Here is a 555,219-nt window from a genome sequence, read left to right as displayed (position 1 = left end):
ATCCAGGCAGTGCACAGGTTGGTCAGTCTGGTCTTGCAGTCTCGGCTGATTGTAGCTGGTGTTTTGCGCCTCTGGTATTCTTGCCAATTCCTTTCTGTGTTCCTTTCTGTGTGTATGTATATATGTGTATATATATATAATAAATATATATATATATATATATATTAATTATACAGGAGATTTCATGACAAGTGAAATCTCCTGCAGCAAGCTTAAACATGTGAGAGGTTGATCGCGCAGAGAATCGCTGACCGTTATGTGTGTGTGCGTGTAAAAGCAGCAGGATATATATTTTAGTTCTGCTGAGCCAAATAAGACAGGTCAGGGTGAAGAAGTAACAGCCAAAGAAAAGCTTACCACAAAACGGAAAAGTTATGACAAATCAGACTATAAGGCAAAAAGAAAGTGCAGCTTTATGGTTCCATGGACAAAATAATTTCTGTGGCTGCAATATGACGAGCTATATAACCGGGGCTGCACATAAGTGGTCCGCAGGTGCGCATTCGCTGTCAAAAAAAAAAAAAAAACACGCACAAGATATGAAGTTGCTACGCGTGTTTGCATACATAAGATTTTCTGGAGGAGGACAGACATTTGTTTAAAACTCTTAAAGATGTCGAAGAAGCTCCTTTAAGCAATTACTTTGGTGTTCCTCCACCTCCAAACAATTGTCAGAAGGAGTCCGAACCACAAAAGAAGCACGTATTCTCGGAAAAGTGGTTGCAGGAGGTGAGCTGGCTTCAAACAAATGATGAACGCACAGAGATGTGGTGCGGAATGTGCCGTGAAAATCCCACTCTAGCAGACAAAAACAGTGCTTTTTATATGGACGCAAACGCGCGTTGCAACTTCTTATCTGGTGCGCGTCTTTTATTTTGACAGCGAATGCGCACATGCGGACCACTTATGTGCACCCGTGTAAATAACATGATGTTCTGCCGGGTGTGTTGTTGGTTTTCTCTCGATTTCTGAGTCGACAAGCGCCTTTGTTACTGGGACCAGTCATTTTAAGAAAGGCCCCATTAGAACCCATGAGAAATGCAAGAAATGCATTATTGCTCAGTCTGCAATATCTTTCCCAGAACAAACACCAATTGCAAATAACATACTAAAAATAAACCTGAAAAATCTGTTTAGAACAGCGTACTATGTTGCAAAGAGTGAACTACCACTGGCAAAATTTAGCAGACTTTGCAAACTTCAAAAAGCAAATGGCCTAGATCTTGGTTCCACTTGTCTCTTACCCGTGACTTCAGCGGAAATTTCAAATTCAGGATCTGACACAGACTGATTCATGTCCTACACAGTTCTTACAAGTTCATAGAAATTTCTGTTCAATTAGAACCAAGTATTTGAGTTGATGATTGTAATTTTTATACAATGTTGTAATTTAATGTAATTATACTTTAATGTATAATACTGTAAAGGAAACAAAACATCAATCAAAAAATTGCTCTCTTTTTTATTCGGGCTACTTACATTTATTTTGGGCTACCAAAAACTGAAGAGTCCCTGCCCGAAGGGCTACCAGGGATTTTGAGACCCCTGAGATATATTACTTTTGTTTCAGCAACATTAAATTTAAAAACTGTACTTTTGAGTTAAAATATATATTTATAATTTTAATAAATGACAAATTAAAAAGGCATGAACATTTTTTTTGTATCGAAAAATATCGAACTGTGACACCAAAGTATCGAACCGAACCGTGAATTTTGTGTATCGTTGCACCCCTAGTATTTATGTCTATGAAGGGAAAATGGCTAGTCATGATCATGCTTCCAGTTTATTCACTATCATTATAAAGCAATACATTTAATATTTTCTCAAATGTATCTTCACAGATTAGAGACAAAGGGTGCTTTCACTTTATTTTAGCCATCTGTTCGAAATATGCCATCACCTGCACAATTCCCTAAGCTCAAATGTAGAACACATGCACACCTGATGCCAAATGTTAGCATGACTGTATCTCCAAAAGCACAGCTGTGATTCTTTTTTTCATGCATTAATTTTTAAAAGACATTACCACTTAAGAAAAAAGGGAGCATTTATTACATTAATATTATGTTAAATTGTTGCTCTCCTGTGAGTGGGTGTTGTTCACAGTCTCATATTGATGCCACAAATCATCATTTATGAATTGTTGAGGATAAAATACAATTGCTTGCAGCTACATTTCATTCAAAGCTATCCTAAAACATGGTCACAACCCCAACTGCACCACTGGATACAGCTAATAGTGCTATTAAACCCAGCACTGAGTGTGCTAGTGACACCCAGCTGTTAAAACAAAAAATATGCAGAAAGTTACAACTATTACAGGAACGATAATGAATGTGTCATATGAGGAACAGAAAATGTCCTATTAATATATGTCCCAAAATTAAATATTTGCAAATGGTGGTTTGTAAAATTTTTATGAGGGAAATGCCAAAAAAGTCAGACATTTGATTTATTCATATTCACATGTCAAGTATGTGAAAATGTTTCCTATATACATTTCATTTTAAGGTCAGTTGTAGTAATTTACTCGTTTTTTTAATGTTTCTGATCGTTAGCAGACGACTTAATACATCAAACTGCCTGTGATGCATGTGCTGCCTGGTGCACGTTCAGCCACACCGCCTGCAGGATGTTAATTGTTATCGTAAAAAATAAAATAAATTACTGGCCCAGTAATTGAAACGGAAAAGAAGGAGAAAAGAAAGTCTCAATTGTCCTCAAATAGTCAGAAACTGCAATTTTTCACAGAATTCAAGATGTCTTCTGAAAGATGTGTGCATATATAATTGGGTACAAATCTGCCAGTAAAGTGATGATGCTGAGACATGTATCAATCGTGTCTATTGACGGCTTTCACTTCTCATTAAGTCGTAGGCATCCATCACAAAGCTAGAGGTTCCCTAGGTGACGGTTAGTGGAGGATCGTGAGGAGAAGCGCCAGAGTACCACAGCTGACATGCAGAGGCGGTTAGGAGAGCTCTCACTGTGTACTGGTTGCAGAATAGATTTGCCTCATATCTAAAAGTATGTGTCAAGGTTGTGTGGACCTATACTACGTGCCTGCCTCTGTGTGTGTGTGTGTATAAAACACACAGTAGGGAGCCTCTGTACAACCCACTGATGCCAAGCATGTTTTAAGGCCGGAGGGCAAATCAGTAGACGGATGACTTCTGATGCCGTGAGACAGTCGAATTTCTACAGAGCGTGGCTGTTTTCTTTATGTAATATCAGGCTCCAGTAGGTTTGTGATCTGTCTCCAGTCTGATTGTTTTATATACAGAAGCGTATTATCTTGGTATCAGGTCAGTGTTGCTCATCTCGATGCGAAGATAGGAGAGATAAATGAGAGGATTCAGGAGACCTTTATCTGAATAATCTAAGACACTGTCTGTGGTGGATGTTCATGACTAACAGTTTGGAATTAATCATAAATAAGAGCTAAATTTGATCAAAATTAATGAAAGAAACGTGCAAAACTGCTGATTCTGTTGCAGATGTGAGAAAATATACATTTTACTGGCATTTTAAAAAATTCTATGTTGAATATAGAGTTTGAAGCACCTCTGTACCTCTGTACCTACGTGTAAGTGGTTCATTTCACGTGTTTGTTGCATACACTGTATGTAAAAACAAATGTTTCCATTGACTCAGAAAAGCTAAGGCAAAATAGCAGTGCCCTTTTTGTATATTTCTTACTAATGGCCAGCAGGGGGCGATGCCTCTGTTTTGTTTTGTTTTGTTTTTTTAATTTTCTCTTATCTTTTGTTCTTTATCTTTTCCTGCTTTCAAACTGGATGTGAAAAATAAGAAGTGGATCCGACTGTGATACTGTGCTCTCATTGGCTAATGATGTAAGACTGAGAAGTCAATAGCCAATTAGCACACCCTGGAAAATCTTTCCTTTTGCCTCTAATAATGATCATCGTTGGTAAGTGGAAAAACAATGGATGCAAAGATCCCCCATGTGACCTGTTGTGGTTGATGGAAACTGATGGCAGGTGCGACTCTCCAAACTTTAGTGAAACTGTGAAAATAACAACACAAGCCAGAAAACTGGAGGCCATCCACCTTCAAAGTAAAGGTTGTGCCCTTTGAAACATGCTCACTGCAGTGCTTGTCCATTTCCAGTTTACATTTATGCTTTTTTGAATTGTGCATCCAATTCCAATCTACTAGAAAAGTAAACACTATGGGAGGTTTTTGGTGCAGCGCCTTCTGTGACTCTGATTTTACCCAAAAAGAACCAAAAAACTCCAGAAACCTCTGCCAACCAGTCAGAGAAAACATGTTAATTCCCAACAAGGTACTGGGTGGATGTATCAAGTCCAATGTGGTGGACAACACATGAGAAACCTCAATATCCATAAGCCTTAAAGCAGGTGTTCATAGGCTAAACATGGCTGAAGACTGCTTAGGAACCAGGAGCTACATCAAAAGTTGAATTTCATGGATTTGGACAAAACTCAGTTATGGTGATGAAAGAATAGCCTTCGGGGGACCAGGTGTCCTACTCTTTGGGACTGCCACATACTGAGACAATGTCCTGCATTATAAATGGCTCAAGTATTGAAAAGTCGGCCCTGCTGGTCAGGCACTTTTCTAAAGTTTGGCTTTTATCCAGTGGCTGTGAAGAAAGCAGGAAAGGCTGTTATTACGCTCAATGGGGAAAATTTCAAATTTCACCACATAGTCAGGAGCTATGCAGATTTCTAAGAGAATGATGGAAACTACCACATATAAAAGAAATTCAACAATAGAGGCTAAAAAAGGACTATATAGCTGGGGGAAATGGGTGGAGGGCAATTTTCAGAATTCTTTTGCCTTGATATATATTTTTTTGCTTTTATCATTATTTTATAATTTTACACAAAAATGACAAAGATGTCATGAAGTGACACAGAACATGTGGGCAGCACAAAATAAGCTGGCTCCTAAAGAGATGTCCAGCTATGACTGCAACCCTACTGAAAGTCACAGATGATTAGAGGACAGAACTGCAGTTAAAATAACAGCAAACAGTTTTCACAGTTTCTGGGAAAGAAAAAAATAATACATGAGAAGATTATCAGACAAACTTTAGCTTTCATTTATGCTCACTGTATTTATGCAGAAAGTTGTATTTGGATAAAAAGTTGTGTATTTCTTTCAGAATATGTTTGTCTTTTTTTGTACTTCATTTATTTTTCTGGGATCTAATCAGTTGAAACACCTGCTGGTTCAGTTTCTCAGGAGCTGCTTAATTGATTTGTTTTCTTTATTTGTCATTTTGCTTTTATTTTGTATTTCTATGTCCATTTTCATTTCTAGTATGTTAAGATTTATATATGGAAAGCAGATTTCAAGTACAAGCCCGATGGGAGAGTGTATCAATCTGCAGAAGCTTTTGAAATCAGCATCATCACTTCTTTGCATCAGTTTTTTCAATCTGCAGTTATGCTGAATTACACAAACATGATGCTTTTCATCATTTAATGCAAAGATGCATTTTCTGTGATGACAGGCTTAAATCTAAAAACATTAGAGTTGATCGTATTTACAGTGTTTTGTGGTTAAATAGCAACTGTCTCATTTAAGTGAAGTTATTATGGATTATACTAAGTTATTACACTGTACATAAGGATTTACTGAGTAAAAGTCCTCACCCATCTCATCATTTTAGCTTCTGTCGAAATCTTCCATCACTTTTGCCTCTTTGTCCAACATTTTCACTTCATCATCACCTAAATTTTCCAACTTTGCCCCCATCTTTTTCTCTCTTACCTTGATGTAGAGGACCGCCAGCGTGCCTTCCAATCCCCCGGCCATTGATTGTAAATGTCCCGCTCACTCACAGTGCACATTCAGCATTTCTGAAGATGATCAGCTGTTCCCCTGAGTCATAGATCAAAAACAGTGAGCCCCTCTGGCTCCACACCTCAAAGTGAATCATGCAAACATCTGCAATACGAAGCAGCTTCAGGGGGATTATTTGTTATGATCACATATTTGCTTGTGTGGGAGATTGATAATGAAGCTGGGCCAATTAACTTACACATTATCATTCACACAAAAATAGATTTTCTTTTTTCTGTATTGCCTACAATTTTTTTCTCTTTCTTCTAAGTGTTAGCCACATCGATCACCCACGCAATCTTTATGAATCAAGTCAAGTCATCTTTATTTATATAGCACATTTAAAAGACATCAAGTGTTGCCCAAAGTGCTGAACAGAGGAATATAATACAAAGAATTTAAATAGATAGAATAGAATCAAAAAGGAGTGTGTGTGGTTTCTTTGGGGCCAAATACTATTGAAGATACCATTATCATATTTATAGTGTTGCAACGAAAATTACCCCTTCCCCCAAAGGAATGGTTTTACAGGCGGAGGTCCCTTCTCATCTTTTCTGACTGCTTTCTCACTAGTTTTGTATTTCAGAATCAGAATCTGAATACTTTATTAATCCCTAAGGAAATTATGTAATGTATTGTATAATGTATTTGGATTGGGTCAGAGTCACTACTGATATCATGAGGTGATACCTGAACCTCACAGTTGTTGCAGAGGTAATCACATGAATACGTGCCATTGCCAGAAGGTTTTCTGTCTCAGTAGCATGGAGACAAGCTGTTATTTTAGGCGAGCTGGACAGGGCAGTAGAAGGTCCTTAACCCATGAGCAGGACTGGTATCTGCTCCTTTGTGCAAGAAAGAACAGGATGAGCACTGCTATTGCTATAAAATATCCTCCAGCAGGGCACTGGTGTGAATATCTCTGACCAAGCAATCAGTAACCCCAACAACGATGACTCCATATGTGTGGCCAACTAGAGTTTCAACATCCTCTGTTTGGCACCGTGCTTGATGCCCAGCACCATGGAGCCGACTGGCATTTGCCATAGAATACCAGAATTGGCAGGTCCATTACCTGCAATATTCTTTTCACAGATGAGAGCAGGTTCACCCTGAGCACATGTGGCAGACGCGAAAGCCCCCGGAGTCTCTGTGGAGAACATTGTGCTGCCTGCAACATCATTCAGCAAGACCAGTTTGGTGGTAAGTCAGCGATGGGGAGGCACATACATGGAGGGACACACAGGCCTCTACACGCTAGGCAATGACACCTTAGACCCAATGTCAGACCCTATGCTGGTGAGGTGGGCCCTGGGTTCCTCCTTGTGCATGCAGGTAGTTCCTGAAGGGTGAAAGAATTGATACCATTGGTCCCCATGCTTGCTAAACCCAATAGAGCACAAGCTGGGACATCATCTTTCTGGTTTGCCAGGTTGCACCTCAGACTATCCAGGAGCACATTGATGCTCTGGTCCATATCTGGGAGGACGAGACCCGTCATCTCAATCAGAGTAAGACGTTATCAGGCATAAATATCAGCACATGGTAGCAATACAAACTACTGAGTAATATTTTGAGTCACTTCAATGAAATTTAGGCAAAGTGGACTAGCCTCCTGCATCGTTTGATCACTTTGATTTTCAAGGTCTCTTTGAATTTGGCTCTCTGTAGGTTGATCATTTTCATCAAACAATGCAGCATCATTTCCTTCCTAGTATATTACCCAGGTCAGATCAGTAGAAATACAGAACGATGATTTTATATTTCTTGCAATAATAATTGAACCTGGATTTTTTTTGCACATGCAGGTTGTTCCAAAAATACCAAATGTTGCTTTTTGGCGCCACGCTGTTCTTCCAGCATCTGCTCTACATGTGATAATTGAGTATAATATATATTAAGCCTGGAAGTTGCAACAGTTGTCTGCCATATTTTTGTGCCATTGTGGTGACCATTAGGCTACTTCTGTTATCTGTTGCTTGCAATCTTCCGCCCGTATTAATGGAGTCTCTCTTTGCCTCTTCTAGTTGCCTGCTCCATGCTCCCTTTGAAACATCACCACCTTCGAAACACATTCACCTGTTTCCTGTGGAATCATCCACCCTAATTTATTTGCTTTATCACCTAAGAAAGGACTTACTCTGCCTGTCACCTCTACCAACATATTTGTTACCCCGAGCTGCTAACATCGTGCACATCCGAGTTTGACGTCACATGTTACGGCATGCACAACTTTATTTGTGGCACTTCAGCCAGTCATGCACCTCTGGTTTTTTCTAACCAGCTACACAACAGTACAACTGTCTCGTATTTTACTGCCATTTTAATGATGTTCCAGCTCAGAGATACACAGATTATACAGAGGAAGATGTTGCAACTGTTTGAAAACTTAAGACTTTGTGGAAAACATCTCAAGCGGTGACACCAATCATTCAGGAGAATACTGCAGCAGCTTCCTGTGCTTTAAAGGAAGGCATAAATAGAAATGACTGCGTCATGATATTATGGCGGGGCACGATGCAACGTGGAAGGTTTATTGGTGCAATAAGTCTTTGCTCTTAAACAACTGAAGCAGAACTGTCACAAACAATCAAGTTCCTCTCTGCAAACAGTACTCTCTATTTGGACTCTAACTTATTATCTACTGGCAGAGCTTCTGTGTGTGAACCAGCAGTGGTGCACCTCCAACCTACTACCTGAAAACTGTTCACTCTCTGTCAACAAACGCTTTCCTCACCCAACTATTGCTCGAATCTGGTCCTTGGGTCCACTTTTTTCCAAACAAGGACAATCAGTTTCTCTGAATTTAAAAAAAGAAGAAGAATATGAATTTCACAAAGAAGCATGTTTGACTTGATGCCTCTATCAGGAGGATTTACTTTGAAGTGAGTTCAACATAGCTTGGCTTTTTTGTCATTAACTGCCAGGACCAAACCAAACCTAAATTCAAATTCAAATTTTATTTGTCACGTACACAGTCATACACAGTACGATATGTAGTGAAATGCTTGGACAACTGCTCGTGACCTAAAGAAAACAAAAAAAGGAAAAGGCTATGAATAAGATAGGAAATAAATATGAAAAATTAAAAAGGGTAAATTTAACTAGGAAGGAATAGAATATAAATTAAGGTTAAAAATGAAATAACTGTACAACACAAATTAGAATGAAGGGTAAATTTAACTGGGAAGAATAAGATAAAGATAAATATATAAATTAAAGTTGAAAATAAAATAACTGTACAACAAAATACACAATACACAATATAGAACTATATAAGAATGTATGAAGAAATCTAAATATAAATAAATATATACACAATAACAGCAGCTGTACAAGTATTAACCGGAAATGAAGAATATAGTGACCAGTGTTGTGCAAAACCAAAGTCCAGAAAGTCCAGTGTGTGTGTAAGAACTGTATGTGTGGGTCAGTACTGTGTGGTGGTGTGATTGAGAGACCGTATCGCCTGCGGGAAGAAGCTCCTCCTCAGTCTCTCTGTGTTGGTCTTCAGGGAGCGGAATCGCTTTCCTGACCTCAACAGAGAGAACAGTCTGTTGTTGGGATGGCTGAGGTCCTTCACGATCTTCCTGGCCTTAGTCCAGCACCGCCTGCTGTAGATTGAGTGCAGGTCAGGGAGCTCGGAGCGGATGGTGCGCTCAGCTGACCGCACAACCCTCTGTAGAGCTCGTCTGTCCTGCATGGTGCTGTTCCCGAACCAGGTTAAGATGTTTCCCGCCAGGATGCTCTCTATGGTGCACGAGTAAAAGTTCCTGAGCACCTTGGAGGGCAGTTGGAAGTCTCTCAAGCGTCTGAGGTGGTAGAGACGCTGTCGGGCCTTTTTCACCACGGTGTTGATGTGACAGGACCATGACAGGTCCTGCGTGATGTGAACTCCGAGGTATTTGAAGCTGTCCACTCTCTCCACTGGGCACTCGTTGATGACGGGGGTCTGGTAGTTCCTCTCCTGCTTAGTGCTGAAGTCCACTATCAGCTCCTTTGTCTTACTGACGTTTAGAAGGAGGTTGTTCCTCTGGCACCAGTTCTCCAGATTCCTAATCTCCTTCAGGTAGGCCGTCTCGTTGTTATCAGAGATCAGGCCCACCACGACGGTGTCGTCAGCAAACTTGATGATGGTGGTGGAGCTGGTAGTGGCCACACAGTCATATGTGTACAAAGAGTACAGCAGGGGGCTCAGAACACACCCCTGGGGGGCTCCAGTGCTGAGAGTGGTGGAGGCTGAGACATGTCCGCCCATCCTTACTGCCTGTGGTCTGCCAGTTAGGAAGTTGGAGATCCACTGACACATAGATGAGCTGAGTCCCAGATGCTCCAGCTTGGTGGTGAGTGTGGAGGGAATTATGGTGTTAAATGCAGAGCTGTAGTCTATGAAGAGCATTTTAACATAATTCCCCCTTCTAGTGTCCAAGTGAGTGAGTGATGTGTGGAGGAGATGAGAGATGGCATCGTCTGTGGAACGATTTGGACGGTAAGCGAACTGTAGTGGGTCCAGTGTGTCTGGTAGTGAAGAAATGATGAAGTCTCTGACCAGGCGTTCAAAGCACTTCATCACTACTGAGGTGAGGGCTACAGGGCGATAGTCATTGAGAGAAGCAGGGTGGGGTTTCTTCGGGACAGGAACAATGATGGACTCTTTGAAGCATGTGGGGATCACCGACTGAGATAAAGAGATGTTGAATATCTCAGTGAACACAGGAGCTAGCTGGTATGCGCAGTCTCTTAGGATACGACCTGGGATGCCGTCTGGTCCTGCTGCTTTCCTGGTGTTCACTCTCTTGAAGGCTCTCCTTACTTCATGCTCGGAGATGACGAGCACGTTTCCGGTGCTGGCAGTATCTTCCTGTCTGCAGCCGTTAGCGCCGCTAACACTAGCATTGTTGGAGACCTTAGCTGTAGCCTCGAAGCGAGCATAGAAAGTGTTCAGCTCGTCTGCCAGAGTCACGGCCGCGTTCGTCATACCGGTTGTTGGTGCTTTATAGTCCGTTATTGTCCTTAGTCCCCGCCACAGGCTCCTAGAGTCACTCTGTTGGAGTTGTGACTCTAGTTTCCTCCCGTAGCGCTGCTTCGCCTCTTTCACCGCCCTCCGCACGTTATATGACGCGGCTTTGTACGGGTCCATGTCCCCCGTCATGAGTCCCGTGTTGTAGGCAGCGGTGCGGGATCTCAGAGCGTCGCGGATGGTTTTATCCACCCACGGCTTCTGGTTGGGAAACGTTGTGATAGTCTTTGTCTCCACGGTATCATCCGCTAGTTTCCTGATGAATCCCACAACCGCTTCCGTAAACACGTTGACGTCATCGTCGGAGCTGTTTCTGAACATGCCCCAGTCTGTGTCATCGAGTGCGTCCTGTAACGCGGCCACCGATTGATCCGTCCAGCGCGCGACCTTCCTCTGAACCGGAACTTCCTGTTTCAGCCTTTGTTTGTATTTTGGCATGAGGAAGATGGCGGCGTGATCAGATTTGCCAAACGGGGGGCGGGATTGTGCCTTGTAGCCGTCCTTGACCGTAGTGTAGCAGTGGTCCAGTGTCCTTTCACCCCTGGTGGGGCAGGTGATGTGTTGATAAAAGTTCGGCGCTGCGCGTTTGAGGTTGGCGCTATTAAAGTCCCCCGTCACAATAAGCGCAGCGTCCCGGTGTTGTGTCTGGTGCTGTGTGAGTGCCTCATGCAGCTCGCATAAGGCGGTGACCGTGTCCGCTTGTGGTGGAATATAAACGGCACTTACAATGACCGATGTAAATTCCCGAGGTAGATAAAAAGGACGACACATGATGGACAGTAGTTCCAGATTTGGTGTGCAGGAGCGTGTGAGAGGAACAACGTTCGCACTGTTGCACCAGTTGTTGTTCACCATTAAACACACGCCGCCTCCCCTTGACTTCCCCGAGTCCCGTGTCCTGTCCATGCGGTGAACCGAGAAGAACTCGGCCGGCTGGATGGCGTGGTCCGGCACCGCTGGGTTCAGCCATGTCTCGGTGAAGCAGAGGAGATTGCAGTCCCGAATGTCTCTCTGGAACTTTATCCTGGCCCTGAGGTCGTCAAGCTTGTTCTCCAGTGACTGGACGTTGGCGAGCAGGATGCTAGGCAGAGGTGTGCGGTGTGCACGAGCTCTCAGCCTGTTCCTGACGCCGGCTCGCTTCCCTCTAGGCCGCCGCCGCTTCCCTTTGTTCTCCCTCGAGATCTCACTCGGCCAGCTCGGATCCGGAGTTAAAAACTTCGAATTGTGAGTACATTGTAAACCAATAGAAACAAGAGTGTCACTGTCATACCTAATGTACCCAATGGTGATGATTTTGCCGATTTAGAAACGCTGAAAACTAACTTAAAAAACAAAGACAAAGAAAAAGTGGTCGGAGCAGTCGTGACGGCAGCCGACCTCACCGGCGCCACCTAAGACCCCAGATAGAGATAACGGGTATCAGCACAGTACTTATTGGCTTTCTTTGTTAACTCCGGCTTTCTGCTTCAGGCTCTTTGGTCACATAAAAGGAAGTGTCTTAGTGCCGCCTACTTAAGGCAGACAGAATATTATCAGAGGGCTGGGGGGGATATGAAGAATAGGAAAAATATGAAGGCAAAATGGCAAACAGGGGTTGCTAAAATAAGACAAGAGACCAGTGCTGCAGAAAACTAATCTTGCGTGAATTTTATTGCTGGGTGTGCTCTCAGTGATAGCTGCACATTAGAGCTCTGAAACGTATACATTTAAACATGACTCTCAAGAAGTGCATACAGCTGTGATGCTGTCACATCGCCTGAAGAAGAGAACCTCATAATCACAGTCTTTGCCCAAAGCAAAGCAAAACTGATTTTAATGGCTGAATATTCTAACCCGTGCTTCCTCAGCTGCAGTACCAGCAGTGTAAAACAGACCAAGCCTTAATACTTACTTTGGATTTTCTCCATTAACACCTGAACACACGCAAATTGCTGGGATAATGCAGTGCATGCAGGCCGAGATCTTCGAATTTTATTGGTGGTGTTAGCGGGCTATGTGTCTAAAATCTTAGAATCTGCATCACATCACGCATGTTTGCAAGAAAAGAATCACTGGAAATGTGGTGGTGAAAAGAATTTTACTAGGCTATGAAAAATGAAGGAAATGAAACGTACAACAGCCAGATAAAACATAATAAAACAGAATGGCACTTAAAATTTAAAAATGCGTTTTTGTGTGGAAAGTCACAAAACTCTTCACTTTGCACTGATGTTTACTGCACTGCAAACCTCAAAGTACAATGTTGTATAAAACAAAACAAATTAAATATATAGAGAAAATATTTGTTCTTGTTTTTGTTGATGTGACAGTAATGTAGTTACAGATCACTTTAAGCACAAAGGGGGCTTGGTTACATCCAGTGAAAGGTCAAAGTTTGGATGAAAATATTAGGAGAACTTCTGAAGATTTATAACCTGAATGGGACAAATCTTTCTCTCAGGAGCTGGAGGAGACCAAAAGTAAGCAAAAATAACAACAACAAAAAAACATTCATTCACGACATGACAATCAACACAACTTCAAAAATGTTGTGTGCACGCTGTCTACCCCCTTGCATTGTATTCATGTGCAGCTGTGTGCAACAAAGGGAAGAACACTGCGTGTTATTTAAAATTGATTTACTGGTTTAATCTGAAAGTAGATAATTAACTATAAATGGTCAGTACTTGGCAGACACATTGCTTGTTTAAGAATTCGAATCAAAGGAGGTCTTTTTTCTTATTACTTTCCATTACATATCTAAAACAACAGAAGGTTGGCAGCAACACGGTTGATTTAGTCCGCATCGTGACAAAGCAGCCTTTGACTCAGCAGCTCAGACTGATACAGTTTGGAGAAACAATTTATCCCTTTGACCTCAGGGATGGGAGATTATTGCCACACTTTTTGTTTTTTCCAGCGATGCCAAAATGCCTTTCTGTGTTGGGTGGAAGTCTCATAATTCTCACAACAGAACAACGCATTCAGTTTCCCACATTTATTGTACGAATCCAGCAGGGAAAACCTCGAGCCAGAAATAGCAGCTCTCACATCTGAACCTACACATTTTCCATCTCTGCTTCATGTTATCGAGTGAAAACACTAAAGGTAAACACTTACAACACACAAATACGAAGAGTTGATTCATTACCAGGCATCACGGCGATGACCTCTATTACTGTGCGTTTCTGGTGAAATGATTTATGAAAAGAAAAACAAAAAGGAGAACGGATCACTGCTGGTTGGAAAATGGGTTTTGATGCCCGTGGAGTTTGTAAATCAGGCAGGAAAAGTGATTCACGACACATAATGACCACAGCTCTGCTCTTTTTGTTCAGATTATGGGAGAAAGACCAGCAGGGTGGGGTTTGATTAAACCAAAATAAAGACTGGTGGGAGCGGGAGTGTTGCAGTAATTCAGAAGGACATCAGAACAATAAACCTTTGACAGCCTCTGAGAGATTCTGACATTTAAAAACAACAGTAATTACAATTTTCTCATTTGAAATTTGAATTTGATTCTTGCATACTTTAACTGGCCTGTCTGAGAGATCCTGAGAAAATCGATGCTTTAAACTCACGACTGTGCTTATTTAATCTGAACTTAAATCAGATCCAGTATTCCTCTCTGACCCACTCGCGTCTCCACGCCAGCAAACGAAACACGCGACGACGGCATCCATCTGTCCTTTCATGCCTGCAAGTTCGGGCGAAGCTGTGAAAGATGCTCCGCCGACCTCCCACACATCTTCACAAAAGCTGCAAATTATCAGCAAACTGTGAATGTCATCTTCGGAGTTGTACACTTGTAAACGGCGAGATCAATCACGGCTCCTGTCAGAGGCAGATCAATAAGTTTTCACACCATGGAGTCAAAGTTAAAAATACCAAGCTGCTGAGCGCAGTCATTAGCAGATGGAGCCGGTCAGCAATAATCTCTGCTGCACTGTGAGCCTGTTTTGAGATCATGTTTGGAGTGGAAGTTTACTTTTTTAGGTTCCATCACTGACCCAAAAAAACAGAGAAAAAAAAATATATTTTTTTTAATTTTTTGCTCTTCGAATAGTCACATCTGACGCTGTTTACTTCTGAGCACAGACACAGACTTTACAATGTAATCTTTTTCTAAGTCCTTTTAATCCCTCGCTGCGGTTCACAAACACTGGTTGAGTTGTGTTCGGTCACACGTACGTGAGCTTTTTTTTTTCCTTGAGCTCAGCAGAGTACAGGTTGGTGTGCAGGAAGGCCGGGGCGGATCTGGAATATTAATGCATTGTATGGACTCCTGAAGGGGAATTCTCCTGAGCTTGCTCATCTACAGTTGGGGTCAGAGGTCAGGACCAGTTAGAGAAGGAATGCTAGAAAAGGTCTGGTGATTTGCTCAAGAGCACCTGGTGTTTAACAAAGCCACGTGAGCCGCATTCATGTCTCTCCGCACTGGTCTTGGCTCAGAACAGATGTGTGCAGATGATTACAGCAGGGATCTCCAGCAGATTAAAGCAAAGGTCTGGCTCTTTGGCAACTCTGTGCAAGATTTAAAAATGACAATCACATGCTCATCTGTTACATAATCGCCACCAACGTAGGAGAATTCCAGTTCCACTGACGGGTTGGTAGCTGCAGAGAGATACAATAGCAATCGGTCTATAGCTTATGTCAGATGATTACAGATTGATTTTTGTGGACACTCGTAGCTCCCAGAGGATGAATCCTAATTACTTTAAGGATCTTCTTACTTTTCCCTTTCACTTGTTGTTATTCAGTGCAAAAAGTTACACGTATTTATTGAATTCAGATTAATATACTTAACAGATTTCAAGTAGTTTCTCATCATTTGCTAGGTTATCATACACACTTCTCATATGCAACGCTTTTTTCTGCAATCTAACACAAATGTGCAGCACAGGCTCTGTTCAAGCTCTGTTTTTCTCTACGGAAGTTCTGGAGGTACAGCGATCAATCTTCTTAGTTCAATATGCGTTGCGGATGACAGAGTGCAATCTCGTAAATCTAAGTCTTAAATAATCTTCTATGTATGGTCTCATGTTTGTCTAGCACCGTTATAAACTTATAAAAACCAAATCACTTCACCCCAAGAGTGACTCTAATATGTAACTGTTTCTTTCCTCTTCACAAAAGCCATTTTCGCTGTCCTTGCTGGATTTCTTCTTTTTTTCATTCATTGATTTTCTATACCTTTCTCAGTGCTATAGCCTTCCCCAGAATGCACCAGGCAAGGAGTGAATTTCCCAAATTCATTTTGCCCTCCTGTATGAAAACACTGGGGGTGTACTGTAGCTTTTTCTGCTTTTCAAATATTTGCCCATGTTTTCTCTGAGCCCCCGGGATGGGTTCGGCCAGCGTTTGTGAACCATGTATAAACATTTCCTGAGTCAGAGGATTTCATCTGTCAACAAAATGATAAAATGATCTCCTCCACGGATGACAAATGGAGTAATCACTTTAAGTGCCTCACAATTAAAGCTCACTATTCATGTGAACTGATTAAAAATACTTAAAAACTTAAAAACAGTGCATTTTATGGGATCTAATGAGAAAAATGCACTACAAAGTAAATAAAAGTTATTGCGAGTAGATAAGAAACTATGAACAGCAGATGACTAACTCGACCTCTTTCCTATGTGGAGAAATTTCAGACTAAAGTAGAAATGTAATGAAAGGATACAAGTTGCAGAAATGAGTTCATTTGTTATTGTTTGGATTAGCTACAAAACAGCTTAAATTATTTAATGACTCTTGACTTTTATATTATCTTAGTCCTCAAGTTTGCGATAATTAATGAAGCTTGCAGAAGCTCAGTTTCCCGAGGGCCTGGGACATTGCGTAGCTGCGCCGTAGATGACATGCTTAGGATGATTATGATCCATCGTGAAACTTTATATTATGATCACACAAAGCCTCTAATGTTAAAATTTAGCTCTGCATTTCTGATTGTTTAATACTTGAGTCAGTGTAGCCTGGTAATGAGGTTTACTGTTGATCAGCTATAACATTAAAAGCACCGATTGATGCTATTAAGGTAGTTAAATATTGCTTATAATCTGCTTACAAAAGAAGATTTTGCTGGGGAGCCTGGAAATTAACTGGATATTGCTTTGACATGTACCACCCATGTAAATATCACTGTGGACAAAGCACATCCCCCCATGTTGGCAGCACTTCCCCACAGTCATGGTCATTCAGAATGGGACAGCATGCCCCACACCACACCACAAAAATGGCTCATGCCAGAGAAACAAACCAAAAAGCTCAATTCCAAATCCACAAAACTCGATCCTCTTGAGCACAGTAACAAGCCTCAAACACGGAGCCTCTGCTTCTAGCATCTCAGCGCTGACTTTACAGGAAGCTAATTAGCAGGCAGATGTTGCTCATTGAAAACAAGTGGATTAATCGAGCATCACCAAACGTGAGCACCTCAATAAAAGCTGACGTTTTGGCAGTTTACTGGCAAGTTACCAATCTTCCTACGAGTGGACATCCTAGCAAATTTGCCCCAAAGAAAAACTCAAGAGCTACATCTCAGACTCTACAGGCCTCAGTTAGCATGTTAAATGTTAAAGTTCATGACAGTGAAATTAGAAAGTGATTGAAAAATAATGATTTAAAAGTGTTTGCAGGAGAAAGTCTCTTCTCACTAAAAACAACAATGGCAGCATGGCAGAATTGCATCTGAACAAACTACAAGACGTCTGGACAGATGAGGCCAAAGTGAAGATGTTTGGCCATAATGTACCAAACACAGCATATCAGCACAAATACTCCAACTGTGGAACATGGTGGTGGACATGTGATAATTTAGGCTTGTTTTGCAGCCAAAGAACCCGGGAAGTCTGCAGTCATTAAGTTGACCGTGAACTCCTCTGTATAACAAAGTATTCCAGTCAAATATGAGGCCACCTGTCCAGCGGTCTGTCTTGGCCTAGACTGAGTTGCAGCAGCAAATCTATAACAGAATGGCTGAAAAAGAAGTAAAATCAAGGAGTTGCAATGGAGCAGTGCAAACCTCAGCCCGAGTGAATAAATCAATAAGATGCTTATTTGCAATAAGTAAAAAAGATGACAGTGAAGCATCTGTTTATGTTTTTATTCTTTAATGTTGGGATTGCATAGACCCACTGCAGTATGTGCAAAAAAGAATAACAAGAAAATAGATTTTTTTTATTATCATGCTTTTGAAAATGACGGTCTTGGTAATTTTTCACTTGAACACAAAGTGCAGCAGACAAAAGTGACAAAATTACACTCTGTTCTCCCAGAAAATGACTCGAGAGGTAATTTGTGCAAGCAGATATTACAATCCAGTAAGCACCCTTTAGATGCAAATTCACACTTTCACATACTTAAGGTTGCAAAAATGTGAATCTAATCTAAAAAGCAAAGCAAAGTTAATTCCCCAAATTAACTACAGCAAGTAGATTTGGTGCCTAAACCTGGCTAAACTGTGAAAGTGGTTCCATAATTTTTCTCTTAGCAAATGCACACTATATTATCCCCATGTTAGACCTCGTAGCCAGGTTTTTGTTTTCATTGGAAGGTGAACCATTAAAATGAAATTCATTTAATTATATCCATATTTGACTGTTTATCCACTACCTATTATCCAGTTAATGTTTTTCTAATCTAGCTTGCTGTGCATTAGTCTCGAGCAGTTTTATAGTTCAAACACCTATTATTAACCCATGAGTCATCATTAACTGATAAGCAATGAATAGTATGCTACATAGTCTATTCTGGAATAACAACACTCTGTTAAAAGGGGCTATGATCAACCACACCAACAGATGGGAGGAAATCCCTTTATGTTCAGTGATTTCTCTGATTTTTCTTTAGACAAACAGAAGCAATTTTCTTTCAGTTTAAACTTCGGTTTATTGTATACAAGTTACTGTCATTATCATTCAGTATCCAGTTCATAAAGCAACTCTGAGCAGGTTTTATCTTTTTTTAAAGGATTAAAGAAGAGAGCTGCACAAATCTGCCATTTAACACTCTTCTCTCATCATAGTTATTCTACCAACAGCCTGTAGTGTCAGAAGCCATAGAGCCAAGAGAGCTGTTTTTGGCACTCGCAGTGAAGGAGATCCTTTATAAAAACAGAGCTAAGCACAATGCATCAGACTGAGAGAGGTCTAAAACAACAGTGTACACTACAACTGATGTTTTGTTTTTTTTTAAAACATCTTTAAAAAAACCAAAAACAAACATGGATTCTAAAAATGATCAAAATTAGACTTTGAATCAAGAACATTTGAAATGCTGGGAAGCAAAATGAGATCCAGTGCCAATGGCTTTTCCTTTCACTGAGGGTGAAATGATGGGTCATTCTGGTTGTTTGTTGGAGTGGTCTGAGTGCTGGCTGTGCTGGACCTTGGTCATATATCACCCCCCCTTTTCTGTCCCCGGGTTGTAGCTCCTCTGTCCACCAAAGCAGAAATGGCCCGAAATGCGCAGTGCTGTGTCCAGTTAAAGTGTTTATGACCTCCATCATTGAACACACACACACACACACACACACACTCCTAAACATCAGCGAGGCTGTATTTGTTGCACTCTCGCCTGAATTCACAACTTAAAAGGAAAAACGTGTTTTCTTTGCCCACGGAGAATTTCCTCGAGCCCCTGTACATCGTTATAGGACCATTTTTTAATAAACTGCAACATAGATGCAATTTTAATCTCGTCTAAACCTTTTCAGTGCTTCTAATGCACAAATCTTACTTCATTATGCTCAACAGTTTTTACTCGGCTGTGACATGGTGATTGTGGGAAGCTGTGCGCTTGCCTGCAGGTTATTGTCATCGCTCTGTCATCTCATATTTTGGGTGAATGTTGTAGGTGTGTGTGTGTGTGTGTGTGTGTGTGTGTGTGTGTGTGTGTGTGTGTGTGTGTGTGTGTGTGGTGGGTCTAGCCTGATTGCGCGCCACTTCTCCATCAGTGCGTGTGCACGAGGGTCCGCAAAGCTGCCGCTGCTCCTCTCCGGGCGCGCAGTACCATCCCCAAACTTTGATGAGCCGTAACCTTCACCAGGGCAACAAAACAAGCCGGGCTGAATTATACCTGCGAGGATATATTAAAAATAAAAACAGCGTCGTCTCTTTCTCCCCCCCTCTCTCTTTTTCTGAGTGATTAAGGTGAGTAAACTGCAAGCTTCACATTACAGTGCGCGTTTTCCCCTCAACGATTCGCAGCACAGCGCGTATTTTACCGGACGTGTTTTGCCAGATCTGCGCGCGTCTCCACAACCAAAGTGAAGTTTGTGTAGGTGTGATGTTTTTGCATTAATTAATTGATCGTGCAAACTTTTTTCCTTTTTATAACTGAGTAAAGATGTTCTAGATGCTTTTTTTGCAGCTCAGTTGCTCCGATATCACCATATCTTTTTTTTTTTTTTTTGCCTGCCGTATGTTACATCTCTGAATTCAACACGCAGAATTTATCAGTAACTCGATTTTAAAAGTCTTAACCAGAAAGGATTTTTTCCCTCCAAGCCCAACAACAAACAGGTGTCAAAATGGAAAGCACTCCGATTGAAATTTACAAAGAAGACACCAAGTGCCTCTCCTCGCTGCTGGAAGACTGTCCGGCGAATTCAACTGCTTGGGTATCCGGATACTCTGACAGCCGCAATGTGACCCACGATGATGATAGCTGGGAGCAGGAGAGCATGTCTCCCATCATCCCCATCATCACCGCAGTGTACTCCGTGGTGTTTGTGGTCGGCTTGTTGGGCAACTGCCTCGTTATGTATGTGATTATTAGGTAAGGATTTTTCTCCCCACTTTGTATAACATCATAAAGTGTGTGAATGTGTGTGTGAATGGGTGGATGACTGAATGTAGTGTGAAGCGCTTTGGGGTCCTTAGGGACTAGTAAAGCGCTATACAAATACAGGCCATTTACCATTTACCATAAAGTATAAATAATAAATCCGCATGTGTGCCAGAAATCACTTCTCTCTTTCTATGGAGAAAAGAAAAGAGAAAAGATGCTATTGTGTCTTTTTTTTTTTTTTTTTTTTTTTAAGAAATCAAGATCCAGCCAGAGGAATGTTTTTCTTCTCTGCCTTTGCAAATGTTATTGCTTGGGAATAAGAGCACCCAGACTTGGGCTTACACAGTGACCTCCAGGCCATCTGGTGTTAGTCACAGTTCTTGTTTTTGCCTGCATTTTGTTTTTGGATGCGCTTCAGAGACACTGAAAAAAAGGTGTGATGCTCTAAGCTCATGAAAGAATTGACAAAATGGGCATTTAAAATGGTATGAGACAGCATCCAGATAGAGAACGATCTTTTTTTAAACCCCCAAGTCTCAAAAAAGAAAACAAGACGTCATTTTGGCAAAGAAAGGGAATGTCGTCATTTCTAACCTGACATTAAATGTTCAAAAGCTTGGTGACAGGGAGCTAATTCTACCTCCTCCAGAAAATGAAACATGCCAACTTTATGAATGGCAACTCTCCAGCAAGACCTCCCAGATATATAATGGGTTTCTATACATTTCTCATCAAGTCTGGCCTGGCAGGCATAAAATTAATTACGTCTGAAACCAGTGGTGCTTTGTCAACCCAATAACATGCTTACACCTCATTGGGCTTTATTTATGGTCTGTGTGAGCAACAAATCTTATCTGATGTAACGTGAACTGCTGCAGTGCCATCCAGAATGCTTCAATTCCTCGACAACAATTACCTCAAATCAGGTTGATGGCTTCGCCTGTCTGCAGGAGTCAGCTTTTTCATGTCACTTTACAGACAAGAGTGTACATTTTACTGTTTCTCCACAGAGAACAGCTGAAGGAAGAAGATGCTTAATGCTGATTTATTGGGAAGAAATATATGCAATTATTCAAATGTAATAAAGTCCATTTGGGTCACAAAATAGATGTTTTAGGCCGCTTGTCTGATTTTCAGACATGTCATGTTTTATATAGCCAAACTGCCCGTTTTACCATCTTTCGCTTTTAGGTGTGCTCTTATTCCTTATGTCAGATTCAACAATCTGACATAAGCTCCTCAGAGATTTTGGTCTATTTTGCCATGATAGCGTCACACAGTTACTGCAGATTTTTCAGCTGCACATCCATGATGTGAATCTGCCATTCCACCCCCTGGCCTCTAAATGGCCATTTGAGTACAGTGAACTCATTGTCATGTTCAGGAAACCAGTATGAGATGATTTGAACTTTGTGCATTATCCTGCTGGAAGAAGCCATCAGGAGACGGCTACATTTTGGTCGTAAAGGGACGGTCAGCAACAATACTCAGGTAGGCTGCAGTGCTCAGAGGAGTTCAAAGGGGGACAAGAAAATATGTCCTACATCATTATACATCACCAGCCTGATCAGCTGATACAAGGCAAGGTGGATAAGGGTTTTCATGTTCTGACCCTACCATGCAAAAGTCGGAGAAGCAGTAACACTTACTCATCAAACCAGGCAAGGTTTTTCCAATCTATTTTTCACTTTTGATGAGTCTATGTGAAATGTAGCCTCAGTTTCCTGTTCTTATCTGACAGAAGTAGCAGCCGTTGTGGTCTTCTGCTGCTGTAGCCCATTTGCCTCAAGGTTTGATATGTTATCCATTCAAAGACACTCTTCTGCATACTTTGGTCGCAACAAGTGGATACTTGAATTACTGTTACTCACCTGTCAGTTTGAAAAAGTCAGGGTATTCTGCTCTGGCTTCTTGTATCAACAAGATATTTTCAATCAGTGAACTGCTGATTTGGATAGTTTCTCTTTTTGGTAAATCCTATACTGGTTGTCCTTTGTAGATCAGCAGTTTCTGAAATACTCAGACTACCCCATCTGACACAAAAATGGGACTTAAATCACATTTTTCTCCAGTCTTATTCTCAGATTGAACTAGATCCACTACAATGTCTAGATCCGCTGAGTTGCTGCCATATGATTGGCTGATTAGATATTTGGTATACAACTGCACTTGAACACGTTACATACTGAAGTAAAGCCACTGAATGTATTTACAACTCCCAGTGAATATAACGTCGCTTATTCTCTGCTATATGTGTATAAAAAACACAATAGCTGCTTGCTAACACATTAATCCACATATCAAAGTCAGTGCCTGCTGAACTAAACCCAAGTGGCTAAAAGTAAACTTGAAAAAAACTTTGATATCATGACAAATAAATTTCTCTTTTGCTCAGAGGACTGAGCTTTATCTATGAATATAAAGCTGAAGCTAGCAGCTAGTTAGCTTGAAATTTAATTTACTGCTTCTACATTTTGGGTTAATCACACCATAAATAAAAGACATGCAGTGTGTTCAATAGTGAACTTCTGGTAGACTGAACTTCTTTTTTCTGGTCACAACTATTTTCTTGGGTTTTTTGTCTTCATGATTAGCTAAAGTAACTGGTTGCTAATAGGTTCCTTAAATTAAAAAGTACATTGTTTAAGCAACTCGATGATATCTGGTTTCAGAGGGCTGTATTATAAAGAAATATTGTTTTACCTGTCTCTTTTTCTGGATTACTGCTTGTGAATAGTAGACCGTTTATAAGTAATTGAATTACTTTAGCCCACTATATTGTGGTATATAATACCAGCAACTCTGCAAATTGTGCAAAATAACGTCTATTTTCAGGTTGATCTCAAATGGAGGGGAGTTCACAATAATTTTTCCAGTTGGAAACAAATTTTTCTGATTACTCCAACATGACACGAATGCAGTTTATTCTAACCAAAGTTTGCTTGTGAAACACTGACGCTCTTTATGATAATTTTGCTGTAATCTTGAACAGAAGTTCATTCTTTTAGGTGAATCTTCTAGGTTCTTGCAGATCATACTATAGCAAGTAAATATCAACTTTTTAAAATTTCTACCCAAACCCCAAAATTCTGCATGTATTTTGCATTGGTGCTACCACAAGTAAAAATCTGTAAATACACAATTGTATAAAGCTCATTGGATATGGTTTCAATCCAGCACCACTTTACATATAACAATGAAGTGTGAGCCTGAAAGATTGCATTACAAATTCAAGAAAGCACTGTGGACTAATGGACAATGTTTAATTCACAAAGAGCCCAGAACAAAGGTCTTCCACTGAGTCGCGAAGCAATAACGGCTGCCGAGACAGTGCCGTATCTCTCCTCACAGGACAACTTTGTGTTGTGCATATTTAACAGGTACACGAAGATGAAGACGGCCACCAATATTTATATTTTCAACCTGGCACTCGCCGACGCCCTCGTCACCACCACGATGCCATTCCAGAGCACTGACTACCTTCTGAATACGTGGCCCTTCGGCGAGGTGGTATGCAAGGTCTTCATCTCCATCGACTACTACAACATGTTCACAAGTATCTTCACCCTCACCATGATGAGTGTGGACCGCTACGTGGCCGTGTGCCACCCCGTGAAAGCCCTGGATTTCCGCACTCCCCTCAAGGCCAAGATGATAAACGTGTGCATCTGGATCTTGTCCTCGGCTGCAGGGATACCGGCTTTTGTGCTGGGCGGTACTCAGACGAATAGCGGTGAGGAAGTCTTTCCCCGATGTCTAACAAAAAGTTTAAGAGTCTCTGTCCACTTTCTATGCATAGCAAATACTCTCCAAGCATGTACTAATAAAATGTTAAGAACAGAAATATATTCAATATATCAAATCCATCCGTCACTGAAGAGTTTTTCATTAGCTACAAATTGAGCACATCCTTCCTGAATATAGATGACGTAAGAAATAAAAAAGCGTTTAGAGCAAAATGTTCCCTTGTTGAGTGCAGATTAGCTATTCTACAGCAACTTGCTAAATTGATTGCAGAAAATTGTGAAGTGGAATTTCATTTATCATAAAGTGCACTTCAAAAATAGACTCAAAACCTTTTTGTTCATACTTGGCAGCTGTGTGTGAATGCCTTTTTTTAAGTTTTCACTGACTTAAGACATAATCAAACCTACAGGTTTTTCTGTTTTTATTTTCAGTGTTAATTACATTGAGTTTCATAAAACATGTCATATAAATAAAATTGCCACTTTATTTTCTCTCCACTGTTCTTCCACAGACATAACAGAGTGCGCGCTGCAGTTCCCCGATCCCTACGCAAAGTGGGACACACTGATGAAGATTTTAGTGTTTGTCTTTGCCTTCGTCGTGCCTGTGCTCATTATCACCGTGTGCTACTCCCTCATGGTCCTGAGGCTGAAGAGCGTCCGAATGTTGTCCGGCTCGAGGGAGAAGGATCGCAACTTGCGCCGGATCACGCGGTTGGTGGTGGTCGTGGTGGCCGTGTTTGTGGTCTGCTGGACGCCCATTCACATCTTCATCCTGGTCAAAGCTCTCGTCACCGTGCCGGAAACCACCGCCATCATGGCCGCCTACTTCTTCTGCGTGGCTCTGGGTTACACCAACAGCAGCCTCAATCCTGTCCTCTACGCCTTTCTGGATGAGAACTTCAAACGCTGCTTCAAAGACTTCTGCCTGTCAGCCAGACTGAAGGGGGAGAAGGTGTCAGGGAGCAAAAAGGCCCCCAGCACTGTGCGAGAGGCCGCTGTTCCCCTGGAGAACCCAGATGGGACTGGTAAGCCGACATGACTAGCAGTGGAACTGTCTTCAATCTCCCACACTGGAAAAGAAGACTCACAATACCTGGGCTTAACCCACATCACAACAGCAATGTAGACTGGGTTTTGGATTCACTTCATTTTCATTATCACCCAGGGTATAATCATCGATGTGGTTGTCCATAAATCCAAATCAATCCATCCTAGTGTCCTCTGACTTCTGACACTTTCCTTCACAGCAGCCTGTGATTGTAGGTCGAGACAAAGATTGTGCATTTATGGTTTAACCTGGCAGGTGGATGTAAACCAAACACTGTTTCTGTTTAAGTAGGTCAAAGAAGAAAGTGCTGCTTATAATTAATATGGATTACTGTTGATGGAGGTCCAACAATTAGTTGATTAACCAATTATTGCATGAATCCCCATTTATTTTGATGACTAAGTAATTATTCAGGGAGGGTTTTTTTTTTAGGAAAAATTAAACATTCGCACCATCCAGCATCCTAAATAAGATTTTGATTTCATACGTGACAGTTAATTAAACATTTTTAAAACAAATTTATGATCGCTTACTGTTTTAATGATGATTTATTTAGCCATAAGTTTAATTTAGACTGCCAACCTTCCCAGGGTGTACTGACAGCTGAGATACGTTACATCACCTCTACAACCCTGAATTGAATAAGTAGGAGATGGATAGATGGGTATTGAGCTTACTGGCAAAATAATCAGCAGATTAGCATTTCATAAAATCATCATTACACAATATTGCACACACGGTCATGAGATAATTATGTGAAGATATCTTAGGAGAACTGATGATTATTTAAAGGGTAAACGAGCAGGAGACTGATTAAAATCACTTGGCCCATATCAAGTTTCATCAGTTTTGATTCATTTGTCTCTCAAATGCTGTTTATTCCCAAAATTTCCTCCTATCATTTTTCATTTGCCAAATGTGCCTTTACAAGTCCAGGAAAAAATGTTTGTGGCGGCAGAAAAATGACTTCAGGAATGATTACTAGATAGGGGTCAAACAGCACTTCATATTATAATGTTTGCTATTTTTATTCAATGCATTTGACATGCCGGTGATATTTGCATGAATCGCTGACAGCAGACATGTGCCAAAAACATTTTCACATCTGTGCAGAGCCTGAATGGTGCTGATTGACCACAGTGTGAGAGCACTCACTGACTCGTGTTGGACTTTGAAGTTGTGTAAGAGTCAAAGAAAAAAACAAAAAGCAACATTCAGCTGCATCAAAGCAAGTTAATCAATGAGAGAATGTGGAGGGAAGATCCTGGACTTGAATGTGCATTTAAAATTTGACAGAGGGCTCTCTATCAGCTTTGACCCTGGCTTTGTGTCCAGACTGATAAGTTGTTAACTTTATGGTATATAACTAATAATGATATGTGCTTTGTATATGGCTTTTACCATGATACACATACTGTAGTCCTGCTGAACTGTCATACTGTTATTGTTGTGCAGTCTGATAAGCCGATTAGCTCTTTCAACAAGTAAAAATACAGAATATTCTAACAACTGTACAGTATCTCAGTCTCTATACAAAGACTTATTTTGTATAGACTACAAAATGAAAATCTTTGCACAGACTTTATGAAAATATACTGTATTTGTAGCATGTTAATCATCACTGCTATGATAGTAAAGGCAACATCAGCAGCCATAAGCTTCATGGACTGTGCTGTTATTTTGAATGTACTGCAAATACTACATGAAAGTCATCTATCTCATTTTTAAAAAAAGCATCTTTAGCTAATACTTGTTGATAAATCTCTTGCTGACACATGTATATGGACATAAAAATAGATAAAGCACAGATGTTCTAAAAATAAGAGACGTTATTCTAAGAATCAACACTGTGATCGAGGCATCGTTGTAGTTTTTATTTATTTCTTTTTCATCTCTGTGCTCACAGTTTAATGCTGTACATTGGCTTCTCCTGCCGTCATTCGAGCAGGACGTGTACTGATCGATTAAAACTTGTCTGTGAAGAGCTTAATAAAACAAGTTTAACAAATACACAATGATTCTTTCCTTGGAGTGTGACAAGCTCGGGGATAGCGGATACTCATTGTTTGTTTGTTTTAAGGAAAACAAATCTCTCTCCTTTTTGGTGACTTGTTTTAATAGATTTTGAAGCCTTGAAGAGATTCTTATTGGAGGCAGTGACTCTGCAGACTTCTACAGTTTAAGAGTTTTTTACTGTAAGCCATCAGCTCCCCCCAGAGGGAAGAGGATGCAATGTGGGGTCTTTGTTTTGTTTTTTATTTTAAAGAAACTGCAATGATTAATAGCTGCATTCACATAACTTGGCATAAACAGAAGCTTCTGTATAGCAGTCCATATTAGTGTTCACATACTGGATCTCAATTGTGCCACCTCTGCAAGACTACGGGATAAGAAGATACATCAGGTGATGATTGATGATTTCTCCCACATTACAAGCTTCTGTCTCAGACTTCTTTTATTATGTTCATTATAATACATCCACAAGACCTCCAGATCATTTGATCATTATTCACCCATTAATGCACCTGATACAAAATCGTAATCGTTTATTATTAGTATTAGTATTAGTAACCTCATTTTTGATTTGTTCATATTTCAACATTACTAAATTGATTTGACTTATCATGGCAGTGTATGAATTACTGTAGGCAAATTCCAGCACTTAGTGTTTTTGGACTATTTCTGTATGTGTAGAAATAAGCCATAAGAAGAACAGACAGACTAGATTCATGTAGGTTCATGTTCTAAGTTCAGGTCAAAGGAATTTTATTTACATACAGAGTACCGAGTCTGTAGTCGGTAGTCTGATACTGAAAATATGCGTCATTTTGCTTTAAACAATCCATATGAAATTTCTGTTTGTTTGGATAAGGACAAACTCTTCTAAACTTTTTATCAGTGAAGTAAAACAAGGAAACATTCAGGTTCTGAGCCACTAACACTTTTTTCCTAATTTACATGTTCTGTTGTATTCTCCTTCATAAATGACTTGTCTTTTGAAAAGGGCTCTACAAATAATAAGTGCTTTTATGGAAAAAGCAGATGGCTTTTAACAGCATGTTTGTTTGAAGGCAGCAAGCATAACGAAAATAAAAGAAAATGAACTAAACAGGCTGGCGAGGCTATGTCTACAAAGATGTACCTAATTTTAATATTATCAGAGTGTGTGGGCGGAGTGGGGGGCATAAAGCTTTTAGTTACAAGCTGCGGTGTGGATAACTGGAATACTTGAGCTTACTAATAGACATAATATATGAAATGATAGAATATTTCATATATATCATATCAAGTTAATTTAGGACCCCGAATTTTGTACAAATTTTGTGTAGTTGTGTTTAATTTTTAGAATTAGTGCTATCTAAACGGCAAAAAGAGAGAGAAAAAGAATTAGTTGAAGAACTTAATTGCGCCATATAAAGACGAGGCAGGCCAATAATCAAGCACACATACAACAGCACAACAGTAATCTGAGGAGGGCGTGGCCGGGTGAGTCAAGCCCATGTGACTCCCCTTACGTCATGGGAAGGGCTTTTCCGGGTGTTTAGTTGGACACTGAACTCTTGACAGACAAACAAACGTAGCTCTTCTTTTACACTTTTCACCTTATTTTTGCCGAAATGAATCGCATATTTGGCAAAGGAAAAGCTAAAGGTCCGCCACCGAACCTGACGGACTGCATCGGAAGCGTAAGTATGAGGCGGAAATAACTTTTCGGAAGGATCTTTAAACGAAGTAAACAAAGACAGTTAGCTAAGTGTTAGCCAAGTTTCTGGGGACCAAACAGGCCACGGGTTCACATATTTAATTGGAGATATAATTTTCGGAAATATACATTATTTTCTAGATTAATCGTATGTTATTTTTTTATGTTTTTAATGTCTCGTAGACTTAAAACCTAACGCCTTGAGTTGACAGTGTCAGTTGGTAAATAAGGTTCTCAAAGAAAACAATCAGTTCTCAGTGTGGGTAATGGGTCATCATTGTGTAACGTTGGGCAGGAATTTGAGCCATTTGACTGTGATTGAGCTCAAACCATGTTGTTCTCCGAGTAAAACAAAGAGAATAAGCAGACATGAACCAGTTAAACTGGTTGTCAGACTGCAGATGAAGGACGTGTTTAACGATGATGAGTTTTAGCGCCCACCGCAGAAAAATTACCACGGCTGTGATAGAAAAATATTTTGTTTTTAATTTACTGTAGCATAAAATACATTTACAGTGTCCACCAAATGGCCTGAAATAACAGGAAAATGCTTAGTTTCTGATAAGATGAGATAAAATAGATCCCAAGGGAAATCCCTAGTGCCTTTTTAGATGCTCGGTACAATGAGAAAAAGCATTCTCACACAAAAAAAAAATTATGATCAACTACTGAACGGCTGCTGGAAAGATAAGACACAGGTGAGAACAACAGCAAAATGTCTACAGGACAGTATAAATGTCAGTATGATTAGTAAATAGGCAGAAAGTGGTGTTTTAAATAATATTTTTAATGCTATAGGGAATTGTAGCATGTGACAATGGAGAACTACAAATGATACTGTATTAATAATAATAATAATTGTCCCATCTGGTAAAGAGTCGATGGGTTAGGAAGTGTTGCTGTGCATGTGTATATTTTTCATGCATCACATGAGGGAGGAGTTGTACTGTCTAATAGCCACAGGTAGAAAGGAACTTCCTGTAGTCCTCAGGCCTGCACCTTGTGGCAGTGAGTCATTTGACTCGTGTGCTGTGGTGACTAATCAAGAGGGTCATGCTTGGATGGATTGTCCAAGATGCTGAGGAGTTGAACCAGCCTTCTCGATCAATTTGTTCAATCTGTTGCCATCAACTGCCTTCACCCAGCTGCCCCAGCACACTGTCGCATACAAGACCACTATTGCAACCACGGAGGTATAAAACATAGGCAGCATAGTCTGTAGATGCCCTTCAACATCTGTAGGACCATTTAGTGGCCTATTCTGAACCAGGAAAAACCCTGAATTCATTACTGTGTTCTTCTTTAAAAAGAGCTCCAATAATAATATGGTCCTACTGTCAAAGATCAACTAAAATTGATGTCATGTTTCTACTTTCAGGTGGATTCTCGGGCGGAGTCCATTGATAAGAAAATTGCCAGACTAGATGCTGAACTTGTGAAGTACAAAGATCAGATGAAAAAGATGAGAGATGGGCCTTCAAAGGTGAGTCTTGTTGTCCGGTTGTACTGTAAGACAAAGAGGCTGGTGTCTCTTAAAAACTTTCAAGATCAAAATAAACCTCTCTAAAATAATTCCTACAGTTTGTGAGGGGGTTTTCCACAAGTTTGTCCTTTTTCTCCCCCACTAGAACATGGTCAAGCAAAAGGCAATGAGAGTGCTAAAGCAGAAGAGAATGTGAGTACTTTTACTTCCTAAAGAAAGGGTAAGTTATTTAAGCTGCTGCCTTGATTGCTCTCATAACTTTATTTCTTCACGGCTCCAAGGTATGAAGGCCAGAGAGACAATCTTATGCAGCAGTCGTTCAACATGGAGCAAACAAACTACGCGATCCAAAACCTGAAAGACACTAAAACTACAGTAAGAGAACAGGAACTGGACCAGATCTTAGTTACAGAAGAAAATACTTTGTGTGCTAACATGTTTTTTTTCTTTTAGGTTGATGCCATGAAAGTTGGCCTCAAAGACATGAAGAAGGCTTACAAGAATGTGAAGATTGATAAAATTGAGGTATGCTTTCAGGTTATTTTAACAGCAGTTAATGTAGCTACTTGGCTGTTAGTTAATAATTAACTAATTAATTATTATTATTGAAATTCAGTTACCAGTCTTAGGTGCTAACTCTTTAACCCTTGAAGGTTTGCTGATAGAACAAAACGAGTCGCTGTGCATCACAAATTAGTGAGGGTGGTCTCTGCCTGTGCAGCTACATCCAGATAAACCCAGAAACTATTGTATTGGTTGTCAAATACACATGTTAGATAAGTCCTGTAAAGGAAAGATCCTTAATGGTGATTGGCCAGCAGGGATTAATAACAGCCCAGATTAAATATGAGCAGAGTGTGCAGGTTATCAAATTACCAAAGATGCTGCTGACACAAATGTAATGCTTCAAACTTTTTTTTTAAATATTCAGGATCTCCAAGACCAGCTGGAGGACATGATGGAGGATGCCAACGAGATCCAGGAAGCGATGAGCAGGAGCTATGGCACACCTGACATCGACGAGGACGACTTGGAAGCAGGTCAGGAAAACACAAATATGCCTGGATTTCACATATACAGCATTAAAAAAGAAAACATTACAGTGTACAAAGCTGCAGCAGTTCTGGTCAAGACTTATCTTTGCAGCATATGTGACCAGTGTGTGGATTTCATAAAAAAGGCTTCTAGTTTTTCCACTGACATCCCTGTGCACACACAGGACTTTTTTAACGATTCACGTGTGTAGACAGTTTAAACACAGATCTAAAGTGATAGAGCTCCTGATCTTTAAATGCTGTTCTGTCCACAGAGCTGGACGCTCTGGGAGACGAGCTGCTGATGGATGACGACAGCTCCTACCTCGATGAGGCCTCATCTGCTCCTTCCATCCCAGAGGGCCTGCCCGGCGACAAGTCAAACAGGGTAATGATCACAAGATTTTTACAGTTTCCTGTGAAATTTCTATTTAGTTTATAGCTTCTTGGTTTGTTATGCTTTCATTATTCATGGGAATTCCTTCTTTTTCTTTCAGGATGGTGTCCTGGTAGATGAGTTTGGCCTTCCTCAGATCCCAGCTTCGTAAAGGAAAATACATCATCCTAGTTTTACATGTATCATAGCCCTTTTTTTCTATTTATCCAACTGACACTCCTGGCCGAAAAAGGCAGCAATAAAAACCAAAGCATCTTGTGTCCAATGAATGGTAGAAACTGTAAGGTAAAAATCGGGCGTCTTTAATTCAAGGTTGTGCTTATGACTCTTTATAACTAAGCTTGTGATTGCTGGAATTAGGTTTCTATTATCTTTGTACAGTTTTTGCGGCACCCTGTTGCAAAAAACAAAATAAATTATATTTTTCAAACAATACTCATCCTTGTGTGATATAGAAATCATTCCATCAAGTCATTTTTTTGTACAAAAGACAGTTTATTGTCCAGTTAAATTTGTGCATGTGCAGGTGATAACTTAAAACACATTAACTTGGCAATTACTGTTAGCAAAAATAAATATGGAGTTTTTCCTTTTTAAAAGCCCTGAAGTTCCAACCACAGCGAAACTGTTTCTCGGTCACCAGCTGAGCCTGTAGGTGTGAGGGAAGATCTTTTGGTGTAGATACTCCACCATGCTGGTCTTGCTTTGCAGCTTTTCAAACTCAAAGTAAGGAATCTAGAAAGAAAAACACAAATTCGGCTATTTCGTTTGAATTTTAGGATTTACTGATCTACACAAATCTAAGAACTGTTGAGGATCTAACCTGAACAACTTCATATCCCAGAAGGCGCAGATGCCGCTGCTTGATGGCCTCTTTTCCAAGAAGCTGCCTCAAGTTTGACGTGAACCTCTTTTGTCCATCAATACACAGAGCGATCCTGCAACGTCACCATACAGCTCTCAAATACGAGCTTTACTTTCACTGCTTTGACATCGAAAACATGAAACTGGTTTACCTTTTGTATACGTCATCAGTTTGGCTGGCAGGCAGCACATATCCCTCTTCATCAAGTTTTATTTCAACATCTGCAACAAGAAAAGAACGAAGCCTTCAGTAGATAAGCTACAGGAAACATTTATGAAGTAAACCACTGGTGCAGACCAGCGTGTGTGCGTTACCGAGTGTGTAGCAGTATGGCGTCAGAACTTTCGATCCAAAGTATGAACGATCCCCGAGCAAATCCACCAATCCAGTTTTCACAGAGTTGTACAGATGTGGATCCACTGGTGTCTCCAGAGAGCGTCCAGACATGAGGAAAGACTTGACGCGGTATTTTGGAAGGAGTTTGGGACCCTGATTAAAGAAAAACAAAGGTTGACACAGGAAAGTGTTCATATAGCCTGCTATGACGTGTGACTTACAGATTTTCATTTATTTGAAAACAAAACACTGAGCAGTATAAGTGTTATTAGTATTCACTTCTTTTTGTTTACCTTTACGTGTGTTTTCTATCCATTTGAAATGAGAAAAACACAATAAAAACACATCATCCTGTTTTTATAAAAGCTCACAGAACGTGTATACATTTGTTAGTTTGTCTTTTTGGATCTCAAAAAATGAAAACTAGATAAAAGACCGGAATTGGAGGTTGGTAAGTCAAATTTAAATAAAATACAACTGAACACTGTAGAAACAATAAAGTGACCCTAGATAAGTAAATTGATAAATAATTTGCTCCTAATGCCACATAACTAAAATGCACTGAAGCTCACACACCGATGATGAGTTAAGTATGTGGGTGTGTATTCAGGTTTTGCATTGTTCCTGTGTCATTCAGCTTTCCAAGTGTCTAACCCTCACATTGTTCTAAATACTTTACCTCATAGAAGGGACACTCCAACTTCACAGTCATGTAGAGCTGAGTCAGTTGTGCCAGAGCAGCCCGGTCAATTCCCATGCTTTGCTCTACAGGACAAAAACACACAGCAGGAAATGACATCAGCAATATTTTGTTAAATCATGCACTCATGACACAGCATGTGTTGGCATTACGATTTACCTTGCAGCTGCTGGAGGAAGTAACTGCTGAAAACTTTGGAGACAAAATTAACAGGGAACCTCTCCACCAGGGTGCAGGCATGGAGCAGGTTGAGCAGCGTTCGAGGCTGAAAGTGTGAGAAACGCGTGTGTAGGATAGTTTCTACTTTCCCGAACACCTGGCCCGCATTGGGTGGGAGGTATCCCAGCTTCCCAAAAGCCATGATCTGCCTAGCCACCTGGCTGGTGCTGTAGTCATCTGCTCGGTACACAAAGCTCTCAGCGATGGCATCAAAGACGGGCGGGGAAAGGATGTTCCTGCGTCCAAAGAACTGCATCACTTTAGTAATTGTCTCTGGGTGGGAGGTGAAGGCCACTGTAGGAACATATTTCTCCATCGCCCCCATAAAGTAATGATCACTGTGACCAAAGTGCATTAGTGCCCCAAGTACATGGGTGAGCTCCTCATCGGTGAAGTGAGGCACATGCCGCACAGCCTGCTTACACAGATTGATCACAAGAGGCATGGCCTGCATCTGATTCAGGGTTACGAGAGCGCCGAGCACCCCGCTGACAGCAGCAGGATCCATACGGGAAGTAACAGTCACAGCGTGGCTGTGCATGGCATTCAGGAGGTCCCTGTATTTTCCATCTACACCCACACCACCTTGCAGAAGTCTATAAACAGCAACAAGGTCTGCTAGGCTCCAATTGGAAAGCTCCTGCCTCTGGATTTGCTCCATCAACTGCTCCAACATCACACTGCCTGGACCCTCTATGGCCAGCATCGCCTGCCCCAGAGTACACAGTTCCCCTATGGTCATCTCCCCCCTGTCAAGCCTTGCCTGGCTCTCAGACATGAGCCTTACCATCAGTGTGCTCCAGGGATCCAAGTAAAGCCGTGTGCAAGCCAAGAGAGCCGAAACCAGTCCAGCATTAGTCAACCGTCCAGAGTCCTGCTCCAGCTGGAAGCACAGGGCCCTGATAGTGGCCTCCTCCAACACAGTGGGGTTGGTCAGAGCACCACCCTCCTGCTCCAAGTCGGCCACACGGTGAAGGGCTGCTGCGGCCATGGTGTCAGACATGATTTTCACTGAGCGCAGCAGTCTGAAAACCTGCCTGGAGGAGGAGCAGGTCTCTAGACGGTGCAGGAAACTTTGCTCCTCTATAGCTGTGGGTCGGTGCAGCTGGGTCAGACAAAACCGCGGGACCGAATCTCTGTGGATTCCCACTGAGCTGCTGGTGATGAATGCAGGCTCCCTGACGATGGTGGTCAGACTCCTCGTCACGCTGTCCTGTAGTAGCTTCCGGCAGCCCCATATCCTGATACACCGGCCGGCTGATGTACACAGGCAAGTTACACATAAGACCTGGCTGCTGGTACTCAGAGGCCTGACGGATCCAGCAGGATAACATCGGATCCTGAACGGAATCCTCTGAATCAGCTTCAGAGCCATGACCCTGGTCCGGGACTCACCGGTCCCAGCTGAGCTAAAACGAAATAAAAACACAAAATTATTAAGGCTATTTTTAAATAAGTGAGAGAACAAAAAAAAACACCAAGAGTCAGAGACTCCTTCCAAACGTTTTCCTGTTTAAAATGAGCAGTTCATGGGTGGCTTTTTCAAAGACGCTAGACTGGTATGCAAATAATTCAAGGCAAAGATAACATCTGTTATTTTTGGCCATTGACAATATTATCCTTGCGTAAATGCCACCTTACTTACAAAATTTAAATATATATATTGATAGAAAACTAAAATGTCTCTGGTATTCACCAAAATGTTTTAAATACAGGGAAACGTCTGTCTTAGTTTCTTTTAGCGAACCAACCTTGAAGGTTGCTGTTAGCTAACGTTAGCATAGGTGCTAGCCTCATGTGTAACCTAGCAGAGCCGCACTGCTCTTTGTACTAACTTTTCATAGGGCTGACACTTCGGAAATATAAATAAAAACAAAAATGTGACGACAGTAAACTGAAAAAGTTCGTACCTGGACCTTCCAACAGCGGAAAAGGGTAAAATAACCGCTGACACCGGAGATGCTACCAAACGTGACTCCGTAAGGAGCACGAGGCGTTCAAGGCACCCTCAAAGTCTGTTCTTCTTAATTTCACACGCGTCTTGATGTTCCAAATCAAGAAGTAATTCTTAAATTAGCATATAACAAGAGAATTGCTGTAGATTAGCATAGCTCTTCACACATCTGAAATTCGTGGTGTAGAAAAAGATATATATTTCTTTCTTTTATTATTAAATTTGTATGAAACCCCTAAAGGGAGCAGACGAAAGAAGCAGTGTCTGAAATCCATACTTTCACTGCAACCTTCACTTCTCTTAGTCTCTTCGCAATAAATGTTCATTTCCGATAACTCGTTTTAATAGTTTTCTGACCTTCATAGGTTTTGTATGTCCAATAATCGAGGCATCATTGAAGGCAGCGTCATGTGGTTTGAACCTTCCACTCAGACACTAGAGGGCGACATTATCACTGCACAAGCCTATTCAAAATAACGTTTTGAGTTTGCGGCCGGTCGTCATAGCTTAACCCTCCTGTTATGTTGGTTTCCAGGAACACCAATTATGCTCCTGGGTTAATTTGACCCGGGACAAATTTACTCATCCAAAAGTGTCAGAAATACTGCCATTGATTATTTTACAATTTAGATTTTTTATTTTCGTTTTCTGTAGTGATGCAGATGACATCTCTTCTGTTCTGGGTCAATCTGACCCGCAACATAACAGGAGGGTTAAGTGGTCTTTCTGCGCCAAAAATAATTTTGTATTTTAACCTGCCATTTAAAGCATGGACTGTCATTTAAAGAGGGCGCAGCTGTAAAGTGCAGACTGATTTAGCGTCATCGCTCAAACAAGATTTTGGGAAATGAACACTGTAAATGTAGTTCTGCCAAAAACCAAAGAAAATTTAGTTCCAGGATGGATTTAAGCCCGTCCTTCTCATCTGGTAGGTTAGCATCCTTTTGTATATGTTTCATAGATAAGCATTTTTATTATACTAGATCACTCCCTGATATGAAGCAGACAGCATGCAGGTATGTACTGAGCAGTTTTCCTTTCATTTTTATAAAGGTCAGATTTTACTGTTTGCACTGGACTTTGCACAAACATCACCTAGTGCTAGCCTGCACATGCTGATTGAATTGGATCGGAGGAAGAGCAGGCTTGTAGAGACTTGACAAAAATCCCAATGAGGGGGGGGGGGGGGGGGAATCTGTTGCTTAAGAATTTTGTTTCACCCGAGGCAATAAAATAAAGACAAAATAATGCAACACTTATTTCAGTTGTCATTTATGGAAGGGAAACAGCAAAATACAACTTGATAGAGGGCTTTTATTTAAAAAGTTTATATTAGAAAATGTAAAAACTCAGCTAAACCCAATCACATGAATTGCAAAGATGCATTTCCTTAGAGCTTTCCAAGTGCTGCCACTTCACATCTTTACATGACAAAACAACACTATTCAGATTTTTCTTCTAAGATGTGTAAATTTGGCAATACTGGAAGTTCACAGCAAACCGTGTTGATAGTTATTGCTTTGGTTTGTTTAAAATAGGGTTTAAACTGGAGTTGAGACATGCAGCATGGTGATCTAGCTGACGACAGAGAGGTGGAGGGCACAGAGAGAACGCTGGTGTAGCTCCTTAATCGTCCTTATCCTTGGCTCCGTGCTTTAGGATGCGTGTGAACTCCACATAGTTGAAATTATTCTTCTTGTCAATGGGGGCCTCCCTGAAGAGCTCATCCACCTCCTCATCTGTAAACCGGTCACCCATTGTTGTGAGCAGCTCTCTGAGGTAATCTTCCTGGATGAAACCTGAAGTGGATAATGGTCAAAATCAGATAAGAAACTGCAACAGTTCCCTCTTCAAATTAAAAAAAGCAAAAACAAAAAAAACCCCATGAGACTGTGGATCACCAACAGGAAGTTACCTGTCCCCTCCTCATCAAAGCAAGCAAATGCATTCCTGATCACATCCTCGGGGTCTGTGCCATTGAGCTTCTCTCCAAACATTGTGAGGAACATGGTGAAGTTGATGGGCCCAGGAGCTTCATTCATCATGGCCTCCAGGTAGTCCTCATTGGGATTTTTGCCTGTGTAGATAAACATATGTGATGCAAACTGAATTCAGAGGAGACTTTTCTATTTTCAAACAACTTCTTATCCTAATAGGAACAAAACTAAATTGGGCAAACATCTTACTGCCTTCAATGTTCTCTGTACCGAGAGCCCTGTGTTTATTTCTCTATAAAGCAACTTCAGCCAGCTAATCCCAGCTTCAAACCATTATTATTTTCATTGTGCTTCCTATCAAAGAAGCAGAGTGAAGCCTTTTAAGTGTAGGGTTTCTGCCGGACAAGTTATAAGACCAAGAGTAAAAGAGTAATAAGTTGTAACATTTGCCTGGGTCTTTTGCTTAGCAGTTCTAACCCTTTCACAGCTTACTGAATGTGTTAAAATAAAAAGGTATATTAAACAGCAGCTCTACTTCTCGTCCTAAAGCCAAGCTTAAAATTACCAGCTGTTTTCAGACATTAGTCTGGGTAGGCGGCTCCGTTTAGGAGCTTGAAATACATGGGTGGAAACCCTGCATAGCAGTAGCATTGGCAGGAACAGGTCACACAGCAGTTACTGCACCATTTTCTTCTAATGAACCAGTATAGATCTATGAAGAGCACCTTTTCTCTACTCATAAACCTGAAAGGCTCAAATGATAGAGGCAATCATTTTTATTAACAGCTAAAAGCAAATTTAAATACGTGTGCCTGTAGAACCAGTTTAAGCACAGCTAACATCAGTACACACCCAAATGAATACGAACAGAGCATGAATGGCATACATTTGACCTCCTTAAGACGTCTGAGAATTTTACTCACCCAGCGAGGCAAGCATGTCGTGGAGGTCCTCTTTGTCGACAAACCCATCTCGGTTCTGGTCGATCATGTTGAAAGCCTCCTTAAACTCCTGAATCTGGGACTGGTCAAACATGGCGAAGACATTGGAAGTGGCGCGCTGAGGGCGCTTCTTCGTGGTCTTTCCCTTAGCCCTTTTGCTAGACATTGTGAATGTTTTGTTTCTGTGGAAATTAACAGACATCAGGTTACACATCTTTTTGAATTACAGCTCCATTTGATTAACTACTGAGAAACAAACTGGAAACTGATTTAGGTTGAGTTGATTTCTACATCTGATAAGACTAAACTAAAAGACTTTTCATTTGATTGAAAAGACTTCAAGAATTCCAATCAGGATGCAATGTTATAGGGATGAATGTCAACTTATTCCCCATTTACAGGAAACAGCATCATTTGCCAAGGCACAATGTGGAAGAAAACACCACAAGACAGACAAAAGTTGGCAGCACAATTCAGCATTTAGATCAAAGTAGATGATGCCATTATTCAAAATAAGAGTTTGTCAGTCACATCCACACATGAGTAGCAGGGTAATATAATTCTCTGGCAGCGAATCCCCAGTGAGGTGTCCCTCACTGAGCTATAAATGGAAATGTTCCTCATCTTTCTAGGTTGATCAGCTCACTGCTTTCAAAGAGGGTAGGAAAACTACCGATGTGAGGACAGATGCCCTTATCAGGCAAAGTCTTGAATAAAGAGTTGAACTGTCCCCACGTTAACATCTTTATGTTGACAGACACTTTGGGTTTTGCTGCTCTGCGCTCATGGAAAATGGATTCAACCAGCTCAGGCAGCAAGTATTATCTCGCTATGCATGTGATGCCCTGTAAAAACAGTGATGTGGGCTGATATTATCTGAAACACTGACAAGTGCAACAAAAAAAGGAAAGAAAATATGAGCAACGTCTTACCCTATAACTTATTAAATAAAAAAAATAGAATAAAATGACAAATGTTATGCCTACTGAGAATGAATCTGAAAAGCTGACTGAAGACAGCTGGTGATTGTTGGTTAACCGTGTCGACTGACTAACAACTAAAGCTGATTTACGCATATCATATTTACGCGTTTTTAATTAAATGTTCTCTTCTCCCCAGCGGTCATACAAATGCACAATTGACATTAATTAACTTCGAATAAGCCAAAAAAGTTAAACACGATATTTATATGATTTAAAAAGCTGACCGTACCTGCACACTCTTCTGGTTTGCGGCCTGTATTAACCAACATCATAATTTATATGAAATACCCAACAGTCACTGGCGATAACCCAATTCACAAACACATTTTCAACTCACGAAGCTAACCGCGGGATTTACTAGCTGGAAATATTTCTTTACTTGCGACCAATTTCGTAACAGAGCCATTAGCTACGCGGCTAACTGTTAGCCGTGTTTTCAAGGCTACCAACGAGTGAGCAACACATTACGTTTTCTTTTAAGATATGAAGTTTTAGCAGCGGGATTAAATCCGTGTTTTGTATATATCAGAGTGTGTTTAATGCAACTAAATAGCTCTTTAAAATAAGATATAAACACAGACTTACCTGACAACTTCCAGAAAACCGTCAGCTAGCCCTGTGCCGTTCTTTTTCTCAACCACCGCCCTTCACTTCCTCATAATATTGCTGGGTTCCGTACAGAACACCAGACCAAACCAATGAAGAACTATGGGGGTGCCGGTCAAGAATGAAGCCATTATTTCTCATTTGGAATTAATTGCATGTTTCAGTCTAATTGTAATTCTTAAATAACTTGTCTAAAACTCCGTTTGAAAACATATCTAAATAATTCTAGCATTATTAGCAATAAAATACAAAATAATTTTTAACACTTCCCTCTTTGGAGTAATTGTAACTTCCACTCTCTGCCTGCATTGACTTTCAAGGATATGTCCTTTTAAGGAAATAGCGACATACATCCTCCCTGCGATGAGCAATTAAGGAAAGGTGTGTAGTTTCAATGATCCCCGTGGGAGGATGGAATTTTTTAAATTCCATATTTTATTTATTCTAACGTTTCTCTTATTTTCTAAACTATTCAACACATAAATTTATCTTTAATGTATTTTTTAAACACGTTTCTAACAGCTGATTTCATTCATTCCTTTAATGGAAAAACAGAAATTTAGTCATATTTGGGTCATCCTCATAACTAAACTACGTTGACACTGATCATTTGTTATTTATGATTCTCCTTTGTTGCATTATCATTGGGCTTTTAATGTTGTTTACGTGTTATTTATTGTTGAAGAATATGTTATGATGTCTTCCTGGGAACGTCCTCGTTGAAGATTTGAATAGGTAAATCGAACAGGAAAAGATAATGAAATATTGAAGGAAGTCAAATACTAAACCATAACAAAATGAAGAAATGTTGACATAGAGGATAATTATAGTCCGACTTGTCCGACGATGGGTCAGACAACAGTTGGTACCACACTCATTGCTGTAAACAGAGGATTACTGCTGCAGGGCTTCAAAAGCAACACGTGGAACTATTGACTCACAGTTAAAACAGGCCACGTCTGCCTTTGTTGTCCACCTGTCATATCACTTTCAGTGTTAGGGAAACAGCTTCACACTGGAAAAAGTTTTACTCGTAGCAAAGCCAGAGGAAGAAGCCTAGTTTAAAGCTTCAAACATACAAAGAGGTGAAGCATATGGTTGTGTGCTGCCTCATGAACGCATTGCCCAGGCATGCCCGAAAAGGGGAATGTGGCTCATTGAGTGGGTCCGGTTACAGAAGATAAGTAACAGTAAAATCATTTTTTTCGTTGTATGCCACACTTAATTTGTGATTTTAGTAGTTAAACTATTTTTGTTTACAAAATAATTATCTAAAAAAAAAAAAGCTACAACAAATTTAAACTGTGCATGGTTCACTTACCTTTAGCACTGCACTTTCAAAGCTGATAACAAAATGAGTGTCATGACTCATGAATATTTATATATTTTACAATAACCAGACTTTTACAATTATACATATAGATACCAAACTGTTAGTTTCTACTCCTCCTCTGTGTTTAGGAGAGACACAACCGAGCCACTCAAAATGAAAAGAGAAAATTAATGTTGGAAAATATTTTACGATTGTATTTTAAGTTTTGCATTTATTTATTTATTTTTACTTAGAATTGCAGTACTGCATTCACCCACTAGAGGCTGCTACTTACACATGAAACTTCTCATGCATATTTAAACACTTCTTGAGATATTTACTTACCTTTCTTAGAGTGTCACTTCGTGTGAACTGAATATGTTCATATCTCCGAACTTTATATAGCTTCAAAGCATTGATGCAGCACAAACACAGAAGATAAAAATAGCCTCAACAGATCCCCTGATATCCATACAGTGGGAATTTCCTGGACAGCTAAACTCAGTTCATTGCTGTGAACTGTCTTTCTGTTCAAATCTTAGTGAGTCAGAGTAATATTGTGGTTAAGCAAATCATTTCTGTTTTTGAAGTGGGAACCCCACACAACACTAGAAAAACCTCTCAGTATAATGTACCATTACACCAGAGCTAACCATAACCTCAAAACTGTAACCTTGAGTTGAATACACCTACACCTTTGTGGTCATTCAAACGTGTCAATAATACAAGACTTCACAGGCTTTATATTTACCAGTTTTGTGCTTTACTTACAGTCATAATAACTAAGTGCAAACTGTTTCAATAAGGTGATAAAATCAACTGTATTCTGTAAAACATATTTATGTAGACTATGATACTCTTCATATACCATGGGGACTTCACTGTGCCAATACAAACTTTAAACTTTCAAACAAGCTAGTATTTTGAGGAAGAGTTTATCAGCTGTGGGTGGCAGCTGTTTGGTGAATGGGGCTTATTTTCAGGGCTATTTAGATGTTTTTGGTAGGAGATACTGAGCAGCTACATGCTGTTCTTTGATGCTCAGTCATACGCACTAATTATGCAGTTTACTGTAGCTTGTGGTGTAACACAGCGGCTTTAAAATGTAGCATTGGTGAGTATGGAGGGGATGATGAAGGTCTGTGTGTAGAATATAATGTAAAAGGATAATTAGAAAAAAAAATACTATAACAGTTCTGTGCAAGCCAGATGAATCCAACAATGGAGGGATTTTCATACTGTTTGAATACTTAAGAAAATATGAATATGAACTATGAATTTATATGTGGCATGGTGGAGCAGCGGCTAGCACTGTGTTAGCTCCTAGCAAGGAGGTTCTGGGTATGGATCTGCTGCCATGGTCGGGTCTTTAAATGCTGGTTTTGCACATTTTCCTCTTCAGGTACTCACACTTCTTTTTTTTTTTTCTTTTTTTTTTTTTTTTTTTTTTTTTTTTTTAAATGACATCAGAAACAGCAGTATGCGACATTACGTGATGGCAGAGCTTCAGTTCATCCTTTGTCATTTTTTTTTTTTTTTTTTTTTTTTTTTTTTTTTAATAAATAGGACAGGGGGAATGAATGAGAGAGAGAGGGGGAGAGAAAGAAAGAAAACCCAAGGGGAGAAGAGACGGTGAGAAGGGGGGGGAAGAGAGACAAAAAAAAAAAAAAACTCCTGGGTCACCTGTATGGAGAAAAAACAAACAAACAAACAAACAGAGGAGACAGCAAACAACAAAGAGCAACATAATAATAGAGAAAACAAAGCACCATCACAATAAACTAGCTAGTCATAGATATCAGTATTTACTAAGTAATAAACGATATTGTGCAGCACGCAAGATAGACAGCGCACAGTGTGCTTTGAGGCAGCAGCCAAGAAAGCTTTAGTCCGCGTCTGTGAATACCCATGTGTGCATACCTGTGTGGATCAGCATGCTTGCATTCCAAAGGTTTCTCCATGTAATGATCTGCTAGGGAGTGTGGGGGGGCCACAGCCCCGTCCTCCAGGGTGTGAAGCGGGTATGGAGGAGATCAAAACTCCAGACATCCAGAGGACCCCAGAACACAAGAGACCATGGAAGACCAACAGAGGGGCAGCCGCGCCACTGTTCCAGTAAGAGCTGAGGAGAGTCCCAGATGAGGGCTCACTCAGCAGCCGCGGAGCAGAAGCCAGGGGGGGTTGCAGTGACGCGCCCGTGAGCTCCGCCGGCCCCCAGCTGCGCCTGAGTGACCGAGCCCTAGGCCGAGAGGCCGGGGGCACCCCACCTCCAAAGGGGCCCGAGCGAGCCCCAGGCCCCAGGCCCCGACAAGCGGCCGCCAAGGAGTGAGCCGGTGTGTACCCGGACGCCCACCCCCAGACACAAAGAACCACCAACACACCGACACCTGAGGGAGTCCGCCACCGGCAGGGGAAGTGGTGGTGGGTGGAGATAGGCCTCCAAACCTTGGAGGGCCTGAGGTGTCCCCAGAGAGGTGGCGTCTGATACCCAACCTGACATATAGACACAGACATACAGGCACACACAGACACAAACATCCATTCCCACCCTCATGCTCTCATATGCACTCACTCCACACTCAACCAACGTGGAGACAGACATAAAGAGACGCTGTACACACAATCACACTCCCCAAGCGTACTCTACAAACCGGGTCTAGGTACCCTTGCCCCTGGAGGGGGGAATTGCACCCAGACCCAGGTGGTGTTACCCTTTTCCCTGCGGTGGGGAGAGGCAGACCACCCCGACTCCGCAGCAGCAGGGAGGCCCCACACCCCAGACCGCAGTCGGACGGCCAACTCCTCCTACTAGCCCCCCCGCTCCAGCAGGCCGCAGAGAATGGGGGTGGGAGAAGACTCCAAACCTCCCTCCACCCGCTCATTGTAGTGTTGATGCATATGTGTTCTAAGGTGCAATTAAAACCCAGGAGGGCATGGAGCTACCTGCCAAGGAGCAGCAGGTAAGCGCATGGTCCCTCCTGCTAGCCCTCAATGACTAAGTGTATTTAAAATTGAGAGGTGGGCAACGACGTCAGGGGTGAGGTATACACCCTGATGGTGATTTGGACTCCGTGATTGTGCCCACCCCCAAGATCCTATATGTATGTGTAATGAGAGTGTGAATAATGTGAATGTCTAAGTTGTGGGATAAAATTGAGGCAGAGGCAGCCAGAAGGGGACAGGGGGGGGGGGTAGCCTCCTCTGCACCCTGGTGACATACCCCCACTCCAAGGCCCTGCATGTGTGGGTGGTTGTGGAGGAGCGGGAAGAGGGAGGCAGCTGGAGATGGGGAGGGAAGGAAGGGAGGGGCAGGTAACCCCTCCCTGGGGCCAGCTCCCCCGCTGACCCCAGTAGGCACTCCCACCCTCCGCGACCCGCCAGGGAAGGGGGGCCCAGGCCCATCAGACCGGGGCCCAGTGCAGTAGCGCCCCCCGGCTCCACAGAGCCCTGGACAGTCCACCCAACCCCACCACAGAGAAAACTGCACCCACCCCACCAACCACACATCTTCCAGACTACATAAGACGGTAAACGCCCAGGCTGAGATCTTCCTCCACCTCTCCTGTATCTCCCCCTCCTGCAGAGAGTTCCTGAGAGAAGAAAGCTCCTGCCAGATGTGACCATCCCCCCCACCAGTTGAAGAGCCCCCCAGGCGGCTCGATGCACCGGCGGCACCCTGCTCCAGGGCCGGGCCCCCATGCACCCACCCGCCCACAACCCCGGCAACACACCAACCAGGACCCGAGCCCCCGAGGCCCGGCCCGGGCCCCCGCCCAGAGACGGAGCACCCCCAGAACCTCACGCCCATCCCGGACCCACCCAGGGGCAGCCAGGTTGCCAGGTCAGTAACCCACGTCCGTCAGCACAGACCCTCCCCTAGCCCCGCTGCACGCAGCCGCGAGGAAACAGTCACCTGAGAGCCAACAGAGCCCTCAACCGGACGTGACCGCTACCCCGGGTTGAGCCCCCCAAGGAAGATGCCTCCGGGGAACCCCCCGACGCCCTAAGCCTGTCCCTACCCCCTCACCAATCACAACAGTGAAGGCGGGACCAAACTATGACCCCCCACCCCCACTAGGTGATGGAGCTGATAAAAGGGGCCCAGAGCAATTGATCTGATGTGGTGGCAGAGGCTGTGTCAAGACTAATGTAATCTAATAGATAATTTCTATATTGGTTAGAATTAAGATTATTTTTATTTTTCCAGTTCATGAGGACTGTTTTCTTGGCTATGCATAGGGCAGTGAAGATCATATGGGCTATATTCTTTTCTGAAGTGACATTATCTAAGCTGCCCAACAAACACACTAAGGGGGAAGTTGGAATGTTACATTTCAGACATTTTGATAAGTCTTCACATATCTCGCGCCAAAACTTTTGCACTGGTGGACAGAACCAAAGAGCGTGGATGTAATTGTCTGGTGTATTGCCTTGACAGTGTGAGCAGTTGTTGGAAGATGTAAAGCCCATCTTAAACATCCGATGACCTGTATAGTGCACTCTATGAAGTATTTTGTATTGTATTAATTGCAGACTGGGATTTTTAATTAATTTAAAAGTTTTTAAGCAAATCTGAGACCAGAAGTTTTGGTCTAGGTACTCACACTTCTTCCAACTGTACAAAGACATGTATGTTGAGTTCACGGGAGCTTCTAAATTGACTGCAGGTGTGAATGGTTGTATCATCAGCTCAGTTAGACCTGTGTTGAACATTGGCCCAGAAAACTGTGTCTGTGCACACAGTAGATCGTGCCATCCTAAAATGCAGAATCAAACTTTATCGTGCAAAGAAGCCAAATTATGTGAAAGTTTCAAACAGTTCTGTGCTGAGACACATCAAAATTTGAGTTCTTTTTTGAAAAACATAGACATCACATCATCTAGACTAAAAAGGAGAGAAACCATCTAACTTGTTATTAGCACTCAGTTCATTAAAATGAAAAAAGAAATGTAATTTTCTTTATCTTGTTGAGAGGTTTTCTATTGAAACTGAGGCCTCGATACAAAGTAAACAAGACAAGTTTGACTGAAAAGAGAAAATCTGCAGATTCCCTAAACAGCACACACTTATGAAATACACACTTGTACACACAAGTTATAATAAACTGATTAAGACTAGGCAAATTGAAACAATATGTTAATTAGTTTGAACTTTGTCCCTATTGCCAGTCTTGGCACCCGGGGGTCAGTCCGCCAGGGCCTCCGGAGTTTGGATGGAGTTTGAACTTTGATTTAATGCATAATGAAAAGTTGTGTTTGATTTGATTTGGAGCTGGATGTTCACACGTGAAACCAGTCGCAGACAAACTTGCTGTTTATCTGATGATTTCTGCAACTCCCTTGTTTTTCAGTTAATGCAACCAGTTCAAATCTATCACCTTGGAGGCTTGTTTAGTGGGTAAGCTATTTTCATTAGACAGAATGAAGTACTGTGACCCTGCTTAATGTCTTGTACTAGCTCCCTCAGTGTACAGAGGTGGGCTTATCTCTTTTAATGGGCTCACACTTCATGTTGCTGCCATAATGTTTAAGGTATGCTGTCATGCTGATTGCTGACCGTATTATGTTGAACACTGATGAGTGAGAGCCAAAAAGGAAAGAATGGTCAGAACAAAAGCCCCTGAAGTGCCCACTGACATGATATTTTTGCCATGGAAATTGTCAGATGTTTGACCTGAAGTCAAATTCCAGAACAAAGTCCAAACACAGATAGAGCTCAAATTATCTCCACCAGGCAAATGACGTAAAGCTCACTATATTTGCATGTAAATAGAAACATGTTAGTTTATGTTTATGTGCTCTATTAGCCACTGGATTCTGAGTTTTATTTATTTGACCTTCTTAGTAGCTGTTTATGAGCAGAGTGACCAAGAGGAGACACTCATGCACTTCTCCAAATGACAGTGACACTGAAAGAGAGAGTGACAAAGAGACATTAACTGGCATTTGTTGTATGCAATGAGCATAACAATAGCATTGCTAAAGTTAGCAACGGTCACAGCTGAGACCGCTACAGTCAAAAGCCAAGATAAAAAGCTGCTGGAGGCTAACCAGCAATGCCACACTTTGGGCTTTGAGCCATCACAGTCTTAACAGACTTAAAACAAAATTAGAAGATATCAGACACTGACTAAAGTATACTGAAAAACCTTGGGAACCTCTGGGGAAGCTTGGTCTCGAGGAAAAGCTGGTTGATGAGGTGCTTTGGTGGTGTGGCACAATTTCAATTTAAAAAAAAGTGGTAGTAAATATTTAAAAATGACAAATATAAATAAGCAGCATTCATAAATACAAAACATGTAAAAAAATTAATATTATATAGATTTAATGCAACACTAAAAGTGATATTAACAATTTAACCTTGACATTAATTGGCAATTTAAACTTCAAACACTAGCCTTGTATTTACCTGCATATCAAGCCCACTGGCAGAGACCTGCACCCATAAGTGTTTTGCACTATGGGAGTTGACTTACCCCCCAGCTCTGCTCCTAGCTATATTTATCTCCACTCTCACCATAAAAGGCTGTGACTGCTGCTTGGACTCTGACTAAGGCCAATATTATTTTTGTTGTGTAGACCGCAGCCGTGTGTGTGCCTACCTGCGGGTTTGCTTGGGATATCAAACTTAAGAGTGTGTGGAGTTGGACCATCTTTTCATTTAAAGCTTAGAATTGAGAGAGTTTGTCCAGAGTAAGTGACTACTTTGGGGGTAAGATGTGATATGCAAGGTTGTAGTTGTTGCATATGTCTGTGTAAGCATGCCGAGAAAGTGCCTGATTGCCTGAAACTGTATATCATGTCTTTGTAGCTGATGTTGCAGGTTTGATTTGAAAGGTTTTATGATGGTTCCCTTAAACTGTCTTTGTTGATCAAGAAACTATTTGTAGTTTTTGGCCATCATACCTTTAGTACACTTAGTACAGTCTAATTTTTTCCACTATGACAATTAGATTAACTATTTATGTTCAGCAAAAAGAGTCAAAAAGCTTGCTGTGAACCTACCCTGTATTGACAGTGAATCCACATGCTCTTGACCACTAACTAACCTGACAGACAAGCAGATAGACAGGAAGAAACTCGGAAACTCAGGGCTCGTGTGAGGAGTGGCCTGCAGCATGTCTGGATCTATACCGTTCTACCAGAAGCACCATCTCCACTATGACCGCGGCTACCGTAGCAAGGAGACTCAGTCTAAAGTGAGTCAGTACCAGGCCAGCAGCAGATACAGTGCTAGCGGCAGCGCCTCTGCCGCCACCAGGAGCAGGGGGTAAGGAGAAGGAAAGGGAGGTGGATCAACTTCATCAATCCTTTTTCTTTATGACAGGAAAGTCCTACTACCTCCCTAACACCTACCCCACCCCAGCTGATCAAGTTCACCTCCATCACCCTTGTGAGATCACCTCCCTGACACAACTCTGGGATCGTCTTTCCTTGACACCAAGTAACCATCTTACTCCCCCATGAGTTTTCTTTCACCTTGATCGCCCCTCAAACACACCTGAGGATTGAAAACAGCTTTGAGTCCTGCATGAAGCCCTGTGCATGTAGCCTGACAGATGTCCTTTGTGTTTTCATGTATGTTGACCAAGTCTTACCTTTAACACAGTAATGTGTCTAAAAGGACTACAGGAATTTCTGTCACCTTTAGAGGAATGGCATTCGTTAGAAAGGATGCAACGTTATGTTATATTAGAGCTATATGCTATATAAATTGACTGAAATAGCATCTTGACCTGTGTATCATACTAGGATGAAAATAAGAAGAGATAGTTTATCAGTCTTGTTCGTTTGAAAACTCATCCACTGTGCCGTGAATCTTTTTAATTAGTGAGTGTGGGAAACTTGGCAGCTTCTCTTTATTTTTAAGAGGCATAAGGATAGCTGTTCATGAGCTGCTGATTTGTCATCAGTTCACATTTCCTGACATGTAAAGTTTGGAGTATATTGAGCTTTTCTATCCAGGGAATACCAAAGCTCCCATAGTGAGCCTATCTATTAGGGTATCTGGCAAATCCTTAAATACTCTGGCCTGGAGAGTGTGAACACATCAGAGGGCTTAGATTTTACTATCTCATCTTTCCCTTCAGGCAGCTCACCAGACCCCAGATCAGTGCTGAGGGGAGGCAGGGAGCATTGCTTTTATGGCAAAGATAGGATTGCATTTATGTGGTTATAGGAGTTTCTTGTAATATGGGATAATCTTCATATCACACCCTCGCAAATTCTATGAGATTTTCCAATTAAAATCTTGGAAATGGTCAGAGGTAAAGGGACACTGACTCAGATAGACATAGGAAAAATGAGGGCAGCTGTCCTACTTGCTATGCCATTCTGTGAATCCTCAAAAACTATTCAAAGCTATAGTGTTGACACTGGACAGATTTCCTTACCTACATCAGGATATTTCACCCTATGAGCCACAGTCATTTCCTGAAAGCAGTTTGTCAGTAATAAATGATTCTAGCATAAACATTACAGAACAAGATTACGACCCAGGTGGGACTTGAACCCACAATCCCCAGCTCCGGAGGCTGATGCCTTATCCATTAGGCCACTGGGCCACTGATTGATTGTAAGCTCTACGTAAACTAAAGATGGATTTCTCACTTTGCCCTAAATCTTTCTTAGAGAAACATGAAATGTAGTATGGAAGTCAGTAGGACAGCTGGGTTTCACATTTTGGTATGCACTGAGATACCATCATAGATGAAGGACACTCATCTGTTAATGACCGAATACTGGCTGCTTTTAGTGGTCGTTAGCGGTGTCAGTATTGTCTTTCACATCATATGGTTGTTATAGATGTTGAAAACTTAATAACTGAGGTGTGCAAAGCTGTAAAAAATAATTACAACTAAACCATCTCCACTACTTTCCAACTGAATTTTTCTCCACATCTCATCCACCCCTGACCTTGGCTTTGTCCCCACATTTTTCTGTTGTTGGTTGCACTGTCTGGCTGTGTGCCAGGCTGATGGTACTCTGTATGTCTCAGACTTAACGTGTCTTCGCACTCTGGCCTGGAGGAGAGCAGACTAAGCCCCTCACCCAAGAGAGCCAAGCCAACTTACTTGGCTGTGGATAAAGACAACCAAATCATCGGCTATGTAGTGCCTATCTTCAGGGGCAGGTAATAACTATCCCTCTATGTAGAACTGGAAATCCAAGATTGCTTTTCAACAGCCTAAAGTTTTAACAACATGCCTTGCTTTCACGTCCATCCCTGGCTCTGCTTTGCTGCCTCCTAGTCAAGAGTTTGCTACAGGACTTTCAGATACAGAGGAAGCAAGAGTGAGAGACACTGCTGCATACATGGCCCGCAGGGATTTGTTCACCAGTGGCCTGGAGATGGAGAGGTCTGAGCTCATCTCCAGGAAGGAGACCATGCGCGAGTCGGCTGAGCGCATCACTCTGAATAAAAGGGTCAGTTCTCACTGTTTTGAGATCACACAAGGCAGCCGTGCTGTTCTTTAAAGTTTTAAAGCAAACATGGAGAACTGCTTAGAATTTTACATCACAGAAACGGGCCTTAGGTTTGGTCTGTTTGGTTGTTTGTATGCGCTTGCAAAAACCTGCATACTTATTTTTTTTGTAAATCAGTCTTCTTCTTGACATTACAGACTCACTTCTCACATTTAAGGCACATATCATAGTCCATAACAGGGTCATAGAGTGTATCATGGGTCAAGGAAATGCCTGTGTGGCATTATAATGGCACATATCTTTTGCAAAAGCCCAGAAAAATGTTTCTTGAGCCTGGATTATACTTTCTGTTAGTCTGCTAGGGCCCACTCAGGTCCACTCTGGTCAGAGTGATGCAAATTTCATCGTCAAATGGTGAGTGCAAGGGTCTATGCGGACGTCTATATGCCTGCCCACTTTTTGTGACCACGTTGACATCTTTGAAGAATTTACATTAGAATGCACCAGGAAGCTGTCCAAGTATAAGCTAGGCGTTAGCTTTGATATCACAAATAAGCATTATGTATTTGTGATGTTACAGTAAACTTTAGGACATGCCAAATTTGCTTTTGTACTTTTGTAATCACAGTACAGCCATCTCAGTCGCTGGGGAGTATATTAGTGAATAATTCTGTAATTCTGCTTAGATAATTATAAGCTAATATTACTTACTATCAGGTTTCACTTTACTTAAGAGAACACAAAAATGGTAGTTAATGGTTAAATAGTGGTTAAGTAATGAGTAACTACTGAATAACTGTTAATTCTTCTTCTCTTCGCATTGCTTGGCATAACAGAGGAAACATGGGGTAGTGGTAGAGCTGGGCGATATGAGATTTTTTCATATCACGATGTGTTTTTTTCATTTCAGGCGATAACGATATCTATCACGATATAAGCCAAATAACTATATTTGTAAGATTTAAATGTGCCGTTGCTCACAAGTAAAATGTGAAATAATCAGCAGCTTGTTTTTAAATATTTATTTCCCATAATAAGTTCAACAGGGTAGATGTACTTAAGATGTACATGAGACTTTTTCAGATAAATAAAGGCAAATATTGCAAACTACACAAAAGGCAGCCGCTAAAGCGTTTAAGTTTCAAAATAGAACAAACGAAACAGACTAAATTGTCAATTCCACTTAGAAATAAAGTATTAATTCTAAAAATAAATCTTAGTTTGTTTTACAGAAGAACAGACAAAACTGACTAACTTTTGTCAATATCAAGTAAACTGAGAACTAAAAGGAAATTCTCAATCTCTCCTTGTTGTATAGCTGAGCTTTTCAAACAGTTGTAACAGTTACTTTAGTCTGACAAAAGCCGAATGATGAATTAGCGCTTCCAGTCAGAGACTGAGGCTACGTCCACACGTACACGGGTATTTTTGAAAACGGAGATTTTCCGTTTTCGTTTTAAAAAATAATCTCGTCCACACATAAAGGCAGAAATGAAGGAAAACGCTGCTATGAACATGCCAAAGCAGCAGGTGGCGCTAGATTCCTAACCGTGCAGAAATGTTGGCCAATCAGAAGTCTAGAAGCCTCGGTGGGAAAAAGTAAACAAAGCTGGGGCATAGAAGCAGAACCGAGTCGTATGTATGGAGGGACAGTAACTGTGTGTATATGTAAGCATTTAAACACTGCAGAGAGTAGAATTAACAGTATTGTAGAAATTCATTTCACCGAAACAATAACGTGGCGCACAGTGTGACGCATGCACCAGTTTATTGTATTTCCAGACTTGCTTTCGGCACAATTTACAGTGCACGCTACTCTGTTTTTTGTCAGACTTGAAATAGCCGAAATACCTTCACACTACGGAACTTCTATGGCTCTTCCGTTCGACAATCTCTCCGGCATTGGAACCATCATCTGTTTTCTCTTCGGTCACGCTCGGTTGATTTTTCTAGTCTGCACACTCATTTCCTCCATTAGGCGCTGGCTCCATTACCCGCTGGCTGCTTCCCAAACAAACACACGTGCGGCTTGGCACTTGTGCTGTACGTAATAAGTCACGCGACGTGACGCTGCGGCTGTGATTGGTTCGGCTCTGCGCTACTGAATTTGGATCGGCTGACCTTTTTTTTTTTTTTTTTTTAAGAGGACAAGAGCGGCGAGGTCTATCGCGATAGCTTAATTTCTCTATCGAGTAAAAGTTATATCGCGATACATATCGTTATCGTTCTATCGCCCAGCTCTAGGTAGTGGTGAAGTAGTCCTTAAACTACTGAGTAACAATTAAGTATAACATTTCCATTGTGTTGAGTTATATTTTACTGACATAATGTGATTAAAAAAAGAAAAAAAGATTTTGGCTGTTAGTTAAAAGGTTTTCCAAAGAAACTCAAGATAGGTGAAGTATGCTTAATCCAAATGAATCATCTGCACCATTCATCTGTGCTTATATATTGTGCTTTTATTGCTCATTACTTGTGGGATCATAGTAGATCATCCTCTATTATAATATCACAATAAATCCATATTCTAATGCCAATATCAGGCCACAAAGCACAACAATATTTATTTATTGTAGCAAAACTGACCATGGTTGATTGCATCAGTGCTTGGGAATGTAAAGTGTCTGTGGCTAAGTGGTTGTTATTACTACCCCTTACACAAGAAAGTTATTTATGTGCCTGGATGATTATGTGAATTGGTACCCAGCCATTCAATGAGCATCATGAAAAACCACACTTACCCCCTCACTGCATTTATATGCCTCCCCTGCCGCACAGCCTTACTACTGGGTGACAAATTCTTCAGGAGATCACGTTTCTTCGGACAGAGGGAAGCAGTGTCTCATTGGTGGTATTATGTGTTGAGATACTGGATAGTGAACAAACAGACAAGACCTCAACACCTCATCTTTTCACAGGACTAAGGAAGAACACATCCTTACAGTTGTAATGTGTGAAGATAATATCTAAAGTAGATGTGTTGGTTTTATTTAAATGTATCTACAAGAAAATGGTAATTGTGGAGCACGTTGTGGTTGGTAGAAGGTAAAAACTGTCCTGAGTGATTTGCTCTATCTTTAGATCCATGAACACGAGGAACACTTCAAGCGTATGAACGAAGACAGCCTGATGCACGCCCCAGAGTTTGTGATTAAACCTCGCTCCCACACTGTGTGGGAGAAACAGTGTGTGCGGCTGCACTGCACTGTCAGTGGGTGGCCCGACCCACGGGTCGTCTGGTAGGTCACCAACTACACGATCTTATGTCTTTCCTCTCTGTTCTTTCAAAAAATGATCTTTATCCATTCCATCTAGATCCATCTAGTTTTTAATGTTTCCTCGCTTGATTTTGTTTTATTCTTTTCAAACTTTTTTTGTCTTTCAAGGTACAAAAACAATGTGGCGCTTGATCCGCTTGCCAACCCTGGCAAGTACAAAATTGAGAGCAGATACAGCGTGCACTCACTGGAGATTAACAAGTAGGTCGTTTCTCCCATCCACAGTACTTAAAGTAGATGTCCACATACATTTTATGCCATAAATTAATGTCAATACACATCATCACCTTGAAGATTTTCCAGTGAGCCCTTTGAAAGAAGGTAGGGTATTTTCATGCAACTTGTGAATCCCAAATAGTGCTATACTACAGCTCTGTATATTAAGTTTAACTTAAAAACGTAACCAGAACATCATGGAAGTTAAGATGTTAGACATTAAGATAAAATATATTAGTCAAAGAACTTGTTATGATTACATACTGAAAATAAAGTTTATTTAATATCTTCACTGTTTTCCAGTGACTGACACAAAATTGGGTTGAAATAAAGAAGTTTGTTGGGGGCAAAATATGATAGGCTGACACTGATGTTCCTTGGGCCTCGGTTTGTAGTATATGTATTAAAAATACTTTGTTAAAATTAAAATATTTACTTTGAAATTTAGGATTCTTTAAACTGAGTGTTATTTTTTAAAGTAGGCATCTTGCCCTGGATTCAGCATTCAGCCATATATGGACTTATGTGTAAATGACTTAATCTACAGGCCCAGGGTCTTGATAACAAAGAGGTGGTCTAAGGATAGCTAGTCTAAGATAGTAGATGTAGCCGTATTATGTAGAAGTTAGTCTACATCAGATGCACCCCATCTCTGAGTTGAGCTTCATGTTTGATCACTTGTAGCACAACAATTCACTAGCATTAAGATTACATGCAGCTTTAAATATAAATTCAACCACTACTACAAGCTGCTATTCAGTTTAACGGATATCTGTTACATTCAGTGGACAATGTTAAAATGTTTATCTAATAACATGGCCTGTTTAATAATGCATCATTCAAGCTAAAAATGCTGCTAATGCTAGCAGGTTCAGTGAGCAAGCTGTACTCTTAAACGTTATGAGCATAGAAGACATACACAAATACTTTCTAGTGCAGGCTAATTAAATAGTATAAACTTGACTCACCAAATCACCAAAACTGGAGGACTTTTAGGACAGCCTATATCTGTGTGTTTTCTGTAATTTTATACATTTATCTCTTACAGTTTAATCCCAAAGCAGCATTTCTTTATCACATAGAAAACCTATGATGTGCTGTTGAAATTGCATTTTCTTAAATTAAAACATCTAGGGGGAAAAAGTGTCATAAAATTGCTTTACTTTATTTATTCTTTTTTAAACTACTGCTTATCCATCAAATTAGTTAACCTTTCTTGCTAGTCTGTCGGCACGTCACACATCGGATCACTTCATGTACAGAAAGCCACAACACCTAATGCGTGTGACATCACCAGCGTGTCTATTTTTTGCCAGAGTATTTCTGGCCAGGAGTGATGGAACGTTTTACAGTTGGGCTCACATAGTTGGTATTATTTACATGGCTGAAAGGAATTAGGTTGAGCTGGGGGGAGGGGCACCGTACACATGAATCCTTAACATAGTACACCGAACATGTGCATATCATGGACATTGATCAGCTGATGCTCTCCTCTTTCAGATGTGATTTTGATGATACAGCTCAGTATCGTGTCTCTGCCATGAACTCCCAGGGAGAGCTGTCTGCATTTGCCTCCGTTGTTGTCAAGAGTAGGTTTCACCCAATTCCACAGCTAATGCCAATATGCTCATGATCATCAAAAACATATATAAAAAAAAAACTCAAGAGTAATTATATTTTCCTAATTAACTGTTTAAAATTAGTGTGTGACAACTTAAATTTGCATGTGTGTGAAATGAAAACAAAAATTCTCTCCATCAGTGTGATAAAGTCATACAACAATCTGTAAATGTGAAATGTATTAAAAGTGCCTCCTGCTGTTCTTCATAGGGTTCAAAGGTGAAATGGATGAGTTCCTGCCAGCACCCAGGCGTAAGTTGGAATTTACTGCCAGTTTTAATTCATGAATGAACTTTTTTCAGGCCACTGGAAAGTAAAATATGTCAATAAAGACTCTAAACAGCAAATTGCTATACTAGCAAATAAGCGGATTCTGAACAACATTTATCTTCTTTTATAAAGTCCTTTCATTGGAGCTGTGTTTTGGTCTCCTCCAGTCTTTGGAAAGAAATGATGCAACAGTTACGCTACAGAAAACAGTGGGTGGAGATCTTGGCACGGCCAAAATGACTGGGATCATGTGCAATGAACTTGTGATCTTGCTGCTTTTAAAATGGTGGTTATGAACATGACGATTAAGGCCTGTTAAAACACTCATGGTCAGTTGTATTTAAAGCAAGGTTGGTGCATCCAAACAGCAATAAGATAAAATCAGTCTGCTATTAGTCTGCAGTCAAGTATCAAGCTGGTATTTGAATGCAATCTGCTTTTGATAACACAGCAATTAACTGATACATCAGCGAAAGTCACAAATTATTTTTCATTTTTCAAATGAGTGTAATTCAGTTTTATTTATATAGTGCCAAATCACAACAGCAGTCGATTCAGTGCTCTTTATATTGCAAGGTAAAGGCCCTACAATAATGAAGAGAAAATCCCAACCACCAGAAAACACTACTCTATAAGCAAGCATTTGGCGAGAGTGAGAAGGAAAAACTCCCTTTCAACAGGAAGAAACCTCCAGCAAACCGAGGCTCAGGGAGCCATCTGCCTCAACCAGTTAGGGCTGAGGGGGAAGAGACAGGACAAAAAACACAGTGTGGAAGCAAAGTTCTTTGAAATTTGTATATCTATTGCCTTCTACTTACACAAAAATTCACATCAGCTAATTACAATCAGAGTCCAGTTGGCCATTACAACTACTTGCAATCAGTTTTTGACATTAAATGAAAAGCAAAGCAATCACTGGGAAAACGCAGATTTTTTCCTTCTGATTGCCATTTTTTTCCATGGTGTGTAACTGGGCATGTACCATACAGTTTTTTATTAATGAAACAGATGCCTGCAACATGATTGATGATCGTCCAGTGAGTCCAAATGGATTTAAAAGCACAGCATAGTAAACAGCTGTGTTATAAATCTAACTAACCCCAGTGGGGAGCAGGGTGGTGGGATGTTTGGAGAAGAACAATGGGCGCTATTGCATTAACATTTTTGTTGTTGCTTTTTTGACAATGCAGGGGCCATTACTGAAGGTAACAGGGTGTCGGGAGTGTGGTCTGAAATCGATTTTCTCCAAGCATGGCCGTTTTTGTCTGAATAGAAAAATCCACAGTAACATTCATAATAGTCTAATTAAACTGCAGATAGTAAGTGTGCAAAAATGTACTAATTTTTTAATGCATGAAAACATGAATTATTTCAGCAGTTGTTTTTGTGAGAGCTGCAGTGAAGTTTTAGAGTCCCCCTTTTGGTCTGTATTTGTGTTTTTGCCCTTTATCCTTTTACATCTTATACACGCTCACTTTTCCACCGTTTTCCATCTGGGTGCAAAACTTTGATAGTTGATGTGTGCAACACCTGTAGTTCCACTTAATTCAATCTCAGTAGTCTGAATTTGCGAGATTCTTTATATATATTTGTGTGTGTGTGTGTGTGTGTGTGTGTGTGTGTGTGTGTGTGTGTGTGTGTGTGTGTGTATAAACTGTTTAATAATGATACCAGCCAGTGACTTTGTTGTCACATCCTTTTGTATAGTTGGCCCAGTTTCCGAGTACGGCATCACCTTCCAGACTCACATTGTTGATAAATTCGGTGTATCGTTTGGAAGGGAGGGTGAGACCATGAGTCTGGGGTGTACAGTCATCATCTACCCTGCCCTGCATCGCTACCAGCCAGAGGTGGAGTGGTATAGAGATGGTAGGAAGACTTACTGTGATACTGAACAATGCCCGTAATGTACAGTTCTTGTAGATTTAAATCAGTTGTTCTCTGTACTGTAATATGTTTACTTCTCACCTTGCTAATACTTAATGACCTGCACTCCAGATGTTCTGCTGTCTCCCTCCAAATGGACTCACATGCACTGGAGCGGAGATCGAGCCACCCTGACACTCACGCACCTGAACAAAGAAGACGAGGGCCTCTACACCCTCCGCGTCACCACCAAGTCTGGATATGAGACCTACTCAGCCTACGTCTTTGTCAGAGGTAGGTACATCCTCGCTGAACGGTTTCTTGTCATTAAGTCATAATTATTCTATTCAGATTATCTTTTGACTGATTTAGAAATTAGGCTTTATCTTCATCTGTAAACATGCCATTTGTTTGGTCCTATGCTGCCAGCTGAATCTGGCACACATGCACAGATTCACAGAGCATGCACAAAAATATCCTCCAGCTTTAATCTCAGCTGTTTTGTCCAAATAATCTTAATAATTCAGATCCAGGTTTGAGTTTTGAGTCTAAACTAGCTAAGCTCTGAAGGTTGGTCCTGCTGACCAACCTTCATACATCACACAAGATTTAGTATATTAGTAAAATTATAAAAACTAATGTTATATATCTAAGATGTGTTCACATAAATATTTCTACTGTAGTTCTTTTACATTAGTCAAGTGGATTTCCTTAAAAAATGTTTTTAAAGCCTATCAGATCTAGATCAAAGTCACAACAGATTAAACCCTGGCACCCGATGATGCAATGGCATCTAAAAGTCAAAGTGTTTGGATGTTAGTGATGGTTTTAAATAGGATATCTCTAATAGATACACCACTGAGTGGCAACTCTCTGGCATCTGTTTAAATAGCATGGAAAAATAGGTCACCACAGCTTATCTTTGCTGCCTTCAGAGACAATCTGACCTTTGAAGCTTCAGCTTCTACATAGGAACCATGCTAAGTATGAGGAGGCTGAAAAATATCCTGCTCATTCTTCTGTTATAGTTCAGGGTCATTTGGTAAAGAAGAATCCAGGTACAGTCTCCACAACAAAACACTAGACGATCATGGCTGCAGCCATGCTATTCTTAGAGAGCCGGTGCTTAAAGAATGGAGAACACAAAATTGGTCCAAAAACCTCTCATGTTCAGCTGTTTTTTGTAAAAATATAACAATGTTAGCCTTTTCTGCAGCTATGGGGCATATATGGTATCACTCTTGGCTGGAAGCAGTGCTTAACCCTCCTGCCATCCTTTAAAAAACTCACACCCATCACCCTAGGGACCATTCTCAGCCACGCCATAAAAAGACCATATATCCATATTTTATTCCACTTTAAATTAGCCAACCTTGTAAAACTACTTCTCCCTGAAATATTCATGTAAAGTTTTAATTATATTTTCGTTGTTTTAACCCTTCAAATCCCAGTGTTATTACATGAGCGCCCTGTGTTATAAGCCCCAAAAAACAAAAAACGAAACTAAATATTTCCACAAAAAACCAGTTGAAGTAATATGTGATTGTCATTATAAGTAGGCCTTTAGATGGACCAAAGATTGGCACCAACATACATTTTGACCTGCCATTATTTTTTTTGCATTTTTTTTGCAATTTAAAAATTAAAACTTCAAGGCCCTGAGTCTTCATTGACATCCAAGAAAAGAAGAAAAAATAAAATCATATGATGATAATTTGGGGTTGAAAAATAGCGTTTATAATGGAAGTCAATGGGCAGAAAATGGTCCCCAGGGTGATGGGTGTGGGGATTTCTGCTGCTCAGCCATTTTAGGCTGATTTAAGGAATTCACACTGGAATATTAACATTGACAGGTAAAAACTATCCTGTGGCAAGTTTGGTTATATTCCACTGAACACAGTGGAAATGGCAGCCATTTAACACATAGCAGTGGCACAAAAAGGTCCCAAGAAGGCAGGAAGGTTAAACAATGGAAAAAACACAAACTTTGTCCTAAACCTCTCATGTTTAACTGTTTTCCACTTTTTCTTTGGTCATTTTAGCCTTTTTGGCCAGGGTGAAGGGAGTATCTGCCATCAAACAAGAGGACAGCCGCATGTAGCTATGATGATGTTTGCTAGTTCACCTTACCTGCATTAATGTAATAACGTGGTTAGCCTACTCAACGTAAATTAGCTACTCACGCAGAGAAGAACTGCTGCTGCTGCCACCATCATCCGTCATCATTTCTGCTACACTGGCAGGGCTAGGGGCCAGGACTCTCCTCTTCGTGTTTTTGGGGGATGTTGCATAACAGGCAACCCACCGGCAGTAGATGTGCTCGGTGTGAGGTCTCGCAGCAAGCTATCAAATACGGCGCATTTCTGGGCTTTTAAAAAAAACGCTATGCGTCGCCAGGTGTTTCATCGGATTTGAGGTGTTACCTCCTTTGACAGTATCACAGTATCAGCTTAAAGCACTTGTTGCAGGCTGCTGAGTTTGCATATTTTGCTATGAAGTACAGCCAGACTTTTGACCGCTTCGCCTTGGACATTTTTAATCTGTAGCTCTGCTCTAACAGAACGTACGTACCTGGCCCCGCCTACTATCCTCGGAAACGTAAAACGATTGGCTAGAATCAGCTCAGGAAAAAAAAGCACCGAAATAAAGCACCGAAATGTGCGCTGCTTTTCGGTCTGGTTACTACCGTTTATGTCAGAACTGGTGCCATCATGGCACCGGACACCGGTACCCATCCCTAATGACAAGTGAAATCTCCTGCAGCAAGCTTAAACATGTGAGAGGTTGATCGCGCAGAGAATCGCTGACCGTTATGTGTGTGTGCGTGTAAAAGCAGCAGGATATATATTTTAGTTCTGCTGAGCCAAATAAGACAGGTCAGGGTGAAGAAGTAACAGCCAAAGAAAAGCTTACCACAAAACGGAAAAGTTATGACAAATCAGACTATAAGGCAAAACGAAAGTGCAGCTTTATGGTTTCATGGACAAAAGAATTTCTGTGGCTGCAATATGACGAGCTATATAACCGGGGCTGCACATAAGTGGTCCGCAGGTGAACATAAGTGGTCCGCAGGTGCGCATTCGCTGTCAAAATAAAAAAAAACGCGCACAAGATATGAAGTTGCAACGCGTGTTTGCATACATAAGATTTTCTGGAGGAGGACAGACATTTGTTTAGAACTCTTAAAGATGTCGAAGAAGCTCCTTTAAGCAATTACTTTGGTGTTCCTCTACCTCCAAAGAAATGTCAGAAGGAGTCCGAACCACAAAAGAAGCACGTATTCTCGGAAAAGTGGTTGCAGGAGGTGAGCTGGCTTCAAACAAATGATGAACGCACAGAGATGTGGTGCGGAATGTGCCGTGAAAATCCCACTCTAGCAGACAAAAACAGTGCTTTTTATATGGACGCAAACGCGCGTTGCAACTTCTCATTAGAACCCATGAGAAATGCAAGAAATGCATTATTGCTCAGTCTGCAATATCTTTCCCAGAACAAACACCAATTGCAAATAACATACTAAAAATAAACCTGAAAAATCTATTTAGAACAGCGTACTATGTTGCAAAGAGTGAACTACCACTGGCAAAATTTAGCAGACTTTGCAAACTTCAAAAAGCAAATGGCCTCGATCTTGGTTCCACTTGTCTCTTACCCGTGACTTCAGTGGAAATTTCAAATTCAGGATCTGACACAGACTGATTCATGTCCTACACAGTTCTTACAAGTTCATAGAAATTTCTGTTCAATTAGAACCAAGTATTTGAGTTGATGATTGTAATTTTTATACAATGTTGTAATTTGTTTTTCAACAATTATTATACTTTAATGTATAATATTGTAAAGGAAACAAAACATCAATCACAAAATTGCTCTCTTTTTTATTCGGGCTACTTACATTTATTTTGGGCTACCAAAAACTGAAGAGTCCCTGCCCGAAGGGCTACCAGGGATTTTGAAATTTTGAGAGCCCTGAGATATATTTATTTTTTTAATTACTTTTGTTTCAGCAACATTAAATTTAAAAACTGTACTTTTGAGTTAAAATATATATTTATAATTTTAATAAATGACAAATTAAAAAGGCATGAACATTTTTTTTGTATCGAAAAAATATCGAACCGTGACACCAAAGTATCGAACCGAACCGTGAATTTTGTGTATCGTTGCACCCCTAGTAAATATCTGCTTTAAGGAGGAACAACAGATTCATTTCAGTGCTCTCTGGATAGCTGTGTGAGCCAATGAACAACCAAAATAAAAAACAAACACAAAGTGAATATTTAATTTTACAATATACAAGGATGTAAATTCCAGACGTTATTCCCCCACATATCCAGTTTAAAATAAATCTGTCTCTCTATTCTAAAACCTTTGTCTCTTTCCTTAGTGTCCTGACTTTACCTACAGATGACAGGCATGTTTGCTTTATTTAAAAGTCACCTCTTTTATCCCTTTTCCCTTCAGCGCAGGCTTGTGCTAATTCTGTCCTCCTGCTTGACCTGAAATATTCCTGGCATTGAACCCTGCAGCTGCAAAGTTCACCCACATGGTCCACTCGCTATAAATCAAACATCCTGTCAATTTATTGCAAAAATAAAGCTGAGCTAAAGCTGAATAAAACAATAGAACGTGCACGTTCAGAGAGCGCGCTCATACTGTCCTGATGATATTCTTCTTGTATCTGTTAGATGCTGATGCTGAGGTCGAAGGAGCTCCTGCAGCCCCTCTGGATGTGCGCTGTTTGGATGCCAACAAGGATTATATCATTGTTGCATGGAAGCAGCCAGCTGTTGATGGTGGCAACTCCATCCTGGGCTACTTTGTGGACAGGTTGGTCAATGCGTCGCTTCCTGCTACTCTAACCTCCAAAGCTAAACTGGATAGACACCACAGAATGAGCTATCAATGCAAAACATAAAAGTCTTTCTCAAGTGAATGTCAGAGGAATAAGGCAACACAATGTTGGTGATAACATGACTAACAAGTAGTCTTTAGGTGTTTGAAATAAAATCAAAAGTCTGAATGTGACATACTAATATTTTAATGTTTACGCACAGGTGTGAGGTCGGAACCACTCACTGGATTCAGTGCAATGACACCCCGGTGAAGTTTGCCCGATTCCCCGTCACTGGTTTGGTGGAGGGGCGCTCTTATATCTTCCGTGTGCGCGCTGTAAACAAAAGTGGCATAAGCCGCCCATCCAGAGTCTCGGAGCCAGTGGCTGCAATGGACCCAGCTGACCGCGCCCGCATGAGAGGTAGTTGACACAGAGAGGAATTTGACTGTATCGTGAATCAAAGCATCCAATGCACAAACACTCTTAAACATATTTAGGGATTTTGAAGAATAAAAGATGTAGTTTGGGCATTAGTTTTGGCACTGGAGCAAAATATAGAAAACATTTAGCTCACAGAAAATCGCAGGACTGACAATGTGTCTGTACTGATCTACTACATGTTTGCAGGTACTTCTGCTCCCTGGACTGGCCAAATCATTGTCACGGAGGAGGAGCCTGCAGGTAGGAGGTCAAATGCTTTTGCATGATGATTTATATCAGAGAGTGACTCAAGTAGAAGGGGATTATAAAATTCTCCAACTCTGAGTCCACCTGATTCAGGCTTATTAACCACATTCAGGGAAGAAGAAGCACCTGTGCTTTTTCATTTATGCTCTATTTATTATCAATGTAATTATTAAAAAATAATAAAGAAGAAAGGAATGATAACATTTCTTGAATAGATGCATTTTCCAATAAGTGGTGGATGTGATCTTAATACATCCATCTGGTGTTGAAGGGTCAATCTTTCTTTTTTGGAGACTTGACTCTTTCCCTTTTGACCATCAGAGGGCATTGTTCCCAGCAAACCCTGTGATCTGCAGGTGACAGAGGCAACCAAAAACTATGTGGTGCTGAGCTGGAAGCCACCCGGAGAGAAAGGGCTTGAGGGTGTCATGTACTATGTGGAAAAGGTAAATTATTCCTCCACTTTTCCTCAGATGCACTTTAACTAAACGTTTCTGTTTTCCTGCATATGAGATTGTTACATTGCCTGAGTTTCAGTGACAGTGTGACGTTTTCCTCTTTGCCCATCAGTGTGTTTCCGGTACAGACAGCTGGCAGAGGGTGAACACGGAGATCCCAGTAAAGTCTCCTCGCTTTGCGCTGTTTGATCTCGCAGAGGGAAAAGCCTACCGCTTCCGTGTCCGCTGCTGCAATTCTGCCGGTGTTGGCGAGCCATCTGACCCGACTGAGGCCACCACAGTTGGAGACAAGCTTGGTCAGAAGAGAGATAAACATAAACATAGAGAAGATTAGCTCTTTTAGATATTAAGAATCTTATTTGTCACACAATGCTATCAGGCAAACTGGTCCCAGACCTGTTTTGCAGTCATGACTCCTGCATCACAGATCTGATGAAACTGAACATTTGCACGGTACAAATATATTATGTTAGCACTGACTCAGCCCCAAAATGTAACTATTCTTGTGTGCAGATATCCCATCTGCCCCAGGAAAGGTTATTCCCACCAGAAACACGGACACGTCAGTTGTTGTGTCCTGGGAAGCGTCTTGCAATGCCAAAGAGTTAGTGGGATACTACATCGAGGGCAGCATTGTGGGGAGCAACGTGTGGGAGCCCTGCAACAACAAGCCCGTGAATGTCACCAGGTAAAAATGACCCCTCTTGTTTTCTTTCAGCAATTTCTGATACAAATTCATGGCTGCTGCACTTTCTGCATTTACAGGTTCATCTGCCACGGTCTGATCACAGGAGAGAAGTACGTGTTCAGGGTGAGGGCGGTGAACGCTGCAGGGATCAGCCAGTTCTCCCAGGAGTCAGAGGCTGTGGAGGTGAAGGCTGCTATTGGTGAGTACAGTGGATCCATCACATCTAAATACAACAAAGTAATGTAGTAATCAGAGGACGTTAATAATTCCAGTTTACTGCTATTTAGATTAAGATTTGTTTAGAGATGTTAAAAAAACTAAACTGTTGGTGTTATATTGTGCATTTCTGAGCCAGTTGTGCTGGAAATTTCAACAAGGCACACCTCTTGGACGCACTGAACACCACAGACTGATCACTGCTATCATTAGCAGACTCTCTATGTGGAAGAAATAATGCAACAAGCTGATTTTTCTTGATATTTTACCACGAATTGTGTTGTAGGCTACGGTTCTCTTGAAACATGTCTTCAGCTCCCACACTTTCTCCACCATTGTTCCACTCTGTCACCCTGTCACATTATTCTGCACTGTCGTATGCTCTACCTACCTCCTACCCTGTCTGGCCACATCTCCTCTAGCGCCTCCTCCTCCCTGCACAGCCTGAGGCGGGGCTGGGGGTCAGGACTTGTAGACTTCCTCTAATTTGGGTCAGTGCGATCCAATTCAGCGGTCGTTACAAAGTAGCTCAGTGTCACACATCACCACTATCACCACCACCTCCCCGCATCTCCCCTATCCTATCTCGGGCACAGGATGTGTCGGCAACCCCACATTAGAGCTAAAGGTACCACCATTCGAACCCCCCCTGTTATCAGCTAGCAATGTTATTGTTCCGTTGATCTGATTCTTTATAACTCAATATTTTTACATTATTTCATTCAACTCAAAGTCAATAAACTGCACCCTAACACGTACTTTGCATGCCAGCAACAGAAACAGTGTTACTGTTTTAATAATGATGCTGTTACTAAATTCCTGCACGTGTTCCCTAACAGTAACATCTCTCTGCATTAATACTAACACAACTTTCAGCCTTTGGATGTCACTCATTCACTCGCTGGCTTTGCGCTGAGCAGCATGCTTTGTTATCCCTTGTGAAACACTCTTAGCAAGAATGCCAGTGCACATATATTTTAAGAAGAAAGATGTGTTGTTGATGACACATCCTTTTCTGCTGGAATAATGTGTTACTTCAACACAGTCTTCAAGGCTGATTCATCATTAGAAAAACGAGTTGTGATGCTCATATGTGCAAGGAGACAGTTACTTCAGGGTCCTTAGGGACTAGTAAAGCGCTATATAAATACAGGCCATTTACCATTTAGTTTAACAAATAGATGCCTTACTGTGCCTGAGACTTTGCTGCTTAACTAAATTGTGCCCATAAGAGGAGGATTATGCTGGTTTTTGAAGGAAACCATGAACTTTTGCACACAAACGTCAGATTTGGGCATTTTCACAATCAGAATAGTTTTACTTTCTTAGAACAAAAAAACTAAGATGAGATTCCAAAGGAAATTCTTTTTGGGGGGTATTTTACAACTGTTACTGAAACCACACAGACCGATGCAGCAAATGCAAATAGATTGTTTCAGCACAACAATCAGCAGTTTTTTATATGACAAACCTATAAATTTATACAGCCCGAGTTCCCAAAAAGCTGGAATGCTGTGTAAAACCTCCATTAAAAACAGGATACAATGATTTTAAAATCTGATAAAACCATATTTTATTCACAATAGAACATAAAAAAATGAGTGTTTAATGTGAGACATTTAATTTCATGAAAAATATTAGTTCATTTTGAGTTTGATGGTAACAGGTAAGTAGTATGACTGTATAAAAAGATCATCTTAAAGAGTTAGAGGTTCTCAAAAATAGAGATGGGTCAGTCAGTCAGATCTGTAAGATAAATCGGTGTACAACTTGAAGTCAAAAGATTCAGAGAGTGTGGAGAAATCTGGATGTGTGCGAGCTTCAGGCCCTCAAGTGGCACTGCATTAAAAACAGACATAATTCTGTCGCAGGTTGGCCTCACTGAAATCACTGTCTGTTATACAGGTCACTAAGCAGAGCGAGCTTGTTATCAGTGCTCAGTTCAAAAGCCTGCATCTGTGAAGGTATGGAGGTCCATTAGTGCCTATGGAATTGGTGTCTTGCCCATCTGGGAAGACACTATAGATGCTGAAAGGTATATACAGGTTGTAGAGCAACAAATATTCCCATCCAGATTCTTTTTCAGGGAAGCCCTCGTGTATTTCAGCAAGACAATGCTAAACCCCACACTGCATCTACTGAACAACAGCATGGCTTCATAGGAGAAGGGTCGAGGTGCTGCCTTTCACCAAGTCAAAACATATTCAACACATCATGAAATGAAAAATACAGCAAAGAAGCCCCAGGACTGTTGATCAGCTAGTGTTCTTTATCAGACAAGAATGGGACAGCATGGCCCTGTTCCAATTTTTTGAGATGTGTTGCAACAATCAAATTCAAATTGACCTTATTTCTTCTTAAAAAGGCACTTTTTCTCAGTTTAAACACTTGACATTCAGTTCAATTCTATTCAATTAAGTTTTATTTTTATAGCGCCAAATCACAACAACAGTCGCCTCAAGGCGGTAGACCCTGCAATAATGCATACAGAGAAAAACCCAGCAATCATATGATCCCCTATGAGCAAGTACTTTGGGACAGTGGGAAGGAAAAACTCCCTTTTAACAGGAAGAAACCTCCGGCAGAACCAGGTTCAGGGAGGGGCATCTGCTACGACCAGCTGGGGTGAGAGAAGGAAGACTATGATCTACTGTGTATAAAATACAAATTTATGGGATTTGTAAATCAATGCATTCTGCTTTTAATTTACATTTTTTGGTACTGGAATTTTACAATGTGCCACCAAAACACTGAAATAACCTTTGAGTTCACTTGCAACTGAAGGAAAACTCAGAGTAATTAAAACACAGCACTACCACCCGTGAATTAGATCATGGTGTGCTGTTACATTTGGTCTCGATATACAACTTACATCACTTTTGGAGCTGTAATCTAAGAGATGATGGAATCTGTTGGCATTGTTTCTAAAGTCATGAGTTTTTTCATTAAGGGCCAGAGCAAAGCCGCGCACCCACATTATTGGCCGGCTGTTCTGTGTTACGTGCCTGCGTGCTCTCATAATCCCAATTGAAGCCTGCTAACATGGATGTCACCTGCTGGTCATCTTGTCTTCATTTCCACTTCCAGTCAGATGAAGACATTGTTTTGTATTTGACTGCCAGTTCAGCAAATATTGCTTTTTAATGTTTTTGTGCTTGTTTCTTCTTATTCTGTTCTCTTAATGTGGTGCGATTGAGAAATGAGCTGTGGATGGATTTGTGCCTGTTTTTAAAAAAGCTTCTTCTGCTTTTCTCTGCTAACACCCGTAGGGGGCGGCATCCTACACGGTGTGTTGCCGAAGATGGGGCCGGGGGGTAACGTGGGACAACTAACTGAGCACAGGCCACGCTGGACGGGAACGCATGACACTGTCCAGTTCCCTCCCAACACTATGCAAAAGCGCAATAAAGCTCAAGCTGACAGTGAATCCAGGGAAGGGGCCAGGGCTGCTAGCTCAGACCTCACAGACCCTGACCCCAGGGAGACTAAAAACAAGTGGGGCAAGAGAGGTGATGGGTCCCGGGCCCCTGAGCTGGCAAAAGACATGCACTCAGAGCCTGTGTCAGGCCCAATTCCTGAATCACATACTGACACAATCACAGCTGCACACTGTGACCCAGTAACTGCTGAGGCTCAGGATCACGCTGTGGAGACAGCTGATGAGCCTGACGCCTCGCAGGCACGTAAGTTCTCAGTAGATGGTAATCGGGAGAAAGCGAAGCCCCAGAGAGAGTCAGCAGGTGAGCACCGAGGAAAACCTTTTGTCAAATCCAAATAAAACCACAAAGAAAAGTACAGTTTTTACCCACTTAAGAGCCATAAAAATATATTCTGCCTTGACTTCACATCAGTTTTGTAGGTACAAATAGTAACTTGGCTCTTTTTGAAGGTAAGTCAATCCAATTCACCGCCAAACCTGGGTTTAACTCATGCTTTCTGGCCGCCACCAAAACCCTAACTTATATGTGTAGTGTCAATCACCTCAGGACCTGCCACTCCTCTGATTACCCAGAGCACTTTAACACACAAAGACACCAAAGCAATTCATGGGAGGAGCCCCTTAATCACACCCTGTACTCGAAAAGTGGGTCATCCAACCAAGAGAACACTTGTGACCTGAGACCTTTTTGGGAGTGCACTCTGGACTTAATCAGACACCCACCTCCCAGACGCTTTGACCACATTCTCACTCCTAATCAGGAGAGGGTATAAAGTTCATGTGACTATTTGTACTCGACAGGCTGCTTTATTATCACAGTGTTACTTGATCCTGCTTTTGTGGAGACCTTTGGCTCCCAGTCATTCCTTTAACCTGGTCTCTGAAATCGCTGTGCCCTTTGTTACCAGGAATACAGTGTAACAAGCAACATGTAACTGCACACTTTCTGACTCAGTGTATAAAACAGTGGTTTCTAAATTAGACTAATCTGTATTTATCTTTTGAATCTGGAACTAGAGAAAAATAATTTAATAATCTTACGGCTGCTGACTTCATAGTTAGAGTGCAGACATAACAATTAACTCCCAAAATCTCAATGTCACTGAGCATTAAGGTTACAAATGTGTTGGGTTGGACGAGATGTTGTTACAGCAGGTATTAACCTACAACTGTCTCTGAACCCACTATCCAGTAATCTTTAACATTGTAAGGAGAGTAACTGCTGGTGAGTTCCTGCTGTAAACTGTTTCCAATAATGGGACACTGAAGCTCTTCACAGGGAAAAAAGAGGTGTGGGAATTAAAAGTATCAAATCTTTTGTGGCGCTTCAGTTTCCCATTACGTCAGTTTTCACGCCGAGGTTTTGCCGTATTAATTTGCGATTTGCGTCTCAGCCTCTCCCGCTCCACCCTATGGCATCACCATCCTGGAGTGCGTGCGCGACTCCATGGTGCTGGCCTGGAAACAGCCAACTTTCATCGGAGGCGCTGACATCACCGGTTACTTTGTGGATTACCGTGAGGTCATCGATGGCGTGCCGGGAAAGTGGCACGAGGCCAACATTAAGGCTGTCAGCGAGAGGGCCTACAGGGTGGGTTGATATGAAAAAACACCATCCGAGCCTGAAGTTATATGTGCTGAATGTGCAAGGGGCGAGTGTCTTTGTGTCTTTGTTTCCAGGTGTCCGATCTGAAGGAGAATAAGAAGTACCAGTTTCAGGTGCGAGCAGCCAACATGGCTGGTGTCGGCATCCCGTCGCTGCCCAGTAATACCTTCCTGTGTGAAGAATGGACCATTGCTGTCCCAGGTTGGTTGGGCCACATGTTTCACCAACTGAGAGAATATTTTAATGAACCATTTGATGAACAAAAACAAACAAAAAAAAAACCTCCCAATGCACACTGCTTTATTTTTCTGTCACCGATGTTGCACATAAATACAACTATATCAGAGAAATATGGTAAATGATACAAAAAAAATGAATTATTAGATAATTTGGTAACTTTTAATGTTGAAGAAAGTCACTTTATGTTATAAATATAAGAAAAAATACCAAAACAAATGTTCATCATCCATGAAAATGTCTTAATTGTACATATTTCTCCTGTTTGCCATTTATTCCTGCTGTACCCACAATTTTGTTGTACATGTATAATTACGATAAAGTTCTATTCTATTCTATTCTATTGGAATTGTGAACTGAATATTTACATGTTATAGACACGGTTTCTGACAACACTATCACTTTAGGGATTTACAGAACCTTGAAAGTGACTGAGTAAACAGGATTTGTTATTTAGCCTCAGTCATCTTTCTGGGCTGCAGGACCTCCACATGATCTGCAGATTAGAGAGGCGCGGAACGACTCTCTGGTATTGCTATGGAAACCACCTGTGTACCAGGGCCGCGATCCTGTCAACGGGTTCTATGTTGACATCAAGGAAGCAGATGCACCAGAGGAGGCGTGGAGAGGAGTCAACACCAAAGCCTTAGAAAAGACATATACAAAGGTGCTAATCAGGAGTGCATTTATCTGAGAGATTCCCAAGTTTTAGCAGGATATCACAAATATATTTCAACATTTCTTTCTTTCTTTTTTTTGCAGATTAAGGATCTTAAGGAGGGAGAGAAGTATGTGTTCCGTGTGCGTGCTCAGAATAAAGCTGGAGTAGGAAAAGTCTCAGACGTGACAGAGCCGGTTCCCGCTCTGACCAAACCAGGTGGGATGAAATGATGGAACAAGTGAAGGTGACACTACAAAATTTGAGCAGATGAGATTTTTACCTTCTTGTTTTTTTAGGCACGAAAGAGATAGTCGTAGATGTCGACGACGACGGTGTCATCTCCCTGAACTTTGAATGTGGCAACATGACCCCCGACTCCAAGTTTGTGTGGTCCAAAAACTACGAGGACATCACAGACACCTCCCGCCTGACCACAGAGACCAAGGGAACCAAGTGAGATGGCAACATTTTTAACATTAAGACTATTTGAGCATCCCTCTCACCTCTCATGTCACGAATGCTGTGTTTCCTCTGCAGGTCTAAAGTTGTTTTCAATCGTCCCGGGGAGGAGGACATTGGAGTTTACTCATGTCTTGTCACTCACACTGACGGTGCTTCATCCAGCTACACTCTCTCTGAGGAAGGTGGGTTTGAAAATTGAGAGAAAAGAAGATTTTTCATATTACATGATGTGTTGCTTTTCTCATCTTGAATCCTGAATCTCTTCTTGTTTTCTTTTCAGAGTTAAAGAGGCTGCTGGAGATCAGTCATGACCACAAATTCCCCAGTGAGTGCTTCACATGGTATTTCTGCTTTATTTAGTGGTTTGTCATGAACTGGACGGACTTTCTAACTATTTCTTCATCACTTTCTTTACACCAGTTATTCCTCTGAAGTCAGATCTAGCTGTGGAGCTGCTGGAAAAGGGCCGCGTTCGCTTTTGGCTGCAGGCGGAGAAGATGTCCAATAACGGCAAAGTCGATTATGTTTTCAATGATAATGTTGTCTCTCAGGGGGAGGTCAGTGAGAATCTGCGTTCAGATATTTTACTTGTGTGCTCTACCTGTGTTTTAAAGTAAAAAATTTGCTGCTTTATTTGGGGTGGTAGAAATATAAGATGAACTTTGACAAGAACACCGGTGTGATTGAGATGACCATGGAGTCTCTGACCCCGGCGGATGAGGGCACGTACACCTTCCAGCTGCAGGATGGAAAAGCTACCAACCAGTCCAGCTTGGTACTGATAGGGGATGGTATGTTTATTTAAAAAAAAAAAGAAAAAAGAAAACGTGACTTTTAATTGTGAATGAATGTGTACAGTCAAGGATAAAAAGCTCAGAACGTTATCCATATAAAATAATTTAACACTCTGCCACGCTGGGTATATTTTGATTAGGTTTGATAGAAAGTGGCAACCCTACAAATTAAATTAAATAATATCTCTCATGTGAAACAACCAAAACGATTTTACTTTCAGCAGTAAAGCAGACTGTACCAGAGGCCATTATGGCTCAGGTGGTGGATGGTTTGATACCTGCTCCTTCCAGTCTGTCTGCAAGCATTATTAAATAAGTGTCCTAAGGCCAGATATTGAATCCCAATTAGTCCTCTTCATGTTTCTCATTGGCATGATCACTTAAATATGGTTAAAGTGGCTTTTAGTAGGAAGCACAAAACCAAATTCTGACCCTACCATCAGAATGTTGCACCAGAAATTGATACATAACAAACCAACAGTGTTTTTCCAATCTTCTGTTGTCCAGATTTGGTGAGGCCGTGCAAACTGTAGCCTTAGTTTCTTGTTCTTAGCAGAGAGGAGTGGCACATCTTCTACTGTAGCCCATCTGCTTCAAGACTGGACGCGTTGTGTGTTCTGAGATGCTCTTTTGCGTACCTTGGTCATAACAAATAGTTATTGGTAAAAGGACTTATATAGTGCTTTTCTATTATAGTTGAGTGTTAGGTTTGTAGCATAAACCTATTCGCTGGAACGTTAAGACAATATAATTACACTGCAAGCAAGACACAAGTAGGCAAACTTCTTCATGGTACTCGTGCACGGGAGAGAACCGGACAGGCACCGTTCCTTCGCTTGACCCCAGTAGCTCTCGTCCGTTCTCCCATACACTGTCCTTTTATTGAGGTTACATGAATATGCATAGGTTCATTAACATACGACGTCTACATACAAACAAAGAGTACCTTGCCTGTGTGTGTGTGTGTGTGTGTGTGTGTGTGTGTGTGTGTGTGTGTGTGTGTGTGTGTGTGTGTGTGTGGGGACTGCTGATCAAAGGGTCAAACATCCTTGGTCAGGAAGAGGGTAGCCTCCCCCTCACCCTAGATGGTTCATCCTAGATAACACGGTGAGGAAGTCCTGCAGTTCATCTAAACAAAGAGCACTTAGACTAGAACAGACGCAACTACGTTAATCCTACCATAAAATAATAAGACACGGTATGACCTCTCATGCTCCCAAAGTGCTGTCTAATACACACAAAGTTTGCAGACTATCAAGGATCAAAACCTCTACCAATCTACAACTAATTACAAAACTCTAAGCATATATAAGTAAATATTTCTAAGCATAAATGACAATCAACAATACAAATCTAACATTTCCCCCCTTTTTGACCTTTATGCCTGAAAAGTTCCCAGGTATGAATACCTCATGTCTGACAGTTTCAATGCAAACATTTTTATACTCAGCATACGTCAAATCACCCTAAATTACTGAAAGGTACACAGTTCAACAAATGTATTAGCAGTTATCCCATTCCTCATTGATCTCATCTCATGGCAAACTGCATCCTATGAGCAAACAAAGAAATTGTTAATTTAATAGTGAAAATAAGAAGATAACATTTTCAAAAACATCTCAGCTTGGTGGTGCTTCCTCCGGGTGTGCACATCACATGTCTCTCTGCAGAGTGGTTTAAGCTCTGCAGGGTGTCATGAATGTCTCTTCCAGTTGTTTCCATCACTGTCCATAGGACCAGAGTCCAAATGTATGTAGAATAGACATTCAAACATACCAGTTGGTTTTGTTGTTCGTCAACATGGGTCTCAGCTATTTCCAAGCTGCAGACTTCTCAGCACTCTAGTTTTATGGCCTCTTACCAGCCCCCATCACCTGACTTCAGACCTTCGTCTTGTGAGGGGGATATTTATGACTCCTTAATTGTCCACGCTCTGCAGAAAAAGCTCTCTGTGGAAAGGGTGCTGGGTTCCGTCATCTTACTGCTGTTATGATCCCAGCAGCCTTCAGAGTGTCATCGTATGCACAGTACAGTGGCACAGCATTAGATGATGTTCATAGGAAATTGCTGTCATCACCACCATAGCTTCTGGTTCCTGTGCTTTTCACAGAATCATGATGTCATCCTCGAACTCCTTCTGCGCTGTCGATGGAGCTTGGCATGCTCCCCTCATCCCACGAGTTTTCATGTTCCAACGCTGCTGAAGGTTTAAGGCAGAGCACGTCATACACCTTAGTCGTCTTCCTCAGCGTCAATATTGAATCTTTCATTGTATTTAAAATCTTGCTGTGGGAAGTCTCCTCTTGATTTCCTGGAAGCTTAGTAGCACAGCTCTCTGTGTGATGTCTGCTGTGCTGAAGATGATCTCTGATCCTCCTGAAGCCTCTCTCCCATCTTGTGGACGATCCTCTCCTCTATTTTGCAGGCAGTTTCATGGTCCTTGCTGTGGCTCCAAGGTCTGATTTCATGATGGGCCCCAACCAGCTTGATCTTTGACCTCAACCACTGCCTGGTCCTGTCAGCTATGCGCTTCTCACTGGGCCTCTGAAGATTTCTCAGGAGATTACTGCTGCACCTGTATTTCCTTGCTAGGAAGACAAACTATTTGGAGAGCATGTCAACAATCATCAAACCACATTCTTTAGTTCAGTGAACTTCACTTATAGGCCATCAAAGCCTCATCTGAACATGGGTGCACCACTTGCATAGGTTTAATATTTGTAAATAAAACGGCTAATCACACAAATCACTGCAACAATAATAAAAAACATTGTTTAATGTTAATCCTTGGACCCCTCCTCTTGACGCATGGACACACCCATGCGTCAACTCACCAAACCTGGATTCCAGTCTTAAAGAAAAAGATTAGCTAGATCATATCCCAGGCAACATCAGGGCATCTCCTCCCCTGGAGCAGCACCACCCTGGACCCATAATCCTGCAATGAAAATGTTAGTGTGCTTTGCATATTAAGTTCGCTTAACACCTGGCTCTCCCAGGAGCCTGCATACACACCATCATGGCCTGGAAAACAAAATCTGGAAGTAAAATCAAACTTCATACCTGTAAACAATTGTATCATAAGGACAAGAAGCATTCAACATCAGCAAGACAAGTGTCATGTGCAGGTTTTCTCAAATCAGTAAACTACAATTATTTTCATAAGTCGCCTCAGACATGGATCATCCCATGTACTCAGGCAACATTAATGTAATCGGTGACTGCTCTTAAGCAAAGTCACTCCACTTATATATTACTATGGGCTCAAAAGTGGCCAGCTAATGAGCCCATATCAAACTATCCCAGAAACACTGTATCTCTTATTTGTTTTACTCATGTCACTTGTCCGTTTCAGCTGAATCTTCCACAGCATTCTCAAAGAAACTAACATTAGCAATACACATTGACTGTAGTCAGACAGAGGTCAGACACAGGTCAACAGGTTCCAGAGGTGCCATAAAAACACCATAAAGTCAACCCTAGCTGTGGAAAGAAGTAACACCAGTTCTCAACACAGGAAATTTCACACAGGTTATCCACATTATCAAAGTAACCTTCACATTTTCCCATCAACACAATGCAACAGCATCACCACCCATAACCTGTAAACACAGTTTTCCTCACACATAAACCCAGAAATCCTGTAGTAGGAAAAAACATCAACCAGTTGTCCTGGTATAAATCGCATCATCAATTCACATGAAGAACTGGCATGCTGTAAGAAAAGAAAATGCAAATATTAGCGCTTGCGCAGGCGTATGCATACTTTGTCACAGATATCTCTGTGAGCAACTCAAGCCTATGAATAACACACCTGATAAATGCACAGACACAGAAAATGGCATTTAAAAGGTTAAATCATCATGCAACCTCGAGTGTTGCTGTCATCTTTCTGCTCCTGTAAAAGGAAACACATGGGTTCATCTGCACCTTTGTCAGGTGGGGGTTAGCTTCACACAATCATGTTCAGTCAGTCAGTTATTTTAAAATTCTTACTCATTCACTCAGTGGTTCCTTCTTTTGCTAATTGTGGAAATTACCATCGCATTCGTTTCCACGCTCAGCAAAACGACGTTATTTCAAAAAGAAAAATAATTTAGACTGGATTTCCTCGTTGAATCCTTTTTGGGGGGGACTCTCATTTCCTAATTGTCCCAAATAAGTGGCTTCCTCCTGAACCCATTTTAAATGTGGAGAAACTCACTTGCAACAATTTTCTTGACGACGTGTAACGCTTTTAATTCCCGACTTGCAGATCTGCTCAAAGAAAAGAAATTCACAAGCAAAAATCAGTGCTTGTTCAAAAATGAAAAATAAAAAATAACAGAGATTATCAAACCAAACTCTCAGTGCACTGTGAAAGTATCAAAATAAAAAGGCCTTGTTAAGTCATGACACAAACTCCTCATCATCTTCACAACAGGAGAAGAATCATCAGCTAGATTCACTCCAAACCAACCATCAGCTGCACAACACACAACATAACCCTAATGTCATATTAGCTATGAGTTTAATCACCAGGTCTGTGTTCTTCACTCATTTAGGCCACAGATCTATTTTATTCAGTTTTCCTTTTTTCCCTTCATCATAAAACATGTGACATGCTGTCATGCACTTCACAAAAGAAGTTTGTTCTGACGTATTCAGAGTTGTGTATCTAAATACAGGATTCACTCGCACATCAAAGCAGGAAACTCAGTGTTTTAGAGTCTCTACTCAACACACAACAAACTCCAACACATCTCATTCACTCATACTAGAATTCAATCACCTTTCATTAATCTAAAACCGATCAACTAATTTGCATATCAGCTATTAACCCACTAAGTTGACAGGACGACAGAAAAGCATGTTCAAAATAGTATCACAAAAGACAATTTCCCTCATACAGTAAATTACTTATGCTGCCTCAATCAAGCAGGAAGCTTCTCCCAATTTACCATTTTAACACTAAATTTATTGTCTGATCACTGATTTATCAAACCAGGATTTTTTTTTTTTTTTTTTTTTTTTTTTCCCACAAAAGTTAAATTGTTGTCCTGCAACTTGTAGAGTCAATTTTTTTCTTTAGGATAAATTCAGTATTTGATAACAAGTGTCTGCTAAATTGACACTATTGTAACACTGATGAAAGATAACAAGCTAATTTTCATTGCATGGGTTTGTGTTATTAGGCAGGTCTAATGCATGTCTGTGGAGCTGCATCTCCAGCAGAGCATGTTCTTAAAGCTGCCTTTCCTACACATTTCTCTGCTATTATTTAATCATTTCTTAACTAATGTGCTATGAGTCTTCATGAGTCATTTTGTGTTTGGAATTGTTAGTAGGGTTAATGCATGTTCTGCTTGTGTGTGTGTGATTTTGTATATGTTTCTATTTTCGCAATGTTTCAGACTCCGTCTCAATTTTCCAACTTAAGCAGTCAGTTTTCTTTTCCCCAGGTTTGCTAACCCAAATTTTGATTTCCCACATTAAATAATTCCTATGTGTTCTCACCTAGTCTTCTCACTCTGTTGTCCTCTCCCTCTTCAACAGTCCCGGCAGTTCTCCTTCAGCTTTGTCCTGTCTAGTAGCTGAAGTGCTGCTGCTGCCTTCTTGGGCGACTTCTTAGCAGCTGCTGCCGGTTTCTTGGCTTTGGCTGCGGCGGGCTTCTTGGCTTTGCTCTCAGTAGCCTTGTTCATCTTGAAGGATCCGGAGGTCCTGGTGCCCTTGGTCTGCACCAGAGTGCCCTTCGCCACCAGGCTCTTGATGGCGGTCTTGACACGGGCCTTGTTCTTGTCCACATCGTAGCCTCCGGCAGCCAGAGCCTTCTTGAGAGCGGCCACAGACAGGCCGTTGCGCTCCTTGGAAGCGGCCACGGCTTTCACAATCAGCTCGCCCACGCTGAGGCCGACCTTCTTGGGCTTGGAAGTCATCGTCTTCTTCTTCTTGGCCTGAACCTCGGCGCAGGGCGTGTTTATGATGGAGCCTTTCCCACCACAGCGCTGGCACGTTGAACGCATCATGAAGGGTCCATTTCTTTCATGTCGCTAGCCGCATGTGGCTTGCCCGAGTCACTCAGTCCTTTTTGAGCATTTCAACATGCTGCCGCCGCAGACCCTGGCCTCAGATCCAGCAAGTTTAGCGCGCTGATCTCCAAAAAAGTCCCGAAGGCCAGAAAGACGTCAAATAAGTGTCTCGTGCTGAGAACTCAAACAAAAACTCCTCTTCACGCTGCCATCTTGCTCGCCCCTCCGTGAAATTCAACCAATCAGACAGGAAGATGGGTTTGCTTTCTTCTTCTGCTGCTGTTTATCCACATTGCTGCTGCTTTGTTGGGACTTTTTGTGCTCAGGACTTGCTGCTGTCTCTTTATCATGTTATTGCTTTGGAGCTGCATTCCTTATCTTCAGGGAGGAGTGAGCTCGCTTGTGAGGTTGAGAAACACATGGCACTGTAAATAAGTCAGCCAGAAACTTGGCCTGCATGTTTCCAATGATGTTAAACTATAACTTTCTTCCGACTGTTGCATGTGGAAAATTGATACAGGTCTGCTTTTCACCTGAAAGTGACAAACTAAAACATGTTCATTATTATCATCACTGCTTAATCAACACACATCTCTCTCTCTCTCTCTCTCTCTCTGTCTGTGTTTGTGTGAACAATCCTTTCTTAAAAGCAGAAAATGACATTGTAGTTGTTTTTCGGCTGATCAACACAAAACCTTTTTCCTATGATTATTTCTCTTCGTCTACAATGTAGTAATTTGTCTCTTTTTCACTCTTTTTTTTTTTTCTTCACAATAGCTGGTGGTCTGCAAAATCACCGCTCTCACTCACAATCAGAGGCAATCACTTTTGCACAGTGCACAAAAACACTGTGATGTCAGACACATTCACACTCACTTTTTCATCTGCATAAATAAACCATATGGCTGGAGATATGTGCCATGGTGATCCATAAGCATGATCACCAGTTTATTTAATTATTTTTAATCCAACAAAACAAATAAACAAAAACATGATGCTGATGCTACACACACACACGAGTCAAGGTGCAGAAAAACTGCTCATGGAAACGCTGCACACTCTCTGTTTCCCTCTCTTTGAGTAGTTCTCAGACAGCTCTTGATCTGATAATGTGTAGCTTGCTCATCAGCTCAAAAAACAAAAACAAAACTGCAACGCGACATCACACAGTAGTTGCATGCTCTGCCCACAGTGGCAAAGTCTTACACTTACATATTCAACACAGCTTCTCCATCATGTATTTTCAGATGTTTCATACAGGGTTGAGCATATTAGTTGTTTTCACAGGTGTGCTGTATATCTCAACAATGGTTCATAATAAGACGACAGTCTTCCACACAGGTCAAGTGCCTCTATGCACTTCATTAGTTTAAATATTTGCCTATATCACTTCTCCTCACATGTCATTGTACTGAATTTAAGCAACCACAAGTTTAATGTAGGTTACTTTTAACAACTATCCACCTCAATGGTTTGGCACACAGGCTGTTAACATTTTGTGTCAGGAAGGGGTGGGGGGAAAGCCACCCACCAGAGCACAGCTGCTGATGTGGGCTGGCCTTTTCCACACACTCTTCAAGGCTGGTGTGTTTTCTGAAAGCTTCTAACATTTGAATCTCTTCCATTTATAAGCCTGCGATTAACCGCACGGCTCAGGTCCGCGTGAAACCCGCGCGACCGCATTCGCGTGCACCCACGCAGCTGTGGAGCCTTCGCTCTCTCTCTTTTATACATAAATACTTTGTGCTGCCAGGAGCAAAGTCCAGCACAAACGTCTTTCTCCCTCTAACTCACTCTTGGTTGCTTAGAAACCCATGATAACAACAACAGTCGGTGTTACAGACCACGTGTTCTGCTCCGCACACACTCACACAACAACAACAACAAAAACGACGACGACGACAACAATGACAACAACACAAAATAGGCCTACTCCGGACTCACACCGGACCGCTCGGGACCCTGACCCAGTTGTGGGACGCTCACCCACTCGCGCGACAAAACCCAATGAAGGGACGCTCGGGACACACACCCAGGGCGATTTCAAAACCGGACACTCACCGGACGCTTGGGACCCTTGGGCGATTTAACCAAAACTTCTTTTTCGGGACACTAACCCAGTTATCGCTCCACAAAGCAGCGAACTTCTCAACGCCTCACAAAATGGCGGAGACTGCACAACGACACGGTTATAGAGTCGGCCTCTTTAAACTTACTTGGCGTTGCTTAGCGTGTAATATCAGCCTGAATCCCGCCGATCGCCATTCATCGAGGAGAAAGACAGACAGCGAATCCACAGGAACTTCCTGGCTGACGTCAGTCTTTCAGCGTGCCTCCCCCCCCTCGGTGAATGCGATCCCAGGGAGCCGGCATCGAAGGACCAATTAATGTTAGGTTTGTAGCATAAACCTATTCGCTGGAACGTTAAGACAATATAATTACACTGCAAGCAAGACACAAGTAGGCAAACTTCTTCATGGTACTCGTGCACGGGAGAGAACCGGACAGGCACCGTTCCTTCGCTTGACCCCAGTAGCTCTCGTCCGTTCTCCCATACACTGTCCTTTTATTGAGGTTACATGAATATGCATAGGTTCATTAACATACGACGTCTACATACAAACAAAGAGTACCTTGCCTGTGTGTGTGTGTGTGTGTGTGTGTGTGTGTGTGTGTGTGTGTGTGTGTGTGTGTGTGTGTGTGTGTGTGTGGGGACTGCTGATCAAAGGGTCAAACATCCTTGGTCAGGAAGAGGGTAGCCTCCCCCTCACCCTAGATGGTTCATCCTAGATAACACGGTGAGGAAGTCCTGCAGTTCATCTAAACAAAGAGCACTTAGACTAGAACAGACGCAACTACGTTAATCCTACCATAAAATAATAAGACACGGTATGACCTCTCATGCTCCCAAAGTGCTGTCTAATACACACAAAGTTTGCAGACTATCAAGGATCAAAACCTCTACCAATCTACAACTAATTACAAAACTCTAAGCATATATAAGTAAATATTTCTAAGCATAAATGACAATCAACAATACAAATCTAACATTGAGGATTAAAAGTGCTATATAAAAACATTTATATAACATACTTATTCGTCCATTGAGGCAAGCACTTTTTTCTAGTGTTTTCTAATTAACATTCACACTCCAATAAATGCATCGGAGAGCAACTCAAGGTTCAGAAGATGAGCCAGGGATCAAACACACAATCTTCTGATTAGCAGATGACCTGCTCTACTTCCTGAGCTGCAGGGTGGCTTTTCTCTTCCGACCTCTAAGATCAAAGTGGCATTATCTCACATCCTAGAGATGGTTGTTTGGGTAAAATCCCACCAGTTTCTGAAAATACTGAGCCACACATTCAAAGTCACTTAAATCATTCTTTTCCATTCTGATGCTTGATTTGAACAAGAGTTTTTCTTAACCATGTCTGCATGCCTAAATGCATTGAGTTGCTGCAATTATTTGATATTTTGATAGAGCAGTTTAACAGGTTTAGCTCATAAAGTGTCTGGTGAGAACTCAACATCTGCAACATATGAACACTAGAGGTCACTGAAACATTTTAGAAATCATGTTGTAATAGCTCCAGCTAAATTCTAATTTCATTTAATTGCACTTAATGGTATCTGTGTTGTTTTAAACCACAATTTATGAAAACTGTCATTTGTGTATTTTTCAGTGTTCAAGCAGCTGCAGAAGGAATCAGAGTTCCAGAGAAAGGAGTATTTCCGAAAACAAGGTAAGCGCCTGAGCACAAGAGTATTTTAATGACTGATGGATCTGTGTTATTCTCAGAGGCTTAATCTTTTTCTTCAACATTTAAAACAGAACAAAAAATATAAAAGCTGACAGTAACTCACACAGAAGATGCTGAAACCAGCAAATTTGGAATTTTTGCTTAAAAGTGATGAAGATTCATTAATCAGATTAACAGCTCTATGAAAATTTTCACAGAATTGAGTTTTCATTATTTGCCCGATTGTCATCATTTTACCTGCGACGTTTGTTCCAGGCCCTCACTTTATCGAGTACTTGAGTTGGGAAGTGACACCAGAATGCTGCGTTGTACTCAAATGCAAGGTGAGCCTGTGTTTTAGAGATTTTACTTGTACATTTTTTTCTTTTTTAATGTAACTGAGCTCTGAAAACATCATCCTGCTGTGCTGGAATTCAGGTGGGCAACATGAAGAAGGAGACCTCTGCACTGTGGCACAAAGACAGACACCAGATCAAAGTGGACGAGCACCTCGGCTTTGCAGAGGGAGTGCTGAAACTGGAAATTGCTCAGGTGAGAGTGTGAGAAAGTGAAGTGTGAATATCCGTATATATGTGTGTATATTTCTGTACTGTATAACCACCTTTGAATTCATTTGCATATATGGCTGTAAATGTGCTGCTCTGTTTCCCTCTGTGTGGATCTTTCTGTCCTTACCTTCCAACAGAGACAGGAATATGTACTATATACATGGAGGGCTGACTGGGCACAGGTGAAAAAAAGTCAAGAGAAAATAAATATTTTCAAAATAAAACAGGAAACAAGCCAGACATTTGAACTGCTCTGTCACAATCTCTGTCTTCTCTTTTCATCTAACCCATCTCTGTCCCTTATCTACTGTATAACTCACGAACCCCTCACATCCCATCGTGTCGTATTGTCTGTAAACGTCTGTCCAATTATGACATGCTTTCCTCACAGGTAATTCAGCATATAAACATGATGTCACATGTGTCCCATTGCAGCGCGACCTCCCCGCAGACACAGCAGACATTGTCGACAGCCCGATCTGGAGAAGACTTAAAGTTGGGATCAGTTATCTGTTGTGACCGTGGGCCAACGGCCACCTCTGGTTTTCCCGTTTTTGCCTGAGAATGCTTTTCTTTTTTTTTCGTAGCTGTTGTTCGCCTCTTATTTTTGCTTTTGCGTCATATACGTGTGCACTGCAGCGCCCCTAGCTGAAGAGAAGCGCTTGCCTTTTTCAGACGAATACGCTTAATTTCCTTTTGCAAAACCTTCCTGAGCTAATTTGCTGTTGCATTTTTGCTGTCAGATTTCCAAGAAGGATGCTGGTGTGTATGAGGTGATTCTGAAGGATGACAGAGGACAGGACACCTCCACCCTGAATCTGACAGACCAAGGTAACTTTGTATGGCAATACAACAATGAAATCAGAAACAAATGCAGCAAATGAACCACTTAGGGTGATAAAATGTGTCTTTTTTTTAAGGTTTCAAAGACTTGATGAATGAAGTTTTCAGTGTTATCGGTAAGAAGAAATATTTAGTCCACAGATGATGTACATATTTAACCCAACACACATTAAATAAGGATGTTTGTCTTTGCAGCCAATTCCTCCACTCCACTGAAGATCACAAGCACAGATGAGGGCATTAGACTCTACACCTTTGTCAGCTACTACAACGACTTGCTCCAAGTCACATGGCACTACAAGTAGGTTCTTGGTTGATTGACATGAACAAAACAAGCAACTTTTAATCAAGTCTATACCTGATGTATATTCAATTTTCAGTTGTGAGTTGTCAGGATTAAACCAAGTGTTCATCTTATCAGACGCTTCTGTGCTTTTGTGTCACAAAGTGGCCTTTAACATATACGTTTTTCATATCGTCTCTCTGACAGGGATTCAGCAATTGCCTTTTCTGACCGCATAAAGAGCGGCGTGGTCGGGGAGCAGCTGTGGCTTCAGATCACAGAGCCCACAGAGAAAGACATGGGCAAATATGCCATCGAGTTCTACGATGGAAAAGGTGGCCTCAGGAGGACCGTTGACCTCTCTGGTCAAGGTGAGTGTCTAAGTGACTTTATAACTGGGCTGATTTCACATCTTAAACTTTTTTCATCTTGCCAGCTTCCAACATGTTTACATGATGTGAAAAGTTTGATTTTCTTTTGTAGGAATTATCACCTCAGTTATCAGTTAGATTTCTTTAACGTGATGTTTTGCAATTATTGTATGCTGTGCGACACAAAGATGTGTCTTGGCCTGTAAAACTGATTCTTACAACTTTTGTTTTACAGCATTTGATGATGCTTTTGCAGAATTCCAGAGACTCAAGTAAGTCATTAACCAGCCTATAACTAACATTTCTTTTCTGTATGTAGCCACAGTCCCAGCAAAGCTTTTCTCATATAAGGAAAAATGATGTAAAGAATGTCACTTGTCATTCTCAACTTTGACCTAATTTGTCATTCTCTCCTCAGAGCTGCTGCTATTGCAGAGAGAAGTAAGTAGTACTCTGTTTACAATAGCTCCACTTCTTTAATATTTGGCCTTTTCAGATCTGATAATGAAGATGCTGAATCTTCATGAAGACGGGTTGCAAATATATTGCTTTTAAATCAGTTTCAAATTATGTAGCTAACTTTACTGTGACTAAAAGTACAACCAGGGCTCAGTAACTTGACTATTAATATGATTTCAGTTCCTCAATTTATTTTCTTCCTCCACTTCCGTTGACTTAAAGTATAACATGTTGTAGAAAGCAAAAATTTTTACATTCCTAGTTAGAGTCATTTGTGTATTTGATTTGTGTCAACTACTTAAACTGAGTTATAGAAGTAACAAAGGATAAGTCACGTGCTGACATGATACAAAGAAACACCCTCTGTCAATTTTAAAAACTCATCTAATCCATAGAAAAGGTCTAAAAATGAGTTAAATGCAACTTTAGATGAACAACAACACATGACATATTACTTAATGCCATTGAAGTAATTCTTTTGTCTATGACTTCATCAGTGCATCACATCGCTGTGGTTATATACTGGTATATGCACAACTCTCTTAAGGTTGGACTTGGACTGGACCACTGCAGCACATTGATATTTTTTCTTATTCAGCTGATCTGTTGTAGATTTGCTGCTGTGCTTGGGATCATTGTCGTGTTGCAAGATTCAATTTCAGCCAAACTTTAGCTGTCAGACAGACGACCTCACATTTGACTCTAGAATACTTCGGTATACAAAGAGTTAGTGGTGGACTCACTGACTGCAAGATGCCCGGTTCCTGTGGGTGGAAAGCAAACTCAAATCATCACCCCTCCACCACTGTGCCGACAGTCGGTATGAGGTGTTGATTATTGCTAAATGTGGCTCTTTGCATTATGACCAAACAATTCTACTTCGGTCTTGTCTATCCAAGGAAGTCTTGTGATTTGTTCAGATCGAACTTGCTCAGCTGTGGTGCCATGTTCCTCTTGGCAATTCTTCAAAACAACCCATAGTCTTAGCCTATAGAGTCTGAGATGCAGCTCTTGAGTTTTCTGGAATATCTCTGAGCATTGCACGGTCTGATCTTACAATGAATTTGGCAATAATCTTGAATGTTTTCTGCTTGTGAATAACCTGTCTCTGTCACGGTTGCCGCTGGCCAACTGTGGGGATGTGAGGAAGGAGGACCCAGGCGCAGAGCTTTGAATGCAAACAGTGGAAAACACAACAATAAATACTCAGTGCGTTCCAGACTCCCGTGACATGTCCTCTTCCCAGTGCCAGTGTTCCTGTCTCCGCTTCTCAGTGTTTGAGCACCCCGTGCTCACTGCCCTCTAGTCTCCACGCTTCTCCTGGGGAAATAACGGGCAGGCAGCTGTAAGACACACGCAATGCGGCAGACTAACCTTACTGACTGGACGAGAGACTAACGTGAAGTCACGCAATGATCCAGCGTCGGCGAGAGCTCCACCACACTCTTACAGTGCGCCCCAGGGTGGCTGTGGCTACAATGTAGCTTGCCATCACCAGTGTGTGAATGTGTGTGTGAATGGGTGGATGACTGAATGTGTAAAGCGCTTTGGGGTCCTTAGGGACTAGTAAAGCGCTATACAAATACAGGCCATTAACCATTAACCATTAAGTAGCTCCTCCGACGGGGCTTCATCAGCTGTGTGATTGTCTTCAGGTGTGGCAAGGCCACACCTACCAGGCCTGAAGGCACCTGTAAACAGGTGCTCCCAGACACACACACACACACACACACACACACACATACCTGCAAGCAGGGAGAATGAAGGACAGCAACACCAAAAACATATAACGTACAAGTCCATAAATGCTCAGGGACCCTGGATTGCTTAGATCCAGGTCCCTGAGAGTCTCACTGTAGAATATACTGTGTTCATTTGAGGTTGTATTTTAAGACCTGCTAAGAACCAGACTGTTTTTATTATGTCCTGATACATAAAACCTGAGAGTGAGAGGGTGTAGCTATTTTCTTTTTATCATGACTATAAACCTCAGTGGGTCAAAGTGAGCTCTATTCTGTGAAGTTTAAATTAACTCCAGTTAGTACTATAGTTTATTCTAAAAACATTAAGAAAAACTCTTTAAAAAAAAAAAAAAAAAAAATCAGAGATTGTAATTTAAAAAGCCAGTTTACCATATTTATTGCAAATTTAAGTCCATTGCAATAAAATTGGAATGTGTTAAAAACAACAAGCAACAGCCCTGAACATGAATACTAACCCGAAGACTGTTCTGAGCCACATAAAGTCTTTCATGTTAGATAAAAACACAGTTTGCGTGCACTGTGTGCAACATGCTTTGTTTTTGAAAATCATTTTTCATTAGTTAATATTGTTACTTTTCAGATCGTGCTCGAGTAGCAGGAGGCCTCCCTGATGTGGTCACCATACAAGAGGGCAAGGTAAACAGTTTTAGCTGAATTCATGTGGTTTGCACGTCTTCAACTAAGAGTCTTAACCTTTACAGTGACTGCCCTGAGTGTAACTGAGTTGTGCCTTATTTTCCATTCAGGCTCTCAATCTCACCTGCAACATTTCGGGCAACCCCGTGCCAGAGGTCACCTGGCTGAAGAACGACAGAGAGATCACGTCTGATGAGCACTGCATCCTGAAGTTCGAGTCGGGCAAGTTCGCCAGTTTCACCATCACCGGCGTGAACACGTCAGACTCGGGCAAGTACAGCATCCTGGTGAAGAACAAGTACGGCACAGAGAGCGGGGACTTCACCGTAAGTGTGTTCATCCCTGAAGAGGCGGGCGGCAAGAAAAAGTAAAAGCGGTCCAAATCTTGTCGTAAATATGTAAAAATGATGCGTACTGGAAAAAGTTAAAAAGAAAAAAAGATTTTAAAAAAAGAGGTGGTGTTTGATGGTTTGTGTAGAAATCAGTCAAATAAACTCCCGAGGTGATGAAACTGAACACCAAAAAAAGTACAAAGAAAAGAGTTACTTAAGATTATGATTAATACTGTATGTGAACATTTGGTCCAATAATTACAAATCTCACTGAAAATCTGAAGCTTATTTGTGGCTGCCACTATGAAAAAATGTCACGGTTAGTGTGGAATGTCTATTAAAAACATAAATGTTTTTACATTTGCTACAAATTATGTGGATTTCCCAGCAAACCTGACAAGACAAGTACTTCAGACTGCGTGCAGCTGTCAGATTTACTGAAACCGTGTCATTAAATTGTGGGAAAAATCTCACAGAGACGGCACAAATTTCAATTCTATCTTTCTCAACCTGCAAGAAATAAACTAGTTAAGACAGATGTGCCGGGGTTTATTCCGATGGTGTGCTTTGGAAGTAAATATAATTTGTAGCAAAACAGTTAAAAATGTGCGTTTCAGTGAAATTTTAAACTTATGTGTGTTCCACTTTATTCACATTCACTCTAAATGTTATCTTCTGCAGAAAACAGTACAAGTCAGCTCACTGTCTACTCACTATTATTTATATAACACACCATTTTCCCCAGCCCATAATTAGTAATTATCCTGGATGTTGATGCAGTGAAAACTGTGAGGTCACTGTTAATACCAACAATAGAGGTTATTGTTTCTCTTCCTTTTCCCATTTTTTGATGAGACTAATAAAAAAAGCATGTATTTCCCCACCTCCTCCACCTTCTGTCTTTCCTTTCTGAGTCGTGTCACTTTGATTTCAATTCTTCACCTTTTACGTTTCACTCTCTTGTTTCAGTCGAGTTGTTCCGTTTTCACTCCCGATCACTATTTCTGTAGAAGTTGGACAGCCTGAAGATCCACCACCAGCATGGACACAACTCACCCCCTTCACTGTAATCCTGATATTTGTTGTAGGACAATCATTTGCCGTATCCTCAGGATAACGTGACACTCTCTTTACAATGAGCACAAAAGAGGGACACGAAAAAAGTATTGTCTTTTTGTCATAGAGCACAAATATCCAGAACATTTCTAATTAGATAAAAGCCATTTTTGCTATTATGTTCTTCAGTCTGAAATGTAATAACAGAACATAAGGGTGTATTTCAGAGCCTAGGGGCCAGATATTTTTCTTATGCATCAGTTGCTGCATGTATAAATACATAACTTTTAGTTTTTAAGTTAGCGCATTATTAAGTTGGTAATGAGATCCTTCTTGCTTCACATTTTGTTTATACTTACCTGAAGTGACAAAACTATTAGTTATACAAGTTTAAATCAAATCTATTTCTACCATATATATATACATAGGCACTATTAAGTCACCAGCTGTATGCCAAATGGTTAAGTATGTTTACCAGTCAATTTTTTAGGTACACAGCTGCTGCAGATTTGTCAGCTGCACATTTATGAAGGAATCTCCCGTTCCACCAGATCCCAATGACGCTTATTAGATTAAGATGTGGTGACCGGGAAGGCCATTTGATTACAGTGAAGTCATCGTCATGATGAAAAAAACAGTTTGAGAAACCTATTTGAACAACTAAAGGGATGGAAATGGTCAGCAACAATACTCGGGTCGGCTGTGTGGGCCTAATTTAGTTAGTGCTAAATCAAAGTGTGCCAAAAAAAATATCCCCCACATCATTACAGAAACAGTAGCAGCAGCCTGAACTGTCTATACAATCAAGGATTAATGCATGGTTTAATGTTATTTAAATCCACTTCAGTTCCTACCAGCCAAATGTTACTGCAGAAATGGAGGTAACATTTTTTCAATGTTCTGTCAATTTTGGTGAACCCATGTGAGCTACAGCTTTAGTTTGATGATGAACATTTGAACAAGCGTACCTAATGAAGCGTCCAGTGAGTGCATATCATATCACATAACCATAAAAAACTTAACAAAGGGTAACTGTATAACTAAGAAATCCTAAGAGATCACAGTTCAACTTGCACCAGAGTTGGACTCATTGAACGTTTCAGCTTGAGAGCATTTTAAAGAGAAAAGATTAAATAATATTTTTGCATCAAATTAAAGACACAATTCTTTGCAATACATCAGCGAATCTCTCATTGCGATCTCTTCTTTCTTTTTTTAGAAAGTTGCAATAATACAAAAACTTTTGTGTTAATGTAAATTAAACTGAGGTGAAGCTGAAATTTAACATTTTGCAAAAACTTTAGTAGCCTAAATAGCTTAATTATGACAGGTTTTATCATTTTCTCTATGAGATGATACTGTTTTAGCCTTCAGCGGTAGGTGTGATCTCACTGAGCTTCATGGGTAAGTAGTTGATTTCACTTTCTGAATGACTGTATGGTGATTAGTTCATGATTGTAGAGCTTTACCACACTGCAATGTCTCCCTTCACTGTGGATGAACTCAGGTGGAGGTCACAGAGGGGACACCTGACTTGGGGGTGACTTCATATTGGACTGATGAAGAGGGAAATGTAGTGTTTGGCTCAAACACACCAAAGGAAAAGATGAAAACCACACTTACTGGAACTAAAATGCAGAAGCGAAAGGGTGAGGAGTTTTCGTTTGTTGTTTAAACACTGGCAAAATTACAGAATGGTGCAATTTTCCCATGACGGGCTGAAATGCTTACTAATAAATATTTCCTTACAGAATCTGTTTCAAAGGCATCGACTGTGAAAAATGTGGAAGACAGAGAGCAGGGCAAAAAAAGCGAGGCACAAAATGCGGGGGACCCTGCAGAAGTTCCTGCTTTAGATTCAGATCAAACTAAAGAGGCAAAAGTAGATTTGATCAACCAAACACTGCCTGTTGACCAATCAGAAGCTTCTGAGCAACCTGCAGACAGTGCAGAGAAGCCTGAAGCAGTGGCTGAGACAACCTGAAATCACTGAATGAATATAAACCCATTATATACTTTGCTGTGGGCTTATCATAACATATTAATAATAACAATATTCCACTTTACACTAAATGAAATGGGATGGTAGTATTTTAATAACCACATACTGTTTTTCAATATGCTGTGTGTATCTTTTTGCTGTATCTGCCTAAATAAAGGAGCTGTTATACTTCTTTGTACTCCATATTGTACTCTTAAGAATATACAGAGTGATGCAGGCTTTCCAGCTTAAAGAGGCGCCTCTCTAGTTTGCACGGACGAATAAAGCAAACATGAGAAATTCTTGTTGTGAAACAGAGCAGAAATGATCCAGATGAACAAGAGTAAAATTTGCAGAGGTCGATTAAGGCAAGGCAAATTTATTTGTATAGCACAATTCAACAACAAGGTGATTCAAAGTGCTTTACAGAGACATTAGAAACAAAAACAAATAAAAAGCATGATTTAAAATTGATTAAAGCAAGCAAACAAACTAACTAAATAACAAACAAACAAAACAGTATATAAAATCAAAACACATAAAATCACAACAGTAGATAAAATCAGTAGTTAAATGTAAGTTTTGAAATTTAAGCTTAAAAGTGTGGATTTGGTGCTTTATTCAAATGCAGCTGAGAATAGGTGAGTCTTCAACCTGGATTTAAATAAACTGAGTGTTTCAGCTGATCTGAGGCTTTCTGGGAGTTTGTTCCAGATATATGGAGCATGAAAGCTGAATGCAGCTTCTCCGTGTCTGGTTCTGACTCTGGGAACTGATAATAAAACCGGATCCAGATGACCTGAGGGATCTGGAAGGTTCATACTGGGTCAGGAGGTCACTGATGTATTTTGGTCCTAAACCATTCAGAGCTTTATAGGCCAGCATCGGAACTTTAAAGTCTATCCTCTGACGGACAGGCAGCCAGTGTAAGGACCTCAGAGCTGGACTGATGTGGTCCACTTTTTTGGTCTTAGTGAGGACTCGAGCAGCAGAGTTCTGAATGAGCTGCAGCTGTCTGACTGATTTTTTAGGTAGACCTGTAAAGATGCTGTTATAGTAATCAAGCCTACTAAAGATGAATGCGTGGACTAGTTTTTCCAGGTCCTGTTGAGACATCAGATCTTTTATCCTTGATATATTCTTAAGGTGATAGTAAGCTGACTTTGTTATTGTCTTAATGTGTTTTTCTAAGTTTAGGTCTGCATCCATCACTACACCCAAATTTCTCGCCTGGTTTGTGGTTTTTAGGTGTATAGACTGTCTCTGGTGACCTGTAATCGTTTTTCTTTGGCACCAAAGACTATTACTTCATAACCAGTCGTTAATTTCCTCAATGCATTTACCAAGAGCCTGTACAGGGCCTTGGTCTCCTGGTGACATTGTGATATATATTTGTGTGTCATCTGCATAGCTATGATAGTTTATTTTGTTGTTCTTTATAATCTGTGCCAGTGGGAGCATGTAGATGTTAAACAGAAGGGGTCCCAAGATGGAACCTTGGGGAACTCCACATGTGATACTTGTCTGCTCAGATGTGAAGTTACCTATTGATACAAAGTATTTCCTGTTTTCTAAGTATGTTTTGAACAAGTTTAGTACAGTTCCTGAAAGACCTGCCCAGTTCTCCAGTCGTTTGAGTAATATGTTGTGGTCAACTGTATCAAATGCTGCACTGAGATCCAGTAAAACTAAGACTGACATTTTTCCACTGTCTGTATTCAGACATATGTCATTAAACACTTTGGTCAGAGCGGTTTCAGTGCTGTGGTTCTGTCTAAAACCTGACTGGAAGGCATCGTAGCAGTTATTCTGTTTTAAGAAGTAACTAAGCTGTTGAGAAACTGCTTTTTCAATGATCTTACTTAAAAATGGGAGATTTGAGATCGGCCTGTAGTTGTTCATTTGTGTCTTGTCAAGATTGTCCTTTTTCAGTATAGGTTTTATTACAGCAGTTTTTAGTGATTCTGGAAACACACCTGATAATAAAGAAAAGTTGACGATCTGTAACAGGTCTGACTCTAAAGTCTTTGAGACCTTTTTGAAAAAACTTGTTGGCAGGACATCTAAACAGCAGGAGGAGGAGTTCAGTTGACCTAAGATGTCCTCCAGGTCTTTGCTGTTAATCGGGTGAAACTGTTTCATGGTGTTTAAACAGTTTTTTGGTGGACACAGTACATATCCCGGATCTGCTGTTGATGTACCAATTGCTTGTCTAATTTTTTGGATTTTTTCTGTGAAGAATTTGGCGAAGTCATTGCAGGCCATGGTTGAATGAAGTTCAGCTGCCACTGGCACAGGAGGGTTTGTTAGCCTGTTTTGGCTTCCCTTCATTGGCTTCCTGTTAAATCCAGAATTGAATTCAAAATCCTGCTCCTCACATACAAGGTCCTAAATAATCAGGCCCCATCGTATCTTAATGACCTTGTAGTACCATATCACCCTATTAGAGCACTTCGCTCTCGCTCTGCAGGCCTACTTGTTGTTCCTAGAGTATTTAAAAGTAGAATGGGAGGGAGAGCCTTCAGTTTTCAGTTTTCAGGCCCCTCTTCTGTGGAACCAGCTTCCAGTTTGGATTCGGGAGACAGACACTATCTCTACTTTTAAGATTAGGCTTAAAGCTTTCCTTTTTGCTAAAGCATATAGTTAGGGCTGGACCAGGTGACCCTGAATCCTCCCTTAGTTATGCTGCAATAGACATAGGCTGCTGGGGGATTCCCATGATGCATTGAGTTTTTCCTTTCCAGTCACCTTTCTCACTCACTATGTATTAACAGACCTCTCTGCATTGAATCATATCTGTTATTAACCTCTGTCTCTCTTCCACAGCATGTCTTTTATCCTGTCTTCCTTCTCTCACCCCAACCGGTCGCAGCAGATGGTCGCCCCTCCCTGAGCCTGGTTCTGCCGGAGGTTTCTTCCTGTTAAAAGGGAGTTTTTCCTTCCCACTGTTGCCAAAGTGCTTGCTCATAGGGGGTCATATGATTGTTGGGTTTTTCTCTGTATCGCCTTGAGGCGACTTATGTTGTGATTTGGCGCTATATAAATAAAATTGAATTGAATTGAATTCAACTGTAGAAAATAAGACCCGAGCATTATGACTGTTTTTAGTGATGATGTCAGAGAAGTAGGACCTCCTTGCACTCCTCAGTTGTAAATTATAATTGTGAAGTTTCTCTTTATAGATGTCATAGTGAACCTGGAGGTTTGTTTTTCTCCATCTGCGCTCAGCTTTCCTACACTCTCTTTTTTCATTTTTCACTAGTGTGGAGTTTCTCCATGGAGACTTTTTCCTTCCAGAGATAACCTTCACCTTAATGGGAGCAATAGTGTCCATTACATTTAACATGTTAGCATTGAAGCTATTGACAAGCTCATTGACTGACCCTCTGGACAGGTCAGGTGTTAATGGGAAGACCTGGTTAAAAATTGCACTACTGTGTTCAGTTATACACCGTTTTGTGATCACTGTTGTTGATATATTTATGTGGGCTGAGATTTTACTTTCAAAGAAAACACAGTAATGATCAGACAGGCCCACATCAGACACAGTAACCTCTGAAATGCTCAGGCCCTTGGAGATCAGTAGGTCAAGAGTGTGTCCTCTATTATGTGTGGCCTCTGTTACATGCTGAGTCAGCCCAAAGTTGCCCAGAGTGTTACTCAGGTCTTTAGTCCCTTTGTCCTGAGGGTTGTCCACATGGATGTTAAAATCCCCAACAATAATTACACAGTCAAAATCAACACAGATCACAGACAGCAGTTCACTGAGGTCATTAAAAAAGTCTGTGCAGTATTTGGGAGGCCTGTAAACATTAAGAAACACAACTTTGGATGGGGCCTTCAGCTGTAAAGCCACATATTCAAAAGACTGAAAACTTCCAGGAGATAGCTGCTTACATTGAAATGATTCATTAAAGACAGCGACCCCCCCCCCCCCCTCCTCTCCTGCTCACCCTGGCCTCACTGATAAAACTGTAGTTAGGAGGGGTCGTCTCGATGAGAACAGCTCCACTGTTACTTTGGTCCAACCAAGTTTCAGTTAAAAACATAAAATCAAGGCTGTGCTCAGTGATTAAATCATTAATTAAAAATGTTTTCCCAGCTAGAGATCTAATGTTTAATAAAGCCAACTTAAGTGTTTTAGAGGTCCCTCGTGTTTGGGAGCAGTCTGTGGCACACAAGGTATGTTTACTATGTCTAAAGATCTTTTAGAGTGCAGCTCTCTGTGTTTTGACCAGGCCACATGTCTCCTGTCACCTAAAAGTACAGAAATTTTAAAACCTTCTAGTAAACAGGGTCCCAGCTTCTCCTGGGAAAAGTCACCACTGCCATAATCCTCGCAGCCCGGACCCTTCACACATCACACATCAGACTGCGGAGACAGGGCATGAAGGTGGTAAGGAGGAACTAAGGGGGGCGAGGCTGGGCAATGTGACTTCGATTGCTCTGTTGAGGGTGGGGCTCGATGGCGAACCTTTGGCCGCTCTGGTGGGGGGTTTATGGGGGATTGGGACGGGGGGTAGATCTGAGCCCAGCATTGACCCACTCCATCATCTCCTCAGTGAATTTCAGGTGTGGGGAGGAGGGAGAAAGGGAGGGGGAGGAGGGTGATGGCCTGTCAGGGGTTTGGGGGACTGGGATTGATGATGACAACACAAACAGAACGACACTACTATAAATGTATCTTCTAAAAACTGGACTTTTACTGAGGCTGGAATTAACTTGGCTTATTTATTCAAATTTCCTTCAGGAAATGTAAAGCAGCTCTTTTACATAACAGACACATCAGTTCTGGAAATCCTTGTGTAAAAAGTGAAGCAAACTGCCTGGTGTTTTATGGGGAAGTGAAACTTGCCACTTCCTTTTCTCGAGCCAGTGGATGCTAGACTAAATTTGTTCCTCCTTAAAATTCATTTATAGAACAGTCTGATGGCACAGGGCCATTGAAATGAGTCTTCACATTCAGTCCAACTTGTGTTGCTTAATATGTATCCTGCTGATGTGTCCTGGAGCAAATCTTTGCTCTGTTGTGACCTCTGACCCCAGAACATAAATTATGGAGAATTGATTTTCCTAACATTTGATCTTTGAAGTATCCACTGAAGAAGAAGTATTAACCTTTAGAAATTAAAATATAACCCGTATGACTGTGCAGATCATCTACACTGATCATGCCTTGTACATTTTGAAACAGTTTCATATGGATTGACTGTTGTTCTATTGAGTGCAGTGTCTCCAGAAATACCGTAGAAACCTCATAAAGTGGAGATTTGATTTTTATGCATCTTTATCCATAGCTTTCTCATTAAAATATGTTTTTTTCTTTAAAATACCTTCAGAAGCTTATGTTCAGAAGACAGATTAAAACTTGAATATTCTTAATTAAGCTGCTTAACATAAAATTTAAGTTAATTTATGTTACCTCTCTGGGGGTACACAGCAAACTGAGGACATTATACTTCAATGCTGTGCTCTTGAGTTATTGTATTACTGTCTAATCCTATAGCAGCTAAGGGATGGATCAAAATAAAACGGTCCATTAACTTCACCAAAAAAGAAAGATTTAAGCCTGATTTTAAAAGCAGAGAGGCTCCCTGTGTCCCCAGCCAAAACTATAGTCTGCACATTTTCTATAACAAGAAATCTAAAATATGGTGTTTCCAGGATTTTTTAATGGGGTAAAAAAGGTGGGAACTGAGAACAAGGTGGGAACATTCATGTAGAAATTGCTGAGCACAATTTTCAGGTTTATTTGTAACCCAGTGTCTTATTGCAGATTTATTGCATAAAAAGAAGTATAACCAAACAGTTTAAACAGAATTCGGTGTGGGTTAATTGTTTTGCAGAGTTGGAAGTTTGGACTTTTTTACTTAATTAAAGGTTCATATACAAATGTCCTAAAGTAAACATGCTCATTATATAGAATGGCACTTTTCACTCATAAACATTACATTGGATTATCATTCTTAATTTATTGACGTGTATGTCACTTTAATGTTGCAGCTGTTGATCACTTTAATGGATAGATTTATAATAATACAGTTATTACAATAATGCTAACATAGAAACTCATAAATAAAGTACAAGTGCATTAAACCTGTACCTTTGTAAAATACTAGCTACATAACTGCTGGTCCTATCCATGACTTCGCCCAATATTGTAGGGCATTGGAGATTGCCAGTCACATTTCAGGGGTGACCTGTGCCACCACATGCCACTCTCTGGACACACCCCTGACCTAAAAGTCATATTCTGGCTATTTTGACAAAATATGGTTGCATTTCTTTTTAGGTTGGGCAGCATAGGCCTATTCTGATACCAAACCTTAATTAAAAAGTATGTGACTTCATTTTGAATCCTTTTGATATTTCTCTAAAAAAAAAGTTGAGGCTGTGCACACCACATTTTACGCAAACTCTCCATTTTACCTCTAAACCTTCTTCCTCTAAACCGACTTCGCTAACCTAATCACCTGACCACCTGCGCTGAAATCACGTGCGGCCTCATGGTCACGTGGTGTGCTCCTTCTCCACTTAGCGGCTGTAGAGGCGGAGAGACTCGGCAAACTGCCGGCGGAGAGGCTGAGTGACGGTGTGTCTCCCTGCGGTGAGCCGGTACTCCAGCAGGTAGGATGATTTAACCGCTCGCTGTCCTCACTGCGCTCATTTAAGAGCTGGGGGAGAATTTAAAGAGGCACAACCTGACTTCCCGAGTTTAAATATTGCCCCGCTGCTGCGGAGTGGTTGAAGGAGACATTTAGCTTGCTTGTATGTAACTAATGAGTCCTGTTTGATTCTGAGTGTCGCTTGTGGACAGTTGATATATCGAGTAGAAGTCAGCCTGTGCAGGATAATGAAGGTTTGTGACGCTAACGCGTTTTGTTAAATTATAATAAGCGCCGGTTTTGTCAGGTTAACCGTCAGCTGTGTCCTTAAACGCCTCATAGGTTTCACTACAGAAATACTAAACTAAAGCTGGGTATTTAGAGACCAGAATTTGAATGTAATCTACAGGTGCACGGAGCCTACTGCTTGGAGTGACTAAATGTCAAACATAATTATTTACAGCTACTTAAACGTGGGAAATTACTAAATTAAAAACAAACAAACAGTTAAAATCATTATTTAATTGAAATAAAGCCCTATTTGAATTTTCAGCTTCAGAAAGTTAAGTGAAAAACACCCATACAGTGTTGCTATGTTTCTTTTATGAATAGGTGAAAGGTTTTAATGAAAACAGATCTTTAACACGACCTTGGTCAAAACAACACCTGGCTGACTCACAATTACGTTGGACAGTTGGATGTAGTGAGCAGTAGGAACGTGCCAAGACAGGGAAAGCTAGATTTGTCCTAATCTTGTAAACAGGATTAACACCTCTTTAAGTCCTGTCACCCCATACAGAGAGACGGGCCAGGATGAGTCCTGGATGTGTATCCAGCCATTTTTGTAATCAACCAAAAAAGTAAAGCTTTTTATTATATTATTGTGTTATATTTGTATTGTGCCATAAGTTACATCATATTAATACAAATTGATTCCTTTGAATGAGGAAGACGCCCACACAAATGCTGACATTTGAGGCAAAAGCCTGTTGGTCTGCTGACTAATTTGCTGATGAGCTGTTTACCATCGTTACCAGTTAGTTTTTATTTAATTATTTTTGGATTTTTGCTGAAAAAGTTAATCATTATATTATATTTTAATTGACATTTCTGATAAGTGACTCATCATTTAGCATTTATGTTACCAATCCTAAGTATTTTATAGTGTTAGCTGTGTGTTTTTGACTCTTTTGGTGGACAAACATGTGTGGCAACGTGGACATTTTATTAATCAAAATGGGTAATCCCTTATTCACAAGGGATTCCACACTGGGTAGTTTCCATATGTTTGATTTGGGGGATTTGTTTGTTACACATCCTGACAGAAGCGATTTATGTCTCATCCCAGAATGGAACCAGAGACCTTTTGCTTGGTTGGTTAATTTGTAAACCTCTGCACTTGATTAATGGTATATTAAATTAAATTAAAGGTATATTTAAAAAATGATAAAGAGATGAATAAATATGAAAATAATTTAGTTCCAGTCCACCTGGAGGTGTAGATTTTTGTACTTGACATTATTCTTAGCATTTTCGCATGTTAAGACCTTTTTTTTTTTTTTTTAATTAAATGTGTATACGTGATTAGTTGTCCTGAATAGTCTTTCTGTTGTTTTTAAATGTCTCCCACTGGCAGAATAGCAGAGGTGTAAAGATTGTGAAACTGTGACTGAAATTGTGTTAATAAAAATATCAGAATGATGCTACTCTGTTTGTGCAAAGACTTCCTGCTAAGTTGAGGTTTTCTTACGTGACATGCGCACACGTGCTGTCTGCTCAAGAGCTGTCTGCCATATTGGATGAGATACGATCACTGGTTGCTAAGGAAATGCGTATTCCTCAACTAGTTGGCAGTGGTTACTGGAGGCGTCTGGCTGTTGCTTTGGTTGCTAGCAAATTGTTATGGTTATGTTTGTTTCTTTGTCTGCAAATACACTCAAACAACTAGCCCAGTGGTAGCAAAATTTGGAAAAAGTACGACACAGATGAGAAATGGAGAAAGTTCCCCTAGTAGACAAGTTCGTCACTTACATTAAACTATGACCGCAGCAGTACGCTAGCGACCAAACCAATCACAAGGAGCTTTTTGGCCAACTTGTTGGGAAATACAGGTTTTTCCCTATCGACAGGTGGTTGCAAGGGAGTCACTAACCAGTCTAACTAACCAGGGCTTGCGTGACTGGAATGTTAGCATTTTCCAAGTGGCTGCCATCAACCTCTGGGAACCATGGTTAGCGAATACAATTTTTCCATCATGACCAGTGGTTGCAAGATGATTGCAGACCAGTCTAGGCCTGTGTGTTCATTTACATATGATTTGGCACGTGCAGTGCTGCTCTCTGAAATCCATTCATTTCTATTGCTTGCGCTGCACAATAATGGTTTCTTGCTGCGCAGTGCCAGCGTGGCGTACTCAGGGATGTGTGGTCAAAGTTTGACCTAGTTCGACTGTACCTTTGCCTGACCAATTAAAAACAAGTCTAGAAGACTATGAAGAAAGCATGTGCGTATCCGAGTTTGGTGAACTTTTTGACACACATTTACGTGGATGGATGGATGGATGGATAGATAGATAGATTGATTGATTTAATACAACACAAACTCTTGTAGAGGATACAAAGTCAAAGAGAGACATGTTTTGAAATGACAAGGACCAGGTGTATCTAGTACACGTAGAGCAGCCGCAAAAAATGACATACAAGCAGAGCGCAGCGGCTAGCGCAACACAAACTGTCCTTCGCTCTAGCTAGCGGTCAGCGCAGCACATGCCCTCTGCCCTCTCGCTCTTTCATGTCTGTAAACACTCTCCTGATGACTTTATGGACTCAATCTCTAGTTTCACATCATAGTGAATAAAATGTTAAGTCCATATTGAAAATTATGTTTTAGTTTTGTTTTTTTGGTTGTATCTGACAAGTTGTTGGGCAACAACTTATCAGTTACAAGCTGAAATGAGTGTACAGTTTCACATCCTTGTTCACCTCTTGCTTGCCACATCTAGTTTTAGAACATATGTGTATTCATAAAGGCACTTTGTAGAACAATAGAGGATGTCCATCTTTTATGCTGTTGGTAGGTATGAAGCAAATCATGAGTTTGGGTAGTTTTTTAATCACCTCCTAGTGGAAAATAAGGCTCCATATTGTTTTTGATTTGTATATTCTTATGTTCTGAATGAATTCAGTTAATTTCAAGTCTGCACACTTTGGCCCCCCAGCTGTACAGAACATCATACCATTCTATCTTTAATGTGGGAACCTATGAGCTAGTCTGCGGCCAAATTCTCTGGGGATATCAGCCAGTATTTTCAGACTTTCAGTGCAGCCTGGGGATATCTGGGCCAAGACTTAACTTTCTGTCTGCAGGGAGAAAGCTTAGAGAAAAACTAATAAAGAGCTAGAGTATGGTGGCCAGTAAAGTAAATTGACAGTTTACCTACATGCAACCAGAGCCTGTTTAAATGTCACTAGGCTTTTGTACTTTTAATACATACCAGAATAATCAAATGTCTTGCCCCATATCTACATTCTGCAAATTCACATGCACATCTGTTTATAGAGCTTATGATGTGTGTGACGGAAGTGCTGTGGGAGTTGAACTCATTCTAAATTTGGTCATGTGCATTGCAGATAAAGCAGACGGTGGTCAACAGCACTCAACAGGGAGCTCTGATTGTTGTTTTTGTGTTCTCATCTAGACACTTCTGTTTTGAACACAACACGAGCGTTGCAGTTTTCAGGGTACAGCTTGCTTTGGTTGACAGTAGGACAGGAAGTCACAGGATATTACAGGAACTCTGTGCACACAGTGTAATGCTGTTATCGTATCATTAAACACCACGCAACATTCAGTAACCTTTGTGGTCTTCTCAGCACTGAACACCCAAGTTTGAGATACATTGCTGGTATTCTATATACATTCATGGTTTCCATAGAATGAGTAACGGCTATCTATGTCTTGTGCCAACAGATCAGATTTAGTTTAGTCCATGACCTACATTTGCATTCTTAAATATGAAATATTTGGATGGTGATGTGCTCTGGCACCTGTTGTTCTGCATAGTTTTTTCACATTTTGTAGAGCAAATTATTATTCAAACCAAAATCCATTGGATCAAAGTGTTCCCTGAGGGTGTTTTGCACTGCTTGTAGACACATTTCAAGCACAGGTTGTCCGTGACTGGGGGCCTGGTGCTGGATTATGTAAGCGTTTTAGCTAAGGCCTGGGGTAATTTTTCCCTCAGTGCATGTAGAAAGGTCAGAGGAGCTGTGCTGCATGGCACAAACCAGGAGCAGGCTGCTTGAGGAGGACAAGGGGGGTAAAGGAGGAGGGAGCACATGGAGTCCTCAGGAAGGACACCTGTAGAGCAGCAGGACCAGCGTCTGCACCTGAAGTCCCTCTGGACTCTAGTGAGTTGGGGTGCTGCTTTGACTTCTGTCTTACTGAATAGTATGAGCAAAGGTGGACTTTTTCACCTTTACTCATTTTATAATAAGAGTAAAGGTTGGTGTTTGTGTTTTTGTGGTCATTTATTTAAGAAATGCAGGAGAGAAACTGATGGATCTGTGAATGATACTGTGTTTATTTATTGGTCAGTCTGTATATCATTATTTCACTTGACTGTTGAGTCAGTGGAAAGGGAGAGTGAGGAAAATTTGTGTAAGACAACAGAAATGTATTGAATTTTCATTGATAACGAGGAATATTAGAAGGTGAAATTAGATTCTATAGAAAAATTAGTTGATTAAGAAAAGGGATTAAGTTTTCCTTCCTTGCTTTTTCCAGCCAGTTCACTGTGTGATCAGCTTCCCAGTAGGTATCTTATCTAATGTGAATATATCTACTCTTGTAAACCTGCTCCAGTCCTTTAATCCTAACTTCATTTTACTTTCTGCTGCAATCACTAAACATCTTTACGCTATCTTTAGGTTAGGTTCATGATACTGATGAAAAGGTCCTGATGTGCAGAATTAATGGCTGTAGATATGACTGGATCTCCAAAGGACCACATTTTGCGTTTTTAATCATTTTCAGCTATTATCAGCAGATTGTAGTTCGCTGAGTATGTTTTTGGTCTAATGTCTAATCGCATTAGAGTTTAATTGGAACACTGGCTGCCGGTCTTAGAGGCTGAATGGTTTCAAAGTCCAAGCAGCTGGTAAGCATCTCGCATCTAGTCTCTTAATTGTTGTCCCAAACACAACACAATAACACATTTTTTTTTTTTTTTAACCATTTAGGCCACACAAATATGAGAACTCCTTATCTGCATGTCATGTTTCCTGTTGCAAACCCATACATTAAAGCATCTGAACTCACATTAAACCGCAGTAATTGTAGGTGCTGAGCAACATGAGAACATATAATGACAATTGTACGACTTCGACTTACGTCCTGAAGGGATGAAATAAGGTTCAGTAAATACAAATTTGAGCTCTGAAAACATGGCCTTTGTTTGCTGTGGTGTTACGAACGTACATGAGAAAAGCAGGAAACCCCAAAACTGCATTAGCCGGAGTAATGACGTAATGTAACCTGGAAGTGTAATGTGATAGCTTGTGTACGAGGGACGCATGAGACAGTTCTGATAAATGTAACCACAACTGATTTTGTCAGTGATCTGAGTCAATGACATTGTATTTTTACATTGTCGTAGTGTTGTGTGTTGTTGTGTAAGAAGTTTCTTTTATTCATTGTTTACTCAATCTAGATTTAAAACTTACACACCGTTTAAAATGTTTAAATCAAAGGCATTAACCCTATTTTACAGTAAATGCAATAAAATAAAATTAGTGTTGAAATCACTGCATATTATTTAAGTTAGAAATATCCTTAAAATGCATTTGGTGGGTTTTTCTGAAGTGACTTTTGTGATTATAAACAGCATAGGCCAGAGTTCACCTTCAAACCTTTTAACCTAATCCACTTGGGTGTGAACTCTTTGTCCATATACACATCATGTTTGAGCTACGATGAGTCCATAAATTGTAAATTTTATGCTTTTATTTTAAACTTTTAAACCATCACAGTACAAGAATTGTGTACTGCAGTGGTGGTAAGTTGCAGTTCTTACTTAGTTGTAATATATCCGACTGTCCACAGTACAGAGTCCTATTACACTGACTGACTTGTGCTTTATTATGCAAGCTAATACAGGGGTTGTGTTCATGGAAGACCTCGACTGAGAAATATCTTATTACATTTGGATTCAGGGATAATGTTGTTGTATGAATACCAGTAGAAAAGGGATCCCGCTGTGTTAACAGTTTACAGTTGACACAGTTTGGACTCGTGCTGCACTGCCTCTGTATTGGGTTATCTTTCAGCACCAGTAGATAGAAAACCATCAGGTCACAAATCAAATTCATCTAATGCAAAAAGGTTTTGCCTCATCTGGCCGTCTCTCCAGCCACAGCAAATGATATTGAATCGTCAGCCGGATGGACTATGTCAATGATCTTTGGGTTGTGTTTCAAGTTAGATTCCCCAAACTTTACCAGCTCATGAGTACCACCTTTTCACATCTTATTATTATTGTTATTCTCTTTCAGAGGTCCTTATTGTAATAAGGGACGCGTTGTAGTGTCCTTTCGACTATTCTTTGAGATTCATAGCACAAAATGAAAACAAAGAACAAAAAAAGAATGATTTTACTTTGCTTAGCTTTGAGTCAGCAGACATGAATGACCTGAAACATTCAGAGAAGATTAATAATATGGCTGTTAATGACATGTCATTATAGCATTGATAAACTCTGGTAGAAATAAAAATGACTGCTTAACCACTGAGTCAAAATACCAGAAATGTTTTTCTAAAGTGATCTGTGACTAATATAAAATGCATTCCTCATGTCCCCTTCAACAATAAAAGGTGATGAAGCAGACATGAGGATTTAAAGATGAGAGAATAATATAATTATATGTATTTAAGGCTTCAGTGCTGGTGATGATTAGTGAGTATGATGTGCATAAAAAGTACAGAAATGTTAGTAAAAATAAAAAAGTTATGAATATCAATAAAAATACAATTGTGCTACCAGTGTGTAACAATACATTTTATTTTCATTGTAGCATTTTTTTTGAATTCTTAATTAACCTAAATTTGAGGTTTTATCACTCCTTTTTCCTCTAACAAAGTCAGGCTGACATGTCAGACAGGTTTCGCTTGTTTATGTAAAACTGTACATAAAACTATCACAGATTTATTGCTAGCTGTACAAACTGTACAAAGGTCTTTTCTAACTGCTTAGGATTGTTATGTTGTTAACACTCAAACTGGTTACAGAGAGATTAACTAGATGTGACCCAAGTTGGGTCCCATTGATTGTAACTTCTGCTCCTTGTGGACACAGAAACACTTTCAAAAACGTGCTCTCTGGTCAATTCTACATCAGCTGCCTCGGTGCTGTATCTGAGGCACTGATTAAGTCTCGATCGCCTAGGACTCTTTAAGAAAATGGGACAGAGCCACTGTGTTTAGGGACTGGCATGCATTTCCTTTGCAGGCTATTCTGAACAACAGGGGCCTCACGACAGGAACCATGTCCTAGAAAGACACAAAAATGACCTCATGATTTTATTCTGCTGTTAATCCAGACAATATAAGGGGTTGGAAGGTAAAGTGTAAATTAACGAAAGCTATTTTTGCTGACAGGTGAACACCATGAACTATGTGGGGCAGCTGGCAGGCCAGGTGCTGGTGACAGTAAAGGAGCTCTATAAAGGGATCAATCAGGCCACTCTCTCAGGCTGCATTGACGTGATTGTGGTCCGACAGCCCGATGGGACGTTCCAGTGCTCTCCTTTCCACGTCCGCTTTGGAAAACTGGGGGTGCTGCGCTCCAGGGAGAAAGTAGTGAGTGTCTGCTTCAAGTAGAAGTGCACAGGTGTAAAAATCTGCAAATGTGTGCGGTGAATTTAAATGAAAGCGTGCTTGCTCTGCTCTGAAGGAAATATTTGAACCTAAACATTTCGGTATCCTGGAGCAGATTTTAAAATAAATGTAAAACATGTCTGTTTAAATGTTAACAAAAACGACCATAGAAATGTTTTTAGATAGATCATAGATCATAATGGCTAATTTTATATTATGTGGGGTGTCCAAGGTTGCACAATGAACCTGTGTGTTATCAAGAAGCTGCACAATAGATTTTCTGGTCATCTGACTGCTCTTTGCCTCTCTCTTTCCATCTCAACCACATTATCATCCAATCCACTCTCTGCTTCTAACAAGAGCACACTGCACTCTCTCTATTTATAGCCTCTGTATAGTGGGTAACTGAGGATGGAGACAGAATACATAGACTAAAGCTCAATTCAGCCTCTTATTCCCAGCTGATCGAGCTTCATCCTCTTCAAAAACCTTGTCTTACATATAGAATAAGCCCGTCTGTTGTAGACTTGCAGGAAGGACTGACAGGAACAGGAAGTAGTCTGTGGTTGACTGAAGATGTTTTCACTTACTCTGTAAATCACAGAAAGGTTTAAAACATTTCTTACTACAAACCAAGCAGGAAAAAATAGAACAGGTGTTAAATGCCCTGCACCGTGTGACAATTTAAAGGTGCTGGGAGTCACTTAATCAGCACAGCTGAGTTTAAAGTAGAAGAGAATTATGAAAAACATTTTTTTCATGGTTTAAAGAACAGGTTATTTCCAGTATTGGAGCAGATCAATGGAAAATTAAAAAATGAAAACCTTTATTTGAGTCCCTGGGTTCCTTCTGGAATTCCATGCATTTGTTTATGAGATCATCAGTGCCTCTGCTGATTCCCTGCACTGAGCACCAATACTTGAAGATGGCTTAAAAATGGAGGCCAATAATCACTAAAATCAGCAGATGACTGGATACCAGGAAAACACAGCTAACATTAACATTAGCAGGAGAAACACAGTTGTTTTTTCTTTAGTCTGACCAACTTTTGGTGAATGCGTGAAACAGAGCACTTACTGTACTTCACTGAACACACTTGGGTGTTAATACCAATAATTTGGGGGATTTAATGCTGAGAGCCTTTATGGCTTGTTTGTTTTAAATAATGGGCAGAAGTCATGGCGAGTAGTTTTCTCTGTGGCTTAACTCTAAAGCTTCTGTGACGACATGCATATTGTGCTTTTCTCATTAGGGTTTGGTAAAAAAATCTGAGGCCATCTGAGGAGAACAGAGTTTAAGCATCTTTTGAAATGTTGTTTGACTGCAGATTGATATAGAGATCAATGGAGAACCTGTGGAGCTACACATGAAGCTTGGAGACAATGGAGAGGCCTTCTTTGTCCAGGAGACGGAGCAGAATAATGTGAATTTTACCCACATAATATGAATAAAATTGAGCTGAATTATCTATCGTTGCTCTTTGTACATGTATTTATTTTTTTCTCTGAAACAGGAGATTGTTCCAGCCCATTTGGTGACCTCACCTATCCCTACAGAAGAGCCTCTGTTCAGGAGCAGAGAATCCAGATGTGGGGGAACAACAGCAGAGACCAGCCAGCCCCTCAGTCTGGAAGAGCCAGTCTCTGTAAACCTCCACCCCTGCTCCAATTCAGCTGGTAAAAAGAAGAAGAGACGCAGGAGAAAGCACAAAGCTGAGCCACGTAAGGAGGAGCAAACGACGGCGTCTGCAGCCGGGGAGCTGGAGCTGTGTGATCTCAGTTCAGATGAAGAGCAAAATGCACAGAGTGGACGGTGAGGAGACATGTTTACTCTGAAAATTGAAATTTGACCTGTTCTTCAATGTAACTAAATTATTCATTTGTTGTTTCCTGTCCTCAGAGCATCTTCACTGTCTGCAATGAAGGAAAATATGGACCACAGACAGCATTCCCCACTCACCGCCCTTGAATGGGACAGCTACCCATTCTCTGATGGCGACTGGTCGCCCTGCACTACGTATGGCCTTTTCTGTTTCGTCCATTCAGATGTTTACAGAGTTCCTACAAGCAGAAAGATCAAACACTTACACATTAAATCAGACTGGGCTGAATAAAACAAATTATTCCTACAGCATCATTAGAGCTTTTATTTTTCTTATATCAGGGAGGTGCCTGAGCCCATGTCACCGAAGAGTGACTCGGAGCTGATGGTGAAGCCGTCAGAGAGCATGCTCAGGACTGAGTCGCACATGCAGTGGACCTGGGGGGAATTTCCAGAATCTACCAGGGTAAGAGTCTAAAACTTGGACTAGTGCTAGTTCATATCATTCAGAATTCTAAAAGCTATTTATTGTGTTCAGGTCAACAAAAAGGAAAAATGGGAGCCAAAGACTTTGACCATCACTCCCTCAGAGAACACACACTTCAGGGTTATTTTGAGCTCTGAAGCCATGGAGGAAGAGTCCAGAGGAGGACGGGGAACAACAGATCCCGTTTGCAGTATTGTAAAACCTGAGCCCCGAACCATCAAACCTGATGAATGTAGCTGCAAAGCGCAGCCCCCTGCTGCTTCATCACATGGTGCAAACAATACAGAACCCAAGCCAGACCTTTCAAGTTTGATATCGAGCAGCTTTACACCAGAGCCCTGCCCAAGCAATGCTGACCTCAGTGCAAAAAATGCAAGCAAGGCCAGGTGGACATCTTCATCTCCCAGCCGCCAGGACAGCAGCTCGACTGCCAGCGCAGGTAGTAACCAGACCGGAGACTCTACAGCTGTTTGTCCTGATCCAAGTGCCAATTCAAAAGCCACCGACTCACCCATCAAGAGAAGGGGTAACACTTTTACCTTAATCTGAAAATGTCATATATACTAAAGGAATTTGTTTAAACCTACAGATTTAATATAGAAAAGTTTAAACAAATCATTAGCAGGAGAAAGCTTTCCTGCAATTTCTGATGCAGAAGCATGTCTTCTTAGAAGTGTGGGAGAATTGTTTAGATGAGGAGGAGGGAGGCTTTGAATCTTTCATTTCATTTTATTACAAAGAGAGGTCCTCCCTTACTTGGTCCCCCCTGGCACAGTATAATATTAATCACAAGGATAAGAAAAGACTACAAAAAGAGACCCAGCAGTTCCCTGTTTTTGAGAGAAGAGCTACTAATAAACTGTTAAATCGGTCCCTGAAAATGTAAAGCAAATATCATAAGAAACAATCCATAAAAATAAGTCCAAGATGAGAAAAAGTTGAGAATTTTTCAGAGACACTCTTTCTGACTTGAACCCATTCAGAGTATGTGAATGCTGACAGGAAGGATGTGGTTTCTGTTCCGGCCTGAGTTCATACTCTGTCTGGGGCTGCATTTTGTATGCGAAAGTGAAGTGAAAAAAAAAAGTCAGCAATTTCAAAGAAGTCAACCCTTTGTTTTCATTTCACAAAGTTGTGAGGAAGAGGAGCCAACATCAGGGACCAGAAGATATTTACCTGGAAGACCTCACCGCACTCGAGCCTGACGTTGCTGCCCGGTACTTCCCAAAAAGGTACATACCTGGAAACCCTTTCAGCTACCCTGTTCTGTCCTGCACCCTTAGACATGGTGAAATAAACACTGTATACTTTTGAAACACAAATATGAAAACTACTTTCTGATTTTAGTGTCTAAACCTGCACTCTTGTTTCAGTGAGTCAGAACAGGTCAATAAACACTGGGTGGAGACAGGACAACGCTCTGGATCCCAGTCACCCCAGTCAGTGGGGAGTGCAGCAGCAGACAGTGGCACTGAGTGTCTGTCTGACTCTGCTGGAGACCTGCCTGATGTCACACTGTCACTGTGTGGAGGCGTCGGTGAGAACTCGGAGATCTCTAAAGGTAGCTGTAGCTTTCCCTCCCTGGAAGTCTGACTCTGACACCTTGTGCTTGTGCCCTCTGGATTACGTGCTGGATCTCTGCCAGTGTGTCATTTTCACTTTGGGGAGGTTGAAGGCAGGCAAATCTGGTGTGTAGGGCAGGCCAGCACCCAATGACATGCACCGTCACTCTAAATGTTGTCAAGATGTTACAGTAGAACTCCTTTAGCAGGAATAACCGTCTCACCCTGAAGGACAAAGTCATTGTACGCAGCCGTGAATGTCGAAAAACAGCGAGCATGCTCCTGGTTGCACTTGTTACCTGTTGACCTGCCTTTAGCCTCTTGAGCTAAAAATTGAAGGTTTATAGCCAAGGACACATGTTTAACACAGAAGTTTATGTTTGAGGAAAATGCAGATGTGCAAGAGGTCAAACTTTAATTTTCCATATCGGTTATTAAACTTGTGCGAAACAAATAAAGCTTTGAATTATTTTGAAAAGAAAAGCAGGGTATATATGTTTTTCACTTACAGCTCCTCTGCAATATTAGTTTGCAGTATGGGTTGGCATCTTTATTTTTAGTGTGGCTCACGATGCTCTCTTTTCTTCCAGAAAAATTCATGGAGCACATCATAACCTACAATGACTTTGCAGAGAATCCAGCAATTATTGATAATCCTAATTTGGTGGTCAGAATTGCAAACAGGTGAGTCCTCCTGCTAACCAACAGGTGCACTGTTTCATCAATGTTTTTTATAATCTTTGGAACATCCAGGTGTTATACCTCCTTATATTTCAGGTATTATAACTGGACACTGGCAGCACCATTGATACTCAGTATGCAAGCTTTCCAGAAGAACCTGCCAAAGGTATCCTTTAGTGTAAAGTCTTAAGATTTATCTGCTTACATCTGCACACTTATACATATGCTTCTGTTGTTTGACTGACAGGCTACAGAGGAGGCCTGGGTGAAGGAGAAAATGCCAAAAAAGTCGGGACGCTGGTGGTTCTGGAGAAAGAGCAGCGTGAAGCAGGTGTGTTTCTATGAAATTAATAACTTCTTACTTTTTATGTAACACTCCTATTTTCGAGTGTAGCGGGCAGTAATCAATAGCTTTGAATTGTAAATGACGTGAGTTAGATGAGAAACAGGTTACCTAAATGCATCAGTAACCATTACATCACTCACTTCTTTGCATCATTATGTAAAGACTCTTCACTACCTTATGAAACAAACTTTTACTGCACATTGTTTTTTTTGTTTTTTTTTATTTCTATACCTACAATAAGATAAATTTAACAACATTTCTTCCTTTTTTTTTTTTTTTTTTTTTTTTTTTTAAGTTATCATCAGAGACCAAGTTAGAGAGACAGGAGTCTCTGACCACAGAGAGCCCTTCCCTCCACCAGGCCCCAGAAACACAGTGAGTCAGCAACAAAGCTCTGGCTTCCTCACAACACTACAGTCACACATCAGGACGAGCAGTGTTGGGTAAACATGTCCCACAGAGGGTGGATTAGCATGTTAGTCAGCATGCAGTGCTGTCATTACATAACTCTAAATCAGTACGAGTCCAGGAACCAAACAAAAAACAGTTTAAACATTAGTTTGAACTAGCAGATTCTATCTTTAACTATTGTAGAAATCATTGAAAGTGCTTTCAGTTTCAGTGTAAACTGTGTCAAGGGCAAATGAATACTTTAAGTAAATGAATTAGCAGGTCTGCTGCCCTCTTTTGACTATAAATGATGCTGCAAGGTGGAGTTTCGTTCCCTGAAAGATATTTGATATAGCATAAATATGTCACTGAATTGTCCTGCTATTGTGCCTATTTTGACGTTGCTTCACAATGACTTAACTCTTTTCTGGGCCAAGGCCCATTTTCTCTACTCTTGACACCATTTGCTGGTCTTCTTCAGGCTGTACTCTCCTCTACAGGCAGAAAGCTTCAGAGTGGTCCAGCGATGATGAGACTAAAGAGCTGAATGCTGCGGCTCCTGCTTTAACACCTACTGAGCGCGCGCAGACGGAAAATCAAGCACCACAACCGTGTCACTCTTACAAGAAATCCCTCCGCCTTTCGTCCGATCAGATAGTAAGACCTCGCACCGCTGAGTGATTAACTGGGAAAAACTACAAGCAGACTCATTTGAGTCGTTTAATTTCTGTTTCTGTGAAGTGCAGAGAAAAGCCCTAGATTAGATATTTTATTTATTTTGTTTACAAAACATCCCATCATTGACTCAATGCAGCTTTGAGCTACAGAACAGAGTTTTCTATGTTTATGCAAACTGTAGTAAAATCTTATCAAGATGATTTGTAAAATGTTAGAACACAAGCACAGGCATTCATGCAGAAAGTGACAGAGATAGCACACACATATATAAACATGCTGATAAGTGAGAATGTGAACAATAAGGGGGGGGGAGCCTTAAATTACATTTAAGTTTATGGTCTCTATTAGGTAAATGAAATGCTAAGATTTAGTGGCCACAATAGCAGGATGTTAAATGAACAAATGTATTATATCCAGCATTCTTATCAAGCTCAGTTACTCATGTAGTGGAAGGTATCTTATATTGCAAGTAATACTTCACTTTCACACTTTTTGGTGTAGTATTTGTGTTTAAAAGAAAACTTTAATCACTGTGTCTCTTACAGGCCAGCCTGAAGTTAAGAGAGGGGCCAAATGATATGACCTTTAGCATAACCACTCAGTACCAGGGAACGTGTCGCTGTGCAGGGACCATCTACCTGTGGAACTGGGACGACAAGGTCATCATTTCTGACATCGATGGGACCATCACCAAGTATGGGGAATAAGTATACTGAAATAAATACTTTGTATTGTCTTTATTTCATGAGATTTCAGAGTGTTTTGAGTCTTATATGCTTTACGGCATATAGTAGAGTGCACAGGGCAAAATATTTATCAGCAACGGCATGCTAAGAGGGTACTAATTTGCCTTTCTGCACAGTCAGAACTGCAGTTTCTCTGCTCAGACTTTAGAGGTCAATAGACAAGCCTGTGGAGTTCATATTGCTAAGCACAAACCTTGTCACTTGGACCAGTAAAAGACATGGAGGCAAGAGTTCTGTTTATTTGGTGCTATAGATGCATAAATGCTAAAAACAGGCCATTTTAGCCCATTATGAGGTGGTTGCTATGCATCAGGATGACACCATTATATATGATATAGATGAGAACCTCCAGGGGCCAAAGATGTACCTGTGTGCCAAGTTTGGAGGAGTTTGTGGACAAACAAACAGATTTTGTGTATCATTGTAGTATTTAAACACTTTCCTAACATGCTTGTCTCAATCTCTAGTTTAATATCTAAATAAAGAAGTTCATTTAGTGCCAGTTAGTGTAAAATAGATGATAAAATTGTGTTTTCTTTACCTATTTAATTTGTTGTTGATCAATCGCTACTCTCTCAGGGTGCAGTGTCATCAGGCTCACTACACTTTTGTGACTTGTGGTCTTTTAAATACAGTCTGAAGTAATAAGCACTATTTTAACCAATTTTAAAGGTGAATATGCTCTCTGAGCTTTAATGTCTCATTTTAATTAATCACAGATGTTTTACTTGTATTGGCATTTAAATTTTTTATACTTGAGTGTACAGGTTGGAGTGTTATGATGGTAAACTTCTCTAATTTGTTTTGTTTGATAATACGCAGCATCCAGTCATCAAATATGGATCTGCAGTATCTATTCCACTCATCATTTTTATGCTCAGCTCTGTTATAGTATTTTACATCTACTTTCCCCACAGATCAGATGTGTTTGGTCAGATTCTACCTCAGCTTGGTAAAGACTGGACCCACCAGGGAATTGCTAAGCTTTACCACTCAGTGCATGAGTAAGAAACAGTAACAGTTTCCATGACTACACTCTGTTAGGCCACAAAGACGTCAACAAGTAACATGAACATCTTTCCACTGCAGGAATGGCTACAAGTTCCTGTACTGCTCGGCTCGAGCCATCGGCATGGCTGACATGACTCGAGGGTATTTGCACTGGGTGAACGACAGAGGGACTCTGCTGCCTCAGGGACCCCTCCTCCTCTCCCCAAGCAGCCTCTTCTCAGCCTTCCACAGGTAAGAAAATAATAACCTTCCTTGTCTTATGTACTGCTTGTTCCAGTCAACAGCGCTATTTGAATAGCTGAGAATGAATACATGATTTAAGATGCACAAATAAATGTTTGTGCTTCCCAAGAGAATAACAGTGACTATAAAACAGAGTTATAGAGGAAGCCTTTTATCACAATGCAAATTACAATCATTTTGCTTTTTCTTTTCCTTTAATGAAATGTTATTTTAGCTCCAGTCACACGTTCTCACACTGTGGAGCAGCTGATGACCAGAAACTTGAAAAAACAAAACCTGCAAATATTATCTTTAGCCTGCATCATTAAAATGAAAAGTTTAACTCCTGTCGGTGTCGTGCATTGTGGCTGCTCATTAGATGATTCAGTCATTCAGTGAGTTTGAAAGTCATGAAAAATGAGCTCAGTTAAAAGAAGGACACTCCAGCAGCAGAAGGACTGAGGTTGATTCTTTAATTCTTTCTTTTCTTGTTAGAGAAATCATTGAAAAGAAGCCTGAGAAGTTCAAAATCGAATGCCTCACAGACATCAAGAACTTGTTCTTCCCAAACACACACCCCTTCTATGCTGCCTTTGGAAACAGAGAAAGCGTGAGTTTCTCAATTTTGTCCCTGTGCTGTTAGTACTTTTGAGGTTTTTCTCTTTGAGATCTGACTGAATTCTTATGATAAATGAATGAAATTATACTTTTTCTCATTTTGCTTTTGTATACAAGGATGTGTTTGCCTATAAGAAAGTGGGCGTTCCTGCGTGCCGAATATTCACAGTGAATCCCAAGGGGGAGCTGATCCTCGAACAAGCCAAAGGCAATAAAACATCGTAAGTAGGCGACCCATCCCTGGAGTCAGTTTGTGTCTGCCAGCTGTTTCTCTCAGACAGACGGTCATTGTTTTCACTGCTGCTGTCTTGTTTTTTGGCAGATACAGCCGGTTGAGTGAGCTGGTGGAACATGTTTTCCCTCTGCGGAGTACACAACACAACGCAACCTTCAGCTGCCCAGAGTTCAGCTCCTTCTCTTACTGGAGAGAGCCCATCGCTGAGGTGTGCCTCGAGGAGCTGCTTTAACTTGGACTACCAGACCCCCGAACACTTTAACTCTGGTTATTTTGTTGACTCTGCAAAGGCTTAATGCCAGTTACGTTCACATGTCCGAGAGCTTTGTAGACCACTAAGACAGTTTGGAGTATTGATTCACTCCATATTGCAAATATATTTCCTTCATGCGCCTCGTTATTTAAACTTCACAGAAAAAAAACTTTATCTGAAGGCTTTTGCAAAGTTTTCCTTACAGGAGCAGAAGTTTCTTAAGGACTTTTATAGACAGTGGAGCTATAACAGTTGGTGTGATCAGGTTGTGCGACATACGAAGCGTGATCACAAAGTCCTGTGACTTCATGCAGTTTTAAAAAAACTGCACCTTATCTAAATTTGGACAATTTCCCATTCAAGGTCGTCTCCTTGTGCACCTCTGGTCTACTTCCAGCACTGCTGCAGTTTTATTTCACACTTTTTTTTGACTATTTACACTTTTGTGTTTTACAAGTTTAACCAAAACTTCGGTGTTGATGGTCGTCAGTGGTGTAAGAGCTCGGTGTCTGGGTACGAGACTTTTTTTTTTTTTTTTTTCTTTTTTTTTTTTTTTTTTTTTTTTCCCCCCCCACGTTGTTATTGTATTTTGTACCTTGATTTTCTTTCCTCGGGATCAGACTGTCACTGTGGACTGAAGCACGGTTGTGTGCTGGCACGCAGCAGATTTTAGCTAAACCAACACAACCGATTCTGACCATATTGCAAGTTTTTCCTGAGAATGAAAATTTTACGTTAAAGATTTAGTATTTTTGACAAACTGGAGCACATTTAGGGCACATTGAAGGCACACAAGTACAAATGAAAAGGACAGTGTTGTGAAACCATCAGCAATGCTGGAAGTAGTTTAGCAAACCCAAGAAGACTACATATGAAGGGAAATCACAAATGTAAACTGGGTATGATTTGAATATTTTGTACGGGTGAGTCATGGAGTTATATTTGCAAATTTTAGTGGTGTATGCAGAACGGCTGCGTAAGCATCCTTTTGCTGCCTTATTTTGTTTATAACAATCTTATTTAATGTGTAGTTTTAAAAAGCTGAAGGATTTTGCATTAATATGCTAAGAAGAAAATTGTGAAATGATTTGCTTGGGGTTTAACTGTATTACTGTGATTTTAAAAAATGCTGCTACTAGAAAATCATTTTATTATTTTCACTTCATTTTTAATTTTTTACTGATGTTTTGGCAGACGTTACTGTCAGTAAAATTTGTTGCACTCTTTCTATGAAAGTAATACACTTTGTGTGAAGAGAACACAGTATTTTTTTTTAAATTTTTTTTTTTAGTTTTAAGGTAATTTTCCATTTAGAGTAAGGAAAGTTTCTGCTGCTTTGAGTTCTTTTCTGTAGATCGCTGTGATTACTTTGCGTGGATTTGTGTTGATGTAACAGCGCGAGCACAAAGAATGACCAAATTTCTGATGAATACATGATACAAAAGCAGAAATGTAATTTTTTAAGGTGTCAAAATGCAGATTTGCTGTACATAACTAATGCATAGTAGTATATTTAAAGTATGTATAGGACTGAAACAGTTAAAACATGTTGGATGATGCATTAATAAAAGAGATTTTATTTAAAGGATGATCGAGACTTATTTTATACATTTAGCATGTGTGTCTCTGTTACCTCAAAGTCGTGGGGGATGCTAAGAGTAGGGGGAAAAAAAGTAACTTAGTGGTTTACTTGATTACTCTGTGAATGTGAGGAAACTTCCACTGCTACACACTAGCATGCTCAAGCAAATATTTGAGAACTATGTTAAAATTTTACAATAAAAATGCAGTGTAAACTATATATTAATACTCATGAAGTGAAATCATCTCAGTTATTTGGAGATCAAATTATATTATAGCTATAACATCACAATGAGCTCGAGTATGTCATCAGTAATGTGCACCACACTTCACTCTAAGGTGTCGGTTGTCTCTGAAAGCAGAGGAACTACCGCTTTGATGTGCTGGGGTAGAGAAGCGCAGCGCTGAAAGATGACACGACCTCAGATGAGGCTGAGACAGCGAGCTTTCCAGCTTTTAAGACGAGTCGTACTTGGTCTCCTCGCCTCAGTGAAAGAATCAGGCTCGCTGATGTTGAACTGGTGCAGTTACAGAGTTCGTGTGAATGCAGAGCTGTGACACCAGACATGAAACCAGCAGAGTTCAGCCTCTGGATGCTGCGACTAGACACAAATAGGACTGCGTCAACCTTCTCTCCTTGCTCGGGTGTCAGCACAGCGGTCACCAGATAACGGCCATCCATCGGAGCTGTGAAGATGCCTGAGAACACATAACGATGCAGTTAGTTGAGATTCTTACCAAACACAGTGGCACAAACTGCAATATTTATGCAACTATTTAATCGATTTGGTTTACATTTTGTAAAGTTACTGAGCTCCAGAGGATTCAGACTAATAATCTTGGCTTTTCCTGTAGCAAGATTATTTTCAGCAACTTCATAAGTTAAAGTCTTTCATTAATAACACAGAGGCGTAACTTTCAGGGGGGTTAGGGGGGTTATGACCCCCCCCAATAATCAGACCTAACCAGTATAACCCCGCCAATAAAATTATGAATTGTCTTGCATAAATAGGCTGTTGATTTTCTTTACTCATTTCAGTTATTACCAGCAAAATAGTTGCATGTTTAATCATCTGGGAATTTACCCAGATTTATTCTTGACCCCCCCAATGTTCAGCACAAAGTTACGCCGATCAATGAAGAGATTCCTGCAAAATAAAATGTACCATCTTTTATCCAAATTCAAAAAGGTAGCACTTGCACTAAACTTCAGGAAAAGGGCCAAAAAGCCCAGTTTCATTTCATAATAATAACTTTTTTGACTTGCTTCTTACCTCCAAAGTGTGTTTAACACTAGAACTACATTACTTAAAAAGTTATCAAAGAGCCAACACACTTGGCTCAACACTGCTTTGCCACAAGCAGTTGCTGTGCATCACGACCACTGTATGTGCTGCAACAATAGCTAATTGAGAATTAAACTGGGAATTTTAATCTAGTCTAATTATTTAAAGTGTCTCCGGTGCAATTGGGTCATTTATAGTTTGAGCTTAAACAATTTATCAATGAAAAATTGAAATCAACAAACAAAAAAAACAACAACTGATTTATAAATGCAGAGGAAAATGTGGGGTAAGACTAAAATAACAGATACCTGTCTGAGGGTCGTAATGTCCACCATCATTGACCAGCACCTCGTTGAATCGGATGATACCGACAACTCCTTGAAACGGTGGAAGAGTCAGACCAGCTGAGAATGACACTTTCTCCCCTGAATACAGGAAAGGAAACATCACAGGCTGCCAAACATGACGATAGCAGAGGCAGGAATTTGAATAATCAAAGTCTGACCTGAAGCCATGACACGTTTCAGAGGAGGGGGTCTGAGAGACATGCTCACATCTGTTGATCAAATAAAAACAGCTTCATTCACTCTTCCTGCGCTCGGCTGTAATGCAGGACATTTAAAAAGGAACACTTACCTGAGCTCACATGAGTTCTGGTCTGGAGGATGTCGGTGGGTTTTTGTGGGGATGCTACGAAATAAAACAAAAACATAAGTTGCGCGAAACAATGTTGTGTACTGCATGTACGGTTGTGGTTGTGTCTCCACCTGGAGCTCCAGCAAAACCCTGAACAGCCATCATGATCCCATCTGTTCCTTTGGGCAACTTGGATGAAGTCATCTCTCCGGGGGGTCCCGCCTCTCCGGTTTCCATCACAGGCAGCTCCGAGAGTGAGGTATTCATGGGGCCAGCAAATACCTTGGGCCCTTTACTTGACCCCTGGGGCTGTCTTGTGTCAAACACTCTAACCGGAGCACCTGAATAGAATAGATATGGAGTGAGGGTTGGGAAAAGGCTAAAGGTCGGTGAAAAACACATGTCTGGAGGGCAGATGCTTTAAGAGACGATACACAACCAGCTGATTTGTTAAACATCATGCCTATAACTCAGTGGCACATTCTTGCAGTCATCTTTCTAATATTACATTTGATGCTACTTTATCTTAACTCATTCACTGCCATTGATGTCTATAGCCGTCAATTGCAGTGAATGAGTCAATGGGTTTAACTCATTCACTGCCAATGGCTGGCAGTGAATGAGTTAAGAAACACCTTAATTCTTCATGGCACATTTTAAGCAAGGTGCTGGTATCTTTCCTCAGATTTTGGTCCTTGTTAAACATGACAGCACTGAGCAGTTGCTGCAGATTTGCCAGCTGCACATCCATGATGTGAATTTCCTGTTTCAGGACATCCCAAATGTGCTCTGCTGGGTTGACATCTGGTGACTGTAGAGGGCATTTGTGTGCCTAGAACTCCTTGTCATGTTCAAGAAATCGCTTTGGGATTTGATGTTGTTTTATCCTCCTGAAAGCAGACATCAGAAGATGGAAACCGTGTATTCATAAAGGGATGGAGAGGTTCACCATTACACCACCATCACCAACCTGCACTGTAGCTATAAGGCAGGATGGTTCATGCTGTTTATGCAAGGTTATGACCCTAACATCTGAATGCTGCAGCAGAAATGGAGATTCATCAGATCGGAAAACACTGTTCCAGTTTTGTTGAGCCTGTGTCGACTGTAGCTTCGGCTTCCTGTTCTTATCTGACAGAAGTAGCAGCCAGAGTGGTCTTCTGCTTCTGTAGCACATCTGCTTCAAGAATCAATGTCTTGTATATTCAGAGATGCTCTTCTGCATACCTTCGTTGTAATGAGTGGTTATTTGAGTTATTATTTCCTTCCTGTCAGCTTGAAGCACTCTGGCTACTCTCCTCTGACATCAACAAGACACTTTCACCCAGAGAACTGCTGCTAAGTTTTTTCTTTTTCTGACCATTTTCTTTAAGTCTTAGAGAGCAGATCAGCAGTTTCTGAAATATTCAGACGAGCCTGTCTGGCACCTACAACCATCCCATTCAGAGACACATTCTGATGCTGGGTTTGAACTTCAGCAGGCAATCTTCATCATGCCTGCATGCCTAAAAACAATGAGTTGGTCCAGTGTGATTAGATAGTTGGATTGATCAGATAAACAGGTGTTCCTAATAAAGTGTCCAGTGAGTATAGCATGTCTGTGAACAGAAATCTGCTATAATAAGATGATTAACACCTCCTGATATAAAACCGGTTATAATTTTCAGATGGTATAATTTTTATACCATCTAATATAAAAGCTACATCTACTGCTATATGTACATGCACATAAAATACAGAAATGTGACTGATGCATAATAAGCAATCCTGCACACTGATGAAGTGGCAACTTCTGGGCCTAAAAACTAATCCAACACAAAGTGCCAAAACTGCAGTATCTACACTTGAGGCTGACTCCATAAGCAAGTCAATTGCCAAGTTTTTGGTAGGTTTAGAGAACCAATCGTTACTTAGCCTTATGTAGCAAAAGTTGGGATACTTTACGAGGGAAGAAAGTCATGATGGGTGGAATCTGTAGGCTGCAACTGCAAATCATCAGCGTAATTTTTGTAGTACCCCCTCCCAAAGCCACTGAGAACAGCAGTTTCAACTTTGGGCCAAGCAATGCTGTGGTGCTGTGCTGGTGTCAGTTTTTTTTGGAAGCAGTGCTTTTAGATTCCCATGTTAAAATGTCCAACTTTACCACAGAAGGAAATATATTTATAATCTGATACAAAAGAGAGAATGGCTTTGTTATTGCTAATTTTCTTGCTCGTGACAACTGAAGGCAGGGCGTATTTTTGTAAAACGCAACTGCTTAACTATGAGGGTAAAAGTTGCACGATTAAGGGCGTGGGTGCTCTGAGTGGCAGGCCAGTGCTGCCAGCTGTCAGCTACATGTTGTACCAACAAATCTGAGTTATTGAACTGAACCTCTCAACTATATTTCTGGTACTGGTGCTTACTGGAAGAATGCTTAAGTGTTTGAGTGCCTAATGAGAAATGTCTGCACACCTGAAAGAACAGTAGGTGATTCAGAAGAAAGCAAACTTTACAAAAACAATTAAACATGATCCTGCCCACCTGTATTCTTGACAAAGGTCGAACAGGCGAAAGCGTTGCAGTCTGATGAATGTGCCAGTTTTATCTGAAGCAAGAAGACATGCCTGCTGTTTAACTAATTGGTGTGTGTCATCTGGCTTCAGATGAAGCTGATAAAGCATAGCAATACAATTTATGCTGTGCTCTCTAATATCTCTCTCTAATATATCTCTTTTTGCCTATGGGAAGCATGTATATTGTAAATAGAGTTCACAAACCAAAGGGTGAGTACGCCAACCCTTTTTTCGATAGTTGCCAATGGTTGAGTGCAGAGATCAGGAGTTTGGATGGCAGTAAACTTTATATTGAAAGTACACGGTAAGATGCTCCTGGTTGTGCTTCCACCATATGGGTTTCACATTAAGCAACACTAAAGTGTGTTTCCAGCAGTAACGCCTGACAGTCCATAGAAATGTTAAACATTGTTTATTCAGTTTTTTGACTTCCAAGAAACCTGCAGTTGTTTTCATGATTAAAGTACGGCTACTGCTGAACCCTCATTAACAGGCTAGCAGCGAGTGATTATCTGAGAAATTAGCAGAGAAAAAAAGAAAAAAAAAAGACTAATACCCCATTATCCATCATTTACCAAAACCACACATCTTGGTGCATTCACTAACCTACAGGTGAGGTGAACCGTTGGTGTTTATCATCTAGTGATCTTTCCAGCTTCAGGCACATTACTCATTATTGTTACTCTTTGGTCTACAACATCTAAGTTGCTCTACCAAAAAGGAAAACCAGCACATAAAAGACATACCAGCAGCATACCAAGATACGGCCACATGTTCAATCGCCACACAGCTTATCCCCTCACCCCGGGGAAAAGGATCGTTCACTGCAGAAGCCAGAGAAATCTGCTTGTTAAACGCAACATGTGCAGAGAGACCAGCCCGTGGCAGTAAAACAGCACAGGGGGTGTGTGTCTGTGAGTGTGCACTGTTTCACTGGTCTGTGTTTCTTGGTCTTGTCGCTCCTCGTACAGGGCGAGGTAGATTCTCTGGAGAGTCATGTTTGATCTGAGGGACTGTAAAGCGTTTTCAGACGCAGTGTTACAAGGATAAAAGACGCGAACAAAGGATGTATGCCTGCACACGAAAATGCTTGTCCTGATGAAAGAGGTTAGCTGTAAACAAATGCAGCTTGATCTACCATCCACCACAGATTTTCATTCCTCCACCAAAGCAGCATGGGAAATCCTCCCTCTGCTGTTATTCCCTTAACCGCCTGATCCAGGCTTCAACAGCCCCTTGTGTCACAAGAACTGCCACTTTCCACATTACATACCGCATTGTAATAACTGCAATCTGGTGCATATTGACTTTATGACTCACCAAAAACACATTAAGCCCTTAAGGATATGATTTAGAAATCAATAAATCCAGCCTAAGAATTTCATGCTGAAAGTACCCAAAAAAAAGGGTTGTTGCACAACATTTCTGTCGGAAATAATGTCACACCTCCTCCACCAGAACAATGAAGCATACATGAGTAGCCACAGACAGCAGCACACAAACAGTGCGGACTGTGTTTTTCTTGGGGGCTTTTCTACAGGTCCCATCTTGTTTTTGGTTCATGGGGTTATCATATTTGACCGCTGACCAGAGTGTGTGTGCCTTATCTCTAACAGGTCATTAAACTACAAGCACCAACCACAAGCCTTGTCACAATCAGGAAAGCATGCTTTCTAATCTCAAGAGGTTTCCATAATAGAGCTGTACTTTAAGAATCTCAGCTCTCCTTGTCAAAGACATGAAAAGGATGTGTTTTAACGCAAGGGATTATGGGGAAATGGGTATGTTTAAATATGCAGACATACATGGCAATACAGTATATAAGGCAAAAACAGTGTTTGTACAATTCCAACTTTAACATTGAGCTTTAAAGGCTATGTTTGTTATTACCACCTTTAGTCTATTTGATATTGCATGGCGGTTCAAACTGTGTTTTTCTGTGTTCATTATTCCATTAATTTGGAGCAGATCCCCAACACCAAAGGCTGAAATGCAGCGCCAAACCATGACAGCGCATCCACCACGTTTTATAGTGTCTTCTTCTTTTCTGACCGCATCTGTACAAGCTAACAACCACTTGGAATCATCATTCCATAAAACCTGTTGCGACTGATTTTCAGTCCAGTTCTTTGGCATACCTCAGCTCCCGAGTTCACTTCCTTAAGAATGGAAGGATGGCTGTCAGTGGCTTCTTGACAGCCATCCTTCCACTGAGACCATTTCTGATGAGGCTTGAAGGAACAGTATTGGATCAACTTGAATTGGACGGCTAAAAAACCCAAACAAACCTATGTTTTTCTGAAAATGTTGAGGACTGGATTGAAAATGATTGAAAAAGCACCCAATGGCCATCAAAAAAACTCCAGAAAGCCTTGAGAACTATTCCTTAACAACTCTTTAAAAATTACAATCAGGTCTGGTTGATTGGAGGCAAAATAAGAAGAAATGAAGCGGAGCCCAAGACATTTGCACAGCACTGTGAATGCTGACACGTATCTACTAAATATATTCGGTTAATGAGAGAACGGAGAGGATGGGCACGTGACGCACAGATAAAATGCAGAGCTCTAAAAGGAGCAAACAACGGCTCATAACTGTGAGTTAAATCTCTCCTAAACAAAAACGTATATTTACATTCATTTTTCCTAACATCCAATGAAGCTGCATCGCTTGAGACAACATTTGTAAAGCCAGGTTCGTTAAATAATTACAATCATGCAGTGTTTATATGCGTGATTACTAGCTTGCAGTCTTCAGGGCTTTTGTAAGCTGAATTTAGCAACAATCAAGTCAAAATTATTTTAGTTAAAAACTAAACCCAAGAGTCAACTGTAATAAAAATAAGGGGAAAATTTCCAAAAGGGGAATGCAAAGTTTTTATTTGTAATCACTGTCATATAAACTTATAACTAGAGCAAACACTTACTTTGATCCTTAGTGGCTACTCAGCTTTGAAGAGATAAGAAAAAGTGCAATGGACTCCCTTGAGAAATATGGAGCTCACTGTTGAATGGACAACATCCATGTCATGGTTAGTATGCAGTGAAGAAATGACACATTACAGCTCTTTCTTTTTAAGGTTCACAACTTGTATGACATCATGGTAAACATCTTGACAGATGGCCTGTGGGACCTCAGAGGAGCTCACAGCGTTGTGTGTTTATTTCAACAGGAAATGAGCTCAACCATGTAGTTAAAAATGTGAGAACTCCATAAATGGGATTGACGAGTAAGAAGCAAAAAGAAAGTAACAGCACTGCAAAGACTGCGAGCAGCACTTAATCTGCACACGCTGATGCTCTTGGCTGCGAACGAAAGAGCAGTACCCGAGAGGGCCTTGGTAATCTGTGTGTCTCTATGACAGAGCATTTTCCATGCTCTTCAGATAAGCAGTGCGAGGCAGTACAAGGTAGCTCACAGAGCAAACACAAACTGAGAGCCAAGCACAAAGTGGCCTCTAATGTCTCTTTGAGTGGAAATCATGAACAACATTCCAACTTCCCAATGACATATTACAACACAAACCACGAGGTGGAGTGACAACATTTTCAGTCGTTAGAGACTATTTGGTGAAAAAAATTGAAAATTGGCACGCGAGAGTTGACTATAAATCAGATACAAAACCTCTGGTTTGACTTGGAGTGGACCCAGAACAAGAACTAGTGCTGCTTTATTCCAGATGAACTACATTTATATTCTGGCCAAGAATATTTTTGCTGCATCACCTCCTTGTAAACCAGTAACTTCTGGTCACAGAGGAGAAGTCCCAGCTCGTAAACGTCATGGGCGTGCTTCTAGTTCATAATTGAAACTGTCAGAGTCAGTCAAGTCCAGCTCAGTCTCATAGGTGCCATTAATGAGCAGACTCAGGCAAAAAGTATGCAACATATGCACCAATATGAAAATCTATACTCTCAAACATGTTCACAGCAACAAAGCCAAACAAACCACGCAGCACCAAATATTAAGTGAACAAGATCACCCTGATGTTCTAACTTAATGCAATAAAACCATAACACACTCAAAGATTTAAATGCACACAGGTACAGAGTTTATGGGCAAACACAGATACAAATAAATGCACACTTGGATGCACAAATAAGCCTGGTGAGTAATATTTCTTTATGCCAAAGCATTGCTCAACACAAGTGGGGTCTATTAAATGAACCATGTGTCTTCAATCAGGCCCGCCTGCTTTAACTGAGAACACGGTCAAATGAAAATCCAACTTCCCCTCACTCGCAGACTGAAACACACTCCAGTGGTACAGATTCTCTGGTATACAGTCAGTCCGGGATAAACAAATGAGTTCCAGGTTAGTAATCAAGCTAAAAGGCTGAAATTAAGTGTAGCTGTTTCATTGCCATCTCAGGCTTCGACCACTGAAGTGTCCGTGCATAATTAATAAAATCAACCCTTGTAATGTCCATACATCCTGGGGTCAAAAATGACCCCAGGACAACACATGGGTTAACCCAGAGAATCTGGATGGTTTTCCATTTAAAGCTGTGGCTCAGTCTTTTTGTGGCATGCACCATTTCAGAATAATGATTAAAAAAAGAAATTTGCCCCCACCTTCCACAATTTTCTTTCACTAATAAATAACAACTTGCACATTATTTAAAGGTCAGCATAATAGCAATGGCAAACTGTTACAAATTGAGCCTAATTTCCACATTTCAAAGCTGCTTGCTTGTTCAGTATTTCTACTTTAGGCCAAACTGGATCCAGTAATGTCCAAAAGACTGACTAATGCAAGCATGTAAAACTAGCGATAATGTGGAATCCACTGACTGGTGCAGGGTGTGTTTTTTTGCTGGAGGAATCAAATATTTAAAATAAGAAGAATTGAATCAGTCATACTTTAAGGCAATGAAAAGTGTGTTTGGATTACAGCACAGGCATCTTACCTTCATTACCAGGCTGGAGGTCTCTCTCCATATTTATAATGTGTTTTTCGAGAGTCTCACAGATTCCCCTCAGTCCTCCAATGTCTTGTGCATGAGCTCTTACTGTGCCGTTCAGCTGATTCACACAATTCCACAAACCAGTGACGTGCATGTTCAGCCCCTCTTTGATGCTCTGGAGATTCCTGGAGATAGGATCCAGCTTGCTGCATAAATTCTCCACATTAACAATACGACTGCCCATGTTGGCAATCTCCTTCTCTACATCTTGTGCCTTTTCCCTGCATTGATCGGCCTCGGCTTCCACCTCCCTGCCCAGCTCATCTAGTCGCTCTCTTAGTTTCTGGTGCTGGGCTCTGTGGAGCACCAAAAGATCCCTGGCCTCCTGTTCAGTTTCCATTTTAACCTGATCCCAGCTAGAGTTAAAGCGTTTGAGAGTCTGAGACTGCTGGTTCTCACCGCCTTTAAGGTAGCTTAATTCACCCTTTACATTCTCAATGATATTGCTGTAGTTGAGGAGTTGCCCCTCCAAAGCTGTGATGGCACTTTTCTGGACTATCAGATTAGTCTCCATAGCATCTACAGAGTTTGTGAAACTGTGGAAGTCTTGCTTGAGGTTTTCAACAACAGTTAAATGATCTGTGCACTCTTTTGAGCACTTTTGGTTCAAAAGATCGAGTCTATTCTCCAGAATCTGAACGGAGTCCTTTAGAGTGTTCATGTCTCTCTGCTGAACGTCAGGACTTTCTGGCTCACCACCAGATGGGGAGTTGGAGGTTGTTTTAATCAACAGAGCTGAGAGTCTGTCCTCCATGGAGGACAGTTCATTGTCCATAGTTTCCCTCAGGTCTTTGACAACTTCTTCCCTTTCTTTTCTCAACTTCTCCTCTACAAAGTGGCTCAGTGCAATTAAAGACTTCTCTGTGGTGTTCAAACGAATTTCAAAGTGTTCCAGCTGAGCCAGAACAGAGTCAGATACTTGCTTTTCATTCCCCGGAACAGACAGCTTGGTTTTAAGGTCTTGGATCTCATTGCGGAGGTCAGTTTCCTTTGAATCCATGAGCTCAGCCAGACTGAGGTAGTTGGCTTCCTGTCCTTCACAATGTTCCTGAACTGACAGAATTTTATAATCACAAGAGTTCTTCAAATCTGCCATTTTAATATCCATTCCCTCCATCAGCTCATCTCTCAAGGCGCTGATTTTATCGTCCAGGTAGGCCCGCAGGTCTGCATCATCTATAGAAGGAGCAGAAGAAGCCGTGGACAGAGGGGTCTGGGCATCCATTAATAGACGAATTTGTCCATCATGATGGTTGACGCGACCCAGCAGCTCATCCAAGGTATTGCGCTTGGACTCAAGATCATCTGTGACCTGGTTAATCTTGTTCATGACATCCTCCATTGGTGTTGCGCTGTGGTCAAAAGAGAAGCCTTGTACCTGAATGGTTTCGGTCCCTGCACCCTGTGCACTGGCAGGCTGTCTGACGTTATTCAGCAGTGTAGCCAGCATTTTACTGGCATCCTCCTGGAAATCCACTCTCAGGTTCGAGGACAGGTCTGTCATTCTTGCTTGCATGTCCAGAACCATCTGTGATAGTCGCTGCACTTCCTCCTCCAGGTGTTGGGAGCTTTGAGATTCTCTTTGACCATGTTGTGTTCTGTGACCTGTTTGACCTCCAAATTGCCCCTGCCCTCCCCGCGGATGGTTACTCTGGCCATCTGTTCAAGGTTTTGGAATTGGAGCAATAAAATTGAAGAGAGATGGTTAGCAAAGCATTTTAAACTGTTTCATTTTATTTTGTATATTTTAATGCAAGACTTTCTTATGTTACAGACAAGTCTTTCACCATATGGGGCTGGAAAATGTCCAGAGGCAGCAGGAGCTTGAGGCAAACGCTCTGTTTGGACTGGCTTGGTGTCCTTCAACTCCATGCAGTCATGGCCCTGGTACCTCGGGCAGCACCTCCACGCCAGCTCTGTGACAGTCTTGTAGGCAATCTTGTACGTCGGTCTAAAGTGTGTTTGATATCTGGGAACATAAGACTTTAGTATAAAGTAATATTGCAAAAATCTACTAGAAACATATTCAGACAAATAAGATTTCTTGCTATTCTTCTTCTCAGCAATACAAAGTAAACTTGTAGCTAATTAAGACTAGACAAACCCCGGTCTGCTCGTTTCATTAATCATGCAGTTGGCAGGACTCAGAAACAGCAGTTTTCATGAGTGGAACTGGTGGGAACTGTCACCCATGATTAACTACATGTCACTGGTGTATTGGTTGCTCAATAAACAGTAAAGCAAAACAAAGGGGAAGTCAGAGAAATGCCAGCCCATGTCTGCCTTTCTATGACCAGTGAAGGCTGGATGGGAAATTTTTTCTTGCTAATTCTGATATTTTGCTTACGTTTTGCTTTCTTATTGATTTTTATTTTTTTTATCAACAGTTAAAAACACCCAAAGAAACAAATAAACCCATTCATAGTATCCCCTGATTGCCTATTGTAAGACCGTAACAAAAGTATTGCTTCATATAACAAAATAAATAGACAAAAAAAAAAAAAAGAAGAAAAAACTGACAAAAGCAAAGAATTTGCCGCCCTCCACCTAATATCCAGCACTTCTGGGAACTTACATCACTTGTTGCGCACAGTTTGGCAGCTCCGGCGGACACGGTAAAACCTCCGGCTGTACGAAGCTCTCAGTGCCTCCCGCTACAGCGCAGCTCACGTTCTTGTGCACAACGTAGGCGCACCAGTTTCTGCACAAAATCACTTGTTAATCACTCCTGGTGTGCAGCAAATGCCCGCGTGCGTATGCACGAACAATTAAATGCAAAGTTACGCACAGAAAAGAAAGAGTACTTCACTGACTTGCAGTCATGAGTTCAATAACTGATGTCCAGTTTACTTACTTGTTTCTTTGTCTCGTTTCGGCGCCAGAATATGCGTTTCCCTGAAACATGCTGTACTGAAAAGGTGAGCCAGTGATGAGAGGGAAAACCATTAACAAATGGATAAGTAGGAGTCCGCGCTTCATGGCTGAGATATTTTAAATCCTGCAGTATCCCTTCAGGTTGTAATCAGTAGTGATGATCTTTGGTTTGGAGATCAGTGAAGGCACTGCGGATTGCTCCGTCTCTGTAGCGCACACATCTAAACCAGCTCCTTCCAGCGTCCTTGGATGTGACGTTTCGGGAACCCCTCCAACGCTGACAGATGCGTTTTCTCCAACTTGCCAGTTCTCGCATATACACATGTAAGTGCACATTTCGCATATAAAACATTGTAATCGCCGTAAATAATATCCGGACGTCTAAATGTGGACAATGGTTGATTTTGTTTCAAAGGCACAGTGATTATCTCCGTGCGTAAAATGTGCGCTTAACACTGTCGGTATGCTTAAACTTAACAAGTAAAGTTTTCAGTTTTGCGTTTTTCAGAAAAGAAACGAACAAATACACAAAGTGCGATCTTAAGAATTTTTTAATGCATACATTCAGCAGATTCAGCATGCTCTGCAAAGATCATAAGCACTTTTTACCATTACAAAAGTGTTAAAATGTACAAAAGGCATCTAAAAAATAAAATACATTGTATCAACTCAAAGTTAACAAAGAAATAAAACTACAAAAAAGACTTATAGTAAAACAATCCATTGGTCCAATCAGAATCTCTTATGTGGAACTCTGTCTTGCTCTTTTTGAAATGCTGCTGGAGGGCTGACCACCATCCACAGCACGTCGTTTCATTCCTTTTGCTGATGCTGATGCTAGAAGAAGAACAAAGATCAATTAAAATTCAACAAAATCAAAATAAAATCATCAACAACTGTCTCAAACAACATACCGAGTTCCTTTTCAATCTCTGTTAGCTGCCTCTTTTTGTCGTCCAAATCTTTTTCCATTTGCCGCACATCAGGAGACGTAATTTTTTTAACGTGATCATCTCGCGCCCTTTCTGTTTCCTCTCTCTTCGATACAGCTGAGCAGTACTGGCTGAGCAGGTCTGTCAAGCACACCCCAGAAAACAGAAATTACAGCATAATCTGAATCATTAAGGCTACAAAATCAAGCTTTAAAAATGTAAAATGTCCATGATTTAAGTCACCTATTTGTTCCTTTAGACTGTGGTACTGCTGTGGGAGGGGGGCTCCAAACATGTGTAACGTGGTCATCGGTGGGGCCCTGTTCTGTGCACCTCCAAACTTTCCCCTGCTACTGACCCTATCCCCCTGCCTGGTCAGTATGGTGGGACATTGGATCCTGTTCTGCACCACCTGTAAACAACAGCTTTTTTTTGTTAGAGGAAATTAACCAGAGTTTCCACCGATACAGTAACACTGCTGCTGCAAAGCCAGTTCTGTCCTGGTTCCATTGAGGAGCCAGCACACAATATGACAGGTTTGAGAGCCTAGTGGACACAATCTGCAAAGGTCATCGATGAATCATTTTGCTGGCCCCTTGAGTTTCACTCTTTGGCAGCAGTCCCTCTTTTTTTTTTTTTCCTCCACTGGAACTAATAAAAGTCTAATCAGTTCTACATTAGGCACCAGCTCTGGCACAGTGTTAGTTTAAAAAACAAAATTGCACATCTGCTTCAGCAAAGTCACTCACCGCCCTTCTGTAGTTATTTGCAGAGTCCAGGTCATCAATCAGAATAGTATCTCCCAGGATGTTCTTAAACACTAGAAAGAAAAAAATAGCACGAGCAAGAAACTTTCAGACCTGCTGGAACAAATTTAAAACTAACTTTTTTTTAAACTGCTACTGAAAACTTTCATAATCAAGTGGCAAGAAGCCAAGTGTTCATATTTCAATGTAAATCAGAGGCAATCAGTGTAAATTTAAACGGTAAATGCTCTAAATCCAAACCGACAGAGCCAGCTTTTACCCACGACAAAGAAAATCACTACATAAACAGTCATTTTAATTTCGGGAAAGAGGCCCAATTTCTGCTCCAGCGACAGTGCCCCTGGAGAGAAAGCCCCCTTCCACCCTGTGAGGCTGGATCCCAGGTGGAAACATTTACCCCAATCTTTACAGGAGTGGTGGGGGCATAAGGGAAATGCCCCCGAAACAACAGCAAACACAGCCTGAGATGGCAAGCCTCTAAAAACCCACAGAAACGCCAGAGTCTTACTTCAAATCTGCAATAACCAAACAAACAGGCAGCGTTACGCTGAGCAGGGGAAATCCATTTAAGGCAGCTCACCGATGTCACAGCTCTCTGGATCACAGGGGTATATCAGCAGCTCTCTGGCGTACACCGGGTTCCCATGGGGTTCAAAGAGCGGGTAGCCATTTCTTATGTGTGGCAGCGGTCTGTAAGCAATTCAAATCACAACACCATGACACTTTGCTCCAAACGTAAAGGCAACATCAAACCACGCACGATCATTTCTCTTTGCATAAATGAACACTGCGTTGCTACAGTTCATGTGTAGCACACATTCAGTTTATGTGGATCGTTTCCATTTCATGTCAGAATTTGTTTTTGTGTGTCCTTCCAGCTGATCAACATCATTTCTTTATGATCTGGAAAAAATGTCTGCAGACCTTCAGAAGGTGTTTTAGATTAACTTTAGTAACCATTAAGACATCCGATGATAGATTAGTCAATCAGCTGTTTGGATTTGTGTCTTTTTTTCAGTATTTTGCAGAACAGACATGACAGTTTCTAGTGTGATGTTGACTTCATCTTAAATTCAGCAGTCGCTTCACTTTGATAAAAGAAAGACAAAAATGTGTTAAAAAACTTGCACATTACATAATTGATTACTTATAATTACATAATTAATTGACTGATAATTAAGTGTAAACAGCTTTACTGTTGCATTCTAAATTAGTGCTGAAACAATGACTAATATAGATTTATGTTATTCACGTGGGGGGACTACACTTAGAAGTAATAGTACTGCAGGGAGCACTGCAGGGTTTTTAGCACTGCTGACTTTATAAAAAAATAACTGTTAAAATAGTAAATTAGATCAATAACCCATAATATACTGTGTATTCAATATTCTTTCTCTCAGAAGCAACTAAAGCACTAATACTCAGTATGAGCAGAGAAACAGTTTCCAACTAAAAATCAAGAAAACTGTTTCTCTTAAGGGGGTGAACTGTAGCAGCAATGAAAACACAGAAACTAGTGATTCTTACATGTGAGGTCTCCTTTTCTGTAAATATGCCAAACAAAGTAACGAGAAAAAGAATACAGTGCCTGAATACAACACTGTGAAGAAGCCTTGAGGAACTCCTAATTTCTCCATCCTTTGCTTGGACAATGGGAAATGGGTGCCATGATTAACTGAAACATGTGGAAACATACAAGGAAATATAGCACACAAGACAAACAGCTCATTCTGTACAACACTAACGAGCTTGACAGTCAATTTTTGGCATGTCTTCATGAACAGTTCTCCAGGCTTCTTGAAGGACATTCAAAGCTACTCCTTGGATGTTGGCTGCCTTTCGTTCTGTGCTCCATCAAGATGATCCCAGACTTCTTCAATAATATTGATGCCCAGGCTCTGGGGAAGTTCTTTTGCTGCATTGACAGTGTGTCAATCAGTAATTCCATCAATTGATAAGATCTCCAACATAATGCGACCCCAAATTACGACAGAGCCTCGGCCATGTTTTACAGATGTCCGTAGACACTCGCTGTTGTATCCCTCTCTTGAACTCCTTGTACATATTGACAATGATTGGAAGTAACTTTGGCGTACCTCAGCCATTTCTCCCAGTTTTCCTTCTTTAAAAATAGCTTCTTGAAAGCCATCCGTCTACTTAGACCATTTTTGATGAGGCTTTAGTGAATCGCAGAGGATCAACCGAGGACCAGATGCATCTCTCAAGTCCTGTCTCAGATCTTTTCTGGATTTTTTTTCCTATTTCTTAAGTGCATGATGTTCAGATACTGTTACCCTGCTGTCCTGTCTTTACAGACATGCCTTCTTTTTTGTTCTCCACAAAGAGTCACTGCACACCAGCGAGATCTGCCAAGTTTTTGACTAATAGCGCTTTGGGAATCAAGTTGTTGGTGCAAAAACACAATTTTGTCTGTCAAACTGTGTTATCTTTGGCATTTGTCATATATTCAGCTAAAGAAATGGAAAAAAATGATGTGGTTTTATGTGACAGGCTGTTAGTAACAAAGTTGCTAAAGATACAATTTAAATCAGTTCTTTGCTAAGTTGTCTGTTATGTGTCATCACAACACAGCCTCATTCCTTGACTTAGGATTCATGAATGAGTTATAGACTGTGTTTAGTGGCTTAACAAACAAAAAAATACCAAATACCTTATACCAAACCAGTGAAAAGGGTTTGGTATAAGGACTGGACTGAAAATTATTTAAAAACAAAACAAAAAACAAACAGAAATGAAGGATGTCTCAAGTTTTTTGCAAAGTGCTTTATGTCAAACACGCCCCAGATTCAGCTTCTCATCTCTGATGCTTTACTTTTTTCCTCCCCCGTGTCTCCAAAAGCAAACAAAGGCTTTCATCCTCACATTAAGAGACAAAGATTTTCATTATATTAAAATGATTTTAACAGTGAAAGAAACTTTTACCTGCAGCTCAAACAGAAACAGACATCAGATTTTAAAATTTTTTTACAATAAAAATCAAATCAGAATACAAAATAAACGCATTTAAAGTTAGAAAAAATACAAAAACTAAAAGTCTTATAAAAGAGGGATGTGCCCTTAAATCACTAGCTTTGCAAAAACTGACAATAACCTGCAGCAGCTGGTCGTTAAGTAAATCTCATTAGTGTCCAAACAGCCCCAACAAAGAGCAGCAGGATGGAGTCTTATATGTGCTAATAATTACAGTCACCATTATTTTTACAGAAAACTAAAGTGAGAGACCACCTGTGTTTACAGAGTGTTACACTGTACACTAAATGTGGCTATTTTGGAGGAAAACGTATTTCCAGACTCCCAAGGTTCAAAGCATACATTGATATAGTTCGACATTATTCTAGCTGACTTTCAGGCAGCCTGTTCAAAATGGAGCTGCCACAAGAGCTCTAAATTACTGTTTTTGAGAGACTTTGGGAAGGAAAGGGCTTAAAAGGAAAGACTTTAATAAAAGGACACATACATCTTCATCACACGTCAGTTAGACGCCAACACTAATAAAATACATCTTCCACGTACCTTTTTCCTGGTGGCACAAGCACGCTGTCGAGGGCCATGACCTGCTGCCTGCCCTGCGTGTCACGATAGATCTGCTGTGCTGCTTCTGTTGTTTTGGTGATGACACAGTCCATATCACCTCTGATGTGCCAGGAGATGACCCACGCAGCGGCATCATCCTGCACGAGAGCCAGGTGGCCAACCTGCATTCAAAAATTAGAGGATAAACACATCTCCAGAAAATTCATCTCAAAACAAGTACTGAATCTTTAAAAGAAAAAAAGAAAGTTACCATTCCCAAAACATCTGCCTGTCCCCTAAAGTTGTCACGGACGGAGAAAACTCGTCGGGACACTTTCTGAATTGCTTCTGCTTCAGTAGTCTTCTTTTTTATTAGTGTATCAATATGTTGTGCCTACAGATACATAAGAAATGTGATTTCCAGTTCAGTTTAAAAAAGAAAAAGGAAAAAAAGCTGAGTGTGGATGGACATAATAACTTACAGATATGGGATGAGGGATTGTCACTTTCCTCTGGCGCAGCTCGTTTTTAAAATCAGTCTCTTTCTTACTGGCAATCAGGCAAGATTCTAAGGGGAAAATATTTTCATTAGCAGACAATTTTAATCACGTATGGGAGGAAAACCCAGATAAATTACAGATTTAAGACTATATCAAAGTCAGTGGTTTAAAAGTATTATTTCTGTAGCTATATCCATTTGCACTGACATGAGATTATTCAGATTCAGGTAACTTCATTAATCCCAAAATGAGCCGTTTGTTTGCAGCTTATCCACACGACCTACTAACACAACCTACAGTCTTTAAACACTAATCACTGTTGCATGTCAAGGCAGAGATCAACAAACAATGAAGTCTAGGAAAAAAAACTAGAACAAGGATATTTCAGATGAGACCTGGTTCAACATACAAACAGCACACAGTACATCTTACCCGTCAGCAAGTCAAGGAGCTCCTTGTATGTACGCAATGTTTCGTTATATTTCTCAATAGCACTGCTGAGCTCATCTTTTTTCCTGGTCAGTTCAGACATTTTTTGCTGGTTTTGTGAGTCTAAAATGGAGAAAAAAAAGAAGAATTAATTGTTTATCAATTAACAGTGAATTGTCAGAAGGCAAATCTAAGCAATAGTACTATAGTAGTGTAACAGTAGTAATACTATTATTAATACTACTCTTAAGTATAATAGCTTTAAATAGCATTTCAGTTTTTTGGCTCACAGTTAGTGATCAAAGTGGGCTGGAATGATTAGATCTGATAAATAGTTTAATATATTGTAATACAGAGATTTCTTTTGTTAGAGCTTCCAGCTAAAAGCATGCAGATACTTCTTCAACAAGTCCGAATCTAAAGTCACCCCACAGTCCTTCATTATATGTTCACGTGTAGTAAAAAAAGGAAAGAAAAAAGTTTAAAAGACATGTATTAGTGAATTTTGTAAAAACAAAAACAAAACAAAATGTATAAAAACAAAAAAATTAAAGTAATGCTTTAATTTTTCAGAAATCTTAAGCTGCACGTAATAGCATTTACCACTCAGTTTTTCCATACCATTGTAAAAAAGGAAGGGGAGCTCAAAAGCAGTCAGGGTTATGAGATGGACAGACACTTCAGGTTTGAAAACAAGGATGTAGGTGCTGCTATTGTCACCGGGGCTATTCTCCCTGATAGCCAGCCTCTGAGGAGAGCAAGTGAACAATTATCATAAGCCCTGAGGGGCCCTTAAATTCCAAAACAAAAGCTGGTCCTGTGAAGAATGGTTACTCACAGGGATGTGGGCCTTGCCCTCAACTAAGTTAATTGCAAGGCTGCTGGCTCCTCTTTCAAAAAGAGGGAAGCTTTTGTTTCTCTCTCCATCTGAGGACTTTATAGTGATGATCACCTTCCCTCCCAGGTCCTGCCCCGCTGGGTTGCCATACAAATCCTGGAATCAACCATGGAAATTCACTCACTATGACTGCAAAGTTTATTTATGTCAGTGAAAAGTGAAGCCTGCCTCTGCTATTTTACAATAAATAAATAAATAGCTTACCATTATCCTCAGTGTCATATTCTCAACCAAGGTTCGGCTGGCAATGTCCTCGCTGTAGGAAACAACTGGGGTTGTAGTCTGAGAGACAGGTCCCAGTTTAACAGGCTGATTGGCCACCACATCTATACGAATCTAAAAGATGGGAAGCAGCACTGAGGTCAGTCAATTCTGTCAGTGAGTAACGCAACAGCTCTACAGCCCTGCAACAGCTCAATGACCAACTACTCTCCAGTAAAATACAGTGGTATGCAAAAGATTGTGCACCCTGATAATTGTCATGATTTTTTCTTCACAAATCATTGGTTGTTTGGATCAGCAATTTCATTTAAATATATCATATAGCAGACGAACACAATGATATTTGAGAAGTGAAATGAAGTTTATAGGATTTACAAAAAGTGTGCAATAGTTACTTAAACAAAATTGGGTAGGTGCGTAAATTTGGGCACCATTGTCTTTTAATTGATTTGAATACCTTTAGGACTAATTATTGGAACATACAATTTGTTTGGTAAGCTTACTGACCCCTGACCCTACATACACAGGTGAATCTAATCATGAAAAGGTATTATTTAAGGTGACCAATTGCAAGTTTTTCCCCTCTTTGCATCCTCTCTGAAGAGGGGCAACGTGGGAGCCTCAAAACAACTCTCAAATGACCTGAAAACAAAGATTGTTCAACATCATGGTTTAGGTTGAAGGATACAAAAAGCTATCTCAGAGATTTCAGCTGTCAGTTTCCACTGTGAGGAACATATTGAGGAAATGGAAGACCACAGGCTCAGTTCTAGTTAAGGTCCGAAGTGGCAGGTCAAGAAAAATCTTAGATAAGCAGAGGCGAAGGATGGGAACAGTCACAGTCAACCCACAGACCAGCTCCAAAGACCTGCAACATCATCTTGCTGCAGATGGTGTCACTGTGCAATGTTCAACTATTCAGCGCACTTTGCACAAGGAGATGTTGTATGGGAGAGTAATGCAGAAGAAGCCATTTCTGTGCACATGGCACAAACAGAGTTGCTTGAGGTATGCTAAAACACATTTGGACAAGCCAGCTTCATTTTGGAATAAGATGCTGTGGACTGATCAAACTATAATTGAGTTATTTGGGCATAACAAGGGGTGTTATGGATGGAGGAAAAAGAACACAGCATTCCAAGAAAAACACCTGCTACCTACAGTAAAGTATGGTGGTGGTTCCACCATGCTGTGGGGCTGTGTGGCCAGTGCAGGTACTGGGAAACTTGTTACAGTTGAGGGTTGCATGGTATCCAAGTCAATATTAGCAGATTCTTGAGAACAATGTTCAAGAATCAGTGACAAAGTTGAAGTTGCACCAGGGCTGGATATTTCAACAAGACAACGACCCAAAACACTGTTCAAAACCCACTAAGGCATTCATGCAGAGGAACAAGTACAACATTCTGGAATGACCATCTCAGTCCCCAGACCTGATTAATACTGATATATTATGGTGTGACTTAAAGCGGGCTGTCCATGCTCGGAAACCATCAAACCTGACTGAACTGGAGATGTTTTGTCTCCACCTTCAACCAGAATCCAGACTTTCATGGGAAGCTATAGGAAGCGTTTAGCGGCTGTTATTTCTGCAAAAGTAGGATCTACTAAATATTGATGTAATTTTTCTATTGGGGTGCCCAGACACCTGCCTAATTTTGTTTAGGTAACTATTTCACACTTTCTGTAAATCCTATAAACTTCATTTCACTTCTCAAATATCATTGTGTTTGTCTGCTATATGATATATTGAAATGAAACTGATTCAAAATTGATCCAAACAACCAATGACTTATAAAGAAAAATCATGAAAATTATCAGGGGTGCCCAAACTTTTGCATACCACTGTAGGTACAAATAATGAGTATCTGGAGGGTGGCTTAATACGCTTTATGAGGGTTTGAAAACAAAATATGAACGTGTTAAAAATGTTTTGTGTTTTTTATTATGTATTAAAACCAACCTGATTGCTGTAGAGAACGTCTTTTTTGTCAATACGAAGAGAAAACTGTATGGTGTGCCTTCTAGCTTCCTCTGGGATGTCTTTGTCTCTGCAAAGAAACGCGCGGTCCATTATTTTTTTCAGCTATTATCATCACCATTATTCTAACACAAACCTACACTCTGGAAAATCATCTTACATGCTGTTTTATTGAGTCAGCTAAAATGACAGGACCCCTTGCATACTATAAATTTGAAACTACCTTATGCAAGTGATTAGCTTAGCATTGGTTAGCATAGCACAAAGACTGGAAACCATGAGAAACCATTAGTTTGACTTTACATATAAAACATTTTTACAGTACCAGCAGCTCTAAAACTCACTAGTTAACATGAATTTGTTGCCTATATTGGTACTAGGTCACTCTAGCCGTTTCCTCCGTTTTAAGGCTTTGTGGAAGCTAAGCTAAGCTAACTAGCTGCTTGAAGTAACTTAATAATATTAATATAAAAGCTATGCTTTAAAACATCTGTCACCAAGCCAAACAAAATAGAAACAGAAGTGAAAATTATCTTACCTGAAGTGAAAACAGTCATTCTTTTCATTTTTCGTGGGTTTATTACACTTCAGCTCAATGGCCTACACAAGAAATATTGAAAAATAAATAAATATTATTTTAAGAGAAAAGTTTACGATAGGAAAAAAAAGAACTCCTCTACTTGCATAAATCTACAATTCTCCTTTTTAGTTTTCCTGGTATTGGTCAATCTAATGAGTTGTGTTGAACAAATCTTTTTTATATTAACAGAGAAACTAACAACTACAGTCAATCATTATCACTAATGTTAATACACTTGGCTTTTTCCAATTTAAAGACACTGTGCAATCTTCAGTATCACTTATTAATAGATTTAAGTGAGTATATGTATATATGTGAAATTTTGACCCTCTGTGGATTCCAGACAATCCACACTTCAAACTTAAAAACCCAAGAATTGGGTGCACAAGTCATTAAAGATGTATGCTGTATATTTAAACTGGAACAGTTTTTCCCCAACAAACACAACAATGTCAACGAAATGATTTGCATTGTCAAAGTCACCGTCTGAGAAAAGTGTATAAAGTGTGTAGTGAGGGGTTTTACAGCCTTATTTAAAACACCTATAATAATAGTAAAAAATAAAGTTGGCTACTACACAGATTTTACCTGTCGGGTTATTTTTAGAACAAAACTCCTGCAATAAACAAGGAACCACTGTATATCAAGGAGACTCTTGAGTTTTAGTCACTCACTCTTTCTGGAGGCTTTTTCCCTGAAGATACCCCATCCCATATGAACATGGACACAGCAGCTGGGTTAAAAGTAGTAATTGGACTTCCCTCATCAGACACCACAGTCACTGAGAAAACTGAAGAGAAACAAAGACCTTCCCTTAGTTTGGCTGAACAGAGATTAAACTGATCAAAATACAAATAAATGAATTAATGAAACATTTTTTAAAGGAAGGAGAGAGAAAAACAAATGCAAACCTGGGAATTTGCTTCCAGCAAAAAACTTGACACTGGTGTCATACTCCACTGATAGGCTGACTGGTTTTTTGGGATCAGGGAGGACAGTGAGGCTCACTGATGGACCAGGGATGGGTTTTTTGTTGAAGGAGCCTTTAAACTGCAGCTGATAGTACCCCCTAGAGGAAGAACAGGCTATCAACACTTCCACTAGTGACTTTACAGTAGTGGAAACATCAAGACTGATGCTGTATTACGACAAATATAATTTTACTTACTTCGGCCCGCTCAAACCATTAACAATGAAAAAGGCTTTTCCTTCTGCGTTCACAGGTTGTGAAGTAACATTGGTTTTCACCTGAAACAATAACAAGACCTTTCCTATTAGATCATTGTATAGATTCCATACAGCTGCTACAGCAGCCAGATGTTGCCAAACCAATAAAGCTGACTAAGTGATCAGCAGCAAGTGTGACCACCCCTATAAAAGCTGGTCTAAGCTAAGCTGTTACTCTACAGCTACTGTACTTCATTTTTCACAGGACTACATGGTGCTTTCTTTGATTGTGTTGATTTTCAAGCTAACCGTCAGTCCTGGAGGTGAAGTCTTTATGTCCACTACAACCCTCTGGTCTGGAGAAGGGTTTCCCCACTCATCACACAGCTGGACGACAAATGGTTTGGAGATGCCGTGATCATTTAACACCTGCAAAGGCTGAAAAAAAAACAAAAACAAAAAAAAAACAGAAAAGGATGAGCTATACCTTTAGTTTGTCTCCAAAAAGAAATTAAATTAAGAATCTTTTATTTTTTTACCTGCTCCGGTTCGCTGATGAGCTTAAGCTGAGCAGGGAGTCCTGCGGTCACTTTAATACTGACATGCTCCACAAAGTCAGAGTAGCTGAAAGACAGTTCTCGGGGGCCGAGAGACCCTGATTGGAAACGAATTCCCGTCACCATGGCAGCACAGCTGCTGTCCTGGTACAATACAGAGCCGTGAGATTTATCAGCTTAGATCATCACAATCACCACATCTGGCCTGCTCATTATTCAATAAAGAAGTTACTGAATTTTCTCTTCATCATCTTCTTACAGTACTGTGTTAGACAAATACAAATACAGTTCACACATGAACCACATACAGTATTTACACGGGTGCCAGTTACTATTTTACCACTATAGTAAAATAGTAACTATAGTGGTAAAATGCAGGATAAATTGTGAGCACTTTAAGTACAAATTTTATAGCACACAGCTTGGTTCCTTCAAGAGTTCATTAACCTCTTCTAAAAGCAACATTATCTTTACATGTCCTGCTCTCCTTCAGCTGTAATCTGAATCAGCAGCTTTGTGGCACCATCTCTGAATTTATGAAGGTCAAAACCATCTCGGTCATATAAAACAACATCGACTTTGTTACCATTTTAGTGAACTTTGACCACAAAGACAAAAGCTTTTCGTGTCATCTACGGAGTGTAGAAAAATGTTTTGTCTCCTTGGTAAGGGAGGGTTCATTATCTGTGGAATTCCAATAATATGACCTTGCTATTTTAACAAAAGCAGGCTTTTTTTTTTATTGGTAGGGAGGAGGATTCAGTAGATTTATAGTGGTCATAGGGCAGGTGAAAGGGCAAATGCACACATGTATACCCTTAGCTCACCAAAAACACATAATAAAGGGAGCTTTGTTTGCTCAGATAATATTAAGATTGCATTAGTGCAAATTTGATTTGATTTAACTAATATTTGAGTAAACTTTTGTCTTAAATGCACATGGCTCTGGTCCCACCTGCCATTTAAATGTGATGGCTGATTTGTCCAGCCCCTCAGCTTCCACTTTTATGTGGTTCAAACAGGTGGGGGTAAGCGTCTTGGTTAAATTGTCATACTGGTCCACAAGCTCCAAGCCTGTGCAAAGAAAGTTATTCTGAGTAATATAGGATGCAACCGTGAATTTTAAAAATGTGATTAATTGTAAATGATCAGATTTATACTCACTAATGTTTCCGGAGAGGATCTCACCAAGCTTCACTGTGGTTTGGGGTAAAGCTACTTTTAGACGCTCTGGTTCATCTGGACGAGGTCTACAAACAAAAGAGGGGACTTTATATCTTCACACATCAGTGTGCAGACCGTATCAAATGAAAACACTGAATCAAAGCTTTGATTATAGATTCATGGCTTACACGATAGTGAAGGAGACGGACACACTCTGGTCCTGATAGGAGACCTGGTAGAAGCGCTGCTCTCCCACCCGTTTAGGTACCTGTAAATCCGGCAGCTTCCCCTTGACCAGATCTTCCAGAAAGACATCTCCTGTCCAGTTAACCTTCACAGTGAAAAGTTAACATCAAGCTAAGAAGTGTTAAAACAGAATGGCTCATACAAGTCTTTTTTTTTTAAAATCCTAGAATTCTTTCGCAAGGGTAAAAAATAAAAATAAAATATATATAATTGTTTTTTCATTTACAAAATCTAACACCTACTTAAAAATCTATTACAAGAGTAAACCGCAATGTTTGCACATTACACACCTTGATCATGGAGGCTATTTCAGCAGTGAGCAGTACCTCCCTGCCAGCTTCATCATACAGCTTGTAGAATAAGTTGTCTAGCAGTCCGCCGGCTATCCATTCGATCTTTTCACTGTTCCTCAGCACCAGATTCTCATTGTCCTGACTGTACAGCTCCATCACAGAGACCCTTGTGCTGGGCAGCACCCTCAGCTCCTTCATGACCAGCGGTATGTTTTTGTAACTCTAGAATGAAAAGAGGAGAGAGACACTGCAAACAAGCTACATACTTGGAAATTTTCTTCTGAGCAGAAGAATTCTTTTTTTTCTAACTCACAGGCATCACAAATTGAGCTTTGAGCTCTTGTTGCTCTCCTTTCATTATTTTCAGGTTAATGGGCTTTGTCACAAGCTGGCCAGCACCGGTGCTGCTGCAATCAGTGACCACCGGGGGGAAACCTTTAACCTGGAAATGTTTGAACAAAAACAAAAAGATTCAGCCTGCGTAGTTTTTTGCCTTACAGACAGAAACAAGACACCACTGAAAACAAATAGACCAACATATATAAACAGCTCATTATGGTCTTTCAATAAATACAGTTTTCTATGTTTTCACAGAGGCACCTGTGACTTCCGAACAAATCCATGTTTGTACCTCGCAGCGGACGATCTGTTTGGGGTTAGCGGTGATATTTCCAGCCTCGTCGTGAACTTCGACATGAAACGTGACCTGGTCTCCGTTCTCCACATCGATTGACGTTTCCTCCGGTTTGACGTGGAGGGAATTTGGGATACCTGAAAAACAACACAAAATCAGGGAATCTTTAAGAAAAATAAGACAAAAATCTAATTTACCTTGTCTTAATGTTAGCAGCCAACAGATTATCATTTGAACCACAGCTAAATGACATCTGTTACCTTTACAGTGAAGCTACAAAGTCTCCTGGGGACACTTTTTTTTAATCCTAAATGGTTTTGATGGCAGACGTCTGATCAGAGGTTTAAAACTCAATCAGTGTATCTACTGCTAATGTACTGCTCTCAGAGCCACGAGCTGCACACCATCAAAGTTAGATCTTTTTGCCTCCCAAGGAACTTCAGTTCACCTTTCAGCTGTTTACGTCATACAGTTGGCCTATGACTATGGACCAACTGTATGACGTCATTATTGGACTTGAGAAAAAAAATCCTGAAGCTGTCTTTATTGTGCTTCAACAGAGCCAACATGAAGAAAGTTCTCCGTAAATACTGCCAACATCTCCTTCCCTACAAGAGGTGATCAAATACTGGATCATTGCTACACTCCATTCAAGGACTGCTACAAACCCCTCCCCACCCAGCTTTTGGCAAGACAGGCCATTGTTCCATACTGCTGCTGCCTGCATACAGACAAAGACTTACAATAGGAAAAAACAGTTTCCAGGGACATCTACAAATGGGACAGTGAGGCTGAGGCTAACATCACCGAGGATCTCTCCTGGACCCTTCACACAGACACTGCAATCAGGAAAGCTCGCCAGCGACTCTACTTTCTGAGGAAGCTGAGGAAGTTTGGCATGAATGCCAACATTGATGGGTTTAGATTTTGTTACTGTCATTTGTATTTAGAAATATTTAACCATATATGCTTAGAGGTGTATAATCATTTGTAGATTGAAAGAATGTCTCATCCTAGGAGGTCTGTAACAGCTCTGTGTAGCATGAAGGGGGAGTGCGTTCACTCCCTCTACAGAGTGTTCCGGCGTAGATCACACCTCCTAGGAGAGGTCGTATCTTCTTTTGCTGATATATGGTTTAGCAAACACACGTATATTTCTTTAAGTATAAGAGCCTTTTGTTCAGAAGTCCTGGCACCAGCTTTGGGGAGTCTTCACAGGGTCACACCTTGACCCCACACACACACACACACACACACACACACACACACACACACACACACACACACACACACACACACACACACACACACACACACACAGTATTCTTTGTTCACATGTATACCTATGTAAGATGTTATATGTTAATGACCCTATGCATATTCATGTAACCACAATAAAAGGAGTGCTATGGGGGACCTGGCTGAGAGTCTGACGGTGGTCAAGTGGTGGAACGACACTCGGCCCCAGCCAGGTCTCCCTCATGCATGAGTAAACCAGAGAACTTTGGTGCCTTGTGTCTTGCTTTTTGCTGCGTAGCAGATTGTCCTTAACGTTCCAGCGAATAGGTTTATGCTACAAACCTATCAAACATCACCTGAAATTTCTACAGAAGTGCGATCGAGAGCTTGCTGACGAGCTACATTACAGTTTGGTATGGAAGCTGCTCTGCCAGCAGCGGCAAATCACTACAGAGGGTGGTGAAAGCAGCAGAGCACATCATTGGCATGAGGCTTCCTGCCATTCAGGACATTTATCTTGAGCGGTGCAACCAAAAAGCACACAGCATCATCAAGGACCACAGCCACCCAGCACATCAGCTGTTCTCCTTGTTACCATCTGCCAGACGTTACAGGAGTCTGTCTGCTGGGAGCACAAGACTCAAAAACAGTTTTAACACACCACACTTCACAGGATGCACACAGAAGCTGTCCTACAGTTTCACAAGTACATACTACACTCTACACTGGTCACTCCATTTTTATTAGTATTTAAATAAAAATAAAAACCCTTACTCCGTGCAATACTGCACTAACTGCCACTCTAAAATCTTGTACTGCTGCTCACTCCTATCAATTTATCCCATGTGCAATATCCCATTTGCCCCCACCCCTCAATACATGTCAACGGTCACATTTCTATTTAAGATTTCTTTATTTATATAAGTGTGTATATATATTTACAGCGGTCCCTTGTTTATTGCGGTAGTTACATTCTAAAAATAGCCCACGATAGTTAGCTACTTCGCAGATTTCACCTATTTTTTACAATTATTATTTATTATAGATGTTTTATGGCTGTAAAACCCCTCACTACACACTTTATACACCTTCCTGCGACAGGCAGAAAAGAGTCACACTGCTAGCGATGGAAGATTTAGATAAATTTGACAAGCTGAATGCATTCTGTACTCTACAGGAGACACTGCACAAGATTGATTGACAATGGTCTACAGCCAACCAGAATGCAGAAAATAATTCGCTGTAAAAAACAAACAAACAAACAAACAAAAAAACCATGCAAAATTGCACACAAAAAAATCTGCGAAACAGCGAGACCACGTTATAGCGAGGTACCACTGTATATATATAATATATTTAGTCTGTTAATATTTGTAATATTTTTTACTGTACTATACTGCTGAGTGACTTGTCTTCTGCTCCTCAAACACATTTTATTGACATGTTGACCCTGTGCTAACTTGCATATGACAAACTGAAACTGAAACTAGAAAAAGTTGCATTGCCTGCGAAAATGCAGTGTGAATGCCTGGAATCTGCTGAAAACAACAGAAGAAGTAAAACTATGTGCTGAAAGGAGGTGAAGAAACTGAAAATTCTGCCAAAAAACAGGTGAAGAAGCAGAAATTTTTACTGAAAAGAAGTGAAAAACTGCAAATTCTGCTGAAAAGGGGTAAAGAAGCTGAAATTTCTCCAAAAAGTTGATTCTGTTCATCTGGACGCAGCGTTTTGTGGGAGAAACGTTTCGTCACTCATCCAAGTGACTTCTTCAGTCTCAGAAGTCACTTGGATGAGTGACGAAACGTTTCTCCCACAAAACGCTGCGTCCAGATGAACAGAATCAACTTTTTAGAGATTTACTTTCCTGGATGATTGAGAATGCATGAAGCTGAAATTTGTACTGAAGAGAGGTGAAAAAGTTTGACTGTCTTCTGAGAACAAATGGTGCCATGAGCGGGGTTTGAACCCGGGCCTCCTGGTCTCAAGGCGGCTAGAAGAAGCTGTAATTTGTGTTAAAAAGAGTTTTAAAAAAAAAGTTTAACTGTTAACTGAAAAAAAATGTTGCCATAAGCAGGATTTGAACCCGGGCCTCCCGCTCTGAAAACAGCTGCTCATCTCACTGAGCTAAAACACAGCTCACCTCAGCAAGCAAAATCAGTGACCACACTGATAATGTGGTCCATTCATTTCAATGGGACCAAAAAATTGCATAAAACATTTAATATCTCAAAAAGTATAGAAGTTATGAGCACCAAAAGTCATAGTCAGCATTAGCAGAAATAGCAGAATAGTTTAAAATTTGAACGGTTAAAATCGCACAAAAACTGTGAAAGTAGTTCCACGGTGAAGAAGCATGGAGCAACTAGAATAAAGTATAAAGAATAAAGAGAAAGAGGAACTCAATAGTGTGAATGCCTGTGAGGCATTAAGACAACTAGGGCTGCACTGTGATGTGGTGGTTAGCACTACTGCCTCAGAGCAAGAATCCAACCATCTCCAGGTACTCTGGCTTTGTGCTTGCTTTCAGTGGTTATTCTAAATTGGCAGCAGGGATGAGTACGACTGTTGGAAGCATCAGATGCTTGACTTTAGTTAAATGCGTTACTTACACTTTTAAACTGTATTTATATATCTTTTTTCCTCATCCAAGCAATCACTTCTGATCAAGAGAGTATACACTTGAAGCATACTTCAAATGCTGTCAACAAGATTGATTTTTTGCCAAAACCTTAGCAATGGATAAGTGAACTAGACATGAAAATAAATTATTTAAATATAATTATCAACGTTTAAGTGCCAAGGATGAATCCAGTTGTTTCATAAAGTGTCTCAAAAGAAGATGATGCTCAACCAAAACTGATCTTCGAATCCCTACGTCGTTGTTGTTTGCACAGTCTCATCAAGATTGGTCCAGTCGTCCAGGAGCAGATAGGAAACATAAATCTTCTATATTCTACGATTATTATAGTGTGATTTAAGCATTTAACAATCAAGATTTCTGAAAGGACATAATGCACATGAGAAACCAGTACACAAACTGTTCAAAAATCATAAATAAATGAGGGGTTACCAGGAAGAAGACTGATCTTGATGGACTTAGTGTGTTGTTTCAGGCCAGGCAGGGTCACTTCCAGGTCATAGCTCTGAAAATGCAAACAAAGCACATAAAAATAAATCACCAAATCAGCTAATAATTTTTTGACTATTGACTTTCAAGTAGTTGTTACACCTCTTGATAAAACTATGACTGTACTATTAGTAGTTTATTTATTTATTTTAAGCAGTCTTCCATGTGATGGGCAAATTTATGTTTTCGTAGCGTAGAAATCATTAGTTCTAACCTTGGATTGCTGGTAATTCAGGACTTTTCCTCTCGCTTTGACATTTTTGATGGTGAATGTGGTTCCACTGCTGGAGAATGTCCCATAACTCAGATCCAGACCACTAAAAAATAAATAAATAAAAATAAATAAATAACAATGGCCGTGTTACAACACTGTTAAATGTGACATAATAAAGGCACAAAGGCTTTCATACATATTTTTTTTCTCAAGCATTTAAAAATTCAGTAGCATTAATGAGACTCACCAGCATTTGAGCTCAGGTGTGAGTTTAGAAGTGAGGGTCGTTGAGTGGCCATAACCATCTTTTATCTGCAGAGGAATGTCAAACGGCACGCCCACTCGCAGCGTGGGGCTCATTGCACTGATATCAAAGCTTGCTGCATCGCCCTCTGACAATAGAACAAAGGAGTGTGTCTGTTTGGTCAGAATGGTGGGAATAATGATCACTAGCTAAACACACAGCATTCTTTCTCCTCACCTTTAATGGTAAACTTCAGTGTGAACGTTGGAAGTGCTCTACCGCCAAAGCTGACAGCGTTTGTTTCATGGACCACTGTGTTCAAATTCAGTGTGTACTTTCCCAGCTCAGTCAGGTTCTCTGTCAACAACGGCTCAAATATGATCTTTCAGCAGACAAACGTCAGGGCAACCAAGATGAAGGATAAGAAAATTAAAAGAAACTCACCGATTTTTTTGAACCAGAAACCATTATTTCCTAAATGTGGGGCAACATAAGCAGCAAGCTCTTTGTCTGACTTTTGACCTACAAATGAAAAAGGTAAAATAATAAGAATAATTTAATTCTATAACAGGTGGAGCAAACACAGAGAGAAAGTAGGCTGAAAAAAAGAACAACTGCAAAACAAGGGCGAGAACCTGAAAAGTTAGAATTATGACTTTTTACACTTTATGACACATTTAATTTGAAGATTTTTTGGTAGTTTTGGCAACATGTGGGGCTGAAAATTAAAGATTGAAGACACTTTACTGTCATTATTTAGTTTATTGTACAATAAATTGTACAGTATTGTAAGATGGTGAGATCTAAATCTGTAACTGCAAATGTATTGGTGTTAATGAGGTTGGAGAAGTCACTTGAATGTGTGAGGAAATGTTTCTTCCACTGAAAATACGTCCAGATTAACAGAATCAACTTTCTACCAGTACAGAACATAGTTTTAAATAGCTCAATATAGTTTTATTACCACTTTGACTTTTAGAAGTCAGCTGTGACATGCATTTGACCTCTGACACATCTTTAAAATCTTTAGTATTTTGACAATACACACCACACTTGTTAGAATCATAGTTTCTAAGTTATGAGGCTTTTTTTGGTCAATTTTTGACAAATAAATCATTAAGTTTAAGACCTAATGTAAATAAATTGTTAACATGACCACTCTCTACATCCCTACAAAGTTGAATCTGATTTCATTCAAAACTTTTTGGACTATCTCGTTTACAGACAAAATGACACCCATGCAAACACTACCAAAAACATGACCATCTGTGAGGCAACTAGTTCCGTATTTTTCGGACCATAAGGCGCACCAGATTATAAGGCGCATTGAGCAAAACAAAACAGTCAGATATGTCAAACTTTACTCAGTTCATTCTTCTTGCTTCCTCCACTTCCGTACCATTTATAAGTGTCAGGGGTAGACATTTGTTCTATCACAAGTAAGAGAAATAAGACACTGCAGACCGACTCAGAGAGTTTTAAAAACGTGCGCACGGGTGAATGTCTCTGGGAAGACACACACATCGAGTGCAGGCTTGCTTGCTTTATTTATAGGAGAAAGTAAGTTACATAGTACTTCCTCTTCTGTAAGCAGTCGGGGAGAGGTTAGACGTTAACTCAGTGCTTATCTGACCTCACACCCACACACATACTGAAATATAACAATACAGAAGTACAGTGGGGCAAAAAAGTATTTAGTCAGCCACCGATTGTGCAAGTTCCCCCACTTAAAATGATGACAGAGGTCAGTAATTTGCACCAGAGGTACACTTCAACTGTGAGAGACAGAATGTGAAAAAAAAATCCATGAATTCACATGGTAGGATTTGTAAAGAATTTATTCGTAAATTAGGGTGGAAAATAAGTATTTGGTCACCTCAAACAAGGAAAATCTCTGGCTCTCACAGACCTGTAACGTCTTCTGTAAGAAGCTTTTCTGTCCCCCACTCGTTACCTGTATGAATGGCACCTGTTTGAACTCATCATCTGTATAAAAGACACCTGTCCACAGCCTCAAACAGTCAGACTCCAAACTCCGCCATGGCCAAGACCAAAGAGCTTTCGAAGGACACCAGGAAAAGTATTGTAGACCTGCACCAGACTGGGAAGAGTGAATCTACAATAGGCAAGCAGCTTGGTGTGAAAAAATCAACTGTGGGAGCAATCATCAGAAAATGGAAGACATACAAGACCACTGATAATCTCCCTCGATCTGGGGCTGCACGCAAGATCTCATCCCGTGGGGTCAAAATGATCATGAGAACGGTGAGCAAAGATCCCAGAACCACACGGGGGGACCTGGTGAATGACCTGCAGAGAGCTGGGACCAAAGTAACAAAGGTCACCATCAGTAACACACTACAACGGCAGGGAATCAAATCCCGCAGTGCCAGACGTGTTCCGCTGCTGAAGCCAGTGCATGTCCAGGCCTGTCTGAAGTTTGCCAGAGAGCACATGGATGATACAGCAGAGGATTGGGAGAATGTCATGTGGTCCGATGAAACCAAAGTAGAACTTTTTGGTATAAACTCGACTCGTCGTGTTTGGAGGAAGAAGAATACTGAGTTGCATCCCAAGAACACCATACCTACTGTGAAGCATGGGGGTGGAAACATCATGCTATGGGGCTGTTTTTCTGCCAAGGGGACAGGACGACTGATCCGTGTTAAGGACAGAATGAATGGGGCCATGTATCGTGAGATTTTGAGCCAAAACCTCCTTCCATCAGTGAGAACTTTGAAGATGAAACGAGGCTGGGTCTTCCAACATGACAATGATCCAAAACACACCGCCCGGGCAACAAAGGAGTGGCTCCGTAAGAAGCATTTGAAAGTCCTGGAGTGGCCTAGCCAGTCTCCAGACCTCAACCCCATAGAAAATCTGTGGCGGGAGTTGAAAGTCCGTGTTGCTCAGCGACAGCCCCAAAACATCACTGCTCTCGAGAAGATCTGCATGGAGGAATGGGCCAAAATACCAGCTACTGTGTGTGCAAACCTGGTAAAGACCTATAGTAAACGTTTGACCTCTGTTATTGCCAACAAAGGTTATGTTACAAAGTATTGAGTTGTATTTTTGTTATTGACCAAATACTTATTTTCCACCCTGATTTATGAATAAATTCTTTACAAATCCTACCATGTGGATTCATGGATTTTTTTTTCACATTCTGTCTCTCACAGTTGAAGTGTACCTCTGGTGAAAATTACTGACCTCTGTCATCATTTTAGGTGGGGAGACTTGCACAATCGATGGCTGACTAAATACTTTTTTGCCCCACTGTATATCATGCTTATCTGACATCACACACATTGAAGTAAGGAATGCATCATGTTCTCTTTAACAATAAGCTTGGTTATGTTGAAATATATGAACACATAAAATATAAGGCACACTCGATTATATTGTATTATGTAGAAAATCTTCTTACAATAAGTCTCTCAGTCAGAACATGGTATATCATGCTTAGGTGGAAGCAGGAAGTTAGCTCGCCAGTTAACTTCTGACTTTCTTCTCGTTTGGCTCTCGGCAAAAGGCAGTCGAACTTTTTCTCCTCTCCTCCTTCCCCTTATCTTCCCTGCTTAGCCTCTTGTGTCCTTGTCTTGTCTCGTGTGTATTACTTTCCCTGGAACACTCTCTCACAGTCTGTTCTCTAAACCTAAAAGAGAATTCTAGATTTGATCAACTGGTCTCTGAATGCTATTGACACCCTTTTCTCAACGAGAAGTCTGGGCTCGGGAGAGCCCGAGTGCTCTGGAGGGACTTTCCCTGCCGGATACACGATGGACGGGTGGCAGAAATGGAGGGTCGTGTGCCTGGCGGGACTGTCGATCGAGGACGCTGAAGATATCTACCTATTCGGAACCATGATAACAGGGTTCTTGCTGATTGGAGCTGGCTTGGCCCTGGTTTATCGGAGAATTAAGAAAGCGGAACCGGCTGTTCAAACCCCCCCCCCCCCCCCCCCCCCCCCAAGGCTGCCCGCTGGGATTGAAACGATGGGACGAGGCGCGACTTCTCAGAATGGGCTCACTGAGTGCAGCATGGTTAAGACCTTGGAGGAGCTTACAGCTGCCGTGAATACTCAGAATAACACCTCTGAGCGTATATTGGGTTACATAAAGGTGAGGTCTGCTCAGAATAAGACCTCTGAGGGAAAGTTGGATTACATCGTGGAACAGCTCACTGCAGTCGTGAGTTCTCAGAATCGGCTCTCTGAGCACAAGAATGACAACACCACGGAACTGAAGGTTAATAACATCATGGAGAAGCTCGCGGCTCTCCAATGGGAGATTGAGAGACCAGTGTCGGAGTGTTAAATTCTTTGAAATTCTCATGAGCTGCTCGCATAAAAGAAAAATCAATAACATCAACATCATAATGCAGATACCCCCTCGGCGCCAGCTGTGGGCTCCAGGCTGGAGCCGAACAAAAACTCCCTGATAATGACTGTGTGTTGACTGTTCTTCCCACTCTATGCAAGGCCACCTGGGTTGGCCGCTAGACTGTTTACTTAGCCTGATAGGGTGAAGGACACTGTCTCAGCTGAACTCTGGACACGCACACACATACATTTACACTGATAAGCACTCACATATCGCCCCTCCCCTTCCAATGCCTTCGATGCTTGTTGCCTCCTGGGAACACGAGGCGGGTCTGGGCCCGCGCAGTGGCAGGATGGCTGCTGTGTTGCCTGGGATTACTCCTCATCCCCTACCCAACCCTGTTGCTGGTCACGTGCTCTATAATGTTGTGCTGTGGACATTTATGTACTTTCTGTGCAGAGGAGTTTTTTTGTTTCCTGTTCTCATGCTGTCCTCCATAGCCCAGCATGAGTAGAGGTCTCTTTTTTTCCTCTTGTACTTTCCCATTGTAGTGTACATTTCAGTGTTTTTTCTGTAATGCAACCGTTGTCTGACTTGTATCCCCATGTGATGGCTGTGTTGTGTGTGTAAGGTCAGGGGCGGGTTCATTCCACTGCAGGGCAACCTGCCACTGCATGTGGCGAATAAAATTTGAACTTGAACTTGACTCCGGTAAATTTAATAAATTCTGTTTTCATGGATGCCTGGATGTTAAACTTAATTGTTACACCTGGTAAAGCAGCAACGCTGATAATTTTATTAAAGATGAAAGAATTTAGACCGTTTTTAAATCTCAGTGATGCCGCAGTGTTTGTTTGACTTTGGGATCTGAAGTGGATGGAGTTTTGGACCCAGATTACTCCGCGAGGCTCCTGACAACGGTAGCCATAATGCTCCGATAATCCATCAAGCAGTGCGGCTTCGTAGCGTATCAAAGTTGTAGTAAAACATGTTTTGACAGATTTCTGCGCGGCGCGTACTACATAAAATCGGTTCGAGGTCAGTAAACACAACCAGAATTCATACATAAGGCACACTGTCGATTTTTGAGAAAATTAAAGGATTTGAAGTGCGCCTTATAGTCCGAAAAATCTGCATCTTTGTTATCACCAATTAGCTCCTACCTGCACACATACAGCACTTTGATAACTGAATTTCCCAGCATTAGCTGATAAATAAAATAGCTGATAAATTGCAATCACCATATAGCTCAAGTTAAGGCTTTTAAAAACCAACTCCCCAGGGTTATGTCAATAAATTGTAGTCTTGGAAACTTTGTTATAAACAGCAGAAAGACTTTTTCCACATTTTTTTAATTAACCACCTATTAATTAAGTTATCATGAAAAGAAAACATATCAATAGGATATCAAATCTGTAATCAAACACTTACCATGATGGAGTAACGTGAGCTTAACACACAGTTTTGTCCCTTTTCCCTGGCCCACTGAGGACATCCGAGATAATTTCTCTCCCCTCTTGTTCAGGATGTCAATTTTAAGAGGCCCTGAAACGACACATCAGACAAAATGTGAGGAATGAGCTTTGAGCTATACGTGACAGGAATGGGGGAAGACTTTTTTTGAACACCACTGTTTGATGCAAACAAATTATCTGTTTGTTTGTTTTTCATAACATATGAAGTGCTGTGGTATGCAAACACTGCAAGATCTTACCTAAAGTAGTCCCAGCAGAAAGAATGGCATTATTTTGCAAGGGGTTACCATTGGGCCATTCCACATTCAGCTTATCTGGAAGCCTGAAACAAACACATGTCATTCACCTGAACTGAAAGTCTAATTTTTGAGTCAGAATGAGGAGAAAGATTTGCAAAAAATAAAGCAACCCAGGAAACAGAGCATCTACATCACAAACAAAAAGTGAATATTAGAGAGGAGCAGTTTGTGTAGAAAAAAATGTCTCCCTAACTGCTCACTCACTTCTCAGAGTCACTGTCGATAGTTTTCTTGATGGTTTCATCAGTGGCTGTCTTGTCGATCTTGGAAATGGGAACGATCTTGTTCATGTCCCAAAGTGCTTTGGGCTCCTGGGAAGAGATTTTTCTTAAATCAGTAAACTCAATAAAAGAACAAAGAAAAAAAAAGGGATTTATATAAGTGAATTTACTGAAATAATATGGAAAATTAAACCCCCCCCAACAAAAAACTGATGTTTTAATAGTGATTCAGATGACTGTCAATAGATTTTATTTACTTTTTCGCTGTTGTTTTTTGCCCTTTATAACATAGACACAAAGAAATTTTATCACACAATTTTTTATCACTGATATTATTCTTAAAACCTTTTAATGCGACATTTTCCAGTTTTGGAATTGATGTTCGATCAGTTTCTCAAATCAAAGTTTCATAATTGCCTTCTTACTCGAGACACTTCCACCTGTCCTCCCGTGGCATAGACGTCTCCATCAAAATTTCCATGCAGCAAAAATTGAACCACTTTACCGTACAGAATGGGATTTGTATTGTGCGTCTTCACCTGTATGAGGAAGCATAAAGAGATCAGAATGAATGTAGAAGAGGGAACAATAAGAAATTACATTTAAGTAGACAAAAACCAATAAATGCTCACAAGTTGGCCTGTTTTGTATGTCCTGCCTCCCCACTCGATGGCGGAGAAGACTGCCCACGGATGCTGCATTTTCTTACTAGACACATCTGTCCGTGTTTTAATCTCATTGAAGCCCACAAACTTGATTTGCTTGTCGAACTTTTCATTACAGTTTCGAAGCCATTGTGTGAACTCCTTCTGGATGTTACCTCTTGACGATTTCTGTTGAAACGGAAAGAAAATGTTTAGCAGAGAAAAGCAGGCACAAACAAAGACCTGAAAACAGGACATGTTAAATATGTTACCTCGCGGTGTTCTGTTACTAACAGGTAGACAGAATGTATCCAACAGTCACTCATCATTAATACTAATATTGGCGACACACCATATGTCCAGTCATGAGCTGCTTAATTTCATGCATGTGCAACACACACACACACACACACACACACACACACACACACACACACACACACACACACACACACACACACACAGTGGTTAAAGCAAATAGTGGGACACAGTCTCTCTCTGGCACACACACACACGGGTTTAACTTTGTGCTGAACATTGGGGGGGGGGGGGGGGAATTTGTTTTAATTGCCAGAGGACCACCAGCATTTTTGCTTGTCGGCTCTCCACTGCTGTATTGCCAGATGGTAAAAATACCACATGGTGATTCTGCTTTTTTATGTATATACATTCAATCATTTACATCACTGTATTGACATCAATAAACTACACCAACAACTATACACATGACCTCATAGAGCTAAACTTTGCCAAGCCAAGTATTTGATGGAGCCTACAGTCTTCAATAATCCATGCCTTGCTTCCTCCTGTTGTCTGCCAACAGCTGAAGAAGGCTGTGAAGTTTTTTGAGCATAGGTGTTCATGGCCTGGATATGTAACTGACTTTTTCATTGTCCTGAGAACCCTGAACATAGCCTTTTTCCAATCTCTAAAGCCTACACTAACAAAGGCAGGGTCACACTTTGTTTTTCAGGGTTTTCCCGTCAGAATGTTATGTGGAAAACAAGTTCCTGTGTGTGTTGTGGCTAACTGTTGACGTCTCAGAAAGTGGTCAATTAAACGTCCTGATTAGGGCTCTTAGTTTCCAAGCATCATTATCCTGAGGTTATAACACAGTTGTTTGCTAATCTTGAGTGATTTGAATAAACTTTGGAACAGTGAAAACACTGCACCCTTTGTAAAGTGGCACTGTAATGCAACCAGGGGAAAGTTGTGAAGCATTTTTGTTGAAACGACAACACACATTTAGCTCGCTTCTGCACTCTGAAATAACTATATATTAAATGATTGTATTGCACATATTAACAACATTTTTGACATTGTTAAATTTTAAAAAACTCTATTAATATATCCTTGGATTCTCACCTGCCCAGTTGCCCGACTGTTGCCCTCACCATATGACTCTCTGTGAGTAAACCACACGAACCAGATACAAATCAGTTCAGTGCTCTGAAAGTGTGTGCTTGCATGCACAGTTATTTTTGTTTTTTTATGCCTGTTACCTGGAAATCTGTGCCTCCTGTGCAGCCTTTCTCTGTGCTTTATCCCCCTCTCTTTGGTCATCTGACCCACTGTCACCTCCTTTCTCTTGCCCAAGTACTACACCTCCTCTGTCGCCTTCTCCTGTCTCTCCTTTTTCACTTGCTGCACCTCCTCTATCACCACCTTCACTCTCCTCTGCACCTCCTCTTTTGCCTCCTCTCTCTCTCTCCTCATCTCTGCTTCCTTGCTTCCCTCTTTGATCACCTGCTCTGCAAACCTCTTGACCCTGATATAAAAAAAGCTCAGTTAATTTTTAAATGGTTTGAGAGAGCTGGTATATATCACATCAGCATGTTCCCTTACCAAAAAGTTGGAAAGCATTTGAAACACCTTTTGCCCTCCTACCAGCACATTAACATAATTTTTCTTTTAATGTTGTTTCAGTGATTCCCACACAAGTTTACTGTAATACATTTAGACAACATTCTTTTTACAGTATTATATAATTATAACATGTACATATACACAACATTCCTCTATTGTTTGACCTGCCTTTCTCTTTCTCTCCTCCCACCTCTACATGTAGCACAATGCTCCCCACCCGACACATGCACACGCACGCACACACACACACACACACACACACACACACACACACACACACACACACACACACACACACACACACACACACACACACACACACACACACACACACACACACACACACACACACACACACACTAATGTGCTGTTAGGATGGACGTGCTTCATTGTGAGTGACACAAATTAATTATGGAGATGAATGAAAAAGCAAAAAGGGTCCAAATTGTGTTAATATATAAACATACCGATCGTTTGATTTGTCGTATAAATCTGTTACACTTGCTTTTGTGTGTCGACATACAGTATGTCAGGTAAAGGTTCGGGTACAGCAGCTCATGCACATTTTTATTAATCACAGCACTTTATTTTAAGTTGTTTAGGTGAGAGAAGATCATCTAATGTTGAGTATTTTATAAATGCAACAACTCTGACCTTTGACCTATGTTAATATCTCTATTATACCAAAGCAAAACACTAGACAACAATTAACACTGGAGTGCTTAAAGGTAGCTTCAGTGCACAACACACTTTATTAAACACTGGAATATTACATAGGTTAGCACTAAAAGATCTTTAATTCTAGACAACATATATATATATATTAGAATTAAGGTTTGGATATCAACCTAAGCTGAATATTATGTGTGTATGATGTGCTCCGTTGTATCCCAGGTTTTGTCATGTTTAAAAAGTGTTCTTTTGAACTGGAGAGGATGTCAGCTGGATTTTATATATTTTATATACGGTAATAGACCATCAAAGTAGCAGCCCTTGGTTTACTACCGGACACTCTCCATCAGTTGTTCTATATCCAGAGAAGCTGTTTGGATAAGCCATAAAAAATCCACAAAAAGTCCTGTCTTCATTTCAAGCCCTACCAGGACCCTAGATAACTGAGAACCTACACAGTCTTCAGGTCAGAGAACATGCTGAAGATAGTAAACACTGATAAAAATATGGGATTTTATAAACACCTGCCAGAATTAAGAACAGTGATGGGAAATGTTGTTAAACCTGAAAGCAGGTCACAGCTGGGTCAGCGTAATAAAAATAAGACCACATAGTCTCCGCCTGAGTGCATGTGCCGTAGGCAATTCCATACATTGGAAGTACTCATTCTGTAGCTCAGGATGTGATCTGCTATAAATGAGGACAAGACATTGTATGCTTCAGTCCTACTTTGTAAACTGCTCTGTACAAAATGAACAAGGTGGTTTTAATGTTGAGGCTGACTGATAAAGTAACCGTAGAACTCTTCTCTTCCTGTTAACAATTCTCATAATAAATCAGATCCATTTCAATCCTTTATCAATCATAATATATATCCGCTCAAGGGACTGAATGTGGTGCTGGAGTTCTGATTGTGAAAGAGCCAGTGAGAAATGGAGACGGTCACCTGTCCGTTCAGAACCAGTGAGAAGATAGTTTGATTGTTCTTCAGTTTCAGCTCAAGGTCCATGAAGGTCATCTTGTTTGTGGTGACCTGGAAATTGTCATCAGTGAAAAGCACTCCTGAAAGCCGACGGTAACACTCCGGGGGTATATTTCCTGCTGTTCTGCTGTTATGTTTACGAGAACACCAGTCAAACCTGTAACAAATGGAGCAAGACACAAGAAGGAAAGGATATTAAAGTAATTTTTACCACTAGAGAATATGACAAATACAATGTGAGTGGCAAGGGGAAAAGGTTAACCTAGCTCTCTCTCATTTTTTGGAAGCACAGTTTAAAGCGATGCTGACAGCGCTGTCAGTCTGAACTCTCAGAAAAGTCTAGGGTTATTCTGTTTGTTCAAAGATTCAGTTCCGTTTAGTAATATCAGGTTAATAACATGAAGCATGCTGCTAGCAAAATATTCTCTGTTAGCTGAAAGTCAGTTTTAAATACAATCTTTTATTTTCTGACCTGTTATACATCTTTACACATATTCAGCTCTATACCTAAATGAATAATTTTTTTTAACTCGGTCCACTTAGTGAGAGGTCACAAAAAGAGTGACAAAAGGCATGGAAGGTTTAGCAGCTGATCTACCAGCAATGCATCTTTCAACATAGGTGTAGCCAGTCAATGTTAGTGATAACCATAATATGCCATCAGTAAAACTCAATCAAGTCTGAGAATATTATAACAACACATGAATAGCAGATTATGTGCTATCTGTTAAATACACAATCACCAACACAGCAATTCAAACCGCGGAAATTCAAAAGAAAAATAATCAATAAAGGCAAATCCTTCCCTCAAAAACAGGGCAAGTCTGCGGGGGTCTTAAGGGCCCATTATGTTCAAAGCATTGAATGTATGGCGTGCAAACAGTGACATCACAGAGCCGTCATCATCTAAAACACTGAATGACAGGTACTGCCACGCAGAGAAAACCTCCATATCAGTTGCTTTTGTTTTCTTCCAAAAGTCTCATCTTTTTGAGCTGTTGCATCTCTTTAATCTGTATAGGTTGGGAATATCTGAGCTTCTGCACTGACATATCACTGAAACAGTGGTAAAAACAAACAAAAGCATACATGTGTGTTTTCAACCCGGCCACACCGTTTGCACCAATTGTGTAAAGTTACGAAAAAACTGAACGTGAAGTGAAGTGAACGACTAGCCACAGAAAAAAGTTGCATCACTTTTGGCATTCGTGAAGACTGCAAAGGTCGATATGATAAAAGATTACAGGCTTTGTTTCCCCATTTTTCCACTGACACTATCCACAGATAGGTTCCTATGTGGAGTTAAACCGTATCCAACATCACAGCATGACAGGGACCTATATATGACAGTGGAATCAATTTTCTCTGCTGACTCCTAGCCGTTATGTTAAACTCTGAAGTGAAAAGTAACTAAAGGTAAAGCCTACTATTTTAGACTAAAATGGGACATTAGTTTTTGTGAATATAAGTATGAAATGAGTGTAATTACTCAGCCACTTTGGTGCCAGGTATGAGCCGTCCATTCCAGAAACACTCAAAGATCTTCCTTTCTTCCTGAGTCACGAGTCCAGGCTCATTTTCTAAATTGTCATTTTCAGAAGACGCTGCTAAAGAAAATTACCCCCCAAAAAACAACATAAACAAAAGCAACGAAAAAAACAAACAAACAAAAAAACACAACTTCAAAATATGTCAAACTATAAAATCCATGAATGTATTAAATATGTTAACAGTATGAATACCATTTGCAGAACATGTATCTTTGGGATCTTTAGGATCTTTAGGATCTTCAGGATCTTCAGGATATTTAGGATAAGTCTCCCTATCATAGAGGAATGGATGATAACGCAGCACTCCCTCCACTGTGCCACCACCCGGTCCAGAGGAGGCCTTGAACTCAAAGGTGTCCGCAGCAGAGTTAATGTACAAAGTTTGCATGTCATCGTCAACTTCCCTCAGGTTCAGCACACGGGGACATTTGTTTGGTTTTTCGCGTAAAGTGATCTGTAAACGAGTAAAATGGTAAAGTTAGCCAAAACATACAAAAATTTAAATAACATACAGTATTTTGTAAAAGTCTACATTTATCTGAAGCCTCACCTGAATGTCAATCGTAGGTTGTTGAGCTGTCTTTTTAGAGCCTTGTTTCAGGTCATTTCCATTGACTCCATGAATGTAATAGTGATATATGTGTCTGAAAGTAGGACAAATGCAGTTAACAGAGTTTAATCCAAAAGCAGTTTGGAAATGATTGTGTCAGGGCAGCCTTCAATGGTTAAAAGGTGAATTTCTTAAAATGGGAATATTGTAAGATAAAAAGGATGAAACAAAAGGAGGAAGAAAATAAAATAAATTAAAAAACAGAAAAAGAATGCAATTAAAACAACAAAAAATTGGAGGTGTAAAAATAAAAAATATCACATGTACATAAGTATTCCCGGCCTTTGCCATAACACTCAAAATTGAGCTCAGGTGCATCCTGTTTCCACTGATCATCTATCAGATGTTTCTGCAGCTTGAGTGGAGTCCACCTGTGGTAAATTCAGTTGACTGGACATGATTTGGAAAGGCACACACAAGTCTATATAAGGTCCCATACTTGACAGTGTATCTCAGAGGACCAACCAAACCACAAAGCACAAGGAATTGTCTGCAGACCTCCAAGGCAGGTTGAGGCACCGATCTGTTTCATCAGACCGATGAAACAAAGACTGAACTCTTTGGCCTTCAATGCCAAGCGTCATGTCAGGAGGAAACCAGACATTACTTATTGCCCAGTCAATGCCATCCCTACAGAAAAGTATGGTGGTGGCAGCATCATGCTGTGGAGATGTTTTTTGGCAGCAGGAGCTGGAAGACTAGTCAGGGTTTGCGAATGTTGGTGAATTCTCAGTGAATGTCTTTCAGTGTCAGAGATCAGATTTAAACACAAATGAACATGTCTGGGAAGATCTGAAAATGTCTGTGCAGCAACGTTCCCTATCCAACCTGCAAAGAAGAATGGGACAGACTGTCCCAAAATATCTGTGACATGGTTGTACCATCACACTCAAAAAGACTTGAGGCTGTAATTGCTGCCAAATGTGCTTCAGCATAATATTGAGCAAAGGCTGTGGATACTTATGTACATTTCCAAGAATTTAAAACATTTTTCTCACTTTTTTTTTTTTTTTACTTTGTCAAAAAGTGGAACAAGTGAAGTGTTACGAAAACTTTCTGGATGCACCGTCTTTAAGATATGATGTGGATGAGTGAGCTCACGCTAGATGTCTGGTCCATGCATCAAAATTCTGTTTCAGGAAGGAGATATGCTTTTCCTTGAGTCCTGTAATAACTACGGCCGTGAAGCTTTCCTTCCCACGTTCCTCATCGATGATGGTACGAAGGAAGCGCTCATCTTCACTCACGTGTGAAAAGTCGCCAGGCTGTAGCGGGAAGATTAAACATCACTCAGAGATGGTGTTGACGCAGGGAGAGAGCACACCACAATCCAAAAATCATCAAAATCTTTAGCACATCTTTTAACAACATCTTTAAGTAGACTCACCTTCCTGTTTAGGATGGTGGTGCTATAAATATCCTCTTTGTTCTTTTCCTTTCTTTCAAATTCTTCTTCTGATAGAACCAACTCATGAACATCTGGTAACCCCACTGGCTTGCTAATCATCTAGTAATTTATGAAACAAAACAAACATATGTACTTAATTGACAAAATACCAAGAAATGCCCATCTAAAAACCACACATCTAATTTTCAAACTCAGTCCGCAATAAAGGAAACAAAGTTAAGTTACATTTATTATATTTTATAATTTGGGTTTTAGATATTCTATGAAGTGTTTCACTGAGTTTCCACACAGACTTACTCTGACTACATTTCCAAAGTGGAAAACAGCTTGTTTTCCTCCAACTCCAAAGTACGATATATCACTATTAAGACTTCGAGGTACAGGATCAGGGCGGACGTAGTCTTCTTCTCTTCTGTAGAAAAGAGAAATATAAATGCATGGCTTAATTTGTGCCTTTTTAAAATTAAGATAGATGTTCAGAAGAAGAAAAAACAAAAATGCAAAATGATTTAAATACTAGGTTTAATTCAAAAGAGGCGAATGCATCCCCACCATTTCACATTTCTTTTCTTTTAGCAGCACATGAAATGTTTTCATATTTTTGCCTCAGACAGGATTTCAGTTGGCCTCCTTTATGATATTTTTGGTTTGTGGTGAGCCAAAGGTTCACCACAAACCAAAGTGGTCTGCATCAGAGGCCCCTTAAGCACCCAGACTCTACTACAGAGGCATGTTGGTGTAATATGGGCAGAATGTGGTTTGTGCTTGTTTTTAAGCAAAACTTCGGTAAGAAAGCCATCTGCTGGATTTTGCCCATGTTGCTCCCAAACTTCAAAATGTCATTCAGCATCAAGGGTGCCTTCACAGATTTTGAGGTGATAAGAAGCTGGAGTCCAGAGGACACAGCGTTCAAGATTTCCACATTTAAATTTTTGATAAATCAGATTGCAGGACGGTTTTCCACTTCACTACTCCACTCTTAAATGAGCTCATGCCACAAGAAGCCAGCAGCATTTCTGGATTTATACTCTTTTTACTATTTTCAATTAAACACGAGATTTATGTGATTTGCAAACTTCATTCTACTTTTATGTATTTGTTTTGGGTTTTTTTTTTTGTTTTTTTAAACAGTGTCCCAACTTTTGGAACTACTTTTGAATAAAGAGCTGGAAAGCACCACACTACTGTAATTTTGGAATTTAAAATAAAACAAACCAACCTTGCAAAACTGCCGGTTTCTTTTGTAAATTTGGAGTGTCTGTAAACTGCCCATTTATTGAGCTGCTTTGTAGTCATGCCACGTCCATTGTCCAGGACAATGACAGCAGGTTTCCCAAGACTTTCATCAAACTGCTGTTAAACAGATACAAATACTGAGTTAGCGTTCCTCTGTATATGTGACATTAATCCAGTATTCAATAATCATGTATTTGCAGTTTCAGAACCAACCATCCTTATCTCTATTATCCTCGTTCCTGTGTTTTTAGCTGTGGCTGAAAGAGAGTTGTCGATGAGCTCGGCAAGTGGATAGGCTGGAGGAGAAGAAGAAAAAAAAAAAAAAAAAAAAAAAAAAGATAAGCAGCGAGAAACAAACAGATCGCAAAAGGATAATCTGTGATCATCCCAAGTACACGACCATGATCGTTTTAGCACTTACCTAATGACTCCTTGTTCTCACTGGCATAGTACTCATAAGTGCCACCCTTTATCAGCGTATCATAGTGGGGCGTAAACGATATGTTTTCCACCGTTGCCGTAGGCAGAACCTGGTGCTCGTCTTGCAACAAGTAAAGGGTGCTACCATCCTGGAGTTCCTCTAGAATAATTAAAAATTATTCAGTGGAATTCCATTAGAAGAAAAGCAGGTTCATCTTGATATTTCACTTAAGCTCAAAACACTCATCAATATCTGATAGATTTACTTACTAAATCTGTCAAAATCGAGAACAATTCTGTCAGTCGTTGCCACCACAAATGTCTCAAATGAAGGGATTCCAAATACCTGTAACAGTAAAGATGTAGTAATGGTTAGTGAGTCGTTTTAGACATAGATTTTATTAAATCCAACGCTGGAGAAACTCATTTGTTACAGCAACACAAGGGACAGGAAAAAAAAAAGAAGTAGAGATATATTAGAAAAATACAAATTGAAATAAAAACTATGTACAGTAAAAAAAAACAACCAAAAAAAAAAAAATCGGTCAATCCTTCAAGCTTGGGTCCTCTATCAGAGGCCTGGGAGCTTGAGGGTCCTGCGCAAGTATCTTAGCTATTCCTAGGACTGCGCTCTTCTGGAAAGAGATCTCCGCTGTTGTTCTCGGGATCTGCTAGAGCCACTCGCCTAGCTTGGAAGTCACTGCACCTAGTGCTCCGATTACCACTGGGACCACCGCCACCTTCACCCTCCACATCTTCTCGAGCTCTTCTCTGAGCCCTTGGTATTTCTCGAGCTTCTCGTGTTCCTTCTTCCTGATGTTGCTGTCATTCGGAACCGCTACATCGATACTACGTAGGTGTTGATGGCCCGGATCTTGTTCTTACCATTCAGCTGACCCCTCAGGATTTGCCTGACCCTCTGCAGGTACTTGGTGGTTGCAGCTTTCCTAGCGGCCTCTTCATGGTTCCCATTCGCCTGCGGGATCCCCAGGTACTTGTAACTGTCCTCTATGTCTGCAATGTTGCCTTCTGGTAGTTCAATCCCCTCAGTTCTGACTACCTTCCCTCTCTTTGTTACCATCCGACTACACTTCTCCAGCCCGAACGACATTCCGATGTCATTGCTGTATATCCTGGTAGTGTGGATCAGTGAATCGATGTCTCGTTCACTCTTGGCATACAGCTTGATGTCATCCGTGTACAGGAGGTGGCTGACAACTGCTCCATTCCGTAGTCGGTATCCGTAGCCAGTCTTGTCAATTATCTCACTGAGGGGGTTCAGGCCTATGCACAACAGCAGTGGGGACAGAGCATCTCCTTAGTAGATCCCGCACTTGATGGTGACTTGTGCTATGGGCTTGAGGTTGGCCTCCAGTGTTGACCGCCACATCCCCATTGAGTTCCTGATGAAGGCTCTTAGGGTCCTGTTGATCTTATATAGTTCTAGGCATTCCAGGATCCAGGTGTGGGGCATCGAGTCATAGGGTTTCTTGCAATCAATCCAGGCAGTGCACAGGTTGGTCAGTCTGGTCCTGCAGTCTCGGCTGACTGCTTGGTCTGCCAGTAGCTGGTGTTTTGCGCCTCTGGTATTCTTGCCCATCCCTTTCTGTGGCCCGCTCATGTATTGACCCATGTGCCTGTTCATCTTAGCCGCTATGATACCTGACAGGAGCTTCCACGTGGTGCTGAGGCAGGTTATTGTATTGTTCTGCCTCCAGCCTTGGTGGTGCTGTTCTCATATTGTTCCCCTGCCACTGAGAGTACACCTTGGCTGGTTCCGTGGAGAACAGCTGGTTTATTCTCTTGCCTTCTATCTCTCTGGTGTACCTCCTCAAGCGGCTGGCCAAGGCTGTGAGTCGTTGCTTGGCAGTTTCCAAGGTCTCAGGTATGGACAGCTTCCTGTACTTCTTAGGCACCTTCCTCATCACGCCTTTCAGCAACTCCGATAGTTGGCTAACCTCCCTCCGTGCTACCTTGATCTTAGCCTCTAGCCTCCTTCTCCATGGAGAATACTGCCCCTTGTGGCTGTTCAACTTGTAGCCAAGCATCTCACTGATCACTGCTGCCGTATTGTAGATCAGCTTGTTAGTGTCGGTAATCGTGGTTGTAGGTATTGTCCGTAGTGCTGCATTAACATCATCTAGCAGACCTTCTGAGGGTACTTCACGTAATCTTGGTAACCGGCTACAGGGGGTCCAGGTTTCAAGTTTGGCCATGATCCTATCTTTCAGGTCACTTCATCATCATTAATCATTATGCTGGGTAAACCATGTCAAGGATGAAGGATGAAGGATCAAGGAAGCTTTATTGTTATTCGCATCACATGTTTACATGAGGTGGAATGAAATTATGTGCACATGGTCCCGGTTATCCATAGAAGTGAAAAGAAACAAAATAACAAAGAAACACAAAAAAACCCAGAAATAACAAATAACAAGTAATAAAATAATATAATATAAATAGAGTGCAACAACCTGAGTACCAGTATGGAGTATAGATATAGAAATATAGGTATAAATATTTTAGCAGCAAGAGGCCATGATGACTAGCATTGATAAAGTGACGGTGTCAGTAAAGTATCGGTAGTATAACAGTTCTTGTCTGTTTATGCATTGAGAAGTTTCACAGCTTCTGGAACGACGCTGTTTCTCAGTCTGGTAGTTTTGCATTTAATGCTCCTCAGCCTCCTGCCTGAGAGGAGAGCAGCAAAGAATGAGTGTGCTGGATGAGTTTGGTCCTTCGTGATATAGGTAGCCCTCTTCCTGCATGTGGATGTCAACACCTCACTTACAATCATACCTAAGAAAACACTGGACAAGCCTCTGTTGCATCTCAAATATGTAATGCCTCACTCATTACCAATGAATACTGACCTATCACGGATGCATATCTATCTAATATCCAAAAATGTATTATTAAAAATGAAAATCAATTCAGATAAAGATTCTTGGCATAAATTCGCCAGCACAGTGGCACAGACTGCACCGCTTACAGCTAGGGATGGGTACCGGTATCCGGTGCCATAACATAAATGGTAGTAACCAGACCGAAAAGCAGCGCACATTTCGGTGCTTCATTTCGGTGCTTTTTTTCCCCTGAAATGTCACACACTTTGGATTCCAGCCAATCATTTTACCTTTGCAAGCATAGTAGGCGGGCCCAGGTACGTATGTTCTTTTAGAGCAGAGCTACAGATTAAAAATACCCAAGGCGAAGCGGTCAAAGTCTGGCTGTACTTCACAGCAAAAGATGCAAACTCAGCAGCCTGCAACAAGTGTTTTAAGGTGATACTGTGCAAAGGAGGTAACTCCTCGAGTCTGATGAAACATCTGGCGACGTATAGCATTTTGTTAAAAGCCGAGAAATGCGCCGTATTTGATAGCTTGCTGCGAGACCTCACACCGAGCACATCTACTGCGGGTGGGTTGCCTGTTATCGGACCCAGAGTTATCCCAACATCCCCCAAAAACCCGAAGCCTGCCAGTGTAGCAGAAATGATGACGGATGATGATGCAGCAGCAGCCGTTCTTCTCTGTGTGAGTAGCTTAATGTTGTCCGTGTGTGATTTACGTTGAGTAGGCTAACCACGTTATTACATTAATGCATGTAAGGGGAACTAGCAAACAGGCATCATAGTTACATGAGGCTGTCTTCTTGTTTGATGGCAGATACTCCCTTCACCCTGGCCAAAAAAGCTAAAATGACCAAAGAAAAAGTGGAAAACAGCTAAACATGAGAGGTTTTTGGACAAAGTTTGTGTTTTCCATTGATTAAGCACTGCTTCCAGCCAAGAGTGATGCCATAAATCCCCTATAGCTGCAGAAAAGGCTAACATTGTTATCTTTTTACAAAAAAACAGCTGAACATGAGAGGTTTTTGGACCAATTTTGTGTTCTCCATTCTTTAAGCACCGGTTCGAGCACCGTTTAAGCACCGGCACCGTTTCAAAAGTACCGGTTTGGTACTGGTATCGGATAAAACCTAAACGATACCCATCCCTACTTACAGCACTCTCAGTAGTGTCTGCCAGTAATACTAACATCCAAATAAGTTTGCAAACATGTTGCAAATGTGTTTGTTACTGAAACAAAGGGCTCCTATGAACATAACTCTTACTTACTGTATATAATTTTCATAGTTTTTCCTGGTTTAAAATTGACAGCTGATAATGAAAATTAAAAAGTAAAGAAGCACCCTTCAATCATGTTCAAACATGTTTACATTGCGTAATTTGCTTTCCACCAGAGGGCACTTTAGCTTCCCTTTCGTTTATTTGGAAAACAAAACAAAACAGCAGAATACACACTGACACACTGGAATATCGGATTTTTAGATCACCAGTATTGGTATCAATGTGAAATATCAGTGGGGATCTAGTTAAAAGTCTTTGAAAATCAGAGTCCTCATGTCCCTTTGGAGGAAGGCCAAACCCCCTGTGGCAGGTACCAAAATCAGTTTCTATTTCGGTTTTCTACATACAGAATATGAACCACTGCACCAATAACAGATGTTCTTTGGCTACCTCCTAAAATCTGACACTAATATCATCTACAAAGAACAGTTCTGCTTCTGCACAACATTACACAGAGAAGAGTTTCTATTATTCTAGCCTGCAGTCTTAATTCTGCGGACAGAATAACAGAACTACCTTGCAGGACACTTGCACTCCAGTTCTAAAGCATCATAAATCGGGTCATTTTGTGGCTGTTTACACGCTCTACAGGTATGTTGTATGTGTTTACACGCTTTGTTTCAGCAATGAATTCCACAGGAGAGGATCTTTTTACAGCTAAATTATAACGGTCTCGTCTTTATGATGGACAAACCGGTGACAATGTTTCCAAATCCATCTTTTTTACCGACATTAATTCCTTCATATGCATACACCTATGATAAGATGGTGCTGGCTGATACACTGGCAGTAGGCCAACCAATCATTTGGGCTCTAAGTGCCATGAAAATGTATGTAAGAACTTTCTGACCTCGCCCTTATAGCTTGACCTCAAATCAAGGTAGCAGACATTACCTTGTGCAGAGCTTGGAGAAAGTCGTTGAAGTCCCAACCAGCAATTTCAAACGGCTTGCAGGTTTTCGCCTCCGTTTCTAAGCGGAGGTCGTAAACACGGATTTTCTTCTCTCCCTGCTGCAAGGAAGCTGCTGCAGACCGACGCTGGGAGGCAGAAGTCAGCATCGTCGCCGCTTCGCCTTTTCACGTTACTCTGAAATGAACGGTCGTCCTCGTCCAGACTGGAGTGAGAGACTCACATCCGCGTTGTCTGGTCTGGTATTAAAAGTATGTGTAGTTTCCGCGGGACTCGTTCCTCTCACTCCTCTGCTCTGCCCTTCGTGTAGCGATTTCATCCGTAAAGCGCTGGTGTTTCTACGGATCGTCATATGGGACAGAAAACTTGCGTCATCTACTTCCGCGATGATCTACGTTGGTTAACGACTGAGTTTTGCCGCGCAAGTTTCGGTTTTATTTTCAAAGAAATAGGCTCGTTTGCGCTCACGTGTCCGGTTGCTCTCAAGCACGAGCTTAAATCCCGTCTGGTTTCAAACAACACCCCCTTTAATTATGTCCGTGGTGCTCCACGGAAGCCTCGGCTGGGTTTTGGATTCATGCTCGCTTATCGATCGGGGATATTCGCCGTGCATACGATGGAGAGAGAATCAGAAGTCAGCTCTGAAGTGTAGTTTCAAAAGGCAGTGCTTCCAGGTTTTTAAGAGCTACTATAACGAGAATAACAGAGCAGATGTGGATGCAGGGAACACGGAGGTCCTGAAAAAAACATGCAAACCCTCAAAGGTAAATGCTGCTGCATTTTCTCAAGTGATGCATGAAAGTGCAAGTTTTTTTTCATATTCCCACATGAATCAAATCAAAATTTCTAGAATATGTATGCGTTTGGGGGAATAAATCGTTCATATATATTCCTAGAAGGCAGTTTTGCACATTTTTATGACGTAAAAAGATAGAATTGCCTTTATAACGACGAGGAGTATACACCTTTTAATGAAACATGAAATATCTGTTGATATAGTGCATAAGGCATGAGGGAAAGCATAAATATTTAAATTTTAATGTTATTTATTTATTTATTGTTGTTGTGGTTGTTGTTTTACTAAAAGGTTAGTGACACTTTACACTTTACTTTACTTTACACTTTACTGTTATATATATTACTAAATAAGTAATAAATAATATTTACTTGTTATAATTGTCAGGGACTTCTGGTTTTTGCGGTAGTAAGTGTTATGATATTTTGATACCACGGTAAGCATTTACAGGATATTGTTTTATACAGGAAAACTGTTACTCAATAAGGCCAATCTACTAGTTGTTTTTCTCTTTCTCTGTGACCCAAGAATTAATGTGTAAGACTCACAAGCTGGTACCTGAAGGTCGAAAACACCACAGAGATGAGACCACTTCCTTACTCCCATCCTCCCTTTTTCTTTATCTCCTGGAAAAGGCTCGTTAAAGGCTAGGTGGTTTGTTTCAGAATTCACTAATGAAAGAACTCTGTATTTTATGTCTAGGAGTGTATTTTGCTGGGATGATCATAAATTATAGCTGAACTGATAAACTACACAAGGGATACTTTGCTCAGAAGGCAGGAAGACGTTTCCTTATTTAGTCTGTACCGGTTTGAACTGGGAAAGCTGACACACGAACCTTTTTTTCTCTATATAAACTGCTGTGTATCAAATAAACCTTTGAGTTGATTCTGGGAAAGCAATCTGAACAGTTTCTGTATCACTTTGTTCTCCTAACTGCTCCCGATATCGTAACTAACCCAGCTGAACGGCATACCTGAGTGTTACTTTAAATAATTAGGAATCTTAGAAGGAAAGGACAAACTCTGCTTATCGCTCACGCCACGGAGGAAACCCGGGACGGCAATTTCCTTCAGTAAGAGTCCCACTTTGTGCCAAAACCAACAACAACCAAGAGTGATGGATGTGAAAGTTTAGTTACCCATGCGCCTGGAGTAACCCCGACTGCATTATGTCATCTTCTGACTACTATATCTGCACTTCCACCACAGCACATAGAAAAGGGAATGAATGGGCCCCATTGTACGATTTAGAAGTTTTGAAGAAGTCAATTAACGCACACACACATATAGACAGGACACATATTCTTGTTTTTGCCATTTTCAGGGCCCACTACTTGTTTTGCTTTTCTAACGGCTTTTAAGACCACCTTTTCAGACACATTCAGATATGTCTTGTTTTTGCCATCTATTGGGACACGCCTGGTTTAATACTTATGGAGTCCAATTGCACTCTGTCACATAGCCTCAAGACAGACCACATGGAGATAAAATATAACAATGTATTCTAATGTGGTTTGATAGGCTAATGAAACACAGTAATGTGATATTAGCATATTAGCAGGGGAGACATAATCCCCTATGTCCCCCTTAAACCTGTGGTGATCAGCTGGCTCTTATTTTCACTCCAATTTCCAAAAGTTGATTCTGTTCATCTGAACGTAGCGTTTTCAGTGGGAGAAATGTTTCATCACTCATCCAGGTGACTTCTTCAGTCTCAGCTGACTGATCAGTGGTTGTTGATCAATGGTCATCAGAATTTTCATAATTAAGATTAAGGAACTCACCTTCCAGGCCATTGTTCCTTCGGTGGGCTGGTTTCAGTCATTATGCAAATGTACTGTTTATACGATTGGGGAAACCTGCAGTCAGCTGAGACTGAAGAAGTCACTTGGATGAGTGACGAAACGTTTCTCCCACTGAAAATGCTACATCCAGATGAACAGAATCAACTTTTGGAGATTTACTTACCTGGATGATTGAGAATGCATCAAGACATTTTCACTACAATCTTCATCAGATCCTAAAGGAGGTGCGCCCACAGGAGGGCCTGATGCAAGCTACAGAATCTCCAAAACTAGAACAACCACATGCAAACTTTCTGTGTCTGGTGCTTTCCAGGTTTTCTGTCTCTTGAAGACCTGGCTCACATCTTCAGGTGGGCATAGTAGAGTCGTGATGGGGGTATTTTAGGGTGCGGGGTATGAATGTATCCCTCAAATCTGCAGTACAAAGCTTGTCATCCAGGTCTTTGTCTCAGTTGCAGGTATGGTCTCCTGTAGTTCGTGATGTCTTGTCTATCTTCTGCTCCCCAAGATACTTAAACTCCTTCACTTGGGGCAGCAATTCCTCCCTAACCCAGAAATTGAATTCCCCCTTTTTTCATTTAATGCTCACTTGATGCTACCTCAGTTGTGTCTGTTTGTATAGCTACTTGCCTATTGAGAGCCTGCAGAGAGGACTTTTCAGCCTACACGAACATCATTGCGTGTTGAAGAAGGAGGAAACAAATCTAAAGAAAGTAGAAAGGTGTTCCTGAGGTCACCAAACTGATGGAAATTCTGTCCATAAAAGTTATGAATAGAATTACTGACTCATATCTGAATTGCCACTGGCAATGCAAACAAAGCTCTTACTATGGTTATACAGGTTGTACAAATAGTCTGTAACAGCATGACAGTCACCTCTACCAGGGGCTCCAAGAAGCCCGATGCAATGTAATTCAACACATAAGCACAAGCCATACCTGCAATACCAAAAGGCACTTGACAATAAGCACTTTTAAGACCAAAAAGATACTCAGCTGTCAAACAGTTCGCCTACAGCACCTGTAGCATGTTGACATTCACCTGGCAGGATCATCTGCTGCAGGGATTACTATTTTTTTTGCAGGATAGCTCTGCAGATAACATCTCACTGGTTCTCTTCCACAGTTTCCTCTTTAACAGGGTAGATTTCCCACTCAGCCCACATTCAGTGGCATCTGGCATCTTTGTGAGAGACATATAAGGTTTCTTGATCATTTCTTATTTCATTCTATCTTATATTATATATCCTCCATTCAACAGCCAGCTCCTATTGAAAGCTTTTTCACTCTTCACTTTAAGAAGGAGGTTGAGTGTGGCATGTGTCACATGACATAAGTACTAGTTTTATGTCATGTACTAGTACTGACATCAGTTTTGTCAGTGGTCATTATGTCAGGCTCTGAGGACATTCCTGTTCACACCCAACAAACCTACCTGGTTGTGCCAAAAGGTTGGTTTCTATTGTCGTGATCGTGTTTTCTGTTATGTGGGACATAAAATACTGATGTGTTGTAAAAGTTAATAAGGAACTCTCTTAACCATAGTGAACTTAAAGCTCAGGAGTTGCTAATACATTAATGCATTTTCACGTTGTTCTTATCAAGCAGTCCAGTAACATGCAACAGTGAGCAAGCAAGTAAACCAAGGATCCTGACACTGAAGCAGAAAAATACATTTAAAAAGTAGCATTTTATACCTGCTACTTTTATGGTGACTTACAATAATGAAGAATCCAGACTGATTGGATATATTTTAACTCACATAAAATCTGCAAACAGACTTGCACAAAGTTATTCTGCTTATTTCAGCACCACTGATATTTGTTTAAATATTAAAATGACAGACATGTAAAACTTAACTCTGTCAGCTCAGTTTAATGCCAGATCAGTAGAATTTACTTTAGAGTTTGACACAGTGGATTACAGTGGTGCTACTGCTTGCTTGGTTGGAGCTGTAAAGAACAATACCATGATCATTTTGCTCTTTGTTGTACTTACTCTTTATCACTTCATCAATTTGACTTACAGAAAAGGAAACGAAAACACCATGAACTCAACCAAGGGGAAATTGATTCACTGGTCTTTCACGAGAAGGTAGGCTGATACTTATTCTGAGCCTGAACTACAAATAAGATATAATCTGTCATCTGTCAATAGATTTGTTCTTGCAGGGACTGTATTGCCCCACTGAAGTTAAAGCATCACAAAGAGAAAAAATGATTGGGGATAATCAGAGTCACAAGAAGTCTATGGAAAAAGTGGTCAAAGTGTAAACTTACGTGTCAAACTGACTGATACAGTTATCCACAGAATCGTCCTGTTTGAGCCAATGTAATAGATCACACTTTTATTCATATAAGTCGATTATTAGCAGTATGATTGTTGTTAATTTATTCATTAATGCTTCTTTTAAATATCTGATTTATATATGGCTTAGTGTTATTTGTTTTTTCTCTACACATTAATACACCATCCATAACAAACATAACAATGAAACAGACCTTTTTATTGTAATGTGTTATGATTTATAACTCAAAACATGACATCACAATGTCACTTTGTGATAAAGTAAACGTTATTTATACTTGTATTAGAGTTTTCATTTTAAAATAAGTCATTTTAGTTAAAAGTCATATTGTTAGAGAATTTCAATACGCCAGTGCACAGATATGGGCTGAAGAGCACTACATGGACAAAGTGTTGAAGCTCTTTGTCCACATATTTCATGCTGATGTTAATGCCAGAGGAGGTTTGGAACTAGCAGTTATTCAGTCCGCAGAGTGTTGGCAACTTTTATGCACTATGATCCTCAGCACTACGCAACCTCACTATGTAACTTTATGTGGTCTTCCACTCTGTGGCTGAGTTGCTGTGATTGCTAAAAGCTTCCACTTTGCTTCCACTTATAATCGATTGTGGAATATCTAGGAGGAAAGACATTTCACAAGCTGACCTATTGCAACAGTTACATCCAATTACATCAGCACGCCCAAATTCAGGGAGCTCTTTAGGACGACCCCTCCTTTTACAAATGTTTTTAAAGGCAGACTAAAGGTGCTTCATTTGATCCATCTATGGTGATGGGACTGAGAACAACTAAATTGAAAGATTAAGAAGTATGCACTTTTGTAAGATGTCCATTTTTGAGGCATTATAAAATAATTAAAAGACAACATCTCTACAACTGCTGCATTGACTTTTATCTCCAACACTTTCAATCAGTGGAGCTTTGTTTCAAGTTATTGTGCATTCATCCAAGTTTAAAATATTAGAGGTAAGAAGCTGGTTTAGTATTCAGACTAAATAATCTCTGTTATGTGCCATGACGCAGATAAAGTCTGTTATTCTGGAGGGAACCAAGTACTTGGTGGATTCTGCACAACTGCTCGGCTATCTGAATGGACAGACAAACGTGGACAAAGAGCCTCTTCCTTCACAGGAGTGCAACCTCGCTGCTCTTTGTGAAATGGCTAAAGATCTCCCTCTGGTGGAGGATGAGGAGCAGGAACGGGGCGCTCAGTTACTTGTTGGCGAGGATGGCTGTACGTCTCACGTCGACTTGTTCTCTCAGGTGACAGAGAACAAGGCGGACTGGGCTACCGTGGTTACGGTGATGGGAGAGGAGTATGTAATACCCCCCCACACGGCTTTCCTGCTGTCTGATTTCACGAGGATACAACCATTAGTCCACTGTGAGTAAAACACTGGGAGCAGTGCATGTGAACTAGAAAGAAATGTTAACTGAAACAAAGGTTATTAAAAAGTTTTTTTTTAAGCCTTACAATTCTGTGTGCTTGTGATACCATTATTTGAAAGGCAAAAGTTTATCTTTGTGTGAGGCAAAAACACGGGGACTCTTCCCTGAACTTAAGTGTTGTAAATAACTGTGGTATGGCTCAGTGTAATTTCTCATCGTCTCAAGAGAGATCTTGTTTGTTGTTTCACAGCCTGACATTCTTTGCTTGTTTCTCACACAGACGGAACAAGGTTCGACCTAATCGTTATGGATCCACCATGGGAAAACAAGTCTGTGAAAAGAAGTCGCAGGTAATTCAGTATTCAAGTACTTTTGGAGGACTGAAGCAAAAGAGGATAAAACTTTATAGATTTCTGGGTATGAAATTTACATGTTACAAGAGCATATAAAGCAGGGTGAATAAGAAGAACAAATAAGAGAGCTTCTAAGAAAAGAAACTGATAAAGTCCAGTGGTTTATAGTTATGTTTGCACATGTCCCCGTACTGTAAAATATTATGGTGTTACCATGGATATTAATCAAAGAGATATTTTCATCCCAGTCTGTTTTATGTAAAGGATTTTGAGGCCTCAAGAGCTCAAAGCATTCAGTGTCCTCTAAGAAAAAAGCTGCCTAAAGCCATAACGTAAGGAAATATCAGCATTATAAGAATTAATAATCACGGCAACATGAGATGCCTAATGCATAACAAATGTCCTGACAATCCAGCTAATCCTTTTTATACATTTCTATCAAAATTACTCACAGTGATTATAAAGAAGAAGTCATTCAATCACTAGAGTCAGAAAAATGTATCATCTGTGAACCAAAACTGTTTGTGCATACAGCAAATGTGAAGCTTTCTCACTAAATTTGCAAAAAACATGACCTGAAAAGTTCACATAACTCATTAAACTTGTAAAGGTTAATCACTCTGAATCTTCAGATTTCAGCCTGATGGTGGCACCAGACAAAAACTGGTTGAAGAAGCGAAAATGGCTAGAAAATAAAGAAAAGTAATGGGCATTGTATTTAGAATAGAATAGAATAAACCTTTATTATCCCACAGTTGAGAAATTTACACTGACTATATCAATTTTCTCACTGAAGATACGGCTCGTTGCCCTCATCCCAGCTAAAGCGGCTCCCTATTCCCCTGCTGGCATCTCCAAACTGTTTAGTGGTGACCTGGGTGACAAACCGGCCAAGCCACCTGCGTTTTGTCCGTGATGAGCTGTATCCACATTGGGGCGTAGAAGTTGTGGCTGAATGGTTCTGGGTCAAGGTACAGATAATACAGAACTTTCAACCGATTAATTGTTTAAGAACTGGAAGCATTACCTGCTAATGTCAATCCAAGTGTTTTTAAGACGATGCTATTTCTCCTCAGGTCACCACATTTGGGCAATTTGTGTTTCCGCTAGACTCACCACACAAGAAACCATATGAAGTCTTTGTCCTGGGCCGATATCGTTGCTCTGCTGATATCTCAGAGAGGTGTGAAATGTTTGAGTTTCATCTTTAAATTCCATATTGTACCGTGCAAAAATGTGTGAAAACATAAAGCAAAATAGAGTGTATGAGGCAAAAACTGAGTTTGTACAATTCTTTTTTTTTTTTTTTTTTTTTTTTTTTTGCCTGTCCCGTTTGGCTCTTTTGCCATCAGAATTGTTGTCTAAAGGCAAAGAAAGATGCCCAACGGATTTACTTTACCAAATTGACCATCCCAGCCTTGCCGTAATGGTCCATTTGATTCACCTTTTATTGTTTATTTTATTTTCACTTACTGAATACGGGACAGACTTGACTGGGGGAAAGAAGGGGAGAAAGAAAGAGGGAAAGAGAAACAGCTGAGAAGAGGGACGGGGGAGAAGGGCAAAAAACAAAAACCAACAGAACGGGCAGAGAAAAAAAAAGCATATATCAATCACCTGGATCACCTGCTGAGAAAGAAAAAAGAAAACAAGCAGAAGAGAACAAGAGTAATAGAATAAACAACATCACAATGATATATGGGAATATGACAGTAAATACTAAATATTAAACATTATTGTGCAGCACATAAGATCAACAGAACACAGTGTGCTTTGAGGTAGGAGCCAAAAAGGGTGTAGTTTGTGGGTGTGATCACCCGTGTGTACACCTGTGAGCATGGACGCGCTTGTTTTTTGTTTTTTAAAAAGGTTCCTTCATGTAATAATCTGCTAGAGGGTGTGGGGGGGGCCACAGCCCCGTCCTCCAGGGCATGAAGCAGGTATGGAGGAGATCAAAACTCCAGACATCCAGAGGCCCCCAGAACACAAGAGACCAAGGAAGACCAACAGAGGGGCAGCCGCGCCACTGTCCCAGAAAGAGCTGAGGAGAGTCCCAGATGAGGGCTCACTCAGCAGCCGCGGAGCAGAAGCCAGGGGGAGTTGCAGTGACGCGCCCGTGAGCTCCACCGGCAGCCAGCCGTGCCTGAGTGACCGAGGAGCCCCAGGCCGAGAGGCCGGGGGCACCCCACCTCCGAAGTGGCCCGAGCGAGCCCCAGGCTCCAGGCCCTGATAAGCGGCCGCCAAGGAGTGAGCTGGAGTTTGTACAATTCTAACGAGCTTGAAAAGATAAGCTCTTAGATGAGCTTTCTTGTCAGTTCTAGTCCTCAGGAATAGCTCCTCAGGCAACTTCTTCTTCATTTCATCAGACCATAATATGGAGAAATGAGGACTGACTCAAGACTTTTGCAGGACTGGATATATAAATCATAGTTTCTCAGTCATCCAGGTCATGGTAGTGTTGAGTGTTTGAAGGAGAGCAGAATTACTTTTTTAGACCCTTGAACACATTTTGCTTCTCATCCAAGAGTTTTTTTCAGCTCCAAACTGATGGAGAGTCCAAGGTATTTGACCTTAGTGGAGTTTGTCCCCTTGGACGTGGTTCTGAGGGTCGCAGACACACTAAAGGTGTCGCATGAACCAAAGTGTGAAAAAAGGCGTGGTCATTACCGCCATCGAGACTAAGGTGTGAAACCTCTGTAAGACATTGTTCCTCTCCACCATCATGCTGCACTGTAGGTGGCTGATAGCAGGAGGATTTATCCCTGAAGTTATATGGTAAGCTATCACAGGTGTTAAAGCAATGTCTAAGTATATCACTTCTTCAGGTTTGCATGTATCAAATGTAACATCTTGATATTATTCAAGGCAACAGCAGCTCTGGAATTTAAAAGGTGTGAAACCTCTGTAAGACATTGTCCCACACCACGATCAGGTGAACTATCTAGGTCACCTGAGGCAAGGTGTGAGTGGGGGTTGAAATGCCTGGGAGGAGATGATAGCTGGTGTCGTAAGCCACCACCTCTGTTCAGTGACGGTTGTTCGCATAGATGGCCTCCTTTATTTCTTCAGCTTTCCAAATCATATTTATGCTGACAGACTTGTGTACCCTCTTTCAGCCCCTCAGAGACATCAGAGGTGCCTGTGGAGGATCAGCGTTTGATTGTCAGTGTCCCATCAGCTCTGCACTCTCAGAAGCCTTCGCTGTCAGGTGAATATTCAAGTACAGTGTAGTGTCTTTGCCACCAGAGGGCAATAGTGTCACATCAATGATCGTTACCTTGATACACAACTTGAGTGATAAGCTCTGAATTCTGCTATCACAAGTGTGTGTGTGTGTGTGTGTGTGTGTGTGTGTGTACGTCGCTTCGTCAGTATATTCTTCAGTATATTCTTCAGTTCATGTATGAAATAGAACATCCTGATGTTAATAGCAGTAATTGCAGCTCTTGAATTTAAAACACCCACAATGTGTTTTTTTTGTAAAGGAAGAGAATTAACTACAGATTCATCACTTTACTTTTACAGCCACACAATTTTATGAATGAATTTGTTATCCACTGCGAAAAAACTTTGGTCTTTTCAAAATGTCTGCAGATTGGAGGAGAAAATACTGCTTCAGCTCATAACTACACTTAAATTCATTAAATCATCAACCTCTGACAGGACTGGCTCGTCAGAGCGGGCACTTCTACTGCTCACATTTCAGTTTTGTCCTGTTTGCACTGATTGGGTTAAACCTTGATTCCAGCATCCACTCTGCTTCTTAGAATCAATGTAAGACCTTGACAATGAATATGCAGAGACTATGAAAAAGAGAGGCTTGACGTCATCTCACTCCCTCTCAGGGGAACGCGATTTATTATTGTGCAGTATGGAGAGCAAAACACGGCCAGTGTTTGCTGGCGCCCTCTCAGCAGCACAGAAACGCCTCTGTCTCATGGCACTAGTTCAGTATTGTGAAAATAAAGATTTAAATCATAATGATTGCTTTTGCGAATCTGTGATGCCATAGAGATTAAGCAGATTAGGATACAATTTGTGTTCTGTCTACATGTGTGATTCTGTGTTTGTGGCAAAGCCTCTCAGCAGGTTTAATCAGAATTGGTTTGTTTGTTATTTGCTGCTGTGGAGGATTTTTATAACTTGGAATATATGAACTTGGAAAAACACCAATCATAGATCTAGTTATACTTTAAAAAATGTTGACCGCATATAGAAAATGTGTTGCATTTTTTTCTACTGCATTGCATACAAAGTAGTACTACTAAATGACCAGAATGAGCAGCATCTACGCTGTGTTACAACTCTAGCTGCTATGCACGCTCTGTTATTCTACACGAGGTGTGAAAGCGCCGTTGGATGTGGGTGTGTCTCAGATGTGATGGTGCAATGTGTAGTGAAATCTTGGGAAAGGTTTTGCCAACTCTTGCGGAGATGCCAACCAAAGCAGATAATTTCTTTTCATTTAGCCATTTGAGATGATAAGTTAACACCTAGAGGCTTAAGGGATGAGTTTTTCCTTTTCTTCACACCTACAATAGATTATGCAACTGCTAGAAATCTCAACACCTTTGGTATTAACCAACCTGAGCTTCCTCTTTTTTTTCAGTTCAAAATGTCACCCCGGTAATTCTGCTGTACTTTTTCTTTCATGTAGCATGTCAGCATGTGAGCAGCCTTGATAGCGTGTTGAGAAAGTCTGACCCACTTCTGTTCCCCGACTCAGATGAGGCTCATATCACTGACATACTTGGTTGCTATGGAGAGATAAGGGACACCATTACTCCGCTATGGGTACAAAACGTCTTTGCCAGATGGTCACACTGCAGAAAAAAAATGGTTCGAGCTTCTCTGAAAGACAAGACATGTGTTTTTTATTAATTAGGCCCCCCTGCAATTTCAAAACTTATGAGAATCCCTTCCCAATTTGGGATTTTAATTGGCACCTTAGTAGCTGTGCCTAATATTCAAGAAAAGGCACACTACCAGTTGTGTTATCAAATTGCTTTAAATTGGGGTGTGGCTCACTGAGAGCAATCTGTGTGACATTTTGCATAGTTTTTTAGCTCAGCGAGGCTGTGAACCTGAAGTACATCACGTAAACATGCTGCTGTCTCTGTTTTTCAGTACAGAATATTTACATGGATGAGCTTACATGTTAATAAAATGTGCTTTTTTTCATTTGGTTATGGCAGATGGCAACTTCATACAGCTGGTAAAGCAAACATGTTTGCAAACGCACCTTAAATATCAGGAGATTACAACCAGGAGATACAGGGGAGCGCTGGTCTTTAATTTGGAGTCAAATATTTGCTCTTCTTTTGCTTTTTACTTAAGGGGAAATAAACGACTCTTCACCTGCTTGTCACCAACTGTCACAACCAGGGAGTGACAGATACGAAAGCTACTGCGTTTAACGTATTACTCTTTATGGATCATACTAAATTTTGGGCTCTAATATTACTAGTGGAATCACCTTACTGCGCATGTGCCATTTTCAGCTAACTACGTGTTAATGCAAATATCAAATCAACAGGTCATATAGTAACAACTCAATGTATTTTATGCATGTAGACATGGTGAAGACGACCTGCTGAAGTTCAAACTGAGCAGCAGAATAGAGAAGAAAAATCATTTAAAGTGACTTTGATCGTGGGATTGATGTTGGTCTGAGTATTTCAGAAACTGCTGATTTACTGGGATTTTTCCACACAACCATCTCTAGGTTTTAAAGAGAATGGTATGAAAAACAGAACATATCCAATGAGTGGCAGCTCTCTGGGTGAAAATGCCTTGTTGATACCAGAGGTCAGAGGAGTGTCACTGCTGTCATCTAAGAACAGGAAACTGAGGCTACAGTTCACACGGGCTCATCAAAATCAGAAAATAGAAGATTGGAAAAACGTTGCTTGGTTTGATGAGTTATGACTTTTGCTGCAACATTCACACGGTAGGGTCAGAATTTGGCTTAAACAATACGATGGCATGGATCCATCCTGCCTTGTATGAACATTACAGGTCATGGTGGTGCTGTAAATGTATGGGGAATATTTTCCTGGCACATTTTAGGCCCCTTAATAGCAACTGTGCATTGGTATTAAGGGGCCTACTGCTGCCTACTGCTGTGTTTTTGCTGACCGTGTCCGTCCCTTTATGACTAGAGATTACCCATCCCCTGATTGCTGCTTCCAGCAGGATATTGTGCCATATCACAAAGCTCAAATCATCTCAAATTGAACACGACACTGAGTTCACTGTAAGTAAAAGGCCTCCACATTCTCAGATATCAATCCAACAGAGCAACTTTGGGATGAGGTGGAACAGGAGATTCACATCAGGTCAACAAATTGTGCAGCTGCTGTGTGATGTTGTCATGTCAATATGGACCAAAATCAAAAGCTTCTTGTTGAATCTGTGCCACAAAGAATTCAGCCAGCGCTGAAGTAAAAAGGGCTCCATTGTAGTAGCAAGGTGTCTGGTCAGTGTATGCTTGGCTACATCGTCGGCAACACAGATGACACATAAATGAAACTTGTTAAAAACATGCTTGAAATGAAGGGTTTGGATTCAATTCTTATCTTCTTTAGAAACAATGTAACAATAGGGAACAGCTTCTTGTTGGTAACGGACATAAAAATAGTCTAACTTATAGCACTTTGTGTCAAGACACTAGTTATTTAATTGGGTGTAGTAAAAACAAATGGAAAAAATATCTGTTAGTAACTTTTTTTTATGTTATTATGTATTTTCTTGCAATTATGTATCAATATATGAATAAAAAGCAACATGGTTCCAAAGCCAAACCCAGTGGGATGCCACAAATTAATATCTGAAATTAATATCTTAATAGTAGTCAATTCCATGATTATGTTGATGATATTTTATTCATAAATAAGTAGAATATAAACACAGTGTGGCTGAACAGCATATTGAGGAATCATAATGGAGACCAAGGACATTAGTTGTTACAATGTAAGGGAGCTAATGAAGAAGAATCAGTTTGGTTTTGCTTGGTTAATCCTGATGAGGATTTGGGAAGTCTGCAAGGAAGAATATCTAACAGCGAAAGTGTCAGGAGAGAAGTGAAATAACACCTTCCTTTGCCTCGGGTTATTCTTGGCAGAAGTTTGATACACTGTCCCATTTTAAAGGTAGGATAATTAGACCTTTTATTCTGTATTCAACTTTGAAAGCTGAGTCACCGATAGGAGCTGAATTACTTGCAGAGCTGCATGTTTGGCCTTTCCTCACCGTGACTGTCTCTCTCTGACGTGCATAGGAAGAAAAAAATGCGGGACAGCACATTCGGCAGGATCGGTTTGGGGATCTGGCTTTTGAGCTCATTAACTCCGTGAGTGTTGGCTGAGGCAAGTGTCAGGGTGGTTTGAGAATGCACAAGAGCAGACAGAGTAACAAAGGGGCAGAGGAAGTGATACGTATCTGTCAGGTGTGCCTCTCCTGGAATATCATTCCTTATAGAGCCAAGGTCACTGGCAGTCTCCACACAGAAAAATCAGTGCTATGGCGTGAAGGAGCTGGGAAACTGCCAGCTCTGTCCTCTGCCTATTACAGGGAAACAGGCAAAGTTTTGATTTTTCAATCACACAGAAAAGCACTAGTTTACATTAATGTAACAGTGACATATACGTGTAAATTAAGTGCAAAACATTAGAAAAAATGAACTTCTTTTGAAATATCCTATTAAATGCACTCAATTTAGAAGTTGTTACCCAGCTGAACATCTCTTATAGGCCCTATAGATGTCTCTAGTAGGTTCTGTCTAATACCAGCCAGTGGGCTCACTGAGAAGAACGCCTCATTGTTCAGTGGTTAAACTATTTACCCTTTAAAACAGCACCGAGAGTCTTCATAAGAAAGAGTGGTGGTGGTATAAGTCAGCTGTTTGAGATGCATTGTTTGGACTTACTTTTACTCACTGTTTCATTTAGTTGAGGTAAAAAACAGTTTGGGGTATAAAAGAAATGTCAATATTAAAATGATTATGTACATATTTTCATAACTTTATTTATATATTACAAAGCACACCAGAGTGAAAATGGATGGAAATATTCACGTGGCTAGAAAAAATTGTCCTCCATCCATCCATCACTGTTTATCTTGAGTTGCGTCATGGAAACAGCAGCATTCTAAGTGGAGACACCCAAACCTCCCTCTTACTGGCCACCTCCTCCAGCTTATCCACCGAGTGGCCACCGAGGCTTTCTCAAACCAGTCCAGAGACATAATTCTTCAGCGGGTCCTGGGTCTACCCCGGAGCCTTCTACCAGTAGAATATGCTGAAAACACCTCACCTAGGAAGTGTCTAATCAGATGCCCTTATCATCTCATTTGGCTCCTTTTGATGTGAAGGAGTAGCAGCTCTTCTGTGAGCTCCTCCCAAATGACTGAACTCCTCACCCTATCTCTTAAGCGAGAGGCCAGCCACTCTTCAGAGAAAGCTAATTTCTGCCACTTGTACCGATTGTTTCATTCTTTTGGTCCCTACTCAGAGTTCGTAACCATAGTTGACGGTGTGAAGGTTGAGGTGCAAAACCATCAACTTCTATGATCTACGATGCTGGGCAGTAATTAGCACTGTTGCCTCACAGCAAGGAGGTTTGAGTCTAACATCTGGGTGGGGCCTTTCTGCATGGCGTTGGCATGTTTCCCCTGTGTTTCCATGGTTTCTGTCTGGGTACTTACTCCAGTTTCCTCCACAGTCCAAAGAAATGCAGTTAGCAGGGTCATGGTGATAGGTGAAGTGAATTAATGTGAATTGACTGACTTTTTCTTGCTATTTTTTAAAGGTGGTGGCCACAGACTTTGTTTCCATCTTTAAAGCAACCATTTTAAAATCAATGAGTTTAGTCAGTATGAGATTTACATGTTCTTCTCACACAACCACTAAAGTCGTTTTACATAATCCAACATTTCCTGATTATAATAGACATTAACAGCTAACATAATCAATAGCACTGATAACAATGGGTTATACTGGCTAATTCATATATCATTGAACTCATGTAGAATGTAGAAGTTTTAAAATTTGAGCTCTTTTGTCAATGGCTCACATCTGCACACTGATGGATCCATAGGAAGTCATGTGGGTTCTGTAGCTTGTGTTAGGACATTTGACTGGAGGAGCTAGGTTCAAATCCACTTCACCACAGCCACCATGTAGAGAGGCAAAGACACAAGGTTTACAGCTTGTCACATCCTTTTATAGTAAATTGAAGGTAATATATTTTAAATATAGGGAACTCAAGAGCCACTGAAGCTTTAATTTTAAGTACTAAGTGTCTTGCTACAGGCATGTGTGTGCTGACATACTGGCTTGTTGTAAGAGAGGTATATAAGAAAACCTGTAAAGATAATTACGCAAAAGCTGGGATGAAATTCAGTGGCAACAGGTTTCAGCGATGAATCCGCATTTGAAATATTTGGATTAAGTCATTGTAAGGAGGAGATCAGGAGAGAGCTGCGTTTCAAACAGTGGTGTTGCTGATCTTGTCAAAATTGATGGAACTATGAACAAAGACAAGTAATGTTGGATTTTGAATGGAACAAAAGGCAGCCAAGATCCAAAGAAGAGATTTGAATGTCCTTCAAAGAAACCTGGAGAATTATTCTTGAAGACTAGCTACAAATTACAAGAAAGTTTATCTGACAGAGGTCATGCTGTGTTCAAGACTTTTAAACTGGTTCAAACTGTACACTGTTTTACTTTATATACTTTTTTCCCGTTTTCCTAGAAAAATCTAAAGAAATGAGGGATGGCTCAACACTTACGCACAGTATTTCATGTTGAGGGATAAAGCGGTATCGCCACATCTCCACTTTCCCCTCACTTCTCCTCAGTCCCATACAATGGATGCTTTCAAACATGCATTTCCTACTACGATCTCAGACTGGCTTTACGCATTCGTAGGTCAGAGTTCACCTTTGAGAAAGCTCTGTTCGGGAGGCTGTAGCCTCTCAGCAAATACAACACTACCCTATTGTTTGGAAGTGGTAGAAGTTGCCATGTGAGTGTGTTTTGACGTATTTCAGCTGACATTAAAGTTGTGTGTTGTCTTTTGTAATTTTGGCCACATGTAATTGTGATGCTGTACATACTATAGCAGAGATATGTAGGCTGGTAGGCGAGATTGTTTAGTTTAGGTTTCACATCATAGGTGTGAAACTTCAGGTTTGTTAGATCTCCAGGTGAAATATGAAAGGAGTATTTTCCAGTTTGCACAGTGAGGACTGTAAATAACAGGGCAGACACCGAAAGCCTTATAATATGCAATAATAACTCTCCCTCATTGCTTTCCCTTCACAGAGGTACTGAAGCCATACATTGGAGCTGACGCCAAGTGCTTGGAGCTGTTTGCAAGAAGTCTTCAACCAGGATGGACCAGCTGGGGCAATGAAGTGCTCAAATTCCAGCACGTTAGCTATTTCAATTTGACACCTGTAGATGAAAAAGCAGAAGCTGAGGATGACTGCACAGCCAAAGAAAAACAAGCACAAGGGTTCGATTCACCTGGGAAAACCTGACCTCCTGTGAGCCTGTGACTGACCTCTGACACCTGTTAGATCAGTAATTTAGTTTGTATTTAACGGTGATTCAGCGCCAAAATGTTTCTCTACCAGTTTCTTTTGATCTGTGCTCGTCATGCATGTGGGACCTTTGATTTCTTTTTTTTGGTCTGTGTGCATTTTTAAGGTAGCGAAACACAAGTCTGATGAGGCAGCTGGAGAGATGAAAGTGCTTTTCAGTGCAGCTGTTTTGAACCCAGCTTCCCACGCTGCAATCAGATAAACAACACTTTTGTTTTTTTTATTTGCCTTTTTAGTAATGTTTGGCACATTGTGCGTCTTAAGGATGATCAAAGTATTTCTATTTTTACTTATTTTATGCTGTTTTGAGCTGAATTTCAAAGAAGAAACACTTTCATAGTGAATGCATGCTGGGTTGCTTATCCTTTAAAGTTTTTCATACGAACAAGCCACTGATGTCTCCTTCACTCTGCCTTTTGCCCTGTCAACGGCAACCGGTTCTATCATTGGATCATTTGTCGCTGAATCCTTCCTCATTTTTCAATGAAAGATGAACTCGTCCCATGTCACACTTCTAACCAGCTAACCTGCCTTTTCCTGTTGACTCTCTAATGAGTTTGTTGGTGTCTGCATTTGGATGAACGCCGCTGTCTTTGAGACAGATCAGGATGAGTTATGGCCACTGCAGCAGCGTGCACATCACAGCTAATGAAGCCAGACCGTGTCTTCTGCAGGATTACGTATACATCACCTTGTCAAGTTCTCTACCTTTGAGTCTATAACACACACGGGCACATTAGTGTATTCCTTACACTGTATGTCACAGTGGCATCATCCATTTATTTGTGAAGTCCTGTTTTGTGGATCTTAACATTTTAATAGATTGAAGTGAGTAATAGAAGTGAGCATGTTCGGATATTTGCATATTTGAATAAGAGGGTGAAGTGCTGATTTTGAAGATGGGATGAATCGATGGTGCAGGTACATGTTGAGTATTGCCAAGTATGGTAGCCATTAACTATAGTGACCAAAGCCAGTTTTTATATTACGTTGTTAAAGTGCCTATTTACCTTGTAAAGTTGGGCATTTAAGGTTTTGTACAACGTGGGATTATATGGGAACTGACTTACTTTTGGTGCATGAACAGATAGAAAACATAGAATTAGCTTTCAGATCTGAAAAGTGATGTCAGCATCGAAATGCTTTGACCCTGCATTGTTTTCACATCCACCCTGGGGGAACGCCAGGCCTCGAGGGCCAGTGTCCTACAGGTTAGATGCATCCTTGCTCCAACACAGCTGATTTAAATGGCTAAATGACCTCCTTAACATGTCTCGAAGTTCTCCAGAAGCCTGGTAATGAACTAATCATTTGATTCAGGTTTGTTGACCCAGAGTGAGATCTAAATCCTGCAGGACACTGGCCCTCGAGGTCTGGAGTTCGACACCCTGCTCTGGTCCTATAGAAATCTATGTAAAAAACAGCCCCGTTTCCCTCTTTGCTCATGACTTTATAAGTTCAGTCACTCCTTTCAGGTCTTAGTCAAAAAATATTAACCAATTAACTTAAACATTTTGCACATTTTGGTCATTTTAAGCATGACAAAGGAAGATTATCCCAGATCTGCTCATTAGATAATAACTTGTTTACCAATGACCATGCAGTTTCACAGTCAGATTAACCGCTCACTTGTCATACCTGGATTCAAATCCCTAAGATGGCAACATGAAAATCCCACAGCTCAAAGCTCAATGACGGGACTTTACAAATCAAAGCGTGGCTGCAGCCATCTTTTAAACTCTGTGTGTTTTAGAGCCAGTCTCTTGTGGTCATTGGAGGAACTACAGTTTTTGGGACTGTTTTAAGGTGTTACTCAAAATAAGTAAAGCTGTTTAACATTAAACATGGTGCACATGTAACCAGAAGGTCCATATTAATATGACTCATAACTCCTGCCACTGTTGAAAGATGTAAATTTTCTGTTACCACCTTTGTGTGTCTTAAACTAAGCATTTTTTAAAACTTGAATTGAGAACATGCTGACATACTGTTTTCTTTTTTCTTAACACTGTTTGCTGACCTGTTGACAGTAGAGGTTGGCGGATCGATCCAAATATCGATCGTTTCAATACCAACTTTGATATTGGTATCAGATCGATGTTAGTGCAACAGGATCGATACTGTGTTTCTATCCCTAAAGTTTAGTATGTAGTCCATGAACTGTGATAAATAAATGCATTTTTTTAGAAAACACACTATGAAAAATGTCTGGGCCTTTTTGTGTTGACTACCACATCACATTTTTGTCAAGCCTATAACACAAAGCACTTTAGAGATAGGTACAGTTACATTCAAGCGCTCCAAAACCCCCAGTTTCAAAATGAAAAGACAAGCTGAAAAGTGTTTTTTGTTGTGTTAGCCGATTATTGTGCAAAGTAAAAATCACAGGGATTTAATGGTCATTAAAATGTGTTCAGAATTCATAAATCATGGCACACAGCTCTCCCCTACACAAGCTGCCTTTAAAGGTCAAAAGTATTTTAATGAGTAGAACATTGAACCACATCATTCATCTGTCCGTCTGTACTGCAGGCTGCAAAGTTTATTGAGATAGTTTTTTTTTAAATGGTAATGGGAAAGAGGTTATTGTATAACCTGCATAAAGCATTTAAATGTCATATTTTAACTCAACAAGGTGTTGCACTTGTACATCAGCTCTTCTTGAGAAATGAGGTTTTATAAAAGTTATGAATATATCTATGTAATACAAGGATTACTCCTTAAACTAAAGTAAAGTGAAACATTAACATAAATGAGTTTTGTGAGGTTGAAGGTGAAGAGCTACTCAATAGTGTAATTCAGGTCTCCAAGGATTTCTCTTTATTTTAAACAGCCAACATAGATGAAACCTGCCATCAGCTCTCACAATCAGGCATGTCACAAACACAAAGAGTGTGTGACGCATCATCCTTCAGTCTGATCAAGACTCACACACATTTTACTTTATTTGTAAAGGGTTTAAGTGGTCTTTGGTGTTCTTTTTACTTATAACCACTGAAGGAAAGTGCAAAGACGTAAAGCAAAAGAAAATATAGATGAACAGATGATAAATGAAGCTGACTGAAGTGTACCTTTACTGTATCACACTGTCACTGTCTAAGACATCTGTTGTTTCCTCCCTTTACCTTCTCTCATTACTTGCTTTTTGAATAGAAGCTGTCATCCTGGATGCAGTCGGTCTCTAAAAGCCTGCCATGTGCTGCTGAATGAAGTCACCACAGTCATCATCTCTCTTACAGGCGCCGGTGAAATGAGCGTGTCCTGTCAAACTCAAGATGAAGCACCAGAACAAAGACCTTGTCACCCCTTCTTCCTCCAGCTTCTCCTGTTCCTCTATTAAAGCCAAGGGGAAAAAAAGAAAGTTTTTGTTTCAAATCCTCAAAAACAACCCCAGTCTGCTGATATGTTTTGCTGTATTGGTAGCCCATTTGAAAAGTGAAGTCTGAGGATAACACACTGGAGCTTTACAGCAAATTGACTATGACCTCGCCGCTCGCCATTGTTGCTTTGTGGGAATTTGTGTAATAATGTACTAAACAGTACTTATAGATACAGTAGTAGTAGTAATAGTAATGACAGTAGTATTGAATCATGTATTGGTTCGGCTAGTAACAACAACAGCTACTGCTCGAGTACCTTTGTATCAGAATAGGAGAATTAAAATGTTTGGTTTTCTGTTAATTATGATTTTTTTCTTTTTCTACTAAAAGCACTATTGAGACAATACTGCATTAGTATGGATGACCTTTAAAATGAAACTTTACCTTTAAATGACATTTACCGGTTTTGATTTGTTATGGTCCAAAATAATCTTTTACTGTGTTTCTTTGCTATAATTTACACTCTGGTTGAATTAGGAAAAAAAATATTAAGACTGTCGATAAACTGGTGACTCATTAGTTAAATTCCTTTCGACTTCCTGACTTCCACAGACTAATTATTGATCTGATTTGGCATCAGTGTTCGATATGCATCCCGATCCTTAGAATACTCCTTAAAACACATATCAAGGCAGAGGTGCTAAAACTACAGTTCCTTTAATAACCACTGGGGACTGATTTCAAATAGCAAAACAGTCCCTATAGATCCCCATGTTTAAATGCCTAACTTTGAACCATTAAAAAACATATTTACAGCCTGGTGCAAATTACAATTTTGGCCTCTATGGGTCATTTTCTCCTTTATAACAACTCTAAGGATGGTCCTTTTTTTTTTAAATATCCACCTGGATATTGCTATTAAGGTTTAATTAATAATGACTAGCAGCTACACACTGTGTAAACATCTCAAGCCACCCCTCATTTCTTTATATTTTGCTGTGAACATGCATAGAAATACAGTATAAGAGGATATTGTGGCTTGACCACCATTATTTTTTACCACATCCTATAGACAAGCTTTCACTGGCAGGGACCATATCCTTGACAATGTTTCTTGAAGGAGAATGATGGATGGAATAGAGATAGATTTAGGTTTCTGTGGTTTGGGCAAAGCTTCAATGAGGACTGGTGGTGACCCCTGGGCTGTGCTGATGGGAGACATGAGAACTGAGGAAAGGGAGAGAAGACGGGGCACAAAAATGACAACCAACAGGCTATTGTAAGGTATTATCAGCAATACAGCAAAATACTTATGTTTTAGCACTTTAAAATACACATTCATGGAGAGAGCCTGTTCAGTGCACGGTAGTACAAATTAAACAGTTTTACAGTTTTACTACTCTTTACATTAGAGTTTACATAAGAACTCAATTAGTAGTACAACTTCAACAATTTGTACTACTAACGGAGTTCTTCCATCTGGGATTGCTGACTCGGGGCATGTTGGTCTACTCTGACTGTCCAATAGGGAAATCCAAGATGAGAGGGTGCTCTAGAAAAGAAATTCCAACTGGGAACTCGGAATTTCCAACTTCTGACTTATTTAAATGATTGCCCAAAAGCAGTGGGTGATATCATGAAGGCTACATCTACCTGAAAGCACTTGTGCAGCTCTAAAACACTATTAGATACTCTTAGTCTCCATTATTACTGAAACCTTTTGATTTCAACATACACTTTACTCAATGTAAGTGACATGCCCGTGGGGTCAGCATGTTGAATTATCATAGTAACCAGGCATGGCAGAACAAGGTTATTTTTAATTCCAGGAACACAACCTGGATGTTGTATTAAATCATTTTCTGCAGTCTCTCCAGTGTGCAAGCTGTCCCACACCATCAACCGCAACCCATTTCCCATGTAGCCCTTGCTTTGACAGAGTTGAGGAAAAATGTTGCTCTAAATAGAAGCTTTGTCAACAACTCCTCGCACAGAGGGAAAAAACAAAGTCTTTGGTTTAGAGACAGACGGGCAGCAAACTGGCAGTCATCACAGCTAGCTGTCCCACAGGAGGCTGCGGGGGGATGACAGAGATAATTATTTCCTAAGAGGTGCTGCTTTCCTCGTCTGTCTCAGTCCCACAGCCCCGTCCTCTGTGCTTGCGTTGCTAGACACACTCATGAAGCTCATACTTCTAAACATTTGATGCCAACAAGCAGCAGCACTTTCGTCAGCATCATCAGAGAGAATGTGAAATACGAAGAATAGTATGGAGACACGGAAACAATTCCCAAGGTATAAATTTATTATCACATACTCTTGATATTCATGGAAGCAACACAAGTATCTCGGTACATTTCTGAAGAAAAGCTCTGTGGTCCAAAGAGATACGACTACTTGATATTTTTCAACTGAATGGGCTCTTTTCTCATGTTCTTTGTGCAGATATTCCTTTTGTTACTTACTTCATTGTGGGCACTTATTTGATATCCTCTGACTTCTCGGCACTAATCAGCGAGATGGTGATATTAAACTACACAAATGATTTTTTATTCATGCAGTTCCTCATGCAGGCGGCGTAGTGAGCTTTGATTTCCTCTCTGATACACATTCAAATGATAATTTCATTTCCTCAAAGGATTCATTTATCTCTAAATTTGAGATGAAAGCAATCAAAACAACTGTTTCGTTGAATTTCTTAAATATATTTATGAGGATGCAGACTAATCTGATTTACCGTAACATGTACTTTATGAAGTGTTTGAAAGCCACCCAGGGGGACAGGATATATCCGGCTGCTATTAAATATACATATGAAGAAAGGAGAAGGAAAGAGGAGCATGTTTCAGAGCTAAATCCAGGCACGCTGTGGAGCTTGTAATTTTACAAGAACATGCTTTTGCTCCAAGATTTCACACTTTTATCCTGAACAACCACCCAAAACTTCTGTTTAACACAATACACAAGCGGAACAAAAAGGGGTGAAATAACCAAACAGATTTTCCCTTTAAATTCAATGTGTGTGTATAAAGTCTCCTTTCCTCTTACAGGTTGCTGCAAAACCTTTGCCTTTTTTAATTGTGTCTTGTGAGTGTTTGTGACATGCCCGTGGGGTCAGCATGTTGAATTATCATAGTAACCAGGCATGGCAGAACAAGGTTATTTTTAATTCCAGGAACACAACCTGGATGTTGCTTTATTTGCTTCTCAGCAGGTGGCAGTTAGGAGGTCGTCTGCAGCAAATATGCAAAAACAAATGCCAGGATGGTTACAGCCTGGTTAAGGGAACTATTTTTGGGAATGCCATGCTGTCAAAATATGTTTGGTGTCCTTTTGATATTAATAAAAGAATAGCAAAGTAATTTTATTTAAACGTAAACACGGCAAAGCTCAAAATTAGAATGCACTGATGTACCAGATTTCCCTCCAACCTTTGGACAGCTAGTTGCTTACTGTAGAGTTGTCCGCAGTGCAAAAGTGTTACTGCAATTCATTGACAGTGCTTTGATGTCAGTGGAGGAGGGACTTCTTTCCGTTGTTCCACTTTAAAATACCCTAAAAGTTTCTGCTGAATTTTAGTCAGGCAACATCTTTGTCCACCTCATAGTTTTCTTTTTGCCGTCTTTAGAAGCTCTTGGGAGATTTTGGCCGTGTGCTGTGGATCATTATCGGCCGAGCTTCTGGAATCTCTGAGTCATTTTCTCAGCCTGTATTTTGGTATATCAGCAGACATTCATGGTGCTAAGTGTAAATGTCATCCCCCACCCACAGCTGCTCTAATGGAGCGGCGTAACACACCATCTAATTGCTCCATCTGACCAAAACAACAACAAAAAAAAGGGAGCTTCTTTTTGTGTACTGTGAGTTTAACCCTGTGATGAAACCCCACCCTAACTCTATGCTTTGGAGAAAGACCGTTAGATTATTTAGTCTTTTGACTAAAACATCATTTAGCCAGGTGTACCGTTTCTCAGGAGGAGAACAAATGTGTGTGTCTAACCTTGCTGCATGAGGAGATTACGTCTGATTGGATCACTTCAAAACTTGTCCCGCCTTTCAAGACATCGTTAATTAGTTCTGATTGGATCTCATCTTTCCAGAATATTTGCATCTCATTTTTATTCATTCGTAAAAGTTTTTGTTGTCTTGTTTTCATAAAAAAAAGGCAGTTGAACTATGACTAAAGTCATTAGTCAATGAAATTAACACCACTACAAAACAAATATGACATTTTCTGATAGCAAAGCGTTTGTCAAGGTTAGTAAAAATGGAGGACTCCAAATTCAGAGTCTGAGGCAGAAAGATTAAACTCATACGTGGGGAAAAACCAGAAGGCAGGGCAAACTGAAAGAAGTAATATGATAAATACAGTAGTAACTGCAACAGAAGATACCATAAACAACCTAAGAAAGAAACAGAAAACAAAGTCCAAAGAAAACCTAACATGTTAGGTCAATAAAAACCTCGACCCATGACGACGTTAAGGTTATGGTCATCAGTCATGTTGACCTCACAGGCCTAATCTTTCTGGGTTTTGTACCAAAAAGCAAGCAGAGTGATAACCCGCGTGTCGGTTTGAAGCACTCACCCCGTCTGTTTATGAGCTCGATTGTGCGAGTGCTCCGAGGTGGAGAATAGCCACTGCAGCTCTGATTGGTGCCACTATGCTTGTTCTATACCTCCTGATTACAGTTTCCACTGATTTTTAGTTGGCCACAAGTCTTCCTCAATGCTTTTTCATCTTTATGAAGTCTCAAAATCACATTTTTCTATTTCCTTTGGCAATTACTTTCAATGCAGAAGCCACGACACAGACATGCAGCCCAGGGGCCCTGTATTAAGACAGCCCACGGACTTCACAGACTATTTTTGAGCCATGAGTAGGTATTCACACTTACTGGAATTGACAGGCGATCTTACTTTTATTGCATTAAGTTTCTTCCTCTGAACCTCTGTTTTAAATATATTTTTAAAAGTGTTTGTTTTTGATTGTTTATCAGAAGAAATATTCCACTGTCAGCTCAGAATTATACCAGGTCTCAATCATGACGTTGCACCGGGTTGTACTCACTCCTGGTGTATACTGTAAATGTGCCTGCAACTGTTCTGACTGCATTAGTCCTTGTTTTGTTTTTTTGTGTGTTTTTCTTTTTTGAGAAAACATTAGAGCCTCATTCACATCGAGTTCATTTTAAGATTCTGTTCAGCTGCTCTCCGAGCCCTGTCAGCACTCCGTGTCAGTGAAGGCTAATGGCAGATGGACGGATGGACGACTCCATCCATATTCATTCACAGGATACCTCATGTCTCACATGTGAAGATCTGTCTGTCAGCAAGCAGCATGTGTCAGTGAGTCAATGGAAAGGTGAAGAAAAAAAAAAAGGAATGTTTGAATATCCGGACATGAGGAACGAGTCCAAAACAGTCACTGAAGGAGAAAAAAGGAGGGATATTAACAATTTAGGTGTCAAAATGGCTGACAGGTGGATGGCAGCAGGCAGGAAATCACTCTTTGCCAGATTTACAAATCTTTTGGCTTTGTTGAGCAGAAAGATTCATGACAGCTCTCTTTTCTTACCCCCCTCCCGCTGTTTTAGTCCTTCTTTTCGATTTATAAACTTCATAACACACTACACTAGGAGACTCGCACTGGCTCATGGAAGCAAGGTTCATTTGAGACAACTTTCACTAAGGATTGCTTTACATATCTTGATATTTTATTCAGAAGCTTTTCTTAAATTTTTTCGTGGTGCATGCTCAGTCATCCAGGTAAGGAAATCCCAAAAAGTAGATTTCAGATGAACAGAATCTACTTTTTGGGATTTCTGAAATGTTATTTCTGTGTCAGCGATGGGTCATGTTGCAGCAGACCGGATAAACTGCTGCAGGGAACTGCACTGTGAGAGGAGTAAACAAAATTATGGACTTTTGTAACTCTGTGGGAGGATGTCCAAATCATTGCGATGCCAACGGCAGCTGTTTAATACAGACGATAGTCGAGACTCATTGTGCGGGTGAAAACAGATGAAGTAGACATTGTTTGATTGTAAAGCTCAATGTTCTAGAGAGTCTTTGTGCTAAAATAATGATTTGTTAGAAAGCGAAGTGGAACTTCTCTGCTGAATTAACACTAACGAAAGGAATGGAGTAACTTAAAGATGCACAGTATAGATTTAAACAAGTGCAGTACCCCATTAATTGAGTGTGGCAGTATTTCCCTGTTAAATCTGGATCAGGATAGTGTTTTGTTTCATGTTTCATGTTGTGTCTCACACAGTGTACAGTACCCCTGTATCAGTATTTGAAATTTCACCCTTGAACAGTCACATTCGGCAACAACAATGGTTGGAGACTGTAGTGCGACCAAAGTTATTGCAACAGCGTTCAGTGAAGTTGCAATCTTGTTGCCTTTGAAATCATTCCTTTGAAGATAGGAAGAAGTCTTGGATTCAGTTGCTGTCTTCAAAGCAACTTTGGTGTGTCAATATGGCAATTAAGTCTGCAAGTTGGAAATGATACTGTCTGTTTGTGACACCACTAATTAACTCTGATAAAGTGTCAAAAATCACAAAGAAATTCATCCCGAGTCCAGCCAAAACAAATTTAATTGTTTATTTATGAGAGTTCAGATAGGTCACACATAAAATGTTGCACAGTGAAACTGAATTACTCACTGTGGTTCACCATTATATATTATTATTATTACCTTTTATTGATTGAAGTGAACTGGTTATTGAAAATATAGTATATGCAGTCTTTATATACTGAGTCATAAATCAGAATTTGTGCATGTAGATCTCCATGCCTGGTTGGTTTGTGAATCTTCTGTATTTTCTGGAAGAAGGGAGGCATGTTATCAGTTTCACCAGCAGAATACCAATCAGCAAACTCCACTAAGCAAAGGTCAGCAGTGGTAGTAACATGACGCAGACCATTCGTCTCTTCAACTTGCCACATTTTGCATTAAGATCCTTCTACCTTTGTTGTGTTTGTAGAAGGCAGAGGGAAGAAAACCAGATAAATGAATGCAACATTTCAGCAGATAACTGGACTGAACTGAATTGTTGCTGACTGTACAAAGTCTTGCTGCGTAGCTAAATAATAAAAAAGCTGTGCTCCTTACAAAAGTAAAACTATCCAACTGTGTGACAAACATTGTCACACTTAAATGTTTCCGATTATCAAACAAATTAAAATATTAGATAAAGATAACACAAGTAAACACCAAATGCAGTTTCTAAATTAAGGTCCAAACCTTCACAAAGTGATTGTCCATAAGCCTAATGACTGATTGGGCAACCCTTAGCAGCACAACTGTAATCAAGTGTCATCTTTGCAGAATTGTTGTAATCTAGCCACATTGGAGGTTAAGCTGTGGCATGACCTTTTTAATGTCATGCCACAGCATCTCAATCGGATTCAGGTCAGGACATCGACTAGGCCACTCCAAAGTTTTCATTCTGTTTTTCTTAAGCATTTCAAAGGTGGGTTTGCTGGTGTGGACAGGTCATTGTCCTGCTGCAGAACCCAAGTGTGCTTCAGCTCGAGGTCATGACCAAAAGGAAGGACATTCTCCTTCAGGATGTTTTGGTCGACGGTGGAATTCATGGTTCCGTTCACCACAGCGAGTCTTTCAGGTCCTGAGGCAGAAAAACAGCCCCACATCATCACACTACCACCATATTTTACTGTTGGTATGATGTCCATTTTCTGAAATGATGTGCTAGTTTTATGCCAAAAGTAACAAGACTCAAACCTTCCAACAAGTTAAACCTTTTTCTTGTCAGTCCACAGAGTTTTGGGGATCATCAAGATGTTTTTGGCAAATGTGAGACGAGCCTTTCAGTTCTTTTTGGTCAGCAGTGGCTTTCTCCTTGAACTCTCCCACGGATTCCATTTTTGCCCAGTCTCTTTCTTATTGTTGAATCATGAACTCTGACCTTAACTGAGACATGTGAAGCCTGCGGTTCTTTAATGTTGTTCTGGGTTCTTTTGAGACCTGGATGAGTTGTCGATGTGCTCTGGTTCACCACTGCTCCAAGTTTTCTACATTTGTGTAGAACGGTCAGATAGGGTCTATTTAAGTGATTCAACTGGTCTGCCAGTAATCAGACCTGACTGTATCAAGTGAAACTGAACTTGGCTTTCCAAGAAAATATGATAAATCACAGTTAACTAACTTAATTGAACAACAGAAGATCAGAAAAATATCGGCTTCTCTAATAAGTTTAATTTCTGCTGTACCATTTGTCTCTTAGAGTCAGAGTTTAGTGTAAACAACATGAAAACATGGATCCATTCTGTCTTGTGTTAACAGTTTGGGATATTGTTGTTGGTGTAACTCGAGGAAGAAACGTGGGGAATGTTTTCTTGGCACACTTTAGTGCCATTAGTACCAACTGGGGTAGATTTAGACTCTGAGGAAAAAAGTTACCAGTTTTTCATCTAATTAAGAAATGCAAAGAATAATTCTGCAGAATTGTTCAGTCTTTCAAGCACTAGACCCCACACCCTGCTTCTTGCCCAAAGCCAGCTGATGCAGGCTTCAACACCTCTGTGACCCTAGTTGGATAAGCAGTTGAAAAAGTGGCTGCAAGAGGGATAGGTGGATAAATATCATTCTTTTCCTCCTCATGTAACAGGACCAGTCATGCAGGCCATCTTGCACACTTCAGTAAGTGTAAGTGAATCATGCAGAGAGCTTTGAACACATAAGGATGAGTGGTATCCTTTGGCCCTGCCCACTGCCTTGACATTGCTGGAAACAGATTTCCGTGCATGTGGCTGGGGAAAACCCAGGAGAGAACACACCTGGAGTATTTTTTATGAGGATTATAAATAGAGCAGAAGAAGATGAGAGAAAAAATTGCTTCAGTCGTAATACCCATGAAATATTAACAGGGTATCAAGAGAAATAATGACGACTATCTCTGTGGCACTGGGAGTTTGGGAAACAGTAAATTCGTGAGTGTAGGATGTGGGTCTGTGTTGATGAGGCTGCAGTGCTGGCAGATTGCTGCCGGTGAGAGCCAGCTTCCCAGTCCTTTAGAGGAGCTTCCATCAATCACAGTCCAACTGGCGTGTCTGCAGCTGCCTAAAGTCCCACCTCTACGACACAGAAACAACAGCCTCTATTTCTTTTTACCTTGACCATCAAGGAATACATAGGCACAGAGAAACACGGGCGAGATTTAAATAAGAAAAGAGTGATATGTAGTTTCAGATCAAAACACATTATAATCATAACAAAACATTTATAAATGTGTTATAGTCAGCCTATGCATCAAAGGTGGAGTGAATAACTTTTGGGGACATAAAAATAACTTCAGTTCAATAAACCGTTGCACAAACAAAGCCAGCAGTAGGCCGAGTGTTTAAACAGGCTAGTCATACAGAGGTATGGATCGGAGCTCTATGGAAGAGACTATGATGGCTAACCTTTGTTGAGTATTGACTTGGGCTCTCGGTTATTGAACTGACTGCTTGGAAAATGATAAAATAGAAGTACAGTAGGGCTAAATGAGTTTTTTATTTGTTCAAAGGAGACTTAAAACCACACTGGACAAAAATGTACAGCAAACAAAACAGCTTTTTCCTGTGTTACGATGCATGCCTTATTTTTAAGTATACACTCATTGGCCCATATGGCATGCAACATCACATAGTTGGTGCACATTTTTCAGCCCCACATTCATGATGTGGATATCCAGTTTCACCATATCTGGTGACTGTAGAAGCCATTTGAGTACAGTGAACTCATTATCATATTCAAGAAACCAGTTTTAGATGCTTTGAGCTTTGTGACATGGTGTTATCCTGCTCGAAGCAGCCATCAGAAGATGGGGTACACTGTGGTCATAAAGGGACAGACATGATCACCAGTAATACTTGGGTAGGCTGTCACTGTGAAACAATGCCCAAAGTTTTCCAAGAAAACATCCCCCACACTAGTACACCTCTACCACCTTCCTGAACTGTTGCTATAATGCAGGATGGATCCATGCTTTCATGTTGTTGAGGTCAGATTCTGGCCCAACCATCTGAATGTTACAGCTGAAACTGAGACTGAATAGATCAGCCAATGCTTTTTCAATTTTGTGCTGTCCTGTTTTGGCAGACACCCTCTCTTCTACGTACCTTGGTTGTAACCAGTAATTATTCAAGTTGCTGTTGCCTTACTATCAACTTGAGACAGCCTGGCCATCCTCCTCTGACCTCTAAATGCTAATTACAGTCCATTCTCTGTAAACTATAGAGATGGTTATGTGTGAAAACTATAGTATACCTATAATTGCTTCTGAAATACTCAGACCAGAACATCTGGAACCAACAGCCATGCCACATTCAAGTCACTTAAATCACCTTTTTTTTCCCATTCTGTTGTTCAGTTTGAACTTCAGCAGGGCATCTTAATCATGATGACATGCTTAACTACGTGTAGTTCCTGACTTATAATTGGCTGATTAGTTACTTTCATCAACAAGAATTTGAACTGGTGTACCATTGAGTGTACTTTTGTCTTTTTTAAAATGTCTTTACATAAAGCAATAAGCAGAAGTCCCAAGTGCGCAGAAGTGTGTGTGTGAGAGAGACAGGGCTTCAGTTGAAATCATGAAATCTGAATTCATAATTATATTTTGATATTTTGAGGGGAAAAAAAGATTCATTGAGTAAAACGAAGATAGCTTTTGAGACACTGTTTCCTCCCTGTGTAAAATGATTGCAGTTTTTCTAAATATGCCTCTTTGCTTCTTTCATGGTTTTATTGCATGCCCCATTCATCTACTCTGAATTCTACACCTGTGCTTAAATCATTAATTGCTATCCTGTTTTATTAAAGTAAGTTAGACAGCTATTCATATTCCTACATTAAAGCCACGGGTACGTTAATTAATCATAATTCTACATTTTACAACAATCAAAATGTTCAGGAGTTTAGAAATATCTCTTTAATCTGTGTTAAAGTTATCACCAATAAAAACATCTCCACCCAGGAGAATAGCTGAGGACACACTGCTCTCATCTTTAAAAAGACTTGAAGAAAAAAAAAAACTGTAACTATTGCCATTTATAATGCCAAGGGATGATGAATACTCCACAGTGAATTTAGTGAGATGCAATGTAGTGTGTATCTTGAATAGCAATGAATAGCTAACAACACTGCTGAGATAGTCTTTTATGCTATCCAATGCAACTGCTCCGCCATAAAGATAACTTTTATGATGACTACAATGATCAGGCTTTTCTGATCTGCTCCTTTCATGAGCATAAATAAAGACGAAAATAAATTAGAAACACATCTCAGTATAATTGTGTCTAGTACAACACCTTTTAACTATGACGTCAAGTAATAAACGTCCAGCGGCGTCAACAAAAACGGAATATTACAGCTTTGTAAAGTAAAAATTTATTGCAAAGCTGTTGTATTGAATTGCAATAGATTCCTAGGGTGTACTTAATGTGCTCATTGGCACAGTGTGTCGATTTCAGAACTGAAGAATGAATGATCCTCTGAAGTTTAACACAATTCTTCATTCCTTTTAAATTAATTAAATCCAAGACAAGAGGTTTATACAGAATCATAGTCTGAGTTCAAAGAAGTCGATGTAGCTTCTGGGTGAAACCAAATCAGCCTTAAACCTACATTACTATTCACCAGCAGGGGGTGACTTCACTAACACAGCAGAGGTTTATGTGAAATTGCTTTTACATTTCACTTTTTTTTGTTACCTTAGTAAACATTTACCTAATGCACTTTTAATCATAATTGCTAGTTTCTGGTCTCCTTAAATACAGCATGACTGACAAGCTATACATGGGTGTGCATAGTGTCCTTGGGTCCCACCTCTTTAGCTGCAAAGCACTTGCAGTTTTGAGATTTCAGAACAACAGTGGACAAACCAATGAGGGGTTCATTCTGTGTTTTTATTAAAGTGTGTGTTTCTCGTCTAAAATCTAACAGTTCCGAGGTCTAAGGTTAACATGTTCATAAATCAGTAGTTTTAGTTTTTGGAGTGAGAGTTTAAAAACCTAAAAAGAACATTTGAGAAAGAACATTGACTATAGAAACATTACAGTTAGTAATGCTGGTTTTGTTCTGTGTTATCTTTTGTGTTTTTCATACATTCAAATAAAGAAATGGAACAAAATTATATGTTTTTGTGATTGGCTGTTTGTAACACAATACCTGAAGATACTAATTCTCCTCTGTTATCTGTTATGGGCACAACACTGGTCCATCCCTTGAGTTTGGTGCCTTTTTCATACTTCCACAGGTCACTGTTAAGTGGCCTAACAAACCTTTGCTTCAGACCACTTTCAGAAAGTTAAAGACAGTCTGGTTCCTCAGAAGCAAGACATAAATAAATGATGGGTAGCTAAAGACTTTTGCACAGTACTGTTATTTTACTCTCTTTGATATCCATGAAAAAGCAATAATGGCAAGAAGTAAATGTACTTGTGTAAACTTGAACACAACAAACAGTGAGTTACACCTATTACTCACGTTTTGAGTATCAGACATATAACAGCATCCAATAATATGTGAAGGATCTTAAAGCTAATGCAAAAGGTTACATTAAATTAAATTGTTGCTGCTTTGTAAATTGTGGAAAATCTAAATTTCTATAGCAGATGGTGAAAAACTGTTTTTTTTTTCTGTCATTTAATTCTTTACCATTACTTAATTACATTGGAGTACTATGAATGTTCACTCTATGTTGTGAAAATTTCCATCACTGCACAGCCTCCCACAGCCTCTTTTGTGTGTTCTATTAACATGAATTACCATTTCAAATATTTTGTTTTGGGGTCCAGATGCCCTGCAGTATCTGCCAAAACACATAAAGCTTTTCTTAATTTGGCTTACTTACATTTTTCACTTGCCTCCTTATTCCTTTATTCCTGACAGCTTGCAGATCTGTTATAATTAGTTTCCTCTAATGATGTAACATTGCTTCCAGCAGTTTAGGGAAATCCACCTCTTGGACTTTTGCAATTAGTCACTCGGGCTTGGAGGTCATATTGGCATGAACACATTGTATTTGGTGAAGGCTTGTGGTGAAAGGATGCTCAAAGTGACATCAGGAAAGACACAGATATTTTCAAGGTCAAACTTTCTCAGGTGAGGTGTGGTTTTTTTTCCTTTAAGCTGGTGTTAACAACAGTGAGGTGGTTAGACATCACGCTGCCACCCGGTCCACAAGAGAGAGCGACAGGCCGGTGACAGGCCGGGGCACACGGGCCTCAGTGAGTCATTGATATGGGACAGCGATGACATGCCGTCAGTTCAGCATTCGCTCTCCAGGGCTCTGGAGCTCTGAGAGGAGGGACTTGCGTAGAAACTGACGACCATAGCAGGGTTAAGCATGAGAGGGACAAGGGAGGGCAAAAGGATACAGGAAAAGTTATATTTACATGTTAAAAAAGGGAGCTCTGAAAATAAAATAAAGATGGGGTAATACTAGAAAAGTGAAAGTCATGCATCTGAAATTACAACATCAAAATTTTAGCAAAGCGCTGTACACCTCAAAAGAGGAGGAACTGTATGATGTTACTCTAAATTTACAAAGTTCACAAACAGATGGGTTACTATTTGTTTTCAAATTGCTGTTGACAGTCAGCATTGCCAAAACTACTGTTAATATTGTAAGTGCATCACAATGAAGGTCAAGCTGTCATAACAAGAAGTTAAATCTTGCCAATTATATCATATTTCCAACAACATAAACCTCGGATGAGAGGTGAAACATCTTCAAGCAACTTAAACAAGTCCAGATGCTTTTCTTTCCAAGCTCCTTAGACTACAATGACCTGGATGACTGAGAACAGACAACAACATAAACATGTTTTTTCTAAAACTGTGAAAACTTTCACTATAGGCCATGCATCTGATCAGATCAATAATCCCTGTACTGGGTGGAGCATTGGCTATTGATATGTTTGGTGCACAGATTATGTCTGCCATTGTGGTTGTGTCTGTGGGGATACGGACATGTGTTGCTGCTGTTAGTATTAGCGTGTATTTGAATTTAGAAAGTCGTGGCTGCAGAGTGATTCTATGATTCAGTCATGACATCACAGTCATGTGAAAAAGGAATTTTTCACAGGAAAAGCCAAGTTCACACCATGATCCATGGTGTGTAGTACCACCTTTAAAAGCAATAACATGAAGCAGCGGTTTCTGTACGACTTTATCAGTCCCTCATGTCATTGTAGAGGAGCTGTGGTCCAGTCTTCTTTATCACTTTACCTGAGTTCATTAATGTTTGTGGACATTCATTTATGCACAGCTCTCTTAATATTATCCACAGTATTTTAGTCAGGTTAAAGTCTGGACTTTGACTGGGCCACTGCAGCACCTTCATGCTGTTAGTTGAGATTTTTGTGCTGATATGCTGTTGTTTCAGAAGTATTTCCGAAGTCTTGCAAAACTTACACGATGCTGACGTGTCCTCTTTTAGAGACAAGAGGTTTTCTTTTGCCGACCCTTAATGAAATTTAAGATTTAAGAGCTCTGTAGAGGCTGAGATGTACCTCTTGAGTTTTTTGAAACTTCTCTGAGCACTGCACAGTCTGAGCCTCAGGTGAATTTGCAGGAACATCCACTTCTGGGAAGATTGTGTTTTTGTGTTAATACACACCTGAATGCTCCAGGCCACCAAACTGCCAAAGTTTTTGCCTTTATAAAGCTGCTCACGCTCGCTGGTGATCAATTAGTTTATCAAGTTCATCTGATTATCAGCACCTAGCTGCTACTTACACTCTTAATTCCTATGAATGCAGTAAGGATGTTCTTAGACTTTTACAGGCCTTTTTATTTTACTTTTACTTAAATTCATACTTATTTACTTTATAGTTTTGATTTTAAATGACTCTTTACCTCATTTAGCTATTTACTTTATCACTGTTACATTGTATTGTATTTTCACATAGTCTGTGTTGAACTACTCTAACAAATGAATTTCCTACTGTTTGGGATATATTTTTATAGAAGTCACATTTCCTTCACAGCTGTAAAAACCATGCCTCCGTGCAACAACTCACACACAGATGACGGGTCTGTAAAAAAAAAAATCACCTGGATCGGCTTCATTGTTCTATAAGAGCAACACACAGGGTATTTTTTTTTTCAAATGCCAGCAGCAGTTTATACTGGAAACATAATGACTCTACGCCAGATGGTAACACGCAGCTGTTATGACTCAGTAAATAATTTACATTCAGCAAACTGATCCTCGGGAGTTCTCGACAATCAAAGCCACGTTAATGAATGACTTGATTTGTGCTAAATAGTTTACAAAAATAATTAAATGAGTCAGACAGGAGCTGGCTCGAATCCAGGCTATCATGAATAAGCAGGAGCTGAATCTGCTCGGTGGCTTTGCTCCTCATTACACGAAACATGTTTAATATCAAATATCACCTAATTGAGTTCATTTTCATTCTAATAAGCTTACAAATTCCTCTTGTGCTGAGATCTGAAACCACAAAGCGCACCGTGACCACTCCTGGCAATGGCCAGTACACTGTTCATAATGTGTAAATGATATGTAGTCATTTAAATGTGTTACTTTCAGTGTTGGTCAAGTTACTTGAAAAAAGTAATCAGTAACTAATTACTGATTACTTCCCCCAAAAGTAATCCAGTTACTTTACTGCTCACTTATTTTCCAAAGTAATTAATTACTTAGTTACTTTTTAAAAACACGATTTACAACCTGAAGAGGTGATAAAGCGATAGATCAATTCTACTTTTTCTGCATAATCCATCATGCAAAATGTAATCAAATGGAAAAGTCTCTTTTTTTAACTTGTTTTATTAGTTTTCATCTTTTAACTTTATGCATCAAGCAAACATTAAATTATATGCAACATTCGCTGACTGGAAGAAATTTGTTTAACATTTAAACCTATTTTCTGCACATTCCAGCACATAAAATAAAATATTTTTTGTGTTTACACTCAGTCTTTCAAATAGATGCAAGTAAAACACAGCAGAAAATAAATAAAATCAAAGACTAGCGGTCCTGTTGCTCTATTTTCACCTGTAAAGCAGGACTGCGGTAGGCGGAGGTTTACCCTGGTGCAGGTGTGCCGCGGCGGTCAGTGGAAGAATCTGTGTTTCTCTGTGAATTTCCCATTACATGGTAGCGCACTCGGTGCTTGCTTGGAAGTTTAGGGATTTTTTTCGCTGTAAAAAGACGTTTTCTTCCCACGCACAACGGACGCTAATTATTTTGTCACTTTTTATGGAATCAAACTCAAAATAAGGTCAGTACTTCCACGCTTTAAACGCTGCACGCTCATACTCTCTCCGCACTCGATATATTATCCATTGTTGATCTGCACACAGCTGTTGCCACGAATGTTGCACTCGCTTATGTCACTGTCATGAGACATTCTCGCAAAAAAAAAATCACGGGTTTAGTAACGCAGGAACGCAGCGTGCTTACGGGAAAGTAACGGTAATCTAATTACCGATTTTGCAATAGTAATCCCTTACTTTACTCGTTACTTGAAAAAAGTAATCGGATTACGCGTTACTGCCCATCTCTGGTTACTTTCAAATGCAAATAACCTGCTTGTTCTGTATGGAAGTGTATTTATCTACATATTTATTAGCTGAACAGACAGAGAAATACTTAGGCCAGCTGGACCTTATATACTTTTATACAAATACCAGTTTATTAAAATACTTATAGCATGTGTGTGTGTGTGTGTTTGAATGCACATAAAATATAAAAGTTTGACTATTTTCCTTAAGCAAATAAGACTGAAAAACATCTCAGCATCATAACTATAATATTCTAACAGATTGTAACTAGTTTGATCCGAGATTTCAGGTTTTTCACGGACATGCTGAAGCCTCCCATCTTTGGACAAACTCGGTCGATACATGATTGATGATGAACATGGTGGGGTATTTCCTCAAGGACTCATCCATAACCTTTTGGTAATCATTCCAGTCTTGCTCTCACACCAAAGGGGGATCAAGTGAAAGGTGATGATATAATGGTTTGACCAATATGCTCTCTTTGCAGCCAGTCAGGGCCTTAATTAGACACCTTTTGGGCCACATTGGCATTTACTCTTTCCTTAAATAAAGTCTCGTCCAACAGGAACAACTGCCTAGAAAGTGCACACAGACACACACACACACCTCCAACACCTGTCTCTCTTTGATTTTCCAGACAGCAAAGTCTAAACCTGTTTGTGCAAGCTAATGGGATGGGGAATTTGTTCACCCCATTAATGGGGATCTGCATTAATGTTTAACTAATTCCTCCATCAGCCACTGAAAGTTTGTTAGGAACTTCACTGATTACCTTTATACTAATTTTTAATCTTCCCATGGATCGGAGATCTCATTTACCAGCATATTAAGGTCAGGATCACATTAATATGTTTGTGTTTTAAGACAAGGTGCATTTTATTTGAAATATACTCACCAGACACTTTATTAGGAACACCTGTTGTACCCCTCGTTAATGAAAACATCTAATCAGCTAATCACATGGCAGCAGCTCAGTGTATATCAGCATGCAGACATGGCGAAGATGACCTGCCAAAGGTAAAACCGAGCTACAAATGTTTTGTGGATGTTGATGTCAGAGGTCAAAGAAGAATGGCCAGATTGCTTCAAGCTCATAGGAAGGCAACCATAACTCAAATAACCACTTGCTACAAACAAGTTATGCAGAAGAGCATGTCTGAACAGACATGGTTACCCTTGAAGCAGATGGGCTACAACATCATACAACACCACTCCTCCCAAATAAGAACATGAAACTGAGGCTATGATTCCCATTGGCCCACCAACACTGAACAACAGAAGATTGGAAAGACTGCCTCAAGTTGATAAGAAGGCAACAGCAACTAAAATAATCACTGGTTACAACCAAGGTATGCAGAAGAGGGGGCTCACCAAAACTGGACAAGATAAGATTGAAAAGATTGAAATATTTATTTCTGGCAACATTCAGATGTTGGGTCAGAATTTGGAGTAAACAGCTTGAAAGCATGAATCCATTCTGCCATTCAGTATCAAGGTAAAGATGATGTTTTCCTTGCAAGTTCTGGGCCCCTTTGGGTACCAACTGACCAACCTTCAAGCCTACCTGAGTGTGATTGCTGACCATGTCCATCCCTTTATGACCCCAGTGTACTGATCTTCTGATGGCTACTTCCAACTGGATAACGTACCATGTGTCAAAGCTCAAATAATCTCAAACTTGTTTTTTCAACATGACATAGAGTTCACTCTACTCAAATAGAAATCTAATTTAACAAGCCCCTAGTTAAATGGTTGCTGAATACTTTTGAATAGAGCCTTTTTAATACCCACAATAAACAGGACCAATAGAAGCTTTTTCTTCCAGTGGCAGAAAGTCTGGAAAGTATCTAAATTCCATGTAGAGGATTTTAATTGTCAATTTTGTATCTTCTTTGGTGCTTTAAAAAGGGAAGCTCAGCCCATTACTCTAGTTTGTTTGTTTTTATCCAAAAGATGTCTGAACAAGACAAGAGGCTCCCGCATCAAATGAGAAAATGATTAGTTAGCCCAGAGGAAACACCACAGCCGACAGCGCTGCGTGGGATTTCATAATGTGTTGAATTATCATGAACTACAAAATGTGGTGTACAAAAAGCAAACATGCCAGAGTCAATTTAAATGTGGAGAAAAAAATAGTTTGGATGAAATCTGTGCAGAGCCTACAGCTAAATCTGAAGATCTCCACGATGTTTCATATTGATCAAGATCAGACTTTAGCGAGAGAAGGGTGTGCATGATAACATGACTTATCGGCCTTTAAAAGAAAGCCCTCAAACAGATTTATCTGATAATGTGAGTTAGCAGCAGTCGGGGACCTGCAGAGAGCAGCGTCTCGTGCCCTACTTAACCTGTCAAGGCCAGTCTGAGAACTACTCAATCAAGTCTCTGTAGGTGTAAAAAGCAACACAGTGCAGAGGGGAATGAAACACTGAGGCATTTGTATATATTTTTACCAAGAGGTATTTACCATTTTTGCTCGAGTCATCAATTAGAATGCAAAAGGTTTTCATGTGGACTATTTCACTAACGCTTTAGAGAAAGGACTAACGTGGACGGCAGCAGGAAATGACAAATCCTCTTCTGAACTGTGCTGGGGCTGATGCGAAGTTGGAAAGAAAAGAAGAAAGTGCTCTCAGAATAGCTGCACCCATGGGAAAGCGTGTGGGTGATGTTTGATCCTGGCTGCTAAGTGGTTATTTCTGGAAAGTATTTCATAACGTTTCGAGGGTATCCCTTTGATAACAACAATCACAGTAAAACAGCAACATCAGCCTGAAACCTGTAACTCTTTACTTGTTTTTTGGAACAGTGCTCGTTTCTTATTGCTCCTTCTATTAAAATCAAGCTGATGTTTGTTGCCACTGAAACTGATGCTATGAAAGCTGTTAAGACATTTAAACTGAATAATGATCTGAAACTATTAGGACACAAAGAACCAGAAATTAGTTAACAATACTCTACAGGTGCAAGCACCTCTTTCATACTGTATTTATGATGGAAATATGGATTATGGCCATTACAGAGGTTAAAAGGCATCAACAGGACACATTAATTCAATAGGGAATGCAATAGATTTTACACAGTTTTAGAGAAGAACTAAAGTTATTTTCTCTTGCTAAACTCAGTCAAAGTGGAGATGGAGAAATGTATTTCCATAGAGTTGATGACTCACAAGAGACAGATGTTCTTTTTATCCTTTTTATTATATTTAAATATCCATCCATCTATCCAGTTCAGGCTCATGGGATGCTGGAGCCTATCCCAGCTGACACTGGGCTCTGGACTGGATGCAAAGTTATGGATCTACAGGGACAGCACACAAAAACCGGCAAATAAGCATGTACTTAGAGTTTGAAGTAAAAGTACCCAGAAGGAACCCATGCAGGCACTGGGAGAACCTACAAACTCTCCAATGAAACGTCCCAGCTGATCAGAAACCATGAACCCTTTTGCTATGAGGTAATAGTCCTAACCATTGTGACACGTGCTGAATAATACATTTTGAAATTCTCAGGGTTATTGTTTTACACTCTTGCTCGCACTCACGTTCATAACTATGGCCATTTTAGAATACCTAGTTACAGTAACTTGACATGCATATCTTTGGATATAAGGGAGAAAGCAAGCAGCAAAGGAAAGGCCCTCGGGCCTTCTTCCTGTGAGGCGACCACTGTACCAACTCGCTATGTAAGTCTCCAGACCCCACAACCCTGACATGGTTAAGAGGAAGAAACTGATAGATAGATAAATGGATGAATGTGTGGATGGGTGGATAGATACTGGAAAACTTCTTTTTGTTGGGTAATAAAAGTGAAGCCAGTGCAGAAGGTTCTTAACTTCTTGACATTTGCAATAGTGGTCTAGCTTCGTCTCTTACTGAATATCACATCATATAAACCATATAAACCTAAATTATGGAACCTATTAGAGTCAAAAGTAAATTAAAACAGGGTATGCTTTGCAGTGGGAGTGCCTTGTGATGTGATGTGATGTGAGTCCCCTACCAATGACAATGCAGTGCAGTCCTCTGTATCACAGTCAGATCTGCTCCTACTACTGTTTGGGCCAGATCTGGATCCTCCCCTGAGTTTTTCCCTATCTGTGAAAAGTCTGTCAGGCTACTGCTTACCTATTAATGCTGGAAGAGAAGCGTCCACCCTTATTTACTCTGGTAAAGGCTATAAAACTTTGTGAAAGTAGTCAGACATGAGCCAGTGAGTCAGAGTAACTCGATTCCGACTGATGACAGACATACTGTGGTGAGTTGTTGAGGATATGCTACATTTTACTGCCGGTAAACACTGCTGTTTTTGCTGCTGTCGGCTGCTGGCATAATGTTAGCTTATAACCAGCTGTTGTTGTTTTTTCGGCTCTTGTCAGCTGTCTGGAGGGTCATGTTGTCTCTTTCCTTCATATTTCCTTTCTCTGGTGAATAGGACCTGTTCTCTAACTATAAAACATGGGTACCATCCTTCATATTTTGAGTCTGAAGTCATGATTTTAAATCACACATCTAAGACTTCTCTTCTATGTGCCTGGTCACACTATTCTGTGTATAAGGACTGACTGTACCTTTAAAGTAATTAAAGGCTTGTGGGTTTTTGTGGCACACCTGTTCAGGTAGGTATTGTGCCTACACAGATTTGTGTGCGTTCTCTGTTCCCCTTGAAGCTTTTCATGTTGGTTAGAGTACATGGAGGAGGAGAAATGGAGGTTTATATGGTACTATGTATACTATATTAACTCTGGATATGGCAGGACTATATAACAACATCCCAAAACAAATCCAATCACGTGTTATCTTCTGATTACCATCGTGATTACCACGGCAGAATGTGATGATCAACAAAGATTTTTAAAAGTTGCCCAAAACACCACATAAATGTTCTGATACTTATTCACACAAATACATCACCAGAAGCTGTTTGCACTTTGATAACCATTTTTTCTTGTACATTTTTCCAAAAGGGATAAGAGTTACCCACAGTCATCGCAGTGGGCAGCGACAAAAGAATGACACTCAAATGCTTCAATGTCTGGAGGTGTAACCTGACACAGAGCTGGCATCACTCGGTGAGGGGGTCTAGGTGACATTTGACTACAGCTCCAGGAGGGCCAGACGTGCCGTTTTGATGGGAAGGAGACGTGTCAGCTCAGAATACCAGCATGACAGAGATGACACGTATGAGGGGAAGACCCAGCGTTGGGATGCCGCTGTCTTTTTCTAAAAGCCAGAGGAGAGTTTAAAATGAAAGCACTCCCTGAAAACTCTTCATACAATTTCACGAGGCCTATAGTTGTATTTAATACACTGTTAAATCTGCACTGGAGAATCTTCCATTGTAGGAGACGATATAAAAGGAGGAAATAAATAAAGGCAGCCTTATCACTTGCTTGCTGACAATTAAAGCAGCGTCTTATCAAAGCCCTTCAGCTTTATTAAAATGCCATGCACTGACAGGCCAATAACCTCTGACAAATTAATTGATTTTTGACAGACAGTTCATGGTAAGAGGAGGGCGGTGGAAAAGATCAAAAAGACATCGATAAGCTCGGCTGTTTGATGGCTATAAAACACATTACACACGTATGTTTTCGCACATTTTGCATTTATTATGTTATAAATTCCAATAATAAGATGAGGTTTATGAGTCAAAGGAGATACTGCATATTATGCTCACTCCAAGGGCTGTTTTTTACTTATAGTTTTACTTAGAAGTGTTGCTGTGCATAATAGGTATTCTAAATTAATTTTTAGTTTTAGCTCAGTGTGATGACCCTCTTTAGTTTATCCAGGTAGTTTCTCACATGACCCAAGGATGTAGCTGAGGAGGTCTAGCCAGCTGGTATCTCCCAGTCTGTCCTCTTCTCTCCTCTGAATCATGTGACCTACTGTACCAAGAAAAACTGATGAGGGTTATCACAGCAACTTCAGTTACTTTCTACGGTGGTTGTGCTCATTTCAGTTTAGCGTTTAGTGTTTATTTAATGTTTAATTTTGGTTTACTTTTTATTGTTTTTTTGTTATTAGAAATTGGGTGGAAATTGAAAACCTTCAGAATAGTGAAATTCTCTCTGTTTCATATAGACATCCAAAGTCCCAATAAAAACTATTAGGACAAAATATATCTTATTTTATTTTAAGCCGTTTTAGGGGTGATTGTCAGTCAGTTATTACTTTTTTCTCCCAAAATATATTTTTTTATTTCAGTTAACTGCAACTTGGATCTGTTATGAACCTTCTCAGGAGTGACAGGCCAATCAAAATTACTTCACAAGTTCATCAACAGCCTTTAGGGGCGATCGTGGCTCAAGAGTTGGGAGTTCGCCTTGTAATCGGAAGGTTGCCGGTTCGAGCCCCGGCTTGGACAGTCTCTTGCCTACTGGTGGTGGTCAGAGGGCCCGGTGGCGCCAGTGTCTGGCGGCCTCGCCTCTATCAGCATGCCCCAGGGTGGCTGTAGCTCCAATGTAGCTTGCCATCACCAGTGTGTGAATGGGTGGATGACTGTTTGTGTAAAGCACTTTGGGGTCCTTAGAGACTAGAAAAGCGCTATATAAATCCAGGCCATTTTAAAAAAAAGTACATTTTGTATTTTTTTTTTTTGTCTAAAATTAAAAATCGAAAAAATCAGAAGCAGAGTAAATACTTTTTCACAGCACTATAGATATGTGAATGGTTGCTGTGATTGCAGACAAATTGAAATATCTCATTTTCTCCAGCTCTTATAACTCGTATCCTGTGAATAGGTGCTGTGAATTAAGGCTCTCACGCCATTTCCTTGGATACAGCTTCAGCCGCATCAATACCTTCAGACACACTGGGTTATCTTGTCTGTCCTGTCACCCAGCTGTCTCCAGAACATTTTACAATCCTCACTCTGAATGTGCTCATCCTCTTAAAAGAAGGATTGAATGGCACTAGTGCATAATTAAAAACACCCTTCTAACTTTATTTTAAAAGGCAGGTCTCAATACTTCTGTAAATGAGAGTTCATATGGAGGCTTGTGTTTCTCACCTTGTAAAAGAAATGCTGTCTTTAATTCATTCACTTCGACCGAACAAACTTTCAACGTGTTCTCATTTCCTGAGACAACCTTTTTTTTAATATCTCTTTTCACTTGAACATATAAGAAAGAAGAGGTGTTATTGTAGCAGCGTAACACTCTCCTATTATTCTCTGCATCACTCTACTATGGGTGTCAGAGAGATTTCTTTTGTTATGGAGGGTGGAGGCTAGAAAAAGACACTTTATTTCATTTATTAAGTAACAACAGCAAAAAAGTGAATTTAAAAAAAATTGCCCCTCTTTATGCAGTCCAACAATTGTGCTATTAACTCTGATTATGGAGATATTTATAGTGACACCAAAGGACAATGGAGTAAAATAACAAGTGATTGCACTGCATATCACAGAAAGACAGGAGACAAAAGCAGGGTAAGTGTGTTTTTAGGAAAAAGAAAGACTAGGAAAAAGAAAGACTATCTAATTTCTGCTTTTGAATAAAATACTTGATGTAGGGGTATTATGGTGAGAAGTACCTGACTGGTTAACCTTTTAAACAATTCCTTACGATGGATCTTGTTTTCCCATGTATTACATCTCCAACTATTACTTTCTGCATCAGTCTTCACCCTTAACTTCAGTTTCCATCTGTAAATGTGCTTCCAAAACTTAAGAAGCACCTTTTCTGTGTCTTTAAAGGCCCCTAAAGGCACATGATTTCTAACCCTGTGTGAAGGTGTGGATTTGAAACATGTGGGCGGAGTGTCCTTGCAGCCATGTTTGTTTGTTTGTGAAGGTACAAATAATCGTGAGTTACCTGCCTTGAGGGCTGTGATGTTACCTGCACTGACCTTTTACCCCTGCAGGTGACAGGATGTGGATTGGCGGGAGAGCGCGGTGGTGGCTCCATGATTAGACCAGATCAGAACCGCAGGGTGTGGTGTTCCCGATACCACTGTCGCACACATCAAACAGTCAGGCGTCCCCATCAGGTAAGAAGGAACAGCAGGACACAGAGAGAGTGGAGGTGGAGAGTGACTCAAAGCTTCGCTCCTCCGTTTTTCCTGTGTGTGTGTGTGCTATCCCTATCACCTCGCAGCTTGTTTATATCCTTTGCTGTATGTGTGTAGGGGAGTAGGCGTGTAAGCATATGCAGGTGTGTGTGTGTGAAAACTCGTGGGAGGTAGGGGTGAAAAATGAATGAGTGTGAATTAATTAACCCTGAGCGCGAGCACTTGCACCAGCAGAAAAATATTTTTACACCCTTTTCACACTAACCTGGATACATGAACTTCTCTCATAAGAGACAGACATTTCTATTAAAGCTGTAATTTACATGGAGTAACTCGTTACTCCAGATAAAAGTGATGCTGTTTTGTGAAACACATTCACAGTGCTGAACCGTGCTTCACGTACACTACATCCCAAAGATGCTCCGTTGAATTGAAATGCGGTAACTGTGAAAACCATTTACACTGTCATGTTCAAGAAACCAATTTGAGATGATCTGACCTTTGTGACATGATGGGTTATCCTGGTGGAAGCAGCCATCAGAAGATGGATACACTGTGGTCATAAAGGGAAAGGCGTGGTCAGCAACAACACTCAGGTAGGCTGTTGTTTTTAAACAACGCTCGGGTGGTACTAAGGGGCCCACACTGTGCCAAGAAAATACCCAGCACACTATTACATCACCACGAGCCTGAACTGTTGATACAAAACAGAATGATTCATGCTTCATGTTGTTTATACTAAATTCTGACATTACCGTCTAAATGTCATAGTAAATATTCTAAACTCATGAGACCAGGGAACCTTTAGCCACTCTGCTGTTAGTCAGTTTTGGTGAGACTGTGTGAATTATAGCTTCAGTTTCCTGTTCTTGGCTCACAAAAGTGTCACCCAGAAGGCCGGCTGCTTCAACGATCGACATGTTCATTCAGAGATGCTGTTCAGCACACCTTGGTTTTAACAAGTTGTTTAATTACCCTTTCCCTCCTATCAGCTTGAAGCCGTCTGACCTTTATCTGACCTCTAACATCAACAAGGCTTTTTCGCCTTTTTCTGATCATTCTCTGTAAACCCCAGAGATAGTAGTGAGGTAGAAACCCAGTGAATCAGTAGATCAGTTTCTAAAATACTCAGACAAACATGCCACAATCAGAGTCGCTTAAAATCACTTTTTTCCCCGATCTGATGCTCAGTTTAAACTTCAGCAGCTCACCTTGATCATGTCTGCAAAACTAAGTGCACTGAGTTGCCTCTATATGATTGGCTGATTAAAACAAGTTGAACATGTGTACCTAATAAAGTGGTCATCAGTGTACAGGCAGTAGCAGGACTTTTCTTTCTTTTTTTTAAAAAATGAACCCAAACAAATCAAACGTCATTTAAACTAAGAGTTCTATAGCAGTAAATGTGTGAAGTCAAAAGGAAGACCCAAAGAGGTTTTAGCTTGTTAACCAGAGATAAATGGCTAACAGCATTTGCCAAGATGGCTGCAGAGCGGCAATATTTCTGTGTCCACTTCGACTTTGGTGTAACATCAGGAAAGTGGGAGGACTACTCCTAGAATGAAAGGAGATACTGTAATACCACTGGCAGGCACAATTAATTAGCAGAAACCCAACTGAGATGAAGCTGAATCCGTGACAGATTGTCCACCTTTTCCTTGACAGCTTCTCTCTCCCTCTCAAAAAAAAAAGAGTCTTAGATGAGAATTAAACAAAGCGTTCCAGGAAGTGTTAGTTAGACAGTTGGTGTTGACTTTGTCAGGACAAATGGATGAATTGATATCACAGGAGGTGTTAAAAGAGATTATCTTTCTTATCGTGTGAAGTCTGAATATTTGAGCTACACTGTTTCTGAAGTGGAATTTAAAACTCAAATCCTGCTTTCAGTTTTCTTCCATATTTTGGTGAGTCATGTTGCTAGGCTGACCTAAGTCCATTTTCTATTTGAATCAACATCCTAATGAAAGTTCCCAATGTTCATTTTGCATGCACCATAATTCCAGTCTGCCCTCAAGCAGCATGTTTTCTCTCTATTGTTGCCTTTGTTTCTTTTGATTACCGGACGGCAAACAATCTGCCTTTTTTGTATACAACACTAATCGTGTCGAGAGTGAAAGCAATGAGAATAAAATATTAGTGAGAATATGAGAGGAAGGCATTTTTATTCACACATGCAAATCCTGGTTCATTAAGTGTGAAGGGTGAGGTGAAGAGAATTTCATTTTCAGACATTCAGAGCCCATCAGGAGTTTTCCTCTGCATGCGAGTATGTGGGTGTGTCCCCGAGTGAGACTCAGCATCTTCTGGCCAGCAGAGTGTCGTGCCAGAGCTCATCTGTTACACCACAAATGTGAGACAGTCACAGGAACATCTGGTCACACTGTCAAGTCGTGAAATTTTAAGCCGCCGGTCTCTGCTTGGATCACCACGGGCTCCGTCTGTGCCAGACAATGAGAGCTGTCACAAAGTGTTTGCTTTAACAGGCTGAAATAAATGACTTAATGCTCTGTCCAACTCTGAATAAAGAATTAACATTTGTCTGAGCTGCACGGTGCTTGGAGGTGCGGGGAGGTAAAGGAAGACGTCATTTGGGAGGGGCTTAACACAAATCACGCTGCCCTCTTAGTCACAGTTCACACAGTGTTTACAGAAAGGCTCGGCCAAGCTACTCCCAGGTGAGAAACGACTGATTCTCTATTACAGAGAACAAAAAAATGAACATTTATAGAGAAGAGAGTTTGGTAGTGTGGCTCTGATTAAATGTCTCTGAAAAAGTGGATGAAGATAACAAAAAGATTAAAATTGAGAGTGCATTATCTTTTGCCAGATTCCTGTCCTCATTTAATAATCCAACTAAATGTCTCAAGCCGTGTTTTGGAAAGGGATAAAGATACAGCATAAAAACAGTCTGGGGACAAAGAGACACAGAGCTGCCTCACTAAAGTTCATCCAAATTCCTGGAAAAGGCATACTCTCTTACCCACTCTCCATTGAATCTAATGGCACAGGTAATTTTTGTTTTATTTTTACAGCTAAAATTGAGTTAAAAACAACAACAACAAATTAGTGCAGCTGAACCAGAGATATCCTTGTTTTTATTCAACTCATGCTTTATATTTGTCGAAATTTTGGCTACATAACACAAAGAAGCTTGAACACTGACATGCTAAAGATTTCACTTTATTATGCCGGAAGGAAGATATGACAGAGATGAGAAGCAGTTTATACAGGGAGGTACCACAGACGCTATAAAGGTAACTATGTACTATAAGAATATCAGGTTTACTAATCAATGTGTATGTGATCCTTCTGTAATTCCTGGTTGCTGGAGGTTACTCACAGTTGCTTGGGGAAGTTGGTCACAAAGAGATGAAAACCTCTTTGTGATGGCTTTGGTCATCACAGAGAGGTTGCCCATAGTTTGCACAGAAGACAATGGCAAACATTCTCTGTCTTTGGATTCATGTTGCGCTTTTTTCAAGTTTTACTAGCTAGTAGTTTGCAAGTGTTTGCTTACAAGTTGGTTTTGTCCCTGCAAACTATGGGAACTGTGGAAATATGTTAGTGACCAAAGCATAAACCACAAGCTTTTTGGTGCAGCCCTTTTTGGGACCAGCTTTAGCTAGTGACATTCAGCAACCACCTGCTGACCAGTCAGGGAGTCCAAATTTTTAAATAATGACCAGAGGTTGCCAAGGAATCACTGACTGTGTCCAGTTCTGTGTGACTGAGGTCTTACTCTGTTTATCATCACTCCTCTTTGGTAGAAGTGGCTGGATGTTGAAGAACAATAAAAAAAGATTTTTAAAAATGAACAATCACCTCAACTTTATTGATATCTACAGAATGGACACACGGCGTAGGAGAAAACAGGAAAAGGATAGGAACCACCACTCTCTTATACAGTCAGTAATTTCTTCCCCATACTCAGGACAATGTGTGGGGAAACAGGACCAGGCGTCTAGCACGTGTGCCAGGAGGAAGTGCTAACATGGTTAGCAGGATTGAGTAGGCAGATTAAATTATCTTACACATGCTCAATGGATCCTTTCAGCTCCTTAGTACAGAAATCCACATAAAAACCTTAATGTTAAATTTGTTCTGTTATTAGATTTGTGTTCTCACTTACACCACAGCCAGGCATGAAAGGTGGTTCAAGGCTGCAGTGAATGTTTTTGAAAACACCGTATGTTACTAAAGAGCACGAATCAACAGTCAAAGCCATCAACAGCACCATGTGTCAAGCAGCTCATCTGCATTTGAAGAATGCCCGTTAAGCTCCAATCGCATGCGACCAGCTGAGGCCCTGACTTTATCTGACGGGTGAGTGGACGAGACGTGACGAAGTGGGAGCTCAGACACAATCGCTGCCCTGTGATGTGCGGTGTGCCCTCTCCCTGTTCTCATTATCCTCTCTCTGGGTGTTAAGGAGGAGTGGAGATGGGAGGGAGGAGGGTTGTGGTGGTGGAGACTGGTTGGCTGGCCCAACATCCCCCGTGGACAGGGAACAGATGGGACCTGACTCCCTCCACACAAATCACTGCCAAGAAAGCTTCGGCCTGCTCCAGTGACCGTTTCAAAATGACGACAACTGTTTACTCAAACAAGGGGAGAGTCCAGGGTTGAGGGAATGAGGGAAAAATAGAGAGATTACAGTCCAATACAGGAAAAATAAACTCAAAGTTGGCATTATCCAAGGAGTATTACCCAGTTTGGCATTTAGGCTTGAACTGAAATTTGTTTTTGCACTGTTTGTGAAAGGGAGTAAAATGTCATGTTAAGGAAATAGGAGCTTGTTGGTAGATTTTTAGTGATCATGGCTGGCATTTGAGAGCTGTTAAGATGCACTGTCATCTTCTGCGGTGCACTATTGTGAGGAAAAAATAAACATATAAATGTGTCCACAAATACATCTTGCTGTGAAGTTAGTGTCAAATTATATCAACCATGTGTCATTAATTAAGCATCATTAAAGTAGGCTTTTCTAGCCCTTGGTTACTAATGATTCATTGTCTTTCTCAAGGCAGAAATTTGTAGAGACAAGGAGTTGCATTGCCCAGGATATGAACCTTGAACAATATCATGGTTCAGTGTAATTAGTACAACAGTAATAAAGCAATAGGAAACGTATATTGGGCAATTTGATTTGCCAGCCACTGTCCCAGTTGGGGCACTAATAGTCTTTCTACTAAAAACAGCCTCAAATTCTGTATCATACACTGTGATACAAACAGGCTGAGGTGAACCCCGAGTCCCTAATTTTTTTTTTCCAGCCAGCCTTTTCACCTTGTAGTCTAAACATTTTACACTAAAGGAAGAATGTGAGCCTATTAAGAGAGAGGAAACCCAAAAACGAGGCAATAAAAACGATGTAAGGTTCATCAAATAGATGTTTGGACACTGTAAAATGTAGACAGGACCACACATGTTAGTGCGAAGTACAGTTCGACTGATATATCAGCCAATGTTAGCTATTTATCGATATATCGGTATTGGCAAAAACATTTCATTTAAATGAAAAAAGTGAAGATTATAGGTGTTGTATGATGTTTCATAGTTTGTCCACCAGAGGGCACTGTGTAACCTCCCTGCTGGCAACATGTAGTTGGAATGCCACAAACACAACATCCAGCTGATGAGAGCACAGTCAAGCAAACTGGAAACAAGTGATCTGCAACTTTTTGTAACAACAATAGAAGTTTGTTTTTGTTATCTGAGTAAGGACTTATAAATAACTACACATAACTAATGTTTGCTTTGTTTGGCGGAAAGAAAAAATATTGGCTCATATATCGGCTTTTTAAAAATCACCAAATGTCGGTATTGGTCTTAAACATCCCATATCAGTTGGGCTCTAATGCAGAGTATTACAAGATTCACCCAAGCAGTTTTTTGTCTTTTTGAACAAGAACATTGACAGAATTGGTGATAATTATGGAGCTGTTGTGGTTATGATTTATGGTCAAGCTGCACCTCTCTTCTGTTTGACACAGCAAAAGATGCAGCTTCACATCAGGGATGGTGAGGTCACAAAACATGGGAGATAACATTTTCTAGAAATGACAACTCATTATACTCATTACTGCATTACCTTTAAAGGTTAAAATACAATAAGAGCCCTTCAGCCACAGTAAAAACAAGCAAAATCAAAAGCTTCACCTTTATCAGATTCTTACAGGTAGCTGCAGTTTCTGTTTCTCTGTAGCAATGATACCTGCTACATGCAGGCATGTGCCTGAAAAGTGGACAGGATGTAATCCTGATGGATTTGAAAGCTTATTGGAGGATTCATCGCACTGCATTTGTGTCCAGTATTTGGCTACTCAAAGCAAAGGAGTTTTGCTGCACAACCTATTTAGACATGCTTGTGTGCAGTCCTCTAAAAACACCAACAGCACGTAACGCGATGTTGATGACAATGTGTGTAAGTTGAACAGTGATTGGTTGAAATGTGGGACTCAAGAGGAAAAGGAGTGACAGGAGTGTTCACATAAAGTTAGAGGTGAAATACAAATACAAATGAATACTCCTCTTGAATGTTTAGCTTTACAGGTGATTCTTTCCCCACAAATGTGTTTTAATATTGTTGTCCTATATAACCCACCATCACATAGTATCTCATTTTATGATCAGTTACAAGATGCAGTAAAATAATTGAATTGTTGTAGAGAAACAATATTTTATGGTGACTTTAACATCAACTGGCTGGATAAAACTAATAACCAAAAATTAAAAATTATTATGCCAAAATTTCAATTTAAGCAAATAATTAAAGAAGAGTCACCAAAAATAGTAGAACTCTAATTGATATGGTATTCACTAACAAAATAGATCAGATAACAAAAACATATAATTTATTAACTGGTCTGTCTGATCATAATATGATTTCAACTGTTAGGAAATTGACTAAAAAACGATTGCAGTCTTATAGTACAAATAGCCCTGACCACGTAAAGACATTTATTCCCTGAAGTCTGAAATTGTAAAGTTTGAACAGGAGCTTGCAAATTGCAACTGGGATCATCTTATAAAAATAGATGATTTGGAGTTGTGTTGCAATTCCATGACTAGCTCTTTGACTGAAGTAATATCTAAATCTACCATGGTTAAATAGTGAAATACATAAACTTATGAAAAAACGAGATTTGGCTTTAAAAAGAGCCTTAACTACTAAAGGTAATATGGATTATATGATCTATAGAGGCTTAAGAAATAAAGTATGGAATTGTGTAAAGCTAAGGCTTTATATTACACTCACATTATAGAAAATGCTAAAGGTCATAATGTCTCCCTCTGGAAGCATTTAAACGATTTAATTAACAGATCATCTAGCAGGAAGGAAATTGAGCAAGTCAGTATAAATGGCACAATTATTATCGACAAGGGTTCCATGGCATACGAATTTAACAAATATTTTATACAATCTGTAGAAGAACTAATGCAAAATTTCAGCTCTCCAGTTGTAACTATTAAAAATAGCTCATTTTTTATTCAAGAGGTTAATGAAGCAGAGATCACAGAGGTTAGGGTCCTAGAAAAATGCATACACTATCGGGCTTAGAGCCACAAATCGACCACGCCCAAAAAAGTGCTATAAAAAAATTATATATTAATATTTTATTCCACTTTAAATTAGCCAATCTTTTAGACCTACTTCTCCTTGAAATATTCATGTCAAGTTTTAATTACATTTCGCGGATTTTAACCCTTTATATCCCGGTTCCGTCACATGAGCGCACTGCTTTTTTTGCCCCAAAAAACATAAAACTTGAATATTTTCAAAAAAAAACATTTGAGGTAATATTCAATTGTTATTATAATTAGGCCTTTAGATGGACTAAAGATTGGCACCAACATTCATTTCGATCGCCTTTTTTTTTTTTTTCAGGACCAGAAAATGGTCTCCAGGCGGCAAATGCTCCTCCTCTAGGCCGAAATAAGTGCATCTTGCCGGGGTAGCTCGCTACGATTACCGGGGCACGATCACCGGGGACCCGTTTTTCCAGCACACACGCCCGATACCACGTGACAACAAATACGTTATTTCCTGTTGACTAAAAAAAAAAAAGCACCCTCTAACGGTCCTAGGGACCAAAAAATGGTCCCGCCCGATCAGCGGGCGAAGCCGCTGCTGCACGCCGGAAATGAGGCTTCATTTCCCGCAGGTCTGTTTAAGCAGCCCGCTGTTTTCCAGCCCGGGGTCAAATGTGGAGCAAGGGCGCCACCCGGTGGACAAATAAAAAAATTACAATTCTAAGGCCTCTTCTCCAAAACAAAAACGAAACCTAAGCCATCACCCAGATGTTAACGGTATAAATCCTGCAGTGAAAAATAGCGTTTATAATGGGTTTCAATGGGGCACAAATCGACCACTAAGCACAATAGTGTAAGTTTGTCTGTAGCTTAGCCACTGAAGCTAATTGAAGGAAGTCAGACTTGAATTTTGAAATAAAATCATATCAAACTTTTTTTTGGAGAATTTGGCTATAGTCCATTCAACACTGTGCAAATGGCAGGTAATCAAAATTTGAAAATAGCCACAAATCGACCCAAGACCCTCCAGGGGGAAATTATCAGATTCTAGGGCAAAGGATATTTATGGCTTGGATACTTGTTTTATTAAAAAATAGAGAGTTTTATTGACAAAACCATTAACACATCTTATAAATTTATCGATAAGAAATAGGACGTTCCCAAATGACTGGAAAAGGGCTGTAGTTACTCCAGTCTTTAAAGGAGGCGAGCGTTATTTGATATGTAATTATCGTCCAATTTTCATTCTCCCTGTTCTTTCGAAGGTGCTTGAGAAGGTTGTGGCAGCACAGTTAATTGATTATTTAGAGACTAATCAACTGCTTCATCCAATGCAGTTTGGTTTCAGACCAAAATTTTCCACAGAATTGGCAAATTGCTATTTTGTTGAAAATATTAAGTGTAATTTGGATAATGGTAATGTTGTGGGTGCAGTGTTCCTTGACCTAAAAAAGGCTTTTGACACTGTCAGCCATGACATACTTCTTTCCAAGTTGATAAAATTTGACTTTTCAAAGCAAGCAGTTGATTGGTTTGAGTCCTATCTTCACAAAAGAGAACAGTGTGTGAGGGTTGATAAAGACAAGTCGTCTATGTTGGAAAACAGAATTGGTATTCCCCAAGGATCTGTTCTTGGCCCATTGCTATTTAGTTTGTTTACAAATGACTTGCCTGCCAGTTGTCCAAAAGCTAACTGCCAACTTTATGCAGATGATGCAGTTATACACGTACCAGCTAAGTCACCTGGTGAAGCAGCAGACACCTTAACGGTACATCTAAATGATGTCCAAAAATGGCTGGAACAACATCATCTTGTATTGAACTAAAAAAAAACCCTGTTTCTATGTGTTTTTCGATTAGGAAACAAAGTTCATCTGATAATTTTAAAATCAACCTAGGGAACGAAGAAATAAAGGAGGTCAAAGATTTTAAGTTTTTAGGAATAATCTTAGATTCACATCTTAAATTTGACAAGCATGTAAAGAAGATCTCTAAGACGGTCAAGGCTAATCTGAATTGTTTTAAGTTAATTCGGCACTATATACCCACTTCAGTAGCTCAGTTATTTATGCATTCTGATATTTTCTCATTTTTCATATTGTATGACAGTTTGGACCCAAGCAGCACCATCTACAATTCAGCCTGTGGTATCCTTATATAATCAATCTTTAAAAATAATGGATAAAAAATCTGTTCGGTGGCATCACTGTCACGTTTTAAAGAAATATAAACTTAGTTTTAAGAGTTTTAATCATCTGTGTTTTCTTAAATTAGTTTTTAAATGTATATATAGGATGGCCCCAGAGTGTCTCAATAGATACATCCAGAGACAAGTTAGTATTCGTATTACTAGGAGTAAGGTGAACGGCAACTGCAAGATATTATATCGCAGATCTACATTCGGTCAGTCAGCTTTTTCTATAAAGGCTTGCCATCTGTGGAACACACTTCCAACCGATATCAAAATGATTACAGACATTAGATCTTTTACATTGAAGTGTTGTTAAAGGGAAATCAAAGATGTAGTCATTTTAACTAATGATTTTAATTTTATTTAAAATTATTGTCGAGTAACTGTGATTGTATTTATGATGTAATTTGGTTTTATGAAAATGTATGTTTTATTGTAAAATGTATCTATTTAGATTGTAAGCCCAACAAGGGACAATTGTTGATGATGGTGAGGTAAGTGGCCTCCAAATGTAGACGATGGTCTGCAGGCTCCACATTGGACCAATGCACAACCGATATAGATACATTTGAGAAGTTATTAATTAATTAAATAAAAATCTACTCATACAGTATGCTACATTATTACTATCCAGCATATATAAAATAAACAAAATTTGATTTTTTAAAATAAGATTCCAGTAAATTGGTGGCTTAGTAGCCTTTAGGGAATAATATTATGCTGGACACAAGCACACAACGAGTAACCATCTGTGTCTGTGCATCATTAAGCATATGAGAGGACAAACTGTGCTCTTAAGTTTTTATTCCACAAGCAAGGAAACTTCAGCACTGACTCTGTTACTTTTTGTTAGTGGATTTTTTTTTAACACCTACTTTACACTATGTTGTTTCCCTCCCACAGCCTTCAAAGGTGTACGTTCTAGTTAGCGTTTCCATCTCTGTTGTGGGTCCAGATGTTGATTCAAATCACAAATAGTTCACACAAAGCATTGCAGTGAGCACTTTCTTCACAGGTGAGACTAAACAACAGCTAACAATGCCAGTCAGCTGTCGGATGGACCTGAAGTGATATTAGAGCCATTTCACAGTCTACCCACGCAGATACTGGATAACTCAATACCAGTATAAATTATATAAAAAAAGACTGCTTCCCAATGATTTTTGTTTCAGCTCTGCAGAGAAGACAAAAGCACAAAGTGATAAAAATTTCTGTTGCAATTAACAGAGGAGAAGCAATGGCCCACGCCCTTCCCTAATGAAATAACTGAGAAAATGAATCATTAAGATTGTCATTCAACCCACTGATTGTGCATCTCCCATCCACCCACACCTGTCACAGGCCTGGGGTACCTGGGTAATGTAGTCATCCACTTGGGACATAATTAGAGAGCTGCCACCTGTACTTCCTTTTCTTTCTCCTCCTCCAGAACTAGACAAGCCTCATTAGAGAGACCACAGCTTATCTGTGTGTGGGGAGAAATGTAAATTAATCTACAGTGGGAACCTGACACTAATTAGTATTTTTGGCCAAAATGCTTTAAAGGTCCACAGAAACAATAGCATCGAATGACTGAATACATTTTAATTGTGCTTGTTGAGTGCAAAAAGCAAAAACACTTCAAGACAGAGCAACTGGATTTTAATGAACATCTATTAACAGGACAAAACTGCCAGAACAGTGAAACCCCTAAATCTCCTGAGGGCAGCAAATCTCACACCAGTGTAGTCCATAAATAAAACATCAACTGTGCACATAAATAATATACATAGAGTAGGCTTCCAGTTTAAAATTATCCCATCTTCACTGAAAAGTTAGAGGGTTATGCCAGTCTGTTGCCAGACATTCCCAGTTCATCTAATTTGTATCAGTTCTGAGAGAAAACAAAAGCCATGTATTATATTTCATGATGTGTTTCCTGTTAGGTTATGACGCGTGTCATGGCACATGGCTGCCCCTCTCTGAGCGTGGTTCTGAGAGGTCTCTTCCTGTTGAAAGGGAGTTCTTCCTTCCTACTTTTATCAAGTGTTGCTAGAGTAAAAGGTGATTTCCTGATTATTGGGGTTTTCATCACATTACATGACAGCTGTTGTTGTGAACTGGAGCTATATGGATAAAACTGAAATGAAATGAATTCACATCTCCATGATTGGTTTAAGTTCTTAGATGCACCCTGGTGGTAATTTATTTAGGATGTCCACTTATGATCAGATCAACCAAAATCCTAATGAAGTCTGGATCCTCTGAATTTAAGTTTAAACTTCCCATAGTGCGATGTACATGTGACTCATCACAAGTTGAGAAATGCATGATTTAATGCGTCTCAGTCTGTATGAGGCGCAGTGCTCCTCCTCGCGGGTGAAGTTGCTTTCTACGTCACAGCTCCACAACTGTTTTCCACTGAGGAATTTTCCATCACAAGCGCAAGCTGCTGATCTGCTTCTTTAAACCTGTCATGGAAAAAAAGAAAGTTCTTTACAAAAGATTTCAAATGTTGCAGGTTGAGTGCCCGGTTTAAAAATATACAGTAACCAAACACCGTAGTAGGATATTGGGCACAATCAGAGACATCAATGGCGTCATGACAGCTCTAAGTTTAGCTCCGGCGAGAAGCCACAAATCACCTCCTATGCTGTCAGAATATTTTATCAGAGATGAAAAAGGCTGAAGAGTGATGATTCCTTTCATGAGAGCTGTTAAATGATGGTGTAATCGGTGCATTGTGGTACAGTCTATAGACAAGATGTTTAATAAACGAACTCCACAACAATACAGTGTTGACAGACGATTCAAATGTCTCAGGGCTTACTGGATTTGTTGTCTATATTACACAGCCAAGACAAATCTGGTAACTGTTTGTTTATTCATCAACCAGTAAACCAGCAGTGATGGAACAGATGCTGCAAACATGCACACAGAGATGGAGACAGACTTTGCTCTGTCTGTTTGGTATCTCCTGCGAGAAACAGAGATCATGTTGTAGCTTATTGTAGTCCTGAGAGCAGAAATGGAGAAACAGTGAGAGTATTACTGAAAAATAATTAAAGAGCAAAAGGAAATGGCATCTCATAATTAATTTAATAACCACAGAGTAGAAGCACTGCCCATCATATAGTGCATATGGACTGATTCTCTCCATTGTCTGACCCGCAGCAACATAAAGCCAGCTGCATGCTGGTTTGAATTAGCTGTGCAGGGTTACTGTACTGCGGCATGAGAATATCAACAGTAAGTTAATCGATCTAAAAAGAAGTGATTATTTCAACTTCCGGTGAAACTCCCTAAACATTAACCCAAAAAATAATATTTACCTTGACAACCCATCAGTCAAATGAAAAGTTCAAGTTCAGTTCATACAAATTAATAACAGTAATATTAACATGATACGGTTTCTGAGTGGATTAGAATATAAAAATAATTCTTAAAGATCCATCCATCCATTTTCTTCCACTTTTCAGGGTAGCTGGGTGCTGGAATCTATCCAAGCTGTGATGATGACAGGTTACCAGTCCATCACAGAGCTCTGTCATTCAAACCTAGGACCAAATTACAATCAGCAATTTAAGTTAATGTGTATGTCTTTGGATTGGGGAGGAAACTTGAGAGAAATCACATGCAAACCACGCAGAAAGGTCTCAGCAAATCAGGAGGTTTTGAACCCAGAGCAATCTCACTGTGAGGCAAAGGTGCCGATCCGTCCACCACTGTGTGTGAGGCTGAGACTGGGACTGTGGTCCGGCTGCCTTGGATGAATTCATGCCACACTTTTTTTTCCATCAACACAAATATTTACACAAGTTCAACAAATATCAAACTGTGGCACTGGTATTTTGGTTGGGTTAGGGCTAGCTGACAAACTGTGATGGGACAAAGGATAGCTAGGAAACAGAGTTGCTAGGCAACAATTAATCAGCATGCCACATTAAAAGAACAAAAATAAACATCTTTAGTTCATAAAAGTGGGAAGACTGTGAAAATTTGTCGTAAATTTAATCAGCGATACTTAGTCTGCATATGACAAGAATAATCTATGCACATTATTGGATACATTTACATTACAGACTTCCAGATATTTAATACCACGAGATCACTGGCAGAGTATGAGGCAGGCGTCTGCTCTGGGTGACACAAACAAATCAAACTGCAAGAACAACCAGAGCAGGAGTGAGCGCTTGGTTAATTAACACTCTAAATTTAGCTTCGGCTCACACAATGCAGTTGTCAGCAACATTATGAATGCTCAAATGATGTGAATGAACTGCAAACTCAATGAAGACGTGAACAAAAAAGAAAGCGTGCTTGATAAAGTGTCCCCAAAACACTGCGTGTTCCACAAAATGGCCTGAAGAGTTGATTTATGGTGCGTTAGGATAGTTTCCATCTTTTGTACACACGCGAGCAGCTGTCTCTTTCTTGTTGTGGCATCTGGAGGTTGAGGAGGGGGCACGGAGAAAAACAGCCATCATGCCAGCGAGAGGAGAGAGGCAGCAGGGTGGCTGAGCCACTACAAAGAGAGCTAAAGATGTGGAGGGGAGCAGGAGGTTTAGCCGAGGTTAAACAAATGTGTGAAGTAAGATGAGTTACATCAAGATGTCCACGTTATTTTTCCAACAGCAAAGAGACAATCCCAGTGAGTCTGCCAAAAAGTTGTGACAGAGTGTGAAACAGGGTGACTAAGTCTACATCTCAAGAGGAACACACTAATGATTTTTTGTTCTTGTGTAAAGATTTATATCTACAACGAGAGTGAACACACGCACAGTCCTTAATCTCCTGCACACTAGGACGCTGTCTGTTCTATTTCAATGCTGTTTATTCAACAAAATGTCAGTGGATGACTTCTTGTTGGCATTCTGCACACTGCTATCAGTCCTTCAGTTCCAGGTTGTCTAAAGCTATATTTCCATATCCTTTTTTGTTTTGTTCCTCTCATAACTATTACCAAGATGACAACTAAGCCCAGCAATATATTGAGCCATGAAATATCACTGCCTGCAATTCTATTGAGCTTAAAATGTTTTGGAGTCAAGCAAAGAGATCTTGAACATGATTCAAAAGGATCTCCCCTGAAACTCAGTAACTCAGTTTGAAGTGTGTTCACGGGGTGTTACCACATGAGGGAATGTCCCACTTCCCAGCACTGAGAGTGCAGGATGGATGATTGACAAGCCCGCTCCCCACACTGTGCAAACACCTGATTGGACAAACCCCTTACATGGGTTTTTTGCAAAATGTTGGAAATAAGAAATTAAGCCAGCACAGTTAACGACAGCAGCTAGCTGCAAAGTTGTTTCTAAATTAGTTGAGCTAGATCCTCCTGATTTTTTTAGGCCCCGTGTTCAAATCCACTATCTAGCTGGAGCATGTGTGGAATTTGCACGTTCTCCCCGTGTCTGTGGGACTTCCTTCTAAGTATTCCACCTTCCTCCCACAATCCAAAGACATGTAGTTAGTGGCCTTAGGTTAACTGCTGATGCTAAACTGCTCATAGGTATGAATATGAGTACAAATTGTTGTCTTTCTCTCTGTGTTAGCTAATTGACAACCTGACGACCTGTCCAGGGTGTAACCTGCCTCTCATCCTATGGCAGCTGGATAAGCTCTAGCCCCCTGTGACTGAATTTTGAACTTCTAGACTTCATGCCAATCCGGTGCAAGAATTATTGACAATATTTCAGTAAAGAGAGATGATTTGAAAGAACTGATCACAATTTACTGAAGTAAGAGTTTAAGTAATAAACTATTTGTTATTTTTGCAACTCTGATGAAGCTCCATAGCAGAGTTGCAGGAAGTAGGACAAGACACTCTGGAGTCTGGTGTTGGCACAGATGAAGCAGGTGGAGACTTGAACGAAGATCTTTAACTGGTCAGGGAGAGCCAGGCATGAATGAAGAGTCTGATATGCAAAATGACATGAATGATGAAGAGCACATGGAACAGAAATGATTGGCTCATAGAAGGCAGACAGAAATGAATTACTAGTGACCATAACACCCAGGACAGATGAATACAAATCCTCCTAGCTACACTAAAGCTTCAGTTACACAGACAATAACTGGGAAAAGTGGAACAAGTGGACTGTAGAATTACACACCTATCCACTATCCTTACCTCCATACCTTTTCCTCTTCTCAGCTCTCTCATGGATCACTAAGTTGGACAAGATTCAAACAGGTTCTCAGTTGACCAGGACGAAAAGGAGCAGCATAGTTTAACGCCATGCATTCAGAGGAGAAAACATAAGTTGCATTTGAACATTACTTTTTATTCTGATGCTTCCATCACGTTTAGTGCAAGAAAGTGCAACACTATGGGTGCCCCTGAGGACACACAGTCTAAAGGTTTGTGTTGTTTTGAGTATTCATCTTTAGTGTAAACAGAAGGCTCAGTGGTAAAAGGAAAAAGACGTTTCAGATTTTTGTTGGTTAACTGTTGACATAGTCTGGGGGCAATGTAATATTACAAATCTTAAAAAAAGAATTTTGTTTTGAGTCTGAATATTTTCCTGTTTCCTGCTCTTGCAGCGCTGCTTCCACCCACGAGCGGGGGGCTTCCTTTCTCATTTCACATGTTCTGAATCCCTAGCTTGAGGTCAACACCAGGCTCCAGATCTTATTAATCCCCTCTCCTCTCTGTTTCCCCAAGTGCATCACTGAGCTGTGTGTGTTAACAGCCCAAGAGCAGAAAACCAGAAGATAAATTGGCAGGTGAAAGGTGCTTTAAAAGGTGTGTGGAGCAGCACAAAACTACGTCATTGTACTGGGTTTTTTTCTCTCATGCTGAGGGCTCCATGTCTCTAAGGGTTAAAAATGGGCCAAGTCGTGAGTACAGGGTATGACTGGACTTTCTTGCGTCACTGTTGTTGTATGCCATTTAGACAGTGTTTATTTCGGGTAAAATAAATATTGAACGCATCACAAATTTTCTAAGTAGATTTATTTCTAAAGGTTCTGTTGACATGAAATTCTCACCTGGTGTTGGTAAGAACCCATCCAGTCCACATATGCAAAGAAATCAAACCATAGATGTCCATAAATTAAGTTATGTGTAATATAACTTAAGGTAGACCTGCACTGCCCATACTTATTAACATTAATGTTTGGACACCTAAAAAATGAAGTAAGCAACATTAAATACACATAAAATCACATTTCTCATAATCCTGTTCTGCTCACTGCCACTCATGCCCTGAATCATAATTCATTCTCTTTTAATCAAAACTTAATATTTCTCATTTTTTATATTCCTGCACATCAAAAAACGAAATTGCTTTTTCACTGAAAGACTTGTATGGACAATCAAAGAGATCGGACTCGCTCTGGTGCCTGGCGGGGACATGCTCATACATGCAATAAACAGGATTATGGAGTCTGAGATGGTCTGGTCTTTGGAGAACAGAGGGTATTTAAGAGGGATACTCACAGACATGCAAAGACTGCCATAAATGGCACTCTGTTAATGGATGGTATAGGAGTCAGGCTACAGTGACACTAATGTCCTTACGCCTGATTTAGACTTGCTGTGACGTAACCTATGTAAGTGGCTAACATTATTACCGGCATTTGTTCTTGTAGCGTGTTCGGTGTGTGTGGCGCATTTGGTGTTAAATAACTTGTGGTTGTATCCTGATGTTTTACATGTGGTACCAGCCATAACAGAAACAAATAAAATATCAGGACTTTGTTTCCTCCTGGGTCACCCACTCCTTTGTTTGTTATGATCAGTATTTCCTCAATTTTTTGAGTCCGGTACCTAAAGGTTTGCTTTGCTTAGTTTTAAGAAATAACGTATAAGAGTGGACATTGTTTACTAAAGTTGCTCCCATGGTTACAGTTTCTTGCACCTGAATTGCCCTCCGTTTGAGTCACAACCAGACCGATTAGCATTTATTCATGAGGCTGTGTAGAGTACCACGGTCCCCTTTTTTTTTAACCATATGAGATCATTAGCATGTCTTTGGATCCAACACTTCCCTGAAAGATGAAGTGACAATCCAGCACAATGAGCCTCACAGTAAAGTAATTAAAGCTTAACTGAGGTGGTGTGTGCAATTAACAACAACTAGGCTCAGTCGTATCCCTGGGTGGTTCCTGACATGAAAGATAAACAAAAATAGACTCCCCCAGCCTCCCGGCTAGTACCTAGTTCTTGAAAAGAGCGCTGCTGAGGCTGCTTGACGTTCTCTGCAGGTTTCCCTGATGTAAGGTCAGCTCTGCGCTCTGACAGCCTGTGCCTAGACCACAAAGCTTTAGCGAGCCCTCTGCCTCCACAACATGTCAGCAATCAACGACAGGTTTGAAACTCTGTACACACATATGGTAAGGTGTGTTTACCTGGAAAGTCAAATGCAATATCCAAGTGTTTTTGATTGAAGAAAAACATGCCAGATCTTGAATGGGGAAGACACTGTGCATGTCTTAAAATCATCTCATAGATAGAGCTATTTACAGTATATGAAAAGTCTTCAGTTTAACAATGTCTGTGGACTCATGGACTGTGACCAACCCATGAGTAATTACATATCTCCCAACAATACAGTTGCTTTCAGTTCAGTCTGTTACAGCTTATTTTTCAGTTTTATTGCTCTCAAACCTTTTTTAGTCAAATGATCAAAGTGATCTTATTGAGTTAACTCCTACATAGCCAGACCTTTCACTAGGGAGTAGGTGGAAACTAATGGTTTGAATACTGGTAGAAAAAAGTACCAAATGAAAAGTAATAGTGCTCTGTGTCTACCAAATGTATAATTAAGCAAATATTTGATAAGATGACTGTCCTTCACAAGAAAACAACCCCCACAGGTCATTTGTGCAAGCTCTTTCATGGCCTAAAGGTACCCATTCACTATCAACGTAACCTGTCATGGTTCGGAACTGGTCTGGAGGTCCTGTGCATGTTCTCACTAACCTTTTACTTTAAGTAAACCAGCTGCAACATGCACGCTGGTAGAATTTTGAGAGATAGGCTGTTGAGCTGACCATGTTATATTTACATAAACTTACTTAGATGTTAATTAGATGTAGCACGACTGCATAAGTTCATCTGAATCCTGACTTAAGTCGTGTCCGACAGTAGGAGTCAATAACTGATATGATCGTTTAGTTGGAGGACTTGTTCAATATGTGGTAGCTCCAGCTGTGACTTTGAAGTTTAACTCTGAAGTCATTGCTGCCATATCCAATAAGAGCTTTGCACAGATAATTGCTTCAGTAGACCTAAAATTGTGCCATTATGTACCCATGAGATTCTCAATGACAATATGTGGATTTATTAAATCAATATCCTTCTGATGAGATTTGCGAGAAGCGTTGTATAAGACAGTTGCCGTTTTGAGCACCACTCAGCCAGCATGACTTTTGGAAATCAATTCTGTGGCTTAAATGTTTCCGGAACTTAATAAATATTGTAAATAAGTAATTGACCCCACATACTAAGTATTTAGTAAGCTTTCACTATATGGCCACACATCACTGAACAGATTCATTTTCAGTAAAAGATCTATCAAGTTCTGTGTTGAACTGACCATCAAGTATTTTCCATTTATTATGTTTTAGTGACTCAACAATCAGAACAGTGAGTTTGTGAAGTTCAAGAAGTTCAAGCTGGATCAAACAGAAACATTGTCATCCTAACGAACTCTTAAGAATGTGTGAAATAAATATGAATTTTCTTTTCCTCCTGAGACCACGCGTCCTCATATAGTGCAAGAGAAGCACATCACATTGTGGCTTTGCTGCCGCTAATTATAATTCATGCTATTTTCATATGTTGTAACTTTCATAATACGCAGCTTTACTGTGTTATGCTATAACATGAACCTGTTGTTGCCATGTGAGTTTTTTTATGTATGTAAAAATGATGTAATTAGGTAAAACTAATCCCAAGAAATTAAAAATGTACCCCAAACAAGAGGTAGGTCTAAGAAAGATTAGATTATCTTTATATTAAACATGGCTAAAATTAAAAAAGCTTAGTTATCAGGCCACTCTTGGCTCTTTATTACATCAATGAAAGCGCTCATTTCCTTATCATGGTCCTCTCAGACATACCAACCTTCTGGTGTTCAAACATTCTGTTTGTTATAGGCAGCCAATCAGAATAAGGGAAAGATAGGGAAAGAGAGAGGTCTTAAAACAATTTGTGCCATATTCACATATTCACTAAACCCAGGTAACTAGTTTCTCAACGACAGACAATTAACCTAACATCCATGTTTTTGGACTGTGGAAGGAAGCTGGAGTACTTGGAGGAATCCACAGTAAGAAAGGCTTCACCCAAAAAGCATGTTTGAACTCAGAGCCTTCTTGCTGTGAAGTGAGAGTGTTAACAACGGCACTAATGTGCCCCCAAATCTCCTCACCTTAAAGTTTAAAGTACTATAAAACCTTTCTAGTCTCTCGCTGATTCAAATGCCTCTTTCTAATAAAGTCAAAATGCAAGAAAATAAATATTTCATTCACAATTTTTATAGTGTTATTTGTTGCAGTTGAAGTGTTGACAACTGGGTTTCAGTTCATATCATCACTGCATAATAATACCGTAGATAATTCACAAAGAAACAACACAGATATTTGTTTTTTGTATGGTTTTCCAACCCCACCCAAGTGAGCTGTGAAACTGCAGACACTTTTGATATGGTAATTGAACAGCTAATTTGGTCATATATTTTAGTCCTGCGAGATTTTACCCCACTATTCAGTGGTCACGTTGAAAAGATGAAATATTTAGTAAACACTGACATTTCTGCCATGCAGCTCTTTGATCTGCGTTGAAATGCCAGAGGCAACACTGGTAGGGTACTCTTTCTTATTACGGAGTACTTGTATAAACTATATTTGGATGTGAATGACGGATGCAGAGTTCTGGTCTCATCTTGCACTTGGAAAGTGTCTGATTTCAGAAAGAGTAGATGTGATGACGAGTTTTTTGTCAAACAGAGACATCCAACAAAGCCCAACCAATCAAGAGAGAAAAAAACCTCCAACCCTGACAATTTTATACACAAACCTTCAACAGCCTCATTGTGACACTAATAGCAGCAATTAAATTTATATTACTGGAGTTAGCCACATTATGTTTGCTATTCAGGCCAACGGAAAATAAAGGGATTATGGGGACACTTTCAAATTTCCTGTTGTGCTTTGTGTGGCTTATTTGAGCCACTGAAAACCCAATAAACTTTGGTGATATGATTGCTTATTTGATCCCCAGGATTAGCACACATCTTTATCAGTGATGGAAAGTAAATACATTTACTCCTGTGCTGTGGATGAGGTCATTATGAGGAACACTGAATTTCCAGTTCCCCTCAGCTCTGAAGAGCTTTTTAATACCTCCCAGCTAATACTGTCGCTATAGCCAAGTGTCTGAAAAGTGAAGCCAATGTAGAAATTATAAAAGCTACAATTCTTTGAATGGCCAACATATAAGACTGTCTCTGGCCCTCACAGAGCTCAAAGTAAATTGCACAACTTTACGGTAGAAATAAGTATGCCTACAATTACTTACACATGGTTTGGTATCTATAGCCGATTTCCCCTCATGACAACTGTATGGGGTATTTTTTTTAAATATATTTATATAATATTTTTCTGATAACACACCAATTTAAATGTTATTTAGGCCAAAAGTTAGAAGTATGTAAGCTTTGACTGAAGGTTGATGAAGATACAGGTGGTGCAGCTACCTGCTACCTGTAGATCACCAGAATGCAGCTTGCTACACTCAGCTGCTATCCTTGGCTAATAACTTAACAGTTTACCCTCATCCCAATATGATCACTTGTGCCTCCATGAAACTAAAACTCAGTAAAGTTTCCTCAGTCCAAACACAATTGCCCTTCGTCCCCAGGCCAGGGTACCCATCAGTTTGTCACAGCTCAGCTCCTCTTTGCGTTGCATTCCCTTTCAAACATGTTCTTAATAAGTACCCTTGTAGAGCACAAAAACATTCACAGTTGTATCCATTCTGCGGCTTAACTTGGGAAACAGTGACATAGTGTTCTCTAAGACAGTGTATCCCAACCACATTTCACATTAGAAAAATCATACAGCACACCACCAAACAAAAATGTCACAAAAAGCATATTGATAGTTTTTCCCCACACACCAGAATTGGTTCAGTTTGTCCCTAGTATACCTTTCTTGCTTTCTTCTGATCACTACTCATGCTACGGCCTTCATCTGGTTCAGAATCTTTCTCCAGGACCCAGGTCACGTTGACTACTTTTTTCCCCCAAATATTTGTTGTCTTACTCACAGCATGACTTTTATGTAATTTCCTTCTTCGTCTTCTTCTGTTTTACTCGCAGTTGGCAACCCTTTTAATTAGAGCAGGTAGTTGTACTGCCCTCTAGTGGAAGAGAATGTAATTGTTCTGCCCGTTACTCAGCCAGTCGCTTAGAGCAGCGGTTCCCAACCCCCGGGCCACGAACCGGTTTGGTACCGGGCCACGAGAGTTGAGACTCGGGTGTGAAATGTATGGTTTTCAGGGTTTTTATCGGTTTTCAGCATTATTTTGTTATCGTTTTTTTTTCCCCCGTAAACTCTGTTTTCCTGGGTCTTTTCACGTGTGTTATGAATAAATCTTCTTTTTTTCGGTCCTGGTACTAGTTTCATTTTGTTGTATTTATCCGCAAAACCTTAAAGGCCGGTCCGTGAAAATATTGTCGGGCACAAATTAGGTTGGGGACCGCTGGCTTAGAGTAATCAGGTGGAACCAGATAATCTTCCACACCTGATCATTTCTCACGGAACACCTATGTGGTGGGGAAACACTGCTCTAAGATATCTATTCAATTTTAGAAATCATACTCAAACTAACCGAATGTTGGTGGCCCAGTGCACTTGGGTAGAATGTGCATTGCTATAGTATAACAATTTCATAGACAGCTCGCATAAAGATTAAGAAAAAAAGATATGATAATCTTACATCTCATGATATGTAAGATTATAACAGTAACCCAATCAGCATGAATGTACCAGTAAATGTGACAAATACACTACTTCATATCACTATATCATAGCACTTCTCCTTGTCAAAAATAACATGAATAATATGCTGCTGTGTTTGGAACTTCGCTTGTATTGATCATTTTGGGGTGAAAATGGGCAATTTATTTTCTTCTGTGCAGTTTTTTTCTCATAACATCTGTGGTCTGACAGTGACCACTGCATCAAGCTGCTGATGGACTTGTGAATTTCATTAGCTGAGTGAGTGCTCCCTCGCTGCACAGAGAGTGCCTCAGTGGCGAGGGAGTTCTTAACCTTTGGGGTCATTATAGACAAATAAAAGCTCATTTTGATCCTATAAGTAATGTCTCATATGAAATATTCAAGGATCCAAGCCTTTTCCAATTAGTCAGACTGTAGGTGGTCGATAATGCTGGTATGACTGCATTCATTGTGGATAAATGTGACCATCATCCCGTCAAGTACAAGGCTGCTGTCTGTGTTTGTGACAGGGTAGGAGGGAGCCTTTAGTGTAAAGTACATCTAACAAATGGGCCAATGAGTCAGTCACTGATGCAAAAGTACCATTTCATTCTGTGCAATTTAAGGTTTTTAGAGTCACATATGAACATATTTAATAGTTTTGAATTTTCATTTCAAAGTGACACATTGCTAAAAAAAAAAAAAACTAAACAAATAAAATAGCAGCTGAAAAACATTCCTGAACTGTAGCGATTACCTGACTAAAGTGTTGAGTCAAATGTCTCATGTAGTTGGATTTGATATTCAGTCTTTAACTTCCCAGGTCTCTAGTACAAAGTCCAGTTGATGTGTCACTGTGAACACAGGAAAGGTTAATTGTTGGGTAGTTGCACTGCTAATGAGTGCTTGTCCTGGGTTTTCAGGGAGTTCCTCATCTATAACAAGTGGCTTATTCCCAGTAGTGAGAACTCAACTGCTCTGCTGGAAAACTTTTAACAATGTCCTCCCAACATTTTCTGGAGTTTGTGTCTGAAAATGGCTTTAGTGATCATCCATTTGGAATCTTTTTTTTATGCCCCAGTCACACAGGCTCAGTAACTCACTGGCAACCACTGGTTGCCCAAAACCTCCTTGCAATTGCTTTGGTTGCTAGCAGATTGCCATCGTCACCTATAGTTTGTGTGGAAGACACTGACTCCCATGAAAACACTGGCCAACTACTTCCAAGCGGCAGTAAAACTGTAACCATAAACTGACTGTTTTCCTTTAAGGTAAAAGGTGCTGTGTTGAAAACATATTGGCTGCAGCAGTAAGGGAACTTTTACTTTAAAGGCAGATGTTCTTCAGTCCCAATATGCAATGCGCTTTATTGACTTTCGCTACTGCTTGGGGAGTAGTTAGCCAGTGTTTAACAACACAACAACATTTAGAAAAATCTGCATCAACTGGTTGGGGAATACAATTTTTTCTCAGTAGAAGTTTTCAGTAGTTACCAGAAGTGTTTGGCTGCTGCTTCACAGATCATGCATTAAAATGTACATCTTCAACAGTGCCTGGTGCACCTAAAACCCTCACAGATTTGCAGTTACCTAAAAACTCTTAAAAATACCATAAAGTCAAAAGGAGCTGTAAAACCAAATGGTTTAAAACATGATTTATAGCTTTTCGTTAAATGAACAGTTTAGAATTATAGTATTTGTACGATAACGTTATAACGACATAGATATATGAAAGGTTAGTGGGATCAGTGTAAGTGGCTTCTAACACCAGTTATACAAGTGCACAGTTTCGCATGTTTTCCTAGAAATTTAATGCTTTTGCATGCTTTATTCTACATTACACTATGTCAAACTTTTCTCTCCCCTCCCAAAACAGTTGGTGCTTATTACTTCATAAACTGAAATAGAAGTAATACATTAAAAAACATTTTTTTAGATGCCCTTCACAGACTAATCCTGTAATATACTTTGCTCAAGTTCTTCTGGCTGTGAAAGTCGCACTTGCTATTGTTAAGAAAAGTGTCTAATCTTCCCACCGTATCCCTGAAGTCACCTCAGTTGGTGCAGGGTGGAGCAGGTGACAGCTGAAGCCGAGGGATTGGTGACGGTGACTTTGACGTGGGAAAATATCGTGCCACTGCTGAGATTAAACAGCAGCTGAATCAATGGGGAGTTTGCCTTATGAATATTGCATGAGGGGCGTGTTCCCGACAACTCTCTTCAAAGCCCTGAAAGAGGAAGCACAAACAAGGTATATTCAGCTGGAGGTCAGCTTGTTGGCCTTTGGACACGAGCATAAAGAGTGAAATAGATGAGGGATTGATGCAAGGACACAAAGAGTTGCAAACTTGCGATCAGCGTGACATGGGTATGGATTATAAAAGTTGAAATAGATCATTTACTTCACTTTTCTCTATTGAAGACAACATTTCAAAACTCTCATTTTCTACACTTGTAATATCTAAACTGAATTCAGCGTCTGTGGACCTTTCAAGGTGATGGTTAAATAAAAGAAACAAAAGGAAAAACCTCAAAAGTGACAAAGAAAACTTTTGTTCAAACAGAGGCAGTTTTCATGACGGATTTATGGCACTACAGGTCTAATAATCAATTATCTATCCACAGTGCGGTCTCTGCAAAAAGTTTTCATCCCTGCCCACAATTCCACAATTATCCATTATAATCGCATTGTACCAATACAGACTGAAGTTTATGAAATACATCACATCAGGAATGTGAGAAGGCAAACCAGTCAAGGTCAGCAAAAACAAGATTCTCCCATGTAGTTTATTTTCATTTAAACCACAAAACATGCAACAAATATTTGATAAAAATTAACTTTGATAAGTTATTCAAACTATAACGGGACCACGGTAAGTTGTGAATGGTAAATTGTGACTGAACAGGCAATCCATAACATATGTCATGGATAGTATTTTTTCTGGTTGAATGAGGACAGATTTTTGGACATTTTTCACCTTTAAAAAAAAGTCAGTAAATGTAATTGTCACTGTCTGATGTATGAGTTAGGCTGCCTACAATATGCTTTAAGCAGAGTCCCCCAGAACAAAGAAACAAATGTAAAAAAATATGGGATCTGCTGTTGCCTCTGGGGCAAGGGTTTTTTGGGCTGAGCCCAGACCTGCCTTGTGCCTCGCCACATTGGTCATGGCAATGCGGGGAACAGAGAGGTAACTGACCCTAGGCTTGTGGCTTTGAGTTTTTTGTATTAATTTTTGGGTTTGGGACAAGTTTAATTGTTTTGCTTTATATGTAGCAGATATTTTCTGGATGGCTTCTTTGTTTATGATTAGAGACTCAGTTTAGGCTTTAGGTTTCATAGTTTTTGTTTTTGCTACCTTTCACAGTCTAGTTCCCGTTTGTGGTTACAGTTGTAGTTTATATTTAATTTTTTGATTTTCAGTTTATCCTGACTTCCATGTGTTTTTCTGCGTCTTGTATTTAAGTCTCTGTCTGTTTTAGTCTTTATGTCTCTGTTATGTTACTTCCTGTTTTATTTCAGTTTTTGTCTAACAGTGTTATCATCTTATCATCTAAGTTCATATCCAAACATCCTTGGACAAAATATTGATAACAAGTTGCTCTCCAATGCATCTGTTGCAGTGTGAATGTAAGATATGATGCACACAACAAATGTTTGTATGAATAGGTGTGAATGGGTGAATAAGGTATGTTATATAAAGTGTTTTGAGTTCTCAGGCAGTGCAGAACAGCTCTATAGAAGAACCAGTCCATTTACCACTTTTATGCTTGATTAGTTTCAGCCGTGTCTGGTTAACCTTATGTTTCCAATCTTCTTGATTGCCTCTAGAGAGTTGGATTCGGTGACTTTGCTTTTTCATAAAGACTTGGATTTGGATTTTTTGTAACTCTCTGGACAATTAAACATTAAATGTTTACTTTGTATTTGACTCCTTATCTCTTAGGTCTGCAAAAGCAATCACCATTCTACATTTTTAAAGCGTGATGATCTGCTGCCAGTGCAATATGGCAAAAGTCTGTGGCTCAGAATCATTATTTTTATTATTTTATTATTATTATTATTCAGATTATTATTTTTTGTGTGTGTGTTTTAACATTTGCTTTCACGTTAAGTTTGGACACCCAAACCTAAAAGTTAAAGAAAATTGTGGTTTATGTTACAATATACTGCTACAGCTGCAGTTATAATTTCTCCTTGTGGCACCACCTGAAATGACTAGTGGTATCATTCTTCTTAAAAGCACCTAGACAGAATAAAAGTCAAAGGTTAAAATGAGGAGGCCAATATTCTAATATAGTAATTAATTTAAAAATTGTTAATCAATGCAGTCTTCTGAGCAACTGACCAACACTGCAAACTGTCATTCAATTTTTCCACACTCACCTTTTGAGTAGATTTTTTTCTCCTGTGATAACACTCCAATCAACGACTGATTTACTGTTTTACGTTTTACTAGAGCGGGTGGAGCCTGTCACCTCTGGGTGGCCGTTTTCATGGTGAGAGGTTGCTAGCAGTTTTCTGGCATGACTGTTCAAAAGCTACAGTACTGATGGGACTGATCTTTAAAAAGAAAATCCAGCGTGCACCCCATTATTCTTTTCTTTTATCCATTGGCTTCACCAAGTTCAGCTTAATAGATTTTGTCTAATTCTGTCAGTAGACTAACATCATGTGATAATGTGTTAACCTTAAACAGCTTCAGTTAAAACACAAGTATCCAAAGAATTTAATGAGAGAAGAAAAAGAGTCCCTAAACTTGAACCCTGTACAACATCCTTAAGGATTTATTAATGTTATGTGTTTTTCCTCAGAAATGTTTTTAACTTAGCTGAAACTAGTTTCTATGGTAACGTGTAAATACTTCCAATGGAAGCTGAGGGAGGTTGTCTGTGTCTTGGAGACATCCCTCTCAGCACATAACAACAGGTTCACTATGTCATTGTGAAAACCACTAACAAGCAGCCTGTTCATTAACACCTAATTCCAGTTTAAGAGCTCTGATACCAAATGCAAATGCCTCCTATTTAATAAGAGGACGAATATTTATGATGCCAGAGTTCCTGAGTACGTATAAAATAAAACACATCACTGTTTCTTTTTCAGAATCCAGAAATCTTTGGTTTTTCCAAAGTAAATCTGGCATTAATTGTATTGATTCAGCTGAGCAAAGTGCATTTAATGAGGCTACATGTCTTTCTCTTTTTTTAACTGATGTGTTTTGGGTTTGTTTTTTTTCCTGGATAAAGCTAACCATTAGCCTACTTTGGTTTTCAAGCTTCAAGCCGCTTGAGGTCTATTAAGTAATAATAGCTTCTTGCAATTGGTTTCAAATTCAGAAGTCTCTGAAGTGGGAAACTTTAGTTGTAGGTATGTGGCAATGATAGCAAGTGCTAAGTTACCACAATTTATGAATTAAAAAGTGGGAAAGCACTGACTCGCTACCTTTAGCTCTACAGACGTTTTAAGGCCTTTACACAAGAACAGCTTTTTCCTGAAGCGGGCGAATCTTACAATATTTCTCAACACTGGAGTTATATTACTTTGGTGAAGCACCACAGATAATATACTAAGAAAACACACACATGCACAAAAACCCACTGTAATATTGTTTTATACAGGCACAGTTTCACAATTACATGCATGATAGAGGAGCTCATTGAATGTACATACTCATTGTCAGGAGCAACTTGCTCTAAAGGTAGTCCAACGCTTAATGGGTGTTCTGATTTCCTCCTTTTTTAAAATTTGAAGGGTTAAAAGTTTAGTCCTTAGTTGACAAACAGACTAACCACAAAACCCAGTGAAACTGCCACTGAAAGCTAAAAGCTTTCAGTTCCACGGCATGCAATTAAAATGTCTCAGACTGCTTAGTCTTATTTATTATTTAGGCTCATCTTCTCCCACAAGTGCTCAATTCATACATGTAGTTTTCCATCATAAAATGCTAAAGTGTCGGTGATACTCACAAACCACATCGTATTCACAGCACAGCCTTTGTTCTCACGCACATTTTTGTAACTGAAGCCAGTCGTGTTACAGGACCCATCAAAAGACCCTCGATGCAGCAGTAGTTTAGCAAGTTTAACGTCCTGTCCACGTAGAGCTGGAACACCTGCTTAGTTTGGACCTGGTGATATAATTCTGTCCTCCAGTCAAGTCTGTTGGGAGCTTGATTTCTGAATACCATGGCATATGCACACAGTTATTTTTCATTCAGAATGACACCAACAAAGGGCTGACCCTGAGCTTCTATTGATTTCAGCTGAATCATATTCAGCCAGTTTTATATAATTTCTATTCAGCTTTGTTTGGTGCTTTCTTTCAATGTTGACTGCTGGTATTTAAACCCACCGTTTCACAATCAATGTTTTATTATCAGGCAGATGAATATTTCTGGCCACAAAAACCTGAAGTTGAGACCTTTATAAATAAGCCTTGTATGTCCTATTGACAGCCCTGTGTGATTTTTACATGCGTGTGTTTCTTTCCCCCCATTTAATCATTAAAAACCCTCCCTTGGATGTTCCCATTTGGTAGGCAGATCCATTCTCTGCTGATTAGATTCCACTTGCCTTCAACTTAAAAGAACAGGGAAGCATGGGAATTCATTGCCGCTCTGGCCTCGATCAGGGAGCTCAGCTGTTGCTTGTTAATAATCACTGAGCACACCTGAGCTCCATCTCAGTGATCACCCAACGTAATTTAAAGACTCTAAATGCGACCAGTTTGTTTTTAATTATGTCCCTTCTGCTCAGATTAATTAAATCTTCATGTGCCTCCACAATATTTTCTCAGACTGAATGTTTTGCGTGGTTCTGCAAGTGTATAATCAACTGAAGATGAAGGGAGTATTAAACACAGCTCCACCCACCTCTTACTGCACCACACACACACACACACACACACACACACACACACACACACACACACACACACACACACACACACACACACACACACTTTATTGAGCTTGTTCCAATTTGTTCTGTTAATTTACGAGGCAGTATTATGATGTAGAAACAAAACTAACATGGTGATACAGTATCATACTCACATACAGCCATTCCAACTAATCTGTGCCCCTTAACTAGCAAACATGTTAACATGGTCAATACTGTTATACAGTTGGCCAGCTTGGGTGGAACTGTGGTGCCATGCTCTCTGGCTCTTGTGGTCCAAAGACAAATATCAGGTTAACTGGTGATTCTAAATTGGCTGTAGGAGTGAAGTGGAACTAGACTTGTCCAGGGTGTATCCCAACTTTTGCCCTTTGACAGGTCATATGGGTCTTCATCTCTCCCATGACCCTGAATTTGATAAGTTCTTAAGAAAATGGATAGATGCAAGGAGTAGATGAGTTTAAATACCTGATTTGAACCATGAAGAAGGATAGCAGCAAGGTTTGCACGATGGTAGTGAGACCTGCTGCGATGTTTAGTTTGGTACTAGCAAATGTATAGGAGGCCAAGCCTGAGTTTGCAGGGTGGAAGATTTTCATTGGGAGTGATTATGGTCTGGACATGTGCAGAGGATGCACACTGTATATACTGGACAATAGATGTTGAAGTTGGAACTACTAGGCAGGAGGAAAAAGATGACCACAGAAAAGGTTTATAGATGCAGTGAAAGAGGACTTGCAGAGGGTTGGCGTGACACTAGAGCAGAGGTAGGCAACTCCAGCCCTCGAGTGTCGGTGTCCTGCAGGTTTTAGATGTATCCTTGATCCACTACAGCTGATTCAAATTGCTAATGATCTCCTCAACATGTCTTGAAGTCTCCAGAGGCCTGGTAATGAACTAATCATTTAATTCAGGTGTGTTGACCAAGGGTGAGATCTAAAATCTGCAGGAGGCCTGGAGTTCCCACAAGAGAATAACAGGGAGAGTAAGATAGAGGCAGATGATCCGTTGTGGCGACCCCTAAAAGGAGCGCCTGAAAGAACAATGATAACTATAGCCACCTTACAAAGGTGGCTAGAATGATTGGTCAGTTGCGATGTTAACCTTGAAGCAACAATATGATGTTACTAGAATGTTAAGATCATATCAGGTGGCTAGCTCAGTTACGTCCTCATTTAGCGTTATCTCTATATACCAAACTGAGGCAATTTTATACACCACACTAAGAAGTACAGAGTACAGAGTTTGTTTGGACATTTTGGGGTGTGCACCATTGCTCCTTCTTGTAATAGCCACCACCCCAAAGCGATACACCTGCATAGAGACAGCTATACCCGAGCATCACCTCCTACGAGCACCTATTTACGTTATTTCTCCCACAGCGTTTTAGTTTTTTTTTTTTTTTCAGTGACGATGAATAATAGTGAGCTCAAAGCCGTATAATGCACAACATTCTTTACCGGTCTGATCAATAGAGAGCGGTACGTCTCGGTTGAATGGATGAGTGTGTGTGGGTTCAGTGGGATGATGCTGTCATTACAGAATGCATGTTAATTGACTGTGCTGCATCTTCTTTTCTTCTCAGGGTTGATGAAAATTGCTGCCATCTACTTCTTTCCTAATTGGTTGTTTCTAATGTCTTCCTTGAGAGGTTGTTGAAACTCAAGACTGAGCCTGACACTGACTAAGAGGTTAGCCAGCCTGGAAAAAGATAGGAATAGCAATGATAGGTATTAAATATGTATGCAAGTAGGGCTTACTCATGAACTTGAGTACTTTGACGCATTAATTTGTATTTCTTTTTTACAGATACTTGAGATTTTGAATAGCTCTATTGTGGTCCATTAAGATGCTCCTGCATATGTGCTATTTTGTATTCATCCATAAGCAACAATGTCTACTTTGCAGGGGCCAACTGGTCACACGTTCTCCCATGAGGCCACAGTGCTATGCTTATTGCAAGCTAAGTAGCAAGTCGAAATAACAAGCTGCTAATGAGCCAGAAAATGTAGCCGGTGGACACAGATTAATAAGACAAAATTATTAATAACAGATTAATAAGACAAAATACGAGGAAAGCACTGAAGATTGTTCTGGATACCTTCTTGAATTTAATAACTGATGATTAGAACGGCGCAGTTTTAGTTTCTAAATCTAACTCATATTAAAAAATAATGTATATTATTGAAAGGAAACATATATATATAATTACTAACAATGCTTGCAGCACTTTGCGAACTTTAATTTGAGAAATGCCCTTTAATACTGCAGGTATTAATTGTTTATATGACTCAGAATGCCTTATAGTTTGCCCGTATTAAGTTATTCAACAGGTTTCATGGTGTTGTGATGTGCATTAATCTCCAGGTCTTAGTGCCACCATCCGAATAACTTGATCCTTTAATTAAAGATGTTGGTATTTGAACTTTAGAAAGGACAGGCTGACATCCAGCTTAGCTCATCTATTCCTCTTCACCCATAATGAGGCATGATGTATATTCTGCTACAGCCTTTTTAAATCGCTGTTATGAGATAGTTTTATTTGGTTTTAGATAAAACTATCGGTGTTTTATCAACATATGTATGTGAGTATCATGCAATAAATATTTTGGTATGAGCAAAGCGTCACGATGGTCTATAAATCTTAGAGATCAGTGGATTTTTATGAGGAGAAAAAAGAAAAATAGTTGGGGTGGAAAAAAAAAATGAAACAAAATGCAGCATGAAAATACTTCGGGGTGTCCAGCTTGTCATCTCGATGATTTTGACTTCAGTCTAAACTAGCAAGCCTGTCTGTTAGTGTTTCAATATTTGATGAGCCCTGGAGTAAATGATGAAACGATCCAAAAGAGATTTTATGAGAGAAACAGCCCTAACGAATTTATTGACAATCACTGTGACGAAATAAGGCAAACTCAGATGAAATAGTGCATGATGGGTGATGAGGACTGAATTAAAGTGAGGATTTAAGATTCAAGAATGAATATTTCTTTTTGCTCCGACTCGTTTATCAAAGGTTTGAATAGCAAAAGTGAGCATACCCCCCAACTCTCTCTGTACCAAGAGTCTATTCAACATGTAAGACTTGTCCTTGGTCTGCAGTTGCTCACATACGGTGTGGTATGCTTTGCGCTGCATTTGCAGAATACATAATACTTTTAAAAATAATTGCATTTAGCTTTAGGGTCTATATTCACAGTGTATTATTGCACACAGTCATGAAATGTAGGAGCTTACATCCAAGAGAGGATTTCTTAAAGCATTGCAATTAATGTTACCATATATTTAAAGAATACACTCAGTGTTGATGTCACAATGGGTTCTTTGCTACCTTTCTGTTAGCATGCTGTCTGTGCATATGTTTGCAAAGATGCAGTTGTTTCAATCCTGGATGCAGTCTGCCCTTTTCAATCATACTAATGCCATTTTATGCAATAAAAATAAAAGTAATGTCCACATTTCCACTGCTAAAAAGCTGTAGACCTTTCTATCATTTTCCTCCTCCCTACACACAAGTTTAAATCAGCTGATTGTTGTGCAAGTGGGCAGGAAAAGAAAAAGGCATGCTTGATGTTTTTTCTGTCTATGTATGTGTTATATATGTTCCTTCTTCCTGATGTTGCTGTCATTCGGAACCGCTACATCGATGACTACGGCCGTCTTCTTCCGTTTGTCTACCACCACTATGTCCGGTTGGTTAGCCACCACCATTTTGTCCATCTGTATCTCGAAGTCCCACAGGATCTTAGCTCGGTCATTCTCCATCACCCTTGGGGGCATCTCCCATTTTGACCCCGGGACTTCCAGGTTATACTTGGTTATGGTGTTCCATGTATGCCTTGCCTGCTAGCATCTTGCACCCTGCTGTTATGTGCTGGATTGTCTCTGGAGCATCTTTACACAGCCTGCACCTGGGGTCTTGCCTGGTGTGATAGACCCCAGCCTCAATGGATCTTGTGCTTAGTGCTTGTTCCTGTGCTGCCATGATTAGTGCTTCCGTGCTGTCTTTCAGTCCAGCTTTGTCCAGCCACTGTTAGGATTTCTGGATATCAGCCACCTCCTCTATCTGCCGGTGGTACATACTGTGCAGGGGCCTGTCCTTCCATGATGGTTCCTCGCCTTCCTCCACTTTCCCGAACGACATTCCGATGTCATGTCCAGTGTTGTCCGCCACATCCCCATTGAGTTCCTGATGAAGGCTCTCAGGGTCCTGTTGATCTTATAGTTCTAGGCATCCCAGGATCCAGGTGTGGGGCATTGAGTCATAGGCCTTCTTGTAATCAATCCAGGCAGTGCACAGGTTGGTCAGTCAGAGACAGCCATTCCAGGTGTCTCTCGTCAACTAGCAGCTGGTTCATTTGTGCTGCCAGGTGCTCGTGGAGTGAAGTCAGCTTCTTCAACCAGTAGTCCAACTCTTCATACTGGAGACCCTTTCTTGAATATCTGCCACTGTGATGGCCTCAGGTATGGACAGCTTCCTGTACTTCTTAGGCACCTTCCTCATCGCGCCTTTCTGCAACTCCGATAGTTGGCTAACCTCCCTCCGTGCTACCTTGATCTTAGCCTCTAGCCTCCTTGTGGCTGTTCAACTTGTAGCATCTCCAAGCATCTCACTGATCACTGCTGCCGTATTGTAGATCAGCTTGTTAGTGTCGGTAATCATGGCTGTAGGTATCGTCCGTAGTGCTGCATTAACGTCATCTAGCAGACCTTCTGAGGGTACTTCACGTAATCTTGGTAACCGGCTACGGGGGGGTCCAGGTTTCAAACTTGGCCATGATCCTATCTTTCAGGTCAGTTCCTCTCGCACTCAACGATCCTTCTCCTATCGCACTTGGGGCTTGGTACCCAATCTCGGGTGGGGGTGATGATATCTCCCCCCTGACCTGGCGTCCTGGCTCCCCCTTGCCGTAGCATTTATGTTGTACCTCGTCAATCTCTAGCTGTGAGAGCAGTCCCTTCTTTCGAATGTTGGAACACTGAGATACTAGTTGTTTCGCCGTCATTGTGGATGTTGGGTATCGAAGAATCCATAGGTCCCTCATCCTATTCATGTAGCCCCTTCCGCCAGGGTTACTTGCGTAGTAGCATTCCAACAACACCCTGTTTTCGTCTCTTATTATATTATTGTAATGGTCTTTTTACTTGTTTCACCAAATCAGCTTTGGATTGCCTTCAGACTGTACAGAATGCTGCGGCAAGAATTTTAACTGGCACTAACAAAATGTCACATATTGCTCCAGTTTTGGTTTCTCGTCATTGGTTGCCTGTAAATTTTAGGTTTCATTTTAAAATCTTAGTTTTAACTTTTAGAGCTCTACATGTCATGTCTGTGTGTAGGCAGGCAGGAAGAGAGGACCCAAAACGCAGGACTCACGGAGGCAGAAGTAACTCAAAGCACACAGCTTTATTGCTGGTATGAAACTGAACAGGAAAAACACTAACTAAACTGGGTGAAGAGAATAACTATAGACAGGCTGGCAAATGAACACACAGAGGACGTGAGGGTGAACAGACGTTAACGACGCAACACTGACACAAAGACACACTGGGCTTAAATACACTGAGGGAGTCATCAAGGAATTAGAGACAGAAGGGGAACACAGCTGGGAGAAATAAGACCTAACGAGACAGGGAGAGCAAAGCCGGAACACTGACATCAGACAGGAACAAGAACCTTCAAAGTAAAACAGGAAACAAAACACACTTTACTAAGACACGGACTAGACAGAGAGAGACAGACTTGACACTGACCAAAGCCTACTAAATAATAATCATAATCAACAGTATCACTGATTAATCAAATCATAAATCATAATCTAGAAAAACACCAAAGCATGAAAAACAAAGCTGGGTCAACATGACCCAGAACCGTGACACTACATTGTGAAACTCCCCAGTATATCTCTGATCTGTTGAAACCTCACGCTTCTTCCCGAGCACTTAGGTCTTCAGGTCAGAAGTTACTGTTAGTTCCATGTACTAGGATCAAAACACGTGGGGATCTGGCTTTTCAGGCACCAAGGCTGTGGAATTCTCTTCCATTTTCTTTACGCTGTGTAGACTCCATTGATTCTTAAAAGCAGCTGAAGACATTTCTATACAAAAGAGCTTTTAATTAATTTTTTCATTGTTTTATAATATTATTTTATTTATATTTCTGGCTTTATTGTGAAGCACTTTGTGATTTTTTTTCGATAAAAAGTGCTATATAAATACATTTTACTTACTTACTTACTCTTTTTAAAAATACATTAAAAAGTTTGTAGTGCAGTGAAAATAACACATTTTGGGATAAAAGTCAAGGTGCAAAATATAAATCAGAGATAAAATGTGACGTGATATTTGAATTCAAACAATAATGTGACATTTAAATTCCCCTTATACCAGTATCATTTCCTACTTGAGGCCAATACAGCCAAAGACAGCAGAACTGAAGAGACATTTTGTAAAAGTTTGACTTTATCTTTTGGACCTTTAAGGTCCAAAACATGATAGAATCCCCACTTATCATTCCCTATATACCTATATGCTGTCAAAATATAACATTATTATCATTATGACCTTCAGATCATTATATTGACCTTGAAGGAAAGGTCAGAGGTCAAATGTGACACGACATTTTAAATCCTTATAGCCATACTCTCTATATGTTGACAGTACACACACACACCAAGCACCAAGGCTTTTTGTCAATATTTGACTGATATATCATGAAGCTGACCTTGAAGACCTTGGTGGATGTAAGCCAAATTTTAATGGCTTGTGAACATGACCCTACTCTACACCTCTACAAAGTTTTATCAGAATTCATTCAAAACTTTTCAAGCTGACGTGTTTACAGACAGAATGGCCAAAAGACATGGAAATGCTACCAAAACCATAACCTCGCTGGTGGAGGTAAAAATGTAACAGGATTGTAGCAAAGTGTTACAACCAAAACTTTAGTTCTTCAGAGGCAAGAAATGTTTTATGTCACTTGTGATCGCCAGTTTGTTTGTTGCAGAACAATTTAAGAGCTACCAAACAGCAGACTGATAAACTAGCTGCCAAGCAGCTATTATGGAAATGTGTTACACAGTTACGTAGATAATTATCATTAGAGAGGCTGCCTAGGAACAGTGGTTCTAGTGAGAAAATGCTTCCAGGCCTTTAAATGCTAAACAAACAAAGAAAACCCTAAACTATTAAACACACACAAAAAAACTATGATATGGGCTTGTTAATGATCCCAGTAACACTGAGCTGATTAAAGAGACTCTGTGGAAAGTGGTGACACTGAGGGAAACTACAGTCCAGACACACATGACTCAGTGAGATCCCTGGTGCCCAGCATGGGAGGCTGCAAAGAGCTGATCTCTTCTGCTCTGCCTCCATGAATACCAGCAGGTCAAGCCAAACGGCACTGAAATCTTGTGTGATATGTGCACTGTGAAAGAAGAAAGGTACTCATCGTACAAGCTGTGTGTTGTTGCTTTAGCTTGAGATGAGTAGAATTCAAAAATATAGTCAAAGTGGCCACCGATTGTCCTTTTGCCATTATCTCTTTTTGGCTTCGTTAAGAAAATACATATCTTGACTGTTTGGGATTAAAATTTAAAAACGCATTTTTGTGACACTTTCCAGCTTCATGCATTAAGAGTTTTTAATAGCTTTGAAAATTAGTAAATAAACACTTTAGCAGCTTATGAGGTGGTCCTTATCAAAATCAATCTTTCGCTTCTTTGAACATAAAAAAAACCACAGCTACTTCAGCAATGCATAACAATGAATGGTTAATAAGATCAAGTATATGTGTATAGGTCCGGTGTCCTCTAATTGCCCTGGTTGGGATGTATAAATTACACTCCTCTTTTCATGCTGTTCTCTGCTATTTTATGCAAACCTGCAAGTCAAAGCACACGGGGCAATGTGTCTGTTCACTTCAACCGACAATGTGCTAAATGCCAAAGACCAATTAGCCTCCTGTGGCCGTCACCGCTGGGTCTTCCAGCAGAGCCTTAATTCCAATCAAGCTCTCCGCCTGACATCCAGCTCAGTATCAAGGCCATCGGACACAAAAGTGCTACTGTGCTGTGTGTTGGGTGAGTTTCTGCAATGTGTTTGTATTTCTATTCTTCACAGTATTATGCTTACATGGAAGAAGAATTTAATGGAAGAAGTATTACTCAACAGGGCACACGGCATTCATCAGAAACTGTGTGCTCATACACTATGAGTGTTTTCTACAGAAAGATAACTGAGGTTGCAGTGTTATGTTAAAAGGATCTGGCTGCTGATGGACACGTAAGAAAAGTGAGATGTCTTTCATACAACAATATCCATAAAACAGAACAAGGACAAAAAAATGAGGCGGTGCCTTTAAAAAAAAAAAAATCGTAGCTCATCTTCTAACACAGCGCTGCTGAATCAACAATTAAAGCACTGAAATATGTCAGGCAGAAGAAGTCAAAGCAGACCCAAAGTTTATGGGATACCCTGTTGCATAAATGAGTCAGTGATCTAGACTCTGATTGGAGGAGGGACTGTCCGATCATTACCATGATTGACAGAATAAATAAATCAGAGAGTCGGCATGTACCTAATGAATGGACACGAGCAAATTATCCCGCCCCTCTCATGTTGTTGCCCTCTTTGCTCAATCACCCCTTTCCCTCCATCTCCATCAGGGAAATTCACTATAACATGTGAACCTCTGCAAGCACCTGATCCATAAGTTACATCAGTCATCGCCCGGGGGACTTTGCGAACATGCAGAACGTGAACAGCTATGCTGCCCATAAAAGTTTCAAGTAGTTTTTACAATCTATATTTGGATTTTTGATATGCAGTTCACATAATCATTGCTTTTCACTCTGTCAATTTCTTATACAAATCACACCTTCCAAAGGTAATTTAACTGCCTTAAATACATTATAATATACACTATAATACATTTTTTAACTAACAAGTTTTAAGTAAGGAGAAAAATGTTTAAGCCAGGGCAAGAAAACAACATGATGCTATATCATTGCCCAGTTGGCCGTTACTGTAATTAAATCTTTCTCTGAGAAAGACTTCTATTAACATAATTTAAGATAATGAACAACGCTGATGCATAATTTCATGTCACGTTTAGAAAATTAGCAAACCTCCCAATTGCTAAATTCTTTAACACAGATTCAAAGATTTCAAGACAACCAGCCTAGGAGCTAGATTTTAAAAATAAGAGCATGGTGAATGATATACAGGATGAGTCTGTTCTCTTGATAGTGAGTGGCTTGTTCCTGTGGTTAGCTTTGCATAAATAACAGACAAAACTGTCGTTCACGGCGCAGAAATAAACTCTCATCGTTTAACTGGTTTGTGTCTTCATGTTTCACGTTATATTTGCCAACGTCCACCTATAGTAGCCTCTAAAATAGAATTGAACAACAGAGCAGCAGAAGTCAGCACTTATCAGCATATTCTTCTCTTTTTATAACAAGTTCATGTTTTACAAACCACAACCTATTTAAAACAGTTTCTAAACATTATATTCCCAAGCCCGCTTCTCTGTATGAAGCTGTTCCTGAAATGCTGCAAGGTCATGGCATAAGTAAACCTCATTGTTAGATGCCTGCCAAATTATTTCACAAGGTGAAGGACGAATGTCATGAGGACAGGAACATTTTTATCGCTAAATCATTTGTGACATTTTTATTCAAATTCTATCCCTAAGCTAAAAATTTGTGAGGCATGTATAACCAGGACACTGCTAGCAGACAGTGAAGGACTCTGATGTGAGCCAAGGCTATCAATATACCATGAGGGCCTGTTTCCTTTGTGGCTCGCTGCCAGGTGAGCTACAATTTTCTGTGCTGCCTATAGAGAATGTAGTTTAACAAGTTGGAGGCACAAGGCAAAATACCTTATAGAAAACGAACCTTTTAAGCAGTGGCAACAAGCAACCCTATAAATACCAATTTTACAGATTTTTTTTATTATTATTATTAAACTGCTCTCTAATGATGGGTAAAACAATAAGTGAGCTGGCACAACTCCTAGAAATAATTGTTATTTGATGACAGGTCTAAGAACAGTTTCAGCTCTGGCACCAGATGTCAGCCTAATGTGCACCTTAATCAAGCCATGTAATAACAACATGTGCATAATAGTGCAAAAGTAACATGACAAAACTCTGTTCAGACAGGGAATGGACTGATTCGTATATAATGCTTTTCACTATCCCAGATTACTGTAAGTGCTCTATACAGCATGCCATATTCACCCAATCACACACTTTCTCTAAACTGAGTGCTTCCTACCCATATGGAAAAGATATATATAAATCTTATAAAGTTTGTATCTGTCTTGTGTGAAACTTGTATGAAAAGCATATAAGAGTGAAAACAGATGTAAGATCCCTTGAAAAATTATATAATGAAACTTGTATGTTTTGGATACTTACTAAAACAATGTATGAAAGTAATGAGAAAGTGGCCACTTTCATGAGTAATCACATATAAGTTTTTACTATTTCTTTTCTGTATGGGTAACTACATTCATACAGTTGCCATGCAGATTGGAGGAGCCAAGGATTGAATCACTAACCTTCTGATTAGTAGGTGACCTGCTCTACCTCCTGAGCTACAGCCACCCGGTGACAGTGAGTAAACCCTCACTAGGTTTTGGATAAAGTGTACACTCACAAATCTGTCAAACCTGCATTTGAAATGTTGGCTACCATAGCAGTATAGTATTGAAACATGCCATTTGGTTGCTCTAACTAAAATAGGAAAATAGGAACATAAATAGTGCCATTACTGCCAGACCTGGCCCACATCTGGTTGACATACACCCTGCTATGACACCAGTCAGTCAGAAGTGCCAGCTTGATACCAGATCCAGGAAAGACCTGTTTTCTATGGGCCTGGGCCATATACACCAAACCACAATCGAGCCAGATGTGGCATGCCATCACATAAACATGGCCATCTACGCCAGGCCCAATCTATATCTGGATGACATACGTATTATCATGCCAGAAGTCAGCCAGCAGTGCCGGCTTGATACCAGATCCAGGCCAGACCTGCTTGCTATGTGGGGAATATTGAAGATGGAGCTGCCAGGCAGGAGGAAAAGAGGGAAAACCACAGAGGATATTCATGGATGTGGTGAAGGAGAACAGGCAGAGGCTGGTGTGACACAGGAGGATGCTAGGGACTGCACTCAGAAAAATAAAGGTGCCAACTGGAACCAAAAGTGGTTCTTTAGACTGATGCCATAGAAGAACCCTTTTTGGTGCCACAAAGAACCTTTCAAACAATGGTTCTTTGAAGAACCATTTCTTTCAGTGGTTCATTGAAGAACCTTTAAAGGTGCCCCAAAGAACCATCAAGAAATGGTTCTTTGGGGCACCTTTAATGGTTTTTCAAAGAACCTTTTTAAAAATGGTTCTTTAAAAGAACCATTTTAAAGAACCTTTTTTGAGTGGTTCTTTAAAAAAACATTAAATCTTTCAAAATAAAATGCATCATAAATTGAATTTGAGTAGGGTAAAATAAATACGAGCACAGCATAGACATATATTAATGGTTTATTGTCATTTTGTAGTTACCAAAAGTCAAAAAGGCATTTTAACCCTCAGCACAACATCACTACTAATACATGTCACATATTAGTGTTTTAAACAGTAATAATTAAATATATTTGCTATACTATAAATAAATATATATATAAATACTATAGCTACAGATAACACAACAAATAATACATGTATTGTTTAATTAATAAAACATCAGAAAGTGATAAAACACATTAGAAATAGCAATAGCTTCATAACAGACCAATAAATCAACACATTTTCATCAGCAGATATTTGCATGTTCAGTAAAAACATTTCAACAACAAGTTTATGATTAAAATGATCAATGAACTTCAGCCTTACGCTATGTAATGTACTTTTCATGTTGTACTCATGGTCCTTTGTTAGTCCAGTTTAGGACAATGTCTCTGACGTATGTTTCATATCAAATATATGTCATATCAAAACAAGCCCACACCTGCAGTTGTTTCAGTTTTTCACTGGTGTTTCCTGTCAGCTGGTCAACCTCACTCAGGCGGACATCCATATCAGCCAAACAAATGACAAGTTCCTCCCTTTGTGCTTCAAATCCCTCCCACTCTGAGACAAGGAGCTGAAAGAGAGAGAAAAGAGTCAATTATAAAGAAGAGAGAAAAGTGAAACCCTCCTCAGAAGGTCTGACTCGCATACCTGCAGTTGACCTGTGATGGACTCCAGTTTGGCGTTCACGTCATCCCTCGTCGATGCCAACAGCCGAGTCTGCAGGGTGCCCTGGAAGAGCTGAGTTAATGTTCGACTCCTCCTGGTCAGGCTCTCCAGCTGGATGACCCGAGGTCTCCCCTCTCGCCGCTGCCTCTGAACACACAAACACAAATTGCATCTGAAGCAGGAGGTGCAGATTTTTTTTGCTATTCTTTTCTAAATCCAGGCTAGATCACGTGGAGGTATTTGGAAAACTTTTTTGGCCAGTGGACGACTGTTGTCTTGCAGAAAGTCAAATCAATCAAACAAATGCTATACACAATCAATTCACAAGAACACATTGTAAAAAATAAGTCCAGTTCTTGCCTGATTTCAAGTGAAATCTGCATCAAAACAGGGTAAAATGAGTGTTTGCAGCAAATGTGAGCACAAAGCCTCACTTTGTACAAGCCTGCTATTACAGTTCTCCTCTATGCAGACGACTTTCCTGTTTTCAAGGCACAACTTGGATCTGCTGTACGAATCTTATGGATACACACTAAATGAAATAATAGTGTGCATGACTCCAGATTCTGATCCCTCATCCTAATATGGTCCCAACATAGCAACAGCAATAATGCAAATGTTGAGGCTTCAAAATACAAAGTCCATAAACCAATGGCTGACATGGGTTTTATCATAAGGGTGATAAATATACAGATTTCAGTCTGTCTTAGAGATTTGATGTTCATTTACCTGCAGATGCACTATACGTACCTGCTCCATGGTTTTTCACAACATTTTGCATATCACTATTTAATACAGGAAGTACGTGAACTAAAACATGTCATCGTTCTTTGTGAGAGGACCATATTAATGAAACAAACCTCAATGACATCATAGGGATCCCTAAAGATGCTCCTGCTGCTTCTCTTCCTCCTCATCCAAAGCTTCCTTCTCCTTGTCCTCGCCTTCCATCCAATTGTAATTCAATCTAACTGTGTTTCTGCCCCTCCTCTTCCTCATTTTGTTGGAGCTGTGAACACAGTTAATGTGAATCTGGATTAATTTGTGCAAACAAGAAAAATCTACAGCTTTTTGGTCAGAGGTGCTCTTGTGATTTAAGCCGGGTAGAGTAGATTTATGTGTTGATGCTACCTGCTTCAGCTCTGGCTGCTGAGTGATATTTACACCCTGGCTGGATTACAAACTTTAACCATGTGCTGAACTTTGGCCCAGCGTTGATACCTCTTGTTAGTATAACGACCTCTTCTTAGCTTGTATGTATGATGTATGATGGTGGATAAATGAAATATACAAAAAAATTTAACTATATTACAAAAGAACATCTATCTTGGAAACATCAAATGACCGGAGCATAACTTGTCAACTAGTCCGAAACTAAGTTATGCAGGAACAGTCAAAGACACACCTTCTCATGTTTGAAACCATTGTTTGAAAGGTTCTTTGTGGCACCAAAACAGGTTCTTCTATGGCATCAGTCTAAAGAACCACTTTCTATTCATTTCTATATAATTCGATTAGACAATGAAGAGTTATCTAATCTAATTATTCATTCAAAACTCTTATGCATAGCTGTATTTTATACAGCTCATACAGAATTCAAAGTACAGGTTCATGTGAGTATTTAATGTACGGCTCAGATCTACAGAATTTCAGAGTTTCTAGAGCAGACACAGAGCTCACAACAGGCTTCAGGCGCCATTTTAGTGACTTTAACAATATATTAAATTTTAATTTCGGTCTAGCTGACATTAGGTTATGTACGCAGCACGCAATTGAACCACATATTTTAGAAGCCAAAGGTTCAAATTAGCTGGGAGCACCTTCACTTAATTATAACAGTGGTTTTGTTAGGAAAACAGTTTCTGTATACCGGATACTAAATTGCGCTGACCTCAACGGCTAACGTATCTAGCTAATCGCTACTGTTAGCACAACATTAACAGCAAGCTACAATGACGAGTAACAAAAACAAAACAGTAATAAGGTTTTAATGGAAATGTTTTACCTTTTCTAACAGTCCCAGAATCCACAGCTTCAAAGTCCAGCAGGTACTGAAGACTGTTATCCGTTTCGCTGTCACCGTCCGTGAGTTTTTTTCCCCGAAAGGTCAAGGCCCGCCGCTCGCGCACTCTGTCTGCGCATGCGCATCCCAACGACTAACCCCCTCCGTCCGCTCCCGGGAGGTTATAGTATGACGTGTTCTGACGTCACTCTCTCTCCCTGTCATTTATTTGGCTCGAAACACATATTAACAAATTGCTAAGTGATGAACAACTACTCAGATCATTTACCTAAGCTGTGCTTTGTCAAAACGAAGTGTGTGTTCATTACACTGACATTCTGTTCTGCAATTGTTATTTACTTGTATCTTATAATTTGACTTTACATACTGCTGGGTGGTTTGTAAAGTTTACAATAACTAGTATTATCATTATGCTGTATTTTCAAAAATATATAATAATCTCAAAAGTAATGCCTTGGAGTAGAAAATAGTAATGCTTTATTAAAATTTAAAACTAAAGTACAGTACTTGAATGTGTGTATTGTGTCTACTGTTTGTAAACTCACCATATTCATAATGTGTTTGTGGGGTTAGGGGTGTGTGTGTGTGTGTGTGGGGGGGGGGGGGGGGTTAGGGTCTTTAGGCTTTGGCCCCCACCCCTGCCACCAGTATATTTTTAAGCAAATATTTCTAACTTTTATTTGAATATTCAGTTTCCTACCATCTTCTCTTAAAGGGTAATTGCCAGGTAACCCGCCCTCCCCCTTCGCACACACATGCACACAAAGAAAACACACAGTATAATTCACAGCCTCATTATAGTGAATAAATATTTATGCCATTTACACCATCAAACTTAGATTGCTAAGGATGAAGAACCTTTTGTTCTTTAAAGAACCATTTGTAATAGCTGAAGAACCATCCACAAAATAAAAAGGTTCTTTGACGTATGATGGTTCTTTAAAGAACCATGAAGCCATCTGAAGAACCATTTAAGAACCATAATTTTTCCGAGTGTGGGTGAGATGGAGGCAGATGATCCCCTGTGACGACCCCGAAAAAGTTACCACCTAACATAAGAAGAGTTTCACTGAAAACTTGGGGTTATTTATTGAGTTACGTGCCTCTATGCTGTCCACTGTGTCCCACTAATCAAATTCAGCACTGAATTCTTGGTCAAAATGAGATGCTTTCCAGCTCAACATTAAATCAGTAGCAACAGATTAGTTATTTTAATGTGCTACTTTTTGAGCAGAATAAAAATAGTCCGTATGAACTGAAAAAGTTATATCTATTTATAGGATTGTGGGTCCTCTAATCCTTTTCTCTCTCTGAATGACCCTGAAAATGACAAAGGTTTTAATTTGGGTTCAAATATTATAAGTTTGTGATTTACTGTAACAACCCACATGGTGATAAATGATGATCTCCAGACGAGAAGAAACCGCATAAATATATTTTCCATTTTAATATGGCTCACATCACCTCATCAGTATACAGTGATGTTATTCAAGCGGGCTCTATGGGGGGGAAGTACTGTGGCTCTATATTATTAAAATGTCTGTGCGCCTGTGTTACCCATAGTGCTGTGAGGTTGTCTTATGAAAACATTATGGCCATTAAATGAGATTGTGGAATCATTCCCCTTCATTGTTTATCACCAAGAGGCTGCGCTGCGGTTTGGGAGTTGCCTTCATGAACACAAACTCGCCAGAAGTGAAGTTTGATTTCAGATAATATCCTGGCAGAGCGCATTCGAAACCAGCATCAATCCTTATTACCACATCAAATATTTACTAGTTTGTGACGTTTGCTTTTATACCTGCAAGCATTCCTACTGACAAATAAACAAAGTTTGTAAAAAGCAACGACAAAAAAAAACAATTCTAAAGAGATTCGGCCGCAAACAAGACATCACTACATATCAAAACAGATGAGAATTTGAGCGCTGTGGTTTGAGGATGGTTGTCCCTTCAGCTGCAGGGGTCCGTGCTCATGTTGCCTGTAACAGTTGTGAGCCAGACAGGAGCAATTATTCACCATAAAGCAAAGTAGCGCTGGCTGGGAGTAAATTACTGAGAGAGCCTCGGCCAATTACTTCTTGTAATGGTGAGAGACAAATCTCATTTGACACTAAAACAGCCTTGCATTGAAAAGACCAATAATGAGCAAAGCCCTTGTATTCCTCTAAAACAAGAGGAGGAAACACTCATCCTTGCGATGCAGCCTCTCAATTAATAATCACTTCAAGAAAGGGTTTTGATATAATTTAGCTCAGTGAGATTTTTTTTCCTCCAAAAGCCGTTTAATGACATTTTCCCATGGTCCTTTTTGAACCATTATAATGCAGAGCAATTTATACCACAGGTCAACACGACAGCTGGTGGTTAAATGGGCTTTTCCTGGGGAGGTAGATTTTTGTTTGACTGGATACCCTCGGGGTGTATGAGACGATGAAATTCAGGGTGGGTTCAGCCGCCGTGCCCCGACTGTCATAAGAGAAGCGTCAGCACGCTCAAATGAAAATGTGTCCCCAAGAACACACAGACCCTGATGAGCACTATTATTAGCACGTCCACCTTTCTGATCATGGCACATCACCTGTGGGGGGGGGGGGGGCTTTACTGTGATATGAACATTACCTTTATGTGATGATAATTATTTGTTAAAGCTCAAAAATTACAACAGAGCTGCAGTTAAAGGGAGACTATTTATAACCGATCACTTAAGCTTCATCGTACTTTTAAGAGAGTGGCTTTTTCATGCTTTCTTGTTGCCAGAGGTTAATTGTTTAACACCTCAGCTTTGAGTAAAGTGTTAGATCTGCATTCCACTTTATTTTAATTATCATGCTTTGATATATAAATATATTTAGGAAAATGTGTGTCTTTTTAAAATATTTGTGTACATATATTAATATACTTGCTTATATATGACCTCAAATTCTACTTCCAGTAATAGTTAGTAACTAAGTTTATAATAATGATATTACTGATTAGTATCACCTATCTATATTTACATGTTATGTGTTATAAATGCATTGCCCCCTCGTCCCAGCCCTGGATAAGCAGAAGAAGACGGATGGATGGATGTCCAATTTAATACTATATGATTATTTATTAGTTTTTGCTTCTTTCCTAAAATCTCCCTGTCCTACTGTTTTACCACGTTGTCTTGTTTCTGTACGTATTAACTCTGTCTTCTCTCCTAATGTCTTGTTCCATTCTTAGTTTTCTTGTGAGCTACTGTTTTATACTCACAAGTAGCTAAAGGGCAAGAAACACAGAGCCACTGGTTCCTGAAAAGAAAACACGGGACCTGTAGATATTATCCAAAAACACCTTAACCAGTATCTATGGCTAAGCATTAGTTCAGTTTGAGTTAGTTGCTTTTTTAAATAATCTTACTTTTGGGAACTAGACAAGCTTTACCTTTTGACATTTTATAAAAGAACCATATATCTGTTGAGAACTTGCTAAGCTCTTGGACAGATAACTAACCTGTGAGAGTTTCACACCAGCCCAAGCAGATCACTCATTCTGGGAACCTATTAGCTAGTCTGCTGACTTACCTGTAGGGCTTTTCATGTAGTCAGCAGATATCAGCACAAGTTTTCTTGATACCAAAAATATGTTCCTTGCATACAGCTTCTGCATATTCATGTGCAGAATGTGTTTAAGGACGTTCATAGTTAACATCGAAGTGCTGCAGTAGTCATACAGAGGGCAGAGGTTTCAATATTAAATGAAACCAATACATATATTTGGCAGAAATGATATAAAATGATGAAATTCTTTAACCTCAGGGGCCACAAGGGGCTATAGCGTGCCCTCCTGCATTCTCACTGAATAATATTTAATGCTGATATTAATTCAGTGTGAATACATAAGTAAAAGGTGAACTGCAGGCTCCATATTAGCATGTGTTGAGCAACTGTGAAACTTTCACGCTTAGAGGTACATTTAGTGCACCTTTTACAAAAAAGGAGAAAAAAAAACATGTCACAGTTGGTGGACTTTAGATTTCAGTTTCAAGTTCATTTTAGTAATATTTCTAAAACAGTGTAAGCCCAACAAACCAGAGCTCCTCCAGAGACCCATTAATGTCCACTATAATGGAACCATTAGCAATTGTTGTACACTCTGTCCTGATATATGAACTGCAGGAACAGGCTCATAATTACTGACACTCTGTTTCATCCTCTGCAACATTTTGAAAATCAGCTCAGACATGTCATATAATCCGTTATTTATCCATCCATTTTCTTAACTATGTATCCAGCTGAGGGTCATGCTGGGAATTGAGATTACCCACCTGTTTTAGGGCAAGAGGCAGGTTGTCTGTCCACCGCAGGGTTATAATCTGTTACATTATTGTTCACAAATATAACTGATCGGCTATTAATGTGACTTTTGAGTGTGAAATAATTATTTGGAAGTTGGATTGAGGCTTGTTCGGAACTCTGTGTAGTGAAACACACACAGACATAAACAGTGATAAAGACATAGGAAAGAAACTAGTGAGGCCTCTCACATCCACTGATTGTGTTTGCATCGTTTATGTGAAGCTGTTTTACTTGATATAACTGTGAGTAATACAGTACAGTAAGTCCTGAGCCCTTTGTAATTTCTTTTTATTTAAATTCCAGGAGTCAGACTTTCTTGTCAGCTTTTTAAAACTAAATATTCTTGTGCAACACTTCTCCAGTTTTTCTGAAGGTCTTTCAGAGGGTTTTTTTTTTCATAGCAGCAATTTCAAATTTTGTTTTGAGGACTTTTGTTACTTGCAGCCTGTCACAAAACATATGGTTTGCTCCCATTTCTTTAGATGAATGTTAAAAATCACAAAAATAACACAGTTTATATAGTATAGTATTTTAGCAAAGAAATATTAGCTGAAAACATGGCATATTTGGTCCTTGAAGAAGCCTGAAGAACTATTTCTAAAGACTACTTAAAGAAAGACAAGAAAGAACTGAACTAGGAGAGTTTAGTATGTTTTGAGCAATAAAGGTGGTCGTACTCTACCAATAATTGACTTCCAAGCTTGTTAGAATTTGTGTTTCTATGTATTTTTGAACATATTCCAATTTTCCTTGCAAAATATAAAGAAATGAGGCTTGGCTCAAGCTGATACATATACATAAAAGCAACATGAAACAAGCATGTAGCATGTGACGTACACACTTAAGAATAATTTGTTGGATTTCCTAACGCTCAGTGTGGTTGATGATGTTATTGGATAAAAAACCTAATGACATAATTCAATTCCTTCAAAGAGGACACCAACAAAGACATAAGGGCCAATGAAAGACCAGAATGTACACTGGATGACACCCAGGTGCACAGCCCCTTCATGTGTTCCTAAGCACTAAGAAAAATGAAGGATTCTGGGCTGTCTGAAGATGCGGTGTGCTCAGTCTTTTTTAATAAGCTCTGAGCTTAACACTACAGTTCACTGTTAGACAGTAATGGTGCTGATTCTGACAGAGGAGGCTGTTTGCTGCTCAGCAGAGATTTTTCAGCATGTGCAAGGGACAAATAAACGAGTATCATGCATTTTTCAAGACACGAGGAAGACCGTAGACCGTAACTTTTTCCATCCTTGCACATTTTAAAGTTTACAGCAGCTGTGTTGCTGTGTTTTTTGCATTTTCTTCCTTTTCTATTTTCTTACTCTGGAATTATTAAACAGCTACAAAATGATGATGTCATTGTTTTTCAGTTCCTGAAAGTCTTCTGGTTTTTCTAAGGAGACTAACAGGGACGAGAGAGAGATCACATTTCTCCCAGGCTTCACTGGCTCCCTGTTAAATCCAGAATCAAATTTAAAGTCCTTCTCCTCACATACAAATATTGAATAATCCCCATCTTATCTTAAAGACCTCATCGTACCGTATTATCTTAATAGAGCTCTTCTCTCTCAGACGGCAGTCTTAGCTGTGGTTCCTAGAGTTTCTTAAATTAAAATGGGAATTTTATCTTTTCAATTTTCTCTTTCCCTTCAGGTTTCTTCCTGTTACAAGGGAGTTTTTCCTTCCCACTTTTCAGTGTTGGGATTTTCTCTATATAATTTTGAGGCTCTTTACCTTACAGTAGAAAGCAGCTTGAGTCGACTGCTGTTGTGATTTGGTGTTGTATAAATAAACCTGAATTGAATTGAATTTCTGTGATTCGCTCCCTGCTGCTTCATCAACACTTCCACCCGGCAGCGTTACCTCGGGAGGAGTCTGACTAGACAGGACGCTTTATTTCAGGAGCAGTCACTGTCTGCTAAGATGAACTGTGAACAGCTAAAGATAGAGGCTCTATTTTAGTAACTGAAGATATTAAAGATACATATGAAACAGGGAGCAGAAAAGACAAGAATGATAGTGAGCTCATTCTTGTAGTAGCTAACTCTAATGAACCACCCAAAGGTTATCTTCAGTCAGTGACCACCAGCGTAATTAAGGTATTTAACTTACCGTGGTTACTAAGTTGCAGATTAGGGATCAGGTGAAAATTAGGTCAACCTCTGTTTTAGGTCATTAACCTACTTACTCTTTATGTAAGGACATCAAACAACTTGGCATGTTGTGAATAAGACCTCTAAAACCTGCACGGCCCAAGAAATGTACTCTAAAGGACTGTAAAATATATTAAAACAAATGTTTGGCAACATTGTAAAAAGAATGTTGATGGTCTATAAAATCCAAACACGATGAATGAATCATTTACTCAAGCGTAAACAGGATAACATCCAAAGCAAGCTGTCTAATCGCATATGACAGAAAATTAATTTCTTCCGCAAACCAGATTGAAATGGTCACGCAGCGAATGCTCAGCTAATTTACAAACATGTTTCAGCTGGAGTCGCATCTAATTACCTTTCCTATTCATCACCTGTTTATCTGTGTGTCATAAAGAAGGTGGTCACTAAATGGTTTAAAGGAATCCATTAAATCTTATTAGGCTGCCCCGCAACCAGGAAGACCGATGAAGGAAATTTCCAGTAAAGATGGATAAGAGGAAGTTGATATATATATATATATATATATATCCAAGAAAGGGTCTCCAGTATGAAGAGTTGGACAGCACCAGGGCCCGACATGGTTCACGCCTACTGGCTGAAGAAGCTGACTGCACTCCACGAGCGTCTGGCAGCACTAATGAACCAGCTGCTAGTTAACGAGAGACACCCGGAATGGCTAACTGAAGGCCGGACGGTCCTGATCCCCAAGGACCCCAAGAAGGGACCGGTCCCCTCCAACTACCGACCAATAACCTGCCTCAGTACTACATGGAAGCTCCTGTCAGGCATCATATCGGCTAAGATGAACAGGCACATGGGTCAATACATGAGCGGGACACAGAAAGGAATTGGCAAGAATACCAGAGGCGCAAAACACCAGCTACTGGTAGACAGAACAATCAGCCGAGACTGCAAGACCAGACTGACCAACCTGTGCACTGCCTGGATTGATTACAAGAAGGCCTATGACTCAATGCCCCACAGCTGGATACTGGAATGCCTAGAATTGTACAAGATCAATGGGACCCTAAGAGCCTTCATCAGGAACTCAATGGGGATGTGGCGTACAACACTAGAGGCCAACTCCAAGCCCATAGCACAAGTCACCATCAAGTGCGGGATCTACCAAGGAGATGCTCTGTCCCCACTGCTGTTCTGCATAGGCCTGAACCCCCTCAGTGAGATCATTAACAAGACTGGCTACGGATACCGACTACGGAACGGAGCAGTTGTCAGCCACCTCCTGTACATGGATGACATCAAGCTGTATGCCAAGAGTGAACGAGACATCGATTCACTGATCCACACTACCAGGATATACAGCAATGACATTGGAATGTCGTTCGGACTGGAGAAGTGTAGTCGGATGGTATCAAAGAGAGGGAAGGTAGTCAGAACTGAGGGGATTGAACTACCAGAAGGCAACATTGCAGACATAGAGGACAGTTACAAGTACCTGGGGATCCCGCAGGCAAATGGGAACCATGAAGAGGCCGCTAGAAAGGCTGCAACCACCAAGTACCTGCAGAGGGTCAGGCAAGTCCTGAGGAGTCAGCTGAATGGTAAGAACAAGATCCGGGCCATCAACACATACGCCCTGCCCGTGATCAGGTACCCTGCTGGGGTAATAGGCTGGCCAAAGGAGGAGATAGAAGCCACTGACATAAAGACAAGAAAGCTCCTTACCATGCATGGAGGGTTTCACCCCAAGTCCAGCACCCTGAGGCTGTACGCTAAGCGGAAGGAAGGGGGCCGGGGACTGGTGAGTGTTAGCACCACAGTCCAGGATGAGACAAGAAACATCCAAGAATACATTGGGAAGATGGCCCCAACTGACCGAGTGCTCAGTGAATACCTCAGGCAGCAGAAACCCAAGAAAGAGGAGGGAAACGAGGAACCATCATGGAAGGACAGGCCCCTGCACGGTATGTACCACCGGCAGATAGAGGAGGTGGCTGATATCCAGAAATCCTACCAGTGGCTGGACAAAGCTGGACTGAAAGACAGCACAGAGGCACTAATCATGGCAGCACAAGAACAAGCTCTGAGTACAAGATCCATAGAGGCTGGGGTCTATCACACCAGGCAAGACCCCAGGTGCAGGCTGTGTAAAGATGCCCCAGAGACAATCCAGCACATAACAGCAGGGTGCAAGATGCTAGCAGGCAAGGCATACATAGAACGCCATAACCAAGTGGCCGGCATAGTGTACAGGAACATCTGTGCCGAGTATAACCTGGAAGTCCCGAGGTCAAAATGGGAGATGCCCCCAAGGGTGGTGGAGAATGACCGAGCTAAGATCCTGTGGGACTTCCAGATACAGACGGACAAAATGGTGGTGGCTAACCAACCGGACATAGTGGTGGTAGACAAACAGAAGAAGACGGCCGTAGTGATCGATGTAGCGGTTCCGAATGACAGCAATATCAGGAAGAAGGAACACGAGAAGCTGGAGAAATACCAAGGGCTCAGAGAAGAGCTCGAGAGGATGTGGAGGGTGAAGGTAGTGGTGGTCCCCGTGGTAATCGGAGCACTAGGTGCGGTGACTCCCAAGCTAGGCGAGTGGCTCCAGCAGATCCCGGGAATAACATCGGAGATCTCTGTCCAGAAGAGCGCAGTCCTGGGAACAGCTAAGATACTGCGCAGGACCCTCAAGCTCCCAGGCCTCTGGTAGAGGACCCGAGCTTGAAGGATAAACCGCCCGCAGGGGCGTGCTGGGTGTATATATATGACAGCCCTGAGCATCTGCTGCTGTGGAGCAAAATGAATGAATCATAGTGAAAATACAAACATTGCACAAATTAAATTTTGATGATGAAAGCTGCATTCTACCATTAAAGCTCTAATCAATATTTTTATATTTACAGTAGTGATTCTACTACTACATATTTTGAGTCCAGCAGCAATAGGCAGATATTTTCTGATAAAGAACATACAGTCAAAGAATATAACAAATCTCTCAAATAATTTATATAGAACTTCTTCAGTTCAGTAGTTCTTTCTTTTATGTTTTGGGTATCTAGGACATGTTTATCTATATTTCAACACAACTTAGCTCAGCAAATATGTTGTGATAGATGTGAGCGTAGCACCAAGAGCAGAGTTATAGTTTCTGTGTCGGTGAGTTTATGAGGTTCTACTTGGATTTGAATGATGTAAAACTTAGTAAATACGAGGCTCTGTGCAGTCAACACTATGACCTGCAAGATTTTGCAAATTAGTAAGTTGTTCCTGACTGGTTCTCTTTTCCCCTCGGACACCTCAGCTCTGCAAATCAGATCAATGCGTACTGATGTTAGAACCTATTACATTTTAAAAGATATCTAGCTAATAGTGTAGGTTTGACATGAATGACAGGAACAAAATTCTCGTTATATTCTAGTTGCTGTCTGTATAAACTTTTCTAACTTTCCTTCATAGCTTCATTGGTCCTGTAGGACAGAGCTTAAAGTGTTTCACTTGAAATTCCTCATGAATGATATATCATTGAAGACTCTTCTTCGCTCCTTTTATCTTTGTTCTTTTGTGTGGTGCATCACCAAGAAAGCCAAAATAAAGCAGACAAGAAGCTCCAAATACACACAAAGTGTGGCAAGCTTTAACTTTCTATTTACTATTTTAAGTTGATACTAGGGGTGCAACGATATTCATATCGATATTGAACCGTTCGATACAGTGCTTTAGGTTCGGTACGCATATGTATCGAACAATACAACATTTGTAATTTATTGTATCAACTTTCCTTCTGACGATGCTGTCTGTGTTGAGCGCTCAGTGAATCTGCGTTCGACTACTCCGCCTAGGCTGCACTGTCGAGCGCAGATCCACTGAGCGCTCAACACAGACAGCATCGTCAGAAGGAAGAGCGCAGGGCAAGCTAGCAAGACAGAAGTTAAGCTCTCCTTGCAACATGGACCTCCCCCACCCTCATTCAGATCTGGCGTTTGGAATTATTTTGGTTTTCATGTGACGTATGACCCTGAAGGTAAGCGAGTCATGGACTAAAGTAAAACAGTATGTTGGATGTGCCACGCAATGCTCAATTACATGGGTGGGAACTAGTGTGTTAGCGCAGTTAGCTCGTTAACGTGTTGGCCGTCTAGCCCCATGCACGGGGCGATCGGTAGCTCGTTAATGGAGATTTGCCGTGTTGTGGCGTTAAGGTCATTTCAACGAGATTAACCTGAAAGCACTAGTGGGAACACAACGAATATGACTGCACATTTATGCCGACATCATCCTAGTGCAAAGACAAAAACAACAAGCATGCTACTAACTTTAGCCGAGTCATTTAGACAGCTGTTAGCACATGATTCTCCTTATGCTGCTGAGAATATAGCCCAGAAGAAGCGGATAGTATAGCTTTTATTTTGGAAAGAGACATTTCTCTGTAATAAACTCTCTTTTCCAAAGATGAGTGATTCCTCAATCAGATACAGGGCTCGCAAAATCGCTAGCCCGACGTCCCGGGGCTAGCGATTTTTTTCAGTCGGGCTACCAAAATCTATCTCTTCCCTGCCCGTCGGGCTATTGTAGGAAGGAAAAATATATGTCAATGCTTTTGCATTCTTTCAGAAATGTAGCTGGGTAATTATGTCATTGGCATCGGTGAGCCACTGTCAATATGTGACATATTGAAATCGCGTTTGAATTTGCGCTTGTTTTTTTGCTTTCACTTTGCAATCGCGCGAACTGTGTATAGAGAGCGACAGCACTGATCTGTGAGTGATGATAATTTGTGCACCAATTCCTCTGACATCGTCTTATTAATCGTTAGCTTACTATGCAAACATGACAAGTGAAATCTCCCGCAGCAAGCTTAAACATGTGAGAGGTTGATCGTGCAGAGAATCGCTGAGCTTATGTGAGTGCGTGTGTAAAAGCAGCAGGATATATATTTTAGTTCTGCTGAGCCAAATAAGACAGGTCAGGGTGAAGAAGTGACAGCCAAAGAAAAGCTTACCACAAAACGGAGAAGTTATGACAAATCAGACTATAAGGCAAAAAGAAAGTGCAGCTTTATGGTTTCATGGACAAAAGAATTTCTGTGGCTGCGATATGACGAGCTAAATAACCAGGGGTGCACATAAGTGGTCCGCAGGTGCGCATTCGCTGTCAAAATAAAAAACACACACAAGGGTTAGGGTTAAATTTAAAAACTGTACTTTTGAGTTAAAATATATATTTATAATTTTAATAAATGACAAATTAAAAAGGCATGAACATTTTTTTTGTATCGAAAAAATATCGAACCGTGACACCAAAGTATCGAACCGAACCGAACCGTGAATTTTGTGTATCGTTGCACCCCTAGTTGATACATAAGTACATTTTTTTGTATTTCTATTCATTATACATGTTAAGAAACAAACTGACTCAAAGTTGCATCTACAAAGCAAAACCTTATTTTCTCTTGCACCCTTTTCTCTGATTATTTATTTCTTTGAGTAAAAATGTGTTTTCATTGAGCTGCAGGAGGAAAAAAAAGAGCAAGGCTAAAATAGCTTGTGTACGTAAGTATTTGATGTTGCTTTTCTAAAAGATGACTGGATGTACTATTCTGGTAGTGAATGATTTATATATGCTCACCAGGTACATTTTTTTTGCAACAACAGAATACGGGTACATCCACGTCAGCACAAGTGAGATAAATTAACTCTCCCTCTATCTTTAGCAGGATTTAGAGAAACTGATTTATTACCACTATCTTTCTGGTGGTGGATGAATGATGAGCATCCAGATATGAAAACTACTACAAAAAGGACTTTTATCGCTTTCATCGTTGTCAATGACCTCCCAACACAAGGTTGAATCCCCATAGTAGGATGGAATTGTTAATTGTGTACACATTTGCCCAGTGTCTGCAACCTCCTTCACCCTGTCTGCTTGCAAAGTTACAACCACTGTCCTGCACACGGATGACTTCATGAGGTTATACTGTCTTCTAATACATAGATCGATAGCGTGACGGCAGTAGATAATGGCACTGTGACGTGAGTGTGGATAAGTCCGGTTTAGCTCTGAGATCTGCAGCATCTCTAATGATGTGAGGAAAATCACATCAGAGGTCAGCTGACAAGTCCAGTAATGAGTACAGCGTTCAGTCCAAATCCAGGGAACATGCTGTCCAACCTCCAGCCTCTGAACCTAGACTGCCATGACGTCTGAGGCAGAAGAACGCTAATTGGGCTGTGATGTACTGTAAGGGTCTGTGGAGAGTTAGTGAGGTGGAGGGTAGGGAGAAACGTGGGAAATGGGCTGGGTGCGTGCTCCAGATGCAGGTTTAAATTAACAATATGGACGTAAAATATTGTGAAGTTGTGATTGCGATATGAATCTTTGTTCTGACGGGTTCTTATAGATACAGTGGTTAGTAAAAAATGACTTGCCTCCAGCACTTAATGCTTCTGCTAGAAAGGTGGGATGAAAAGCAGAAATTCCAACCACTTAACAAGGTGAGCTGTGAACTGCTGTCAGTGCTGTCTATTCCTTCGTTACTACACACAGAGCGGAACTAAGATACCACACAGACACCCATATGCATGCACACTGGGACTCAACGCAAACAAATTCCTACCTTTGCTTCTCCTACCTTTGCTTCTATCAGAAATAACATGTTCACAACCCAATTTCACAGAAGAGAAATTAGTCTTGAGACTGGAAAGTTAATTCAATCTCAAGTTAATCATCATCTGTCTTTTGAAGGGAGGAGAACGAGAAGCTCATAAAGTGAGTAGCACTAGTTTTTGAGGGTGCTCCTATTTATAAACTTCACAGAAAAAATATATTTTTGTTGGTGGTACTGTGGTAAGAACACTCTCCAACCGCCTTATATGGGTATATGTGTTCAACTACTCATGGCAGGAACTTTAAAAGAAAGGTGATTTTAAGTGATGTTCAATGTGGAATGCTTGTTGGTGCCACACGGGCTGGTGTGAGTATGTCAGAAACTGTTGATGTGCTGGGAATTTCCCAAGCAACTAAGTCTAGGGTGAACAAAGAATGGCCCGAAGACGAGAAAATATCCAGTGAGGATTAGTTCTCTGAGAGAAAATACCTTGTTGATGTCAGAGGTCATCGAAGAATGGCCAGACTGTTTGAAGCCAACAGTAACTCAAAAACTGAGGCTACAATTTTAATGAATTCACCAAAATTAGACAATAAAAGATCAGAAATGTTACTTGGTCTGATGAGTCTTGATTTCTGCTTCAACATTCAGATGGTAGGGTCAGAATTTTGTGTGAACAATATGAAGGAATGGATACTGCCTTGTATCAGTGGGCTGCTGGTGTATGTGTGTGTATATATATATATATATATATATATATATATATATATATATATATATATATATGTTTATTGTTCTGGATTCTTCATCTGGAAGAGTAGAGTATAGCACAGCTTGCAATCACACTTTCCTTAACCCTGACAAACAAGCACAGTTGCCAAAACATCTTGACCAAACATCTTGGGTTGGTCTTCTGTCCAAAGAACATTGGTCCAGAAGTCTTGTGATTTACTCAGATGCACCTTTGCAAACCCAAGCTGTGCTGCCATGTTTGTTTCAGAGAGAAGAGAATTTCCCTTGACAAGCCATACATGTTGAGGAGTTTTAACATGCTAATTGAGGCCTGTAGAGTCTGAGATAGAGCTCTTGGGTTTTTGCAGTTTCACTATTAGACATTCTGACCTCGGGGTGAAAAGTTTCTTTTTCACATGACTCAAAGTGTTAATTAGATTTATGTCAAAAAGACTTCAAAAATATTACTCCTATTACTACTGCCCCAGAACACTGCCAACAATGACCCTGAAAACTAACAGCTGATAGATCAGTGTTCCATAGCAAGCTATCTCACCTTTGCTTTGACAAAATGAAAGCTAGTTTCTAAACTGGATGCACTAACAAGTCTCTCAGTTTTTTGACAGCTACTAGCATAACATAGATTCAAGGATTACATGCAAAAACACTTCTTTAAACCCTCATATATACAAGTAGACAATACAGAAATGCATAGGCTTATTTGTTCTTCTGAACATTTTCCTTGCACTTTCCTGACTTGGTTGTTTTTTGTCTCTTTTGAGAGAGGAGCTCAGTTTTCATAGCTTGAAACCAAAGACAGTGTGAAAGATGGATGTCGTAAGGTTGATGCTACCCATTGCTTTCATGAATCTCAGTCACCAAAACTTTTTGGATGGTCAGTACCACACAACACAAGCGTCTACACTGTGAACAGACTCAGTTCAACAACTTGAAATAGTGGATGAAGCCTAGCAAACTACAATCAGCTCCATGTGTCTGTGTGGGACGTGTGTCCATTAATGTGTCCACACGCCTAACTCAACTATCCAAGTGGATGACTTATAAAAATATATAAATAACCCCACGTAGAGTAATCACGAATGACAAAACTAATCATAGAAGACAGGCTGTAGATGTCCTTTTTAATGCTGTAAAGTTGGACATTTTAATGCGTAACACAATAGGGATTAACTGTTTGGAGGCAGCCTCAAGTGGTCACTAGAGGAACTGCAGTTTCTGCCACTTATCTTTTGGCTCCCTTTCAGCTCTGGAGGTTGCCTGTTACTTGAAACAGATGGAAAGTGGCAGTCGTGTACTGACGTTCTATGTTCAGGATATTTAAATTATGTTTTGCCCTCCAGAGCTTTGCACTGGTAACATGACTGACTGTTAAGAATGCAGTTTATCTCCCTGGTGCTATCGCCCTCTCCATTATGCCAACATCTTCTTCAAAATCAAATGCCAAGAGTAGTAGGAGTCCACTGACCAGTGAGTGACAGTGACTTTCTTACACAATTAAATACAACCACACAGAGTCTTAGTATGGCTGCAAACTTATTCCTGGTGCTTTATTCTTATTACCTGTCATATCCTTAACTTATTCAGGACTCAAGTTTTTCATATAAGATGCATTTTCACTTTCATTTTCTTATTTGCTCCTACAGTGATGCTACTTTACCACATATTTACGTGTTTTGCTTTTGTGATTTATTTGTGTGAGTGCCCATTATGGATCACTACCCATTACTCAACCTCTGCTCGCCTATATGAGAGCCTGTTTATCAGCCCCTCCCTGCGCCTTGCAATTTCAGCCTGTAGAAGACAACATAGCTGAGACTGGTGCCATTTGAGTGAAATATATCCACTGTGATCTTTTGGTACTCAGGAAAGCCACTGGCACCCCACCCACTTGCAACGCATCCTCCTGGGACTGGTTGCCTGGCAACACTGGCTGATTGGGTTAGCAGGGTTAAGAAAGGGTCTGGCACGGGCCAAAGGAATCAGATCACTCCCATTGATCATCCTCTCTCTGCGCTCCGCTGAGAGCTGAGGCCGCAGCCATGAAAATCAAAGCCCTGCCTTCATGTCTGAGAGGGGGTTATTACGCACACAGGGGAGCCGAGAGAGACACAGCAGGCTTTGTGTGGTCGCACTGTCTAACATCCCATAACGCGCAAGGCGGTGTCCTGCTGCAACTACTCACTGTCGCAAGTGATGTGATTGTAATTGATGCCCTTTAAAGAGATTTCAGGCAATACAGAGGGCCGGTCTGGAGAGCGGGGGACGTGCAGACAAGCCTTCAATCTATAGAAAAGGTCCTTCTCTCTTCTGCGCTATTATCAGGTATTATGAAATATGGGGATCTATTTAAGGTCATTAGCTGGCATTGAGACAGACACACAAGTTTTAAAAGGTGTCACTTGTGAGGAAAAGACGAGAGATGAGGGCGACAGGGTGGGTGGTGGTATTCCAAATGCCATCGGCTGCTCCAACAACGCAGGAGTCTCAGCGGGAGTGAGACACACTGGGCTGATAGAGATTCACATCGTACTATTTTTATCATTCATGCATGTAGTGGTTATAGTGATAGTCACCACATAGATCATAAACATGGGCATTCTGTAGATTTACAGTAGCATCCTGCTGACGCCTTTATTAAAGTTTACCGGAAACAACAGACGTCTTTTGCAGCAGATATTGAAAACTTTAACAACTCAAACTGCACTTTGCAAAGCTCAGAAAAAGTGTTAGGACCCAAACAAGGTCTACATTTGGCCAGGAAGGGGTACTGAAGATAAACTGTGAAGTCCACATCTGCTAACATGTATAGCTACTGGAAAATGTGAGCAAGTATTGGAAGAGTTGTTAGCAATGTTTAACCAAAAGCACTGGTCCATATACATTCTAATGATACACTGTGTGAATATATATGCATATCAAATGCCATATAATTGTGCAAATTTTATGTTGGAGTCTCATTTTGGGGGTTTTTTTAATAGTCTTTTACATATTGAAAATTGTTGCATCACCCTGGCCTGCAGCTATTTCGAGGATTCCTTCACCTTTATCTTACAAGGAAGAAGATTTTTAGGGATATAAAAGGAAGCACCTCCCATATAGGTTTGGACATTTCATTTTTTTAAAAAACATGTGGATGTATGCATGTACCCTGTACTTTCTGTTCAAAACCAGCCCACACCAGTTCTTCCTTTCACAGAGTGCCAGTACCAGTGTTCAGACAGCCCAACTGTTCCACCAGTCCTGCAGGCCTTTGGTCGCAACTGCTGAAGTCCCAGAGAGGTGTAAAGTGCAGCGAAGCAGTGTGTGGCGCAGGCTGGGTGATCCCTCCCACGTCTCTTTACTCATGCTCTCCCAAGGGGAGGTAGTCACCCGGCCAACTGGTGTCACAGTTCCTCCGCCAAACTGACTGAGTCACGGTGAAAATGGGGCAGAGACTTGGATCTTTTGGTCTCCCTTTCACCAGCTTTCCTTTGTTTCTGCAGTTTGGTGGGGTTTTTCACAACAAAATTAAACCCACTGTTGATAAAGAAGCAATGTCTGTTTCCTATTTTGGTTATTCCAACATAAATTCCACTCTTTGGTTCATTTGCATGATGTCGTTTTGTCTTATCTGGCTATGTGCAGTTTATTTGATATTTCATGCTGTTAATATTTCACCATTGTTCTTTGACCAGATTTTTTCTTTTAATTTGTATGTCCTTTCTCATGTACCGTAACATCCCTTCAAAACTGTCGAGCGGATAGTCTCTTTACTTTGAAAGAATGTGGTGATTTAGGTTTTCATCACTAGTTAGGGTCCTCTCAAACGTTATGAGTTCTGTTGATACTGGCTTCAAAGATTAGACGAAATTTTTTGTTGTTTACAAAAATTTATTCATACAAATCTTACAACACGTTTTTTTTTTTAAACATTTATTGACTTGACCCTTGCAGACGGCCATTCGAAGAAGTAGTCTAATATTCACTTTCCACACAGTAAATATATATATATATATATATATATATTTATATATATATCTTTGAAGATTATTTCATTTTCGTAAGGCTATTGGCGCTTTGAATTACCATACATATAATGTTTTATGGAGTGCGGAAAACTGCTTCTTCGCTTTATTTTCACAAAAATCCACATCTAGTGCTCTAAACACAAAGTACAAAAAGAAAGCAGCGCAAGCAACAGTGCTTGACGTCTAAGATGAATGATGCTTAAGACTATATCAAACATCTGTGCAACACAAAAACAACAGCAACAACAACAACAACAAAAGGGTGAAATGTAAGCTGATGATGTGCAGCATTGTAGGGCCACTAAATAGCCATCTAGGATTCATGGCGATTTTAAAGTCGATGCAAGGCACCACAGCCGCAAACTGCTTCCTGCGTCACAAACCCTAGAGGGGAATGCAAAATTAAAGAAAGATTGATACAGTAAACACAAATTGGAAACGTTTACCCTGCTGTTATTCCTTCCTAACACATTTGGTAAGAAGTGTGCAGATTGTAGGGGCGGCGGGGGACCACTAAGACTTTGAGTTTTTGGTCTAACCATGCTGGTTGTATAAACTTGCCCTGATCCCTTTCAAAATCAGCATGTTCTTTGTCATTTGACCCACCCCTGCTTCCCTTACTTCAGTTCTCTTTGTGTGTTTCTAACCCTGCTTACATCATATCCTCACTCTCTCATTTTTTAATATAATCAATCATTGTGGCTTTTGCCGTATAAAGATACTAGAAAATGAATCGTCCACAGTTATTTTTTCTCGCACACAATTCAACAGTAGATTACAAAAATCTCCGTTGCCTAAGTAACAAACCCATAAAGTATGACATTAGATTGGGAAACTCTCGCCAGTGCATTCAGAGAGGACATACAGCTTTGTGTAGAAATGTGAGGGAAAAGTGAAGAGAAAAGAACACAAAACAACATCCAGAAATGAAAGGCGTGTATGTTTGTAGTAGTCAGAAAGCAAGCAAAACCATCTAGTTGGAGTCGTCTGCACAGATGCGGTGGCTAGTGCAATTACTTTAATCATGCAATCTACTGTAGTTTTTACATCGGTTCACATGACAGAGAATGGAAGCACAATAGACCCAGAAGGTTCAAACACAAAGCTTCAAACTGCCTTGTTATGTCTCTCACAAAGAACAAACTGATGAATAAGTTACCATGTAACAAGTATCATTTCTTTTTTTTTTTCTTTTAAATTTGCCTGATGGTGCTTGAGATGTTCGTGATACTTATTAAATGGGCAGAGAGGCGTGAGAAAACCTTTAGCAGGATAAGAGGTTTCCAAAACACAGAATCCAGAAAACACAAGATTGGCACTTTACACGAGTCAAAGGTGTGTGTGTGTGTGTGTGTGTGTGTGTGTGTGTGTGTGCGTGCGTGTGCGTGTGTGTGTGTGTGCTCACTTTGTAAACACCAAGGAAGAAAAAGGGCAAGAAAAACCTCAAAAGTACTCTGGTCTTCATCTCAGATTTGGAGGCTTTTATTTTGACAAGCCTCTCAAATTTACTTAAACAAAACTGGCATTTTTTCCAGCCAACTAAAATTACTTTTTTTCCATCTCTCCACACTTTTTTGTGGATAGATGGGTTAATTAAAAGTAAAAATCTGTGAGAGTCTAGAGAGACAGGAGCACAGATGAGGTGGAAGAAGAGGTTGAGGTTTGAGTGTTTGAAACGAGAGCTGAAGGTGAGGAGGGGGAAAAAGGAGGGGCGTAAGAAGCCCCTTGCAAGGACACGGCCTCAGGAAAGAGCCTGAAACTCACCGGGATTTCGGGAGAGAACTGTTTCAGCCATTCTCCCAAAAAAGCCTCAAACTCTTCCCCGTCCGGGAGGGCATCAAAGTCTATTTCTTGTAGGATATGGTGAAAACCTATGTCTTCAAGGCTGTTGTGAATAAAGACAACTAAACTCTTAATGTCACGTCACAAAAAGCAGCATTCAATACATTGATTGTCTTTTAAACTATTTATTTTCCTCACATTCATGTCTCTTTGCTAATTTTTTAAAAGACAGGGCTGTTGGAGCATATGAGTCACGTCAGACAACTGTGTCCCCTCAATAAATTAGCCTAAAATAAGTAAATCAATGAATACAGAAATAGAGGCTAAATTTTCTTAAATCAACAACAACAAAACAAACAAACAAAGAAAGAAAAATTGGTCCACAAAGTAGATATGTGCGTTCTCAAGTGCTTTAAGTACAAAATAAAAAACAATATTATTATCAAAATATTCATTTTAATGGCTTACTTCATACATAAATACATGTTTAAGAACACAAAAGCGATCCACTGATTGGTCAGATTTCAAAATGACTTCATCTGGGGCTGCACACACTTTGATTTTGGTTTTTTTTTGTTTTTGTTTTGTTTTTCAGGAGAGGAGGAGGAAGATGCTACAAATATGCCAGCCGCCGTCCTTTGTTTCTAATTCTCTGTCTATACCTTTTCCCAAGGACCGCCGCCAGGTATTTCTTGACTGCCATTTGCTTTCTGTAGCGGCTGTAGCTGTCTGTGAAGATCCCATCTGAGTGTCGCTTGGAGAGGGGCTCTGAGCTGTCATCCAACATTTTCCCCCCGCTGTGGGAGAGACGAGAGGCGGGTCTCACTACCAGCACACGGATACATGATGCATTCACAAGACCCACCCATATGTACAGCCTGTGGTGCTAAATCTATTTTGTTTGTGTTTTTCCTTAAAAAGGAAAATCATTGTATAACCACATTCCTCCTTTTTTATCACCAGCCAGGAGAGCTGTGGATACACTCACTCTGCATCCTCAGTTTAAAACATTTGTTGGAGATTTACTGACAAAAACAGGCAGCATGGTAGTGAGCACAATAGTGATCTCACAAAGGCTTTTTCCACACTGATTCATGTTCCCTCTGCTTAACTTTTAACCCACCCCTTCACTATTTTTCATGCCTGCACTGAGATGTGATGGGCCTGCTCATAAGGCTATAGAGGAACTGCAACCCCCTCCATCACACCCCACCCCTCCTTCCACCGGGAACCACTGGGACTCAGTCCCCATAAATAATTCATTTGGAGATAAATTTAAACTTGTGCGGCTTAATTCTTCCCTTTGCGCCTTTAGATTGCAGCCAGCTCAGAAAACGACACTTCCCAAATCAATCAAGTGCCCATTTGTGTTCCCCCTGACGATTTTTTTATAGCATTAATAAAGGCTGATTCAGAGGACGAGGGCGATTTATTTAGCAGCACGCTGGGAGATAATGGGACCACAGACATATACAATACGTGTAACAGCGTGAATTATGAGTTTTTAAAGAAAACCAACGGGGGAAAAACACACATAGGACAGACCACATTTAATATAAGAAAAGAAGAGGTGACAACCAAGAAGAAGCTCTTACCCTACACGTTTTGCCATCAGAGAATGAAGGTATTTCCTTGCTGATAACTGACCCAGCGCTTTCCTGTAGGCTTTATTAAACATGCCGTCTGCATGTCTTTCCGTTCTGGGATGATAGATAGCCACACAGTAAAATCACCACACAATGTCAAGTCGCTACACTGCAAAAATATCCACCTTAAATCGATTATTTAGGCCTAAAACGGGCTTTTTTTTAAACCTCCCTCCACCCTTTAAGTAAAAACTCTACGAGTCACTATGAGATCATTTCCTTTGTGATTTACAGTGAATCCGTAAAAAGCATTATTTTCCCCAAGACATTCCCCTTGATTCAAAATAACTAATTTTTTTTAGCTTATTTAAAGAAAAACAAGCTTTTGAGTCTTCACGGGAGATAAATTCAGCGCATCCTGACGCAGAGAGACGTTGCTGATTCCCCCCCCCCCCCCCCACCCTTTTTCTTGGAAAGTGAAGATATTCATCATCGTCTCTATTCTTTCATTAAATTTTAATGACTTTAATCAATGACTTTTCCCTCGTTTCAAAGCAGACTGATTTTTTTGTTTTGTTTTTGTTAAAGCTTCAAAACAAAAAAAATGATTAAAATAAAACCTTCGTGTTTGAAGTTACAAAATCTCGACAATACATTGATTAACACGTAACATACACATACATGGACATAAATAGGGACTGTACGGCGATGAGATGTTCAACATGGATGTCTGCAACGTTGAGCGAGAGAGAGAGAGAAAAGAGAGAAGGGGGGGGGGGGGGGGAGTTTTTCGTAGCCGACATGAAAGTCACCTTTTTTCCGGAGGGTAGTATAAAGTGTAGACGTCGTCAGCGACAGACGGAGCGCTCCTCGCCTCAATTTGATCTCTGTCGTAATCCAGGGACGGTAAGGAATTGCCGTCCTCATCATAAACATCGCCATCAAGTCTGAATAAAAGTAAGAATGGACAGTTTTTCCCAGTTTCTCTTCACATCTGCACTTCATGTAGCATATTATTCGCATATTCACATGAAATTCTAACTCAGAAAGAAGATCAGACATCAGGAGTTTCAGGAACTCTTTTCACAACATTTGTTTTTTAAATGTTGGAATTATAAGGATTAGTCACACGAAATTCTCTTAACTAATTGGGATTTAAACTTGTTTAAACCCAGTAAACTCGTTTCTATTAATCATTCAATCACATACATCCGGTGTATTAATGGCTGCAGGTCAGGTTGAGACGCCGTAGTTCACTGCCTCAGTAGCTTAAATTTCATTACCGCCGCTCCCTGGTGAATGTTTCTCAGCCCTATGGATTGGCTGTCAGATGATGTTATCCAGTAATCCAATCGGCTATTATACTCCCAGACATAACTAACTCTAAAGCAGATAAGCTCGTTAGCCTGTGCCCTGCGGGTGCTCGGTGCCCACCAGGAGCTGCACATGAACCACAAATCAGCGACTGAAAAGGGAAACTTAAAGACGGATAAGAGCATACATACCTAAGACTGGGAAAGCTAAGCCCCACAGGTGAGCTGTTGACGCTGTAATGCATTATGATTCCATAGATGAATAGTGCTAAAGTCGCTTTACTAGACATTGTCCTGCTGCAAAAGAAAAAAAAGAAGCGGCATCAAGTCAGGCAACAGTTAAACGAATCTACTCACAGCACAGCTCTACGATCAGGTAGGTTCACTTTAGCTGCTTTCACACCACACCTGAGTTTCAAAGCAAACAGACAACCACACACCAGGACTTTCATCTAAACTCGCCTCACTTTTACCCAGAATAAAAAGAAAGAAAAGAAGAAGAAAAAACTCCCCAAAAGTGGCTCCTCTTACCAGTTGCGAGACGCTGGACGCGATCCGCTGAAAACCTCAACTGGGAGAGTGAGATAGGATCTCTATCTCAGTCTCTCTCTCTCTCTCACACACACACGCACTCTCTCTCCCTTCCTCCTCTCTTCCTCTGTTACTCAGCGAAGAGCTTCTTCGGTGCCCTTGTGCTTGGTCGGAGTGTGCGTAGCCCGCTGTGCACCTGCGGCTCAGTTTTGGGGAGTTTCTAAGCGGACTCGGTCGCGGTGGAGAAGAAAAGCGGCAAACATTTGTCTGCAGAAAACTTTCCTGCGTCCTGCGAACTGTACTCCCTTTGGTTTTTTTATGCATAATTCCGAAAGCATGCCTTTTTCACTTGTCGCGTAGGTAAGGGGGGGTAAGGGGGGAGTGGTGGGGGTAGGTGGGCGGCTGCGTCATCCCCCCCACCCACCTCACCAGTCCCATTAGAGTACATCCCTCCTTCGCGTCAATGAAAGACCCCCCCCCCCCCCCCCCCAAGCCACGCCATAAAAAAAGAAGTTTGAATTCAAACATTATAATTCATTAAACAGTGAATCAATATTTGACGTCATGCCATAAATAGGATCACATGACGGGCCTAGTGGAGGTGGAGGTGGTGGGGAGCTGTCCAGTGCTGAAGTTTGTGTTGGGGGTGCTGAAATATGACAGTCATGCTTTCTTCTAGAAAAAAAATGGATCGTTTCTCTAGAGGCAACAAAGAGATGTTTCAAGGACTTAAAAAGCTGCAATGTGCTAATCGTTTTTCCTTCCTGTTTTTCAAATGTCCGCCTCTGCAGAGGAGATGAGGCTCAGTTACACAACCACATATCTAAGTATTGTTCAGAGCCTGAACGTGAACTTGCTGAAGGATCCATACTGAATGGACGTTTTGGGTTGTACTCATAATTTTAGCTTTTTGCCCCACAATCTGACCTCTACAGAATAATAGCACAATTCTATTGATAGATAGATAGATTTTTGTGACAGTGTTTCTTATTTTTACTCATAAACTTTCTAAAAGGGGTTATTTAACACATATTACAGATAATCAATTGGAAGTTTCCTCAACCACAAATAAACCATTGGTGCAAAGACACGGGATATCTGAAAACTTACAATTCAGGGACCCTTAATGACAACTTGGGGTTTCACTGATGAGCAAAACTGTGTACTATGAGTACTTTTTATACATGTTACATTAAGTTTCATTAACTATTGTCTTTGGGAGCTATCCGGTGCTGAAATATGGTTTCACGACTCTGTTGAGAAAGCTACCTAACTGCACAGAAAATAATGCTTAACTCTTTACTTATTTCACTTTGCACTCACAATATCAGACATTTTATTAAGCATTTGAGTCAGAGTCACATTGTTGAAGCAGAGCTTTGGCTTTGCTTGATACAGTTACTTGAAATTGTTTAAGTCATAAGTGAAAAACCTGATTGTGGAGAGAAAATAAACTGCTTATATTCTCCACTTAAAAATATAATTACAAAACAACAATATTGATGCAACACCATACTGTTGAAGCTTGTCAGCGTGGAGCTACTCTGTGTAAAGGAATTTGGTTGAGTGGTTCTCAGCCTAGAGGAAAAGACACTCCAAAAGGTCAGAAGATAATGAGGCAGGAAAGAAGAAAATACAGAGTTCTGCTCTGCTTTATTCTAACTGGTCCTTTTGTGGTCACACATTTGATCCTTTTATCTATTTAGAGCTTTAAGGGTTATTTTAATGAGATCATCTGACAAACATACACCCTAAAAATGTCTTTCTGATATACTGTATTCAATCTGTATTCAATGAATGAGAAACGTGTGACATAAAGAGGGTGAATCTACAACAGTATCTGAATTTTAAAGAGAAAAACATTACTTTTTTGGGTAAAGTCTTGATCTGAAAATTTAAAACTGACTACAGCTGTCAGAGAATTAAAAATTTAGAATAATTTTCTGTGAAATGTAAAGTTGCTGAAGTGTTAAAAGTCCTTAAATGTGCAACTCTATAAGAGATTTGTGGTTTTCTTCTCATTGAGACTACTTTTACCGTTTGGGCACTATTCATTTAGAGTCAGCTGTGTCCGCTGTCCGCAGAGGAATCAGAAACGTGTTGAATCTGTATTGGGTGATTCGGACCAGTTGATGCTCTTGACGTCATGTGACGGTGGGCTTAGTGCAAAAATAACACAATGAATACATAAAATTTATAGCAAAAAAATCCCCATTTTATCTGAAAATACCTATTGGATTCGGGTTTTCTTCTTGTTCTTGGTGAGCACTGCGCCCCAGTGGCTATGAAAAGACAGTGCACTGTGTCATATTAGGGGCCCCAGTGATTGTAGATTGGCACAAAAAGTCAAATGCACAAGAAATCTCAACATAAATGCAGACGTGTCATTGCAATTATTTGTAATGTTGTTTCAATCATACTTTAAGCAATTGTTTTACTGTATTCCTGTTTGCTTTTGAGGGGTTTAATAGTGGATCACCTGCCTTTCTAACCTTTAACAGTTAAGATCCTTTGAAGCTCCTTCCTGTCATAAACACGGTGGAATATTAATAAACTTGCTACCCTGAACAGTCATTTAATTCTTTACTGTCTGTATTTTATGTTCAACTGTAAACTGTTTAAAATTATTGTTTTCTTTTGGTCCAGATTTTATTGTAGCAAACAATCATTAAACCCAGTTTCCAGTATTCAGATAGCACATATTATATTTTATATACTGTAAGTAGCGAACGAAGTTACAGTAAAAGAAAATATGCTCTTGTTTGATTAGAAGGGTCAGCAAACAGGAGCTTCCCTTCACACTGTTTAATATCTCCTGCTTGGAAAGAGAGATCTGAACAATCACAGCGGACCACGATGAGCTTTATCACCCCAAACAAGACAAGAGAGGAACATATGACTCATTCTAATTTTAGCACTGTTAGCTTTTTATAGCACCTTCTGGTGCTGACATGTTGTGTTGAAAGAGTTTTATTAATGTTACAGTCTCACAGTTCAAGTAGGCAGTACTCAGCTTTTACAATGACAAGTGTTGACAGAATGTGGCAGACGTGGATTTTGAAAATCTTATTTGTAAGGTGTACATGTCTGTATCAACAGACACACTGTACAAATTCAGCTTCCTTATGTTAACAAAAGCTGATCCTAATACTGTAAACCATAAAGATGTAAGGTTCATTCCTTGGACATGTCCTTATGCATGGGCTATAGTTCCAACTAAAGGGGTAATGAGTTATCCCTCATTTCTTTATTTTTTGCAAGGAAAATGGGAAATGGGTGCAGAGATGTGCCACTCTACATGGAAATATAGTATATAATGCAAAAAAAAAAGATATTACACAGTTCTAATGAGCTTGGAAGTCAATTACCACTTTTATTCTTCAGTACAGCCTGAACTCTGAAAAAGAAAGCTTTAAATCAGAAGTACTTGACTCCATTAGCAAACCCTAGCTACTAGAATAGAAAAAGTTTTAATCCACCCAGACCGATCCGGTTTCATCAAAACCAGAAAACTTAGTAAGTCTCACCTCTAAACACCATATAAAAAATTCTATCATCAGAGGCAGAAAAGGCATCTGATAAAGTTAACTGGACATTTCTATTCAGCACTCTACACAGACTGGGTTTTGGAGAGTAGTTCATCGACTGGATAAAAATATTTACACTTCACCCAAAAGAACAATCGCTACAAATGGGGTCACATCACAAATTTCACTCTTCACTGGGGAACCAGACAAGGTTGTCCACTCTCTCCATCTTTATTCACCATTTTCATTGATCCATTAATGCAGCAATATGCCAAAATATCCCAATATGCCAAAATTACTCTATCTACAAGACCCACATAACTCATTACAGGAAACTTTCAAAATAATTATCAACTTCTCAAAAATCTCTAACTACACAATAAACTGGGATAAATCGTCCATTCTGATGCTTTTTGAGGAGGCCTGGGATTCTGCAGCTCAGCACCCCTCCCTCCCGCTTCATACTGGCAATATTAAATATTTAGGTATTAACATTTCAAACATTTTAAAAAATTACATTTCTTTTTTTTTTTTTTTTCTTTTTTTTTTTTTTCGCCTGTCCCGTTTGGCTCTTTTGCCATCAGAATTATTGTCTAAAGGCAAAGAAAGATGCCCAACGGATTTACTTTACCAAATCGACCAAACCCAGCCTTGCCGTATTGGTCTATTTGATTCGCCTTTTATTGTTTATTTTATTTGAACCTGCTAACTACGGGAAAGACTTGACTGGGGAAAAGAAAGGGGAGAAAGAAAGGGGGAAAGAAAAACAGCGGGGAAGAGGGACGAGGATAAAGGTCAAAAAACAAAAACCAACAAAATAAGAAGACAAAAAATACATATATCAATCACGTGGATCACCTGTTGAGAAAGAAAAAAGAGAAAACAAGCAGAAAAAAAGAGCAACATAATAAACAACATCACGATGATCTATGGGAATATGACAGTAAATACTAAATATTAAACATTATTGTGCAGCACGTAAGATCGACAGCACACAGTGTGCTTTGAGGTAGGAGCCAAAAAGGGTGTAGTTTGTGTGTGTGAGCACCCGTGTGTACACCTGTGAGCATGAGCGTGCTTGTATTTAAAAGGTTCCTTCATGTAATGATCTGCTAGAGGGTGTGGGGGGCCACAGCCCCGTCCTTACTTACTATTCATCACTGATTAAGATAATAACAGCCCTAGGTTTCTCTTCAGCACTATAGCCGGGCTGACAAAAAAGTATATCTTTATTTTTTTGATCATAGAGGGTTTGTTGAACCTTTAGACAAAATATATGAAAATATATCAAATTTTAATCCGCATATACAAGTTTTAATTTGTATCCCATTTGCTACATAAGCCATATTTTTGCAATTTAGTCATTAAAAATGTGTCATGCAATTTATTTCATTTTTTGAGGGTAAAAAAAAGTCACAATGATGATGTAGAAGACTCAAAAACTCACAAAAACACATGTATCAAATACGATACGCTTGGCTTTAATGGTTTAACCATAACCATAACTAGTAACGACATGAATTTCATCACAAATAAAAATGTAACCATTAGAGAAAAAAAATATTCATATCCATCTCACAGATTTATAATTAGATGATTACATGCCTCCCTTAGCCTGGTTCTACCAGTGGTTTCTTCCTGTTAAAAGGGAGTTTTTCCTTTCCACTGTCCCCAAATGCTTGCTCATATGGGGTCGCTTGATTGCTAGGGGTTCTCTTGATTATTGTAGGGTCTTGACCTTGTGACGGGTGTTGTTGTGATTAGGTGCTATATTAATAAAATGGAATTAAACAGAATTTTTCTAATCAGGTTTATTTTTACTGCAACCGCAGTGTTTTGGGGATCAAGAGGTCAGGAAGTTCAGGCTAATAGTAGTTAAATGCAGGATCAAGTCAATTTCCCATGAAGGAAATGGAAATTTTCCAGCTTCCATAGGGCAAGAGGTGTTATACACGTTCACACTTATGAGCAGTTCAGAATCACAAGTTAACCTAACCTAACCTCATTAACTGCATATCTTTGGACTGTGGGAGGAAACCAGAGTACCCACGTAAACACGAGGAGAACATGTAAACTCCTCACAGACAGGCTCCGGCCTGCTGGTGGAGTTGAACTCGGGATCTTCTTGCTGTGAGACAGCAGCGCTAATCACTGTGTGGTTTACATACACGAAACAACATTTTGATTTATTTTTATAATTTCTGAACCAAAAATTAAATAGAAATCATAACTTTCACTACTTCAGGAGAAACATCTGTGTCGCTTCATAGCAAAGAACAGCGATGCTTGTGAGCAGACACGAGTATAATTTATGCACCATCTATTTCCAGTTGCACTTATCAGGAACAGCTATGTTTACTTTTACTTTTTAAGCAGAAAATCAGGTATCGAGTTGCTTGTTTTCACACACAGTAGTGTGATAATCTTGGAAACAGTTAATGAATAATGGTGGTAGTTCTACTACTGCTGAATGTCTTCCTCTACGCCTAAATGAGTTCAAAAACTATCTGCCTCAACTGACTTCCAGTAAAAACAATAACAACAACAAAAAAACATTTAACTGAAGTAGCTGAGTGATATAATGAATTTACAAAGTGTGACGAGGAAGCAATTTCAGGACTGGGAACCTGTGTGAGGCGTGAATCATCAACCCTCTAATGAATCAGTGATAATAAGACTTAAAATAGGAACATATAAAGAGTTAGGTTTGATTTGAATACTATCAACACTTGCAATTTTTCTCACACAAAAAGATATATTTTGGGTTATTAAGATAGAATGACTATAGACTAACCAAAGCAGGATGGTTTGTATTCCTTGTATTAACCACCAAAAAGCAGTAATTAGAAGGTTCAACATGAAATAACTCAAAAAGTAAAGCTGTTATGCAGAAAAAGACATTCATAAGTATCATTACTAATTAAGTATATTAATATTTAATCACCTTATCTTTAGGTTAATCGCAAGGTGCTGTTGCTTTTCTTGCCAAACCTAATTAATATAGGATTTGTACCACATTATAAAAGTGTTAAAAATAGGAATGTACCATATGTAGGAGGCAAAGATAGAGGAGTCCAAAACTGAAGAGAAAGGACATCCTGTGGTTAATTTAATGGTGTAAAAAAGGAGGCAGGAGTGTTCATTATAATAACAATCAATGTTCCCTCTAATTTTTCATGTGTCACAGAGCGAATACACAAACTCCCTGAGCGGTCCCTTGGACCACTGTGAGCAACAGCAGACGTGTGCACTGTGGTCACGCCAGCATCACATCCATCCAAGTCACATGGTTTATTAAAATAATCAGATTACAGTATTTACATTTATGTTAGACTTTTAATTAACTGCTTTAGCCCACTTACAATGAAAATGTAAAAAAAAAATGAAAATTTTGAAAACAAAACTTTATTTTTTTTATTTTTATTTTTTTTTATAAAGCTCTGACTTGTATTATGAGGTTGAGTCTGTGGGTCTGGGAGAGAGTCCTGTAACTCTCTGTCTGCAAAATACAGTAAATAATGACCAATGTTGGGCAATTAATTATATAGTTACTTCTTCAAAAAAGTTACTGAGTTTTGCAAACAACAACGTTTTTTGCAGCTGTTTACCTAAAAATGCAGCCAAGGCGTTTTTTAAATAAACATTTCAAACTATTTACAGAACAATCAGCTGTTCTGCATCAAATTTGATGCCACACAAATTATTTGTGTCACTCCAAAAAATAATTTCTGTCCACTATGAGATAAAGGAGAACAACGGCCTGGTACCTGCAGGCCTGACAACAGGAGATGTATCACTCCTGTAACATTCAGCAGTTGCCTCATTGTTCTGACACACACAACAAAACTATTGACTACACTACACACTAACTACACAAGATTCGTGCTAAACGTTGCAAATCTGTCACAGCTCAAAACACTGCTGTCACTCCTAAAACTTCCCCCCTTCCTAATCAACTAAATACCATGTTGCCATATCATTTTTTGATTGGTCGACATGGTACATTTTTCCACCAATAGGAAAGGCTGAGGGCAGGGGTTTGCTCACAGGCGGAGAGTGCTTTCGAGGTTTTCCTTATAAAACGCCGTTTTTACCGTTTCTTCCTGCAGTAAATATAAACAACGATAGTATTCAAGAAGGAAACCAAACATTGCATTTTTTTAATCATAACTCTGGTTTTACGTGGTCTATCAACACAATTTAAAAACTGGTATAAAGTCCACACTTTTTCTGTCAATTGTTCCGTCTGTCCTGCTCACATCTCCAATGGTTCTACACGTCATCAACGTGGCTTCACTCCACATCAGCCGCTTTGCCAGCTAAAACACCGGTGTCAGCACATAAGGACGCTGTCATAGCCTGTCAACGACGTTGATTAGCTGCGTATAGATGAACGTGAATCGCATTATTGGCTGGACTATGGGATAAGGTGGCACCGTTCTAATCCCATAAGGGAGCAGCCAGTCACTTACTGACTAACACTGCAAAACAGAATTGTTAAAGTTTTAATTTTAATTTCAAGTCAAGTTAGATTTTTTTTTCTGTGCGCAACGCAGATTTTCTGTGCGCAGAGACCGTGCCAGCAGTGCGCAATTGCGCACGCGCGCAGTTTAGAGGAAACATTGATAACAATAGTCCATTAAAGTGGATAGAATTACCACTGCAATACAAGAGCTTCACATTTTACAGACAAACCATGTGAAAATCACAAACGTATGCCGAAATGTTTCACTAAGTACTGTTAAAAGGATTCAAATAAACAGAAACATTTCACCTTAAAAACTTTTTTCTAATCAGTAGGAATGTAACAAATAAGATCCTGTTTCCGCAGATTAAATGTAGCTAATTTTATTATTTGAATTACAACACACGAATTAATCAACATCCTCACTTCTGTCTTTGGTATAAACTGAGTTATATTAACATTTTAAACCTAGATCATATAAATGTGGCAAGGTTGAGTGCAACACTGCACAGAACCACGTAGAATATTTCTATTAGCCATACTGGCACTGTAGTTTTGCATTGACGATTGTAAGAAAAGAATATAAAGAACAAAATGCAATTAATTAAAAAAAACACATTCAGTAAAACGTTGAGCGAACTTTAAACGATAAATGTTTTTAGGGTTAAAGCGTAAACATGGTGGGAGGCAAGTGATACAAATTAGCTTATCGTAACACCATATTATGTGAAATGCATCCCTGTGAAAGTTAAGCGTGATACAACGGGTGCGATACAGCAGTTCTCCCCCTGAACTGTAATAAGAGATGATCAACCAGCAGGGGGCGTCCAAGACCTGTATTTGTGATTGAAAGCGCTGCACATTTAGTCCCTTTTGTAAAGGAAGCCTTCCTTCACTTCACGGACCGGTCTGTTCTTAGTTGCCTGATTTTGTTTCTTTCTTTTCTTTCTATTCTTATTTCCTCTCTCCCTCAGTCATCATCTCTTGTCTTGGCTGATCTCAGACCAGCTGCAGCAGACGGATCTCTGTCTGTAACTCCAGCTGTGTGGCTCCAGTCCCGCAGGCTGGGTCGGCCATGTTGTTGTGTGGGGGTTGATGGAAGTTTAGTAGTAGGAAGTGGAGGCTACAAAGCGCTGGGATACTTCAGGGTCTCACTTTTTTTTTTCTTTGCTTTTTTTTTTAAAATCACTGTCATGCCGATGCAGGACTCATCCTCGCTGACCCGTCCGCTCTGACAACAATGACCGTCTCCTCCATCGCCCCCGCCATCCTCTCCAAGACTGCAACACTTAAGCTGCTTTGATTTAACTTCACAAAAAAAAGAAAAAGAAAAAAATCTGACCACAGTTGACTCTGCTGGATGCGTAAAGTGGGGATGAAGGCGACTCGGTTCCGTTTGAAATAACTCGGATATTTTTCTTTTGCTTTTTGCTGATCTGACTCGAGGGGAACAGAGGGGGGAAAGAGAAAACACCCACCGAGGACTCGGATTTGAGAAGGTAAATGAAAAGGGAAAAAAAGAAAAGTGGTCTTTGTCAGAGCAGCGGGATCAGATAAAGATGGGCCGAAGCGCAGCTGCTCGCCTGTCTGGGCTGTCAACAAAGGAAATTAGATGTCCAATAATAACACAGACATGCTTGTAGATTTTCTATGTAGTGTGTGAATGTTCCTTTATCCTGCAAACCAGCCGCTTTGTGTCATTTTATAGGACATCAGCGAGCAGTCGGCATGCTTTCAGTCCCAGAGGAATACGGTATAAGTATACTGGATTGCAGATGAATAATCAAAGTAACACAAGCTGAGTGTTCTGCAGTTTGATAAAATAGCAGGGGTCTAATTATCATTTCACGGTTTAATTATCATAAACACGAGTCTTAAATTGTCATCGTGGGATTATAGTGGTAAATTAGAGATTAATTGCCAAAAACCCGTGTGAGAAAAAATGGATTAAATCCTTATTTTCTCCCATTTTCTATGTGTTCACTTGTCAGCGTGTTAATTAGATTAAATAACTGAGAAAAGTTGATTCCACAGTGCTGGATTCGGATAAAGATGGGTTGAAAGAGAAAGAAGAAGAAGAGGAGGAAGAGGTTCGGGTTCTTTTTGTGATGCAGAGTCACTCATTTAACAGCTGAGTCACACTTTGAGGGGTTGCTTATTCTTCTCTCACTCCAACCTTTCAGTCTCCACTTTTAGGACACGGGCTTTACTTGCACACATGTTCTTTGAAGTCTGTAAACTGTTAAGACTTCAAGTGACTCGGTGTGGTGTCATATCCTGAACAGCTCTGCACTTTTGCACAACTATGTAAGTGAATCATAGCAGCTCTGAATCCTTATAAGGTCTGGCGAGGTTGGAGAGAAGGCAGTTGTGTTGTTATTCGGGCTTTGGAGTGTGATCTTTCACCCCTGGAAGGTTCCTGTGAAGACATTAAAAAGTTACAGCTTTTAATGTTACCACCGAAGCTGCTAGAAGTACTTATTGAATTGATTCATTTGTTGAAGTTTGCAGCTGTTGTTTTGATGTTTTTAATGCACAATTCCTACAGTTTGATGGTCTGAGTCATCAGTGGTGATGCAACAGCATCAGCGTTCTGGGAACACCTATGATGGGTTGGATGTCAGAGGGTTAAAAAGACAGTTGACAGTTTCCAGGCTGATCTGTTTGTAGAGAATATACTCAGTGGATCATTTAGTTTGTGTGTTTTTAGACTGATGTTGGGCTTAACAGCAAAATATTGTTTTCTTTATAGCTCAGGATACCTGAAGTGATGCCATTTCTTCTTTTGGCTGACATGAAACTTCTCCTTCTTTAAGGTCTTCACTGAACGAAGATACTAATAGTAGAAGATGTGAAATTTTGGAATTTCATCACATGATTGGTTAATAAGGTCATCTTCTAGCATATTAAATCAGTTCACCACTCTAAGAATGTTTCTTTTCATTATTTTTTTCTTTTTCAAACTCAGGACTTCACTCGCTTCTTTCTCCAGCATGTGAGGGAGTGAAATCAGAGCAGTGCTCTCCATGCGTGAAAAAAGAAGGCGCATGAACAAATATCTAAGAGTTGCCCTCTTATCAGCAGTCTGTAAGGGAGAGTTAGTTCTGATATTGCGAACAAAGCGCTCCAGTGTTTCCTAAACTCTGCTAATGCCACAGTCCACATGTCAAATACAGCTTTTGTTTCTATCTCAGTGAAGAAGACTCTAATCTAGGCTGTATTGGGGGTTTTGGAGTCACCTTTTGTTTTTCGATGTTGACACTTAAAACAATCGGTCCTGTTATGTGCTGGCAAAAGGATGATTCCCAAAAATAGCACGCCATTCAGGATTTCTCATGAGAGCTTTTATTCTGAAAAATGTGTGATGTCTATTCTCTGGCAGCACAGTAACTGACATGAGCACAACCACAAGCTCTTCATTGAAGTTTTGAGACAGGTTAAATAAAGTCAGTTATGATAATAATGTAAATAACCAAAACTGATCTTTTTCCTTTTTTCTGTTGGACTGAAGTCGAACACTGATGAGCGAGGAGGCTCTTCAAGCTAAACTTGTTCTCAGATCGATGTCAAAGTGTTGTAAGCCTCAGGATCAGCTTACTGTGAGCACGCTTGCAACAGAACTCAACACCCAGTGCAGAGTAAATCTCATTATGAACCATTTATTGATGTTTCTCTTGATGCTGCGGGGCTTCAGATCTCCACCGTCACATGACGTTTCTCCAGACCCAGATTTAACTCTTTGGCATCAGAGGAATGTCGCAGGCTGCATCTGTTGAAGATCTGAAGCCCATTAAAGCTCCACAGACCCGCCCAGTCTGCATCCGCAGCGACAGCAGCTAACAGCTGCCCGGCAAGATGCTGGGCAGTATTTCAGTAAGACCTCTGATGACTGATGGAGGAGGAAAACACCACCATACTACCCTTCAGCTAAGCTGCCAAGCTCTCACCCAGCCAACTATCAAGATCTAGTTAATCTAAATCTCAGAAGATTTGAGCCTGTTCAAACTACTGAGAGTCTTACTGTATCTTAGAATATCTTAGAATCAGGCTTCAATTCATGTATAATGCATGGCATGCAAAAGGAAGATGTAATAATTTATACTTCACTAGCACAGCTTTATCTTGGGTAACTTATCAGGCTAGCAACACTTTCATGTATCATATCTGCATATACAAATACTTCAAAAAGTTGAAAATTAAAAGTTAAAAACATCTAATGAAAGAGGTAAATCCAGATTTATTTCTATTTATTGCCACGGTAGCAGGCAGACACTCCTTTTGTAGCCATATATTAAATATGCATGCAGTGGTTTGAGGATTCCTCTTTTGAGTTTCAGCATTTTGACTCCCACCATATTGTTTGTTTGCTTTTTGGAGTCAGAAGTGACCATATTTAGATGGGAATCTTGAGTGTTAGGTTATCAGCAAACATTATCTATTCATACTCAGAGGTACTGGCTGCTAAACTACTAGTATCACTCAAAAACTACAACACACACTTCTTGGACGGACTCTTTGTTAAATAAACACACGCAGTCATGTTACGGTAAGATAATGGCTTTAAACATAATCCAAAAGATGAAACACCAACACAGTTGTGAGGTCTGTACTACAAAGCAAGATTAGTGTGATAGCGAGCTATGTCGGGGTTAAAGTCGGAGTTTTCTGTGTCACTAAAGTGGCTAAATCACCATGGTAACCTAACCTAACCTGGTTGGTTATGTGTTTGGTTTAAAATGTTTTAAAATTCACTAGAAGCGCCGCGTTTTCACTGAATTTTATTTACAGCATGTTTTATGTTCAATGTGTTTTATATGTGCAAGTTGTTAAGCTGTACCTTATTATCATACCGGTTGCTTCAGGAATGTGCATATAACAGTGAATTGAATTAGCATGGGTAAAAACTAGCAACAACTGCAGCTCTCACATTAAATAAAATTAAAAAAAAACATGAAACAATTTGTCCAATTATAAGTTCTGAATTGGATTTTTGATGGGGATGTCTCATAAAAGTTTGTGTAATGCTGCAGGTTATTCTTTGCAAGCAATCAGTTCTTTTCAAAGTGACTCTTTGGTCTATTTAACAATACAAAAACCAAAAGAAACAAGTTAAAATTCATATAAAAGCATAAAAAAACAGCAAATCCAGGCATTACTATAGCAGTAATAGGTAAAAATCAGATTTTGTTCTGGTTTCTGATCATGGGACTCCTCCACATTCAGCTTACTCATCTAAACATTGTCTCTGCAGCCTTCTTAAACACTCTGAACTGTGATCCCTGTGAAACTCTTCAGTATAATCCAAGAGAGTGACGGAAAAATGCTCTCCTCTCTGTCTTATCAGCGTTTTGTGAAGCCTCTGTGGAATTATCACTTTGTGGTCAGAGTCAGGGAAGGAAGCCAAAAGAAGGTCGCTGATAAGAAGTGTTCAGGTTTGAATTATCAGTCTTACAAGAGATCATGGAAAAAACAGGAGATGGGTTTTAACTGAAACTCAGATCACGTTAGCTTACGTAAATACACAAATGAAACAAAGCAGGCAAAAGAGTTCTTCGAGAAAAGAGTGAAAGCTTGAAAACGCTAAATACAAAAGGTTAAGGGTCTGAGTTGCTGTCTGAATCTCAGATGTTTATGGAGGGATGCAGTCCCTCGGGGGAACATCTGGAGCTGCCTCAGATGTCCAAAAATAGTCGTTTTTTTGGTTTATTATGTATTTCCTGTAATACTTGACAGTCTAAGGGAGCGCCAAGAAGCTCTCACATGCAGGCAGGCAGGTTTCGGCAAGTATCAGCTTTGTTGATGTGTCCTTGAGCAACTCACTGAATCCCCTGTCAGCTGTCTGTGCCACAGTAGCTCACTTGGCAATCTGACCTCGCTGGAAGAGGAATATTAAACAGAGATAGTGTCTAGTCTTTGGGTCTTTTGAGACTCTGTGGAAACAGAAGGAAGCTCAGCAGTGATGGAAAACATATTTATGTTTCTGTGTTGCAGGTATTTTTCACCTCTCTGTCGTTCATGCTACAGAAAAGGCTTCTGCTGGTGATATACAAGTGATATATAGATAATTTCTCAGTTTGTTGGGCTGGAAAATGACAATCTTTAATCTGAGCAGAGCATTTTTGTACCAAATGAAAAAGCTTTTATTCCATATCAACACCAATAGCGACACTGATACTTTTTACTAATAAAGCCAGGTTAACGTGGCTGTCTCTGAAGCACTTTGGGTCAGCTTCTGTTGTTTAAATGTGTACATGCTGTAAATAAAATAGATGTGAAAGTCAACGCAAAAAGGTTCTGACGTGTTTTCGAGGTGCATTTTTTTTATTTCTCACTTATTTAGCACAATTCAGTCAGCTAGATATTGAACTCAGAGGATAAAAACAAAGTATCAGTCCTATCGTACTAGTATCAATCCAGTACCAGCATTGGTATCGATACTGTCGATATTTGGGTCTATCCGCCCGCATCTAGTGATATGTCAAGCTTTCTTACTTACTGATCTTCTGTCTGTCTGTCAGAACATAGCAGTTCTTAGACAATAGCACCAAACCTTTCCAATCAGATAGTAAAAGAGGCCTTGGTTTATATGTGCATGTGGTGACATGTAAGCTTCCCCATTTTTAAACCCTTCACCTTCCTCTCTCATTGTTCCTTTATGGCTCCGACTGGTGCTACTGGGAGTCTTCTCGTGTTTGCATGCTGTTGTAGGTCATGTTAGCATCCTGGGGGCAGTGGGATGTTGTCCGCAATTAGAGTAAGTTACTATAATTAGCAGCAAGTCAGATTTTCCTTCTGGCTTCATGATTCTGCTACAGATCTTGTGTTGCGCTGAGTGCAAAAGAGAGTGAGGCATTTTGATGTTAGAGTGTGATTTTTCTTGTGATTGTGGAGGTTTGGGGGGGGGGGGGGTTCATGACAGCTATGCATGCTCACTGGCCTTAACATTGTTGCTGTTGCATCTTTTATTTTTGTGCCATATTTTCTCCTAAAGCTCTCGATTTTCAGTGTAGACAAAGCCTGTGGTGTCAGTATGTGATGACTGGCAGACTGACAGAGAGCTAACTGAGCTGATTTAGAGGCTTCAGGCAAAGCCAGTCCTCTTTGTATCGTCACAGCAAAGAGCCCTTAAGAGCCTCCTCTTCAGCTGATAGCCCTCATAATTCTGCTCATGTGAGAAGCCCATGAACACAACAAATATTTAATAGGCCAAAGTGACTGTAGAGTCAGAAGTCTTCTGTGTTTCAGCTACTGCCACCGGTGGTCACTCCTCTTTTTTTGTTTTCTGTTATTATCCTCTTAAGTTAAATCCACCATCCTCATAATCCTAGTCATTTAAGCTGGTAAAGCTGGCTATGAGCCCGTTTGGCCCCCTCCTCATTCAGCACAAGCATTCAGCAAAACTCTCCCTGTACCCTACATTTCATAACATTTCTTTCTTCACACAACCAGTAACAGGAATCGTATCTGAGTTTTTATCATTGGGGTTTTGGAAGGATATTGTGACACTGAGATAGGAATCTATCTGTTTAGTATGCTCCACTGCAGTTATAGCCCAGCCTTCAGTTAAACACCATATATCATAGTTATTGCTTCTGTATTAATACAAATAGGATGAGGAAGTGAGTGTGTGCTGACAGATAAACTCCTTTCAGTATCCGATGGGAATTTCAGTGAATTTAACTTGCTAGCTTAAAGTACAGAACCTTAAATGTACTGTCAACAGGCTGATAGCTTTGTTGTTAAACTTTTAACAGCATAAATCAAATTTAGGATTATTGTTAACACTTTTCATTTTTGATCAGCTTATTGATCATTGTATCGAAAAGCAAACAGCATGCTAACTTTAACAATTACCTAATGAACTCAGTATCTTTCTTTTTATGAAGACTAAAGCACTGTGAAGCCATGCTTATCAACCACTGTGATTTAATCTAATTGCTAACCAAATAGTCCATGTTGGTATTTTGCAAGAAATATTTTCTATGTTTGGTATCTTAGTTTATTGTTAAAGCATGCTAATGTTTCCTAACCCTTAACAAAAAACAAGAAAGTGCATACCAAACTTGGCTGCCACAATGCCGGATTTGAGTCAGTATTTGTGCTATATTAATAAAAAAGAAAATGAAATGAATATGCTATATTTAAAAAAACTAATTTTTGACTTTGTTTATTGTGAGTTTTGTCTCATTTTTGACAAATTAATTTCACTCAAAATCCAGGTTCAGGAAGGTGTAGGTTTTTTTTCCCAATATTGTGTAAAATCCTACAAAAAGAACAATTATATGATATTATCATATGAGAATATCATATATCATACGTGTGTGCAACAATGTAGTTTAAAATATCCAGTTTATCATCAAAGCCCAAATACAAAAGCTGTGACCACTTTCACGCATGAACTGTGGCGTAAACAGCATCTGTGAGACATCTGACAGCTGTTGAATTTGTCTTTCAGTTGCTGGGCAGATGCTTTGATCTCTCTGACTACATCTGATCAGATATCTGACTACATCTGATCAGATATCTGATCAGATGTAGTCAGAGAGATCAAAGCATCCACCCAGCAACTGAAAGACAAATTCAACAGCTGTCAGACCAGCACTGAAACCCTTCATTGCTAAAAATAAGTCTTGTAGCATTGATTAAAAAGACTAAACTTTGAACACACTGATTTTTTTAAAATCACTTTTAGGAGCATTTTTTGTAGCTTTATCAGAGGGATGGTGAAAATGTTAAACAAAGATCACATGTGAACTGAAGGCATCGCGTTTATGGCCGATTCTTGGTTCCTCTTTCCTTCTACAAGATTGATTTTTCCAAAGCAGAAAAGAAATCATCTTAACAAATAAGTTATTAATCCATTATCTCACTACATTACTACACTGACCAAAAAAACTGTGTGATGTGTAATTATTTAACAGCATTCTGGTATAGTATAAAAATAAAAGACACATACTTTATTTTTAAATCTCTTAACTTCAGTATTTATGATGATTTTGGGAGACTGACGTCACTTTTATGAAATGACTGAGGCCTTATTTTTGGAAGGAAAAACATTTCTAAAGTGCAAATATTCCCGGGATGCCGGCCAGTGTTTTACAGTGTGATAGCTTCACTGCTGACCAGGCGGGCCAGGCACCCATCTGTCTAAATGTGAAATACAAGGCCACCCGAGTCGACCACTGAGCAAAGCCCTCTGCTTTCCGTGACACTGGTTTTGTCTCGAGGTTAAAGGAAAGTTTGGTTCAGAAAAGTGTTTTTTTTTTTCCATGCCAACATTCTCAGCATGTCAGCTGCAGATCTAAAATCTGAGATCAGATTTACCGACATATTCATTTGAAGCTGTTTTTAAGAAATCCGTCTTTCTGACACAACTCCACTAACTGACCACCCATAAAAAATGTTTTGTGGAAGACGACCAGTACCCAGCATGACTTGCAACCTGCAATTTGCACAGTTTTATTTAAGCAAAGTGTTCTGAATCTTTGGAAGGTTTCTGCGGTTTGTCCCCGTTTTGTTGATTTCTTTGGCAGTTTAGCTGAAGAACTCGATGAACTCTTGATTATGAACCTCCCTCTACGATGAGGACAAATCCCTCCCACCTCCCAACATCAAGGCCACTGTTACAAAATCAAAGAGAGATGTATTACTGCACCAGTAGATCCTCTTTCACTGATGATTGTACGATCACTGCCCTGTAATTCAGTGCGCTGCTGTAACCAACTGTGCCGCCGTATTGCTCAGTAGCGCTGTGTTTAGTCTACTTCCACGCTGAACATATCAGCTCTTTATAAAAATCTTTTACCTCTTTTGTTTTACTGTCTTGGAGTGTCAGTAAACCAGCTCCTACTCTGCGTTCAGCCGTTGTTCTTGGCAAATGAAACCGTTCTGATCTCCCAGCGCTCAGACTTCTTTACGAGCGTATCTGATTGTCTCCACATTTTCCAGGCCTTCACTCCACAAAAGAATGCCTCAGTGTGACTCCATCCAAATTATGTTAGGAAGAGGAATGACAACCACGCCGATAGAGACACATCAATGCTTTAAATCTTCCAGCGTGGTCAGGCTGAGGCATTGATAGATTGTGAAATGGTAGACCACTTGGCAGAGACGTGTAAAAAGCAGAGGACTAAGATGCCCGGACAAAGACACAAAATCCAGGAATCTCAGGCTCGGACACAAAAATGACTCACAGTTTTGTCCGACACCGATTATTGTGTCGCTCATTTATAATCAAATTTGTAGTAATTTCCTTTTGCTGTCATTTTGTATCACTTTGTAATATGATTGTGTGGCTTTGAGTGTTTCTTAGTGGTTTTGTTGCATTTTGTTTCTGGTCAGTTTATGCTGTTTTCTGTGTCGCTGTAAGTATTTGTTGGTTGCTTTTTCTCTTTGCAATCATTTTATTCTTTTAATTATTACGTCTGTTTTGTGATTATCCGACGATGTCTCTTTATGGTTTCTTTAATTTTCTTTATAGTGGCTATTGGGCCTCCAACAAGGCTGCCTTTATCTGTACGTAGCTTTTATGAACATAATCTGTGACATAGCCAAGTAGCAGAAGATTTCCACTTTCCCTATCTGGCCTCAAGGTCACATCTCAGCTTTTTGCGCATGATGTGGTTCTGTTGGCTTCATCAGGTGGTGACCTCCAACTTGCTCTGGAGTAGTTCATAGCCAAGTGTGAGCCCGCAGGAATGGAAATCAGCACCTCCAAGTCTAAGGCCATGTTTCTTGGCCAGAAAAGATTTAAGTGCCCACTGCAAGTCAGGGACAAGTTGTTGCCACAAATATCTTGGTTCAGAAGTGAGGGGTTTGATTAACCCAAAGCTATGATATGTCAGTCTACATTCTTAACCTCAATTAATCAAAAAGTGAGATTGCAGATACACGGGGCAGAAATGAGTTTCCACCAAGGGTTGATTGGGGACTCAGAGTAGAGACTTTACTCCACATCGAAACGAAAAATATCAGGTGGTTCGGGCCAGAAACGGCCCTAACCAATCTGGCGCCCTAGGCAAGATTTTAGGTGGCGCCCCCCTACATCAGCAGTGTAGTGTAATGTTGTAACAAATAATATTTCTATTAAATAAGCTTTACTTTGCATTTTAATTAACGTGGGATTATTTTTTGTATTTAGAAATAATAGTACCAACTTTTCTTTTTTTTTCAACATTTGTGGCACTGGCGTGGTGCCCCCTGATGGACGGCGCCCTTAGCATTTGCCTATACGGCCTATCACAGCTGCTATCCAGGCTGGACGCCTTCGTTTGCTAACATCGATACACGAGCTGCCTCATGTTGCTTCCAGGTTGGGAAAGAATGAAAAGATAAACCATTTTCAAGCTTATTCTCTTGCCGGTCGTGTGATCGAACATTGCAGCGGACCACACAGCAAATACGAACCATGGCTATGCTTTCGCTCCTTTTTCACTTAGACCCCCAAAATGGCGGATCGGGCCAAAATCCTTTCCACGCCCACCCCCGTGACATCACGCTCCAAAGCCCTATGCCACGGGCCGGCCCTGGTTCGGGCACCCAATTAGGATGCCTGAGGGCTTATGTGGTCATTTTGTGTCTTATGATACTTCTGCTACTCTTTGCTGTAATTTGATTGATTTTTAATAAAAGGCATGAACTGTCACTTCATAGAAATGGACTGTGACACTTTGGCCCTCTGGATCTTTGGCATGTTGAACCCATTTGGTAACCATCCATGGATGGAGGGCCCCATACAGACTTGTCTGAATTGCAGCAAGGCATAAATGTAGATACTCCAAAGAAATATGCATTTCCCTATATAATGTGGAGTAGATTTAAATAGCATAAAATCTGTTATTTGTTTACAGAGTCTCTTGATGGAACAGGAGCGTCAAGTAATAGATGGTAATAGTGAAAATGACAGAACTGCACAGTTTTATCTACATGGCCTTGTTTGAGTGATTCAAATCGGATTTTACATTTATCCATATGTCCCAGTTACCACATGGCTTATAGTCTTAGAGGTTTTAACAACAATAAAATGATTCACATAATCATATCAGGTCAATACATTTTTATTTCATAATGCTTGTTCCAGTTCCTGCAGACCTTATGTTGTAGTCAGTAATCCTATATGCCCCTCAGCCCCTCCATCTATACTGTCTCATCCTCTTCCTCTGTTTACACTGAAATAATATCTTCTTGTTGTGTGTTCTTTCTCAAGGGTGAGAAGATGGGGTGCATAAAGAGCAAAGAGGACAAAGGCCAGACGATGAAGTATCAGCCAGAGAACTCCCAGGCATCTGACACCAATACCGCCACCACGCCTCACGTCGGTCACTACGGACCAGAACCCACCCAGCTGCAGCAGAGTCAAATTCCCTCATCTTCCTCTGGCTCGGGGGCAGTAAATTTCAACCACACCCTCACGCCGTTTGGTGGCTCTTCATCTGCCATTACTCCCTTTGGAGGAACGTCATCTTCTTTCTCCGGTCCTGTGTCCAACTCATTCTCTGGTTCCGTCCCCAGTGAGTAGAGTTTTACTGCGTGATGTCAATACTGCACTGATAATGGTGTTCATGCAAAATGAAACCACTGTTTACTTATTTCTTTATTATTTAAAGCTCAACATGTACATCCTATGGAGAGCTTTGCAGACAGATGTCTACATGTTGCTTCTGTCTAACACCAACTGCAGACATTCATTTGATGTCATGCGCACATCAAAATGTGTCCACTGTATTAGACCCGGTTGCTAGGGAAATATTTATTGGTATAGAAGCACATTTTGGTGATCGCATTTCTCTGCAAATGCTCGCTAACTACTAGCCGAGTGTTAGAAAAACTCAAAAAAGTGCACCACAAACCAAAAATGAAGAAAATTAACCTTAAAAATAAAAGTTGTGCCTCAACACTAAAGCTAGCGTATTTCAAAAGGTGCAAGCTTTACTTTGAAGCAAAATGATCCACGTTTGCAGTTTGTGTTGCACTTATTCACTTGATCCTACATTGTCACTATGATTGCTATGTGTCCAAAATGGTGGACAAGTTAATGTCATGTGGTTAGCAGTCACGTGTCTGCAAACCTCAATAGGACTGGAAGTCTTTTTATGGCCTGTCACCATCTAGTGATCTTCAGATAGAGTGCAGTTTTAAGTAATTCCTGCATTGACTCAATTTTTCCAATTCAGAACCAGTTTCCATGTTTTATACTGTCTGTAGTGGCTCTTGCCTATGTTGATGTTGGTCCTTCTGCTTATTCCCTGCAGAAGAGAAGATAGAAATCCTGATGTTTTCAGTTCAGTCCACCTTCAATCAATCAGCTTTTGACATGTATATAGATATATGTATATGTATATTCTCGTAAATGGAGAACAAATCTTTCACTGTTGGCTTTTTGGTATGCGTCTCATAATCCTTGACTGTGTAACTGAAGAGTTAAGCAAACAGACACCAACATGGGCTCATAAATCTGCCTTAAATCAGGCTTTAGTTTTATTTCATCAACATTACGTCCTCTTTGTTTTGTACTAATGCAGTCCACTTTTAACTGTCACATCACTGGCCCAAGTTTGATGTCCTGAATATTGATTTGAATGTTACAGTGACATAAACTGAAAGAGCTTTATGAAATAGAAAATTCCCATCACATATGCTGAGACGGTCAGGAGCAGAAATGCAAAGTAAACATAATTTGTATTACAGTAAAACATAAATGGGATAAAACATGCAAACATTATTAATATTAGGCTTAGCCTGGTCAGCATGCTGATCTGGCTTTACGGTGTGACAGCTAATGCCGGTCGTTGTTATTTGAAGTTGTTGGCGATAACAACTATCGGCTCTGATCACACAGCTTACAGCGATCCTGAGAGCCCTCCTGTTTAGGTGGGATTTAGGTTGTAATCCTCCTCCATGATGGATTATCTGCTCTCAGAGGGGGATAAAGGTGGCACTGCCATGGTATTTGCTTTCTGCAGGTGATAATAGAATTACTGTTGACAGCATTGTTGTCAGTGGTAGGTATATGAATATCATGTCTGGGCATATGGCTACACGGTAGGCAAAATATTGCATGGAAAGATAGAGCACCTGTGTTCTCAAAAGTGATATACTAATAAACTTTATTATTACATGGAAAGCAACACTATCAAATAAAACCAGTTTTATACGGTGGCAGTTGTTTACCATGTGTGTAAATTTCACCATGTCTTGACAGCATCTATTCTCAGTCATATTTCCATGCTGTTAAGACACAAACATTGTCGCATCGCTGTGATGTTATTCTTTTCAGTTCTTTGTCTCTTTTTATGTTGTTAGGTGGCGTTACATTCTTTGTGGCCTTGTACGACTACGAAGCCAGAACGTCAGATGACCTCACCTTTAAAAAAGGAGATCGTTTCCAGATCATCAACAATACGTAAGAATCGCTCCAGTTTCTCTCTCAGTTTATGAAGCGCCTGTATGAAAATGCTTCCTCGTGAGTACTGCTGCGATTACCAGATGCCTTTCTTTGTCGCAGCAATGCACAGCTGCACCTGTTCGCCGTGTGTCGGCCTCAATGAATGACTTAGATTGCCACTTGTCTCCTAATGCCAGCTTTCTACTGGGAACTGTGCACGTCTGCTCTGGCAGAAATGTTGCCCCGGGTTATATTATTGTAATGTAAAATAGATTAGTCTCATTCAGTCCCATTTAGATGTTAGCATTTAGTGTTAAACACATTTTAAAGACTGATTTTGAATCAAATAATGAGGTTTACAAGTGCAAACAAGATTGAAAAGAATTTCGAAGTATTTCCACAGGGCTTACCCAAAAATTATAAGCAATCATTTACAGTTTTTTTCCGTTCCAGGTATCAGTGACACTATTATTTGATGATCAGTCTTTGGTTGAGTGTTAACTGAACAAGTCATTTATCTCATCTCCTGTGTCGCTGTCACACTGCAGAGAAGGAGACTGGTGGGAGGCTCGCTCCATCAACACAGGAAAGAAAGGCTACATCCCAAGTAATTATGTGGCTCCTGCTGACTCCATCCAGGCTGAAGAGTAAGACCTTGTTGCTGCTTCTTATAACCTCATTACTCCAGCTATGAGAGCTGCACCAAGAAGCTATGACCTCATATTGCACAAAGCACGCTATCCAACATTAACAGCCTTTAAAAAGCTTTATGATGTGATTGTGACATTCAAAAGAAGGGAATGCATTAAATGCGTTCCTGCTTTTTTGTTTTTTGTGTTTTTAACCATTCAAGTCCTTAGTCACGTCTGAGCATTTTATTCAAGTGCTCTTTCTTTGCAGGTGGTACTTTGGTAAAATGGGACGCAAAGATGCTGAGAGGTTGCTGCTGAATCCAGGGAATCATCGAGGAACTTTCTTGGTGCGAGAAAGTGAAACTACTAAAGGTGATTATATTCAGCAAAGTGGGAGGAGTCGTTTCCGGGCGTGCATGGATTACAATCTAGCATGGTCACTGCAGATGTATCATTTCAGGTTCATTGTTATTTCTATTGTCACTGATCTCTGTCGTGCTGGGGTTTTGCTTCTTGCTGCTTTTTTCCCCCACCTTCAGCTTTCCACATGTAAGTGGGGAAAAGCAGGGAAGACCCAAGACAGATACTTATCGCCAAATATAAACTACTGCAAATGGAAATAGAAATGTTCTTTTGACTAAAGTGGTCCAGGCTGAAAATCCTGTTGCTGCATGGATCATGCTAGTCCATAGCAACTGAAGCACTTTCATGACTTCGTGGCAAATATAAACAACGACATAAGTAATAATTTTGCAATGCTAAAAAAAAGTGTTTATATGAAATACATTCACCACGTTAAATCACTCCACTTTCAGATTCTGGGTGGAAGGTGAGTAGGTCAACTATAATGACATGATACAATGAGACTGTTATAGTTGTTAGTGTTAGTATTAGTGAGTCTTTAAAAAAAGATGGACGTATCTCTATCAATGTTACCTGTTGATTTTAGCATTTTAAAGCTTCAACATTAGCATTTAGGTTGCTACCATGGCCTCTACTGACTCCAAAAGCCCCTTAGTAGTACCTCAGCCAGATGCCTTTAGTATCCTTGTATAAACCTGGTTGGATATTTGACCACTCTTTATTTAAATTGGTTGATTTGCTGGCACGGACCCATCTTTTAAATATAGTCCATAAATTATTGTTTGGAGTGAAGTTGGGGTTTTGAGATAGTCTAAGAACACAGCTGTCAGTGTTCTTAGATCTGAAAGCCTTACCTTTACCCCTCCAAAGATACCTCTAGTTATTGTTGTCAAATAGCTAATTCTTTGTCTCGTCTGACTGTAAGATTTTTCTTCCAAAGGCATTTGGTTTGTCCCTGTGCACAGGTGTACATTTCAGTCATGCACGAAGGTGCTGATTTTGGTCAGGGGCAATGTAAAACTGGCTTCACTGTGGACAGTGATGCAGGTGTTATAGCAGTTTTCAGTTCATGGCATGCTCAGGAATTGCAACGGAGGTCACTTACTGATGACTTTGACTATAGTACATTTGAATTCATGCTGTCACATTAATGGATGCACAAGTTTAACACTGCTTGTGTCACAGCTAAATCTTTAAAAAAAATTCTTCTCACCAACTCTAATTTGCAATAAGATTAAAGTATGCTTCATATTTGCTGTTCCTCGTCTAGATGAGTGAGCTTTCTCTTAGCCTGTGTGTGAGAAGGGTGTGGGGGCAGCAATCATTTTCTGCAGCACCCTGTAGCGCGTACGGATGCATAGATCCTGGTACTGTTAAAATAGTAAAGAGAACAAAACCTACAACAGTTACACAATTGGATCTGCATAAAGCCATGAGGAAGACTAATAACAGCATGCAGCTGCTTTAAAAGAATGAAGCAGCCAGCAATGGTAAGAACTCTCTGTAAAAAATAATTGCCCTGTGTTTGACTTCAGTGTTCAGGCTGTTGTGGTATTGATGTATTTAGCATCAGAAACTGATGGAAGAAACATAAGTCTCCAAAGCAGTGGAGGATACTTTTTTGTGCTAAGAATAACAACTTTGTAAGAAAAACATAAATTCACAGCTGTAAAAAAGGAAAATAAAAGTCTGAGGGAACCAGAGCTTTATCCTAGTTTGGAAGCCATGTTTTTTAACCACAACAAAGCCAAATCACTCACAGTTGTGCTTAAAAAAATGAAAACCACTTCCTGTATGTCCTCCAGGTGCTTATTCTCTTTCCATACGGGACTGGGACGAATCCAAAGGAGATAATGTGAAACACTACAAGATCCGCAAGCTTGATAATGGGGGGTACTACATCACTACCAGAGCACAATTTGACACATTACAGAAGCTTGTGAAACATTATACAGGTATGTACACAGGCAGCACTCCCTGCTCACTTGCTTTTTCTGTGTCATCTCATTCATTATTCATCACAGTCGTTCTTCATACCTCGAGGAATTATCCTGAAAATTACTCTTACTCACAGCTGCTGCTCTGTGCCACGCAGTTTGCCGTGCTTCCTTTAGGGTTACCACAGGAGATGAATGGCCTTTAATTTTAATAACAATTGATGGTGCTGTTATAATTTTGAAACTCACACCTCCTCCTTAGCCCGAAGAGAGCTGAGGTTAAGTCTCTGTGATCCCACTCCATTTCAGCTTGGCTCTCGAGAGCGCTCTGGTGTGTTAAAAAGCCACTTCATCTCATTTATATTTCATCGCAGCTGGGATGAGTGCATCTAAAGTCATCCACATCAAATGGAACGAATGATGGATGAAACTTTACGACACTGAATCCTGCTGGTTAAAAGACTTGTGTGTATTGGTGTGTGGCACTGCTGGGTGTAATGTGTCATTTTGATTTCTCTCGGTGTCTCTGTCACAGAGCATGCTGACGGGCTCTGCCACAAGCTGACCACAGTTTGCCCCACAGTCAAGCCTCAGACCCAGGGCCTTGCTAAAGATGCCTGGGAGATTCCCCGGGAGTCACTGCAGCTGGAGCTCAAACTGGGCCAGGGCTGCTTTGGAGAGGTTTGGATGGGTAAGGCCAAAGCAGCCACATGTTGTTTAGTAATTATCTATATTTATGTACATTGGGAAATACAGAATAAGCCCCAGTTTATATAGAAAATGTCATTGTCCATCTATGTTTATTGTCTCTGTCAGAGCTGGGGACTTATCCACTTCCTTCAGTTGCTTCCTCTTTTTGTTATATCATCTTTATCTCTAGAGATCGTATCTCTCAGGAGGAGAGAGCGAGCTGGATTTGTTTGCCGTGAGCCCGTATCCGCTCATCCCAGGGATATTTTGCGAGAATCGCATGCATGACAGCACATGTCTGAGCAATTACAAGACCTAATTAATGATATTGTCTCGCTCCCAGCCCATTAACAACACTGATTACCCCTGTTGCCTGTGGGCTTTTCTCTCTCCCGCATCTCCATCTCTGCAGGCACGTGGAATGGTACAACTAAGGTAGCCATAAAGACGCTGAAGCCGGGGACCATGTCACCTGAGGCCTTCCTCCAAGAGGCTCAGATTATGAAGAAGCTCAGGCATGACAAACTGGTGCCTCTGTATGCAGTGGTGTCTGAGGAACCCATCTATATTGTCACAGAGTACATGTCCAAAGGTACCGCCAATCCCTGGAGAATAACAGTACTCAGCTGTTTTCCTGTTACACGACACTCCTGAGGTCTATTTTTAGAGAGAAGGAAAAACAACATCAGGTGTGAGCCTCTAGATTTTTCAGGTGGATCACATGCCCTTGCTTTTTTTCCTCTTTAATTTACACATGGTGATTTCCTTGAAGGAAAAATGTAAATTTTATAGGCTTTTTAATTAATATGCTTTAAAAATTGAAGGTCCCTCAGGGTCCCTGGTGGGTCCCTGATGCGGGAAAGTGGAATGGGTAATTGAAAGCTGCAGCAGGTTTTCATAGAAAAAATTTTTCTGAGGTTACTCGGTGACAGATGCATGCCTACGTGTCTGCAGTCTTTGATGCACTCGGGTGCAGTGATTTCACAAAGACACTGACACTGACCTTTCCATACTTTAACTCCAAACAAGAAACATGGATCAGCTAACACTGTGAATCGCAAAATTAATTACTGTCCAACTTAATGCATTATTCACTTTAAGCTATTATTCCACACTCTGTAGCAGTATGTCGTTATGCAGCTCCCTCACATCCATTATGACTTCTCACACTTGCTTTTAATAGGAAGCCTGCTGGACTTCCTCAAAGAAGGAGATGGCAGACATTTGAATCTTGTCATGCTGGTGGACATGGCTGCAAAGGTGAGACCAGCACCTGTATCTTTTTTTTCTCCACTAGTGCAGAATTCACCTCAGTGCACTGCCAAGTATAGAGCTCTATTTTAAGCTTCTGACATTTAAAAAAAAAAGAAGAAAGAAGAAGAAGAAGAATCACAGCCTCAGGTAAACAAGTCCTCCTCTCCCAGATTTGGCACACTTTGCTTTTATTCTTACTCTTTGAAAATCAATCAGACATGAAGAGGTGATGGAAAGTACGAGAAGCTGAAAATTATTAGCTGAAGTGGCGAACGTGAGATGCTGTCTAACCATTTTGGGTTTCTTTTTTTGTGTGTTTATTTTAAAGATCGCTGATGGCATGGCTTTCATCGAGAGGATGAACTACATTCACAGGGACCTGCGTGCCGCCAACATCCTCGTGGGCGAGAACCTGGTGTGTAAGATTGCTGACTTCGGTTTGGCCAGGCTGATAGAGGACAACGAGTACACGGCGAGGCAAGGTGGGTACACGCACACTTAAACACAGGCTGTGTGAGTCACAGGTGAATGAGGTGTCAGGGCAGAAACAAAGAGAGCCTTACAGCTATGACGACTCCCGGTTGTCTCACCTCATGATGAATTAGGCTAACATAAGAAAAACCAGATGCTTCTTTTGATCTCTTATTAGCTTTGCCCTTCACATGTTGGAAGAATTTATCTCTGCTATTTCTGCTTCGCAAGCAGTGCCTTACCCTCATGAGAAAGTGGAGCAAGCTTTAGATGCTTCCAGTGAAGGCTGAAGACTGCAGTTTCCTTCTGAAGCTTGTTTTAGAAGCATCTGTGAAACTTAGGGAACAGTACTGCTCTACAAATTTAATTACAGTCTGAAGACCAGTGGCGTAGAAACAAGAGACAGTTGCCAGTGATGCTATAAAGAAAGAAAGGAGTTAAATACTAAATATGCTCACATTTTTAGTTTGAGATTTAGTAATTTATCACTAAAGTAGAGCTGAAGCTAATCGATATATCATGAGATGGATGAAAAAATAATCTTATAAACACACAGTCCTCAAATATGCTAAAAATGTTGCATTAGCAGCATATTAGCTGAGGGAAGTGGGGCACAGTTGATGGCCTGCTTAGGAGCAGAAAAACTAAATACCTGGGACAGAAGACTAAAAAGATACCTGTGAGCATCTGCTTGGTCAAAGATCTGAAAACTTGGTGGCTGTAAAAAATTCACTTAATCTCATAGACTGTATATAAAAGATGTAACTCCCGTGCCTGGAGAAACTGCGCTGGGTTCTCTATGACCTCAGTAAACACTTTTCAGATGGGTTTATTCTGTTAACAGCTACTTTTAAGACACTTGAATACAACATTACATTCATTTGTTAAATTATAGTCCTGTTTACAGTGAAATAAACAATAGAGCATACTGTTCTTAATAACACATAAGAGGGCAGTGTTTGTTTTTGTTTCTCTGTCACATCCATGTGTTTTAAAACACTGTGATGGTGACAGGGAAACATCACATTGAGACTTTGCTACACTAGATGATGCCACCATGTCTGTGTCCATCTTTTATTTACAGTCTATATATGAGTTCGTGACTGTGGCAGAGATCAATGAACTTTTGTTTGTGGTGCACATGACACTATTTCCATAAGGACTGTTTCTCAGGTAGAGAGTAGTTCAAATGAAACTGCTTTTTGAAATATATATTAATAAATACTTTTAATACTTTAGATATCTTTTTTTAATTATTCAAATGCAGCGTTCTTTATTGTATTGTTTATATCCGTTGTTACCCCTTAAACCTGTTTTCTCTGAGGTCTATTTAAAAAATCTGTATGACTGAGTAGGAAAATATAATGTGCTCCAAATTATATAACTATGGTTAACTGACCTTCCTGTGACTTCCTGGAAATGAAGACAGAAATTAGCCCATATGCCCTCTAGTGGCAGCACTTCACCTAACCCTCTCTCCTGTCTCCTCCATCACACGCAGGAGCCAAATTCCCTATTAAATGGACGGCCCCAGAAGCTGCGCTGTACGGCCGTTTCACCATCAAGTCAGACGTCTGGTCCTTTGGCATCCTGCTCACTGAGCTTGTCACCAAAGGCAGAGTGCCCTATCCAGGTAAGTGACAGGGTCAACACTAGCACACAGATATACACATACCTGGTGTGAAGAAAAGGTGTAGTGCACCAACAGAGCGCAGTGATTAATGACCAGAGCGATCAGCCTGCAGTCTGTCAGCAGACGTTGAGCTGGTGTGCTTGTTAATATCAGAGGATGAAGTGAAGCTGTCTGACATTGTCTGCACTGGTTGTTTATGGCTCTGTAGGGGGAGTATTGACATGTACACGCATGCACACACAGATAGCCTTACACACACACATACACAGACTCTGTGGCACATTTGAGATTAGATGAGACCATCTGGTGGGGGACGATCAGGAGATTGAACACAACTCTTGTTTATAACCATCTGCCAGACCGATTCTGCCCCAGGGAGCAGTGCCCGTAGCCTTCTGTGCTACCTTCACACAGATCAGGTTTATATGTGATGTAGCCTTGAAACTAATATTAGAGGTGTGTGGCTGAAGAGAATCTGATAATTGATTATAGAAGTAAGTTGACATTTTGAGAAATAGACACATATTTATGGTAAACCTGGGGAAACAGCTCACTGGGCTCTGTGAACAAACACCACTGGATTTTATACATTTGCATTTATATGTTTGAAATTGCAGGTATGGTAGCAGCTCAAGGTAGCCATATTCTTACCTCACAGGAACAATTCTCAAATTTAACAATATATTCTGTTGAGGTTTTTGCAAACACACATTTACTAACCATTTGATGTTCATTTGTCTGCCATTGTGGATGTGTTACACCCTTGGTGAGCATGTAGGATCAAGTAAATAAGGCCCAAGTCATCCACTGCCCGACTGTTGTATCACGTTTAAAAGGGCGGACAACTCTCAAGCAATCTGTACATGACATGGATTAATAAACAGTTTAGACCATAAAACAATCAGTAACATGTTTGTTGTCATTGAGAAAGACTCAGACCCGGCTCGGTGTTAGAAAAAATATATAAAATTAGGATCCTTCCAAGGTGGCTTCACGTTTTCAACCTGGTCAGGCCACATTCATCTTTTATATACAGTTGTTGTTTTATTACTTTTGGACAAAATCTATAAGCTAAGCTTAACTAACAGGTTGGTGTCTTTAGTAATAAATCAAACAAAAAGATTGTATTTCATTTCAAATGAATTATATGAAGCCTTTTAATTTGAGCAAATGTGCAGCTTCAGTAATATTGGGATTGAAAAATTAGGGATGGAAATTTGTGACTGATTTTTCTCAGTTTAAAGGTGCTAAATGATTACATGATTGGCAGGTCTGTCACAATATTCTTTATCTATTCTGTTTTAAATACACTTTTATGATAGGCAAATCAATTCACAAGTCTATAGGACAAACTCCCATGGAGCCTAAGCAATCCCAAATCTTGTCTTGAAATCAAAATGTAAAAGAGTGAGTGATATGTTTCCTTAAAATGTTTATTTAAAAACATAAACCACATGGACTGTTGGCTATAAATTACTAATGCTACCCAGTCATGTGCAAAGTGTTAAGGCCTCCTGCCACTGGGATCCAATGCGTCAATACAAGAGCAGTAAATTTAGGTCAGCGTAAAGAGTAATATCACAAAGTGGTAACAGAAGGTGCTTAGTTTTAATTATTAACATAAATAAATCAATTAATATTAAAATGCAAGTGAAGAATTTCAAGCTGAATTTCTTATATTATTGGGGTCCACCTGCAGTACAGATATATGATTTGCCTATTACTACTTTATTTATTTATTTATTTTACATGCAGCATGGATATCATCAGCACCATTATATTGAATGACATTTTTTTTTAATCACAACTTGCTGCTGTAGATTGATATTCAGCAGGGAGGGGATTTGCTAGGCTTTCAATCCTTTCTGTTGATGGTGGCTGTGATTTTAATGATGCACTCTGGATTTTCTGTGGAACATGCAGCCTCCTGAGCCCTCTTATCTCTTCTTTTTCCATTTGGAAAAAAAAGGCTTGAACAAAAGCTCTTACAGCCCTCTCTGTCTCCACTCCATCTCCACCTCAGGTATGGTGAACCGGGAGGTGTTGGAGCAGGTGGAGAGAGGCTACCGCATGCCCTGCCCGCAGGGTTGTCCCGAGTCCCTTCATGAGATGATGAAGCTGTGCTGGAAGAAGGAGCCCGACGAGAGGCCAACCTTCGAGTACCTGCAGTCCTTTCTGGAGGACTATTTCACCGCCACAGAGCCACAGTATCAACCTGGAGAAAACCTATAGCCAGACTGGACTCTTCTGTGTATCCCTACGCCCAGAGGAAGCTTGTTTAATGACAAGTCCAGAAAAAGTTGACCGGAAACTGCCAGTCACACAAACCACTACTTGCTCTACATTTTCTCTCTTCCTTTTTTTCTGTTTCCAGTGTCCACACAAGATTTTGTTGCATTTCATAATTTTGTGTTAACCTACGGTACTACTCAAGTCTTAGATGTGTGAATTTCTGAATATGACTGTGGTTTCCGATTTCAGAGAAATGTTTCAGATACACTCCACGTGGGATTCTTACTCCTGTGAAATAAGCTGTGACGAAGCCTCGCGGACGAAAAACCCACTGAGAAAAGCCGGCCGTCGCACTCATTTGCCTCCAAATTTGTGCTGTAACAATAAATTATGCAACATAATGATTAATTGTTGATAAGAAATAATATATTTTCCTAACGGGGAGACATTCTCAGGGTGAGGTTGATGGTCCAAATTCCACACGGCTTATCTTTATTCACGTCAGCAGTTGCAGTAGACATGATTAAGATTGTGATAAACTCTGTCTTTTTTAAAAAAGAACAAATATGTTCCTAGAATTTATAATCTCACGGACATTGATTTAAAGCTTCATTTGAAGACTTCCCCTCGCTGTCCATCATCCTCCAGAAGAGACTTTGTGATTACAATGCCATAATTCTTTGTGTCCCTCACTGCCCCGGTTACTATAATCCCACTGTAATCGCTGCAGAGACATGCTTACATGAAAGACGTTTGTATAGTGTGTCACTGGGTCTATTTAACGTTTAAACAGGGATGGGATGAAACTCAGACTCTCGTGTTTTATGGTGACTCTGCAAAAACTGTTGTTTGTATGGCAGTGATGTGTATGATAGCTCTTCTCTTTGCTCCTGTATGGACTCGACAGGACAATATTATATTGTTATTAATTCCAGTTGATGACCGAGCTTGTAATGAAGGGCTTTATAAACTCCTCATTTTGTATGATTATTGATAAAATTGACAAGACTGCAAAGTTTACCGGGGAGGCAGGTTGTGGGTGGAGACTCACCTGGGGAATTTGTACAATAAAACGCGATTTTACACAGTGTATTTTTATATTTTTATTATTCACTTAGAGACCAGACGCTTTGATTTGTCTCTTTAAGCCTCATCTTTAATGTTTAAACCGGCACGACACGGTGAAGTGGGTGGGGTAAGCTTACAGAGGTCACAACAGCAGAAACCGCTTCGATCACATGACAGATTTAATCTGTGCGCAGAGATGTCGCACAAAATTGTTAATTTGAGAGTGAGGGATGTGAGGTTCCCGACGTCCCTGGAGCAGCACGGCTCAGACGCGATGGTAAGAAGTTTGTGCAGCTCGTTCTCCACGCGCGTGCATGTTCGCATTCACAGACACAGTCACAAGAATGAGACCTTTCCCCCCTCCCTCTCATGTCCACGCTGCAGCACACCGACCCGGACTACTCGGCCGCCTATGTGGTCCTCGACACGGACAGCGGCCTCAAAGGTTTCGGCCTCACGTTCACGTTGGGAAAAGGCACCGAGATCGGTAAGATCCACGCGGGGCGGCCTTAAAGACCCACTTTGACGAAGCCACCACAACAAACTTGCTGTTGCATTCAAGTGCACGCAGTGAGCTCGGAATTTCTGGTTCTTGAACAGTGTGAATTTTATCAAAAGGTTTTCGGTAGGGGAAAAAAATCTCAGCTATATAGAGTAAATGTGAAAACGCTGCTGTTTTTTATTGAGCAAAATTACAACTGCGATGTAGATTTTTACATGAATACAACGTCTCATAACTTACACCACCAAATTGTTTAAAAAAACATTAACAATGCAGAAATCAGCCACATTATGGTTTATTGTCGGTGTTTCTATGGCCTACATGCTCCTTAATGATTAAAAAGTTGCAGAGAAAATGTCCGATCTTGGATGATTTTTCTCTTTTTAATTTCCAAGCCCTACACTGCCATCTTGTGGTAGTTTTAGTCAATGGATTTCAGTTACATTACAGAGAATACTGACATGATATAAACATGACAAAAACGATAACATTTATAACATGTATGGTGGTTCATAGATGCTGGAATAAGGATGGATTACTAGTTAATACGCACACAGTAAATACATGAGGATTGACTATAAAAATGTGTATATGGTGTGTATATATGGCATTAGTTATTTTAAATAAAAAAAGAAGATAAAAAAACAAACAAACAAAAGCAAAACAAAGATATATTTCTCCCCCTTCCCAGGTTTGGTTTTAAATCCTGATTTGTATCAACTACCGCTTAACCTATATTAGTTCCTTTCAGGTTAATCTAAGTTTATTTTAGTTGTTCTAACTCTGATCAATACGAGTTCACTCAGGTCTAATAGCTCGATTTAATTTAGCCTGATTCGGTTTACCCAATGCCTTCACTCGCTGTACGTGCAAAGTAGCTGGTTATAAAGCGTCAAGAGGACTTGAGTTCATGACTCAAGTCCTCTTGACGCTGCAGCAACAGAAAATATTGTCAAGGCAAGAGACTATCAAAATAAAACAGGAAACTACTGTTGAAAACTGTTGAAACTGAAAAATATTCATTAGTAATTATTCATCTCTGTCTAACATAGTGTAACTGTTACTCTGTCTCTCTCTGTTCTCTTCTCTTCCCACTCACCCTCAATTAGTCACAGTGGATATCAAAGAGTGCAGGCTTATGAGCGAGACGCCTTTGTGTAGGGTGGCACAGAGCAACAGGGAGATAAACTGGACAAAACACCGAACATCATAACTTGGCTGTTGCAGGGCTGTCTTCTCAGACTCCACAGTCCCTGTATCTGTTTAAATGAGGTTTATTAAAATTATAGAGCTTTGTTGAAGTTTTGATCTTCATCCAGTTTTTCTTTGTTTTTGTTGCTGGTTGAAACCCCACAGTGCTGTGCGCTGTCAAGGCCCTTGCAGGACTAGTTATCGGCAAATCTTTGCAGGAGATTGTGAGTAACTTCCGTGGATTTTACCGCCTCCTGACCAGTGATGGCCAGATGAGATGGGTGAGAGTACAAACATAACATAACAAACATGACCAGATTACAGTCATTTCTTTAGATTTCAAGCTAATATCAGTTTCACTTGACTGATGGAATCTGCTGATATTCACTCGGTGTTTAACACTTATGGGTTAATATCAATATGATTATTGAATAAATGTTAAATGACATATTTTATATTTATAAAATATGTCATTTATCTAGCGGTGCCCACACTTTTGTATCCATACGAGACAGCTTATTCAGACTGGTGGCTTTGCCAGTGTTGTTGAATAATGTATGCTTGTTTTTTCATGCCAAAAAAGCCTCCAACAATAATTAACTATAAAAAGAGACCTAGTTAATAAATGCATGATGAAAAATGTGTCTATTAACAAACGGCGGTGTACTCTCCAGTTTTGCTAGATGTAATTATGACTCTCGTCTGGTACAGTTAGGCCCAGAGAAAGGAGTGATCCACCTGGCCACTGCTGCAGTCCTGAATGCTGTGTGGGACCTCTGGGCAAGAGCTGAAGGCAAGGTGGGGAAATCTCAGATGAAGCTTAATAAGTAAAACTTTGTTTCTTTCATAAAGCATGACACATCATGGCTCACAGACTTTTTCCACAGCCGCTGTGGAAGCTGCTCGTGGACATGGTGAGTCAGAGATAATTTACTCCACCGATTTATATCCGAGATGTAATCACAAGGGAAATATCATGCCATGTATTTGTCAATTCAGGACCCGAAGCAGATTGTGTCGTGCATCGACTTCAGATACATCACTGATGTGCTTACAGAGGAAGAAGCTCTGGGTGAGACTGGTTTTTGACGTCATTGAGTGTGTCCAGTACAGTTTGAGAAATGCAGTGTTACCAAAACGCTGTGTCACACTCCTTCTGTCTTCATTCTTTTCTTAGACATACTTGTGAAAGCACAGGAGGGCAAGAAGCAGAGAGGTGAGCACACTAATTACTGCCTCTTTAGAAATCAACCAGAGCCCTTTCAGCCACCATAAAAGGCCAGTTTATTCCATTTAAACACAATTTAATTCAGTACATATCTTTTTTCCATCAGAGGATCAGATGCTGAAAGAGGGTTATCCTGCATATACCACCTCCTGTGCTTGGCTCGGATACTCAGACCAGCAGCTCAAGCAGGTCTCTGTTGTATAAATCGCTCAGCAAACAGTGTGCCTAGTTAGGCATACTACTAACTATAATGACAGTCATGTTTCTGTTAAGCTCTGCTCGGATGCTCTTAAAAGTGGATGGACCAGATTTAAGGTGAAGGTTGGCGCTGATCTAGAGGACGACATACGCCGGTGCTGCCTCATAAGGAAAATGATTGGACCCAGCAGCACATTGGTAAGCCTGTTCTTGCCCCTGCATGTGTAATGGCATTAGGAAATTATACCAAAGGGGTTTATTTTCCTGTTAGATGATCGACGCCAACCAGAGATGGGACGTAGCCGAGGCCATAAGTTGGGTGTCCAGACTGGCTGAGGTCAAACCCCTTTGGATCGAGGAGCCCACGTCTCCAGATGACATCCTGGGTCATGCTGCTATTTCCAAGGTAAGAGAATAATTTCTAGTTTTCAGCTTGTTTATGTGTATGAAAGGCATTTCTGTGATACAGTATGTATATGGGACAACAGAAAGGTTGAAAAATCATCAAAACAAAGCAACCATCAGATACATTTTATGTCTTTCTGTGGCTATTTTGCATCCCTTGGCAGTCGTTTTAAACCTCTATATGGTTGTATCATTGATTTCTAATGAATAATATTAAGGGTAACAATAAACACAAGAACAGGACCCTCTTTCTGTCTCTTAGGTACATTCAGTCATCCATCCAGGGCTGTTGAGTTATAAACAACTTTCTTGTTGCAGGCTTTGGCTCCACTGGGGATTGGAGTGGCAACAGGCGAGCAGGTCAGAGCTCAGGTCTGTTCCAACAAGCATATCTTTGATGGGTTATATTTTTAGTTGAGTTGAGTTGAGTTTTCTCTCCAGTGTCACAACAGGGTGATGTTTAAGCAGTTCCTGCAGGCCTCTGCACTGCAGTTTGTCCAGATAGACAGCTGTAGGCTGGGCAGTGTCAACGAGAACCTGGCCGTGCTGCTGATGGCTTACAAGTTCCAAGGTAAAAGTTCAAGGAATAACAATCATGAATCATACAGATCCCCAAGGCATGTTTTTTAAAAGTTGCCAAAGGCCCTCAAAGGTTATTAGACAAATACTGCCTACACAGAGGAAACTCGTGGGTTTGCGTTTCTTCTTTCTCAGTGCCTGTGTGTCCTCATGCCGGTGGAGTCGGGCTCTGTGAGCTCGTCCAGCATCTGATTCTGTTTGATTACATCTGCGTGTCTGCGGATCTCAGGAACCGGTAGGAGCAGCGTTTATTTTTATCAACAGTTTGATCTCAGTGATTATAACCAAACACTGACTTTTTGATTTGTTTTCCCCCCAGAATGTGTGAATATGTAGACCACCTCCACGAGCACTTCACTAGTCCTGTAGTGATTCAAGACGCCCACTATATGCCACCGAAGGCAAGAAACTGATTAGGAAGTCAATCTGCATTACTCTGAAAAAAAAAAACAACTTTGCGTTGTTTACAGCTGCTGGTATAGATCGTTCTGCTCTTTGATTTCAGGATCCAGGCTATTCTTGTGAGATGCTGGAGGAATCTGTGAACCGACATGAGTACCCTGAAGGAGACATATGGAAACAGGAAATAAAGAAATAGGGACTGTATAAAAGGACTGGACTGAAAATGTCCAAAGAAAAAGTCTTTCAGAAAGCCTGGGGAACTGAAATTAACTTTCTCCAGAGCTCTTTTTCTGTTACCGTAAATAGAATATTTTTCTTCTTACTGATCAAAGTGCCAAGCTTTAGTGAATCATTTGATTTTTTTTTAATACTCTTTGGTCTTTCCTTTATAATGTAAAGTGCTGTGAGAAAACTGCTGCTGTGAAATAGAACTATATTAATGAAACTTGAAAAATTACAAGTCAAGCTGTAAACCTTGTATTAAGTCCTCTTAAGTCATCAGATTGTGGTCATCTTTCCTTCATAAGCACTTATCATGTAAATCCTCTAAATTCTGTCTTCTGAAGAATTTCCCTCCTATGCAGTGCTTTGCAGCAGAAACCCATTAACAAGATATCTGAAGGATGCTACCCTGTTTAAGCCAAACAGTTCATGGGTGTACAACTCCAGTTCATCAGTTAGCATATAGGAAGTTGCAAATACATGGAATTAAAGACTTGTGGACAAAGCTGTAAAGTAGGCAACCTGGGCTCACTGTATGTGACACCCTTTACTTAGTTTTAATTGGTAAACCCGTCCTTTATTAGGATATATGAACACATCTTTTAACTTTTGTGACGTCTTGCAAAGTCACAACTAGCATCTTCAAACTCTTTAAATAAACTAAAAATCAAAGCAAACTCTCCACTTACCCACCAGTGTCATATTTTGTACTGAATGTACAACTAGATTGCGCTCAAGCTGACAAAGTTAACATCTTTATTTACAGACTTAGATAATTATTCATTTAAAACACAAAACAAAGAACTTGAAGAGAGAGAAAAAAACACTTTGAAGTGCTTAAGGCTTAAAAGAGAGTTCACCCAAACCAGACAGAAAAAAAACTGAACTTTTAGCATGAGTGAAGCAGGCACACATTACAGTGGAGAGCATACTGTTCATTCAGAACAACGTTGTGACTTGAGTTTACACAGCCATCTTCATTTTGATTGTGGGATGTGGGTTGTAGTCGTAGATCTCAAAGTCCTCCATGCGGAAATCATCGATTTTCTCCACTTTTCTCAGGATCCTCAGTTTGGGGAATGGTCGGATCTCTCGCTGAAGCTGCACATGAAACACAAACAAACGTGTAAGTTTGAAATTTAAAAAAAAAAAAAGCAATGAGACATGCAAGAAGCACATTTAACTAACCCACCTGCCCTTTGAGAGGTTCAGTATGGTTGAGGTAAACATGAGCATCTCCCAGGGTGTGAACAAAGTCGCCCGGCTGAATGGACAGATTAAAAAAATATATATCAGGTGATGCGATAAAGGGGACACTGCTGGACCAAACAGGTATCAAATATGACAAGAATGCACTGGCCATACCTTGAGTCCTGTAATGTGTGCAATCATGTAGGTAAGAAGTGAATAGCTGGCGATGTTGAAAGGCACCCCTAATCCCATATCAGCTGAGCGCTGGTACAGCTGACACGACAGCTCGCCGTCGCACACGTAGAACTGGCAGAGTGCGTGGCAGGGGGGCAGCGCCATCCTAGGAAGGTCTGCAACACCACAAGACACGACAAAGATTTACCTTTTGTATAATTCTTCACCAAATGCGACTTAAAGCAAAAGGTCTCCGTTGGCCTCACCTTTGGGGTTCCAGGCACACATGATGATGCGCCGGTCCTCTGGATTCGTTTTGATGGTGTCAATGACTTTCTGCAGCTGGTCAACACCTTGTCCTGTGTAATCTGTCCAAAGATGAAACCAGGAAAAAACATGAAAACTCGACATCTCTACAAATGATTTTCATTTACAGCAGCATTTCCATATAAGATAACACCTGTAAAAACCCACAGCCTGCTGTATGTTTTACAGAATTTCTGTGCATCTTTATGAAATATTCAGAATGACTAAATAAAGGGTGGCCCTCAAATACCTTTGAGTGAACAAATTAACTATAAAGTCCAAAGGTGGATGTTTCCTCATGCACTTCCAGTTATATGTAGTAATTCAGACAGTTACTTGTATAGCTGCCGCACCAACCACAAACAAACCTGCATTGCTTTTCTTCTACTGGGATAAAAATATGGACAAATAAAGGAAAAATTATATGCATGGCTACAGTTTGGTGAGCAGATCTGATCCTGACAAATGACTTCACAGCTTCATTCAACTGGGTGAAAACTGTACCTGCATGCATGTCTGTGTACTCTGCACCAAAGTGCCTCCACTGGAAACCATACACAGGACCTAGGTCACCCTCTTCTCTGTCAGTGAACCCAAGGTTGTCCAGAAAGTCCCGAGACCCGTTGGCATCCCAGATCTTCACTCCTTTTTCTGACAGCTCCTTGGAATTTGTTGATCCCTGTGACAGATTGCAAAAATATCAGATCTAATTTATACACTGGCAAGATTTTCATTGACTTGTGTTTCTTTTGTTTTCCTGCCAGGCTCACCCTGATGAACCACAGCAGCTCCTCAAGGATCCCTCTCCAGAACACTCTCTTTGTTGTCAACAGGGGAAACTGGTCTGTGAAAGATTGCGCAAAAAAAAAAAAAAAAAAAAAAACGTTACGTGATGTTGCTGAGGAAGTAGGAAGCAGCTGTCATTTGCAGATGGGTATTTATGCAACGACTACCTTTATTTTATATTTTAATGTTATGCCACTTTATACTTGTAAGTCAATTACAGTGGTTAGCAGACTAAAAGGTGCAGATTACTTTGTTTTAGGAAGACTTTTTCATATTACTTCATGCAGTCCTTCTGTTTTCAGTACTTTTAACACACAGATACAATGCCATGCTAGCTGTAAACTGTACCTCTCAGGCTGTATCTGACTTGAGCGCCGAACAGGGACAGGACTCCAGTGTTGGTTCGGTCCCCCTTTAAGCGGCCGTTCTCCAAGATGTGCTCCACCAGACTCAGATATCCTTGTTCATCACAGAAAAATCCAGAGTTTTTCTGCTTCTCGGCCGCCGTCGTCAGCCGCTGCTTTTCCTCTTTCTCACAGCTGCCCTGCTTCGGCAGCTCCCCGGCGTGTATTTCAGAAGTTGCGGGCATTTTTGTAAATAAACTGTTTCAGTGTTTCCAGCCTCAGAATCAACTGAAGAACTCCCGCTCATTTTTTGCATTTTGTTGCGCTCCCAGTCAAACTGCTTCTCTGGTTGGCTGTTCTGGGTACAGCGATAGAACGGCCAATCATAGAAGGAGAAGATTTTTCTTATATGGACCTCTTCCGCATGTGCAACAAAGCAAGGTTCACGTGGGCAAAACACCACTGCGCCCCTTTACCGCCAAATTAGTGAGTCGATCACGTGATTGAAAACTATGAATCGATAAGAGAAATGCATACGAACAAAAGTCACCCTTTCACTGTTCTTACAGATTTACGAGATGCAAACCACGGTTTGCATTTATTTAAAACTGTAAACAAAACATACTATGAAGTACGATTCAAAAACTAAATTCAAAAGTACTCGTGACATAAATAACAAACAAAATAGAGGTTGAGGAGTGTACACTGTTTTATTGCGTAGACGTTTAAAAATCTAAGCATCAAAATACATGAATAAGAACAACATAAACTGTGCATATGAAGGTTTAGAGGTCTATGCGGTGCATTTTCAAGTATTATACAGATCAGCTTAATTGTGCACGAGAAAACCTGAATGTCCTGGACTCTTCACTCTGCATGAAGAAACTGTTCCCATGGTGGTATGATCACATTACTCCATTCCTGTGCAGAAAAAAACTATTAAGTTTTACATTATGTAAGTGTACAGACCATTAAAAAACAAAAAATATAATATAATTAGAGATTGATTTCATGTAGATCCAATTAATCTTTTTAAACAAGTCAATAAAAAGAGGAATGTATGATTGTTTTTCTAGTCACATTATCATCTTGGATTGCAACATACTATCCAATCTGTAGCGATCGCAGTGTAAAGCGCTTTCAAATGATCGCAGTTCATCTGGGTTAAATTCGATTTGGAACTCTGCCAGGTGATGCTGGTAGCCAAATACTGCACTAAGGGACCACAATCGTGGGATCAATACCTTTTATCTTCCGTTTATATAGTGTCAGAGCCTCTAGAGCAACATTTTGGATGAAAGCAGGGTCATCCACCTCCAGATCTGCTGGGACCAGTATGGTTACTGGGGCTGAATCCATTATGGAGACAGTGACACTGCTGTCTGCTTTAGGCTTGTTATTCTTTATCTGTTGCTGTGGACTCACCTAAAAGATGAGAAGAGATGAAAATGAAAGTAGCCGTCTGACTCAAAATTGCAACCTTGGCTTGTTGCAACCTTAATAAAAGCTTCCCAATTTATACAGCAAAGATAATGTCTACAGATGCAGCATCACTAGCCACATACCAATATCACACTGAAGATGCTGTGTGGGTCCACTGTGCTGTTGGACAGCTGGCTGACCCAGCCATACTTGTCATGCATGCTGCTGAGCCACATCTGAGTGTCTGCTGTGTGTCTGTGGACCAGCTGCAGCCTGCCGTCATACTGCTGACGGGAGGCGTTCAGCAGCATGTACATCTCCTCCATCTCAGAGTGCAACTGCTGCATGCTGGGGCATGCTGTATGAGGAGGCAGAAATCCAGATGTTCATGTTGAACTAAAGGACTTTTTTTTTTTTGCATTATTCCTGATGAAAGAATTTTAAGCATCTATCTAAAAAGCGTTAAAACCATTTTTTAAAATCCTCTCAGTCAAGAGAAAACTAATCAACAACTATTTTAACAAGTAAAGCCTCAAAAATGCCCTAAACAAGTTGATTCCCATTTCTCAGATGTGAATGTTCTGTTTTTGTGTCTGCTAAATCATTTTAATCTGACCACATTGTTGGGTTTGGACAGTTTTTCAGACCCAACAAGCTATGTGGCATTGAGACTCTAGGAAATTGTGACAGACATTTTTTGTTTTCCATAGTTTTCCTTCTTTTTAACGTCAAATAAAACCAGTTTTAAACTGTTTATATGTGTCTGTGTGGGAAGAGTGGCAAAATAAATCTGGATTTACCCTTTAACAGATAATCCCTGCATGTCTCACACAGGTCTTGAAGCTTCCAGCACTCTGATGCTTGTCTGCGGAGTCTTCTGCACATATATCTGCTCTGCAGCGGTCCCATTGCAGAAAACAAGCCTGTATCTTTGTAGGTGGACATGAATTATGTTACACACAAACAACCATTGTCTACAAACACACACATTTAAGAGTGCAGCGTTGTGCATCAGATACCTCGACTTGATTGCTGAACGTACTCTTCAGCTTCTTTTATTTCCTCAAACAAATCAGCCACTGGGGCACTGAAGCCTTCCAGCACGCTCTTCCCAAAGTCAAGCACTGAGTGAAGAACGTGCTCCAAACCCACCGACCCAAGGAAGCCAGAGCTTGACCCTCTGGTCGAAAGCGTGCTGGACTGCAGCTCAGTGGCAAAGGTTTCTAGAAAGGCGTGACCAAACACGGGTTGCATCTTCTTGGCCAGACCAATGCTCTGGTTGTACAAAAGGCTGATGTTTGACAACAGGTCGCTGAACGATGCTTCAGCCTGCAGCAGCTCCATATTGGATTTGTCCTCTGTGACCTGCTTTTCAGCTGCGACATTTTCACCTGAATTCTCCTGATTTTTATTGTGGACCTGCTCGGCATCTTCCAACTTAGTGGCCATTTTCCTGAAAAACTCCTCTACCTGAAGGGAGGGAGAGAGATTCACAGAGATATGTTTGCACCTTAAACATCAGTCCTAAAGAGATTCCTTTTGTTGGAATGTGCTGAAGTCAAACCTTGAACGAGAAAGAGGCGAAGCCGCGGCGACACGTAGATGTATAGAAGGCCTTACAAGAATCTTCCAAACATGGTTGGCACTCCCCAAAGGAAGATTTGGTTAAATCTTGACATTGTTGTTCGGCTTCCTCGACTTTTTGCTGTGTTTCTTTGGCCAGCTGCATCACCCCCTAAAACCCAACCCAAAAAACAGAAAACTCTGTCACAGATACATTCCCTTTTAATAAACCACAGAGGATAAGATGAAGTCTGAGGCTCTGGCACTCTGCCCTGCCCTGCGTTCTGAAAACACTCAGAAAATATAATAATCTAGAGACAGTTAATTTATCCTGACTGTAGTAAAACTACACCCCAGACTCACTTAACCAGCTGCACTCCCACACTCATTTTTCACTGTCTGCTTTGAGGTCTCTCCATGTGACTTTGTCTTTGTGAAGCAGAAAATATGTGGTGGGTTTCAGAAAAATGCACAAGGACTGGCATGAAACCGTTTAAACACGGTTTTAATTGCGGTTACATCTTAACCAGCCACAAATGCTGTGCAGGATTTTTGAAACTGGACGATCAGCACAGTGCAAAACGAACAGAATTCACCTTCTTCTTATCACTGCTGTGCCTCAGTGCATCCATCAGGTGCCTGTGCTTCTCTTCTTTCTTCTCCATCATTTCCTTCACCTGCTTCACTCCGAGCAAAGTTCCCTTTAGTTCCTCATCAACATACTGCTCTCCCGCTGCGGAAAGCCCTGCACACACCCGTGGAACACACAATACTTTAAGCTCTGCAACAGTAATCACTGGTGTCTTGTTTTTCGCTTTTCTTTTCCGTCAGCGAAGGCCTTACTTTTCAGTGTTTCCTCGCTGATCGGAGGAGAGTCGGCGGCACAGAGCATGACTTCAGCGATGAAGAGAATCTGAGCAAGAAACCTCCACATCGTGCCTCAAGCTTCAGAACAGGAGAAGAAATTTTTTTTCTAGCAAAAAGAAACAACGACCACATGGTGGTGCCAGCTCACAAGCAAATTTATATATAATATTTACAGGATGAAGGGGAGTGGATAAAATGTCAGTTCATTAGTATCCAATATGAAATCAATGTCAAACCAATAAACATGATGAGCTGAACAGATCCACTAAGGCAGCTGTCAGTTAATCTTTTTGGATTTGTTCATTAGTATCACATTAGGAAATATGATGGCTTGCTACCATAAAGTGCAGATGAATTATACATAAAGGTGAATATCCAAAAAATGTACACAACAAAACCTCAAATTACTACACAATTTTTTTCTTAAATGAGCTGAAAGCAACAGCAAGTAAATAGTAAATAACAGGAAACAACCATAACTGTGTGTTTTTGCTCTGAATACTGCATATTTATTTAGTTTATGGCGTCTTATCAATGCAAATTATTCCCATTAACCTTCAGTGAACACAGAGTAAGATGTCTTCCAGGTTGCAAACATTTAAAATATCTAGTTTAAAAAAAACAACAGCTGTATTGCAAGTCTCCTCCAATATCTCATCCAAGCCTGCTGTTGCACTGCAACTGTGCCATTCTGTGCAAAACACAAACCGAAGAAATGTAGAACAAGCTTTTACCTTGAGAGCTCTGAAAATATCCGACTCCCGAAAAAAAAAAAGCAGCAGCTTGTGCTTATGGAAGGATGAGACTGACACAGTCTGGTTCCTCCGAGGATTGTTCTATTTTTATGGATCTACTCAGCAGTACAGATCCTATTAGTGTGTTTGCATTATTGGTTATTAAGCCTTATGCGCGCTGCATACCTGCAGATCAACTTTAATGCTCTGTAAATATAACGTGCTCAGTTGTTTGTCTGTCTCACGCACTTAATGGTCTCTAACATAGTCCAGAGCCCTCCTTAGGTAAAACTTTATGCTTTAATCTCTATCAGACTGACAGTAAGCCTGAGCCCCCTGCAGAGAATTGGCACACACACTGGCATGGTCTCAATCATGGGTTAAGCTCTGCACTGCAGGCCACAACAGGAGCAGGAGGACTGCACATGCACACGTGCACACTATACACAAAACAGGGTAACTGAAAAGAGGATATACAGCTGCTCTTAGTTTAAGCTTTAACAACAAACTGTGTAGACTTTCAGTTTATGTTGCTTGTTTTCCGTTTTTCTACCATTCCAGGCAGCCATTCATTTCTGTAGGGTATCAAAAAAAAATCAGTAGAAGACAGCTGTATAATCCAGTCCAGGGAACACGAAATATGGTTTAGATCGATAAGAACCCTGACTCTACAATGTGCACTGTCATTTCAACTTCACGTAATACAGCTGTATGCCTGGTGATATGGTTACCTGTGCTGTAAATGTACTAGCTGGTGATAAACAGCCAAAAGAAACTGCATGTAATCCTTTAGGCTCTTGTGTCTTACTGAAACCCATCTGTCATCATGAGTAACCAGAACAGCTACAAAGCTTTCTGGCACTCTGTCTGAAACTCTTCCGGTTATGGAGAATGATATTGTGACTGTATGCATTATCACTTAGTAATTAAACATCTAACTTTACATACAACATTTTTATACTTAGTTTTCCTCATTGAAACATCAGCATTTGTGCGTTTCTCCACTTACGTATTCAGACTCTTCCTTTAGTTCGTTACCAATCTGTCTTCCATCCACACAGAGAAAACTGGAAACTATCTGATCCTGGAAGTCATCATACTTAGAAATAGTGTGTCATAAGACCGAAAGCTTGGTCCAAAAACTGGACTGTGTAGGAACCCAGAGCAGAGACAGCAGAACGTTTTACGGTGTTTATTGGTTAAACTCAAAATATGATAAGTAAGGACAGAGGCAATAAAACACAGGACTTGACGTGGCGAGGCCTAGTTTACGTGGCTAGCTTGACATGGATTGAGAGGGGGGAATTGATATACACTGGAACGTAGCAGTTTAGCAGTCACACTGAGGAGAGAGGACAACTGAATTAGGGAAGGGTAGTGGAGAGGAGCTCTGTAGATGGTTAGTATGTTTTACAACTTTTCTTACTTGCAGGTGGAGTGAGTAAGCAATGAGGGAGGGGTGACGTGAATCCAGAGTGAGCTGGACGGTGTGGGATGGCTGACCTGAGATCTGAAGGTTTCTGATGATGTGCAATAGCGGAAGGGCAGGCAGATGAGGCACAGAGTGATTTCAAAGATTGGGTAAGGTATCCTGAGTCCAAAAGAGGAGCTTAAGCTTGAGGTTTGAGTCAAGGTGAGTCCTGGAACTGTGTCACAAGAAAACAAGGTTAGCAGAGTAAATCACAAGGAGAGCCTGAACCATGTAAGCTGGCTACCAACATGAGTTGATGATGAACTGGCGGTGAATGAATGTCAGCGTGAGGCCTAAATCACTCTGGCTTGATTGCCTGCAATCAGCTCCAGGTGTGTAGAACTGCAGAGGAGAAGATGGCCCTGCCCAGGGGCGATACCAGGTAGACTCAGGATCCTGATGGAAAATTCCAGCCGCACACCTGGAGCTGTATTAAAGACACTATTTTTTAATTAATCTTAAAAACTTTAACTGAAAACTTTACTACCAGTAGGCAGTGTTGGTCTAATGAGTTTGTTTAAATTTTTCCAGATGTTTGCAGCTGCTTCTTTTTTTTTTAAAGTATATATATTTATTTAAGATGCTTTGGAATTTGCAGGCTGCCATTCTAAATAAAAATGTTTAATCATTTACTGGTTGGATAAAGGTTACATTGACTCACTGCCCCCTCTTGTGGTACAATCTGGTATTACATAAAAGTACAGCCCAGCCCTCTTTTACCTTATTTTTATATCTCTTTTTCAGGCATAAAGTCATAGTGGTTGCATTTTAAAATCCTGTTGGTAAGTTAAGCTGTGGAAGATTTAAGACTATTTTTAAAAACAGGATTTTACAGTAAGAATTCATCATTTTTTAGAGCTTGTCACTGCTGCCCCCAAGTGATCATAATTTTCTTTCTTTTTTAAGGGCATGAACGGTTATGTTAAGGTACAGTTTTAATAAACTAAAAAGTTATTAAACTATCTCAGCAGTCTATGGAAAAGTACTTTCTCTAGTCTGCCAACAGTGAATCTCTCCTGCAGCAATTGAATGATTTGAGTTGCCATTTTTCTAATCACTACATGGCGGCACCGTGGCAAATGTGGAATTCCTGTATGCTTTCTAAATCTCCTGCTAATCTGAACCCACTGCAGAAAGCCTTGACCCAGCAAATGAGGTCCCAACCCCTGAATAAGGACCAGCAGGAGCTTGGTAGTAAGCTACCTGACCCTCAGCTGCTTTTTATTAGCTCACCACGATCTCTCTCTGCGCCCCAATACTAGCCTGCTGCTCCAATCATAGCCGACAGTAAAATAACAGTTTTGAAGCCTTTAGTAAAACAAGTAATTAGTTGCTTGATCATCTCAACTTGGTCTGAAGTATGTTATGTGGCACACTGGGTCAAACTCAAGCCATTAGTGCTGAGCCAGAGTTAGAAGGCTGTGTTATCCAAAGAAAGAAGAACAAACAGATCTGAGCTGGACATGTGTGCTGCTTTCCTTCCAAGCCCAGAGGATTCCAGTGCTGAGACACTTGATGTTGTCTGCATCCGTTTCTGGAAAATTTACTGGCATGAAGTGAACGAGTGTAAAAAGATTAGCATCATGTAACCCAGTGACACTAACCTGGACTGAAGATGCAAGAGTGGGCCTGTCTCATTTCTTTGATGTTCCTTGTTAGTCTGGGAGGATGCAGCTGGAGCTCTGTGTTTGATCAGTGATCTGAAGACTGTGGATACAGGAAGTGTCCAGGAATTATCACAACACCTGGAAGAGTTAAAGAAAAATGGCGCCCAGTGAACCTTACAGTCTAATATGGATAAACAGCGGACACTTCTCAGCAAAATAAGTTGTTTCTAGAGGAAGTGCAACCATCTATATAGCCATGTTGTCATGAGGATTTTATTGTGCTTTATCAAACAGAGCTCATTTAGACATCGTGGCAATAAAAATGCATAGTTATAGTTTTTCCACTAATTTATGCATGCAGCTGGATCATGCAAACTTTTTTTATACCTTTGAAGTACAGCTCTCACGCAGCCATAAGACTTTTTCTTGAATCTATAAGTTTTTGATTTTAGTTTTTGTATGCCTGCTATTTTTTCCTGCAGGATTCTCTCCTGTTCTGTGGAAGCAATGGAAAATACTCTGCAGTGTTTTGCAGAATTGTGGGGCTGCCGTGATAAATCAGACGATAACACGTCACCAAACAGCATATTTAATCTATTACCGCAGGGAGGCTGATATTAAAATGATTTTTAAATCCTTGAAGGACATGAGATATGAGCCTAAATATGCAAAACAGAAACTGGGCAGAAATGTCGCGGTGCTCCCTTCCACCTTCTCCAACCTTTGAAATTATCTCTAATGGGTACCAGATTTTTACCCGGGGGACGAGATTGCTATCAACCCCCTGTAACCTAATCTCATCTCCGGCTGGATTACTGCAGCGTCGGGCGACGTCTCGCGGTCTGTAGTGCTGAAAGCAGTCCGCACCTCCTCTGTCCCCACAGGAGGAGGCTCAGCAGGAGGGCCGGGGACCGTAACTGCTTTGAAAGGCTGTGCAGCACAGATGTAGTAACAAGTTTGGTTGTCAAGTTATGTATAAAGCTATGCAGAAATTGAGTCCAGTGACGGAAATGAAGTATCTTAGCTTTCACAATAAAAGCGTGCCTAAATTAAATTTAGATACCTTAAAAGCGCTTAGAAAATCTAAAAGAGAGGACAGAAAATGTCATCTATATGTTGTTACAAATGACTAATAGATTAGTTTTCCCCCCTAAATGTGTCAAAGCAAAGATTTTGAGCTTGACACAGAAGTTGTTTTCTGATGTCTTGAAACCAAGAACTGTGCAAAAGACCCGAGGCATCCTTCATATCTTTATATTTTACTAGGAAAATATGTGCAGTCACTTGTTGAAAAATATATACACAAATGGAAATACAGTATATAAGGCAAAAACACAGCTTGTGCAAAAAGGTGAAAAGTCAATATTTAGTGTGATAATATATATATTTTTTATAAACACAGCCTGAACTCTCTTAGGCAGGGCTTCTTGTATTTTCTTTAAGCAGGCTTCAGGAAAATGTTGGCTGCCTTTTGTTCTGTTCCCTGTTAGGATGATCCAACACTGCTTCAATAATGTTGATGTTCGAGCTGTAGGAAAGCCAGTGAATGGCAGAGAGTGTTCTATTGTGTGTGTTTTTAATTCAGATATGCTTTTATTGCATCAGCAGTTTGTTTGGAACGAGTGCCATGCGAAATCCTATCCTGTAGATAGAATTTAGGGCTACCACTTGACAAGAGGTGCCAGGTTTTCAGTAATATCTTTTGATCATTTGCATTGTTATATTTGATAAACTGAGATATGTTTGGTATTTTTTTCATAGAAAGAAGAAATGGGAACAAATTATGTGAAAGGCATCTTCATCTATTAGGCATCTATTTCATCTTCCGGAAATAAGTTGTATTTTCTGTGGTTTAAGGGGTGGAAAAGAGGTGGGGCGACCACAATTTATTCTGAAAGGACCACCGGAAACACAACTTGCTGCTTTGTGTAACTTAACACTGGTCTAAGTCTCAGCTCAACTCTCCTTTAGCTCAGCGCTCTGGGATCATCTGAGCTCTCCCGCAAACACTCTTCTGAGCCACAGCGAGCAAGAAAGCAGAAACGATGGGAATTTAAACTGAGAGTCATGAAAGTCAATGCAGACTTGTAGCTTTAAAAAAAATCCTTTAATTATAGTGTGTTGGAACAAGTTTACACTTCTGCACTGGATGGTGAGATGCGCATAAAGTGACAGCGGTCCTCATCTCTTCTACAGTTCTCAACGAGTGATAAAACGCCATGAAAGGTACGTAACTGTTGCTGCAGAAAGAAAAGTGCAAGACCTTTACTTTCATTCAAATATTGCATTGATTTAACATGTAAGTGTTTCTTTGTGTTCTGCGAGTGCGCACATCTGGATGACATTACGCTACTGCGCAGCAGAAGTTGTAAAATGCAGTTTTTTCCACCACCAGTTTCATCCCATTGAAAGAATTAAAACACCAAATAATGTTTGCGCAATTTGGCCGCTAAACTGATAATGTGAGAATTTAAAAAAAGCCCAGATCTAACAAACGAGAGAAAAGAGAGGCTTTAGATTCACTTGATTTTAAGCATGAGAAAGAGAAGGGTATGACTGATGATGACCAGTGAGCACCACCTGCAGAGCTTCATCACTGACTGCTGTGTTTGTGCTTAAACTCCAACAAGTAGCCGATTAAAGACAACAATCTGCAGGCGTTCTAATTCATCAGCATCTTCCTCGTGTAGAGTGAACTGGAGGGGAATTAGCACTCAGGAATGTGTGATCCACTCTGCAACAGTAGCTCCTGATCTAGTCTAAACGCCCCCCCTTCGTGAAAGTCATCCCTCCCTGGCTCCCCCATCACTCCCCCTTACCCATGTCACCCTCCTCCTGGCCCCATCTGTTAACCATTACCAGCGATGTTCTCTGTGCTCCGCTCCAGTCTTCAGTGCAGTGTAGCAGTGTAATTAGGGTTTACTGTCAACAACCCAGAGAAACCGCAGCCTGTGGTTTTTACAGTTCTGTGGACCTCCTATCTCTAAACTCACACTCACACATACACAGAGGAGATGATACTCTATTATCTCTAGCATAAATCCTCATTGGCTGCCCTGATCTTTGTATTTAAAGATAACTTTATACATTTTTGACTCTATGCAGCAGCCCGGTAGTGTCTCTATCACTTTTATGTTATTTATGGAGTCCTAACAACTGTCTCAGATACAGTGTACCCCTAGTTGTGTGACCTATTTATGTCATATGTTTCTGATTATGTCACGCAGACGACTTTGCAGACGAGGAGGAAGTACAGTCTTTTGGATACAAGAGGTTCGGTGAGTGAGACGTGACCTTTTCTTCTTTTTAATCACAAAACTCCTTTTTTGTGTGAATAAAAAGCCATGAATTAAAGGGCCTTAGTGTGTGGGCCCACCTCCTTCTCTCTTTCTGTTGCTGCATACCTACAATTACCTGGATATTTACGAGCATGTTGCTCTAATTGAATCATTCTATGTCAGGACAGACAGCTGGCTGCCTGAACCTCATCTGTCCCGATAGTCATCGCTAATGGTTTTGCCTCTGATGGCAGGATTTTAGGCTGAACATAAATGTGGCTGACAGTCTGTGAGGTCCAGCTTGCCGCAGGCTCAACGACTGCCGACAGAGCTCTCCAGATCAAGAAGTTTCAAAACCTCCCCTTTATCCACTTAAACAGAGTCACTTAAACATGTTGACTCACACAAACATGCCGAGAACCTCAAAAATGTGGCTACTCAAACTCAGACTGTAGTCAATGCATGTCCGTCTGTTGTGGTACATGCATTTTTGTGTGTGTATAGAAGTGTGTTCATGCACAGGCAACATATGGTTTTTTTTTTTGCCCAGTTTACAGAGGCTTTCTTTACAGATCTGTACATTATGAATTATTTGAAGGCCTCTTTTATCCTCATTTCCACTCTGCAAGAGAAGCTTTACATGACTTACACACTCTTTTATTTTCATGCTGGGCTCTGGTACATACCTGCAACTTATTCACTGTCTGAAGCAAGCTTCTTCTTTTAGCTTCTTTCCCTTTAAGCCAACTTTGTGCTGATTGGCTGCCCCTGAAAAACAGATGGTTTAAATACCATGTGGGTGGGGTTTCTATGCTCACAGTCAGAGCTGTGTGCCTGAGATTTGGATCATTTGGATCAGTCTGAAGCCTGAATCTTAGGCTCAGAGGAATCACTTCAATATAGTCTGACCTCATTATTTAAAACTGTGGTCACAGATAATAAGCAAAAGCACAATAGAGCCACTTTAAAGCAAAAGTCATTAGTGATTAGACTTGCAACATCTTACAGTAACTAAAAAGGCTCAATAGAGATTAAAATACATGAAAGTAAACAGTGAAAAACTAGACGACAAAGCAGAACATCTACTTGAGCTGTTGCAGCAGGATCTTGTTTCCACGATGTGTCCTCCAGCTGTTATGACCACCGATGCGGTTGTAACCCAAAAGCAAACAGAGGAACAGCAGCTGACTATCCAGAAGGTTTTTACCAGTCTACAGTCTAAATACATCAAAGCTGGTATCCTACTGAAGTTAATCCATCACTGTCACCCTCTGTCTTATAAAATTTGGTTACAAATTGCTGAAATTTCAGTTTCCCGACACACTAAGTGTTTAACGCAGACTATTCTTGCCCTCTAAAGATTGCTCTCTGTAACAACAGGCAGTCCATTTCCACTTATCACTGCACTACATTCTGTAATGATTGTGAAAGTCAGCAGTAGCTTCGGGGAAAGTATCCTTGCACTCTCTGCAGTTTTGAAGTGTTTTTCTGCCAAACAAATAGTTCCCATGACTAATGCATCCTAATTTTTAGTAATTTGGGCAAATTGAGTGTTTTACACAACACCTCTGCTCAGTGTTTTCCCTCAAAGCCAGCTTTAATACCATCCACTCTGCTCCAGTTATGCATTTTTTCCCCTCTTGCCCATACATAATATATGTTTAATGATGTACAGTCTCTCCATCACAAGCACTTTTTTAAAAACAGGATCTGCTTTCAGTTGTTTTTCTGTACTTGCTGCTGATGTGCTGTTGATGTTCACTGCTTCAGCATATTCGCTATTCATGCTTTTGGATAACGCTTAAAAACCAAACCAAGGGACCAACCCTCTGTCACACACGCTAAAGAGCATTATCATTATTATTCTCACTGCAGGCATGAGCACATGCCCCATAACTGCTCATCGAATTGCGATCAGGAGTCTCAGAGTCGCTGTATTCAGGGTGTTACTGGAGTATGACTCATTCACACACAGTTTGGCCGAAGTCCGTGAGAGTGAAAAGGAGGCAGCGGGCTACGCTGTCTAACTCAGGACCAGCGGAGACGAATTCAAGCTGCGTCCAAGCACACGGTCCCTTTCATCCCAGTCACCCGAGTAGAAGCATCCTGTTTGTCTTTCTCTGTGAGCGCGTGCAAGTCCCCGCTCATACATTAGAGAGCCGTGGGGAGGGTGGGGTGGGGAAGTCAAATCCAGCTCACTTTTAACTTTATTCAAATGAACTTTTGACATGTGGATGAGTAGGACAAGAAAGCCGCTGAACTTCTAACTGAGTGAAATTGGTCCTGCTGGGACACGGCAGCTGTTCTGAGGGGCCGGCTCCGGGGGTCTGCTTCACCCCTCCAGAGCCTTTGTTGTGCAATAGAGCCGCATTCATGCAAACCCTCCCGAGCCCTCATTCTACCACTATTAGTGCTATAATGTCAGTTCACAGAAGGGAACAAACAGTTATTTCCTCCCTGCATGTTTTGCTTTAATTCACTGCGGTCTCCCGGGAGACTGATAGTGTTTAAACTGTCGTGACATGTCAAAGCTGTGAATGTTGTGTGAATATCTGCCCAGTTTATAAAGTCGCCACTGAGCTTAAAAAAAAATAACACGGGGCGAGTTAACACGGGAAAGAAAGAACACTCAAACCCGCTGGTTTTTCAAAGTCACTGTGAACAAGAAACGACACCTATAATACGAGTGGGCTTTGGCATCCTTTCATATACACATTTCACATACTTTGCATTGCTACTGGCCAATTCCCAAAGTGCTCCAGAAGTTTTTGCAGAGAGCGACGGGCTCCCATAAAATTCCTGAACGCAAAGAAAATCATCTTAGGGAGACGTGAAACATAGAGATGTGAGGAATGAGCAGCTGTCAGCAGGTAGATCATGCTTTCCATATGTCGAGACCCACAGTTGGGCCAGAGCCTGGCATGGTAGCTCTCATCAGTGCGTTAGCATTTGTGAATGAATACATGAGAGGTGGCTGGTGGCTCCATATTTCTGGGTAGAAGCGATATTTCTTGTTGCATAAGAAATCAAACATGATTAGAACAAGATGCTTCACGCCCGTGCTGGTTGAAGAAATTAGTCTTAAAATAAATTGTCCGTGCTTTGAGTTAATTGTAAAAAATGCTTTTGAATGCAGTCCGCTGCACAACTGTAGGATAAAGGACCAAGGGGACCACTTTCTTGTGTGATTTGCTTTTCTCTCTCTATCAAGGAAGCAATAGAAAAGATAACCAGTAAAATTCCACATGGTTTAATTTTTGGCTTCATCTTTCCAGATGGTTGTTTATGAAGCGCTCGTCCAATTCCTGAAATTCCAGGATTTGATGTGTTCACCTCGGTTTTGTGATAAAGTGCAGATATACAACTGTAAGGAAACTCGACACTGGTTTCATTCACTTTCTTCACTGTTTTGGCTGCAATTCATATACAAACCAGCAAAGTCCAGGCTCCCTCTTTTCTGCATATAAGTATATAAGGTTTGCATTAAAAAGTGCAATGTGTAATATGAACACATGTGAACCAGTAATGGGAAGTGACCACATGCTGAAATATCTTTAAAAGTACATTTGGTGATGTTTGTGCTTTTGCTGACGTGCAAAGTAAGAAGTAGGCTTTATACAAAGATACACACTTGCAAGCACAGACATACACTTTTTAAACAGAGTGAGCTTTTTCTAATTCTTTTCTTTACTTAAGCATCATCCATAAGGCATGGATATGTCATGTATATTTACACAAATACAAATATAGACATGCATTTTCCACTCGCTTGTATACAAGTGTAAATGTACACCACTCAGGCACACACACACACACAGTTATCAGCGCATACTCAAAGTAAATTCATATGGTGATCCCATCTCCCTCCCTGCCAAGCTGAAGCTGGGCCGGAATTGCTTTCACAGTGCTCAAGGTTTAAACATATTTATTTTACTGTGGGGGGCTGACACAAGAAGGCCATCAGAACAAAAACAAAATCTACCTGAGCTTTGGCTGAACTCTCACAGCCCCATTAGGACTAGTATAATCATCGGTCAATGGAAGTCAGCAGCTGCCCTTGGCCTGATTCAAAGCATGAACCTTCAAGTCACACAAAAAAAAACATACAATTGTGAAAACAAAGAGAAAGAAGAACAGAGAAAGAGCCACCTTGTCACAAAGCTTCCATCTGTTGTAGATGAAAGAGTTTACTTCATATTTCTAAAAAGTTACCTTGTAGTTACCTTGTAAATAAATAACAACAACCTGTGCAAGTGCCAAATACTGCAGCTCTTCAGACTTGAAGCCTTGAAAACTCCTGTGTTAATATGCCAAGCACATTAACAGGGGTAGAAAAACCATCTTCTTTCAGTTGGATACAGAAAGGACTGCCCCTCTCTGAGCCTGGTTCTGCTGGAGGTTTTTTCCTGTTAAAAGGGAGTTTTTCCTTCCCACTCTCGCCAAGTGCCTACTCAAAGGGGTTTATTTGATTTTAGATTTTTTTTCTGTACTATTGTAGCATCTTTATCTTTACCTGCTTTTGTGATATGAAACGATATAAATAAGACTGAATTGAATTGAATATGTTCTCTGTAGCAAGTGTATGGATTTTTTATTCACCTGTTGCATCTAGCCTTAAAGGTATGCATTTTAACAACGTGGCTGCTTTGACTGCCAAGTTGATGCTGATAAAGCATTGTTGCCCAAGAAGTCTGTGCTCTAGTTTTCATGACTAGACTTCTTGTATATATTTGTATCTCACAGAAACAGACATTTATTAATTAGCAGGTATCATAATTAAGTTTCCCTCAAGAAAAAAGTTAACTATGGATAATTTGAACCAGTTTAAATGAGTGAATTAATGAGTAATTAATAATTACTAATTATTACTAATTATAATAATTAATGAGTGAATTATTATATATAGAGACCAGAACTATATCAGACTGTAAACATTATTGCATGTATAAAATTGGGCATCTTAGCATGACAGTCAGTAGGACTGATTAGTTTTTGGAAGCAGCCTCAAGTGGTCATTGAGGGAACTGCAGCCTTTTGTTGGTTACCACCTAAATAGCACCAACTGGAAACGGCGTAAGGAAACATACAAAACAGTGGAAATGATTTTGAAACATTATCTTTAGGTTATGTTGTAGCAATAACAAACTCTGACAGAATGTAACTGCACTACAATACATTGTGATATAGTCACGTACAATGAGTTTTATCCCAGCAGCACAGTATATCGATGAAAGAGGTAGAATTACATGAAACAGTGTGCAAAGTTAATACAACAAAGCGTAAAATGCAAGACTTCCTCCACAAGTTGAGGATAAAAAAAAAGGGAGGACATCCTCTTGGGACAAGCACTGATATCTGGATGGGGGTCATACGCCCTGTGCTGCTGTGACTCCTGTTCCCACGCATGTGGGTTTGGAGAGGCCAGGCTCAAGAGGTTTGTGGCCGGTGTGGAACCCAGAATGCACTAATCCATTTCCTGCACTTGTTATGGTTTCTCCAGCAAAGGCCCAGAACGTTCCTGGCTGAGCATGGTGTCGGGGTGTCTTTGCCTGGAAGCAGCTGTGTCTGCATGGGCAGGGCTCGGTTCAGTTCGGTGGGTTTCTCTGGCAGAGTATCCCCTGGCTTCTCAACCACCTTTAGCTGTAGTCTTAATAACACCTCATCCATCCTGGTTAGCAGGGTATCAGACATCCTATGTTAACATGGGTGCTTGACACATTTAATATATACTGTCATGTGATACTTTGCAGTGCATTTGTCAGAATGTCTGATGGGGAATTTTATGAACTTTGCTGTGGTTTCTCCTCTTTTGCAGGGTTGTGTTGTGGGATTCTCAGATTCTGCTTCTTAGTTCTGTTTCAAAATGACGTGGCAGCTTTTGATCACTTAATACTTTTATGAAGTCTTAATGTTTTTTCATTGTCTGCCATACCACTTTCAGATTTTTCCTTTGGCCTTGATACTTTAGAGTCAGCTTGCCTTTGCAAACATTTATTATGCGTGTGGGTGAGCATCTGTGTTTGACTTTCCCTGTGCTTTTCTTTTTATTGCCATAATGTTTGCATTTTCTCTCAAATGATGATCACCAGTTCACCAGTTTTCAGTGTTTTTTTTTCCTGTTGCCAAAATTCCACATTCACACTACATGGATCAAATGACTGTTTGCTTCTGTTTTGCAGAAGGCAACTGTTTCAAGCAATGAAACTACCTGCACAGCTCTGAAATACCAGCAGACACTAGCTGGTGAACATAATGGTGTATTTAGTATCTCATAAGGAGCAGAAAACTTGCGGATAGAAACAGGAGGTTCACATCATGGATGTGCAGCCAAAAAATCAGCAGCATATGTGTGATGCTATCATGTCAATATGGACCAAAATCTCTGAAGCATGTTTTAAGCGCCTTGTTGAATCTGTGCCATGAAGACAAAAGCAGGTCCAACTCAGTACTAGCAAGGTGTACCTAATAAAATGAGTGTATACAAACTTTGAAGCAACATATGTATCTGAACAACATATTTTTCAGGGAATGGCTGTGCCAAACAACATTCTGGCCTTATTCCAGTGCATGACTCCATTGTTAGAGTCCAGGTGCTAAACTGGCCTGCAATCCAGACCTGTGACCCACTAAAACATTTGGTGCATTACAACATGAAAAGTAGAAGAAAGTTGGCTCCAAACTGTCACGCTGCAGAAATCTAAATCAAGCCCGAGTGAAAACACTTCACTTTTAAAACTACAGCAGCTGTTGTTTGAAGAAAATGTGACCATCACAACTATTTTTACAGTGTATTTCTGCCATGAAGATCATAATGAGTAGGCCTATACTTTTTTCAAGAAACAAAACAACTTCTTAGTTTCAACATTTTTTTTTTGTATGCTGTTTAAGTTCATTTAGTTTAAATGATTAGTAAATCAAACAAAAAAAGAGTGTGTTTACTGTGTTCCTTCAGCTTCTGAAAGACCAAAAACTACTCAAGCAGGTTAAGTGTGTTGTCAAGCATGCAGTGTGCTAACACCTGCTGTAGAGAGAAGACAAAGATGGGAAACTACTTACTTAGAGTGGGAAAACCAAGCTATAAGACACTGGGCTTTTCTTTGACTTTCAAGGGCTTGTCTAGTAAAAATCAGGAAGTCAGTATTGGCCTGTGTTTTAAAGCCAGCTTTGACTTCACAGATGTGAAATCACTCATTTTAAATTCCAGATTTCATATCCCAGACTGGAGGCAGACTGGCTCAGTATTAAAATAGAAAACATTTTTGAGAGTTTAAATCTCCCCCCAACCAGTTGTGGCAGATGACCGCAGCTCCCTGAGCTTGGTTCTGCTGGAGGTTTCTTCCTGTTAAAAGGGAGTTTTTCCTTTCCACTGTCACCAAAGTGCTTGCTAATAGGGGGTCATGTGATTGTTGGGTTTTTATCTCTATGTATTATTGTAAGGTCTACCTTAACATATAAAGCGCCTTGATGCGACTGTTGTTGTGATTTGGCGATAAAATTGAATTGAATTCTAATTCACATGATTTTTGCTACCTGTTTATGACTAATTGTGAAGTGCAGTGACACTGATACTGTTAGTTGGCTAATTTAGCTCATTCTTCATCATTATTTTAAGTGAGGTAGCCTCACTTCTTTATGTGTTTATACATGAAAGTTTTCAAGTTATTTTAAAAGTCCCAGATTGCCCCGAAAGCTTGAAAAGCTTTCAGAGAGAAATTCCTGTCGTGACAAGAAGGTGAGAATGAAGTGTTTGTGTTGTTCTAAGGCAGGGGTGTCAAACTCAAATACACAGTGGGCCAAAATTCAAAACTGGAATAAAGTCGCGGGCTAACGTTAATATTTATTGAAATATATTTATTCCTCCAGATATAAGAATGAATCTTTTCTTATGGACTCAAACACGTTTTGCTAAAAAACTGAATATGGAACAAGCAAAGCTTAATACTAAACAATATATATATTAGCTGTATAATACCAGTAGGCCAGCTCTGATAGTAATTTGGTATGGCTTCGCGGGCCAGAGTTTGACACCTATGTTCTAAGGGCAAGAAAAATAAAGGCAGATGCTACAAATTATGACTCCCAAAACAAAATCCATAAATAATCCCGTATAATGTGATTTTTTTTAAAGTCAAATGTCAGCCAGTGACTTTTAAAACAGAATTGGATCTCTGTTGCATTTGTTCTAATTTTCTTTGTGCAGGGAGAGGAGGGTGTAAACAGAGAGATGATTTATAGACCAGGGTAAGGGATTTCCTTGTATCTGGTTTAGGGAGAAACTCATACCACAGGACAGACGGGAGGAGGGATAACACTTAATGCTGACTAAGCGGCGAGAACAGCGGGTGCTGGAGGAAAAAAGGGAGGAGGGTGGAGGTGATGCAGCTGGTTGAAAGTGAAGCGCAGGAAGAGGATGGATGTGTTTGGAGAAGAATGAGAGGAGCTCTGTGTCTGGAGATAAGGGTTTGTTAGTATGTGATGGTAGTAGATAATAGAAGGGGTGGGAGTTGTGACAGTATGAGATCCATCTGGACCGTTTGTCTGTAACACACGCGCACCTTTTTGAAATAAAAGCGCAAAGTAAAATGAAAAAAAAATTGCTGTAGTTTTTTTCTACAAATCCACTCTCTGACATTTACACTTCATCTTATCTCTGTTATGATTCAAACCTTTCAACCTGGAAACTCACTGAACCATCTGAATTTGAAGAAAAGCAGCGGAAAGAGGGAATGGCAGCCAACCACAGAGGAATTTTATGAACACATCATTTTTCTTTTGCCTTGAGCTTTCAACAGTACATTTTCTCAAGACAGCAGTGCATTTACACACATGCCACAACTGAGTATGTCAGTTTTATGCTACTTATACTCCACTGCTACACCAGTATACTTTCTACCTACTTTCAGAATAGGATTTTACAAAAAAGAACTTGATTGTTTTTAAATGATTTAAGTGTTAAAAAAATCATTTTAAATTAGTCACATTTAAACTACCTCTTCAACTACTGATATTACATCTTAATAAACATCTCATTAGCAGGACTACACAAGGATGTGCACTCACAGGTCATCTTGTTAACTCAAATATCTAATCAGCCAATCACATGGCAGCAACTGAAAGCATTCAAAATAACTGCTGAAGTTTAAACTGAGAATCAGGAAGAAAGGTGATTTAAGTGACTTGTGCCAGACAGCATGGTCTGAGTATTTCAGAAACTGCTGATCTGCTGGGATTTTCCTGCACAACCGGAGTGGTCTGACAAAGAGAAACTATCCAATGAGCGTCTTAATGAAAGAGGTCAGAGGAGAATGACTAGATGGCTTGATAGGAAGGCGACAGTAACTCAAACAATCAAATAACCACACCTGTTTACACCAGTGTAAGCAGATGGGCTACAGCAGCAGAAGACCACATTGGGTGTCACTCCTGTCTGCTAAGAACAGGAAACTGAGGCCACAATTCATAAACAAAACATTGGAAAAGCTTTGGCAGGTCTGACGAGTTTTGAATTGTGCTGCAACTTTCAGATGGTCGAGTCAGAATTTGGTGTAAAGAACATGAAAGCAAGCACCGATCCAGCCTCGTGCATTTAGGTTGTACAGCCTGCCACTTTTTCATTAAGCAGCTGTTTTAATGCCGCAAAACTCATTTGATCTAGTGCTAGCTTAGTGCCCAGCAACAACCTACAAAGTCAGGATCTAGCTGAGGAATATAGAATGAGTCAGAGAGCTCAAGGGCCAGCAGCCTCAAGTACTGATGGAAACCAAAAGAGAGCTAAAACAGAGAGTAACTGTTCAACAGATGTTGAATTGGAAGTTGCTTTGATTGAACTTGATGTGCTTTTCTGACACCTTAGTAGCTTACCACAGTGATAGTGAAATAGTGATCTCTGTGTTTTGTTTGCTGTTTTTATTTCTAAATATTAATTGGGCTCAATTCCTTTTTTAACATAACTTATTGCACCTTGTGTTATGTATTGATATGTCGCTTCTGTGCTGAAAATGGGTCAGATTCCCTCTAATTGCAGATTTGGCCCTCTGGGGTCTGTAAATGCAATACATATATTCGGTTTTGACTAAGCTGGTCAGACTTTGGTTGACCTGCCTCATCAGTTGATCCCCTGAACTGTGATTAAGGTCACAGTACCCTCAAAAAGCGTCTTGAATATCTTTTTCTAGAAATAACAATTGGTTCCAAGAGATCCTGTAAACTCTTGTTCCACCTCCTCTTTCTCTCTCTGTTGCACCTTCATTAGCTTGAATAAAACAGCAGTAACATGACTCAGTGCATTGGATATAAAGTGCAGGCGTCGATCTGTGATGTTTTTGCCAGAGCAACACATGTGCGGGTAGTTAGCTGCTATTTTCAATCTGGACTGTGATCATCTGAGTGTCAGTGACTTTTCTGACTCACCTTTAAGAGTGAGGAAAAGCAGCAAACCCCACCGTGTTCCCCTAGCTCCAGCTCTCACACACCATAATAAGCCTGGTGTCCTTGAGGTGACCCATACGCAGATGTCAAGGGAGGGTCTCTGGAGTCCAGCACGGCCTGTTTTCTGTGCCTTTAAGGGGTATTTATACTGAGGGTCTGAGTCACAAATTTTGTAATTAAATAAAAAAGCGCAGAGAGAAGGCTTTCCAAAACACCTGTGTGTTCCTATAACGCCTCCAGTGAAAAGACTTATGTTAAAATTTGGCACGCTGCAGTTCTTTGTTCTGCAAGAGCCGTACTTGTACATAAGGTTTTACATTCGTATTCCCTTTCGTGTGCGTGTGTGTGCATTAGTCTGTGCATATGTGATTTCACTCCTAGAATAACACACAATATCTCACTTTTGCACTACAAACTGTTTTATGTGCTCCAGTCCCCTGTGTCCACAAACACTAAGATTTCTCCAGCACCTCCGGCAGCAGAACACACAGGCACACTTTTACAATGAATTTGGGAATTCTAATTTCTCCTCTTTTAGTGTAAGTAATAAAGCCCCCTAAAGCTCTTACTCTCAGTCCAAAATGTTAATGAAAGGAGGGAGAAATGACTGTGAAGGGTGCCAAGATCAACCCACAGCTTCCTGGTTTGCAAAAGGGAGTTGAAGCAGAGAGGAACAGTGTTCAGCTCCAAAGCCCTGTCAGATCCATAATGGCTTTCACATTTTCCATGTGTGAAGAAGACTGCAGACAGATGGAATTCACTAAATTCATTTTCTGGCACCTTTGCCAAATGCTTATCATGCATGCATCTTTGAATACATTATGGATGTATGGTGTGTGCTATATGCTGCAGTGCGTTTTCTGTTATTCTACAGATCACACAGCTGATACAGTTGAGTGTACTTAGATTGGCTTAGTTGAAAACAAAGCCAATCTAGGTATGTCTCTGAGTGTGCAGAAATGATGTTTGTAGTACTGTGAAAAAGTCTTGAGCTGTCCCCTCATTTCTTCATATTTTGACAGAAAAAATGGGAAATTGAAACCTGTGAAAACATAGAATGTAAGGCAAAAAAGGCGTTTTTATAATATTTGGTATGACCATCTTAATTCTTCAGCACAGTCTGAACTCCTTTAGGTAGGTCTTCTTGTCATTTCTTTAAGTCGTCTTCAGGAAAAGTTCTCCAGGCTTCTTGAAGGACATTCAAAGCTCTTCTTTGGATGCTGGCTCCCTTTTGCTCAGTCCATGACTGATAGTGCTCCATTGTGTGTTTTTCGATCCAGGTTTGCTTTTGCTGTATTGGCAGTGGGTTTGGGATCATTGTCATGTTAAAAAATGGAGCTGTTGCCAATCAGACACTTTCCAGATGGTATTTCGTGGTGGATCAAAATTTGACATTACTTTTCTGTGTTCGTAATTCAGTCAATTTTTAGCAAGATCGCCAATGGCTGAAATGCAACCCCAAAATATGACAGGACCTCCACCATGTTTTACAGATGGCTGTAAACACTGTGTTGTACTTCTTTCCTGAGCTCCTCCTCAATCACTGGATTCATCACTCAATAAAACATTTTGGCACTGATTTTCTGTCCAGTTCTAGTGTAATTTGGCAAACCTCAGCCTTTTCTTCCCATCTCTCTACTTTAAGAATGGCTTCTAGATTTCCACCTTTCCACTGAAGAGTCATTCGAACTGTCAACTATTGAAGATGATCTGTCTGAATCAGTAAAAATGGCGAACCTTCAAGATACTTGCTGACTATGATGGAAACCCCACCAAAAGAGAAACAGCACAAATACTCAATGGACCAGTGGAAGAAGATGGTCTGTTCTGATATAAAATCACATTGACATCCTGATGTGTGAGCTGAGGTAACTGCTGGATGGGAAGATGGCAAACTGGTGGAGGTGGGTTGATGCTCTGAGTCACATTCTGCTTGAGTTTGACACATGCTGCCTATCTATGTATTGTTGCAGACCTCATGTACCCCTTCATGGCAGCAGGCGATGGGCCTCTTTCAGCAGGTGAATTTTATCACCATCAAATAATTGTATTTAAGATCCTTCAGATTTTCCACATCTTACTAGAAATGGGTGCTTCAAAAGCAAGTTGAATCCAGACTTGACCTGTTAATTTTCAGCTGCTTCAAGGATCTCCAGCTCATGTCTGAATTGAATTTAACATCTATGCAATTTATTGCAACCCCAGGCAGTACATCCACCTAATATTCTAAACTTAGGAAGATTGTAATCTTCTCTTTGGCTTGACAGACAGGTGTTAGCTCAATTATACAGGCATTGCTGAGTGTTATACTGGTGTAGCTGGTAGCCACTGAGTATATATTACTCATGTATGCTTTTTGTGTTGAATATTTGACGTTTGTATTGCGGTATGAAAGGAGTGCCAGTTCCCCTCTAAGTCCAGCCAAGCAGTCTCTACAGAGACTGATAAATTCATCCAAATCATCTCTTGCTGCTACCAACTAAAGTCCTCTGAACTTGAAGTAGACCTATTATGCCGATTTTCATTTCTGTATTTTCATTCTTGGATTCTGGAGGATCCTCGCATGATTTAAAGTTTAAAATAACCCTTAATTATCTTACATTTGGCTTAAGTGTCGTATACCTTGATGCAGCCCCTCTGTATATCCAGTTGTCTGAAACAAGATGTTTTAGCTCTCTAGATTTTTGCTGATTGTCTGCACCTCGCATTACAATCACTAGCATGTATCAAATACTGTCTAAGACCAGTACATGAGGGAAATGTAATGTTACTTGCAGCTGGACAGTGTCTGCAAGCATAGACCAAGGGTTTATGCGTAAAGGGCTTGCTGGATGAAAGACTCCTCTGTCAAGTGGTGAGGCAAAAAACAAATGTTTGCTTGTAGCTGTTTAGTGCACAGAAAAGAAATAATATCAATGTCATGTGTCATATGTTGAAGGATTTTTCCTACAAAATGGAAAACTGCACTTTTGGTCAACTTCAAAACTTGTTGAGTACTCAGCTTCAGTTTCAGCTTCAGGACACACTATGAGTCAAACAGGTGGGTAGAGCTTGCCCGCTTAAAGTCATACCGTGTGGCCATATTGAGGATTAACATCTCTTTACGATAATACAGATCGAGCAGTCTGAAACCGGTCTGAAACCTGAGGGTGAAAGCACTTGTATATAATATGTGAAAATTTAGCCAACATTGACCACTGTAATAGTAAAAAAATTAAAATTAAAATCATCCAGTGAGAAGCAGTTCAGTGGACAAAAATGTGTTGTTGATATCAGTTCAGAGGCAAATGACAAACTTTCTTCAAGCTGATGGTAACAATACAACAATATACAACCAAGGTATGCAGAAGAATGCATGACATGTTGAACTTTGAAGACAAATGGGCTACAGCAGCAGAAGACCATGCCAGGCACTGCTCCTGTCAGTTTAGAACAGCAAATTGAGGCTACAGTTCACCCAGGATTGGAACTTATCCTACTTTTTATCTGCTGTTCAGGCTGCTGGTGGTAATGTCATCATATTGGCACACTTTCTACCCCTTAGTACCAACTGAGCATTGTTGCTGGCCATGTCCATTATTGTGTGATCACAGTGTATCCATCTTGTGATAGCTGCTTCCATCGAGGTATAATGCCAAGTCATAAAGCTCAGATTATCTCAAACTGGTTTCTTAAACATGACAATGAATTCACTGTACTTAGATGGTCTCCACAGTCATCTAATTACCAGGCAGTCAATTCAGTCCAGCACAGATTTGGTAAAACAGAAAATTCACATCATGGATGTGCAGCTGACAAATCTGCAACAACTGTGTGATGCAATCATGTCAACATGATCCAAAAACTCTGAGGAATGTTTCCAGCACCTTGTTGAATCTGAGCCAATCTGAACGTAAAGGGAGGTCCAACCCATTGCTAGCAGGCAAAACAGAGAAAAGGGAAAAGAATAATAGGCTTAGTTTAAAAGAATGGATGACACTCAAAACCCTGGAAGCATTAGCATTGTCTGCTGCTGGAACTCAAAAAGATTAAATGATTAGGTAGGTTGATTATAAATTGCTTTTGGTCATCACATTTTACTGTTTGGAGTAATAAAATAGACACTTTGGTTCCTGGGGATCGGTTCCTTTATCCTACAGAGTAGACATTGCTCGCAGCACTTCTTCTTAATTGCTCTAAACAAACAGTTTTGTCAAGCAATTTAAAACCATTGTCTGGTGTTGATTACTGCATTCAGCAAATGGTATCACCCAGATGTCAGACAGCTCCTCCTGCCTCGTGATGTTTCGTCATAACTGCAGGCTACTCAGAATTAAAAGAGTGCCACCCTCATGTCTGGAGTGTGTCTGTCTAAACAGGGTTCAGCAGAAAAAAAGTAGCTCTTCCTCCTGACCAGGATGGCTTGCTGTCATTCGGATTGACATACCACACACCAGCATCCGACCACAGATGTTGCAGGCCACCCAGAAGACACTCCAACACTCACGAAGCAGCATTAACAGAAGGCATTTCCATTCCATTTCCACTTCTCATAGCAAACTATCAGTTCTTAGACCGACTCCTCTTTGAAATGTTGACTTTGGAGCTTTGTCAGGCTTTGGAGTAAAAGTGTACAACCATGTAATTGATCATTCAGCTTGTGGTTTTCTCTTTCTCTTATAAATTAACTGTTGTGGTGAGAAGTTCACATATGTGATTGTAATTGTGAGTTTTCCATTTGGGAAATTCATATTTTGATCAGGTATTCTTTTGTCCTCAGATACTGCTTAATATAATTGTAATACTAGTTTAAAATATATTAAACTAAAAGATAACATAACCATCAACTACATGACAAACTCACTTCTTTTTTGCCTGTTCACAAAATTTGCATGCAAGTCAAACTATACCTATATTTGCTTCTGAATTAAAACAATGGAAGTTCCTTTAAGCTCTAACCACCTGACAATACACAGACCACAGATCAGCTTATATTTTACAGCCCCCCCATGTTCCCTCAAAGCCACTGTTAAATGATAGAGATTCTAGTTACACAAAACCCTACAATCACAGAGCAGCTTCTTCCACGAGGACCATAATGTTATACAGACGTTACCCACAAGCAACACTAGTGGCTGCAAGCAGAAACCATCTGGATAGAAAATCTGAGTCCAGCGGGAGAGGAAGCATGACATGTGTCAATTAAAACCTGTCCTCTGTACGTATGGTGAAGTCAGTGGTGGATGTGGCCAGTGTGGTGATGAGCATGGCTTATGTATGTAATAAAACTGTCCCAGAGAGATTTTCCCTCAAATGCAGTTTCTGTCAAGTGTCCAGAATTCAGTCCTTTAAAGTTTGGTCTGTCAGTGCCCCAGCAGAAAAGGAAGTGTAGTTCAGTGCATTTATAGGTGGATGAACATAAAGCACAACATCATGGTGATTATTTTTAGCTGTCTGTTAAGCTGTGTCATACACTGGTTAATATTATTGTGCTGCAGCGCATTTATCTATTACTCTATCACCTGTTTTTAATACTGCTGCTTGCACATGCTGCAGTATTGTTCAACCTGTTTGTGCTGCTGGCCATGAAATGAAAAAACAAGCAACAGGCAAACGTTTGGTGTTCCAGATGTCCTTCTTCCTTAAAAAAACCTTCCAGTTAGTCCTGGGTAATCCAGAAGTGTTTCCTGGCTAAATGAGATATATAATCTCTCATGTGGGTGTTGGATATATATTCTGGGGCCTCCTACAATGGGAGGCACCCAAGAGCCTTGTGGCATCCTAACCAAATGCCATGTCAACAGGCTCCTGTCAACATGCAGGAATAGTGGGGCATAGTGGGTTTACTCAGAGATCCCTCCAGATGTTTCATCTCTTCACCAGGCCTTCACCAGGCTGAGAAACACCACAGAGGAAACTCATTTTGGCCACTTGTATTCACAGCCTTCTTTCAGTAATTACCCAGACTTGATGATCACAGGTGAGGATTGGGATCATCTGATTAATCGAAAGCTTTGCCTTTTAGCTCAGCTCTCTCTTCATTTTGTTGCCGCAACTTCCTCATGAATAAAATCCTAAGATATTTGAACTCCCTTGCTAAATGTGATGTTACTGTCATGAAATTAAATGCTTTGAGAACGCTTTCAGATTTTCTTTGAAGGCAAAAAAAGAACTGAATATTTTAGCCCATTGATGGATGGTTGCCAAGCAACCTGATGGCGTACTTGTATAATTAAAGTTTTGCTAATATAAATTAAATGTAACTGTTGCTAAATACAAATGATGCTTTAAAAGGGTGTTAGACATGCATAAAAACGAATTATTTTAGCCAGCTGTGTGCGGTTGCTAGGCAATGTGACATCATAATGTCTGATATAAACAACATAGTTGTTTTGGGTTATTTTTTTAGTATTTTGTGTGGAGTGTAATTCACTTTCCCGTTGTTGTTATTACCATTATCATTAAGGTGGGATGAGCAGCCACAGCACAATGGCACAAATTCTTCTTCTACTTTGAAGAAAAGATTTATTCCAAATATTTTTTGACTCTTCTCTGAAAGAGGGCATCTAGTGCCCATTAGAGGAATCGCATCTTTAAGCCACAGTAAGGCTGTGAAGGTTGCAGCTTAATTTGTTTTAATGCCCTGTGGAGTTTTGTTCTTATGACATTTTTAGTGTAACTCTCTTTGTGTGCATCCTTTGGGTCTAAATTTGCTTTTTTCCTCATGAAATATTTGCAAAGCTGATTTTTGATGATTTAGGAACCTGCATTGTTTATAATAATATTAAGTTTCATATAAACATGTATGTTTTGATATCAAGTAAATGTATCATGTCTAAACAACAAAGAGAATACATAGTTAAAAAAGAGAGAGTAGATTTAAATATATAGACGTATTAAAGTAGTAAATGTGCTGTGTAAGATGCTTTTATATCCCATGCCAAAAACTCTGTCCACAAAAACCACCAGGGCATGCCACAAATACCATGTCGTGGTTTATTATCCCAGCTGCTCATGAGAGGAACACCATTGTGTTATTTATTTTATTTCGGTTTTTCTCAGACTCGTGACATTTAGCTGTGTATTTTTCTTTGAAGAGCTTGCCAGCGCTCCGTCAGCACGGAGGGTCTTTGTAGTGGGGTTTTGAGTGGCACCTGAATCAGCCAGCAGGGGACCTCAGCATTGATCGATGAGGATTTTGCAGGCAGAAATTGAGTTCCTAGTCTTTGCAGCTGAGGGCAACTCAGCTCTACAAACTTCCATCAAAATGGAAAATGCTGACTGAAAGTGAATAACAGATTCTCAGTTTTTCCTCTATTGCAAAAGGGAATATGATGCAGAAATAAATGCTTCATGGTGATATTAATTGCTTCACTTCTGACAGCTGAATGGCAGCTGACTGAACACAGACAGCCTTTGAATCTTTCGCTGAATAAAGTGATTCCTGTGTTATTCTTGTCCTGCTTTCCTGCATTCATACTTTGAAGTCGCTCCTCTTTTTGCTGATCGTGTTGTATTTCTTTCAAAGTTGAGCGTAGGAAGGCTATCAAATTCTGGATGCTAATGTGATGATCATTAACCAGTGGGCCACACACACAGACACACACTCATAAAACTTACTAGTGAGTTGCAGTGTTTGGAGTGCTTAAGCTCTGATGTTTTGCTTTGTAACTAGAACCCAAGTCACTCCGTGGGCCCCAAATCCTGGAGCCGAGTAAGTCCATACCCACTCCCCACTCCATTGTTGATGAAATTTCTGGAAAGACAACCTGTTTGTGTAACTGCAGCGAGTGCTGAGTCTCTGCAGAGCTGAGTGGGGCCTCTGGGTTCGTGGGAGGGGGTGAGTAGGAGAGGCCGTGGATGGTGCCGCAGCCTGCGTGCCTGTCTGACCGCAGCTCATCTGAAAACATTTTGGAAGTGTTTATTTCTCTACCTTTACTATCAGTTGGTGAGGCATCATTATCGTAGGATGGGTAAAGACCAGTTTGGCATGCTCATTTTTTAAGCTCTGTTGAGTGAATGAGCTTACTTTTGCACTGAAGTTGCACTAATGAGTATTTTTGGATTATAAATTAGTCTATATGTACTGGCAGAGAAGTCACTTATAATAATAAACTCAGCTCCGGCAGGGATTTTGATGCCTTTTACCTCTATACGCTTGTAAGACTGGGTCTGAAAGGGAAGTCTTAAAACTGCATTCCTTTTAATAGCCAGCAGAGGGGGCTTCTCTGGGAGTTTGATGGAAAATCACTGCTCACTTCATCTATGACCTGGGGAAACCCTTTCCTGAGGATTTTATCATCTCAATCTCTGATTTTAAGTCTCACAGAATAGAGCACGATGTTCATTTTGGTAATTATGGCCTCTTCTAGGGTTAAATAAACAACAAAGGAGGGTATAATTTAGGGAAGACCTACCTGGTCATTGGCAAGTTCTACCATATAAGTGTACAGCGGTATTCTGCTTTCTTTAGATCCACCTCTTGCTTGTGACATCAGGTTTTAAAATATCAAGTTCTGTACTAACCAGTGGGTGACATTAATCTTGTATACGTAGTCTATGACCTCACTAGACACTCATCATCAGGCAGACAGAGGTAGAACAAGCAAACACTGTTGCCACTCACAAGCTCTTGTACAGTTTTTTAATCTAAATGTGGCTCTTGCTCTGTAAAGAACTTGCAATAAAAGAAAAAGAAGCAGCAATAAAGTTGAGCTGAAATATGTTTCATAGGGACAGCTGTCCTAAAATATCAGACAAGCATTTAGTGAAATCTCCAATTTGACTAATATTGAATATATTCAAATGCCGACCGTGTTAAACATGCAAAGCATTACTCCAGATATTGCTGTTATTAAGCTGTATTAAACCAAGCCAACAACCAAAGTAGCAACCACACAAGGTGAGTTTCTATCTCGTGAACACTGATGACCATCTAGCGGCTAATGCTAATGTCACTTAAAAGAAAAACAGTGGGTGGAGACCTTGGCACAACCAAAATGATTGCAAAACTGACTTCTCATTGCCTTTAGAATGGTTGCTTCAAAAACAGGGACCAGGTCTGCAACCACTCGTATTCAGTCACTGTCTTGCATGCATGAAGATGGCGATAAAATGGCTAAAAGTCTGCAATCAGTTTGTGATTAAATGGGGTCAAATTGGAAATTGCATGGAATCTGCTTGTGATCAATCAGCAAATATCACACAATTTTTGCCATTGATTGTAAATCTGTTGTTGTGTACATACAGCAGTAATTCAAAAATCCCACCACAAATAGTTGCATACATTTAACTACAAAACGGCATGGATCTTTTTGCCTTTACAGGAATATAACAAGAATGCAACTAGTCAAGTCGAGTCTCCTGTTGCACAACGATCCATCACAGACAAGTTGCATTATTTGGTGCAGACTGACCTTAACTATACTTGCAACATGTTGCCCATCTGTTTGTGTGTATAAACTCCAGCCGATTGCTGCAACTGCTTGCTTTTGGTTGCCAAAAGTGGAAAAAATTCATTGCAATTACTGAGCAACCATCAATTTTTCACTTTCTTTGAGTGTGACTTTCGGGAGTAGGTAAAGATCAAAGTAGATTGTTGAGCACCGATGCTCTTATTCCGTGTCCGTCGAGTGTGTAAACACTTCTACATAGCAACTTTCAAATTGGATAATTTCAGATTTTATTGTTTTCAGCTGCCACCAAATGGCCAGAAAATCAATCATTTCAGCTGCATGAAATGATTCTGCTTTTCATTCTGTCTCGCAGTCCCTTGAGACACGTTTCTTTCAGACACATTGAGACATTTTCTGAAACTGAAATGTTTTCTCTCAAAAGCGTGGACTTGATGTTATTGGTATTTTTCTCATATTAAGCCAAAATACAACTAGCTATCAGCAAAATGCATCGTGTCTGTTTCCTTTTAAATACGTCTCTGCATAACAGCAGGTCTGACAGATGAATTAGATGATTATGTGGAAAAAAATAGTTCCCTGTCACACCCCCATGGTGAGGCAACAGACTGATGGAGCCTCAGAGAGCTGCTGGGTGATGTAATCTTGGTTGCCTCATATTTTGACAGTGTTTTTTGTTAGATTTGAAACAAAGCTCAGTGAGCGATATCCTGCCACAAAGGCACCACTTTTTCCCCTCTCCTCCAGTTTTTACGTGGATGATGTGGCCGGTGTCATGGTCCCTGAGAGGTTCTTGGCTCATGGTGGTTGAATCTAACATGGATTTATTGGCTTTTAAAGGCCATCCATCAGTGCTTTCTCTCCACCTCTCAAATCTTTAAATCATCTGCCTCCTCTCTCACTCTCTCTCTTGCTCTTTTTTCCCCTCACATTTCACCTTTTCTCCAATTTCAGCCTCTCGTGACGAAGCGTTGGCCTTGTCCTCATTGTCTTTACTCCTCCTTTTGCTGTTGACCCAGTCACTGACAACTGTGAGCGCCTTTCCCGTATGGTTTCCATCACATGTAATAAAAGAGATGGAGCCTAAATCAGGCCACACATGAAGCTGGGATGGTGTTGGTTTCCTGCTGGGCCCCAGAGCCATCCCATGAACTCACAACCCTTTGGCCCTAATTCTGCACTTCCTCTGATTGCATCATTGGCAGGTAAAGCCTCAAAGTACGCACAGTGGACATGTTGGAGGACATAAGGTGTTCTCTGTGCCTTTAACAGTGTGGTATTAGGTGTAGAAACAAAAGGAAAAAAGCTTTTTGTGAATATTCTTTTGTTTGGTAGCTCATTAAACCCCTCCAAAATCTCCAAAGTTGAAGGCAACTGTTTAAAGCTGATTTGTTTATATGCAAGTATGTACATCAAGCAGGGATTCTTCTGCAGCTAAAAGTACCTGAAAGTCAGTTATGGCTACAAAAGCTGAAAGTCATGCACCAGTGCACTTGTTAGCGCGTGCACACACACACACACACACAAACACACATTACACACATGATTCAGTCCAGGCCCCCTCACTTTGCCACTGAGAAATCTGAGCAGTGCATGACTCATTCATTGGGCCATCATCTCCCTCCTGACTGTAAAACAACTTGGCTTAGATTACAGTGTATCAGAGATCTTGTAAAACATCTTATTTCTGTTTGAGTAATGAAGGGCAGATTAGAAGAAACAAAAAAACCAGGAAACACACGTATTGGCACGCAGTGAAAAATATTTTACAGTTTTTCATGGCTCATCAGTAAATTGAAATCATGTGTGTGTGTGTGTGTGTGTGTGTGTGTGTGTGTGTGTGTGTGTGTGTGTGTGGAAAAGGAGTGAATTGTCTTAGTTAGCGGTGTGTTTAAAATATAACGACCATGGAGCTTGAACAAGCATCTGTATATAAAAAGTTGGTAGTGAAAACACTCTTGAGAAGTGGCTTTGTCATTTAAGTTTGAATTTATCCAACATCCACTGGTGTCCATGCAAACTTTTAACTAGCAGAAGCAATATTGTACTCATAGATATACATTGGTTAGTGTGTATTTATGTCCTCTAACAAACTGATGCATTGTCCTAAACTAAGAGTTAATCCATTAAATCCGTTGTTTTAGAGGTCTTGTGGTGTGTACAGATGCAGCTTTGCAAAACTAACCTGTGATGCCATATTCTCCTGGCACCCCTTCCAAATAAACTGCCCTTGCTTTGTCTTTTCTAGTTGTATCTTTATGAACTTTAACATTTAACATGCTAACTGAGGCCTGTAGAATATGAAGCTTCTGCGTAAGCTGCTTTTCTGTTCTTTACACGTCTACTGCTTTCCCATGCTGTCAATCTCAGTACTGACATCATTGCTCTAGTCTAATCATCTTCTTGCCTGCCTTCTTTGAGCCAATCAGCCTATGCTTTACATGGTTTAAAATCTGTGCTCTCCATCATTCTCCCTTTCAGAGCTCCATTTGAGGCTCAGTCTTTATCTTCACCACAATTTCCAGCAAACTGCCAAAACCTCTGCTTTTATTGAGGTGGTCACACTTACAGATGATATGTTAATCAAGTGTATTTGACTGTCCTCTTAATTCCTTTGGAAGAAGTAAGGATGCACTTAGTTTTTCACAGGACTCTATGCAGTCTTGTGAAAAAACTCCTTTTTTCTTTGAAGGCTTCTTCCACTGAAGCTGACGTTTTTCTTGAACTCCTTTCTTTGTCTTTGGTGCCAGGTATAATTCACTGATTACCCTTTTGGAGTAGATCTGCACTCTGGTTCCTGGAAAGGGCTTGAGAGCATGTTAAGCAAGGCAGGGATCCAAATCACAGTTTGTGTGACCTCAGCTCACAGCTTTGTGTTCTCAGCCGTTACTATAGCGTCCCTGCTGCTATTTACAGTAAATAAACATGGTGTTTTAATGAACAAGGCACATGCATCAGCTGTGGCCTCCTGGACATTATTTTGTCATTTCAGAGCCCATGTTGAGATGAAAAAGACGATGTTTGTGTAATCCTTTGTTTCAGGAAATGAGGCTGATGAAAGATGCAGGCTTGGATACATTTTTTATCACCAAGGTGGACACTGTCTGGACATTGTTCCAATTCAGAGGTTTTACAGAAACAATGGATGACTTTGTTGGAAACATACAGGATGACAAAGGGAATCCTTTCTCATTGAAAACCCACTAGTGTATTTTTCCTGTTTTGGTAAGGCCCTTTGTGTTTGGAGCATCATTCTTTATATTTTGCTATGAGCAGTAAAAGTGTTGGTGTCAGCCTGTGGTCTGAGCATCCTGGCCGATGGTTGTTTTTGTGGTTGTGGTCAGTATGATCCGACTGCGTCTAACTGTGTAGGCGAGTGGGAAAGATGACGAACTGGTGTCCGCTTTAATGATGAGGAACCAAACTAAAGGAGTCTCTGATGGTAAACTGTGGTCAAGGAGCCTGACGCTCGTGGTGTTTTTCCACTGTCTCGTGAAAGTTCATCTTCCTCTCATACTGAGAAATTTGTCACTCCAGAAACTTTTCTATTTATCAGGTCTGATCCGACTATATGCACAGACAAGCTTGCTGAGCTGCAAACCTCTCCATATTTTATTTATTTGTTAGGTTTCGTGCATCTGGGCTGTGTTAGTGTGTCAGACATTTGAGAATGTGTGAAAGCTTGTTTGTAGTGACTGACTCATTTCCCTGTGTCTGCTTGTCACACAAACAGACAGTTGTTATACTTTAGACTTTATTCATTTGGGTAAAGTGTGGATATGACTCTTTGTCTTTAGGAAACCTTTTACGCTAAATTGCAAGATCTTTCAATATTGTGGAGCAAAAATCAACAATTCCGTTTTGTTTTTTTTAAAATCAGGAATAAGACCCCAAAAGAACCCATGGAGGGTGGCTTTTTGCCTTGATGGTTGGGCTATGTACAGACTATATACACAGCTTCTATCGCGCTATATTAGGTCTGTTACTGGCTGTCGCTGTCCCATGATTAATTAAACACAAAACCATCAAACTGAACTGAATAGACTAGCAATATCTGATCGATACCTGGATCAGATATCATCACCGATATCAGTCAGAAATATCGATATGTAATCGTTATCTGATCCAGCCTTTAGATCAGTATCGGTATCAGTATTAATATCTGATCCAAATATCAGATTGCCACATACTTAGCAGTCCTTTTTGTTTTGTCACTTGTGACCATTGCAAAAATGCCTCCAGGCAGTTATTTGTAGTTAACAAAACAATGCCTTTTCTAAAGGAAACCGAGTTTTCTTGTCCTTGATTTGACTATTGTAAAAACCCTAACATCTACCTCGATTCAAGGAGCGGTATGCCTCAGAAAACTTCACAAAGAGCTGCTGTGAGGTGAACAGCTGGTTTTATTTGCTTGCAACAGTAAGACAACACACGCATTATCTTCAGAGAAAATAAATGAAAGAAAGCGGAGCTCTTTAATTAATAAGAAACTTGTCCTTGCATTTATTTGGAATTATCCAATTAAATGCTTCTTCAAATTGTCCTGATCTCATAACGTGTGCAAAGTGGCCATGACCTCTGAGGACACAGAGCTGGCGTGCAATGTGACCAATTTATGTGCAGGCCCAATGGAAACTGTGACAATAGAAACTAGATATGTTATGGTGGACACACCTTGGTGGTGATGTTGCAGCTGGCCAATGTAGTCATAGCCTTTGGAGGGAGAGTGGATACTGATGGTAGGATTTGTGTTTCACATTAAACATAGCCTGTCACAAGGTAAACTTGTAATTTTTTCTCAGTTGCACGTTGGCCATTTGGTTGGGTTGAACTAAAAAAATGTGAAATCTCTGAGTTCTTAGGAAAGTGAAAGATTTTACTTCTAGCCCCGAGGGTAATGTAGCTTCTGCTACTGAGTCAACACAAGCCAGTTAGAAGTGTATCTGCTTTAGTTTGTCCTGTGCTGATGATTCACGTTTATGGAATCCAGCTGTAAAAAAAGATGGACAGTTGACACACAAATAAAAAGAAAAAAACAAGCCGATTATCCAGGAAGTGACCCACTGGAAAATAATCAGCAGGCACGCTATGACCTCTGAACTGGACAGTTCACTCATGTGTGGACACTCAGGTTTAAGCTTTTCCATCTGATGTCTTTTCTCTTTGTTCTTGTAAATTAGCTGTGAAACCGAAGTCTCTCCTTTCCTATTGTGATGTTTGCCACGTGTTTTGTGTCACGGCAGCTGTCAAATTTGAAATTCTCCACTTAATCCACGGAGCATCTGAAGCTCATCAATCAGGGGTGCACTGAGATGGAAAAGAGTTTAGCCTGTGCAATAGTTCATACACTTACAAAGTGTTTTGGTATCATTTCAGCGCAGCAGATTTGTAAACACTGTCAGCTTGTTTGGATTGGAACAGCAGCACTTTGATTACTGTGAGCTGATGAACTGATGTGCTCACTTCATTGGGGAAGTTTGCACGAGCTGACACTTCAAACATGCCAGCAGTTATGAATGATTCAGAAAAGGCAATCATTTATCATGGCCATATTCCCAGAGTGCACTTCTCTGCTTACAGTTAAACCAAGCCGAGGAAAGACTTTGGTAACTCCTGATGCGGTAATCACTTTCGCTCCGTGCCCTGAACCGGACCTGTGTTTTTGAAAAGATTAACATGTTCCAGGCATGAAAACCTGCTAATACACATAAGAAGGCAAACAAGGCTCTTAACCTGCCTGAGTACTGCAGTTTCCACAGTTTTCTCTCATTTCTTTGACTCATGTCACACTTTCCTAATCTTTCTGTGGCCACAGAATGAAAAGAAGTGAATATTTTGGCAAGACGAGAGTCACAAGTTACTGATTTTTCTTAAAAACGTCTTGCTTTGAAACACTTCGACAAGATTTATGGGCTTCTGTGTTGTCATCGTTGGAAACAAATGCTCAAGGCCATTTTTTTATGGTACAGTTTTGAGTTGAAAACATAAATCTTCTCTGTTTAAGTTGAGAGAGTAAAGTTTGGATCAGGAACAAAAGCATTTTAAAAACTGCCAAATCTCTATAGTTTGCTTCACATTTACAGACTCTTCTGTGTTAGCAGTTTTACTATGATGCAACTTAACTGATTTTATTCAGACTAATTGTTCTCACCTGTATCGTTTCCTGCAAAAAAAAAAAAAAATCCAAAAGCTACCGCATGAAATCAGACAGATGCTTTCTTAGAAGTTGGTGGTGAGCAAAGAATGTTTTTAGGTGTGAAGTTAATTGGAAGAAATTGGAAGAAGTCAATTAACTGCTTCAGGATCCTGCAAATAAATAAATAAATACTCATAAACAGTTCTTAAAATTGAGTGTTTTTTAATCTCTTCACATTTAGTAAAGACAAAGTGCAATTCAAATAAAAACCTTTTTGTTTAAATTATAATTTCCTCAGAAAGAAGATCACCACAGGTATGGCCATAAACTTTAAAATTTGAACATTAATATCTGTGCAACAAAAGAAAAAATCCCAGTGGTAAAATTATATATCTATAGCTCAGGGATTGTCTTTCCCTTAAGGAAAAAGTAAATGAAAAAAGGATATTGGTAATGTTGATGCTTATTACTTATAATCGTCGTCAAGAGCACCAAATTCCTTGGTGTCCACCTGGCGGAGAACCTCTCCTGGTCTCTCAACACCAGCTCCATAACTAAGAAGGCCCAACTGCGCCTCTACTTCCTGCTGAAGCTGAGATAAGCCCATCTCCCTCCATCCATTCTCACCACGTTCAACAGAGAGACTATCGAGAGCGTCCTGAGCAGCTGCATCACTGTCTGATATTGTAAAGGTGGATTGCAGTACCCTCTCTTCCCTCCATCACGGACACTTACAGCATTCACGCCATCATCCTGTTCGGTCTAGTGTTGCACTGTCTTGTCTTTTTTTTTTTTTGCAATTTTTGCACATTGCACTTTTACGTAGTCCCGTGTTGATTGTCTGTTATATGTCATGTGTAACACCAGGCTCTCAGAGGAATGCTGTCTCGTTTCACTCTGTACTGTACCACTGTACATGGTTGAAATGACAATGTATGATAAGTCATACACCAGTCAGCCTCTTACTTTTTAATGTATAAGTCACCTTGTACTGCCTAAACAGCCCTGACTCAGAAAGGAGATCTCTGTGGGTGTTCTCTGGTATTAGGTACCAGGATGTTGGCAGTGGATCCTGGTTGCTGTAGGTTGCTACGTGAGGCCTCAGTGCTATGTGAGTACATTGTGATGTGGGAAATGTGGAGGCTGTATGAATACTTGGCTTCTTTGATCCGTCCCTCAAACCTTTCCTGAGCAGATTTTACAGTGGGAAGGGGTCCTGCTAGGGGAGGCCTTCATTAAGGGCCACTGGGGGTGGCAATTTTTTGGTAGGTGGCATGTGTCATTGTATCATTACATCATCATAAATGCCAGAACCCAAAGGTTTGTAATAGTTGACAAATTCCAGTCAAGTCCAATTCATGGACCTCCCAATTTGCAACCACCGGGATCCAAAAGATCTACCGCGAACATCCCAAACTCTACAACAGGTTAAAACAGCTTGGCTGATTTGTTGGTTTACCTCCACTGAAGATATGCTTTTAACAGTGTGGGTACTGGCCCGATACACTGAGTGCACCTTAAGGCATATGAAGTAAAGTAGGTCTTCTTGCTGGTCAGTGAGGTAATGGAGGTGTCATTTGAGTTTGCACAGAATCAATCGCATGGAACGATTACATCTAGAACCCCCTTTTTCAGTTTCATCCATCACTTGCTTGTACTCTTTACAGTAAATCTCCTGTTGAGGTTGACCAGGTGTTCCACCTCCTCTCCAACTTGACACGGTCTTTGACTGAGGTCTAACAATCAGTGATCTTACAAAAAATCCCTTCACACCAATAAGAATAAATGATGTTGTTAACTTTGGCATCGAAACTCCCAGTGGGACACTGAGGATCCAATCGGAGCTGGATTTTTAGTTTATTTAAGAATTACCTCACCATATAAAACACACTCGAGCGCAATGTGTGGTTAAACCTTTGGCACTAAGTGATTCTTGCACTTTACAGATCCACGTATGATGGGAACTGACTGTTAATCTGAATATATCTTGTATTCCTTTATAAAAATTTTTATTCCAGGTACATGAAAAGCAAATACACCCCCCCCACCCCCCAAAACACAAAATTCACACACACTCACACGCTACATTCCCAACCTTTACACACACACACACTCCCTGAACTGAAAATGAAAACAGCTGTGTTCCCGTCAGCACTGTAGAGCTCACCACTCATCTGTCATGAAAAATATCCTTGAAAAGGAATATTCCAAAAGTGTCCCCACACGCTAAGGGCCCCTAATTTCATTCCACAGTCCTGACACTGCATTTAAAAAAAAAAAACCTACACACCGTTTGCCTCCGTTTCTCTGGGAAGAAATCTTTTCACACAAGGCGACTGAAAGAGAGGCAGTTTGCTGAGAGAAGACTAAGTTCAGGAAAATAAGCATGTCGCTGAGTCTAAACAAGTCAGTGGGGGGGATTGTTTTTGTGTCGCTTCTCCACCAGGACCCCCGAGGGAAGAGCTGGCCTCTTTAATGTAGTCTCCAGTGCTGTTTATCCAGATGTGGGCCTCCTGGAGTCCTTAGCGAACACCAAACTCCACCTACACACTTTAGGCATTTCTGATTCAGAAAAATGCTCCATAGGAAGCAAAGTGTATTGACTCATTTGGTATTCTTTCATGTTTTTACGCAGGAATCCAGGAGGGCACCCAGTGCACGAAGTGTAAGAATGAATGGGCACTGAAGACCTCCATAGCTCTGCTCTATGTGCTGTGTACACTCCTCACCATCGCTGTTGCTATACTTGGATATAAAGGTAAAACAAGCTGCCCGCCACGCTCCTTTCCACTATCACTGTAATCTAACAGAATAAATTAGAGGATGGCAAACACTTCTACAATGACGCCCTTTGTTTTCTGAAATGTTGAAATGATTCACTTACATTATGTTGATGGAGTAACCATCCAAACATATCATTAGTTTTCTCTTTGTGCTGCCAAGAGCTTCACTGTTTCATGACCGTATGAGACCTCCTGTGTGTGAGGCAAGCAGCTCTCTGTCCCTTGAGTGGACTTCAGCATGCTCAAGTATGACATGAATGTTCTTTTGCAATGCTTCATTGTCATTATTCAATGTTTCAGTAATGGAAAGTATGACAACACTTCTGCCACATCCACGAGGAAAACTTAGCAGTTTTACCCTCAATTTACTCTCTCTACATTTCCTGTTACAGATAAACACCCTGTTAAACCAAATCCCCACCCCCCCACCCCCGCCAAAAAAACCCAAAAACATTACTCAAGGAGTTTTAGATTTTAAAAAAATGCGTGTTTACTTTCTTGCAGAGTCACGTGAGAGATTTCACCTTCATGTGTAAATATGAAGTCACCAAAAACAAACAGTGATTGAACTCAAGAGAAACAGCTAACAAAACAAATATGCCTGGCAGTGCATTTCACATGCGGGGTTGACTCCAAATACTCTATATATTGTGAATGGAAACGGGAAATAGCCAGAGAAGATGATACAGTACTGTGAAAGGCTTTAGCCAATCCCCATTCCTTTATATTTTGATAGGAAAACAGGAAATAGGTGCATATAGAAATCAAAACATATATAAATGTACAAACATACACAGCATATAAAACAAAAATGAGCTTGAAAGTCAATATTTAGTGTGACCATCTTTATTCTTCAACATAGCCTGAACTCTCTTAATCAGCTTTCTTGTCATTTCTTTAAGTCGTCTTCAGGAATAGTTTTGCAGACTTCTTGAAGGACATCCAAAGCTTTCAATGTTTCTGCCTTTTGTATTGTTTGTTGTCAAGACGATCCCACCTGCTTTAATAATGTTGAGATCTAGGTTACGGGGAGGCTAATCCATGACTAGGGATGGGTATCGTTTAGGTTTTATCCGATACCGGTGCCAAACCGGTACTTTTGAAACGGTGCTGGTGCTTAAACGGTGCTTAAACCGGTGCTTAAAGAATGGAGAACGCAAAAATTGGTCCAAAAACCTCTTGTGTTCAGCTGTTTTTTTGTAAAAAGATAACAATGCTAGCCTTTTCTGCCGCTATGGGGCATATATGGTATCACTCTTGGCTGGAAGCAGTGCTTAAACAATGGAAAAAACACAAACTTTGTCCAAAAACCTCTCATGTTTAACTGTTTTCCACTTTTTCTTTGGTCATTTTAGCCTTTTTGGCCAGGGTGAAGGGACTATCTGCCATTAAACAAGAAGACAGCCGCATGTAGCTATGATGAGGTTTGCTAGTTCACCTTACATGCATTAATGTAATAACGTGGTTAGCCTACTCAACGTAAATTACACACGGACAACATTAAGCTACTCACGCAGAGAAGAACGGCTGCTGCTGCCATCATCATCCGTCATCATTTCTGCTACACTGGCAGGGCTAGGGGCCAGGACTCTCCTCTTCGGGTTTTTGGGGGATGTTGCTAACTCCGCGTCCGATAACAGGCACCACACCCGCAGTAGATGTGCACGTTGTGAGGTCTCGCAGCAAGCTATCAAAATACGGCGCATTTTGCGGCTTTTAAAAAAAAACCTATGCGTCGCCAGGTGTTTCATCGGATTTGAGGTGTTACCTCCTTTGACAGTATCACAGTATCAGCTTAAAGCACTTGTTGCAGGCTGCTGAGTTTGCATATTTTGCTGTGAAGTACAGCCAGACTTTGACCGCTTCGCATTTTTAATCTGTAGCTCTGCGCTAAAAGAACGTACGAACCTGGACCCGCCTACTATCCTCGGAAACGTAAAATGATTGGCTAGAATCTAAAGTGTATCACAGCTCACAAAAAAAGCACCAAAATAAAGCACCGAAATGTGCGCTACTTTTCGGTCTGGTTACTACCGTTTATGTCAGAACCAGTGCCATGATGGCACCGGATACCGGTACCCATCCCTATCCATGACTGATAGTATATGACTGTAACAGTAACACACTCTCTCCTGATCTCCTCTGTATATACTGATGATTTAAACCAAAAAATTTACATTTGGATTCATCATTCCATAAGACCTGTTGCCACTGATTTTCAATCCAGTTCTTGTGTAATTTGGCAGACCTTAGTCTTTTCTCTCTGTTTCCCTTCCTTACCAATGGCTGTTTGACAGCCACCCTTCCACTGAGACCATTTCTGATGAGGCTTCAGCAAACCGTTGATGGATCAACTGAAGGGCCAGATGTAACTGATGTAACTTTTGCATAGGTTTTTCGTCCTCCAGTAGTCCTAAAATTCCTCTGAAAAATATTGCTCAAGATCCTGTTAAAGAAATATCTAAAGAAATAATGGGTAGCTGAAGACTTTTCAACAGTACTATACTGTACTAATATCCATTGGTTTCTTCAACAAGCAATTCGAAACATTGTCATTGTCATAATATGTGTTTTTTTTCCAAAATTGGATTTTCTTTCTTTACCTTTCGGCAAACACTGTCTTTGTTTCAATTTCCTTGTGCTGACAGATCTCTGTTCGTGAGATTCTGGTTGTTGGTTCAATGAAGTTGGAGATTGGCCTATAATTAGCTAAGACTGCTGGGTCTAGAGATGGCTTTTTAAGTAAAGGTTTAACTACAGCTAGCTTGAAGGCCTGTGGTACATAGCCGATTATTAGAGATAGGTTGATCATATTTAAGATCGAAGAATTAATTAATGGCAGGACTTCTTTGATCAGTTTTGTAGGAATGGGGTCAAAAAGACACGTTGATGGTTTGGAGAAAGTAATTATTGAAGTTAACTCAGAAAGATCAACTGGAGAAAAAGAGTCGAACTTAACATCAATGGTACTAAGAGTAGCTGGAGATGATATTACATCTGTGGGATGATTATTGGTAATTTTTTCTCTAATGATAAAAATTTTATTTGTGAAGAAGTTCATGAAGTCATTACTAGTTAACATTAAAGGGATGGTTGGCTCAAAAGAGCTCTGACTTTTTGTCAGCCTGGCTACAGTGCTGAAGAGAAACCTGGGGTTGTTCTTATTTTCTTCAATCAGTGACGAATAGTAAGGTGTTCTGGCTTTGCAGAGGACTTTCTTATAAAGCAACAAACTATTTCTCCAGGTTAAATGATGATCCTCTAAATTTGTGACACGCCATTTCCTCTCCAGATTGCGAGTCATCTGCTTTAGGGTACTTGTTTGAGAATTATACCACGGAGTCAGGAACTTCTGATTAGAAACCTTAGTTTTCACAGGAGCTACAGTATCCAGAGTCGTACGTAGTGAGGAGGTAAAATTATTAACAAGATAATCGACCTCTGTTGGGGTAGCGTTCAGATAGCTGCTCTGCTCTATGTTGGTACAGGGCATTGAAGATGATAACAGTGGGTGGATTATATTCTTAAACTTAGTTACAGCGCTTTCTGAAAGACATCTACTTTGATAAAGTCTACTCTCCACTGCTGTGTAATCAATTATTGTAAATGTAAATGTTATCAGGAAATGATCAGACAGGAGAGGGTTTTCAGGAAACACTGTTAAATGTTCAGTTTCTATGCCATATGTTAAAACAAGATCTAGAGTGTGATTAAAGTGGTGGGTGGGTTCTTTTACATTTTGAGAGAAGCCAATTGAGTCTAATAACAGATTAAATGCCATGTTGAGGCTGTCATTCTTAGCATCTACATGGATGTTAAAATCACCCACAATAATTATTTTATCTGAGCTGAGAACTAAATCAGATAAAAAGTCTGAGAAATCAGAGAGAAACTCTGTGTAAGGCCCAGGTGGACGATAGATGATAACAAGTAAGACTGGTTTCTGAGTTTTACAGCTGGGGTGGACAAGGCTAAGCATCAGGCTTTCAAATGAATTAAAAGTCTGTCTTGGTCTTTCGTTAATTAATAGGCCAGAAGGTTTGCCAATTATCTATGAAGCCCACATCGTTTCTGGGACACCACTCAGACACCCACCAATTTAAGGAGAACATGCGGCTAAACATGTCACTCCTGGTCTGATTGGGGAGGGGACCAGAGAAAACTACAGAGTCCGACATTGTTTTGGCAAAGTTGCACACCAATTCAATATTGATTTTAGTGACCTCCGATTGGTGTATCCGGGTGTCATTACTGCCGACGTGAATTATGATTTTACTGAATTTACGTTTACCCTTAGCCAGCAGTTTTAAATTTCCTTCAATGTCGCCTGCTCTGGCCCCTGGAAGACAATTGACTATGGTTGCTGGTGTCTCTAGCTTCACATGTCTGAGAACAGAATCACCAATTACCAGAGTTTGACCCCCGGCGGGTGTGTCGCCAAGTGGGGAAAAACGGGTGTCCCTGGGGCTTCTGTTTAGGACTATGCTTCCTCCTCACCGTCACCCAGCCGCCCTCTTTCCCCAGCTGCTTGGGGTCTGCCGGGGAAAGCCTAGCGGGGCCTACGCTATCTTCGGCTGCACCAGCTACAGGGGCCTGGCTAGCTACGCGTGAATGAAGGGTGCGAAGCCGAGTCCCCAATTCAGTAATCCTGGCCTCCAGAGCTGCAAATATGCTACATTTGTTACAAGTATCATTACTGCTAAAGGAGGCCGAGGAGTAACTAAACATCTGACACAATGAGCAAGAAAGTGCAGGAGGGACAGGTGAAGTAGCCATGGTATGCATGACTACAAACATCAGTCGTGAGCATGTACAGTATTTGTCTATGTAATTTGGGTGAAAATACCCTTTAAATTTCAACTTCATCTGACTGTCTGTCTGCCTTCTCTCTTTTCTCTCTCCACCCCGCAACCTTCTCTCAGTTTATTTTACCAACTCCCCCAAAGCTCACACCTCCGGAGAAGTTCTTCAGGCTTTGTGGAGCTGAACTTCCTGGTTGGCTTTTTTTTTCTAATTTTTTCCAGGTCGGGAAGCAGTCCCGCCGTCTTTTGGAGGATTGAACTCTGAATGTTCCTGCTATAATTGTCTTAAACATTCCCATATGTGACTGCTCTATGTCCCCGTCTTATTTTCAATTGGTGAAAATGGCGTGAAGTTAACATGTTCGGGGCTTATCTGTGTGCCTTGAGTACACGAACAATGATGTCCCCCTACGCTGTGAGCTCAGCCGGTCTTTCTTGTTCCTCGCTGCATGTTTTCAGGCAGGCCTAATTGATCCCAGATGAGAAGTGAGTGAACTCAGTGCAACTCCAGCAGAACCCACTGAAACTGGGTTTTTACTGGCACTGAAGCACTCCTCTGTCAAGGGAACCACAGCTCAGCCTAAACACACTCCCAGCTCCAGATGGTTATGTAGTGAGACCCAGAGTCTTCTACGCAATAAACTTGTGTGTCTCTCCATCACTGACCCACAGAAACGTCCTGTATGTGGCTCTTTTGTTCTGATGCAGTTTAATCACAGAAGTGTAATTGGGAGGGAGTGACCCCACTCTTTTCTCCTGCAGCTTGTTTTCTCAATTGACAGGACCAAAAGCAAAATGAGGTTATTCTCAGAGCTCATGGGTTCACGTCCCATTAATTTTCCTCAAAGAAAAAGGACCAGAAGCCTGCGACTCTCTTTCTGAATTCCAAGCATAAAACACCAAAGAGTGAAATACTGACATTTCTCTATAAATTAACTTTAAATAACTTTCGGTTCATGAGCAAAAAACATTTCAGTGATCAATTCATCATTTCTGCTGCAGACAGAGTCCCTATGCAGATGTGTTTTTTGTTTCCTGTTCTACCTGTTTTAACTAGTGAAATTTACTGCAGTTGACAGCTAATGCTAAACTGTCGCTGTCCTTTTAGCTAATGTGCTGGCCTTCTTAGATTCAGCGCAATCCCACACAGGAGTTTGAAGTTCACTCACTTCATTAAAAAGTTGCATAAGAGAGTTTGATTTTACAAGACAGCCCGGACAGAGCCGACACACAGTTTCAGAACCCGTCCACACAAAATCTTGGAAAGAGTTCAAACTGAGTACAAAACAGCTCATTTCTACAACATTTGGGCCTATGAGGCAAAATAATGCTTTACTCTGCAGCCCTGTTGTAATTTCAGCTTTTTGCATGTGTGTTTTATGGTTAATTTTACCATTGTGTGATGCAATGATCCTCTCCCGAGGCCAGCCCATGAACAGAACATGTGGAAAAGTTCCAGAAGCTTCTGCTCATGTTTAGCTTTAGTTTCGAGGTTTGTGTGTGTGTGTGTGTGTGTGTGTGTGTGTGTTTGCTAATGAAACAATGTGCCATAGGTGTAGATTATGATAGGTCTGCAGAGCTTAAAGTTTATATGCTTTTTTTAGGTGTTTGTGCTTCATTGTACATCTGGTTACTGGAAATGCGTTACATTTAATTTTCTGTGTGTGCAGTATTTCCTATCCAACTGACCTTTTAGATTCATAACTAAAAAATTATGTGGTACAGTTGCATCGCAAGACAGTTTTACTGGTTTGCTTATTCCCAGAAACAAGTTTAGGTGGGTTTTGGAGAGGGTTAAAAAGCCAAAGACGGGAAACATTTTCAGAATTAAATTTCCAGACGTTTTTTTTTTAGCATACAATCTGAAAACAGATGAAAACAGCTATTGTAACTCAGTTCAAACCACAAAATCAGCCTACCACGATTTCTAAAACTCACCAATTAAAAAAAGTTGTATGTCCTAGTTTAGTCTGTACATTTTTTTTAAAAAAAATATTCAAAACTAAACAGAGACACACTTCATGCTAACATTAATCTAAAGCATTTTGATGCTTGCTCCCATTCAGGGGAAAATATATATTTAGTTTCTGGTCAATAATTAAACCCCTTGGATTCAGCCGTTATCCTGAAGTAAACAGTTCAGATGCAGCTTCACAGCAGAGGAGCCAATGCTGTTCCCACTTACAGGATGTGTCCCCCTGGTGAGACTGGAGGTAGAAGCGGGATGCATCCCTGGAATCCCAGACACATTCCAGAGGAAATGAATGCCTGTGTCGCCTGTGGGGGCGTGAAGAGCCTCCCTGCCACAGAGTCTGTCTCCACTGGTCATCTTTGATCCGCTTGTTTACTGAAGCCCCCCCCCCTCAGGTCACTTCCTGTCCCCTAAGGCCCTCTGCAATGTCCTCCTATGCACCTAACATCTAAGCATTGGTCAGTGACCACCCACACCATCATTGCTGAATCAGTGTGTCTTCCTCCCTCTCTCTCGCTCTTTATTAATGCCTTTTTCCTTTTCAATGCACAGCAACTCCATATCACTTTACGTCTGAATCTGGTGTAACCCAAGGGATTACATTACTGAGGGTTTGTCATTATTACATGCCTCCAAGACATGTGGACACATCTCCCCTATAGTGTATGTCAGAGACTTTAATTGGTTTCCTCTCTGATCCCATTTATATACGGTGTCTGTGGTTGCAGGCAGTTCTGTCATACCTGTTTTGTCTGTTAATGAAAGACAGAGCCTGTGAAGCTAACCTTTGTTTTGCCTGCCCTGTTTTCTTTACAGTGGTGCAAAGAGTTGACAGTGTGTCTGAAGGTATTGCAAACTATGGAGGAAAGATCATTGCTGTTGAGACTGATTTGAAAAAGCTAGGTATGTATCTAGGCTCACACGTTGAAGTCAAAAGCTGTAACTAAAAGCTACAGTAAATCGTCGACATATTTTTTTTTTTATCATTTACTGTACAAATCTTCATCTTCAGATGATCAGACCGGAGAGAAGTCGGAGAATACCACCACAGAGATCCAGGCTTTTAAGAACAACATCTGGACCCTCCAGAGGCAGCTGACTGCGGTGGAAGAGCGCATCCGCAGTGATCAAGTTAAGCTGAATCAGCTGCAGAACATTGGCTCAGACATCCAGAGCAGCCAGGGCTCCATTCAAGGACTGCTGAACATTAACACAGCCACCTTGCGCTCTGTAAATGGCAGTCTGCAGTCGTACGGCAGCATCATTGGGGGTCTACAGGAAGACACAGCTAGGTTGCAAAGAGAACTCCAACAGCAGGTAAAACTCCAAAATCAGGCGCTGCTCAGCATTAGCAGTCTCAACCTCACTCAGGACCAGCAGAGAGGTCTCATTGCTGCTCTGCAACGCTCAGTCGATGACACCAGCCAGGCTATTCATAAGATGCGCAATGACTTTCAGAGTCTTGAACAGAACACCCGACAGACCCGCTCTGATACAGAGTGGCTTCGTAGCAAAGTGGAAAACCTGCAGATCTTGGCCAGTAATACCTCAGCTCTAGCAAAGTCCAACAATGACAGCCTGGAGGATGTGGGGACACAGCTCACTTTTATTGCTAACCAGCTCCAGAACACCAGCAGCCTGGCAGAGGTTCATGACCAGACTCTGAGAGAGATCATGGATCAGCAGAGGGACTTCGGCAACCTCACATCTACAAAGTTTGACCGCCTAGAGGTGCGACTGGATGAGTCGGAGCAGAGTATTGATCGTGTGACTGGCAACATCAGCTTCACCACACAGCTTCTTGGTGCAATAAATCTAAACCTGAATGATTTACGCACTTGTTCAGAGACAGTTGGCCGTCATTCAGACTTCCTGCTACACCTCAACAACAGTATGGCTGACGTGAGGACAGACGCAACGAGTCTGAGGTCACAGCAGGAAGAGCTGGCAGCGCGTATGGACAAGGAGGTCACAAGCCTCTCTATTGTCATGGAGGAGATGAAGCTGGTGGACACCAAGCATTCACAACTAATAACCAACTTTACTATTTTAAAGGGTATGAGAAGTGTGCCTGCAAAATTTATTATATGAATCAATGCGTGTTATAAATGTTACATTTTATTTTAACTTTCTTGCTAAGATTAAATTGAGAAAGTTAGAGAATGTTCTTTTGTTTCAGGTCCCCCTGGTCCCAGAGGGCCAAGAGGGGACAAAGGACCTCAGGGACTACCTGGTCAGTCAGGCCAGAAGGGAGAGAAAGGAGACAAGGGAGCTCCTGGGATCCGAGGACCTAGAGGAGAGCAGGGTAGTCCAGGACCACCGGGCCTTCCAGGGTTAAAGGGTCTCCCAGGCATACCTGGCAGCCCCGGGTCAAAGGGCCCTAGAGGGTCAGGAGGCAGAGCTGGACCACCTGGTACTAAAGGAGAACCAGGTAGTGCTGGTTTGCCTGGAAGAGATGGACAACCTGGTCCTCAGGGTGTACAGGGCCCACCAGGTATCCGTGGCCCAATTGGACCACCTGGGGAGCAAGGACCAAGGGGACTGCCAGGACCAGTAGGGCCCTCAGGGCCAGTAGGACCACCCGGACAACCAGGACTACCAATCCGGGTCCCTGCAGTTCCTTTTGGACCTGTGTCTCTGCAGGATGAGGCAGTGGGTCCTACCATATGGGCTCCAGGTATGACTTCATAATCAGTTTCAGAATGATTATTTTGACTTAGTCAGATAGCATATATTTACTTTGGTTGGTAACTAGAATATCACCATATTAGTATCATGTTTAGCTTGTTACCAATTTTCATGCCTCCATGCAAAATATAAAGCAACTGCTAGCAGCTGGTTAGTGTAGCTAACTAGGGTCTGCAAGGGGTGTCAAACTCCAGGCCTCGAGGGCAGGTGTCCTGCAGGTTTTAGATATAACCCTGTTTCAACACACCTGAATCAAATGATTAGTTCATTACCAGACTTCTGGAGAACTTGAAGACATGTTGGTAATTTAGCCATTTAAATCAGCTGTGTTGGATCAAGGACACATCTAAAACCTGCAGGACACCGGCCCTCGGGCCTGGATTCCGACACCTGTGGTCTAAAGGCTAAAAAAGCACCAACTAGCCATTTGCGTACTAGCCAATTTAGTCACAGGAGACCTGTTAGATTCCTTTACAGCTCTGTATTTTTATTCTGGGACTCAACTAGAGTGGTCTAGTTTGCTGTCTCTTCATACTTTTTCTTGATAGATATAGATATATAACTATGTGGTTAAAACTACATGTTTTACAGGAATGCTAGGCAGAGCCAGGTTTGTGGTACTTTCTGCTAAACTGAGCTTTTTTTTTTCTTCATCTCACATCACTTTAGAAAAAAACAAATTGTACAATGCTTTTTCAATATCTTGCAGGATGCCCTGCGGAATGGCTAAACTACAAAGACAAGTGCTATTTTTTCTCCAAAGACCTGCAGAGCTTTGATCATGCAAAGACAACCTGTGAATCAATGTCTGGTTCATTATTAATCATCAACGACATGGAGGAACAGGTGAGTCGCACATCTTGTAATCTGACATTGCTCTCTAGTATTTGTGAGTTTTGACTGAGTTTTCTTTCTGTCCTCATGTGACCTCAGAAATGGCTGAAGAGGCAGATCTTTGGCAAAGGTTACTTCTGGATGGGTCTGACCGACAGGGAAAAGGAGCGCACGTGGCGCTGGCTGGATGGGACTGAACCTACTTTTACGTCAGTATTACAGTAAATTAGGAAATGCTCAGGAGGGATATTTGTTTCAGAGAAGAACTTCTTTCCAATAAAAATGCCAACAATAATAACAACTGTAGGTTTTCAGTTACATGAAACATTACAAAATAAACTTTGAAAACCCTGTGAAAATCTTATGAAAAGTTTGTGATTGCACAGAGTTGAATGTAGACCTCCAGTGCTCAAGTCTCGTTGCTGCCTATTTAAACAAAAGAAACACATTCAAATTCATTCTAACATTGTTTATAGAGGCACGTCCAGTGAGAGCATTTCACTGCTTTTCGGGAACAGTGAGATAAACACTAAAGTGTACAAAACTGCAAACAGAACAATGAGACGAACAGTGAAAAAGTTTAATGCAGCATTACTGAGAAAAGTTAACCACAGTAGTGATGGGTCGTTCGCGAACGAAATGGCTCTTAGAGCCGGCTCTTTGACGTGAACGACGCGAGCCGGCTCCTTATCGCGAGCCGTCACGTGGTTTTTTGTTTTTTTTTTTTTCTCTCAGCCTCTCTCTCGCACTTTTTTTCCGCTTCACTCTGCACGCGAGCCTTGTGCTTTACGCTGGGCAGAGGGGGGAGGGGCGGTAGTTACACTCAGTAGCACAGGAACAGAGCCAGAGAGAGAGAAAGAGAGGCAGGGACAACAACATTAGAAAGGTATAGTAATCATCCACAACTATTTTCGGTTGCAGATGATAAAGGATTGAGAAAGTTTATTCATGCAGGTCCATATGACAGAGAATATGCATGTTCTTTTAGTTTTCATATTATAATTTATATTTAATTGTGTTGTGGTTTGCAGTGTTTTGTGTTCTTTTCACTTTAAATTTGTGAAAGGAAAAAGCTGAAAATTTAAATAGTTAAAACTTGAAATGTGAATAGTTGATTTTTATATTATATGATTTATTTATTACATTTTATGTGGAGTGAATAAATAAAAGTATATTTACGGTGGCCCCTAGAGACAAAGCACATACAAACTTCAAATCACGTACGAACTCTGAAGCATGTACAAACTCCAAAACATGTAAGAACACGTACAAACTCCAAAACACGTAAAAACACGTACAAACTCCAAAACACGTACGAACTCTGAAGCATGTACAAACTCCAAAACATGTAAAAACACGTACAAACTCCGAAGCACGTAAAAACTCAGAAGCATATAAAAACTCAGAAGCACATAAAAACTCAAAACACGTACAAAAGACAACAGAAGTGCTCCAGGATGCTGGGCGCAGTGTTGAGCCTTTGTTATCTTGTGGCTACACAAGCCAGGAAGTACCAACGACCGGATTTGGTGTGTCGTAGTAACAGGTAAATGAACTTTTTTTTAAAATTATTTGAATATATATATGAGTGCCTGTGTATAAATACACAAACAATACACACATGCTTTCAATTGTGTAATTTAAGTGATCTAGTAGCTCTGCTTTGGAAGTTCAGTTCATGCTAGAAATGTGTTTTGGAGTTTGTACGTGTTTTGTCTCTAGGGGCCACCGCATATATTTATATATAAACATATATAAATAAAACCACTTGTTTTTATGTTAGTAATTCCTTTTGTGCATAATTTTATATTATTGTTAATAATAAATTAATTAAAGCAACAAAACAACCTGAAGAGCCGGTTCGGAGCCGAAAGAGTCGGCTCTTTTTAGTGAGCCGAACCGAAAGAGCCGGATCTCTAAAAAGAGCCGGAAATCCCATCACTAAACCACAGGGATCTGCCTTCAGATCTAACCACCGAAAATAAAGGCATATTCAATGGAAAATTGTTGGATGCGATTTATTTTATTTGCTTTTCTCCTAGGCTCTTAGATCAAACACAGTAAATCTAACATGTGATCGCCCTCTGTTGTTCGCCTGCAGGAAATGGAAGCCAGGTCAGCCCGACAACTGGGGCCACGGCCATGAAGAAGGAGAAGACTGCGCGGGTCTCACCCACGAGGCGCTATGGAACGATTTCTCCTGTGAAGATCTCATAAGCTACATCTGCGAGAAGGAAATGGAGACCTGTGCGTCATCATCTGTCTTGCCCGTTTTCGCTCCACAGTAATTGTAATCATATTTTGCTCACTACCTTAATGCTGATCCCTTTTCTTTTCTTTCTTTCCCTCAGCAAGATCACCTGGATCATAGTGACGTGTTCAGTCTGAGTGCACAGTGAGCAGCTAGACTACACCCGTGTGGCACTGGTCCAACTGACGCAGCACATGGGACAGTCCGTATGGAGAGAGCAAAGGGACAATTTTGAAATGAGCCCACGGCTGCAACAGTAAACATCTCTCCAGTGCTGATGAGATGCCTTTCTCCTCCAAAGTAAAGCCAGTCCAACATTACCAGGAGTGCAATACAGCAGGGTGACCAAGATAGGAAGAGAATCTTTTTTTTAATAACCAAATCAACTGATTTATATATATATATATATATATATATATATATATAAATATTTTTATATTTTTTTGGAATACATTTTATAGAACAGTACTCAATGTACAACCGAATATCTGAATGTATATTTCATTATGCAATTTTTGTAGGAAAATATGAAATCTATGAAGCCAAAGGGACTTTGGTAATGCTTCTCTTTATATAATTCCAAAAGAAAAAAGAAAAAAAAGGAATAAGGTGTGCAAAATGATGCGCAAAAAACATAATGTCGCTGATATGCTATCTTGAAACTGTTATCTAACCTCATGACCATCTATATAACACGAGTAGGAAATAAAAAATATAGTACTCACGTATAAACTTAGAAAAATGCCACAATCAGCTTGAGTTTTAGTAAACGAATTTACAGAGTAAGACTTTATGTATGATTTACTTTCTGCTATTACATACATAAATATGTTCATGAATAAAACTGTGGATCCTTCATGCATTTTCTGCACTTGGATATTTTCCTGCAAAACAAAGAACTATGAAAGAAATGACGGAATAACTCACAAATAAACAGATAAAATCCACAGGGTGGTTGTACTCAGCGGCTGAGTTCTAGATCCAGAGTGAAGTTCATCACAAAACTCTTCAGTACTGTAGAATTTAGTTTATTGAATTTGCACATAAAGGTATTTTCACATTTTTATAGTTTTTTTCCCTTAAATAACTTTCTTTTATTGTTTTCCCACTAACCCAGATTACAAGCAAAAAGGTTTTTTTCTTTGATAACCATGGGCTATGCAGTTCTTCGCTAACATTTCCTCTCAGTCATTTCACATCCTGATTTCCTGCTTTAGGTCATCTCCAATCACAGTCACTCCTTCAGCTGCACAGAAGACTAAAATGATCTCACAATAGCACCTTTGGTAGGAGGGAGTCTAACTACTGTCCAATCGATGTAGACACCGGATATTTTCAAAAACAAACAAGACAGAGACTGAAGACTGAAGTGCTCACATAAATTTGAATCGTAGTCTCATACCTACAGCGGCCTATAGAGAAAAAAAGAAGTTACTACTTTTGTGAAGACTCGAATTTGGTTTAAGATGCACTCTTGTAAATTAATTTGACATAGTAAACATCAGAACAACATAAAAGAAAGCACGAGCTGAGCCAAGTGGACACAATGTTAAGTCGGAGCTGTGCTTGCTCACAGTATGCGAATAAATTACTGTTAAGAAATATGATTAACTGCTCATTTCACATTGCATCGTTTACACATAGGGTTACACACATACACACAAGAAGCAGCATATTGTCCAAATGTAGATTTATTGTTGAGGTATGAATAATCTCGCTTTGAAAGCTTATTTTATATATGAAATACTTAATATACACTTAATCTGCCAATTGCATGGGCTGAATGATGAATTTAATTGAGGCGACTAATTTAACACCCCCCTCCCCCTCATTTGGCTCTTCCTTCTTCGGGGTGCAGTGTTGTGGCTCAGTGCTCGTTTCTCTCAGGCTGCGATGCTTCAGTGCAACAAGATGCAGTAAGGCTGGTGGGTGAATAAAGGACTCGTGATCTCTGAGTGCTGAGATGTGACGCCACAGGCTTCTGTCTCTAGCTCCAGCAACACTGGGACTGTAAACATGTTTCCAATATTACCATTCAGATAGGAATGAATCTTGCAAAGAAACACTCCAGATGTGGTATTACTACTGTGGTTTTACTCCGTGGCTTTGTCGTTATTACTGATTGTCACTGGGTGGTAACCATTGTCAGCTGTGTGGTTCTTTAGGTCCCGTGCAATGAAGAATGTAATGGCTGATGGTGCTAAAAGGTGAGACAGAGATGAAGATGAAGCGGTGGTGGAGGTGAGGGTGAAGTGGAGGGCAGGCTGGCTCAAATGAAGGTGGGAGGTGGTGCTCGTCTAGTCGTCCTTCTCCACTATGACCTCCCCGTGAAGCATCCTTCTTCTCTGCCGCAGCATGTGGAAGTAGAGCTGAGGAAACACTGCGAGAAAGACGAGAGCGTGTTCAGGGTGACTGTGACTATGATGAACACAAACGAAAGCAAGTTAGAGTGAAATACAAATTCACAACTCTCAACTTGGTCTCAATTCTGAATAAGAAGCAGCACAGTGGGAAGACATGCATTCACAGACATAAGCCACTGGGGTGGTCTGGCAAAGCCTGGAGCCTATTACAGCTGACAACTTTTCCATATATTCCATGACATTTGGTCCGTATTTTTTTGAACAAAGGCTATTTTTGTCGTTTTGTATCAAATAATCAACATCGGATTTAAGTAAAAACTTTCAGCTTTAATTCAAAGGATTTGACACGCATTTTGCATGAACTGTTGAGCAGTTACAGCCATTTTCATACAGTGCAGTATGTTTTCAGGGGCTCAAAAGTACATGAACAAGTGAGTCTTACTCCCTCCCATCATTTCATGACAAATTATGCAGGCAAGAGACCTGGAGTTGCTTCCAGGTGTTGAACTTGCATTCGGTATCTTTTCACTGGAACTCTCAACCTGAGGACCAAAGACATGTCAGTGGGAGTGAAGTAGGGCTGCCACGATTTGTCGACTAGTCACGATTACGTCGACTATCAAAATCGTCGACGACTGATTTAATAGTCGACGCGTCGTTTGAAACTTTGTACGATCACAAAAGACGCAGGAATAAGTGGCAGGATTTAAGAGTGTAATAACGGACTGAAACAGAAGATGGCAGCATTGCATGTACAAGGATGTCAGCTACCGTTAAACCAAGAAGAAGAAGAAGAAGAAGAAGAAGGAGAAGAAGCAGCTGTGTCCCAGAATTCATAGCGCGGCCCAGCGCAGTTTCCAACAATGGCGGCAGCTAGTTAGTTTTAATGTTACTCTTATTATTCTTTCTGGGCCACAAAATAAACGTTTAACATATTTTCAGGCGAGAATGTAGCTGTGTAAACCTCAAATATCTGCTCAGTTTATCAGGACACCACATATTTTCAAAAGCGCTCCGACGTTTTCGGAGACGTCTGTTACCCACTAGCTCGTTAGCGAGCCGGGGGCTAGGCTCACTAGCGCCGTGAGAACACCGGACTCCCCGCAAATCGTTTTCAAACCCACCGCCGTCTTTCGCTACTCAGGTTAAATATATATGAGTCACTTAGATAACTTAAATGTTATTGTTTGGCTTTTTTTTTTTAGTATTTTATTTGTTCCTGAGTAAATCGGTTTGTCTGAGATTAAAGTTATAGTTTTTACACAGCTGAATAAACGTCAAGCAGACAGCTGATTATCAGAAGTGTGAGATGCTCCAGAATATACTCCAGTGTCCTGTTATATTTTAGATAGCAAGGAGTTTATTAAACTTCACCGAAACAATCTGCAAATTTCATTAAAATTTAATAAACTATCATCTTGTCTTTATTTTTAGTTAGCACAGACCTTAAACACTTAAAGCTGTAAGCTAATGATAGTTATATAAGAGCAGATGCTGCTGGTGCAATAAGCTGTAGTTTTATGTCTAATGGATGATGATCTGATTAGTCGACTAATCGCAAAAATAATCGGTGACTAGTCGACTATCAAAATAATCGTTTGTGGCAGCCCTAGAGTGAAGTAGGCCATCATTAGTGAGACAGCAAAAACTTGTGGCCGAATCAAGAATGTGGTTAATTCTTAAAAAGAATAAATGAATTGGTTAGCTCATTAACATCAAAAGGTCCAGAAGACCACAAGAAACAACTACACGGGATGATCGCAGAATTATTTCCATGGTTAAGAAAAACCCTTTACAACACTGAGCTCAGTCAAGAGTGTGGAGAAAGTAGGAGTACTATCAAAGTCGATGAACAAGAGATGGCTTCATGGATGGAAACACAGAGTTTACAACAAGTTGCAACCCACTTGTTATAATCATGAATGAGAAGACCAGATTGGACTAGATTAAAATTTAAATCTAATCTGTGACTTGTGACAGTGCTGTGAATAATAAGTGTACAGGACTACACTCTCTGCTCAGATTCAGCCAAATACTGCAAAACCGATCAGACAGAGCTTCACTGTGCAAATTGAGAACAAGCCAAAGCAAACTGCAAAAGCAAGCCAAGAGTTTCTCAAGCCCAAGAAAAGGGATATTCTTCAGTGGCCAAGTCAGTCACCCAATCTCAGATCAATAGTTATTAAATGAATGCAGAAAGACAAAAACCAGCAACTGAAGGTAGCATCACAAATCAATGAGAGAAAACAACATCTGGTGAAGTCTATGGATTCTAGACTTCAAGGAGTCATTGACAGCTGTGTTATGAAAAACGATCTTTATATTCAAAATTATGTACGACATGTGAACACACAGTATATTCCAAATAAAATTGGATATACCACAACAGATGATTCTATTCAAATTATAAAATGCCACCAAACATTGCACCACAGGACAGAAAAGCTGCTTTTGAGCAGAACAGGCAGAATTATTTGTACCACAACAGGAGAAAATACAGTTTAAAAATCATGCAGGATTTTGACCTACATGCCAAAACTGAAAGTGCACAATGTAGGCATGAAATTTGCTTCTTACATGGGATGTAGGACAGCATGACGATGATGAGGCAGTAGTAGTAGTCAAACGACACGTTATACTTGTTTGGGAGCCTCATGGAGTACATTCCAGACCTGCGTACGAACGGCAGCGCAGCATAAATGGTGAGCAGCTCACCAACGACTCCCACCGGGTACAAGACAATGAAGAGGTTGTATCTGGGGGAAGAAGAAAGAGCAGGATGGATGTCTTCAAATCCAGCAGCGTGATCACTTTAGCACTCACACAGTTAGGACAGTTGACAGTCAGAGGATGTTAATACACTCACATGCATATTGAAAACACAGGAAGATGACTGACACAGGGGCCAGACACTGTAACAAAAGCTGCCTTGAGTTGTGGACATAAAACTTCCCTCGAGGTATTCCAGAGATATGGTGGTCAAGCAGCACATTGTAAAAAAGTAATATTTTCACATTTTTTCCATCTTCAGGAATTCTGAGTGATTTTGGCTCTGGATAACTCCAAGGTATCATTTTCTTTTTACACTTTCATGCTGTTCACATGCAAAAGTTTAAAAAAAAATTCAACCTTTTTGTTCATGCAGTTCATTTTAATTGAGAGAAAGTCAAGAATAAGATCATATTCCAGCATTAAGTAATAAGCTGATTTGTTGTTACAATAATGTTTCATTGCCTGCTGGATATAAAATATGCATTATTACTTTCCAGCAGCTCCTCACCTTATTTCATGCCAGTGCACAGTTTTGCAACTGAAGGCATAATTACATTGGTCCACTGAACTGGCATGTGTGCAAAAACCTTCTGACATCTGAGACTTTAATGTTCCCAAACTATAATTTGTGAACTGGTATGTTAAGAACAACCAGGAACACAGCATCTTTTGCCTCACTGTTTGTTTGCAGTGGGCACATTACCAAACAAAAATGACCAAAATATTGAACTGAATCCAATTTTCCAAGATTAGAAAGCCCACACAAATATGTGGGAATACACTGCATGAATTCCCACAGATCTGATTTATAGTAAATAAAAGAAACCAATTGAAGTTCTTTAAAGCAACTCAAAAGACAAGAATAAGAAATACTAGGTTCAATTTTAGTGGTTAGACTGGTCATCAAAGAACAGAGGGTATACAAAAGAAGTCACTTAAACCTCTCCAATAAATAATCTTAAATAAAATGTCAAAAACTGCATTGTTTCAAGCTCACTGTCAATATACCTGAATATACCTGCAATCACTGCTAAACGCTTAAAACTACTTATTACTAAAACAGTCCTGATTAAATCTGATGTTTGACAATCTAAGCACCAGAACGTTCTCTTTGTTGGATGGGCTGTGTCTATCTACATCCTAGAATTACATGAGGGAATTGTCAAAACAATTGTGCAAGAAACATATGAGATTTCACAAAGATGGAAAATGATGCAAGATGACTAATCAACTAAAATCAACTCGAAATTGCAAGATTAACGATTAAAGACCTCTTATGCTCCACATTTTTGTTTCTAGCTTTGCATGGCTCACAGTTGTTGTTTATCTTATAGTAGGACTTCCAGTTTATCCACCAAAATAGCAAATAAGTCATTTTACCTCTTAAGCAACTCTTTTAACCAACTTTCTTCTGATTGGGTTCCCCTCACAAACAGCAGTTTAAGCAGCATGAGGGTGGGGCTGCTGCACTCACAGTCAGAGGCAAATCAGGGATATCCCCTCTCATAAAGAAGCAAGAAGAGAAAAGCTTCCTAAATTGCTTGTTTGAAACAGTTTGAAACATGTATCTGGCAGAAAATAAGGAAAGGGTAACAGGTCAACTTTAAACAACGTTAAACATCATCAAAGTCTGACGATTACTGGGAGCATGTTCTATGGTCAAACAAGGCCAAGACAAATTTGTTGGGCTCCAATATGGTCCAGCATATATGGACTGAACTGCACCCAGAAAGTAGTCCTGAAATAAAAAGTTGCTGGAATGAACAGATGTATAGATTCGGTATATCCACAGGAACATATGGTGCAAACACTGGCAGACAAGATGAAGCTTGGCAGAAGAGAAATATGGAAACGATACAAACAACGCTCACGCCTCAAATCACACAAATGTCTGTTTTCTCTACAGGAGGTGAAAAAGGAAAACTTTAAAGTGGAGAAGGATATCATCAGACTTAAATAACATGCAATACTTTGGGGGTATATTAAAGAGAAAGGAACAGCCCAAGAAATCTGTTCAATGCCGACACTGTCCACGCTCAGTAGGACTGAATCTATCACCAGAAAATGTACATGGATACACAACACAAAAATACATTAATTAAATAATGAATCAATCTCTGTAATGTACTGATCTTTGGGGCCTGTTAACAGGTTATCTGAAATAAATGTAAATTTCAGATTCAAAGCAATTAATAAGGTAGTCCAATTCTGATTTTGTATCAGGGAGTTTTTCGGAAAGCCTGATAATAACGAATTACAATTGTCCAGCCTAGAAGTAATAAATGCATGAACTAGCTTTTTAGCGCTACTCTGAGACGGGACGTTTCTAATTTTAGAGATGTTGTGCAGATGAAACAAAGCAGTCCTGCATATTTCTTTAATATGCTCAGTGAAGGACATATCCTGTTCAAAAACGACTCCAAGAGTCCTCACAGTGTTATTAGAGGTTAAGCTAACAGCATCCAGAGTAAACATCTGTTTTTTTCTAAGATATTTCTAAGATTTTTAGAACAGAGTACAATAACCTCAGGTTTTTATGAATTTGGAAGCAGGAAATCAGAGGTCATCAGTCTTTATGTGTTTAAGTCAGAGTGTTTCATCTGGCTTCATGTATCAATAAAGCTGGGTATCATCTTCATAGCAATAAAAATGTATTCTATGCCGTCCAATTACAACTTCAGTTGCATACCGTATACAGAACTGTGACCTTATGAAGCAAAGCAGCCAATCAGGAAGAGGCTACAGTAGTGATGATATAGTAACTAAGAACTGAAAAAGTGCGAGGATTTTTTTAGCAACACTGACATTAAATCTATGCACAGGAAAAAAAAATAGTAACCACATCAATATGTGGTGACAAATTGGTCATAATATATTGGAAATTGAGAAAAAAAAAGATATTGGTGCCTAAGAAAGAGGCTGTTTGTATTTTATTACTTAATAGTCCTTTATTTATCCAGGTAAAATCTCAATGAGATTAAAAATCTCATTTCCAAGAGAGACCTGACATCATGGCAACAAAAGTCAAAATACATGTATATAAGTATATAACATAAACATGAACATGTGAAAAATATACAAAAACAGATCAAATTATAGCGACATTAAAAACAATTACACCGAGTAAAAGAGTTATTCTCTCGATAATTTCAGTTCCTTCTGCAGATTATTCCAGCAAGCAGGGGCAACGTATTTCAAAGCCTTTTTCCCCAATTCTGTTCTGATTTTTGGGACAATCAATTGTATTAAATTGTGAGAATGAAGGCTGCACTGGTTGTGGTTTTTACACATATAAACACATAAATAAGAGGGAACTAGCCCAAGCAAAGATTTATAGATAAAGATCAGCTAATGGGAGAGTCTGCGAATATACAAAGTCTATGTCTCTTAGGAAACGTAGCTAACAACTCTTTGCCATTTGAGAATAACATGAACTTGGATTTCTCTGGATTTAACACCAACTTAAGTTGAGTTAAATGGGACTGAACAACATCAAAGGCAGACTGCAGAATTATAGGGTTTGTGCTACTGAAGGAGATGAACAACAGATAATTGTATCATCTGCATAAAGATGGAAAGCAGCATTTGATAAATTATCACAAAGGTTCTTTATGTAACGAGAAAAGAGCAATGGACCTAATGTGGAGCCCTGCAGAACTCCTTTGGATAATGGGAGAAAAGAGGAAGAAGACCCAGCAGCAAGGAAACACTGTGTTCTTGAAAAACCAACAGTAGAACTCCTGCACACAACTAAGTTAATCACAAAGTACCAACTTAATTTCTCGTCACCGCCCCAAATAACAGTGAGACAGCATGCCTCTTCCTATGATGGCAGCTCTCTCCAGGACCAAATGATATGCCATGACTCAGGACTATAGAGTTCCTGTATTTAGTGGGGACCACAGCAAAGGCTCGGGGGAGCGTCTCAGCGGATGAGAGAAATGTTGGGTGAACATTCCGTGACCAAAACAGATGGTCTTAAAAACAGGAGCAGCTGAACATGAGCCCCTTGCCAGGGGCCTGTCGTCTCCTCCGTGCTTAAAGAAAGACGTGAAGGGTGGGGGCGGGGAGGCGAAGGGTGCCATTCAAGAGCACAAGAATCCAGAGCAGAAACAAAAGAGTGGCTGGCATTAGATGGACCGCCTGAAGAATCACGTGACACAGCGAAGCAGAAAGAATAAATAAAATTAAGATGCCGAGCCTGCGCGCTGGACAGCCTTCAGTGGGGACGGCTCACCTTTCTACTAACGACTCCAGTTTCAGGTGAGCTGTTTCGAGGCCAGAACGACACAACACAAGTACTCTGCCTTCAACACAAGACAGGTATTATATTTCACTACAGCTGAGAATATTTCTTTCACAAAAAATGCCTGGTTTCAGCCTCTTTCAGCAACTAACTAAACTTATTCAGAAATTCTTTATGTTTTAAACCAAAAGATAAACAAGCATTTCACCTTTTCCTGTTTCCTCAGAGTGCTGTGTTAGTGGTTAGATCACTGACCACAAACAGAATGGCTAATGAGGTGCTAATCAATAAACACACACATGCGACTCCTCTTTGTATTAGACGACAGATACTTAATACACGCGCGGCGCTACAAGGCCAAGAAAGCATGCCAGAGGTGAATTCACCGGATTAGGCCGACATGCTCAGACAGTGTCCCGAAACAGGAAAGACAATTCAAACTCATCCCAGCCCCAGCTAACGGTGTCTCCACCTGGCCCATTTGATGAAGTACGGCAGGTGGTTGAGCAGTTTGAATGTGTAGTAGGAATATCTGATAATCTCTGTCATCGTCCACACAACCAGAAATAGGATTACGCTTTCTTCACTCTGGATCTTTAAGTCAGGAAAATGGCAAAAAATAAAGAGTTAAAAGAAGCTTCAAACCTGACAGGTGCAGCTCTTACAGGCAAAAAGATGAGAAAAGTACGATTTTTATGTGGGGGAAAAAAAGCAACTGGACAGACTGTGTTCCAGAATAGTTGTGACAATACATACAGTGTGTGGAGGTTAAGAGTACTGTGGTGAAATCTGTCAACTAAAGACTGATCAATTGTAAAAAGTCACGGAGTTGCGGTTTATCATAAAAGTCACCTGTCTGATGCTGTTGGTGATGAACCAAACCATAAAAATCCGCGAACACACTTGAACCCCAGTTACAATCACAGAAGTCCTCACGATTCCTGCAACACAGCCAAAGTAAGAAACAAAAATCACCAATAAATACATGGCCAGATGAGGGAATTTATCTGAATCTGTACAAATTAGCCAAATATTTTCATGTAAGTTGTCACATACCAATGGCACAATGTCCCACCTGTAAGACAAGCAACACAAACAGCAGTAAAAATGACTGCCTTGTTAAAGTCTAAGAAAAAAGTATTTGTTTTTTAAATTCACTAATTCACTAAAGTCCCACTTGTGACAGGAAACGCTATAGACTGTAAATCAAAGATGGACATGGCACCATTGTGTCACCCAATGGTCTGTGGACTAATTCTGAAACTTTCCATTTGCTATTTCGGCTATTTAAAACCAGACAAGAACATCTTTGAACAAAAGATGGTAAACTGTCCAGCTAAAACATTGTTAGCAAAGTGCATCCTTCACTAACTTTCATCCTACTGGGATGATAGTTTTGGCTAGCGAAAAACAGGCTTACGACAAAATACACTTGCCATTATATAAAAAAGAACACTGCACACCTATTAGGTAGCTATTTGTCAAGGACAATAAAGCTACACCCTCCTGCTCTATTGTCTATTTATTATAGCTCAGCTGATTTATTGGCAGGATAATATTATCAGCCAAAATAAGCTACTTACTAATCTATCTTTACTGGCATTTATAACAGAGAAATTTTAAAGCAAAGAAAATAGTGAGAAACACCCTTCAATTATCTTAAGGATGTTGTCATTTCATAGTTTGTCCACCAGGGGGCATCTTCCCTTTTTGAACGCCACAAACGCAACAACAAGTGTGAACAAATAAATAACTGCATATAACAACTGTTAGAGTAATCCGTTAATGTATAAAATATCAATTGAAATATCAAAATAACCAAATATTAACATCAGAGCTAGCATCGGTCTTAATATCCCTGTTGACAAGCCTTAAAACTGATGATTACAACCATAAAAATCAAGATATAAATGTTTAAGTAGGTCATTTTAAAAAAAATTGAGTAGTATGGTTGTTTTCTCATAGACTTATATACTGACCGATAGCTTTTTACCACCTGTTGCCCCCTGCTGGCCATTAACTATAAAGTTATGCATTTTCTTCAATTTTCAGGCCGAAATTCTTTTTTTTTTTCCACACAGTCTCTAAGACTTAAAAGTCTTACCTCAACTAATGCAAAGGTCTGGAAAAACTTGAGTGTCCTTGCTATACTTCTGTACAGACCCTTGTGTGTGCCTTTCTGTATGTAGAAGCGTGTCATTGCCATGGCCAAAACCAGCCACCTGCAGACAAATAAAAATCACACAACCGCTCAGTGCAACTGAAATGTGAAAGGAGAAAATGAGTGTAAAGGACAGACATTTTTCTGCAATGGAAAAAACAAACAAAAATAACTGTGACACAACTGGAAATATAATCTTTTAAACCTAATTTAAGTCATTTAGTCACCTCATAATAACATCAAACTGAGGATGACAATATGAATAGAACAGGAAACTTATAATAACACATTTGAGATGTAAATTTAAAGGGAAAAAACTTGGGAATTTAAACAACATAAATACTGAATGAAACTAAAAAAAATTATTAACATTTTCTAACCTTGTCACTGAAACCAAGGAATTCCCAGTACATGCTGACATACTGGGCTACAAAGCTGATAAAAATTCTCTCACTAAATGCTGATTTTCACTATATCAATCACCATGTCATGTAATAAAGTAAAATAAATACTTTTCTTCAAAGGTATTCTGTAACAGACAGACATTACTGCCTCTATTTATCTGGTGTTACCTGTTTATTCCACTGAGACACCAGACAAATACAAAAAACCTAACATTGTCATAAAACTGGTCTGTTTGTGTTTTTCACTAGGCCACAACCACGGTTCAACAGCTATGCCACAATTTCTGATGGTAGACAAATTTACATTATGTTTATAAGTAGGGCTGCCACGATTAGTCGACTAGTCACGATTACGTCGACTATCAAAATCGTCGACGACTGATTTAATAGTCGACGTGTCGTTTGAAGCTTTGTAAGATCCTGAAAGACGCAGGAATAAGTAGCAGGATTTAAGAGTGTAATAACAGACTGAAACAGAAGATGGCAGCACTGCATGTACAAGGATGCCAACTGCCGTTAAACCCCGAAGAAGAAGAAGCTGTGTCCCAGAATTCATAGCGCGGCCCAGCTCAGTTTCCAACAATGGTGGCAGCTAGTTGGTTTTACTCTTATTATTCTTTCTGGGCCACAAAATAAATGTTTAACATATTTTCAGGCGAGAATAAACTGTGTAAACCTCAAATATCTGCTCAGTTTATCAAGACACCACATATTTTCAAAAGTGCTCCGACGTTTTCAGAGATGTCTGTTACCCACTAGCTCGATAGCTAACCGGAGGCTAGGCTAGGCTAACTAGAGCCGTGAGAACACCGGACTCCCGGCAAATCGTTTTCAAACCCACCGCCGTCTTTCGCTACTCAGGTTAAATATATATATAAGTCACTTAGATAACTTCAAAATGTTATTGTTTGGCTTTTTTTTTAGTATTTTATTTGTTCCTGAGTAAATCGGTTTGGCTGAGATTAAAGTTTTTACACAGCTGAATAAACGTCAAGCAGACAGCTGATTATCAGAAGTGTGAGATGCTCAAGAATTTACTCCGGTGTCCTGTTATATTTTAGATAGCAAGGAGTTTATTAAACCACAACAATCTGCAGATTTCATTAAAATTTAATAAACTATCATCTTGTCTTTATTTTTAGTTAGCACATACCTTAAACACTTAAAGCTGTAAGCTAATGATAGTTATATAAGAGCAGATGCTGCTGGTGCAATAAGCTGTAGTTTTACGTCCAATGGATGATCTGATTAGTCGACTAATCGCAAAAATAATCGGTGACTAGTCGACTATCAAAATAATCGTTTGTGGCAGCCCTATTTATAAGTATACATGTATCAGACAGTTATCCATACATAAAGTGAGCACTGGAATAAATAAACTGGCAACTAAAATCAAAATAATAAAGAGGGCAAAATGGAATAGCTTGAGAAAGCAAACCAAAGCTGCAGCATTTTACATCAGGCAATTGTAACGGCACTTTCAGTGAAATATTAAAGAATAGCAGCAGCTACAAACTCTCTCTGCAACACACCAGCTTTACTCTATGTGTAAGTAAAACCACAGAAAAACAGGATTTTCCTTTTGATTGATCCCTTCTCTCCTTCTTGCATGTTCTGAGTCTGCCCCAGGGCATCCTCCCAGTTGGACAAGACCCCAACAGCTCGACCAGGACCAGCAAGCATCCTAGCCAGATGCTCAAACCACCCCAACTGTCTCCTTTCTGATGTGAGGGAGTAGAAGATTTTCCCTGACAAATAAAATTTGAAATAAAGAAAAACATCTAAAAAAAAAAATTGGATTAAATCTTTGAATTCAGTCAAGGGTTAGGGCATTTAAAAAACAAAAACAAAAAACAAACAGGATACACACTTTAATGAGCTTTGTTTTTTGTTAATTTAGGAATGAGACAACTGTAGAACACAATAGCTCTATTAATACATGTTCTAATAATAGTTATGAATAAAAAACCTCTAAGAACTCACAAGTCTTGCATGTGCATGTTAAAAAAAACAACATATTATAAAAAATAAATCCAGCTGCAATGTTATATAAAAAAACTTTAAAAAATCCTGCACAGTAGATAGGATGAGCAGCCAAGAAGCATCCTCACTCAGCTGTTTATAGCCACCAGTGAGTCCATTTAAGTTGATTTATAAAAAGGATCTCATACTGATAAGCGGAGCGCAAGTGAAGCTTTCTTAATGCATATTGTCGCTAAATGTCCTCATAAGGAAAACCTATGTTTGTGTGTACACGTCTTTCCCTGATGTCATGCACCTTTCACTGAGGACGCACCAGCTGTGACGTTCTAGACCAACACCAGTGCTGTGAAAAAGAATTCACCCCATTTCCCGATTTCCTATTTTTTGCATATTTGTCACAAATTTTAATATTAGACAAGGAAACACAGAGAAGATGCAAAATACAGTTTTTAAATGATGACATTTTATTTATTACGAGGGGGGAAAGCTATCCAAATCTGCTCGGCCCTATGTGAAAAAGTAACTGGACCCTAAACCGTGTATCATAATGATCCCAAACTATCTCAAACTGATTTCAGTTCAGGCTTTGACTAGACCACACCAAAACCAGGATCATTTTTCTGCTGTATAACCCGAGGGAGCTTGAGCTTCCAGCCATGAACTAATGGTTGGAGATTCTCATTCTGGATTTTCTAATAGAAAGCATCAATTACACCAAGTCGTCCTGGTGCTGAAACAACAGAGCAGCACCAGACCATCACACTACCACCACCTGTTGCTATGATGTTCTTTTTATGCAAAGCACTGTTACTTTAGGCAAGATGAGCCTTTCTTTGTCGTCAGTGGTTTTCTCCTTGAACTCTCCCATGGATGCCATTTTTGACCAGCCTCTTTGTTATTGTTCAGTCGTGAACTCTGACCCTAACTGAAGTGAGGCCTGCAGTTCTGTAGATGTTCTGGGTTCTTTTGTGACCTAATGGATGAGTCACTTGTGCGCTCTTAGAGTAATGTTGGTAGGCCGACCTCTACTGGGAAGGTTTGCAACTGTTTCAAGTTTTCTCCATTTGCGTATAATGGCTCTCACGCCGAAGGCCTTAGAAATTACTTTGTATCCCAGACTGATGGATGTCAATTACTTTGTTTGTCAGTCGTTTCTGTAGATTGTGGCTTTACTCGTTGCTATCTGAGATCTTTTAGCCTATTTCCCTTTGTCAGACAGCTTATAGTTAAGTGATTTCTTGATCCAACACATCTAGCAGTAATCAGGCCTGGGTTTGGGTAGTGAAACTGAACTCAGATTTTCTTTTTTAAATGGGGTTATTCACAGTTAATTCATAATGTATCAAGAGGATAATAGAGGGAGGAGGGGTGTATATAATGTTTTCCACATAGGGCCAAGTAGATTTGGACAGCTGCAATTTTACTTATCTTTGACTAACACATGAAAAACAAGTTACTAAGTTGGACAGAGTCACAACGATGTGCACAAATATATTCTTGTTTTATTTCGTGTTATAATTATTATTATTATTATTAAAGTGATCAGTACCTGAAGCCATGCGCCAAACTGGAAGCGCTTAGTCACCACTGATCCAGTGACCCCAACACCTCCGCTATTCTCAAGTTCTCATGTGTTTGTCCTTTATCACAACACAGGAAGCTCTCTTCACACAAACGTTGTTGTTATTAAAAATGTGCCCATTGAGCACTTCACTGTCCCAGACCTGAGCTCCAGTGTCAGCGCGGTCCGGCTATACTTATCACTGCAACTGTCGGACGCACTGTGGGCCTTGACGCTGACACCATGCAGCCAGCCCTATTTGGACACGGCTGTTGCGCCAGCCTGCCACTTTCACCAAACACCATTCATTCATTTTCCAACACTCGAGACAAATAACGGTCGCTCGTTTCTTCGTAGAAACTACCAAACTGACCGCTAAAGCTTGCTCAAACTCAATTGCGACGACGAACTGCTAAATCCAAGCGAGCTGAACAGGCACTTTCGGCGGAGACGCAGTCCTATAAACAGCAACACACGCTTACGGTTTTTTAGGGAGCGGCTATAACTTCACTGCCTTTCTTATTAATAGGCGACAGGGGCGGAATAACGCACGTACCCGGCGGTCATGGCGATGTTGTAGAAAGTGAGCCATGCGGTAGCGAGGGTGCTTTTCGTTCTCTTTTTGTTGTTGTTTTCCTTCTCCTCAACCGTGCCGTCCTCCTCGCTGGACGCCATGGTACCGGGGGCAGGGTGGGGAAGTCAGGAAGGGAGCTGACAGCTGGGGCTAGTAGGGAGGGGAGCAGCGGGGTTATCCATCCATCCATCCATCCATCTATCTAGCTATCCGCCCATGGATCCCCCTCTCGCGGGACTAGTGAAACAAGTGCGTGGCCTGCCGGTGAGGCAAAGACTAGTGAAATAAAGCCGGCTTGTCACGGCTCAGTTGGTGCAACTATAGAAATTCAGGCTTATTTTCACCCCAATCTTCAGCTCAGCGTGAACAAGTTTAGGTATAACTTTTATAAATTAGATAACATCACATAAGACAAAGAAGAGCAGTTTTTCTACACGATGAAGAAATGTTGTAGCAAATGACAAAGATCTGTCAGGATGATTGTTTGGACTTAAACTGCAAGAAGTAAAGGTGTAAAATTGCAGACATAGATAATGTAATTATAAATGTGTTGTAAATGGCCATGGCCAAAGTGTTTATCAGTAGAAAAAGCTGTAAAACCTGTGAAAATATAGGAAAACCTATGAAAAATATAAGTCCGAAATTTATGAACTGATGGTTACTTTTTCCCCAAGCCTTCCCATTGGCTGGATTGGAGGCCTTGCTTGGCTGATTCTGGCCCCCAGGCCTTATGTTTCACACCCCTTGCTCTACGTATATATCCCATTGAATTGTGTTCAGTATACCTCAAATTAGTTTATTAGTTTTATTAACTAATTATTGATGTAATAAATCAAAGTGATTTAGTGGTAATTAAAATGTGATCAGAAGTTAAAAACTGATGATGATTCATGTCATCATAACACACTGTTCACCCCTACATAACCCCTACATGAGTCTCAGTAACACTATTGGTATCGGCAACACTGGCCTTGTATTTACTTGGTATTACCAAAGTATGGATACCAAAATTTGCAGTATCATACATTTGGCCTTGACTGACAGGCCACAGTTTCACCACATGTCAAGCACATTTTGACATACTCCAATGGGGCAAGTTGCCAAAACCAGCCCTGATTAGATAGCGACTGTATCTGCTATCTGCTATGTGAGCCTTGATCTTCAGGATTTTAAGAAAATCCTATACAAATGCAAATAAAAAACAGTTTTACTGACTTTGAGCTCTGGGGTCTGTACTTTCAGTCTAGTCTTTTCACAGTTTCTTTATTTATTGTTGATAATCAATAATTTGATGAAGTACTTAAATTATTAAGATACAACATTTTGAATCGTTTCAAATTTCGTTGGTATTGCACAGGACTGTAATTGCTTGGGAGTATACAGGTATCAGCCTGTACTGGACTGAGTTGTGCTCTCATGAAGGAACTGCTTCAGAAACCACGTCGATGCAGAATCTAAAATTAGCTCTTCTAATGACACCACGTAGAAATGTGTGCAAACCGAAGACAGCACTGAATATAGTCCAGATTATCTAATCCTGATCCAGTTACTTGATCAAGTGTTCACACGTCTGAAGACAGCAATGGCACAATGTCCAGCTGTGTGGGTTTTGCAGACACAAGTCTAAACAATTCAGCAACATTTTTACTCCGTCGTCACTTTTATGCAGCGATATTGGTCTGTGGCATAGCAGATACTGTGGCTTGATGGCTTTAGAACCAAAGACAGATAAAATTACTTCATGAATGCTTTTGACTGGTAAAGTTCTAGCTGGGCTTTGGTGGGGAAAAAAGTCTCATGTCGCTTATTATTATGATGCAACAAATCATAATCAAGCGCCTGAATTTGATGAACAATAACATGTTGAACTGACAGCAATTTCAAAGCACGAATGCATTTGCAATTGTTACAAAACAGTGTGGATTCCAAAATTTTGCAGTTAGAACACTTTGCCACTAGATGGTGATATATAAGCATGAGAGGAGTCGATGTGTTTTTAGTGGTATCTTGTTTCTTGGGTTACAGCCAGTAGTCCTGGGATGCTGATTATACTGTGGGAGTAATTAACTTGTGTTTCTTATAGTTGGAGAATTCCCAGGAAGAATACAAGGTACACATCATTAAAGCTGTGTGGACTGTGATGTGATAAGCCTGAAAAACACTGGCTGAGATGCTGTTTTTACCTCGGATTGCCCCAAAGCGATTGCTGTGTCACATGCATGTCCTTCAGGGTGTAAAGTTAGACGAACTTTGTTTGTACGTTGTATCAAAAGAGAGCAAAGGGCCGGTCACATCACCGCCACGCCAAGGCACACAATGCCTAGTGCAGTGTAAGCAGTTGGGTGAGCAGAGAGCCAGGGCTGTGGTGTGTGGAAAATGCTAGTGGAGGCAGACAATGCAGAGGTCCGAGGCCTGACCAGCCCTCAGAGGGACAGGGGTCGCCTCACTGCGACAACAGCCCCTGTCTCCCTCCCTTCTTTTTCTTTTTGTGAGCTGCCACAGGATGGGCTCAGGGAGGACGGTGAAGTTTGCCCTGTGCGAGGTGCTGCAGTTTGCAGGCCTGTGCGTGCCACTCTTCATCGTCATGCAGAGGTTTGCTGTCATCGTTGCAAAGGTCAAAACATCAGCACAACCCCCCGGAGACGGCAGCACTGCCTACTGGTTGATCGTGGCCTCCTCTATTGCCTATGTGACCTCCACTGCCCTGCTGGTCTGGGTACCCCTGAAGTATATGGTCTTCATGAAGAAGAAATTTCTCATAGGGAGGAAGAAGTGGTGAGTTTCTCAGACATGAAGATTGAGAACTGGTCCGAGTTGTGTATGCTCAGCAGCTGGGATCCCAGTGCTGTCCTACGGGACCGAGACATGATCAGCTGGTTTGAGGCTGAACTGGCCTGTGACTGGTTTGGACAGAACTTGGCTGGTTAATACCAGGCTTTAGCAATTCCTGTCACTGACTTTAACTTCCTCCCTTGTTTTCTTTCTTGCCCTTTTTTTGTCTTTATATCAGGAGGCCAGTGACCCTTGTTTATGTGATCCTATCCACATTACCCTGCTTTGCCTTTCTCATTGCCAGCTCTGAGGTACAACACCCAACAGATTGTTTCTCACTGCTTTCATTTGTCATATCAGGTTTATCTCTGCTCTGATCATGAACTTTGACCTGTATGTTGCTATACTTGTAACATGACTCAACCTGTAATTGTAGATCCTTTGTAGTCATGTTGGGTGATTGTGTTTATACTCCAAAGAAGTTGCTATTAACTTAAACATATATCTATTACAACATTGTGTTTGGGAACATGGTGTATGACAGGATTCACAGTATCACTGAAACAAATGTGATGAGCTGTGAGAATCCTTATGGATCTCAGGAGAGGACTATCTAGCCTTATGGATAAGGAGCTACTGATAAGCAGCTTGGTTCCTCTTCCTGTCCATGCTGTCCTTGTCAAATCATGTCCACGAGGCACATTTTCACTTCCTAACTGGCTACAGCCCAGACCTTATTTGCCCTTTTTTGTGGCATTCTTTAAAGCTTAAGCAAACCTTTTGACCTTTGCTTATCTAGTGGCTTCAACATAAGAACCATAAATTCTGCTAAGATGAGCAACTCGTCTGTTTAGGGCTGTGTCAAATGCCCTCGCTGCAAGTGACAAATCCCAAAATGTTTATTACCATTGAGGTGAACCAGTGGGCTCTGTAAAGATTAAAAGTGAGTAAATAATTACAGTACTCAGTCAGGCTAACAATTTTACGGTTGTTTATCCAGGTTCAGATAAATAACAACCTGAAACACGATACATTCACTGAGCTCCCCGTGTCACTAGTCCTCTTCTCGCTCATCTGCATTGACGTTGTGGAGAGGATACGACACTGCAGGCTGACCGGCCAGGGTGAGCGCAGCTCTCTCAACACATTACACAAATCACTCTTTGACTGCTGTAGATCCTGAACTTTCTGCTGCAGACTTGTATAGTAAAGTATGCTGGGTTTTGCATTGCAGGAGCTTGGAGGCAACTGCAAACACACTGTGAACATTTCTATACATCACTCGAGCAAAATGAAGAAATGAGCAGGATATTTCTTTGGACTGCTTCATTTCTCACTTATCCAAAATGAGGAAATGAGCAGGATATATTTTTACATTTTTCTGAATCTGACATGGCAGAAGTAGGGAAATATATTTTCTTAAAAACCACATGATAAAACAGTTCATATGAATTTCTTCAAAGCCCAAATCGTTTGAATGAGCGATCTCTTGATTTATTGCCTCTGTCTAAACAGCAGATTAATGTTTATATCTGTGAGCCACATTATTTGTCTGATAGCCTTCAGCTGTCTCTTTGTAAATCTGGGCCGACACCACTTGATGATAAACAGCTTAAGTAAATATAATCCAAGATATTGTGTTTTCTTTTTCTTCTCTCCAGCTAATGACACCGAAAGAGATGCTGACATCCCTTCCACTGTCCTCACACATGTGGAACAAGTAGCACCAGTAACACCTATCACTCCAGCTGTGCCAGGGCCAGCTGTGCACAGGCAAGGTGTGCCCACTCCTATGCAACCAGGAGCAAACCAGCTCAATGACAGGAGCCAGAACGGAGCAGGAGCTCGACCAGAGACCAATGGGACGCTACCGGGCATACCAGGTAACAATGGGAGGCCATATGGCATGTCTGGATTGAGTGAACCATCAGGAAGCACCACACCGTACCACATATCTCCCTATGCATACACTGGGCCTCTGAGATTCCTGTGCGCCACTGATGCCCGTGCAGACGTGTTTGTGGACAGCTTTATGTTCTGGATGGATACGGTGGAGATGGTGAGAGTGGCAGGACATCCTCTGGTCTACTACTCAGGCTGGGTGTTTCCCATCTATATCTTCAGCTACCTATCATGCTTGCGTGTGGTGGTCATGCCCCACAGCCCCCTGCTTTCCTCCCTAGGAGTAGCCCTGCAGGATTTACCCTTCTTCTTTGTGCGCGTTGGCCTCATTGCCTTCTTCGGCTTTGTTACGCCCATCCTCTATCTGATGAAGAACTTGTTGGTCTCGCTGGCCTTCATCTACTTCAACTTTATGACCAAGTTGAAGGTCTTCAACACAGAGAGGATGTTTTTTTGAGACCAGCATTCAAGGGCAAACAAGCTTTTCCTTATTTTCTGTCATATATACATTAAATACTGTCACGACAGTGGGTGCTCATTTTAAACAGCCAAATTTGTAGATGATGGCTTCAGACTGCTCTAAACACTCTGTTTCAGACAGCTTTATGTCTTCTATGGCTCTCCATGGCATTATAGAGAGTCCATATCACTTATATGATCGTCTCAGGCACTTAGCTTTGCCTGTGAGCACAGAAGCCCCACCTACATGCTGTTTAAACCTTTGGTTTATAAAGGGCAGCCAATCAAAAGGAAACTGGCTAAACAAAGACTGAAATGAGATTTGTTTTTGAACCATGTGTCATGCACAGCTACTCAACTGCCTTAAAAGAGGTGGTTAAAGCAAAGGTTTGACACAAACACAGAATGTATTGATTCAGATGGTGGCTGCACCGGCACTTCTTAAAACGAGTCAAGTAATAGGTTAAGTACTAAAAGAACAAAAGGACTTCTCAAGTAGTTATTGCCAAGAGAGTTCATACCAGATGTTTACACCAAATAACAGGCCGAGCATTGAATATATGATGTTTTAGTGAGGAGTAGAAGAACAATATGTAATATGTTCATCAAATCTGGCATCACGCTAAATAAAAACCTGTTTAACTAGAAGACAATTATTGAAAAAGCTAAGAAAAAAATCTAGCTCAAATGTTCAAATTTATAAGACTGGGATTAATATATTGTAATTTTCAAGCATTTTTCTAGATTGTGATGCCACAGTGATTTTCTGTTATTACACCTAAGTTTTAATGGTACAAATGGCACTTAAACCCTGGTATTTTTTAAGATAACGTAATATTGAATAACTTACGAAAAAGTTCATTCTCAGACTTCATGATGGATTCACAATTCACAGCTGGTGCAGTCAAACCAAGTATGAATTTGTGCATGTGACAAAATGCATGATGGTAATTTTCACAGGCCAAAAGGGAGCTCTTAGGCAATGGAAACTACATGTCGAGTGACTGTTGTCATGTTATGTCCAAATATACTTTTTTTAAAACAAGAATGGCACTTTGGAAATGTACCTGTAATGTAATGATTTTTCTACAATCATAAAGTGCGGTGAATATGTAAAAGCATAAATTCATGTTGTTTATATTAGGTTGTTTTTTTGGCTAAGTTTCTATACAAAAAGAAAAACTGGTGTGAGATTGTGTCACTGATACATATATTTTGGTCAACTTAATAAAGAAACTCATAAAATATGTTGCAACTTTGACTTGTGAAATATTTTTTATGCAGACAAAATTCACTGGCACTGACCTCCCATGTATGTTTTTAGGAATTTTAAAAAAAACTCTGCATAAATGTTTTTCCTTGTAATTCATCTGATCTTTTTCTAAATCCTCAAGAGCAGGGGTTTCCTGTTATTCTTCTGCAAAAACAACTTCATCACACACAAGAACAATGACAGGGCAGTCATTGTTCACTGAAACAATGACTACACTGAAAAGTGTAAAGTAAATTAATACAGCACTGACACAGCACTTTTGTGACAATTATCATTTTCTGAATAGACAAAGTTGCAGAACCAAAACAAATTAAATAAAGTAACACAAGACATTAACGTGAAAAAATACCAATAGCATACAGTAGGTACTATATTTTAATGACATAATGCCCACTGCAGTTTACACTCAGGTACTTGGACAATAGCAGGTTTTGTAATTTTGCTTCCAATCATTAGTATCGTGAGTTTTAACTCAACCAATCAAGATGTGACTACAGTGCACACATAAAGAAAAATAATGTAACATTTTTATTAAACCCTCTATTTGTTGTTTAGGGTTTAAATCCCATAACATATGTTTTCGTCTCTTATATCCACTCCTTTGATATTTCTATCTAGAAGATAGTAAGGACATTTACCCACTACACATATATGGGGCATATATTTGACTTTTTGTGTTCATCTTCCTAAAGTTGTAGTGGTATCGGGGTTAGCACCATTGCCTCACAACAAATGGGTTTGAAGCCACTGGCCACCTAGGTCCTTCCAAGATTGAATTCACTCACTGTTCCTGCAATCCGCATTGCAACCCACCTCCATTATATGCTCTTCACGCTACTTATAACTTACCGTGTAAGTTAATAAGTATTAACGGGAATTCTTGCAGTTTGAGGCCAAAGTGGCCATATTGTCCCTCATTTCCCTGAATAGGGAGCAGGATTTCCTCTTGTCATATAAGTATGCTGAAACATATCATCGCTGTACTGTTCACCCAAAGCCTCATGAGAAGTGCTATCCTGCAAAACCCATCACATCAGCAAAGTCCAACAAACCTCATTATACCCTTGTTTCCTCATATCTGTTCTGCCAAATCTTCTGACATATGAAAGATCTTCAAATTTAGTCTTGTATAACACAGTCTGTGTTTCTTTAACCATAATGCAATGGCTACTTCAGAACAGTTACAAAACAATGACAACGGCAATATCTTTACCCTTGAAAAATGTAATCTCTCTTTCTTTTCTTTTTTTTTTTTTACAAACATTTAAACTTCTACCTGACCTTCAAAGTTGACTTTCATTTTCTTGATGAATGGAGAGATCAGTTTGTTTCCCTTCTTGCCTACCCTGCCAAAAAAGTCTGCAAAAAGCTTGTAGACCTTGCAGGCATTTGACCAGGTGTAAATGACATGATATTTTTCAGGGTGATTCAGAGGGGAAGGTACTGTGTCTCTGTGTTACCGTTCCTCCATGTCACACACCTTGGCACGTACCAGACCCCATCTCCCCTTGACTGGAAATTGGGAAATCTCTCTTACAGCCTCGTTTGCCACTAACAGCAAACCACACACTGAGAATAACGTTACCTTATTTAAAATTGCTGTGTCCCTTTGTGTCCTTCAAGACCTCTGCATCACTGCTGATATAGGCACTTCAGATTTTTTATTTTTTGGTGGATATTAGGCTTTTAAATGAATTTAAATATATCTATATATGATATACACTTCACCTTCACTGGGTGAAGATGCTGCTGGTCTTTGGCCTAAAAGACCAGGACCTGCCTTTAAACTGGGGCAAGTGCAATGAGAGAAATGTCATGATCTTCAAAGGTTCAGGACTTTGGAGTCACTGGAGGATACATGGGACTCAGGGTGACCACTGTTGAAAGGAATATCAAGGTAGAAATTGTGGGTGCAGCAACCTACAAAGGCTAAAATGTGCTTTAGCATTGAAGGGTGTCTTCATTTTTTACCATATTGTGCATAATTTCTTCATGCTTTAAATATTGTTGTTAAGTATTTGTGTTTGCAAAAGAAGAAAGATAATTCAGAAATTCTGATTATTAGTTAGTACCACATGTACTGGCAGCACTAGTAGAACTGGCAGTGAAACAGCCCCGGAGTATGATGGAGCCACCGTGCCTGGCAGAGGATACTGTGACACAGTGTTCTTAGGTTTGAATATGGTTGGGACAGGCTCCAGCTCCCGTGCAATCCTGAATTGGATGAGTAGAAGAAAATGAATGTAACTCTGTAACTGAGTAGTTAATGAGCATTGCAGTCACCAGAGCACTGGCAACTTTTATGCACTTATGTGCCTCTGGATTTGATGCCCTGGGTTCTGTCGGCTTCCACTACACGGGTTGCTATAAACTTTCTCTGTTTTTCTGTTTTGTGTTTCTTTGTTCTGGGTGGATTTAAGGATAGCAGCATCCACTTTGTCAGTAATCAATGGATTGTGTTAATAAAAAACATAGAGATATATTTTCTTGTCTCTCAGAATGCTTTGAAATATCTTTGGTGATTTTATAATCCTTCTTCTAACATCTAGCTTTTATCATACATCTATTTTTGGTCTGTTGTGTGTTTCATGTCTTGACGTGGTTGTTTTTATAATATTAAGTCAAACAGACTATGTATATATGTGTTTATTTATTTATGTATGTATTTATCTGTCTTTTTCCGATATTAAATCTACAGTAAGGCCTTCAACTGTTCGTAAGTTAATGGTAAGTGTCATGCGGCGGCTGTGTGAAGGCAAGAGAGGACCTAAATGCACGGCTCTAGGGATGAACTCAAAGGCAGGTCTTTATTAACAGGAACATAAGAAGTCATACAAAAACTATACTGGGAGCAACTAAAGCTGAAGCGCTGGGAAGACACGGTAAATCCACACAACCTAGAGGGACGACGCAATACAGAACAAAGGGACACTGACATAAATACACAGAAGGTAACGAGGGAAGTGGGAACACACGGGGAACACAGCTGAAGACAATTACTCATGACTGAGCAGGGAGGACACGAAACTGAAAATACTGACACCAAGATGTGGACCTTAAACACAACACAGTACACAGAGATGAGCACAGAGAGAGAGAGGCAGAGAACAAGGATGAATACGAGGGGATGAGGAGAACACAGAACACAAAGGACGGGAACACGGTACCAGAACAAACACCACAATAAAAGCATGGACACAGGGGGAATCCAAATACCAAACCAAACAATCCAATGGACATAAGGAACAAAATACAAAACTACAGGAAAACTAAGAACACTGGGTCAAAATGACCCAGGACCATGACAGTAAGGGAGAGTTAATTGTAAGGTTAAGGTAGAATACTGTGCTACACAACAGCATAATCATGTCTGCAGTGAGTGGGAGATGCTCTGTATCTCATTGTACATGTGTATAGTGACAATAAAAGGTATTCTATTCTATAAGTCTTGCACCACCTCTCATTTCTTTATAATTTGCTAGGAAATGGGAAATAGGTGCCATGATCTACTTAAGGTACTTCAAAGTTATGGTGCCAGAAGGTAGACCTGATGTATTAGCTTGCAATTTGTGTGCTTATTGTTTTAGTTCCATTAGTTTGGTTCAGTTAGCTGTACTTATAAACGTCAGCATGGTAAACCAAGATGGTGACCATTAGCTTGTTAGCACTGCCACTGCTGTTTTCATTTGGCTTGAAATACTACATAATGGCAAAATTGCTGTTCACTTGGTTCTCTTTGTTTATATTTAGACTGATACAGAAGGACAGTACCACATCGGCATGATCGTGAATTTGGATGAATCATTTAGGTAAATATTATAAAAAATACTGGCCATTCAGTAACAACTGCATGGGTGAGTCTAATACAGAGATAGTCTAAAACACATTGAACATTCACGGTACCAATACTTATTTTCATTAATCACAGACGTTAAAATGAAACGCATTATTGCTCAAGAATTTCAAGTGAATAGGGCCTGTGCTAAAGAGGTTTGTTTTTTTTTTTATTTGGTATGCCCCCAGAGCGTTCTCACTCCCGAGGCGTAACATGTCGACGTTTTGTCACGTCCCGCGGCGTTCCTGAGGAACGCGAAAGGAGACCTTCGGCGTTCTTATGGTACGCGGTGGGTTATGGCTGGAATCCAGTGCAATGACGCTCCCGCGGTAATAGACGTTCCAGCCCTGTATTCCAGCCCTAAACCTAACCTTATCCCTAGCCCTAACCATAACCTTATTCCAGACCGTAACCAGGACTTTCATGATGTTAAATAGCGTGTTTCTAAGCGATTTGAAGAAAAAGAGCGAACATGTGTAGGTTCAGTCCAGACGGTTCTCATATTTCCTCTTTTTCCGAGGTCGTCATTTAGGAACAAGAGAAGGGGTTTTCCTCCACTTCAAGGACAGAGACTTAAATCTGTTCCAGTAAAACATTTTCTCATATCCATTTCCAGTAAGCGTCCCTTTGTAATTACAACAGAAAATCCCTAAACTTATTTTGTTTACACAGTGCTACAACTTTGTTGAGGGGACTCACAAAGACTGGCAGGGTTCCAGGTCATAAAAGCCAAAGAGGAAATTTGGTTCCAATCATCAGCGAGTTGAGCAAGGTGAGTAGTAGGAGCCGTGTTGTAATATACTTCTAATGTTAAAAAAAGTATACTTTTCTCTGTCTGTAAAGATTACATTTAAAAATTATAAATTATTAGTTATTACTTCTACTTCTTTCATTTCTATATCAGACATTTGACACATACATATGAATATTAACATACTGAAAATAAACCAACTGTATATTGTGTACAGCAGTTATATTTTTGAATCTAATCCTAAAACTGAGTGCAATATTTGGCTGCAGGATTGCAGGATTACTTGGAGACTTGAAAAATGGGATACCAGAATGTGGATAGCTGTACGTCAAGGCACGGCTTCATCTGTAAAAGAAGTATTGGTGCCCGATGACAATGACAGTAATTTGAACCAAAAATGTCAAATTACAAATCTGTTGCCACCGATTTTCACTCCAGTTCTTGTGTAATTTGGCATACCTCGTTGTTTCCCTTCCTTAGGAATGACGTCCTCATGCCATCCTTCCACTAACACTATTTCTGATGAGGATTCACCGAACAGTGAATCAACAAAAGGGCCAGATGTCTCTCTCAAATCGTGTGTCTTTGCTGGATTTTCTTCCTTTTTCTTAAGAATATGACTCTCAGATACTGTTCATCTGCTGTATACAAGGGTTTTTGGGTTTTTTTTAGATCGACCACTTCTTCCTTTTTCCCATACTTGTCCAGTTTTTTCAATTTTTTTTAAAGAAACTCTTACACCATCCTGAGACAGGCCACTTTTTCAGCTTATAAGTCTTTGGAAATCACCTTGTTGGCACATTTGCCATTTTGAAATGTTATATTATCCCTGTGACATTGTTGTCTTTGGTTATTTTTCATACATTCAACCTAAGAAATTGGAACAATTATATGTTTTTTTGACAGGTTTCTGGTAATTTAAAGAACTGGTTCTTTGCTATATTGCCAGTTATTTGTAGACAACACTGTTCTTTTACAGTAAGTTTGGTGCCTTTTTCATGCTTTAATGACTCTTAGGTCAGTATTTAGTATTCCAAAATCAAACAAAAGCATACCTCTGAAAATGGTCAGGTACAAAGAGTGAACTGACAATGAGTGAAAAAGCAGGCAATGTCCAAAGAAAAACTTTGAAAGACCATCAGAAAGCCTGGAGAACTGTTACTCAAGACAACTTTTAACATGACAGGAAACTCTAGCAACTTGGTAACAAATATAAAGAAACAAGAGGTGGCTAAATGCTTTTGCACAGTACTATATTTATTGTGGCATTTCAAATTTAAGATATGTCACTGCTAAAACTGTACATTTTGCCTCCTTTGCACACATCATTACACCGTGTTCCAAATTATTATGCAAATGATATTTTTCTCTGTTTTTTTTAAATAGTCGATTCAAATGAGTCAGCATAATTTTTGTGTCATCCACCATTAGAGTATAATTCAAATGTTACTGATCAAAACTCCCAATGAACACAGTATCTTTTTCAAAAATAAAAAACTTAAAATGCACTGTTCCAAATTATTACGCACACAGAGTTTCAAAGCATTTTATAGGTTGTGGAGAATTGAAAATGGTCATTTGTTGAATTTGCAGCATTAGTAGATCAATTTTACTGAAATCAAAAGCTATTTCAATCAAAAACATCTTAACAGGTCAAGTAGGACCCCTTATTTGATAGCAGTTTTACAATTCTTGCATCCATGGAACTTGTGAGTTTTTGGAAAGTTTCTTCTTGAATGTCTTTGCAGGATGCCAGAATAGCCTCCCAGAGCTGCTGTTTGGATGCGAACTGCCTCCCACCCTCATACTTTTTTGTTTGAGGAGGCTCCAAAGGTTCTCAGTAGGATTGAAGTCAGGGAAGAATGGGGGCCACACCACGAGTTCCTCTCCTTTTATGCGGATAGCAGCCAATGATGCAGAGGTGTTCCTTGTAGCATGAGATGGTGCATTGTCTTGCATGAAGATGGTTTTGTTGCAGAAGGCACAGTTCTTCTCTTTCTACAATGGAAGAGAGTGGTCAGTCAGAAACTCCACATACTTTGCAGAGGTCATTTTCACACCTTCAGCGACCCTAAAGAGGCCGACCAGCTTTCTCCCCGTGATTCCGGCTCAAAACATGACTCCACCACGTCCTTGCTGACGTTGCAGCCCTGTTGAGACATGGTGGCTGTCCACCAACCATCCACCACTGCATCCATCTAGACCATCCAGGGTTGCAATGCACTCATCAGTGAACAGGACTGTTTGAAAATTAGTCTTCATGTAGTTCTGGGCCCACTGCAGCCGTTTCTGCTTGTGAGCATTGGTTAGGGGTGGCCAAATATAAGGTTTATGCACAACTGCAAGTCTCTGGAGGATCCTACACCTTGATGTTTGCAAATCTCCAGAGGCACCAGCAGCTTCAAATATGTGTTTGCTGCTTTGTAATGGCCTTTTAGCAACTGTTATCTTAATCAGATGTATTTGTCCGGCAGAAACCTTCATCATTGTGCTTTATCTGCACGAACCCATGTGTGCTCTGACTCAGCCACAAATCTCTTACATTATGGTGATCACGCTTAAGTTTTCGTGAAATAGCTAAGGTTTTCATTACGTGTCCAAGGCATTCAACTATTTCACGCTTTTCAGCAACAAAGAGATACTCTTTCCTTCCTATATTGCTTTTTTTTTTTTTTTTTTTTGCCTGTCCCGTTTGGTTCTTTTGCCATCAGAATTATTGTCTAAAGGCGAGGAAAGATGCCCGACGGATTTACTTTACCAAATTGACCATCCCAGCCTTGCCGTAATGGTCCATTTGATTCACCTTTTATTGTTCATTTTATTTTCACTTACTGAATACGGGACAGACTTGACTGGGGGAAAGAAGGGGAGAAAGAAAGAGGGAAAGAGAAACAGCTGAGAAGAGGGACGGGGGAGAGGGGCAAAAGACAAAAACCAACAGAATGAGCAGGAAAAAAAAGAAGAAAAAAATGCATATATCGATCACCTGGGTCACCTGCTGAGAAAGAAAAAAGAAGACAAGCAGAAGAGAACAAGAGTAATAGAATAAACAACATCACAATGATATATGGGAATATGACAGTAAATACTAAATGTTAAACATTATTGTGCAGCACATAAGATCAACAGAACACAGTGTGCTTTGAGGTAGGAGCCAAAAAGGATGTAGTTTGTGGGTGTGATCACCCGTGTGTACACCTGTGAGCATGGACGCGCTTGTTTTTTTTTTTTTAAAGGTTCCTTCATGTAATGATCTGCTAGAGGGTGTGGGGGGGCCACAGCCCCGTCCTCCAGGGCATGAAGCAGGTATGGAGGAGATCAAAACTCCAGACATCCAGAGGCCCCCAGAACACAAGAGACCAAGGAAGACCAACAGAGGGGCAGCCGCGCCACTGTCCCAGAAAGAGCTGAGGAGAGTCCCAGATGAGGGCTCACTCAGCAGCCGCGGAGCAGAAGCCAGGGGGAGTTTGAGTGACGCGCCCGTGAGCTCCGCCGGCAGCCAGCCGTGCCTGAGTGACCGAGCCCCAGGTTAGGTTAATTGATTAATCCAAATTGTCACTAGGTGTGAATGTGCGAGAGAATGTGAGTGTGAATGGTTGTCTGTCCCTATGTGTTAGCCCTGCGACAGACTGGCGACCTGTCCAGGGTGTACCCCGCCTTTCGTCCTATGACAGCTGGGATAGGCTCCAGCGCCCCCCGCGACCCTGAAAAGGATAAGCGGAAGCGAATGGATGGATGGATGGGTTTTAACCCTTTTAATCGCAGTTTAATTACATGAGCGCACCGGGTTTTTTTTAGCCCCAAAAAACAAAAAAACTAAATATTTTCCATAAAAAACATTTGAAGTAATATTTCACTTTTATTATAATTAGGCCTTTGGATGGTCCAAAGATTCGCACCAACATTCGTTTTGATCCAGCATTATTTTTAATGCAGGGGCAAATTAAAAAAAAAACTCACGTCCATCGCCCTAGGGACCGTTTTCTGCCACGCCCCAAAAAGTGCTATAAAAAGATTATATATTCATATTTTTTTCCACTTTAAATTAGCCAATCTTTTAAAACTACTTCTCCCTGAAATATTCATATCAAGTTTTAATTATATTTCGGGGGTTTTAACCCTTTTAATCGCAGTTTAATTACATGAGCGCACCGTTTTTTTTAGCCCCAAAAAACAAAAAAACTATAAATTTTCCATAAAATACATTTGAAGTAATATTTGATTATTGTTATAATTAAGCCTTTAGATGGGTCAAAGATTGGCTCCAACATTCGTTTTGATCCAGCATTATTTTTTTGCAGAACTATAGTAAATTATAATAAAACGGTATACTATGTTTTTAGTTTTCACATACTAAGTGCTTATTACCTCGTTGTTTTCTAAAATAAACTTACAAAAATATGTTAATAACAATACAAGATCACTTTGAACCAGAAAAACATTTATTTGAGAAGGATGAACATGAGCGGTTATGTTGGGAATCGAGGAAGAATATGATTTCCGCTGCCTCCAGCCGGCTGCTTGGAGCGGTCTGCTTACAGCGGTCTGCAGCGGTGGTCCCGGTGTCGTTCCGCGGTGACTCTTCCGGGCCAGTTTGTTTCCCCAGTGTCGGGAGCACAGGCTGGGATCTAAATCACGCACAAACAGTATTCCACAATTTTTATTTTTAGTTACAAACACTTCTTTTTATGACGTTTTACACCTGAAACGTTGGAGGGCTTAGTTCTTTATACAGAAAAGTTACAGCAGGATATAAATAATTATCAGGCAAAATATCCTTCGTTCATTGCAATAATCCTGTCCGAACGTGAGAATAGTCAACATAAAATTTTTCTTACCCTCAAATCGAATAATAAACAAACCAACAACAAATAACTCGCTGCGTCATCGTGACGCATGTTCTTTGTTCGGTCGACATGTCACCACATGTTTGATCGCAAGAGCAATAAATCTGTAGTTTTCTTTTCTAACACTCAACTTGCACGGTAATGCAACAACACAAGTTCTTCATAAAACCAGAACAAACTATAACTCGCTGATTCACCGTGATATGTGTCATGTTCTGTAGCGGAAGCTACCCCGACAGTAGCTACCGCTACATGCACGATCCCACGCGCGATCCCACGCAATCAATCTATTGTTTTCTTTTGTAACCCTCGTCGCATTGCCACTCAATGTAACGATACTAATTTTTAAAATAACGAAAACACTAGTATTTTCCTGCATCATCCCGATGCAGGGGGGAAGAGCGTATTTTGCCATCTGCTAAGAGCTAACGGCTATAGGCTGATAGCATCGCCAACGCGATCGCGGATCATTGTCTGCGAGTGACCAAAATACTTTAAAATATCGCCCTGTTACTGTCTCATCCATCTCCTTTTCGCTTCCAATGTTATAATAAGTGGCAAAGGTGCTTTTTTACCGTTAAACACAATTTGCATAATAATTTGGAACTAATTTTGGACTTGATGCCCTCATATTCTTCCATAAACAAATACACAGGATATGTACCCCTACCTGAGATAATCCACCTCTGACAACAATTTATACTTACACAAAAATCTAGTCTTACTGCCAGTAGATACCAAAGACCTGGTCGCCTACACAGAGCAGAACGAGCACGCAAAACAAAAAAGGGTTGAGAGCAGAGGCAAGCAGCATTAAAAAATCAGATTTATCAGATAAACTAAGGATTAAGACATATAGTAAATGTAAAGTTCAGGTTATTTTAATTTAAAAAAAAACAACATTTAAAGCTTTATTCAGTGTCATGACAAGTGAGCAAAGTGGAAAGCTACCACAGTCATTCTTCATTCTGTATGACTATTGTGTTCCTGACAGAAGTTCAGTTTTAACATTTAAGAAACTTATCTGGATCTATTGGTCTAAGCACCATAACTTGGTGTTTCTGCAGTTTGGAACCAAAGTGGTCAAAGTGCCACTCATTTCCCCCAATAGGAAGCAGGATTTCCTCTTGTCCTCTCTGTCTTCTGATTGGTGTCATTGCTCTACTCTTCAACTAAAGCCTCATAGTACTATCCTGCAAAAACATACATCTTCTCAATCTCCCTTTGAATCTAAATTTAGTCTTGCACAGTGCAATCTGCTCTCAGGGTTCAAGCTCCAGGCACATTTTTAGCACATAATGTCTATTTACAACAGTTTAAAGTCAATGATGAAGTCAATAAAGGGAATTAATCCTGAAAAGGGTGCTTTGTGATATTTAAAAAAAAAACAAAAAAAAAACCTTTTGCTTTCATTATGAGTCTTGCCTGACACTTGAAGTTGACTTTCATTTTCTTGCTGAATGGAGAGGTCAGATTGTTTGTTTCCTACTTCCTGCCTACCCTGCCAAAAGGTCTGCAAAGCTTGTGGAACTTCCAGGAGTTTGACCAGGCGTAACTACTCATGTGACAGGATATCCATCTGTCTGATTAAAAAGGGAAGGCACTGAGTCTCTGGATCACTGTTGCTCCATGTCACACACCTTTGTATACACCAGACCCCTTTGCTCATGACGGGAAATCTCTGCTACAGCCTCATCCAACAGTAACTGCAAACTACACAAGGATAATGTTGCCCTGTTTAAATTTTGCTGTGGTCCTCTGTGTCCTTGTCCAAGTCTTCTGCATCACCGCTGATATAGGTATGTAACACAGAAACATTTTTGTTGGTTAATACACTTGTGGCTTCATTTGAAAAACATATCCCATGGGAATGTGTTGCTGAATTTTCTTTTTGCTCTGCTCCAGACACGAGTAGCTTCCTGATTTTCAATGAAGATCACAACAAGTGCGTAAAGGTGGCGAGTGCCACCTTTATAACAGTGGATGCTTGTAATCCTCATGCCAAAGATCAACAGTTCCGATGGGTCTCTGAGTCTCGTCTCCTCAGTTTGTCCCTTAAGCTGTGTTTGGGTACAACAGCGATAAAAGACTGGGTGAAGGTGCAGCTCGTGGAATGTGATGAGAGCAATGACCTCCAGCATTGGCAGTGTAAGAACGATACCCTCTTTGGCCTAAAAGACCAGGACCTGCACTTAAACTGGGGCAACCGCAATGAGAAAAGCGTCATGATCTACAAAGGTTCTGGGATCTGGAGTCGCTGGAGGATATATGGCACTCAGGGGGACCTCTGTTCAAAGGGATATCAAGGTAGGAATGATGGGCACAAGAGCCTACAAAGATAGCTAAACCTGAGTCTGCTTTAGCTTTGTAGAAAGTTTAGAAATGTGTTTTAGAAGGTCCTTGAACAGTGCATGCTTTAAAGTTGTTGTTTTTGGAATTTGTAAAGTACAATAAAAATTTTCTTACTTCCATTCAAATTACAAATGCAAAATATTACAATCTGTACAAAGCAAACTAGGTTATAAAAGTGCTATGGCTACTGATGAAATTACATTTACCATCTAAATATCTTAAAGTATATGGAAGGTTGTTTTTTTATCTGATCTGAGTACGAAACTTGGCTTGGCTATAATAATATTTATTGGGGATTTTGTAGTTGTCTAGGGAAAGTAACATAGTTCTTATTCTTTCCCCCTTCTTTTTGAATATTTGGACAGAGTATGAATGTTTTAGCACATGTTAGAATATGTCGTTGTTTGGAGTGTAGCATTTGAGGATTTAAGCATTACGAAATTATGTTTTCAACTGCAGGTATAATTTTTAGAAAGATTTTCTTGGACTAGAGGGGAGCTGGTTACAGCATAGCTGTTGAGAAACTTGCTGTTCTTACTAAAAGTGAACACAGTCAGGGATCGCTGGTGAGACTGCATAATTGTCAGTGCAGCACAGATAATAAGCAGTCCTTATGAAGGCACTCTCTGTGCACAGCATAGGCAGCAAGTCTCAACTGTATAACTGGAATCCATGGTGGATAGGTGAAAAACCCACACTTTTTAAAGCTTGGTAACTCAAACAACCAAAAGCTGTATTAAGTTTTAACATCCACCATCACTTTCAGGTCAAGCTAAAACTTTAGACTCATTTATCACACCTGATAACCTATTTGCAAAGTACAAGTATGAGTTTGCGTGCTTTAATGTACTTTTGGTTTGGAGTGATTTGCAGTGATTTGTACTTACCATTTGCAACGTTTGCAGCACTTCCCAACATTCTGGAGCGTTTTGGGAAAAACCCCTTTTCATCATGGGCACGTGTCCATTACAAGCACAAGTTCATTTTCTAAATTTAAATGACTGACTTTAACCAGGGCAAGAAACCGAACACTACTCCTTCTCACTCAGCATCAGTAAACAAACTTGAGGGTAAATTGGCTGAAATCAATTGAATGAAGTTCTAAAAGCTTAAGAAAAGAAACCTAAGAAGTTGGGAGGCAAACTCTCATAATTATCAATCACATGCTGGTGAAATGACTGCACGTCTCCATTATTTGTGTCTCCGCAGAGATATTCACACTAGGAGGAAATGCTTTTGGAACCGCTTGTCAGTTCCCTTTTAAGTTCCACGAGAAGTGGTACGCCGAATGCACTAAAGACGGTCGTACGGATGGACAGCTGTGGTGTGCCACAGAGAGAGATTATGATAAAGTGGGAAAATGGGGACTTTGTCCAACCAGAGGTAAGGAATGAAAAATCTCTTTAACCTGAAAGATGGTCTGATCCAGTCCACTTTACATCTATAATATGAAGACAGGAAGTCCTCCATGGTTACTTTTATTAAATCATGCACAAAAACTTTGTTTTTTATGAAGCATTAAGTGCTGCAGGCCCGTTTTCTGACCCTCTCTGACCTTTTCCTCTCATGGACTGTCAACACAGCACTGTCCTCTGTTTCCTCTTTTCACAGGCTTAAGTTTCCCCTGGCACTGCTCTTAAACTGAGGCAGGAAAGCAACAGCAAAATAAAGGGATCTCCCTTTACCAGACTGCTTTATAAAGTCAGAGTTCCGTCCCATCTGAGGCTGTAGAAGATGTTTCTTAAATTACATACTTTATATACTTTCTTCCTTTAAGTTTTGAAATTCTTATTGATACTTTCTGTTCCTGTATATCAGCTATTCCCAAAATTAAGACTGCTGTGGCCCACCTAAAAACCACAGACTCCCATGGGGCCCACCTTAATCTTTCTTCTAATCAAAATACAAGAAAAATCAGTGTATTTCTTTGAAAATGTTATTCAAAAAGCATAAACAACACAGGCTGTTGGCTATAAATTGCTAATGTTGCCCAATCAGTGTTAAGGCCCACCTGCCACACAAACCTCAGTACTATAATATCACAAACTAACCACCTCTTATTACTAATTTTAATTAACCTTAATTTAAATAAATACATTTATATACATATGTAATTGCATATACTTGTAATTTCAAACTGAATTTCTCTTATTACTGCAGCACCACCTGCAGTACCTTCACCGCCCACCAGGGCCCCCCCAGCTCACACTTCGGGAATCACTGTTATAGATCAACATGTCATCAAAACAGACATGTTTTAAATTGTGATAGCACCCAATCTTCAGTCCATATTCAAACCATGCAGGGTAATAAAAGAAACTGAATCCTTCACTGTGTACTGAAGTCAGGGAGCGTTCAATGAATTTAACTTCCTGATGTAAGTAATTTCCAGCTGTGTAATAATTTATAGCGCTTTGTGTCTTTACCATAATCTAGCATCCTCCAACTGGATCACTGACCCAGTCACAGGGGTTCAGTATCAGTTAAACGCACAGTCAGTGTTGACTTGGTATCAGGCCAGGAAGAGCTGCCAGCAGCAGGGAGCCGACCTCCTCAGCATCGTAGAGCTGCATGAGCAGTCATACATTTCAGGTACATAATCAGCCTTCTATCATCTGTGTTATATTGCTGATGATACATTAATTTCAAATGCATGTGTTGACACAGGGTTAGCAAATCATTTGGGCTCATCTCTGTGGATTGGGCTGAACAGCTTGGATTTTGATAGTGGATGGCAGTGGAGCAACGGAAACCCTTTCAGATATTTAAACTGGGCCCCAGGTTAGTATGTCTTGGTATATGTCATGGAATTGTGTGAGTTTTTTAAATACCTGGAGTACTTCAAAAGTACACCCTTTTATATTTAGCATTAACTAACCTGTGCTTCCCACAGGTCATCCATCATCAAACCCTGGGTTAAACTGTGCAACCCTAAATGCTGCAAAGGCCTCAAAGTGGGAGAGCAGCGTGTGCAGCAAGAAACTTGGTTACATTTGTCGTAAAGGAAACGCTACCAGTCTGCCCCCACCATCGAGTAAATTTCCATTTATTATGAGTCCATATCTTTACAATACAAACCTAGAAAGAGTTTGTTCTTAGCCCTTCTGGTCTCTGTCCACAGCCAAACAGCCTGGCTTTTGCCCCAATCACTGGGTTCACTATGCAGGAAACTGCTACTATCTGGTGAGGACTGCAGAGATGTGGAGTAATGCTTTAGCTGCATGCCGCAAAGAAGGAGGAGATCTTGCCAGCATACATAACATAGAGGAGCAGAGCTTCATTATTTCTCAATCTGGATACAGTAAGTGTACAAGAAGATAACAACAAATAACAATATCCTGCTAAAGTACTGAAATATCAGAAAGTAAGTACTCTATCGTGACGTGGAATAGGCCTACCTATTACCTACCTACCTATAAATGAAAAGAAATAATTTTACATTTTGAGAAAATATGAAACTAGCCTTGAGCTAATTAGCTTAGCATAGCATTAGCTAGGTTGTACAGTATGAGCTTTGTAACAAACTATAGCTGGCAGCACCTCCAAACCAGACTAAATAAATAAATTTGTGACGTTCATTAAACAATTCTATTATAAAAACAGCCTGAAAGAGTAAGGAGACATATATGACCACTTTCCGTCTCTATATACTTCAAACCTCAGTGCCGACAGATGTGCTCTGGATTGGCATGAATGACCAAAAGAACCAGATGCTCTTTGAATGGTCCGATCACTCACATGTCACCTTTACCCAGTGGCAGAGTGATGAGCCCTCTCATCTCACCAGCTTCCAAGAGGACTGTGTCCTGATTCAAGGAAAGGTAGCACAAATTCTTGCAAAACCACAATCAATTCTGTTATAAAGTTACAACTCTAAGACCCCTCTGTATTTCTTATACAGGATGGTAAGTGGGCAGATCACACTTGTGAGAAGTTGCATGGATATATGTGCAAGAAGAAGGCCTCGGCTAAACCAATTGGAGGCAGTCTAGCAGAAGTCAACAAAGGGTGCACTCTTGTGAGTTATGTCCTCTCCTTTAAATACAGGTGCAATTTAACAGAAAAGCCTTTATTCATCATTTTTTTCCCCTTTTTTTAGGGATCAATCAGGTTTGGTTCATACTGTTATAACATCGGAGCTGAGAAAAAAACCTTTGAAGAGGCAAAGCAGGCATGCTCAGGGGCTGGTGCGAACCTGGTGGATGTGTCTGATAGGTATATTTCATGTTTAGATGTTTTGTATTAGTTCAAATACCAAATATCCATTCATCTCTCCATCCATTTTGTTCAGCTTATCTGGGGCAGAAGCCCAAGCAGAGAAGCCCAGACCTTCCTCCTCCAGCTTGTCTGGGGGAACAACAAGGCATTCCCAGGGCAGCCCAGAGATATAACCTCTCCAGCGTGTCCTGGGTCTGCCCCGGGGCTTCTTCCTGGTGGGAGATGCCCATAAAACCTCACCCAGGAGGTGCCTAGGAGGCATCTTTGTCAGGTGCCCGACTCACCTCAGCTGGCTTCTTTCGATCTCGAGGAGAAGCGGCTCTACTCTGAGCCCCTCCCAAATCGCCGAATTTCTCATCCTATCTCTAAGGGAGAGGCCAGCCACCCTTTGGAAGAAGCCCATTTCTGCCGCTTGTATCCGAGATCTCATTCTTTCGGTCATTACCCGAAGCTCGTGACCATAGGTGTGGGTAGGGCCGTAAATCGACCAGTAAATTGAGAGCTTTGCTTTTACACTCATCTCTCTGTTAACCACAACAGATCGGTACAGTGTCTGCATCACTGTGGCCGCTGCACCAATCCGTCTGTTGATCTCCCGCTCCCTTCTCCCGTCACTTGTGAACAACACCCTGAGATACTTAAACTCCTCCACTTGGGGCAGGAACTCGTCCCTAACCCGAAGTGGGCACTCCACCCTTTTCCGGCTGAGGACCATGGCCTCAGATTGGGAGGTGCTGATTCTCATTCCCACCACTTCACACTCGGCTGTGAATCGTTCCAAGGTGAGCTGGAACCCCATCACCAGATGAAGCCAACAGAATCACATCATCTGCAAAAAGCAGAGATGAGATCCTGAGACCACCCAAGTGAAAGCCTTCCACCACTTGGCTACGCCTAGAAATTCTGTCCATAAAAATAATGGACAGAATTGGTGACAAAGGGCAGCCCTGGCTGAGCACATCACCCACCAGGAACGACTTCGACTTATTGCCGGCTATGTGGACCAAGTTCTTGCAACGGTTGTATAAGGACTGAATGGCCCGTAGCAATGGGCCAGACACCCCATACTCCCGGACCACCACCCACAGGACCCCCCCCGAGGGACACGGTCGAATGCCTTTCCCAGGGAGGCTGAGGAGTGTGATTCCCCTGTAGTTGGAACACAGCCTCCGGTCCCCTTTCTTAAAGATGGGAAGCACCACCCCGGTCTGCCAGTCCAGGGGTACTGCCCCTGATCTCCACACAACATTGTAGAGGCATGTCAACCAAGATAGCCCTACAACATCCAGAGCCTTCAGAAACTCGGGACACCGCTTTCTCCTCCTGAGTCGACTGACGGTTTGCCAGAATCTCTTCAAGGCAGTCCAAAAGTCTTTTTCCATGGCCTCTCCGAACTCCTCCCACACCCGAGTTTTTGCTTCAGCCACCACCCGCTTAAGTCCAATAACAAAACAAGTGACGTGAGCATTGAAGTCTCCCAGTAGGACAACAGACTCTCCAGGAGGACCACCCTCCAGTACCCCACCCAGGGACTCCAAGAAGGCTGGGTACTCTGAACCACCAATCGGCGCATAAGCACAGACGACGGTCAGGACTCGTTCCCCGACCTGGAGGTGAAGGGAAAAAACCCTCTCGTCCACTGGGAGAAACCCCAACATACCGGCAGCAAGCCAAGGGGATACCAAGATACCCACCCTGGCCCGCCACCTCTCACCAGGGGTAACTCCAGACTGAGACAGAGTCCAGCCCCTCTCCAGGAGGCTAGTTCCAGAGCCCAAGGTGTACGTTGATGTGAGCCTGACTATATCTAACCGGTACCTCTCAACCTCACGCACTAACTCAGCCTCCTTCCCCACCAGAGGGGTGAAATTCTGTGTACCAATTGCCAGTCTTGGTAGCCGGGGATCGGTCCTCCGCTCCTGGCCGCCGCCCGGCTCACAATGCACCCGGCCCCCACGGTGCCTCCTGTGGGTGGTGGGCCTGCACCACCTTTGCTTTTTGTTCTATTGGTAGACCATACATTTTCAATATTGTGCAATAATTTTCATTTACGTAGTCATTAGAAGTTGAAACTAGATTAAAATTGGATTGCACAGTCCTTGCTCATATCATTACTCAATTCTTGAGGAACATGGTTTCAGTTCTTTCTTCAGTTTTTTTTTTGTTTGTTTTTTTATAGGGGATGCAAAAGAAATCACTGGACAAGGGTAGCTTTACTAGAGCTCTGATCACTTGATCGTGATCGCCTACTTTTACATAAAAATCCTTTAATATTAGAGCCTTCATCAGACTAGTATGGACAGTACTGAACCATGACATGAAAATTTGTTTGTCTGTTTTGGACTTTACAACTATTCCACACTTAATTCTAATGCAGAAATGTCACACATATGCCAAACTTTGTGTATGTTTTCATGCAGATATGAGAATGCTTTTCTGGTCAGTTTGGTGGGCTTGAGACCAGAGAAGTACTTCTGGACAGGCTTATCGAACACAGAAGACAGAAACATGTTCAAATGGATGACTGAAAGAGCGGTCACGTTCACTAATTTCAATGTGGGAATGCCAGGTACACCTTAGACTCTTTAACCTTATACACTCTTTAACTTATTACAATCCAGAGTCAGTTTTGATGTGTGTTTGGCATCACTGTCCTGTTGGAATACCCATTTGTGCCCAAGTTTGTGTCCATCTAGCCAATGATTTGAGAAGTTGTAGAATTTGGAAGAATTCACCCTTTGTGTAATGTAGCAGAACCATTGTCAGCAAAACAGTCCTAGAGCATATAGAGCATGTTGCTACCACCACCATGCTTGGCAGTTGATACAGTGTTCTTAATTTACTCCTCCCCTTTACTCCTATTATTTTGGCTGAATAGTGGACAGCTTCAAATTTTAGTCGAGCTTGAAGGTGCTGATTTCTGAAACTGGCTTCACTATTGACAGTGAAGCTGGGATTACAGCAGTTTCCAGTTCATGTCTTTTTTTTTCTTTTTTTTTTGTCTGTCCCGTTTGGTTCTTTTGCCATCAGAATTATTGTCTAAAGGCGAGGAAAGATGCCCGACGGATTTACTTTACCAAATTGACCATCCCAGCCTTGCCGTAATGGTCTATTTGATTCACCTTTTATTGTTTATTTTATTTATTTTTTATTTTCACTTGCTAGATTCGGGACAGACTTGAATGAGGAAAAGAAAAGGGAGAAAGGAAGAGGGGGAAAAAACAGCAGAGAAGAGGGACGGGGATAAAGGGCAAAAAAACAAAAACCAACTAAATAAGCAGACAAAAAAAAATACATATATCAATCACCTGGATCACCTGTTGAGAAAGAAAAAAGAAAACAAGCAGAAGAAAATGAGAGCAATACAATAAACAACATCAAGATGATCTATGGGAATATAACAGTAAATACTAAATATTAAACATTATTGTGCAGCACGTAAGATCGACAGCGCACAGTGTGCTTTGAGGTAGGAGCCAAAAAGGGTGTATGTGTGTGTGAGCACCCGTGTGTACACCTGTGAGCATGGACACGCTTGTATTTAAAAGGTTCCTTCATGTAATGATCTGCTAGAGGGTGTGGGGAGCCACAGCTCCGTCCACCAGGGCATGAAGCAGGTATGGAGGAGATCAAAACTCCAGACATCCAGAGGCCCCCAGTTTCCAGTTCATGTCAATATTCAGTCTTGGTTGTTCCTAGCTTGTTCCTGAACTAACTAAATTTCCTCTCAATTGAGGGAGAAAGTTAGGGTCTTCTTCCAGATTTTGGCAATGTGGTGACCAGTGTTGGGACTAACGCGTTATTAAGTAACGCGTTACAGTAACTACGTTATTATTGTGGTAACGAGCACGGTAACTAGTTATTATGCCAAAATCAGGAACGCGTTAGTCGTTACTGGGATTTAGATAGGGTCGTTACTCGTTACTTCGTGTGGTGGCTATCGCGGAGCTTCCACAGATTCAGTAACATTAGCAAGTGGTGGAGGCAGCAGGTGGATGAAGGAAAAGGGAGGCAGAAGGAAAAGAGACCCGAGGCGGCCACCGGTCCAAGTGTGAATTGAACTTCAGGTAAGAAGTTATGACCTGCAGTCTCTCTGGGTCAGATATAAACCAAGTTTAGGTGGAGTTTATTTTCGTTATTCTGACTTTTTCCGTACTGCGTGCTAGCTAGCATGACGGGGTTTCTATACAGCTGGGTGGTGCTATGATGTTAATGATGTTGAACTTTATTTTGTTCATAAGTTATTAGAGTTGCCAACCGTCCCGTCTGGTATTCAGAGAAAATATTACGCGTTTCTTATTGAGGTGAAAAGGAACAGTTTGTCCCGTAATTCAGCTACAATGAAAAAGGCACAAAGCTGGAGTTATTCTGTGTCTTTGCTGCACAGCTGCCTATTCTTCTTTCATTCTCCCCCCTCCCTCTCCCGTTTCTACTTCAGTCATGAAAACTGATCAATGATCAGCTGATCGGCTCTCTTGTTTGTTTATCGCCCACTTTGCGCCGAAAGAGGAAACCAGAGGATGTCGCGCTAAACAACAGCAGCACGTTTAAGCTTGATCAGCTGTTGTTAGAATTTAATATTAATTTCTAGTATCAGCTGATGTTTGCTGGAGCCACAGCTGTAAAAGCTGCTGGTCATGATATGGCTTGGTTATCTGGTGAGAGGGAAACATGAAGATGAAACCAGGAGATGTCCTTACTGGATCATCAGAGTTGAACAGGTGATGGAGAAACAGGTTTACCTTTTAGGTGACATGAATGAGTTGAAGGGAAGTTATGAACTATTTCTGAGAGATAAATAACACCAGGATCCTTTTTTAGGTAGCTGACAGCTGGTAACTGTGCAGGGGCGGATCTAGCAAAGTGTGGCCAGGGGGGCATGTAGGGTGTGATGGCTGCACTTACAGCCACACAGTGGTAATATCACCATGTTAGTGGTCTTTTTTGGACTTTAACCTGTGCCTAAGTTTCCTTCACTGCTCGGTCCATCACATAGGGCATTAACGGGGAAAGGGGGGCACAAAGAAATACTTTTCTTTCTTATTCTCATTTAAAATGTCTAGCTTTTAAAAAAATAATTATCTGAATCTTACAACAAACGATTGATAGATTGATGCATATATACCATCAAAACAGTGAACATCACTGTCACAACAGCGTTTGTTTTCATTCAAAGGCTTTAAGATTTTTCCTATAATGGTGGGCCAGTCTCTAGTCAAAATGTCCGGGCCAATTTTCTGTCCCAGTCCAGCTCTGTATGCAGCTCATTTGCAGTCTGGTGTCATCTTCCTATTCAGAAGGCAGAATTTCTGAGTTCTGAGTACAATCAAAGCACCACGACTGCAGTTTTTGTGTTGGATGTAAAAGGCGCACATGACGCTGTGACGTAGGCTAGAATCATGGCAGTAGTCAACGACGGTCCAGGTGCGGGATTTCTCTCGTGGAAATATGCACATTATCTTTTCCTTTCTATTGGTAGGTGGCACAGTGCACTGTGGCAAGTAAGCAAGCTAGAAGACTGGCAAAGTTATGGAAGCAACACATTAACAAGAGAATTCTGAGTAAAACCAAAGTTACTTTCCCTAGTAACTAGTTACTTTGAAAGTAACGAGTAACTTGAAGTAACTGAGTTACTTTTGAGAGAAGTAACTAGTAATGTAACTAAGTTACTATTTTAAAGTAACTTACCCAACACTGGTGGTGACACAGCTGAATAACTTGTGATTAAGCTAAATCATTTAAACTGATATTCTCGGAATCTGAAGTTGTTTAGAGACAGACCTTCCCAATCTACAGTTCTCCTTCTTCACTTCACTTGGTCTTTGCCATTGTTCTGAGAATGCTGTCATGATAATCATTGTCATGTAATTCATGATCACTAATGAGAAGTTATGCTCAACATAGTTTCTTTTCTGTATTAGATTGAATCTAATCCGTATGCTTTTATCTTACTCTAATAAAAGACAGAAAACAAGGATGTGTTGCCATGACAACTGGAGTTTTTGCTGGACTATGGGATGTTGTCAGCTGCAGTAACAAGGAGAAGTATATTTGCAAGAAACGTGCTGAGGGTGTGCAGACAACAACAGCTCCACCCACCACTCTGGCCGCGGCCTGTGCTTCTGAGTGGACCCCGCTCAGCAAAGGGAACAAATGTTTCAAAGTAGGAGCACAAACTTAAGAACAATAACAAATTTGTGCCGTTTCAGTAATAAAACACTGGCTTCCCCCCCCCCCCTTTTTTTTTTTCACTCCTTAATAAAGGCGTACAAGAAACGTCAAGAGGAAAAGAAGACTTGGTCTGAAGCACGGGACTTCTGCAGGGCCATTGGCGGGGACCTCATAAGCTTACACAGTCATCAGGAATGTAGAGAGCTCAAGTATGTTTACTTGCACTAGCTAACAGCTTGCATATCTCAGAATTCATACTGGGTAAATCAACAAGTCAGATAATCAGTGCTTGTGTTTTTTACTTTCATACAGTGTCTACTACAGTGAAAAATTCTGGATAGGCCTCAGCTTACAGGGAACCAATGGAGGTTTTGTCTGGAGTGATGGATCACCGGTATGTAGAAATTCAGAATAATCAGGAAAAGTTTTAATTATTACTGCTCTCATTTCCTGCCTAATTATGTATCTTTGTAAAAACTTTGACCTAGTTTGACTTTGAGAACTGGGGCTATGGAGAACCAAATAACCACAATGACAACGAGCACTGTACAGAGATGGACCTTAACTTAAGAATGAGGTGGAATGATCGACACTGTGATGCCTACAATAGCTGGATTTGCCAGTTACGCAAAGGTGAGACAGGCTGATCATATCTTGGAATTTCAGCTCACACAGAGCCAGATTTCCAAACATTTGGTGTTAAATTAAAGCTTGGTAATATTTGTGGGTCTCGTTTATTTATTCTCAGGTGTGACTCCCAACCCCGAGCCTGTGATATCTGTACAAGGTAAGTTTAATTATTGTTCAGAGAAAAGTCTAGTTGATTCAACAGATCTTTTTATTTCACTGAGAAATACAGTTTAGGTCAGTTGATTCACCACTTCTGTCTAGACTCAACGATGCCCTCTGCTATTTCATTGATTGGTCTAAAATGTAAATTATACCTCATTAATTCATTTATGGTTCTTTGAGTCTAAACCCTAAGGATTCTTTAATATTTCTGCCTTTTTTCTTTTCATAAATCAACTTAAAGATTTACAAAGCTGCCTGCATGACTGAACTCCCAATGACTGTTTTTGCTCTCTTTGCAGAATACAACACCACAGACGATGGATGGCTTCTATACAATGACAGCCAGTATTACCTGAACATGAACAAACAGAGTATGGAAGCAGCCAGAGCCTATTGCAAAAAAAACTTTGGTGAACTTGTAGTCATCACAGGAGAGAGCGAGAGAAAGTTCCTTTGGAAACAGGCAAGAAATATAGAATACATTTCCAAACCTGATAAATCAAATCAGGACCTTTGTGCATTTTGTTTAAATTCTAAAATCCACAGAGTCTCTTTTTCCTTTTCCTCCTAATATAAAGTCGCATTTTATGTTTCAACAGATTTCTAGAGGAACACAAGGACAGTACTACATCGGCCTGATAGTGAATTTAGATAAATCGTTTAGGTAAATCAAAATGCATTATTTACAAAAAAAAAAACACTAGCTGTTTACAAACAACCTTCATCAAATGTTTAGGATTCTTGATAACTTGTTAATTCTCTTCTTTTCATTTTAAGCTGGCTTGATGGCACCCCTGTAACTTACACCGCATGGGAACACAATGAGCCCAACTTTGCCAACAATGATGAAAACTGTGTGACTATGTACAACAGCATGGGTGAGTCTAATACAGAGAAAATCTATATTGTAATTTATGGTAAATGTTAGTAAAAAATTAATCCCTAAATCCCTTGAAATGATTTGAAATTCAATTCAATTCATAATTTTCTGTAAATTCTTAACATGTAGGGTACTGGAATGATATTAACTGTGGTATTGAGCTTCCGTCGATATGTAAGAGAAGCAACAGTTTTATCAATACAACAATGGCCCCGACCACAGCTCCCAAAGGAGGATGTGCTCCAGAGTGGCTAGCTTTCCAAGGAAAGGTAAATACATATGTACTACACAGATTATTCCAGGTAAATGTCTTTAATTAAACAAACAAATAAATAAAAAGTATGGAAAAATATCCTGGCCAAGTTGATTTCTGCCCATTTGTTATTTCAGTATAAACGCCCTGATTACATTTTATTTACACAGTGCTACAAATTTGTTGTGGGGAATCACAAAAACTGGCACGATGCCAGGACACACTGCATAAACCAGGGAGGAAATCTGCTTTCTATAACCAGTGAGAAAGAGCAAGGTGAGTGACAGGAGTGTTGCAAAGTGCAGTTCATGTTTAAACATATCGTCTGATTTTCATGTGTCACTAAATTACATTGCAATAATTCCTTTCTAGCTTTCCTAACAACACAGATGCTGAACTACAAGGAAGATTTTTGGATTGGTATGAATGATGTCAACTGGGAGATGCGCTTTGTGTGGACAGATGGGAAAAGTATTTCCTACACCAACTGGGCCTTAGGGGAGCCAGCATCAGCACCTCCAGGAAGATATTTTCATGAGGTTTTTCTGAGAATTTTTTCTCTCCCTCACACGCTTTAATTTAGAAAAGACATTGAATTAGACTGAGTGCTGCCTATCCAGACAGCTAATATTAAATAAACAGTTTAGTTTAACAGTATGGCACATGTATGTGCCCCAGATGTTCCCAGTCACCTTAGCACATGATTAGGAAGAAGTCTAATATGATATTCAAAAGATCACTTTTAATCACTGAAATGGTAGTATTTCTTTGTTATCCCATGCTTCCAAGTCAAGGTTTGGTCTAATGAACATATACAATATTTAAAATCTTTGTTTCATAATCAGTACTATAGAAAGAAAAAAACAACAGCAGCTATGTTTCCAGTTATCGAGTTCAGGAGTCTCTCGCAGCTCCCACAGGGTCAGAGGCGGGCACACAGTGGCCTTTGCTGGGTGAAGAGACACAGAGAGGTGGACATCCGTGCTCACAGTCAATTTAGAGTCATCAGTTAACCTAACCTGCCTGCAGAGCATGCAGGCAGACACAGCACCACTTGTATCTACTTTTAGTTAAATAAGTAATAGGGGTGCAACGATACACAAAATTCACGGTTCGGTTCGGTTCGATACTTTGGTGTCACGGTTCGATATTTTTTCGATACAAAAAAATGTTCATGCCTTTTTAATTTGTCATTTATTAAAATTATAAATATATATTTTAACTCAAAAGTACAGTTTTTAAATTTAACCCTAACCCTTGTGCGTGTTTTTTATTTTGACAGCGAATGCGCACCTGCGGACCACTTATGTGCAGCCCTGGTTATTTAGCTCGTCATATTGCAGCCACAGAAATTCTTTTGTCCATGAAACCATAAAGCTGCACTTTCTTTTTGCCTTATAGTCTGATTTGTCATAACTTCTCCGTTTTGTGGTAAGCTTTTCTTTGGCTGTCACTTCTTCACCCTGACCTGTCTTATTTGGCTCAGCAGAACTGAAATATATATCTGTCTGTGAAGGTTCTCAGTCATCCAGGTCATCGTAGTCAAATATATATTCTGCTGCTTTTACACGCGCACTCACATAAGCTCAGCGATTCTCTGCGCGATCAACCTCTCACATGTTTAAGCTGCGGGAGATTTCACTTGTCATGTTTGCATAGTAAGCTAACGATTAATAAGACGATGTCAGAGGAATTGGTGCACAAATTATCATCACTCACAGATCAGTGCTGTCGCTCTCTATACACAGTTCGCGCGATTGCAAAGCGAAAGCAAAAAAACAAGCGCAAATTCAAACGCGATTTCAATATGTCACATATTGACAGTGGCTCACCGATGCCAATGACATAATTACCCAGCTACATTTCCGAAAGAATGCAAAAGCATTGACATATATTTTTCCTTCCTACAATAGCCCGACGGGCAGGGCAGAGATAGATTTTGGTAGCCCGACTGAAAAAAATCGCTAGCTCCAGGACGTTGGGCTAGCGATATTGCGAGCCCTGTATCTGATTGAGGAATCACTCATCTTTGGAAAAGAGAGTTTATTACAGAGAAATGTCTCTTTCCAAAATAAAAGCTATACTATCCGCTTCTTCTGGGCTATATTCTCAGCAGCATAAGGAGAATCATGTGCTAACAGCTGTCTAAATGACTCGGCTAAAGTTAGTAGCATGCTTGTTGTTTTTGTCTTTGCACTAGGATGATGTCGGCGTAAATGTGCAGTCATATTCGTTGTGTTCCCACTAGTGCTTTCAGGTTAATCTCGTTGAAATGACCTTAACGCCACAACACGGCAAATCTCCGTTAACGAGCTACCGCCGATCGCCCGTGCATGGGGCTAGACGGCCAACACGTTAACGAGCTAACTGCGTTAACGCACTAGTTCCCACCCATGTAATTGAGCATTGCATGGCACATCCAACATACTGTTTTACTTTAGTCCATGACTCGCTTACCTTCAGGGTCATACGTCACATGAAAACCAAAATAATTCCAAACGCCAGATCTGAATGAGGGTGGGGGAGGTCCATGTTGTAAGGAGAGCTTAACTTCTGTCTCGCTAGCTTGCCCTGCGCTCTTCCTTCTGACTATGCTGTCTGTGTTGAGCGCTCAGTGAATCTGCGTTCGACTACTCCGCCTAGGCTGCATTGTCGACCCTAGGCGGAGTAGTCGAACGCAGATTTACTGAGCACTCAACACAGACAGCATCGTCAGAAGGAAAGTTGATAAAATAAATTACAAATGTTGTATTGTTCGATACATATGCGTACCGAACCGAAAGCACTGTATCGAACGGTTCAATATCGATACGAATATCGTTGCACCCCTAATAAGTAAATCTGTAAACTCTTTTACTCCACCAGCCATTCTTCCTCCATCACACAGTGATTACACAGATTATGTGTGCATGCCCCAGTGGTAATATTTATGTAAGACCAATAAGGCAAACATTTACTTACTCAAACGGTGTGTAAAAAGAAATGTCAGCATACTATCATCATAATACAATCAATGGAAACAAACCTTTTTTTTCTGCTTGACAGTCCTATGACTGCGTGATCATGATGGGCACCAGTGCCAGAAAAACTGGATACTGGAAGGTGGATGACTGTCAGTCAGATTATGGCTTCATCTGTAAAAGAAAAATTGGTGAGTAACAAACTGACGAGGCCACACTATCAGTAAAGCATGCTGTTAAATTTGAAGCCGCTCTCTATTATCCTTATCCTTAAATGTATTATGCAACTCACCTCTATGAGTCACAAGATCAAGCTTCAGACAACTTTTTTAACTCTTGGATCTGTGTGATGTCAGTGACTAACCCTAATATGGTCATGTTGCCTATGGCCACAATAGCCCTAGTAACAGTCAGCCAATCAGAACAATCAGTTTACAGTTAGCTTAACAATACCCAGCATAAACAAAAATGATTTCAACATTTAAATTATTTAAAAGTGTGACTTGTCATGAATTGTTGAATGAAGGCAGTTGAGAGGACGCTGAATCATGATGTTGAAACAGGCATTACAACAGAAATGCGTCATTACACTGCATGAAAAACAAAAGAAAAACACACAGAGAATGGCTAGGAGCCAAACAGGAAGCACAACCAGAAGCAAAACAGGTGATCTGACAAAAAAAGACGGGAGTCAAAACAGGACTCTGTATACACAGGGGGCTGCTGAGGATGAAGAAGGTCAAAGTACAGGAGCAAGTAATCAAACAGAAGTGAAAACAATGAGAGAAACAGGAGGGGTGAAAAAGCAAAGTGGAAAATAGTTCAGTTTTGTGTAATCGAACTTGAGTTGCAGAGACCTTACGTAGACATTTCTTGTGACTGTGATTACCAGCTAATGTGTGTCATTTACTCAGATTCACAAATTGCTGTCAAACCCACAACTGTGTCACCAAAGACCTTCTACAAGCTCGGCAATGACTCCTACAAAGTGGTGACCCAGAAAATGCGCTGGGATGAGGCCAGGAGGCAGTGCCAAGCAGATGATGCAGAGCTGGCTAGCATCCTGAGCCCCGTAGCACACGCATACGCCACCTTGCAGATTCTCAAGCTCAACGAGCCTTTGTGGATTGGCCTCAACAGCAATGTGGTAGGGGTCTACCTGTTACAGCTTATTGCTGGTTCAAGCAGGATTTCAAGTTGAGATTTTGACCTTGTTTCTAGCTCTGTGTCAGTTTTCAACGATTTTATTTTTTCAGACTGGTTTTCACTTCAAGTGGGTGGATAACTGGGCTCTGTCATACACCAAATGGGGCAAAAATGAACCTAAAAATAACTACGCCTGTGTGTATGTAGATGTGGACAAAACATGGAAGACTGCACCATGTACCAATACCTATTATTCCCTTTGCAAAAGGTCACAAGGTGAGACATTCTGTGTTTTACACTTTGTACACACTCACTATGCAAAGTTAGCAGGCAGCTCATAAGACTGGCATAAAACCTGCTCCTTCTTTTTCAGTTGTAGCTCCCACTGCTCCCCCGCAGCTTCCTGGAGACTGTCCACAATCAACAAGCAGGAGAACATGGATACCTTTCAGAGGCCATTGTTATTCCTTCTTCAGCTCAGTGACCAACGACTGGGCCCACGCCTCAATTGAATGTATAAAAATGGGTAAGTTACAAATAATTCAACGTAAACAGAGAATTATGTCCATGTTTATAACCTTTAGCTTTTAACTGTCGTACCATGTTTATCAGGTGCTTCTCTAGTGAGTATTCAGGACCCTATTGAGAGTAAATTCATAGAAGAGAATGTGGAGATTCTCCAGGACAGTGCCAAAACCTTTTGGATTGGCATGTACAAGACCCATGAAGGTGAGGTTAACTTCAGCATAATATATACATGTATATACACACCGACACATTGGATATGTGTTGATAAATTAACATGTGTCTCCGCTTCAGACAAGTGGATGTGGATCGATGACAGCCCTTTGGACTATACCAACTGGAAATCAGGAATGCCACAGTCAGAGTCGTGTGTGTACATCAGTTCTTACACTGGTCTGTGGAGTACGAGAGAGTGCAGAAGGTCATTTTCTTTCATCTGCAAAACACCAAAAGGTAACTTAAAGAAGCTTTTTTTAAAAAAATATATTCAAATAAGCCTTGTATGTATTTACTGATTTATTTACTGATTTATCATTTTAGTTATTAAACCTACAGAAAAGCCTCCATTTGTTGGTAAGTTGTTAAAAATATATAACATATATTTTTTAATTTTTCAAATCTGAGTAAATTCACTGCTCCAACTTTACATTTTTGCCTCCTCAGCCCACGTCGTCCAGGAAACTACACACGGGTCCGCTGGCATCACTGTGGCTATAGTATTAATTGTAATCGCCATAGTTGGACTTGGTGCCTTCCTCCTGTTCCGTAAAAGGATACCTAGGATACCTGCCCCCACCCTGGGAGAATCCACCTTTGACAACAAGTTATACTTCAACAATCCAAACCGAGCAGCGGTGGACACCAAAGGGCTGGTTGCGAACATAGAACAGAATGAGCAAGCATAGAAAGGCAGGAGAGGATTGGCAATCAACCCCATGAAAATTAGATTTCTGTTTTCATTTTATGTTTATATTTTGGATCACTTCTATGGAAACTGGAACTGTTTGGTGGGGGGGGGGTTGGTTTGTTTGTTTTGGGTGGGGGTTTGAGGCAATTGTACGATTTGTATCAAAAATAGTGATTACAAATTATTGCGTTTTTGTTTTTCATGATAATGTAAAATGTGAAATGTGTACAAATTTTTTTGTTTTGTTTTAATGAATGATGAGAATGACAAAAAGTGAATTTTAGTGCTATTTGACAAATCTTTTTATGGCATTTAAATCAAAGCCTGATTAAAAAAATATGAAAAGATGAAGAAAAAATTACATTTTTTTTACTTTTAAGTGAATGAATAGAAGCATAGTATTTATTTAGAGCCGTGATATACATGAAGACTGGGCTGATTTCCACTAAGTTATGGTAAACATGAATAGTTGACTCTAATAGAGCTGCAGGCAACATGCTTAGTTTCCACTGTGATGTTTATGTAACCATGTGTAGAAAGGAAAGAAAGAGAGGTCCTTCTCCATCAGGTGGAGAGCAGCTAATCACCTGATGGCAGGGAGGTGGTAAGTACAGGAGGACAAAAAAAATACATTTTATTTATAAAAACCACTCCAGGGTGTTCAGGACAACAAAAACCTAAAAGCACACAAAACAAACTAGCAGTCCACAGTATATTAAGCCTACAGTCACCATGGTCTTAAACTAAGTGCTCAATAAACCATTGGAACAAAAAGCCTTTCATCAGCCTCAATATGAATCACCTGTTGCTGGGTCCAACTCCATGGCCATGCCTGGCAAAGACTCAATATGGCCCGCTGGATTTCATGGGACACTGTGAAGGAGGGCATTGAATTGCAATTTTACAACTTTCACAGCTTTTTATACTGATGGGGATCTCTCCCATTGCCATTCATACGATGCCAGATTAAGTAAGTAATAGATAAACAGTTAGATGACAGAAAAGTCAAAGACATTTTCTGTGAATTGACAAAAACCTTTATTTTATGATTATAAGACAGTCACTGAGTTATTTATTTACTTACAGTTTTAATTTAAGAGTCATGCTGACAGATTTCTTTCATTACCTATAACATAGAAAATCTGAGACAGATTAATTGCACTAACTTCTTTTTCTAATACTAAGATTGGGATTAAATGTATACTTAAACTTCTTTGCCCTGACAAAAATAGGGATTTTACAAAGTGGGCTGTTTGTGGCCCTCGAATATGAAATGAGTTTGACATACCCGTTTTATATAAAAAGCTATTAAAAAGCTGCCAGATCATTTCACGAGTCCCTCCTGAGCAAACACCCTTGTTCTTTTTTAATTTATCGAGCACAACCAGGATCCCATTAACGCTACATTGAAGATGTTGTTCTGCATTAGAAAGGTCAGAAAAACTCACTGCTTGCCTCTATCTACAAATCTAAAGAAACTTTTGAAAATGGCTTTTGTTTGTCCATCTTATACACGAGACATGGCGTGCATAAGTGTGAGCACTTTGCTGTCACAGCCGAGAACAATGTTTCTTTTTTCATAGCCTGTGTTACACCTGTTTTTTCTGGCAGTATAGATGCTCACAGTGACAGGATTAAGAGCATGAATTGAAACTTTTATGGATTTTTCTTTGTAGGGATGTGATATATATTGATAAAAAAAAGAAAATATATGATGTAGAGAGACAGAAAAAATACAGAAAGAGAGAGAAACACAGCAAAGCAGTCTATTTATGCATAAACCTTTTTTCCTAAGGGAGCTTTTTAAGTATTACTCCATCAGGCTTCAGCCATTCAGTCACCCCTGCTAGAGGCCAGCCCCCCACCATCACCTTATTGTTGAAAATGAGGCAGCACTCTCCATGGTAACTACAGCCTTCCAAGGCTGTCGCAGCTAATCTTCAGGAGCTTACTCACTTCTCATAAGAGGGTTTTACCGGCAGCACCAATGCCCAAAAATTCTCCCCAAACTAGCACTGGATCTTTGGTCTGCCCTACCAGGAAAACCTTCACCCTAGGAGGAAAACAGACCTCGTCACAGCAGCTGATTGGAGCAGAGTGGAGAACGGTATAGGCCTGGTACATCGGGTAAGCTTTTTCATCTGTTCTCTCTCAGGTGTTATTGTAGCTTACAGGAATTTTTAAACAATAAACTATGTGCTCTTGTTGCCGGGTCGAATCGACCTGCAGGGTTTCCAGTGTAGGAGGATGTTGGGAAGCTTAGCGTGTTTTGCAGTGCATGGTTGATCCTTGATTACTCAGAGATCCTGCATAATATGAAAACCTTAGATATGAGCATCGCTGGTGCTTAAACATGGAGTGCTTATGATCATCACACCACATGCACTCACTCACATCACCTTCTCCCTTTCTCTTTTACAACTGAAGCTGCTAAATTAGGAAAACGATTCAATCCAAGGACTGCTCTAAAAACTGAGATATAAATTAAAAAGGTAACAGTGTCTGCCTCTGTGCCACATACCTACTGCTTAAGAGGAGATATCTCAGATGTGGCTCTGTTTGAGCTATTTCTTTACATTTCTAACAGCTTCTATCCGGTCCCTATTTTTCCTCAGTACTAATTATGTTGTCTACAGTCTCCCCCTCATGCCCCCGTCTCCCTGCCCCTGTGCTCTCTTTCACTTGCCTGCACTAATCCTTTTGTTATGGACTGAGGGGCCCAGGCTTTTACTGACCATTCGGCACTGTAAGGACTGGTTCACCTCCGAACCGTCCAGTTCACGTCAGATCAGTTGTGCCTATTATTAGCACCTCCCTTGTCTAAAAAACATCACTGCCTTTCTTAGTAGCCTTCTGCCATCATTCACCTTGATACAGTTCTCTCTCTCTGTTTTCTTGTTTTCCATGTATCACTTCCTTGTCATCTCAAACCTCTAGCCAGTCCTGGAAGTGTGAGGGAGTTTGACGACCTTGGTAGGAACATGTACTTCATGAGCAGTACTTGGTGTTTGCTGCTGCTACTGCTGTATTTTTGTCCTCTTGGGAGAATGCTGGAAGTGAAAGGGCAGGAGCAGGGGTACCTGCAGGAGGCTCTCAGGTCCTTGAATTTGCCCGTGGGGCCGGACAACAAGGCTCAACTCCAGAAGAACAGAACCAGTGTGCTGATCACCACACTTCTCCAGGCAGTGCGCTGCACAGAGCGGACGGGCAGCTCTCAGGACATGTGTGAGAAGGTAATGCTTACACCTGTCTTAAAATGTTTTATCACTAAAATGTCACTAAGTGCTAAACTGAGCAAGGGCAATAATGCTTTTCCTGAACACACAGCAGGAAAAATGTTTGTTATGGCTGGAATGTGAGTGGATGTGGAGGCTTAAGTCCTTGACCTGCACAGAGCATTCGTGGCTTTAAACATCCCTCCGTTTGACATAATAAACTCTACAGAGTGGATTTAGAGGTACTACTCATGCTTGTGCAGCTGGGCTGACAGTGTGATTATCAGAATCAGAAAGACTTTATTTATCCCCCAGGGGCAATTAAGATACAACAGAGCAGCATGACGTGAAAGATAAGGATGTCTGCGTCAAACTTTTAAATTAAGATTTAGTAATTAAGAGAGTAGCTTTTATCTCTCTTCAGTGAATATCCAGCTCTTTCCCAGAAGAAACAGTGCTTCACTCACTCTCTCAAACGTTTGCAACCTGCATGTGGGGTTAATTGGTCTCAACCGCTTCTTTTCCAAGAAGCAAAGAACAGAACATTGTGTGCAGAGAAAAAGTAGTGCTGTTATCAACACAACATCTTTCAAAAGTTAGCATGACCTAGATTTTTTCAACTTCCTTTAAATAAAATGTATTAAAAAAAATTATAATTATTATTTTTAATCGCTCCTGTCCTTGTTACAGTGCCTGACACCAGACATAGCCCTCTCCGTGCTGAAGGATGATGGGAAGGATGTCCTCACTGAGGAGAACTACCAGCAGATCTCAACTGTCCTGCTGTACTATATAATTAACTTGCAAGACCTGTGTGTGTCAAATGCTGCCCCCCCTCCTTCTTCCTTTTACTCCTCATCTGGGAACTTTCAGTTCTATCTTCTGGCCCTCACTAACTTACATCCAGCTGAAGACAACAGCTTCCTTTCATCCAATGAAACAGAAAGCATCCTGCAGGTCATCAACCAACACTATGAGCCATCCAGCCACCATATACTCTCAAGTTCTCAAGTGAGAGAGCATTTTCTGACAGATATATCTTTTTTTACCGTGCGTACGCCTGCATATAAATAATTCAGTTTTTCCATACCACAGTGCATCGATGCAGCTCATCTCTTGGAAGATGCTGATGTTAAGGGAAATCCAGGTGCTGGTACATCTGCTGTTCCCAGAGTGGCCGCAGCCATCATTAGCCATATTCTCCAAGGCCACTGTTTCAGAAAGAGAAACCTGCCACCTCCTGCCTTCTTTACAGATTATATCTTTCATTCTCTTAACTGCACAAGTAACCTGCAGATTATGGGTGAGTTCAAAAGAGCATGTTTGTATATTTTCCTTCCAGACCACAGCTACACACCATTACCTATAGAAACATCAAATGCAAAGCAGCATTAGCTTTGTACAACACATGCTCTCGTTTTAGCTCCATTTTCAGCCTGAGAAAAGGACACCTTAGATTTTAAATATGGTTTTGTTCACCAGCTGGTTTACCCACTATGTGAATATAACCACTGCCTGATTGAAGGCACAGGTGGGACAATTCAAACACTTTCTACTAGCAACAGCCAGTGGATCCATTGTTCATATTAAAGCCTCTATATAAAATATGGTCATAGCCACCATGACCTTACCCATTGGTACATGAAGTTCCACTGTGAAGCGATTACAGCTTTAAAGCCACGAATCACAATACTGGGTTGGATCTGACTGAGACACTGGGAAATATTGCACACCCTTAAGGGAGTGACGAGTCAGTCACAGAGGATGCCTGTCCTAAAACGCATCCTGCTTCTTTTTGACTCTAAGGGAGACCATCACATACATCATACTATTTTAAATAAGTCATCAGGAGAGTGTTCACTAAGGTGATAAAGCATCATACTACTTTTCAACCAGATGAGTCGCCCCCTGCTGGCTATTGGAAAGAATGCAGGAAGCTATGTCCATCATTCTTATACAGTTAATGATTATTACAAGATTACTGAACAATAATAGAGGATTTAGCTGTTCTTTGTTTTTTGTAAGTCTTCTTAACAGACATGCTCCAAGAGGGAACCGATTATCTTGAGACTAGATGCTCAAATACTGCATCAAAGGCACTACTATAAAACTATACTTACACATATGAAAATTGTTAAAATTATTTCATGACAGTAAAAAATGCAGGTTAATTTGAGGTTCAGTCACACCAAGAAATGACTGATGTACTGGATTTCAAAACAGTTTGTCCCCATCTTTTTATTTGTCTTTTTAAGCAATGAATAAAGAAATGCTGGTTTAAAGCACTGACCCCTGATATATTGTGTTCCATTTATCTGTTTAGACCTGGAGGAGTTGCTTCGTCAGCTGAGACTAGGACGGGAAGGAGGAATGCACTCTCGCAACAGGAAGAGACGAGGCATCATAGTAGGTTCAAAGAAGGTGGCTAGGGATTTGCAAGATAGCTGCAACCCCGAAATTGAAGGAATAAACAGTGACTGGGCACAGGTATGGTGAGATAAATTGATTGGGTTATGACAAACCAAAAGTACTTAAAATCATAAAACACTGAATGAAAAACTTCACTCAGGCAAAGTGAGACTTGATTTGAAATGCCTCCTACTCACCTCCAAATTTGCCTTTTCTTTTTATTCCAATCAGGTATGTTTTTCAGCCAATCAGCTGGTGGATATTTTTGCTCTGGATCCTCATTTGCCGATTTCCAAGGAACACTTCAGACAAATTTGCCCAGCCATCATTCAGCAGTTGCTAGGCAATGCCTGTGAGTCTGAAGAGCAACAAACAAGAGGGTCTCTGCCCACAGCTCTCGAGAGTAAGACGCTTTACCTGATTGTTTCTCTTCACAAACCAACGTTGTAATAAAAACAACATGCTATAGTTTCAGCTAAATAAAACACACCAATAGTTGCAATTCTTACCAGCAATGAACATGACATTGACTAAGTTAGAAATAGCATAAATAGCAGTGTACGGATGAGCTGAGGTTAAGGCGGGTTGCAAAGTGGCTTGCAGAGGCCGAATCAGCTGCACTTGCCTCTGAAGGCCAGACATAATAAATCACTTGTTCTTTACTACATTTTTGGTTTGGTGTTTTATGCAAAGCTGTCTCCTTCCTGCAGAATATGGCTACAGCACAGCTGCTGTCTTTCTCATCACGGTGGGCTCCATGTTTGGTATCTGTCTGATCTTCTTCAACTCCTGCCAAGAAACCTACTCACTAATCCTGCAGCTGTTTGTTGGTCTGGCAGTGGGAACCCTGTCAGGAGACGCTCTCTTGCACCTCATACCACAGGTACAAGGTCACCGCACAGTCCACTATAACCCACCACACACATAGCTTGAGTGTGGAGTAAATTGTTTCCTCTCTGTCTACTTTGCAGATCCTTGGCCTCCATCACAGCACACACAATCATGGTGATGAGGACTATGATGAAGAAAAAGATTATTTGTGGAAGATCTTGGGAGTGATTGCTGGGATTTACAGCTTTTTCCTCATTGAAAAACTATTCTCCTTTTTAGTCCCTTCTCATAGTCATGTAAGGCTTTTGTTTTGTAGCCTTTATCAATTTAATGACAAAAAAGATGAATCTGAGAAAGTTACTCAGAAGCAGTGCATCACAGGCTGATCTTAAACATTTAAGGGTCTTGCAAAAGCAGAAACACATTTCTATGACTGTGCATGTTGAGCAACTGATGTCATGAATTTCTTTTGTGTGCAGGGTCATGGCGGTGACCTTTCCTTGAACTGCAATGGTCACTCACAGAGAGGCAAGTCTATCTCCACAATACAGCTGGTGAGTCCAGTCACGAGTCACACTGAACAGTTTTTTTGCTTTGTTTTAATAAAAAGACTGTTCTTCGCAGGTAAATTTTCATTCCTATACCCATCCATGTTATTTATTTAGTGATAAAACACACGGTTGTGACTATAGTAAGGCAATTCTGCTCATGTCAACACATTGATGAAATGTGTACGCTAACACTGTAACACAGGAGACCTATTTAAGTGAAAATAATTTCATTCACCCCAGTCATGCTTCACTCCCCCATTACGCCTCCAAGAAAGCAGCAAGTGTTGTGCTAGAGAATGGTTTTCACCACACAAGTTGAGGGGCGGTACAAAGATTTGGCATAATCCTGATCCCATCTTTCATCACACTTTATTTAGTATTAATTCCCCCAAATTCTTGATCAAAAATTGACTGAAATCACCAAAATTTCCGCACTGCTCTTATATAACAAAATGATTAGTGGTGTAGGAGGGAGTAAAGAAACAGAACATGTAGGATGCTGGAGAATGAGAAGTATTAAATCATTCAGCAATCACTTCATGCTGTTGAATTGTGCAAAGACAGTTTAATACCTCAGGACTTGATCCTTTTAAATACACAAACAGGTCTCAGAGAGTAGATCCCTCACATGGAAAGCCTAACGAATATGGATTTAGAAACCATTTACCCACATTTTTAATTTGTCATTATATATGGTTTATTTCCTGAAAAGATACCAGTTGCAAAGGATGTGCCAATATGTAAACCTGGAGATAAACATCTCCTCATAAACTATAGGCTCATCTCTCTACTTCCAGAGTACTATAAGGATTTAGACCCAAAAGAACCACAACACACACTTTCATTGGCTTCATAGATACAGTTTTGTTTCCTGTTCTCATGCTGTCCTCTCTAGCCCAGCATGAGTAGAGGTCTCTTTTTTTCCTCTTGTACTTTCCCATTGTAGTGTACATTTCAGTGTTTTTTCTGTAATGCAACCGTTCTCTGACTTGTATCCCCATGTGATGTCTGTGTTGTGTGTGTATGGTTGGGGGGCGGTTCATTCCACTGCAGGGCAACCTGCCACTGCATGTGGCGAATAAAATTTGAACTTGAACTTCAACTTGCTATTGAAAACAAAGAATATGTTGTGGGAGTATTTTTAGTTAAAAAATTGATACAGTTGATCATAACCTTTAACTTAACAAACTATGCACATATGGGGTTAGAGGTTTGGCATTATTTTTGGTAGGAACACTTATCTTGAAAACTGGAATCAGTTTACCAGGCAAATGCTACAAAATCAAAACTGAAATCTGTTGTGTGGGGTTCCCCAAGATTCTGTCTCGGGGCCACTGGTTTTCATATTGTACATTAATGATGTGCAATTTCAAAGACATTGAAAGTTATTGTTTGCAAATGGCAAACTTATTGCGTTGTGGAAATAACTTGAAACAACTTCTGAATAACTTCTTGATATTAACGCTAAAGGCAGCATAACTACTACTAAAGTTAAGTCTCATGTATCTCCTTTAATTTGACAACTATTCTACAATTCTCTCTTAAATCAAAGGCTAAAAATGTTCAAGAATCTGTGGTGTTAACAGGTATGTCTATCTTGCAGGGACCCGTGGATGACTTGGAGTGTACAGAAGTGTCTCCTGAGCATGCAAACACAAGGCGTCCTTCACATCCTAGTAACCTAAACTTCTTTTTTCTTGTTTTTTAAATGAGCTGCGCCATCACACGCAGATGAATGAGTTGTGCTTTATTATTAGTTGCCTGGCACGACAGAGGAATTGTTACAGTTTGAGGATGAGTTTGTTGACACAGGCCCTCTTTGTGTTCCCAGGACAAGGGGTTTCTCTGCTGGCTGTGATGGTAATTGTGGGAGACAGTCTTCATAACTTTGCTGATGGCCTGGTTATCGGGGCAGCTTTCTCCTCTTCATCTGAGACTGGAATGGCGACCACTGTAGCCATCCTGTGTCACGAGATTCCACATGAGATGGGTGAGAGGTCACTGTGTTTTCATTTAGATGACTTTGTTATCTTTTGGAAACTATTCTCCTCGACTGGCTGACTTATCTTGTATGCTTTTTGTCTCCAAGGGGACTTTGCAGTGCTGCTCAGCTCTGGACTCTCAGTGAAGACTGCTGTGCTAATGAACTTTCTCAGCGCTCTGACGGCCTTCATGGGGCTCTACATTGGACTTTTTGTTTCTTCAGAGACAGAAGTGCAGAAGTGGATCTTTTCTGTCACTGCTGGGATTTTTCTCTATTTGTCATTGGTGGAAATGGTAAGCCAGGTTTTATGAAGCACGTGGCTTGTGATATTCTTTATTAGCCATTCCATGTTGACAACAAATCCTGTAAAAGGACAGAACCTACGGTGTAATCTATGGTGTCTCTACCATAAAACTTTATTGTTGTTCAAAAACAGTAAAGAAAAAAAATCCCAAATGTGAATGACCCAAACAGATGCACTGGGTGACATAATTTACTTTCAGTGATCCTCTGTCCTGGTGCAGAAATAACTAGTGCCTCAATGTATCAATGCACTTTTGAACTCCAGTTTGAGTAACACTTTACAAAACATTAAACTGATCCAATGATTTCAAGCAGAAACTTTGGAGGCTGGCTCTAAAACGCCAGCTAGGACAGTGTTAAAAAATGCAGTTCATTCAAGATGATGGCTCCGAATTCCCATAGACTTCCAAACATTTAACTTCAGTAATAGATTACAATGTTGTTGTTTTCGTACAAAAAAAATTGTCACGTCTGTGTTGCTCTTTATAAGCAATTTCCCTAATTTCCTTCGGGATTAATAAAGTATTCTGATTCTGATTCTAAATATGATTTTTGATTTAATAATATGAATAAGATTGTTACTGTGTGGTATGGCCAGTCGAAAAGCTTTGTGTTATAGTTTTAGTGAGTGAAAGTCATTTCCTTATTTGCTATTAGCATTAGCATGTGTGCTAAGGCTAATACTGCAGCATTGCACCCCTATAGCTTAATGTTTCAGTCTTGCTAGTGTTAGCTAATAACTTCAATCTAATCTAAACAAAAACAGTCAAAATACTAAACAAATGGGTGATATTACTTTGGTTAAATTAGTGCATTTTAACCAGCAGGAGTCTTTAAAGGGTCATTAAATGTGTTCTAATGCCACTACTAAATTCAAATTCAAGTTCAAATATTGTTTTAGCAGAAACTAAACCAATGGAAAACTGGTAAAACAGCTGAGAATTACAGCTTTTGCAGATCATGAAAAATTGCACATAAAATTATTCCAATCTCCAAGAGACCACCAGGAACCAAAAACTGAGCCCTTTTTTGGGGTGTGTGTATATCAACCTGTTTTCATGCTATGTGTCTCTCAGGATTGTCTGTCATCAGTTTGCAGGCATTTGTACGTGACCAAAAATAGCAGCACTCCCATCAACCTGAGCTGTGCACTTTGTATTATTTTGCAAAGTACTAACACACTAATTTGTGTGATTAACAAAAGGTTTTACCTGTTAAACTAGTAGTAAGCTGACCTCAGCATCAAGAAGCTCAAAGTCCAGCTGTGCTTCAGAACAGCGTCATGGAGAGCTTAGCGTGCTTGTAAATTCTGGTTTAAGATTTAAACCTTAAGTAGTACAGTTGGAAAGTACTGAGCGATGGGAAAATCGCTGACTGTTATTTTCACGAGGTCATGTGGAAGTACGAAAACTAGAGAATAATGCCAGCCCTACCCTGAATTTCTGCCAAACTGCTGAAGGTTTTGCTCTTACTCTTATTTTCTCTCTTTCATCAGCTTCCAGAGATGAATCGAGTAAAGACCGACAGACCGTGCCTCATGTTTTTCCTCCAGAACCTCGGTCTCCTGTTGGGTTGGGCCTGCCTTTTGTTGCTCGCACTCTTTGAACATGAACTCAAATTTTAAATGCAGTGTGCATCTTCCTCACAGGGTTGAGCCAAAACAAAATGCCGAGTCATACTAGAGTTTTAAATTTCCATTAACTGGTTTGTTATCATCTCTTAGCATGTGCAACCAGTAGATTTGAATAATTATTGATGATGTTGTAGTCTCAACAATGGATCAGATATATGTACTGTGGTGCGAAGCCTGTCTTTTTTTATACTTGATGATTTATTTTTGTATGTTAGGTACAGTGTGTGTGCCTGTATATGGACTGTAAATGTCTAGTTTCATTGCCTTTTTGGTTGCACCATCTGTTGTTCATGTTGCCTCAGACAATCAAATTCAATGATCAAGAGTATATTGTAAAGCTCCCTTTTTTATTAACATTTTTATTTATTTTTTTCCATTGCCTTTAAACTGATGGAAATTTCAACTGGAAAATTAATAGATTAATTTGGGTGTTGTTGATATAATGATGCAAATGATTTGAGGGACATTTTACTTGATGAGCTTGTAATAGCCACATCCAATTTCCAAATCATATGGGAAAACACAGATGGTTTTAAATTTGTACACTTAATTCCAATTAAAGTAGCACTAAAGTTTTTCAGTATTGCTCTTCAACAATATTGTCCCGTTGAAAGATAACCCCTTTGAGTCTCCATTCAATGTATTTCTAATTAATTCCTTTATTTATTTTTTTGCATGATATACACGAAATTATAAAGAGTTGTGCTTTTCAGGAATTCCGCATAATTTCCTGTGTGTTTGGGCGACTTCTAAATATACATAAACTAATTGGCTTGATGAGAAACTAATATTAGGAACAAAGAAAAGGATTTAAGCCTCTTTGTCAGGCACAAGCTGGTATCATTTACAGTTATTTTTGAAGCCCTATTTTGAAAAACGTTGCTCCGCTTCTGCTTCTCATCTCAGAGGCATTGTTCTTTGTTTTTTGAGGCCTCTCTGTGATCCAATATGAGGGCACTTCCACCCACCTGAGCTACTTGTTCTCTTCATCCACCAACCTGGATGACTAACGCTCATCGCTGTGCAAGACAGAAACTCCGCAGCGATCCGACCCACACAGAGCACACGCTCTTTACCGGTCAGAGTGGGCTCGCAGAAGGAGGTGGAGGAAGATGGGAATGTGATGAATACATAAGCACAATGAAATAAATGAAACATGGCAAATCAACTTATTTGTACATAAAATTGGATTTGTGATACTGAAAGAGCGAGTGGGCTTAAAAATGGATTTTTTCTTTCCTTTAATCAGCTTGCTGTGATTAAATTCTGGTGCTCTCAGCATCAACATATTTCTGTAAAATTTGAGCAAACAGCTGTCGAGCATTTACTTTATTCGTGCGAGGGATTACTTTCTTCTATGCTGATTATGTTAATTTGCCATTCTGGGCTTATTATCTAACTGCAAAGTCATTTCCATAAACAGTGTCATGAGATTATTTGGCTATCATGGCAGAAAGAGCTGACACCATTTACTGTGACTTCCCGAGAAATGTTCAGACAATAGAAGGAAGCCCATTGAATTTTCTCTTATTCTAGCAATTTTGCTGTTATTTTAAAAATCTCAGCCTCTTCAGCACTTCCAGGAAAGCTCCAGGCCTACTCGTTTGTGTGTAAATCTGCTCTTTTGCACCACAGAGGCTTTTTTTTTTTTTGGCATGCTCATGTTTTCAAGGTAACTGTTGCCAGGATGGATGAAGGAAGTGCTTTTATTTGGGCCATGCTGGTTTGAACACTGAGTATTCTCACTTGCTCAGCAGAGACCTCTCAGAAGAAGAGCTCAGCTGCGGGGGGTCATCAGGGCAGGAGAACATACAAACAATGGGAAAAAGCTACTAGAGAGACAGAGAACAGGAAACATAAAAATATTTTTCCCTTTGATTGAAACGGATCTGACTGAAAACAATTCTTCCTATCTGTTTTTGTTGTGACACAAAAACACGCCAGCAAATAGTTGCCACACAGTGAGGGAAATGCTTTAGTGTTTATACATATTAGCACCTTAAAAACTGGCTTTAACTCACATATACTCATTCCATCAATCTTTTTTTTCTTCTTAGGTACAAATTCTTTTTACAAATGTTGCTTAAAAAACAAACAAAAAAAACCTCAAAATATCACAACAGGGCAGTTGAATGCCTTATGATGTTATATACACAAAGACAAAAGAAGCATATAATAATAATAACCAGACAAACCTGCACTGTTACCCCTGTTTAGATGTACATTTTTCACTTTTTCTTTGGAAATCATTGCTAAAATGAACCTTTACCTCAAAAATAAGATACTAACGAACTGATAATTGGTCCAAATACTGTGGAACATCACCTCCTGTGAACCTCATTGTGTCCTGATATAACAGTATACATAACTGGTCTAAAATATAAATCTATAGTTTTCAGCATAAAATGTTTTTGTTTTATAAAGTCTTGGTACACGTGAGACATTCAGAGTGCATCCACCACCATGGCCATCGCCTTTTTTTTGCATCAGTGTTTATAGAAATTGCTCCCACATAACTTATTATATACAGTTCTTACGGTTCTCCTTTAAAATGCAAATGCACATGAAACCACTAGAGGGCAATAATGAATAACAACTTCAGAGCTCTCTAAAGTCTTTTGAGAATAGCATTCTTCAGCACCAGCATGGTTTTACAGGAGACACTATACCATGAGTGCGAGACTGCAAAGTTCATACCGAGGGATATAATGTAGATGCAGTTCCTTTCTTTCACTTTACCTGGTTCAAACTACCTTGTTTTAGCAAATGACTCATTTATACAGGTGAAACGATAAGAAAAGTTACCTTTCTACACTTCAGCAAACAATAAAAAGTAGAAATTATGAATTAATATTTACATCTGTCACTGAAAATATCCTGAAGTTGCATCTGTTATAATGCAAGGTTTTTTGGGTTGGATTTATCGGCTACACATCCATGATGTAAATCTTCCCTTTCACTGCATCTTAAACGTTTTCCACTGAACTGAGATTTAGTGACCCTGTAGGACAATAGAGTGCAGAGAATGAATAATCAAGTTCAATAAACCAGTTTTAGATGATCTGATCTTTGTGAGATGGCACATCATTTTGACTCATCAGACAAGGCAATTATTTCTATTCTTCTGCTGTCCGGTTTTGCTGAGGCCATGTGAATTGCAGTATGTTCTTAGCCGGTGTGTTCTTTTGTTGCTTCGCCCCATTTACTTCAAGTTTGTTCAGAGATGTCATTCAGAGATCCTCCTCTGCATACCTTGGTTGTATCAGTGATTCATTTGATGTTGCCTTCCTATCAGCTCAAAGCAGTCTGGCCATTCTCCTGTGACCTCTGACATCAACAAGGCATTTTCACCCAGTGAACTGCAGCTGACTGGATATTTTCACTTTGTTAGATCACTATTTGTAATCCCTAAAGGTGGGAATATCCCAGTAAATCAGCATTTCTGAAATACTCAGATCAGCCTGTCTAGCACCAACAACCATACCACATTTAGAGTAAGGTAAGTCTGAAAGGTGTACCTTTCAAAGTGTCCAGTGTGTGTTGTTAGTGTAAGTTTGTATTACCTTACTTACTAGGATTCTATTAATTTTCCTCTTTTTTGTGGTCATTTGATAAATAAAAGTTCATTTCAAGCCTTAAAACAGATGAAAGATTCGTTTAATACAAACCTGGTGATTTTCCTTTAGTATGCATGAAATTTTGTAATCTGAAAGTTTCTTTCTTTTCTCAAAATAAACTTAGCCCAAAAAGTGTGGATTCTGTTTGCTCAATCTTTTCCTTGTTGTAACAATTCTTCTTGGCAATAAATCTCATAGTGTTTGAAAGCCTTTTTATTTCCTCATAAATGATGCTGCATTTGTAAGGAGAATTCATTTGTGGGTTGCACCCATGAAAAACTTGCCAAATCTTCTCTGCAAATGGCAAAAACCTTCTTGTGCGATTGCTATCTGCTATATCTTATTCTTGTACCCCATGTGCTGCCAATCAGGTGACTGACTGGTGTCTGATTAGCAGCACCTTTGAGGATGGACCCTACTACAGTGGTCAATTGGTGTCTGCTCCAAGCATGCCATGATTGACTAATGTGGATAGGGCCTGTGCCACAGGGCAACTTCAAGCTGGTGTTCTGCAAAACCAAGTTGCAGCATTTTTTTTTTTGAATGCGTACCATCTCCAAATAGAAGAGCATATTCCACATAAGAGGGGATTTTTGAGACAGGCCACAACATGTGTCCCAAGAAGACAACACCACCCTGTCAGGATTTAGGAACTGTAAATAGTTTTCTACAGCTTTGCAGTCAAAGTCTCCAGTATGATATGGCTGACGGCTCTGTACCCAGAAAATCTGGAACATACCATACAATGGAATCCCATATCTCCACAGTCTGGGACTGAACTCTATCCTCGAAGATGACACTCATCCCCACAGAGCAGGATTTATCAGAGACTATCACCAAAATTTGGGAGTGGAGAGAAAGGAACGGCCTGCCTGCAGTCCTGACCTCAACCACACCGAAGAATCGGACACCATCCCAAACCGGTGTGTGACCAAGCCGATGACCAGCATGAGGAGGAGGTGCCATGCTGATGTGGCTGTGTATGGTTCTTTCACATTGCACTGATGTCCCTGTTTGTTAACTGGATGGACTGTTAAATGGCCAATATGGCTCGTTCCTTCAGACTTCAATCATCCAATCCAATAAACAACACCAAACAAAACTCAATATTAGAATAAGCTTTTTTTCATGGTACAACCTCCATACTCAACCCAGCTGCTCAACCCACAAATGCATTTTCCTTACAAATGTGGCATCATGGATGGGGAATAAACAGGCTTTCCAACAGTATAAGATTTATTACCAGGAATTATTGTTACAACAAAGAAATAATCGACCAAACAAAGATTTTCTTACTGGCAAGTGCCAAGTTTATTTTAGAAACAATATATTTGGATTTTGGACTACTGGCTGAACAAGTATGTCATCCAATATGAAACTGAGAGGTATTTTTATTTAATTAATTTATTTATTGTATTTACAATAAATTAATTATTTTATAAATATGTATATGTATATATATGACATATTTACAAAAAGAGCTCATTCAATAATGAAATAGTCAACAGGTGCAACACCCTTTTTTTTCATCCGCCAGCTATGCTGCCTGTACTTAACTGCCAATACGAATTATTCATCTGTCAGCTTGTGGCTCACTGCTCCAATTTTCAGGTTTCCTGCACCAAATGATAACATGATGATATATATGTTTTAGGCTATCCCAGTTTAACTGGATAACTCCATTTCTTTATTACACAAGGAGCAAATATGGAAAACCAAGATTTTGTCAAATAATTACATTAAGAGGCTCCAACAACACAGCCTAGTCCAGCTGACTTTCATTTATAGGACGCAGTCAAAGCTACCACATGCTTAACTCAGTATCCAGATGGATACTGGACATACCCCTGCACCAAGAAAATGTTAAATATACCTCTGTGAAATAGGCTTGTTGTAGCAACAATTGTCCAACTAGTTTGTTATTAGCATTAATTAGCATGTGTGTGCATTTAAACCAAACCAGTCAGTCTATGAACTGCTAATCAAGATTCTAACTAAGTAACTAGTATTCCACCCTCTTGTCCACATATGACATCATTTTTGCTGCATCCATCTTTTATATACAGCCTATGTGGTGGCACCATACTCCTTTCACCAAATGCTATTAGCATAGAAAAAAAATGAATTCGGCTTTTTGGTCAGAAAAAAAGAAGCCAACGCAAAGTGCCTTAAACCTGCATTCTATGTGAAGGCCACCAGATGGCGATAGTTGTGATTGCAAAAAAAACATCCAGTCCTTTAGTATAGGTTTGTGGGAAAACGGCTCTTGACCCGTGGAACACTTTCCTCATGAGTTTATGGTCTCAGTCACTCATTTTGGATCATATTGAACTGAAAAAAAGTAAAAAAAAATCTTCGTTGTACTTCAGAATGCAAGACTGTTTGTGGTATGAAGCTACAGGCTCACTGGCTAATGACTACTTAATCTCAGCTTGGCAGCCTTTGAGCCCTCTGTTTCAGTCACATCTGCCTCTCCTCATTACATCTGGTTCCATGCTTATTATTTGGATAAAGGGGAACTAGCTCTAAAAAAGCAATTTTAATCTAACTACAGCTGCAACAATCAAGTAATGCACATAATAACATATCAGTCTTTGTGATCCAATATTTTTTTTTACTCTTCTTTAAATTAACCAAATTTTTATTTTCTTTGTTTTGTTTTTTATCACTGTTAAAATTCCTGTTAAAACTTTGCACTGTCACAGTATAAGACCCTCACTATGCACCTGTGGCACTTTTACTTTAACACTGTGGTTTATTTCTTTTAGACTGTACTGTTTTTACTCTTTATCGTGCTGCTGCAATACAATAATTTATTAAATAAATTAAAGATCATTGAAGTATCTATCATGTATATGATTCTGAAGTGAGCCATTAGACATGAGTAATTTTACTTTAACTACTTGTGCTGAGACATTTATCATATTTTACTATCTGTATTTGGGCTACATGCATGTTCTTTTGTTTTTGTTTTTGTATTCATTTCTGATAAAATAGTCTTATTTCCTCTGGCTTCCCTCTCTTTGTCCCCACCACCACCTCCTCCTCCACCACCCTGTGGCACCTCTACTTTGGTGCCAACACCTGTGAGCGGCCACATCAGGTTTATATTACAATAACAGCATCATTTTGTTGATTTAAACACCTCCCAGTAGCTATGACTGATTTCTCTCACTTGTTCAGTTCTGATCATCAAAGTTACTCTGAATTGACGCTTTTCAGTCGTGTTCATGCCGACTATCTGTTTGGATGCTTCTATTCATTTTCATCCCTTTGCGCTGTGAGGAGGCAGAGAGGTGTTGGCGTTGGATGAGGGCTCACGGAGCAGGAGCGCTCTCTCAGCTAGTGTAGGAAGGAGCGAACTGATGAGGGGGCTTTGTGATGCTGAAGGCTATAATATCCGACGACTCACATCATCACCATCATCTTGAACTCGCGAAAAACTACAGCCATTTTTCGCACAAGCTCCTCCTTTAACTCGACTCAAACTTGAAGAGCAGCATTAAACTCTTCAACACTACTATGTAAAAATGCGCTTTTGTCTCGGGCACAGCTGGAGCATCTGTACAACCCGAGAGGTTTTACCGAATATCCGCGTTTTTCAAATGGTGTGATGGTCGTCAACATTAGCCCAACCAACAGAGCAGAAACACCTCCGGACAAACACATGGACGCTCTGGAACATCCCATGTTACAAGTGAGTTAATTCATTTTAATTAAAGCTGACAGTTCCTGTTAAACTGACACTTTAAACCTTGGCACTGCACGCTGAGAGACGTCAAACAGCTCACCTGCTCTCAACCTGTCCGCTTCCTTTGCGCGTGCTGATGAGCGCAGGTGCCCTCATTAAAGTTTTGATTGAGGTTCGTAAGTCGCGAGGGCGAATCTTTATTTTTTGTTAATTTGTTTTTTGTTTTGGTTTGTTTTTACTTATTTGTGGGTCAGGTTTGCTATTTGGATATTCACGTTCAGGGACTGAAAATAGTTTGACATGTCGTATTAGTTTAATATCACGACGTTTTGAAGTAAGCTAGCCAGGCCGCTCGTCAAATTAACTCATATTTCCGGAAGTATTTCAATTGTAAAGCCAGTGGTAGAAATTACATATTTACGAGTGTAATGCAAAAAGAACTCTGTTCAAAGTACTGCTGTGTAAACGAAAGTAACTAAGTACTAGGTGCTTTAGCAGGTGTTTTGGCTGTTTTAGTGGCAGGTAAGCGGCATTTAAGTTTAAAGCTAGTGTAAAGTCTCAAAGAAAAAACATTGTAATGTCTAAAACATGTTAAAACGGGTTTTGTGTATTTCTGCAGGTAAAATAATGAAAAAATGATAATAAATTATATATAATTATATAATTGCTCTGTGGAGTAAAGTGAGTTTATTTAACACGTATAGTGATATCTCTGTTTGGTCCTGGGGTATTTGTCGAGGGGTCTCGACTGAGGGGGACAAAAAAAAGCAGATTTGAAATGAATTTCTTGCATTTCGTGCATTACTTTTCCAGGATGCCACTTTTGAAAAATAAGCTGTCTACCTACACGACTACCTAACCTCCTGAAACACGTCATAACATTACACCTTAAGTGAAAACACTCAAATCTGTAATAAGTAAGAAACAGTGGAAGTCAGTGCTTGGCTGACACTGGCTATAATACTGACTGAATGCTTTGGTATAAAAAATTATTTTATGCTGGAAATGACTCACCAACTCCACTCAACTACGCAATGAAATTCATCAGTGAAGACGGAGGCTGTAATGTTGGAAGCAGAACTGGTCACTCAGATAACTTAAAATTGCTCTATTGGCTTTCATAATCACAGATAATCTTTGTCAGAAACAACCTTTTTTGAGATCTCACCCTGTACTTGGAGTTTTCATAGAGAAAACATATTGATAATGAACTTGATCTAACTACAGTTGCTGCATTTGTTGCTAAACATTAATGACTTATGAGTCTCATATTATTTTCTGCTGAATGCATTTTTGCACATGAACTTAAAATCTGTTATGGGGAAAATGTATTAGTTTGCATGGTCTTGTGTATATTCTTTTAAGATTTAAGATTTTAAGATTCCTCATAAACAGTTTTATCCTGTCTTTTTTTGTTGTCTCAAGTCTCAAAGCAAAGGAGCTCGGAGAAAAGGTCGCTTTAAAGGCTCAGATGGAAGCACCTCGTCCGACACAACAACCAACAGCCTTGTTCGCCAGGTAAGGGTGGTGATTTGAATTTTTGCTGATCTCGCCTATCGGTGTCTTATTTTTGTCATCTCTAAACTATCTGTTGGTGCCTAAAGCCTAAAACCAAAATAGTTTTGTCTTTGAAAAGGTACAACAAAGATGTAGCTGACCACGATAAAAGAGTACCATGAAGTATAATTCAAGTTCCTGGCTGCAGTTACTTCCCGTTGGAATCTAACACTTGTGTGTTTGTATAAATGCCTGACAGTAAATGCAAACTGGTGTAAGAGCTCAGGCTCAGTCATCATCATCCATCAGCAATAAGATGTGCATTGCGATGAAAGCCCTCTGTAAACACTGCTGGGTACAGTATGTTAAATGGAAGCCTCTCATCTGATATGCATCTTCTGTGCACTGAGTGCACAGCGACACTGTGACCTGTTATAAAGCAGACCCTGTGAGGTACACACTCAGCGAGTCTGGTCTTTGTTGAGCAGACCTGCAAAGGGACAGTATGGGCTGAGTTAAGGATGAACACTCCTGCTTAAATGTTTCTGCCTTTTTTGGAGGAGGCACAGATCGCCTCGTCTTTGGCACGGCAGCAGCAGAGCGACGGGAAGCTGGAGGAGGTCAGATCAAAATTGCACCTCCTAGGCTGCTGTCTACTTCATCTCACAGCCACAGAGAAGTTCTCAATGAGGCGCTGCAGCTCAACCGAAGCTGCTCAGGGAGAAATTCCCTGATTTTTTTTTTTTTTTCTTCCACCACCCTTGGGAGCTAATGTCCATTCCCACAGTCTTCTCCCCCAAATGAGGAGTTCCCCTTCAGTCAGAGTCATCGGTTAGCTTTGCTGCGAACGACTGTCAGTCTGCATCGTCATGTTAGGGAAATGAGAGGGCATTTGAGTGAGAGACAGAAAAGAGATGGTGTGGAGCAGAGGAATTATGCTTTTTGGGAGTCAGACAGTCTCTTTCATGCAGAGCAAAAATATCTTCTTTGAGATATTTGCTGCAAGAGGCCCCCAGAAATAGCAGACCTTCCAGTAACTTCACCTCTGTTTAGATAACAGTGTAAATACTGTTATTCAGTTATGTTTTCATGACAGCATTTTGTTCTGACCTTATTTCTCTTTGCCTCATGCTCAGTCATACTTACAGATGTATGAGAGTGTACTCTCTAAGTAGCTATACTCACACCACCACTCACACTCATGATCTCAGTGCCTTTTAATCAGCCTGTCATTTGATGTTGTCTTCACTGTTATTATTTAAACATGCACAACTGGATTTAGGATTTGGAAACCATCTCTCGGCGGGAAACATAACAATCCAGTGCCCGTCTGAGGTGCTGAACCATCCTATATTTAAAATAAAATTACTCTGTCCTTTACTGAATAAGCCTCAGACATGATTTGCCCGCACATGTTAGAGCACAGAACTAAGAGTATAAAGATCTCCCTTAACTGGTTTACCTGATAATCTAGTTGTCAGTTCTATTCAAAAACATAGCAGATCTAATCATTTTTATTATATCAGGTTTTTGAGGTGGGACTTGTAGAGTAACTGTTGCTGTAATGAATGTATAAAAGCATGTAAGGGTGTCAAATAAGTGACTGTCTCCTCAATAAATTACATGATCTCTTGTATATTTTCTGCCTCTCACCCTCCTGTTTAACCTGTTGTTTTTGTGCTTCATAATCCTTTTATACATGTGGGCGTCTTAAGAACATCTCACCAGGGTCACGGTGTGATCAAGCCAACGCAGCTCCGAGCATCAATACAGTCTCGCAGTAACTCCATGCAAACACTCCTAAATGACAGAATTACTCATGCTCTTACAGATAGAGAGGGCAGAGGGCAGATGGGGAGTAGTTTGAGTAGAGAAAGGATGAGAGACATTCTCTGCGGTCATGGTCTGATGCCTGGGAGGGGGAAGTGTGGAGGAGGCTGGGAAGGATGGAGGCTCAGGCAAGACCAGACCGCTCAGCCGTGGGAGTAGCGAGGTCGGTGTTTGTGGAGCTCAGCTCTCCATTGAGAAGGAAGAAGGGCAGAACTGTCATAGATTTGTTAGCAAACTTTACCACCATCAGGTAGACGGTTTATTTTTATTCATGTGAAGGTGGGCTGCTGTGTAAGCAAACATGCGTCACTGAGTGCAGATTGTTTTGTTTGCTTTGTCCCATCTTTTTCTGCACATGTCGAGGGGTCAAAACTTCGAATAAATAGTGTTGAGATCAGGATCATACAGTGCACTTGGGCGCCCTGCATAGAGTTCCTTTAACTGCCCAGACATTTACATCAGCCCGAGATAGAAAAACAGATGGTTCAGCATCAAGTTGATGAAAGCTGATACATGTTTGTCCACCTCGGAGTTATTTTAGGGATCAGCTCCTTATTTTTAGAAAATATATGTGGTGAGACTCAAAGAAAAGGTAGATGTAACTGAGTGGAAATAGTAGCTGGTAAACTTAGATTAGCAAAAGTATAAATAACAACACAACATGTAAAATCTGTAAAAAAATATTTTAGAGAAAGGTCATGTGTATGACAATTTTTTTCTCTCTGAGAAGTTGTCAGACAACTAGCCAAGACTTCACCGGCGCTGGAGTCTGGGAGTTTTACATGGATGAATATGAATCCAGGGACTTCTGGGCTTATGTGCTAAGCTGACTGATTGTGTGTTTGTGAATGACTAAGCAGGTATAATAAACAGCCAGCTTCGACATCATGAATTTGCGAGCCTCTTGACAATAGAGAATTGAATGTAGTCATTTCTAAACTTACAACTGGCGTAAGTGTCCACTGTGAGTGATCGTCCATTTGTAAACTGGCACCGTGTTTAGAGTGTCTGCTTTTGCTTAATGCATCCTGGGAAATCAGCCAGTCCTCCGTGACCCTGAATAATAATAAACTTTCTTTATATAGCACTTCTCTAAAAACAGAGTTAACAAAGTACTTTAGAGAGGGTGAGAAACAAAATGCAGAACAAACAACAGGATTAAATACTAGCAGAGGGATGGCTTAAAAGTGAGTCTATAAAAGCTTGGCCCAGTTAGTGAATAAAACAAAAAGACACAGACCTTGCGAGGATACTTCTCGCAGGTTATTTCAGGTTTTACAAAAACATTACTCTTTTTCAAACAAGCCAGGAAAACTGTCAGATGAGTTTCAACTCAGGGTGTCAGTCTGCCCTTTGCCTCTTGGGTAAAGATTTGAAATGATTATAGATATAGGTTTCTTTGAATTCCTTTGACTTTATTGACTCCACTGAGTTGACTGGAGTGTAATCAGATGACAAATCTGCCTTACATCATGCTGATAGGCACATCGTTTTCGAGAATACAGTCATAAATGTAGAACTTTTAAGGCAATGAGATCTGAACTGCCAACCCACCTGTGTCCATCATAATGAAGAACAAACCTGCAAGTGCAACACACAAAGCTTTCTTGCCACTGTCTGAGCTACATCATTTTTATAGGCTGACACCACAAATTTACACCAAGGTAGCACAGAAATTTACATTGCATTATTTTTCCTCTCAGTATGGTAAATCACTGCCATCTATCTATCAGTACAACGCAAGGACTCATACATATTAAAAATGTTTTAATTGTTGATAAAGTTCATAGGATATTTACACTTTACACTTTAATCTACACTGTGAAATCACCCACTGGTTTGCAAAGACCCATTTTGAAGTGTTTTCACCATCGTCATTGTGGCGATATCGTATTCTCCTTGGCTATCAACTGATCAAACTCAAGCTGTTAGCTCATGAGCATATCCTCTATTTTTAAAATGTACAAAATAGACTTAATTTTTATTCAGCATGGCCCAAAACAAGCAACTGATCATATAAACTAGTCAGCAAAGAGTTTAGAGGTCAAATCTCAGAGCCGTTTTCCCATATGCTTATAGGAGAGGAAATGTTTTTACAGAGCTGTTGCCCCCTGTTGGCCTTTAAAGAGAATGCAGGTATAAGGTGCTTCTCTGCTGACTTGTTCAGTCTTCTCTGTTTGGCTAATTTATGTTCTACTACTGTTTAAAAGCACTGCTGCCATGTTGGATTGTGAAGTTGGGGATGGTGGGGCTAATACTGACTGGGTAAATCTGACATGAGCAGCTGAAAATTTCAACTCTGGATTTTTGACTTCCTGCTTCAAATGTGAGTGTGGTAGAAAAATGTTTACTGGATATAACCTCTTGGCTCCACTCTTGTTAGTTGCCAATTAAAATAAGATATTCAGTCTTTATGTCATTTGTTTTCAATAGAAATTCAATATTAGAGAAAGCAGACAGTTAAAAATTGAACAATAGATTCAATATAAGGAGCACCTGCTCAGGGGAGGATAATTTGCATGCGCCGGGTGAGGTGCTGAAATGATATACAGTGAAAAATGAGATTCAGTGTTTAGTAGTTGAGACTGTGATTTGCACAACTCACAGAGCATTATGTCATAATTAACCTACTGCTGCTTCCCACACTTGTTATGTTTATGTAAATGGTTGCACCAAGCTTCCCACTTCCCCTCTGTGTTGTCCGCCTCCTTCTGGCTCTTTCACCTCTCTATGATGTCTCCCACTCCCGTAACTTTCCACAGTATATTGGTACAGTTTGACCTGCTCTGTCTGTAGAGATGGATTTGCAGATGAAAGTCTGCATGAATGCATGTGGTGAACACATAAAAACCCATTCCCATTCACTCAGTGATTGCAACCATTTTCCTTCTCATCGTTCCCTTTATTATTATTTTAGTCAGTGGAGAAAAGGAATGACGCAAAGAGCTCGTTATGGTTCTGATCAAATCTGACAGCCCGTCTGTTTTCATGCCATGGATATGTTACATATGCACTGGTGGTATGGAGTGACTGCCATTGGAAATCTCAAAGATCAATTGTAGCATTAACCCTGCAGACCTTTTCTGAACTTTAAGCAACAAATGTCAAGATTTTTCCAGTAGTAAATATTTCTGGAGAACAGTATGTAATGTCTGGCTTCAGACTGCAGTAATGTTGGCCAGAGTAAAATACTGTACTTGAGTGAAAATCTGGAAACAAAAAAAGCAACCGTAAAGCACTACTGCTGCTCAGTCGGCTGTTGCAGCAGTGCCAGACTGCCATCTAGTGGACAAACACTGTTATTGGGGTTATTTAACTGAGTGGAAATACATGGATAGCCAAATATGGTTGCAAAACTGTAAGTGATGTAACAGTATGATTTTTATCTAATAATACTGACACTGAAGCCACAAATGTGGAATTTATTGTTCAGTCTGTTGTTTTTTTAATAAGTGACAAGCGAAGGAACAAAGAGAAAGGCGCACATTGTTATCACTACATCAAAGCATGCCCTGCTTTCACAGTTGACCTGAATCCTCCATGCATCCTCCCACTCCTCAGTCCTGCTGATAAATTAATTTGGCAGTGAGCTGATCCATTAACCACCTAGTGGCCAAGGTCACAGCCCAGTTATTACGAGTGATCATCATCCTCCACTCAAATAATATCTATCTAAATAGCAGGTACTGTATTAGATGAATCACGGATGAGAGAGAGAAAGATAAAAAGTTTTGCTGATCATGTTTCAACGACTGGAGACTGCAGGACATGACTGAAATTCATGAGAGTGCAAAATCCATCCTCAAAGTTGTGGTGTAAAACACAAGTGTCCATTCTCTTTTTTTGTGCTTTAATCATAAGATGGATTCATTTAATTAGCTCCTTCTTATGCCTTGAAAGCTTGCTCTTACTGCCCCTATGATTGATTGAGACTGTCTTCTGCATAGTGATGCAGATCCGGGGGGAAGAATAGACACATCTCTCACTGTTACATTACTTTCATGATCACAGTGAGTTCCTAGTACCTAACAGTGTGTGCATGTTAACTCATGTAAAAGCAGAAACGGGTGCAGATTCTTGGGTAAAGTACCTCAGGTATGACTGCGAAGATGCATCCAGAAAGGCTGTAATGAACCCAAATTAAACTGGGAGTACTTCAATGTGGAGACCTGTTTCCCTGCAGTATTATCCATGACATCAGCAGCTGAGCGATTATTACCATTGAAGGGTGACAGCCTCTGACAGGCTAACTGATAGACATGATTCCCCTCTCACTGTAAGGTGCACAGCTCTGTGTTTATAATTGTGCCTTTCCATCACCGCAGACACATGTCAGCCTGTGAAATATTGGCAGTAAACTAAAAAGGCTTCAACGATAATAAAAGATCACGGAAGGTTTATGTTGTCAGACTTGAGGAGATGAATAGATACGTGTATATTATCACTGATGAGCACAAAGTTTCACAACAGGCCACACAGCATCAGTCCAGGGTGCAGGGTTATTGTGTAGAGAAATACTCTTTCTAATAACGTTTTAATATAACACTAATAGACATAGATTATGGCACAAATACACAAAGGTCCTCTCAAGGTGCTGTATATTGTAGGGTAAACTCCCCACCTCAGATAACGCCCTGTGAGCAAGCACTTTGTGACCGTGGGAAAGAAAAAGTCATTAAACAGGAAGCAAACCTCTGGCAGAGCTAGGCTCAGAGAGGGCCAGACATCGGCTCTGTCTAGTTGGGGTTTGAGGGGAAAGAGAAAATAAGAAAGAGAGGATATTCATGAAAACAGATTACTGAACCGTTTAGAAAAAGCCCCTGTTGACTGAATGCTCACTGATTATATTATAATGTGTTTTGTTTGTTCACACGGCACAAAATTGGCTGAATTTAAAAAAACAGAGTGAGGCAAGATAATTAAAGTCTTACTAAGCATGCAGATCTGAGATTACTGACATTTTCATTTAATTCTCCATGCTTGTGAGCGTATTACAGAAGACGTTGAAGCGATTATTTCATTAAAAAATTCCTCGCATTAACATGCACTTTCTTTAGGATCTAAAACTCTCCCTCAAATATCCCAAAATTAAAACTTGTTATGTTGACGTGCATTTGCTTTTTTACATTTCTCATCAATAAAATTTCAGCAAAAAAAAAAAAAAAATTGACCTGGCTCTCATTTTAGCCCCATCTGTCTTTAGGTAAATCTTTTAAAACCTCAGTTAAAGCCAATGTGTTGGAGAATAAATTATGATACTTGACCTAATGCTTGATATTTTTATTTTCGTAAGTAGTAGGCGCCTGGGAAATCACTTGTGATTCATGGAGACAGAAAACTGGGTTTGTTTTTATCTTGACGCAGCACTTTGTGACAGCAGAAATCATGTTGTTATTCTACTGACAAACTGCAGCCTGTCCCACCTCAGCCTGAGAGTAAGTGATGATGTCTTCAACATCAGAATCAGCTCTGCACAATATAAGAATGGAGCAAACTAAAAAAGTTGAAGGTAGGTGACAATGGGGGAGGGATGCTTAAGCTCGGTTTATACATGTGCTCAGTGCTGTCCTTTATTATTAGCACGAAAGAAAAGCTCATTTGTTTTAGAATCTGTTTGGCTCCTCACTTTTTAATAATCTGCTGATGCAAAAGCAAAGGCTTCCCGTTTAAAATAAAATGAAATTATGTATTTTGGCTGAAATTAGTGTTGCTTTTATTGGCTTTATTAGCTCCAGTTGTAAATCTGTATTTTCAGGGAATCTTTGCTGTCAGTGCTCATAAAACTATATTTGCTACACCATTTTCAAAATACATTACTTTGATGATTTAATTGAAATCACTGCTGGAAAGGTTCAAAGTTAAAATCTATGTATCCAGCTGGCTTTGCAAGTAGAGATGCAAAAGCACATCCACAGTCATGCTGTATAATTGAATATTACCCGTGACCCACCCCTCTCTACCACAGTTGTCCTGTGGCATGAAGCGGGTATGTGCATTTATGGCTGACACAGCATTTGTGATGGAGTAGTGAGGCCGGATGTCCTTCTGGACTCAATCACCTGAACACAGTGGGAAAGGATAATAGTGGAGAGGAGGTGTGAGATGAGACGGGAGGGGAAAGAAACAAACACACCAGCTCTGCAGTCACACAAAGCACTGAACTGTGCGAGTGACTTCCCCCTGCACCACAGGCAGCGTTGTGCTGTTCCTCCGCTCGCAGCATGAGACACACACTGTTTCTGTTACATTAAAAGCACAGTGCAGTCTCTTCAGCAACCAGTAGCTGTCTCAGTGCCTGTCCTCACACAGAGAAAGTAAGAAGGGTAATCCAGTGCAAATGAGGACTGAGTCATGGCACAAGAAGAAATAAAGAAAAGGAGTGGAGCATAAAAAGTCAAGATAGCCACAGTGTGTGTGTCAAGCTTTTAAAAGCCGACTGAACCCTGGATGAATGAAGGAGGGGCAGGGAATATAGAGGATGTGTCGTCTATTAGGAAGCAAGGGACAGCGGTCAGTAAAGGACACTCAGAACTCCACCTCCTCCCTGTGCCAAGAAGGAACTTACGCGTGGTAATGAGTGGGTCTAAATCCACTAGCAGCTGAACCAGTGTGCCAGCCTGCAACTGTACGTCTCTGCCACAGCACAGCAGCGCTGCAGAGGATTTGGCAGCACAGAGGCTCTGCCAGAGCGTGCACAGATTTTGGGGTGGGGTAAACTCAGATGGACACTCTGCTGCAACAGTCTGGAGATGGGTAGAAGAGGAGGAAGAAGAGCAAGGAGTATTTGAATCGGACTTTTGAATCTCCAGAGTTTCTGAGTAAGGGGGCAGATAAGGTGCACACGTGAGGAGGGGTGGACAGAAGTAGGGGGCAGGTGTGGATACGACAGCCCTCTGCTAACTCTTCCATCAAGGATCCCTGCTGTCCTCGTTATCTGCTTTGCACCTTTTGGTGGTCCACAACCCTGTGGGCCAAGTCTGAAGGCATGGACCGAGGCTGAGTAGATGCTGCTGCCTGACAGGGAGTCTGTGAGACGGCCGTCAGTTCCTCCCCTCCCTGGTCCCCTTCATGCCGTGCTGTGGTCTGGGCCATCGCCGGAGAGCAGAGCTTCCATATGTGAGTTTGTGGCTTTGATGCTGATTTATCACACAGGATAGACTACATGTGATAGTGAGAGAATGAGAGGCGATGAAGCCTACAGTTGCCAGCATATGTGCAAAGACTAATTGTTTCAGGATGAATAATTCAGAGGTTATTTGGCAGGTGTTTCCATGCATGCACAACTTTACTGAAAATGTCAACGCTGCTTGAAAGCACCAGTCTGAAGAGTCAGTGGATGCCTGCCAGCTTTTTCCCTCGATGTTGATCACTGTTGTCTGCTGCTGTAGATCTCTATCCAGAAACAATCCTGAGTGCTGCAGGATTTAACTGAAATATTTCAGTTGCCTGAACTGACCTGACAGTTTTCTGCAGAGCTCTGTTTTCACTCTGCATGCTGCCAGACATGATAAATGTTTTATTCCATATTTATTCCAGGGTTTGGAGAGAGAGCTGTGAGGTGGTAATGTTTTTGAATGCTGTGGGTTCACAATGCAGGCACATGCTCTGTTGACAGTTTGACTTTATTGGGTTTTGCTTGTATTTCTTGCGTCTTTTATGTGCTAGTGTCTGCAATCAGAAGCTCATTACAACGAGTCTACTGTGGCTGTTCAGCTTAATGAAATGCAGTGAGAGGAAAATGTGGGTGTTTTTCTTCTAATAGCTATGACTCCGAGATGGAAAATTTGATGACACATGCATTTATTTCTCTACTGTCCTGTGCATTCTTAATTTTGTCAGTCAGCCTCAGTGGGTTTTTGTGCACTCCTTTATGTACAGCACAAAGAAAGGGAATGTCTTCTGCTTTTTGCAGCCTCCAGTGTTCGTCAATAGAGCAATGTAAAAATGAATCATGTTTTCCCTCTTCCACAATTCCCCAGTACTGCAGAAAAAGACAAGCATTGCATTTTGCCACTAGATGGCCACATTTCACTTTTGAGTCTTCCACTCAAATACATACTGTACATGCAGATCTGTCTTTTATGCACAGAGAGAAAATGCCTCACCGCTATTAAAGCCCAAAGATAAAGTTTTCATGAGGTAGACTTTTTTATATAATTATCTAAAATGAGTTATGAAGTCATCCACAGATCTGAGATGGTAACTTGTTCGCCTCTGGGACAAAATGTCCTGAGCACAAAAAAAAATGTCAGAATGACGAAAACTGTGACATCTAAGCACATAAAAGTCTTAACGGCAGTGTGAAGTCATCCTTGATTTTTTTTTTACAAGAGTAAATATTCAATCTTCAGACAGCAACAGTCAACTATACCCATGTGTTAATCAAAAATGGCATTTTTGAAGATTTGCTTCTTTGTGTCATGTGAAAGTAAACTTCATATGTGGGTTTCCAAATGTTGGGCAGGCAAGGTTTACACTTTTTAGACAATGAGTAATACATTTATTGGAAAAAAATTATACACAATTACATAATTGTTTGTTTTATCCCAATTTAGCATGAAAGTAAACCTGAAGTTTCATGTGAACACGGGCTGCCAGAGCAGGTGTAAGATTGTGGCGGTGAAATATATAATAATAGTACACTAAATGTTACAGACTTGACTTAAACTGAGACAACAAAAACATGTTTCAGTAGAATATTTAAAAATATTTTTTTACTTTAAATTTGTGCTTAATTTAAAATGTCCAAAAGAAAAGAGAAACCTGTATCAGTGCTCTAAAGGAAATCTTCATGAGTACATAAATAAATTAGTATCACCCAGTTGTTCCAAAAAAGAACTCATGGGTTCATAATTCATTATGTGATACTTTGAGCAGCAAGTAATACACCAGTTGTGTCTTCTAAATTCAGCCAGAAGCAGCCTTCTCTCATTCAGAGAGCTCTTTGAAAAGGGTCCAAGGCATTTGGGCCCATTATGATTATTATTGTCTGTCTTGAAATGCTTCTGAACTGGAACAACAACGTTATCGCAGATATTATAGAGAAGGAAAAAATGCCAGTGTGCTCCTGTGCACATTGCTCTAGTTTGGTTACGCAGTCTGGTTTTGTGTGACATGCGCTGCAGTAGGCTGGATCAACATTTACTGTACAACTGAGTAAGCTTTAATTTAACTGATGAGTGGATTAGTGTAGGACCAGCTGTGGAAACGCCACACCGGAGCATCTAAGCCCCATGTGTGAGGTGTTTGCATGAAAACAAACCATTCGCTGTGGTGGAGTATCACTGGCAGCATGTGTTTGTGTTTAATGACTGTGCATAAAGTAAGCATGGGGAAATTAATATAATGAGTAGAGTTTTTGGCAGAGGGCGGTGCAGCGCTTAACTTTAGTGGACCCTAGCTGCCGTGACACGCCACTCTTTCTATGACACTCCTCTCACATGTTTCCAATATGGAGCACCAAACCGCCGTTTTACGTCTGAAATGGGGCGGAACACAATTCTGCTCTCGATGGAATGTGGAGCACGGAGACCTGGCCGGATGGGACTCCGTCTGACAGAATGAATAGCCAGCCTCAGACACTCCTCACGGAAACTCAGTTAATTGAAGACAGCAGGGCCTACTCCATTCCACCTTTTGTTTTCTAGGCCTTCTTGCTTGCATGATGCAGAACCAGTAGCTAGTGACATCTGAGGAAACCAACCTGAGTTCTTTTCCTGCAGTAGAAATTCTGATAAACTCTTTAAAGGTACATGTGAAACAACGTAGCACAGTTTCTTTTCTATAGTCAGTGTATCGTGAGGCGCATCCAGGTGTGTTTCGAGATCGGGATTTGGTGGGAATATTAATGCATTATTCATCTGCCAAAAAAAGTTATCAATTAATTTGCTGTATCTTAGTTTGTATCTACTCACTCCCCAGCCATCAGGATAACAAAGAGAAAACAGATCACTTTTTCATGTGGAGAAAAAACAAAACTACCTACTGTATCAGGACAGATAATCTGACAGTATAACAGATAACATAAAAGATGGGCATAGCCTTTATGACCACCTCTGTGTTTTGACGCCAGATGTGACAACCAAGTGCTTGATCTGAAACTGCCTACTTACTGGCTAATGATTTTGGATTAACAAGTTATTAGCCGGTTAGCATGTCTTGAATTATCCTCCTTTGTGAAATCTTAAAATTACCATAATTTACAAAAAGGACTTCATGTTCTACTTGACAAGATTTAAAACTAGCAATTGAGCACATAAGGTCATCAGAAAAGTCTTTGCTGAGGTAACGGAGAGAGGAAGAAAGGAAGCTGTCAAGTCGCCCCCTGGTGTAATTTATAAAGAATGCAGGTTTAAGACACTTGTGCGTTTTTCGACCTGGATGCAACATCCATCTGGAAGACCATTTGATGGATTATGTGAATGTATAAGGAGGCAAGGTATGCTAGCAGAGGGGTGATACAACTCACAACTAGACTGTTTAAACGTGCCTTTGTCTGATGCTATAGTAAGAAGTGACCACATGTCAGATGACATAGAGGCTGTTTTGTGCCTGGACACAAAATATACACAGTGGACACTGACCTAATTGTTATTGACAGCTCTCTGAGGCTATGCAGCAGTGCTGTGAGCTACCTGCTAACTTTAGCATGGTACCAAGTTAACAGAAACACTGCTAATGTGGTGTGGTTTTTGATACTCCATCCATCCATCCATCTTCATCCGCTTTATCCGGGGCCGGGTCGCGGGGGCAGCAGCCTAAGCAAAGAGGCCCAGACCTCCCTCTCCCCAGCCACCTCCTCCAGCTTATCCGGGGGAATACCAGGGCGTTCCCAGGCCAGCCGAGAGATATAATCTCTCCAGCGTGTCCTGGGTCTGCCCCGGGGCCTCCTCCCGGTGGGACATGCCTGGAACACCTCACCCAGGAGGCGCCCAGGGGGCATCCTTGTCAGATGCCCGAACCACCTCAGCTGGCTCCTTTCGATGTGGAGCAGCAGCTGCTCTACTCTGAGCCCCTCCCGGATGGCCGAACTTCTCACCCTATCTCTAAGGGAGAGGCCAGCCACCCTTCGGAGGAAGCTCATTTCTGCCGCTTGTATCCGCGATCTCGTTCTTTCGGTCACTACCCACAGCTCGTGGCCATAGGTGAGGGTAGGGACGTAGATCGACCGGTAAATTGAGAGCTTCGCTTTTACACTCAGCTCCCTCTTCACCACGACGGACCGGTGCAGCGTCCACATTACTGCAGCTGCAGCCCCAATCCGTCTGTCGATCTCCGGCTCCCTTCTCCCATCACTCGCGAACAAGACCCTGAGATACTTGAACTCCTCCACTTGGGGCAGGAACTCATCCCCGACCCGGAGTGCGCACTCCACCCTTTTCCGGCTGAGAACCATGGCCTCAGATTTGGAGGTTTGGAGGTGCTGATCCTTTTTAAGTTTTTGATACTTAATGACTTAAATGGCCATATTAGTACCATCATGTTATTATTTGATTTGGGCACAAAACACAAATGGCTGACGTGGTTGTCATGTGATACATTATACTGTCATAAGACAGATGTTTGGACGTAAATAACAAAATGGTAATGAAAATTCATCCTGCTGGGACTTGTCTGCCGTTCATAAAATAGTCCTTGAGAGATTTAAAAGAAAACAAACATGGACCTCACGGTGGGAAAAGAGGAAACATCAGGGATCATAAATTTCAGGAGTAGCCATGTTTTTAACATTTTGTCTTGGCTTATTCAAGAGATGTAGCTATGTAGCAGGTAAGTAAAAACTTTGAGCTGTTAGGTGGACTAAAGAAACCAGACAGAGAATGAGAAAATACTGGAATATTCTCAGACAAAGATATTTTTTTCCCAAAAACAATTGAGTTTGTGTGTTCTTGTGGTGAGTGAGCCGAGCTCCCATAACAAAAGGGTGACCTGGAATTCCCAGTTTTCCAGGCACCGGGATGGACGCCCAGATAGGAGTCCCGAGCCAGCGCAGACTAAATTGGAGCAGGGTTTCCTTGGCAGCAATTATGCGTTTTTTCACTTATCCAGAGAATATGGAAATGTCCAGGAACTGAGCCGTTAATTGGCCACAGAGGCTCTGAAGAATGTCTTGGATTTAGGTGGATTTTTTTTTTACTGTGTTTACGTCACAGCTGGACTGGAAAGTGTGATCTATACACTATCTGTGGAAGCCTATGAAGAGTATAGCTCCAGCCCGGAAACACTGATGTCAGTGACACAGTGCGCATTGACCCCGTTTAAGTTACGGCTGGCAGTCTGAGTTTTAAAACTCTCAGTGGTCTGGAAATAGTGAGGTCATGGGTAAGGAGATGCTTCTCCCATCCTACAAAATGTACTGATTCCTCATTAATCTTCCTAATATGTCTACAATAAATCATTACTGTCACAACCTGGCTCAAAAGTATGTGACGAGAGGGAGGCCAACTAGGGTCTTAGATGACGCCAAATGTGTAATTAGAGAAATTAAGAAACAATACAATAGGGCATATCTGTCAACGGGTCAGTACCTTTGTAGTGTCAGTGATGAATGAGTGTGAATATAAAAGATCAAAGAATAAACGGGGCTGTCAGTCAGCCAACCAGGTTAAGGTCTGCTTTATATTCTCCTGAGCTCAGCCCATTCAGGTGTGTTGCATCAGGAAACTCATGCAGCTTATTCACTGTGTGTAGGGCATCGATCAACTAGGATGTAGCAAAATGCTGCACACTGTTTTCAGGTTTGATTCCTCTGTTCAGCTCCACGGATCAGTTTCCTGGAAGAACTGAAAGACAGAGCCAACAAGGAAAGGACAGCAAAGCATGCATCCAGCATGAGGCCATCAAACTGCAAGCTGGGCTTGTTTGTCTGCTTGCCTTATTCAAGTCACTGTGATATTTTAAGAACTGCATGCAGACAAATACTGCATGACTATAAGATCTGTGGTTCTGGCTTGTAAAAAGGCCACATAAAAAAGTTGTGGGGAAAATCCTGAGGAAAGCAGGAAGACCTGTACCAAATTTCATGCCAATACCTCCAGTAAGAGCCTGGCAATCAGTGCATATAAAACTTAACCTCATTATGATAAAGTGTCGAAATTATACTGGGAAAGTTTTGAAATATGGTTTCTGAGAGTCTCAGAAACACAACTTCTTTGCCTGTTTGCTGCTTTCTAACCAATTGAGATGAATGCATATGAAATAATTTAGTGTTCATTGCCAAACTTAAAAGAGACCTGTAAATGTGAGGACTTTGCAGGCACTGCAGTATATTTAAGTGCATAGTGTGTTACCAGTGTAGTCCAAGTTGACTTCAGATAATCAACAAGCTCCTCTGTCTATAATTTAGTCCCTGACGTCCTCTGACAGCTCTTTGGTCTCACTAATGGTGGTGAAGAGGCTGAAATGGAACAAACTAACTCTGTGGACAGGTGGGCCTTAGACACTTCAGGTCAGGAGTCTGTAACTGATTGGCTGTCAATAGGCGGGAGCCAAATTTATGGCTAAACTGTATCGGATCAAATACTTATTTCAATCAATGCCAAGAAAAATGACTTTTACTCCTTATGTAATGTGTTTTTCTGGATATTCTTTCTTTCTGCATTAAAATAAAACTACCATAAAAATGAGTGACTGTTCATTTCTTTGGAAGTGAGCAATTTTACAAATTCAGCAGGGGATCAGATATATTTCCCCCACTGCCTTCACTTAATCTCTTATCTTTACTTTTCAGTTTGCTTCTAACATACCTTGTGATGACTGTACTTTATGTAATTTTCTTCTACTAACAGCCCACAGATATTATGAAATCATGCACATCGTGCTGACACAAGAGTGCTAGCAGAGTCGTTTGCTCAGCTCACACCCATTAAATTGGCACCTCTGATAGAAAGGGCACCCAGGCCAAACTGAGCATCACTTAAAACAGGAGCAGATGTTCTTTGAGGCCAATTAACAGGAGAGAGATGCAGACAACCTTGTGCACCAGAGGAGGGCTGCTGGCCCATATGGATACTAGAGACAGTTAATTAGAGTGGCAGATGTTAAAAATGGACCAGGAGCCGAGTAAAGCAAGAGTTTTCACTATATGTTTGTAATTTTGTGGTTTGCATTGATTATTTTAATGAGCTGGTCTCACCGGTAGCCAAGATTTTCCACATTAAAGTAACAAGATAGTAGAAGTAAAAATTTAAAAAGATGGCCTCAGATATTACGTGAAGTGTTCATGTATAGAGCTGCTATGATTAGTCAATTAATTGCTCTGTCAATCAAAGGAAAGTTTACTGACGTGTTTGTTTGCCAAGTATCCTTCAGCTACAACCTCTCGCAGGTAACAGGGTTTCTTTTTAGCCACAAAAGATTGTGGCAGAGAAATCAAGTAAAAAAAAATTAAAAGTTTCCATCAAGCTATAACTGAAGAAAGAGCACATCTCAGATAAATTTTGAAGACTGTTAATAAAAGACTCACACAACACCCTTCCCTTATAAAAGCTGCAAGCTGTTTTGGCACCTTTTTAAATTCCTTTTCAAACACTAGTTGTTCTGCTTGTTTATGTGCGGTCTGTAGACTTTTCTGCCACTGCTGATCCAGAGATCCGCCGCTGCTCTGTGGCTCAATTTCACCCAAATGCAGCCACTCAAATCAGCACTTACAGCCTCAGAACTCTTCACTGATCTTTTATGAGTAGTCCGGATCAACTTGAACAAACAGACTGCAAGAAGTGTGGAGAGGAGATGTTGGTGAGATTTTGCAGAGGAAGCTACAAAAGTCAGCATTTAGAGGCTTGATCAGAGAGCAGTGGAGCCACTTACTTAAGAGATTAAATGGAGAGTCACCGAGCATTTTCTTACTGTCTGTCATGCTATTTATCTCTTAGCAAAGTGGTACCATGACAACAGGTGCCAGCTGGGTGAGAAGATGTACTCCAGAGATTGAGGGAGAGATGGAGGATGCTAGAGAGCAAGGAAGGAGACTGGCTCTAGGTAGGTGGCAAAGAGCAGGGATGAAACAAATAAAAGCACGATAATAAAAGGAGAGGTACCTACAGCAGATGAAGATGAGGTCAGTCACTTTAAGTTTTGCTCCAGTGCTCCCGCTTATTTCCTGCCTGATATCTGTACATGCCAGTGACCTGCCAGTCAGGGCTCTCCTCCAAAGACTCAGTATGTTCATCCTAATACTTCTATAAGCTCACCCTGGGGAGCTGGCCACAAAGATCTGATTGGGCGCGTGCTGTGGCTCAGCAGGGCGGGGTTAAACCTGCTGGGATGTTTCATATTCATACTCTGCTCAAATACATAATCAGTCCATCAGGTCACTGTGTGCTGTGAGGAGGAAAACACTTTTGAGTTTTGCTGGATATTTCTGGACTTTTCTAGTTTTGTAACGTAGCCTGAAAAAAAAAACTTGAAAACTCTGCGCGTGGCGTGCTCTGATCCGCTGACAGATGCTGGATTCAGTCAGAGCAAGCGTTTCGGGCTCGCGGGTTTGCAGGGCACATGATGACCAATGGCTGAGCGCGACGTGCCCCCGGCCATCACCCCTGATCCCGCACAGACCTCCCCACGCAACAGGCTGCGGGGCTAAAATCTGCTGAGGAGGGGGCTCCTCTCGCCACGTTACTGGCCTTCCTCTCGTTGCCATGATCAAACAAACCAAGAATAAAAATGTCTCATGGGTAAGTGAGGTGTGCTCCTGTAGAGTGAGTGTGCTCCTCTTCTCTTGAAGTGCTCTGTCATGTGTGTTTTTACTCTGTATTCTGTGGCATTTGCAAAACATCTGAAAGCAATGTAACATTTTGCATCACTATTGATATGATTTTGTGGTTTAACAGATTATGCAGAGGCTATTACAGTGTGTTTTCATTGATTTTTTTTATGCTGCTGTACTCAGTGGCTATTCCAAACTGAGGCTTAGAGATTTAGGTATTATATAACTACAAGCTACTACATACCCACTTTATGAAATCTGGTTATCAGTCTGCCAACTCTGCCTCTGCCAGGAAGTACGCCAGATGTTGATGGGTTGAATTTCTAGTTGATGGCAGTTCAAGTTGAACTCTCCATGAAAGGTGCATTGTTCTTGTTTTTTTTTTTAAAAATAAAACAGCAGATAAACTGGCACCTTTTGTTAAGATGTCATAGTTTGTTTGTTTTTTCTAATGTGTGTGAGTTTGATATCTGAGTCTTTGCCAGTGCAGACGGATCAGGGCAGATTAGAATGAGAGTGGCTTTGCGAGGATGAAATCAGCTACTTGGGAAAACGGGGGTGGGGCAGGGAGGAGAGAGTTGGGGACGGAGGTATGTTTACTATCAAATCTACTTTCTTTCTGTCTGTGGACATTTTTCTCTTTCTCATTCTGCAGACATACGACCTGCCAGAAACTCACACAGCCTCCTTTTACACATTTTATGATCCCTCTTGCTGCTGAAGTTCTTGTAAGTCAGGTGCAAGTGACACCATAATAGTGCAAGGAGCCCGGGGCTTATTTCTCCTTATACACCATATGTTGAGCTTTCCTAAACAAGCGTTCATGTTTTACCCTGTGAATGTTTTGCATTTCTGTCCAGTATATCGTACATGTGCACATGTGCATGAATCGAAATGTGCTTATGTGTTTTCCTCCGGAGGGAAACGCTGCTCTACTTTCCCTCAACCTACCCATATGGCAAATATGTCATGCTGCTGCTTTCTACAGCCCAGCTCTCTGTCCTCACTCTGACTGAGCCTGATTTCTTCTACACAAACAGAGCTGGAAAGTTGATTACTTTAAAACACTTTAAAGTCTGCTGAACTAGTAAAGAGGCTAGTAAGGAGAAAAGACATGCACTTAAGCATTGTCTTTGTTTAGTTTGTGTTTTTATGGCTGATGATATCAAAGGGATAGTTCACCCTAAAATCCAGTTTACATATTTTTCCACTTGGCAGTAGTGCTGTTAGCTGTTTCTATCTACATAATTTTGGTATAAATCGTCCAGTTTTGAAAATATCTGCTCTTAAATTGGTTACCTCTCTTACATATAATTGAATTGCAGTGTCTTTCAAGAAATCAAGACACAGTTAGTTTAAAAACAACAACAAGAAACATGGCCAGTAGGAACTATTTTTGTTCTGCAGAGCTTCCCACCATCCATATCTGTAATAAGAGGCTCATGTTGGTGGAAGTTTGACAGGCTATAAACATTAATTGTGTCCTACCTCAGTTGAGCTAACTATGGGTTTGTGTGTGTGTGTAGACAAAAGAAAGAATGTGTGATTTCTGTATTGGGCTTGTAGTTACCAAAGAAAAACTCTTGCAAATGAAAAGTGCTTTATCTTTTGACAATTAATTATTTCACCACATTTCATGGAAGTCGGCTACAAGAATTTAAGAGTTCCTGCATTTAAGTGCATAGTTTAATCTGACAGTGGTACAAAAGATGACGTCAAAACCAGACAATCATAAAAATATTAAATGGAGTTTCATCCATTTGTTTTCATGTCAGGTTACATTTTTATCCAATGCCGACATCAGAAAAAATATCAGCAATCTGAGCTCATGACAAGAAATTGAAGATAAGCTCTTTCTGGGACAGTGGCGCGGCTGCCCCTCTGTTGGTCTTCCTTGGTCTCTTGTGTTCTGGGGGCCTCTGGATGTCTGAAGTTTTGATCTCCTCCATACCTGCTTCATGCCCTGGAGGACGGGGCTGTGGCCCCCCACACCCTCTAGCAGATCATTACATGAAGGAACCTTTTAAATACAAGCATGCTCACGCTCACAGGTGTACACACGGGTGCTCACACACACAAACTACACCCTTTTTGGCTCCTACCTGAAAGCACACTGTGCACTGTCGATCTTACGTGCTGCACAATAATGTTTAATATTTAGTATTTACTGTTATATTCCCATATATCATCGTGATGTTGTTTATTATGTTGCTCTTTTTTTTTTCTTCTGCTTGTTTTCTCTTTTTTCTTTCTCAACAGGTGATCCAGGTGATTGATATGTGTATTTTTTGTCTGCCTATTTTGTTGGTTTTTGTTTTTTGCCCTTTATCCTCGTCCCTCTTCCCCGCTGTTTTTCTTTCCCTCTTTCTTTCTCCTCTTTCTTTTCCCCAGTCAAGTCTGTCCCGTATTTAGCAGGTTCAAATAAAATAAACAATAAAAGGTGAATCAAATAGACCAATACGGCAAGGCTGGGATGGTCCATTTGGTAAAGTAAATCCGTTGGGCATCTTTCTGATGGCAAAAGAGCAAAACAGGACAGGCAAAAAAAAAGAAAGAAATTGAAGATAAGACATTTTCTGTGTAGAAGGAAAAATGTTTAAAGTTACAACATTAATTAAGACTATTGCAAACACACCAAAGTATAAGGTCTGCTTCCTTTGTGTTATTAGCTAAGTTGTCACAGGAACAGGAGTATATTACTGTGATCCTAGTCAGGGCTGTTGGTTGTTTTTCATTATAGTGGAAATTGTAATATGAGTAAACATAAAGTGGTTAAAAATGATTTACAGCCTAAATCTAGCCACCAGCTGTTGCCCAAGTGCTGGATCAACAGACAGAACGATGGCCCTGCAGCCAGAAGGACAACAACTTTGCCACATGAACTAAAAGCTGGCTTTGCCTTTTTTCCCTCTCCACACCCATAATTCAACTGACAATATAGCAAAACTGCTTACACATACATCAATTTGGTATTAATTTTATTCAAAAACTCTTGACCTGCCTGATGCAGTTGCAGCACCTCTGCAGTGCACTCATCCCAAGTATCTCCTTGTCTATGCAATAAGCCTAATGACTTTGAGGGCCACATTCATAATCACAGGGGTGGGCAGTGTCAGGCGGATTAGGACTCCAGATGGTGCTGTTACTGCCTGACTGTCTGTCTGGCAACGAATGTACAGCTGCGGGAGGTCACATGTTTTTACTACAGCGGTAAGCTCTGCCTCTGCAGCCGAGACGCACAGCATCACAGACTCCTGTCACCTCTAACAGCTGATACAGTGTTTCTGGGGTTTTAAGGTATGCTTTGTGTGCAGTGGGTGTGTTTTTAGTCTGCCTTTTATAGCAAAGTTTAGTGGACCATGCAACAGATGTCATGCTATCAAATTAAAGCTTAATGCCCGGTCTGGGAAAGAAAAACACTTCAGAGCTAACCATGACACCGCAGAGGTTAAACACTCCACCGTGTGTGTCCGTCCACTCATGCCCGGGTCACTGTGTGGGTTTGATCTGCCTTAGAGAGACTCCAGCTAGCTTCACTACACATGAGGGATAACACTTGCTGTTGGAAGAGCTCTCAAGTATGCTCATCTCATTTCCTCTCCTAGATATCACCTCAGCAGTGACACCGGTTGCATTTAAGAGCAAGTCCCCAGGAAGCACAGCAGTCAGTGTTATCCCTTTTGACTGAAGCAGAGAGGTTGGCTTTTTTTTTTATGCCAGGCGTCAGCTGCTTGCACCCCTGGGTCATGGTACTCTGAACAAAAACCAGGGGATTTGCATAATTCATTACAGTCGCTGTGGAGCGGAGAGGCGACACAGGTGTCCCGGGCATTGTGGGAGAACGAGCATGTCTAAGAAGCCAAAGGTAAAAAGGAAAAAAAAGAAAATTACATACAACCTGTTCTTGAACCTGTTCTTGTTTCTGTGTAATCAGCAGCTTACTTCTCTCTTCAGAGCTTGTACTATTAGTTGTAGCACTGGATTGTTTTTCTCAAAGCTTTTTTTTATTGCTAGTGTTTTTTCTGTTTGTAGTGCTTGCTGCTTCCAGGTTTGTTTGTGATGACGTCGACAGTCTGCCGTACTGTATATCCTGTCTGTGAGGTCTGTTATCATGGGCCTATACTGCTGGAATTCCATGCAATATACATTAAGTGAAGCTTAGTTTTTAATCATGGGTTGTTGTGGGACTGTGTCTTGTATAAAGCCACTGATGCTGCAGGTGAAAGGCAAGCTGCAGGGTCATCTTTCTCTTCACATGTGAAGAGAACTCCAGCTGGTCCAGTGAAAGAGTCAAACAGCTAAATGCTTTGTGGCAGACTCTTTCTTTTATAGTGCAGGACCATTTACCCTGTGTTATTTTATATATATGGCAGTGTCGCTAAAGCTTTTGTCTTGTGAGTCCTCATAATTCCTTGCCTGCTTGTGGCAGATTTTGATTGTTTTGTTTTGTTTAGTTCATGAATTTTTAGAAGCAGTAAAGGAAGTTGTATTGTGCTGTTAGATTATATGATTATTTTTATATCATTGTAAAATGACTAAAAAGTGAATGTCTTTGTAAATCTTTGACTAATCTAGATGAAAATGCTAAGAGCATTTTTTTTTAATTTACATTACATATTTACATATTTACATTTATTGGAATTTTTCTGTTAGGTGAGAAATGATGAGACAAGGCAGCACAAATAAATATTGCAAAGGTCATGCACTTAAACGCGCACGAGTGGGAAATCACTCGTAAAACCTTTGCCCCAGATCACGTGTGCTGTAAAACATCAGTAATGTAGTAGAATAAAACTTTTTTATTAACAAACAACAACAAAAATAAAAATTCTGCACACACATAATATATTTCTAAATGTTTAGATTTTAGTTTAGTCCACAATCTACCACAAAGGCAGGTAAATTTGCAATGCTATATGATAAATTAACATAATATTATAAAATAGACCAGTACAGATTTTATTTTAGTATTTTGGATAGCAAGAAGCAAAACATAGAGGGAGTAGGATAATGACTCCTGTAGGCTGGAGCCTTCCTCTTCCCACATTGACTTCAAGCGACCAGATCTTCACAGTTTCTAACCATGTTTCATGTCAGTCATTTCTTCTGCTCTAAATCCTGGATTGGTTGAACGGCCAAAGCAGATTTAAATCTCCTTACTGAGAGAAGCAATCATTACAAAGTGAGTCAGGGGATCAAGTGGACATAAGCAATAACCCCTGTGGGTGTTTTTATGTGGAAGGTGGATTGTCATCCCTCCAGAATAAGGATGCACTCTACATAGAGAAAGATTGAATGGCACAAGGGACAATTGCCTTACAGCAAGACGCAGGTCTGCACAAAAGTGGATGAGACTACGTTGTATACATGTGCTGTGACAGGAAACTAAACTCATCGCGGTGTGTTCAGAGACATGGGTCTGAAAATGGACCAGTAACTAACCCAAATACAGTTTTTATAATCACAACCACTCAACACTTCTCCCCAGCTCTGTGGAGCTTTTTAGTGCCTTTGTGCTCTTTTTCTTTTTTAATTCACTCTCACTGCTTTCATAGTGTGAGATTATTCCCAGTTGTTCTTCTCAGGGGGGGAAAAAGGAACAAACAACTAATGGCAGGCAGTGTTAGTGATTAGATATTTTCCAGCCAACTAATATACTCATTGTATGAAATATACTAGTTGTAAAAAGGTCAACTAGTCTAAAGGATAGAAAACACTTAACATTCAAACTATTTTGTGTGTATTTTGTATGAAATCATTAATCACATCCCTTATTAATCAAATCATGTTTCAAATGTTGCTGAAATGTGCAGCACATGACAACAGGTGTAACATTGCAAAGAATAGTTTGCAGAACTTAGCTAATCTTAGCAGTGCTGGCAGCAGTAGTCCTGGTTTCTTCCAGGCTAATTTCCACACCACGGTGCAGAATGTGGTTACACCTGGCTTCATTTGTTTGGTTATTCCAGTTTTTTCAGTCAGAGCCCACATGGCGCTGCAGCGCCGATTAGTGGCAGGTGGCACTGTAACATCTTTTGAACTGGTAATTGTCATTGTAGATGTATAAAAGAAGCTGTTGCTGTTAGCGTTTTTGGTGCCAAATAGCAAGGGCAGAAATGTTTAAACGTCTAATCGCACACATTCCTCTTAGTGACTAGCTGATGTGCTCAGTGGAGTCTTTCTCTCAGGAGCTGGTAGACAAAAACTGGACTACAAAACAAAGCTGTCTTATTAAACACATGGCACAGAAATATTTATCTAGTAAATATATATTTAACGACAGCTCCATGTCAGGACTGTTTCAATTATCTCTCTATGGCCAAAAGTTTAATGTAAGTCAAGAAATCAACATAAGTCAGTGTCTTAAGTGAGCTTGTATGTGAACTGAATTACCAGCTGTCAGGCCATACATTTAACTGATTAAAAATGAGTGGGCCCAGGCTCTGTGCCAGAACCGTTTGGAGTGATGAAAGTGTTTCTCTGTCTTTGTCCATCTTGTGCCATCAGTGGATCATACAACTACTGCATTTGATACTTATGAAAATGTGTTTGCACACACAGTGTGAGTGCATCATCCTCTTCTTGTGTGTTCCTGACCTACATGTGACTTTATTGGTCAGAGCAGTACCGATTTGATGACTGAAGAGTTTTTCCTATGAGTCCATGTGGAACAGCCGATGCGTTGATGTGTTCAGCGAGCGTGAAGTGAGTCCGTTTAGCACCACACACTGCACTACAGCCGCCAGAAGTTGTACATTGTTGTTGAGTACAGTAATAAATGCCAGCGCTTCGGACTTCATCAAGTGTTTGCTTCCCTTAGCTGTTCACAAACTCTGAGCTCATGATCTTCATTCCCTTTGGCGTGCTTGACAAGCTTCCTTTGTCTCCACGGACTAAGCACATCTTGGGACGGGTAAGATGGAGTCAACTTTTCAGTAAAGGCTTTGCGATTTCTTTGCTTTCTTTCTTTGGAAATGTCCTGTTCTGTTTTATGATTATTTTATTTTAAGAACAGATGAGAAATGTAAGTGGTGTGGGCGCAGGTTCAATGCTATTCTTAGGTTTGGTACACATGCTAGCGGGATGCCCTTTGGTGATGTGGGGGAAGCAGCAGTCGAACTGTCGAGATGCTCCGAGAGGCAACAGGAAGCAGAACAGCTGTGGCTTCTGTCTCTCTTTCTCATCCGTCTCTTTTTCTTTCTCCATTATTTTTCTCCGTGTATCTCTCTCTCATTCCCCCTCCTCTTCGTTCTCTCACCATCTGTAATTAGAGATGGTCCCTGGGCTCAAGTGGCCCTGCATGTACTGTAGCTAGGTAACATCAGTCAGATGTTGGCTGCAGGCCCTGTGGGTTTTATTAGATTAGAATCACAGTCAGGGGATGGATTCTCCAGCTTCATCTGGAAATTTTGCATCGGGATGCTATTCCACCTTAATCCTTTATACTCATTTTTATCTGGTGTAAACCGTAACTTTTGTTTTGTTATTTTGTTATTAAAAGTATCAGTACTTTATATTTTCTCAAAAACCCGTCTTTCAGTTTAATAAAAATAAGCCAAAACTTTCAAATCTGTGCTTTATTACAATAGATTTGTAAATGTCTTCATCCATGTTATTTATAAATGTAAAGCTATAGCAAGCAGAAATTATCTATGCCACTTTACGCCCAAAGATAACAAAAAAAGCATTTTTGCTGTTCAGTTATTAAGATGTCATAGCTTGTTTACAGAAACCAAACTGACAATACTGTAATTTCTTGATAAGGATTCATTTGTAGGTATTTGTAGGTTACCACTTGCATGTATTAAATTAAAGAAATTAACCCAAAAAAAGATATGTCTTAATGAATTTTAGGAGTACTGGGGGTAGACAGCAAGTAGTTGCTTCCTCTTTTTAAGATTATGTGTTTAAACTAAGACCCAGGTTGCCTGTAGTTTGCTTGAAAGACACCAACTTGTCTGCAAACACTTGCAAACTAGATAAACTGTGAAAAGTGTGACACAAAGAAGAAACAGAAGTTGTCTGCAATGATAAGATAAGATAAAGATAAGATAACCTTTATTAGTCCCACACGTGGGAAATTTGTTTTGTCACAGCAGGAAGTGGACAGTGCAAAAGTTATGAGGCAAAAATTAGAATACAATAAGAATAAATAAAAATAAATATACAATAAGATAAAAATAGAATACAAATACAAATACTATATACAACTGAGTAAAAATACAACGATGACAGAAAGGATTATTGCACTTAGTATTATTGCATATGTATGGATGTGTGTGCTTGATCAGTTAAAGTCTTTATTATGGAGTCTGACAGCAGTGGGGAGGAAAGACCTGCGAAATCTCTCCGTCCCACACCGTGGGTGCCGCAGTCTCCCACTGAAGGAGCTGCTCAGTGCTGTCACAGTCTGCTGCATGGGGTGGGAGATGTTGTCCAACAGGGATGACAGCTTAGCCGCCGTTCTCCTGTCACTCACCACCTCCACTGGGTCCAGATGGCATCCTAGAACAGAGCTGGCCCTTCGGATCACCCTGTTCAGTCTCTTCCTGTCCCCAGCAGAGATGCTGCCGCCCCAGCAGACCACACCATAAAAGATAGCAGAAGCCACAACAGAGTCATAGAATTTCTTCAGGAGTGGGCCCTCCACTCCAAACGACCTGAGTCTCCGCAGCAGGTACAGCCTGCTCTGCCCTTTCCTGTAGAGGGCGTCTGAGTTATGAGTCCAGAAGCACAAGTTTTACTAGCCCTAGGCTACTATTGTGACGAGTGTTTGCAGACAAGTCAAGTTTATTTCTATAGCACATTTAAGAACAACAGCTTTGGACAAAGAGCTGCACATCTAATATAATCAAATAACATAAAAAAATAGGACAAAATGACGGTTTACGAAAAGAATCAGAGAAAGTCAAAGTATTCACATCTCATTCTTATTGCAGTTTTCAAGCAGCTTAAAGTGTCTAATGTTGCCGAGTTCCTGATGAAGAAATAGGTTGTTCCAGAGTTTTGGAGCAGCACAGATATCTTCTGTGCTTTAAACTAGATTTAAAGATCATTTGCTCAGCAGACCTCAGTGATCTAGGCGGGAATGCGCAAACTTAAATGATCAGAGGTGTAAAATTGTGCCAACCTCTGGAATGCATTCAAGGCATTAAATAAACTCAATTCAGGAACTGATTGGCAGTCAGTGCGGGGATGCTAATATAGGTGATATGTAGTCTTGCTTGCATATGCCAGTTATGAAGCGTGCCGCAGCATTTAGGACCAGCTGCGGTTGGCTAAGCAGCTGAACCTGAATAAAAACTATTACAGTAGTCAAGTCGAGGCCTAAGTTGACCCGATTCTGGCTCCAGCTTTATATTTTTTATACAGACACAGGACTGATATCAAGCTTTTCATCTAACTTGGGACAAAAAAGTTATAAACACATTGATTTTATTTCTGTCTAACAAATCAGCTAAAAAAACAAACATGAGTACTGAATTTGGATCCAAAACCTTTAAAATTCAAGCATTTGACTACATGTGAATTTATGCAATAACTGCTGATTGTCTCAAGACTTTGCAGGATCATCTGAGTACAGTAAATATGTTCTTGTGAAAGTAGGGTAAGAAAATCAAATTAAATTAAACGGTAGATTTTTTGTACGGGGATTTTTTTATCGACAAAAGGATTCATTTAGCAGTTCTTGAAAGCCTCTTGGAGAGTTTCATTTATATAATAGCATTCTTGGCAGGGCAGTCGCCCTTAGGAGGGGCCTGTCTGACATTTCCTCAGTGATCTAATTGTAGTGTATTTTAGCCCATTAGTGGTCTATTAAAGTTTGCTAAACATCATTTGTATGCCTTGTTATGATTGCACTTTTGACAGAAAACAAAACACTGTTCATGTTGTTAGTGATTGTCTCCATCTCTGGCGATACGCCTCGGTCATAATCAATCAATTATCATCAGTGTCTGCTATTGCTTTGTCTCTTGTTTATGATGTCTTCAGTGTTATGATGTTGTATTGATATAAGGCGGATTAACTCATGAACCTGAGTGCTTCATCACTTGCAAGTGCGTGCGGCAGTGCTGAGAGGTTGTCTTTTGGGCTATTTACTTTGAGAGTGGTAGCGAGTGTGAAGTCACACTAGCATGAAAACTGTCCACTCCTGGTTTGGTGGTCCGGTGCCTCAAGAGACTATCCTGTTACTGAGTGTACACAGGTGTGATCCGTTCGCTTAACCCAATACATCGAACTGCTCTCATCTGACTTGCTTGAATTGCAAAACTGAATCTTCGTTTCTTCTCTTCCTCTGAAGATGCTTGGAGCAGAGGGAGGCTGATCTAAAAATAGTGAGATGTAAAGACCACGCTTGGTAATGAATTATGCATAATCACTAAGCTTCAGTAAATTTTCTAATAGCTTCCTAGAATTTTTTTTAAGTGGTTACATCCCATCATCTTCAATGTAGTTCTTAAATCACAAAGTCTGTTAGCACCCAGATGATACTGTAGGTATGATAGATGAGGGACAAGCTAAAGAAGCAGGGTTACTTTAGGGTTTGAGGAGTATTACAGGTTGACAGGTGTGGAGATTTTGGAGTGATATTATATAGCACTCTCACCAACATGATGAATACTCAAAATAACATTTTTGATAATGGCAATCGCCATTTTTAAAAACTTGAAGAAGAGGCACTAAGCCTCCACTGGTAAACAAATGGTGTCCCAGTATATAAAATGGTTTCTCCTCTTCATTACCAATCTGGATATATAGTATATTTGGCCTTCTACCATATTTAAAGCTTGGAACGCTTTTAATGTCTTGGTTTCAGGTAGTAGAGCTTGTTGTCCATTAATCAAAAGGTCAATGGTTCGATCTCCATCACCTTCATGTGCTAAAGAGTCCTGGCAACTATTTCCATCTTTGTGTGCTGAAATGGAAGCGCCAAACTGAAGTCTTATATATTTTGCAGTAAGTGAAGTGCACAATTTTTCTTAATTAGGCTTTTATGAAGCATCGCCTTTTTTATTTTTTAAAAAGGCTTTAATCTCAAGCTTGAAAGCAAATGCACCTCGCCAAATTAAATAATTAGACACATAACCCCCATTGAAACCCCTTTTTGTTTGTACACTTCTGCAACAGTGTCAGTCTAAATCAGCGGTCTCCAACCTTTTTTGCACCACGGACCGGTTTATGCCCAACATTATTTTCACGGACCGGCCTTTAAGGTGTCGCGGATAAATACAACAAAATAAAACTAGTACCAGTACCGAAAAAAAGATTTATTTATAACACACGTGAAAAGACCCAGGAAAACCGAGTTAACGATAAAAACAATAACAAAATAACGCTGAAAACCGATAAAAACCCTGAAAACCATACATTTCACACCTGAGCCTCAACTCTCGCAGCCCGGTACCAAACGACTCACGGACCGGTACCGGTCCGAGGCCCGGGGGTTTCTGGACCGCTGGTCTAAATATCCAGCTGGGCACATTGGAAGGAAATTCCCATGAGCTGCTCAATGTTAAAGGAAACATGTTCAAATTAAATGTTCTTCATTCAGACTCAATTTTAAATAAGCACCTCTGCAAAAGAGCAGCACAAGGTCAAATAAAACAGATGGTTTTGAATATTAATATACGCAAAAGATCGCAGCTTCATCAAATCAGGTCAGCCTCCACAAGGTGACTCTTTTTTTAACTATGGAAGGAAACAGCTGTTGGTATTGTCTTTTTTTTTTTTCAAAAGTGAATGAAATTGGGATGTTATATTGATTCCTCTCCCATGGTCCAATTACTGTATGCTGGTTTTGTAAGCTGTCCTTTTTGGCCTTTATGTACTTGTCAGTGTGAGGGCCTGCTGACGTCATTGTGTGCATGTATACTGATCAATAAGCCAAAGGCAATGCCGGCACTCATTTCTGTGGCAGAAGCAGAAGACATTGATCTGTCAAATCCCGAGCTGATAATCATAGTGATGCCTGCTGGCAGTGAAGAATGCTATTATGTTGTGCTATATTTACTTTATAGCAAAATAAAACAACTAATCTGAACTGTAACTTTATTAATTTGACATCGATTACACGATTACACATTTAAATAAACTTCTCTGGCCTAAGCATAAAATCTTGGCAGGGTTGGCTGGAGCCTCATCGCTAGATAAACATGTTGTCATTTTTATGCATTACTTTAATTTAGTAGGATCTTAAAAATCTCTTTTTATTTAGAGTTTGCAGAATATACCCTGATTATTGTGAATTTTTGGCAGTATGTAGCGGATTTTACATGCAGAAGTCACTTTTGGTACACGTTCAGAGACACGGTATCACACTTTCTGATCAAATGTCATCACGCTCAGCATGTTAAGGTTTTTGCCTCTAGCATTTAGCTTAATTAGTCTGCCTTTCACCTTCTCACCTTGACCTCATGTTGCCATCAACAGGGTTTAGGTTAGATCTGAAAATATTAATGTGCAAAGGTTTGAGATACTCTAGATTTGTGTCTGTCATACTGTACCACCAGGAAGGCTTCTGCTCTGCTTCTAATTCATCATGCATGACAGTAACTCCAAACATACAGCCACACAGAAACATTGGGGAAGAACAGGAAGTCCTGCAACTGTGTAAAATGTGGGCCAAAGGCTTTAAAGATCTTACAGATTGTACACAAGTGAAGCAAAAAGAACCGGTGCTACTTTGAAGGCAAAAAAGTATCAGAGATCAAAGAAAATATCAAAACCGACCATCAAAATTTGAGCTCATGCTGCCAATTGAATGAAGCCTGTCTGTACATAGAGATGCCATCCTGCCCTTGATGAGGACATGTTGTTCACATTTAATGAAGGACTAGGAGCTTAAAAACAAGGTGACTGGACTGGACTAACAGAGAGTGCACATTTCCACACAGTCAGGAAAAAAAACCCATAGAATAAATGTTTTATTTTACATATAACCTTTTCCCTGAAGGATACATTTTAATGTAATCCCCCTCATATCACAAACATTTAAATTTGCAACTATTTTTCCAGTAGACTGTAACAATTAATTATTTTTTGAATTATGTTACTCTAATTTTGGAAAATCTTTGGAAAACACTGGTCAAGACTATTAGAAAATGTACTTTGTAACATACTTTTATTACCTAAGGGACAAAAATCTTTTTTCTTTGTCAAGGGGCCAGAAAAATGTACAAACATCTGTTTAGTAAGGCGACATAGTCAATACAAAAATAGTATAAAAACCAATCATGCTTAGTAACCCTCCCATGATACACATACTGATTCATGAAGAATGACACAATTGAAAGAGTCAAGACGCATTTTTTAAATGATTTTATATTACACAACAGTGGAGTTCAGCTCCAAATAAAAGAAATAGAGCTTAAAACCACTGTTGCAGTGACATGAGGATGACTATACCACGGTGTGTCACATGCCGAGCAAACACCCTGAATGATAATCCTCAGAAAGGGGTTAACCCTGATCAAACCAAATATTCACAATATAATCTAGGATTTAGGCTGGGCTGCCCAAAACAACATTTTCTCTCCATCAAAAAGGGAAAAAAAAATACAAATCTGCGTTTACCAGAATGTCATATGAAGCTCAGAGCTTGTATAATCATCCAGGTTGGACATTAAATGGCACAACTGCTTACTCACTTCTCATCTGTGCTTTTCAGTTTGTATTTTTCCACTGACTGTGCTGCATTCCCCTGTCGTTGCTCCCCTTTTTGTAACCAGAAAATTAAGATTAGTTAAAGGTTTATTTTGCAAACTTATGACTAAGATTTTACGTCACGTGTTGAGTTATGTTTTAACACTATTAGATTACTGAACATCTCAGCCTGTGTACGATCTGACGTAACAGCAATGTGATGAAAAAGCACACATCACAGCTTCGTCACTGGCTCTGATCATAAAGAGATGGATCTGAGTTTCTTTAGAGTAACCGCTGCAGTTTTAAATGCCAGTTTACATGGCTATAATGTCAGACATGTAAGGGTTGTTTTTTTTTTTTTACCTTACTTTTGTGTCATTAAAAGACCAAATGGAAAATTTCCCACTTTTTTCCCACTGATGATGAAAGCAAATATAGCATTCTGTCGATGTCGCGAACGTAATCGCTTCCTGACGTTTTCTAAGCAACATGTGTTTAGACTAAAGTTCAAGCCCTTTAAGCCTTTGTCTCTACCGAGTGTAACCTCTTGAAGGCGAAGTGGAACACATGTAAACTTCCCAGATCACACACTCACACACAGACATAAAAAGCTTCTGCAGCTGCTTTTGGTGCTTTCTGGAATTTTCAGGCCGGCCCTTTCAGTCGGAGATCTTACTTCCTAACTAGCTGTATGTGTGTGTGTGTGTGTGTGCGTTTGAGACAGAGAGTGTGTGTGTGGGAGGGGAGAGGGGCACGGGGGCTTGTTTTTGGGGCTGGAGGACGGCCGCAGTGCTCCAAAGGAGTGCTCTCGCAGCGTGGGAACGACGCTTGTCTTTTCTCTGCCTCTCAGGGACTAAAGTAGGCCAAAGAAGGACTGAGAGGAGCTAACTTTCTCCTCCAGATCCAACTTTTGCTGCTCAGGCTACAGAAGCAAAGCTCTGGAGCCAAGACAAGGGGATTTGTAGGAGTGAAGCAGTCAGGCTGGTAGGAGTTCCTGTACTCCGTGAGAAGATGGGCAGCAGCTGAGGAGATTTTCTCCCAGCCCGGCTGAACAGCAATAGCAGTCAACTGGGCAGAAATGTATCACTCTGGCAGTGAGGAGTCAGATCTGGTAAGTTTGTATAAACATGCTTTCTGCCGTGTCCTTTTCTGAGCCTAGCTTCTTCTTTACTTTAGACAAAGAGGGAGGTTCTTGTTGGAGAATGGAAGATATCAATGTGATATTTAAAGGGGTATCATCACACATAAGTGATATTTTACTCCACTGGTGCTTCAACAGAAAGTTAGTGAGGCTCTTTCTCAAGTTGCACATGTTAACTCTCATGCAGCATGCTCTTAAGACAAAGAGACTCGTGTGAGCAACCAGTATGAATTTGTGAGCACCGCTGCACGACCACTGCTAGCCTGTAGTGAGGAAATGAGATGGTGTTTAACAAATGGGGAGAGGGAAAGAAAGTCAACAGCCAGGAAGAGGTAGGTTTTTATATACAGAGACCGGTAGAGAGCACATACCTAGGCTCAGCCTGAATGTTTTGTTTCAAAAAGAGGTTCTTAAAGAGTATAAATGAGTGAATGTCATGTCCAAGAGACTTTCTAGTTAGTATCTCAAATATTTACTGTTCTGGTTGTGTGTGCTTCATGTCTTTGTGCGGGTGAATGAAATGATTACAGAAACCTTTAAAGTCTGCCTTTTGGCAGTGGTTGTCATAAATAAAATACCAGTTTGATAACACACATCCTAACAAGCAGGGTTTAGACCCCAGGAGCTTCATTTCAGATACTGGTGTAGAAGCCAAACACCTCAACAGTACAAAATTTATCAGGTTGAATTTAAAGACAATGAAAATATTTCCATTTGATGAAACGCTTCAAGTATAAAAAAATTAGATGTAAAGTTTAAAACAATTACACACAACAGTAAACAATCTGTTTTAAAGAAGTTGGAACAAAATCATATAGATTACATTTTGCATGGATTATGCAGAAAACCAAAGGGATTTTTCGAGACTTTCCTTTGGTGTGCCAAACCAGGCTAACTAAAGCAAATAAATCATAGCTGCAACATTTAAATCACCTTCTTTATGCTGAGCTGTCAAATCAGATCTAGTCTGATAAACACAGGACCTGTGGAGGTCACTGGCACTAGGACATCTAGTAGGGGCTCCTTTAGGGTTTGTAGCCAGTGGGGTGGGGACTACATGGCTCGGGCTTGTTCTAGCACATTTATGGATGCTCACTCAGCTTGGGATCTCAAGGGTTTTGACTGCAGTGTCATCATGTTGAGTTTTTGTCATCTTCCTTGAGCAGTTTTTGTGCTGTGGTGTGCTAGAGAGAAAATGCTCCCATCCACATGGATTCCAGGACTAACACTTTCCCAGCAGCAACGTTAAGCAACGCTCTGCTGGGAAAGTGTGTGTTTATTATTCATTCTTATTCTGTGCATATGTTCGTTGGGTCCATGTTCTGACTTTGTGGATGATTTGTAGCTATATGATAAACTATCTGATTAGCAAGTTGGTTGTCTTCACACATCCACAGAGAAGCATTTGCTTGATTACACGAGGTGCGTGTTCTCGGGTTGTGGTGTGAACCTAGCTCTTTTGACTGACTGAACCCACTCTCTACGACTGCCTCCACTCGACTTGGCTTATCAAGCAGCACCGTCTTTTCCAAGCGTGTAAGTGTTAGTGTGTGAATTTCTGTGTGCCACTGAGAGCTGTGGATAGGTGAGTTTACAGGCCTGATTATGAAGAGCTGTTTGGAAGATAATAGGTCAGAACATGAATTTGAAGCAAAGGACAAAGTGTGTTTATCATATACACTTAAATATTGTAGAATTACCATCAGCCAGTTGTTCCACTGCACTAAAGGTAAATTGCACCCTTTATAGAGTTGAATACATATTCAGGGTTTATTTTTAATAAATTAGAGCTTTTCACTAATCCTCTGTGTATGTAGGGTTGGGGGCTCTGTATATATAGCAGACTAAAGTAGCGAGGTTTGAAGGGAGGTTTTTTTGTTTTCTTTAACTCAGAAGTGGTTGGGAAATCCCAATTTGTTCCCAACAGGTCAGTTTTTCGGAAATCGGTCCAGAGTATATAATTTGTCGGTAAAATAAATGAGGCTGAAATACTATACTTGTGCACAGTGCCAGTTGTAGTATGATTTGTTTTACACCACTGAAGATGGTTAGCAGCTCGTGCTGCTCTCTAAGCCAGGTCTCATCAATCATGCGTCTGCTTTGTACACCAGGAAACTGTCAGAATATTGATGATGCAAGTAAAAAATAGCAGCACAGAGCAGCCCTCAGTCCTTTTTACCGTATCCCCCTTATCAGATATTTCATACGGTGATGCTGTTTCTTCACAAAGGAACCAGAGTGTGAAGAGGGAGGAAGAAACTAGATCTTGCTGTGAGGGGATTCACTGCTAATGAGACCAATTTCTCTCAAAGGACGTTTGCTGCTGGTTGTATGTAAAAATTTACTGGGGGAAAGGGATTAGCACATAATCTGCAGTTGTAGGGGACCCGTTACTCTGCATTTGTCTTGCTGTAGTGTTATAGAAACAGTGCAGCAGAATTGGAGCAAACATCCCAACAGTACATGTTCATTTGTAAGTCATGTAGTCATAACAGCTGAGCACAGAACAGTGCCTAATAAGGATAAATGAGTATGGGTTTATGGGGAGCTGTTGGCCTGTTATCAGACAGAAATGTCAAGTCGTTATATTTCACTTCCATCTCGAGTCTGACACTGTCTACTCTGACTCGGTGGGTATCTGGTTTTCTACAGCTAGTCTCTAGAGACCCCTGAAACTAACATCAGCCTTGCCAGGTAGTCCTTTAGGTAAATGTAAGTTCTCTTTAAGTTGTACTAAAATTTGTTTGAAGTCTACTGAATCTACTCTGACTTTGATATATTTGTTGTGTGTGATTGTTTTATTTGTGTGACTGTGATTATAACTACAACAGCTCTTTCATTTCACTGAGAACTTTTACCCAGTTTCTATAAGTTGTATTAAAAATGCTGACGTACAGAGTTTGCTGGGTTTCTAAAAAAAAGTAAAAACCTGCCAAAACAAGCTAACACTGCCTGTTTTATGGTGTGTAGCTTGAACTGTTTGATGACGGTGTTAATCTCGCCCATGGTTCTGATTGGCTTGTCCTTCTTTTGGTGCTTATTGGACCAGTGTTTTTTGTTTGTTTGTTTGTTTTTGGGGGGGTGTATTTTTAAATCCAAAAATATTTGTTTAATATCTCAATGAGGACAAAGCAGTCAACTTGGTGGAGTGGACAGATTAAAGAAGTCTGTAGCAAAGAAAGACAACTACTCTGACTTGCATCATAAAGTTTCAATTGCAGGTTTTAGCAGTCAGTTGTTTGATGGAGACTGAATTCAATAAAATAGCCATACATGGTACATACAAACTTTTCATTTAGCAACAATGTGTGAGGTTGTTATGCAGAAAAATATTGTTACACATTAGTCATTACTTCTTTTTTTTTACCAGTTAACAATATAAACCTGAGGCTACACTCCCACATACCAACACAAATCCTTATTTTAATGAGGACACACATATGAGCTTCCTTTTAGTGTTTACGTATGAATACAAACCCGACTACGCAAAGCAAAGTCGAAAAGGGACTTCAAAGCGATCTTTAAAGTGATTCTACTTTAGAAAGGTGAACAGGTAGAAAAGTCTGTCTGCTCATCTTTGTTACCTGTTGAAGTTCATGCTCTGGCTGCTGGTCTTAGGTCAGCATGCACTCAGCTTCCTGGGTTCTTGGCAACATTTATGTTAGCATGATGTGTTTGCAGAGTCTTGCAAAGAGCCATAATTGTGTTAGCAGTATAATGCAATAAAAATGCAAGTAATGTCCAGATCTCCTGTAGATCGCACTACCATTTTCCTCCTCTGCCACATGAAATGTAATCAGCTGATTGCAGCTTGAGTGAATCGTCCCAGCATGCAGATACCTAAAGAAACCTTTTAAAACAAGTCACGGCACAGTTGTAACTGCAATATAGTTACTTAATTTAGTGCAATAACACTCCAAAGGTTGATTCTGTTCATCTGGACGCAGCGTTTCCAGTGGGAGAAACGTTTCGTCACTCATCCAAGTGACTTTTTCAGTCTCACCTGACTGCAGTAACACATTATCCAAGTTCATTCTATCTAACATTCACACTCCGATGAATGCATCTGAGAGCAACTCGGGATTCAGTATCTTATTGAAGGATACTTGGAGCAGCCAGGGATCAAATGACCAAACTTCCGATTGTAGATGACCTTGTGTACCCACTGAGCTACGGCTGCCCCAACCGTTATGTTGTTCTTCTTATCTTGTTTTCAAGTAACCAATCATTAAAAATAATCAGGGATAATTTCCAGTGTACTCTTTCTTGCCGATTCCTCCCTGTTTTGGTTAGTTATCTTATTCAGTAGTGATGTCTGATATTAGTTACAGTTGAATAGTTCAAAAGTTTCCCTTTTATATGTTTTCCTCTCATTATTCTAAAGTTTATCAATGTTTTGGTCTTACTTTATGTGACCAGTGATCAAAGGCCAGTGAATAAATGCATGTTTGAAATGCATACCTCCTCTCAAAGCGACCTGCCACGAGGCTTCTTACCAAGTTTCTAACTAGCCTTTAATCATGGTGCACTCCGGGATCCTGTCATGTAATCGACAGCCAGTGGGTCCATCACCTCGATGGGATGGTGCACTTATCTAATGCACTGGCACATGGAATGCTGGGTAAACACTTTCTCAGAGGCCTGTCAGTGTCACCTTGACGTCCATGCAGCCAATCCCTCTTTTGCAACGGCAGAGAGATCATTAGTCCTCCCCCATTTCTGTCTCTCTCCTTATTTCTTTCATGCACACTTTCGTTGTCTGTTACAAATGTAGCAGGAGTCTGTTTCTGTCTAACTTTCCTGCTCACTTTGCAGTCATTCCTGTGTTCTGTGTTAAATATTAGTAACCATTCCTTGTAGCGGTCACACATCGCTCACACTTGGCTGTCATGTCTGCTCCCATTGTCTTCGTTTGATGAAGGAGACGCTGTTTGTGGAACGATGATTTAATTGACTTTGTGTAGTGGCTTTGAGTGAAGTGGCAGTGATGGACAGATGGCTGGGAAAAGAAGCTTTGGTTCCAGCCAAGAATGAGTCATGCCAAGCTTGAAACTGCAAGCACACTCGCTCAGCCTATTGTCAGCCCACTGTAGTCAACTACAGTCTGTGTGCCTGAGCTGTAGATGGCTTGGCATGAGCAGTAATCTTCCTTCTTCAGCAGGATATGAGTTACAGTACGGTATACTGACCACAGTATCTCAGTTTTACAGTGATTGTATGCTGCATCTTAGAATTTATGTTGTGGTTATTTGTTTGTTAAGTTAGCAGACTGCACAATAAACTGCTGATTTTTGATTCCTTCTTTAAATAACTTTTATCTTGGCTTTGCTCTTTAGGATCAGCAGTGCCCCCTTGCCCTCCAACTTTTAAGTGTTTGTTACTCATTTCTGATTGGATATATTTGCAACTATATCTTACACAATTGCCACATTATCCCATCAGCAAAATATGCAATTAGTGCTAGGTTTTTAAAAAAAAAAAAGCCTGGCAGATGAATAAATGAGCCTGGGTAGATGCACCTTTAGCTGCAACAAGCAGTTCATCACAAAATGCTGTCGGTCTCACCCAACTGAGATTTAAACTGGCATAATGAGTGGTCTCACTGTCGTTATTTCACTAATCTGCATATATACAATTAAATTGCCACCAGTGGAAGTACTAAAAGATAGAAATAACTCATATGGCAAGAAGCAAACACATTAATAATCCAGAACTGTGACAAAGTCGTTGTAAAGTGGGATGAAGGGCCCAAAATAAACAAAACAAATACCAGCACAGTGCTTTGCCAGCTGTTGATGAGTCACTGAAGGCACATGACAATTCTCTTCATCCTTCAGCAACAGAGTCAAGGAAACCCAAGCCGCTGAAAATCTCAAGAGAGAGAGAGATGAGAGATAAAAGAAGCAGAGTAAGAGGTCAGGATGGAATCCGAATGAATGGGAAAAGGTGAAATGAAGTGCAAACAGGAAAAAGGAATGTGAGAGGATATTTAGGAAACCACAAGAACAAGGGACATGAGTGCAGACATGAGTGAGAGTGCAGTGCTGAGCTTGAGTTAGGTCGCAGAGAAAGAATCGAGAGTAAAACTGGTAAAACTGACTAAAAAAAGGCCAGCGTGAGCACTTTATAGCCTGCTTAAATAGACTCCATGTTCTGCATGGCTAAAGCTCTCTTTTTTCCATAGTGGACATGTACTGTATAGAGTAGTAGCAGCAGACTCTAAAAATGAAAATAGAAGCTCTCGGATCATGAAGAGATTCCCTGGTGTAATGGCTTCACCCAGCGTAAGTGATTGTGTCAGATATAAGAGGCAGCAACAACTGAGTCAGCTTCCTCTTTCACTGTGGATATTTCCACTGTGATTTGTATGTTCTAGTGTAATGATCGCCATCCTGTCGCTCCATGTAGAGGTCAGTGGCGGTCTTGCAGCAAGTACCTCGGTCTAAATAAATTAATAAAGGTGATGTAGATATTTAAGGACCTCTCAATTCCCCACCTCCACTTTTGCCCATTCTGTGTGCTGCTTTTAAACAGCCACCCCTGAAACGAAACCTGTTCTCTATCCCGAGTCTAAAGCCATTTAAGCAGCTCTGAATCTCTGTATTAAATTTTCTGGCACAAGTTGACCAAAAACTGATGATTTCATTTCAGTAAGCATTTTGAATTTCAGTCTCATTTTTGCACTTGATATGATGTCAGGACCTAATTGGATACTGGATACTTCTTGTGGGAAACATAGATGTCGGTAGCAATTTTTGAAAACCATTCTAGTCTTTGTTGTGACAACTCGCAGCATAAATGAAAATACTTGACCTGTTGGGAATAGTCTCGGCACAGTACTAGCGTTTCACTTCCTCAAGCAATGCTATTTAGTACTCAAGTGTCTCGTATCATATTTGGTGGCAAATGTGATGTGATATGTGGCTTTTTGCAGAGCATCAAACTGCTGCGCTCGCTCAGATGTTTGTTAGCGGTACACCGAATTTTCATCTCCTTTTGATGGTGACGTGCTCACCCAATCTGCTGGGTGAGCCCAGATAGAAAGAGAGTACTTCTCCTTATGGATCAGAGCGACACCATACTGCTGTTAGATTATTATTAGTGTCCTGTGTGTGGTGACACAGTGCTGTCAGTATCACAGGTCAGGCGTGTCGGGCAGCCGGAGGCTTGTTCTGTCGCTGCAAGTTTCCATCAGAGCGCAGCCTTCACAACTCCACCAGCCTCCTCCCCGGGCTCCACAGCTCCACGTTCAGAGCATCTGTGCCCTGCCCTTAGAGCTCTGCGGGCCAGTGTTGAGCCACCAGAACAAAACATATGTGACCCTCGCATGATTTCATAGTGCTGTGGACTGGTCTACTGAACTGCTGCATTTGAGGATATGTCATGTTACGAAGGTTCTCATGACACCTTTTCTTTTAACTCTGAGTGTGCACTGGCTTTTGTTTTGTCCACCCTTTCTGTTCATTTGGTTCTAAACTATAATCAGATAAGATTAAGATAATTGGCCTTAACAATATACAATTACATTAATTATCCTTCAGCGTTTTCCTTTGTGTACAGAGTGTCACGAAGTGCCTGTATTGGAAAGACCTAAAGTAAATGGATTCCTGTCATTTGTTGCTTTTGATAAACACCAATGATTAGCGTGTCATTCAGAGACCTACAGTTAGTGCTCCTCAGGGAGTTGCTTCACTGGCCAGTTTAAATCGCTCGTCCCACAATTTGACCCCTGACTCAAATGAGCACAGTCTCCTGACAGGTCACACTGACACACATCATGTGTCAGCAGAGCAAAAAAAAAATCATTCTGAATAATCCTTCTGCAGGGTTTAACTTCTGCTAGTCCTATATGAGGATGGGAAATTTTTAATTAACGTTGTAATTATTCTCATTTGTCCTTTGTGGCTTTGCAGTGCTCTGCTCACATGTAATGAATCAGCACTGATCTGACAGGAGAGGATTTAGAGCAGCTTTCACCTCACAATCCCTGCTGCTGAGAGCAGAGGGAAGAAGACATAATTAAAAAAGATACAGTATATTAAACTTACTTCAGCATAATGCATACAGTGCAGTGCTAATTATTCTTCTTATTTTCTTTCTATAAAATGTCCAAGGTGGGCATTTGCTCCGCAGTTTAAAGTCCACAGATATTGATCTTTAGAAAGTGTGTACAAAGACACCTCAGACAAGAAGTTATACAGAGAAAACATGCTGTACTTGTTTCATTAATGTTGAAAACACTGGGTTTTTTTAATCTGTTTTGTTTTGTTTTTTAGACTCACAGGAAATATGAACATCGACATGTTCAACATGATTATCTACAAGCCTGCTCCTTAATTCCTCTAATTTCTTAAATAAAAAGCCAAGTGGTTCAAAGGCAAAGCTTCTTTTAGGGACTCCCTGAGCAGCTGACCTTGAAGTAACAATGATGCAGAAAATACCCACAATTAAAAAGCTGATAACAACAAATTTCTGGCATTTTTGCTTTGAAATGAAAATGATGAACTGACTGCCAGAGCAGTTTATTTTCTGTCAGTTGATTATATGATAACTTCCAGCTCTACCAACAGTTTTGTTTAGCTTTTTTTACTAAGCTCGTGTTGAAATTCTTGAGTGTTTGTTCTGATGTGTTGAAATGGTAACTGGCTGGTTTCTTCCATGCAAAAATGTGCTTCTTTTCTCTTTTCATTACATCATTGTGAAATATCCATGTTGGGTTTTAGGACTGCATTGTTTTTGTTTTTGTTTTCTTTTGTTTGGGTTTTTTTGTTGTTGATAAAACCAGCAGCATTTTGCTTTTCCAGAGGAGGGAGTACAACGAAAAGTTGCAAGAATAGATATGAAAGTAATTAAAGATGCAGTTTTAATGATGCATTTGCATTCTGACTTGTACTTTGGATCCTTCCTGAAAAAATTATGAGGTGACATCAGTTTCAGCAGCTATAAACAGCTCATATCACAGTGTGAATGTAGTGCGTTTGCACATAGAAGACAGCACGGTGCACGGTTGGCACATAAACAGTGTCCATATAGCGCATGCACTGCCCAGCACTGGTCACTGCAGAGACACAAGGAGCAGATGGACTGACTGTGAGGGGTAACTGAAGGAAAAAAATAAGAGAGGAGTGACAGAGGAGGAGGAGGAGGAAGAGGAGGAGAAGGGGTGGGTAGAGACAGAGATAGAGAGGCAGAATCACTGAAGTAGTACAGGAGGGCTTGTGAAGGGGAGTGAGCAAGACAAATACTGACAGGCTGAGACACAGAATGAGAAAGGGAGAGCTTCCAGCACCTTAAAGGCAGCAGCAGCAGCTTCATTAGTATCAGGAGGAGAGTCGGTCACATGCAGCCACACCGGGACTCATGTAGATAAACCGCTTTTACCCATCGCTTATGGAGCAGCAGCACAGGGAGTCTACAGTGGAGGACAACAAGGCTGGAGCCAGAGCTTTAAGGAGAGGATGAGAAGCATCACTGCAACCTGACTCACACCGGGAGTCAGCCTCAGCACCTGCAGCGGCAGACTGAGCACTCCGGCTATCAAGGAGACTGGGGCAGACGGGGAGAGAGCTGCTGAGATTATGCGCGGGGCAGAGAGCTCCTGTGGATTCCCCATCTTTGGCAACAGCAGCAGCAGCAGAGGGGGCAGGAGCTGTGGCTCTACAGACAGCAGCCGAGCTAGCTGGAGCTGCAGAAAAACAGGAAGCTCTAAAGCAATTCATTTATCCAGAGATGAAGGTAGCACTTACAGCCAAGGTGTAACAGGAACCAGCTGTCGATGTAGCCACAGTGTTGAATGTACCTGTAGCCAGAGCAGTGACGGTAGCTGCAAGGTGACCACAGCAGTGCAGTCAGGTGTAATTGTAGTAGTAGCAGGGGGGCAGTGGCTCAGGACCCTGAATGACCAGTGTGGCTGATGAAGGCCACCTGGATCCGCTTGCTGAAACGAGCCAAAGGAGGTCGTGTCAAGAGCTCCGATGCCTGTGTAAGGGGACTTTTGAGTGTGCTTACATCATGAAAATCAGTGTGTTCTGTGTGCGTGCACTTGTGTTTTGTGCGTCTGTGCTTCCTTCATGCATCCATCTATCAGTCAGCAGTGCTGGGGTCACTCTGGCATTGTTATGTATTGCCTGGTGATGATGAGAAGTTGGGTGCTGTTATCAGTTATGGCTGTCAGATTCTGGGCAGAGCTCCATATCACCTCCCTCTGACCTACTGGGACGGTGTTCTCGATCACGCTTCATCTTTAATCGTGACCTGAGTAATGATAGCAGTCCAGGTATGCTCACCTGCACTTTTCAAGTACAAAAAAAAAGGTTTATGTGCATTAAATAATAGTTATAGGCCATGATAAGGAGCAGCATTTTCCAAAGAAGTAATTTATACTGTAGGTAAAAATGTTTTGAAAACCACAGGTGGATTGAAAGCAAAAGAAGCCAATACAGCCAATACAATCTAGCTAATTAACGTAGTTTAAAATGAGCTGTTTATTTCAGGTGAGAGGGATGAGAAACAGAGAGGTGATTGATGTAAAGAAGGGCTTTGTCGTAGATGGAGGAGATAAATTTTAATAACCTTGTTTTATCAACAGCAACAAATCTCGTCTCTTTACTATAGCGTAAGTGGAGAGGAGGCACGATCATCCTTCGTATGTATGTGATGGCTGGATAATTCTAATCAGGCACAGAGTGAGGGAGGCTATTTTTAGCTCAGACAGAAACAGAGTGTAATGGTGCAGTGAGATGAATGAAAGACCTTGTGTGGGTGTCAGAGAAGCGTGCAGGTAAGGATAAGACTCATGCTGTCTTCACTTAGTTAAGAAAAACCCCGTTTTATCATATATCCTGATAATTACCTGAAACTGGAACAGATTTAATGTTGATCTGCAAGCGCAATATTTTTTTAATACCCACAAATAAGATAACAAAACTTTTTATCTCATATTTGTGTTTTTCATCTGTACGTCCGGATTTATGCCAGCATAAATGTGGCTACTAATTTCATGTTTAGTATATATCAAAATCAAATCCAAATTAACACATTTTATGAATGCATTATTTAATAAATTATGGAATAGAAGAGTATAATTTCAAAGAAAAAAATCTATATATAGCAGCTTATTCTGCTTCTCACTGGTTGATTTTTTTTTCTATACTTTAACTGATTTTGACAACATTTCCAAATGTCCACGATAGCTGACGTTAGGAGCGTGGCTATATCAAAATTAAATTTACATGTGTGTATCAGAAACTATATATTCCAGCTTGTTGTGGCTTCCACGATCAGTTTGCTGCTGCTATGCAGCTGTGTTTGATGTGCTGTGAAGTGATTTGTGTTGCACTGCTTCAACGAAGGGTGCTTTAAAACAACTAAAAAACTGCTATAATATCAAAATCAGGGCTATATTTGTTCTAAATATGAATTATGAGAATAAGACTCCATTCTGGATTGTTTCACAATCTCCTCCCATGAAACTACAATCTCCCTCTCATGATTTGGTGTGGCTAATCTACTTGTGAATGGCACGCGTTCCAAAATAGGTTCTATTCATATAAAGGTAATTTTTAACAAATGGTTGACCTAAAAAAAACATGTCATGTGTTTTATTTCTTCCTCTCATGCTTCTAATAACTTTCCCAAATGTCAGAAACCATTTTTTTCATGGTTGTATCTGTGAACATTTTTTAAGTGTAGAAAAAAAAGTGTGCCCATCTGTTAGATAGTTTACTCAGTAAGCCTGAAAACTTTGCTTTTTCTTTTCCTTTACCAGAGTGTTCTAACTATGTGTTAAAGCATGCAAGCATTGCTTTATCTTCAGTAATTATTTATTGTATGCGTGCATTTTCATTCAGCATCTAACAACTTGCTGTATATAACTTCTGGTGTAATGGTATGCGCTCAATGCGCTGTGCCCAGGAGTGTATGCTAGGTAGTCTTGTGTGCACTGGTATGTGTGAGTCTGCATGTTTATGAGTAGATTTGTGGCAACCACATATCACACAGACATACCGGGATCTGGTGTTCCTCAACATTTCCCCCAGTGTTTGACACAGAAAGATGACAACAAATCTGCAGGCAAGCAGCTAAGAGAGAGCTAAGTATAGACAAAGAGCTGCTATGATGTGATCGTAAGAAAGACAGTTTGTGTCCTTTGGCACTTTGTCTCAGAAAAAGAAGAAGTGTCAATGATTTTCTGTAGATTAGACCAGCACAGCCTTCCTTTGTGCTCAGGATCTGATGAAATCAACTGAGAATCCTTTGAGTTTAACACGTCAGTCTGTGTGGGGGCGTTCGCACATTTCTAAGTTGCACAATCTCCAAAGTTTAACGTATCATCAAAGAGCGAGGGGAGCGAAAAGTAAATCGTTTTCCTCGGTGTCCTCAAGATGCTAAGAATCTCAGCACGTCTTGGCTGATAAAACCGGTCATTTTTAAAGTGTGAAACCAAATGGACAAGCTCGTGTTTCCGTGCTGTTGTGTCACTGAGTTTTTACTCCTTGTGTCTTCTGCAGGGTTCGGCCGACTCCTACACCAGCCGTCCATCAGACTCCGATGTGTCCCTGGAGGAAGATAAGGAGGCAGTCCGCAGAGAGGCAGAGCGACAGGCTCAGGCGCAGCTTGACAAGGCCAAGGTTGGTATTCTAAACCCTGAGGTCAGTGACTACCTACTAGCCTCAGTAACAGCAGTTTGTCATCAGCATTTTATAAGTTGCACCAAGTGGGATTTCCAAATGTGAGGAGAGCAACCAACACGAGTTTGTGCTTCTCCATGATGTCTGTGTTTGAGTTGAAGGCACCAGGACTGGTTTAGGTGCTGGTGAAGTTACCTCTCACTAGAAAGACTTCTTTTCTTCTAAAAGATGATGGGAATCCAAGTTGTTTATCTTCTCATGGGCTTGTCACGATGGATAGGACATGATTGAGTCATTGTGAGTTGTTAAGGTCAGATGGGTTGACATGGGAATGGTGGTTAAATTGCCTGGGATGGGATCTCAGGGATGCAGAATAGATTAGTAATAGTTGGTCATACATGGACTCCTTTATGTGTTTATACACAACTCCATATTTAATTCTTAGGTATTATTAATCTCTGCCTGTCTTCTACAGTGTGTCTTTTGTTCTGTCTCCCTTTTCTAACTCCCAGCTGGTCGTGTCAGATGGCTGCTCCTCCCTGAGCTTGGTTCTGCCTGACGTTTCTTCCTATTAGAAGGGAGTTTTTCCTTCCTGCTGTTGCCAAGTGTGATAGTGGGAGGGATGCACCGCTGGTACATAAATACAATTGAACTGACATTTCTCCTCTTTGCCCAAAATGTGAAAATATTTGCCCTCAAAAGAGTTTCCCCTTTCCTGTAAGTGCAAATACACAGCTGAGTCCTGTCCTGAAGAGGTGGTTCTGCAGTGTTTTGCACCTGTGAAGTTGTTTGGTTTCTCCTTTGTATTAGTCCAAGGACTCCTCACAGCATTGCTCAGCTTGTTTTTTCCCGGTTTTGGGATGAACCAGTTTTTGTCTGAGGGTTTTGCTGGGACTGAAGGTCACCAGCATGTTATGCTTGGACAAACGATTATTCTGTGTTTCTCAGTCAAAGTCAGAAGTTTTCTGAGAATCTTGTGAATAACTTGAGAACAAGGTGGCATAGTATTTTGAAATCAGTACCATAGGTGGATCTACTAGGAGACTGAGAGGTAGGGCTGGTGGCTGCCAGTATTTATTTCCATGTCTCTTAGCTGACTTGATGAAGGCCCAGTTTGGATTGCCACATGTTTTAAGTGGTCTTTTGATGTGTGTTTGTTCCTTTTCTTTTCTCTCTGCCTTAAAGGGAACATTCTCTGCTTGGTGGTGTTTGTGTTCCAGTGGGTGGTGGGATTCAAAGAGCAGGTACTGGTGTGTGTGTGTGTGTGTGTGTGTGTGTGTGTGTGTGTGTGTGGGTTACCAGTAACCGTCAATGTCGAGGCTTCTGTCCTTCTCAATGAGCACTGCACAGTTCGTGAATGGTAACCTGTTTTCTTTGGTATCCGCTGTGGTGAACTTGTTTGTGTCTGCTGAGTTGATATGTTCAGTAAAAGATTTTGACTCGGGTGATTTTTTTAAACCAGTAGCTACGTGTAGTTTCTCTGAAAGAGCTCAAAATTCTGCTTTCCACTTCCTTCAGGTACAGTTTGGTTGCATGAGCTTCATGCTTTGAGAGTAAAAACTCATATGAAAAAATAGGGGCTCCTTGATGGGTCCACTAAGCTTCCAGTAATCCCCATTTCACATTCTAGCCAATGGCTTTACTTACTGATTGATAGAAGTAGAAGTGAAGAAGCTAGCAAATATCTACAGATGTAGTAAATGTTTTAAAATTAAACAGGCAATTAAAAATGCTGATAGATCTGTTTACAATAAAACTCTGCACCTTCAGGAATAAGGTTTGACTGTGTTTTCAATTCATTTTAGTCTGACATAAACATGCGATGGTTAGGATTAGGGGTAAGACACTGCAGTCTTGGGAAATATGGAAATACAAATGTGTGTTGTAGAGAGAAAAATTGGTTTATTATGCTTGAATGAATGATGGCAGGCATCACACAGATTGTAACATAAACTTTACACTGCTCTGTTTGTTGTTGAAAAGCTGAGTCCGCTTCCTTTTTGGCTTCTTTTCTTAGTTTCCCAAAATTTTTTTCACATTAAAAAGCAAGCAGCTACCATTTTCTAAGTGATAGGGGGCCACAAGTCAGGATACGGTAGGGGGCAGGGCCAGGTAAAGGAAATAGTTTGAAAGTTTTAGCGCTTCAGGAATATTGTGGTCAAAGTTTCTGTGTAAAGTTGTTGTAACTTGACTTGCCTTCCTTAGATCACTGACTGAGACCTTCATTAATCATTTAAAGTGCTCATTTTAAAATATATCATGTTCTACTAATCCTAAACTAAATCAGTAGACAGTCTTCCTGGACTGACTCAGAGAGAAGCAGGAAATTAGAGCTGATTTTAGCTGGTTTTTCACATGAAGAAAAGGGCTGTCAGGGACCGGTGATGTGAGAGGTTAGGGGCCTTGGAGGGCTCAGCTTCACTGTTTATCAGAGCTTCGCCTGCTCTGTTCTGCTCTGGGCCACAATTAGCAGCATATAAACAAACACACACACACACACACACACACACACACACACACACACACACACACACGGCAGAGCAGGCTCTCTCTGTGTGACAGGAATTGCAATCAGAGCTCTCTTCCACTGAATGACTTAAATCTCTAGCACTGTTAAGATTCATGCCTTTGATCTGTGAAATAATTCTCCTATCTTCAATGCACATTGTGTTCCCTTCCTGCTCGGCAACTCGCTAGATAGCTCATGGTGCTCTATTTTTACATATTAATTCACGCAAATGTCTGAAAAATGAGTTTATTGTCTTTCATTGGGTGTTTAGTGTCTGTAACAGCTAGTTTGCTCATTAGCTGTAAGCCTCAAGCTTTTGGCTATCCATCCATTTGAGCAGAGATTTTCCTTGTGCTGTCTCTCGGTCGGGGTTGCTCATGCTGTAGCTGGCAAAGACAGATCATTCCAGTAGATCTATGTTGTTATTTTCCAGAGTCACCCTCTCCGGCTCACTAATTAAAAAGATAAGTTGGCTTTACAGATAACCTGGCATAGATTACCCCCGCTGGCATTTTACATGACAGATGACTAGTAAAAAATAGCTTCTCAGTGGTCTGGCCACCAGAGCAAGAGCAGGCTGGGGTCAGAGGAAGTGCAGACTCTCCGGCTGTGAGCCTTTATGGGCAGTAATTCATAATCACTTCCCCTACATGCCACTGATATTTGTAAGTGAGATAGCGTTGATGCCCGTAATGCTGATTTTTCATCGACTTGAAATATTATTTCAAATGCATTCACAGATTCACGCACACTGTCACCATCTGTCTGTTTCTAATTAGCCTTAAATGGGCACATCAAAGTCAAACCAATCACTGAGAGTAGTTAGCTTGTAAAAGGATGGTTTAATATCTCTAGAAGCAGCTGAGAAAATAGTCAAATGATGACTCAACTACAGGAAGCAGGACTTTAGGAGAATGAACTGTAGTAAAAATGGGATGTTTTCTGCTGTTTTGATTTTCATGTTATTGTATTTATTTATTTTTTTAGGAGCCATATCTATAGGTATTTTTGATTGTGAGCTACAGTGCTGTGCAAAAATCTCAAACTGGAATTGTTGTTATTAAAGTGGTCTTAAGGAATATTTCTTTCTGAAGGCCTTTGCTGAAGATGTTTTTTGGACATTGGCTGCTTTTTCACGGCTGACCGTTTTCAGAGGAATGTTGTTTGCTTGTCTTTTTTTTTATTTGTGTGTTAAGCATCGTTCAAGCATAAAAAAAATGCACCTTACTCACCTTACTCAAAGCATGAACTAGTGTTGGACAGTTTAGCAAAAACCCATTTGCTAAACCCATCAAACAAGTTGATTCACACCAAAGCCAAAAACTTGTCATATCACTGCATGGTCTGCAAGTAGAGGACAAAAGAAGAATTGGCAGGCCTTTAAAAAACTAACAAACTACAGCCAATGAACAGAAACTAAAAGTCATGTCTTTAAGAAAAACAAAAGAAATCTGACAAGACCTGAAAGATCGAGCTTTGAGCTCTTCAGTTGATCCAGTCCTGATTACCGTTCACTGAAGCCTTGTTAGAAATGGTCTCAGTGGAAACATGGCTGTCAAGAAGGGAAACAGGGAGAAAAAGCTGAGGTCTGCCAAGTTACACAAAAACTGGACTGAAAATCAGTGGCAACAGGTCTGATGAAGTGATGAATCCAAATTTAAAGCTTTTACTCTGAATCATTGCAAGTATGTCTGGAGGAGCTCAGGAGAGAGGTACAACAGTGAGTGCTTACAGCCATCTGTAAAACATGGTGGAGGCTCTGTCATAGTTTAAGGGCTGGAATTCAACCAGCGGTGCTGGGGATCCTGTCAAAAGTAATGGAGTTATTAATGCAGAAAAGTACCGTCAGATTTTGGTCAATAGTGCAAAACCATCTGGAAAGCATCATCATTTTTTACCATGACAGAAACACACTGCTGATGTAGTAAAAACATACCTGGATACAAAACACACAGTGGAGCTCCATCAGAGTCCAGACATTATTGAAGCAGTGTGGCATCATTTCTACAAAGAAAATTACATAAAGAAATAGGGCTGGCAGCACTGTGCAAACATATCAGCCTATCAGCAACATTTTTGAATGTCAGTGAGTGATGCTTATCTGTTATTGGCTAAATGTTCAAATACGATATAAGAAAGAGTTCAAAGAATTCAAAACAGTTCAGTTTTATTCCAAGACAAAGACTTCTTTGTACAAATTTTTGCCTTGTATTAAATTTCTGCATCAAAATATAAATAAGTGATGGGCGGCTCAAGACTTTTGCACAGTACTGTAAAAGAAGAGTGACAGTTTGACATACATTGTATTGACAGCCAAAGACTGCTGCATGGTTTATGGTTGTTTTTATCATGTTGTCTTTTTGTTGGATATCAGTTGTATTTTCTAAATCTTCAGTCGCGTACTTGAAGTAATGGAGATTTCTTTTGCTGTAGATGAAGCCAATTTTCCCTCACTCTAGTTAAGTGTCACTCAAGAAGCTTTAACATAACAACCGTGAATGCAAAAAGCAATTTGACTATGTGGATGAAGGCTTGATTTATGAAAACAAAGCATAATCTCACTCCAACTATAAACTCCAGGCATAATAGGACTGCCAGCTGCAGTGGTCAAGTCAATATACAAGTATATACCAAAGGAGCCTTTGATAATTATAGAAACATCTTCCCACACGCTAGATTAATGATAGTTATGGTTTCCTTCACGTCATATAATAATAAATTTTACCAGTTCTCTGTACAGCCTAAGGCCGGCACGCAGAGCAGAGGGGAATTTATTTCAAATCGATCCACAAGATTCAAGGTGAAACAATGTGGGAAAATTAATTTATAGCGCAAGATCCTTGGCGTGTTGCTAAAGGAAAGGTTGTAGCATGCTAGAAGGCAACTCAACAACATCAAGGGCAGGTTGGTATAAGCAGAAAGAGGACTGGGAGGTATTACCTGATGAAATATGTATGGGGTGACGTGATATTGTGACTAGCTTCATCGGTTGTTAATTGGTTATGCCTCATAGGGTTCCCAGTTACAGACAGGGCTTCTCTTGTGCTGTTAATCTACTTCCTTATTCCCAGTCCTTTCTCTTTCATCTCCTTTTTTTTAACACTAAATCTTACTATTCCATGTCCTCTATTTTGCCCTCCTCCTCTCTTCTTTTTCTCACCCTGTCCCTAACCCTCCGCCTCTGTCCTTCTCCCTTACTCACTGCAGTATGGCATCCATAATGAAAGCCTGTGTTACGTAAGAAGCAACAGAGCCATATGGGCTCAGTCAGGAGGTGAGGAGATGCTGTTGAGCAGTGTCATTCTGAATAGACGCCACAGTCACCTGAAAGACAGGGTGGCACATCAAGAGATGTACGTGTGCATATTGTAAGTGCCATTAAGACTATAGAAAGAAAATGATGGATAACATGAAGGAGAGCAGCTGGAAGGGAGGAAAAAGGCCGCAGTCCAGGAGACTACTGAGAGAGCACACATATGTATACTAATGGACCTCATACCTTCATTCAGGCATGTGACTCATTGCATGCAAATGCCAAGGACTCTGTGTCCTCAAAGGGTCTTGGCAGTGCACACGCTGGATTGGATGATTTCCTCAATGGAGACGTCACACACACATACTCCAGCTTACAGCCATAGAATATTTACGTTGCTGCCTGCATGTGGGAAAATGATCTCAGGAGGATTTGACTAATGTATTATTTACACAGTCATTCATAGTTTATTGTGATTTCACACTAGTTGTGTTTCTCTGAGGCATTTATCTGATAGACTTGAAACTTGGAATAAATGTTTTGACCACTGGTTATGAACAGAGTAATGACGCGCCAATATTGTCACCACAAATAAAGTCACATTATCATTCATTTGGAGTCATGTAAGTGCTCTTGGTCATTTGTTTGTGTTCCCTGCGGAAGCTCACTGTATTTTTTTCTGAGAAGGTAGCTTTTTAACTGGGAAAATAGCTGCCTACCTGACAGAAAAGTTCACTGCAAGAGCAGTGGGACTGAATTAAAACAATGAAGCTGAAAGCCTGAAAGCAAATAGCAGCAAAAAACAGTCAGTTATGAACTAGCCAATGAACGAAGTGGAGCATTTATTAGTTGACTAGTCGGGAGTGGTGGCAAAATAATCTGTCTCCTAATCAGAAACTAAAAAGTTTAAAGTGTTTGTTGGGTTCATCTTCTCCCACGACTATTAAATCAGATAATAGAGCTTTTAAAATATATAGCATGAGCTCCACTTTTATCTATTATAAATCAGTTTTGGTTTCACTTTATGCTAAACCCAGTGGTAATAAAGATAAATGTGTTTTTCTTATACTTTCTGTCCACATTTTAATGCAGAAATCAAAATGGAAATTACCTCAGTGCGTTTTATTTTTGGGTTGCTAAGAGTAAATCAGATTGGGAGGAAACCGGCTGCAGCAGTCCAGACTTTTTGTGCCCCTTGAAGGCATTTTTTAGGAATCTGTAGAAAGTCCAACTCCATTATAGCATCAGCCTCTCTGATCTAGTGATCTCGGTTAGACCTCCAGCTAAATATTGCACATCCACTCTCTCATCTTGCTCCCTTTCACCTGCAGGTAAATGTTTAGCGTGCAAGTCTGGGCTGGGAGATTACTCTAAGCTAGATCCTTGTGCATTTATTTTGGCTTTTCAGTTGACTTCTGTCGTGCTTGTCACTCTGTCAAAGGCAGAGCAAATGTAATCTGGTTGAGGGCATGACCGTGTTGCCAACTGTTGAGGCTACTGCCGCCAGACTGGCTCCAAGATTATGTCCGAAAGCATTTTATGTAATTCTTAAAGGGATATGTGTCTTAAGTGGATATTCTGGGCTTGCAAAAACAAACCCAGAAACTAGTTTAGTGTTTGTATGTGAGCATATGATGTGATCCTTAATCTTTTGTAGCAGGGTAACGTGTCACTGTGGGCAGGGGAGGTTTTATTGAACGGTGCAGCTACATCAGTGCTGTTTCATGCAGTTTGTAGACAGTCAGCAGTGTTAGATTGTTATTTCCCTGCCTGGAAACATTTTATTAGCTTTATGCATTATCTCAATGACTTTTTGTCTTGAAGTAAAAGGTTTACAGTGATCGTATAAGGAGGTCAGTATTGATTCTGTCTTTGTAAAGAATGCTGGATTGATTTATGATTTACCATTTACGCAAGTGCTGATTTTGCTTGAGCGTACTTGTACTACTGGTGCTGCGGTTGGTAACATGTTGCATCATTTGAACTTGTAACATGTGAGTGCTGTAGCATGTAGCAGAGAGACAGAAAAGCAGGCAGCTCATTTGTGGAGAGAAGACTAGACGAAGTCTGGATGAGTCAGAGGCTGCTGATATCTCTCACCCGGGGTTATTTTTACACCTCACACAAAGACGAGGATCACAGCTTGGCAGTAGTGTTCGAAAAAGATTAGAATAAAAACTTTTAGCAACTGTCTCCCCACTCGTGTTAGAATCTGTGCTTGATTTCCTCCAGTTTGAAAGCAAATTATCGCTTGTGAAATCTGACATTTTCTTTTTTTCCCTCCTTTGTCCCTTCTGCTAGATCAAACCAGTTGCATTTGCCGTCCGCACAAATGTCAGCTACAGCCCGAGTCACGACGATGATGTCCCTGTGCCAGGCATGGCCGTCTCCTTTGAGGCTAAAGACTTCCTCCATGTCAAAGAGGTGAGCTAGAGGTGTTGTTCAGTACGCTAGTTTGTCGATGCCATATGGAAAGAAAGATGACGGCAGCAATAAAAAGGAGGATGTTTGAGATGACTTTCTTGAATTTTGTGTATGTGTAGAAGTACAACAATGACTGGTGGATAGGACGCCTGGTGAAAGAAGGCTGTGAAATCGGTTTCATCCCCAGTCCAGTGAAGCTTGAAAACACTCGTATCCTCCAGGAGCAGAGAGCCAAGCAGGGCAAGTTCCACTCCAGGTAAACAGACTCGTGCACACCAAAGTCCTTTGCTTTAGCTTTGAGATAATTTATTATGAATGTGCACATCATTAGATATTCAATTTTGTTGGCCTAATGTTAAAAAATTTATTTATCATTTCAGTAAATTGGGAGCAAACTCATCATCTAGTTTAGGTGAAGTTGTTCCTAACTCACGGAAATCTACTCCTCCTTCATCTGGTAAGCAGCTTCAGGGGTGAAAGTCCAATTTTGTATTTAATAGATTTGTTAGTATTTTGAATCAACATTTAGTCACTGAAATCCAGCTGTAGGTAAGATGTACGTGTTCCTAACCTCAGTAAAACAGACATTATTTTTGCCATAACTGTACTTTTACATGTTTCATGTACTTTTTGTGTAGTACCTACATTCTGTGCTACTTTCAATGTAAATCCTACCCGCTACCTGTGACCTCCTGTCTTCACCTCCATGTGACGATGCTCTTGTCTGTCTGTGTGGGTAGCCATTGACATAGACGCCACAGGCTTAGACCCCGAGGACAATGAGCTTCCAGTCAACCTGCGCTCCCCTAAAGCCAGTCCAAACACTGTCATGTCACCCCTAGCAAAAGAGAAACGAATGCCCTTCTTTAAGAAGGTAAACTCTACCTGAGCTACCTGACCCTCGCTTCTTCTCTATCCGTCCGCACGGCTCTGACTAAAATGCCTATGGCTGCTCAGCTACACGCAGCGCCCCTCCTGTTTGTCTACACCATCGTCCTTGTCCCTCGGCGTTCACACCACACTTAGCATGCATGCCTTTTCCTAACCTCTCTCTTTTTCCTCTTTCGTCTTGCCACAGCTAAACAGAAGCAGAAGTCGGTAAGTCTTTGTGTGCACCGCACCAGCACAGCAGGGTGTGGGGATAACCTTCATGGTCTGAGCTGTGAAAAACTCTCAATGCATTTCCTAAGCATAGACTCACCAATGTACTCACACTACTCACCGCTCCTGCCAGCCTGTGTGTTGTAATTGTTTTGTGTGTAAATTTGGGATCTCAGTGTGAACAGCTTGTTTCTTGGTGAGAGCTACAATTGATGAGAAAAGTAATGCCATGGTCCTATCTTTTATCAATATGAAGCTAGAGTATAAAGGCAAAGAGAATAAAAACAGAAAACATGAAAAGCCAAGAAATGATGATTGACAAATTAAAGGAAAGCTTGAATCCTAACCTCTAGAGTCAGGAGATATGGATGTTCTGTCAACATCATAAAAGTCTTCGTCTTCAGGACATGAGGGGTCACTGAATCATTTTATAAGCAAAAAGTGGTCCAAATCATATACTACAGCACCATTTGACCTTAGAACTGACGAAGCTTCTCGGATGAGAGGTGAAACGTCTTCAAGTAACTTAAAGAAGTCCAGACGCTTTTCTTTGCAAGCTCCTTTGAAAATGTGCTGAAGCCTCCTCAGGGTGGCTCTGCTGACACATTTGATAAATGACAAAGATTAAAACTAAAGAAACTCCTGTTACATTTCATTTATGTAAGTAAAACATATAATATAGTTTGATCTTGGTTTTATTTTTAATTCATTGAAGTGTTATTTCAACTTAGTTTTGGTTTAGCTTTAGTTCACTATAACATAATCAGGTCCAATCCTCCAGCAGACTAACAGAAACATGGAGACTGCCAAAGCACACTGAAACCTGTTTCTTTATTTGTAACATATCTGTAGGTCAACATAAAAACCTCATAAAGCAGCAGCTTGTTGTTTCATGCACTTTATATGGATTAAGCAAAGAATAATGAATTTATAAGCATTTGTGGTGCTGATGGGCAGCTTTAGAAGAGTTGTATCATTCTTCCCATGAAACTCTCAGCAAGAACTCAGTGGGGCATGTCTTCGCCCATTCTTATGCTTCACTACTCATATTTTTCATTAGTGACAGCTGAAATAAATAAATGCTGTTTGCTGTGGGACTTAAGGATATAGTAGAGCTTGTTTCCCATGATTACAGTGACCATGTAATCTAGAAGTTAAATATGCTACTGAAAGGATTTAAGCTGAGCTACATTGTTCATTGATGGCATGTTAGTCAGCAGTAGTGCGCATCAGTTCCCACAGCGTCTCTGGGGAAGCTCACTGACGACAGCGAATGCTAGATAGAAAATGTTTAGAGCTGAAGGGATGAGTAAGACGGAGCAACAGACTGCAACAAGAAAGTCTAAATAAATCGTCTGAAACACTTATCGTAAAGATAACACAGATCGAAAGAACCGCCCGGACATGAGGACAAATAAGGGATGACTAAGAAAATAATGTCAGCAGTCCTTTTAAGTAGCCAGAGAAAGCAGAAGTAAACCTTCTCTCTGTTTCTCGGCTCAAACACGCTGTTCTTCCAGACAGCGGGACACAGAGGTATGAGGGTCATTGGCTCGCTGTCACAGACCATAATGCATTTCCTCTCTGAAACCACATGCTAATATTTGCAAGGATTAAGAAGACAGTCTTAAAAACATTATACACAAATTTCCACTAAAACAGCGAGTTCACTAAAAACACAAATGCAAAAATGTATCAGAAGTTTCAGTAGTATATAAATGTATTAGAAAAATAATTCGAATAGGGTTGCAAATAAAAAAATTTCATCTCTATGAATCAACTATTTTTTTCTTTATTAATATATGCATGTTCACCGTAAATTGTAAAAATACAAAAGTATTTGTGTGATTATATCAGTCTATGATCTCTCATAAACATACCACATGACATTCTGCACCGGAGAGCCTCACAGTCAAACACCCAGTGTTCAGCCTTAAATTAACTGTATTGGTAATAATCAAAATCATTTTTATGTTTCTGTAATGATTAATTAACAGAATGCACCAGTTCAATCAAAACCATATTTTCAATGCATGTTATTCATGAATGTTCAAACTTACTGTTTTACAAAAAAGCCCCCATTGTAAAACACAATATGAGTGTTGTTGTTAGTGTTATTATGTAGCTATTTATTTGCATTCCCAAAAAGAAAATGTAGTTTTAGTGGTTAAATGTTATGCTTGATTGATTCTTATTTTCTTCGAGGATTACAGTGTGCTGGATCAAATTTGGGTATAAAAACATGAATTCAGTTCATTTGCGTCATCAATAACAATATAATTTTTTACATTTCTAAAATATTATATAATAATAGGTGGTCTAATAAATATGCTAAGTGCTGCATGTGCATACTTGCAAGTATTTTTTAAGTGTAATTAAAGGCATCTTTATGGAAGCCCGTTTCCGCCACTAAAAAAAAAAAAAAGGATCCATAACTCAAAATTTCGAGTTATTTTCTCGAAATTTCGAGTTATTTTCTCGAAATTTCGAGTTATTATCTCGAAATTTCGACATATTAACTCAAAATTTTGAGAAAAGCAACTCGAAATTTCGAGTTCGCGCTGCCAATCAGTAATCTACGTGAATGACGTCATTTCCATGTTACCCGGAAGCTGAAGCCCTCAGCTACAAATGCTACAGCTAAGCTACCGGTATTACATCCAGTCGTGAATGCACAGATTGCTGAGTGTTTTCAGCCTGGCTTCACAAATGATGAAATCCCTGTGTTATTAGCTGAATCACATGGTGTTACTATCAGCAAACATACTTTAATTTGTTGGGATCCGTTTTTGAGTGCGCGGTCCTGCGCCATATGCTTCCGTGTAACAAGAAAGCGACCTCATTCACGTATATTTTTGATTGGCAGAGCTAACTCGAAATTTTGAGAAAAGTAACTCGAAATTTCGAGTTATATTTCTCGAAATTTCGAGAAAATAACTCGAAATTTCGAGTTATGGATACTAGCTTCTTTTTTTTTTTTAGTGGCGGAAACGGGCTTCCATACATCTTAGAAGGCATCACATAAAAGAAAAATAACTGTTTATATTATGTGCAAAAGTCACATCATGGACTGTGTTGACCTCATAATAAGGTCAGTCGAAGTGTTGATTAAAAACAGGCTGTTCCACAAACTGAGGTCCGTTTTTGTCCGTACAGCAGTGAGCGAGTTTTTCTAACTGTGTCCTAATTTTGTGTTTTCAGTCAAAGCTTCTGTTGATCTACTCGGGCTTCTTTCTCACTCCCTGACTAACCTTTCCTATCATTTAGCTTCCCTTTTATTCAGCGGAATTAGAACCATGACACGAGAGACTCGATCTGACATACATAAATATTTTTCGTTTATGGTAACCTCCTTTGAAGTGTCATCATTAAAGTTTCTGCAGCAAACTGCCAAATCGGTTATAAATCAAAGCTTGTTTGTTTTTTTTCGAACCAGCTCGGACGTCCCGTTTCATGGTTCATAATGTTTCAGTGCTTTTAAAATGTCTACTTCGTTGTTTTTCCACCCCCTTAAGTGATTTGTGATGGTGAGCGTTTACTTTGTCTCCATAAATGTGTAACTGTTTTTCTTCTTCTCTCCTTCTGAAGACGGAGCACATTCCTCCGTACGACGTTGTGCCTTCCATGCGGCCTGTGGTTCTGGTTGGACCGTCACTGAAGGGCTACGAGGTGCATCAAAGCTTCAACTTTCCAAACACAACACTGAATTTTCTTTAGTATTTTCTTTAGTAGTTTAGAAAACCTGACTCATTGACTCTTGTTCTCTCTCCTGAATCTCGTTTGCAGGTGACAGACATGATGCAAAAAGCGCTGTTTGACTTTTTGAAACACAGATTTGAGGGAAGGTAAGCTTCCTGTGACCTTTTTAAAAACACAAGCTCCCATCCCGCTTCCTTCCTCACTCTTCTAAGTCTATAGGCTGGTATTTATCTCTCCCTCGAGGTTAGCTGAGGGAGTGTGTAACAAGTTTGTTTGGCCTGGAGATGTGTGCCGCTGCTTTAAATAGGCCCTCTCCATGTCCTTAATAGGCCATAATGGGCCCTAGAGCCGAGCAGGATTCTCCTTACTCAATGCTGAGTCCATCCTCCCACCCGGAGCAGAGAGGTTTTTTAGTTTAGAAGTTGCACAACACGAAGATCCACTCAGATCATCAGCAGCTGCGGAGAATACCGTTTGATCTGCTGATTTGTTTTAAACAAATTTACACCTGTAAGTAATTCCCTGCTGCTGCTCTCTGACATTTGTCTTTGATTTGGTGTTAGTTTTTCTTAGTTGGTTTGGCACAGTTTTCACCTGGCAATCGAGATTCCTACGCCGTGTGCGAGTCTCAAATGCACAGCGCATTTTTATATGCGCTCTCTTGTTGCTTTGGTACAGAATCCTCAGTTATGGGCTGCAAAAGACATGTTTTTTCATAAGCATACACATGTTATAAATCCTCAAAATGTATAAAATAAATGTTTAAATTATTAAACTTTAATTTATCTTGTGTAAAGTTCGTGTTACTAAAGTTAGTAACATGCCCAAACTCAAATATAAACACATACTGTTCATAGCGCTGTTTCCGGAGTTTTACATGTTTGATTTCTATTCAGTGCAGTTTCGTTTAGTTCCCACAGTGGATGTGCTCTTTTCACTTCAGTTTTTGTGTTTTTCGCTAGCTTTAGTGTTCGTTTTTGTTATTGACATGGGTGGTTTTGCCGGAGTTTCAGAGCAAGACGTGACACAGTACAGCAAAGCAAACAACTACAGACAACCACAGTCACACAGACATCTCAGTCCCAGTAAACATATGCACCAAAGCCTCGTCAGCCTGACAGCGTTTGACACGTTTGACCGAGCCGACAAAGACTTAAACTGAAAACATTTCTCGTATTTTTTTTTATTTAGTTTTGTAGGGACAAATATTATTTTAGTTCGTTTTATTTCAGTTAATGTTTTTCCAGCAAATACAGATCAGACATTAACAACATCCACATGGTTTTTATGTGGGATACTTTTCCTTTATTTATATAACACAGCAGATAGACAGAGGAAAGAGAGGGGAGGAATGGCATGCAGCAGAGCTCCCCGGGTGTTCAACCACTGACTGAGCTGTTAAGGCTCTTTAGCTCATGTTCGTTGTATCTACAAAATCTGGAAAAGTTAGTGAAACCATGCACAGCACTCCCCAAAACACCTCCAAATGTCTGCAGGGAAGGGTGAGCAGTTGTGATATAGTATCAGTATTGACAAACTGTTTGCATTTGATGAACACGATCAATGAAAAACAATACAATACGACTTCATTGTCCGCTTAGGGAAATTCGTCAGGGACTGAAGTGCTGTCACAGAAGCTGCCTTTGCAACAAGTCAATAAGCATTAAAAGAAAAGAGAAATAAATAAATAGATGAAGAACATTAGTGTAAAGTATATTTTCTTGGCATTTGTGCTCGTGTTAAGATGTAATCATTAATGGTGTCCCAGTTGGTTGAGCTGTAATGGTAACAAGCCACATTCTTCTTTTAGTAGAACAGGGGTGGTGGATTTTTTTGTTTGACTAACTAGGTCATGGTTTCTCAAAGGAATTGCTGCTGAGTTCTTCAGATGTATTTTTGGAAGCGTTGAGCATCGCAAAGCAAGTGCTGTTCAGCTGCAGTATATTTAATAGAGAAGCAAACATTTCTACAACCAGTATCTCTAATTCTGGGAAACCAAACATCAACAAAAACAAGCAGCACTGCACAGCAGAGGTTAAACATGTAGATTTTAATTTAGAGTGAACTGTCCCTTTACCCTGGAGTTCCTGTGTGTAGGACACCACCTTTATGACACGAGAGCCTTTACTTAAAGCAACAATGAAGGGAAGTCTCATTTTAGTCACATATACGCCGATCTGGTATCACATTTTGAACACTGACGGGTGAGGTGAATAACACTGATTATTATCATCATGGCACCTGTTAGTGGGTTGGTGGGATACATTAGGGGAACATTAGGAGACTAAGTCAGAGCAACTCCAAAACTGCAGCTATTGTGGGCTGTTCCCGGTCTGCAGTGGTCACTATCTAGTGATCCTCTTTCCGATCCAACAGACAAGCTATGGTAGCTCAAATTTCTGAAGAAGTTAATGTTGGTTGTGGTAGGAAGGTGTCAGAATACACAATGCATTGCAGTTTTTTAGCTGTTTAGCAAAGCAGGGACCAACACACTATTAGCCAGGTGGCCATAATGTCATGCCTGATCGCTGTAGCCTAAATGTTTATAGTGAGCATGATGCAGGGCTTTCAATGACGTGATGATTGCTCTTAATGCTTTGAGAACTGCAGCAGTGTTTCAGGAAATGTGCTCAAGCAGTGGATAAAAACTGCTGCCCTCAGCAACATCTCGTTTTAAGCCCAGATCTACTGATTACTTCTCCCATTTCTCGTGACAGAATATCAATCACTCGAGTCACGGCGGACATCTCTCTTGCCAAACGCTCGGTCCTGAACAATCCCAGCAAGCACGCCATCATCGAACGCTCCAACACACGCTCAAATTTGGGTAAGTTTCTTAGAAAACTCTACACCTGGGAACATCTGGTGTTTTGATTCATAATGTTTTCAAGGAGACCAGCTTACGTAGCAAAAAGGAAGGAAACGATTAAAGAAACTCTTGACAATGGTAACGATAACTCTAGACGGCCCTGAATGGCCTTGGCTGGCCTCTTTTGTTTGGGATGAAAGATGGAGCGCAAACATGCAGTAATAAGTTCAAGAGCTGCTCTGATTTGACTGAGGTTGATTGGGGTTTAGATGTGATTAGAATGAAACAGATTCCGGAGTCAAACAGAGGTGACAAGGCTAATCTCTGCTATGTATCACCAGAAGCATCAGTCAGCAGCCACAGCAGAGGAAGAAGGCAGGAAAAAGCATAAAATAGAAGCACATCGTGTGTTAAAAGTGCAGTTTTTTAATGATTACAGAGAGCCGCCACACTATAACTTTGACTTTGTTCTTCTTCAGATAACGAAGTCTTTGTCAAACCTACTTTTTCATTTAATATACTAAACATAAAGCTTTTAAAGTTAAGGACCACTCAGGGTGTGTTTTGTCATTCTTTTGTTCTTATTTTGTCTCTCAAAGCTTTTGTTTTCCTGCCAAAAGAGCAAAGAGTTATGCATTTGCTTTCTATGTAATTTAAGGCTTTTTAAGAGAATTTTACCATCAAAAGTGACATTGGCTTGAAGCTGTGCTCCTTTAAGATGGATGAAATGATTTCAGGAAAAGTTGGAAACACGTGAAACTGGTGACCCTCTGTGGCATTTTTAAGTTGGAAAATGAGATTTTGAATGAGCTGTTAGGCTGGAATGTTTTCATGTTATCTTCAGACTGTCGGGACTGGAAGTCATGGAGCTTGGCCGTGATTTCTCTCCGGACTGGGCCTTCCTGAGTTATTTGTAGGATTGTTTTTGCAGTCACGTCGTCATCTGCTGGAGTGGGAGTTGTGTGATGTAAGAGTCGGTATCTGTTAGAGGTAACATAATGTGGCTCCTCACTCACTCAGAGCTATTAGTCTCCAAGCCGTGTCCCTGAAGTCATGATGTCTTTTGAATATTTAAGTCTCTGTGAGGCAGAAAGAGCTATGCCCTAAATCACTGATGCAGGCTCAGATTTTTAAAAGGCGTACTATATGACTAATGGACTCTGAGCAGTCATAAAAATTCATCTTTAATAATAACTAATAATCATTTTTTAGCCACGCTTTCAGTGTGGCTCTAGGGATCCACATTAAAATGGGATGTCTCAACAACTAATGGATGGATTGTTGCAAAAATTTGCGCAGATATTCAAAATAAATTGAAATCACGCTTGGGATCCTTTTTAATCTAGTGCCATCGTCAGGTATAAATCTGTCAAATATATATTTGTACAGTGGTGGATGGTCACATTAAACATGCCCCTAGTTTCCAGTAATGAGGCCAGCAAAAGTAAGGCAAGTAATCCCTATGAGCCAAAAGACAATGTTTTTTACACTCATGGATCTGTATGACATCACTTGTGTTTACGAGAGGCAGCCAATTACAAGAGTCAGCTTAAAGAGAGAGGGGGTGGAGCTAAAACAACTTCTTTCAGACAGTAGATGAACTTAAGGCATGCATCATTGTTCGGTTTAAGATAAATAAGGAGTATTTTTAACTTTAAATCATACACAGCTACTCTAGGATAGTCCATAATAAAATATGGAGTTAGGAGTATCTTTAATATTGTGAATATTTTGCAATAAATTAAGCATAAATATTAATGGGGCCTATTATGTTCATTTTCTGTCATCCTAGCAGAGAGCTGATCTGCGATAACGAACTCAGCTGTTAAAAGACGAGATCATTTTTGTTTTTATTCTTTTTGTTTTATCAGTAATCATGAAATATATTTGCACAGGCACATCAAAACAACTTGTGAGGTGTTTTTAGATGACACTACAAGATTTGTGATGTCTTTGAAAGTCAGCAACAGAGGATATATTGGTGTTAATCGGGGTTTCGGAAGTGAACTTAATCATTAAGGGGATCTGGTAAGAATGCATGAAAGAAATCAGCTATTAAGTTATGATCTGGTGCATGAAAGTTTATTTATCCAACTTTAAATTAATTGCAGTTGTGAGTATGAATGGGGAAACAACACCAGTGGACTGCTCAGTGTGGAAAATAAACAAAGACAAGATTAGACTTAAGCCTCTTGGTCATAAACTTCCATAAACATAAATATAGTTATTGGTTATGCTAACAAAGAAATTGCTAAGTTGAACTTGAGTAGCAGGATTGTCGCCCAATGAGAAGGTGAAAAATAGAGTGCAGATTTTGAGTAAGGAGTGAAAATAGGGGGATTTCAATCAAGTGGCAAAGAAAGAAAAGAGGAAGTGTGCCACTGATAAACAAAGTGCAAAACAAACCAGTGTTACACAAGCTACTATCATGATAAATCCCCCTGACGACTGATAAGAAATAATTTCCTGCTCTGAAAAGAATAAACCCAGACCTCTGTGTCTCCCTTCAGCTGAAGTCCAGAGTGAGATTGAGCGAATTTTCGAATTGGCGCGGACGTTACAGCTGGTGGTTCTGGACGCCGATACCATCAACCACCCGTCACAGCTGGGAAAGACTTCCCTCGCCCCCATCATTGTCTACGTCAAGATCACCTCACCCAAGGTAAGAGAAATGATGTCTGTAGGAACAGAGAGGAACAGATGCACTTGCCAGTGTACATGTGCTATGATGGAAAATAAGGACAGTGAGAAAACGGCTCAGCAGATGTTCCCTGTACTCTCATAAACGTGTTAGTCAGCTCCGCTGGTTTATGTGTGTCTGTCTTCACGTCGTCCTGTCTTGTCACCGCTTGTATTGTCTCTCTGCAACTGCTCTCTGGCTTTAAATCCAGCATGTCAGATGTGACTGCTACTTTGAGAGTGAGAAAATGCGTGAGAAGACTGATTCATCACTTCGACCTTCAACAAGTGTACAAAAGGCTCATGAGTCAGTGATCAATAAAAAGCACATCTCAGAAAATGAGAGAAAGCAATAGCTGATGAACAGACACGAGATGCCAGCTTTAAATCACAGTGGCAGCAGATTAAATCACACTCGAAGTGGGGAAAATAAATTGCTCTTTATCACCTGGCCTCTTAATTACACCCAACTGCTGCTTCTTATACACTAAGTGTAACTTTTAATATGTTGTATTTGTATAAATCACAGTTAAATGAGTAGAATTACTCAACTTCATTAGCAACTGCACAAATGAATGTAAAGACATCGTACGAGCTAAATATTCTGTATCAAAAGTAAAAATAGCCAAAATTGCTGCATTAAATTATTTCAGGCAACACGGCTGTTTAATTTTCATGCCTCCCAAAATGGTCTTGGATGTGGCAGTATTTATTTTGGGAAGGTTATATTTATTTATGACATACACAAAGTCTATTTAATGACAGAAGTTTGACATTAGCCATCAAATATCACCACGTGGCACGAACCTGGTAGTTTGTGGAAAATATTGAATGTTTATTCTACAGTAGTAGCACATTGCAGCCTGCCGCACACATAAAACAAAAGTATATTTCAATACAAAAAGTAGTTTTCATATCATATTTATATATACTCTATATGCACAGTTGTACAGAGATGCAGGGGGTCCCACTGTTGCCTCTCAGCAAGAAGGTCATGTGTCCGAAGGTGGCCCGTCGAGTGGAGCTTCTTCCCACAGTCCAGATACATGCATGTTATGTTAACTAGTGATTTTAAATTGACCATAGGCATGGTTGTGACTGGTGACCTGTCTCTGGTATGCCCCGCCTTTCACCCTGTGACAGCTGGGTATGATAAATGGATAGTTGGATGGATATCCAGTATAACCACAAATAAATACAGTGTGCTGGTGTTAAAATGAGCAGGGTTATTGTTTATTATCTTTTTCACAAACTAGTTAGCAACTTACTGATAGGAGGGAAAAGAGTTATGCTTTTTCTGCATTGTTTTCTGTAAACAAACAAAAATCCCACATGCTGACTGGACAACATACCCGATGATACTCTATATTTCAAGAACAGATTATAATCACCAAGAGAAATATATTGGTCAGGCTCTAGATATCATATATAAGTGCCAATGGCAGATTTAATTAACCAGTTGAGCCTTAGGATTTGAGGTTTTCAACCCACATTTATGGGGTCTCATCTAAAAATGGGTTTTAAAAATTCATTACTATCTATCTGTAGTGCTGTAAAATGAATCCTTCTAAGATTACATTAATTGTCCACCTCCAAAAGAAGCTCCTGTTTAAAGCTGAGAAACTTGTGTGCTGCACGCACAAAGCTTTAATTTAAGTTTGTCAAAAACAGCCGTGACCTTCTTGCCTTTCGTCCTCATTTGCCTTCAGGTGTTACAGCGGCTCATCAAGTCCAGAGGCAAGTCGCAGGCCAAACACCTCAATGTCCAGATGGTGGCCGCCGACAAGCTGGCTCAGTGCCCTCCTGTAAGTCTCCACAGCGGACCGAAATTACTGCCAATTTTAATCCAGTGTGTGAAATAACTTGGAGTTTTGTTCTTTTTGGCTCTGGGTTTTAATTTGTGCATATCTGAAGTCAGGTTTTGTTTATTCCTTTATAATTTCTGCCAGTTCTATTTCCGTCCCTCTCTAATCTGCTTACTTATTATTTTAGAAAATGAGGCAAACCCTCCAGTATTGTGAAAGCGGAGGTTTAATTTCATTTAAATAGCAGTCAGTATCTTTAGGGATTTACAGTTTAAGATTTTCTGCAAAATGAATACTTAATGTTATCTAGTGTCTAATCCTGTGAGTTGTTTCTAACTTGCCCCGATGGTTTTTTTTATCGTTTTTTGTTTCCTTAAAGATCACTTTAAGTCTTTTAATGTGAAGTTCCACATCAGCGCTGGCTGGTTTTGTTGACCCTGTCATGTCTCCGTTCCATTTCCTTCAACTCTGACTGCGCCCGTTTCGCCTTTCGCAGGAAATGTTTGACATCATTCTTGATGAGAACCAGCTGGAGGACGCATGTGAGCATATGGCCGATTACCTGGAGGCCTACTGGAAAAGCACTCACCCCACCAGCTGCAGCCCCCCTGACCCAGTGCTAGCAAAGCTACCCACAGCCAGCCTGCCCTCCAGCACGGCCCCGGTCTCTGGCGTGCAGGTACAAGTGCTGAGCATACTCTGGGCCAAGGGAGGCCATGGAAAAGGAGGGGATCCAGAAGTGTGGGAGGCAGGATTAGAAAGGAAGAGATGAAAGAAATCAGAGCGTTGAAGAATTACAAAATGTTGTAGTTTGCATCTACAATGTCTGCTAAAAGTCTTTACTTTTCTCATATTATGTTATTCTTTAACATATGCACTACAGGTAATGTGTAAATTAAGAATAATCTACTTTATCTAGGATAGGTACAAGGGTATGAAATACTAAGGAAGAAACTGAATTTAAAATGCTCTACAAGAACCTTCTGATGCATAAAGAGGAACTAGATCAGAGAAAACATCAAATATAAAAGGACGAACAGGAGCTGACAGCAAGAAAAGAGTTAGCAGAGACAAAACACGCTTCAAGAGATGGGAACAAAATTCATATTAACAGGTCAAAACAATGCTGTTATCACGTTCATTTGATTAATCGTGGCTGATGCTGATGATACAGGAGACCCCTGAAGTTTAACTACCACAAAACATGTAAAACTCAATAGAATAAAAACAGTTTAGAGACAGTTTGGACGTAGACAGAGAGCTGGACTTTAGTATTTAACATGAAATCATTTATTTTACTTTTAATAGTTCCTTTTCTAATGTAGTTCCTTTTCAGCTCAGCTCTAAACCATTGTTTTTGTTTAATATATTTTATAACAACCCTCACCGTTATGGGCAGTTTCAGTCATCTGTAAATGCTGCATAATCCCCTTATCTGCCCTTTCTCTATCCACTGCCATCACAATGTAAGACTGAGAGCGAAGAAAACGCTGATATTGATGAGGAGCAGGAGTGAGCTTGTATTTGCTAGTGTGGTAAGTGCGGCGAGGTCGAGTGATGAAAGCTGAAGCCGAGGAGCACGCCTTGCTTTTTTTGAGTTCTTACTCCTGGGTCAGAGTCGGCCGTGAATGGATTTGACGAGAAAGCGTGTGTGTTCAAGTGTGACATCTTCTTCTTTGTAGTTCTGTGTGAATTTTGGTGAAACAACTGGGGTGGTGTGATTTTTAGTTTGCGTGTGCTTGCTGTGATGTTTTCTGGTTTTGTATGTGTCATCGTACTGACTGATGTGTGTCGCTAATCTCAGGGAAACAGTACAGAGCAGAAGGGAGATAAAGTGGAGGGGAAAGGCTCCAGAGAGGATTACCAGCACCACCATCACCGTCACCACCATCATCACCACCACCAGAGCCTGGACCAGGGCGATGCTGATGCAGAGGGGGAGGAGGAGGGCAACGAGGAGGAGAGGCCTCTTAGGACAGAGTCATCCAGGAGATCCCAACACGTCCACCACCGGTCATCTTCTACCAGGACTGAACACCACAACCACCATCACCACCACCACCATCACAGCAGTAAAGCCAAGGGCCTCTCCCGGCAAGAGACTTTGGACTCTGAGACCCCCGAGAGCAGGGAGAGCCGAGAAAGTCGAGAGAGCAAGGACTCGGCTTGTACTGAGCCACGCACTCAGCGTCTTCAGCAGGAAGAGGAGGACGATGAGGATCAAGGGGAGGGGCATCCCCAGCAGCAACAGCATTACGAGCCACTGCCCCACCGGGACCACAACCACCATCACCACCACCACCATCACCGCAGCGGGGCGGACGAGGCCGGTCACAGCACGGGACACCAGCGCTCCAAAGAGCGCGAACAGGACCACAATGAGCGGAACAAGCAGCGCTCTCACCACCACCACCGGCCAGCACGCGACCACCACCATCACTACTACGACCGGGACAGAGAGAGGGACAGAGAAGGGGAGGTAGCTCCAAAAAAGAGGGGTGAGGCAGGGGAATGGGCCAGAGACTCATACATCCACCAGTGACAGACCAGAACCCCTCCCAAGGCCCTCCTGGACTCTGTTCTGTCCTCCCATCGTGCTGCTATACCCTGAAAAACCACAGCATCCTATTTATGTACACTTCTTTGTAAATGCTGTTGCATCTTTTTCAATGGCAGGATTTTGATTACATAGATACAAATATAAATATATGAATATATGTATGTGTGTATCTATGCATAGACGTTGTTTATGTGTGGATATGCATGAATATTCTCAAATATGCATATTTTAAACCTGTGTTTGATAAAGCATGACACAAAAGCAGAATTTTTTCTGTACTGAGCTGTGCTTTCTGTGATTAGCATTATAATTTTTATTGTTTCTAATATTATTATTATTATTATTAAGTTGTATTGCTTGCTACCACTTGAATAATTTGTTCCTTCAGACTACTGCGAGGGTTGACCAGCCATCATACTTTGATGTTGTAGTTGCAGAATAGTTTGACACTTTGGGAAATAACACTTGCCTACATAGTTGCCAGTTTATTATGTACACCTAATGAGTGTAGGGCAGCACGGTGGCACAGTGGTTAGAACTGTTGCCGCACAGCAAGAAGGTCCTGAGCTCAATTCCACCATCAGGCCAGGGTCTTTCTGTGTGGAGTTTGCATGTTCTCCCCGTGTTTGCGTGGATTTCCTCCAGGTACTCCAGCTTCCTCCCACAGTCCAAAGACATGCAGTTTGTGGGGATAGGTTAACTGATTAATCCAAATTACCCATTAGTGTTAATGTGCGCGCGAATGGTTGTCTGTCTCTCTGTGTTAGCCATAACACTTCCCATAATTACATTGAAAACTATAGAAACTACTCATTTTCTAAGTAGTCTGCTTGTACACCTCTGGACTGCTTTCAGAGCTGCTCCTGTTTTTAGTTTTAGGTCACTTGAGACCTTGCACATTTGTGCTGATTTAACCACAAACCTCAAAAGAGCTTCTGTTTTAAACAGATCAGCTTTAAGGTTTATCATGATTGTAACTCATCGTGATAATTAGCTTTCAGGCTACAACCAAGCAACCAAACAGAGTCCAACCCCAGTGACAGTGCTTTAGGTCAGGACCATGCTCGTTTTTGTCTTCATATTTTCAAGATTCACATAGTTGTCAGTTTATCCACCAGGACTAGACTGTTTTACGAATGTTCTGAGGCACGCATTTGTGGGGAGAGGACCTGAATGGTGGCCTGTACCATCTATAAATGTCCTACTACAAATAGTCTGAAATACACTTAAAATAGCAGCAGTTCTTGAAGTGATCAAGGGGTCCACAAGGAGACAACTTTGATTGGTAGACTGGACAAAACGGCAGACACAAATCCCTTTTGGGGTTGTGTCAAGAAGAAAATCCAGTGTAAAAACTCTACCAAACCTACCCACTGTGAGTAAGGGATCAGCCAAGCGTAGCATCTCTAAGAAGCTTAACAGCTTTCAGTACTTTAGTAAGTATAAATCACAGATTTGAGAATAATCATAAAGTTGAATCAATGACTGTTTGATTTAAAAAATAACTGAATACTATACTCTTCATAAATGCAGCACTGTTATATCAGACTGCATTGATTTTTAGCAGGTGAAAAACTTGATACCACTCTCATATCTGTAGGAATGTAGAGCCAACAGCAGGTTAGCTTAGCACAAATAAACAGGAGGAAAGAGCTCATGTGAACAGTTTCTCTGAAGGTAAAAACCACCTACCAGCACCTCTAAAAGCTCAACAATTACCATTTTGTGTTGGTGAAATCTGTACAAACCCTACAAATAACAGGTTGTGGCATTACTGGGGGAGGGGGATTCGTATATGAGAGTGGTATCGCTCTAACTCTAACAGCGTATTTCCCAAAGTGTCAAACTGCTCGTTTTATGTTCATCACTTACTGCTTAGTTTCTTTTTTTGATTCCACGGGTTTTAGATGTTACGTTTTAACATATTCATGCCTTCTTGCAGGCGCACCTTAGTCTTGCCTTACAAGACAGACAAAGAGTTCTCCAGTAACTTCCTCTCAACACATGCAGTACTGTTCTTTGTATGGGTCCAGAAACATTTTATAACATTGGAACAGGCTTTTTCACATTGGTTTCAAGTGAAAGGGATTTGATATAACATTCCCACCAAATCGTAGGTCCTGATGATTCATCTTGGATTAATCCTGACCCCTTTTCTAACGAATTCCATTTAAGTCCTACTTTGATTTCTTAGTACAAACAATGCTAATTTTAGGATTTGTTGTTCAGTGTGGGTATTTCTGAAATTCCAAAGAAACAAAAATAATTCCAAGTGTTTACCAGATAAATATTGCCTTTAAGTTTTTGCCCTCTTTTCACTCTTCTGATTAAAATACAGGATCTGGTTAATGGATTTGGGGATATTTTACCTGCTCTATATGCCTGAGTCAACAACATCATCAAAACCTGAATAGACTTTAGTTGATCTTTGAGTCCGTGCACTCTGGCCCTCTGTTTACACACCATCTCCTCACCTTTTTTTTAAATGTTTTTTTTGCCTGATAATTGTAATTATAAAAACTCGTCCATTTCTATGCTACATTGGTAGCACTACAGATTTTATAACAGTGTACATGTGTACATATTGCATAAATACGAAGAATAAAGTTGGAAACAAACGACTGACGCAGTGGGAGACCGTTTTGATGTTTGTGTCAGCAGAAGACCCAGACAGAGGAGGGAAACGGTGCGTCTATAAATAGTCATCTGAAACTCCACTAAAAAATTGAGGTAGACTCACCGGCCTGCCTCCTGAGTTGTCATGACAACCCCGACATGAATGACAATGCTGAGGGGATGATTCTAATATAGGAAGCTGCCTCGACACACACTCACAGCTGCCTTCATAACAGACAAACTCGGAGATGAGGCATATTTGATCTTGAATTTTAATGTGAAATCGGGGAAAAACAAATCTTCAGTGGTGCAGCGAGTCCGCACTCACATGCAGCTTAGATGCAGGGAGGTGAAGTGCAGCGCAGACAGATGTGTGCGTGGACTGATAAGAGTCTGATGTTATTCCCAGGAAAGGGGATTGAGCTGAGGTCATAGTGAAGGTCCTCAAAATACTGCGTGTCAGAAGAACGGGACAGATGTCGGTGCACTGCTGGCACGGATCTATAAATTGCACACAGGCTGCGGATTTATTGGACATCCATTTTAAATTTGCACTGAATAAATTAGTTCCTATATTTGGCAACCATAAGCACGTGTGAACATGTAGCAATATGTAACACACTATAATGTGTGTGAGCAGATATGAAGTGGAAGTGGAGAATCAATTATTTTACCAAGCCTTTCATTATGGGAACATCAGAAAGCTTTGAAAAATTGAAGATCATAAGATCACACAGAGAAATAAGATGCCATTGAATGTCGATTTTCATCGCACCAAATATCTAGACCCCAAATATTCTAATGAATATGAAAAAGTGCCAGATGTTTCTGTAACATTTTAAGCCTTTTCTGTCTAACAAACCATTTTAATTAGTAATTTAAGCACAAAAGGCACCTAACTGAAGAGACGAGCCAGTGTTGTACAACATACAACAGAGAAAAGAAGCAACTAAATTGTATATTTAGGCAAAAACAATCGATGGCTGTCAAGAAGCCAATGATTAGGAAAGCAAACAGGGAGAACATTTAATTTGAGGTATGCCAAGTTATGCAAGAACTTAGCTTAAAATCAGTGGTAACAGGTCTGATTGAGCAATGCATCCAAATTATTACCAATGCAATAAAAAAAATACCTGGATAAAAGACACAATGGAACACTATCAGTCATGGCCCAGACCTCAACATCAATGAAGCAGTTTGGGATGATCTTACAGAGAACGAAACACAAGCAGCAAACATCCAAAGAAGAGCTCTGAAGCCCAGAAAATTATCTATTTTTGGGCTATCAAGCTCTTTAGCAGTTTTTTGTCCTGTATAGTAATATTCTATGCACCTGTTTTTCTAGCAAAATATAAAGAAATGAGGGGTGGCGGTATTTTTTTGAATGTCAGTGCGTGACGTTTGTCTGGGATGTGTTGACTAAATGTTCAAATATAAGACGATTTGTGTTTTGCTTGCATAAAAAGGAATAAATAACAAAAGAGAAAAAGGAAAAAAAATTAGCTAAAATTCTTTTTAATCTCTGCTAAATACAATTAGTTAAAAGGAATTTAGACAACAATTGACAAATGGTTTGAGATCATATGCAAAGGTCTTCTAGGAGTAAACTCTACCATCATGAAAAAACCTCTGGACTATTTTGGCATCTTGTTTTTAAGGAATTATCTAAATTAACTCTTATTTTATTAGTAAAAAACAAATTAAAAAAAGGTCTAAATATCCTGGAAGTCATCATTTTAATAACATCTCTTTTTCCTCTCACATCTTTACTCTTAACCACTTCCAAAAACAGAAACAGCCTCCCTTTAAATGTGCTCTTATTCTGAAAAACTAAGCAACATTTCCTTCTGATGAATGCAGAGACTGAGCCAAACACATGCGTCTCCTCTTTCCTGCAGGCTCCAGAAGTCCTAATTAAATGTCCCAGTCGTCTCCAGCGCTGCAAAGACACTAAATTGTTAATTCCTCTCATGGCCTCTTTCTACACCTACTTCCTGATCCATTCTCCAGCGAATCCGTCACCATGGCAGCTGTGTCGTCACTGTTGTTATAGCAACCGTAGCGCTGCTTCTGCTGCATTTGCCGTTACTCATCCAGACTCCGTCGCCACGTGCCCCCCAACCACCACCCTCTTCCATCCAACCCTCCCCTGGTGTTTATAACGCTTATCCCTATATGGCCCACGGTTTTAGAGAGCAGCTGTTAAGAGGCAGATGCTGTAAACAGCGCAGGGAGCTCTTTGTCAACACTGGCCCGTCAAAGCACACAGAGTGTCGTAATATAAACACTATTGTTCCCGTTTTGCTGTCTCATATGAGCCCCGTGCGAGAGCGCGAGCCCTCGGGTTAGTTTTTCAGGAACTTAGCGATAAAGAAGCCGATAGTGTCGCTGTCGGCTCTGCAGGGGAGCGGGGCTGTAATTTCCGTCTGCTCCCAGCTCAGCTCGGGACTGAACCTCTGGAGGAGGCGCAGCTGCTCAGGTGGAAGGCCGGCTCCAGGCATGCCTTCAGCACCGATGTGGGGCTCCTGAAAAACAAAAAAAAAGGTTTCACTTTGTGATTTTTACATTTGCAGTCACGTCCATGTGGCTCAAGTGCTTTACCTGTGGCACAAGTGAGAGGCAGGGGAAGGTGTCAAGGGCCCAAGCTACCTGCTCCTCATTCTCTGCTAGAGTCACTGTGCAGGTGCTGTACACCAAAACACCACCTTTCTTCAGCAGCCGCACCGCCTGCAGAGACACAGATAGCTACGTATTCATGTACTCGCTTTATAGTCGGTGTAATCGTGGTTTTATTAACTTTTTAGTGAGTTTTAGAAGCACTGGACCGAAACTATTTGGTTTCAGTTCATTTTTTGCTGCTCTTTTTTAGAGGTAACCTCCAGGGTTTAAAATTAAGTACCAAATAAATTACAGATCCTCTTGTGGCCACTTGAGGCTAGCTCCAAAACTGTGGAAATTCCCACAGACTGTCGTGTTTAAAAGGCCCAAATTTAAAGTATTTAAGATTCATCTTCACAGCTTTTTAACATTTGCTTCCAAAAGTATTGCCTGTTATGGTCACTGAAGGGAAAACACACCAGATCTATTATCTCTAATACTCATCATTTATCACATTCTGGGTGTGCATTCAGTTCAAAAGACTGCCTTTCTTGGTGTAGTGGTGCATTAGTGAATTGGCAGCTTGCACACGTGGAAAGGCCACATCAGTGGTGAAAGATATATGCAGGTATTTTGCTCCAAACCGTCTTTTTCAGGGAAGGCCTTGCAAATTTCAGCAAAACATTGTTAAACTGCACACTGCATCTATTCCAACAGCACGGCTTCATAGTAGAAGATTCTCTGACTAGTGAAGTGGCCTGCACCTTTCACCAGCTATAAATACTTGGCACATGATGAAACACAAAATACGACAACGAAGATCCAGGACTGTTGAGCAGCTAGAATCCTATATCAGACGAGAATGGGGCAACATTCTTTTCCCAAAATTCCAGCAGCTGCTCTCCTCACTTCCCAGATGTTTATAGGCTGCTGCTACAAGAAGAGGGGATGCCACACAGCGGTAAACACGGCCTCCTCCAACTTTTTTGAGACACGCTGCTGCCATCAAATTCAAAGTGACCTCATATTTTTCTTAAAATGCTTCATCTTCATTTTCTAAATATTTGATGTGGTTTCTGTGTTCTAATGGTAAATAAAATAGGAATAGGAAACACTGATGAAGCTCTAACGAAGCATGTCCTCTGCGCTGGTTTCCATGCAAGTGATTGTTGGGGTTTTCTCTGTGTTCTCTGTATCAGTGTTGGGTCTTTACCTTACAATATAAAGCACCTTGAGACGACTGTTATTGTGATTTGGTGCTACATAAATAAAATTGAATTCAATTGAACTTTTTAAATCGAAATCACAGAAAATGATCAGGTCTCGAAAGGTTATTCGCAGAAATTTGAAATGACAGTTTGCTTTCTCTGCGCACTTTTGAACAGACTTGTAAAACTGCACATAAGCCTGAGAAGTGAGTTTCAAACCTCACAGTGACGTTAAACAAGTAAATCTGAGCTGTGATCAAGCTGCAGTGGAATTTCTATCCAATGCTGCCACCTGCAGGTTAAAGAACGCTAGTACTGCTGTGATGTTAAGATGATAAAACGTGGTTTATGTGTGTGAAGTAAAACCTACAGCATGAAATAACTTGCGCTGCAGTGGCTGGTAGGAGCAGATCTCTTTGAGGCTCCAGGTGCTGCCCATGTTGGGTCTCTGTCCGAGGCCACTGCAGGGAGCATCGAGCAGAACCCGGTCGAAACTCTCCGGAGGGAACGGAGGTCCTGGGAAACACAGACACTGAGCTGCTACCTATTTATTATGAACCCCGGAGATTTACATCATAGATAAACTCTGGACTGTACCTTCAGTTTCCTGTGCTGGGTCACTGCTCACAGACAGAGTGCTGTTAAAGCAGTGCGCCTTCACGCTTTGCAAATGCAACATTTGTGCATTTTGACGAATGCGGTCGATCTTATTCCGGATCCTGTCCAAGGCTACGACCTCTCCCTGTGTCGGAGGAAAAAAATATATTAGAAACAACTTAAAAAGGAAGGAAATTTCACAAATTACAATCCTAGACTGCTTGATTTTATCTCAGGAGACGTTTTAGTTAAATCAAGTAAATGCTAACAAGGACACAATCTGATCACTAATTTTATTACACAAAGATGAACGTGTTGTTGTCCGCCCTCTCCTCCAGGCTGGACACAGACCAGCCTCCCAGTGGGGTGGTGGTGGGCCCCTTTGGTGGGGTACAGATGCTGACCTTAAATGTACTTAAATTCCACTTGGATCATTTTCTATGTTAACAGTTAATGTAAAGTGTTGCTTGAGACCTAGATCTAAATCACTGGTGTCAAATTCATTCTAGTTCATGGGCAACATACCATCCACATGGACCAGTCAAATCACTGCATTAAAAAAAACAAAAATACTCTGAATATTAATTATGATCGCATCTGGACACAAGAACCTGATCTCCCATGAGCGCAGCAATGTGGCAGGTCTTCCCTCCAGGCGCAGCGCACATATCCAGGATGCGCTCCCCAGGGCGAGGTCCGAGCACGTGTCCCACAACCACAGACGGGAGGTTCTGCGCAACATGGATTCGCTTCAGTATGGGCAGTGATGTGGACATAACATGTATACAATACAGTTCCTGGTTGATTCAGACTGAAACCTCACTGCTGCTCTTTTTAAAATGGACCTAATACGTTATTCTACATTGTCTGTCATTCTGTAGGAATGTTTTAGGCAGTTTTTTAAATTCTTGGATCAGTATGATGTCATAAAGAGCGGATATCCTATCAGACTCCTGATCCACCTGCTGCTCAAACCATCTGTTTGCAAGGTGCAGCTGTTCCAGAACAATACAGGACAGTTTATCTGAGCCATAGGATAAATTGAGGGGCTACAACAAAGCCAGTTATAACAGAAAATACGGATTATTTTGGAAATCAGAATTATAGGTCCACTTTAATAAAGGTCCAATGCGGTTCTAGTTTATTACACTGACTTTAGCTCACTGCGGCTCTAATAAAAAATACCTGCAGGAACGCTAGGCTAGGTAAAACACCATCAAAGGACGGACTTCTGTAAAGCGGCTCCACCATTCGGATACCGATACCTCTGAAAGAAAAAAAGACGACAACTAATCAGCTAACACGTTTCTAAGATGAAGAGTAAATTTAAAGTTTCTATCCACATTGTCCAAGGTGCTTTTAAAAAAGAGCAAGGGATTTTCAACATAGCATTTCAAAACATACAAGAGGTCTTTAGAGACCATAAATTATTTAAAACAAATCCTATTCAAAGCAAAAAATAAAGAACTGCCAGGTAATATTCAGAGTATGTTTATTTTGAAAGAAGGAAGTTATAATTTAAGGGGTTTTTCTAACTTCAAAACAGGGAAGGTCCGTACTAGAAAAAGCTTTTGTGTTTCTGCTCATGGAGTGAAACTGTGGAACGGTCTGAATATGGAATTAAAAAAGACAGTGTTTACTTACCTGGCAGGCTCATCTGTGCAGAAGATAGTGGAGCGGTCCATTTCAGCTACTCCATTACCCACAAATACCTTTTTCCCCTGGAAGCTGGTGGCTCCTCGGGTGCACTTGCCCTCCAGGTCAGAGAAGACGGACACCAAATCCCCCGCCTTCATGTCTAACAAGAAAACAAAACAGCACACGGTTCGGTTTAAGGGAGATAATCAACACTTGGAACAAATGAAGATACTTTGGCAAAAAGTAAAACGTGCTTCCAAATCACAGAGCAGGTGAAGAAAACAAAGACACCACTGCTCTAAGTATTCACAGCCTCACTTCACTTCTACTGTTTTTAAGTCTTACATTTGGGGCTGCCGAGGATCCCCGGGGCGAAGACGTGAGCGCCTCTCAGTACGGCGCCGCCACACTGAGCGCCCACCACCACCTCTGAGCCGAGCTGCTTCACAGGTCTGAGAGTACAGGACAAAGAACGATCACACGGTTACAGAGGATACACGCACAAAAATGCCGTTCTTCTCTTTGACTGACAGTTTGTTGGCAGCTATCTGAGGGTGTGTTTGTTGTTCCTTTGTTATCAGAAATATTTCCTGTGTTGTTGCTGTTCCACTTGGATGTTGGAGAACCTCAGAGGCCCAAGTGGTGCTGAGTGCGACCTCTACAGAGCAGATTAAGAGTTATCTGAAGCATTCCTCGCATACCTCGGACCTTCAACAGGAAGGATCAGCACATCCGCAATTCGTGGGTGTGGCAGAATCTGCACAGAGACTTCCTCTACTAACGAGCTGCACATCAGCTGCTAGAAAAACAATGACAAACTAAATAAGCATGACTCCAACACACTGCAACCAAATACCGAAGCCCATTGTGTGGGTTTTCTTACGCCCTCTACATTCTGTTACCAGACAGAGACTCACCTTCCTCAGCTCTTCTGCCAGCTGCTGCCTGATCTCCTCAAGGGGGGCGAGATGGGTGCTGGCTCGTACGCAGGTGTATGAAGGTGGGTGAGACAGACATGAGAGCAGCTTGTGGAAACGATGCTCTGCCTCCTGATGACCCACCGCCGTTAAAACCTAATAAAATAGAAGGGTTAGGTAATAAAAAGCATACAGTGTGCCTTTATGTTGATGAAGTAACACAAAAGAACTGTTTGTAGATGGTAAACAGACTGGTACTTATAAAGTGCTTTTCTGCAAAATACAGACTAAGAGCATAGACAAAAATCTAATGACAGGGTCACCTGATCCAACCCTAACTACCTCTATACTTTAACTATATTAAAAGCACAGAGGATGTCTATTCCCTGAACCCAAACTGGAAGTTGGTTCCACAGGAAGGGGGCCTGATGGCTGAAGGTTCTGCCTCCCATTCTACTTTTAGAAACCCCAAGTAAGCCCGCAGTCTGAGAATGAAGAGCTCCGTTAGGATAATAAGTTACTATGAGATCTTTAAGAGATGACGGCACCTGATTATTAAAGGCTTTGTATGTGAGGAAAAGGACTTTAAATTCATTTTCTGGATTTAACAGGGAGCCAATGAAGAGATGCCAACATAGGAGTAATATGATGCTTCTTTGTTGTGCCAGGAGACTTTTAGGGAGCTTTCAGATCAACCCAGTAACAATGAATTACAATAGTCCAGCCTAGAAGTAATGAATAAATTAACTAGTTTTTCAGAATCAGTATCCAGAATGTTTCCTGAGCTCTTTCAATGCCTGACTGCATACAACAGAAATGTAATATGAATGATTTGTAAAAAACAAATGAACGAGAGAACCCATCAGTGTTTAAGGGAGCAGGACTTCTGTTAAAGATTACTTAATATTTCTTGTTAGAAAGTCACATGTAACCGTTTTGTAACTCTCAAATGGTTTTCGTGACTGTTATGCGGAGAGAGATTTGCAGAAAATATACTGTAACAGCTAAATGAAAGCACACGCCGATAAATGACGACTTGTAGCATCCTAACTACTCCCTCAGTGAGTTATCTTTTCATTTGAAAGGGAAGACAGCGATCCCAAGAAGTGCATGTGAAGTCTTCTTACCTCCTTGTTTAAGAAGACACTCTTAAGATATTCAGTCACTTCAGGCTTCAGGGAAATTCGTGGGAAAATCGACATTTCCTCTGTTTAACAAGGCTTCAGACTGTGGAAAGGAAAGCAGGAAAGCAACACGTGTCAGATGGACATCTTAATTATCACCGCCACTGGATTAATGTGGAAACCTAAAGAGACCAACAATTCAGCGATACCTGTTGTACAGACCAAAATGTTATCGCTAGATCAGGCAATTTCTCCAAGTATATGAAAGATCGTATCACTTAAACGACTCTGTAACATTCAACAAGTCCGCTTCTTAAAATTTATTTAATACATTGACTGTTAAATTCTCTTTCCGCTCCAGGTCTGATTTCATTGTAAATGTGCTTTTAATTGTATTTCGTTACTCACTTCTGTGCAGCGTGGAGTCCACCGGATTGTTTTGGCATTCTTCTTGCAAGTACTTCCGCATACATCATAGGCCACGTGACACAAATTGTCTTTCTTTTTAATTTTTTTTATTGATTTTTCTCTTTAATTAAACAGAATAGATATATTTAAAAAAAATCTAAATAAATTCTAAATAAAAAGAAACAAAAAATTGTGCGAAGAATATGCTCAAGAATAAATCCACCAAAAAGAAAACAGCATTTTCAATAAATAAATAAACAATTATAAATAATAAAAAAATAAAGTTTATTTGCATGTTTTGCATGTGTGTGTGTGCGTGTGTACGTGTGTGTGTGCATAAATCTTTGTCTTTTTTGTTGTGTTTAAACAGTAAAGCAAGTTATAAAATAATATATCCATCATAAAAATTTATTTATAAAAACCTAACAAGTAAAAACTTTATCAAAATAGTAAAACATTTAAAATTATGACATTTAAACATAAAACTTTTTGTTTTAAATGTTGGCTAAACTCCTTTTCCTTAGGAATTTTATAGTTATAGGCAATATAATTTAGAAGCAAATAAAGGTGGAACTGAAGTGTTAGCGGCTTGGCTTCATTGATAAGAACCATTCCTAAAAAAAAAAAAGAAAAGAAGAAGCAGAAACTGGAGATTTAAAAGACAAACATGCCACGATGCGTAAACGTCATCACGTAACCGGAAGATAACTGAGCAGTCGGGATTGCTTTTTTTCACCGGACAACTGGCAGCTAACGGGCAGAAGAAGAGAGGAGTAGATACTCACGGGGACTACACAGCTGCTCTGTACACACAGGGATTATTTGTACTTCTTGTGGGGGCTTTAGGCTTTACTTACACCTACACAATAATAACTCATCCCGGTATTGTTTTAGATCTGGTTTTAGCTTCATGGCTTAGATGTTTTAGATGGAGTTTGCATTGAAAAGGTCGCTGAGGTGTTTTGTAGACCAGAGCTCTTTGAGCTAGTGTTAGCTAGAAGCAGCCAGCCGCGGACTGCACGGTGCGGACCACAGAGTGGAGAAAGTCGCTCTATCCACAGAGGGACGGACATCGGCATTTATCCCTAACAATGGGCCTCATACTCGCCAAACTGTGGAGCTTCTTTTGTAACCAAGGTGGGTGTCGGTTTTTGCAGCTCACTTATCTCCCGCCGGCTCCTCAACCGGGGATAAGGCGAACTGTTAGCCCGTTAGCATGAAGAGGGCAGCTGAGGTGCCACAATAGCATATGGCAGAATTATCTCCCCACACATCTATTTTATTTATTTATTTTTACTTAAGCACTGCCATCTGAACTGTCTTTATTTATCTTGTAAACCAGGGTACTACTCTCCACCCGCATGACGCCACCCAACATCGTAACTGTTAATCTGTTTATCAACCGATATAATTACCTTAAGAACCTACCGGGGTATGTTCACAGTGTTGTCAATCAGCTTTGGCTCACTGTCCAGGACACGTCGCCCTTACATAACTTTTCCTTGACTTTCTGGAAAGATGTTTACTGTAAATATAATTATTCAGTTGTGGCTCCAAGTGTCCACTTAAAACAATGGAACTAGTCTAACTAGTATTTTGCTCCCGTTTATGATAGGTTACCAAGCTGGATAACCAACATTATCGTGTAATTTCGAGTTTTAAACTATGGAGGACAGAATTTGAGAAAAAATACAATTCAACCCAGAAAATATATATTAAACAGACAAAAGGTTTACTCCTTTCCTCATCACTTGCATCTTGGAACAGTAAAGAAATGTATACATGTCGAAAGAAGTACCAAAATAAGCTCTCGGGTAATAAGAATATCTAAACAAATTTCAAATTATTGATTTTTAGGTAGTTTTGGTCCTCTGTATTAAAGTATTCAATGTGGGTTTGCCAAATGTCCTCCAATGCAGTGTCAAGTATTCATTAACTGTACAGCTTCAACTTTCTGTTTTTTTTTTTTTCCCCCCTTACTGTAAGTGAGTGTTATTTTTCTTAATAATGAGGAATAGGAAGTGTAAATCATTAATGAAGGATGTGGTTATATTTACAGATAGAATTTGTATTTTCTGTTTGATTCCAGTCATCATTTGTCATCTGATAGGGAATTATTTTTTTGTGCTCTTTAGCATGTGTTATATTGCTTACTTACTGCCTGGCCCTAAGAGTGGCAAATACCTACTTTCATTGTTACCCAATTCTGGATTAAACTATTCCCAGTGTCAAGTTTTACTTACTTAAGGAGACTGCTGTGTGGTTTGTGTGAAATTGTTGGGACTCAGACTAGGAGTTGAATCTATGTCATCATCACCATGTAATTGTATTACTAGAGATGTGGTTGGAGACACAAGAAGTGATTCTTCTTGGTGTATGAATCCCTTTGTGTTATTTTTGCCGAATTTTAATTCTTTAGTGCATTCTAGGAATAAATGTTTCCTTTCTCTGGACATCATACGCGTATTTTTCCCTGTGTGGTGACATCTATTTGAATTTTTGTTGATAGTTAAACTGTAAAAAAAACAAAACCAAAAAAGCTAAACCAAAACCTCTTTGGTGGGTGCCAACATTTTTATTTATTTATTTATTTTTTAATATATGCAGGAAAAACCGTGTAATGTTGCTTCTTGTAAAGGAAGCAATATACATGTAAAATGTTTGGAAAGCCAATGTAGTTCATCAAAACCCTCAGAGCTGCGATGCCCTTTGGCCAGACTTCCTTCCTTCCTCTCAGCCGGAGGCCTCGCAAGGGCAAGAAGTTAAAACACTGGCCTGAAATATTTTAGTATCTACATGTTCCTCCAATTCTGCATTTAGCCCACCATGTTTGCCTGTCTCGCACCAGCCTCAAACCCTCATTGTTGTTCTATGTTCTAGCTTGTTATATGAATGAGAGGAGTTTAGTGTAGGTCTAGGTTTGTTTGTTTATTTGGGAAAAGTAGGTCAGGAAGACATGAGGTAGGAAGTAAGTTTGAGGTTTTTATTTTTTGGTGTGATTGCTTTTTGTGAGCTTGATCCAGTTTTTGTTTCAAACTGTATACTTTCAAATTAATTTCTGAGTTGTTTTTTTTGTTTTGTTTTTTTTGTTTTCCAGAGCACAAGGTGATCATTGTGGGACTAGATAATGCAGGGAAAACCACTATCCTCTACCAATTGTAAGTACTTTTTTCAGTTTGAACCTTCCTTCCTGAATGCTTTTAAAGTTGGAAAAACACAAACCCACTTTGCATTTCTGTTTTATTCAGTCTAATGAACGAGGTGGTCCATACTTCTCCCACCATCGGAAGCAATGTGGAAGAAATAGTGGTGAAGAACACCCACTTTTTAATGTGGGACATAGGTGGGCAGGAGTCTCTCAGATCCTCCTGGAACACCTACTACTCCAATACAGAGGTGAGAAACACCTTGCAGAGTCTTTCACACTCGACAGTAGCCATGTATTGTCGAGCACAGTTTTCTCCCTGAGCACAGCAGCTGGTGTTTGCTCGGAGCACAGACGGCAGCATAGGCCGCCCAAGTCAAAGGTCACCCTATTCACAAAGGAGCCGGTCTGAGAAGCAAAGGGGTCAGCTGCCACAGTAAAAAGACAAACAGCAGAGGCAGATGTGTATGAGAACTTAAAGACCGCTCTTTACAATATTCACTAAAGGTTTATATCCATTTTGGCTGCTTCATGATTTGAATACAAAGCTCAATTCCTCATTGTTCCCTATGCTTTCTGTGGGAGCATTCCATTATCCTAAAATGTCTCCTCACATATTCACTTGCATCTCTCTCTCGCCCTCTCTCTCATATCCTCTTTGTGATGTGTTAGAGATCCAAAAAAAGACATGTGAGCGTGGAGGAAGTAAAGCTGTCAATCTTCAGCTCCTCCCCCGATGGCAAACTTTGTTCTTTATGTGGAGGTGCAGCATTAATACATCATGTCGCCTGATATAAGACATGATTATACACCTGGGTGTCCTTGCTTTAAGCTGCTCCAGAATCCAACCTTTCCCTCATTCCTCAAGGTGGATCAAGGTGATGATGATGGCTGATTCGGAGCAGTTCCTAGGTTGTGGGAGAAGCGAGAGTTGGCATAATGTAAACCACCCCATGTCGGGGTTTCTGGGAATTCTAAGAGGCAGTATTCAGCATTTTTATTGACTGCTTTTATTGGGAATATATTAACGGTCAGTTATTGATTTTTTTTTTTTTTTTTAAACCTCAGACTGCTAGTAAATTAATTATTTAGGAGCTGTTAATGAAATAATGTATTTGTTAGTAAACTCAGTATATTTTTTGGAAAAAAAACTTCAAATCTAAGAACCTGCTTTTCACTTTCACATTAATATAACGTGAATATTGATAGGTTTAAAAAAGTAATTGAAATATGTGAATTCCAGGAATTAAGGATGCAAAAAGGAAACCCTATGAGATTAATTATGTGACTGATTATTATGGAAAGGTGAGTTAAACTACTGTAACATTCAGGTGTGTTTGTATCAAACAGTGGCTAAACTGATGCTGTAGACTTTACTGCAGCTCTGCAGTTACTGGAGTAGCTTGTATTTATATTTTGATTGTAAAGTCAAATGGTCACATAACAGTTTGTGCTCCAAGTCACTTTCATGTTGAATAATGTGTTGGTCTGTGTCATCTTCTGGTGGTTGTTGCCTTAGTTTTGATGGTGTGTCTCACATCTCTTCCAAATTAACATGCCTTTGGCATTTTGTCATACAGAGACAATTTTTCTTATTCAAGAGGGGATATTTGCATAGCACTCACCACTTCCCATTGTGAGGGTTTCAGCCTCGGAAATGCCCACCCGCTGTGTTGCATTTTGTTGCTGTGCCTTTTGAAAAGAGGTCACTTAGCATGGACTTTTTTTTTTTCCCCCCAGTTCATCATTCTGGTGGTGGACAGCACAGACCGAGAGAGGCTGGCTATCTCTAAAGAGGAGCTCTACAGGATGCTGGCCCATGAGGTAACACATAACACTCTTCCTAGTATGACCATATATGACGATAACGCAGGACGATGGCCAGGCTTTTCCTCCACCAGCATTGTTTAGAGTTTGTGGTTCAAAAAGTGGCAGCGACTAAGGTTGTGCTTTCATTGTTCTCCCTCAGGACCTGCGGAAAGCAGCTGTGTTGATATTCGCCAATAAGCAGGATATGAAGGACTGTATGTCTGCAGCAGAGATCTCTAAATACCTCACCCTGAGCTCCATCAAAGACCACCCCTGGCACATACAGTCCTGCTGTGCACTTACGGGAGAGGGGTAAGAGAGATCTGCTCATTCTTCACAAGCAGGAAATGCAGAGTGACAGGGTGTGCAGACTTTTAATTAATGTAGGGGTTAGATGATGATATCTCACCCTCATCCAGCTGCAAACCAGATCTCAATTAATACACAGATGTTTCTAACTGATCTTATTAGTTTTTTTTAAAATGAAAGCGGTGAGCAATAAAAGAAAACGGGGAATGCAGATGTTTTTTGTCTCTGTTGTTCTATCTGTAATTGTTTTCTGAGAGGCGGATGTGGCCCAAACAAGCAGAAACTGCAGCTCTCCATACAAACCTTAGATGAAGTGTTTTTATCTTCGTTTTCTCCTTTAACAGATTTAACCCGGCACCTAAAAGCTACTGTTCCAGGATTTTTGTTTTGTTTTTTTATCGCTAGGCTGTTTTATTTGTTCTGCTTGTTTTTTGGGGGGTTTTTTTGTTTGCTTGTTTGTTTTTTATGTTTATTGGAACAAACTGAAACTCTATATTATGTTCAGACAACTTTTCAACAAGCTTTGGTGCTCCAGTATAGTGACACCAACACCACATACTTATGAGGACATTTATCCAGTAAAATTAGTGTTAAGTTGTCCTGCAGGGCTGTGAGGCTTGTGAGCCACCAGATGTCACTGCATCTGCTTACTTTAAGCCCTGAGGCCTCAGGAGGCTTTGTGCAGCCATCAGTGGCAGAGTTCTGCTTTAAAAATAAATATGACCCACTGCTGTTTGTGTATAAGGGTAAAAACAGGCACACATTAAGTGCAGTAAGACAACAGGGGGAGTTAGTGAGAACATAAATAACCAACACAAAAACAACACAGGGTGTTTCCAGCTGTGTGAAAGTGTCTGACATGAACGATTTTCTGCTTTGTGAAACATGAAGAAGGACAACTCTGCAATGTATCCAATTTGGCTTCTCTTAAAGTTACTTGAAGTTGTCTAAAGCTGTGAAAACAGATGGGTATCTTTGACTCTTCCAAATTAGGAGTGCTCTACAGGAGTACACAGTATAAAAGAGGGATGCAGCTTTGAGGTCTGAAAAGTGAAACCCCTGCTGAAGAAATTTAAACCTGCATGTCACATTCACTTTCAAAAACGGTCACAACAGCTTCTCAACTCAAAGTTTCATAACAGAGCTGCACAAACCAGAGTGTGACATCATGGCAGCTACACCCATCTTTTATTCAGTCTGTGGCTTTGGGCCACATGGTCCATCGTGGGTTCTCATTACATTTGAAGGCATTGGAAAAAGTTCTGCTGATTCTCATCTTTGATTTCCTGTTTTTCAGGTTATGTCAAGGCCTTGAATGGATGACCTCCAGAGCCGGACTCAGATAGCCCATTCCTTTGCCGTTAATGGCCTGACTACCTTCAGCACCGCTGGGATGGAACAGCATTATTTTTTTTTTATTTTTTATTTTATTTTAGGACAAATTTGGAGAAGAGTGTTGGCACGCTGTCACAATGGAGCCAGTCCTTCTCCTGAACAGAGACCAGGAATAACAGAGACCAGCTTAAGGAGCAAGTATTTTGGAGTACGGCACCAGACTATCATCATTGACATGACATACTTCTCATCATATCATGTTACATTATATCGTATCATAAACCCCACGAGGATGTCCATACATGGTGCAGCTGTCCTTTTTTGCCATACAAGTTCATCTATGTTGGGACACAAAGGGATTACAAGCAGTGTTGTTAAAGGAATGGTTCCAAGCTGTTACTGTACAATAATGTTCTCATGGTCAACACTTTTATTTTGGGGGGAGGGGTTTATCTGTTATGTATAATTTCTGTTTCATAAGCTACACCATTGGTATTTCTCACACTACAACCTGATGGTGCCGTATTAAAATGTGGTAAAGTATGAAATCCTATTTTTTAACGACCTTGAGCCTGTACTTGTATATTGTTGAGCCAAATGGTGTTGATGCACTACAAATTTTCCCTTCTCTAGCCTCTGGAAAATGAACCCTGCAGCATTATTTCAGTACACAGCTCAGTTTTAATAACAGTATTTCAAACTGCAACATTTTTTCCTAAACGATGCATTATGGTCTTTATTTAAATTTTGCTTATAGACCTGTTTTGTATTAACACACGGTCACTGATGTTGCAAACCCCGCCCATAAGCTTTTTAGTTTTTGACAGCCTTTCTGGCATCTCAGTCCTCTTAAATAAACCTTCAAAGAGGTGCCACGTTTATATGAAGTCATTACTCATGAACCACTTGGCTATGAGGAATAACAGAAATATGGTCCTAATGTAATTTCGGCTGTTTAGGTATAACTTGATCCTCCGCCTTAACCAACCTGTTCTGGGCATCTTGGAGGACCGTGCAGTTCAATCTGAGAGTCTCCCTGTGATTTTGACCTTCTTTAATTCCTTGAACTTGCTAATGGATCTATGCACGTGTCACTTTTAAACCTTGTATTCCTTTTACAAGTTCTGCAAGTGGCCAAAAAAAAAAAAGTGATGAGGTGCTTGAATCTTGACTGCAAACCATCCTGGTCTGAGAGTGCCTCTGAGATGTTCTGGTGCAAGGTCTTTTTACACAAACAGGAAGTGGATGAAACGTGCGGCCACCAGACACTGCAGCACCAAGGTTTACAGCTTTTACCTTAAACTCAAAGCAAGGGAACTGATCATATACTGTGTGGTGATGTCTGTACTGTATCAGTTTTATTTCCAATAAAGGTTTGTTTTAAACTTTCAATTATTTCAGAGTCAAAATAACTTTCATTAGGTTGCTGCGTTTCAAAGACAAACACCAATTTATTCACATCTTTAATATATTTGCTGATCAAACAAAGCACAGGGCAGTCAATAAAAGACTCACAACTCCTAAGTACTTTTCAGGAACACGAAGAGCTCATCTAAAAACAATTTTCTGCGGCATGTTTTTTCTACTATACATTCACTTTTCAATGAAGTCTTTGCACTGGGGTAATGAGCAAAGAAAAACACTGTCAACACATTCAGGAATGAACAGGGATTAATTGGAGACAATTAAAAAAAAAAAAAATTAGACAACAGTGAAACTATCTGATAAAAGCTGATATGTTTTCTAAGCTGCAACTCAGACGCCAGGAGTATAATTCTCCTTGGCCGTGGAGATTTAAAGAATACAGTCAGTAATAAATGCAACATTTTTAGATTTCAAGAGTTCTCACAGTAACGTCACTGTCACACGTAAAAAGCAACAACAGATGAGGAAACAGAGCTCTCAGCTTATCAGTCAGTCAGGCAGCCTCGGCTGGATTTTTGTGTGTGTGTGTGTCCTGTCTTAAACGGACCCAGCTCTGTTTTTGTCCTCGTCAGTTTTCAATTATGCTGGTGTTTCTGGACTCCTCTCTGTGACATCATCTGCAAGAAACTTGCTTTTAGTCTTTTTGAGCCACTTGTCCACAACAAGACCTCCTCTTTCTTAAGTGTCCGTGAAGTGGTCTCTTTGGAAATGTGGCAGGAGTGGAGAAGTCCATATGTGGCTGTATGGGCTCAGAGCTCAGGATCCCGGAAAACAAAAAACAAAATACTGGAAAATGAAATGAAAGAGTTTTATGCTGACACAGGACTATTTAACTAAAAACAATACAAATAAAACCCTGCCACAACACAAAGTTTACCACCGGCAAGAGAAGGCATCAAACATGCATTAGTCTGAAGGTGGAAAATGGCTTTGGACAAGGCAGCAAATAAATGGCGAGGAAGAGGCGGGGGGATGGACACTGGAGAAGCCTGGACACTCTTTGGCTGAGGCGGTTACACACACAGAGCTCTGGGGCAGCTGGGAGAAGAGAAAAATAATTTAAGTGACACATTTATTTATAGAAAAAACAAGTACTGCACAGCACATATTACAGTAAAGGAAACCCGGCGTTCAATAAGCAGTCTCACCTGTCCTCAGTGAAGCCATCCATTTCCTCTTCATCGTCCAGCTCCATGTCCAGCTCATTGTCGAGGGTGCCGCGGCCATAACCGCTCAGGACGCTGCAGAAAGATTATCACGATCAGACCCCCTTGTGTCACTATGTGTGCATTCAACCTGGGATACTTTAACTGGAACAAGTTACGTTGGGTGAGTGCTGAGTGTTTGTATATGTGTGCATGAGGGTGGGAATGCATGTTTGTGTGTGCCTGTTTGTCTGTGTCTATATGTCAGGTCGGGTCTTACACTCCACCTCTCTGGGAACTCGCAGGCCTATCTCCCCTCACCACACTCCCTGCCGGTGACTGATGCCCTCAGGGGTCGGTGCATTGGTGGTTCTTGGTGTCCGGGGCTGGGCGCTCAGGTATGTACCAGCTCACTCCCGGTGGCTACCTGGCGGGGCCTGGCGCCTGTTGCTCGGTCAGGCCTCCTCCGGGGTGCGGGGGGCCCTCGGGCCTCCGGGCCTGCACCTCAGTTCACTCTGGCACAGCTGGCTGCCGGCAGAGCCGGCGGGCACGCCGGTGCAGCCCCCTCTAGCTTCTGCTCGGTGGCTACTGGGTGACGCCTCGTCTGGGGATCCTCAGCCCTTCCCATGAGGGTGGCACGGATGCCCCTCTGGTGGTCCTCCTTGAGCTCTCGCACTCTGGGGCATGGATCTCCTCCATGCCTGCTTCATGCCCTGGGGGACGGGGCTATGGCTCTCTACATCCTCTTGCAGACCATTACATGTGGAAACCATTTGAATACAAGCGCGCTGATCCACACAGGTGTGCACACGGGTGTTCACTGTTCGTAGACTTAAATTACACCTTTCTTGGCTGCTACTTCAAAGCACATTGTGCGCTGTCTGTCCTGCGTGCTGCACAACAACATTGAATATTTAGTATTTACTGCTGTCTACACTTAGCTAGATTAATGCAATGGTGTTGTGTTTAGTATGTTGCTTTGGTTTTTTGCTTGTTTTCTATTCTTTTTCTCTCAACAGGTGATCCAGGAGATTCCCCCCCCCCCCCTTCTCACTGTCCCTCTCCCCTTCTGTTTTTCCTTTTCTTTCCTCTTTTCTCCCTTTCCTATCCCTCACTCATGTCTGTCCCATCTGTAACAACTGAAAATAAAATAAATAATAAAAACAAAGGCCGATCAAATGGACCAATACGGCAATGCCACGATGATCCATTTGGCAAAATAAATCCATTGGGTATCCTTGTTGGTCTTCAGACAACAATTCTGACGGCTAAAGAACCAAATGGGACAGGCAAAGAAAAAAAAAAAAAAAAAAGAAAAAAAAAAAAAAAAAAAAACTGGAACAAGTGGAGGGATTTGACTGTTGCCTAATAATGAATTTGGCTTGGTCTGGCTGTACGAAGGCTTGGCAAACCATTTTTGCATTTTACTTTTATTTCCTCTTTTCTGCTTGATTGATGAGACCAACAGTCAGATGTACTGCGACTCTACAGTTTTGTGCTGCAGAGTGGAAACAGCCATCCTGTTGCTCTGTAGATCTGATATGCGTGTGCTCCAACCAGAACGTGAAGCAGGTGGAAACCTGGTTCATTGGTGCTACACTAAGCTCAAGAAGGCCACCTGTCGGCAGCTGCAGCACGAGACTGTGTAGCTTGAGAATGTCCAAAGGACGGAGGAGTTTTGAAACTTACTAATGTTGTCATTTCATAATTGATTTGGCTGCACACACACAAATCTGTGGGAAACACGATGTGCGAGTTGTTAAGAGTCTGTAGAGGTGAGCAGTAGGCTTATAGCTGCTGACCTGACGGAGCGACATGTGAAGAATACAATCCTCTTCAGTTTCTTGTTGTAGAAGAAGTAGTTGAAGGACCAGAGACTCCCCTCTTCACCAAAAGGGTCCGAGTCCAGATCTGGGTTGTAGCTAAAAAAAGATATTCAAGCTTAAAACAGATTTATTCCACACCACATGGTTCGCTCTGCAGCGTTAACTGATCTCAGCACCTACCTGTAAATGTCACAGCCCTGCAGGTTGATCTCCTGGTCGATAGCGTTCCACAGCTCGGGTCCCAAAGAGTTAAACTCTTCTCCCACTGCTGAGAACAGACTGCTGTTCACTGCGTTAGCCACCTGGACAGAAAAAGAAAAGCAATCTTTGAAGCAAATTGTTTTTTCTCATTGCAGAGAACAAGTTTCGCTTCGGAACGGCATCCTGACCCAGTTGAGGCTGGGCTCTCGGCTGAACTCGTGAGCTCGCGCGGCGCTGAAGTCATAGTCTGGCCTGAAGGACTCGTTGAGCGTGGTGATGAGATAGAAAAGAGTCTTCCTGCAACACTTGTCGCTCAGAGGGTTTTCTCCGTCCTCGCTGCTTTTCCCCAGCCTGCACAGAAATGAACATCATGGTTTTTGTTCTTTGTTTTTAAAAAAAACAACAAAAAAAAACAAAAAAACAAAGAAAGTATTCAATTTCTTCATCTTCCAAACATGCTGAACCTGGCCTGCAGTACTCACTGTGAAGGGCTGGTGGCGCTGGTGGACTGAGGAGGGGAGAGGGCCTCCAGGACATGCGGCTCCCCCTCCTGGCAGAACTGCTTGAACATGTGTTTATCGTCTCCTGCCATCTTGCAGGAGTAGCTCTCGATCCTGCGGGGCAGAAAGAGGCGAAAAACATTTAAGAGCTGGACGATGTAAACATGACGATGGGAGGGTGCGGCCGAATCACTGGAAACTATTTTAATATCCCAGCAGGATTAAACACATGATTGCATAACAGATGGGCCACTCCAGGACATTTTGATGAAATTCATTTTAACCCGCCCCCCCTGAAATTAAATTAATGAACACAAACAAATGTTGTTCCAAGAAACCTTTGATAAAGACTTTCTTTACATAGAGAAATTACTGGCACCCAACCAAAAAGGGTTTAACCAGAGCCAAATCAAAATCAGTAGTGTAATGACAGAAAGCTTTATTGATCTGTTTCATTCATCTGTGTGTAATATGTTCTGGATCTGTTCATCAAAAAGCCAAAACAACCTGAAAACTCTGATTTCTATCAAATGTGTTCTCCATGATCACCGCCTTTAATGCCAAATACACAAACACCTTTTCTGAAATGGGAAGGACTCCATTTTTTGTTGTTGTCGTTTCATTAAACTGCAATGTAGGTACGTTTGTTTTAGGATAGTTGGGAATTAATAACTATCAACACATAACTTAACTCTAAATATCTACAAGCTATTACACGTTCAACAAGACAGCCTGTTCCTTTCACCGGAGCCATATCTGCAGGAGTGCCTGACAAGTCGTGGCTAATGTTTCCCGCGTGCTCTTTCATGTTTCTAGGTCACATGCTGCTGAGATATATGAGAGCAGAGCAGCAGACTGCTGTGCAGTTGTTTATTTTGCACCCTCTCACCAAGAGGTTATACAAGAGCAAAGGTTGTGTCACTTGGAGGATACACTTGAGTGCTAAGACCCTCGCCAAGGCTGACAAGGCTAATTATAGGGACCTCATGGTGGAAATAACTGCCCTGGTCTCACTCACACACTCACAACTAAACTTAAAACTAGGCATAAAGAAACATTTCAGTTCACTGAAATAAAAACCAACTCAAAGCAAATAAGCACACTTTGAAAACGTAGCTGAATCTCACCTGAATTCAAGTAAAAACTCATGAAAAACACAAACCCATTATTACGCCAGTAGAGACCAGAGGTATAACAGTTAAAGAGATCATCCTGATGCGTTGATCTTTGTGTGAATGTTATCTAACCTCAGATAGAAAGCGCTTGAATTTAGTGTTTTCTATTAATGTGTGTGTAAATAGGTGAATTTCACATCTTGTATAGAGCACTTTGAGTGCTCAGAGTAGAAAAGAGTAAAGACATATATGCATTTCATTATTACTGTATTACCAATTCAGGCCTACTTATTTACTGCCTTACTTTCCTGTTTTCAGTAGGAAACACAATCTTCACACAGAACACCAGCTGCCTTCTTTCAGGTAATTTATGCACCCTCTGAATAAATTGACTATGGTTTTATTTTATTTTTCTTGCCTGCATGAAAATACCATAATCCGTGCTGGAAGCCTGTTCAGTTAATTCTCAGCTAAAGTCTGCTATGATGAGCTGTCTCCAAATCCACTAAGCAGCCTTTGCAGCTGCTTCACCAGCACAGTCCTGATACTATGTAGTGTATGTGTGCATGTATACATCTGCTAAAAAACACTTCACAACAGTCTCAGAAATAACCACAGCGCGCTGTGAGAGGACACCGTGATCTGCGTCACGAGGTCACAACCACCGCCCACACACCCCAGAAAGACAGACCAGCAGACCGAGCTGCATAACTCCACACACAGCCCACTGCTCTTTATGTAACCACACTGTCACCGTATCCTCGGGCCCCGCTGGAGGCTTTGCATAATCGACAACACGCCGATATATCTTACAGTTTCCCAAGCTGTCAGTTATAAATTAACCTTCACTGCAGGCTCTGAGTTTAGGCCGTCTGAGGTAAAGAGTTATCATGATGTTGCATAACACCCAGGTGGCTGTTTGCTCTACTACCCCGCTTATGAGGAGTGTACATGAACTGTGAGCCAGCCGCACCTCTCGCACCATCTACCACTCATTTTCATGACATCAGTGGTAGATCTCTCCTGTATGAGGAAAACTTTTGCTTACACTGCAAGCCTGCAAAGTTTATTGGTTCAACTTTAGAAGTGCAACCTCGTAAAACCTGCACAGAAGAATTTGTTACTCATCTTGTGAAATAAACTCTGCATGCATCACAATCAGGTGAGCTATGGTAGCACGTCTTAAATATGCAGAAACTACAAGCACTGCAACTGAAGTTTGTGTGGCATTCAAGTGCAGCAGAAAGCCCTAAAAAAAAAAAAAAAAATTCAGTTAATACCCAAAACGTTCTCAAGGGACCAGTCACCTGTCTGAAATGTTGCCTACATGTCCACAAACAGACCCTGTGCCATTTTTTTAACCCGTGAGTCACCAGCACACCTAACCCAAATCATGTTTACTTACACCACTTACACCACCTGGTGCATTTTTAATACTGAGGACTTTATAGTTTATGCATTTTTTAATATCCTCTGAATTCCTACATTATTTGGTCGCATCTACTCATTTCACTGATCATTCTAAATGGGGGAGGAAAAAAAAAAAGTAGAAATGAAAGTCTTACCTGCCAAGTATGCGGGACTCCCCTGTTTCAACACACAGCCGGGAGCTGAGAGCTTCAAAGCTGGAGTTTTCCAACAGCTTCATTGTAGTCTGCAAGACCCATAAAGATAAACATACACATGCTGTTTAGCTTGCATTCACAACAGGTCTCTTAAGGAAACGATAACTTGGAGTTAACATGCCTGCACAGTGCCCGCCTTATAAAGTCATTACACAGCGAGTTACACATCAGCGACAAGCAGATAAACAATGGTGTTATTTAGCAGAGAGGGGGCTGCAGCGCCCCTAGAGGACAACTTGCAGATCAAAACAGAAGCAGCTGCCCCTCCCCCACTCTGCTCTACATTTAGTTGACAAGCCGTCTTCCTGGTTCCCATATAAATCACTTACCAGGCAGTATTTTTCGACACTGGCCGAAAACAGACGGTCCAAAATCGAGCAGTGAGCTGTCTCGGTAGATACTTGCCCCTCTGTGACCAGCAGGGTGCTGAAGATAACCGAACCGCGCTCTGTGGGTGACCAGCTAACGGTAGCTAAGTTAGCTTACTGACAATTGCGCTCCTGACTTCACAGAACAGCCTTTAGTTCGCACTCGAGCTTAAGCATCTTACACAAACACTCGGTCGAGAATGAGTTATTCTGAGGCTTTTTAAGTTTATAGAAAAGCTGCTCTTGCCGATTAAGTGCGATGAGATTACATCCAAAGACTCTTGGCGTCCGTCGGAGTCTGTCTGCAGCGGCATCCCTTCCGACCTAATTTACAAAGCGACCGTTATTAGCGAGATCAAGCCGCCTTTTTCAGAGCGACTCGATCAGAAAAGCAGCAACGAGCTACCTAACGTCGTGAAAATATATATAATCTGGTTACGGTTGCTACAAATCGTCGACTATCGCAAAGACATCTATTGTCATCAAAACAACGGACTCTACTGTACTGGTAAAACCCAGCCCCCTTTTTTTTATACGCCTTGCTAAAGGAACCCGCCCACGCTTGTTTTGTGGTCCCTTGTCATTGGCTGAAATAATCCATCAATATAAATATGACTAATAAGATTGGCCAGTGCTAAATCGGGGGGTGGGCTCCCCAGGTTACTGTGTATTTAGAAACTAAACTTGTTTTGTTTTGTGTTTTTTTTTTATAGACCTTTCTTCTCTTCCGTTAATCGAAGCAGTCAATTAACACCTTAAAATACTCAAGTATTATACATATATCAAATATAAATAATTATTCATCCATATGTTACTCTGAACATCACACAGAAAAAGTCACTTTTATTTTGTACTACTTTCATTCTGCATACTCCAGAGTTTCTATAGTATATTTGTGGTTTCATCAGCTATTAAAAAAAGGATGAGTACTTTCGTTTAGCACTAAGCAGTGAACATCATCTCAATCCTGCTATCTCATGTACACGTGCTACCTGTTTATAATTACATTTAAGATCCCCCCCCCTACTCCACCCTCCGTGCTACAAAGCAAAAAAAGATGATTTGACATTTGAGGGTGTTGTCATCAAGGTCCCTTAGCTCTAGAAAAAACTGGCTTTGGTGATAAGGCAGTAACCACCTCTTTTAAAGCCTTTTAGACTTGGTTTTATGTATTTTATGCTGTCTATTACATGTTGTTTAATTTGCCGTATCTATATTTAATGGGATTTTTAAAACAAAATATATATCATAGATTTCATAGCACTGTTTTAAAAGTGATGAAAGTGGCTGACAAACTGGTCCAGTGGCCTAATGGACAAGGCATCAACCTCCAGAGCTGGGGCTTGAGGGTTCAAGTCCCACCTGGGTCACTTGTAAGGTAGCTGCAATTAAAGTGTGATAACTGTGGTTGTGAAGTCTACAACAGTTCTGGATAAGTTTAAGTTAATGACCAGCTAAATCTATGGTGCTGCTACTTCTTACATCATTTAATGTGTTTCCATTCCCACAAAAACAGTTGAAGTTGCATACAGTAAGTTTAAGTGCCTTAAAAATACAGCATTGTTTTAAAAGTGATGAAGCTGTCAAACAAAAGGGCCCAGTGGCCTAATGGATAAGGCATCAGCCTCCGGAGCTGGGGATTGTGGGTTCAAGTCCCACCTGGGTCGTCTTTACTTCTATTTACCACAGCATCATTATAGAGATGGTGTACTTGATTAACTGCACAACTCCATAATGCTCTCTTTTCAGCTTGAAAGTAAAACCCAAAGCAACATTTATAAAATAGCAATTTATTTGCATAAATACAAACTGCACACAGAAATTATTCACAGTGTCTGGTCAGTTCTGTGTGATATAGTCAGAAATATCATTCAGGCCTGTGCACTCATTGTCCAGATACTCCAGAATGACATTTCCCCCGTTATACAGAGGAGTTTCTGGGTGAGCCAACAGAGAGAGCAGGGTGTCATCCATCTGAAAAGCCTCGCCTGTCTGAGGATGACATAACCGCAGCTTCTGCAATTAAAGAGAAGAGGATACTGTTAAGAGATGTGCACGATGCTACACAGCTTTGTCTAGATATAAAACTGTAACTGTGGTGGGTACAATGTCCAACAACTCAATGCGTTTAGGCACGCAGACCTGTTGAATCTATACCATGAAGAATTAAAGCAGCTCTGAAAGCAAAAGCGTGTGTAAGAGAAAAAACAAACAGTGATAGGTTTAGCAAATAAGGCAAGACGGGAATGCTGCAGAAAATCGTTAATATTTAGGTAATATATTTATTTTCCCCACTCAGCGTGCTCTTATGTTGCTGTCTATTCCCAACAGTCTAATGAAGGGGACTGTGAAATCTATTTATCAAAGTGACATTAATTTCAGTGATTTAATATTTTGAGTGATAAATGGCTTACAAACAGACCAATCAATTTTCTAATGTGGCTTCTATTACACACAATTCCAGGACAAACATTTATTTGCTGTATCATCAGCTAACTTCCTGGGATGGTATGAAAAATAAATTGCCTGTCACCACGCAGCACATTTTGGGCTACTGTAGCTTTACTGCAGGGCTTGCTTAAGTAGTGTTACTAAGGTATGGTCGAACGGGTTTCATAATGTATTCCTTCTCACTTAGAGAATAGTAAAAAGTTATGCTCTAATGTGTGTATACACAAACAGCACTTGCCTATAGACACCTTACAGTATTAACGCAACAAATACCAAAGCATTTGTTGCTACAGTAACCTACGGTGGTAAAAAGACAGCCACCATTGTTCATTCAGTGGTGCTAGTTTCAGTCATTGTGCAAAGGCACTGTTTATAAGTTTGGGGAAGCCTGCAGTCAGCTGAGACTGAATGAGTCACTTGGATGAGTGTCGAAATGTTTCTCCCACTGAAATGCTACGTCCAGATGAACAGAATCAACCTTTTGGGATGTTGTGGCACAGACAACGCCGACTTTAAGCTCAACATACTTCACTAACCCATCGATATTGCTATTTGTAGTACACCCCTCTGTTCTCTTACCTTAGCTGTCAGCACGTTATTGTTGTTCTTGAGGCCAGCCAAAGAGGCTGCATAATCCACCACTTTCCCCACGCTCCATTTGGAACAGAAGAACATGGGCTTGCTGGAGTCTTTAAATTCTTTAGGAAGATACACCTGAAAGTAGGTTCTCTCTGTCTAGAAAGTAAAAATAAAAGAAATTGAATAATGGCAGGTGGATGACAAGAGATGTTTAACATGCAGTAATGTATACACAAGAAACTGAGCAGACAGTAAAGTGTCAAAATAAAAGTATCGACAGTTGGGATTTTACCTGCGGCAGCCCCTTGTCCCCTGCAGCATGCAACTTCAGCTTCATCAGGGCCACCTTTGCTGCGGTTGCACTGTTCTTTGCTCCTCTGCGCCCTTTACTTTTGGATCCATCTTTTGACTCTGAGCGGCCGCCAGGCACAAAGGAAAACAAAATCCAGGTTAACAGGTCAAAGGGAACAGGCACACAAGAGTGAAGGCAGTTGTTTAATACTGATCCCATGTGGACAAAAGAGGAATGACAGAAGAAACTCCGGACTACATTAACTAACCTACAATCTTCTGCACCAGCTCTTTGGTGGCTTGCATTCGAGGCTTTTGGACTTCCAGCTTCTCACACTTGTGATTATCTTGATGTCGGTGGCTATAAAGACAAAACAGTCAGTTTATTAGTTCTGAATTAATAAAAATTATGCGATCGGAGGTTTAAACTTTTTCTGCCATGAACAGGATCAAAAAACGCTCAAGAGCCACCGCCTTATTAAAAAGTTCATTAAAGTTGGTAACCTACGCCAAACAGAAATGTTTTTCACACTGCGGACATATAACTGGTAACAATTCTTTTCCCTTGCAGTCTTCAAATGAGCATGGATAACTTGTAGTTCCACCCGCTGTCCCGGATTCCCTTTTTACTGACTCCTAAAAAGAAAAGAAAGATAGAGTGAAGAAAGGCTTCAGCCATAAAGAGAAATGTATTTGTTGTCCTGATAATATTAGAGAAAGACATTAAGCTAATTTATTTAACAGCTCAGGATACCTTTGAACATGAGTGTCCATCTTTGCTTCTGTGCTCGAGACTGAAAGGGACAAAAATGTGTTTATCTGAGGTGAAAATGAACAATTCTCACCTGAATTATCTTAACCAGATAACTTCAGATATAAGAGTTTTCCGTACTACGAAGCTGGTTATGTTTTTACCAGAGTTTATTGTCATGGTAACCTATGTTAAGAACCTAATCTGCTCTGCAGCAGGTTATATTCCAGATAAGAGAACAACAGGTATGAACTTTCCCTGAAAAATAGCGTCACCAATCTTGGAAAAATCCCTCTGACATGAGTGCGCAGACAGTAGGAGGGTCTAAAGTTTTTCAATAGCGTCTAATACCTTTTTGTTTCCTTGTATTCTTAGTACCAACTTTATTCCTTGTTTTTTTTTTTCTCCTTTTGGCTGCAAACAATTTTACAACAATTTTATTGGTCTATAAAAATTAATATATGATCTTAAAACAGGACACCTTTTTGTACTCCTGGACCTTTTATTGAGTTTGCAACTAGACTAAGCTGACCTTTGAATTCTAATTTTATATTTAGTCTTTACTCAGCCCATCAAACACTACCAAGGCTGCAGCTAAGAGAATAAAAACTAAAATTGTCCTTTAAGCATTAACTTAATGAAATACCCAATTATAATCCACCTGATTCTCCTGTGTCTTAATGGAAGAGTTGTTATAATGAGTCTGGTCACACAGCATTTTAACCAAGTTTACTTTCCTGGATTTAAATAGACAAAACTGTATTAAAATTGTAGCTCTTCTCCCGTCTTACTGACCAAAGTGCACATTTTAAATACTGTACTCAACAGTAATTCTCCTCTCACACCGACTGTAGGTGTGTAGATGTTTTTATATTTTCCCATGTATATAGAGTCAACTTCCTTTATAAAATCACCTGTTCTACTGAGCATATTTGCATTGTAAAGATCATCTGACCAGTTACGTTTCAGAGGAAACCCTGGGTTACCAGAGCAAATGATAACCAGCTTTGTGTGACCTCTTTACCTGACTATCAATGTTAAGGTGAGTGAATCCAGATAATGCTAAGATACCCTGGGTATTCTGACCTCACTCAGAGGCCTCTGGGGTGTTTTTATAGGTATTTCTTATTTATGTATCTTTATAGACAGAAGACTATTTCAGTTTGGTCCACTTCAATACAAAAGAAGCAACAGCGACTAGAACACAAAAAGGGATTTAACACTTAGTGTGGGGTCAGTTAACGACATTAAAACAACACTATTCAAATATTATATATATATATATATATATATATATATATATATATATATATATATATATATAAATAAATAATAATAAATATATATTACAGTATTCGTAACAACACGCTAACAGATGCACATAAGAAAAAAACAAAAAACCTGACTTGAAGTCTTACCAGAAAACACCACCGCAGGAATCACAAACAAATGGCAGAAAGTCTGAGAGAAGAACAAGGAGAACGTGTTAAATATGTTGTGAACAAGGACCATAAGTACACTTGTCCAGTTCAAACGATGAGATCTAACAATTTGCCCCAAAGTAGCTCATTAAACTAGTCTGACACTTTCAATCAGCTTCATTCACGTTACTTATATTTACATAACATTAAGAGTACAACTGTCGTAACTCATTTAAATACCGAGCTGAATTTCCTTGTGGGAGTTTGTAGTTTTAGAGAAGAATGCTTGATAATAAATTGAGTTTTATCCGAGGGAACCAACGCTAACAAGCGTTAGCGCACAGGCTAAGCATGCTAAAAAAAAAAAAGACGATTAGCGTTTTCATAATAATTAAAACAGCAGAATAAAGTCGCACCCCAACATCTTTATTTACTGTGCTTCACACAAAAATACAACGGACCTTTCAGATTGCAGGAATCAACCTGGCAATGCTTCCCGATGTCTAATTCAGCCATTAGCTAACCGAAACAGCGTCAGCTGAGATCATCGACACGAACTTTGACCCCAAATGTGTCGTCACGTGACTGAGTCTATACCATATAAAACTTTTTAAATCTTTATATTTTTTTATTATATGTGTGTAACAGGATACACATGACTCGCATGTAAAGTAAAATAAATTAACAATTTCATTTATCCACATTTTTTTCACAGTAAATAAAATTCAGTTTTTTTCTGGTTTTATCAGCTTAATCAACATATCTGTTTGTACAACTAAATTAAAACGTTAAAACAAGATATGATGCACTGTTGTATTATCCCGTTTGGAGAGAAAACACGGAAAAGACGCAAAATTTAAGCCCTGGTGGAAACGGGAGGTAAGGCGTCAGGTATCCAGACGTCACGCAGGTATCTGCGAAAGGTGTGGCGAGAGTTGTGTTCACGGCTTGTTTGAAAGAACACAAAGCCGTCGAGCTGGAATATCTGCCCGCAACACACCCGCCTTTGGAGAAAAGAAGCTTGGACGATCGTTCAGACTGTTTTGCTTTTTAGTTACCAACAAAGTTTACCGCCCCCAAACAGCCAAAATGAGCAAAATCTCCAATTTGTTCAAGGGGGGCTCGAAACACAAGTCGAAGGGAAACCCTTCGGCCCAGGAGGCCATCCACAAACTCCGGGAAACAGAAGAAATGCTGACAAAGAAGCAGGACTACCTGGAAAAGAAGATAGAGCAAGAAATTGCGATAGCCAAGAAGCACGGCACGAAGAACAAGAGGGGTATTTATATTTGTTTTTATGATGGTCTGAAAAAATGTGTGCACCTGTTCCTCCACCGAGGCCAGGCCAGGACACACTACGCCTCCAGGAAGTCTTATCTTGTACACTTCCATATTTTAATCTTTTGTCCGGGCAAATATCAAAGAAAAGGAGGTGGTTTATGGGCCTTTTATATCTCATTTTACATTTCTGTTGTTCTTGCTTAATAACTTGATGTGTGGTAGCAACAGCTCATGGGTTAAACCGAAGACACAATGTCTATATAAACAGAGTTTATAAAACCTGACTCTTATTTCTAACAAGTCTTTTTTTGTTTTATTTTTTTACAGTGAAAATCCCATAAAACCTTTAAAATGTACATTTTTGGACTCTTGCGACTACAAATGTACCAGCTTTCATAAATCCTAGTTCATATATCAAAAATTTAAGGTGGATGACTCTTTTGTTATTTAGATAAATGTGCAGGAAAGTGTTAAACAACTCTTAAATGTACAGTGACACAACTGTGAATACTTCCCTCGCAGTGATTGTCTTCAGTGTGTCATTGACAATGCCTGAAAATACAACAGGTTTCTAACAAGTAAAACAACAAAAGGTTTTTATTAAACCTGAAAGGTCCCTTCCCTCAGAGCTGCACCCACAGCCCTGGGTGGCATGGACTGTTGTCTCAGCTGCATTGGTTGTTGACTAAGAATAAACGTCACCCTGTGAAAGGGAGGAACCCTGTCTTTTGTTTGTTTGTTTTTGTTTTTTTGAGGACACATGACACTTTTGGAAATTTAACTGCACAAGTGACTTCTATGTCCTCTCTGTGTCAGCTGCCCTGCAGGCCTTGAAGAGGAAAAAGCGTTTGGAGCAGCAGCTCACCCAGATTGATGGCACGCTCTCCACCATCGAGTTTCAGAGGGAAGCTCTGGAGAACTCTCACACCAACACGGAGGTCCTGAAGAACATGGGCTATGCTGCCAAGGCCATGAAGAAGATCCATGAGAACACGTAAGAAGCTGCTCACACAAGGCAGAAACCCCCCTGAGCTTTGGTCTTACTTTCCACCGGTAGTCCTGGCTTGGTTGTGTTTATGTGCAGAGATTGTTTCCTTTTGAACAAGGAAACATGTGACGTAAATTCATTTATGAGCCATATTTCAGAAGGAAAGCTGCAACATACAATCAAAAATGTATAATTAGTCAAAATGATGAATAAATCCTAATACTTCTTTGGTGCAGTTTCAACACTACTGAATGTTGTGTGTGATAATTGAACACAGAGAATCTCAAACAGAATTTAATTAAGAAAGCAAGTGCGGTGTTTTGAGTGAGTGAAAACCCTTTCACCTTCTTTCACTCTTACTCTCATTCTCAGGGATTTGGGGAAGATCGATGATCTGATGGCAGATATCACCGAGCAGCAGGACGTGGCCCAGGAAATCAGTGATGCTATCTCCAGACCTTCTGGGGAAACATTTGATGAGGTGGAGACTGTCTCAGTGTTTATAAAGACTTTTTTTTTTTGCACAGATATTAAAATATGCTTGGTATTTTGCTGTGTGGCACGTGCTCACCTTTCTTTTTTTGTTAGGATGAACTGTTGGCTGAGCTGGAGGAGCTAGAGCAGGAGGACCTTGAAGAAAGTATGATGAGTATGGGCGGACTGCCCAGCGTTCCCAGCTCCAAACTGCCTTCATCAAGATCCAATGAGCGCGCAAGTAAGTTTCTAACAACTGACAGATCTTACATGTGATGGCCACTTTCACACGCTTGCCTGCAAACTGTAATACTGTCCCAAATTAAAAAAAACAACAACCCACAATATTTTTAAAAATGTATCTATTAAATTATTAATTTTAAGCATATTTCTGTTAATTTGATCTTTAGTGTATTTATTTGAATATTATAAAATCCAATTATAATCGCGAAAATGTAATAATGGAAACTGATTGTTTTTTCTCCATTGTGAAAAGGTGCTGCAGTATATGCACACAACAGATTTTAAGGCTTATTATAAATACATTAAAGGAGAAGATTCTTTTTGCCATCAGTAAAATAAAAAAATTGGTTGCTGGTAAATTTCCCATGTTTAGTCCACAGCATTGATTATTAATTGTTTCCTCCTTTTTTTACAGCAACCAGGAGAAAGGTTGAGGAGGAAGATGACATGCGCATGCTGGCATCGTGGGGAACTTAAGTACACTAAGGCAGCCTGTTTCCTGAAGAAAGCATACACAGAACTATAAAAGGATCTTTCTCACAGTCTTTTTATTATTATTATTATTATTATTATTATTGAAAGCCATTTCAATAATGAAGAGCAATATGTTGTTTTTGAGTAAACTTTCAGCTACATGACTAGTAATATTTATCAAGAAGTGAAGGAATAGGTTTTTGTTCCCATGTGTGAGGGGGTTTTTTGTTGTTGTTTTTTGTTTGTTTTTTTTCTTTTAATGGAAAGTTATGGAATGTCATTTCTGCCACTACAATAAAAAAGATTTGCCATATACAATTTAGTGTTAATATCTCAAAATTTGGGGTTGTGTATCTTAAATGTCTGAGAAAATAATTTTAACTTGAAAAATAACAAACTTTGACTTATGGATGGAAATTGTTTGCCTTCTTTGTCAGAAACAAACGTTCATAGAAACCATACTAATCTATGACAGAAAATTTTTAAAGGGTCAATGAAATTGTAGCTAGGGCTTGACTAATGCTTTTATAACTAAGGGAAAAAGTGTACTTTATTCAGCTGTAAATAACTTCTGCATTAATGTTGTAAATACAGGCTATTGCTTTATCCCTGTTCCGCAATAAAAGTCTTATACATATCTCAAAGTGTTTATGTCCTCTTTTTCTAAAAATAATAATTATTAAAATTTGATATGTAGCTATGTATTCTTGTGGTTATATTATTTTCGAGTCTTAAATAATAACTAAAAACCTTTAAAATTGAGGATATTTGTGTACGTTTTATGCATCCGGTTTTTAAACGATGTGCCTTTATTTTGAAATCAGGGACCGGAAGTAGTGTATTTGCATTCAGATTATCCGGTAACTTCTGTCATCAAGTATTCCGGCGAACTAGCCGCCCAAAGACAAACTAAGACTATAGTTCGGAATTTAACGGAACATGGAAGCGAATAAACCAGTTCAGACCTCAGGTAAGATTTTGATTTTATCGCAACTCAAACAACTTTAGTTTGTGTAAGTTATCAAATAAAGACGGGGCGTTTCCGGGACTGTCAAAATTAGCATCAACTTAGCAGTTTCGAAGCTAAACGTCCGAACCGGATTTTGACACGTTTCACTATATCGGCAAAACACAACTGAAACGTATTTAAGGTTTATAAGAAATACTTTTAAACCACAAAGGCTGTCAGTCATAAATCTTAAACTAGATGTTATCGATAACTGGAAACTCAGTTTCCGCCTTAGTTTAATATTTGAAACATTTCCTTTTCACAGTAAATGTATTCAGCACACCAGCAAAGGTTTTAGTACATCAAAAGTGTATAAAGTAGAGCTTAAGGTTAATTTAGGTGACTCAGCTAAGAATGCGTGGGAAAACACATTTTAGATAACTAAAGTACAAGTCAAAAAAGATGAAGTAACTTAAAAATGTGGACCGGGAAGGAAATAAAGTAACCATATATAGTAAATGTATAGGTTTATTTTATTTGGAACAAAATCTTCGTTAAGTTGGTCGATTTTGCTCAACGCAACCGGCCCCAGCAGGCATTGCTGCATAATTTGGGAGGTCTACGTGACTGTGACTCAGTCGCCTTCACGACATGTTATGAAGGCAACCGACTTCTTTAAAACCTCTTGCATTTTCCCTCTAACAGATACCCCCTCGTTAGTTTTAACAAGTAGTGTTTGCTATTTGAAAAATACTTAATAAACTTTTAAAAACTGAAAAAAGAAAAAACGAATGCTTTTAAAGCATCAAAGGTACACCGAAACAATTAAATGTTAATCCGGCACACTGACTCATGTACCGCTAACGTATTTCGGTCCGACTGAGCGCAATTGGGTAGACGTATTCACACGTTTACCACGGGTTTCAGGAGGTAGAGCAGTTCATCCATCAGTGGAAGGCCGATGTTTTGATACCTGGCTGCTTCAGTCTGCATGCCCAAGTCTGTATCCTGATCCTCATGTTGCTTTCTGATGCATCTGTGGGAGTATCTGTGTGTGTTGTGGTTGGGGCAGCCAAGAAGACTGTGAGCGAAGCGGCAGAGAAAGCCACAAAGTGGCTGTGGATTAAGAGGGCTGATCCGTGGCTAGCTACTGGTACGCAAGTCGGGGCCTGATCACCCTCGGCTGGGTCGCCTGGGTGAGGGTGTATGATGTTGCGAGACCCGAAACACCCGATGACCCCAGGATACATCATTGAAGATGCGTGCCAGTCCATCCAGGACATGTTTCTTGCATAGTGTGTGAATGTTAGAAAAAAAAGTGCTTGTATGGAGGAGTGTGAATGAGGCATGGTGCATAAAGAGTACTGAGATGCTATGTAAGAGCCAATCATAGCATACTGGGTGTATACCATTAATCAAGTCTTAAAACCAACAAACATAAGTTCAGTTAGTCATTGTGACATCCACACAACCTTTAAGCTTTTTGTTCGTACAAATTATATCCCAAAATACATTAATGATATATACCAGAGTCAAAAGATATAATCATTAAGGTGTATAGCAATTATAATACATTTCATGTTGACATTTTTTTTCACAATTTTATACACAGAGTTTGGTCCATATTGACATGATCGCATCAAGCACTAGCTGGAGCTGCCAACTGCAGATCCCAAAGGTGCTCGAATTGAGAACTGCTGCTTACTGGATATTTTCTCTTTTTCGGACCATTCTCTGAAAACCCTAGAGATGGGCTTGTGTGTGGAAAATCCCAGTAGATCAGCAGTTTCTGAAATAGTCAGACCAGCCCATCTGGCACTGACAACAACTTTTAAAGTCACTTGAATCACCTTTCATCCTCATTCTCACGCTCTGTTTGAACTTCAGCAGGTCATCTCGACTGTGTCTAAATGGATTAAATTGCTGCCAAACGATTGGCTAATTAGATATTTGCATTATAAGTTGAACATGCTTTGAATGAAACCCAAAGTTAGGTATTTTTATTTGTTTAAATGTAGTGAATCCTGTTAAGCCAGTGGTGGCTTAACAGGATTCAGAGCTAATAAGCAAATTTTTGCATAATAAATAAAATAAAATTCATTTGAATATTTTTTTTTTAAATTTAAAATAAATGCAAAAAAATTTAAGCATGCAATAATACTAATAATCATGAGTATAATGACGATAATACAGTTATTTGTACTGACACTGTCTTTTTTATGATTTTTACGGACCGTAGCTGGACAAACCTCTGGACCAGACGAGGTGGCCAGAAAGGCAGGAGCTGAAGCCAAGGAGGCCAACCGCCTGGATGAAGTTCGTCTGGTGGTGTTGGGATGGAGGTGGCCGGGGAAGAGCTTGACAGGCAACACCATCTTAGGCAGAGAGGAGTTTCATTTAGAGCGAGCTGCTGAGTTCTGTGTTACGAGGCAGACAGAGGTGCAGGGACGACAGGTGACAGTGGTGGACACGCCAGGATGGTTCTCTTCTCAGGATACTCCGCCTTCCTATAAACAGGAGTTAGTCAGGGGAGCCTCTCTTTGCCCTCCAGGTCCACACGCCTTCTTGCTCGTCATCCCCGTTGGCATGTTCACCGAGGTGGACCGTGCTCGCATTGAGGAACACGTGAGCCTCTTTGGGGAGGATGTGTGGAGGCATACAATTGTGGTGTTCACCTGGGCGGATGTGTTGAAGAAAATCTCCATCGAGAGGTACATTCGTAGGGAGGGTAAAGATCTGCAGTGGTTGCTGGAGAAATGTAAGCGGAGGTACTTTCTTATTAACAACTGCATATTTGGGGAGAATCCCCAAGTGGGACACTTAATAGAGAAGGTGGAGAAGATGGTGGCAAAAGAGGGTGGGCACTACAATCCAGAGGAGGCGAAGGAGAAGAAACCTGTAGATGAGAACCGGAATTCGTCCAAAGAGGCAGAGGAGCTGGGAGCCCAGCCCAAACAAAACTCTGGAGTGGGTTTGTCAAAAGCCAGAGAGGTGGAGGTGCTTTCAAGTGAGTGATGGGCTCATGTCACAATGGAGGACATTTCTATGTATTAAATATCACATGAAGTTCATCTGAGATGAGCTTCTATAAATATTTTTAATCATTTAATCATATTTAAGCGCTTGTATGTAAAAAAGGAATGAACCCACACAAAACTATCACCTGACTATACAGTTTCCTTCAACTCCACGGAGCATTAAAGTTTTTAATGGTTGAATTTTTTTTAGTAGTAAGCATTTGTTGTCATCAGCATTGTTTTTGGTCACAGCAAGTGGCCCTTTGAGCAAAAGGCTCTAAAAAAACAGCCACTTTATCTGCTAATCATAGGTCTCAGTGATGTTTACTGCCAACAGTCTTTTCTGCAAAGAAGATGACAACAACTGCTGGATGGCAGTGGCTGATTTTGTACTGAAACTGAAGAGTTAATAATTGTAACAATTTTTTGTTTCCCAGCTACAAAAGGTAAGCAGGCAGTTAGTTAGGGCATGTAATTAGCTTTTATTGGAGTGGTCCTCTACACCAAGCCCAGTTTTTCATATTGCCCGCCCCTGTATTAGAGACTGTCTCTGGCAGCTAAAGTGTTATACCTTTCCTTCAGAAGTTGAAAGAGTCCAACTTGTGTTATAGTGCTAACTCCAGTATTGAAACTAAAAATGGCTGCCTGTTATCACAGGGATCAGTATGGGCTATGAGACCACTCGTGTAAGTACGGTTGGTCCATGTAATTAAGGGAGAGGTAACAGAAATCAGTCCATTTTCTCATTATTCCTGGCTATTTGACAAAAAAAAGTACTTGTAAATGTACATGTATGTAAAAAAAAAAAAAAAAAAATCTTCTTTTGACAAGCTTTGAGCTACAAGATTAAACCTAAACAACAGAGATGCAGGCTGTAAAACCAAACATGGAGCTGAATGTAAGGTAGAGTCGGGTAATAATTATCTGTGGGCTCATCACTATGAAGAGCTTAGTTTTATTTATTTGTTATAGATGATCACTGCTTTAAGGAACACATTACTCCACACAGGTACCTTAAAGTAGTCTTGTTAGCCTGTTTCATCTTATCGCTGCTTTGTGGTATGTGTGGTTTAGATTTCAGATTAAATTATAATCCTTCCTCTAGGTTTCCTATAACTGAAGAAGAGCAAACCTAGAAATATCCTTTTGTTTTTAACATCCTTGTCGTAACAGTGATGTCGTGACTGTGCATGAAAATTAAGCTTGTAAACTGGAGTCTTGTTATAAATTATTAACAGACTGTGTGTTTGGTTCTAGATTAACGAGACATTCATGGCTGACGGAGCCTCTAACCCACGACTAACGAAGCCTCTTCCTTACTGATCTGATGGAAAAGCCGCTGTGTGTTGAGAGGAAAAAAATGACAAAAAATAGCAAAACAACTGAAATGTTACTGAATGTAAAAATCAATGTGATATATTTATTTTATTTTTTTTAATCAGTCGTGGACATTTTTAAGGAGCTCAGTGTGATAGAGGAGGCCTTTAAGCCCTTTAGTTCATGTTGTCCAGAGACTTGCTGTCCCGCTTTTACCCAGAATTAATTCTGGTTAATCTTACTAGGTTTGCAATACGGTCTTGTGGGGGGTGGTGTGATGAAATCTCGAACAGAAACACAAGTTGTTACATAGATATTGCCAAATGTAGTGTGTACACTCCTTACCGGATACCAATGGCAGAACTGCACTACTAAATTGTCCCTGTAATATCCTGTTGATTACTGGTGAGGGGAATTGCTTTGCAAATAATTCCCATTTGTTGTGACCAAACTGTAAATGTGTTTCTAATGTTGCATTATTACACACACACACACACACACACACACACACACACACACACACACACACACACACACACACACACACGTACATATTTAAAGCACTTGAGCAGTTACTGTTTTTTTTCTTTTGTTTTGTTTTTTTGTGGTTGTTTTGATGTGTTGCCTTAGATGATTATCTTGTTGCAGAAGGATAATTTAAAGGAAAGAACAACTATTACTCAATATACAGGTTTTGGTTTAAATCATTTTCCAGCAAAATATGAATTTATGGTTAATTGTCTCATAGCAAAGTCAGTGTCTTTGGGTTTGGGGAAAAGATTCAATTTCAAGGTGTTTCCTTTGTTTCTTATAGATTTAAGATTATGTTTCCAATAATCTGAGAGTACAGAATAAGTAGGTCAAACCGGCTACCAAAACTCGGGTTGAACAACTTGAGATAGTCTTGAGGAGTTTCCGGTTTCGCCAGAAGTTAAGACATAGATTTCCACAGATGTCTAAATCAAGCCTAATGCTTTACTCTAGGAATGACAGTGGTTTGAGACTGCAGCATGACCATAATTATTCTGAGCGTTGCAATGAAGTTGTGATTTTGTTGCCTTTGAGATGATGGTTTCAAAGACAGGGACCAGGTCTGCAACCGCTCACAGTTAGTTGCCGTCCTCAAAACATCTTCCTTACATTTTCCTAACTGCTCTTCCAGTTCAGGGTTTCGGGGGAGGCTGGGCTTATCCCTGCGGCTACGTACAGTTTGGTAATAATTATTTGATCCACTGCGAATTTGTAAGTTTGCTGAGTGGTTTGAGGTCTGCAGACTGGCTAAGCCACTCCATGGGCCTTAAAGTGCTTCTTCTTTAGCTACTTCTTTGTTGCCTTGGTTTTGGGTCATTGTCATCCAAGACCCATCTTCAGTGTTCTGGCTGAGGGAAGGAGGTTTTCGTCCAATATTTTATCGTACTTGGCTCCATCGGCCCATCAATGCAGTGAAATCATCCTGTATGCATAGCAGAAGAACAGCCCCAAAGCATAATGTTTCCCCCTCTGTGCTTTACTGTGGGAATCATGTTCTTTGGGCCATATTTGGCATTTCTCTTCCTCCAAACACGGCGGGTCGAGTTGATGCCAAAGAGCTCCATTTTGGTTTCATCTGACCACAGCACCTTCTTCCAAGCCTTCTCTGAATCATTTAATTGTTAACTGGCAAGTTCTAGATGGGCCTGTACCCTGCAGGTGCTGCAAAATGTCAATCCATTATGGTGTAATGTGTTACCAACAGGCTTTCAGATTCATCAGGGGATCAAAAATCATTTCCTCTCAGTACATTTGACTTTGGGATGAAACTCATGCAGACACAGGGAGCACATGCAAACTCATGCAAAGAACAGTCCCAGCCAAATGGTGCTAACAACTACACCATGCTGCTTACTGAAAGAAAATGCTGACTTGTTTCCTCAGATGTTTTATTTTGTGCCATAAGGATATAAACAGTGATTTGGAAGTTCAGACTGTAGACATAACTTTTGTTTGTTTACAGGAAAATGCCTCCGGGCACAGTTATCTTTTTGTTTGCAGAAAAACACAGCCTGGTTCCAGCAGGGTGTACAAGCATGATGTAAGATTCCCACCTCTTTGTTTTCTAGGTAGTACTACATTGATTCATAGATTGTAGTACTGTAGGCAGGCCACTTTGGTCTTTTGAGACTCATTTAGTACCTTTTCAAGGTGATCTTAAAATGATAGAGTCAGCTGTTCCATACAGGCATTTAAATCTTCTTTGAGTAGATGTATAACTCCTTTTATAGTCCACAAACTTTACCTGAGTCCTCCCTGGGTTTAGGCCTTAAATATTGTTTTCTCTCTCTCTCGCTCTCTCTCTCTCTCTCTCTCTCTCTCTCTCTTTTTTTTTTTTTAGGATGTTGATAGATTTGCGTTGGATTAACCTTCATGCTGTTAGGTATTACCAGAGAAAGTGTTAGTTTCAAAGTTGGCCTTCAATCTTTAATTTTCTTTAAATGTCACGGGTCAGTCGTTACTTCTGGCTATAAATGAGGAGCGTGAGCGAGATAGAAAACCACGTATATACTTCAAGTCCTTTGTATTTATTTATAGTAATGAATGAGTACAATAAAAATAACCACACACTCTCAGATATACACTATACCTGTTTAATCCAGTTTGGGACAATACTGACGTGTTGGTTGAAGTTTAATGCTGAAATCTGAGATGTACAACAGATCTGCTGGCAACCAATCGTAAACAAGCACCTGAGGAGTAGAGATTACTGACAGGTCATGCTAGCACAGTCAGATACAGTTACTGCTACAGATGTGTCACTCTTGATTTACTGTCTCATATGTAAAGAAAAAAAATGTAAACACCAATGAGTATATGATTTAAAAATGTTTTAAAAAAACCTGACTTAGCACAAATACATGTATGTATGTATGTATGTATGTATGTATGTATGTATGCATACACAGGATGCTGTAAGAATCTCCCGAGGCATGAAATCCACCTTGTAGCAGTTCTTCTGGATGCTTTGATCCTGTTTGATCTCAGATGCATTTCTCACTTAAGCATGTGAATCCAGTTACTGCTAAGTAATTCATGGATGAAGAGTCACCTCTCTCTATACTTTGCACTCCCGTTACACTATATGGAATCAGCTGTAATTAAACTGGCATTACTTCAATGAGAGCTACAATGTCTGTTTTTTCTGTCAAATAAATGTATATATTGCAATCTACGCTGTCTGTAGCCTGTTTCTTGAATGTGTGACAAATTAATTCATTTTTATAACAAGTCTTCAGTGATTTGTTAAATTAGGTATTATGGCCAAAGTTTCATAGATTGTTAGGTGTGGACCCAAATGCAGACTCGCCATGCAAGGAGATGGGGGGAAAAAATCAACAAAAAATGAATCTTTATTTAAGCTAGCCTTGGACTCAATAAG

General features: G+C 40.4%; 27 protein-coding genes, 3 long non-coding RNA genes, 2 other non-coding genes and 1 pseudogene across 63 annotated transcripts; 17 read left to right on the top strand and 16 right to left on the bottom strand.

The window, feature by feature from the left end:
• Positions 1–19,755: 19,755 nt before the first annotated feature.
• LOC101485978 (delta-type opioid receptor) lies at positions 19,756–27,419 on the top strand. Its single transcript, XM_076888212.1, has 3 exons — positions 19,756–20,620; positions 24,013–24,365; positions 24,891–27,419. The coding sequence occupies exons 1-3, from the start codon at positions 20,373–20,375 to the stop codon at positions 25,418–25,420; spliced, it is 1,131 nt and encodes a 376-aa protein (XP_076744327.1). The 5' UTR covers positions 19,756–20,372; the 3' UTR covers positions 25,421–27,419.
• A 1,521-nt stretch (positions 27,420–28,940) lies between these two features.
• Positions 28,941–32,481, top strand: chmp5b (charged multivesicular body protein 5b). Its single transcript, XM_004546889.4, has 8 exons — positions 28,941–29,115; positions 30,511–30,615; positions 30,761–30,807; positions 30,897–30,990; positions 31,069–31,140; positions 31,547–31,655; positions 31,925–32,037; positions 32,147–32,481. Exons 1-8 carry the CDS (start codon positions 29,047–29,049, stop codon positions 32,195–32,197), a joined length of 660 nt encoding a protein of 219 aa, XP_004546946.2. The 5' UTR covers positions 28,941–29,046; the 3' UTR covers positions 32,198–32,481.
• Positions 32,482–32,531: 50 nt separating this feature from the next.
• On the bottom strand, positions 32,532–36,220 carry fastkd3 (FAST kinase domains 3). The gene is made up of 7 exons (XM_004546890.5): positions 36,077–36,220; positions 34,107–35,575; positions 33,927–34,012; positions 33,226–33,400; positions 33,063–33,132; positions 32,870–32,984; positions 32,532–32,781 (listed from the first exon to the last, which is right to left on the bottom strand). The coding sequence occupies exons 2-7, from the start codon at positions 35,539–35,541 to the stop codon at positions 32,683–32,685; spliced, it is 1,980 nt and encodes a 659-aa protein (XP_004546947.1). The 5' UTR covers positions 35,542–35,575; positions 36,077–36,220; the 3' UTR covers positions 32,532–32,682.
• Positions 36,221–37,376: 1,156 nt separating this feature from the next.
• Positions 37,377–40,848, bottom strand: myl12.1 (myosin, light chain 12, genome duplicate 1). Its single transcript, XM_004546887.5, has 4 exons — positions 40,567–40,848; positions 38,981–39,180; positions 38,036–38,197; positions 37,377–37,919 (listed from the first exon to the last, which is right to left on the bottom strand). Exons 2-4 carry the CDS (start codon positions 39,162–39,164, stop codon positions 37,747–37,749), a joined length of 519 nt encoding a protein of 172 aa, XP_004546944.1. The 5' UTR covers positions 39,165–39,180; positions 40,567–40,848; the 3' UTR covers positions 37,377–37,746.
• Positions 40,849–48,439: 7,591 nt separating this feature from the next.
• Positions 48,440–90,897, top strand: myom1b (myomesin 1b). 4 transcript variants are annotated; one of them, XM_004546882.5, is made up of 42 exons: positions 48,440–48,592; positions 48,956–49,169; positions 50,898–51,032; positions 51,151–51,325; positions 54,407–54,564; positions 54,712–54,804; positions 56,320–56,408; positions 56,650–56,691; positions 57,900–57,914; positions 58,417–58,578; positions 58,708–58,869; positions 63,264–63,405; positions 63,633–63,832; positions 64,040–64,093; positions 64,421–64,545; positions 64,670–64,853; positions 65,071–65,245; positions 65,323–65,444; positions 68,731–68,748; positions 70,295–70,491; positions 70,581–70,707; positions 71,226–71,410; positions 71,506–71,620; positions 71,701–71,857; positions 71,942–72,048; positions 72,147–72,191; positions 72,287–72,423; positions 72,513–72,657; positions 82,355–82,414; positions 82,688–82,755; positions 82,850–82,963; positions 83,416–83,475; positions 83,724–83,811; positions 83,901–83,939; positions 84,019–84,124; positions 84,314–84,477; positions 84,713–84,749; positions 84,896–84,918; positions 87,280–87,335; positions 87,446–87,661; positions 90,231–90,372; positions 90,475–90,897. In XM_004546882.5, exons 2-42 carry the CDS (start codon positions 49,018–49,020, stop codon positions 90,705–90,707), a joined length of 4,824 nt encoding a protein of 1,607 aa, XP_004546939.1. In that variant the 5' UTR covers positions 48,440–48,592; positions 48,956–49,017; the 3' UTR covers positions 90,708–90,897. The 4 variants fall into 4 exon arrangements, with proteins under 4 accessions (XP_004546939.1, XP_004546942.1, XP_076744326.1 ...); XM_004546885.5 differs by lacking the exon at positions 83,416–83,475; XM_076888211.1 differs by lacking the exons at positions 57,900–57,914; positions 83,416–83,475; positions 90,231–90,372; positions 90,475–90,897 and having other exon boundaries at positions 87,446–88,550.
• Positions 50,391–50,463, bottom strand: trnar-ccg (transfer RNA arginine (anticodon CCG)). The gene has a single exon. It is a non-coding gene; the product is annotated as a tRNA-Arg (tRNA).
• On the bottom strand, positions 73,444–81,711 carry LOC143420313 (histone H1 pseudogene; annotated as a pseudogene). The gene is made up of 2 exons (XR_013100138.1): positions 78,157–81,711; positions 73,444–75,261 (listed from the first exon to the last, which is right to left on the bottom strand). The product of XR_013100138.1 is annotated as a histone H1 pseudogene (transcript).
• A 6,316-nt stretch (positions 90,898–97,213) lies between the features above and the next one.
• LOC101483340 (phosphatidate phosphatase LPIN2) lies at positions 97,214–115,816 on the top strand. Of its 4 annotated transcripts, none has more exons than XM_076888209.1 (20): positions 97,214–97,331; positions 104,963–105,163; positions 106,509–106,604; positions 106,695–106,993; positions 107,081–107,197; positions 107,345–107,468; positions 107,541–108,015; positions 108,622–108,721; positions 108,863–109,050; positions 109,642–109,735; positions 109,829–109,898; positions 109,980–110,063; positions 110,374–110,453; positions 110,969–111,125; positions 111,692–111,840; positions 112,810–112,896; positions 112,982–113,134; positions 113,621–113,735; positions 113,861–113,964; positions 114,066–115,816. In XM_076888209.1, exons 2-20 carry the CDS (start codon positions 104,972–104,974, stop codon positions 114,208–114,210), a joined length of 2,829 nt encoding a protein of 942 aa, XP_076744324.1. In that variant the 5' UTR covers positions 97,214–97,331; positions 104,963–104,971; the 3' UTR covers positions 114,211–115,816. The 4 variants fall into 4 exon arrangements, with proteins under 4 accessions (XP_076744324.1, XP_076744323.1, XP_076744325.1 ...); XM_076888208.1 differs by lacking the exon at positions 97,214–97,331 and adding an exon at positions 97,482–97,563; XM_076888210.1 differs by lacking the exon at positions 97,214–97,331 and adding an exon at positions 101,628–101,718 and having other exon boundaries at positions 107,541–107,928.
• Positions 115,531–128,389, bottom strand: emilin2b (elastin microfibril interfacer 2b). Its single transcript, XM_004546881.6, has 9 exons — positions 128,111–128,389; positions 127,832–127,957; positions 127,044–127,225; positions 125,200–126,915; positions 117,866–118,075; positions 117,735–117,788; positions 117,604–117,654; positions 117,407–117,523; positions 115,531–116,511 (listed from the first exon to the last, which is right to left on the bottom strand). The coding sequence occupies exons 1-9, from the start codon at positions 128,233–128,235 to the stop codon at positions 116,180–116,182; spliced, it is 2,913 nt and encodes a 970-aa protein (XP_004546938.2). The 5' UTR covers positions 128,236–128,389; the 3' UTR covers positions 115,531–116,179.
• Positions 128,390–128,663: 274 nt separating this feature from the next.
• On the bottom strand, positions 128,664–167,916 carry smchd1 (structural maintenance of chromosomes flexible hinge domain containing 1). Of its 3 annotated transcripts, none has more exons than XM_076888206.1 (49): positions 167,590–167,916; positions 162,834–162,909; positions 162,565–162,723; positions 162,357–162,439; positions 162,127–162,260; positions 161,205–161,319; positions 160,887–161,006; positions 160,601–160,764; positions 159,440–159,533; positions 159,082–159,343; positions 158,829–158,946; positions 157,304–157,496; positions 155,322–155,587; positions 155,185–155,224; positions 153,808–154,008; positions 153,601–153,714; positions 153,159–153,265; positions 152,895–152,977; positions 152,612–152,725; positions 147,303–147,380; positions 147,096–147,215; positions 146,862–147,006; positions 146,615–146,717; positions 146,344–146,416; positions 142,032–142,171; positions 141,714–141,842; positions 141,398–141,622; positions 141,050–141,192; positions 140,862–140,947; positions 140,653–140,771; positions 139,680–139,841; positions 139,450–139,578; positions 139,142–139,221; positions 138,885–139,042; positions 138,648–138,763; positions 137,932–137,993; positions 137,376–137,463; positions 135,395–135,526; positions 135,131–135,286; positions 134,914–135,040; positions 134,296–134,415; positions 133,846–133,931; positions 133,635–133,757; positions 133,364–133,545; positions 130,410–130,519; positions 129,812–129,882; positions 129,306–129,474; positions 129,045–129,203; positions 128,664–128,967 (listed from the first exon to the last, which is right to left on the bottom strand). In XM_076888206.1, exons 1-49 carry the CDS (start codon positions 167,752–167,754, stop codon positions 128,873–128,875), a joined length of 6,294 nt encoding a protein of 2,097 aa, XP_076744321.1. In that variant the 5' UTR covers positions 167,755–167,916; the 3' UTR covers positions 128,664–128,872. The 3 variants fall into 3 exon arrangements, with proteins under 3 accessions (XP_076744321.1, XP_076744322.1, XP_004546934.3); XM_076888207.1 differs by having other exon boundaries at positions 158,829–158,943; XM_004546877.5 differs by lacking the exons at positions 155,185–155,224; positions 155,322–155,587 and having other exon boundaries at positions 167,590–167,914.
• Positions 167,917–167,985: 69 nt separating this feature from the next.
• mettl4 (methyltransferase 4, N6-adenosine) lies at positions 167,986–187,050 on the top strand. Its single transcript, XM_012917941.3, has 8 exons — positions 167,986–168,369; positions 172,236–172,301; positions 173,539–173,899; positions 174,185–174,254; positions 175,054–175,228; positions 175,334–175,440; positions 177,374–177,465; positions 184,582–187,050. The coding sequence occupies exons 1-8, from the start codon at positions 168,139–168,141 to the stop codon at positions 184,797–184,799; spliced, it is 1,320 nt and encodes a 439-aa protein (XP_012773395.3). The 5' UTR covers positions 167,986–168,138; the 3' UTR covers positions 184,800–187,050.
• Positions 187,051–236,160: 49,110 nt separating this feature from the next.
• LOC143420516 (uncharacterized) lies at positions 236,161–241,704 on the bottom strand. The gene is made up of 3 exons (XR_013100348.1): positions 241,381–241,704; positions 237,464–237,638; positions 236,161–236,265 (listed from the first exon to the last, which is right to left on the bottom strand). It is a non-coding gene; the product is annotated as an uncharacterized LOC143420516 (long non-coding RNA).
• A 12,201-nt stretch (positions 241,705–253,905) lies between these two features.
• On the bottom strand, positions 253,906–256,685 carry LOC143420312 (uncharacterized). Its single transcript, XM_076888205.1, has 4 exons — positions 256,572–256,685; positions 255,427–255,575; positions 254,549–254,713; positions 253,906–254,471 (listed from the first exon to the last, which is right to left on the bottom strand). The coding sequence occupies exons 2-4, from the start codon at positions 255,481–255,483 to the stop codon at positions 254,304–254,306; spliced, it is 390 nt and encodes a 129-aa protein (XP_076744320.1). The 5' UTR covers positions 255,484–255,575; positions 256,572–256,685; the 3' UTR covers positions 253,906–254,303.
• A 17,588-nt stretch (positions 256,686–274,273) lies between these two features.
• Positions 274,274–279,929, bottom strand: adcyap1a (adenylate cyclase activating polypeptide 1a). 4 transcript variants are annotated; one of them, XM_004546876.3, is made up of 7 exons: positions 279,622–279,929; positions 279,283–279,387; positions 278,590–278,724; positions 277,787–277,891; positions 276,854–276,988; positions 276,174–276,294; positions 274,274–274,793 (listed from the first exon to the last, which is right to left on the bottom strand). In XM_004546876.3, exons 2-7 carry the CDS (start codon positions 279,378–279,380, stop codon positions 274,785–274,787), a joined length of 603 nt encoding a protein of 200 aa, XP_004546933.1. In that variant the 5' UTR covers positions 279,381–279,387; positions 279,622–279,929; the 3' UTR covers positions 274,274–274,784. The 4 variants fall into 4 exon arrangements, with proteins under 4 accessions (XP_004546933.1, XP_004546931.2, XP_004546932.2 ...); XM_004546874.4 differs by having other exon boundaries at positions 274,274–276,294; XM_004546875.4 differs by lacking the exon at positions 277,787–277,891 and having other exon boundaries at positions 274,274–276,294.
• Positions 279,930–288,487: 8,558 nt separating this feature from the next.
• On the top strand, positions 288,488–312,298 carry LOC101481238 (tyrosine-protein kinase yes). Its single transcript, XM_004546871.5, has 12 exons — positions 288,488–289,112; positions 299,819–300,122; positions 301,915–302,014; positions 302,545–302,643; positions 302,897–303,000; positions 304,797–304,946; positions 305,464–305,619; positions 306,031–306,210; positions 306,802–306,878; positions 307,201–307,354; positions 308,845–308,976; positions 311,000–312,298. The coding sequence occupies exons 2-12, from the start codon at positions 299,828–299,830 to the stop codon at positions 311,206–311,208; spliced, it is 1,656 nt and encodes a 551-aa protein (XP_004546928.1). The 5' UTR covers positions 288,488–289,112; positions 299,819–299,827; the 3' UTR covers positions 311,209–312,298.
• Positions 312,299–312,367: 69 nt separating this feature from the next.
• enosf1 (enolase superfamily member 1) lies at positions 312,368–317,254 on the top strand. The gene is made up of 15 exons (XM_004546872.5): positions 312,368–312,553; positions 312,661–312,763; positions 314,135–314,250; positions 314,681–314,767; positions 314,857–314,883; positions 314,969–315,041; positions 315,147–315,185; positions 315,304–315,386; positions 315,471–315,593; positions 315,667–315,801; positions 316,119–316,160; positions 316,242–316,371; positions 316,515–316,614; positions 316,699–316,780; positions 316,885–317,254. Exons 1-15 carry the CDS (start codon positions 312,368–312,370, stop codon positions 316,975–316,977), a joined length of 1,419 nt encoding a protein of 472 aa, XP_004546929.2. The 3' UTR covers positions 316,978–317,254.
• A 482-nt stretch (positions 317,255–317,736) lies between these two features.
• On the bottom strand, positions 317,737–320,049 carry tyms (thymidylate synthetase). The gene is made up of 7 exons (XM_004546870.3): positions 319,809–320,049; positions 319,445–319,518; positions 319,179–319,353; positions 318,635–318,736; positions 318,369–318,544; positions 318,196–318,267; positions 317,737–318,104 (listed from the first exon to the last, which is right to left on the bottom strand). Exons 1-7 carry the CDS (start codon positions 320,047–320,049, stop codon positions 317,967–317,969), a joined length of 978 nt encoding a protein of 325 aa, XP_004546927.1. The 3' UTR covers positions 317,737–317,966.
• A 446-nt stretch (positions 320,050–320,495) lies between these two features.
• LOC101480467 (clusterin-like protein 1) lies at positions 320,496–324,613 on the bottom strand. Of its 2 annotated transcripts, none has more exons than XM_004546869.5 (9): positions 324,391–324,613; positions 323,633–323,762; positions 323,386–323,534; positions 322,791–322,961; positions 322,246–322,696; positions 322,027–322,155; positions 321,370–321,584; positions 321,049–321,229; positions 320,496–320,725 (listed from the first exon to the last, which is right to left on the bottom strand). In XM_004546869.5, exons 2-9 carry the CDS (start codon positions 323,721–323,723, stop codon positions 320,715–320,717), a joined length of 1,398 nt encoding a protein of 465 aa, XP_004546926.3. In that variant the 5' UTR covers positions 323,724–323,762; positions 324,391–324,613; the 3' UTR covers positions 320,496–320,714. The 2 variants fall into 2 exon arrangements, with proteins under 2 accessions (XP_004546926.3, XP_004546925.3); XM_004546868.6 differs by having other exon boundaries at positions 323,633–323,734; positions 324,391–324,612.
• Positions 324,614–325,567: 954 nt separating this feature from the next.
• Positions 325,568–326,285, bottom strand: LOC112435302 (uncharacterized). 2 transcript variants are annotated; one of them, XR_013100137.1, is made up of 3 exons: positions 326,110–326,285; positions 325,817–326,036; positions 325,568–325,732 (listed from the first exon to the last, which is right to left on the bottom strand). It is a non-coding gene; the product is annotated as an uncharacterized LOC112435302 (long non-coding RNA). The 2 variants fall into 2 exon arrangements; XR_003024535.2 differs by having other exon boundaries at positions 325,817–326,285.
• Positions 326,286–329,403: 3,118 nt separating this feature from the next.
• LOC101480172 (collectin-12) lies at positions 329,404–372,979 on the top strand. Its single transcript, XM_004546867.3, has 10 exons — positions 329,404–329,694; positions 330,696–330,746; positions 359,338–359,460; positions 367,076–367,162; positions 367,272–368,315; positions 368,439–368,936; positions 369,657–369,793; positions 369,881–369,990; positions 371,883–372,028; positions 372,133–372,979. Exons 1-10 carry the CDS (start codon positions 329,688–329,690, stop codon positions 372,150–372,152), a joined length of 2,223 nt encoding a protein of 740 aa, XP_004546924.1. The 5' UTR covers positions 329,404–329,687; the 3' UTR covers positions 372,153–372,979.
• A 65-nt stretch (positions 372,980–373,044) lies between these two features.
• On the bottom strand, positions 373,045–388,303 carry hacd1 (3-hydroxyacyl-CoA dehydratase 1). Its single transcript, XM_004546866.6, has 7 exons — positions 388,079–388,303; positions 383,518–383,635; positions 382,470–382,488; positions 382,266–382,354; positions 381,886–382,007; positions 376,973–377,151; positions 373,045–374,412 (listed from the first exon to the last, which is right to left on the bottom strand). Exons 1-7 carry the CDS (start codon positions 388,195–388,197, stop codon positions 374,330–374,332), a joined length of 729 nt encoding a protein of 242 aa, XP_004546923.1. The 5' UTR covers positions 388,198–388,303; the 3' UTR covers positions 373,045–374,329.
• A 2,254-nt stretch (positions 388,304–390,557) lies between these two features.
• On the top strand, positions 390,558–394,441 carry LOC101479589 (transmembrane protein 236). Its single transcript, XM_004546865.3, has 4 exons — positions 390,558–390,871; positions 391,107–391,179; positions 391,869–391,992; positions 392,530–394,441. The coding sequence occupies exons 1-4, from the start codon at positions 390,600–390,602 to the stop codon at positions 393,225–393,227; spliced, it is 1,167 nt and encodes a 388-aa protein (XP_004546922.3). The 5' UTR covers positions 390,558–390,599; the 3' UTR covers positions 393,228–394,441.
• Positions 394,442–397,491: 3,050 nt separating this feature from the next.
• LOC143420515 (uncharacterized) lies at positions 397,492–400,684 on the top strand. Its single transcript, XR_013100347.1, has 5 exons — positions 397,492–397,665; positions 398,253–398,311; positions 399,010–399,109; positions 399,358–399,469; positions 399,569–400,684. It is a non-coding gene; the product is annotated as an uncharacterized LOC143420515 (long non-coding RNA).
• A 4,865-nt stretch (positions 400,685–405,549) lies between these two features.
• mrc1a (mannose receptor, C type 1a) lies at positions 405,550–424,486 on the top strand. The gene is made up of 30 exons (XM_004546864.3): positions 405,550–405,734; positions 405,841–406,242; positions 407,497–407,670; positions 408,724–408,879; positions 408,955–409,068; positions 409,181–409,321; positions 409,409–409,588; positions 409,951–410,108; positions 410,189–410,305; positions 410,387–410,502; positions 412,926–413,074; positions 416,469–416,668; positions 416,770–416,885; positions 416,989–417,070; positions 417,165–417,309; positions 417,425–417,463; positions 417,768–417,931; positions 418,068–418,132; positions 418,246–418,346; positions 418,478–418,617; positions 418,772–418,877; positions 418,974–419,140; positions 421,647–421,752; positions 422,476–422,708; positions 422,818–422,983; positions 423,081–423,233; positions 423,320–423,436; positions 423,527–423,685; positions 423,773–423,805; positions 423,896–424,486. The coding sequence occupies exons 1-30, from the start codon at positions 405,662–405,664 to the stop codon at positions 424,135–424,137; spliced, it is 4,314 nt and encodes a 1,437-aa protein (XP_004546921.1). The 5' UTR covers positions 405,550–405,661; the 3' UTR covers positions 424,138–424,486.
• Positions 424,487–424,952: 466 nt separating this feature from the next.
• Positions 424,953–436,612, top strand: LOC101478290 (zinc transporter ZIP12). 4 transcript variants are annotated; one of them, XM_076888204.1, is made up of 15 exons: positions 424,955–425,109; positions 425,519–425,572; positions 426,180–426,266; positions 427,077–427,372; positions 428,045–428,365; positions 428,450–428,657; positions 429,678–429,841; positions 429,995–430,166; positions 430,474–430,646; positions 430,735–430,890; positions 431,074–431,148; positions 432,749–432,821; positions 432,977–433,135; positions 433,235–433,422; positions 434,928–436,612. In XM_076888204.1, exons 4-15 carry the CDS (start codon positions 427,121–427,123, stop codon positions 435,054–435,056), a joined length of 2,070 nt encoding a protein of 689 aa, XP_076744319.1. In that variant the 5' UTR covers positions 424,955–425,109; positions 425,519–425,572; positions 426,180–426,266; positions 427,077–427,120; the 3' UTR covers positions 435,057–436,612. The 4 variants fall into 4 exon arrangements, with proteins under 4 accessions (XP_004546918.2, XP_004546917.2, XP_076744319.1 ...); XM_004546861.5 differs by lacking the exon at positions 425,519–425,572 and having other exon boundaries at positions 424,953–425,109; positions 427,081–427,372; XM_004546860.5 differs by lacking the exon at positions 425,519–425,572 and having other exon boundaries at positions 424,953–425,109.
• A 5,330-nt stretch (positions 436,613–441,942) lies between these two features.
• On the top strand, positions 441,943–514,287 carry cacnb2a (calcium channel, voltage-dependent, beta 2a). Of its 11 annotated transcripts, none has more exons than XM_004546854.3 (14): positions 441,944–442,379; positions 443,799–443,891; positions 488,704–488,823; positions 496,887–497,009; positions 497,129–497,265; positions 497,390–497,466; positions 497,750–497,883; positions 501,699–501,779; positions 501,897–501,955; positions 504,527–504,636; positions 507,129–507,280; positions 509,007–509,102; positions 509,599–509,781; positions 510,907–514,287. In XM_004546854.3, the coding sequence occupies exons 1-14, from the start codon at positions 442,296–442,298 to the stop codon at positions 511,642–511,644; spliced, it is 2,187 nt and encodes a 728-aa protein (XP_004546911.1). In that variant the 5' UTR covers positions 441,944–442,295; the 3' UTR covers positions 511,645–514,287. The 11 variants fall into 11 exon arrangements, with proteins under 11 accessions (XP_012773432.1, XP_004546911.1, XP_004546913.1 ...); XM_004546856.3 differs by lacking the exon at positions 497,750–497,883 and adding an exon at positions 498,088–498,107 and having other exon boundaries at positions 441,946–442,379; XM_076888199.1 differs by lacking the exon at positions 441,944–442,379 and adding an exon at positions 442,417–442,545.
• A 1,490-nt stretch (positions 514,288–515,777) lies between these two features.
• On the bottom strand, positions 515,778–522,877 carry nsun6 (NOP2/Sun RNA methyltransferase 6). 3 transcript variants are annotated; one of them, XM_004546850.5, is made up of 12 exons: positions 522,769–522,877; positions 522,364–522,463; positions 521,237–521,392; positions 521,021–521,118; positions 520,665–520,771; positions 520,326–520,479; positions 519,867–519,948; positions 519,293–519,412; positions 518,682–518,826; positions 518,455–518,600; positions 516,880–517,005; positions 515,778–516,803 (listed from the first exon to the last, which is right to left on the bottom strand). In XM_004546850.5, the coding sequence occupies exons 2-12, from the start codon at positions 522,436–522,438 to the stop codon at positions 516,624–516,626; spliced, it is 1,389 nt and encodes a 462-aa protein (XP_004546907.3). In that variant the 5' UTR covers positions 522,439–522,463; positions 522,769–522,877; the 3' UTR covers positions 515,778–516,623. The 3 variants fall into 3 exon arrangements, with proteins under 3 accessions (XP_004546907.3, XP_012773333.3, XP_076744313.1); XM_012917879.4 differs by having other exon boundaries at positions 521,021–521,115; XM_076888198.1 differs by lacking the exon at positions 522,769–522,877 and adding an exon at positions 522,570–522,718.
• Positions 522,878–523,474: 597 nt separating this feature from the next.
• Positions 523,475–530,758, top strand: arl8 (ADP-ribosylation factor-like 8). The gene is made up of 6 exons (XM_004546851.4): positions 523,475–523,905; positions 525,866–525,926; positions 526,017–526,164; positions 527,654–527,737; positions 527,883–528,034; positions 529,329–530,758. The coding sequence occupies exons 1-6, from the start codon at positions 523,860–523,862 to the stop codon at positions 529,375–529,377; spliced, it is 540 nt and encodes a 179-aa protein (XP_004546908.1). The 5' UTR covers positions 523,475–523,859; the 3' UTR covers positions 529,378–530,758.
• A 35-nt stretch (positions 530,759–530,793) lies between these two features.
• On the bottom strand, positions 530,794–538,092 carry maf1b (MAF1 homolog, negative regulator of RNA polymerase III b). 2 transcript variants are annotated; one of them, XM_004546852.5, is made up of 8 exons: positions 537,533–538,092; positions 537,144–537,232; positions 534,446–534,577; positions 534,152–534,314; positions 533,943–534,064; positions 533,739–533,858; positions 531,940–532,032; positions 530,794–531,829 (listed from the first exon to the last, which is right to left on the bottom strand). In XM_004546852.5, exons 2-8 carry the CDS (start codon positions 537,224–537,226, stop codon positions 531,805–531,807), a joined length of 738 nt encoding a protein of 245 aa, XP_004546909.1. In that variant the 5' UTR covers positions 537,227–537,232; positions 537,533–538,092; the 3' UTR covers positions 530,794–531,804. The 2 variants fall into 2 exon arrangements, with proteins under 2 accessions (XP_004546909.1, XP_004546910.1); XM_004546853.6 differs by lacking the exon at positions 537,533–538,092 and adding an exon at positions 537,325–537,349.
• A 1,073-nt stretch (positions 538,093–539,165) lies between these two features.
• Positions 539,166–539,238, top strand: trnar-ccg (transfer RNA arginine (anticodon CCG)). Its single transcript has one exon. It is a non-coding gene; the product is annotated as a tRNA-Arg (tRNA).
• A 107-nt stretch (positions 539,239–539,345) lies between these two features.
• zfand1 (zinc finger, AN1-type domain 1) lies at positions 539,346–543,634 on the bottom strand. Its single transcript, XM_004546849.4, has 8 exons — positions 543,526–543,634; positions 543,062–543,104; positions 541,647–541,686; positions 541,401–541,528; positions 541,162–541,253; positions 540,894–541,012; positions 540,602–540,757; positions 539,346–539,587 (listed from the first exon to the last, which is right to left on the bottom strand). The coding sequence occupies exons 1-8, from the start codon at positions 543,578–543,580 to the stop codon at positions 539,411–539,413; spliced, it is 810 nt and encodes a 269-aa protein (XP_004546906.1). The 5' UTR covers positions 543,581–543,634; the 3' UTR covers positions 539,346–539,410.
• A 306-nt stretch (positions 543,635–543,940) lies between these two features.
• Positions 543,941–547,162, top strand: chmp4c (charged multivesicular body protein 4C). The gene is made up of 5 exons (XM_004546848.5): positions 543,941–544,343; positions 545,162–545,339; positions 545,706–545,814; positions 545,922–546,048; positions 546,466–547,162. Exons 1-5 carry the CDS (start codon positions 544,154–544,156, stop codon positions 546,525–546,527), a joined length of 666 nt encoding a protein of 221 aa, XP_004546905.1. The 5' UTR covers positions 543,941–544,153; the 3' UTR covers positions 546,528–547,162.
• A 196-nt stretch (positions 547,163–547,358) lies between these two features.
• Positions 547,359–555,012, top strand: gimap4 (GTPase IMAP family member 4). Of its 2 annotated transcripts, XM_004546847.3 has the most exons (3): positions 547,359–547,494; positions 549,713–550,480; positions 551,748–555,012. In XM_004546847.3, the coding sequence occupies exons 1-3, from the start codon at positions 547,464–547,466 to the stop codon at positions 551,750–551,752; spliced, it is 804 nt and encodes a 267-aa protein (XP_004546904.1). In that variant the 5' UTR covers positions 547,359–547,463; the 3' UTR covers positions 551,753–555,012. The 2 variants fall into 2 exon arrangements, with proteins under 2 accessions (XP_004546904.1, XP_004546903.1); XM_004546846.3 differs by lacking the exon at positions 551,748–555,012 and having other exon boundaries at positions 549,713–550,488.
• Positions 555,013–555,219: the final 207 nt, after the last annotated feature.

Source organism: Maylandia zebra, linkage group LG9, assembly GCF_041146795.1.
Source record: "Maylandia zebra isolate NMK-2024a linkage group LG9, Mzebra_GT3a, whole genome shotgun sequence".
NCBI lineage: Eukaryota > Metazoa > Chordata > Actinopteri > Cichliformes > Cichlidae > Maylandia > Maylandia zebra.
This window is presented reverse-complemented; position numbering and strand designations above follow the sequence as displayed.

Coding starts and splice junctions, on each gene's coding strand:
- myom1b (XM_004546882.5), top strand. CDS start 49,018: ATGTCTGGATCTATACCGTTCTACCAGAAGCACCATCTCCACTATGAC. Junction 70,492..70,580: donor TCAGCGAGAGGGCCTACAGG/GTGGGTTGATAT, acceptor CTTTGTTTCCAG/GTGTCCGATCTGAAGGAGAA. Junction 72,049..72,146: donor CTACACTCTCTCTGAGGAAG/GTGGGTTTGAAA, acceptor TTTTCTTTTCAG/AGTTAAAGAGGCTGCTGGAG.
- hacd1 (XM_004546866.6), bottom strand. CDS start 388,197: ATGGCGTCCAGCGAGGAGGACGGCACGGTTGAGGAGAAGGAAAACAAC. Junction 383,636..388,078: donor AACATCGCCATGACCGCCGG/GTACGTGCGTTA, acceptor ATTTGTCTGCAG/GTGGCTGGTTTTGGCCATGG. Junction 382,008..382,265: donor TCACCAACAGCATCAGACAG/GTGACTTTTATG, acceptor CCTGACTTAAAG/ATCCAGAGTGAAGAAAGCGT.
- enosf1 (XM_004546872.5), top strand. CDS start 312,368: ATGTTTAAACCGGCACGACACGGTGAAGTGGGTGGGGTAAGCTTACAG. Junction 315,042..315,146: donor TACAGAGGAAGAAGCTCTGG/GTGAGACTGGTT, acceptor TTCTTTTCTTAG/ACATACTTGTGAAAGCACAG. Junction 316,615..316,698: donor TCTGCGGATCTCAGGAACCG/GTAGGAGCAGCG, acceptor TTTTCCCCCCAG/AATGTGTGAATATGTAGACC.
- LOC101480172 (XM_004546867.3), top strand. Junction 330,747..359,337: donor TTTTGGATACAAGAGGTTCG/GTGAGTGAGACG, acceptor GTTTTTACGCAG/GAATCCAGGAGGGCACCCAG. Junction 368,316..368,438: donor CAACTTTACTATTTTAAAGG/GTATGAGAAGTG, acceptor CTTTTGTTTCAG/GTCCCCCTGGTCCCAGAGGG.
- mettl4 (XM_012917941.3), top strand. CDS start 168,139: ATGTCCGTGGTGCTCCACGGAAGCCTCGGCTGGGTTTTGGATTCATGC. Junction 173,900..174,184: donor GATACAACCATTAGTCCACT/GTGAGTAAAACA, acceptor TTTCTCACACAG/ACGGAACAAGGTTCGACCTA. Junction 174,255..175,053: donor TCTGTGAAAAGAAGTCGCAG/GTAATTCAGTAT, acceptor TTCTCACTGAAG/ATACGGCTCGTTGCCCTCAT.
- smchd1 (XM_076888206.1), bottom strand. CDS start 167,754: ATGCTGACTTCTGCCTCCCAGCGTCGGTCTGCAGCAGCTTCCTTGCAG. Junction 162,724..162,833: donor TCTCGATTTTGACAGATTTA/GTAAGTAAATCT, acceptor TAATTATTCTAG/AGGAACTCCAGGATGGTAGC. Junction 159,534..160,600: donor GCATGGACCAGACATCTAGC/GTGAGCTCACTC, acceptor TCCTACTTTCAG/ACACATATATCACTATTACA.
- chmp4c (XM_004546848.5), top strand. CDS start 544,154: ATGAGCAAAATCTCCAATTTGTTCAAGGGGGGCTCGAAACACAAGTCG. Junction 544,344..545,161: donor CGGCACGAAGAACAAGAGGG/GTATTTATATTT, acceptor TCTCTGTGTCAG/CTGCCCTGCAGGCCTTGAAG. Junction 545,340..545,705: donor AAGAAGATCCATGAGAACAC/GTAAGAAGCTGC, acceptor TCTCATTCTCAG/GGATTTGGGGAAGATCGATG.
- chmp5b (XM_004546889.4), top strand. CDS start 29,047: ATGAATCGCATATTTGGCAAAGGAAAAGCTAAAGGTCCGCCACCGAAC. Junction 30,808..30,896: donor GTGCTAAAGCAGAAGAGAAT/GTGAGTACTTTT, acceptor CACGGCTCCAAG/GTATGAAGGCCAGAGAGACA. Junction 31,141..31,546: donor TGAAGATTGATAAAATTGAG/GTATGCTTTCAG, acceptor TTAAATATTCAG/GATCTCCAAGACCAGCTGGA.
- LOC101480467 (XM_004546869.5), bottom strand. CDS start 323,723: ATGTGGAGGTTTCTTGCTCAGATTCTCTTCATCGCTGAAGTCATGCTC. Junction 323,535..323,632: donor CAGCGAGGAAACACTGAAAA/GTAAGGCCTTCG, acceptor GGGTGTGTGCAG/GGCTTTCCGCAGCGGGAGAG. Junction 321,585..322,026: donor CAGGGATTATCTGTTAAAGG/GTAAATCCAGAT, acceptor CTCCTCATACAG/CATGCCCCAGCATGCAGCAG.
- adcyap1a (XM_004546874.4), bottom strand. CDS start 279,380: ATGTCTAGTAAAGCGACTTTAGCACTATTCATCTATGGAATCATAATG. Junction 278,725..279,282: donor CTTAGCTTTCCCAGTCTTAG/GTATGTATGCTC, acceptor ACTTTTATTCAG/ACTTGATGGCGATGTTTATG. Junction 277,892..278,589: donor TACTACCCTCCGGAAAAAAG/GTGACTTTCATG, acceptor CTATCATCCCAG/AACGGAAAGACATGCAGACG.
- arl8 (XM_004546851.4), top strand. CDS start 523,860: ATGGGCCTCATACTCGCCAAACTGTGGAGCTTCTTTTGTAACCAAG. Junction 525,927..526,016: donor ACCACTATCCTCTACCAATT/GTAAGTACTTTT, acceptor TGTTTTATTCAG/TCTAATGAACGAGGTGGTCC. Junction 526,165..527,653: donor CCTACTACTCCAATACAGAG/GTGAGAAACACC, acceptor TTTTCCCCCCAG/TTCATCATTCTGGTGGTGGA.
- gimap4 (XM_004546846.3), top strand. CDS start 547,464: ATGGAAGCGAATAAACCAGTTCAGACCTCAG. Junction 547,495..549,712: donor TAAACCAGTTCAGACCTCAG/GTAAGATTTTGA, acceptor TACGGACCGTAG/CTGGACAAACCTCTGGACCA.
- mrc1a (XM_004546864.3), top strand. CDS start 405,662: ATGTTGCCCTGTTTAAATTTTGCTGTGGTCCTCTGTGTCCTTGTCCAA. Junction 408,880..408,954: donor TGAGCAGTCATACATTTCAG/GTACATAATCAG, acceptor GTGTTGACACAG/GGTTAGCAAATCATTTGGGC. Junction 409,322..409,408: donor CAGTCTGCCCCCACCATCGA/GTAAATTTCCAT, acceptor CTCTGTCCACAG/CCAAACAGCCTGGCTTTTGC.
- fastkd3 (XM_004546890.5), bottom strand. CDS start 35,541: ATGGCTCTGAAGCTGATTCAGAGGATTCCGTTCAGGATCCGATGTTAT. Junction 33,133..33,225: donor GCCATACTGCTACACACTCG/GTAACGCACACA, acceptor TTCTTGTTGCAG/ATGTTGAAATAAAACTTGAT. Junction 32,782..32,869: donor TGGGATATGAAGTTGTTCAG/GTTAGATCCTCA, acceptor TTTTCTTTCTAG/ATTCCTTACTTTGAGTTTGA.
- tyms (XM_004546870.3), bottom strand. CDS start 320,049: ATGCCCGCAACTTCTGAAATACACGCCGGGGAGCTGCCGAAGCAGGGC. Junction 319,519..319,808: donor AGTCAGATACAGCCTGAGAG/GTACAGTTTACA, acceptor AATCTTTCACAG/ACCAGTTTCCCCTGTTGACA. Junction 318,105..318,195: donor CTGAACCTCTCAAAGGGCAG/GTGGGTTAGTTA, acceptor TTTCATGTGCAG/CTTCAGCGAGAGATCCGACC.
- zfand1 (XM_004546849.4), bottom strand. CDS start 543,580: ATGGCTGAATTAGACATCGGGAAGCATTGCCAGGTTGATTCCTGCAAT. Junction 541,254..541,400: donor GAAAAACATTTCTGTTTGGC/GTAGGTTACCAA, acceptor TTGTCTTTATAG/CCACCGACATCAAGATAATC. Junction 540,758..540,893: donor GGGACAAGGGGCTGCCGCAG/GTAAAATCCCAA, acceptor TTTACTTTCTAG/ACAGAGAGAACCTACTTTCA.
- LOC101483340 (XM_012917943.4), top strand. CDS start 101,647: ATGGAGTCCTCAGGAAGGACACCTGTAGAGCAGCAGGACCAGCGTCTG. Junction 109,899..109,979: donor TCCAGAAGAACCTGCCAAAG/GTATCCTTTAGT, acceptor TTTGACTGACAG/GCTACAGAGGAGGCCTGGGT. Junction 112,897..112,981: donor CTTTACCACTCAGTGCATGA/GTAAGAAACAGT, acceptor TTTCCACTGCAG/GAATGGCTACAAGTTCCTGT.
- emilin2b (XM_004546881.6), bottom strand. CDS start 128,235: ATGAAGCGCGGACTCCTACTTATCCATTTGTTAATGGTTTTCCCTCTC. Junction 127,226..127,831: donor AACTGTGCGCAACAAGTGAT/GTAAGTTCCCAG, acceptor TTATGTTCCCAG/ATATCAAACACACTTTAGAC. Junction 117,789..117,865: donor GGGTTTTGCTGGAGCTCCAG/GTGGAGACACAA, acceptor TTTATTTCGTAG/CATCCCCACAAAAACCCACC.
- LOC101481238 (XM_004546871.5), top strand. CDS start 299,828: ATGGGGTGCATAAAGAGCAAAGAGGACAAAGGCCAGACGATGAAGTAT. Junction 304,947..305,463: donor GCTTGTGAAACATTATACAG/GTATGTACACAG, acceptor TCTCTGTCACAG/AGCATGCTGACGGGCTCTGC. Junction 308,977..310,999: donor AGGCAGAGTGCCCTATCCAG/GTAAGTGACAGG, acceptor TCTCCACCTCAG/GTATGGTGAACCGGGAGGTG.
- LOC143420312 (XM_076888205.1), bottom strand. CDS start 255,483: ATGAGGAGGAAGAGAAGCAGCAGGAGCATCTTTAGGGATCCCTATGAT. Junction 254,714..255,426: donor ATCCCTATGATGTCATTGAG/GTTTGTTTCATT, acceptor TTGTGTGTTCAG/AGGCAGCGGCGAGAGGGGAG. Junction 254,472..254,548: donor CCATCACAGGTCAACTGCAG/GTATGCGAGTCA, acceptor TCTCTCTTTCAG/CTCCTTGTCTCAGAGTGGGA.
- cacnb2a (XM_004546854.3), top strand. CDS start 442,296: ATGGTCGTCAACATTAGCCCAACCAACAGAGCAGAAACACCTCCGGAC. Junction 443,892..488,703: donor CCAACAGCCTTGTTCGCCAG/GTAAGGGTGGTG, acceptor TGTCTTCTGCAG/GGTTCGGCCGACTCCTACAC. Junction 497,010..497,128: donor ACTTCCTCCATGTCAAAGAG/GTGAGCTAGAGG, acceptor GTGTATGTGTAG/AAGTACAACAATGACTGGTG.
- LOC101485978 (XM_076888212.1), top strand. CDS start 20,373: ATGGAAAGCACTCCGATTGAAATTTACAAAGAAGACACCAAGTGCCTC. Junction 20,621..24,012: donor GTTATGTATGTGATTATTAG/GTAAGGATTTTT, acceptor CATATTTAACAG/GTACACGAAGATGAAGACGG. Junction 24,366..24,890: donor CGGTACTCAGACGAATAGCG/GTGAGGAAGTCT, acceptor GTTCTTCCACAG/ACATAACAGAGTGCGCGCTG.
- nsun6 (XM_004546850.5), bottom strand. CDS start 522,438: ATGTCGATTTTCCCACGAATTTCCCTGAAGCCTGAAGTGACTGAATAT. Junction 521,119..521,236: donor TGGCAGAAGAGCTGAGGAAG/GTGAGTCTCTGT, acceptor TTGTTTTTCTAG/CAGCTGATGTGCAGCTCGTT. Junction 516,804..516,879: donor GCCTCTCACTTGTGCCACAG/GTAAAGCACTTG, acceptor TTTGTTTTTCAG/GAGCCCCACATCGGTGCTGA.
- LOC101478290 (XM_004546861.5), top strand. CDS start 427,121: ATGTACTTCATGAGCAGTACTTGGTGTTTGCTGCTGCTACTGCTGTAT. Junction 428,366..428,449: donor ATATACTCTCAAGTTCTCAA/GTGAGAGAGCAT, acceptor TCCATACCACAG/TGCATCGATGCAGCTCATCT. Junction 430,167..430,473: donor TCTGCCCACAGCTCTCGAGA/GTAAGACGCTTT, acceptor TCCTTCCTGCAG/AATATGGCTACAGCACAGCT.
- LOC101479589 (XM_004546865.3), top strand. CDS start 390,600: ATGGGCTCAGGGAGGACGGTGAAGTTTGCCCTGTGCGAGGTGCTGCAG. Junction 391,180..391,868: donor TTCTCATTGCCAGCTCTGAG/GTACAACACCCA, acceptor TTGTTTATCCAG/GTTCAGATAAATAACAACCT. Junction 391,993..392,529: donor CTGCAGGCTGACCGGCCAGG/GTGAGCGCAGCT, acceptor TCTTCTCTCCAG/CTAATGACACCGAAAGAGAT.
- myl12.1 (XM_004546887.5), bottom strand. CDS start 39,164: ATGTCTAGCAAAAGGGCTAAGGGAAAGACCACGAAGAAGCGCCCTCAG. Junction 38,198..38,980: donor CGACATGCTTGCCTCGCTGG/GTGAGTAAAATT, acceptor TTATCTACACAG/GCAAAAATCCCAATGAGGAC. Junction 37,920..38,035: donor CTTTGATGAGGAGGGGACAG/GTAACTTCCTGT, acceptor TATCCACTTCAG/GTTTCATCCAGGAAGATTAC.
- maf1b (XM_004546852.5), bottom strand. CDS start 537,226: ATGAAGCTGTTGGAAAACTCCAGCTTTGAAGCTCTCAGCTCCCGGCTG. Junction 534,578..537,143: donor GAGTCCCGCATACTTGGCAG/GTAAGACTTTCA, acceptor TCTGCCCCGCAG/GATCGAGAGCTACTCCTGCA. Junction 534,315..534,445: donor AGCGCCACCAGCCCTTCACA/GTGAGTACTGCA, acceptor ATTTCTGTGCAG/GCTGGGGAAAAGCAGCGAGG.